Genomic DNA, 569947 nt, shown 5'->3' with positions numbered 1-569947 from the left:
ACGTCATGCAAAGTTATGATTACCAGTATGCTATCAACAGTTCACCGCTCCCACGAATGCAGGAACACAAAAAATTCTGGTTATTCGTAAACCACAACTGTGCATTTTAATTCAGCAGTTAACAAATGTTTACGGTAGTTATAGTTAATTCGTCGCGCATTCAAATGCATTAACGAGCAGGATATTTTGAACTTCATATCCCATTTATGTAATTGTGTGGTGTATGGTACTATATCAAGCCCGAATGGGTTACTTTAGCTTCTGGATAGACCAATGTATTCATTTTTTCAAGTCTTATTTCGTTTAAACTGTTGTTTGTGAAGGCCTTTTTCTACTCGCTCATCAAGTTTTCGAATAAAAGCAAGCGTACATAATTTATTTTACTTTCTTAGAAAATACATTCCAACTGAAAAGAATTTAAAGTCAGTCACTTAAAAACGTCACGAAAAGTCTAAATTTGAAGCCGATTTACATGTACTCAATCGAATATTGCACTAGGATATGCTGATTCTAACTTTCAGAACTCGGCTGTCGCCTGCTTAACACGTAATCACATATTTTATCATGAGCCTGGATGTTAAACAGATTGTCCACATAGTTTAACTTCATGGTGGGAAGTTACATCGCCAATACATCTGACTATCTCGGCTGTCAAATATGACAACGGAGTCTTCAGTCGTTTCCAGTTTTTTCATGATCACGTATCATAAGGTTTCTCCAGGTTTAAGCCAGAAAAATCACTTCAGATCAATCGACGGCTCTATTAAATTTCAGTCCTTCGGACAATGCTAAGCCAATTAACTAGCTTCTCAACTTGGTCTGTTTGTTTTATTACGTACGTATTGACTGTATAATAAAGCGGAACTCTCAGCACAAACCATGCATCAAGTTGATCCGTTTCTCCATTAGACAGTAGAGGACTGGATGATGAATATTTGGTGAGAGGTGTGGAGGTTGGAAGGCTGAAGCGAGAACATTAGCGAGTTGCACGACTATTTTGACCATATAACTCTTTCATCTTTATACTAAGCATATTATATAGAAATACATTTCTAGTGGGATCTTGCAAAATAATGATCCTGACTGCCATGTTAGAGTGAGTCAATATGGACAATAATATGAATCCAATAGAAGATCACGTAGGTCAGGCTGTAAAAATTAGCTTTAAAATGCTGGCCCTGTTGGCTTAATAGCAAACGTTAGTCAATTAGTAACAATCATAAGCCTTAAATCCAATAAATGTTTCCGTCATCACTTACAAAATTTCACTTATTATGTTGGTAGTTTCTGTGATCGAATCTGTTGTCACAGCTAATACTAGTACTTTTTACACTGTTAGCTCTCCCTCTGTAATTACTGTGTAGATTATAGTTACCGATATATTAATGATCACTCTTACAACAATTTAATTGCTCCGGCAAATGTCTCCGTCAACAATAATGTTATTAATTATACTGTAGCGTGGCGTCGAGTTGAGATTGACTATGAACACCGCTACCAAGAATCACGTGCCAAATAAATCAGAAGGCAAAGGTTGAACGTAACTAAATAAATCCATAAAATCCCCGAGAAGCCAAATATCAGAAGGCAATTAATGGACCAAGTCGAGATATATTTGCTGGCGATCTCGTGGTATCGAAAGGATACCGAGATTGTGTCAGGATACAAGCTTGGTTACAGGATGTAACCGAATTCGCGCGAGGTCACAATCAAAGTGTGTGTATAAGAATGGAAGCACAAAATAGCTGTCATTAGCACAGTCAAACAAAAGCACATTAAAACAAACACTGGTACAGTTGGTTATAATAATAATTGTTTTTATTAAACCAGTCGTGTTCTCGTAATAAATGTGAGTCACTACAATACTATGAATGGCAATAGTGGTACCGTTTATATCACCAACAACTTTGTGGCTAATTCTTATCCAATCAGCGCTAGCCGATACTTGGAGAACAATCTAGAAATCTTCTCATGTAAAAACTAGAAATATACTAACGTTTTTCCTATTATGCTTCTTACTTCCATCTAACCTTGTTATTTGGAATATAATCTCTTTCCTGTTCAACCGTGTTCTGATTTGGGGACTTGTCGAGTGAATTTGTGTCAAGAATACTAACCAATAGGAATAGCTGGGTTATGACTATAAGAGAGAATTATAACAGTGGCGACGAAGAAAAAGGAAAACAAATCCAAGACGCCCATATCAGATGACCAGCTTAACTAAATACTACAACAACAGCAAATACAACCTGATGCACAAATGTGGTTGTTGGAGACTGACTCAACAGCTCAACATCGACTGTTCGAGTTCACATGCTATTTCAAGTACGCCTTGTGTTGCAGCATCCCAGAATTCATCTATGATCCCGAAAGTGGAAATACTTTTCTCACGTAGTTCAAACGTTGGGACGATATATTTAGAATAGAATTCTGTAACCAAGACGACGCGTGGAAGACTCGATTGTTGGTACATAAGTTGGGAAGCAATGAACATGCACGTTATACTGACCATATATTGCCAAAGTTACCTCGAGAGCTCGGTTTCGAGGAGAAGGTAATCCACTTGTCAGAGATATTCAGTGAGTTATTCTCATTGTTTAGTATTCGATATCGGTGTCTAAATTTGGTGAAACGCGAAGTCAATTAATGTGGTGCTCTAGCAGACATCGTCAACAGAGAATGTGAACGGTTCAAGTATTCGGAATAATTTGATAACTCAGAGTTCATCGTGTTTAATATCTTTTCTAGGCATGCAGTAGATTTCGAACAGCTCTATTTAGCCTTCATAGACAACCCCATTTAAATTAATTTCCAGCTGCCTAAGATTTGACTTTATTGAGATACTAGTACGATGACCAGAAGTATTCGAAATAGTTCGCTAAGAATTCATGAAATGGTGCAACTTGAAGCAGGTAAAACTAGATGAGTACGATTGGAGTTGATGTGTTTGTAATTCTTAAAATGCGCGCAGTTAAGTACAAATAAATCATGAGTCAGTAAAAATACCGCAAGTAGTCCGGCGTATATTTGCAAGTTGAACTACACAACATGTCTTGACTACTTTTTTCCATATTTTCGAATATGCGGACCAAAATGAAAACCGACAAACCTTATTTTACTATCTTGGTTATAAAGTGGAGAGCAAAGGCAATATTAATTGTCCAGTATATATACAAGTATCGGCTTCATATTATTAGCACAAAAAACCTTAGTTTACTTCCAATTGCATCCCTTTTGATCTATACTTATCTCATTCACACGATAAAAGATAAACATAATGAAGGAATAATAAAAGAGCCAGTCACTATATAAATATCTAATTGTGTAGACCAGTATCACCACTTCTACAGAACTAGCAAAAGGCTTATAAACTCAAGAATTTCTCACTCATACGCAAGGTTTTCAAAACTGTTGTGCAAAGGGTGACAAAACGTCTCACCTAAAAAACTCCAAAGCTACCGGTTACCTAAGCAAATGAAGATAAAAAGAAATAAAATAGTGATAAAATAGGTGGGCATTTGTAAAGCATAAATAATTAAATGAACACTTTTCTTAAGAAACGCAGAAACGGTTATGTCCCATATTGCAAATTATTCAAGCATTCCAACTAAAATACCTTATTTTACATACCTTCTATTCAACAACATTACAACCTGTGATATTAAGATGTAACAGTAAGTAGATAAGAGTACTGTAAATTTAATCAAACTATAACCATAACATAGATACATTATACAAATACCAACGATCACTAACTTTCAGTTACCATGTAATGGAATAATGTTCGAAAGGCTGCATTCAGTGTCATGCACCTCACAATACAAATAAACAGTGATTGTTCGAGAATAAAAATAACGGTCCCTGTTGAGTATGATCGGGTTTAGACATGTTAGTTTTTTTGTAGCCGTTTGCATTTACCGATATTTCGTTTTCGCCTCAGTTTGTATTATAAGTGTGTGACACTAACACAATTTAAAAACCTATATAGCTTACTGAGAATCACTTAACAAGTAAAGCTATGATCGAGTTCAGGTGTCTAGTCGATGAATTCCAGAAATTATATTGTGTCATCTACTAAATATTGGTGTGATTACCACTGATTTATGCAAAAAAACGTCCAGTACATACAAAACGAAGTATATTCCTCGAACTTTTTTTTGTGTAAATATCCAAATTTTTCTAATTTTCATATTTGCTGCTATTATCCCCATGACTGATCTCTTGACACTTAGAGAATAATTTACTCCTTCTCTTACAGAATTTCTAGTAAAGAAACCCAAAGTCTTACTTACTTGAATAGATTTACTTTCACATTATTTTTATTTTCACCACGTGTATCTAACTCCTGTAAAATGGTTGTTGAAATTCTTCCTCTATTTTTAATTAGGTTTCTCATCTCATCATTCTCAGGTGTTAATGCTCAAATTTTTATTCTACCATAAAATGTTACTACAATAATAATTTAATTTAACTCATGTGTGTAAGACATATAATATCGTTATTCTTCCTCACAAAAATATCTACTAATCATTTACACATACTTTTTGACGTCAGCTTAATATTCACCAAAGTATTACAGAACCTATTGAAATACTGTGAGTAGTATTTACACATTATGGGAACTCACGTGTATAACTGCATTTGTCAATGTTAAGTTCGTCTATGTTCTCTGCCCTTATTCTCTTCCATTCAACTCTTTTGTGCGTTATTTTATACTACTTATTAATATTTAGTAAACAGTTTTATTCCTAACACATTTCGTAGAGCAAGTTGGTCGTGTAATGTTCTAAAATATTTACATATACTTATAGCATTTATTGTATTTATCATTATCATCACTTTCGCTTATTCCTTGTAGCAGTTATTCGCAGTTTGTGTAGTCATTCAGTCCTTGTTTTAACTCAGCGGTTTCCATATTGTTTGCTCTTGATTCCGTTTTTGCTTGTTGATAAACTGTTATCAAGGTTAGACACTGCTATTAACTGTCATTTGCTCTATCATATGTTGTAACTGTTCTTTATGTTACTATTGTAGTAGACCCTTTTATTTCAGACTCACAGACATGCAAGCGCTACAGATACCTCACAAGTTGAGGTTTGTAACTGATTTATGGACATTACTCAATAAAGAACCGCTTTTAGACAAATCGCCGTTGGTGAACATCGATTTCGCGCTTCTCTCAATTGTGTGATATGACGCTTTGATAGATTTAACAGTCTAAACCTGAAACGGTATCTTCAGAACAATTATGAATGGATAAGTTGTTTATGAATAACTATAGGTTGTGTACTTTGAGACATATATTGACAAAAAGGTAGTTTTCGCTTAGAAATCATAAACTATATTGGATAACTGCAATTTTGTAATAGTTGATTTTCAATAACCACCCTGTGAATAAATCGAACTCATCAAGTGAGCCAGAACGTCAAATCATGAGGTAGCCTGAGTTTTAACAACCAAACTACAATGAATTTGTTTTGGAATAAAACTGGGATCTAAAGTCTCGGCTTAAAATGGTTTGGATTTTAGTCCCAGATGCGGTTGTATCTACCCGTTGTTCAGTGTTTCTTTTTAGACGATCAGTGTAAGATCCTTTTGTAAATAGTTGTGGGATGGTTACCATGTTACCAGTATTTGAACTTGCTACTAGCTGATATTAAAATAAGATAAAAGACCTATGATTTTTATTGCTTAATGATGATAAGGACTTGTTATTATCAGTTTATCTTGGTAAACTGAGCACGACAAAATGTAGTGACCAACTGACAGACGACAGTCTTTTTCAGTGGATAAGACACAATTGAATAGCTTAGATCCCATTTACAATATATGTCAGAATTCTGAATGTCGAGGAAATAACCAATAGCTTCCGCTCAATGAAAGAGTAAGTTTATATTAGTAGGCAACAAAGCTGTTCAGGTATGATCTCAAAAATCCATTTCTTTGAAATGCAAGGTAAAATGTTTTCAGAAAATGAAATATTTGAACTAAAGTCCGCTGCAAGGTAAGCAGATTAGGTCAAAAACACAAGCACATTACATAAATTTCGCCCAGTTTTTAGATTATTTAAAATATCTTTTATGTGTAGTATACGTACAGTCATTCAGTTTGTTAGTGATAAATAATCATAAGTACTATCGGTATTCGAGTTATTCATCACCAAGGTTCTTTGAAACAATATGTTCTCAATTCTTCCTTACGTTTTGCAAGAAAGTACATTAGTTAATATCCAACTTATTTGTACGATGTTGGGCACGTAGTAAACATATATTGCTACTTTGATACAACCAAATTTCTATGGTCATTGTTTTATGGGTGACACTCCTGTAGATTGTAACCTCTATTTTAAGACTAGCACAAATAAATCAAGCTTTAAGCAGAATATCTGTAATTTAAAATGGAGCTATTTCTTTACTTATCCCTAATACTGGTTTGTTCGCTTCAAGATTGGCTTCAGTGAAGTTGTGATTGTACTTTATGTTTCCTAAATGACGTTTATCAATCAAGATCTCACTCGAATTTGAATAAACACAGATTCTTTGTAAATCATAATGACAGCATTAATGGAATGGTTGTGTTTAGTTGATTTCGAATTTACGTAGAGCTACATAGAGTTCATAGAGTAACATAGAGCTGCGGCTGACAAGGAATATGCGACAGGTGCACATAACATAGTTAAGACGAATGATAACGTAATAAGTTTAGACAACATTCTTAGGATGAAAAACGCGTTAAATCATATGATTTTCGCAGTAATTAAAGGTAGAGGTTGGTAATTACATGCACATAGTTTTATTCCTACTAAAATCGTGATATCTAGAGACAGATTTGCAAATAAATTTTGGTACATATTATATAAGTGGTAGTTAAACACTTTTCTAACTGTCGATGTGAACCATAGATTTAAGGTGAGAGAGGACTATTCTAGCTATCAGTAGATATGTAGAACTTATGAACTTCAGAAAACCGATATTACGCCGAGCCGAAATATAATCAGGAAATAGCACATGTCATAAGAAGAACAACTGGTAACAATAAATGATAAAACATAAATGTGTCAATATTTCTTTCCTGCTAGTGAATATGGACCACCTATGCTTGGGTTAAAGAGCCCAAGATTGCAGAACGTACGTGTTTCTTTGTGTACTAATTTTTTCCGACAGTACTTTAACCAAATATCTGCTCTTACAACACTCAAAGGCCATAGGATGCATAAAAATTCACCCAGAAAACATACATATCAAGGGACAGCCAATTTTCTTGAAGCGTAAACTAATCTCATATGGTTTAAGACTGTGACGAGTGAGTTAGATAAACTGGTTGGCAAAGAGACAATAATTCCAGTTGAGTCGTCCAGTTGGAATACTTCTATTGTGCCTCCATTAAAGGAGAATGGGAATCACCTGGAATTTGTGGTAACCATCGCCTGATACCAAATACCCGGCTATTGCAACAGATTTGTACCTCTGAAGAAACTGAAGATATTCTGTATAAATTACGATAGTTAAGGTATTTTTCTGGAATAGATATACAAGATGTGTATTTGTAAATTACACCGCATGAAATCGCTAGTGAACTAGCAACTATTAATACACCATTTGGGCGCATCAGCTACAAATTCCTACTGTTTGGACTAAATGTTTCTCCTGGGATATTCCACAGGGTTTTAATTGAGAGAATTGGCGGTCTTGATGGTGTCAAATCGTATCAAGGTGATGTAATATCTCAAGCTGAAAATATTGTGTGAATTGAACCAGGTTAGCTTTAAATATTAGTGTAACAGGTTTGCGGAGATTATTAAATTTGATAGTCTGCATGACTAACTGACCTTATTAAGGCAACCAATAAAAACTGGAAAGGACTTAACAACTGTTTCGTCTTGGTATGTGACTCCTCAGTACAACGCATCCATGGTCCAACCAGGATTTTAACCCCATAATCTTCAGGCCTAATGATGAGCGCCTGACGTAAGCCGTTAATTAGATAAAACTTGAACTGTTAACCATTGGATCTCAACTCAGTGGTGACCTCAGTCAATTCATATTTTAGGAGTTGGCTTTGCAAGACTATTTACGTGATAACGAGAGTTAGAAATCAGTTACAACTCGAATCAGACTCAGAAACGGTTGTCTTAGAATTATCACTATGTCATTACCTCTGTTATTTGACTCCCTAATTCCGATTGTGGTGGATACTAAAAGGCTCCTTTGAATGATTGATTTTTCATCATTTTCATTTATATGAACCTTTAGTAGCTGTCCGATAAATTACTTTTTACATAAATGTTTATTTTTCCTCTATTAAAAGTAAACCAACAAATTTACTCGTACATCTCATATATGTGTAATACATTTTACTAAACGTGCACAGATGACTTATTAATATACGTGAATCCGAAATTTTAACCTACTGATACTTAACAATCAAGTGTTCTATGCATATGTACCTAGCCTTGCTAGAATAGAGTCTAGAATTACTATTGTTTTTTGACTATTTTGGTGTGATCAAATAGAAAATCAGCTTAAATCTTATATACCTCGTCTAATCACCATTACATCTCAATCTTACACTAACTTTATATTTTCTATTATGATCTACGAGTGGTTTAAATGTGATATCCCTCAGTTATTTTAGCTAAATTCTGTCAAAGCAATGACAGTTATGTATTAAACAGAGAATTTATGTTACTTATTTAAATAGTTTGAGCTTAGTGGTCAAGCCCAAATGTGAGTGAATCATGATCAACGTTTTAGGTTATTTCTCATTTAGGTTCTTTGTCTTTAGTCTTTAAATATTATCATCTGAATCTGATTAATTTTGCATATTTAAGTGTTAGTTAACTTTAGTCACATTAAACAAAATGAGACGATACATTTTCATACAGGTTTTACTAAACATACTAAAAGAAGTTAAACAAAATAATCGTGCGTGATTATGTCGTCAGTTTCTTTTAAGATATTTAAATCCCTTTCTAGTTATTTAAAAAGTACTCTCAACTAATACATACACCTTAATAAATCTATTCACAAACGAATGGACACTAATCTTGAATACTAAATTGAGATGACTTTTATTTTGCAATACTATTAAAGAAAACCAAGCAACTGTCCCTTGGGTTCAGAAGCAAACAAAATTACCAGATATTTAAAAATTTAACCCATCTTACTAAATATTATGACAGTTATCAGTCATCTAATATTAGTCTGGCACCATTTATCATATTCAACTGATAATTTTATATTATTGTATTGACTAATCAACTGTTAGTGGAAGCATTTTGCAGTTTATAAGTTTAAATAGTCAAAAATTAAGATGATTCTATTACCTTTTGGCTTTTTATGGCGACACTATAATTTATAGACAAACCAATAAGGTATAAGATAACAGGTCCCGGATTGTGGCGCGAAATTCCCTCATCCATTTGGCCAAATAGAGTTTTGGCATTATAACTGATGTCAGTTCATGATGAAAACCCTAAATCTGATTCCTAACCATAACTATCAACTGTAAATCGTAATTCCAATTCCTCACAATGCTTTATAACTCTCATTTAGTCCTAGTTAATAGGTGGACATTCTCAAGGTCACTTTAGCGTCACTCAAAGGTCGTCCATAAATTATAGTCTCACCGAAAATTGTATTCCAGCAGTACTTACCAAGTTCGGGTAATAACGGAATATACATTCAGTTATTTTCAGAATTTCAGTAAAGGGGTAAAGGATGAATATTATACATACTATGAAAATGAAAGAATGTATTTTCTGCCACATAACATACGATGGCTTTAAACAATCTACAACAACTTCAATTTCAGATGATCGAACACCATATTGGTTTTTGTGCTAAAACATATTCACAATTGAAAGTTTCGGAAGTTTGGAGTTCAAGCTTGATGCTTAAGTACCCAGATATAGATATCCAGTCTTACTAACCACTAAAATCTGTCTCTCCACCTTTCGAAGCTAAACTAAGGTGAATAAATTTATCAATTGTTCGAAGGTCCTGTTTACAACTGCAAGAACATACTTAACCAAACTAGAGTTAGACGGGGACTCATAAATTAATTTCACGAATTATAAAGATAGATTACCTCAACATTCTTTAATTCTAGGTAGAAAACTGATGTATGCTCATGAAAAAGTATACGCCTAATGGGATAGTAAACCAACTAGCTTTAAATATTTATGGTCCAGAGTTTCACCACGAAATGAATGTAAAAAGCAAACCAACAACGACCGAACTGGACATGGACAAAGTAGTCACTAACAATTAAAGACAAATTGATCAAATGACTTATTAAATAAACTGTGTTTAGAAGTAAACAGAGTGAAATGAATACTTCGGATTCTGATTTTATCTGACACAATTTAGGAACAATCAGATTGTTTTTTCTTCATTCAGAACAAACTGTAAACTTAATTATGTCATTATTAGCTCACTGAATACTAACTACTTGTTTCATACGAGTATCTTGGAAGGTCTAGAGATTCTTCGCTTGAAAGAATAAAAATGTCCACTGTGAGATTATGAAAACCGACTGTTGACATCAAAAACTTCATAAACTACATAGAAGCACTTTATTAATTTGACTTCCATGACATTTTTAACAGTCTTGAACTTGCTGGTTAATGAAGATTTAAAATGTTGATGATTTTCAGCATTTTACAAGTTCAGCTTAGTTTCACCACATTAGGTTTGATTTAACAGAAACACTTCAAGGTTTTAAGAAAAATATACAATGTAATGCAGCACTCCAGGGAAACTTAACAACCAACTTATGTTCTCTTTCAGAGATCGACTGAAAAGTAATTTTTCTAATGTGAGTAACTGATAACTTCACATTACAAAAAATTTCAATATGAACTGTTCAATAGCTTCAACTAAACTAATTGAGTATGGTTTTTCATATACCAGGCTGTTATCAGATTTTTTACTGTAACGCACTTTTAAGTAGTTTATTTTAATATTTTTCCATTTCATTCGTCTTATCAATAAAAAGCTGGGTAAATCAGCAATAATTACAATCGATACCTTTATTTTTGTTCATATAAGATGTGAGCTTATACATAAACTATTTTCAGTGAATCACCGTTGTACCACAATCTGGAACATCTTTTGTATAAAAATTATTTGACAATTATCAGATAAATTAGGATGACCTATATGATTAACATCACAGAAATAAAACCTTTCATTACCAGTTTCAGAATATTTAAAACTTTAAGGTTTTCGACGGCAGGTTTACAAATTTCATACACATTTAGTATGTCAGGTATTTTAGCCAGTCTTATCAATACTGACTGAATTTATGAGAAATAGAATTTTCCGATCTATCCAAAGCGTACTCTGTCAGTGAGAATAGACCAGCTCCAAAAGACTGGAAAAGATATTGAATTCACGTCGATGCATTGTATTGAAATGTGTTAATGAAGCACGTAACCATGTACAAAATATTTGTCATCTAAACTGAACATTATGAGACTAAACGGAAATCGGTATTAAAATATAAAAATCTTAATGTATTGTTTCCTACTAATAAAACCTGCACAAAAGGAAATGCGCGATCTAGGTTCCACTGCCAGTCACAATCTATTTATTTTGGTGCACTATTACTGTTTTGCTGCAGCGTATCACCAATGTTACTATTGTCATTTCGGAACCTTCTTTCACCTTGTATTATATTTTACTTTAGAAGCTTAGGATACGTATAATATTATAATACTGTATGAATCTACCATCTTCGTCAAAACTCAGAATAATTTTTTTCGGTAAAACATCATCTAGGTAATCATGAAATCGGTAATGAAGAATGTTTTTAACTGCAATTTTTAAATAACAGAATAGGTCACCAACCATTATCTTACATTTTGCTAATTCATCAGTTACTCAACTACGAAGTAACTGACAACAGAAATGTTTTTAACCTTAAACTTTTCTCACAGATACAATTTAAAGTTATTTACATTGTAATAGAATTTAAAAATATGGACAGAAAGTATCCAGTTAAACTTTTGTAGCTCAAAGTTATGAAAATATTGCTGATAACTCACTATTGGTTACTTGTTAGGAGATGAAAGGTAGTAGGTAAGATGCCAGTCTAAAAAATACGGAGCACAAATTATAATGTGAAACTGTTAATGAGTCTTTAATTGATTTAATGAACAAAAATAATCTTACCTCAAGATGTTCGTTCCTAAAAGCAAATGTGTATTCCAGTACTATGTATATATTACATAGAATCGGGAAATTATGAAAACGAATAGGTTAATTGTTCAATTATCTATCAGAAGTATGGATAACAGGAAACTTCTATGCACAATAAGCGGTGTGAGCTATGTACAAAGAATACGAAAAGTTCTTTATGAGGTGGGGTGATATTCTATCATTTTAGAACAAAAATTTTAAAGCTTGTTGATAAATATATGTGATCGTATTACATAGGAAAATGAAAACGTTGGCTTTTAAATAATTCTCAGGTATACTAATGTTTCCGTAAAATACTGATAGTTTTGTTTTTACTCGTGATTCGAATAGTAGGAATTCTTATAAACTGAGTATTTTGTTATTCATGATGAGTTTTGTTAATATTTAAAGTCTTACTTTAATTTAAGTCTGATCTACAGCCTATGTCTCATGTTCATCCTACGAAACCTAATTTATTTCCCAACCTGTTGATGTTTTATTTATGAAAAATTGGTAGGTTTAGAGTTATTTTTAATGAGTCGCACAGTCCACACTTGTCTAGAACTGTTAGTAAATAATTCCTGTACGTCTTTCGCCTCTTGGTTTTGTCATTTTGTTATTAATGTATAAAGTATAGGAACTTTTATGATCGTTTCCTTATTTTATAATTTTTGTGTTTTATGTAAAACAGGATCTTCAAGTTTCCGTTAACCTACAAGTGAGTCAGAGTTTTACTCCTTCTTCGGAACAGTATCATTTGAGTCGGATTCTCTTTGTGAAGGGAACAGTATCCAGTTTTTGTTTTACGAACCACATAAAATATTCTAGTAGTAATCTCATCAACATCACTTTTACCAATGACAAGAAGCGATCAGAAGTAAATTTATTAATTAACTGAATATTATAAATGCTTTGTATTACATCCGACTATATTTTAACAAATTCAGTTATTAATTATTTCGTTATTTTATTTTATTGTACTCTGATAATTATGTACTCAGTCTTGACATCATTTTAGCGTAAAATTTCTCTTACGTTATAGTTACTTATTTACTTACGCCTGTTACCCCTCATACAACATAGGCCGGGAAAAATCAATTTCCAACAAGCTTTGTTCTAGGTTTTCCCTTAAAATTGTTTCCCAGGTGCTACTCATTCCTTTGATGTCTGACTCTGATTCCCAACGCATTGTGTTTTTCTGTCTCCCTCTTTTCCCTTTGTCTTCAGGATTCCAAGTTAGGTCTAGTACTGGTTGTCCTGGCCTGCATTTGTTGGTATGTATGGGATAGAAGAGCTAGGTCATCTGCGAAGTCCAAGTCGTCTACTTGATTCCGAACTGTCCATTGTATTCTGTGCTTCCACTCAGATGTGTAGGTCGTCATAATCCAGTCAACCACCAGAAAAAAAGAGAAAAGATGAGAGTAAGCAGCCTTGTCTGACTTCGGTCCTCACCTGGAATGCGTCTGTCAGTCGTCCTCCATGCACCACATTGTAGTGTCGTCCATCGTGTGAATCCGGATGCTGTTGACGATTTCCTCAGGTATACCATAATGTCTAAGAAAATTTCCATATGGTTTACGTATCCACACTGTCAAACGCCTCATAGTCGAGGAAGTTGGTATATAGTGACGAATTCCATCCAGTTGATTGTTCAACGATGATCCATAGTGTCACGATTTGATCTGTGAACAACCGATTCTCACGGAATACGGTCTGCTGGTTTCGAATTTGGGTGTCTACTGAACCCTTCATCTGGTTCAGCAACACTGTTGAAACTAATCTTGGTACTGATAGGAGTGTGATACTTCTGCAGTTTTCACATTTGCTCAGATTTCCTTTCTTTCCATTCTGTTGACACTTGTTCTCCCTCCAAGATCTTTCTGAACAAGGTGTGAAGCATATTTGCAGTTACCTCTATGTCTAGCTTCAGTGCTTCAGCCGGTATGTTGTCAGGTCCTGCTGCATTCCTACTCCTGATTTGTCTGACGTTCATCCTGATTCCTTTGATAATCGTTGGGGACTGTGTGTGCTGCTTCGGTGTCTGGTGGGTTCAGCGAGGCTGGTCTATTCAAAAGTCCTTCGAAGTGTTCCCCCATCTGTTCCGCCGTTGTTCATTCCGATCTTTGCGTTTAGGTAACCCGTCATAATGTACCGGTCCTTCCCTGGGCATTTTTTTAAGGTTGACTTCAGTCCATCATAAAACTAATCCCTATCATCTTCTTTGCTATCATTGGCAGGCACATAACGCTGGATTACATTCATTGTGAACCCTTTCTTCTTGTTTTCAAGAGTTATTTGATTATTCTAAATCCTGAAAACTTCCCATTCATACAATTATTCTAAATCCATGAGATTCCCATCTTGTAAGTTTTTCCGTTCTTCTTTGAATAGCATCAGTTCAACTCCTTGTGTGTGGAAGGCATTCTCTTCATAACAAGAGTATGACAGCATCTCTCCTGAAGCTAATCTCTGTCCAGCTTAGATCCAATGAGTCTTACTTATTCCAAGGACCACCAAGTTGTCTCTCCTTAATTACGCAGCTATTTGTTTGGTCCTCCCAGCCTCCAACACTGTCTGGACATTCCATATATCTAAATTAATTGGTACTTTGGTTGAAAGAAGGGGCGTCGGCTTCGTAACTCCTGATGTATCTTGGCTTTAACTATGAAGTACCATAACTCTTATAATTGAAAATCCTTCAAATCCCAGGGCAGAGTTTAGATGGTTTAAACGATTTTTTCCGGCTAGCGTTTTTCAGAAAGGTTGTTTTCTACGGGATGAGATTGCTAACCCTGTGCTAAACCCTCCTTCTTTATCCTGACATGGGGCCGGAAGTGACCATAGAAGAGCTACAGGCGGAGTTACTTAAATGTAGTTATTGTTCACTGGGACGGAAACCTGTGTATGAAGACTTATACTTTCCTATAAAACCTATATTCATCACAGTCACAGGCTTGGCTTGTCTTCCCTTCGTCTCCTGAATAGTTTGGGTCTAGGTTAAGAGTTTTGACTTCGCCGTGTTAATGATTACTCGTGGACGCACTTTAATTACGTTTAGTCTTGTGTAGCAAAGTGCAGGTTATCGCAGCTAACTGATTGATTCCGTTCCTAAAATTCTCAGACCACTCATCCTAGGATATGTTTACATAAATAAACTCAAAGGATCACTGTAACTTTCATCACCGTATCTGAATTAGAAACCGCCATTCTTGGTCACTAGTCAGTGAGATAAGACTTTTTCTGCTCTATAGTTTAACTAAACGGTTTATACTTTTTCGTTTAGTAATAGGGTAAATTATCTAACAAGATCATTCCAAATAGGTAGTTTCATGAATCAATTTTTCAGTATTACTTTGAGTTGGCTAACAATAAATAGAAAGAGTGATGCTTTTATCGAATATTCTTACTTAATAGTCACAAGCCAAGTGTGTCCTCTTTATAATCGGTAGCTCAATAAAGTATAACATTCTTGGGATGTTCATCATATCGCTTGTCGATCAGTATTGTATCAGTACACATTCGTTCCTATTATCATATAAATCCGTTCTGTTACATCACACTAACGAACACAAACATGATGCACACTAACCTTGGATTTGCGAGTTTTGCATAGGGGTGCTCAGTAACACTGACCAAGTATATCATGAATTTAGGCCAGAAATTGTTATGGTGAACTTAGTTAAAGTATTGCTCTGAGCAACAGTTGTAACGAAAGATTCATTCAAAGTAAAGTATCCACTCAAGTAAATATATAACATTTTGAGAACTTGTTTAATTATATCCGTTTATTTGATAATTATCTGACTGTTTGTTCATAGACTTGTCTACAGGCTTTATATCAAAATAACTGAATTTATCGCTCATGAAATTTGTGACTTTTTGTGTAATTTTTTTAGATGACCTAACTTATTTTAAAAAAACCGCAAATAATTTTAGTAAGAAAATTAATATCACAGGTGTAGATAATGTTTGTCTAGACGGATAATGTAGATATCAATCTGTCATAAGGCGCCAATTATCTTTCCAATGTATATATATTTTAGTGTTCACAGTCATTTTTGTCCTGACTAATGGTGATATATTTTGAATTCTAGTGAAATAAGCAAAGATAAGCACACATATGTGTATCAGTTGCATCAGCAAATGTTTGACCTAATTTTAGCACGATATGTTTATTATTTACATTTTCATATAAATGACATGTTAATCCATTTTCGAAATGAAGTTTTGTTTATAATTTCAGTAAATTTATCACATAAATAACATACTAGTTATGTCTGAATGTTGTTCGAATTAGGTCTTTATATTTAATGATCAGAAAAAGACGTTTATACTCAGTTTTTAGAAAAACAATATGGGATCGAAAAGGTTGTTGTAATTGCTGTACAAACTGAGCTATATTAATAAGATTAATTACTATCGATTTCAAAGGAGCTTTCATAATATTCTATTGATATTCAGGTCCTTCAAATGCACTCTAAGCCCTTACTTCCTAGATTCGTTTGAGTTATCAGTAAAATTGAGATGGAAGTAATGATAAGGTGATTATATTCAATAATGTAAACTATTATGTGGATTTAATTTCTAAATATGTTTACTCTTGAATTGATTAGATAAAGGTAGTTAAATATGAGACAAATTGAATCATATACTCACATAACTTCTTTGTTTAACTGCAGTCACACTATGTAAATCATTCAAAGTCGCTCCCCGTAAATTTGACAGTGCTCAATATAAAATCTAACCAAAATCATATGAATTCATTTTAGAATAAAGGGAAAATGATATGGTTGCTGAAACCTTTCGAAATGGAAATATTTTGCGATAAATTATTTTTCATTATAATACTACTCACAACCAAAAGTACTTAACTAACTCGTGAGGTGAACCAGATATTCCACAACTTAGATAGGATTTGTGGTGTGTATCTAGTTTACATTTTTATTGTTACTCAATACTAGGAGAACAAATAAGTATTTTTCTAGAATGCTTGTGGTGTGAGCTACTGATGCCGAGAGATATCAGTAGTATGTATCATCAATCGAAAGTGGAATACCTGGCAGCAGAAGGTTAGGAAGATCTAAGAAAAGAGAACAAGAACAGTGAATGGTTGTTGTGAAGTAACAGTCAATTTTGAAACAATTGATTGATATTTTGCAAATCAAGTATTTTCTGTATGGTTCTCAGATTTTACTAAGATGTTTTGTAAGTTTGTTTTCAACTACATTCGATTGTCACTACTTGTGTTCTCATTCACTACATGTCTACTTTCAAGTAGAATAACTTTAAGTTTCATAGAACAGTTGGTCATAAAAAAGATTTCTGCACAACTATTAGATCCTCAAAGAGGTGCTGAATGTTTAGTCCTCGTAATCTATCAACCAAACACTGGAATTAAAAATACTTTGTATCTAAAGTTGATTCTATATTTCGTCCGTAATCTAATATTCATGTCGTTTAACTTTCATTTAGAAAGTGATTTTTAGTATCATTCAGATCTTATGGAAAACCTAGCTGGTATTTGGTAAGCAAATTATCCATCAAACTAATGACAGTAAAGAGTGCTTTTAGTGGTCTCAAACGTATCAATATGTCTGCGAAACGAGTAGTTAATTATTAGCAGCGTTACAACTCATATACTACATTTAACAGATTTAGGTTATATAACTGAATTTTCACCATAACCGGTACAGCTAGATCCAAAATGGATAGCACAACTTACGATAGAATATGATAAACTACCTAAACTAGTTAAAACTTATTGAAGTGCAGGCTGTGGTAAGGCTGCATAGTGAATCAAGTGCAAGTTTGAGTTTGGATTGGTGACTAACTATGCTCATTTCTAATATACTTCTTTTCATCTGGTCAATTCAACCTCCAATCTGTCTTTTAAATGGTTCAAACAATTAAGAATTTCCATTACTGGTTGAACCAAATAACAGATTATATCAAACACGATTGGAGGTAATATCAAAGGATTTAAACACGAAACTCATATTTTGACGCGATAATGAACTATGTGCTCATAATTAATAACACAAAGTTTAAAACTTGGGAATCAGTTGCAAAAGACAATAATTTTTGTTTTAATAATATCGATTTAGAACATTCAAAGGTTACTTACAAGCAATAAATTATATTATGACCTTTGAAACATGATTCTGTAAAAACCTAACTTATTCATTACTGAGGTTATTCCACTACAACTACATACCATTATAAATCATTATATCGAGTATTGTAAGCAAATAACATTAAACCACACTACATCACACAAGTATACGATATTTATTGTTTATGAGATACTTTTTTGTTCATTATTAGCTGTAAATTGTTAGTTACACCACTTGTATGCAAAGCGAAGTACATGTACATGAACTTTATTTTCTCTATACTTGACCTTTTATGAAAGCATATAGATGAAAATGAAAAGTGTATGAAAATTTAAAGAAAAACCGGTGGATTTTTTACAATTATTTATTTATCATACTTAAAATGTCAAAACAATATCACTTTATTATTTATTACCAACGATTTACAAACCTTTCTTCAGATAATCCCTAAAGGAGTACAACTATAGCTCTTGCGTAAAATATAGTGGTTGTATTAGGAACTAACAATTTTTTAAATAGCACCTTCTTTGAACAAACTTATCACAACAATTGAATTAATTTATAAGGGAATCTATTGAAAAAATATGTACAGTATTATCCATTGTAGGCAAAAAAGTGACCTCAAGTTAGTAATCTCTGGGTTTTTGTTTCAATCCTACGCATAAACTACAATAAAACCGTATAATTCATTTTAAACTGTCAGAAATTTCATTCAAAAGATAAGGCGTTATAAACACGCCTATATTATTTTTATGATTTGAAGGAAACATAAAGATAGTAATACATTTTCATGTACAGGCTAAACTCATTGTTATTAACTCCATTACATTTATAAAACAACTGCAAATACATCAATATGTGAGGAGAAATAACCAGCCATCGCACTCAACAATTTCTGAAATTTAAGTGTTTACAGTTCATTGCATACTTTGGCCTGTAGTTATAGTCAGTTTGTTGTGTACATAATGCTTGTTGAGTTATTTTTGACAATAATTAAGTATATTAGCTTAGTATTTCAGTTAACGACATTGAGCTAACCACACATTTTCCTTCAATTCACCTCTTTATTCACAAGGTAAATAATATTAATTACAGGATAGGCTGATTGTTTGTAACCAATCAGGATTAAATGATGAAAAGACAAATCTGTACACTGAATTACAATTTCATGTGTTCTTATTGTCGGTGCTTTCATGCACAAATCTTGTTTTCTTTTTTATTTATGCACTACATTGAACGAAAGTTAATTCACAGATCTCAAATGACTTTTTAACATAATGTCAAGAAGAATACATTTCCAAGCAAATAATAATATGCTCATCCGTCAGTATATTTGTTTTTAAGATGAAGTAATTTGTACAAAATTATACAATTCCGTTCCTTTATTCTGATAGTTTGCATAGATTGTCTCTTGTGGATACAAATTTTAAGAATGCATTTACATAAAAAAATTAGCCTATTCAATATTATTAATACTGTAACGATTATTTTAACTCAGTTCTATGCTGATACTGCTTATACAAACCATAAAACGCAAAACTATTTTACTAAAAGTTCAAACTTATATTTTTATGACCGAATTAATGAAGATATTAATTTCAATGAGAAATACTTACCTCGACAAGTTATCACAAGAAGGTTAAGGGATGTTGTGCCGATTATGTTTCCCATTAACTCAAAAGAAATCGAAGTGTCCGATCATTTGAAAAGTCTAATTGAATCTAATCAAAATGGAAATATACCAAGTGAAGTTTATTCAAACGAAAGGGTAGGTGAACAACATGGAGAAGCTGAAGAAGGTGTAGATGATGTGAGTCACTGTGTTCCAATTCATGAATCTGTTTGTCATGGCCTTCATTACACACATACCTCGTTGCCTAATTCAGTGGGTTTAACAACACAAGAAGAGGCCGCAAAACGCATGAATGACTACCGTTCCTTAATCAATGTTGGATGTTCACAGTATTTGAAATTTTTCCTATGTACGATTTATTTTCCAATGTGTACTCCAGCTTTGAATCCACCAGCTGCCTTACAACCATGTCAAAATTTATGTCGTTATGTTCAGTCAAAATGTGAACCAATTATGAAAAGTTTTAGCTTCCCTTGGCCAATTGAATTGAATTGTAAATCATTACCCTCCGAGTCCGGAATGTGTATACAACCACAAAATTATGATTTAGATAAACAAGGGGAAATTATAAGTCAAGGAATTCCATCTGAAGCTCATGGAGCCATTGCTAACTTGCTACCAGATTTTGGTGAATTTCTAGCTCATCAAAATGCACAAAATCAACAATTGACAGGTGCCCAGACTAACCAGACAGATAACAATCATGGGAAGATATCTCTTATAGATAATAATCAGTCTGGATTGATGAAGCATCATATACTTCATAGAGCCAAACTACAAGCCTCAAAGTGTTATGTTGTTGAAATCCTTTTATATTCCGAACAGGCGCATGATAATATTACATGCGCCCGTCGGTGCAACGCTCATTTGTTTTACAAACCAATTGAAAAACGTTTTGCCAATGTTTGGATGTTAGTTTGGGCCATACTTTGTTTAGCATCATGCGCAATGACAATGATTACATTTACTCTAAGCCGTTCACGTTTCGCTTATCCAGAGAGACCGATTATTTATATATCAGTTTGTTACTTTTTTTATTCTACTGGGTTCATTTTACACGCTCTAATTGGACGTGATTCGGTGGCTTGTAGAAACAAAGTTGAAACTATTTCATCATCATTATTACCCAGCGGAGTATCACAAGAAGGAGCGAAGAAACTTCTTACAAGTGTGGCCCAGTCGAAGGTTAATATTACTTTCTTGATAACTTCTGGACATGAAGGTACATGGTGTACTATCGTATTTCTTATCCTGTTTTATTTTAGTCAAGCTAGTTATTTATGGTGGGTTATGTTAGCTATCTCATGGTTCTTATCGGCTTCATGTAAGTGGGGATGTGAAGGCATAGAAGCTATCAGTAGTATCTTACATATGCTCGCTTGGGCAGTTCCCGCATTAAAGACTATTATCATACTAATCATGCACCGCATTGATGCAGATGAGTTAACTGGGTTGTGCAATGTTGGTTATCAAAATTCAACAAGTTTACTTGCATTTATATTATTGCCACAAGTTATCTACCTGTTGTTGGGTATTTTATTTTTATTGGTAGGTTTCCATTCTTTGATTTCTCTTCGATCAAACTTGAAACAACATGTTAAAAGTCTCATGCCTGTTGCCAACACGAAAACAGGACTAGCAAACTGTTATAACTCACAGTTTAAAAGAAACGTTACAGCAACATTAGCAACATCAGCAACACCACTACAACCAATAACGCTAACTAGTCCAGTCATTCCTCTCAATAATGGGAATATACGACGTTTAGATAAATTGATGATAAAAATAGCCATATTTTCTATGTTATATGTTTTACCAAAGGCCTGTGTTATTGGTGTGAATATTTACAATTATATTAATTACCCAAAATGGATGAAAACACTAGATAAACTGGCGAAACAAACAAACTGTTTGACGGAATACGGTACAAATTGGTCTTTGGTCACCCAATGCGTTAGTGATAATCACTTCCCATCAGTTGAAGCTAATATGCTACAAATTTTCATGTCATTAGTTGTCGGTATCACTTCAGGTATGTGGGTATGGTGTAACCGGAAATCATCAGAAACATGGATAAAATGTATGACAGGCAAAAAGAAAGATTTATCTAAACATGATTTGAATTACCATCATCATATTTGTGAGGATGCTGTTGCCGGTGTTGCCACTGGGAATAATAATAATATGTCTCAAGTTGACCAAAAAGCACAACCTATGAATTCAACCTGTTGCTATTCAAGAGGAGGATGTGGAATAAATAGTCAGCATCCAGGTAAGAATTTCAAAATTGGGATCAACGGTTTATTAATTCTATTTTTTGTCGAGTAACCAAGAGCTAGATAATTTACGTGTTGTCTAAGTCAATGAGTAATAGTTATGTTGAGAAAAATGGCCAGGCATCACAATTTATAATACTCAATAACATGGTGTGAGGATAACCACCATTTTTTCAGTGTTCAACAAAAATGAGATATCTAGTATTTTCAACCATTTTTCTGTCTATGTCAGTGTTGCATGATAGTGCAATTTTCAATGAGGACTTGATATTAATCGTCTGTAGTTATATATATATATATATATATATATATATATATATATATATATATACTGTATGAAAAAGGTAAATAAAGTTAGAGCTTGGAATGAAGTTATCAGTAGAAAATATACTGTTATAGGTACAATTCACTGACTAAATGAACGAGAAAATGCTGGATATTACACACATAGTCAACCTTTTTAAGCAGATAATTTACATATTCACAGACGCGTATGCTACCTCGTAAAAAGTGATGTGCACGTGGTAAGGTATTCGTTAGAGTATGGACATTTAGTTAAAAAGAAATCTGTATCATTGATGCAAGAGAGTTTCTGACAGAAACTTTTCACTATTTACAAAAACTCAGAGCATTATGTTATTTTGATACTAAAATATTCACTCGATTTCTTCTTTTCAGTTTTTCTTTCCTTTTAATGTTAAACCTGGAAGTGAATTGTATTTAGTCGGGGTACAGAATTTCAATGTTTAAAATAGAGTATGTAACCCACACCAAAGTTGGTGACTTTCATGATTATTTAACCAAAATGTTAGGATTGACCTGATTTTTAATTCGAATAAACAATATAATTGGACGAAAATGGAATTTTGTAATAATTGGTCACTTACAAATTAATAATATCACAATCTTTATTTTTCATTAATGAGTAAATTTTTCTCTGCGTTTCTGCTTTTTAAAATTCATTTGTAGAACTCAATTTTTACTAAGGACTGCTGAATGTGAAGTTGTTTACCATTCAGCTACTGATGTGTGATCTAGATTTATCCCTTTTCGGAGCCAGTCGCTTCAAAACAACATAAATTATAGCAAAACATTAACTCATAAACGGTCACTGTATTACTTGATTATGGAAGAACTTGCCTAAATGTTGCATGTTGTTGTAGATTCCTTCTACACTTTCCCAACTTATCACCTATGAGTATAAGCTAGTCAAATGCAGTAGTAGTAGTAGTAGTAGTAGTGGCAGCATACTTCCGAAATAACAGATGATGTCTCTACGTAACCTAAGTTGTTTTCCTGTGTAGTAATCAGTCCCACTAGATCAAACGATTTAACAGATTATAAAGCCTGAATATTCTCAACCAAAGGTATATATATATGCATCACAAATAAGAACATAGTAGAAAGTGTACTACCATGTGATATATTTCCTAAGATCACTAACGTATTTGAAGTTATTTCGGCAAAACTCCAATTATTTATCCTACCAAATTATCATTGAAATCCCTACAACTAGTTATTACGATTATTAATAATCCTATTTATTTCTAATGTTCACCCATATTGACACCAACCAAATATGAACGATAGCATATTATGCCTACACATTATCTTTCGAAAAATTCTGTTTCATAAATAAACTATAATTTTGATGCATATGATTGCTGTTAGAAATTAGTTCTAATTTAGTATAATTTGATTTATTGGAAATCTCGACATCTTGTCCTCGGATGTCATTCGTATTGTTTGTTCGGTTTATTTTTATTTAAAAGTTTAAATGAAACTACAATAGTGGATAATTGTATTTTGTTTATTATGATTGAAGAAATTTATCATCCACCTGCAACATTAAATGTAATTTATCTTATCATAGATATTCACCTGGTTATCTAAATTTCGTTGTACATTGAAGCGTAATTATCGAAATAAAACATTTGGGAAATCTTTTTTTATATTTTGGATAAAAAAATAAAGATATATGTAGCATATTACTTTTATGTTGATGATGATGATGATGATTTTTCTGCAGTTATCAATCGTGTTTTCTGTTGTTCAATTAACTTATTTTTATTAGTTTTCTTTTGAGGAGACGTAAAATACCTAGAAACACTTTGGTATTCTAAACAGATGTTCAGTGACCGGTAGCTAGGACACATATGCGCAAATGAGTGCTTCCTTACTTAAACATATGTGTAATAATACTTACGTGCTAACTGATTAGTGAAATAATAAAAATGAGGTGACGAATCACGTTATTGTTTCTTTGGATAAATGTTGGTTTTTGTTTTATTTTACTGGTTTCATTCTTAAAGTAAAATAGTTAACGTAAATCAGCGTCAGCTTTCTGTGGTCGATTCTTTGGAAAAAATATTTACCTTACAGACAAAGTATAAACATGTACATTGGCACATATGCCAATAATAGACTGATCAATTGCAGTCTTAAACATCAATAGGAAGATTCAAGCAAAACAATACCAAGTGAATGTACTATATTTGCTCACAAATTTAAGGAGTATATTCAAAATAATTTAAGTACAATTAAACTGATGCTTGATTCACTTATAAGAAAAAGCGAACTTAAATTTTTTCGAGACGTTACTGTTTTCTTATTGTGTTTAGTAATATTTTTTCTGACCCAAAACACCTAATCCTCAGGAAATTTGTGGCAATCTTAGAAGAAATATATTTATAATGGAATTCGCTAATGTTTGGAATGAGATGGTATCAATTTTCCAATCTACTTCATTTTAATTCTTTGAAAAAGATTCTTCATGATGGAAGTAACAAAGGAGATTTTTACTACATTTATTAACGAAACATCTACTTTTCGTTAGCCGAAGTTGTTCAACTATCTGTCTTCCAAAATGAAGAGATTCCCATTTTCATTGTTTCAAATTTCCCAAGAGAATGAAAATTATGAGTTCATCACCACACATGTAAATCGACTTGACCATATTTACATTACGATAATAAATCTAATGAGTAAACACAAAACTTTCAGCAAATATAGCTTATATCACCCTTATTACTGAGTTACCGACAGATCGACACTCAAACTCCACAGCAATTTACGACCAGTCTAGTTGATCCAGCTTTAATAGCTTCTTTTGAAGAGAGACTTTTTTCCCACGTTTGGTAAGTCAATTTCTCCTATTAACTATAACAGCTATTAATAGGAATGTATTGCGATTCAAGCGATTTCGAATCTTAAGTGCTAAAAGATGCTAACCCGCGTCTTCACTCCTTACTAGTGATCTCGATTACAGTAAGTATTAGTCTGCAAGAATGTTCTTGTCTTTCCGCTATATAACTGACTGGATTATGATTAAATTAACATTCAAGTACATCTTTATATATTACGCATCACCATAAAATTTTCATAGAAAGAGGAAGAGTTGTGCCCGAAGTAATTATTTCCTTATGTCTGTTATGCTAATACATTTAATATGTTAAATTAAGAAAAACAATATCGAATAACACCAACAACTTTTAATTGATGAATCACCCAAACATATAGTGCTATAGATTGTACAGCCATTTCAACGTTTTGAAATTTAATACAGAACTGGGAGGATATTTGACTATCTGAACAGTATTCTAAGTCTTTTCTTAAACTTACCAAGAGAAGCAAAGTACAGTAGGATCCACGGATAAAAGTTTAGACTATACGGTGTTTATGTAATATAATTATATTAGAGTAAATAAAACGTACTTCCAAGTTATTTGCTTTCGACATTTGATCACTATTTGTGTTTAAAACTTTACCTTATCGACACTATAAAGTGTTTCTCTGATAATGAAACGTAAAACATGAACCGACAAAATGTGAAACTTCAAACTAGGCAATAAAATGTACTGGTTTCAATAAATATGTTAGTGCTTTACTCTTTCCACTCTGTGTGAAAAATGTTGAACTGGAGACATTTTCGTTGGCTTAAAACTCACAGTTCAAAGTACACAGATCTTTTTTCAGATAACATTTACGTATTCAAAGAGAGTTCTGTAGGAGGTTCACAGTATATCCTAACAATTCTCAGACCTCAAAGATGTTCTCATGAGGGAATATGGTTATCTTATTCCCTAACCATAACAGAGCTAACCGATAGTGGGTGTTTTACTTTAGGTAAATAAGGCTTTCCCTGAAATGACTTATTCGTAAACGTCCCTTGCATATCAATGAAAACATTGAAAATTCACCCTACTTTTAGATTCTAATATACTATTCAATTAGATGTACACTTGACAAATTTACTGATACGTTTACTGTATGCACCAGCTGGTAGAAACTATATGTAACTACACTGTTTAGCAAATTACTTAGTAAACTGTGTAATTTTTTCGAACACATTATAAAAAAATACATTGCTTTTTAGGATGTGTGTGTATATGCTCGTTTATATTTAGTACAACAAATGTATTGGATTCCTTTTTTTTGTATTTGAAACTTTTAATGCTTCTTTGGTTTTTCCTAATGAGTGTTTTTCGGTAGACAACAGTCATTATCATCGATCTATAAAATAAAGAAACTGTTTCATTTTCCTGGCTGTTTGTCGTTCTCCTCCCTCTTTTTTTAATCAATGAAAATGTAGGTAGGTAATAGCTATAAAAGTTACAAGCTTCGGATTTATTTATTTATTAAACCAAAAGTCCATTTTGCATGTATTTACAACAAACTATTTATGGTTATTGGATGAGTAAAATCAATAAAAAACAGCAATCTGTTTACTTGATGTAATAAAACAAGTAGGCTACTTTTTCACTGTTCTATGAAAATAAACAGGCCATAATGTGACTGGAAAAGTTAAAATGAATAATTACTAACTAAAACGACGTGCCTTTGTAAGAATTCCATGTTCAAGGTTACCATACCGTAACTTTAAGGCTAATTAAATATACTGAAGAATTTTAGATAACGCCTCTTGATGTTTCAGACTGGATAAATTTTTTTGAGTAACCATATTGTTTTGTGAAATTACTGTAACTTTTCTGAAAACTTTATTGTGATCCTATTTATGGATGAGACTTTCCTAGAAATTACTCATTAAATATAATTGTTAGAATATGTAAACGAAGTCCTCGCCTGGTCAAATCTTTGAGGACGCAAGCTAATAAGAAACAGTAATTTCATAGTTCCATTAAGAATGTACAGAAGTGACTTTTATCTTTTTGCATATTATTTGAAATTGTCGGATCTTGAACAAAGAAAACACAGTTCACTAGCATCATAACTTGTTCGACTTAAACAATAACTTTCTAAACAGTCGTTTGATTTCAATTACGCATAGTTATTCGGTTTAGTTCACAAGGTAATCTCTCCAAAATTTAATTTAAATTTTACTGGCTTCTTTAAGGATATATAGCTTTTGTCAGTTAGTGACATTGGGAACACGTACAATACCTATACTAGGAACACTCACAAGTCCTATAGTTCATTTTGCTTATTTCTATTTATTGCTGTGCATAATTCTTCAGACCTTTAATCATTGTTCGTATTCCATTAACGAGCAGTCATAATCGGTTTTTCATGAAAACTAACTTCTAATAGAACGGTTTTTATAGATCCTCTACCTTGATAATGTACATTTTACTCAATGACTAGTTTGAAGATTAGCTTGTAAGGTTCAATGAAGACCCAGTTGCCAAGGGAGTTTAGTTATGTCGAGAGTGGGATAGATTTCATATTCGACTAAAGGTTATTGTTACACAACACAGTTGACTATTAAAAATCTTTTCATTGGATTTGTACTGGTTTTCTGGTAGAGTGCTTCCAGTCGGTTCTGAAGGTACTGAGTTTAATCTTGTATGATGTATTAAAATGAACTATTTAATCTATTTTAGTACATAAGCTCATCGAATAGTTATTCTAATATTTTATCCGATTGCACTCGATGTCGGTTTTAATGACATCTAATATGTATAATTCTAAGTATTGAAGGATTTTCCTTGATGTCTAAACTACAAAGTGAAGATTTTCCTGTCTTCTATCGAAAACGTCAATCGACTCATAACCATAACCGATATGAATATGTTACTTTAAACAGCTCTTCTGACAGTAGAATCAAACCACATGAATCCTACAATTCCAGTGTTATTTTCTTATCCTGAAAACTAATTACCCATCAACTAGACTGATTAAGATAAGTTATACCTATACAATATGTTAAATGGTTTTTATTCAATATCCAATGAGGTGTTTATGTCTAGACAACATAAAACCAATAGTAATAAAAGAGCTTCATTAGTAGTAGTCAAATTAATCTTGTTTTTATGCTGATATAAAATAAATATCACTTATTCTACTTTGTTGTATAAACGTTGTCTGTATCTTCTTGATGAATTTGTCTGAAATATACAGGAAAGAACAATTTCACTATTGTAAACTTAATGTAAATGATCACTATTTGTTTCATTCGATTCCTTTATCACATCAATCGTTTGGTTTCATATGAACCCATTTAAGTGTAAAGGTCAAAAATAGGCCATTGTTTGACGAGATATTTTCCATACTTGATAGGAAAATAATTTTTATTGGAAAGATGTATAGGCCCTGCCAAACTTAGGCTATTTTTCCTATAGGTAATAAGTTGCATGGACTTTCATTACCAAATATTCACAGACAAATGTTCCTTGGACAGTCTCTAGTTACTCATACTTAACACTTTCTAAAAAGGAGAAAGGCTCTATGAGACTATTTTTTACTGTCTTTCTTTTACAAAATAAAGTTTCTCCAGTTATTAGTATCTTTTCTCTACTGAAAGTTTTACTTTTGAACAGTTTCTTGAATATCATGAAGACTATTAAACATTCCTAACAATTTGGAAATGGTATTCTGTTCAGGTTCAACTCAATTTCTTACCTCTTAACGCATAAAGTAAATTCTACTAATTTGAGAGTTTTATAATTTATATCAGTAAACTATGTTAATGTTTTATGTTGTTGATACTGGACTGGAAACTGTTAATATAGATTTAACACATACTGTAGTGTCATACTGTCATACTTGTACCCAAGCTATGTACGTTGATAAACATATTATGCACATCGATAAGTTTGTTGATTTCATTCAAATATTTCACTTAAATTGCTTGTTGTATAATATAAGTAATCGTGAAATAATCAGCCCCACTAGGACAATTTGACTTTTCTTGATTGTGTGGTGCTATCTGAGCTAAATGCCTTAGTTGCAGAACAATAAGCATCCTCTAATGAGTCTGTCTAGAAGACTAATGACAGTTTCACAACTAAATTACTAGTCTCAGAGAACACAACACAAACAAAAGCATCCACCTCAAGTGTAGATGTTCTCCACCATTTCAAAAATACTATAACTGTAATCAACAGTGATATATGTTTGAGTACCAAGAAAAATATGACTGGATATTTTCAGGAGTTAACATATGAAGACGTTCAAGGCTTTTTGTGTGATGTTTCTAATTACTTGTTAATGAATATGGTATTTTTGAATGGCGCTTCAATCGGTTAAGTGACAAATGTTTACTACTTTATAATCAATAGATTTTATCCATCATGAACTACAATATATAAATAGTCCGTTGTACAATTCAAACTTGGATTAATTTTAATTTGGTTATTTATTCTCTGAAGAAGTGACTTACACCAAGTCACGAAACGTCAGAAAATCTATTTTTTCTACTCATTGGTATATTACAAATATATTATTTATTTATAACAATCTACCCAATGCTCAGTTTATTCGAAATTATCAAGTCAAACCTAGGTAATTATACCTACAACAATATATCTCCACTTAATAAGTGGATATTAAACAGTTGCATCCTAATCTCCGTTCCCTTAAAGAGGCTTTATTTAACTTACTAGCACACAATAATATCATTCACAAAAGAATGTATCAGCCACCGACAAAATTACTAATCAGATATTCGGTATAGTTCCATCACATTTATAATGAATATATCAATATAAATCAATTAAACAAGCCCAGTAGTCAATCGTTTCATCAATTTATTGATAGTGGGAATTATGATGGATAAGTAGAAAATGTTAAGCTGAACCACACTATTTACACAGATATAGTGAAAACAATTTTGTTGTGAATTACTAAGGAAAGCAATCACTTATACCACTGTGACTGCGCTATCTCTATCTTAATATGGAATGAAAATGATTATTATAGTGATTAATCGTAATATTTGGTCTATTGAATGGTTTGACAAATCTGTTATTTCCACTGTAATCTCTTGCTGGCAAAGCAAAAGCCGAATCGTAGTTCATTCACTTAATTTTTACAAGATTAAATATACACTCAAGTAAGTGTTCATCAGTTCTCTAATTATCTGTATGTTTATATATATATATATATATATATATATATATATATATATATATATATATATATATATATATAGCTTCAGATGTCACTAATTCTTTATAAAGGCCAAAACATCTTTGAAGTATTTTGTCCCTTCAAGATTGATCTTACACTTGGTTTATTATATGTGAGGTGCTATCGTCGATCTATTCTTAAGCTTCCTGAGCTTAACTGAGTATTTGGGGACATATTTCATTGTTTGTGTTCCTTCATCCTAAGAGTCAACTGTCTAGATGTTTCTCTTACATATACTCTTTGGATTCATGACACTTAATTCCATAAACACAGTTTTATTGTTTCTTTTTTTGGCGTCTTGCGCTTCACATTCATTAATCCTAATCTAATAGCGTCACTAACTCGAAAATAAACTTTTCGATTATGTTTATAATTCTTTCTCGATCTTCCAATGTATTCTTACTGTATGGGGTGACTACTTTATTTCTCCATTCTCTTGGTAAATATTCTAGTTTATTTTCTTCATTGTTAGTAATCTTATTCAAAAACTTTTTAGAGTAAATTAGTTACCATAAGTGTAGATAAGACTAAATTTACTTTAGTCTGTTTATCTTCTGTTTCTGTAATAAGCTTATTACTTGAATGGAAATGTAATGACTTATAATCTAGTTATCTCTTAGAATACTAGTTATTACATTGTTTTATATATTTTTTCAATCAGATAATCAAGAAAATCTGCTTTGTAGTTTTCAGATTCTATTTGCTTGATCAATTTATTGCAATCTGATATATTGTTTATCGGTTCAATAATTTTTTTCTCATCCGTCTTGTTTGGTCATTACAAAGATGTCATCCACATCTTATAACCAAGTTGTAGGCGGACATCGACATCTTATATATGCATTATTTTTCAAAGCATGGACATAATTAAAATTACTGGCGAACCGTACTCTACTCTTGTCCTTGAAAAATAAATGACGTGAAACAGACGCATATGGATCTTCTATATGCTCAGCTCCTGATTTCTATCAAACTATTTAAATGTTGATGAATGTTCAAATTAATCTCCATAAACCGTTTGAACACAATCTTTATTTTTATTAAACAAAATAACTCCAAGAAAATTTCCAGTGTAACATGTATTTGAAAAGAAATTTATGTTTTACGTTTATTTAAATTGTCATTTATCCATACTTAGATCCATTTCAATACTGATATCGACAAACACACGAATAGCAACCAGTTATACATGCATCCATCCATCAAAATAATAGATAAAAGCACATATATTAGAAGCTATAATTATGAAAATATCTCATATTTCGAAATGAATAAATACAAATATCTCTAATGAAAGTGTATACCTTAGTAAACAAAGACATTTCTTATCAGGACATGATGTAACATGATATGTAGGTAATCGTTTAGAAAGAAAAAAATAGTACTGCTTTAGATAATTCATAAATATGATGATTGCTTATATTATATAAGACCTACTTCTTAGACTAAAAACCAATAATATATCTAAAGTGAAAAGTAATTTAATTTATGAAACCTCTAAAGCTACATTAAACTAAACCGAAAATATTAATTTGTTGGAAAAATATTTGAAGATAAGTCTTTTCGAATATGTGGACACATGAATGAAATCTGTACAAGGTGTTTTTATGTTTGATGCTTGTTATTATGCAAAAATAAAAGAAACTTATCATTGTGCTTAACAAAACTATTCAAGTTCATTTCAGAATCAACCATACAATTGTATGGTATAACAACATTATATTTATGCGTTTATCTGTATTAGTTACTTCAGTTAAGTCACTTATGAGATGAATTAAAAATCTTAACTAATTTCTAGAAAGTCTTCACATTATTAGACCAACTATGAAATATCCTTTCAAGACTACTTATTTGAACCCATATTACAGTATTATAAATCCGTCCAGCAGTAGGCAATTAACTTGTAAATGTCACGTTGATCATTCGTACATATTCTGCATCCAGACTAACATTTTACTCATTTTTAGAGTATTTTGTTCTTCAGGCTGGATGACTTAATTTTTAAGCCTTCATTTTCTTTATCGACACTATCATCAGCAGACACTTCATTATGAAATAAGTTATTAAAATTTCTGCACAATGGACGAGCTGCCTGTTCTATTGACATAGAATTCAGTTGATTGTTGTCCATAAGTGTATGGCCGTTGTTCATATACTTATTTTGATTGTTTTCACGTCTAACCTGATCGTTGACGTTGGAGTTATTTATACTTTTCTTTATTGGTTGATAGATCGAATCAGTTTTGATATGTCTTTTGAATGACGTGTTACCGGAGTATCATACTTCTAAGAATTTTCTAGATTTCTTTTTATTTCCTCTTTCCAGTACTCCGACGTTTTTTCGTCAGAATCATGTTCATAGTTGCCCACTTAGATTGAGATGAGAGAAGCTATGTTGTAGCTTCTAACCACTAGCTGATATTCATGTAGACGTAGACAGAGCGATCGATCTTTTTTCTAATATAGTATTTCCATGAGTTGGTGTAGCTGACTTTGTAAATGATATTTGGTTGGTCTCCTTTTGTCATTATGTTCATTGGTCTGCATAATAATGATTATTATTATTCGTATTATTAGTTAAACATCATTATTAATCTCCCCTATACATGATTCCTTCACTTCTCATTCACCCCTCCTTATTACGTCTTAGTAATTTGGTCGAACTGTAATTGCACTATTATTCTCTCGCACCCTATTTGACCCATATTTATTCCGATCATGGATCTTAAAATTTCACTTAACAAATACGCAGATTCAAGTTAACATTCTATCTGAGTCATATCAACCTTAACAATTTTATTGTATTTTGTTTATCACAATCCTAAATTTACATGCTTTAAACGATATACTTTGTCCTTAACCTGGCCATTTTTCGAATTATTAATTTGGATATATAATTGTAGAACCTGAAGAGAATTTATCGAAAAGAATATTCTTCGTTCAAGTACTAGTCTTTTGATTATGAAGACGTTATAGGTTTCTGCTTTACACCTCGTCCTAGAGGTCTAAATAATCTGCTTGTGATCTTGAGGATTTTTTCTATATAGAGTATAATTATCTGTTTGATGATTTCTGTTGTTTGTTTTAAGCTTGGTGATCGGCTTGATGTTTCTTGATGAAGTGTTGTGTGCTGATAATGTTATCGAGAAATACAATAAAAGCTTCATGATTAAACCATCCAGCTCAGACAACATAGCACCTGCCAAATCCTCATCTTGAACTACAAATTTTCTCCACCATTTATCTTCATTCACAAGAATGGGAATAACTAAAAAGACTTAGTTATCTCTAAATTAATTGTAAATTAACATTCATGTAATAGAAGTGTGATGGAATGACTGATTGTATTTTAACTCAACAATTGTTTTCATGTTGACACGATACCCTTTTGCATAAATATTGCTACTAATCCATCTTGATAAATATCCAAGCTCTTAAGAGTGACATTTTCAGTCCCAAAGTAAGAATAATATTTTTGTACTTTTGTTTATTTTACATCTCTGTTGCCTTATTCAGCAAATTATTTTTATGAATAGTAGTAGTGTTATCATTACCACTATTGCAAACAGACATATCATCAAGTATTATTACGATGAATAGGTATATATTTTTCACCGTACAATTTTGAGAATGAATTGGCCGAAAGGAGTTATTGATTGGACCAGTCTATCTTGACTTTAAAATACCGATGCTTTCTCAAACCCCTTCTCTTTCTAATTGAGTTTAATGACCATGAGGAAATATTAGTCAAAATAAATCCCAAGAGTTGATTAAAACAAATAGTTTGGAGTTGCTTTCTATCAATAAAGAGCTACATATCCACATTTTTATAGAACAATGCTCATTTAAAATTTATACGAAATATTTTGCCGCTCACTAGTTTTCATTCAGTGATAACTATAGTAAATGATACAAACTTTACAGATAGCAGATTATTTTTATATTTCAGGAAACAGCATCAATTTTGATAATTCAATGAACAATACTAGTCACCTGGTAGTTGATTCGTCTCAGTATCATCAGCATGGAATTGCACGAAACAACATGAGAAATTTAATGCCTTCTGGATCATTAAATTTATCATCCGGAGCAGCTTCATGCACAAGTACAGTACCTTTGTCATATGGTTTAGGAACAATGGATATGTCTTTATTAAATTCAAATGAATCGAATTATTGCATTCGTTCGTCACAAAGACAAACCGTTAAAATCAGACCGACTAATATTGGAAGACCTGACTTTTGATTTACGTTCATTTCATTAGTAAATAGTGTACAGTGTACTTGAATAAAGTTCAACTATGGCTACATTTATCCACAATAGCATATATTCACCAACTTATAAACAAGAGATTATATCAAGGAAACTGTAACATGGAACAAAAGTCAAATGTGGAAAGAATTATATCCTGCAAGTTTTGTTCAACCCATACTAATACATAATGACATTATATTATAAAGTCATTTCATAAGTGCTGATTCCTTCACTTGTTTTCCGTCAGCTAACTATTTATTAGTTTAAACGCAGAAACCGTCTTTACACACACACACACACACACACACAATATGCTCATCTTTGTATATAAATTAATTTGTGATTGATATTCCAGTAATCTTTTAACTTGAATTGTTTTCTTTTATTCTTTTCATATTTGGTGAAAATCAAGAAGCTTATCAGCCTGTATACCCACATTCATTTACATTACCATGAGTTAATCTGTTCAATTTTTGAGTGAACTTTATCTTAAGTTTATCTATTGGTTGTAGAGAAAAGAAGATAAATCAAACTGTTCAAAAAACCCAAAAACAAAACAAAGCAGTTGGATAAATTTAACTTGGTATTGGTTAATTATAATAAACTAAATCAACAACTACTAATTAACCATGATCAATCAATGTAGCCTAGAAAATTCCTTTTCAATTTATTATTATTTTAATTCCATTCTATTCGTAATTTATAAAACTTGTTTAATACTTCCATTTGGGAAATGTGTAAACGTATTCAATTCTAAAGAATAATATAAATACTCAGCCTGAATAATTATTATCAATGCCGTACTTTTCTTGCCAACATCCATTCGGAACAAATAAGATAAATGTAAAAAAAAGAGAGGAATAAAGAGATACTGAAAACATCAAGAGCAAATATAAGCAAAACTTTACTGACGAGGTTAAGGAATTATAAACAAGATCATGATTTAAATTTTTCTAAATAAGTGGCGATACGTTAGGATTCGTAATATCTTAGTTATCACCATGATCAGTCTCCGTAGTATTATCTTAAACACTTCAATCAATCAACTGTATATCTTTTTTTTAATATATGCCATAGATTTTAAATAGTACGGTGATATCACCTGGTGTCACCTGTTGGTGCTGGAGAGTTTCTTGATCCGTCGGTGTGATAATTAAATTATCGATTGTCCGCTGTTGAAGTGATAAAACTAAACAGAAAGTAACTTATAGAAAATGACATCTGTAACTTCACAAGACTTAAACGAATATTCAGGCATGACAAGGATTGAAAACAGCTTAAATACATTTTGACATACAGTATGCTCATCGGGTGCGAAATTTGATTAATCAAAAAGAAAGAAATGGGAACAACATCATGTAATGATCAGTAACTGGTTGACTTTTACAAAAATAATATCTTGCAAATGTTTGTTTCTGATAATTTCCTACAGAAACTAATTCAGATGACTTACAATTACATCGTAATAGTGTGAATTCAAAAATGGCTGAAATATTAATACAAACACTTGAAATATTATCAAAATCAACAGGGTTATGTCAAACCCGAAGGACATAAGCCAACAGGACAAATCGTATTTCAACCCAAATTTTTCATGTAAGAATCAACATAACACGAAAAGGAACTATATGATAAGACTACGAGTGAAGATACCTAAATTTCCTTTATCTCTAAAGAACAATATACTAGCTAGCTTTACAAATATCTCAATTCAATTTACAGTGTTTTGACAGTATACAGAAGTTTGAATGGATCAGCTTTTTACTCATACACAACAACCAAGCTATATTATATGTATCAAGAAACTCGGACGCATTTTACTTAATCCAGGAGGTGATTAAGTAAGGTCACTTGTGGAACTATGGTGGAAATGATATTGAACTCTGCATGCTACAAACTTAATCTTCATAAGAGTCGACATTAGGTTATTAGTGATAGGCTAAGCTTAATATTAGCTTCAGAGCAAGTACCATACCAGTTCAATATAACAGCTCGACTTAATGAATTGTTAATCGAGAAATAAGGGAATAGATTCGAGTTTTAGGTAAGATATCAATAGTTAACGGAATGCAGTAGATCCAACTAAGGAGTTCTATATACGACAAAACACGTCCCATATATTCGAGAAAAAATATTTTATTCTAAAGTAGGTCGTTTGTTTCTCTACATAGAAGTAGTTGTTTACTAATTTGTCAATAGTGTTTATTTATATGCCAAGCGAGTGTGAAAATTAAGCTCGTCGACTGAAAATTAGTACTTACAAAAGGATGTGTGAACGATGATAACTTTCAACACATCACTTCAATATAGTGAAATTCGACTGGACCACATTATGAAAACCACAAAGTTTGGTTAAGACGACGAACCAATCAAGATTAAGATCCCATCATCACAGTACGAAAATCATTAATGAAAATCCACTATGGATCGTATCATAACTAGTTTCAACGAAAAAAGAAACAGATGAGACTATAATTTATGGACGACCTTTGAGTGACGCTAAAGTGACCTTGAGAATGTCCACCTATTAAATAGGACTAAATGGGAGTTGTAAAACAGTTTGAGGACTTAGAATTATGATTTACAGTTGATAGTTATGGTTAGGAATCAGATTTAGGGTTTTCATCAGGTATAATGCCAAAAGTCTATTTGGCCAAATGGATGAGGGAATTTCGCGCCACAATCCGAGAACTGTTATCTTATACCTTATTGGTTTGTCCATAAATTAGTCTCGCCAAGAAACATTACAAACTATTTACTACATTTTGTTGACAGTAAACTTTGGTTAAAGAAGAGAAAGATGTACGAGATAGTGATGCTTCTTTGGAATGTATATTTATAAGAAAAATCGATCAGAAATAAACAATTCGTAAAGTAACATCTCGGCTTTTTATTTATTTCAGAAATAAGTTTTACTAAGAAATACTGGTTACAGGGGAGAACTTGATTATTCATGTAAAAATCATACTTACATTGTAATTTTCTTTATTTTATATTTTAAATTATTTATGTGACCCATTTGCTGATAGACTAAAACTGATCTAAGTCATTTAAACAGTTCCTCAAGGTCGTCGCTATGTTTAAATCTTACCGAAATTGTTATTATTTATTTGTTCAAGACAACAGAAACACATAAAAACTGAATGACTTCATTAAAACAGAAATATTTATTTATACACACGTATATATACATAAATACGCGCTATACATTGATCAAAACAACACAATCATGTTTTTGGTTGAGCTCATGAATTAATTGATGTTAGACCACCGTTGGAAACCTGGAAGCACTAGTGACTAGCTTCGTGAGGGAATTCTCGGAGTTCTAGTGAGAAGTCGTGACCAGTGGAGTTAATCCGTGTCAGGTAGAGACAGGTATCTACCACAGTACAATGGAAGGTGGTCGCGCAATTTCGTGGATTGGTTAATGTTAGACACTAACACCTTTGGATGCCGTCTCAGTGGTCTAATGGTTAAGTGCTCAGGCGCGAAGCTAGTAGGTCCTGGGTTCGAATCCCGCGGGGTGCGGGATCGTGGATGCGCACTGCTGAGGAGTCCCATACTAGGACGAAACGGCCGTCCAGTGCTTCCAGGTTTCAAACGGTGGTCTAACATCAATTAATTCATGATCTCAACCAAAAACTTAACAATCTCCACAACCTCCATACTGACAATCATGTCTTTTTGTATGTACTAGCTATTCAATCTGATTTATTCCTTATAACAGCTGAACTTGTGATGACTTGAAGATGTCATTTATTTTCCGAAGAAGTGGCTTACAACAGATTCAGATTCGGCAAAAATTCAGTTTTTTTCTCACTGCTATATTACAAATATACTCCTATTTTTATTATCAGATTCACACATAGTTAGATATAAATATTTATAGCACAGTTGGCCTTTCTTCAGTGTTCGGTATCACTACTTGAGATACTATTGTCACTCAGAAAAACATTTAATCATAGTAATACACATAGCCTATGATTAACTAAAGGTCATCCTCTTCTAAATCCTAATGCCGGTATTAACTTATTCAGAAAGAAATGATGGGGATATATTTATAAACTTTCGGTGTATACTTAGTTGGGAGGTTATTCTGTTATTGGTAGTAACGAGTCCAAGCACTAGTTTCATTTAGTTGTAAATGTAGTCATCAGTATACAATTGTAATGCGATACTATATTATGAAGACTTACCATGGAACAATTGATTAGTAGTTTTGTTAATCTAGAGCTTTTGTTGAAACTTACGAAAACATTACATGTTTTGTTTAATTACCAAACTATGAACCTAAGTTTCTAAATTTATACATCTGTTTACTAAATAACATTGGTTGTAAATCAAATTTGACACTACTGGTGAAGACACATTGAAAATGTTGGACTGAACCAGTGTGTTGTATAGAAATGATATTTTTAAAATTTATCTGTAAATTGACTTAACGTGATTCATTCAAACTACATCGAAGCTGACAATCCTCATTTTTTTAATCATATATACATATTTTTTTGTCTAAATTTTACATCAAACTAGCTAGAACTAGACAAAAAACAAACGAAGTAATTTATATTTTGTAAAAGAGCAGGTTACATCTAGCCAATGATTAAGCCTGTACTGAAGCATCATTTGCATAACAAACATTGTTATTAGTGCCCATTCGTTATCTGATAGATTTTCAGATGGAAAATCTAATAAATTAGTAGTGATTTAAGTTAGGAGAGAAAACAATGTTTTAATTTATTTTCGTTTCATTAAAAGCGCTAAACAAATAATATATCAACTTCACTTGTCCTCCTGTAACAAAGATAAAAAGCGCCGAAACTGTGCGTGATTTCTACAATGCAAGAGATAGAAAAAATGAGGCGGAAATCAAATGAAAAGTGAATAATAATAAATTGATTGGATGTAATGAAAAACCTAATAGAAAGTCCATTAATTTATAAAGGCTGTAGTCAGAAGACTGATCATAAATACATTTTCCTATATCTAAATACCTATTTATCTAGTGAATAATTCCAAGCTAACCAACATGGGCATTTAAATTTACTTTTTACTTATTTATTTATTTTAGACGATGTTTAGTTTGTCTGCTAATGTGCGTCAAAAACTTTTGGCCGAACAAATTATCACAGTTATTGACAAACGCACGAAAATATTAATATCGGACTTCACTAAAAGTTTAAAAACCACAGAAACACAGCATAAATATCCTTGAAACTTTATTGTTAACCTTTACTCAATTCATGATAGTTAAGTGAATTTTACTTTATCATTTCTACTTTGCTACATTCTATACAAGGTCACAAATATTTAACACTGCATTTCTTCGATTAAAGCTACTCCCATGAAATCAGTTTTATTATAAGTTTGGTAGCAATTTTTAATTTAGTTTGATATAAAACTGTGATGACTGACCGTTAACTGTTAAGTCTGGTCGTTGCCAATTATTACGTCGGCATCGCTATGACTTATGCTTGTAAAATGAGGAATCACTGCAGTTTTTCACCACACGAATTAAAAACACCAATACTGGCACAAATCAAAATTTATTAACCTCAAAACATGACGAAAACCCTTGTGTCGAAAATACACTCATTTATATATTGATTGTACACTCAGCTTCATTAATCACACTGTCAAATAAAGACAAATATTACTCTGAATAATTAACGCATTGAATTAAAAAACACGGGAGTAATGTTGACCAAAAATCACAATAAGCATTAGAAAGTAATTTTGCCTTTTTGATCCCATTATATCAATAAAGATAACTGAATATTTTGGTAGTATTTATATGATGTAGGTAATTGCTATCAAGATCGAGAATAATGTTTTGTCAACTTTAAATTCATTCATGTAATTGATCTCTCTTGGAAGGTTCATAAGTACTATCCACTATATTCATGTGTAGTTCAGTACAAGTTGTTTTGATGTTTGAAAAACGAATCAGTGACTAGAACTTTTCAGTTAGATCACTGAATCTTATTATTTCTTTCTCACAGGTTGTTATTTAGTCATGAAATGAATTTGGGGCCTGAACTTGTTTGGGTTTCTCCAGTAGAGTTAACGGAGATGTTGTCTTTTAGCATACTTAATATATTGTTTTAGAATCGGTAAGAATTCTGGAGTACACTTTTGTTTGAAGCAGCCCATACACATTTCTTCTTCGTGAAATCATGAATAATTGTCATCTATTAAATAATGTTATGTGGAAGTCATGGAATTGAAATATTTATTTGAGATTTTTCAAGTCTCTGCAGTTAAGAACCTGCTTCATCAATATTTTATTTGTGGGCTCCTATATGATGTTCATACCTACATAAGAGTTAATCAATAGCCCACAGAATTTCGCAATTATTCTGAAAACTTTGGAGAATCATTTTTTATAGTTTTCAGTATTTTTTATTTTTAGTATTTGGACTTAGGAACGCCAATTTCGATTTGACATCTCGTCACCTTACAATAATCACTAAATATATTTCTCCTGGTCATAAAAACACTTGGCCTTAGCTATGGTCTGTTGACATACATATTCTAGGTCGTCTTTACGTTTTGTAAATATTTTGGAACTAATGTGCGTGCTACATATTTAATCACGTATGGACGGGATTATTTTCACGGTTAGAATTTATGAAAACTCGTAGACCTAGTGTTCAGTCATGACTATACAACAGACTCAGTTATTCTGATTGTTCTGGACCATTTTAGAGTAAGTTAACCAACTTTCTTTTAACTGATTCATTTTTCAAATGACGAGAACTATCTATAGTATCTCTCATTGATATGAGATTTATCATATCGTACTTTTCAAAAGCTTTACAATAGATGGTGTTTTAAACCTTTTGTTACCTAAGACATATAAGGTTAATCATAAAAATGTTTTGAAGTGAATTTGAAAAAATGTCCTGTTAAATACTTAACTGACAGTAAATGGTTGATTTGGGGATTTTTCAGAATCCAGACATTTGTTCAAAATTTGACCTTGAGTTGCATTAGTTCTAAAGATACTTTTTCTTGGAGTTGTAACATAATGTTACTAGAAAATGCTGTAATCACTAAACATATGAAGATATGAATTGTCTTTGTTGTAAAGTAAGACTATTGAACGTGATTTTACAGGTATTGGTAAAAATAAGATTTAGGAAAACTAAAACGGAACTGAATGTGATCTAATAATAAACAGGCACTTCATAAATCGGTAATTTGAGTCAATATCAGTGAAAAAATAAGAATGGTCTCTTATTAGTACAGAGGGGTTTGCACAGATTTTTGCGTTTTCATGGTTTACATCACAGACTGAACTTATTTAACTAACTACTGGAAACCAGGAATCACGGAACGGCTGTTTTGTTCTAGTATGGGACTCCCCAGAAGTATTCATCTATGACCCAACTAAATCCTAGTCTATCGTTTAATTATTTACGTGTATCGATAACTGATAATCTTTATTTGTACATTACTTTGATTTCTATGATAATTGTAAGGTAATCTAAGTACTGCTCCCAGTTATGGAATATTCAATAAATGCCTATTTGGTCTTAAATTATAACTGGCATATTAAACGAATTCTAAACAGGAGTATTATTATCTGAACTGAAAAGCTTGATAAATGTACAGTTAGGAGTAAGGTATTTTTTAAAACGTTAGCTATCATTGTTTATAGGAACAAACTTCAAGGGTTCTCATTTAAACAAACAGACAGTTTAGCACTCATATACAGTTTTTCTCTACAATTATTTCTATCGATATGGGTAATTTAGTTTAAGCTTTCAACTATCATAAATAAATAAAAAATTTATGGTTTCATGACATGATGCAACAACTGGTTGTAAGATAAACTCGTGCTTCTGAGTGAACAGTCTAGCTAAAATGATCAATTATCAGTGATGTACACTTCATTTTATATGAATGCTTTCTTTGTAGTTTTATAATTATTTAAACATTCATTGAAACTAGTTTCTGTCAGAAATTATGATAAACTTTTAGAGAAGACTTTTTGAATGGGATTATCCATATCTCAGAAACCACTTTTCCATCATTACTAGCTAAATGCACACACAAAATACTCAAGAATGGGAAATATCAACATAAATGAAAAATAACCGGGACTCTTTATTTTCACAAAATCATTTCTGTTCACTGCATATAGTTGTAATACAGCCATAACCCTAACTACATTTTGTAAATAAGGAAAGATAGTTTAGAAGCAAAATAGTCGGAAAACCCTAAAAACGAAACTAAAGCACGTTGTAGAGGTATTTCAAGTGTTTAGAAGAATATCATGGAAAGTCAACCGTGTTATATGCTTTAAATTACTTTATCTATCCTGTTCACATTTATCTGATATCTAAGATTTTATTTTATTTTAAGGTATGATGTATCCTTTCTATTTAATAAACAAAACAGCTTAATCCTTCGAAAAATGAACTATCAGTTCAGTTATCAAAGTAAATTGACATCATTTCATTACTGTAAGGTGTCAACTTGAAATGGTGTCGCAGTTTAAATGAAAAGATTATTCACTTCATCGGAAAATATATTCGCAAGATAATAATTCAATAAAAGAAGTAACTATAGTACTATTATTTTACGTAACTCTAACTCTTCGTGATATCAAAATTACAAATTTCCCTATTTGGGATGTATTCTATGGCCTTATTTGTGGCGTTTATTTCACTGTACAGAATAGAAGGTAAAAGATTTAAATGACAAGAATTAATGGTCTTTTGTCAACGAGTATTCATAATTTTGTTGAGACTTTCGTTCGAATCTGAACGAGGAGTTTCACGACAGTTCAGTCCTGAGTGTAAGGAAGACGATAAAAAGAAAACTATATTTCTGAAATTCTCTGTGACTGAAATTAAAGGTAACTTCGTTTCACTTGGCAGTCCTGTCCAAGCTTCTTCCTTTTTAGATAGTTGTAGTATTTAAATGTAACTACCCATTCTAGGTTTGTTTTCTCTGTACAGAACTTTCGATATAAGCTGATGCCAGCAAGATTTAAAGTGAACTTTTGTATAAGTCGTAGGCTCAAACCCGAGATTTCCAATGAAAACAAAATAACTCAACAGCTAATATAATTTTAGGTTGGATTACTGATCATAGTTATTTGAGGAGAAACACATAATATTATTCAGTCCTTCAACATACATTGAAAAGTCTTTTTCCTTTGTCCAGTTTTGCAAAAAGTAAGACAAAAAATTTCCTAATTTAGTTTTGTACTCTAGAATGTATAAATCAAACAGAACTTATGCAAGTTGATCAGAGATTAGGCCAGACCTCTCGAATCAAAGGAGATAATCGAAGTGGGAAGACTTTGTGAGACTAGTTTCGTGTAAAGAAAGTTTCCACCATGAATTAATATCTACTGGAGAATCATTGAAAACGAGAGGATACGAGACAGATGTTTTGATACCACTTTGAATTTTTCAGAATTATATACCAGTAACCCATTCAAAGGTCAAACAGATTTATCAGAGTTGTTAATATGAACCAAGGGATTCCAAATTAGTCGTATACGCATAAAGCGCGTGTCAAGAGCTCTGAAGGGCCTGAGTCTGACCCCTAGTGGGATCATGGCTGCCTCTTTCTGAAGATCAACGGATCTAAACAAATAAGTTGTTTGGTACACCTCTGTGTTTAACGGTGGGTCGTGAATGGTAACCGCCGAGTAGCCTGAATAAAATAATCCATCGCTAACTTAGAATTACAGTTGTAAGACTTCACTTTGTCTAGACCAAATATGTACTATATTCCCCGCCCGTTACGTTAATTTTCCATTCAAACAACTCCTCTAGGATACAAGAACCAGTGATGTGAAATAGAAGTGACCTTCAGTTTGTCAAGTAAAAGGATTAGGAGAAATGGATTATGAACACTATCTAGTTTGAAGGTGGTCTGGTAGGTGAAGCCCTAATATATAGATTCCACATCCTGCTCTTAAAATTTTTTTGGCTTTTCATATGAAAAGAGTCGGAAATATTCATCTCATCACATGCATTTTCAATAGCATTAATAATAATTTTCTTCTCTAATAAATAGACATTACCATAAGTAATACCATTATCTCAGTAAAACGTGAATTTTAACTAATGCGGAGATTCTTTTGATAATTGATGGGGTACAGTATACAGCTCCTCAGGTTTATTAAAAATTAATTTTTGGTTCATTTATGCTTCATGATTCTATGTAAATAAGGTCTAGTGGAAATTCGGTCGTAATCTTATAAACGAAAAATAAGACAATAGGTTATAAGTTATGAAACCAGATAACAATCCTTTATTTGATTGTGTTTTACTGAGTACCTGTCCAACTACTGTCCGACTAATAACCAAACTGAACCGCTGGAATAATTTATTATCTGACTTTATAAACCACAGAAGCTAAGAACCATTGAAAGCGCATGACATCGTTATAGGTTATTATCATGAAAACATTTTATGGTTGTAATAAGCTTATTCAATTTCATAATCAACTAAAATGCACATTATGTGTATGTAAATAGTCTAGTAAAACAAATAATTATTAGCCATTTCTTCTCTTTATATAAGCTTCTATAAAGTAAGAAATTTTAAACTCTTTTTTAGCCAACATAACTCATAAAAATGAGTTGTTTTGAATTTCAACTCCTTTTTTTGTTGCTTTTATTATGCATCTAGATGAAAAAGCAATAACCTATTCTCGTAGAAAGGAATTATTAGAATTATTTAAGACATGTTTCATTTGTTATTCATCAGAATCACTGTCTGTTGGCACCGGTTGATTTATAAAGTTAATATTTTTACATTGAATGGATACCTGTATTTTGTGGAAGATATAAGCATATTGTGTATCTAGTAAGATTACGCTGTAAAATTCTATATAATCAAATAATTCATTGGAAACCTTATTTCTCTTTTGTGTAATTAGTTACCGTATGGTGTTTAGTTATATCTATTCGTTTATATACTATATTAAAGGAGAGATAAAACTGTTGAAGCATTAATCACCTCTACTGTTTATATGCAATTAAATAGATAATAAATGAGGTCAGTTTTCCTCACCTATGAAATGGAATAGAAGAAAATGAATAATAAGGAACCGAAAGTGAATAAATATATTTCTTTGTTTATCCATTCTTATCATAAATGAGATGTTGCATAGGGGGTTATACAATATTAGGTTTTAGATCATTACCTGAAAGTAATATTTAGTTGTGTTTTTTCAAACACAAGATAATTGAGTAGAAAACACTGTTGTTAACACATGGTTAATTATGAAACTATTTCTCTTCTCTTACATTAATCATAAGATAATATAAAAAATACCATCGAAAAAGAAAACTATTTGCATTAATTTTGGATTGTATCAAGGATGGTAATTAAGAAAAGTTAGACCGTTAAATTACACATTCCAGAAAGTTCCATTTCAAGTTATCCAAACGAGATGCTGAAAACTAGAAAATAAATCGATGTTTTTGATCTTACAGTTCTACTCCTTACAAAGAAAGGTCATTGGCTTATACAATATCCAAGTAAAGATAATACCTCATTTACGTCAAGGCTAGTAAGTTTGTAAATTTCACTTAGAACGTGAATGTTTCATATAACTCCATTTATATACCGCTCAGATTACATCATAACTTACAAGTTCACAAGGTAAGTACAGAAGAACATTTAAACACAGTGAATTTCCATCTCTGATATTACTCAGTATCTCCGTATTATGATAAATGTGACTAATTCATTCATTTCAACACGTTTGAGAGTATTCACTTAACACAGTAACTCATTTTCAGTTTTGAACTTATTTTGTCCAACTTCTTGACCCTCAGTTTATTCCTTCTCAATTTCTCTGTGGTGTAGTTCGACAAATAACAGTTTTGTGAGGAAGTATCTGTATACAAAAAGAAAGCCAAATAATTTCTAGCCATTATTTTACGAACGAAATCCGTCCAAATGAGTTGTAAATTGTATTTGAGATCATCATCATAGGTAGACTTTATTTTAATCAAACTATGATACTTATCAATCTGGAACTTGTATCATGATGAGATTAAACTAGTGGCGTTGAACTGTTAATAACGTTCCAGTTTCACCTTAATAGTCAGGTGTTATGCTTAATTAAAGGTCATTAAAGGTCATAGAGGTGTAAAAATAAATAAGGTGATCTGATGAGTATTCACGAATAAAACAATGAGAATATAAGACCGGAGTAAAGGGGGGAATGCAGTAATGATAATGATAATGATAATAATAATAATAATAATAATAATAATAATAATAATAATAATTGGATAATCAAAATACTTAAGGCCAAGCTAGCGATAACGATAAGACGTACTTCTTTTGTACGCACAGTTCTGGTTTAAGCTCCTAGATGGCAAGAGCTTCGGCTATTTTTAAAAGTTGGATGTGAAGAAATCTGGGTAGATTTGAACGAATCATATAAACAACCTTAAATTCATTTTTTTACACCTCTATGACCTTTAATGACCTTTAATTATTGTAACAAAAACGTTTTAATCATTTTAATCATCTCATGCTTAATTATCGTCTATTCAATATGCATATCCTCATAATTTATTCTTCTAGCTGTTTAATTATCACTTCCAATTTAAATCAATTTGAGCTAAACAGAGTGCTAATTAATTGATAACCACTAAAGCCAGTTCACGTGTACAGATTACTAACCAGAGTCAAATTTTTCTCTTGATCAGTGAATTTTATCAACCAAATTGCCATGTGTCTACTGGTTCAAGAGATTCCACGTCACGTTGTTTATCTTTCGATGTCGATTATTAAAGAGTTCTCAAACAATACAAAATATCTCATCCCCAGAGAAGGTCAGTGATAGTCAGAATGGCTCGGTGGTATTGTGTTTGATTGTGGTATTGAATGTCATAGGTTCCACTCTCATGAGTAGCACCAGCTGCTTCAGAATGACAGGTACGTCAAGTTAACCAATCCCAACCAGCGGGACGCTTGTGTTAGATATTCTGAAGTATAAGTACAAGAGATGAGCATTGATAACGTGAGAATATTACTGAATACATGTTTCGCGTGAAATCTTAACTTTTTAATGTGAAATCATCTACACAAGACGGATATCATTCTCTTTATTTAATAAAAGGTATTGAACGACTAACAGTACTAATGTGATTTTCTTTAGTTGTTTTGTCAGTCACTACGACATCTTTAAATGATACTAACAATTTGCAGAAAAGATATTAACTACCTTTATCCTTAGGTACACTGAATGAAGATAACATATATATATATATATATATATATATATATATATATATATATATATATATATATATATATATATATATTCTTTAGATTTATGATTATTACTTGACTTATTTTGTATCCTGTGCACATAAAAAAATTTTCAACCCTACCCTTTCCATGATCGTTCAGTGAGACATTAGTATCTAAAGTATCTTTAGATATTCATGATTATGACTGTTTACTGCATTTGTATTTACGATGGAATACCCTGCAAGCAAATGCACGTATATTTTTCAACACACACGGACACACAATTACACAGTTAACATGAACAAAATGTTTAAGTTGATTACAAATACATTAACATACTAAACGACACAGCTCATAATGTCTTTCCTTATTTTTACAACTGCTTTTAACAAAATGTTTATATTCTAAAAAGTTTTATTACATTGAAAAAAATTCTCATTATTTCCCTGATGATTTGTTTGTTAGTCAGTTGGCTGGTTAGATTTTACAGATACACCTGATCCAAAAAAGACAGTATTTATTAAAATCTCAGATACACTTACACGTATGGAGAGAGACAGAATGAAGCAGGAATACAAGTTGAATGAATACATCTCCAACCTATTTTGAAAAGCCTAGAAATACGTTTATCTGTTTTGCTTTGTAGTGGAAAACTAACATTCTGGAAAAGAGTGAATGTACATAAAACTTTATAGTCAACCTCGTACCATACAACCCATTCATTACTGTATATTTTTAAACCATGCTCTAGTTAAAAAAAATTTATGCTTTCAGGGAAATACCTTGTCAACTATTCAATTATTTTTATGGTATGATGGATATTTTATTTGTCATTGCCTTTTTTTATTTTTGTTTTACCCACTGTTTAATTGAATTCCATAGTAGGAAAAAACAAATCGATAGGATCAGTTTTCCACTGTGTTTTGTATTCTCCACTTTACTAGCTACTAAAAACAGATTAATGTGTCTAATAAGTATCCAACAGTAGAGTGGCTCATTTTCCTATCAAACATATGCATGAACCGACTATAGAATCAGCGTGGTTCACCAGTATCTCTTGAATCAGTTGGTTTGTAAATTTTAGCAATAATAATACATTATCCACTAATTAATCAGTAGAATTCTTTTTGAAGAAAAAAACACCGAAACAAGAAGTCTGCAAGATTGGAAAAGTTATGATATACATTTGGCATATTTTGCTTCCTAACACTGAATTCTTTTTTAATTAAAGTGAAAATTATTGTATTTTACAAAATTTATTAATACTAACCACAGTACTGGTTATAAGTGATTTCATCTAGTTCAAATAATTCATGAGACTTTCGGCATGTAAATGACAATTTTTAAAATCGATAGAACAGAAGTCTAGCAGTAGAACGTCTTCAATTCATCCAATAATGATTAACTAATTTAGATAGAAAGGTTTGAAGAGATTTATTTAATCGAAAAACGGTTTACATCACTGACTGATGTTAGCTGTAAAATCATTTAAAAACTACAGTGGGATGAGTAGTTATCTCGTCCTGTTACGAAACTATTTAGAAGTCCCCATCTACTGTCTCACAATAAATCAAACCTATAATAAAATAGCTCAGAATTGATATGCTCTACATGAGACTGGAAGAGATGATAGAAACGAGTTACTGAGTAACCTAGTTGACATGGCTCAGTCAGGCATAAAATCTATTCACAATGAATATATTTATGGTTTTTTATTATATACAATGTCAGCTGATAAAAGATTAAATTAAAATCATAATTTCTGAATTTTCTGAACTCACCAGTTCGTCATAAATTTTAAATTATCACTCTACTTAATTTAAATTTCTAAATTACTCTAAGCACTTAAAACTTATCAGTCTATTTTTAGACACCAAGTAAAATGGATTAGTTACTTTCTTAATCATAGTATTCTTCTATTTCGGTAGCTCCCTTATTTCCGTAGATCAACATCAAGAGATTAATTCCAATATGTAAGTGTTGAGTTTTGGTGAAATTGTTTGTTTAGATTTTATGTACACTAAAGCTAGATACAAGTGAAAAATCTTTCGATGAGTGTAATCTCATTGGTGACTGGCAGATTGTCATAATATATCATTTTTAAAGCGATAGGTGTTACAATCATAGAAACTGTACAAGAGAAAGAGAGAGTTTGAATCCCTTCAGAATTAAAATGTTCATCACAACTGCCAGTTAACTATTTTGATTCCCAAACATTAACAGCAAATATTACCAGTACTTTTTTTCGTGGTAATTTCCACCACGAATTGTAAGTGGTTAGAGACTGATTAAAAACTGTAGGGAACTGATCAGCTGGTTTGTTGTGATTTCTGTTTTATCGAAAACTTATACTCACGAACTCTAGTGTGGTCGAGCATCCGAATCTCAAGGTTTCATACAGAGTATGGTGTCTCGAAACTACCGTCTTGAAATTGAATAGTTCAAGTGCGGATATCTAAAAGCTTCCACAGATCACCAAACTTAGTTGTTAGCATCGTTCAACACCTTTCGTCAAACAAAACGTCCTTAAATCGGTTGAAATCTCTGGAGGTACCATTAATGATTAAAAATACTTGGACGTAGTTCGATTTCTAAAACAACGTCTATCCTTCATCTAATCATGACACATAATACGGATTAAAAAAACAATACACCTCAATGCATCCAAGGAGTGAAACTCAAGATTCAAAATATCTTCAACTCTACTAGGCAGATATCATTACCAAACATTCAGAAACATATATTTTAATAACTGATACCAACCTTGTCAGTATTAAAAGTTGAATTTGAGTTAGCCAAGATCAAACACCAGTGTAGTCTGATATTTTAAACCCTCACTTCAGTAAAAATAATGCATCAATACTATTGCCACTACTGTAATGATAGATTAAGACCTGATCTAACAAGAAATTAACCTCAGATATTTCACGTGAAAAAGAAAACAATGGTTTGCATCAATTATAAACATGTAAATCTTTTTATCAGCACATCATATTATTGTTCTGATTTTTTTAGAGTAACCTCAGTTAATACACATTTGTTTACTTCATTACACCTTCTTACATTGGTGTCTATTGTAATGCGTAAAATGAGTCAATGTTGTATCATTTTCCTCATTTAAATGGCACATTACAGTTATGGATATCCCAACATGATTTATTTGTTACATAAAACAATGTGTACATTATGTCTCTAAACAATACTGCATACCATACGAAATGACGAATTTAGTGAAAATGCATTAGAAACGTGATCATAGAATAATAGCTACGTGAATGGGAGCATGAAGCAGATACAGATCACGTTAAAGCACTACCGAGAGGGGCCACATTTCCTTCAGAAGTACGTCCTACTTGTTTTGGTGTAAACTGGTGAAAAATTTTGAAGGATCACCTCTGGGTTTAATTTTGAACCGTATCTGATAATTCCCCAAGCAACTAAGCCTCTCGTTCCCTAAATTTTCATCCGGAATAGTGTAGCGAGTTACCGTTTTCCATGGTCATTTCTTAAACTTATAACCTAGTAACCTTTCCCACTTGGTTCAAATGGCAGTGTTCAGTAAGGAAGTTGCTGGAACATCATGCGTAAAATGTGATCAGGACATCAAGACCTATATTTCATGACAGCTGGTCCCCATTATCCAAAAGGCACACAACTGCACACCTCCGTACCATTTGCGAAACTCTGCTAACTTTCAGAAACACTGATGAATGTGTTTAGGTCAGAGAGACGAAATTATACTTATCCTAAGCCAAAGCGCTAATACAACAGCATTGTATACCTATGACATCACGGAATGAAAAAGCAAAATTACATTATTAACTCAATGATTCTTGTTAAACATTACTTCCGTTGTCAATAAGCCTCCTAATAATCTATCATTTGATGTGTTATTATGTCGTGAGTGTAACCTAAGTTATGTTAAATCTAGTTTCTAGATTTTGTAACTGAGTAATAAAGGTACTAAGCAGGCTGCTGAAAAAAACGCTCTATCCCCAGAAAATTCTCCTACTTGCATGTGTCAAATTGCTGAAATAAGACTGTCAAGTAATTTGTGCTGTGTTATAGTGGTCTCTGTTTGGGAGAATGTCCAGTTTTCCTCAAAGGTTCTAGTTAAATAAGCTAAATGTACCTGGAATCACTCAGGCTCATGAGAAAATCTTAGTAAATTATGGTAAACTGCGCGGATTTGAGATGCTTTAACTGTTTTAATTTGTCAGTTCTAGGTGGATTTTAGAATTCCAAGGAAAATCAGGCCATCTAACAATGATATCTTGAGGAGCGCAAACATGCCTCCTAACCCAGGCTCTTGTGTACTTGAAACGACTTGAATGATGATTAATCTATCTTGTATCAGGTTAACTTCGTAATGCCTAGGTTAAAGGTTGATTTAATCCAATTTAACCAAAGTCCACATTTACGTCAACAGTTTGAAGTGATCATTGCTAACTTAATTAATTTTCAGTTTCTTGGATTTCAAAGCACCGAATTTGAAATTATATGAATAACACGATCGTGGATTGACTGATTGCAGCATCAAGCTGTTAACGACCAAAAAAATCTCGTTACTACTTTTCTCTTGGGTATAATCAACATGAAACTAAGTAAATTGAGGAATCATGTTTGAAAATGATAATATCTACTTCCAAGGAATCGGAAAAATACTGTTATCTGATCACATAAAACTTTCTTCATGTTTGTAGATACATGTTTAGAAATATATATATCAGAATATATATAGTTAAACCTTGCTTTTAGTATAAACAGGTGTCACAAGTCTCGTTCGATTCTTAATAGTTATAATTCAGTTTGGTTTGGCATATTACCATTTCAGCAGTGAGTAGGATATATATATATATATATATATATATATATATATATAGAGAGAGAGAGAGAGAGGTTGGAAGTTACAGTGAGTCTGTCATTCAATAAATTTCCGTGTTCACTCTATTTATTATTTCATCAAAAAATCTAAAATATCTATAGTGATGAAGTTAATATTCTATAATAATGAAATAATATTCAATTACTAAATGGTATTTAATAATAATAAAATTATCATTGAATCAGTTTCCTGAATTCAGCTTGTCCATCTACTTAATATAAACTGTAATTGAAGAGTTCCATTCCTATTATGGCGGAAACCAGTAATCTGTGGAACCCAAGTTAATCTAACTGAACAACTGGAACATGGTGATCACCACAAACAATTAGGAATTTATTTCTGCATCAAGTAGTATTCCAACTACTAAAGTGAATCCACATGACTACAAAATAGTTTTCATTTAGAATTAATCATAACGTGAAACAACCTGGTATGAATTAATTTTTTCTACTGGATGAGACTTTGTCATGCCATTTTTTGATAAGCATGATTTGCGTTTATAAAATGTAATAATAAAAGTATTCAATCAAAAATGTCTCTAGCATAGTTCAATAGTGTTTTTAAATAAGTTTTCATTTGGTTGCCAAAATCCTATTTTCTTTATAGCGTACATCATTAGAAATTGGTATTCGTTCGAAACAATATGCTTGATTGACTATATATTTTGAAACCAATATTAAAGCTAGCTGACCGGAATGGAACAGATGTCCAAGTATCAAACTGCTAATTGGTTTGAGAGTTTTTCGTGGTCAGGTTTTATTATCCTCAAAAATACTCATTGTGAGTTCACATTCTGAGGTAGTCTAAATAGAGAGCTTATTTTAATGCAACCGTTTACAGGGGAATAAGATTTCCCTCAAACGTTTGGGTGGTTAGTTTCTTGGAATTCCAGCTGGTTTATCATCGTCAATATCAACAATTATTTGCAGAAACCCAATAGAAAATAGTTCAATTTGACATGAGTATTTTGAGGCTCTGGTTCATGAAGTAGAATATTCTTAGCTACAAAGCTTAATTCATTTGCACATATGGTCGATCCATAAATGAACATAGCAGTGAAATCCATTCAAGGGGTTTTCTCTTTAATGTTAGACTTTTTTTAAATAAATATAAAAATTCGAATTTTTACTAATTAGTGGTTCTTCCCGATCTATTATCAGGTGTTTTCTTTTAATATGCCTGCCGTTAGATGAACGAATATTTATTTGTGGCTCACTAATGGAATTCACTGTATCCGATTTGTTATCATCACGTTATACGACGCGTCCATAGAAGATTCCTTATAATTAACTCAAAGGAAATACTTTTTAAAGATGTCTACAATCTAACACGTCTTTTTTCGTTCGTAATCAGTTCACTCATAAAGGCATATCTGTTTTACTCGAAAGAATTCTGAATAAATTTATTTGTTGCATAACCAACAAACAAAATCTGTTATGAAGACATTTGTGAAAGGTTGAACAAGGTAATGAAAAGAAGAAATGAGATGCATTCTGCACACGTTAAAACTTTTTCCTGAACTATCAAATCCAAATAGATAAAGTGCATCATAATTTTTAACTTAGTTACACATTTTTCTTACTGGTCTTACTACAATACATCTAACGTTTATGGACGATGACACTACTTCTAATGTGATGAGTCGTTCTATTCATTGTCAAAGATTTCACCGACATTAAACAGTTTAACGAAAAGCTCAGTCACTTACACCTTATCCCTATTTTAAACATAAAGTTTATAAACCCTTGACTCTTAAATAATACCTTCACTTACTTCCCAAACGTCTCTGGGCTGTTGATATGGCGAGAAATAGTTTAATGAATTAGAATGAGAATGACATACGAAATCGGTCTTTTTACAGTCGTATGTAACATGCACTCACATCTTAAAGAGGATTGTGGATGTTTAATTGCATGATATGGTAAATATGTGTCCCCGCAGTAACTTATTAAATTATCATTGTTAAATACAACTCACTTCAATTTATGCAGATCTGACTGTTAATCTAACGGTAAATAAATCATCTAAAAAAGGTGCATTCATAAATCCTTTCGACTTATTTTGAAAGTTAAGTAAATCCTTATTACCAGTATTCGATTTTGCACTTCACGACTTTTCTATTTTGTTTGAATTGCTGTGCAGATTTAGTTCGGGGTTACCAGAACCGGTTAGGAAACTGGGTTGAATGTTCAATTAGTGAGACTTATCAGTTCTGTAAACCCTCCTATTTATCAACAACCTGTCCATCAAATTGTCCATTAAGTTTTTAGAAGCAGTAGTAGAGATTGATCTCTCCCTTAAACATCGTGACATCCCATGTCAACTAAAGATATGAGACATCTACCTTAAAAATAGCCTTTTTTATATTCGACGACCTCAAAAACTAAGTGTGACTCATTACCACCTTTTCATTTTTAAAGGCATTTAGTTTTTTTTGTAAATATAACCATAATTTGTCTACACAAATTATTGCTGTTGGGTAAAAAATGAAACTTGTAAGAAAGGGTTTATTTGAGAAAACCCATTACTTCATAATAAAAATGATTGAAGCAAAATAATCTGGATCACTACTCAGTAGACGATCACTTTAACGGTCTTCCAGATATCATTTTCGTCTAAATAACTTCGTTTTATTTAAACTCAGTTGATAACCGATCCATAGAGTATAGTATACAGAACACCATATAGCATGTGTGGAGATTTAGTGCTTGAATAAAAAAATTTTGTTCACATGAATCATCAACTATCTGAGCACTGTGAACATTTAGTTGAATTCCAAACTCTTTTGATGAACACTTCACTTGAAACTAGGACAAATCAAATACGAAATTGTCACCAGTTTATAATTAAATAGGTGATAAACATTGTTACCAATTGACACTATCAAATTCTTAAGAAGTCTACTAACTATTTTAAAGGATAATTTAAAGAGTTACTTTATTATTGGTAGTATTGAGAAATAATTCATCCAAAGTCTATCGTCGTTGACAAAGAGTATAACAATGACTTTCTTCTGAATTTAATCGATTCATTCTTGGTGCAACTAAATTTAATTATTGGATGCTTAAATTCGTGGCCATAGATCAGCATACTTTTATGAAATTCACATTTTATTGTTAGATCGAAAAATCATCAAGAGATAGTGATGATAATGATCTTGATTCTGCTTACCATCTGTACTGGGATTTCCTACTAAAGTAAACTTGATATCATCTGAATATTTACGTATATTTCCTCAATTTCATTCTTTTTAATATAGCTCAGTATAAAAAATATTACATTTTTCCAACTTGGAAATTTATAGACTATCGATTAACCATAGATACAATGTTAAAAGCACATTTAAGAAACTAGTCATATTTTTAGAATTAGTCCCTTGGTCAATGAAGCGTACAGTATGGAATAGTTGAGACCAGCTGCTAGTTACCTCTAGATTACCTTTCTATGCCTGAGAGGACTCTCCAATATAATCTATTCAATATACTAGGGAAAAAGATACTTTGCGGAATATTGGAACCTGTGTTACCTATGAAGCTTCTTGTCCCATATATCTCAATGGTCATTTCCGTGACTTGGATTGTTTTAGCACAAGATGGAATTCGGTATATCAAAACACATGAAACTCAGGAATATCTTGGTATGTTTTGATTTACATAAGATCAACAACAATGATAGCCGACTGGTTGTACAGAAGACTGTTTTAAATCTATAGAATACTTTATTTTATTTTTATTTTGTAACAAAACCTTTATCAGAGTAGATTGTTATTCAGCACAAGATTTACAACAAAATTTCGGGTATCATTATGTTAGAATCGAATAAGTAATTAAGTCTAAGTATGTTTAGACTCATTGAAGCAACAACTCTTTTTGTCTTACTATGAATATATGATGGTTGATTTCATGTCAAGTATTTACGAATCATAGAAATATTTCTAGTTAATGAACAAATTCTTCAGTTCTCACAAATATTTCTCAGCAACGTACATTAACATCATCTTCACAATGCTGAATAAGTAACTATCAGACTTTGGAAATGTACTGTAATTTTTGTGCTACAAGGCAGTATAAAATCAATTACTCTCATCATAGAACGTTTGATTTGTCCCATAACCTGTCATTTATTATTTTAATATTAGGTAGCACACAGTACATACACTTTGAAAATGAAACCGAATAGAAACACTAAATTATCAGATCTATATGTAGAATAAAATTTCATTCTGTCAATTTCTGAACATAGTCTTACTCTATTTATGATTTATTTATAAGACTAAATAGATGCATTTTTATAACGTGGACCTATCTATTGACCAAAAAAAGTATGAATCGTACGCCTTTAATTCAATTCATCTTTTTAAAATATTATTGAAAATCCAATGTTTTATGTGAATTCCAATATTAAAAACAAACTTAATGTATCCCTCTGTTATTTTATTCATATGCAAACCATGTAACGAGATATTTTGACTTATTTTGAGTGCATGATCACTTAGTTGACTAGGAATTTAAAAAATTTTCGATAGATTTACAGAGAAAAATATAATGTTACATTGGTCGAAATCGTTTCATGTCACCTATATTTCTTGTTCTCTCTCACACTCACACACACACTTTATCTACTCTATCTTATACACAGATTAATATTAACTTAATAAAATTGAGACTACATTATGATTTGTTAATGCACAGTGAAATTTGAATCTAGTCAATGGCATTTTCAAAACATTCAGATACTCTATAGTTAGAAGGGCTTTGTGGGGATCATTTTCATGATGATCTTATATGGACTAGATAACCAATGGGAGATAAAACTAAGTTCTCCTTAGTTTTAATGTAATTGTCTGGTGGTACAATTTTCATTAATAAATGTATAAAAATGACGATCTTACGTGCATATGTCTTTTTATTTCCTGAATTCTAAACAGATAACTTCAAATAATGTGACTTAAATTTGGAAACTATGAAGCATGAAAAATTTCTTTCGTATTTCGTATCTATCATGTACTTCTGTATTTAGCCTAATACATTATCCCTTTATAATTAAGTATACTCATTTTTATATAACGAGAAAAGTGGAACCAAATTTACTTAGTCCCTAAAAATAAATCCTTTAATAACTGAATGAAATAAACAGACATTTCTGAATAACATTGGTTCCGTAATTTAACGAAGGTTTAGTAAAAATGTATCTGTAACCTCATAACATCTTTTCAGATAGTTTGTAAGCTTAAATATACTCGACCAAACACCGGAATCCATTAAAATTAAGTTTATGAAGATTATAGTTTTAATTTCCTAATATCCAAAAAGTAACTTTTTAAGAAAACAATAATAAGATGAAGTCATTGTTGAATAACACGTATACAGTCTTTATTGTATTAACCGATACTTTTCTTTTCAACCATGAGTATAGTATAAAAATCGATACATCTATAAAACGGTCATATTTTTTGAGCAATTTTAAGTCATAAACCATGTATAATATCTTCTAATCATAACTCGATTCTAATATCATTTTTAACAAAATGAATAAAGAAAAAACAACAAGATTTGAAAATGTAAAAGTATTTCATTAGTTGTAATCAGTCTACTTTTGTTTAATGAATAATAGGATTAAAAGATACAACATTCTTATAAATGCTTCAGGTCACAATTGAATGAAAAAACCCGACAGTAATTGAAAGCAATAAACTACTCTAAATTGTGGTTGAAATTAGAAAGTGAAATGGGTGGAATGATAAATATTAATACTAATGACGGACTACAGTGCAAGGTCGTGCATGGAGGACAGCTGACAGATGCATTCCAAGTAAGGACCGGAGTCAGACAAAGCTGTCTACTCTCCCCCTTCCTCTTTCTTCTGGTGGTCGACTGGATTATGAAGACCTCGATATCTGAGGCAAAACACGGAATACAATGGACAGCTCAGAATCAATTAGACGATTTGGACTTCGCAGATGATCAAGCCCTCCTATTGCATACACACAAACAAATGTAGATAAAGACAGTCAGTGTAGCAGCAGTCTCTGCATCAATAGGCCTCAGCATACACAAGGCGAAAACCAAGGTCCTCAAATTCAAAACGAAGAACAGCAATCCAATCACTCTTGATGGAGAAACGCTGGAAGATGTAGAGTCCTTCACATATCTGGGAAGCATCATCGATGAACAAGAAGGTTTAGATGCAGACGTAAAGGCGACTATTGGCAAAACAAGGGTCGCATTCCTACAATTGAAGAACATATGGAACTCAAACAACTTTCAACCAATATCAAAGTGAGAATCTTCAATACGAACATCAAGGCAGTTCTACTGTACGGAGCTGAAACTTGGAGAACTACTACAACCATCATCAAACATGTACAAGTATTTATAAATAGTTGTCTACGCAGGAAACTCAGAATCCATTGGCTGGATACCATCAGCAACATCCTTTTGTGGGACCGAACAAACCAGCTTCCAGCTGAAGAGGAAATTAGGAAAAGACGATGGAAATGGGTAGGACATGCATTACGCAAATCGTCAAACTGCATCACGAGGCAAGCCCTAACTTGGAATCCTGAAGGGAAGCGGAAAAGAGGAAGGCCAAAGAACACATTACGTCGGATAATAGAAGAAGATATGAAAAGGATGAATTACAACTGGACGGAGCTAGAAAGGATTGCCCAGGACAGGGTTGGATGGCGAATGCTGGTGAGCGGCCCATATTCCTTCACGAGGAGTAACGGAGTAAGTAATGATGAAAATAAATGGTTACATAATCCGAAGACAGTCAGGATAAAGTGAAATGACTGAGTGAAATTTAATTAATTGGTAAAATAATTTAGATAATATTAAAAGCGAAACTCTGTCTAAACAATTATCGTTGCAAGTACAAAGAGTGGTTAATCAAGCTTTCCTTCTGTGTGCATAAGTCAAGTTGGAATTACAAGTTCCTCTCCATAGGAAAAACGATTTCTAGTTGCTTATTTCAATAGTTAAGATCGTGAGTCAATTGAAGCTAGACCGACATGGGAAACTTTAAAGGATTGGACGGCCGTTTCGTCCTATTTTGGGAATTTTTAGAAGTGCGCATCCACAACCCCACCTCGCGGGATTCGAACCCACGGTCTATCAGTCTCGCGTGCGAGCGCTTAACCACTAGATCACTGATTTATTGTTTTGATAATCATAGAGATATCAGTTTTTTGTTGACCAAATGTTTCACTTGTAATGGTTTTAGTTTCTTTCAAACGTAAGTTTAGAGAAATATTTTGACAATTTTGAAAAAGCTCTTCTATCAGTTTTTCGTATGGATATGATTCCCCTGTGATATGAGAATCTCTATCTACCATCAGAGGTAACCTCATGAGAATAATTATTTCCTCTGATTACTCCGATAGAGATGTGTTAAACGAACAGAATATTAACTAACCTCGTTCCCATTTCCGTAATGAATTTCCTAGGCTATGTATTTTCCGTAAGACTCTTAATATTTATTAAAACACAGAAACATTGGTACAAGGAGGTACCAAATGCACATGCGCTACACGTCGTCATTCGATTTGTATGAAAGCTGGAAAACTGCCCGGGCTTCAAAACCGAAGCGGGTGGTTTTCTCGGGGGTACACTACGGGCCTTTGCCCTACAGGTCTAATTCACAAGTTAGTGGAGCAACGTTAGGAGACGTAGTCCTATGGTAGTCGGTGACCAACAATAGGTTCATACACCATATATTTCTCTTCTGAAAGGTTGTAACATTTCCGTTTTCTGTGATGTGAAAATGTACTGTGAGGTTTTTATACATTTTAAGTAAATGTTTGATTTATGGACTATGGTAATTGTACATAAGAAGTAAATTTAATTCGATTATACTACTGATGTTTTTTTCCCAAAACATAGTTCAGATATTCATTAACTACGATTATGATAGTCGAAGCAGTATCTTTTTTATAAATTCATCACTTCTAAATCTCGAAACATCTCTCATTTCGTTAACATTTAGTCCTTATGGTCATTTTAACTCACTGTGGCAATACCTCGACCTTTATGTGATTTTTCCATTCCTCTATCTTGCTATGTGTTGCTTAGCTGGAAGCTTTTGTGACCAACGTGACAAAAATTGATTAATTTATTTAGTTATTCTTATCAATAAAAATTCCACTTTATTAACTTAGCATCACAAATGAAATCTGACACAATCATATGATGTTCTTTTCGTAAAGATACTAGCTAATGTAACAAATGAATGGAATTAGTAGTTCCATTGAATATTATAACTGACCTTTAGATACACTCCGCCAAAATGCACTCTAACCACCATCGAAAAAAGACTCGAGTGAAACCAAAACACGAACATTATTTCTTATCACTGGGTCTAACCGATAAAAGTACAAAACTAATAATCCATAGGGCACATGTTGAAATCCTCATATTCAGTCACATGACCTGACTGATTAAGAGGTGATAAGTAAACATGGAAAACATGACTCATACTGCAAATGAAAAACAAAACAATCTTGAACTTGTAAACAAATGCTGAAGTTGTGATGAATGTCAAACGGAAAACAATACATTTTATTAATAAAACATGAATATTCACTGTTTATTAGCTGTGTATTACATATATAACTTGTTTTCAAACTAAAAGGGGGACTGTGATTTACAAGAAACTGCAATTAACTTTCACATGTATTTCATTGTCGGACTTCGGTTAACTTCAGTTGTAATTGATATTTTTTAATTGTTAGAGTCACTGATTTTATCTACTTGATTGCACTGAATAGAAGGCTTCATAGAAAACTTGTGTAAGTTAGGAAAATTTTCAAAAAAAAAAATCAAAAGATGGGAGCTAATTTAATCCACATTAGTGAAATTCTCAATGTATGCAATGATAATGTTCTACTTTTTATTAAATGACCATTGAAAAACGTGAAAGTATGAATAAAATGAAATAGCTCTTTTTAGGTTTATAAATACACCTGGAAGCACTGGACGGCCGTTTCGTCCTAGTATGGGACTCCTCAGCAGTGCGCATCCACGACCCCGCACCACCCGGGGCTCGAACCCAGGACCTACTGGCTCCGCGCGCGAGCACTTAACCATTAGACCACTGAGCCGGCATCCAACGGTGTTAATGTCTAACTTCAACCAATCCACGAAGTTGCGCTACCGTACACCATTGTCTTCAGTGAGTTCCTATCTCACAACAGACCTGGTTGAACTCCACTGGTAACGACTTCTCACTAGAACTCCAGAAGTGTCTCCTGAAGTCAGTCACTAGTGAGCAGGTGATTATTATTATCAGAATGTGTTTTGTGGAGATTTTTAGAAATTTTCACAGATTGAACTCATGAGTTCAATCTGTGAAAATTTCTAAAAATCTCCACAAAACACATTCTGATAATTATAAATATACAGCATTCCTTATATTGTTTATGTAATAATTCAGCTGATATTTAACTTTTATGTATTAATCAGTGAAATATTTTATTCATTAGAAATATAATTGAAAGGTAAACATGAACCCATTCAGAATATATTAATACATAATTTCTAGTTTATAAGCTGTATAATATTAGGTCTGAGTATAGAATAAAGCATTATAGTGACTGTATACGTGAAGTTAAACAATTGTTCATAAGGTAACTTATAGATTGTTTTCTCCGAAATCCACCCATTTCGTACCCAGACTGATTAAAAAGGTAGATATATATATAGTCTAAAAAGATCAAAAGCAACCCGCTTTTTCTAAGCTTTTGATGTATTATCATAACAGTCATTTTCGTAGGAAAATATGTTTTTGCTGACTCCACATATTTCTATGCACACATGTGTAAAACGATAAATACAATTTGCTTTGGACATTGATAAAATTTTGTATCTACATTTATGTGTATAAATATACGTATAACGCAAGTATAAATGAAGAATATTTAGATATAAGGGAAAAATAGAAATATTAAACAAGTAAAACATAATCATAAAATTTACAAAATTATCATAAATAATCCAAAATATGTGCATAGAAAGCTATGAAGGTTATGAAAGGTGCAGTAGGTTGCGTCTGTCTACTTGTGCATGAATAATGATAATTTAAACATAAACTGGAGCCGTAGCAGGTATAAAATGTTAATTAGTATACAGTCACAAAGGTTTGAAACAAACTACCCTACATTGTTGACATGCAGTAAATTGGTTGATTTCTTGTTGTTGTTTTTTTCTTCAGATTTTGCCATTCTAGACTGTCAATATGAATAATATTTTAGTCAATAAATGAAAATACATTTGAAATATATCATATATAATCAGTAGTTTAAATTAACCAAATTAGTATACTTGTATAACATTGGAAGGCAGCCATGAGTATCTGAGTTAATACGTATGTGATTAGAAAAATTAATAAAAAGCACTGAATCTTACAGTAAACTTTAATTGCTGCTAAAAGCTATTGTGTTTGGGAAAATGACCTGAATCTCGATGTTACAGAAACTAGTGAAAATGAAGAATAAGAAATCGCGTGAATACTTTCTAAATTTTTATCTCCTTCTAATAAAACTCATCAACTCAGCCTGAAGGCCTTCTAGGGTTACCGCTGGTTCCAAGCCTGGATAAAGGAGGAAGGTTGAACATGGAGTTATCAACCCCATTTCGTAGAGAAGAACATTGCCGACGAAACGCTAACCAGAAAAATAATTTAAACCACTTAAAATCTCCTCCGAGAGTTGAAGGATCTTCATTTAGAAGAGTTATGATGCCTCATGGTGAAAGCTGATATTCTTCAAGAGTCATGAGTCCGATACTCGTTCTGCAACAAATAACAATAATCCTCATCGTAAATGCTTATGAACTTAGAGGAGAGAAGTTTAAAACAATCACATTTGAAAAGTAATTGAATCTATGATGTTAGTGATTCTAATTTCAAACCATACGATGACTATTATATGGGCAATTTCGATTAACCGGATGCTTGTTGAAAGTCGGCCGATGAATCAGGTGAAAGATAAAAATGTCTAACTATTGACCTATTATAACTTGTTTATTTGTATAACGGTATAATAAACAATTTCGAAAACAACATTTCAAGCTTCGTATTAATTGTTTTTTGTATCCTATGTTGTCATCATGAGTTTATTAGATGTGCCTATTGCCTCGGTGGGTTGAATTTAGCCACATGTAGTAAGAAGCACTTTTGCCTTCGAATCAGTGAGAAACCTAAAATATATCCCATATAAAGACGAGATATACTACGATGCTAACAAAAAAGTATTAAACAATATTTTAGTATCTGGTTGAGCTTTATATATTCACCTTTTCGCTATCCATTTCTATTTTGCGTATTAATTATACTACTTACTAATGTTCAGCAATTAATATCACTGTCAATCATTTATGAACATACAGAGTATGATGTCACAATGTCGTTTTGTGGTATTTTTAGATATTTACATGGATCTGTGACATTCAATCTATTTATTGTTACGATTGCATCTTTCTGGCACTCTTAACATTTACTTTTATTTCCTGTATTTCCACTAAACACTTTTTTATTTGTGACAGTTTCCATCATTTATATTTTCAATTCTTGTTTCAGTCGTTGACTGCCACTGTGATGTTAACACAACTATTGGGTGTTACATAACTTATCGTATGCATTTTTGAACAGTTCTTATACATCTGTTGTAGAAGGTATTTCGCATTTTACTATACATTGGCATGGTAAACACTTTAAATACTTCATGGATTGAGATTTGCAAAATGCATTGTTTATACTATCGTTAATACTAGCAGCGTATTACGGACGAAACTCATATTTTGATTTCGGAATTCTACACTTCAGTCCTTTGGTATGAAGTCTCAAGTTGATTTAACAGTCTTAAAAAGTTAAATGCTTACTTTGTAACGAGATTTACTCGAATAATGGACAAATTTAGTACGACACTTTCCATATCATACTTCGAGGAACGTTGTTGTTTGAAACACTAGTATTTTCAACTTTTAAAATGCGAAAATAATAATTCATATTTACCAAGTTCTCACGAAAAGACACTTTTCTCAAAGGGGTCTTAACAATAGCATAACCAGTTTATTTCATTAGAAGTTGTATATTTCAGTCGCTTGGGAAAATTTCCTGTTTGTTTATGAATTAGCTCTAATCAATCGGACACAAAGGAAAAGATCATCAGACTGGTGCACCTATACAATTTCATCCTCTAATAAGAATGGAGTATAAATTTTGTATTTATAATCGGGCAAAAAATCTATAAAGAACTTACTCGGATAAACAGTTCACATCCCTTATGACCAGTTTCTTTTCAAATTTATTTATGACAAAATACAAACACTTGGCTGTCCCTGTTACCTTCGTTTTATCTGAGCAGAAGTTTGTCGAAATTATTTTGGCGTCCCACAACATCTGACTCTAAAAGTAAATGTTTCCGAATTACTTCTTATTTCTCAGTGGCCAACACACTGTTAATCTACTTGTTATAAACATTGTCTGAAAATGAAGAGCTTTGGGATTATTTAACTCACTCGAGAAGCACATCAGCCGAAAACAGCATCGTGACATTCAAAACGTGAACGAAGCTTCCAGAATGTTTCCCCTTGATCAATGCGTAAACAGAATGAACAATAGTGTGATGTTTGTATGAATTAGTTATTCCTTTGTACTTGATGTGGGCTTGATTTTGGATTCCAAATACAATACGTTCGTTTGTGATCACCTAATTCTGTTTGGTTTAAATTGCACTATTTAGGGGATTCCTGGTTCGTACAAAAATTCGAATACTACTAATCATCACAAAATGCCGAAGAGTTCTTTTCAAGATGCTAGAACTGTGTATATTAACTATGAGGCAGAGCATGACATTAACCTCCAGGACATCGAGAACTCCATTACGTTACTTATGTAAGCCAGTGAAATGTCACTGAGACCCAGCCAAATTATCCGACAGTGGGGTTACTGAATGTTGAACACTGCATCAATCTCCGTCAGGGTCAAGGACAACCGTCGCGCATCAATTAATCGTATGCTGTGTAACGGGGTTAAAATCATCATGTATGATGTTGTTAATAGATTTTGTTTTCTTTCTGTTGCAGGGAAACCAAGAATCAATGCTTTAGAAGAAGCGGAGCAAGCCCTGCATGAACTAAACTTACAGGATGAACTCATAAGACCGTTTTGTAAACTGGCTCTCCTTTCCGTACATAGCCCGCGAGTTTTAATTTTAAAATAAACGACTAGTGGTCTCCATTCCGTGTTCTCTCTGTGGTGTGAAGTACTCAGTTAACATTGTGTGTGTTGTGGCTTTAGGTCTTCTCGCCTTCCAGTGACTGCTGATTACACGTGTTACAGCTGTAGTGACCCACTTTTATCAAGAGAACGCGATTGGTTTAATGGAAACAATTATTATTATAACCAATTGTACCAGTGATTGTTTTACTGTGCTTGTTTGTTTAACTGTAATGAAGACATTCTTCCTTCCGTTGACTGTGACCTTGTACGAACTTACGTTTTCTCAGTAGCTCTGCTTGTACTCCTTTGGTACGATCTCGGTATTCTTTCGGTACCACAAGGTCTCCAACAAATATTTCTCGCTGCAACCATCAGTCTCCTTCTGATCTCTGGTTTACTCGGAGGTTTAGCCTGTTCTGGTACGCAATATTCTTGTAGTAGTGATCATAGTCAGACGTGACTCGACGCCACACTACAATGCCATGGACTGGCCCGTGCGGTGGTGGCTGTACTATCTTCTCTGTACCCGTTCTTACTAATTTATTTCCGTAATGACGTCCCTTGTGTTATACAAACATAGTACCTTGATATGACGAAAGGGTAATCCACGTTAGGTGCTGACCGCGGGGTGTGACTTTGATGTCTAACTAGAGTAGGCCCCCAGTCATTGGACGCAAATCGTCTACGTTGGTGATCTACATTAGTTACCCCAGTCCAATGAGTATTCACGTTCATAAAGATAACATACAATCGATGAGTTGCAAATAGGTCACGAAAGTGAGCACAGGATTGGTAAACGTTTATCCTGTGGTGAATTTCACTTATATAATTCATGTGAACTCCGTAATGCTAAACATTTTAAACATGGTAAGATAGGACATATCCGGTCAGTTTGTAAAATTAATGTTTATTTCGTCTCAGATAACAGTAAACTTTGTCATTCAGATCCCATTTATCCATGTGTTTCTAATGGTAATATATTATCCCTATTTACGACTTTCAATAATTCACTTCATTTTCAAAAACGATTATGTCTGTCAAGTGGTTCTTTCCACGATTTTATTGTTAACACCGACAAGTCTATCATTTCGCTCGGGAAGTTGAAGTCATTAAATTCTGTTGCTATAATTTTGCCTACCAATGTTCCCATTTCGAATGGTACTGGTCATAAACTTTCCATTAATAAATCTTATAGTCTATTAAACAGAGACGATAAATCTTCAGTTATAAATCGTGAACTTATCATCACTGATTGTGGACAGTCTATGCAGGGTCTAGAAAATTTAAGAATGCTTCAGGGACAGCTTTCCCAACTGACCACTGAAAATGGTTCTAGTGAAATGCTCGATAACGTGCGAAATATGGAATCGAAGTGCGGAAACCTACGCACTACTCCAAAGTCCCCTCATTCTCATGTGCTAGCAAGGAATTTCAAAGACCTGAAAACAAATGTCGATTCTACTACTGCTACAAAGTTCAAGAACCTGTCCCTCAGGGCAGAATCGCTAGACCGTACGCAAAATAAACAATGACGAAATTACTTAAACAAAAGAATCTTCACACAAGATCTCCTATTCCACAACCCACGGAAGGTCTGCTAAAACAGGTTGGTGAATCTGTGGTTCATATGAGAGCAAATCACAACAACCAAATGCGATATATGGAATTTTGCGAGCCTGTTTTAATTTTGGATGTTAGTTCTAACACTGTTGAGTACATCCTAGATCATACAGAGTCTATATTCAATGCACAGTCGGAGAGACACACTATGGTCATGAGGAGAAGTACAATCGATTACAGAAATTTGGATTCTCATTTAAGCTGTGGTGGATGTGGTATTTGATTCCTTTGTACTTGATTGCGAGCTTACCACGAATTCCAAATACAATACGTTCATTTGTGCTCATCTAGTTCTATTTGCAGTAAGTTGCACAATTACGGGGATTCCTATTTAGTATAATTATTCGAATACTTCTAATCATCATAAAAACACATTGGGTTTTCTGTTTAGGTTTATACTAAACAGAGATCTAGAGTTCACTGATGCTTTTGTAGGGTCATTTGAAAAACTGAGTTATGGCCAAATTATTCGTTAAACCGAATGCATCTCTCTCATAGTCAACCCATCACTAAACGTCAAAAATGGGGAAGGCCAAAGTCATGGATACCTAATGCGTAAAGATTAACTAACTCCTTGGAATAAGTGCATTCAGCAGTCTGGCCATCTCATGTACATTGCACAATTAATTAAACTGGCTACTTCACATGAAGCACAAACTGCAGGCCAGGGACCCTCGAATATCTTTGTCCTAGGTTATCCGTTTCGGTCATTATCAAGTTCTGTTGGTTGCCTCAGTGTATGTTACCTGTCCCAGTCCCATACATTTTACGATCCTCCCTTTTCCTTTTGCCTTACGTATTCCAAATCATGAATCGCGTTATTATGCTATTGGGTGTTTTCCTCGAACTACATCCTATCTACCCTTATTGTCCGTTCTATTTTCCTTCCCAGGTAGCAACTGATCTAATTTCTGTCAATGTAGATTATTGCTGATGTTCTCTGATCATTGGATTTAAAGCATCTTACGTAAACAGTTATTTATAAATACCTGTACCTTTTGGTAACGTTGGTGGTAGTTCTCCACTTTTCATGTTAGTGTTGAGAATTTGGACTTTGGTATTAAGTAATAGCTATTTCGACTTCCAGATATTCTTCACTGGTCGGAATGCTGTGATTACTTTACTAATTAGTACCTTGGCATCTTCATCAGATCCCCTTTGTTTATCACTGATACTGCTTCCACCTTTTCCAGAGCTTTGCCATTAAATTTTATTTGATTAATGCTTACTGTTCTGTACTTCACTATCTTACCTTTTTCTTGTGAATTTCGAGGTTTACTTATGGGAAGGCTGCTACTGCAATGCTTGTTTTGCTGTGCATCTGTTTCTATGTATATAATAGCAAGGTTAAGTTACCGGCAAATTCCAATTCATCCAGCTGAGCCCAAGTTGCCTCCTATATTCCGTGAATTTCTCGAGATGTGAAGGCTGTAATAATTAATTTAACAACCTGAAGGACCAGAATGGCAAGAGTAGGCAATCTTATCTAACAAATGCATCCGTGAGCTGTTCTCCATGAATTACTATGTTATTCAGTCCCTCGTACGAGTTTCATGTGTTGATATCGACCTTCTCAATTACTCGACAATGTGGAAGATTCTGTGAAGTCTTTCTTTTCATACTGTCAAATGACTTCTTATAAAAAAGGAATTTGTTAAACACCTGTGAATTCGAACTGACTAAACGAAACAATATTAATCTCAGTAAGTTTAGGACTTCGACAAGACACAAGCAAAACCTCACTCAGTCACAACGTAGAACCTGGAAATATGTACACCGGTTGAAGCTACCATACTGTATTAACACAGAAAGATGAAGTTGTCAAATCAAAGCCCAAGTTCGTAGAGGTAGTAGCAGTATCATTAGCAATAGAAAGAATTAGGTGTCGAAGATGCGGCCCGAAAAAAATTCAAACCAGCGAAATAAAAGTAAAAAGTTTATGCAGACTTTAGAATCCCAGGATTTGGAGGAAAACAAAGGATGGATGCAGTCGAGCTATGCCAACCTGTTTTTAGACATGTCATTCAAAGTCTCTAACTACTGATTACGATAACCAGGCTGACCCCAACCAGGTAGCCTGTGATCATTATCATGGTTTAGTCTAATTGTCAATGATTTCATAGACTGACGCTGTTTTGGTTCGGCCTACCGTAGCTTTCGTACAACCCACACTTGCACCATAAAACGTCACCCGTCTGAGTGGTCAGGGTTTGGGCATACTTGAATGTTTTGTGTGTTTGTGAAAATCCCTCCATGCGTATACTTGCACTTTGTTCCTATTGATCCCCTTAGTTGTACATTGTTAGTTATTTGATTACATTTGAATTGTTAATATTTGTATTTTATCATAGTTTTTATTTTATTACGCCTTCACTAAGTTTTTGTGCTTCTTCCCGAACTGTATCTACGTTGTTTTAGTTGACACTTGTTCTTGGCGGTAGCCATATTGATTTGCTCCTCCGTTTGTGTGTGTTCTATCCAGTCAGGATAGAATAACGTTCATTTGTTGTGACTGGTAACTTTCCCTCATCGTTTATCAACTTCTTTATTTATTGTAATTTAGATTTGATTGATTGAACAACTATTGGTTGAATAGCCGGGTGGTAATATTTGTTTAGGTAACGATTTACATTTAAATTTATGATGAATTGTAGAACCGCTATTTACTCGATTACTTGTTTTGATTTCGACGAGAAAGGGCGCGTGTCTAACGTACGTGGAAGGCTATTCAGCAGTCAAAACCGTAGTTTGGATCTTACATACCAACCACCTCTGTTTATGAAGAGTTACTACCTCTTCAGTTGATTTTCCATGTTTACCTAGTGCTTTGTTCCCAACCTAGGCATTTCTTAATCGGTAGTTCCAAAATACACGAATAATGCTTCATATATACTTAGGATCGAATACCAGCAACTTAACAGTATCCTCTACTCTCAATGGTCATTTTTCATGTCCATAAAGTAGAACGGGGCGAACTGCTACACAGTAAACTCGCCATTTGATTGAAGGACAGATATCTAGCCCACACCACAAGTGACATTATTTGGCATAGGCTAATTGAGCCTTTTGAATCCGTGCTGCGGTTTCTTTACACATCAGACCGTCAAGACTGATGAGGCTCCCAAAGCAAGTAAAGCGATCGATTTATTGAGATACATTACTTCCAATCGTTAATTCAGGTGATGACGTAAACCGATCTTGGAGTAACACTTTGCATATGAAGAGCGAGGACCGCATTTCAAGCCTCCCTACATTGTTGCCTAAGATGATCAGAAAACCGTGTTTTGTTAGCTTCTTCACCAAACACAATTATATCATCTGCGTAGTCTAAGCCAACGGCTGAATCTCCCTGTAGAATATTAACATCAGAAAATTCAGATAATGAAAGTGTTTGCTCTAAAAACATGTTTATATGTGGTGTCTGCATGAACTGGTAATTCATTCGTAATTGATTCCCGCTTATTACTAATTTTAAATACAAAATGTTCGTTCTACTTGTTGTAAATTGCACAATTTCGGGGATTCCTAGTTAGTACAATGATCTGAATACTTCTAATTACTATATTATAAATTGTTAATTTTAAATGGAGAAAGCGGACAATCCTGACGACAGCCGATTGATGCAACCAATTTTTGATAACGGTTCTCCATAAGCTCTGACTCTACCACAGTCACTCAAGTAGAAAGCCTGTACATGGTGAATGTACTTCTCTAATATGCCTTTCAGTGGCATGCACTGCCAGAGAGTCTCACGATTAACGGAGTTGAACTCTACCCTAGGGTCAAGTAACACAATTATAGTCGGAAGTTGGAAAGTATGTCTGTAGAATGCTGAATGTCTAGTCTTTAAATACACGTAAACGTCCGGAATCAGCCTGACTTTCTCGGGTTTTCTGTTCACGAGCTATCATTAGATGGTAAAGTATTATTGAGACTAATATTTTTGACACCATATTAGTCAAACTGATTTTTCCGTGACCGTCTTGAGAGGTCGATTGTTCTTCCTTATAAACTAGGACTATCAGCAATCGAGACCAGTCAGGTGGGATTAAGTTCAGTTTTTAGATTTCAACTAAGATTCCAGTTAATTTAACTGCAAAAACTGGACCACCATCCACAAAAGTGTCAGGATAATCCCATCAAGTCCTGCTGCTCACCCTCGCCTTAGATTAAATATAGCCTGTTCAACATCACCAAGAGTTGGCGGAATTACTTCGGTTTGCCATTCACATTGCTTGAAGACAGTGGAACATGAAATGTGGATGAAGTCTAGTGAACCTATACCCCGGAGTGTTCTGTCCATTGGCTCAGTCTCCTGGGTTGAAAGTGAAAAGAAATCTTGTCTTTTCCCGAGATATTTTCATTAACATTCGTTTCTTCGATAAGCCTGAATGGTTGTCCACTGCTATTCATCGCTGCTGTCCTTTTCATCTCTTCTGCTTTTGTTGCCCACCACTGCCCACGATCATTACTTGGGCTTTTGATCAGCCTACGTTTAAGCCTCCTCCGCTTCTCATTGTGCAACAAGCCAGACGGGGTGAGTCTCCGAGCATCTATAAGCTCTGCGGACGCCTCTGAAAACAAGTCATTTTTTTCCCAACGTTTTGGTTGAAGTTACCAGTGCATGTCACTGCTGTTCTCACAGCTTTATGGACATCATACCAAACTAACTTGGGTTAGATATTACTTGCATAGTTAAATAGCCCCTCCTGTAGTTGTTCTCGAAATTTATCCTCACTTTTTCATCATTAAATCTGACTCTAACTGGTTTTCTTTCCGTTGCTTTCCTTCACCTAGTTAGATGCAGAATAATTTGTGCAGGAGCAAGGGCATGATCCGAGTATAAACATGTGCCCTAGTCTAAGTGACAGTCTTCAACTAAGTCCCCTCAACGATGGCTAATGACAATATCATATATTTGAGTTCATCGATAAGTCGGTTGTAGGGGTTGTAGTGGCATTTGTTCGTAACCGCATGATCTTTGAAGCCGAGTATATAGTTACTAATGAGATTTACATTCAACCCGTAACGCTTAAGGAAAGTCAAAGATGGTGAACTCGGGAACGGTAAGTGATTGGTATAGCATGGCACAGCCTTACAGGCTTGGCCATTCGGTGTAGCTCATATCTTTCTACATTAAATACACAATTTTATCTGCAGTCAAAATGTGTCCTTCAAAACTACTCAATATAATATTTCTGATTGTAACGACAGGACGAGTCAGTGTAGAGAATGATGTGACTTCCACGTAAGATCTTATAGATTGTTTAGTCACATCATAACAAATCTGAAACTTTGGGATTACGTTTACTATGACAACAACAAAGATAAATGTACTAATACCAAATTAAACCGTAATTCCACTGGGTCCTCACGTCGGTCGATATTTCTCCTCATATTTAAAATTGGTGTTCGCTAGAAATAGACGGTTTTCTGAGCTCAGTTGCAACGGACGGTCTTCATTATCTCTTCGCTTAAACACAACACCGTAAGATTTGCCTAAGTGTTTTTTGATTTGGCATAGTTTACCTACTCAACGTTAAAATTACCTGCCACTATTACTAAAGCAGATTGTTTAGCTTTTTGAGGGAGGTTGGATAACTCCCCATAAATTTGTATTTGACTTCGTCCGAGCAGCAACCAATGGGAGAGTAGGCAAAGACAACGAAAATGCAACGCTTTGTGACCATATCTTTTCCAGTTCCTACTGTCCTGTTTAGTAAACAGCTCACGAGCGACTGTCTATTGTAGTGTAGTCTAACATAACCTGTTCTGCTTTTAAACTTAGTCTGATATTCATGCCAGCCGGGCTAAGGGTAGTAGCAATGAGGTATTCAAATACTCAAAAAGTAAACCATGCCTGTTCTTTACGCTGATGGGGTGAGGCCAAATAAATGATCGCACTTGAGTCCTGTGTGTGCACTCTGGAAACGCAACATACATCAGTGGTGCAGGATTCCAGATTCTTAGCTAAAGAAGCCTGTTTTGCTATCTGACACAAGGTCCGAACCATAAAAATTTGAAGTGCGCGGTGTGAAATTGTACTAGGTTGTCATAGCGAATTCACACAGTAGTAAATACTTTATTGTACAGTAAATGTATTAATTATCAGCCATAACGTCACTAATGGGGTTCGACCTGGTGACTTCAAATAACTTGAGCACTGGGTCAATGGGTAAGAATAAAAGTAATGATGTATTCGTAGTATACCTGTTGAATGAAAAATAATTTTCTGATGTTTCGTGACTGTGTATAAGAGACCTCTTCAGAGAACATAGGCTCAAGTACAAGAAAACAAAGCAAAAATATTTGATACATTCGAAAAATCGAAGGCATACCACGAAAATTGTCACTGTAGTTATTGGTAAGAACTACAGTGATAATTTAGAAACTAAGACTATGATTTAACTACTTAAAACCTAAAACTTCAGATTTTTGCTGTTTGTCTGATGGTTACGAAAATAGTTATCAAGTACCCTTTTAAAAAGTCCAAACCAGAAACTTCGTTATAACAATACAATCAACGGCGTTTTAGCAAAACATTTTAGCGTATTAGTTAATATGTTAGTAAGTGTGGATAATATACCACTTGGTGGTATAAAAATTAGGGTTAAATTCCCATGTGTATTGGTGTTGTGAGATGGAAATAAAATTAAATATGGCAGCCTAAACAAAATGTCTAAGTTGGTTGGATGATAAGGCTTCTTTTCTCGTGACACGAGCAGGACGTCACATTGTTTGAAAACTTTCGGGCACTTACCTATCATTAGAGATAGAAAAGCCCATTCGATTTATTTTGACACTTTTATGTTTACCTGATGGTCACTGAATTTACCATACACTTCTGTCGCTGGCATAATTTAGAGTTGTTCAGGTTTCACAAGACTATCAGGAGGGTATTTTCCAAGGGTGATAGTTGGTTTGTAGTATGCTTTGAATTCATGTTACTAAAAGTTTCTTCCATTGTGCCACAGTAGTTTTTTTGTTAGTCTCATGACAACCCGCTTCACGAAACAAACCCAATTGGTTTTGTATTGTAGCGGTAAATAAATCCCCAAAATAAATAGCTCTGTAAGTTTTCGACATTGGATGCTAACCATATGTTTTAGTGGACTCATCTAGCTGAAGGCGCTCGGCCATTCATCCGCACCAGATCACGTGTGGTAACGCTGTGCTCAAGATCTACCGCCATCGCTAGCCAGATTAGATCAGAGAATTCCGATATATTGGTTATCGCCAAATACACTCTTCCGATCTCCTCGACCCTGTCTTTTGACTTCTCTTGGTGGGTCCGAATTATATTAGAGGGTGTTACTGGCAAAAGCGTTGTCAAACACTGAATACCTGTGCCATCTTCAGTATCAAATCAGCGGAAGAGTGATGTAGTGGCAGTGGGATAGCACTGATTCCTAATTGTATGATAATTTAAGCTGAATGTGTCTCGCCTCGACAGTATTATCTTTGCACTCTAAACGGTAGACGAAAGGTGGTGAAGGTAATGAAGTTTGGCACGGAAACATCACCGAACACTCGTGGTTCGGAAACTCAAGTTGAATCATTCTACGTACCTACGCCCATGTGTTGAATTTGCCGCTCTGCTAATAGGCGTGTTTTTGTTTTCCAAAGGCTTCTGCAAAAAGGTAATTTTAACTGCCCATATAGTGTGGATTACGATAGACAGTAATGTAACTATACAGTAAGGTTATGTAGACTAGCTTCTCACATGACAGCGGATCAACTAAGTTGTTTAAAGGCCGTTAACTTAGTGGCATATAGATGCTCGTCAATATCGAATGTAGTCACAGAGTCTGCAAAGTCCTCTTTTCTCACTGTCTTAATGAGATCCAATTAACCCACTCGATTGGAACTCAGTCTCCCTTGCATTGGATTATTACTGCCTAAATGGTTGGCAAACACAGATGGAAGACGATTTATATGGAGCTCTATGTCCGGTTTATTCCTCATTTAGTCAACTAAAAAGAGGTAAGTGAATAAATATTTGACTAGCAGGACCACAACTTACAAGGAGTGAGGAAAATGCAATTATATCCAAAATAATACATTGCAGCCGAAAATAGTAGTTCAGAAATAAGATTTAAATTCCACTAGTGTTAAAATTATAGGAAATAGGACAACGCGTTATAAATTATCAGAAAATTTATAAACTGTAGGGTAAGGCTAGTACAAAACCAAATACTAGTACTTTGTAGATTCCGAAATTAGCAAAACAGTGTCCCAAAATTTCTTTTCTTGTTTGTGAGCGCTTTTTTATTATTACCTTGACATCATAGACCGTTCAGAAAAAATATAAGATATAATAATCTGATCGACTCAACATTTAACTTTAGAGCTTTAACTTGTAGTTTGTTTGAATCTGGTGCTTTGCTACTCTTGATCAATCTGATGGACTTGTAACAGTTCACCTGAGTGGATTTGAAATTAGATGAAAATATCCTACTAGGATTAGAACACTAAATTATTTTTCGACCTCCCTATTTTGTCAGCATCCTATTTTCCATCATTCTCTATCGAATGTTGAAAGATTTCTGCCAAAAAATAGGACCCTTACCCTCTACATGTCCAATGCAATTGGTTCCCTTTATGAATTTGACTAAAACCGAAACAATGATTGAAGGGGAATAATAGCAATTCGTCACATTTCGCGGTTTCTCATCAGTTGAAATGTAACACTGAGGCAAAATATAACGTAAAACAACTGAAAATTAATGACAGAAAAAATTAAAATAACAAAGACTATTAATAATGCCTATCTGTATACTTAGATATATATTTTTATAGGAACAGATGTGAAGTCATTTGAGGCACAGTTCAGGAAACATGTGGGGAGGTCAGGCAGAAATTAAATGAGGTCCGGAAACGGGTAAGATAGACTGTGTGGTAATTATGGAGGTTACAAAAGACCTACGTAGGACTACTAGAATTAGAAATCGACAGTATGGGTTACGCAATAACGGAACGGGATTTCGAGAGCTTACATACGTTTAAAGAATTAGGGGAATAAAAGCTGGTGAATGAAAGAATGATTTTGGTGTACACAAAACAGGAATTAGTTTGGCGATGACTACATGGCAAATAAACACTAATAAAACAACCTTAACAATTTACCAAGGTAACGATAAATTGATTACAGTCTCTTTCTGGATACATAGATCACATTTGGCTTTTTACTACAACTGCTTTGGCAAACCAAAGAGACACTGATTTTTCCGTCTACTAATGATTTTGAAGGATTGTAGAATGCCCATGGTTTGTTCGGTATCAATTAGATACCAAGCTAGTGCACGGTTTAGAGCCACTGGGCCCCACAGTCTGTTTTTTTTAAAAGTACTCGGAAATGCGAACATATACACTTATCCTTGTTTGTCCAATTTATGTACCTTGGCACGTACATGTAAATTAGTAGATGTAGATAGGGGTACTGATAAAAGAGGACCCATCAACTCCTGCTTGCTTGAACGAGCATTTCGTTTCACGTAACGTCGTCAGTCTTGTTGGTGGATAAGCAACCTTAATCGTGACATTAATCGTGCTATTGATTATTCAAGTGATTTCATCTATAAAATGCAAATATAAGAAACAAGTTTTATTTTCCACTGTATCACATTTTAGATGTACTTTGGTTCTGGTATACCTGTAGTGTGGTGTCGAGTTCCAGTTGACTATGAGCACCACTACAAAGGAACGCGTGCCAGGATATCCATAAAATTTCCCGGAAGCCAAATATCAGAAGGCAGTTAATGGACCAAGTCGAGATATATTTGCTGGCGATCTCGTGGTATCGAAAGAATATCAAGATTGTGCCAGGATACAAGCTTCGTTACTGAGCGTAGCCGGATTCGCGCGAGAACACAATCGGAGTAGGCATAATGGATGTTTTTAGCGCAGTTAAACAAAGAGCACATTAAAACAGTCACTGGTACAATTGGTTATAATAATAATTGTTTTCATTAAACCAATCGTGTTCTCGTGATAAAAGTAAGTCACTACATACCTCCCGATGAATTTTGATGGACAAGAATTTTCACGTAGAAGATTCATAATGAAGGCAAGTTCTTCCAAGCTTTCCTTTGAACAAAGTTTATGAGCGCAGTCAAAAAAGTTTATGCAATCCCCTTTTTATAACCTATAGAACTGGAGATGTTTAATTTAAACAGATTCTACTGCACGTATTTTTGTGGTAGATGGATCTATGTAGTGTGCCGTTTGACGTTCGTATGATTTCAATATCTAATAAATGGAATTTGCCTTCTTCACGTTCGATTGTAAAACCTGTATCTGTGTGTGCTTCGTTAAACAGATTGCTAGGTGTTGTTTGCCCATAGTTGTAAGACTTCGATTACCTAGTTTGATGAGTCTTCTGAGATACTTATGGGTGCTTTGATGACCTGTTGTGCGAGCTTAGTTGATTCCAAGATGATTATTTGACATTTAAGGAATGTCGTCTGCAGCCATAAGAACTTGGTTAGACTCTCTAACCAAGAGTTGAACATCTCGAAATGGCTGCCAGGTCGTGGTTACACACGGAAGTTCTATAAGTACATATAACTAAAGCTAATGTCATAAAATTCCAAGCCTACTGAATGGGCTTACCGTAAAAGGTCAAGGTTTGAGGTAGGTTTCCAAAAGTGTGCGCTACCTGAATAGTTTGTCTTACAGATTCTTAATAAAGACGTTCTGTTGTCCTTTAAAGTTTAAACGTTTTCTAGCCACCTTAAAAAGTTAGTTTCAAACATATGGCTATCTTTTCGAATGTTATGAAAAGTTTTCGTTTATTCTAGAGCTACGGCCATTCTTGATGAATATCCTTTTTCATGGAAGCATATTGTCTTCCGTTCAAAACATGAGTGTTTTGCAAATTATGGAAAGTATGGGTTGGTAATAGGTTCGATTGTTTCGCACTTACTGCTGGAACTCGTTTGGTTTCATTAGCTTTCGTAAACATGGATTAGTTGTCTTAATGCAATATCTTTAACGAACTTCGTAAGTCTTGTAAGATAATAAACATCCACAGAGTTTTTAATGGCTATATAAGGTATTCACACACTTCGGGATCTTTTGATAGTGCTTCCAGTGCAACATCCTTGCATTTTCATGTCGTGAAACCACTTTTAAGGCTTTCCCGAAAACCGTAATTATATTCCGTATACAAAGTGATGACGGAAATACTCTTAAGCAGCATGGAGTACTCCAGCTGTTGTTGCAAGTGATTCGGAAGGCCTGATATCACTCTGAAACTAAATTCTGTTCGTCATTACATTACTACCCCGAACTCCCAAACCAACAAAATTCTCTTTTGATTTTAAACTTTTTGGCAACCTATATGGCCCTAATGGATTGACTGAGACTAAGATTTCATAAAAATATCAGAACCCTGATTTTCCCTTCACATAAACATGCTCATATCCGTTCAGTATTTTACCACCAATACTTATTTAATGTTAGTAGGACCTAGTGGCTGCGTAGAAACCCAGACATCAACTACTGTTGTGAATCTACGAACTCAGCGGCAAAGGTTGACATTAAAGGTCAAGTTGTTTTTGTAGAATGGTCATATAGTTACGGGATTCGTAAATTGTTGTTATCAGCAATAATTAAAAGGTACGCAAGTTTGGTGGTGCAATTTAAAGAATCTTTGCTGAATCAAATCGTCTCTGAAAGCGACTTGCTAGTGGTCTGTTATCAAAACAAATACTTGGAAGAAATAAACAACACTGAAGAGTGATTCTACCGACCTTCAAGGGTTTTCATAATCTTTAGCAGCCTTTTTACGAACAACATAATGTGAATTGTAGATCCCTATTATATGTATTCCTGATGCTTCAGTAGTTTTATCATGATTGCCATACATTTGTTCGCTAAATCCATTCTTCATAGACCATGTCTGGTAACTGTTCCGTTTCCGGTCAATGTGACGATCCCATGAATACCCATCAAGCTGATGGGGACGATTTGAAGACGATGGAAACGGAAACAATAGTTGAAGAATTTGTCAGATTAAAGCTAAAACAAAGTGCAGGGATTGTTCAACGCCGGCGAACTTCAACTGATATGGAGTAAGACCAATATAAACGTCGTGAAATAAATTTTAGGACACAAGCTTTAATTGGTCGTCTTATAGAAATATCAAATGAGTTAGAAGCTCAATATGGCGAACGATTGAATCAAGATGCTGAAATGTGGATCAAGTCAGCCACCTATGAAAAGTTTCTACAGATTGCAAAAGGGTAAATGTTTTTTCCACCTTCTTGCTATTTTTATTGTAAATATTTATTATGAATATTACTTTATCTAGTAGAAGCATCTCTTAGGAGATACTATGTGTTTTGTGTCCTGTTTTTGGATTGTTTCATGATCCCGTACAATATGAAATGGAGATTATCTGTGGAAAGTTGCGAAAACACTTGATTATTTCGTTATCAGTCTCTTGTTACTAGCAAAAACGTCCTAATTTCCAGGTCTAGATCTTCATTTTACATTTGTTATTCTTTCTACTAGTTTGTTTGACCTGATTCTAATTAACTTTATAACAAATTGTCCGGTTTATTTATTTGATAAGTGTGTATTGCAATTAATTAGAAAAAAGTATAAAGTAGGAATCAAAATCTCCATGAATCCCTAAACGTCTGTGGTGTTATCGATTGATTCTTGTGAGAGGTGGTAGAGCATGTTGTCAGCTTGTTCGCTACAGTTCAGTGAACTGAAATCTTAACGTTTTCGATCTTTTGTGGTATTAAAACCTCCAGAGTCAATATGGTGGATTGTATGAGATAATGTTTTGCGGATAGTAATTTTCTGCCTATATTTAAGATTTAAACTATGTTTCACATGCTACCGTGAGTAAATTTTTATGGCGATATTCCTCTACTAATATAAAGATGCCAACTCTAAAAAGTTCATGTGAGAAATTAACATCAGTTAGCTTTATAACTAACTACTGCTTCTAGTTTAAAATGTAGTCTTTTTTCTTAAGATCGTATTCGATTTGAAAAACAAAAATCCAAGAATCTATGGTTTTATGAAATCGTGACTCTCAGTTGATCCCACCCAACTAAATTGTTTTTAAATTCTTATCTTATCTCAGTTATTGCTGTAAAATAAAGTCACTAAGTTTTTAACTTATATGGTAATCATGGTTTGAATATAACGAAAAACAGTGATAGGAAAGGCAGTTATTTGAACTCACTAAAAAATTGTCGTTACAAAGTTTACTGTTCTTGAAACTGTCTTTGGAAATGGTGGAACCGTGGTCTACTCTTACACCAAACAACTACAACGATAAGTTGAACGCTGAAGTCTAACTGGCTGTCATTTGCTTTCCAGTCCCCCATCACTCACCAGCAGCTTGAATGGGAGATCGTTGTCATGTTTTCATGTCAATGAAGTTTAAAAAGCACAACTAGCTAAGCGAAGAGTATCTGATGTTGGTCGATCAACTTCGTATATCTCAAGGCTGGTTTTGTTTTAACAGTCAGGTTAACTAAGAAAACTATGGTTTTGGAGGCTAAGCGTGATTCCTTCAAACTGATCACAGTTACTAATCATCCTAGTTTAGAAGTGTGAACAGAAATTTTCCCATAATAAAGTTTGGCTAATATAGTGTCTAAAGTATAAACATTGATAGTCATCACACTTACTGTTCCCTGACTCTTGTTGTATTTTCCTGACGTGGAGATTTAATTTGACTTTTTTGGTTGGCAGACCTCATAATAGTTTGTCCTTTAAGAGGCATACCAAATAAGTACACCCACCACTTGAGTGCCCTTTACTCGAACATTATCAATCAAGTTAGAGTTTATGATAAACTATCATATGATTCGGCTACATTAAGAGGCTTTCTCCAGAGATTCCTAACTTTTCCTTTTTAGTTTTTTTAAAGACGTTTCTTTGTCTAATTTTTTTTGGAATTAACCACTTATTTGTTCATTTTGGATACCCAACTAACAGTTCTGTTTAGCAGACTTCTATAAAAGTTTAATTTTCTAAACACTACAGAGATGCCTGGAATGCGTTTTTCTTTCACCAAATGCTAAACATTGCCTCATAACTAATCTATGTCAGTGCTTTGTCTTGCCATAGGGGGTATTAGTCAATCATCTAAACCACTTCACTTATCTTAGAAGTCTCATTTATTTATTTATTTATTTGACACATAAATACTGGTACAAGGGGACACCAGATACATATGCGCCACACAAATCTCATTTGATTTGTGTGGAGGCTGGAATACTGCCTGGGTGCACAAACCGAATCAGGTGGTTTTCTGAGGGGCCACACCCGGAGCCTTCGACTTAAAGGTCCGAGCCACAAGGCAGTGGAGCAACGTAAAGAGATGCAGTCCTATGGTTTATATGCCATTTGTTCCCTCAGGGTACTGGAGCCCATGTGCACCATTGGTTTGGAATCAGGGTTTTGCAACTCCCCTAGATGGACTCTCCGTGTCCATCGGCCCCGTTAAAACGCCGGACATTCGCTTTTCATCTTTTCAATTCCGTACACAACACCCCCGCCACGAGAAGGCAGTGAATAGGACTTCCCCGGAAGAGGCTATATACGAGTGACCGTGTGAGAGCATTTCGAGAGGGAGAGCGGACTCTCTCCACTTTCGGTCGTACCAGGGCATTTGGGGGCAGTGAATTCTCAGCATAGATACTGAAAAGCTCTCAGTTTTTGCAAAATTTACTCCATCTGTAGTACAGCTGTATCATATCATGGTTGCTAAACGTAGTCTATACAAGTAGGAAATGCATAGGCTGAAACTATTTGACCTTATGTTTCCTTAAATAACTACTTGCTTATAGTTGAACCATTAAGTGAGTAATACTGAGGTAAGTCGATTGGTGAGGGTATAGACTTTCGTCATCTGAGGTGATTAAAATATGTGTCACCTGTGTTTAGCTGCCGTCAACCTCTAAGTGCGATACTGTCTAGCGTGCTGTTAGGTCGAAAAAGTCAGGGATGGTCAGATCAAGGTATGATATCAATTCACAAAGTCGTTGGTTGTTTGTCTGATTCATGTTGGTAGGGATCCATAGTTTAATCATGATTGATAATTAGTTAGCATGGCTCAAAATAGTTCGCGATGACAGAATCATATTGATTCTGTCTTCCTCCGAATCTTGAGTTTCAAATCATTCTGTAATTTTGATTTTCATCTTGCTTACTTCCTCTCACGATATCCTCACGTGGCATATAACAGCTTAGACCTATAAATATTTGTAGCAAGCCTTAAGTCGACTAATACTGACTGATATTTCTCATTCAGTTTTGAGGATTTATTTCGAATATCACCTATTAAGATTTCTTCACATGTTTTTTTGTTTCTGTAGTTTAAGGAAGATTAATTATCTCCAGGCTTGCTCAACTTTTGAATTGAACTAAGGATAAGACAAATAAGTTACCACGATACATTTCTCATTCACATAATAACTTTTTCACAAATTTGGCTCTTTGTATCGACAATTATTCATAGTTATACTTTAATAATAGAATTATATTTGTGGTGGTCGGTATTCGATATATCCCTTAAACTTCGTATACAATTCGTCTTGATAACCGTCCTACTTAACCCCAACGGTATATTATTCAGAAGGCGAATACGAAGCGTTGATTACGTTTATTTCGAGACCACACACACAGATGTCCAAAATTACAGATGCATTAAACGAGCATCAAGAGTTGTGTCGAACGGCAAACAGGCAAGCGAGCGACTGAGCGAATGTAAGCAATCGTGTACAGTCAAGCGAGCGAGAAAGCAGAGTCAACCATATGAATAACGTGGACATATATATAGCATGTGAAATTAATGAGTAATCGAATCAAATAAGCGGTTAGTAGTGAGACTAGCAGAGTGAACAAATTCGTAGGCCGTAAGCAATATTCAAGCATGCGTATTTCATACAAGCACAAAATAATAATAAGGGTACAATAAATTGTTATAGTGCGGATGGCTTTGTCCGCTAAATAAGTTAGCAAAAGGGCTTAACTGAGTTAAATGAGAATAAACCCATTTGCACGTGAGTCGCTATATATTCACATAACGTGAAATCTAAACGACTAAATAACCAATTAACTTCATGTATCCAGATGTCGTTATGTATATTATTTCCGTATTATTTTTTGTAATGAACACAAAGATAACAATTATGAAGGATCTTTTGACCTGCAAAATACATATCTGTAATGCTTTGCAGACTCATATTACACCTATGAAACTTAAACTTTTTCGCTCATTCGCTATTCTGAAGTCCCATGATTACACTAGAGTCGAATTATTTTTTTAGATTCCCCGGTTCACTTCCACCGACCTTCTTTCTGTGAACATATTTTAAACTATATCCATTGGGTTTATTTAGGAGTTATAATAAAGAGATTTCATTCCGTTCTTATTTCCTTGCTTGTCCGTAACTCAAACGTTTCGCATGCATTATGTAGACAAATATTTTCTCTTAAGCTTAACAACTAACTAATCTTTACTAACTCCTTTGCCTAATGTTTTTAAAATACTGATTATCATGTATTCGACTTTCATTGTGGTTATTTTTAGATTGAACCACTGAGAGTCACAAACCATTTACTGCCACTCATGTTATTTTCAAAAAGATTTTTAGTACATGATTAAGCTAAATGATTTCCAATCGATCACCGTTCAGTTACCAATATCGCGTTATCTAGTAGTGATACAACTTGTGCATAAGGTAACTCCTACCTTCAGTTTTTGATACGCTAGATACTACAACCTATTATTCTTTTCCTAGCTCATTTCAAATCAAAAGACATGTATTGCTTCGATTTCTTGGGACAGATTAAAGAGTATTGATTTAGGCCAGTGATTGCAAACTGATCCACTTAGAAAGTCCTCAGAAGTCGGAAAAAATTAATTTACTTACAGGCAACAAACCATAAGAGGAAAGGCTTTGAAAGCGGTAAAAAGTGAGCACTGTTCGCGTGAAGAATTCTTTCTAGTGAAAATAAAAGTTTAGAAAACTACTACACTACTACTAGATTACCTTATGTTTATCTATTTTCTGATAGTTGTAAAATAAATTTCATTATTATCATTAGACTAATTTATGCATCAAACCATATTGGATATGTTCTACATTGGCTTAACGTTTCAATATTGTCAAGTTAAAGGAGTTCATCGGTAATCTCTGTTTCTATCAAATAATTTATTTTAAAATCATTTTTAGAAAGAGATATATTTCATTGAAATCACGAACCGATCAAAATTAAGCAACCATTGAAAAACTGGAAGCATTAGACTGTTGTTTCATCCTAGTATTGGAATTCTCGACAAGGCACATCCACGACCCTGCAAACGGGAATCGGACCCAGAGCCTTCGGTCCCGCGCCCGAACCCTTACTTTGCACACGATTTGATCCCAGTTCATTGGTCTATAGATTACGAACTTCGGTCGGTTCGTGATTTCAGTGAAATTAAACAATCTTTACAACCCTATACTGTGGAGAAATAAAGTTAAAGAGCCGTTGTATTGACTTATTTTAGAGTTTTTTCGGATGGGATTATTAATTGGTCACGAATTGTGGTATTGTTCATGTTCGCTGTCAAAGTGGTAGTCAATGCAATTTCAAAAGGATTTAGTGGTCTTGCTGGTGATGTCATAAAATTTGTTGTTAAATTTGTTTTTATTCATGGTATATACAAATGGGTCGAGAGTCATGGTGGTTGGGTAAGTTACCAGTTTTTATTGGCTGGACTATTTGCATTAGTCAATAACTGAACCTAAAATAATACTTGTTCTTTTTCATCTTTAATTATTCCAGTTTTTCATAGTGATCAGATATTAATATCTGTTGGAGAACAAGGTAGATAACTTGTACTAGATTTGTACATTTATTCAGTGTATATAGTTAGAGTTGTTCGTTGACAGTTAAATATAAAGTATTCCAAAATTCAAATTTTAAATTTATTATTATTATTTAAACACATAAACATTGGTACAAGGAGGCACCAAATAGATATGCACCACATAAATCATTCGATTTGTGTGAGGGCTGTAATACTGCCCGGGTGCCCAAACCGAAGCAAGTGTTTTTCTTAGGGAGCCACACCCGGAGCCTTCGACCTAAAGGTCTGAGCCACAAGGCAGTGGAGCAACGTAAGGAGATGCAGTCCCATGGTAGCCGGTGACCCACGATTGGTTTATATACCATTTGTTCCCTCAGGGTACTGGAGCCCATGTGCACCATTGGTTTGGAATCAGGGTTTTGTATATATATTGTTACCAAAAGTTCGTGATTGAGCAGGATTATTCACGAAAGATGATATTCTACTTGCTGAGAATGTTCAACTCAACATAGAAATTTTTCGTATTTCAATGAAACGTAACAATGGTTTTAATGTATTAATTAGTTTCCAATCTTCATTTGCTCAAAACAACAACAAAACAATTTTGTTTAGAACTATCAGTCTACTTATATTTTACTAGTAGTGTAAAAATACTAGACTTAAGCCTTACAAAACAGGCTATCATTACCTTCTGAGCTGAATTCTCGAGGATTTTTGATCTGACCGTATGTTGCTATAATGTACCACTCTACATTTTTCTTAATTCTGCTACTCCATCCAGTCGTTGGATATATAGACAAAAACATAACTAGCTTTGTTATAATAACGTATATTAAATGTAGTGTTTAGATTTTACCGTTTTGATGTACATTTGTCCTTTAAGAATTTCTAAAATTAGTTGTAGTCTAAGCTACTTGTTTGCAACACCGACGCCAGTACAACAAACGAAACTTTTCTATCCGCATCTTCCTCGCTAGTGAGAGACTCAATTTCATATAAAAGTTTTCTTGGTAGAGACCCTAGAAAAAATGATTTTTATGTTATGCTTATATACAAAATATTAAAATAAAATTAACATTATAAAATGTCATGCACAGCTGGAGAAAATTAGTTTATAGGTCACTCATTCCCTAATAAATTGAGGCCCAAATGTTGACCAGCATGTCATAACAATTAATGAAACAATTCATTTATCTATGACGGGTTTACTTTACTGATTACCACTCAAGTTTAGTCTATTTAAAGATTAGAAATACAGTCGTGAGATTGTTAATTATCATTTAAATTCTCAATTATGTCCAATTTCCCTGAAGGTATGTAAATGTGTACTTACCGTTGATAAAAAGATTCATTTACCAAAATAGTTTACTCACTAGCCAAAAACCAACAGAACAATTGAAGAGGATTATTTATTTTATAGCTCGTCAACCTCATATTTCTTACGTATTAATTTTTGACAAGTCGTACTCAGTTTATTACATTATGTCAACATCATGTCAACAAATAGTGATTTCATTCTTGTTTTATCCATTCACATTCATAATAGTTTCATACTCTGTTTATCAAAAAGTAGTACATGAAACAAGTAATCATTTTCTTTTAAAATTATCTGATTTAAAAGTTATTTCACCTTACGTTTTTATTATTAAATATATTTTAGGTGGCTGTTTTACGCGAGTATACCCCACATTCTAATTCAAGTGGTCTATTTGTATTCGGCCTCACTCTGTTAATTGTTTGCTTATTGTTAACAAGAAAGATTTAAATAATTGTTTGTTATTATTATTATTATTACCTATTTATCTCTAGTTATATATCGTTTGTTAAAATTTCACATGAAATGGGAACCACACATATATAAGTTCACTTGGAGCACTTTCAAGATTAATATTGTTTTATATCGATATACTGTGTGGTACATCACCAACTACAACCATTTTTAAGCAAATAATAAGAATGTCTTTGAAGTACTGTTATTTCATATACTCGTTTATTCCTTTTGTATCTCCATAGTCAGGAAAATTATTTAAAATAGATACAGTCCCCGAATAAAGATAAAAGTATTCTCGCTCCTAGGTACCATGTGACTAATGGTGGTAATTGTAGGTGAACATATTTTTTTCTGTATCCTCTTTTCCTTTCTCTGTACAGTAGCCTCGTATTAAATTTGCATTTGATGATTAAGTCAGTGAGTGATTAAAAACCTAGGTGTTCTGTGTTAATCCCTCAGCTGCTTTCTTCTCACTATGTTATACAGAAAGGACATCGATGAAGCATATCATGTTTTAAAATGCAAGTGAATCTTCCCCACGTCGACTTCTATCTATCTCATAATTTGTAATTCCTGGTTTTTGTTGTTCTTATATATCACTCAAATATATATATATATATACTTGTAAAAAAATAAACAGATGGTATTTTCAAACAAAAATCCTCAACTTTAAGTGCCTTGTTTGCATACTGTTAGTAACCAGGTATTTTGTTTATTGTTACTTGATAATATTGCACGGTATATTTAGTCTCTGTTACGTCTTAATGTTTTACTCTCTGTACGTGTTTCTGTGTGTTCGTTTTTCATTATTTGATCCTTTTTAATCAGGTCATCAGTGCTCTATATCGCCTGTGCACATCAAATCTACTTCGTTCTCTTTCAAAGTTAATTATTCAGCGTCCCATCGATTTTGTTCTGACTGACAAATTCTCGCTTTGTTGTCTTAACAAATCGTAACAAAATAATTTTTTTCTTTCGTTTACTATTTATTAAACTTTGGATCATATATGTAGCATTTTTTCCTTTTTTTCTACTATGTGTAAATTTTAATTATATTTTGTCATTGATTAATATCAAAATTGAGGTAAATGTTACTTTTTAATCTTAATCAATTTACGGCAAGTATAAGCTGTTGTGCGTTATTTATCCCTATGTAGTTTAACCTAAACAATGTAAGATTATAGAAAATAGTCTTTGTTAGAATCAGAATACTAGTTGTTTTGGTGTGCTATACCTCAGACATTTAGTCAGGATTCCTGTAAAACACAGTAAATTCGTTCGCCATATTTGATTCGAGAAGTTTGTTGTTTACGTTTATTCAAGAACTCTGAAAGTGAACGTTTGAAGAGATTGATTTACCTCTTCTTACATTCTAAGCTTTCTTCATGATCAAATATCAATTCGTCGGAGGGCGTAGATATAGATTCCTCGCACTTGGAAGCTCCCATGAGGATAACGAATGCGCCCAATTCCTCATGAGTTTATTACGATTTACTGACTTCTATCGACCTATTTTGGCGAACTACTATTGTAACTCTAAAATCTCTTACTCATGAACCCTCAGAATTCATGTAAAGTCTTCGGAACAGTAGTAAAAACTCGTTACTGATAAGAAAACATTTATTCCATCTAACAATTGTCGAATGCCGTTATAGTTCGTTCAGGTTGTCAGTAAGAAGGCTTACTTACGCCTGTTACCCCTCGTGGAGAAGTATAGACCGTCCATCAGCATTCTCCAACGAAATCTGTCCTAGGCAATCTTTTCCCATTGTTTCTAGTTGCTATTCATGTCTACTTCCAATTCCCGACTCTGTGTTCTTTGGCTTTCCTCTCTTCCATTTCCCTTCAGGATTCCAAGTTAGGTCTAGCCTCGTGATGTAGTTTGATAACTTCAGCAATATATATCCTACCCACTTCCAACGTCTTTTCCTAACTTTCTCTTCACTCGGAATTTAGTTTGTTCTCTACCACAGTAGGTTGTTGCTGATGGTAATCGGCCAGTGGATGTGGAGTATCTTGCATAGAAAACTGTTTATAAATATCTATGCCTTTTTGTTGATGGTTGTATTGGTTCTCCACGTTTCAGTTCCGTACAATGAAACCGTTCTGACTTTAATGTTGGCTGACAGTTATTTTGAGTCCGAGATGTTCCTCAATTGTAGGAATGTGGCCCTTTGTCAATCCGTGCCTTTATATTTACATCAGATTCTCTTTGTTAATCGGTGATGCTGCCCGGGTATGTGAAGGTTTCCGGAATTTCTCCACCAAGTGTGATTGGGTTGGTGTTCTCCATGTTGTATTTGAGGATCTTGGTTTTTTCCTTGTGTACGTTGAGGCCTGGTGCAGAGGCTTCCGCTTACACTGGTTGCCCTGGCCTGCATTTGTTGGTGTGTATGGGATAGAAGAGCTAGATCATCTGCGAAGTCCAAGTCGTCTACTTGATTCCGTGCTTCCACTCAGACGTGTTAGTCGTCATAATCCAGTCAACCACCAGAAGAAAGATGAGAGTAAGCAGCCTTGTCTGACTTCGGTCCTCACTTGGAATGCGTCTGTCAGCTGTCCTCCATGCACCACTTTGTAGTGTAGTCCGTCGTGTGAATTCTGATGGTGTTGACGATTTTTTCAGGTATACCATATTGTCGAAGAAAATTTCCATATGGTCTACATATCCACATTGTCAAACGCCTCATAATCGAGGAAGTTGGTATATAGTGACGAATTCCATCCAGTTGATTGTTCAACGATGATCCATAGTGTCACGATTTGATCTGTGCACAACCGATTCTTACGGAATCTGGTCTGTTGATCTCGAAGTCGGGTGTCTTTCATCGGGTTTCCTGGTACTGACATTAATGTGATGCCTTTGTAATTCTCACACTTGCTCGGATCTCCTCTCTTTGGTATTTTGATGAAGTATCCTTCTTTCCAGTCTGTCGGCACATGTTCCTCTTCCCAAATCCTCCTAAATAGAATGTGGCGCATGTTCGCAGTTGCTTCTAAGTCTGACTTCAGTGCTTCCGCTGGTATATCATCAGGTCCTGCTGCTTTCCCACTGTTGATTTGTCTGGTGGACATCCTGGCTTCTTCGATCGTTCGTGGAGTGACATCCATATGAAGGTCTGTATACGTTGCTTCGATATACAGTGGATTCAATGGAGCAGGTCTATTCAAGAGTTCCCCGAAGTATTCTACCCATCTGTTCCTCTATTCTTGAATTTCAGTGACTGAATTGCCTTTGTCCTTGAACAGTTTATCTGGTTTATTATATTTCCCTGCTAGTTTCTTCGTCGTGTTATATAGTTGTTTCATATTTCCTTCGCTTGCAGCTTTTGCCACTGCCGTTGCTAGGTCTTCCACGTATTTCTGCTTGTCAGTTCTAATGCTCTTCGTGACTTGCTTGTTTGCTTCTGTGTATTCAACTTGTGCCTTGACTTTCTGTTCTTGTTCGACTGTTATTAGTTGCTATTTTCTTTTTCTTCCTTTCTTAAATCTTGTTCAGGGTTTCCATAAAGATCCATTCCTTATGATGATGCTTCTTGGGGCCGAACACTTCCTGTTACATTTAAGTTGGTGCTTCTTTGATTTCTTTCCAGTTGTTCTTCATGGTAATTTTCTCTTTGAGTAGATCTTGTAAGGCTTGGAATCTGCTGTTGAGAGTTATCTTGAATTGGTTGAGTTTTTCAGTATATCTAAGGAAGGCTGTATTGAATGATTGTAATGCTGTTTGTCCAGTGCTTCTTTAGCTTCAGTTTCATCTTGGCAACCACCAGGTGGTGATCTGAAGCAATGTTAGCTCCTCCCCTGGTTCTCACGTCTTCTACTGGGTTTTATTGATATAAATATGATCTATCTGGTTCTCCGTGGTGCGGTCCGGCGAGATCCATGTAGTCTTGTGTATACGTTTGTATGAGAATGTGGTGCCGTCTATAACCATTTTGTTGGATGCATATAAATTTGTAAATCTGTCACCATTCTCATTTCTTCCTCCCAATCTTTGTCGTCCCAGGATATCTTCATACCCGGTGTTGTCCATTTCGACTTTGGCGTTTAAGTCTTCCATCAGATAGTGAGGTCCTTTCCTGGGCACTTCGCTGCGATTGATCGGCACCTCTTGTGAAACTGATCTTTATCGTCGTCGCTGCTGTCATTGGTGGTTGCATAACACTGGATAACACTTATTGTGATTCCCTCCTTTGTTTTGAAAAATGCTTTAATGATTCTGGATCCGTGAGATGCCCATCCAATACGTGCTTCTTTGGACAGCATCAGAGCAACTCCCCGAGTGTGTGGGGCATTTTCTTCTTCGTGCCTGGAGTACAGCAGCATCTCTCCCGAATCTATCATTTTCTGTCCAGGTTGGGTCCAATGGGTCTCACGGATTCCAAGAACCGTCAAGTTGTATCTCCTCATTTCTGTAGCTATTTGACTGATTCTCCAAGATTGTCAGAACATTTTATGTACCTATATTAATTGTTTCTCTGGTTGTTAGAAGGGGCATCGGTCTTGTGATTTCTGAAGAATCTCGTATTGTATTGTCATTCCTCAAAGTATCCAATAAATTGAAGTCGGGGAGTATTTACATTTAAGAGCTCCCGAAAGGTGAGGATTTTCGTAATAATAATTGGTCAAAAACCTGACTTGGACCATCTATTCAAGCTACCATGCCTGGTTCTATTCACATCTCACACTTGTTACACACACTAAGTCAACTCAATCTTTTCCACATTACAAGTTCTACATGTTTTACCCACTAACACACAAATATATCTCAAATAAATCACCTTGACTGGAATGGCATTGACTTAGTCGGGCCTATTTTGTACCTTGTTCATTTGCACTATTTAGACTAGGATTAATTTGATTTGAAATGGCTTACACTGAGCCACTAAACATCAGACAATACGATTGGGGTATTACAAATATATTATTTTTATTGGTAAAAAAAGTGAATGTTTGGAACTTCCTTTTAGCCATAGGACCCAGTATTCTGGTCTACCAAAAATTGAATAAGGAGTTTAAAAGTGTGATCAGTTGCTGCAGATCAAACTTGTTTCAAGTAATCATATGTAAATAACAGGGATTTTATTGAGAGCACTCAAGCACCAACTGGGTAACAATTATAAGACTAGAAAGTTTGTCAGGAAACACTAGTAAAATATATTGTAAATAAATTAACTTTTCTATCTCTCCCATTGAAATGCAGTATATGCATCGCTGAATTCATAAATCTTTTTCCATTGTTACCAGTTATATTGTTCCAGTAACTCGGTAAACTATAGAAACGAAAAATAAATATGATTAATTATTGTAGCACTCTTTGTTTTTTAACATTTCCTGAAAACGCTTGCTTGGAAAATATAAGCAAACCGATTTCTGTCAACACAGTTTAACTAATAATAAACATTTTTCTTTTCCCAAATTTACAGGACAATTTCAGTTAACCATTCGTGTGTAACTGAAGTCAATTATATATATAATATAATTGAATAGGGGAGAAATATTTGTCTCTCGAAATTGATGTTTCATGATACTAAATGTTTTGTTCAATCTTTTTCTCTAGGAAAGAAGAAATTTCCGTTGTTATTAACACCTTCAAACTACTGTCAATAATAACAGTAGTACTGTGAATTACAAAGGCAATAGTAATAAAATTAATGGAAATGCTAAAACAATAGGATAAACGGATATAATAAGTATCTTTTTAAATTAGAATAAAAAATCCCATGAAATTTGGCTTACTTTAATATTTCCCAGTTTACACTTCACTTATTTGTTTTCTAATATTGGCATGTTATTTTGAAACTAAGCTATCAGCATGGTGTGTTCATTAAATATTTTTAACATAAAACAAGCGATTGAGTTAATCTAGTTTTGTATGAACCGAGAGAAGAATATTTATATATTATGAATGGTAATTAACTTAGTTAATGGACAAAAATTGTTTATGATAAACTCATAGTTTAACGATTAAAACCGAGTTAGAAATCCCAACCTGTAAATTCGAACTGTATCGTAAATGATTTAGTTTAGATAATTCGGTAACACCGTTTGTTTTATATTTATCAGAGACTTTTTAAGATTTATAGGTTTTCAAGTGATTAGTTATTTGTCATATACATCCCAACATTGATAAAATAATTTGAAATATTCCGAAATCATTTACGAATAATCACTTAATATTCAGAAAAAGACTTTCAGGAGCTGTAAATCAGTAGTGGTAGTACACGATTCTGAATTGGAAAATTACACACTTGCAACTCATTTCTAATCCTATTTAAATGACGTTTCTCTTCATAAAATTGTTTGCTTCGCCTTTTCCAAATGAATGCGGCCATGAAATTACATTATGTAGCATGCATAGTAAGAATACATTATGTGATATCTATGCTGGTGACTTCTAACTAAATTAGGATAGTATTTGTTTCTAATTACTAGTACTCTCAAGTTCATTTTGATTCCGCTTAAAGTAAACGGATTTATTATTGTAGGAATCGTTTATAAACTTGAAAGTCAAGGAAAGTATGTAAGAAGCCTTGATCTATTAAAACCCATATATGATACCTGCGAATGATAGTAAGGTTCTTTGCCGGGCTCCATGAAACACAAAGTTTCGCTGTAAATTAGGAGTATTATATATTTATGGGATTCCCAGTAATATTTTAACTGAGAGTATGTCTTCCTAATCACGTTAAAATTCGTAGTTGTTTAATAATCACCATTTTAATTATAAGAGCTTTATATACCATTTGTCTACATACTTACGACTGGAGAACTAAACTTGGATACTCTCTTCACCTATTGACTGATATACCTTTGGAATTAATAATATCCATTATGTGAACAGAGAAAGAAGAAGCCTTAACAAACTACGGAATCTATTTTTGGGGACGTTATTTCGTTTAATTCAAAGCTTATAGAGCAGTAATATTTATTCTTGTCCCTAGTGTATTCTGCAGACCATAAGCTTTCGTTTTATGTATGATTCACTGCCATAACCTTTTCTGTTCCAAAGCTATTTATAATTTAAACGTACTCTTTTGCACTCTATTTTCTACCCTGATCTCCAGTTTTGGATGTAATTGTTTTTTTCCTAATTGTTTGAGCGTTGTGGTCTGTTTAGTCATCTACTTATCCACGTATCTTTTTACACTAATCGGAACCAGATCGGAATTGGGAATAGATCGAGTAGTGTTCCAGTTGACTTGTCTTCTCTGTCTCTCGTACTTTTCAGCCAATCAGGTGATAGGATAGTTTTCGTCTCTACTCCAAGCAGTTGGGCTCACTTCGAACTCACTCATATTAGCCTCAAAGTTAAGCCAGTCCACCTATCGCGTCAATGTCTTAATATAGATTTAGGCAAGTTATCATCTGCATAGAAGTGGGTAGACAGATCAGGGACGTAACCATCCCAATGAAAAATATTATTAATTCAGGTGACCTAATTCATGCGATTTGCAGAAAAGACTGTCATAAAGTGAAACTTAATCGTTATGGTTTCTTGGTAAGATGTACAAAATCGATCATAAATCCTATCTATAATAAATATAATCACTGGAGTATTGAACGAGACACATATGGGCATAAATAAGATAAGTAGCAGTTTAGTACGTCCTCCCAATAATAATGTTTACTTAACTCTATTTTGCAAAAAAAATAAACGAAACACATCTAAAGGAGATAACAAATAGCTTTATTACTGTGTACGTGAATTTGAGGAATACAATAAATCTTCACTTATATATATGAGGTAAAATGTTAACGTAATACAATATTGTAAAAGTTTGTATACGCTTGTGTATGTTTACATAGTCTCTATGTGCCATAATTGTGATGAAAACAGATGAAGATCACTTGTGCTGCCTCCTAAATTCACTATTTTAACCTTCTACAAATATAATAAATTAGTTTCAAACTCTGAACGATTTATTTTCGATTAAATGACGGGCCAAAATCGATTTGATCAACAATGGATCTGGTACAGTTTGAGGAAAATAATTTACATAATTATGCTTATTATTGGGGGTACTCATGAAATTTGAATAATCAGGACTACATTCATCTGCTAACATATGTTTATTATCATGTTTACTACGATCTGTATCACTGTTTGCAGTACCGTGTGTATTCAAATCTAACAAATGTTCTATACTTAGCACATGATTTGATGAGTCGTTCTTATCAGGTGTTTGGTTCAGTGTTGAGTCCATATCTGTAGATTCATTGTTTAAACATGACGTAATGTTATTTTTATTATTAAGAACATGTCGATTCCATTTCATTTTGTTGAAACTAGAATGTATATTTCGGAAATTATCATTATCACAAGTAGTTTCATTCACTTTTTTGGTCCCCAAACAATTAGAATTTATACCTGACATGTTTAAAATTCCTGAAAGAAATGTTGTAAATGCATTATAATAATGACGATAATCAGATTCTTCCCATTTCGAATAACCTGGTTGTACATTACTTTTACTTTCATTTGGGTTAAATTTTGTTGAGTTTAACTCTGGAGTCATATTTGAATATAAAAATGATGATAATAATGAACAGGATGAATCATTTGACTGGCAAGGTCTATCACATGATGCACTGTTTTGTGGTACACTCCGAAGACAGTCTAATTGATTTTGTGCATTATCTGTTTGAGAGTTATTGCTAGTATTCCTACAACCAGATGTATCTAAATAATTAATTCGAACAGGAGTAACAGTGCCATGCGCTTCCTGTAGTTGGAAAGGAGTTTTCACCGAATTTATACTAGGTCCGATGGCTTCTAAGTTTAACACAGACGGATATGCGGTAGTATTGTAATTGACATCTTGATGTTTAGTGGGGATAATATTCGAACTAATTCGACTGTCAACACTATTGCAATGCAATAATGTTGAGAATAACGAGACAGGTGAAAATGTCTCCAAGGAGTGTGGAATGTAATTGTCCTTCATTTGCGTACCAGTATTAATTAGATTCGTATTCTTACTCCTTTCTGTACTACCAACATTTTGAGGGATAGTCGTCACGAAACCAGGAGTATTCACTGCAATATTGGTCAATGAATTTAAATTATTTGAAGTAGTTGTTGCATTAAATGTCATTTTATCCAAATATGCTTGCCTTGCCAATAATTTTGCATATGCCTCATTAATTGAAGACAGTAAATAAGTTGATTCATATGGTGAAAATCCTATCCCACTCGTGTCGCTAATTGAACTGAAAGATTTTATTGAGCTTTCAGTCGGAGAAGATGACTTGTCATTTGTCTTTTGAGTCGATCGAGGAAGTTTTAATGATTTAGTAGCATTATTTGTAATATTTACTGTTTCCGATGTAATAGGGGCCAATTCTTCCCGAACCAACATCGGTGGCGAAAATCGAGTTGATAGAATGTTGTGTTCTAGAAAGCAATCAAATAAAAATCTTAAACTGATCTGATTTCAGATAAAAATGATAAGACTACTTACAAGTAGTTTGGAACGTTTTACTCAAGTTATACTCATTTCAAAAGATCAAACTGAATGATTCAAAAAGGAAATAATTACCGATCGACAGTAACTTTTCTTACCATGAGAGCAAAGCATTCAAAATACCAGCGGAAGCAGAGTGGATTTTGAAAATACAGTAAGCTGACCGAAAGTTATCAGATGTCAGAAACTTGAATTGTGTATTCAAAAGAAGATAGTTTGTCAATCTTTCTCTACCCCGATAACATTATTATTTGTTTGTGGCATCACAAAATCTCGTTCGACTCTTTATGTTAACCGATTACATCGTCAGTCCTTTTTCCAACTCTCTTTAAATTAATTACTTTACTTTATGAATATAGAGAGTTTGGGGAGAACGTCGAATTTTCATAGTTTATATCTCGCATTGGTATTAGTTGGAAAATCATTAAAAACCAGGGAGCGCTGGTTAGCTGTATCGTCCTAGGATGAGACTCTTCAAGATTACACATTCATGGACTAACCACAGATCAAACCTGAGGTCTTTGATTTACAGCGAGATCTTAACCTTCAGAATAATGGTCCGACATTCAATGGTATAAATGCCTAACTTCAATCAATTCGCGAGACTATGAGACTGTGTTCTAGTGTCTTTTGGGAATTCCTGTTTCGCATTCAAAGTTGTTGAGCTTCACTGATCTTGGTTCTTCATCAGAACTCCTGAATTCACATCTCGGAGTTAATTGCTAATGAGTACACGTTTATTATCAGTGTAATGGACCCATGGAGATTGTTGAGTGCCCGCTTGGTAGTCTAGAGGTTAAACGCTCAATACCAGACAAAAGCCATAATCTTGACTCTCAGTGTAGTCGTACATGCCCGGCCCCATCCTAGAACAAGACAACTCTCTGGCCTTCAGTAGTTGCTTAAGATCAATCTGTGATGTAAACTATGAAAATTTTATTTTGATTAACTAAGCGTTACTCAGTTTATTCTTACTTATTATTAGTTTTTGCTCGTTACATAAACACTTATTTGTACTCATTCAGTTTTTTGTTACTGTTCATTTTGTGGACTGTTCTTTGACATCATATATATCTTTAGTATCTTTACTGAATTTCTTGAATTTCCTTACATCCTTGATATTATACCGTATTATGTGATCAAAACAACAAACAAAACTCATTTATGTAAGCATTTTCAGTCCATTTTGTAATTATGATTTTTGAATATTACAGATCGTAGATCACTGAGGAGGACCTAACGAAACAAAATGAATTTATGTTGGTTCGCTTAAATTTTTGTTCTTGCTCCTTTCAATGTGATAAAGGAAACTATGTGTATGTAAGGTGATTTACTTGAAGAACATATTTTTAAATGAAAATGAACCAAAATCGTCAGCGAATCTTAATCAAACAACCAAAGTTAAAAAACAGAGCTCCCACTTAATAAAATGAAGATTGATGGTTACTAATGGAAGTACATCTTTTCATTGGTCTTGTACAACTACACGTTTTGTTATGGAAAATTCTCAATATCTTTTATAATAATAGTGATCACGAGATCAGCGTATAATTTCCTTCCCTAACCACAACAAAAAGCCACTGATTTTACAGTTATTCCGAAATTAGTGACAAAGTAACTTCTAATCATATTACTCTAAATAGTATAAATGACATACAAACGAATGTTTTGTTTCTTGTATGTTTCATCTACTACTTAGGGTAAGATAAACGTGAATAACGTACTACAGTGATCCATTAGAAATATAAGTACTGTCTACTTGAAAAAGGCTCTATTTACAAAGATGGTCATAAATTTATATTCAATAAACCGACATCATACAAAACTAAAGGATGTAAGTTTGAAAAACTTACTTTTAAATTTATCACTAAATCCATGAGAGTTTATTTCATGTGTCGCCCTTTTCATTTTGTTTCTTTGAAGATCTTCTGGAATCGGATAGTTGTTACGACTGGGAAAAGGACGATTAATAGTTGAATATTCACAGAGATTTTGATGTCTTGATCCTAATCGTTTCATTTCCTTATAAATTCTGCCTGTTCTTACTGTAGCTAAACAAATAACAATGATAATAATAACACTAATGGTAATAAATGTGATATGTCAAAAATTAGGATTTAATAACAAATATATATTTACATTTAATGCTTTTCTACTTATTCATTTATCGCCTTTGATTAATATCCATAATTTTATTCGCCGTACATGAGTACATCATGAAGTTAACTACTGACTGATAAATGTGAGAGATACGGTGCTAAAACTTATAACTCTACATCCTAATCATAGTTATCATTTTAAACTCCATAAGAAGATTCGCTAATTTGTACCTCCACACTAACATGTATTCGTTTTTCAACTATGACCCATTTTTTGCATGTAACTATACTTCATTTATAAATAGAATTGATAGCTTGTAAATCTGTACTATAATAAAACGAAAACAGTACTACACGATCTGTTTTGATTTGTGCTAGATGATTTGATTTTTGGAAATAGAAGTTTCTGTTCACCAACATTCGCATTAGTTTATAATCAGTTTTCCATCTCCAAAAATCGATTCGTTTCATCCTAATATCACAATAGTTTATAATAGCTTTTTTCTAATATTATTAAGTTGAAAATTGAATCGTTTACTTATATAATACTACAGTTTTGAGCTAAACGCTATTGTTGAATGGAACTACGCCTCAGAAGGTATTGAGACCTTCATGTTATACTTATATACTGAATTATGAATATATAGTAAATTACAGATGATGAATGAAAGTCAGTTACTATAATATACATACTATTCAGAAAAAAATATAGAATGGATGACATCATTTCCTTACAATCCTGTAAATTTATTCTCTTGGTTTAATCAATTGTAACATAAAGCATGTAACATTAATGTTAGAATATTGAAAACATACATTCTGAGTAGTAAAGTTAATTGGATAGATAATTGAAGTGAAGTTTCTTTCTAGAAGTATGATTATATAACCCAAGAGGGATACTAAGATTTAGAAAGTAATGGCAAAATGTTGAAAACTGATGGAAAGTTAAAATTTAAAAGAGAAACAAGAAGCTTTCATCTCTTTATGGTAACATTTATAGCTTTTCCTATGATGTTTAATCACGTGAAAAGAAATAACTTACAACGTTAACATTTTCTAGATAAGATCAAATGTATAAGGTGAAATACTTAACAAATAAAACTGCTACACATTTTCAATAATATTGAAATAATGATTTCTAGAGAATATATGGTCTAGCTTAAATCGACTGATGAATTCAACTGTTACAATATATGACTGAATAGGCATCTGAAAGTGATTATTATTGATCAATCTGGAAAAAGCACATTTTTAACTCTTAGACGTTACAGCTAATATGATACAGATCGGATATCTTATTTGCTGGAAATAATGTGTGTTCTTTTGATAGACTGTACTGTAATAAGAAATATTTACACTCAGAAGTAAAAAAAAACAAAAACGGACAAAACGTTTTGAGAATTAGGCTTTGAGAACAGTTTATTGTGAATCCTACAAAACCAGGTATGGTATATTAAAAAACCGTCTGGATAACTGAACATTTTATTTTAAAGCAAACACAATTGATTTTATAGAACAAAGTGCTTGAATCAATGGGGAATAGTCTATAGATGAAAATGAAATCCACTAGTTTTAAGATTTTATATTGAAATTTATATATAAAGTAAAATTAAAGCTTACAAAGGATGCGGTAGGGAATGAACCAAATCCAACGATATCAAATATGCACATTGATAATTTTATTTATTTATTTTACTTTACTTTACCATGCAAAATTAAAAGAAAGTGATTGAATACCTAATTTAAAAATAATCTATGCTAGGACTGAAAGCAACTTCACTTAATAGTGATTATAATACCATAGAAGATTTCAATATTTTAATTCAGTCAATGTTTGTCAATGTGATTTGGAAAGAAAATATACTAATTACACCCCTGTAAACACCCATTCGTAAATACTAAAGTCATTAAAAAAAGTTACCAACTACGGTAGTAAAATAATTGGTTGATAAGGGATTTAATAAGGATGAGAAAAGAAAAGTTACCTATATTCATTCTATGATTAAAAATTTATAGATTCAAGAAGCAACTTTATAAATAAAAACTTTATAACACAAAAGACCTCTTTATGCATTTACTTTTAATTGAATGCTTTAGGATAACTTGGCTACTATTTCTAATATTATACAATAAATAGTATATTGAAAAAGAGCAATGAAAATACTGTGAAAAATTTCGTTCTATCAAATGCTCCGTCAAGTTTTATAACTGATTGAGTTAAAAGACCTCCTTGATAAATAACAGAAAAAAAACTACTCATAAACTAATTAAGTATTGATAAAACCTAGTTACTCATCCAAGAATTAAGTCACAAGATCAATGAAATTTTATCCCATTTTAATTCAGTTATCTGTGTTTATTATGAATTAATTACATTTAAAATGATATCTTGATTCAGAAAAATTTGGTTGAACCACATGAACTTCATTTATGTAGTAAATTATGAATTAAGTTATCTGAGCCTAACCTATGGGACAATAATAAGTGAACCCATTAGAGATAATTGTGCTATTTTGATATCTGCTCTTACGATCCATGAATACGTTTGATTCATGTGACACAACTCGAAGTCTGTTAGAAAGTTTCGATAAGATAGATCAGTTAAATGGTAAGCTTAACGACAATAACAATATCAATATATTGTTGTCTTTTTTGACCTGAATCTCTCTTACTTGCATATTATTATTATTATTATTATTATTATTATTATTATTATTATCATTAATGGTTCAGTAGTGTTGTTAACCAATTTAACTTTCGACATTTAATGCCATAGTTTTTAAATCCCTATTGTTTTAATCCTTGTCTGACTCTTATTAAAAAAATAAATATTGGTAACTAGACACTTACGTTAGAATCTGTGGTATAGTAAATGTATTTGCATATATCCCTCTTGAACAGTGAATACACAATTATCCCATATTTTTAAAAGTTATTCATTGGTAGTACTACCATTACTATTATACATTTACTCAAGTATCGTGCTTTTTCATTCCCATTATCTTTTTTATTTTATGTCTTCTCTTTAACTAACTGCTATCAGTTTACTAAACACAGAATAAGATGTGCTTCATCTGTGTGAGTCTTATTGTATTTTTTTTTATATGTATGTAAATGTACATACGGTTTGTTGCCGGGATGTATTGTTCACCCAGTTATAGTGTTTAATAATGATCTTTTTTTTCTAATGATAAAATAGTTGGAAGTAGTTCTCTTTTGATGATTGTTTTTATTTTACTGTTTTGTCTTTTTTTCGCTTAATAAAGTAATCGTTTGAAAGAGAAAGAAACAACTAGAAATAACCTGTGTTTCCCAGTTGTGTTTTTTATTCATTCTGTTAAACTTTAATAATGAAGTAATTATCCATGGTTTATTGTGTGTATTGAGTATGTTTTCGTTATTTCTATTTCTTTGTTTAGTTTTAACCTCTATTTGTGTCCTTGTCACCATCAAGCATCTGGATAATTATGTAGGATCTGTATTTTAATGTTATTCCTTTACTTGTCTCGATTGCTAGTCTGTTTTTCTTCTTGTCAAGTGGACCAGGGTTGTTGAATTTCACTGACTTTATTTCTTGACAAAATAATTGCCCACTTGAGTGTATTTAGTTGCTATTGATGTTATTGTGAAACCGTAAGTGATTATCAATACTTTGTCGATCTACTTCATGTAATTAAAAACAGAAAGGTTGTCTTTGGCTAATTTGTTTTGATTGTTCACATAATCACTTTTTCTCGCTAAAGATGATTTTGAAATGAAATTTAATACGTAACTTAAACCATTTGAAACAATGAAACAATGAGAATTCTCACACCATTAAATTATCGTGAATGCTCATCTGACTTTTAACTAACTTGATTATTTGATTATACCTATGGGTTTTTAACTATTTCGAAATAAGAACTATGCAGATCTATTTATCTAGTAAATAAGAATTACTCTTACATAGTAAATATGCTTCATAATCGAGTACATAAATCCTAACAGAACTTCAGTGGCAAATATTTAAACATGTATTACAGCAAATGCCAATGGATATTTTCTTATTCCACTCCAATTGGCTTAGTGATTAGATAATTACGATAGGCAACTAATCCTCACTTAGACTACTATTTTAGATATTTCACTACTTTATGTTTAAAAATGAATTGTGTAGTAAAGGCCTGTTACATCAAGGTAGATAACAACAAACTAGAAACTGAACTTTTCCTTTTAAAACAGTGCCAGAACACTATGAGGCACAAATTTCACTCTACATTAATTATTGGTTTATTAGAAAATAAAGTCACGTTCGAAGATTCATATGATCATAACTTTTATTGATTAGTGTAGCAGCTAATCAAATTGTAAGGAATCACCATTATAATAATAAAGATTTCATCTGACCCTGTATCTTAGACCATACAAATTAATAATGTCAGGCTTTAGAAACTATTCTACAGATCCTAACAATGAGAGATGGTTAATCTAAAGCCTCTGTTGAGAGATGTAAGTGAATATCCAAAGAACCTATATGATTAGTAGTAAGAGTATATTCATTACTGAATGCCCTAAATTCCTAGTAAAATGTTTAGATCTCTCTAATCAACTAAGTATGGAGTAAGACAGTGGCGCAATGAGAAAAGACAATGAGGACCTAGCTACACAGGTAGTTAACTGAACTAGACATAATGACTCAATATTGTCGTGATCTAAAAGATCTTGTAGAGTTTAGATTCTATCTTCTATTGGATCATGAATGGGAACTTTTGAACTCTTCAAAATAAGGATGTGAAAGCCATTCAGTACTCCATGGTTTCTGATATTTCTTCAAATAGCTCGGATTTGTGATCAGAATTATTTTCAAATTATATTAAACCTTCACCTTTGTAACTATCAGAATATATAATTAGGAGATAATATACAACTATTGCTTGATACTTCCTTGTTCATAACTGGCATTTCATTACTATGATCCCGTTAACCAGTTTTACTTGATAGTCATAAAAATACGATTACTAATTGTGAGACATTATATATATATAAAGTTTTCTAATCATATTTCGTTCTCACAAATGTACTTTTTATATTCATTTAAAAATCATTCACAAAATAATGTAAAGTGCTTACCGTAAAGTATTCGCCTGTGTACAGATTTAATTGTTATCCCCGTAATAAATTTGCCCGTTAATTATGCATATCTTAACCAGCTAACTAGGTAACTAAATGCACAAACCCTGTGTGTACAATTTTGTGTATCTGAATGTATACAAAATAAAAATTTAAATGGGGAAATTAAAGAGAATAAATCTCGACAATCGAACAATTTTCACAGCCATTAACACATATTAGAGTCTTTTTTATTATTATTGTTGTTTCGATGATAAAATTTTCAATGAACAAAAGGAAAAAACAATATTAATTTTATTCTGTTTTCTCCAGTCAATTTTCTTCCTTTCTTTCTTGTTGCTATGCCTTATCATTATTATTTATATTTCATTATGCTAAAAATATCAAAATACTAAATGATTTAATCATTTGGTATGAAAACATAAACAAAGTGTAAAAGTCACAAGAAGATTTACAAACAGTTTGTTTTAATCTATTCGTTTCAATTAAAATTTATTTTAAATAGTACCAACTACTTAAATTACTGCAATAGAAATGAGAGTATCGTAAATCATTTTAACTGATTACTATAATCATTGATTTGATCGTTTGCTTCTTAATATAATGGAAACAATTAGAAATAAATAAACAATTAAAGTGATAATAAATACTCTGTAATAAATTCATTTTAATACTTGTCTTTGCAGAATTTGGAAAAGTAACATTTTTTTCTACACAGAAGTGATTACAGTTCTATGTATCATCAAGCGTTTCAACATTAATTTATGACGTACACTCTTGATAATATAAATGAACAGGTTTTCAGGCTACAGAAGAAGATTCATCGAAGAAGAAGAAGAAGAAGAAGAACAAAGAATTAAAAATTAATCCTCTATAAACAGTTGTATGACCATGTTTTTGTTAAGGACGAACCTCTTGAAGTATACTGTATTGTACTTTTCTTATATTTTTATGTAATAAAGAGAGTGAATCTATAGTGAACATTACAACCAATGAGAATGCGATCTATCGTACTATTAAGTTACTTCTTTTTTTGTGTGTGGTTTCATACTGCAGACGGATACTTCGTAAACTTAGTCATAGAACAATGATAAAACTCAATGACCAAATTAAGTTATTATCTGTTAAAATTGCTTCGGTGACTAGTTATTACATAGGTTACGGTAATCAAATATATAATGCGTAACATTTCTTGCTATTATTTTACAGCCTACACATCAATTAAGCAATATTTTGCTTATAAATTTAATTATATATATATATATATATATATATATATATACTTATTGATATTTTCAAATAGGCCAGTTGGAATAACCTACTCATTTTTTACCGTTTATATTCATTTGTAATTCAATGTGTTCCTTAGTTTTCATTGTTAAATAAATTAATACCCCATTTGAATTATTCAAAGAGTATAAGTTTCTTTTCAACTTCCCCTATTTTAACACAGTCTAATACTGTTGTATCCAACTTATTCACAACTTCTATTAAGTTAATACAGTATATATGAGACTCAGTTAATGATTGCTTCACCAAAATGCCAGATCCAATGCCTTAAACATATATTCATGATATAATGATACATAAACTAGTAACGAACTATTTATCAAATATTAAGCAAATTTAAAAATCAACCCAATTACTAACACAAATATTTCCAACTATAAATAATACACTTCTATTCTTGTAAGCTATTTGCTCTTCAACCAACTGGAATCATTCATAACAACAAGTGAAAACATACAGAAGAATCTAAAGTTAATAAATCAGTAAATAAATGAAATGAATTATAAAAGTAATAGGACAATGGAATAAGTGAATTTCTATCCATTATTGTTGTTCTTATAATAATAATAATAATAATAATCAATTTTATGTTGTTTTTCCCGAAATTATTACTATTCGTTTTTGACAGTATGAAATTTTATTAATAATTTTTACAGGAATTTATGATATTTTATGTAGAAAAGCGATTAACAACACTATACAAATTCTGCCTACTGATATTATCTTGTCTGTCTTTTTTCGAATGTATATTATTGTACTACTACTACTGATACTACTAAAATTGCTACCATCTATACACGTGTCCGTATGTCAGTGAGTATGGATGTGCCCATATCTGCACATAATAGTTTGTCACTACGGTAATAAAAATTATCACCTGTTAACCAACTAGAAGAGGTGCAATAAAAAAAGGTGTTAATAGTTAGGATAGGTAGAAATAAAACAGATTTCAAGTTGATTTGTGTTTAAAATACTGTTTCATTAGTCATTTAAAAAAAATAAAACATTTCTTCTCAAATCAAAACGTATCACTTTAATTCATTATATCATTGAGTTCTAACAAAAGTTTGCGAAATGGAATTAGTATCACGATTTGAAAAGAAAATGGTTGAATTAGTCACAGAAATAAAAGTCAATTGTAAAACTTAAAAATTATCTACTAGAATGTGCAAGAACAGGATGTAGGTTTTCGAAACTCATTGTGGAAATTTGAAAATTAAAAATGAAAGCGGCTGATTTTATATACGATTTACAACAGCATCACCTATGTGCCCGATTGTGGTATATTTACTAATTATAAAGTATTCACCTGTAAAGAAGACATTGTACAACAATCCGCTAAGTAATTGATTAGCTTTCGTTTCTCCCTAAACTATCAAACAATTTCAGGAAATAACTATTAAAATAATCCAGTTCATAACTGTTTGACGGAAATAAGTCCATAGTGCTAGGACAAAAATGTCATATTCTCTGATAGTGCTTTCCAATATTACGAAAATTGTAATTTAACCTGAAATTATCTAACTTGCAGCTATATAACTAACAGAATTTGGATGTTTAATTTTCCAAATTTGCAGGCTCATGATCGACGCTCTTCCTGGACTCCCGAATAATATACTTTCTAAAAGATTAAATCCTCATTCAGAATATAGTGTGATTAAACCGCATATTTACGACCCACTTCAATCACTTATTCTTAATCTCATCCTATTTAGCGTCATATGCCACCGATTTATTATTAAAAATTGAACCATAATTCCATTAAGGAAATTAACTTAACAATACAATAGTTAAAAAGCTAATGACAGAACAATTAATTGATTGTCCATGTTTTTGTACAAGTTATACCAGTTTGAGGCGTATGAAAAAAACCAACTATATCCAAAGGAAAAGTTTTCCTTTCAATAATAAAAGTTGATGGTCAAACTCTGTTCGATCCCTCATTGTATTATAATGATCTATGAATTTGTGTGTATTTGATTATTAAACAAAAAATGTATTACCAGAAGGCTTAATGTATTTTTAGTCTGTAAATTATTTACTTCCATGATAAATTCATAAAACCCTTAATGAAGCATAATAATATACGCATATTCTTCTTCTTCTTCTTCACCACCCCCCATAAATTAGTCTAGGCAAACATGCATCTACATACATACCCCTCTGTTACTCATAACCATCAAAGAACAAGTGGTTAACAAGACTAATCAAAATGTATAACACTAACACTACATATAAATATGCATATATATCATACATGTATTTGAATATTGTTAGTAGAAAAGCAAACAAATAACTAAACATGAAGGTAATATTTTTGACACGAGAAAAGTCTGTGCGCAAACTGTCTATTCGAACAGCTGTTGAATAAATATCAAATTTTCAGCAAAATAAAAGAGAGAAAGAGGAATGATTTTACTTCGATATGAAATAGTAATTAATAATATTATTTTTGCTATGATTATCATTATTAACAGAATTGTTAGTAGTGGGGAATGATCACTATGTCTATAAGTTTAATATTATCTTATATTAGCGGACTAAGTGAATCTATTCTTACCGATATATATATATATATATATATATATATATATGAACACCAGACACTTAAATAAACAGTGACTGCATTTCTTTTTTTATTCTACATATGTATACTTTACCCAATGGTCTATAATCGTACATAATTTTGTGCCATATGCTGAGTATATCAAAGACCAAGAGAAACTATTAAAGAGAAAGAAAGAAAGAATGCAAAAACGGGAGCGAAACTGACAATCCTCTCGAGAATCTCGTTTTATTAGTTAGTTGCCTTCTGTCTCTTTCGGCTAATTTCTCCTCTATTATTTATTATCGTTTCGTATAATCAAATAAATACAACATCTAGAATCAAACACGAAAGACAAGAATTTTTAACTTCAGAATAACTACTCAATTTTGCTTTTCCTGATGTTACTGACGATGATAATCTGAATGAGTCAAAATAACTATTGCTCATTTTGAGAAAAGTTAACGGTAGACAAGACAAACGGATCATCTGTATTTGCTTTTTTCATCCAGTATACATTTTGCACGGTAAATAAATACATAATTAATTTTTTCCAGTTGTCTAGTTAATAAAGTCAAAGCAAATGAATATTAATCCAATAGTTTACAATGTGAATTTAACTGTTAAGTTAATCAAATGCATTTGTTTTAATGAGAAAGTTGGAATTCAGAGATTATAAATTATGCTCTACTTGATGTCAATAATCACAATAAAATAAGAAAGATACAATTGTATGACCATTGGCATGGCTCTTGACATAATAACATAAAAACTCACATTCATATTCATAATATACTTTGTCAGTGGTAGATTAAATTCTGAATACTAATTTTTACTTAATAGCTAAGTTTTAAGTGGTACATACAAGTCAAATTGATCAAGAATAAATAAATATTAGTTTACGGATGATCTGAAAGTATTCTTTCTTTGAGTCAGCTCTTTGTTACTTTTTTTTAAAAATAGACTAATTAATTTGTTAAGATAAATAAATAAAAGTTTACTGGAAAAAACAAGTTAGTGACTTTTAAAACGATAATACTCATTCACTCACAATTGATTGATCACTGGGTGGTGATCAATGTAATGTGTGTCAAGTCCTTATTAGTACAGATTGAATGCTATCGATCATGTTGCAATGTGGCCACCAGTCTAGGTGACTCGACACTGCGTGCACTATATATTGAGATCAGGTGGTGGTTGGAGGTAGTCAACAGGGAACCCGGGATCCGGGTTTCGTGCTACTTGGCACCCGTCAGCAAGGTGTACCTGTAATCTTGAGGGAACTGGTGCCCGGATGGCCCAGTGGTAACGTCTCTGACTGTGAAGCTGGGTGACACGGGGTCGAATCCGTCAGGGAGCACCAGTTCCCTCAAGATCACAGGTACACCTTGCTGATGAGTGCCAAGTAGCACGAAACCCGGATCCCGGGTTTCCTGTTGACTACCACCAACCACTATCTAATACCCATTCACTTTCAGAACGATCAATAGGCTCATAATCATCGAAGGAATACTGCTTATGGAAAATCTATTACGTCTGTCTAAAATCATCAAAGAATATTCGTCTGAACTTTCACATCAATACATCTTTGGGAAAGTTAATTTGATGTCACAGTTCAGTTTCAAGCTAAAAACCTCGTTATTTCGAATGTTTATCAAGTTGAGTCATATGTGTTTATTTGGAGACCATAATAGCACTGAGTAAAGATCAATTACTGATAATGTTTGCCTAGTCTTTATACATATAAAAAGCAAGTGACAAATCAAGGACATTATTCATTTTTGTTCCGTAAGTAATAACATTAAAGAATAAGTAAATAATTCGATAACCAAAGCTTCTGTATTGGTACTAAATACAATATATTTCCGACTAGTCTTCTCTCATTTAATCTAGAGGAAACACGTTAACATAAGCCCAAACTAGTTTGTTCTATAGAATAATTAATAAAAGATTATCAAGCGTTTCTTCATATGTTTCGCCCAAAAGAATTTTCAATAAATCTATGGGACACCATGAAGAAAGAACTAGGAAAAAGACCCTGCGTCATGAGTCAATTAACTTGAGTGACAAAAGAATAATAATAAAACATTTAAACGTTAATTATGAATAAAATTAGTCTGTCAGTTAACAGACAGTATAAAACAGTCAAGTTTATCATATATGATTTGAGTACTACATGTTACCTTTATTTAGTTTAAAACTTATTGAGATTACTTAACCAGGGACCTAATGTGGTAAAATACTCAATATAATGTTACCTATTCACTTTGCAACCAGGCTCCTACTAAAATCGTCAAAACTCGTTTAACAGTTTGGTTCCTCATCTTTTGGCAGAACAATCGAAAGTTTGTTTCTCAATATGATAACGGCAAGTTTTTTCAGTTACTGTAATAGTTCACATGAAATAAAACCTATTGGGTAACTAATCATTTCATACGTTTTACGCTACAACCGAACACTATTCCTCAGAATATTTTCTAAATTCAATCAAATTAACAACAAGAATACAAAATATCGATATAAAATTGAAGTAGTCAAATTAATCCAGCTTATGGAAATGTTATTTTGATGAAAAATCATATCGAAATAATTCGAAAACTCTTATGAAAAGATAAAAATCGAAACTTTTCCAAGTAATATAAACTCAAACTTACAATATTTACTTCTTGGTACACGTGGCCCATCCACTGTCACTTTGATTGCTCTGGCATAAAGAGCTACAATTGGTGGTGTGGTTTCAATGGTGATGGTTATATTAAAAGATTTACCTGTAAAAAGGAATAAAAGTGTTATCGAGAATTTATGTATATGTACATATATATTTGTTTAAGCTGGGAAGATTATGCAGTTTTAAGGACTTTTTAAAAATCTACTACTATAGTTTGAGTTTATGACTACTCATTGTAGATTTATGTAGTTGTATACTAGCTCATTATACAGAAGTCTGCATATTGCCTCGAATTGTTTGTTACTAACTTTGCTAAAATTTGTAGAATATACCAGAAGATTTTGGAGCACTTTTTTGTCTGTTTTTTTCCTAGTGAATCTAAAAATCTAGTACCCAATACTTTGCTTACTTGTACGTTGTAAAATGGGCAAATAAGTTACTCTATTCACTATCTTTTGACTGATTAATAGTAACTATTAGTATTTTGACTTTATTTCCATTATCTATAGAATTGAATCTCTTATACTCTTAATCCAAGATTCTTGAATTTCTAATAATAATATTGAATAGTACAGTGGAGACTGTAGATATGTAACTGATGTTTTTATCGAACTCAAAGTGATACCAGATTTGAATATATTCAGAACTTTGAAAGCTGCTTTTTAAAAAAATGAATTATTTTGCTACATTCAACTGCTCTATCAAACTTGTTTAAACAAGTTGTGTTGTATAGATAGCAAAGGCTAAGTCAAGTTTTTTTCATTATTCTTCACGATAAGGCATATCAGATGTTACTCTACTAAATAAATTACATTCTCTATTATAAACTAGTTGACTGTGAAATATCCATTCATGATCTCATGCTTTAGTGAATTAGTAAAATGTTTTAGTTTGATGTAAAAAATAAGAAACAATTATTTCCTGAATGATCTTTAAGTTTAATTAAAGTATACAGTAATTTGTTTGAACAACTCAAAGGTCAGACTATTTACCAAGAATTCGGTAAAAAATGGAATTGTTAAATAATTCTAAGTTGTTCTTCATTGAGATGAAACACTACTTTCTGAATAAAATTAGTTGTTCCATGGAAATCAACTTGTGTATAATAAGAACAGCATTAGTTAATTTATTGGTAGAGTATCATGATGACATGACTGATTAGTCGTAAAGTATACCGATCCTTTATACTTACATTTTATTATTATATCAAAATGTAAATTTCTTGTTAGAAATAAAGAATTATCACATTGAACACAGTCACCACCTAACTGTGGTAGCTACAGCTTTTTGATAACATATGGGTTCAATTTGTTTTCCTCTTACCTGGAATGACCTATTCGTAATTAACTAGCGTATTCATTGTTTCACTTTTATTTAGTTACAAATTCCGCTAATAAATTTATAATTACTGACAGAAAATCTGACAGACTATCTCCCTAGTTAGCGATAATCATATGTGAGATAATTAAAAAATAAGCAAGTGTATTATAGTTGACTTGTCAAAATACAATGATACGTCATCTACTCTAGTCACGTGTATCTGCATACTACATTGTCTTTTATATTTAAATGAGTTCAGGTCATCTATGGACAATTTAATATCATATGGAACCCCTGTTTTATTTCCCATTTATCTTATTCTAAGTAGATAAATGCCATTAATTTGCGATAGAATAAACCATGAATTTCGGACTGTTTTTTTTAAAAATATAAACTAAAAAAAGTATACAGAACGTAGAACCAACATATTCCTTTGGTCTAATTACTTTTTAACTGTCTATTTTTTTGCATTAGTTGAATAAACTCACTATCGTTTTCTCCTATTCACAGATGAAATATATTTTTAAAAAAAAAGAACTCAGAAACTTCAGGGTAAAAGTAAAAAAGCACTTAGGATAATGTCAACTACCCTAATAGATTTAATGCAAGCGAACAGACAAATGAGCAGTTAATTTATTTTCACTACTATTTTCATTGTTCACTTTAGAAAAAAAAGATTATGTTAGTTAAGGGAAGAAATGTATGAAATATCAGGATTAACAATATTAATTTATATCGCTGTTTTTCCCTCTATCTGTAAACGAAATAACCAAAAACTAATTAGACCAACAAAATAATAATAATGAACAGACTAAACACTTGCTTAGTTCACTTATCGGATGGCGACACGTGTCCATATCATTGATACAGACTATTAGTTTAAATAGATTGAGACTTATATTGTATATCCATACAAAGTCCACACATTCACCTGGACACAAATGAACATATAAGCTGATAATTTGTTGTTGTTCTGTTTTTTTTTTGTATTTTATTGTCCAACTAACATTTTGATTGACAGCATCTTTTATTTAGAAAAATAATTAAATTTTGTTGGTTTCACTAGTTTATTATTAACACATAAGTCATAGTGATTGTTCCACTTTCATTAACTCATTCATTACTCTGTTTTTAAGTATGTGAAAAAGTGTAATTCAACTGAATTTGCTTTTTTTTTTCAAAAAAATTTTTCCTGTAGGGTTATATGGTCAGTGAACCACATGGTCTTTAAACACCAACTCAATGCCACACACACATATACTTACATTGTGAACTAGCAGATGAAATCAATTAGAACAAATGTAATTGAGATAATAAACAGCTTGCTTATCATAACTTCTTTTTACATGTCATTTTTTAAAAACTAATTTCTGACAGGTTATAATAATTAGTAAAGTTATCTCCTGTCCTGTCATATTTTTTTTCGTTTATTGTTTAATGGTTACCAAGACTACATTATGAACATGTTCGTGATCTCATCTAATTTACAAATGAAATGAAATTGATAAGTTTCTTAACAGAATTAATGTTTACTTGAGTTTTGTGACTTTAATTAAGTTCTACAAATCCGATACAAGTAGAATGGAATAGAATAGAAATAAGATTATTCAGGCTAGAGATGAATGAGGATTGTTATTGTCTTATTTTGAGAAATGCATTCTAATAACTCAGCAATAATATCTTAATTCAATCCGTAAGTTAGCATTATAGATAATAATTGACAAATACGTAGAGATAATTTGTAAATAGTATGGTCTCCATGATATGAGCAACTAACAGGAGGTTTCTGAATCGAGTGGAGTAGTCGTATAAACATTCACAAGATTCAATAATTATCTATTTAGTATTATCACTGTAATGGAAACCAACTTCATATTTATCAGAAGCAGTTAATTCAATATTCTGAAGGTATTTCTTTTCACTAATGTGCTAATTTCTGCCAGAATATTGGAAGATTTCTTATTATTCTGTTTTGTATAATTATGCCTATTTGAACGTATAAAAGTTACGAGAAAACAATGAGAAAACAGAAGTGATCTGAAAATTTTTCCCAGACCAACTCTGTCTTCTTATTGTTCCATTGAAATTTATAAAGGGGGCTAATTGCTTTAAATAGAAAATTTAATTTTTGCGACATTTCCCGTGGGAACACTCTCAAATCTTCTTCCAAATATGAGTAAAATTGAACAAACTAATTATTTTAAAGCACTGGTCAATGGATAAAACTTTTAAAAAGAGTTTTAAGTAAATGTCCTTATGAATTTGGGTTTCTCTAAAATTGTGTAAACAAAAAACAGGCGAAAATATTTATCAGTACCTATTCAACTCATTTAGCTGTAAAATAGGATCGCATCAACATCCTGTTAATCAATTTTTGACTGAAACTGATGTTTGACTAATGTCCTAAAGTTTTTAAAATAAATTTTAGTCGAGAAACTGAAATGTTCAAAGAAAATTCAGTAGAATAATATTCCCTTCCGTGTAGGATGAATACAAATTTTCAAGGAGTTTCAAGTGAATCATATTATTCCACAACATCACTGTTCCATTTCCTACTTCTTGTCTTTCTTGTAATTAGTAGATCATCGAATTAGATTCTGATAGCTGACTATCAAATCATATTACTGTGAAGTTTCACTCTTGGTTTTACCAATGTAATAATTTCATTTGGATAAAGCAATGAATATAAAGTTGGAACTGAAGTGACTACTAAGGTTTCTTACCTGATTATGACAATATAATTTAAGTGAAATCTATCAATTACTTTGTTTTGATTAGAAAAAAGGAAGACGGAGACCAAAATGACTAGTGTGTTCACAGGTTAATAAATTAAGCTATGGCGAGCAAAGCTCATAAACTAAATCGTCATCACTTTTAGGAGCAACAGACAGAATATACTGCGGATCTCACAAATCCCTCTAATATACCGTTGATCGTAAAATAATCAAAAAACGATATACGGGAGTAACGTATAATAGCGACTGCTCAAGTAAGCGTTTCATAACTGTTTTATTCTGAATATTATCTATTGTTTTCAAAAAATGCCAATATATTTCTTTACTAAATAATAGATTATTTTTCACAAAATCTGCTATTTTCCTACCACGATTGACTTTCAGAGACCGCTTATAGAACACCCTCAAAAACGTGTCGAATTGGGAGCCAATGAATAAATTTCCCACAATCTAAATGTTTTAATTACCAACGCTAAAACTAATGATTGGTTCATTTTAGAATATATTTCATGTGAAAGAGAAAAATTTGTACCCTGTTGTCGATTTCTGTTATGTAATAAGAAACTTTTCACTTCATTTTACTGGAAGAGGTAAATTATTACTCAAAAAACCTCATGTCATGTACTGAGAATAAGATATTCTCTATATAATGAAAGTTGTTTAAAGACATTACTCAAAATATGAATAGAGTTTCCACCACAAATATACTTGAGGCCTAAAAGTAACGTGTCGACCGAATACCAACTATCCAAAGTTTTATAAGAGTTTTTAAATCCCAGATTATTTCAAGTAACATTTTTGTAACTATGTATTCTATTCGACGATGTTATAATTATTAAAATACACTTTCCTGATCAAGTATTGGATTTTGTTTTATGCTCTTTGTGTGACAGTTGACAGAATTTTTTGGGTGGAGTGAAGTTCGAACTCCTCTTCTCTTGCTTAAAAACCAAATGTCTAAACCTACGTGGTATGACAAACTGAATTGATGTGTCTTTAAGGGAATGGTAGAAAATACTTAATATTGTTCCATCTTTTACTGTAAAGAACAATGATACCACGTTTTATTTTCTTAATACATTTTTGTAAACACATGTAGAAAAGAAGCTTTAGTTACTGAAAAATTCCCATCTTTATTTTCTAATTATTTTAACTTTACAGTAAGAAAAAACAACTCACTGATATGATTGAATATAAATTAGATATGTAGCGTCTAATGTTTTCTTGATTGTTTGTTATCCTCAAACTTGTATATAAAATTGATTTAATCGCTATTCATATTTTAGTTGAACTTAGCTTAACTCAGTTTTTGATGCTGAAGTAAATGGTTTATCATGGCCAAAGGTTCCGGTGTAGTCCTGTCAATTAGGTAAGCTAGTCATATTTCCCGTTAGCTACTGTTCCATGACGATAACTTAAAGGGAAAAGTTTTTGTCAGAGACACTTTCTAGATCTCTACTTAAGGTGTAATTACATTGACCAATAATAAAACAGCTTTGAAAGAAAGATACTTGGCCTTAATCAGCATACTTATCAAACACAAATAATAATAGATGATGACTCGGTTATGTTTTCTCTGACATTATAATACAGGTTATTTTCAAGAAGTGAACGTCGATCTCCGTCTATATACCTTATTTGTCACATTTAAGTCGAACTTAGATTAATACTGGAACAGTATTTTGAATTGGATAACCATGAAATAGCTTTTTATAACTAAATGAGTTTACCGGGCACGAAACGCATTTTAAATATGCTCGATAGAATTATATTACTTAATGTTTTTAAACCAATATTTGTTTCATAAAACAAGTCGCCTTCTCAATGTAGTGGCCTAAAAAAGTGATCATCTGATCGACGCTAAAATGTGTTGGTGTTTCTAATTTTTCAAGTTTCCAAACAGCTTTCTTACGATTGTTTTAAAGTTTTTGTTAACGAGAGAGATCTTTTAGCGAAGATGGTCTTACAATGCAACACATTTAAAAAATATATGTTGATTTACTTCTGTTAAACTGACTTATTTAGGATTATCTCACTAATAAATCAGTGGGTAATGTTTTGGTGCTATAAACAATGAGTAGGAGTAATATTCAATTTGAAGCATTTGTTGAAGTAAAAAAGAATAGTGGTAATGAATGCTTTAGGAAATTTTACTGAAAATACCAATGATAAATCCTATTAGTAAAATTGTTTCACTTTTCAAAAAATAACTTAGCAAAACTAGATGCTGAATAAGAGATTTAATGAACAGTGAATTAATGACGTTTTTGTAAGAAAAAGAAAAAGATTCTAGCAAAATACAATGTTAGTATGACTTACGCTTTATGAGTTGTTACGCTACACTGTATTTGTAAGTATTATAGTTATGTATTAGTTCAATTATACTATTATATTATGTATGAATTATTTTATGTATAAGATGATTCTTTATGACCAATTCCATGAACAAATTGACTCAATATTAAGAATGAATTCCCATCAACTATTTTAACTACCTTTGTATCTTGTCATTCAGAAATACATGAACATTTCACTAATTACAATAACAGTGCTTAATTCTCCTACTATCACTACAAATAACATTAAGACTTTTTTATTAATAACAGATAGTTCTTTTAATAAGCAAAGCTGAACAGTTGACTATTCCATAGATTAATTATTATTAAAAATAATGTAAGTATCTGAATATATATTATTCTCGTTATAAAATATTAAATTAACTCTGAGAAATTAAACTTATAAAACTGACACAACAACTGCTGCCACAAATTAATTTTGCTACGAAAAAGATACCTTTATGAATATCGGAGAGGGACACACAGAGAGAACGAGAGAGAGTGAGAGGATGCAAATATTCACCTTTTAATATTAAAAAAACAACATTACAAACGAGTGAATTTCTATAGAATAAGTTGTAATTTTTATACATTTAACAACAACTGTGGCCATTCCATTTTTTTTAAATAATAACCATCAATAATATCAACATTATCAATGTGATCAACCTACTACTATTATTACAACAACAACTAATACTAATAATACAATTAATACTTATACTACTATTTATATTATTATTAGTATTACTACTACCACCACCACTACTACTACTACTACATAAAATAGAACTTAAAAAAGAAACAATAACAGCTATGTCAAGCTCTCATATTGATAACAACGCAGGTTTAGGGGTAAAAAAAATAGTTGGAAGTGTATTAAGTGAAAATATTTGTTTGTTTGTTTGTTAACTTTGACTAAACATAAAAACTATTTATTGAAGAAGAAATTTGCTGAGGACATTTTCATAAATATAAGAAATATGTTTTATTTGAAAAAGTCTATTAATACACTAAAATGAACCTATGGGCTAATCTGCAAAATGACTAAAGGTAAATACATTGGTACAAGAGATAAATTAAGAAAGAAAGGGGGTAGTGGTGAATTAAAATCCTGTAATTATATTATATTAACAAGAATCAAGGTGTTAAATAGGTTGGAAAGTTTTCATTTTATCTTACAATGTTCTGTTCCCCCCTTCACTACTATAAGCTTACTAAAGGTGAATGGATTGAAAACAAAATAAAGAATTCACCTAACTGAATAGAAACAACTGCTTCTAATACGGAGAATAATTACTTCATATAGTTTCGTTAAATTTGTATGCCCTCATGTTCAGTACCCAGTGTTCTATGTTCTTTAGTATATTTATATCAAATAATTGAATTTATTTATGTGTATTTGCGCATTGTTAAACAGACTAATATGATGTTTATAAGCTTGCGCAAAAATTTATTGATAAACTTGTCATTGCTGTTTTGATTATTGCTTTAAGTGTATACGAAAATCTAATTGAAGTATCAGTCACATTGAAAGGCTGATTACTAATGTGTTTGTATCTGTGTGTGTTCAACGAAAAGAAAACACAGGGGTGGAATCAAACAATATGGATAAAAGTTAATGAGACGAAATAAATTAAAATTGCACAAAAACAATCTGAAGAAAAATTTGAATCAAAAATTAATACACGCGCCTGACGCTATTTCATCAATGTTACTTCACATACACACACGCACACACATTCTCTCTCTGTTTCTGTGTTTTCAGTCCTTTTCATGAAATTTCACTAGTTGTTCTGATCTATTATTGCTGTTTATGTTATGCACGACTTTCTTTAGAATTGTAACTTTTTTAGTATATGTGTTTTTATAGATTATTGAATTCCACTGTTTGCATCACGAACTCAGAGGTCTAAAAGTTAAGCGATAGCCTCAAGAACTAATAGTCATGAGTAAAACCCCCAGTAGGTTCGTGGACGAGCATAAGTGAAGAGCCCAAAACCAAGTCGAATCAACTGTACAGTGCTCCCTAGTTCCTAATTGTTGTCTAAGGTCAGTATGTAATGTAAACCATGTAATATTTTTGTTATTCTACGTCGAGTATTCAATCGCTAGATAGTTATAGATTATTGCTGTCCGTCCGTACTAATTTTACATAAATAAAGTAGTATCTTTAGTTTTCTTCTCTTCTGAATCAACTGTGAAATAACGATAACAATAATGGCAAAACTGCTGAGAAATTCATCAGTTAAGTTTAATATCGTCAGCACATTTATACTATATTATATAATACAGTTAAGTTTTTCTAGCTATTTTTCATTGAGATAGTGTAATAAAAAGACAAAGATTATTAGAACTATATGATGTGTGATCAGATTGTTCGAAATGTATTACGCTAACATATCACATAGTTCTGATAATCATCCTCTTCTTATTTTTCACTGACCATTAAAAATTTCTTAGTTAACTTTAATTGCATCGAAGTAATTTTGTTAGAAAGAATGAATAAATCAATGACAAAAAATATCAAGGTAATCAACAGAGAATCTACCTACTCCATAATCATTCAAATAACCAGGAAAAATGGTTTAAATTAGATGGCATTATGATGGTTTAGAATTTCTTTAGAAAGACAAATAATTTTATATCGGTGGATTACTTTGTTTGGATAGTCATTGAAATAATTTCAATATTGTACAAATTAATTACTAATCAAATTAAGTGATGATTCTTATATTAAAATATTGGTTAACTTGAGACAAAGCATGAGTTGTTAAATTATCCATGTATAGTTAGATAATGAACATGATGTCATATTTATTGAATGATTAGAAACTATAATCCTATCTATATATAGATCACGGTGTTCAATAGCTGATAACAGTTGTCAGGATATTCATGTCCTGGATAAAACCTATCTCTATCACTTATTACATCTTGAAGACAATTATTATTGTTTTTCGAAAATATGCAAATGATTATCAACACCATCACCAATTTGAAATATGCATAGTTCAGTGTTTTTTTTGTAATGCTTCATCAGGTTCTTTGTTTGTTATCAAAAACAACTATCGATTACGTAACTTTATATTTTTCACGTGTGATGATTATGCTGTATCATACACATGTGGTCAAGTCAAATTAATTAATTAATTAAAAACGCAAATAATAATTATATATGTAAATGTAAATAAACGATTTAATTGTAGATTAATACTTCCGTTTGTACGTTAATATTCAAGGTTCCCAACAAAACTAAAGTAAACCATATATATATATATATATGATTGATGGAGAACATTCATGAAAGTTTGTCAATTTTCGAGGTTTACAATTGTTTAGTAAAAGCAACCTATCAATCATTTAATCACTACGTGAATTCATCGATATGAAATTCATCAATTACATTTTTATCCATTACAGAATATTTCAAAGTGAAATATTATTCATTTGACCCTATTCACATACATTCACCAAGTTGATAATTAAACCCACGTGTATTTCACATTGAATCGCAGTGGTTATTATTATTATTATCACTGTTGTTTTCATTTTGGACTTGTTTGCTTCTTTTTTACTTGATAGTTATTTGGAAAAATCATGTTTACAATTAAGAACAATGTGTATATAATAATTATTACAACCGTTATATTATTAGTAATATTGATGATGATGTTGATAATTGAATGATATTTAAAATACCTTTTTAAATAACAAATTATAGGACATGAAGTATCAAGGTTATCGAATTGATTGTCCATAGAAATATATATTTAAGGAAAATATTCGTTTAAAGAACAGAACCCATTAACATTGGGTTAAAACTGAAAAATTATCATCAGCTACAGAAGAATTGAAGTATAAATTAACTTGATATTACTAGATCAGTCTTCCACCTTTTTGATTGTCTAGTGAATTTTTACTAGTTGTTAGGTTTCTACACAAGTTGATCTTAAATCTGAATACTACAACGAATGTTATTTTTGTGTGTTTACTCATTGTTAGTTCATCATTAAAGAGTTCATTAGTCAACGACATATAACATCTTCCTACTAAATCCTTTAAACTACGCACCGATTTAAAGAAATTAAACACAAAAAATTTCAAGATGGTATTTACCAGGAATTTACTGGTCAAGTCCATTTTAGGGTAAATAAATTCATTGATAATTACATTTAACAAAATCCTAATGCACTAGTAAAGGCAAAGCATTACCAAATTTTCTTAAATAGGTATTTTTATGAGCATCATAAATCAAGAAGTTGGTTAAATCAGGATTTTTACTAAATTATTTTTACCACAGGTGTGGTCAGTCGTCAGTCAGCTACAACGTAGGACCAGGCACATATATGCATCGGTCCAAGTTGCCCTGGTCGTGTAATTTTATAACCTTGTTAGGGTATCTGTGAGGCTTTGTGGGTAATGATCGAATTCTGAGTTATAAATTTACTATATTGGAGTACATGAATACCATAGTAGAATGAAAAACTAAGACTTCTATACAAACACCTTTTAGCACTTGGGTTAGATCATATACAAGTGGAAATATTTGAACTGAACAGCGAAAACTAATAGTCAGAAGTCTGTTAGAAACCGAAGATATAATCAAGGGTGAAGTTTTGTCCATCTTCTACGGAATCATTCATTTACTCAGTGTTTAAAACAGAAACATTTGAATTTTAGTTAATTAATATTCATCATTTCTAAAAAAGAACTATCATTAACTTTCTGAGCATATATGAACACACATATTTCAATGAAGGATAAAATGTAACAATCACAAAACGATGATAAACATTCGAGTCAAAACTTGAATGTAATTTTACATACACAGAACTGTGATTAGTTAGAATTCTATATATATTCTGATGAAATCGATGATTCATAGACCCAGAACTGAATACTCACAAGTTTAAAAATTATGCGACTCATTATTTTAGTAGAAAATACTTTAGAGCTTTCAACACTTCTATAAAATAAAACAGTTTAAATTCCGACAAAACTTATTCCACACAATAGCATCTCATTCATTAACATCATGTTCAGTCTATAATATCTTCCATTATGTGAAACGTCAGTCTGTACTATAACTGTATACTAATAATGAATCCTGTATGTTAAGAACTGGAGGTAGATTTAGTTTATTTTACCTCAACAAAACATACAATGATGATGTAATTTCTTTTAAATGAACATAGAGTAACTGTTCCAGTATACATACACTGAGTGATATACTGGGAAAAGAGAAAACGCCTTATGAAACTAATGGTTTATAACTATATTAGACAATATAATAGATCATTTGTGTTATTTTACACTTTCTCTTTCAGTTGGTTATCCTTAAGAGTTGATTTCTTAATAACCTAATAAATCACTTGAATGTTTCTACTCCTAACATGTAAGATTATTTCTTCATGCTTTAAGCAAATAACGAAAATTAAGTGAATGGTAAATTAGTCAAATCGACTGTAAATAAAAACTCAAACAATATTTCATTATGTCCCACTAGTAACACCTTTCATGTCATATGGTCATGTGACACCAATGTTATGAATACTATTGCTTCTTTCTTTTTTATATTAATGCAAACTTGATTTATAAAAATGTATCACTTATACCTACCATAGATATTATTACGTAATCCATTACTAATATAGCAAACTTATTTTTTCAACGTGTTAAAAGAGCATTAACATATAGAGTCGAAATATTTATATTTTAAAAATGCCCAAAATAAAAACAAGTCAAAGTGATTATATACTGTTAGTGTGATTTTGTTTCAGTTCAATAACCAAAGTCCTCAGTATTATCATATGTATATTACTTTTGAGCGTATTTATGTAAGTGAATATTGAGAAAAAAAATGCCAAAAATGAGATGAACGGAACAGAAGTCAAAGCAGACACCTAATCATTGAAGTTCTAATCCTATAATAAGTTGATCATAACTCCAAACTACTCTTATAAATAAACATGATCGGGAAATAATTAAATTTCAGAATGATCTTGCTTCCACCTTAATCAATGCTTAATATTAGTGAACTAGCAAAATAACTAAACTATTTCATTATTGGTCGGTGAAAACCTAATGGCATTGAATAAAGAAGCAAAAAAACGTTTTTGAATAAATCAAATAACTGAAAGTGAATAAAATAAGCAATTCAAATTATGGAGTAATATTAATAATTGCTATTAATAGTTATCACTTACCACGACCACTGCGACCAAGAAACCGTAGATCACTAAATCGTGCTTCATGTCCATGCATTATTGTAACTGGGTTTTTTAATTCAGCACATGGGCGTTCTTCATTTCCCGCTGTCACAGTCACACGTGTACCATCCGGTACTGGGATTAAACTGACTACACGAAACTGACTAGGTAATGATTTATTAGACCTCCAATGTTTAGGTAGTGGTGTACATAATAAGTGTGGGTTACTTGTCGGAGCTAAATCTGTGGTATGTTCACGTAGAGCACGTTTCAATGTGTATTCAGCCAGAAGAATATCTGACATCTTTCTTTATTTTGTTAAAACAATTCTGTTAGTTCAAGTAATTTATCAGAATGTGAATAAACAAATACACTTTTTAATATCGGTGTTTTTTCCCAATAACTATGATAACTGCATGAGAAAGTGACGACAGAAATTTAAGTTGTTTAGACCGTCAATTGTGCTTAAATGATTTATCAATGTGCACACAGAGTACAGAATAAGTATGTCTTGTATCTGGTTCAATTATTAATCATAGGAACCGAATTGAAATTATGACAGGTGATTGTTTGGTTTGGTTATTTTATTGATGATGATGACGATTATGACTATGATAAATTGTCACACTGTGGCTTCTAGTTTTGCAGATAGTATATATATGCATGACATATTTTGAAGTGCGGAAATGATGGTTTTCAAATGCTACATGTACTTGTGTTTGTATGTGTGAATAGCCCACTAATACATAATTTAACCACTCATTGGATAATGCTCTGAATATAATCTAATAATATTAGAAGTTACAAGAATCAGTGTTCGTGTGTAGGTGAGAAACGTAAACCACTCCACAATTATGCTTAGATAGTGAGATTAAAAAAGGACAGTCCGACTACAATCTGATTTGATAAGAAAGGGGTTTGTGGAGAGCATGGAATAAATTTTAACAACTCAATTGTAATATTTTGTATACGAGCAGTTAATTGTTATTTCAGTATCTCTATGTTGGTTTCCGTGGCCGGTGTAATAGTATTTGTTGGTGTCACTAAATAGGTAACTAAGTGTCTCTTTGTGTTGATTGTTTGTTGGTTAGTTGTTTTTTCATTAACTTTAAGTACATACATGAAAAAACTAACTTGAAAATATCAAGGTGAGACAACAGATGCGGAAAGTGGTGATCTACTTAAATGATTGGTGAGAATTTCTAACCCCTCAAATTGTGGATAGACTGAAAAACAAAAATGAATACTACAGATTTTGGTTAGGGGAAAAATGGGCAGAATATCTGGCCACAAATAAAAGCAAAATACATCAAATCAGACTTTGTTGGTTAGACCGATATTTGTTTGTTTGACACGAAGTATGTGCGTAAGTGTATGCGAATGAAGTAAGGTATGAATATATTAAAACATATCAACATGAAATTAGTATAATAATATATTGATGAATATCATTTACCAGAGGAAGAAATAATGTAGATAATTATTCCGAATACTTTTTCTTCCCTACTTTATATTTGCAGTTATTTTATATGGTTACTAATGGATATATCAAATATGTGCTTGTGTGATTGAGTGAATAAATGGTTGTGTCCATTCAAATACTCAATCATGTGCTCCTACTGACTGGCTTCATGAGATATTTCGTGGGGTTCTAGTGAGAAGCCGTGGTCAGTAGAGTTCAACCGCGTCTGTTGTAGAGGCAGTTACTCACTGTAGACAATGGTGGACGGTCGCGAAATATCGTGGATTGGTTGTAATTAGACTTAAACACCATCGAATGCCGGCTCAGCGGTCTAAAGGTTAGGCGTTTGCCCGCGAGACCGAAGGTCCTGCGTCCGAGTCCCACTGCCGACGAGCCCATACTGGGACGAAAAGGCCATCCAGTGCTTTCAAGTTCTCCATAGTGGTCTAGTTTTAATGGACTCATGAATTCAACCAGTAAAGATTAAAACAAATACGATTTACTTTAAAACGTTTCTCCTCTAAAATGAATCGGATTTCAAATCATTACAAATAATTCAAATGTTTTCTCTGAAATTCGTCTACTATTAATTCTTCATAATTTTTTACCAAGTAACATCACGATAACCAAATCAGTACAAATCATATAAATTAGTAATTATTTCACTGGGCTCACGTTATCATAAAACTGATTATCGCCTTTGTTGTTGATTATTGATTACATGTGTGTATTCTGTACTAGATGTTTGACCTATTTTGCTAAATACTAATTAACTATTAATTAGTTCAAGACTTAAGTCATAAAACCAACTCCATTTAAAGAACAAACGAGTGATTACTGAGATTCTTGTATTTATCGACTCATCGAGTATAGTTTCCATTTGGTATATAACATTCATTATAAGGTGACAGAGAGTAACTCTTCAAAAATAAGTCGTTCAATATACTCAGATCTAATGAAGGATTATTTATGGTTTGAACAGCTCACCAGTAACAATTCTCACTGTCATACCTCACAACTTAATTCAGTTTGCGGTGGAAAATGAATTTCATCTGGGATTTCATGTACATGATCTTGATAGGTTCCTTATTCTTTATTTTCAACTACCTAACAGTGGAAACTTTCACTATATTGGTTTAGAATGAAACGTTCAAAGATCCTATGAGGTAGTATACCCATTTAATACTGGAGCGCTTTGCTATATAACAAATAACCTGTTTAATACTTCATCATCTTTTTTCCAGTTCATTGGGATTTATAAAAAAACTGAATGTAGAATTAGCTAGTAATATCCTCAGTCTACCGACTTAAATTCAACTGTTTAGGAATCACATTATCAAATTAAATAAGATAATTAAGAATTATTAATCATAGTTGCTTTAGACTGACAAATTTCTGAGTTATACATATAATTTAAAAATACTAAGAATCACTTCTCTTTTGAAAAATTCATTGTTAGAATTATGATTTTGATTGGTTTGTTACCTTGTAGGTTCTCTAGGAGGAGAACCCAAAAACGGCCCTATGTTATAGGGAAATAGTTGTTTGAACCTAGATAAATTGGTTCGAAATTACTTTATTTCTATCCATGACAGTGACGAATTCTGTTTGAATCTTTGTCAATACAATCCATCTGTTTTTTGGTGTAAAGTACTTATACGAAAAACAAAAAAATACTCCTTAACATTTAATCACAGAACGAAGTGTGTAACATCGATTTTAACCATAAGATCAACGGCTTGAAATTTTTGATAATAGTACATTATGAAAATAGACCCTATTGGGAAATTTAAAGCTTAATAAAATGACACCACTTTCTTATCTTCTTATAAAACGTTAATTAAAATAAAGTATGATTACGACTATGCAAATTTCACATGTGTATTATTTTTACGTATCTACTGCAAATACAGTTACTACTAATACGACTACTACCACTACTACTACTACGACGACGACGACCACTACCACTACTACAAGCTAGAAAGAATTTAAATAGCTTTTTCAGTAACCCCTTCCTTTTTAAAAATTAGCGTTATTGCAATTAGTTCTTTTTGTAACTTAAAATTATCAGTAAAAGGATAATGAATTGACCGAAACCATTAATGGAAATGATAAAAAACAAATAAACAAAATGCATTACAATATATATGAATATTTATAGGCACTTATTTGAATAATAACAGGATATTTGATAGTATAAATACAGGAGCGTAATAAACAAAAGGAAATAAATTTTATAATACAATTTTATGATTTTATAGAATAACAAGGCGGGAGGCTAATTTGATAAATCACAATGAATTATCATAAATAGCTATTTAACAGAATGATTCAGTGAACCGATTTATTAGAAAACAAGAATAAAAGTAATGGCATGTATAAATAAGGCGAAATCATATTAAACACATCAGAATCGAATTTCTTTTTTCTCCCTCAGGTTTAGATTGTTATGAAAGGTGAATACAATTTTAAGTGTATTCATTTCAACCATTGAAGGTTATATCTGTTCAATATTAATATCTTCGTAGAAAAACTTGTCATCCAGAATTCGTTAATTTATCAAACTAGCAACAAGTTGGCTGCATAATTTAGAGAAACCCTTAAGGATACAAGCTTTATATCCAAATGTGATTAGCTAGCACTATATTTTTCCCATATAAAGGTAATGATCAAATACAAACAAAAATCAGTTTAATCAAATGGCTACAACTCACCATACCAGTGGTAAGCCTAATTCATTCATTAAGAAAATATGAAACAACTCTTAATGAAATTGAACATAAATTTCAGTCAATTCTGAATGGATTGAGAAGCAGTAATTACTTATTTCATATGTTTATTAGCAAATAATCTCCTGGTCGCCACCTATAAGAACGAAATAGTAATGGAAGAATACTTGTGACCCGGTTTTGATAATAACTCATTATCCTTCATCGTCCAAATAAGAAGAAAATGATTTACTTTAAAAAACTGTTGTATATCAGCAATCACTGTAAAACTCTAAAATTTTTAAATAACTCTTCAGTGATAATCCTCAACAAATCCCAGATGATGCAGAAGGTATCCACATACTGTAATATACGATTTCATTTTGAACGACTGGTGCCGTATGGACTGGTTACAGATTTACGAATTATATAAATAAATCTTAATATAGCCAACTCGGAAAGTAAGAAATTAGCAAGGGGTTTTCAGTGATAATAAAAGATAGTAGAGTTGTGTTACAGATTGAACACATCCGTAGATTGTCTGAAGTTGGACTAATTGATTAGGAATAACTTAGTTTATACTTTAGTTAGCCATCAGAAGATTTTGATGGCGCATACTGTTATGATTAAAGTTTTTGCTTTCATAAGTAAGATACGACTATCGATAGGATGATAATAAATCTCTAATGCTAAATATTTTGTTTTGATCGAGTGATGAATTCGCACATTATTCAATCTGTTGGTCTGCTAATAAACAAAGGCCTGAACTGCTGAATATTTGAAGACCTATCCACAATCACGAATGGATATTTAACTATACCAAGCAGTATATGTGTTAGAGTATAAAACAAAATTTTAAAATTACTTGACACCTAGCTATCGTAAATCAGTTTGTCTACTTCCCAATGGGTTTAGTGATAATTTTTGTCTATTGGCATACAAATTAATGAATTTCTTCAATAATAGTCTTCTATGCAAATGCTCGTCAGTGTTGAAACTATGAATAATTTTAAGTCTTAATTAGTTGTAATGTATTCAACCGTTAAATGTTTAATGACCAGAGAGCAATTTGATTTTAGTACTTTTCTAAAGAATAAAATGATTCAGAATCACTTTCAATTAATGTATATGTAATCTAAATTTACCTTTTCAAAAAAACAACAACATTAAAGCATTTGTTTTCATCTACAAAAGATTATATACACATAGAATTGGGTTAATCCTGGTAATGAACATTCTCGTTTAGATTCACATTGTTCAAAAAGTGTATTTTTGTTTGTTTATTTGTTCTTTTTTTGGACGATACAAGGAATACATTTCATACACTAGTATTACGCACATATATCAGTATCATCAATAATACTGACAACAAGGACCATATTACAATCTGTAACACACATAGATAAATAAACAAATAAATGGTTTGATTAGTAAATATATGAAAACTATAAATTTATGACAACTTTGCCTAAAATCTAAAGAATTTCCATCTGTTCTTTGATCAGTGTAATTTTAATTATCATAGTTCTTTAGATTGTTGTATATCTTTTTCAATTTTATTGAGTTACATTTTACTTTCTACCGTTCAGGAAGAAGAAAAAGGAGAACATGACCAAAATAACATGTATAAGCTCGTTTATTCTAGCTAAATGCGTCTTATGATTCTTAAGCAGTTTATAAACAATTAACTGTTCTTTTTGTTTTTCTTCAAACTGGACAACCATCTGGTGTCATCGATAACCAGTTTCATAAAATATAAGTTTCCCAATCATTAAATTTTTTTTAATGTTGACATTATTTTGGCCCCAACCACCCCAAAAATCTATAATTGATTTTTCTCATCCATATATTTAGATAATTTTCTTGTAATGTATCTCTATTATCCAACGACAGTAACAGAATAAACAAGGTGTTTCTAAAGTCTTAAGTTCATTCATTATGTTTATCTATAAGTATCCTTGGAACGTTATTTATTTTTAGTGACAGCTTTTTACGGTAATTACTTTTAATAAGTAGAGTTGGTCACGCGTTGCCAATTTTTCTTTACTAACAGGACGGTACACCTGTTTCACTATTTCATATAAAATAACTCATAATACATATTCCTATTTCTGACTACAATGACCTTATTTTTGATTTGTAGTAGACTAGACTTGCATGTTGTTTAATCATATTTGATAGATTTAACCCTGTTTGACTAAGTAAACACCTAATTTATTTATTTATATGGATACTTATGAAAATAAGATAGGCGAATGAAGACATTTACATTGTCATTTCCAAAATGAAAGTTATAAAATTATGTTTGTATAATGAGATGAATATTTCATGTTTTTTCTTTAAGACAATATTAATCTTAATAATCATATAAATGCAAATAAACAATTAGTTCTTTAGAGTATTTCTACGGCACTACGATCTTTAGATGAGTTCTTCATAAGGAGCGCCTTATTTAGATGAACATAAACCCTCTGATATAAATCAAAATAAAATGCTGTAGTTATAATTTAAAAGTAGTGCGCTCCGAAATAGTAGAACTGTATTCAAGTATAACAAGTATCTATCATTTTACTAAAGCTTCTTTGATCCTTGCACATGAATACCAGAAAGTATAACATATAGTTAGATAATGTATAAAATCGATCATTATTTAAGAACTTTTAAAACTAATTGGGAGATAATTACTGGATTTCAACCACTTTCTGCAAGTCAAGTCAGTACCAACCTCATTTACTTAAATTGCTTTATGTGGTTAGTGAGGAATAATACACAAATTTATCGACATTCTATTGATAAAACAAAGATTTTAAAAGGGTATTTACCATGCTAATTAACATTTCTTGTCTAGTTTTAATTAATATTTTAGGTAACAAATAGCGGATACCGTTTTATTTTATCAGTTTGCTTTAAAAATTTTAAGAGTTTATCAAACGCCTTCGAACTGTTATCCGATGAAGATTAAACTAAACCACTCTACTCTAATCACAATAACTATTAAAATTATTTGGACTATCAACTTAGGTCGCCTGAATAAAATTACACAGATGAAATGGATGTCAGGTTTACTATTTTCCTAATGTGTATACGATGATTATTCGCGTTAGAAAGTGAGCGAGACCAATCAATCTCTTTTCTCGATGTGCATCTGATGTGAAGGAGTAATGATTCCTTAGAAAAAGATCCATATTTAGAAAAAAAATAGGGAATGACTAGCTGACCAAATTCTATAGCCGGGTTTTTAAGCAGAAAGAGAAATCTTATTCACTCCTTGGCCTTAGTTATTATTATTATTGAACTTATCCCTTTACTTATGTCTAATATTCTCATTATTTTATTCATAGTCGCTCATAATATCACTTCATTTATTTCACACCTCTATTACCTTTAATTACCTACAAAATAATTTTAATCATCTTACTACATTCACGTTATGATTCGTTACTAACCTATTAAGTCTATTGTTATTATTCGTATTACATAACCTATTACTGTAATCTTTCTATCACATCATCTTGGTTGTTATCAGAAAGGTTTTTTTTGGATATTTATTATTTAATAGTTGAATTCATGAGTCGATTAAAGCTAGACCATCATGTAAAAACCTGGAAGCACTGAACGGCCTTGTATGGGTCTCTTCAGTAGTGAGCATCCATGATCCCGCTAACGGGACTCGAATCCAGAATATATCGGTCTCGCACACAAATGCTTAACCTCTAGACCACTGAGTCGGCATCGTACGCGAGACCGATAGATCCTGGGTTCGAGTCCCGCCAGCGGGATCATGGATGCTCACTACTAAAAAGCCCCATACAAGGCCGTTCAGTGCTTCCAGGTTTCCCATGGTGGTCTAGATTTAACCGACTAATGAATTCGATTATCTTGGCTATTCATTGTTCACATTTCCTAACGGAATTAGTACTTTAAGAAAAATTTCCATATCTACACAATTGTACAGCTTGATAATAAATTCGTTGACAAGAGATCCCTTCGCTGAACTTCGTGTTCTTCAAAGTTTAAATGGGAATTATTTGTCGATTATTAAATAACATGGTTTTACATATTATTTCAAAGCTTTAAACTTTTTCTAAGGGGCTTATTTAATTTCATATCATAAAAGACAATTACATATGGATTCCCAGATTCCTTATATTGACGAGAAGTTGATCTTACAGTATCACGAGTTCACACTTATATCATTAGTATGTTTTTATCCAACAGTTCGAAGTAATGACAATTTCAAATACGAGTTAACAAAAAAATATCACTTGAGTCCAAAGAACAAACCAGTCCGTTAAAATTCCCAATATATATAATATATATATATATATCATACCAGAAACCATGATCTGAAAATGACTGGTCACTGTATATAACTGGGAACCGGTTTAGATTCAGTCTCTACCGACAGTGCAATCCAAGATTTTGTGTTTAAGGAGTGAGAAAAAGTCATGGTTTGGTGGGTACAGCAACTACTAACACCCAACCACTGTATTAATGCTATTTCAAATGATCTCAATATTTTGTATATTGTTTTACAAAGTAATCGTTTGAGCATTCTTTCATCGCAGTGGAGCAGTATTTAGGAAGCACACTAAGTAATTCTAAAGATATAATTTGGATAGACAGTCCTAACACAGAAAGTCATATGAATTCAATTTTTTAAATAATATAAGTTGGAGTTTAGTAATTAAGGTTACCACATTAGAGTTCAAAGTTGGGCAATAATATTAATATGATGTTTTAAGGTGTGGGATATAGGTTTCTAGAGTTAGCAACAAGGTTAATTTTAACGTTGTGTTTGACAATTTAACATAAGGGTTAAACTAATCAAATATTTAAGTTGTTACAAAGACTATTTAAATTATTTTAGGCAATTGCACACAAAATTCGTAGATTGCCATCAAAATTCCTTTATGAATAACAAGCCGCTATTCCTTGAGCCACTTTCACTACAATCTTTACGATTGATAACTAGGATAGGGACCGTTTGCACTTCACTTATGTATAGTTTGGTTGTTTCACCGTCACTTTAAAGAACAGTTTATGCAATGTTAAGAAATAGCTTTATTTCATTATTACCATTTTGTGTGTCATATAGAAGTATCTAAAAAGACTAGAAATTAAGGGACGAAAATCACGTTTCTCTCTTTAAGTTGAATGTACAAAACTTATTAACAGATTATACATTAATTTACGATCAAGCATTATTTGTACACTAGGAAGTAAATTTTAAATATTCCAGGTGTGACCTGCCATAAACGAAAAAAGCACTCACACATCTTCAGAAATGTAAGTAATAAAGGTAGTGAGCAATACTAACCGAAATGTTATCTCATTATAAACATTTCACATCAATGGTATATCATTATTTTGTTTCGACATCTCCAACGTAATCGCCGAATACATATCTGAAAGGATTCAGTCATTAAGTCCGACTTCCAGACTTTGCTGTTTAAATTTATATGAATTCTACCAGACAAAAGGGCAAAAGATAACAGGTGATTTCTAAGTTTTTACTATTATGCCATATTTCTTCTGCTTTACTTCGGTTGATATTGCGATAAGTTACTATAATGTAAACAAGGTGAAATTAGACTGAGTTGGTAAGACAATTAAAATATAAATACTTTACACTACAGATGGGCTATAGCCAGTCAAATGTTAATGAATCAAATTCCAGTAGAAAATGATTATCAGGTATTGGAAATCCAGATAATAAAATATCGTAGCTTCAAAAATTACTTGGAAGTCATCCATTAAACCAAAAATAGGTATATAGAATGAAAAGAACTATAATTAAAACTGTACTTTCATTTACATTCATTTTAATCTGAACTAAACTATATTTTGTTCTGAAAAATGATGTTTACCTTCAGATCAAACAGCTTAAGTTCTATTTGTAGATTTCTGTATGCCCATTCAATAGTTGTAGGTGATTTAAGGTTGCTTTTGCAGTTATTTTAATTTATCTATGTATCTGATTTCCGAAATATTTGATCTCTGTCGAAACATAATGTTTGTTCAATGATTCATAAAAAGTATGAAGAGTGACATGCAAATCAAACTCTGTAACCTTGCTCGTATAAAGTGAAGATCTATTGGTAATCAATGGTTTAAAAGTTAAAATAATTTATATTCTACTTTTATTTGTCTTTTGAGTAACACGCCTAATGAATAAAGTTTAATATGGAGAAAAAGTAATAACAACAAACAAAATGAATTGGAAGAAACCGAATAAAACTCAGGTAGATATTGTTTATATTAAATCTGAGAAAAACAAAAGGAATGAAGTTCTTGAACAATATTTTGTCTACCCAATTTTATTTGTTCTCTCATAACTTAACTTTGATAGAATAGGTGATTTTTTGAAAGTTTCTGGAAGGCGTCAGTCAATTATTGTTTTCATTACTATCATTGTTATATTACTACTATCGTTTTCATCAAAAAAAACTTGGTCAATTCAAGGTGTGACCCCAAAAAGAATGTAACCAAACCAGCTATTCAAAACAATACTTGGTTTTTCTAGGGCGCCACATAGAGGAAGACACAAATAAACAAATAAAGTTCACTGCATGTGGCGCCGAAGTTAAAACTGATTTAATGAAACTTTATACATGTCTATGTGTAGAAGAAATCATAAAAAAAGTGTATATTTTTTGTTGATAATAACAATGGTGATATGAATTTAGGTTGAATGAATGGCATTTCATACCTCGAAGTCAACAGAATTTCACACATATATGACCGATTGCCAAACATAGGTATTTATTTGTACAGGTACGTAGGTAATGTGGTCAGCCTTATTTAATATCCGACAATGTGTGTGTTCCAAATATGATTAACCTTTTCTATTGTTCTGCCTTTAGAGTTTTCATTTTCTCATTGCTTTATTATAATAATTGATCATATCACTACTATTAATAATATAATCAAACGGGTAATTCCAATGGTTCTCGAGGAAAGTTTACACCTATTTTAGTTTATTTCATTTCACCTTTTTTCTAGCTGTTCCGTGTCCGCTTTCATGATGATTTGAAGTGTTGTAATAATAAATTCCATGTATCAAAATTTGACTGACATTAAAATTAGTGCAGGCTTACAGAGTCTATACTATAATGCTATAATAAATTTTAAGCTGACAATTGATGAAGTATATATATATATTGGTCACATGGTAATACTTCTTTGTAAATAACATTGACTTTTCCCATTTAACCTTGATGGTTAATTCTCTCAATATGCTATACATAAGGCGATTTCCAATGTTAATTTAATCACGCAAACTAGTGTTTCTTTTTCTAAACTAATTAGAATAATAATTAACAAATAAAATATATTTTTATGTTTATTAATTTATTTATCTATTTTCTTTTCTCTTTTTCCTTCTTTCTTTATTTTTTCTTTATTTTTACAACTAAGGCCAATGATTGCCTTCATTTAATTCAGTCAAATCCAACATTTTTTTATTTTTCTTCACTTAACAAAGGTAAAGTATGATGATTAAATGTAGACGATTTCATATCTGTTCAAAACAATAGTATATTTATTTGTTTACTGTGCACTTTATAAGAAAGGGGAAATCACAGAAAAATAATAAGATAAATAACTCAACAGAAGACGAACTTTTGCTTCAACTGACCTTTAATAATTCATTATGGACTTATATCAATAATATTATTTATTATTTATTTTCTGTAAGTATTCATAGGTACTTTGTGAATATAATGTGAAAAATTCGTGTGAAAAGTAACAAATGAAGAAGAAATATATAGTGACTCCGCTTTACCTCCCAGTCTTGAAGGCAGTAATTTCAAGTAAACAAATGGGATATAATACTGTCCTGAAGTATGAAAGTCTGGCCACTAATAGTTTTTTAATGACGGAAGCATATCTTCAAACTTTGTTAAATCTTAAATTATCGATCAAAAAGTATCATCTTCTCTATGAAATTTTCAGTTTCTGAGTCCGATTTCGTATAATATCATGTACGGTCACTGGTGAAAAGTTTGGAATCAGGACACAACAGCTGTCTAGTATCATAGTTTTTCATAATTCGCCAGCTGTTATAGATATATGATGAATGTTAACTTCAAACTGATAAGGAAAAATCGTTGGAAAATCGAACTAAACTACTAAATGTCTATTAACCACAAAGTTCACTTAAATTCATGACGTCTGTACCGTAATTTATATATATAATTTTGGACTAAGTTTTAGGCCATTGCATAAATCACTGTATATACCAGTCAGACAAATTAATAATTTACTTCGGATCTTGTTACCATGAGTTTTGATGGCTTGATTTTCGAATTTTGCGTAATTAAAATTTGATTGTTTACATAGAGTTATAAATGAAATTACCTGTGTGAATTAGTTTACTTGTGTATTTGTGTACATTGGCGTAAATATATATTCAAATAGTGATCTGTATATTGTTTCAAAATGAATATGTATACATTGAGATATGTATAGCGAATAGGGACGGTTCAATTCTGGGTGGCCAAATGTTGTGAACAAAGATAAAGTTGAAATTTTTTTTCTGAAAGTAGAATGTTATCATGGCTACCACATATGTGGTCTGTGCGTCGCACCATATTTAAGACGAGACATATAAGTTAGCTAATTTTACTTTTTTTTATAACCTAATCTTTAAATTCACAAGTGTGATGTATTGATGCTGTATTTGACCATTTCATGTCTATCGCGTGTTTCATTCTCCCATTTTCAAGCATAATTAAGAGTAACTGACACTATAAAAGCTACTTTATTTCATTATCCATTTACATTTTAGTATAGAAGCTTCATTCGTCTTTTATGTCTAGTATAGTGTGCCAAATACCCACCGTCTATCGTGTAGGTGAAAACTTTTCATCAGAGGTGATTATGTTTTTCATATATACCATAGATTTATAAATTAAAATCGTCCTAAAATTAGTTGGTATTTAGGCCTGACCTCACTTCTTTGACTTAATAGTCAGGTACAACTAATATACAGGCTAATATCCGAGTTATGGTTTACAGACAGAATAATCTATATTGATTATTGACGGTAAAGTGAATAGCTATATTATTTATTGCAATACAAACGCAAACAACATGTTTTTACACTTGGAATAGTCAGAATGGTATAACATGTATTAAGATATCGAAATTCTTGTAAACTTGAATTATCTCGTTTATATTTGAGGTTCTTTGTGCTTCCAAGATTTCTGTTGTGTATATTTATTTATATCAATTATACATCAAATTGATCATTCAGACACAATTTAATCCGAAAAATGGGGAAAAAATAAAAGGGAAAGTAACTAGTATTACAACATTACTACTATCTGTCAGTGAATTTAACGGCAAATATTTTCACGATTTCTCTGTCAAATTCCTCATTAGTCAATCTAGTAACTTGATCTGATATCAAATTTATGCAAGCTTCTGCTTCATACTCGTCTAACTCTTATTTTAAGTTATCTTGGTGATTTCCATTCGGATTAGATTCAAAGTTAGTAATAATTCGGATGTCTTAACCAAGAACTAAATTTTCATTCACTGTTGGCGAGACCTTAGAATAACTTGTCTCTGATCGACGAGTTTGGTGATGTGATTTTAGATCTTTCAAGAAATTTCAGTTTACTGAATTTAATAAACCACCTTTGTTAGTTAATGCAAACGAATATGAAACTCAGATTTGGTGTTTCATATAAATTATTTTCAACTGCATTATTTGTGAAAATTCTATTTAAAATAATGTCAATAATTGGAATTTAAATGATTTCAACATTTCGTCCGACAAACTGGTTCGGACTTCTTTAGAATAATAATCAAAATCGAACTTATCAAAGATGGAGAAGAAGAAGAAGAAGAAGAACAATTCCGGACAAGTTTACTGGATAAAACATTGGAATTATTTCAATTCCAATTGGTCAGATTATTTCAAATATGATTTTCACATTTAAAAAAAGAATGTCCTTTATACACAATCGGCGCCCAATTCCTGTCAAACTATCCATTCAAATATTGACGAATATTCGTATATATTTTCAGAATAAATCATAAACATAAATATGACATGTTAAAGAACACCCTGAATTTCAATATACAAAAATAGGTTAAATATTAGAGATCCTTACATTATCGCTAATGAATTATGGACAGTTTAATATAAATGGTAGCGTTTTTATTCATACACATTGACTGGGTTGTTAACATAAACCAGTTTATCTACAAATTTGTTTCTAATCAATTCTGTGAATAAAACAACGAATTTTTTTGTATTTTTTTTTCATTTCAATTTAACAGAAAAAGTTCCCAACGAAGTAGACAGTGATTTGATTGATATTAATTTTTTTTGAAAAAAAAACAACAACAAAAAAAGGTCTATAAAATAATTACCTTGGTATCACAAGTACAACCTATTCACATTAGATTTAATGCGTTGTAATATGTTTGTATGCATTTTGACATGTACGTGATAAAGAATACAAATCACTGATAAATGAACTGTCAAATCTTATTTTATTAAAACAATTTATTTAGATAAAATTAAATATTTAGGAAAATATGGTAATAAATATAAGCCGATTGATAATCATAGAATCTTATACTACACACGAGTATGTCCATTTACCTTATTCAGTAAAGGGAAGAGCATCAAAGCTAAGTGAAATTGAAGATATGACTACAAATATTTATCACTATTACTTTTCTTTATATATATGTATATAACCAAAGAAAAGAATTTCCTTAATTTAGATCAGATACGTTTTCTTCTCTATTCCACTAATGGTACTTTAGTTTTGCAAAACAAAACAAAAATCTGCAAAATTTCTACATGTAAACTAAAGTTATTTACACAAATATTTCAGTAAAAAAAAAAACAAACGAGAAATAATCGCTATAGTTAATAGAAAGTGTATACAAAACTTTTGTTTCCGTCAAAATAAGTGAGAATTAAGCTAATATCAATTGTGTGAATTCCAGGGTAAATTAGTAACCTTAAAAATGGAGAGAAATTTTAACAGAATTATACAAATTTAATGTTTTGATTACTAGTAAATACTAATATGAATAATGAATAATAGTAACGCTATTGGTACTAATACAAGTGGTAGTAATGTGTGACACAGAGAGAACTTGTAATTAGACTCTTAATATAGGCATAGAATGTTTTTATAGCTGTTTATAAAAACCCAGGTGTTTCTTCAATCAGACAGTTGAGTTACAATATAAAATTTTCAATACAACTGACCTGTTTCTCTTACTCCTTTGGAATGTGCACATTAAAAATATAATAAAGAACGAAAGAAAGAAAAAAAGAATTTCTAGCTGATAATAAACATTGAATGAAGTGTTCATAATTTATATCAACAATTCGAATTCGGCTTACAAATATTTGATTCTCGCTATAATTCTGTCTACTTTTCTCGGTATTTTGCTATATATATATATATATATATATATATATATATATATAATATTGTAGTCTACTTTATATGTCACCAGAAATTCTCAGTGTCAAGTGTCAGATAAAAATTCGTAAATTTTAGATTCGGATGAATGTCAGAAATGAAAAAATAAAAAGAACATTGAGCCAATAAGTTTAAGCACTTAAATAATTTCATTAGTTGTTATATTCATTATACTCTATTATTATTTTTCTCACCTGTCTTTATATATATATATATATATATATATATATATATATATATATATATACATTCTACAAATGACTACTACTATGTTCTACGAGTCGAGTTTCTAGGCTTCCTAAATAAAATTAAATATCCTTTGACAACTTCTTGTCCCTACTTTATATATAATTTTTTCTAAACAGGATTTTACTCTCTTACATTATGTTTTTGATTCACTATTTATAAAAAAAATTAAGCGAAAAAAAGTATCTCGGAGAACAAAATAAAATTACAGAAAAATTCTTTGGGTATTCTACTCTACCTTATCGCGTCTCTACATAGTTCTTTCTTTTTGTAATCGAAAGAGCTATTATGAAAATGATCCGATAGTCGCCGGTGTCAAATTGTTTCCAGTTATCTTTTAGAACCTATGGATAGATTCTGAAAACTGGTGCATGCGCCTTCTTATTACTTTTCACTTTTATACACACCACCACTAATATTGTTTTGACTACTTACTACCACTGTTATAAATATTACTAGTAACAATGACAGTGTATTCTTTTGTTCTTAACTTCAACTTTTTCTGGGTAAAGTTACACAAATAGTATCCAGAATTCAACAACCAAAAATACACTTCAAATAAACATAGAAAAATGATTTTAACGACTAAACAATAAGGATAAAGACCATTCAGATAGGGTAACAAAAAAGTGAAAGAATTATAAGGTTAAATAACAATATTACTTTCTATTTCCACATTTCTGAGTTTTGTATGGTACGTTGTAAAAGAAAAATTATGACATTCATCATAGATTTATGTTTTCAAATAAGATTTGTAATTAAATTTCTCTCTTCTTTCTTTGTCTCTATGGAGTAAAATTACTGATGCAACTTATTAAAATAAATAAGACAGTATGGTCTACTTATATCAGATATTTGATGGTATAAGTTTAATATGAACTTAGCTAATCAGTTAATGAAGTGATTACTTTTTCATTGAATAAATGATCGATTCTTGTGAATTTTACAATCCTTGGTTTATATTAATTTAATATTTGTGGGTACATGGGTATTAAACATTTTATTATGTATAAACATTTCCCAAAACTTTCCATTCTTTCTGAGTTCTAATTTCATTTTCAATCTACTGTTACTGCTACTTCCCGTTATAAATTTTTCGAAAATTTATCTTGGTCCTGTTTTTTTATCACTCGATAAGGTTAGTTGGTTACAATAAATGTGGTTTGTAGAATATAACTTACTAACTGAAACCAATCAGAACATATTCCTGATGGTGTTTAGAATACACAAGCGGAAAATCTCCATGACGTATAATATAATTAGGAATAAAAAAACTGTTTGCTTCCCAACCTTACATGCTTGCAAGAAGTATTTATCAGCATCCAATGAAACAAAAACCATGAGAGTAAATAACTTAACATTTGTGAAAATGTTGACTTCAGAATATTTTCTGACAAATGTGTAGATAATAAGAGATTCGTTCATCATTTCACAATGCTAGACAACATCCGATAGTTAAGCTGAATATGTTGCTGACCGTAAATCTCCAAACATCTCTAACCTAAGCTTTACTTTCCAGTTTTTGCTAAATGCAATTTATGGTCTTAAGGTCCATCTCCAATCGCTAGCCCCATGTGTTCTTTGGTCTGTCTCTGTTCCCTCTACCTTGAGGATTCCAAGCCAGGGATTGCCTCGTTTCATGCTTCCTGTAACGAGTATTCTATCTGCTATCGCCGTCTTTATTACTATTCTTCTTAGATGGCAGCCGACTCGTTCTCTGTCACAGTAGATTATTGTTGAGTGTCCCTGGCCAACGGATCTGGAGTATCTTCCATAAACGGCTATTTATAAATACTTGCACCTTAATAGGGATTATGGTGCGAGTTCTCCATTTTGACGTGCTTTTCATGTGATTTGAAGGTACTCCTAATCCAGTCAACAACCGAAAAGAAGAGGAAAGGCGAGGGTAGGCAATCCCACCCGAAGACCATCTTCTCTGGAAATGCATCGATGAGCTACCCATCATCCGCAACTTTGCGATTCAGTCGCTCGAAAGGATTTCGTGATCGTGACGGTCTTTTCAGGTACCTCATAGTGTAGGGGAAGATTCAACAAGATTTTCCTAACCACGCTATCTAATGCATTTTCATGGTTAAGGGAGTCGATACATAACTATGATTTCCATTCAAGTACCTGATCAACAGTGATCGATAGTGTCCCAACTTGATCGGTACATTACCGATCCATACGAAAGTTAGTCCGTGAATCTTGAAGATGGCCTCCTGCTAAATCTTTCATTTGGTTCAGTAACACTCCGATGAAAATTCTTCCTGATAATAACAGTCGTGTGATTCTTTTGTGGTTCTCACACTAACTTAGATCTCCTGTCCCTATTATCTTAATGAGGCATCTCTCTGTCTCGCGGGTACTTTTTCATCTTCCCAGATCCACCTGTAGAGAATGTGGAATATCTTCGCAGTTGACCTTATATCTGACTTTAGTTCTTTAGTTTATATGATATCTGATCCTACTCGTTTGTTCTTGCTGATCTATCCTATATCATTGCTAATTTTTACTATTGTTGGTAAGCCAATATCTATGGAGAAGTATAGGCGTTCTGCCTGAACACCCGATCGATTCAGAGGTGCCAATTGATCCAGGCGCTCATCAACGTGCTCTACCCATATGTCTTACTGTTCTTGGGTCTCGGTGATTGGTTTTCGTTCTCTGTTTCTAACCGGTCATTCTAGTCCTTTCAGATTCCCTCCTCATGCAGCTTGTTCTTCTGTGGTTCCAAGGTCTTTCATATGTTCCCGCTTGTCAGCTCTAACGCTCGCCCTTACTTGTTTGTCTCTTTGTATATATTCTCCATGTGCCTTAGCTTGCCTTGGTCTTGTTTGGCTATTGTTGGTTGCTTTCTTATTTTCTTTTTAATATTGATCAGGCTGTCTACAGAGATGCATTATTCATGCTGCTGCATTTCAGTGCCGGAACATCATGATATGTTGGAGTTATTGCTTAGTTAGTCTCTTTCCAGCTGTTATTTTATGACAGTTTTTTCTTTTCCGATAGACATTGCAGGACTTTTAACTTATCGCTGAGAACTATCGTGAGCTCACCGAACTCGCTGGTATTTCGAAGGAAGGCTTTATTGAACTCCCGTCACCTGTTCGACGATTCAATGCTTCTGTGTCTTCAGTTTTAGCTCGGGCACCACCAGGCGATTATACGTAACAAAATCAGTTTCTCTCTTTCTTCTTACATCTTCCATGAACCTTCTGAATACCCAACTTACCTATGTAATCGATCTGGCTTCCAGTCGTGCGGTTTAGTAAAAAGCATGAAGCTTTGTAGGGGAAAAATTGTTGCCTATGACCATGTTTTTGGAAGCATATAGGTCTACTCGTCCCACGCCAATCTCGTTTCTTTTTCCCAGGGCACGTCGCCTAATGGAGAGTTTGTGGCGGAGTTATCTATCCTGATTTTGGAGTTCACTTTCCCTATCACGATAATCAGGTGCATCCTAGAAATATCTCTAAGGTTGACTGAAGCCTCTCACAAAACTGATCTTTATCGTTTCCGCAGCTATCATTGGTGGGTACATAGCACTAGATGACACTCATTGTGACTTTTTCCCTCTTTGTTTTAAATAATCCCAGAGTCATAAGTTTTTCACCCTATGACCACATTCCGCGCCTCGTTATAAAGCATTTGTGCAATTCCTTGTGTATGTATGGGTAGGACATCTTCCTTTCTGTGGCCAGAATACAGAAGAATTTCTCATGAAGTTAGTCTCTTCCGTCTAGATAGTATCCAATGAGATTTGCATATTCCAAAGAGGGCCAAGTTGTATTTCTTCATATCAGTAGCTACTTAGATAACCCTTCTAGCTTCCCATATTGTATGAACTTCTCATTTCCTTGTTTATTGTTGTCCTAGTTGCTAGAATCGTCATCAAACTAATGACCTCACCAGATTTTCTAAATTAGACACAAAACTACACACATGTCTACCACAATTTCCTTACTACACTTTAATTAACATCGATAGTTAGACCATAAAGATAACCAGTTACATCGGAACGTCAATGTTTCATATGACAATAGTGTTTTCCGATCAATCGATTACACTTATTTTCATTATTGTTAAATTTGAACTACAATCATGCTTAGAATATATCACAACCGACTACGAATCAGACAAGTTCACTTGTAAACCAAATTTACAAATAAGAGGCTAACATTTGTTTTATCAAGATAAATTGTAGCACTCTGGGAATGATTTAAATCTAGAGAGTCACTTGAAAAACTTAAGAATGTTTTCTATGATTGTTGATAAACTTATTTTGCTCTATTTTCATTAATTTTATTTCGATAAATGGCTTAGATTAAAATGAGTAGAATTTTTATAGTTTAATGTAAAATTCACTTTGTTTCCGTTAGTTTTTACTTGTTCAGTATACCTTGTATTACCCTGACTAATTGATACAACAGAGAAACGTTTTAAGTTTATGGTTTTACGATCGATTGTCCGAAGTGATCGTGAGAAAACTACTTAATGGTGAATAAATTGCTGGGTTAAGGCCCCCAAAGGACTATGTGAACATTATTTCTACTCAGTAAAATAAAACGTATAGTAAAGTGAACATGATTAGAATTTACATAAATCATGAGTTAAAATAGCATTAAGAGGTTATTTAACACCAAATTAGTTGAGGACATTCATCTGACAATATGCATTTATCACGAAACAATCAAAGATTCCTCCATGGAAACATTTGCAAAGTGTTGATGTCTATGACCTTCTTCATGGGTTTATTTCTTGAATACCATGTTTCTTTTTCTCACGAGGATGGGATATACATCAATAAGTCCCAGACATTCTTCAGTTACTGTCTGACTTTCAAAAATATAATAGTGTATATTTTTCTTTATCTCTTCACTTTGGTCTCTACACACATAAAATAACTTGACTCGTAATAATATGAACAGCCAAACTGTATTCATTGTATTAGAATTGGCTTTTTGCGAATTTGATTCATACACGATTTGTCAGTAATAGTAAGAAGAACTAGCTATCCAAAGGTCACCATTTGCATTTTTATGCTCGAAGTCAACCAATTTATCTGGAAATTTTGAGCCGGAGCCTATAATAAACTCGAGTAGTCAATGAATAAGTCTCTTCATCAATTAACAGTCATATCAAAGATATTACATACTTCTAATAGTATTATGAAATAAAACGAACAAACGAACAGTGAAAATACCTTGTAAGGAAGGTGGTATATTTCAAACTTCTGTGATAAACTTCACTTAATGATTCAAACACCACTAATTACTTAATTTCAGATTCTGTTCAGAATATTCCACTCTCCAACATTCATTTTTTGATCAACTATTTTAAGTTTTTCTTCTCTGAAGCATTTCAGTCCTCTTTAAGTCACTACATTATAAAACGTGCTTTTGCAACTATTGACAGAGGACATTTCATATACCACTCTAACAGAGTTACTCTTCATGATATTGAGTTCTGAAGGATGTCGGTTTGGATTTCGACAAAATATAGGTTGGGTTGGTTCATTTAGCTTATGTGTTCAAATTTCAGATGACTGGTTGAATAAGCAATGGTCTGTTGTTCAGTAGTGAACATGTATATGTTCCTATACAATTTACACTGCTAGAAGTCATAAACTTTTAACTCATGGCATTTCATTCTACAGACATGACATTAAGCCATTCACTTATTTTTCCTGTATAGTCCTGTCACAGACGACTGATTGTTTCATCTTTTAGTTAAGATTACTATTCGCTATTTGTTGATGCAGATATTAGCATTACTCATTCCACACTTTGTCAAAAGGTAAAATTAAGAATTCTTTTGACACCCTCTAACGAAAATAAAATATCACTGAGGAGCCCACGAACGATCTCATCTATTCATCGATCTACATATAATGACAATAAATACTTGAGGTGTTTGACTCCGTCGACTTTTGAAACCAACCTAGAACTTTGACACTACCTATAGGTAAACATTAGAACAAATGAAAATGTTAATGACATAAGTGGTATGAAGAGTGACTGTGATTTTCCAGTTGTACTTGATGCACTATCAATCAAAGAATAATCACTTATTATACAAACAACCATACATTAATAATCTAATTAGTGAAACTGTTTGTCAAGGAACTTAGATCTGCACACTGACATATTTCCAAAATATCATGAGTATAATGCATCCTGCTGAGAAAGTTGACAAATGAATTAAAAAGCACACATAACTTAAAATGCGTACTAACAGTTGGATAACTTAGTTTTCTTAAAAACTCTTATCTAAACTCACAACAAAAATATTACGTACTTCTTTAAAGTTATCAAGCAAGATAAGGAGAAAAGTACATTTGACCACCAATGGTCAATTAAAATGAAATAATGATTTGTAAATGTAATAAACTTTGGTACAACTAAAGTCTGATTTCCTCAGTACTGTTTAGAAAGACAGTACAAAGCAGTTAACTCTGTCAACCAATAAACACTGCATTGTAATCTAATATTTGAATAAGAACACTCAGTAGCTATGATAACTTGTGTAGGTGAGTCCGAATGCGTAAGAATTCTTATTAACTGAGAGCAAAACTAATTTATTTTTTTTCTGGAGGTTGGGGTGATTGGGAAGAAGTAATCTGTAAATGAAGAGTAACTGGTAGAATTTCCCTGGGGATGTCTTGGTAATTCTGTTAATATTGGTCCAATTAATTGTTATAATATATAATTTACTTGGAAAATTTTGATTGACACTGGAAATGCACAAAATAATATAGCGGCTGTAATTCTTTAGTTAAGTCATCTGTAGTTCGCTAATTTGGAAAATTAATACATTCTGTTCAAATTTATGGAGAGTGAACTAAAAGATACCCCCAAAAAATATGTTCCCCTATTTTTTGGGGGGGATTTTCGTTTACTATTAGTTAATCTAATGATACCTTAAGTCTAAAAATTAATTATTCAGTTTCCTTTTTGTTACGTAGTCATTTGTATAAACTACACCTTACTATAAATTCATTTTTATAATATGAGAAAAACAAGTATGTTTTTCTCCGAACTTATGTACACTAAACATTAAAATAAGCTAAAAAACAAAAGAAAGAAAGAGCAATGGAAAAACATAATGGTAGAATTCAATAAACCTCATAAATTAATTATACAAAAAGAGATGTATTCATTTTCTGGTTTATATCGCTTTCCGAATTCCTAAACGGTTAAAATTTAAACGGAAATAAAAGACACTTGTATATTTAATTAATACAAATAAGAGAATATGGGAAAATTCCAACATTTGGTTGTGGTAGTAGTAGTAGTAGTTCCGGAAATTGCTAGAAAATATTTTTCTACCACGTCACATTTGCATACATTTAATGTGGAATAAATGTCATCCACAATTGAAAGTACTAATATATCTCTATATCTTCTTCTTATTTAGCTCATTTTTGTATACACAAAAATATTTTAAAAATGAACTGAACCTGTCTCTCTCTATTTGTACGGATGTATAATTATGTATTGAGGGTACACTACTAGAAACACACAGTTGGATGTAAAATGAAAACAATAGAGAGAAATTTGCACTGCATATTTTTTCCTCACATGTCTTCTTTTCCTTTTTTTTAATTTTCAGTTAACAAGGAGACAAGAATCTCAATGACAAGCAAAATGCAACCAAAGATAAAGAATATAAATATTAGAAAAAAACACTTTAGAATAAATATGAATAAAATATGCTAATGACTTTTTCAAGGATATAAGAAAGCAAACAAATGAGTGTACGAGTGAGTAAATGAACTAGTATCACTTGTATATATATATAAATATCATAGATGGGATTTTGTTTTGCTCGGAAATGATACATACAACTGTAATCTTTCATTGTAATTTCTTATTGTTTGTTTCATTTTTAGAACAACCGAAGTAAATGAAACTGTATTAATTTGTCTTTTACTTTAAAAATGAAAACACACTACTAAGTTTGATGAAGATATATTACTTGGGAAGGCTAATCATCCGTCAAATGACTTGATTGTCCATAGCTGTAATGACCCTTCAGATTAGTTTAAACACATATACATAAGAAGAAGTATAGCAACTAAGCTAAGTATTCTTAATCATGATAGAGAAAAATTATATATTAATTTACTATCTGTTTACAATAGTAGATCATATTTATGTAGTTTATGCGGGAGTCTAAATATAAAGAGGTTTAATGAGTCAAATTCTAGTGAGACCACTTTTTGAAAATAGTATGTAATAGTATTGTTTAGTAACTGATGCTTTATCAGGCTACCAGGTTTTCGAATAGTTTCATAGTACCTCAGTTTATTATTGATGAACAGCGTTTATAGTCATTACCCGAATCTATAATCTGAGTAAATGTTTATCTACAATTCCATCACTGGTAACTCAATTAATATCCATATTATATTTCAGAGTATTTTATGATAACTAAGACAAACATGATCGTTTTGTTCAATGACATTAGTAGATCAATATGCTTCAATAACACAGGTCTCAAACACAAAGGTTGCATAACCATTATCTAGTTGTTGGTACAAAATTTCAAGTAACTACCGGTCATTTATTTGATTGAAATGATCAGTTTTGTTAAATTAAGACCCTGCAGAATATACGTATATACAACTGTTAACTAGCACTACTATGTAGACATCATATGGATCTAATTTTCAACGAAGATCGAATGACGTGGATCAATAAATTAATAACCTCATTATAATAAGTCCTACCACTTGTTCAACGTTCTGCTTCTCACACCATACAAACTAGTGAAAAAGTAATGGTAGTTCTAAAACTAATGTTTGCAGAAAACTTTAAACGTTGAACTGTCACTCAATGATTCCAATGAATAATATATAAACAAAAATTTCAAGTTCTATCTAAAACCCTAGCTAATTTATTGAATGCTCTCTCACTAGAAGCGAGATTTTACGTGAACAGTACACTTCAGTGTGAAATATATAACTTTTGCCTTGAATTCTACTCGTGATGCAGATTGCACATTTTAGATTTGTCTGTCATAACACTTTAGTGTTGAACAATTAACGTACTACAATTTAAAAAAATATATTTAAGAGGAGAGAATACATAACCACTGGTTACAGTTTATTCCCTTTTTATTTACAATTAAAATTTAACTAAATTTTTCGAAATATAATAAATTACTTCGATTATTTTATTGTTCTCTCTCATTTATGCCAGATTTTTAGAAATATTTTTTATATTGATATGAATCATTCGGGAATTATAAAGAGTCTATATGATTGTTTAGGTGATGATAAGTTTTATTCGCTTTTGTAACACAGTCTATTGTTTCTTTTTTTTTTGTTTTATCGTTTGTTGCCTCTTTCATCTTTTGATAGTGAAATCTATACAAGAGCCCGTTTGTTTAGCATAACCAATCGTAAAATAGATCGTATCAATGTTTATATGTGTATAGTATAATCCCTGATAAATAATCACTTGGATCAAATGTGTTATTATGATTATTGTGATAACATTAAAAATAATTAATTGACTTCTCTTTAATTTGGCATTATCCAATAAGTTTTCGTTATGCAGAAAATTAATAATTAAAGTAGCCCTAGTTAATACCACATAGATTTTTCCAATGAATTACACTGGATGAAATAAATAGGTCTGAGGTGAACAAAGTTTGAAGGCTTAAGGTGACACAAATGACAGCAACTTCACTTTGGGAAATTGTTTACAGTTGTCCTTTTGACCACATTATGAGGAGCGTCGATAAACATCGATGATGCTAAAATGCTAAAAAAAAGTACGATAGTTTCATCATTTTTCAACTGATTCTTATACAAGGTTTCTTGTATTTTCGGTGAACGCTAATCCAGTCAATAATTAAAAGCAACAACATATAAGTGAATCCTCATCTTAAATTAAAATGGTCCAAGAGTTTACTAATAAGTCCTGAATTTTTACAACTGCTTTATAAACATTAAGAGTAATCACATATGATACTAGAAATAACAAAGAATATTATGTATTTAGGTTCATCAGACTAAGATTTTATTCAGTGTACTTAAACTTTACTTAGCAAGTTGGTTACTTTGATGAAAAAGTATGAATGTTTTCAGTCTATAATTGTGAGAACTCACTTATCGTCCATATCGTCATATATAACAAAAAAGTTATTCACTATTCTGTAATTTCGAGTCGTTCAAATATCATCAGTTTGAGATGAAAACATACTTAGAAGCCCGTAATCTATCAAGTTCAATTGTTTATTTACTTGGACAGTTTATCTAAAATATTCAACAATGTTAAGGTCAAAGTAACTGACTTTCAGGTTCATTCCATTAATATCTAGTAATCTCACACAGATAATTTTACCGTATCCTTCCAACGTATATATTCTTATCCCCAAAGATTTAATCATTCAGATAAACAACCAGTAAGCTATCTATAATATTTGCAAAATATATTTAAAAAAACTGGTATAAATTTCTGTAGCGAGTGACCTTGTGACGAAAACTAAATTCAAGTTTGAATGTTACAAGATGTAACACTGATCTGCTTCAGTTAGCTAAATTGCAGTCACTACGCAAAGTCTCATTTGTTATCTTGCTTTTAGAACTAAACAAATTTTATGATAAACGGTCTTTTAAATCAACCAGTACCTTGATTAACTCAGTATTTATTTGAATGTGTGATGTTTAGTTCTAAATTTCTCAGTTTTTCTTACTTTAATATATATTTTAATTATGCTTTGATTAAAAAGAATTTGAAAGGATCAAATGCTTTGTGAATAGTCTACTAATGACCTGTTTACATGTTAAATTGTTCCAGAAAACAGAAAATCTCAGCGGAATATAGACTCTAACATTTCAACCATAAATAACATATGGCTTATTACAAATGTTTATCATCTCAAGTTGTCATAGTACACAACCTTACAGCACAAGGAAACTAACAAGATTAAAATCATAAGAATCAAAACATCAAAGGTGCCAATTATAGTAAAAAAAAATGCATAAAGAATACTGATATCGAAAAAAACAAGCATAAAAAGGTAGATAAAAGACGTGAAGTTACTTGACTGAACTTAAGCCAAAATAGCAATAAATTCCGCTTGCCCAGATGTCTGAAGATATTACTTAGTGAGAAGTATAATGATAAGATAGGGTCATAAATCCAGTAATCACGTACTTCGTTTGAGAAGCAAATAACTCTTCAGTTTTGAAAAATATCATGACAAAATACACTACATCATGAATCAGAAAAACGGCCGTCTAAAATAGGATATCATTACATTTAATCTGAATTTTACTACCTATAATTCATTGAAAATTGTTGATTTTGACTGTCTTTACTAGATAAACCTAAATTTCTAGTCCAAATTTAGATTAATGCAAGAGATCTCTTATTTTAGACATCAGGCAATGGTAGGTTTTTATTATTACATCTGTGAATTTCGCTGTTAAAGGTGTAGTTTTCACCAATGCTTACTATCTGCTATTCGTTTTGGACTATAGAAAGCTGTCTGACTGATAAGCTTTCATTACAGATTAATAAACTAGTGGCAGAATATCGAGTATTTACAATCAGGTACTACAGTAAGACACGCTGTTTTGTTTATACAGCTATAAATGAACATTACTGGCAACCCACCCATGATCCCACCTTCGAGATTAACATATTGCAATAAAAAGTGTACTTGGGTAAATGGTATAGTTAGAAAGTATTCACCAGTCTAAGAGATAATGGGTTTACTCACCGCTTATGGTTACCATAAGTAATCATGGTAGAAATATTTGTGTTGGCAGCCGTAAGATAGTGTATCGCAACCACATCACTAGGATATTTTACTACGGATAACAAAGAATTTTATATCTAAAGTTCGACTTAGTCACAAGTCACAAAATCGTATTTGCACTTATTATTGTTATATGTGGCATAAATAAATATCACAATACCTATTAGCTTGATTAAATATATTTGTGTATCTTGAGGACACATGAGTTTGACTCGATTTTCCAACTATTCAGTAATGAGGTTATCGACAAACAGAATTATTTTTTCCTAACTTGATGATTTCCATGTGGTTAATGCACCTTTAAAGAAACGTAAGTATGCTCGATTCGTCGATTTTCAAAACTTTAGGGTGGCTATCAAAATAAATGAGTGCGTTTTTACTATACTGTTACTGGAGTTCTAGTGGAACATGATACAGAACCGCTCGCAAGAAAGATGGTAGAGCTTAGATCAAATTTTATTCATTGTTGTATCTCATTCAGACGTCAACAAAACATCACATCGAAATTGCACAACTGACTCATAACCTTGCCAGAGCAAATTGAATCATGATATAATAAACTTGGCCAGTTTTGTACTTCGATCAAATCTTACAAAGGCTGAGTTTTACTTTTCTGAGTAACCGTCAACCACGGTAACATACTTCTAATTTGTCTTTGTATAACTATTTTCCTAGTACAACCATATTTTCAAACTAAATATGGTGTTCTTTTAGTATACCCAATTCACAGTTGGAGATAGCTGTCTAGAACTACATACAAAATTTTCCTTAAAAACAACATTCTCTTCTGCATTTAGAGCTATGAGCTACGGTTAAACTGAACAATCGTAAGGAAGTGAATAAATGTTGGTGTTGAAAAGATAAAAAAAGTTGGTGTCAGTGGGTAGGAATAACATTAATAAACGGAGGGAATTACTAAATCATGATATCTGTCTCTATCATGCAGAACATATAAGAAGATAACTTATGGAATACATTACAGTTATTATAAAATACCACTTTAAACTTATCATATCGTCTAGTTAACACTAAATTTTAAGTATTCTCCCTTCAATTACGGATCGGGACGTAAGTTATTTTACAATACATCCAGGGAACATCCATTTCGAGAAAATCAGTTGACACTTAGATCCCTGCAATCTTGCCTTCTTTTGTATTTTTCATGCATAAAACCCTTTAAACCACCTCATAATAAACTATTCCAAGTTGTTGATAACTCAGAAATATTTTACTTGGGAGATATTAAGGGTCAATCATTTGAAATCAGCTTTTCAACTATGAAGTAGGTGAACCAGCTTTAGAAATTGGGCCTTAATACTTGATTCATCACGAAGCGTCTTTATCTATTGATAGTATTAAAACGTTTACATCCTGATTCGGAATTATTAACGATCTAGGATATCGAGAAGTTAGAACTCGTAACTTCATCGAAGTTATTTTTAACTAACTTTTTTTCTATAAACCATGCTATGACGCTGTTGTAAAATTCGTTTTCACTTACATTTTTGTTCATCTGTTCAATTTTTCAATTCCATTTACTTCATTGAGAAAATAAAACTTTGTGGGTTAGGGATCTATCCTGTTCATCATTCTATATGAGATTGTGAACGAATAAACCATTGAATGTCAACCAATTTCTTGTAAAATAATCGGGTAATTCAAAAAGATCAAGACCGAATGAACGATCCATACACCATAACTTCAAAAAATCGTTATACCTTTTGTGAATTGAGGGCGTAGTCAAATGATAAGCTGTTCAAGGTGTTTAAGTCAAGACATATCAAGTGGGATATTTTGAACTTTCTAAATGAGGTTCACATATCAAATAAAAAACAGTCGTAAGACAAATAGTGAGTGGTCGACTTAATATCACTCTGGCAAATGGATCTTTACTTTATCTTCCTATAAACAGCTAGTGCTTCGTTAGCGTATACATTTGTACTTTAAGTAGTAACTTATCCCCTTAGTTTTCCTTTCGTTTGTTTCTGGTTACAGTACTAATATGAAAACCTTTTTTTGACCTATATGCAAATGTCTTAGGTTTCACTTCTAATTTCTACCTCTATATCTAAATAATCACTTAAATACCATTATTGCCCAGAAAATTATAAAATGTTAAAGAGTTAACCATATTTGTCCTCAGTATGTCAATCAAAATGGCTTTGTATAGATGAATTATATCTGAGAAACATAAATTTCCATATTTGATATATGCATAGATTGGGAACTATATACGCAATAACTTCTCCATCTTATAGGGAAAGGGTAATGTATTAACCAATAACTCAGAAAACGATCATTTATTTTCGTGACATTAAGTGAAATAAGCATTCAATTTGTTCTAAATTGTAAGTCAATAAATAAAAGAAGTTTTGTACTGATAGATCACCTTAAACTTATGATAATATTGGTTATTAAATTTTTAACCCTGATGGACATATCTGACTACTTTATGTAAAAGAAAAATAAACAGCCGCATTTCACAGGTTTCCTTTACAGTATCTTCCAATAGGAACATATATCAGCTTCTGTTTTATATTATCTCATCTTTGTAACACAAAAGTTCTAACTTAAAAGTAAATAGGATTGTTACACACACACAAGAAGAAAAAAATCTGGGCAAAATTATTCCTTGAATTAAACAATTAATTAACTCAACAAAAAGGACGGTAGTTTTCATTAATAAAAGTAGCATGTATGGCCTCAAATGAATAAAAGAAAAGTTATGGACTGCCTGAAAGTGTTATAGAAATGAAATTTAAGAAATAATTAAAATAAATAGAGCTCAGAAAATTATCGAGGTCATACAAAAAATATTCATAAACTGATCTCTTGGAATTATAATTAGCTGGTTTAATAATAAACAGACCATGGTAGTAATATTAATAATACCATTGATACCAACAAATTTAATTAGACATTAATGATACTCACTAAAAGAAAAAACAACAACATGTGATTGTCTAAAATTTAATAAGACACATTGAGAATTCCTTGAAAGATAATTAGGAAGTGTCATTACTACTATTGTTAATAACGATAGTGAGTCAATAGAGGTCGAAAGTTCAATAGCTGTTTGTTCTATTGAATAGTGTGGTTGATTCCATTAGTAGTATATCCACAGTTAAAAAAATATACACTTAACCTAAATATTTCAAATTATATAGTCACTTACGGTTATTGTTATACCCATCATTAATAAGAAGTTTTCTGGAATATAAATAATAGTCAAGACTAAAGCAAAATAACTATTAAGTGATTCTTAATGTTTAACGAATAATTAAACAAAACACGTTGATGAGTCATTATCTGTCACTAAAGAAATAACAATGAACACCTCTTCAGGTTGGAAATAACTTATTGTATTGCTAACTGATATAAGCTGGAAGATGATTGAAAACCAAGAATAATTAGATAATTGTTCCGTATTAATTCAGGTCAACTTGACAGTGTACACCAACGGCCTCACTGCTAGCAGGCTGTTACTGAGGCACTGAGTCGAAATTCAATGATTTAAATTTCTCACTTCGGTCACTTTTCAATAAAATGTTACCACCATCCATTCCTATTAGTGTTGTTTGTTTCCATTCCAACATGGTTTAACACAAGTATTAATAACTTAATAATGTTCTTAAAGCTAGTCGCTGACGAGTACACGTTTATCATTAACTTAAAGGGTTTGTGTATAAAAACCAACCTGGAATTCGGACAAATTTAGGGTTGTTTGGAGCAAAAACTAAACCATCCAATGTTGTAACAGGTAATATGCAAACAAATAATCTGTAAGATTCATGAAATTCGTTTCTGGAAGCTACCAGAAAGTTGATCTAATTCTTCATTACTTTTAATCACTTAAACCCAAAATATTTAATAATAGGAAAAACGATTTCATTTGAAACATTACTAACACCATCATAAGATATATTCACTTCGTGTTGTTTACTCGTACATATGCATATATACCAACAACAGAATGATCAGTTGCAGTCCTGAATAACAATGGGAAGATACAAGTAAACAGCGCCAAGTGAATGTAACTTCACCCCATCTCACAAGCAGATGGCTATCAGAATTCAGTAGCTAAGTGGATGACGCGATGGCATTTAAAGCGAACGGTACTGGGTTCGAGGGCCAGAGTGATCATCAACTGTGAGATGCAATTATACCAAGTTGATGAGTCTCAAATAGGACGAAACGCGCGTCCTGGATTCCACTGCTAGCTACTGTCTATCTCATCATAAGATAGTTTATACAAATATTCATCAAGATTTGAATGAAAAGTTTGATAGAAATCAGGTGTCACTTATGTAAATGAGATTATATTATATTAATGTAAAATCCATTTCAACACTCGAAACAGACGCTTTGTTATACCTTATCAACCAAACACTCTAAAACGATTAGATATTAATGGTATACTATTTTCATCATCAGTTTACATACTCTATATCATATCCTTGAAAACCGTGTCTATATGGATCAGTAAATAACAACGGTAGACTCGAATGATTTATTAATAATGCCCACTTCTATGACAAAAGCGCTAGTTTACTTATCCTTATGAGATGAAACTAATAATCCATAAAGGTCTTCATATTTGGTTATAAACCGACCAGTAGTATATGATTGAGTAAACGTCCTTGGTTTCCTCGCTTGTGTGATTGTGTGTAGACACTTTTGCTAAACTCCAAACCAGAACGAAAAAGCCTTGTATAGCTTTCGAGCTTCCGGCAGTTCTTTAACCAGTGTCATTGCATGAAGAAAATAACCTGTAAATGATACAATATTTCCACAACATCATGTGATAAAATATTCTGTTAATAATTGAGCTATTTTTAATCGGGGTCTCATTTCTTGTATTCACATATTACTGTATTCATAAAACAGTCGCTGCCAGAAAATTTTTAGAGAAACATCAAATAGCCTAGTATTAGTATTAGTATTAGTATTAGTATTAGTATTAGTAGTAGTAGTAGTAGTAGTAGTAGTAGTAGTAGTAGTAGTAGTAGTAGTAGTAATCTTTATGTGCACAAGTTTTTCACAAGAAAGTGAACTTTATATTTAGTGAATCAAAACTGTACAGCTTTATGATCGATATTTTAAATAATACATTTATCTTACCTATTTATTGACTGTTACAAGAGTAAGAGAAAAATCTGTCTATTCGTGTACATAAAAGTGTAATGATTGTTGTTAACTGTGACTAATCACATAACAGTCTGTAAGAAAATTTCTTAGAACATAACTTCTATGTAGGAACATTAAATATATATACTTAAAAATATTTTTGAGCTTTACATTTAAAATGACTTTATGAATGCCTTCACGTGGCAGATAAAGGTTTGAATAATTTTTTCTGGTTAGCGTTTTTTTAGCGAGTTAGTTTTCTACGGGATGGAGTCGCTAACCCCATGTCCAACCCTCCTCCTTTATCTGGCCTTGGGACTGGCAGTAGCCCCCTGAGGGACTCCAGGCGAAGTTTCACGTGGCAGATGGATGAGTTTAATTAATTAGTGAAACCATTTAAATAGCTGACACATCTAATCAATTGTATATTAATTTCATTATGCACATCAAGAGTGAGTACAAACGAATGATTTTCAGTTAATCAACTTTGTATATAAAATGCTGTTCTTTGAAAAATTACCTAATTAAAATTAGCCATATACGATGAACTAATTAGATGTACCGACAGTTGAATAGTGAACAATATTTGACTGATTTGATGAAGTTGGTAAAGCATACATAGTTGATTAAACTTATTTCATATTAAACAATTTACCAGATTGAACCAAACTATTTACATGAAATGAATTAACGTATTCTCATAAGATGTATCTATTATCAACGAGTTATATATTTCGATATATATATTCTTTAATCCTCTCATCTACTATCAAGTTGGTGATGAATTACCACGACAGTCACTTACAAAACTGAAGCATTATAAGTATTAGATATCAATTAAACATTTCAAAAAATATTCTTTTGGTTAAATGGGGGGAAAAAAAGCACTAATGACAGCAATAACAGAGATAAGACGGAAACTATCAATAATCGAGTCATAACATGAAATATTTCGATGGATATTTGTAAAATTATCTTCCGCCTAAACCCTAAAATTATAAAATATAAAACTAATAAATTAACGAAACAATTATTTACATTACACAGGAAGAAAGCTGTAAATCATTGAGATTTTTAGTTTGGTGATTTTTTCAATAAAAAAAAGTTTTTTTTAAGAGCAAGATAAATATAAAATTTGACATTCGGAAGTAGACTCAGTGGTGACCATGCTTGCGTGTATGCATGTGTTTTCCCATTATTATTTTTTCTTTCCTTCGCTCTACTTGTTTCTGTTTACCGTTTACTCCTTTCTTGGTCTCTCACTTCTTCTTCTCCTTTGTATTATTAACCAGAAGCATTGTCTTTTTTTCAGAATTGCTATGGTGGATTATTTTTGATACTCACAAAGTGAATCCAAGTGATGAGGGGAGATCAGTGTGCAATAACACAATCCAACCTCTTCAGATACCTTTTTTTAAAAAATCGATTCTAAACCTTTTCATGCATTCATAATTGCATCCTATCAAATTTTTTAATTCACCAGCACGAAATCTCAATAAACCTTTAATTCAACTTAGTATAATTGAAAACGAACATAATAATTTCAGTTGTTAACAACTGGAAAATAAACTAAAGTGAAGGAGGTAAACTAAGTAGCGAATAAAAACAACAATCATAAAAACAAATTTCTTTTTTTAAATTATTTTTAATTTTTACATCTATTTATCATTTGTTTCCTGTTGGGGGAAAAAACGAACCAAAACATACATACAAATATTAACTGACCATTATACTATTTTTATGGGTAATTTTTAATCATTATTTGAGTGGAAAAGTTCTGGAACAGAAAAAAAAGAATGCAAATAATGGTTCTTATTATATATAACGTAAAGGGGCAAATACACATAGTTTTATTCTCTACTAAATCACTAAGGTCCTCGAGCATATATATATAAGCATACATTTATATAGGTAACATAAACTTATATAGTATTGTTTTCTGGACTGTTATGATTTATTCTTGGGGGTGGCGTATGTAATAGTGAGACGAGTTAATGATTGATGAAAAATTTCATCTAAGCTTATCCATGAATAAGGGTAATGGCGCCAGTGTTAGAATTCGATGTTGATACTGTTGATGTTGACGACGGTCTCTAATATATGTCTGAAAGAATACAAATTTATTATGATTTCGATATTACCCTGGTGTCATATGCACATGTGTGTATTTGTGATACGATGTATCCTCTCAGTAAAATTTTGGAGTTGTAAATTAGTAAATTTTTGACAACACAAACATATAATTCGTCATTTCAGTAAAGGAAATCGTCTAAAAATTATTCCCTTCTCTTATAATTTTAATTATTTTAATGCTTATTGTACTCTGTACCTTTATTTATTGATGATTCTAAAAAAAGTGGAAGAATAACCCTCTATAACTTTTACAAATTTCAATAAATGTTCCGACAAACGACATGATTTGAATCCCATGTTTTGAGATGCTATATGCTATTATTCTACTGTACCATTGTTTAGCAAATTGACCATAGAGTACGATCTCCGCTAACGACTGTCTTATGCAAATTTAATGCAACAGCATTGATGTGACACAAAATTTGTACGATGTGTATTCAACCGACAACAAAAGAAGATGATATTTACAGGTACTTCAAAATCCGATATTTTGTTGCAAAAAGGGAAAGGTTTACATAATAATATATATACCTCCTTCCATGATATTTTACCCGTCTCTCATAGAAGCATATACTTGCTCAACCGATAAATGTTATCACTCCAACGAAGCTACATGATACATTTAAAGCTGATGATGAATTTCCATTATACAGTCTACTAAAAAACAACTGCCTGTGATTTTAGCTGATATTTTTTTAGACACACATGATGGTTTGTTCGTGCAACCTTTTTCAAAGTTTTTTTACTAATGTATCAATTCATAAATAATTACTTTTATTTCAGTAATGATATCAACTCAGAACTGTATTATCATTTCCGATGGCCTCACATTATTTAACAAATTAGGTTATATTCCAGAATGGATTTACTTGCTGATAAAAACAATATGATCAATTAGCATTTTCTTATACACCTAATGAAAACAATGGTAAGATTTTCAGTTACGTGATATGGGTATAGCATAAGACATATCTCAACTGTTCTATATTTTATAAATGACTAGGAACGCTAAGTACTAAGTAGTAGAATATCATATATACATTTCTATTCACTGTTTGTTTCGTAGAATCTGTCAAGACCAGTCAAAATTAATTAAACATATTGGTGCTAATGATGAACGTTTGTAAGTTTTTAACCATTTATTATAAATGGTTTTGTCAACGTGAGGATATCAACTTATTGTAAACATTCTATGTCCAATAAATTTTGTGGGTATTATTAATCCTTTAAAGTAAAACAAAAGTAAGCTGTAATCTCAATGCTCACAGAGAACCCAGTATCCCGAAAATCTAAAATCATCAGTAAATGAAGTAACCAATGAATGTGAGCTACTAAAACTAGTATTAAATGACTATAAACACAGTTGGTTGGCGGGCTGCTTGAACATCTGGGCTACTGTGGTGTTTGAATAAACTAATGATTTCTTTGTACTTGTTGAATGCTTGATTTCGAATTCTAAATACAGTACATTCCTTTGTGCTTATTTAGTACTTCTTGATCCGATTACGTTATTTCTGGGATTCTTAGTTCATACTATAATTCAAATACTCCTAATCATCATAGCTACCTATTCTTGCTATCAAGATATTTCAACAATCTATCTGCTTTTGTTTGTTTTAGCACATCATTATGTCTGTTAATCGCATAATCAATCCAGCAGTGTTTATGAAAAATTTACGATCTCTGTATGGGTTACAAAAAAGTACAGTCAGAAACATCGTTGTGCCTGGCAATATGCATTTATAAGAATGAACATTATTCAGATGTTAATTCCTGAACCGCTAACATCTAATTGACGATCACTAATTGGTAAAGTAGACTGTCTTCAATTCGTACTAAGTCTAAACATATATCGTAATTATGGTGTAATCACAATTCAAGAATCCTGGTTAAATGATTTACAAAACTATTGCTCAGTATCACTATAAGATTTCATTATTTATCGTCAGGATGAAAATGAAATCTGTTAAAATACTTTGTGCTGAAAATTATATATTGTACTAAACATATAATATTGAATAAGGCCATTAACAATAATAATAATAATAATAGTTATAACTTATTCCCATTTCACGTATATTTAGTATAGTTTTGCGAGACATCTGTTACTTATATTCAAAAATTATACATCGCAATCATTATTTTCTTTGGACTTTCTTTGTGCTATCTAAATGTAGGATTACTTGTACTGTTAAATATTACTGCTGTTTTATATTATCTCAATTAAGCTGATAAAATTTGCATTTACATTGATTTATATAGAGATGAAACTATACCAAATAATGACGACCATGAGAACTTGATAATATTACTATTAGGCATAGTATTTTTCTTTAAGCACATAGATCTTATTTCGATTATATAAACGTTTTGTGCTGGTTACTATTTGACTTTTTCATAGCAAGCGCAATAACTGTCTCCTTTCTTTCTATTCTTTCGGAGAATCATTACATAAGTTAATCCTCTAATTAAAAAAATATGTTAAATCACGCAAGTTGTCTTTTCAAAATAAGAACTCAACTTGTTATTTTGACATCAATGAATACATAGTTGTCAGTACCATATTACATTAAACAGTTGTTACAAGTTGAAATACGTTGTTAATCTTTGTCTTGAAGAACTAGTTATTCATTTATACACAAACCAGAGTGTTTTGTTCACTTGAGGCCTACTTTACTTTCATTTACATTCAGTCTTTGATCAATCACCCTTTAATAAATATTCATGCTCTAGTTTTGAACTTTTAAGAATGCAGGTAATTAGCTATTTAGCATATTAATCATTTACTTGTTTTGAATTGTATGTTAAGTTTGTTAAAAAGTTGTTATTAAGTAGAAAATCGCAAACTTAACGTGTGAACTGGAGATGATACACCCCTTGTATTGGATTCACAATACTATTGAAACATTACCTCCGCGTAGAATGATCGATGTTTTTTTGAGCGGCGCTGAACTGCTTTACAATCCATTAGTTACCACCATAATTTCTAGAGTTCCGTGAAAGAACAAAAACGGTTAAATAAATATCATTATAAATAATGCCGCAGTGTATGCTACTGATGTTGACAGATATAAGTAGTATATATTATGAATCGAAAGTGAAATGCTTGGAGACAGAAGGTTAAGATCGAAAAAAAGAGAATGAGAATAGTGAATGATCGCTGTGGAAATGAAGGAACAGTCAAGTCTGAGACAATTGGTAGACATTTTGCAGATGAAGTATTTACTGTTTGATTTTCTGATTTTACTAAAACGTTCTGTAATTCCGTATTCAAATACATTCGATTGTTTCCACTTGTGGTCTCGTTCACTGCGATGCTACTGATTGAAAACAAATAAACATTTTCTAGTGAATAGATAACAAATTGATTAGTTCTATACTTCCACTTTTATGATTTAACATTTATTGTTGGACGATCTTAACACTGAGGCGAGAAAAACATTTCATCAACTTGTAATTTCACGATCGTTTTCCGACAAAATTTGTTATACACTTGGAGTTGACTTATAATGACGTTCACTATGAGCTAGTCAAAATATAGATTTAATTAAAATTCACTTAATAGTTTTCAGTTAGGATTTGGAAACCAATAGAAACTGTCGGTTTTTCAGTACTGATTTATTTACAAACCCAACAATCAAATAACAGATTAAGAATTTATTTAAAAAGATCTTTCTTTTGTCAATACAACAAGCAGTGTCCTATTGTAGAGAAGTTCCGTTGATTTGTTTTTAGATAGGTAATGTAATTAAACTTAGCTGTCTCAGTCATTTTGATTATCTAAACCGGCAAAAGAACCACAAATCATTGATAAAGTTTCTACATCTAACTGAAAGCTTATGTTGGTAATAGTAGGATTTATTTCAAGTTAATGTGATATATCCATTTAATTACAATATCATTATCAGTTTATCAAACCGACATATTAATATATCTCACTAAAATAGCCCATATATTTGTCTTTATCAAAGCAAGTATAGAAGTATGCATCTTCAATTTCCATTTCAACTCGATATCAGCTGAGGAATAGCGGAAAATTAAAAAGCCGTAGAAATTTAGTTTAAACATCCGAACATGCTTGAATATCTTACATTTATTATTTTTTCTGAAATGAATTTTAAACCCCCATATGTTAATGTATACAAATATTTCTGATTGATCTCTATTACCACTGAAAATACAATGTCGTTTGTCAGTTATTTGAACAAATTTTTGAACCGCTCAATAATATTGTATTAATAAAATTCTGAAGATTGAAATAAAAACAATAGTAAGCTCACTGGAAATAGTTCCTTTTTCTAACCAACCAATCTAAAACTACAGTCAACGCCACCACCAAGTAGATAACTGACACCTAAACAATAAAGACTGAAAGAGAGTTAATATCAACAGTTTAAAAAATGGATTGTTCTTTCAGAATACTAAACTTTACCATTAGACCATTATTAAATTCGTTTATACCTGAAAATAAATAAAGAATGAGAAAGCACATATGTTAAAAAAATCCGGTTGAAAGTTATCATGATTCTTTAAGAAACTTGTGGCCCAGATGATAAATTGTTTGACAGACAGATAATTTTTTGAATTATTTATCCTAATAAAAAAGTGCAATTTCAATGACGTTTAGTGCTAATCGTTAAAGGTCACTGGGAAATTGATGTCAAGTAACATACCTCAGCAAACACAATTCAAACTTAGTTGTTTCAATTCACTGAACGCTTATGACTGAACAGCGTGATGTGAATTATATCGTCAATTCATAATTATGTTTTCCAACGGAGTCTTATTATAGATCAATGGTCTCCTAGTAAGCCTAATGGTAACAACTATAAATTTATATAGGAACAACTTCAGTCCATCTATTTTATGGGGATTGTTTCGACTAAAGTGTGGAAACCAAAAAATTAGCATAACTCTGGAACTACGTTCGACCATTCGGTTTACCATAAAATTCAATAATTTGAAAAATTACCTAATAGTCAGATAATGTATTGATAAATAAAGTGCAAGTAGTCCCAAAAACTTGAAAATAAGATACTGTCTACAATCGTACGATAGATTTATGTAGAACAGACAGACTGACCATGAGAACCAATCTTCTTATCAAAAGATATGATAACTATCGCACTGAACTCGAATGAATTTTTTTAACAATCAAGAGCTATACATTATAGATTCGATACAATTTTCAAATTAACACCACTTGAACTAGCACACTTAACGATACTACTGCTAGGATGATTTGTATTAATTGTGTTGTTTTATTTTTCGAAGCTGTACTAATCTCCATACAAACCAACCTACCTGCCTACTTACCTACCACAATGGATTTTAAAAAGAAGATTTAATCCATTAATTCCCATAAAATTAAAAAAAACTTATTAAATGTTGGTAAACAATGACCGGTAACGAGATTTTTCGAAAAATAGAATTCAGTTTCTCATTAACTCAATGAAAACAATACTGAATTGTTGTGTTTTTTTGCTTTTTTTTTACAAAAATCTAATGTTGTTGCCTAATTTTATTTAATTCTACGAAAATCTTTGTTCATTTCTATGTTGTGCTGTTAATAGTGTCGATACTAGTGGTAATGTACGAAAATTATTTTAGATATACCCTTTTGATAATCACTATAGTTCCGAAAATAACAATAACAATATTACTAATAGCAGCAACAGTAAGTAGTAATGGTTGATGATAGTGATGTACATTTCTTACTTTATGCACGCCCCTAACTCTAATCTACTTCTTGATTTTCTTCTCTGTTTTTATACATGAATGTTTAGTTATTACAGTCAAAATAGGAAGAAAATTATTCATAATCATATATATATATATATATATATATATATATATATATATATCACCCTATTAGATTATCACTGGATAAAAAGAATTAAGTGGATGGGTAATCGAAAAACGAGAAAGTGAAGATAGAAAAGTTTTGATAGCTTTTAGTACTTATTAACCCATACCAGAGCAAGCAAACAAAACAAACGGATTTTTAATTGAAATAATTAATATAAATAAGATTTTATGGATAAATATGTAATGTAATACTATACTAGTTATGATAAGGAGGTGAATATGTTAACTATTCTATTAATAACCGTCTATCATTAAAGTAATCATGAAAATCTAATGCAACTTCTAAAGATTATTAAACACGCGAATAGAGGAAAAAATTTAATTCAATCTTGATTTTATACAGTATTTAAAACCTTTTAATCATCAATAACAGATTACTTAAATGGATGAGTACATGGGGATTTTTTTATTGGTTTGTTATATGCAAATCCAGCCTATTCAAATTTGTTTAGAATTAACTTCACATGTAGGTAATCACGTTTGCATTATAATCTTCTTTTTTGAAAAAAATTAACTAATCCAACCTATATAGCACTTAGAAGAAGTTACATAAAAACTGTTATTTGAAAATATGGTACATTGTTGCATAAACCTCAAAAACTGTGCCATTTCAAATAGATTTCCAAACATTTTGTTTGATTATAACATGAAAAATGCAGGTTAAAACGTTAAACTGAATATAATTAACGGTTATAAATTGTTGAGTATGTAGAGGAAAGCAAATAGTAAATGTATATCTCCCAGCATTATCCATTTCCGAGTTATTTTACCATAATTATTAAAATATTTCAGACTTCAACCAGAAAGACTACATCCTACTGCACAGCTCATATTAACAGACAGAGATTTATATGATAGACGTCATCTTTTGCTTTGACGATCAACGGGAATTTTACTCCCAGTTAGATGAATATTTCACATCAATCTTAGTTGGACTATGCTTTGGTATCCTTCAAAAATTACCCAAGCAACAATAAGTAGTAAAAGTACACCATTACTTTAAAAAATAAATCCTTTTAGTTTAGAAATCTACTCTGATTTGATAGTTAATCATTCAGTGGTCACATCATCCCCAAGCACTGCCGTGAGAATATTTATTATCGATTGACTCTAATTCTTCTCATTTCTGTTGCTCATCACTATACTCTACAGTCATAAAATGATAGGCGAACTTCTACCCAATATGCTGATAACTGTAGGGATATCTGGGTGTTATTTCAAATCAAACTTATTTGCTAAAGGAATTTATTCAGTTTTTGATTCAGTACTAGTGTAGTGAACAGAACACGAGTGGGGACATGTTAATAAAATCTAACAATCATACAGTAAATGCTTAATTTGCAAAATGTCCATCGATTGTCTCATAATGACTCAGACTTCATTGTTCTTGCATCTTAATACAAATTGCATTCTGCTTCCATTCTTTACTGTTCGATCCTCTTGTCTCTCTGCTGCCAGACATTCTGTTCACGACTAACATCACATACTACTTATGTCAATATAATTAGCACACACTACACTAGTACCACTTTATCTTTGAATTCACGTGTGTTTAATCAACACTGATTAATGATACAACTATAATAGATTATCACTTTACTGTATTCATCTTCTTCATAAATAAACTGCATTAGTGCTGCCTGGAGTAAAGGTGGACGGTCAGGCTTAGTATTGGCAACTCCACCTCATAAAAACAATAATGCTTAAAAATGCTGACCAGAGACAAATAATTAAACCAATCGAACTCTGTCCTGGGAGTTGAATAGTCTGTACACGGAAGAGTTACCACGCATGGTGGTGAAAGCCAAGATTCTTCCAAAGCTCCTAGGCCAAAAGCTTTTCGAGAGACTTTCTAGATCTAATTCGTCCCCAGATTGTTACAATTTGTTTATCTTGATAAAACAAATGTTAGCCTCTTATTTGTAAATTTGGTTTACAAGTGAACTTGTCTGATTCGTAGTCAGTTGTGATATATTCTAAGCATGATTGTAGTTCAAATTTAACAATAATGAAAATAAGTGTAATCGATTGATCGGAAAACACTATTGTCATATGAAACATTGACGTTCCGATGTAACTGGTTATCTTTATGGTCTAACTATCGATGTTAATTAAAGTGTAGTAAGGAAATTGTGGTAGACATGTGTGTAGTTTTGTGTCTAATTTAGAAAATCTGGTGAGGTCATTAGTTTGATGACGATTCTAGCAACTAGGACAACAATAAACAAGGAAATGAGAAGTTCATACAATATGGGAAGCTAGAAGGGTTATCCAAGTAGCTACTAATATAATCCCACTAATCATAGAAACATAACGTAACGAAACAATACTTAGATATCAAGCGACATCAAAGGACAGATTGTGATATTTATAAACGGATTCTGTGTGCTAAAAAGTTATATACAGTCCAGTTTTGTATACTGAAATCAATTAAATTTGAGGTATAACAATGTGTAGCGCGTTGCTTGGTTCTAAAACATTTTAAATGATTAATGTTTAGTTTGACTATGTCGAAACAGATAAGTAAAGATAGTCCAAGTTTTTAAAAAATGGAGCTTATCATTTAACTTGCATTACGTTCTTTGAAATACAAAATATAGTTGCTATTATATACAGATTGTATTATAATATGAATACATGCGTATATTGGTTCTACTAGCTGACAAGATCAGATTACTACATCGACAAATATGAAATTCATGAAAATATAGAAGAGGAGTAACACGTTTCAATAGGAAACATTACAGTGAAGTCGTTCTGAAAAATTATTCTCTGTTCCTACTTTATCCTCCGCTTTATTTTAACAATTTTCAAGTTGACATTGACCTTAATTTATTGGCCTTTATTGTTAGTATACTCAAATGATCTCTTTGAGCATGGAAACCATAATTAACTTTTTTATGTCAAAATAATCACACAAAAAAAACAAAGACAGGTGACCAAGATAATGGTGAAATTTCCCATGTGAAAAACTTATCAGAAACGGACAGTCACATACAATTAATTAGAAAAATGTGTAGAAGAAAATGAATAAAATGTGGAAATTGGGCTCGTATAAACAATACACAAAATTTATCTTCTCATAATTAGTGGAAACCCACATACCACCATTTTTATACCAAATTCTTATATGTACTCCTATATATATATAGACCTCTATTTAACTAGTTAACTGTGCATATGTATGTTCATATAATAGAAAGCGCAGACAAGAACGGAATAATTTGTGTAAACCAAGCAAGATTTCTTAAAATTAGGCGCCTTAATATTAAGGTGTATAAAGGAAGAATATTCTTTAATATTTTTAAAGATTAGGTGTATTCAGTGAACACGCATACATATAACATAATGATGAACATCAATGTCACTATCATTACCATAGTCATCATAACGATAAACATTATTATTGTCACCATCATTATTGTTGTACTGAAATCAATAATTTTAGGGAATAAAAAGGTAAATGTTACCCGTCTTCACATTTTTGTCATTTCCATTTATGCCACAAGTTTTTTTACCGCTATTATTGAAATTATTATTTTTTATTATTATAACCCAAGTCATAATAAATATTATTATGTATATACGTCTCTTTCGGTCTTCTAGTCTTAGCCCACCAACTTCATTTCGAATTAAAAGTAGATGAGTGAAGAAGAAAAAAGAAAAGAAATACACAAATGATATATCGTGAAAACAATAACGAAAACACATATAATATTGATAACTTATAAAAATGAAAAAAGAAGATAATGATAGTAGGTTTCGCCTTGTCATTGGTGTTTTGGACTGTGGTTTTTAATTTCTAATAAATAACTAAAAAACACTTTGGTATGTTGGGTTGATGAAAAATACGATTAATATTATTACTAATAAAAAGACAGAAAATTCTGACAGGTGAAATGAAAAACAGTGCGAAAATTGTGTGACCATTTTAAAGAGAAAAATTAAAGTTTAAAAATATGAAAGAAAAAAGGAAGTGCAAGAAAAAATGATGAATATGCAACAGTTTAAGAAACCTCCTTATACATGCACACGTTCCTTACCCGCAAAATCGATAGTTTGGTAGGGTCTGCTCATTAGCGGGAAAAAAATATTGTTTTCTTCATTGTAACAAAATAAGAATAATGTGGATGAAAATTATGCGACATATAAATGTATATCTTTGCCTAGTTTTCTTTTTTGTATTTTTTTGGTGAGAAATTCGTTTTGAAACATTCCTCTACTTTTAGTTTTGTTGTTCATATTTCGTGTGAAAAGTCTCTAAACATAAAAAAAAGAATATGAAGTGTGTGTTAAGGTTTAACAGTTTATGTTGAAAGGATATTAAATGACTGATCATTATCATTATCCGAACTATGACAATATGGTTAACGCTTATCACCATAAAAACTTACTATACCTGTTACACTAAAAACAGAAACTGTTTGATTGCATTGTTTATTGAAATGAGTTTGATCCGAAGATTTAATTGGTCATGAACTAACTTTGGTTGAAGAGTCTAAGAAAAAAAACCAAGGTGATATTAGTTTACAATACGAATTGATTTAACTTAGAAATATGAACCACTGAACTCTAGTTTGATCGTCTAGAGGCATAGTGTATCGGTAAATGTTTCATTACATAGCAAAGTTATGCGTGTAAATGTTAAAGGGTTTCAAACTAGAACAAAATGACTGTCCTATGTTTCCTCGGTTTCTACTATTCTCAATCTCATTTTGGTTTATGATGAAGACTATCTTAAAATTTGAAAATGGATTTAATTTAATTTTAATAGTATTAATTCAAACAGAAGTTTTGTACATATTACCATAAATCTCTGTTATAATTTATTAAAAGCGATCCTAAGCTACCACTGCAACTTAAAAAATATGATATAGTTCCTTCATAAGTACCTAGTGAGATCGTCATTTTTGATGAAAAAACATAAATCGGAACATTTAAGAAATAAAACGAGTGTATTCACATGTTTAACAGTAGTAGCATCTGAGTGTATTAGTTTGACAGTTTCAACGTACAAATACCTTCGAAGAGAAAATCACCAATTTTATCAGACTGATACAACCAGTGACAACCACTTGAAATATGAGTGCCATGTCATAAAAGCCTCATCTCATTAAATCTTAAAAGATTTGTGATTTTTATATCAGATTCCAAATGATTCATGAATCAGCTTTGAAGACAATCTCTTGTGTCAAAATCCATTTCCACATAATTCATGAACTTTAAAAAGTTCTCCACAACCACCTCCAAACAAATATTACGTAAGTGACACAAACGATTGACAATTTAGAGTTTACTCTGATACTCACCTCATGTCATCTGAAGAAGTGAAACACTCAACGACTTTACCTGTGGCTTGAGACAAAGTCCTATATATAATATTTTTACCAACAAAAATATGAGTAGTGCACTAAAACCAATAATCTAAATTACTAACAAACATAACCACAGAAAGCATCGAATGAATTAGAAATGGACATTTTACGAAATAAAAGACCCATAAATACTAGTTGAAAAGTTTAAAATTGAAATTTAGGAGAATAATTCTGATAAGCATCCACCAATTTTCAAATAAATTCACAGAAAAAAAACGAGGAAAATTTCGTTCGTACCGAGGGAAAGCTCACTTGTAACTATTATAAAAATCTACGTTGTAAAGCAACACTGATATCTTTTCTAAGATCCAGAACTCAGTAAATTAAGACTAAATATATACATCAGATCACAAAGCAGCACATAAAACGTCGTGAGACAAAAGTTATTTGGTCTCACTTTCTAATGAAAATTAAAGTTTTATTTTTTAGTGGTATATAATAAACAAACAAGTAAACTTTTATTTCAAAATTCCACACCAAACAGAAGATAGCCTCAATATTATAAGGATATCTTGAACGGTAATTGATCATTCTCCTGTACAGTGTCATCTGAGACATATATTGAAACGGTCAAGAAGACTTCAGCTTCATTTCAGTAACAGGTTATTTTATCCTGATCCTTCATAAACAACAAACCAGTATATCTCCATTTTTCCCCACATTAGCTAAAAGAATTAGATTGAGGGAGTTCAGTGGTTTAGTCCTACCCAAATTGCCTAAACACATCACCTACATCACAAAAGGTAGTTGGATCATTATTCAAATTAGGAATTTTGTTTCGATCAGATTGTTTTTAAGAGATTTAGTGATATGAAAAAAAATTTTTTTACAGGGAGACGAAACCTGTTGGTGAACGACCAAAATCAGGTTAGTTACAAGACAAATACAATGATAATGCTGAACTAAACCTGGGAAATTTTAATGACCAGATTCCAAATGTATGACTTGGAGCTAATTTATTGGTAGTCAGACATATAACTACATGTTTTAAGTTCACGCATAATCTCTTAAAAGAAAATCCAATGGAGAAACAGATGACTGTACTATTTGATTCTCCGAAGTCCTCCTGCTGATGATATTCAAGACGAGTAGAATCTTAAAAGGAAATAAATTATTACCGACCCAAAGTAATTGCGAAAATGCCAATATGATTCAATGATGACTCAATATTATAACATACTGCAAAGTAGGTATATTCGGAAACCAGCAAAAAGAATGTAGCAAAAATTGAACAGATAACAAGCCCTTATGCTATCTTCCAAATAAAAGGTTATGAAAAAGAAAAAAACAAAAAAGAAGACCGAAATAAAGCAAAATAATTCTCGGCTTTGTATCTCTCCCAATGATTACACTTATGTTAGTATAGTTGAAGGGAATCAACAACATGAAACAAAATGAATGAAACTAATGATCCCAATGAAATAAGAGAGTCGAGTGACAAAAACAAGTATAAAGTTTGAAAGATAAAAATAAAATGTATAACACTGCATTATGAGCAGGAAATGGAAGAAGACACAATGAGTAAATCAGTTCCGTTTCCTTAGACTTTGAAATCTGTAACCCGAATTTGTCAAACATTAATAATCAAATTTGGAAAATGCATCTACTCGGACAGTTTACACCAAAGGTCATTAGTATCATTATCTAATGCTAAATTTTAGCTAAGTAATTAACTATTTTTAACTAATTGGTCAACTGTTACACCAAGATAGAGTAAACCGTTGTTTTAGATGTTCGCGCATCTCCAGACCGATTCGGTTGATAACGGTATATAGATCCTTCAACTAACTGGCCATCTCTGTCTGGCCCTGTGCTTCTGAAATTATAATGGGTCGCCTAATGACCATTTCTCATTTAAGAAATACCTCGAAAATAACCTATAACTGTTTGAATCGAATCAATGTACGTCTTTAACTCTCTGTGACAATGCTTCATAATAAATCAAACCATTGAGCTGAATCTTGGTTCGTTTATATATGTAGGGACACGTCATCTAAGCTGCAACAGAAGTATACTATTTAAATGGTGAAGTAAAATGCCACATTTAGGTGCTGACATAAAGTTGGATACTTGTAAGTATCTGTGTACATGAATGTCCGAATCAATTCTGTTAGTCCAAACAACAAACATAGACTCTGTCAATAAAGAACTTTTATTTTAATTAGGTGAGGGACTTTTAATTTTCATTTCATCAACTTTACCACAAATTTGCTAACTTTCGTAATAGTCGGGGTCAGATATCATGATACTTGTGTTTCTAGTGCATAGCCGGTAGCAGAAGAATAACTAAAGACAGAAAGTTCATGCCTTATAAACAACGAAGTAGAATGAAACATTTTTGTTTAAATAAAATAACATTTTAAAATCAAAATGTTAACTAATCAATATTTATCGCCCGACAACTATTCTGATACACGTTGAGAAATCTATTTAAACATCATATTTCCTTACGACAAAACAACTGATCATTTCCATCATTGTTAATACAAAACATATTTACAAAATTCAATTTACAATGTGTCTTGTTTTTAATAATTTAAAATGAATATACATTTTTACTAAACCGCGGAACAAATAAAACAAGACAATACGCATAAAAGTTAAGACACTTTCAATGTAACCGAAATTAAATCCACTGCCTAAATAAAATATTTTAGAAAAAAAAGTATAATTATCTTGTTTAAATATGTTGGTGGTTTAAAAATGAATAGGAAATTTAGTCATGTAATAGATACTACTTATAATATTTCGGTGCATTCTTCCATGTTTAGCTAATTATCTTTTATTGACTATTCATATCCTCATTTTTGACTACCATGTATGCGTCGAACTACCTGAAAACCGTAAATCTTATCATATTCTGTTTTAATTCATAAACATTCAAATAAATCAATTACAATTGACTATGGAAATATCGTTTAACGGTTTCCGGAATATATATCTGCCATAGTTCACTATATTCACTCATCCATTTATGCATACCCACAGATAGCTTATAAATGTCTATCTATAAAACACTTGTATTGTTTTGCTTCGGAATATTGAATGGTGAATGTATTTTGATTTGTATGTTTGTTGGGTTTTTTTTTCATTATGTGGATTTATCCTGTTTTATTTATTTATATGTATTACCTTGTTTAACCAATTGTACCTTAAATGAAAAAATAGATTTTTTCTTGTCATCCATCTACAAGCATTCTCTATCATTGATAATGTAAAAATGAAAACATTTTCGAGTATTTTCGATGAGATTGTACATGTGACAGTATTCGAAATAGTATTCTTACTCATAAAAACAATACTACAGTATTCTCTATTGATAATTAGCATTGAAAGCCTTTTCTGTGACTGCTTTCCAGCTTCTCTATGATGAAAATGTGTAAATGAAACACTGTATCGGCAAATATATTTACATGTATGTATACAAATCCATTTATTTGATTGTTTTTAGTAGTATACAACCTTCGACACTCATATCTTCAATCACACAAACGAACATACATATAAATAAATACACCTAAACATAGACATTAATAAAATGTTGATTCACTAAGACTCAAAATAATAAAATGACCACATTTCCTCAATTTAATGGATATCATGATTAAGTCTAATATGCTAGTGGTTTGATGCAAATAGTTATTTAATGAAAAAAAAAGTAAATATGATAATTCATTATGTACATGTAACAGTATGCCTGTTTTTAGAAATGATTAAAACAACATTGAATGATGTGATCAATGTTGTTTTAGTTTATTACTTTCAATACTCAGCTGTACTCTGTTACACTTATTTTGTTTAAAGTAGTTGGTTACCAATGTTGTAGTATTAAAAACTACAGTATGACAAATAGACTTGGACAAAATTGATAGACTGAACTCCACTTCATATACATTCATTGTGTCAGTTGAACTTTTTTCAAAAATATACATTGATGAATAAAACCTATTCCATGTTCAATACTTCGAAAAATATATCTTCCATTTGACAGTTTCCGTTTAATAAGAAAACTAAATGGATATCTGGATGAATGTAGTTTAGCATAAAATGTTTGACATTAGAATCACATATATACTGTAATTTAACTAAATGAATACCATGAGTTTATTGAACGATGAACTTGATTTGATTTTATTGAAAAGTGAAATGAACAAGTTCATTTATTTAAGATGCCCCATTAATCAACACTAGACTAAATTTTTTTAGCATTAATATACCTACAAATATGTATGATTCAATTCTAAAATAGGCCAGTTTCTAGTAAATAATTTAAAAGTAATTCCCTGAGTGAAGATTGCATTGTTTGAGTAAAAAGACTTCATATACATCTGGCCAAATACCAAAAACAGATAAACACCAGGATCCAAGATTTGCAACAGATTAACACTGAACTATATATTTGACAAATATCATGATAATCATTTCTTAGTTCACTAAATGTTAGCTTAATAAATTCCGGACCTTGTTAGGGTTTCCAACAAATAAAGTCCCATTTAAATCTGCTAACGATAGGTCCTTATTTCCAGTAAGAGACGGAATTCTGAAGAATTCTGTCTAAGGCTATTGTGATTTATTAACATTTCTACCATACTACACTTCTTACACTTTCTGCCATTCATATTACGTATACATCGCTAACAGCTTATGAATTTTTGAGCCGTCATAAAATAATAGTGAGCTAGTTACTTGAACAATAACTCTATATTAACGCATAACATGTCAATATATGAATGCAGTAACATAAACAACACTTGTTAGTTGAGTAGTAGTTCCTCTGAATATTAGATTTGCAGAAAATATTAATTTTTGTAGATTATACAAAATGTAAATGGAAACTCTATGATACAATAACTTGATATTTTTTGAGTTTAAAATCAATCCAAACGTGATTGCAGACCAGGATAAAAAGTTAATTCTGATACCTTGATTGATATACCGACAAATAAAACTTAAATGTGACCATCATCTGGCTACTGATATAAATTGGTTTGACGAAAAATTATACTGTTTTTTTTTCATATTTTGATCTTACTAATATCCAAAATGTAAAGTTAATGATAAGTAACAAAACAAAATGAGTCAAAATCGGAAAAGGCTACTGTGAATTATCTTATCTTTCAGTTAAGCTACTAAAGATAGAAATTTGACGAAACTACTACAATTCTAATAATTTATAAATGAGTTAACAGTGTTACTGAAAAACGAAGACTGGAAATGATAGATTTATTAATTAAAATCTAGAATCGATATCTTCTAAAACTTATTTGAATGAAAAGATGCTTGATGAAGATTCATTAAAATTATACGTATCATGAGCTCTGTGTTTTGATATTCAAACCAAAGGTTATTGAGAAACCTAAAGAAATGAAATTTTGCGCTTTTGTTCAACATACTTTCATTAAAAGAAGATCCAACCATCTATGTCAACCTTATAACTAGCAAGTGAAATTTCAGAAATGATTAAGATAACTCCAGTTTTATTGACGTTCAACTTCAAATAGCACATTCTGACATAATTCTGATGTTATTACAAATATTGTCGAAATCCAGGAGTCATAGGACTGAAAATTATTGTCATGAAGTATTTCACAAGCAAAATAGAGAAATGAAACATTAATTAATCTGTACAATGTTCTGTGTCAAACTGTAGAGTTGTAAAGTCTAAAACTCAGAGCGTCTGATAGCTACAACTTTCGTATTTCATAAATCATTGTCATTAACATAAAAAAAGCCAGATAACATACAAGTAACAGGAGTCTCGTGGGGACCATTAGATTCCTCAAGATTGGAGGTATGGCTTCCTGGGAGTTACCAACTAGTACAAGATGTAGATCCATGTTCTCCTGACGATCACCTCCAACCTCTTAACATACTAAAGTTGTTTAAAACTTGTTTTAATGATTTACTTTCAAACTCACCAAGAACTTTTGTTCAAGGTCATCTTAATTTTAGTTTCCTTACGTAATAACTGACGTAAAGTAAATCCAGCCAAAATTAGCGTTATTCTCGTTAATAACTAAGTGGTGTAACAGTACAATATCCTGATCCAAAGTTGTAAAAACTCTCTCCGTGTTGGATTTGAGCTCTTACTATGTCTTTTTGAATAAAAACAACAAGAAAACTCCAAAACTGTCAGTTATTCAAATGCGATTCGGAGATTCAGATACATAACTAGAATCTATGGAAATGTAATTTGTATTAGTCTGAGAATGATTTTGTTATGACTACATATTCCGCATTTTGGTGCATAGTTGAAGCTGTTAACTATTACCATTAAATGCCATTCAGCAAATCATTAAAAATTAAAATACGCTAATCCTTTAAAATGGTTTCAACTCTAGTAAATAGCTTCTTAGATTAATAGTGACCCCAGTTAATGACGCGATTTCAGAAATTCTTTATCCTTTCTATTGTATATCAATTGGACTTGGAAATGTGCATTTACTATTAAAAAACTAATAAATTCCCTAAAAATGTTAACTATTCTAGGTTTGATTCCTGCTGAGATCATTCAATTCTAAAATAAAAATAAATACTTACTCGGACCTCGTGAATTTCTGTAACTTTTTAGCGAACAGTAACTTCTGGTGAAAAGTTATATGGCATACACGCTGGTTTATTAGTGTTTTTAACGCAATAGAACATTTTTTTTAAGCAGATCGATGTATTTTACTGAAGAACTATCCGGTTACTTTGATCAGGATTAGGTCAAAATAACCAGCAATCTATATTACTCTAAAAAAAGATAATATTAATGGTAGTGTTGATGAATTTTAAAGAAAATTATCCCTGTTATTAGTGATAGTAATATTAGTTGTGTCATGTATAAACAAAAGTAGCAACACTCAAACCCGATCGACTGTCGACTTATAACAAAATGCCTACAAAAACAATAATGTAAAATTGACTCAAAACTATCCGATTATTTTTAGTGAACAACAGTGATAAAAGCCAAAATCTTTACGCATAGATATATATTGTGATATATATAAGTCAACACTAACAAAGAAATATGGTGTTTGCAGCATATATATATATATATATATATATATATATATATATATATATATATATATATATATATATATATATATATATATATACTGAACTTATCCGAAAGGAAGATAAGACACCATATGATTCATAAATTGTCATGATTCCCGTACTCCCATATGTTCAAATTGTCATGGTTACAGATTTGACAGCTCTTAATTAGAGTCACCAAAATTATTATGAATAAATATTCGGTTGGGAAAAAGATTGGTGATTGAAAGAGAGTAAATCATTAGGAGAATAAAAAACTAGCTTTAACTAGGACTTTCGGTTTCTGTAATTAAGGAAAAAAATCCATTATTAACAAAGGATGAATGATTGGTAAAAAAAACAGTGGATTGAATACAAACCAGTAACTGAAAATGTAATGTTTCTATTGAAGGGAAAATGTTATTCAATTAAGAACAGAACAATAAACATTTTTTCTATTCAATCAGTGGGTTAATTCTCAAATGAAATGAGCGATGGTTCTTAAATTTGTACAAAATTGTTATTTTAGTAATAAGCTAATCTTGATTGGTGAATGTAAACTTCGTATCTCTGAAAAATAAATAACTGTGTTTAGACAAACATAATTTACCAGCAACCGACTGAATTTTGAAAATTCAGGAGTTTCACTGATTTGAAGATTTTATTCTTAAGTCAGTTTCAGGCAACTTTTGTTAGGATTAAAAGACCATTATTCCTCTGAAACCCTCTTAAGTCTATGGTCCTCAATACAGACATTTGGTTACCCGCTATTAACACATTTAAAATAAATGTTGTAGAAACTGATAGCGGTTATCTTCGCTAAACCAATAGTATCTAACAGCTAAAGACGATTGACAGGGACACTTGCTAACTTAGATTTTGATAATGTCATTGTTGCAAATCATTTGAATACATAGATATTAAATAACTGATAAGAACTATTTTAATGGATTATAATCTATTCAATCTTGTTCCCTATTGAAATATACCTTATGTAACTCTCGTCACAATTTGCAAATAATATACTGTTATCGAGACAAATAAAAGAAGTAGAAATAGCATGATAACTGGTTAATAACCTAAAGAAAATTCCCTAGCAGTCAGTCATTCTGGTGCTCAAAGTAGTACCTATTAAGTATATACTGCAAATTATTTATCGGAGTTACATTAGTCGAACAGTATTTTCCAATTCGGCACAATTTATCAACCGCATACATTTCATTAGAATCGAAACTTAATTGCTGACTTCAGAAATTGATTTTACCATTATATTTTGAATAGATATCTGTATGTATATCCATATGATCCTTGAATCCCGCGAGCGGGATCATGGATGTGCACCGGTGAAGAGTCCCATATTAGGACGAAGCAGCCGTCCAGTGCCTATACTACGAAGGCTATATCTGGAATGAAACAATCATTATATATCTAATTAATGATATTCAAACACTGTACAAGTTTCAAAAATCTATGAAAGTTTAAAATCTAATAAAATTGCCATACGTGTACGAACATTTCTCCGTATTTTCAAAGTAATATAGACGGTCACCTTAGCCTTAAAATATACTTTGATTTTAATTACACTTCATATTGTATGCTTCTTAAGGGGCAGTAAAAATAACCTAATCTTAAAAAAGATTATGTAAGTTAAGCAAAAAATGAGGAAGAATAAAAACAATTTAGGGTAGAAAATTTTATTCTTTTTACGATTCTGTACCGATGATACAATTGACATCGAACTTGATAGACTAACTTAGATGCTTCTCAGCAGCAGATATCCCTTTAGATTCATTGATAAAAATTCGGATCCAAAGCAACAGCGTGAAAGAGCGTTTATGGTACTGGGCAAAACCCTCTATATGAACCTTCAAACTAAGAGAAATTATGCACCAGAGATTCTAAAAAACAGACTCACAGAATCTCTGAGAAAAGTGTCCTATTGATCTGAACTTCGTATCGTCATCTCTAGTCAGCCCCTAACTCGTATTTGTGTGAAGGAAAAGCTCACACATGAGACCAAATCACTTTGCATCTGACAATCTACTTGCTCGCACAGAGAAAGTTATATTGGCAAAGTAAGTTCTTCCGAATAGCATTTGCTAACACTACCCTCCCTGGTTATGTAAACGATTGTAAAAGCTATCCAAAAGTTTATTCTTGAAACAACCAGTTAATTCACCGGAATCCTCATTCAGAATTATTTATAAAACTAAAATAATCGGTTCGAAAAAAATAAAAATCTATGTACAGTCATATAACTTGGCTAATGGATTTTGTTTCGCGAAAAATCAAGTTGTTTCCAGCCATTTCACGAAGTTCTAATCTGATTCCCATACGAAAAAACGTGCTCGCACTTTGTACACTCGACCTTCAATGACTGAGTGGTTTTCTCATAATCACAATAAAAAATAAATTTTATCCCAGTTATCGTTGCCAGTGACGCAACTTTGTCGAAATATAACACATTAGGAAGAAATTAATTGCTTAGATAGAGAAAATGTTTAGTGTAATCTGAATTTTTGTCGCGTATCATTAGATGGTATACTGAAGCAACAGAATACCTGTAGTACATAGTAATTTGAGATCAAACGTTACATAACTACGTAATATGGTTGTACTAACTTGCGTGTAACTTAAAACTTATCAAAGTTAGTAATCATCAGAATTTCCGTATATATATCAATCACATATTTTGAGGTCATCTAGGACATACACCAACCAAACAATCCACAACCCCATACTGATAATCTACAAGATGTTCAGTCTAATGAAAGGCATCTCTCTACGGTTAAATGGATAAAAACATTGCAAACAAACTAGCAAGCTGTCTATTATTTTTTTGAAAAACCACTGGAAATTATTTAAACATTTCTCACTGTTGTCGGTAATCTTCATCTCATCAGATTTCTTAGTTAATATTAGTTGGTATTGAAGTAAAGTTAGAATTACTTTGATGATTTATATACTTGAAATATTCCTTTTCGAATGATAACGTTTAGTGGTTGTACATAAAATCAAATTTGGATGATTCATGTTCAATAATCAGAACGGACATATTTTATTCAACGTTGAATAATAATAATAATAATAAATGAATAATTCTGATCATCTACCATCTTTCTTATTCCATATCTGATTCATATTCGTTCTTTTTATTATCCACTTTACTTCACCCTCCATCTTTCACACACATTCCACAGACGTATATTTTTTACTCACCGTTTACCTTATTCTTATCCAATTTGTCCTTACTTTCCTCATGAAGAATACAGGAAAATCTTCAATTTTCGCTTGAAATAAACAATGTGAGATAAGTAGTTCTAGTAAGAAAAGAATCATAACTTGCCACTCATTCACAGAAAGGAATTATTGTCTTCTTAAAAAGTTAAAACAATCATAATAAAACATTTTTAACTGATTTTATATAGTTATTAATTTACAGATTCAAATTTTTATGACTATTAGCATAACACGAGTAAGTGCCAAATTTGAATTCGACCTATTTAATGAGAATAATGATGCATACGCGTTTGTGTGTTTGTATGTGTGAAAAAATCCGAGACCTCAATATTGTTACACATATGTTATAAGAAGGGAAAAAAATCACTCTTTAGTCTCTTCTGATAATGTTACTGATGACGATGTGAAGGGCTAAGTTCTTAATGGAATATTCATTTATACATACCACACCATTTGATAACCTAATTTGCAAAATATCTCTAAAAACATTTAACTACAATATTAACGGTAATAATAATAACCATTAATGCATTAATCTTATCTAAGCTTTTTATCACCTGTTATGAATATGTTGTTGTTTTTTATATTTCTCTTCTTGTATTTATCCTTTTTCTCACTGTCATCAGCATCCTCATTCATAACATAATTTTTAATCGCCTCTAACCAATTCATTTACTCACTGTCCAGCCATATTTGCCTCACTATCTAAATAAATGTTCTACTTGTGTTTATACATAATTATACATATATGCATATATGCGCTAATAGATAGCTACTTAGATTCCATACAAAATACATCAGTAAAGTATAAAAATGTTAAGCACGCGATACAAAATCACTTTGGTCATATATATATATATATATATATATATATATATATATATATATATATATACTAATGTCTGTATACTACCATACTGGGTGTGACCATTAATTATTAAATTTTTTTTAGGATAATTACCATTGTAAATACTATTTCATTACTCTTATTAATTTCTCTTATTTGTCTGCTAAGACGAGGATATTGTGATTGTAGAGAAAGTAAAACGTAACAAAAAATACAATCCTTCTCTTTTCTTGTATATAAGATTCATTAACCGACCTAAAACATTTTTGCTTCAGAATTCTATTACAGAATGATTACTTCTAAATCTAGGGAGACGGAGATAAGAGGGAAGCCATGTTAAAAATTGTTGCCATGATACGAAAATTATATGATGGAACAGAATTATTTATTTATTCAACCACAACCCCCCTTTCTTAGCATCACTCTGTTCATATGTTAAGAAATTAGTCCATTGTTAAATTGTAATCAAATGATGGATAACTATTTTCGTAGAAAGTATTTAAATGTCAACATTATATTGACATGAGCACCTGCTTGACCAAACAAGTTCAAGTCTGCTTCAAAGCATCCCGAAAGGAAACATATCTGCAACATTAATATTGTTGAGTTGTAATAGAAAGATGTCTGTTGTACAATATTCTAATTCCGTAAAACAAAAACACCCATCGAACCCACCCAACCAAGTTTAAAAGAATTTCTTGAGTTATTCTAGTCTACTCATTAGTAGTCTACAAATGTTACGAAATAAATCAAGTTACCAAATTGTTTCTAGGAAATTTTCAGAAAAACTGAATGCAGCAAAACTACTAGTGAACGATAGTACCAATGAATTGTTACTTTCTATAGAACTGCAGACCAATTGCCATTATAAGTTTCGTACATCAATTGTAGTTTTCACAATTTTGGTTCTCCATTCAAGAGAGTTAATTATGCAGGTCACTCTACCGAAGATTTGAGTAGTGTATGGTCTAAATGTATCCTCTGTGCTTAAGTAATGATGGTAACGTTGTGATGAAAATTAAATTGATAGTTCCCAGTCATACTTTACGCTGGATATAAGTCTGCGATTGACTTAGAACATATATGCTAATGACTAAGGCTTTCAACAGTGCAATAGCTCGGCATCTACTTGACATCGGCCATACCGTCGACATTCTGCACGCTTTTAAAATTATCAACAGACAAATAAGTACGACCACTCTCCGTTTTTCTGAAGCCATTGCGATCAAAAAACTTAAACCGGACTTATGCATTCAAAAAGAAACTTTAATAAACTTATCATTACCCATTTTATTCACACATTTCCACCACCTGATCCTCTTAAAATATGTTAACTTTTCAAATTCTATTTAATTATTATTACGTAACCCATCTTATCATTATTCAATTCCATTAATCTCTAAAATTATCACACAATTTATGAACTTCACTAAACTATTACACCACCCACCCTGAATTAATTCCTTTTTTAACCTCTGACCTGTTCTAGCATATATATATATATATATATATATATATATATATATAGTTATTATTGTAACCCAATTATTTACACTCATCTATGTCAATTGTTTCACACTATCTCCATGTAAAAAAATTCTATCACAATTTTGGTTTGTAAGCAGCTGACCAGAAACCTCGAAATAATATGAATTCATACTATTCTGCATCAATGTTTGTTCTTGCTCTATATAAAAAAGATGGACAATTTAAAATCATTCAACTTTAGGACTAATCAGTAATTTAGTATACCTGGATTGTGTCTTATAAAAAAAATACAAATTTAATCGTATTTAATTTCATAAATGTAATGAAAAATTGTAGCTAGCAAACAATCGAGCATCACTTCTCACAGGATGTAAATTTTTTCAATGGACATGGATCAGTTACAGTCTTTATCACTAACATTGGGAAGTTGAAAACCCTTATAAATAATCTATGCTAATTGATGAGTTTGTGAATGTTTACAAATCCCCGTCAAGATGACTGTAAAGTTCCAAAGTCACATCCTTTTATAAACATAAACATCTTTTTTCCTTTGTTTAACTTTGTCACTAAGAGCATAAGTCTAGTTAGTGAACAAAGGATGCTTTATTTGCTGGTTTTCATTTACTGTCAAGTTATGTAATCAAAGATCAGAACACAGTAGGAAATTCAGTGACTATTTAATCATTGAAAGCATTCTATTTACTACAGTGAAAATAAAAGGCTGATTAGTTGGAGTAAAGTGCTTGTGTACATTCTGAATTACAACATTAAACGTACAGTAAACATGAGCACAAGTTTCCAGTGATCAGGAACTCACTTCAGTACAATAAATATGATGAGAACGACAACCAAAGACTTTTAATAGTTGAACTCATCAGCCGATCTCAGCCAGACCACCATTGAAAACCTCTCAGCACTGGACGGCCGTTTCATCCCAGCACGGGACTCCTCAGTAGTGCACATCCACGATCCCATACGCTTGATTCGAATCCAGAACCTTCGATTTCGCGCGCGAACACTTAACCTCCAGACCACTGGGCCAACATCATCCACTTAGTACACACTCCAACTATTATTATCCCTATCACTATTTTTATCCTTGCTTTACTTTTATTTGTGGTAATTATTATCAATTTTATCATTTTGTTGACCTTAATCATAAAATTCATTATTTTCAAATATGTCTTGTACTCAACTAAGACATGAGCTCATTCTCATTTAATCCGTTCATCTACAAACTGAACATCAATAAATGCGAAAAGTAATTATAGGAACTTTTCATTAGTGAACTAAATGACATTGAACATTGTTAAACATAAGAGTACATTGGTAAAGAGTTTCATTTCAGTGAGCCTTTGAAAGATACGAACCGTATGAAATTAAATGAATTCAATTTATGTTACAAAGTTTGCTGTTCATACTTCACAAGTTTACCAAAATAACACTGACCTTGAAATTAATATAGCAAGCAAAACAGTCAGATGAGTATTTTAAATCATCTGGGTTCCTTAATAAAGTAATAGTCTAGTAATTAATAATAATCCTTTTTATTCAGTAGTAAATTCTTAGAATAAATTATTTCAACAAGTTCCTCTCATTCTATGTATAAGTTAAAGAAATATACATAAACATGAAGAAAATGAATAAAATTTTAAAAAGTTGAATAAAAGCCACGGAAAAAAAGGAAGAATCTTTATAATTGTGAATAACAATATATGCAAACTCAAGACAATAGGTTTTTAGCTAGATAGTTCCTTACAACTTTTTCGGTACATATATGTATTCTACATATGGGACTGAATATCTTAAATTAGTAATGGGACTTTATGACATTGTCTAACGCTTAGATCCTGATAAAATTGAAAAACCACCCGTGGAATAATTCTGAACAAATTTGGAAAGTTAACATGTAGTCACACCCAGTTTCCTTGGGCTATCTGAATAATAATCAATCTGGTATGCTGATGATTTACATTTCCATACATTGTCAAAAAATGAACTTCAACACGCATAACAAAATATATATATTATAAGTAGTCAGAGCCCTACTATATTATTTCGTAAATAAGGTAATTAAGTCAACTAATTGACCACTATAGTCTCATCATACTTAAGCAAACAGGAACAGGATGTGGCGCATATATATATATTCCTATAACACCGACAAACAGTGAAACCGGTATTGCGGCTGGTTTAACATATTTTTATATAAAACCTGCGTCTAAAAAATGTAAGGGCTGAACAAGAATCCATACAAAAAGAAAGCACAGATAATACACACACATAGATAGGCCGACTATTTATAATAAAATTATTCTTTTCACATAATAACTCATCCACCTAAACAGTAAGAAAGTTTACCTGGACATAGTTTAACATAAAGTAGTCGGGTGTACGTAAATAACAAAACAGAAAACTGTCGATAAATACCGGAAATTTTGAAAGGACAAACCATACATCAAGCGTTCAAGTGTAAACTAACCATAGTTAATTGTTTTATTGAAAAAAACCTATAATGATAATGATAGTGAAGCATTCATCATAAGTATTCATTAAAATAAGTAGTACATGGTTATTTATTTTTATAATCATGCCATTCATCAATAACTTTATAGACGGAACAATCTTATAAATTACTCAACTATGATATTTGGCACTAAAGTTATGGATAATGATCCTTTTGTATCCTTAATTATAAACAAAACTCTCACTAAATAATCCTGTGAAACCTGAAATTATATATATATATATGTATCATGAAGATTATCTTCAGATCAAACAAGTTCTACAAACCTATATTATTATAATATAATTTTGAATATTACGTAATTGGTAGGATGAAGACATGGTACCGAAAAACTGTTTCAAAAAATTAGAATTGGCTTGTTCCTATAGTTTGAGCTCCGGTAAGAAGTAACTGTAAATTGGATTAAGTAGTGCACTAATGAGTGTTTATCAAGCAATATTCTCAGAAAAAAGGATGGAGAATTATCACAGAGGTAAACAGGTGAACTTTCAGCATATTTTATCTGTCCCCAATCTTGATGCTATCCTGACAATCATAATTATGTTTAAAATGAGACAAAACATATCTCACATGTTTCATTTCCAGATTTTGAGACCAGTGTCATTTTAAGAATAACATTATAATGTTAGCTATCTAAAATAGAATCCAATGATATATTAAACTTGGATTAAGTGAATAAGTATCGAATTCACCATTCATTTAATGGAAATAATTTGCATCTAAATGAACCAAGTACAACAGTATTTGGAGGAATTGATTAAATATTCTGTATCGGATAGTTACAAATATTATTAAGAGAATTGACGAGTAAGTTTGTGCAACTTCTCATCGCAAATTCAAGTAAGTCTAAAACGACAACATTTACAGAATTTCCTTCCAAATGTTATCTATATTTCAATCCAAAGAAATTTGGTAACTTGTTTCACATGAATCAGCTTCTCAAATAAATGTGACTAGATTTGACTAGTAGAAATATCCAATGATTATTGAAAGATGGATAAAAATTGGACGCTGGAGTATATAATTTGCTAGAATAATGGTTAATTCAGTGATCACATAAGTATTCAAATAACTTCATGCTTTCAGCAACAACAACAACGACTACTACTACTACTACTACTTTGAGTTCAAATTTCATGAAACAAAAACTGAATTTACAAATGTGACTTAGGTAAACCCAGTTTCTCATAAGTTAGGTTACATTTGTAAGAGATGATTTTATTCAACGAAATTTATTGACAACTAAGGGATTGCGTGAAAATGTCCTGAAACTGGTAGGCTTAAGAATGAATTTTAATCGATGAGTTCAAATCAGAAAACCAATAATAGTAACATGATCCAAATTTGATCTGAGTGTGTATGGTGGCAGTGATTTCTAGAAGATACATTAAATTAGTTGTTCATTGTATCACCGGTCGATAAAATTTCTGATTTTATTAGCCAAAAGTACCCCAGTAGGGTAATGGGTGGGGAGAAACTTTTCTCTCTCTCGAAAAGTCCACACGTAGCTACAAGTTTATAACCACTGGTAAAGAAATCCTACTTAGTGTATTTTCACTGCCGGGATTTTGTTTATAAGATAAAGAAAATGAAAAGCGAGAATTCAGAGACCAAACTAGGTTGGTGAGTACGGAAGATATACCAAGAACAGTTGGAAAACCCTGATTCCAAACCAACGACGTACATGAACCTCAAGACCCTGAGGAAAACAATGTTGTGCGAAAGTGTATTTGGTCACCAGCCACCATGACCTTGCTCCACTGTCTTGCAGATCGGCCTTCTAGGTCAGAGGGTCGAAAAGTGACCTCCTAAGGAAGCCACTTACTTCAACTTCGGCACTTAAGCGAAATCCCAGGCCACATTCGATTGTCCCCACTCGTGTTCTGTTCACTACACTGCCACCGACATGGTACGGAAGGTCCACCTAGGGGGGGTGTCATAGGACCTCGTCCCCTAAAGTCACTCCACTGTCTTGTGGATTGGACCCCTAGGTCGAAGGTTATGGAGTGGTCGCCTAACGAAACTAACTGCTTCGGTTTGGGCGCCCAGACAATATTGCAACTCACACAAATTTGATGATAGCTACAACCCAGGAGAATTATGCTTGCTGCGATTCTCATTCTCATCAATTATACTCATAACGATTCGATAACATTCGTTTTTATTTTATATTGCGTCACTTGTTTATTCCCTTTTGTGTACTCCTTCATTTATCAACTCATATAACAGCTCGCCTATGGTGAAAATTCTATCCTATCTATGTCCTATGACTATGTCTTTAGAGTCTTAACGTCGACGTCTGTTGTCTATCTGAGACTAATATTCATGACTAGTAAAGTACCACATGTTTGCATTCCATCTGTCGATTAGAAAGACTTATTTTACGTGTGATCTTCCGGGGACCCTGTCATTTTCATCAGGTTTTCCGAGTGTTAGTGTCGAACTACTACTACTACTCTCCGACAGACTGCAGCCCGGACGCAACCAAGGATGAGTCCTACCACCAGAAAAGTTAGCTATCAACCCACTGAAAAGTCTCGATGAGCACTGAGTGAATTAGCATGGCTTCATAAAAATGGCGGGAAAAACCGCTCGCCACTTCGCCGAACGCCCCCGCTAATAAGAATAGGGTCTTTATAGACTCCTTAAAACTCGTTGGGGCACGTCAATCTACTCGGAACGACCACGAGACTGATGGTAAACGTATATTCTTGCGTATAAAAATTGTGCAAAGTTCTCGTAAGGAGCGAGAAGCCTGTTTGTTAGAGCATGTTGAAAGGTAGTAGCTGGATCTGGTAACTGCCGGAAGCTCTTTCAACGCATTCGAGTCACTGGCAGAAATAGGTCTGGTGTGAGCGAACGCATCTGTGAATCTCTTGAGATACCAATCACTGACATCCACCGACTTGGATGATGGACAGAATTCTTCGGGGAACAGTTCAGCCGCCCTAAAAAACTGATCAGACTGTCCTATCATTCACGGCCAATGACGACCCGTCCGTCTAAGGAGGAGGAAGTCCACAAAGAACTAAAACTCCCAAAGTGCCATAAATCACCAAGCCCGGATAACGTCTTCGGCGAAAAGTCCTGCTGGCCCATTGTGGAATTCGCGGGTTCAGTTCCCGATAACTTGGCTCCTGCAGTTTTTATGGATGTTGGCATCCTTCTTGTTAGGGGACTAACTGTTCAAAACTCTGGAAACATTGACCCTAGAGGACCAGGGTGGTTTTCGTTATGACCGAAAATGTATTGATCAAATCTTTTTCCTCCACCAAATGTTAGAACAACTCCATACTCATTGCAGGTCAATAATCGTTGTTTCTTGATATCAGGCCAGTCTTAGTTTCGTTGGACAACACTGTTCTCTAGGATCATCTGTTGAAGAAAGGTGTGTCTGACAAGTTTGTTAACGTATTGAATGCTCTCTACGTAAGCGACTAACGCAGAATGAAGGGATACAACATCTATTCATTGTTTCATTCAGGCCGCAGGGTCAAGTAAAGCTACCCAGTCTCACTTTTTCTCATCTTTGCCATCAATAACATCCTAGTAACAGCTTACGGAAGTAGTTAATAGTTGTGAGGGACTTTAACCTTAAGGAAGACTTTTCGACCTTGAGTATATGGATGATATTGTTTTACTGTGCGAGGATAATCAAGTCGCTCTTGATAGTAACATTAGAAATTGTCGAGAGGTTTGTGTATCTGGGTAGCCATGTATGTGTCAGTGGTCAATCTATGTATTGCGGAAGCGTAGTGTTTGGGGGGTGGTGTGACTAATGAGATCTATTTGCGTGTAATGAAAGCCACAGACCTATACCAAGCTGGGCTATATTTTGAATCGTCGTAACGTAAGCCTGGTTCTTAAACGTCGGGTTTATAAAGCGTCATTGAGGTCAGTTTCGCTTTATGCTTATGAAACCCGGCCTCTCCAAGTTGAGGATTTTATATGACTGTGTTCAAGCATCGTTGTCTTCGAAGGATTGCTGACATTCAGCGGCAATACGATGTTTTACAATATTCAATTGGTGTCAGAATCCTTAAACACTAATCGGTGGCTTGGACATGTTTTACGAATGTCATACCGGCGACTTCCAGATCGTAATGTATGTGCCAAAGCTGAGACTAGTTGGAAAAAGCATCGAGGCCGTCAGTTTATGAAATGGTGCCGTGAACTAAAAGAAATCCCTTAAAAATTACATCAATCGGTCTGTCAAAACCGCGAGAATGCTGTTCGAGAAACAGCGCAAATCAGTGACTTGAGACGGTATCACGTATGGCTAAGAGCATAAAACCAGTGGTGACCCCCACATAAGGTCCTTTTAAATTCATTGTCAAAATTATAGAACCACCCGTAAATGGAATCATTTCTTGTTGCATTGTAACCGAACTATTTCTCTCACAATATATTAATCTCGTCCACTTATCTTTGTGTTTATTGTTATAGCCTCCCTCCTTCTCTCTTAGAAACTCCGTTTTCTTATTTATTTGGAGATTAAATAAAAGCTTGACTTAGCACTGTGTATGGAATAGCTATTTTCGACAGGCAACCTGATATTATCTACTTTTTTAACAATTATTAACTTTAAAATCTGTGGGTAACAATCGAGAAATACCTCAAAACCTTCGAATACACCTAGACTTCTACGAAGCTCTGGGAAATTATATACATATGCATTATACGTATTTGCATTAAATCGATACTAGTGTTGTAGTTATGAAGTATAAACTTCATATCTTAAGTATATTGATAGGACAGACAATATGAGTCTTAATTGAAAATCTATGATGGCAAATTTCTGGTATCATGTATATAGACAACTGAAACTTCTCAAAGTGCTCATAAATAATACAAATGCATGTGTAGCTACAAAATAAATAAAAACCATTTTATTCTTCAAACCTATCTTTCAGTACTTTAAGATAATACACCCGTGCTCACGTAGAATACATAGCGACAAAACTTCGCAACAACTGTTTTCTCAAGTCAATAAATCGTGAGAGGATTTCTAGAGAAAATTTCCGATTAAAAAGAAGTCTATGCTGGTGAATATCAATCCACATGAAGGTATTCCATACATTCATCAAGATTTTGAAGTTATATAACTTTTAGAGAGATAAAGCATATATATTTCAAAAATATGGTTGATATAGTTTCGTAGTCTTCACCGTAGTCATCCCATCGAATGCTGTGTTGAAGGTTATTAATTGGTTGATTCCTTTACTCGACTTGACCATCATTTAAATCCTAGTCTGAACCTACACTACTCACAAACAAGTAAGTAGTATGAAGCAAAACCGAACAGTAAGACCACCAACACTTGGACCAGTACCTTATATGCTGTACCAAAGTTTTGATCAGTGTATGAAACTTTCGCTTTAATTATGTTTTTATACCATGATGAAAATTTGATCTTTTCATTATTGCGATCGCATCACTTCATTTCAGTCGGAAAATCGAAATTAGACAAGCAACATTTCAATAAGACATAATCCAACTTGTCGACATTACTTATATTTGGATCGCATATACGATAGAATACAAACCCATGTTTAAAATATCTCAATGCTTGCAACACTGGTCTACATTTGTACATCTTGTCTTACTTTTCAAGATAACCACGTTGCATATCTGAAGAGCAGGCTGAAATACAAAATAAAGGTGAATACAATAGGACAACCGTTTGATTGGGAAACATCATTCTACAGACATTAGTAAAAGAAGTATTGTCACTACGTCACATGAAATGTTGTTTTATGAACCTAGTTGTAATAGTCTAATCACCATTTAAATAACTTGTTCCATTTGACCGAGACTATATCCCAATTTTTTGTCACAAACTGACTTCAGTGGGTGAATAATAAAAAAAGTAGACGACAGGAACAAAGGCCTCAAGTTCGATCCATACCGGAGTCACATTAACTAATGAGGACCTCCTAATTTAAACAAACCACATCCCTGTTGTACTGTGGTTCACGATAGGATTTGAAGTTAGCTCATGACGAAAATTTCCAGTCAAATGAGAATTCCCAGAGAACCATGGATGAGTTTACAACTTTAAGCAGTCGAATTACAGTCCTACATTAAAAGACGAATCGAAAATCCCATGGTAAATTCTGAACTTTGGTCTCAAGCATCCCCAAAGGATGTTTACTTTAGAAACGTATTTGTCATCTATTTTAAACAGACTAGTACACACTCACGCCTGTTACTTCTCGTGAAGGGGCATAGGCCGTTCACCAGTATTCTCCATCCAACCCTGTTCTGGGCAATCCTTTCCAGTTGTTATTCATCCTTTTCATATCTGCTTCTATTTCCCGAAGTAATGTGTTCTTTGGCCTTCCTCTTCCCCTCAGGATTCCAAGTTAGGGCTTGCCTCATGATGCAGTTCGATGGTTTGCGTAGTGTATATCCTATCCATTTCCATAGTGTTTCCCTAATTTCCTCCTCAGCTAGTTTGTTCTATCCAACAGGCTGCTACTGATGGTATCCGGCCAATGGATGTTGAGAATCCGCCTGTAGCTCTTCTAGAGTTATTCCCCGTCTCAGGCCCGGGTAAAGGAGGAGGGTTGGGCATGGGGTTAGCGACTCCATCCTGTCGAAAACTAACTCGCTAAAAAAACGCTAACCAGGTTAGTACACACGGTGTCCATTAATATGGGGACAAATATATCGGGAACAGAGAACACTGGATCACTATCATACTCAATTGCTTCATAGTTAGGTAAGGCATCTGTATTTAACTGACGACAAACGCTCACAAATCGGTATTTTATACGGAACCATGCATTGACATTTCTATTAGTATTCATCAGTCTATATGTACACACCTAAGGTAGAAAAAGGAGTTATTGTTACGTTGAAGACCAAGTTCCTCAGGGACTGAGACTAAGAAACCACGATCGTTAGTTTATTGTGGAGACGACGTTAAGAAATTAAAGTCATTCTGGACCATTAACATCATCAAATGGCCGCAAACTTACTCTTTACCAAAAGTATCGGCATCGAATGTTTAAGGCGGTATTATCCGAAATCACACTGTAGTCGGTCTTGTACCACCCTAGCGATCTCAGTTTACAATGTTCATTTGCATAATCAATAACTTTGTGTTCATAATTATATGTCACTCATCATTCATACTCTTATAATCCCTCATTTTGGTCTTACCATCGACCTATCTTCGTAAATGTTACCGAATACATCTTAATATCAATTTCCTAGCAACCTGCATCCATGCCTTCGAAAATCTAGAATATCTATACTATTCAGGATACAAATATTTAACCAGATAAACAACCCTTGTAATTTCTTCATGATTATCTTTCTCTTCATTGATGACGTCTTCTGGTATTATCAAGTAAAGTATACATACCACTTTCAAATGAATATTTTATCAGTATTGGAGGGAATTGAAGTGAATCCACATATTGATACGATCACTGTTCTTCTCTTAATCACTATCCCACTGGTCCTAAATATACTCTTAGTAGGACACAGGTGTATGTTTGAGAAAAAAAATGATAAACTTCAAAAACCACTTTCGAGTACAGAACGCTTGTTTTCGTAAATAACCAGCCCCAACTGTCTTATACAGTTTAGCAGGTCTCGGAACGTCTTTATATAGTACTTAAAAGTCACAGTTGCTTAAACACTGAAAACCAATCGAGTGCTCACGAAGAGCTCTTACATACATCTTGACCCCGGTAAAATTCATCTTGGAAGGCTCTAGCATGTATTAAAGTAAATTGACTAGTGGCCTGAAATTTAATTTGACCCAACGAAGCACTAAGATAGGTAGGTAAACGTAAAGGCAACCAGAAAAACTTTTATAAACACATGAATAACGCTTAAACATGACCAAAGAGCGATATTAAGGCAATGTTAGCTGCCTGCGGCAAATTTCTTATTTGATATAACAAAAAGATATTTATAATCCACTAACAAATAGTCGCACATAGGTAATCGAGATTTCTAGGAAAAAATAACAATTAAGTCCAAGTTACGAAATATTTGTTTTGACAATGACCTAAGTTACACAAGACAAAAAAGGATAATAATCAGCGTACACAGGTATAGATCTTCATCTTCATGTGCAAAACGAAGTTTGTCGGTATTCACTGGACGGGCTGGATTGTGACACCACGTCGAATTTCTCCCCATCCTATCAATCTACAGAGAAAAAGAAATCGATGGTTACGGTGATACGTATGTCAGTAAAACTATTTAAAACTAACTGGAATAAAAAATTGAATTACTTACCGCCAATGTCTTTCAACACGCCTGCTTAATGCGATTTTTTCATCAACTTGAGTACAGACAGGGCTATTTAGTCGTATTTTGGCTAGATCACCTTTAACAGCTATAACACATCCACCACTAGAAAGAGACCCGATATTCACCATCAAAACTTCATTTTTAGAAAGCTTTTGGACCTGTGGGAGACAATAAAATAAGAAACAATAAATTATTCGTTTTAGCAGCATTTAAGGTTTTATGTTACCAACCAAAAGCTCATAAACCTATTAATTGTGTTAAAATTCGGAACAAATTAATATTAAATGTAAACAGGTCTTTGTATTATTACGTTTCAGGATGATAAAGAAGTTAAAAGTTTGCTGAGAGAATTAAAATGTGGTAGTACCGAACACATTCCGACAGTTATTTAAAGGCGAATTGAAACTTATTAGTTTACAAAACAAAGGAGGAAAGATAAGTCTAAAGAAGGCAATAATTATAGATACTAAACTATGATGAGAAACCTTTTATAAGGCAGTAGCGACAAACGTGTAGTCCAATATTTATTCACTCAGAGTCAACCACAATTAAATGATAATCCACTTTTACAAAACAGACCACCAAATAAAACGTTGTTGAGTGTGAATAGCGATGCATACTGGCATTATTAGTTGGGAGTGTTACAGTAAATCGAGGATGTTGAAATTTGACTTGGCAATCTACAAATATAATTTTCATACCACGATCGTCATCGACCTACTGAACAGGACTATCCTCTAGGAGTGCGTGTTGAAGACCATAGGTTTATTCACATCTCAAAATTTTAGTAGAAAACGCACTGAGATAAGGTGAGAAAAAGAGCCATTCCTTTCCACTTCTAATCCAACAGTGAGGTTGAACGAGGTCGACAGACTTTCGAAGTGTAGTGTGGCGTGGAAGGTCTGTTACCTAAATGAGGACTTATAAACTCCGAATAAATCGATATTGTTTTACTCTGCGATAATACACCGGTCATTCAAAGTTTCCTTTGTTTTTGACTACCGTTATCTTAGCAGCATCTGTGCTGTGTATTGATTCCCGATCCTAGAACGAGGTGGATAGCGAATACGTGGTCAGCTTATGAAATAGAGCTGTGGAGTGACAGATAACTATATACGACTAAAAGAGGCTAGTCTATTACAATTTAAGTAGAGTCCCAGACACCGACCAACTGAATGGGTTCACACGCCATCAGATATGATTCGTAATAGAATTAATTGATGATTCTGTTACAGTTTTCTATTTTTACATAAACTATGCATCTACTTAACTAAACAAAATCTACCTAGGTTTCTTTTCAAGAACTAAACATCAATCTCATCCATTTATTGACCAGTTATATGACAGTTACCATTTCTTCCACGTTGCGTGGTAAATTTATGGTAGCATTGTATTAAAAGGTTTTACTGTATATAAATTAAGGGTCACAGAACTAGGTCCATATTGGTGAAGATTCCCAAACAAAGAAAAAAGGCCTAATGATGCCTAGCTTAAAGCAGTTCGTTAGTTGTCAGTCAGCGATAGAAATTGTTTCCACGTTGTAAAACTTTTAGACGCATTATTGGATACAAGAAAATCATGAGTGAAATAGAATAATAGACTACTTGCCTTAGCACCTTTTTGGTCCCCTTCTGTGCGAACACCTAACAAACGTCGTAGAAGAAAGAATGATATTTCCAACTCCACATATATGTCAGGCAAGGTGCCAACCTGTCCTAAAACATGTCCAACCAAACGATCAGCGCGACACAACTGTGGATCGATTTTTGTCCCAACTCCAATTAAACCTCCTGGAACAGCATAAGCAAGGTCATTCTGCTCCGCGAAAAGTGACACAATACATGAAATAATGGGTCTACAAGTAACGCCCCCAGTCTCCGAATCTTTTGAAACGAGACCTGGTCTAATTTCTATTTTTTGCCCAACCTGTTGGAAAATGTTACATAAGACAATTGAACAAAAATTAGGGACTACACGGAGATAATAAGAAAAATTGTTGAAATACATTATCTAACAAGAAATGAAACAGACAGTTAGAACAGAAAATAAATGATTAGGACAAATAAAGCATATATCACAATAAACTACCTTTAGAACCCCTCGCAAAATGCTCCCTCCAGCTACTCCACCTTGTAGATCATCCACTTCGCAACCAGGTTTGTTTACATCGAATGATCGAATAACTGCAAGTAAAGAAATCAGACACCATATAGCTAACCATAACCTCTGATTCAATATACACTTAAACTTGTTTGTTATATACAAAACAAACAACTCACCAATCAAACGAGGTGCTGATGTAAAATCCCGTACTGGAACCGGAATGTGATTCACAATGTAATCACAAACAACATCAATATTATACTTCAATTGTGCTGAGATAGGTACAACTGGAGCTCCTTGAGCAACAGTACCCTGGATAAAACGTAAAATCTAAAAAAGGAATATAAATGTGATCAATACACAAGTACATCTTTTCAGTCGAGATAACCAGCACGGTTTGGACCATAAACACCGTCTAGTAAGAATCCGCGACACTTTTACACAACTATGACTTCCGAAATTCTTCAAGAACTTTCCAGTCACACAACAGTAATTGGTTTGTTTTACGCAGAACTTTTATTTATCTGACAAACACTGCCTGAAAGAGGTATATCACGTTCTGAAACACATGTTAACCCAAAAGCACAGCGCAAAAGAGTAAAACGTCAACTGTTAATAAAGTTGACGATACTAAACAACCTGACCTTTTAGTGGTATTATTTACACTAATCAGGTTTTATAGACATCAATTATTTAACTTTCGAGGTCAAAATGTCGACACACGCTAAAGTGCATAAGCCAACTTACAAAACAAGAGTCCTCCGACATACATAAGTTATTGCAAAAATCAAGACACAATACAAAATCGGATGGGGAAATTTCACCTGGTTTTTCAAGACTTACCTGTGAATATTGTTCGCGTGCCTGACTTTCCTTGATTAAGTCAATCTTATTTTGAAGAATAATTATGTATTTCAACTGCATGATCTCTACAGCAGCGAGGTGCTCACTTGTTTGAGGCTGGGGGCATGTCTCATTGCTGGCTATCAACAATAATGCTGCGTCCATAACAGCAGCACCGTTTAACATAGTTGCCATCAAAATATCATGACCTGGACAATCCACAAACGAAACATGCCTAGTTAAAAAAACATTGAAGTTATAAAATAGAAAATCTCATACACACTCGTTATGGAGGATTTCACGATTTGTTTCGAACAGGTTTTTAGCTCTTAAAATCAATTAATAGAATGTAAATGGATGAATGAGCCTAATAACATATACTGTGGTCTAGTGACGGCTAATTAAGATGCCGTACTATTGACTTACCCCAATGGATGACTAGAAATTAAAGACCACCAGCTAGATGATTAGGTTTTAATACAGTGAAATAAGATGCTTATGTACAGAATATGAGCACAAAACAAAAAATGGCAAGTGTAATAGGTGATTGAGGAAATTAACATGGCTACTCGTTCTTAAATCAACTAAAACCCTATTGTTAAACCTAAACTTTGGATAGTGTCAATAATGTCCACAAGACAGTGAAAAGCGTAATAAACTATTTGCTGACAAAGATGACCTACGTGCAGTGAGATAATTTAAATGAAGATCGGGATTCCACTGCGCATTAAAAAAGCTGAATTAAAGACGTTAATAGATAGTCTGAACAATATAACAATGTAATGCAAACTATTATGTCAAAAATTCAATTTCAGAAGTAACATGACCACTAAACATGACTCGTTTGCTTGCTGTTATAACTGAACAACGGACCTGCCCCCGTGGCTGAACTTGGGATTGCTACATGGTAGTAAATGTAACTGGTACCATCCGAGCGTACTTACCAAGGGCAACTTAAATCACGTGATCCCTAGGACATGTAAAAGCGATTAGAGCAATACAGAACAAGGCATTGCAGAATGAAAGGGAGGCTAAGTAGAAGTGTTGACTCGGTCCATTGTTTTTAAAATGTTAGGCTGGTGGTTTCATAACAAGTAACTCAGTGAGTGAACAAAACTATGACCAAAGCACTTTCGGGACATTTGAGAGATTGGAATAACTCGACAACACCACACTGTGCTCTTACTCACTAAGAGTAGTGACAAAATGAGTGTTATTAACTCAAGAATCAGCGCGATTTAATAAAAGCTCTGAAAAGAATGAACAGTATTTATCGGAAGACGTTAGCAGTTACTACGACAGATAAATAATTATTCAAATTACCTCAGCAATGTTAGTGTTCCATCACATCCTGGTCTAGGACAGGGAAGAGAATCATCTGTTGCACTCCCGAATGACCGATAACAAGCAGGGCGTATGCATGCTTCACTATTGCATTTGTATATCTTAGCATTAGCATATCCCAGCTTTATTGTGATGTTCCTGATCAACTCATTTTTGTGCCTAATGGTATGCACTGTGGAAATTGCACGCACAACTGTTGTCTTCCCGTGGGCGACATGGCCTATAGTACCGATGTTTATGGTAGCCTGACGACTGATGACCTCCGGTGATAAGGCAGTTAGTTTTGAAACGTCCTAGAAAAATTTCCGTCAAGTATTGAGATATTCCACTAACCAGATCTTCTACATTCTGCACAGCCAAACCACGTTTGTCTGGCATTACGACTAGCCGCCTTGGATTCAGATCGTTTTTGGGAACAAAAGAACAAACATATGTGGTCCAGATTGAGAAATTCAGAGGTTCAATATATTTATTATTCTGTAAATATACTGTATACTAAAGTTATTTTGTGCAACTTAGGCATTAAATTCAATAGCATTGAACACCACATGTTTGACAAAAGTTTTAGACCTAATATCATGTTTTTAGTTTTGAGTTGAAAATTACCGAATAAATTCCGATGGTAGGATAAATTTAGGGCCTAAGATAAAGCTAAGTTTCAGATAGATCTATGAGATGGATACGTTATGAGTTTGCAACCTATGAAAAGCAGACTATCTTGCCTTTAAAAATAATAAGGCTCGCAGATACCACTAACGCTTTCAAACCGGATCATACCAGTAAGCGAAGAAAGCATATGAATAAACTGGTGTTTATGTCAATAAATCTTTGTACAGCACCTCTGTTATCATGGAACATATTTACAATTGAATGATAGCTTGTTAAAGAATTCGAATCGTCGCTCACATCCACTAGTAACTTTTCAATACTTGACTGTTGTATTTGGGGCCTTTTTATCACCATTGGGTTTTGTTCTTTCAGCACTCATGGACTTATACTTACACAAACCCTTTTGACATCGGTTTAACTGGGATCTTTTTACAACACACCCGTAAAATGGTAACATAAAGAATCAAGTAATATAGACTATATTTGGAAAGAAATGATTGGAAAAGAGATTGAGAAGTGCTTACTTACTTCTTTTTGTGGAAATTACACTTCCTACTGCCCTTTGTTCACTGTTAATCGAACACTGTATGTCTGTCTGTGATCAATAATCTCCAGCTGATTTCTAGAGTCCTAGTTATTTATGAACGTAATCTATGTATTTCTATATTCATAGTAGGAACGTGTATCAGGTCGAACGTGTCGAGATCTAACTATATCTTTGGACTATAAGGGAGCCGTGGGATAGTAGAAATAGTTTGGGATTACTTTAGTGATCCAAACACAAAAATAGGTGGTAAAAATAAGATAAGAAAATGGGTCAAAACTAGGTACACCGGGTTACGCATCCCTCACAAAAACTAGTCAGTTTAGATCATGAACGTCTCGACGCATCTGCTATCTTACAAATGTACCTAAAAATATCCAAATATAACTATTACCTTGTTCGTATATCTCAATGAACATCCTGTCACTTATTCTCAGTTGCTTTATTTATTGAATAAACCTACCTGGTCTGTATGCTGTCCGTAAATTCATGTAGTAAATGTTTGACTGTGCTTGAAAAATTGGTGTGTAGCTGCTATGGAAGACAAATATCATTAATTCGGTTTCTGACTTCTGGTTTGACTGAATTATACTCAGTAGTAAAGGTGTTATGAGAAGCAACGCTTTCAACCCCAAAGTATCTGTAGCACCTTGGAATCACCTAATGAATTCGCTTCACTTTCGCTGTGATTTTCGAGATTTACTGGCCTCATTGCGCGTGTTATCTCTCGTGGGGGAGCACAGGCCGCCCAACAGCAATCTCCATCCAACCCTGTCCTGGGTCGGCGTTCTCAGTGCTGAATTTGAGTATCTTGCTTTTACCTGGTTTATGTTAGGGCCTACTGATGCAGATGCTTCTGTTTCATTGCTTGTCTTGACTTACATTTGTTGATGTGTATGTAATAGAGGAGCCAGGTCATCTGCGATATCCAAGTCGTCTACTTAAATCCGCGCTGTCCATTATGCTCGTACTTCCCTTCACATGTGTAGGTATTCCTAATCCAGTCAACTACAAGAAAAAAGAGAAAGTACGGGATTAAGCAGGCATTTCTGACTCCGGTTCGCAGTTGTAATGCATTTATCAGCTGTTCTCCATGCATCACCTTATAGTGTAGTCTGTCATATGAATTCCGGATGATGTTCACGACTTTCCTATGCACACCATAGTGTCAAAGAAAACTATCATAAGTTCTTCCTATCCACACTGTCAAACGCCTTCCCATAGCCAATGATGTTGACGTATAGTGATGAATTCCATCCAATTGATTGTTCAGCGATGATCTGTAGTGTCGCGATCTGGTCTGTGCACGACCGATCCTCACGGATTCCGACCTGGCGACCTCGAAGCTCGACGTCCACTGGATCTTTCACCCGGTTCAGCAACACTATGCCGGAAGCTTGCACCGGTATCGACAGTAGTGTAGTATCTTTTTAGTTTTCACACTTGCTCAGATCTCCTTTCTTTGGTATCTGGATGAGACATCCTTATTTCCAGTCCGTCAGCACTTGATCTTCCCCCAAATTTTCCTTGATAGAATGTGGAGAATGTTTGCAGTTACTTCTATGTCTGACCTTAGTGCTTCGGCTAGTGAATTGTCAGGTCTTGATGCTTTTCCATACTTGGTTTGCCTGATGGTCATCCTGATTTCTTCGATTGTTGGTGAAGTGACATCTATAGGAAGGTCTGCAGGTGCTGCTTTGATGCCTAGCGGATTCAATGGAGCTGACCTATTCAAGAGTTCCCCAAAGTATTCTACGCATCTGTTCTCCAGTTCTTGAAATTTCAGTGATTGACTTGCCTTCTTTGTCACTGACCTGTCTCTCTGGTTTATTGTGTTTCCCTACCAGTTTCTTCGTCGTGCCATATAGTTGTCTGATATTTCCTTCTCTTGCAGCTTTATCCACTGTCCTTGTTGGGTCTACCACATATTTCTACTTGTCATCCCTAATACTCTTCTTCACTTGCTTGTTTGCTTCTGTGTATCCAGCCTGTGCGTCAACTTCCTCTGTTCTTGTTCGGCTGTTCCTAATCGCTGTCTTCTTGTCATTCCTTTATTGGATTTTGTCCGGGGTTTCCATAGAGATCTATTCATTATGATGAAGCTTATTCCGGCCGAACACCTCCTGATACGTCAAAGTGTGTGATTTTTGATCCCTTTCCATTTTTGTTCCATGGTAGTCTCCTTTTCTTCCAGTAGATATTGTAAAGCTTGGAACCTGTTGCTGAAAGTTATCTTGAATTGTTTGGGTTTGTCAGTATCTCGAAGGAGTGATGTATAGAACCTTTGTACTGCAGTTTCCCCAGCTGTTCAGTGTTTCTCTAGCTTCAGTTACATCTTGAACACAACCAGTTGGTGATCTGAAGCTAAGTTAGTACCTCTGTTTGTTTTCACGTCTTCGATTGTCCATCTGAATTTTTATTGATACAAATATGACCAATTTATACATTAATTGAACATGGTAACAAGTAATATATATTATTATTGGTGGTTGCGTGGGAATTCCACATTCAGGTACATATCAGTTTCATTTTAGGAGTCATGTACATATAATGAATACTGACAAAGTGTATTAAGTATTAGATGTGGCTTTTCCTTTATAAAACTATGGAAAAACTCGTGTGATTAATCTTTGAATTGTATAACAGTGAGCGATTACTCATTTACCACTGTGAAAATTATGGAATCCTCGGAGTTCAATTTTCTTAGCATTGGAGTACCTGTTTACTGTAGCACGCCATCATTGAACGGAATCAGTTTTTAAACTGTTTGTGTGTCTGAGCAAGATTTAATCTCTCAAGGTTGATTTGGGAAGATTATTGTTATGCCTTGTTTGTCGAGGAGATTATGCTTACAGTTTTACAATGAGTCAGGGTCTAGAAACTCCAGTGGCTTTGGAACTATTTTGCGAAATGTTGGAAACGTTAAGTGAAAGACCAATAAGTGGTATTGTATTGCTGCGTTGGTCTCGTTCGGATATATTGTCTCTTATGTTGAGCATAATGTCACTTATTCTTATATCATGTTCTGTTGCTTCATACCGATATTCCTCCAGGTACTTTATGTCCTATAAACTAGTTTGTTTGACTGGTCTAATATTTCTAGCTACTCCTGGATATCGATTGCTGGGGATTTGCTCTTTGTCCTCTTGTCAAGTATCCTTTTGTTCTTAACGTTCTTAACGCGTTATAAAAGGATGATTTCATCTTGTACAAAGTTTAAGACATTCTTAAGATCTTCCGTCACTTGTCTTAGTAAGTATGTTGTTTCTAATTGTTTGTAGGAAATTTGAAGCCGAATATGCTTTCATATTCACCATGTCTAAATGGACTTTTAAATGAGATGGTTGGTTTGGATACCCACCTTACTATCCGAGATGGAAAAATCGTGGTCTTGCCTGCTGTTTTACTTGTTCCAGGTGATGTTATTATTATTAAACCAGGTCAGACAATCTTCGCTTTCTGCAAACAAATAAATGAAGTAAGGATATTTACATTTTTAATTTTCGACCTCTGAACTAGAATCACATTTACTTTCCAGGTGATGTTTATGTCCCTCAGAAACTCAGTTGTAACCTGATATCCACCTCGTTTACATCCATTCAAAAATCAGATGAGTCTGTGGTAGCCGTTGTCATCCATTCTCCTTTGGCTTCTTACCTTGATATCGCTTCTAGACCAAGAGTTGAAAATGGTTATACGTTTCAACCGCTTGCTTATAAAGTTGTGAATACTGCAGTTTGGGTTTCTTTAATTATCAAGTGTTCTATAACTTTCATTTTTCTAACTTCAATATTTATTTGCGCATTACCTATTGGTGATCTTAGTCATCAGTTTTATCGCTTGCTAATCTGGTTTGCCCACACTCTTGGTATTGTTATTGCTTCTTCGAGCTTCTCATTGTATTTCATATGGATGATTGCCACTGCTGTTGTCACATTCCACTTCCAGAATGTTCTTTCTAATTCTCAGGATCATTTTAAACTTATTGATGGCAATGACTTCAAATCTCCCCATGTATTTTTCCAACCCAACATGTCTAAGGCTTCCAAATCAAACACGTTAACTTTTCACTCGCTTATCTCCAATCTTCGCTACTTTGGCTTTATGGTAAGTAAGATTAAGCTTGTTTAGCAGAGGCAGCTCTTTCAACACAGTGCCTAAAATAATAACCTCCATGTCTTTCTAACCCCTTACTAGGGCTTGGAAGTAAGTAACTTGGGGGGGATCAAGTATGTTTCCTACCAGTTCATGAGTTGGATGAACCATCGTCTTCTGACAAGTTAGGAAGACTGCCTATGACCAACTGATTTTAACGGAATTCTTCATATTAATCCGTTACTGAAACAGTTATACAGTGGTTTAAGTTAGGTGGTAGATAAAATATTTTTTATAATCCCTCACTTTTTGTAGGCATTATGTTCTCCACCATTCCGTGTCCAATTTTGAAGGGCTTATGTGTTCAAATAAGGACCCCACGCTCCAAATATCTGTAGCATTCGGTAATAAGCACACTTTAACCGCACTAAAGCCTTTCTGTATCTCGTGGATGGGGAGTTAATATGGGTGCCGAAGTCCCAATAACGGGCAAAATTAGGGTACTTATTTACTAAGGAGCACAAAGGTTGTTTTGCATATGTTCAATACTGAAAAGCGATAACAATTAATTGAACATTTATACCAACTGCAGAAAGCAAAAGAACTAACTACATGAGATGAAAATTTATTATTCTCCAAACGTCTGCACACATCGAAGATCCTTAACAGTTAACCGCCAGCAATATCGAATGCGATAATTGACCATGCTCGACCAAGATAGACATATGAAGGACATTAAGAAAGAACCCTGGTAAAGACAGATCTCCGTGAAACAAACACTGAGAGTTCCTTGACAAAAGATATATCATTTAGAAATGAAGTAACGTTTAAAGAATTGACATTGAATAGCATCAAATATATGAGGCAGTTGGGCAGACATGATCGTACTTCAGTCAAACGACAGTTTTTCGTCTGATGTGAGGCTTAGAACAATACAAAGTTAGAGAAAGTGTACGACTATTTCCTGTGGCATATGACACAGTAGTTTGGCCACTTGGCAATATCAACAGTTAAAGTAAATTGCTGAGAATCACATGAGCTATATTTCGAACTTTCCATTAAGTAGGAAAATACACTTAACCTCACATTGAGCAACCTCCAGTAAAATATAACTGACTGAGTAAGAGTTGATGTCCTAAAACTTACAAAAACTAGACCTTGAGTGAGTAAGAATAAGTATTCGAATGTCTTCAATTATTATCATCATAAACTACTTTTCTTTTCCAACCATTGTTATTACCTGAGTAGCATTAAACTATCACTCTAAATCGGATCAATAGATGCATAATTTGTCGTATCAAATTGTCTTCTCTAATTAAACCGAGAAAGATTCCAAAGTCAACTGCCCATACATCGGTAAACCTAGCAACAATGAACTACACCTAACTGATAGTTTATTGCCGAAGTGTACTTTGGTGATACAAATATTTTAGTCTTTTAACGAACAAAATGGTTTGAGGATCAACTGAATCCAGCCTAGAATGTACTCACTAATGTTAGGACTAACAACTGAAACTGAAACAGGCTCGCATGGTCCCTTGTATCGCATTCGGTTGTTGTGATTTGCCCGCATATGAACCACAGATTCACTGACGTGCTTTAGCAGACCTTCCACAGATTGGGGAAAAGATCTTGTGAGCAGGTTTTTTTGTTTAAGCAATTTCGTCATTGTTCCTTTTGCGTACGGTCTGGCAATTCGGCACTGAGGGACCTTATCTGCTTCCCTCTCCAGGTTCTTTAACTTTGTAGCAGTAATAGAATTGACATTTGTTTTCAGGTCGTTGAAGTTTCTTGCTTGCACATGAGAATTAGCGGACTTTGGAGTAGAGCGTAGTTAGATGAGAACAAACGAACGGACTGTATTTGTAATTCACCATCAGAAGTCATTCAAATACAAAGGAATCATCTGTTTCTGAAATTTCAGTGGTTGAATTGCCTTCTTTGTCCTTGTCCAATCTCCCTGGTTTACTATATTTCCCTTCCAGTTTTTCGTTGTGTCATATTTCCTTCTGTTGCGGCTTTTACGGTTGTCGTTCCTCTAGTGCTCTTTTACACTTGCTTGTTTGCTTTTGTTTATTCAGCTTGTGCCTTGAATTTCTCTGTTCTGGTTAAGCTGAATTTAATATCAATATTCCTGTTGTAATTTTATTTAATCCTGACCAGTATTTTGATAAAGACAAATTCATTATGATGATCCTTCTTCCTACCAAGAACCTCCCAGCACGTTGAAGTCAGTGTGTGAAGATAGGTCTAATAAACCTATTTTGTAAATAGTTTTTGATGGCTTTTGCATTTGTTTATTTCCACAATCTGTACATTTATCACTAAACGACTATACTTGTTGTTTAAATATGTGACCTTGACAACTAACTTCCTTCCGTTTTGAATTACACATAACACGACATTGTTAACTGTGCATTAATAAATACACTCTTATACACACATGCCTCTTTCTATCATGCCTGTGGATATAATAAGTAAACTATCGATTAACTATCAATTATGTTTATAGACTTGTGACATTCCTATTGCATTCTACGTCGAGAAAACTGGCTGGAGCCATATTTACCTCATTAAAATTATTAATTATCTATAATTGTGGATCTTTGGTACCAAGCACAACGGAACACGCAACAGCCAGCTGATTTAAGTAGCGTCCATGAACCTTTATTTCGCGTTAATAATTTATAAGTTCCTTATTGTTATATTAACTTTTGGACGTAATAAATTTATTGCTATTCCTTTTTGGTTAATATACTGTTTGGTCCACCACAATTATCTGGTGAGCCTCGTGTTTATTCTAATTGTTATATTATTTACCTTTTACACGATCCACTGGTTTATTTTTCTCGTAATGTCCCCCACCAAACTTATTGACATGGATTCGCCTCCGGTAACCACTATTGTCGAACTCTGCTGAAAACATTTTAAGTTCAGTTAATACTATCTCAAACTTCAGACTCCCAACTTATGGAGCTAATAACCCAAGAGTCTGGTTTGCCCAAATTGAAGCTTTATTCATGGCTCGAGGCATACAATCTCAGGCAACAAAGTATGCGCATATAGCCGGCGCACTTCCCATTGAGATTGCGGCTGAAGTTGGGGATTTAACCGACCACGTGCCAGAATCGGAACCATATGATAAGATGAAGGCAGCAGTAATTCGACGCACTTCGGTCTCAGATGAGAAAAGACTGCAACAATTGTTAACGTCTTGTGACTTGGGAGACAAGAGACCCTCCCAACTTCTTCGACACATGAAACAACTTGCCGGTCCATACAAACTGGACGAAGCCCTTCTAAAACAAATGTGGTTTCAAAGGTTACCACATAGCGTTATACAAATTCTTAGTGTCTCAGGGAAATCCGTTGCCCTTGATGATTTAGCTGACATGGCGGATAAAATGATGGAAGTCTACCACGATAGTCACTGTGTGAACTCTTTGCAACCAGCTGGATCAGCAGACATCAGTTGTTTAGCCTCCTTCCAAAGGCAATTAACGCAACTAACAAGCCAGCTAGCGTCACTACAGACGACAATTGCAACCGTCCAAGCTAGACAATTGAGATCCTCTTCCAAACGAAGATCTTTTTCTAGACAACGGTCTCGGTCACCGAAGTAAACATCTGCCGTTAAATCTTTTTGTGAAGCATCCGTACACAGGATCAAATGGGTTGTGGGGTGAGTATTTCGTGCCTTAAGGTAACCCTCGTGCTATTGATAGAAGAAACCAGAGAAGTAGTGAATAGGTCTTTATTTCGATCTTCGCGCAGTCACAGTGGAGCGTGGGATTATCTGTTCAGACAAACAAAGGCTCTCAACATTCAATATAAGATAATAGGGAATATAACGCTTATAAAAAATAAGGAAGTGAATGAATACTTGAGCATACGCTTGGTTGTTTGAGGTCAACTCTTAACCAACCAACCTGAGCTGTTACAAGTATTTAGGTGTTGGAGCCTGGTAGCATTGTCAATCATGGACTTAGCTTTTTCAAATGCCGTTTTGGCATCAGGAGGTAACTTGAAAATTTGGTTCTCTTCTTTCTTTGTACCTGTTTTATCGTTTTTCAGTAAATCTGTCGACGCCTGTAGTACATCAGCGCAATTTGGTAGAAATCGTCGGTAAAAATTGCACGTCCCAAGGAAACGACGTAGTGATTTTACTGAAGTTGGTTCTGGGTAACTGGTAATGGCCTCGAGTATTTTTGGAAGTGATTTAATGCCTTGAGAGTCGATATGATGTCCTAAAAACTCCAAGGCTGGGACACCAAATATACATTTAGAAGGATTATTAACGACGCCATGTTTTTTGAAACGTTCGAAAAGGGTCTGTAAGTGCTGGATGTGCTCTTCTAGTGATGGACTGGCGATCAAAACATCGATATAGGCAAATGCGAAAACTAAACCCCGTGTAACCTCGTCCATGAACCTCTGAAACGTCTGAGCGGCGTTTTTTTTTGCCCGAATGGCATTCGCAAGAATTCAAACAGGCCAAAAGGCGTGATAATGGCTGTTTTCTCAGTATCTTCGGGTGTCATCGGGATTTAATGATAAGCTCTTACTAAGTCTAGCTTCGAAAAGATCTGTTTTCCCTGCAGATTCAGAGAAAAATCGTGTAGAAGACGGACAGGATACCTGTCCGGAATAGTCTGGTTATTTAAAAGTGGAGATTATCGACGTTGTTGTTTGCTTCGATGACCGAGACCGTTGTCTAGAAAAAGATCTTCGTTTGGAAGAGGATCTCAATTGTCTAGCTTGGACGGTTGCAATTGTCGTCTGTAGTGACGCTAGCTGGCTTGTTAGTTGCGTTAATTGCCTTTGGAAGGAGGCTAAACAACTGATGTCTGCTGATCCAGCTGGTTGCAAAGAGTTCACACAGTGACTATCGTGGTAGACTTCCATCATTTTATCCGCCATGTCAGCTAAATCATCAAGGGCAACGGATTTCCCTGAGACACTAAGAATTTGTATAACGCTATGTGGTAACCTTTGAAACCACATTTGTTTTAGAAGGGCTTCGTCCAGTTTGTATGGACCGGCAAGTTGTTTCATGTGTCGAAGAAGTTGGGAGGGTCTCTTGTCTCCCAAGTCACAAGACGTTAACAATTGTTGCAGTCTTTTCTCATCTGAGACCGAAGTGCGTCGAATTACTGCTGCCTTCATCTTATCATATGGTTCCGATTCTGGCACGTGGTCGGTTAAATCCCCAACTTCAGCCGCAATCTCAATGGGAAGTGCGCCGGCTATATGCGCATACTTTGTTGCCTGAGATTGTATGCCTCGAGCCATGAATAAAGCTTCAATTTGGGCAAACCAGACTCTTGGGTTATTAGCTCCATAAGTTGGGAGTCTGAAGTTTGAGATAGTATTAACTGAACTTAAAATGTTTTCAGCAGAGTTCGACAATAGTGGTTACCGGAGGCGAATCCATGTCAATAAGTTTGGTGGGGGACATTACGAGAAAAATAAACCAGTGGATCGTGTAAAAGGTAAATAATATAACAATTAGAATAAACACGAGGCTCACCAGATAATTGTGGTGGACCAAACAGTATATTAACCAAAAAGGAATAGCAATAAATTTATTACGTCCAAAAGTTAATATAACAATAAGGAACTTATAAATTATTAACGCGAAATAAAGGTTCATGGACGCTACTTAAATCAGCTGGCTGTTGCGTGTTCCGTTGTGCTTGGTACCAAAGATCCACAATTATAGATAATTAATAATTTTAATGAGGTAAATATGGCTCCAGCCAGTTTTCTCGACGTAGAATGCAATAGGAATGTCACAAGTCTATAAACATAATTGATAGTTAATCGATAGTTTACTTATTATATCCACAGGCATGATAGAAAGAGGCATGTGTGTATAAGAGTGTATTTATTAATGCACAGTTAACAATGTCGTGTTATGTGTAATTCAAAACGGAAGGAAGTTAGTTGTCAAGGTCACATATTTAAACAACAAGTATAGTCGTTTAGTGATAAATGTACAGATTGTGGAAATAAACAAATGCAAAAGCCATCAAAAACTATTTACAAAATAGGTTTATTAGACCTATCTTCACACACTGACTTCAACGTGCTGGGAGGTTCTTGGTAGGAAGAAGGATCATCATAATGAATTTGTCTTTATCAAAATACTGGTCAGGATTAAATAAAATTACAACAGGAATATTGATATTAAATTCAGCTTAACCAGAACAGAGAAATTCAAGGCACAAGCTGAATAAACAAAAGCAAACAAGCAAGTGTAAAAGAGCACTAGAGGAACGACAACCGTAAAAGCCGCAACAGAAGGAAATATGACACAACGAAAAACTGGAAGGAAATATAGTAAACCAGGGAGATTGGACAAGGACAAAGAAGGCAATTCAACCACTGAAATTTCAGAAACAGATGATTCCTTTGTATTTGAATGACTTCTGATGGTGAATTACAAATACAGTCCGTTCGTTTGTTCTCATCTAACTACGCTCTACTCCAAAGTCCGCTAATTCTCATGTGCAAGCAAGAAACTTCAACGACCTGAAAACAAATGTCAATTCTATTACTGCTACAAAGTTAAAGAACCTGGAGAGGGAAGCAGATAAGGTCCCTCAGTGCCGAATTGCCAGACCGTACGCAAAAGGAACAATGACGAAATTGCTTAAACAAAAAAACCTGCTCACAAGATCTTTTCCCCAATCTGTGGAAGGTCTGCTAAAGCACGTCAGTGAATCTGTGGTTCATATGCGGGCAAATCACAACAACCGAATGCGATACAAGGGACCATGCGAGCCTGTTTCAGTTTCAGTTGTTAGTCCTAACATTAGTGAGTACATTCTAGGCTGGATTCAGTTGATCCTCAAACCATTTTGTTCGTTAAAAGACTAAAATATTTGTATCACCAAAGTACACTTCGGCAATAAACTATCAGTTAGGTGTAGTTCATTGTTGCTAGGTTTACCGATGTATGGGCAGTTGACTTTGGAATCTTTCTCGGTTTAATTAGAGAAGACAATTTGATACGACAAATTATGCATCTATTGATCCGATTTAGAGTGATAGTTTAATGCTACTCAGGTAATAACAATGGTTGGAAAAGAAAAGTAGTTTATGATGAAAATAATTGAAAGCCGCGTTTAGTGTCAAGGAAATACATTTTGTGCATACCATCGAATAACACTCTTGGATCTGTCTGAATTTGAGATTATGGTTGATGGGTTCTTAGTCGGAGTTGATTGTTTCGGGCTCGCAGTTTTGTCGTTTAAACGTTTATGGTAAATTTCTACGTATCTCACGAACGACATTTACTTTATTTTTAAAGCCACTTTTTACAAAATAGTTTTCTTAAGCCTATCTCCACATACCATCCTTGATCCCTTTACATTTGTCCTCTATAATAATTTAGTCTTCTCTTAGCAGATCTTGTAAGGTTTGGAACATATTGCTGAGAACTATCTTGAGTACCAGTACCATCTTGCCAACCATCAGGTGGTGTTCTGGAGTAGTGTTAGTACCTCTCTAAGTTCTCAGGCGTCCCACTGACTTAGGCTTTTCTGGTGATGTAAATATGATTGATCTGATTCTCTGTAGTGTGATTCGGTGAGACCCATATAGCATTGTGAATTCGTTTGTGGGGGAATGTAGTGCCGTCTATAACTATTTTGTTGAATGCACATAAATCTGCAAGTCTCACCATTCTCGTTCCTTTTACTCAGTCAGTCCATGTCCCGAGACGAATAATGAATGGTGACTTTTGGAATCTATTGATGGACCAATACTAAACGTATATTTCTATTGTATAATTAGTAAGTAACTAAACTATGCATATTCATATTCCTCTTATTATAAGCTTTATTTTCACCCATAAACTATTAATATACGTTTTACCATTCTTGAGTTATACCCAGTATATTAATTACTACCTCCCTCATTCACAGCCACATCTGGCTAATCCTTGTACAAATGTTGTTTCATATTTTATTGGTACGTTGTGGTCTGTCTGATTGGTATATAAACTCAGTATGTTTGGAATAAAATGATTCATATTACAGAGGCTGAGACTGGCTGGGCTAGGCGGAAAGCAGGACAAATCAGGACTCTAGGCTGCTCGCACGTGTTTTATGCGTCCTTGGTCCGATCGATAAGTCACTGCTCTCTAATCGGCGGTTACAAGTTATAACATTTTCATACGCGGTGTTGCACATTTCGACTTTGGAGTTTAGGTCTCCCATCAGGATGTTCAGGTTCTTTCTTGAGCACTTCGCCATGATTGATTGCAGTCTCTCGTAAAACTGATCTCTATCGTTGTTGTTGCTAACATTTGTGGGTGCATAACATTGAATAACATTTAATGTGATTCCCTCCTCCTGAGTGTGCAGAACATTTTCTTCTTCGTGACCAAAGTACAGCAGTATCTCCCGAATCTATCCCCTTCCTACCGCATTTGGTCCAATGGGTTTTGCTGATTCCGAGTACTGCCAAGTTGTATTTCCTCATTTTTGCAACCATTTGGTCTCTCATAGTCCGAACATTCCATGTACTTAAATTAGTTATTGCCGTGATTGTCAGAAGGGACATCGTCCTCGTGACTTCGGAAAGGTCTCGGCTTTCACCATGATGCATCATAATCCCTCCTTCAACTTCCAGGACAGAGTTTAAGTTGTTTGTTGTGATTAGCGTTTTTTAGCAAGGTTGTTTTCTACGGGATGAGGATGCTGGTGCCATGTCCGATCCTCCTCCTTCACCCGGGCTTGGGCCCGGCAGTCGCTCCAGAGGAGTAACAGCTGGAGTTGGTAGATGAACTCGCCCGTTTCTCAATCATACTGAATCTCTCAAAAGACATCGAGAAAACATCTCACAATTATTGAATCTTAATTACTCAACTGTGTATGTGATAAGGTCGGAAATTATTTCGCCACAAAAATTTAGTTACAATGTCCCTGACAAATTCATATAATCTGATCGATTGTTATTGCCTGTGGTGTTTTAGTCCAATGTAGTTCATTCTCACAGTCAGTTGGCTTAGAGTTTGTTAAGTAGCAATAATTACTCTGAGGCCTTTCAGAATATCTTATAACATTACAGTAGACACCCTTACTTAATATAATTGAATGTGCATCATATTCCTAACATGGTTCACGGTTGTCAAACTTTATTTAACTGAGTAGGTTACTGGTATATTGGTAGCAAGGATGCCTGATGTTAAATATAATCCAATTTGTTTGAGCATATTAGATGAAAACGGCGTCAATTCGCCACCACTTCTGTCTTTAAATGAACGATTCTCCTGGTACAGCAACATATAAGAATTGTTAGTAAAAATCCTGTTTTCTCTCATGCCTAGTCAACACAACTGTCATTGAACAAATACATATAAAACGTACTTTGTCTACTGAAAGATGAAGAAGAGGTCCCGAGTTCTTTACGTAGATCTTAGGTAATGTAACAAGGATATGGTATACATTAATATCAGGAATTTCATGACACTCAGACAGAAAGGTTTGTTGTCCTATGTGCAACAATACGCGTAAGGCAGAGTAAACTGGAAGTTTAAATTTACAGACCTGGTTAAGAAAATCAGATGAATGGGATCGCAACTGGTGTACTGTTTTTCACTAAGTTTAACATATATACCATATATTCAACTCCAGAGAGCTCTACAGAATATTCAGTATCCCAACAAAAATTCGGGGACTAAATTAACACACAATGAGTCCAAACTACTTTCAGTATGATATCCAGGATTTAGTGAACCCGCTACCCATTCAAATAAAAGTAACCACATGGAAAGAAATATCTATGGTTTTCCTAAAATCAACCTAGAAAAAGATTAATTGGATAATAATTGATCCACTGCTACAAAGATAATATGACTAACCCGAATACCTTGCTAAGAATAATAAATGATTTGAAGTAGGTTAAAAATCACTCATAAAATCTTAACGTAGAAAACATGCATCAACACCAATACTCGATAGAACAGAAATGAGAAGTGCATTGCAAAACAAATTTTATTTGGATTCGTCATTTTTTATGTTATTTGTACAGTCATATTGAGTTGATGGTGAGCAAACTTCTGCTACATTGTATTTACGATATTTGAAGAAATTTTCCAACAAACTGATACAAGTCACCTTACACAGGACAGTTATTGAGACAACAACTGAAGGCGATGAATTGCATAAATTCCAAGATGAATCAACAGATTTGATTGCTTCAAATGTACGGCGTATAGCATCATCACGGGTAATAGCTTTGAAACCACGAGATTTGAACACAATCATAAACGTCTTCGATCCATTCAATGTAGATTCACAAGCAATCTGTTTTGGGACATGTAAAATTGAGGACTCGTTATCATTATTTGCGTTTTCTTCATCATTTGACTGGTCTAGAGGTACCTCAACTTTAGAACATTTTGTATTTATTTTACATGACGCTAGGCCAAGGAAGTTCGACCACGCTTTTAGCACACAATTTTCGAGTGACGGCAAATCTGACCGACATGTGTTTACAACAGGCATCAAACGAAGAACATAACGAGACTCTGCATTGGAAGTCGAGAGTAGTCTTTCGAATACACGATTACAAAGTTCTGCAGCACTAAGTAAATTAGTCTGATGAAGAATAAAAGAACAGTTACTGATATGTGTTTTCACAGAGTAGAAACCAAATTTATTTTTTGAATTGGCAGGATATTTTGAACAATTTTCACGAAGTAACTGTGAGTATAAGTCATCAGTATCATCATTCTTTTCATCACTAACCATATTATTAGGTTCAGAACCAACTAATTCATTATTTGTATTTACAGGACTGTTGATTTTAGATGCTCCACTTTTATGCTTTTCAATAGAAATCTCATCTAAAGTATGATTTAACAAACGATAAGTCTCAATATGTGCTAATCGTTGCTGTTGATTGTAAGTTAATATATAACCGGTCATGCCGGGTTGTAAATTTTTCGGAATGCATGACACACTATCGTTTTGATCATTCAGACGAGATTTTTTTGAACCAAAAGCACATTTTCGGTAGTAAGCTTTGCGTTTTTTCTTGGACTTTTGATGGTCCATATGTGATTATGCTATGTTGTTTATAAATATGTGGTCAAAAACACACAATATAACTGAATGTAAGTCTTGGTAGACACTAAGTATAAAAAAACTCAATATAGGTCTAATTAGAATTTGACCGAATGCATTGAAATTATTTCTACATACAGAGAAGAATATTAGCAAAAAATATTCTGCGAAGTCGATGATCAACCGACAAAGCAACTAATAATAATAACAGTAATCAATATAAACGTGAAGTATGAAACATTCTGATCAATTACGTAGAACAATAGACAGTTTGTATAGGGTCACCTATGCAGATATTGAGCGGGAAATTAGTGTTATAGCAATCAAACAACTGGGAGCAGGTTCAAGCACTAGTTATTCAACCATACATACTATATATATATATATATATATATATATATATATATATTGGGTGGTTAGTTGCGGCCTGAGTACTCAGTAGTAACATCTCAAACTGTAGAGTTAAGTGATGCGGGCTCAAATCCTACAAGAAACATTAGTTCCCTGAAGTCTCCAATTATACATGGCTAATAAGTTCCAACTTGGGTGAAATTTAAGTCCACATCCACGGCTTCTTATCGGCAACCTACAGCAACCTAATATTAATAACCTCATGTAAGTAATATATACTGATTTGTCGATGAGAATGAATCTATTTCCTTGTTTAGTTTACTTGAGGATGGTGAGACTGGATCTTAAGATAAATCCATAGCATTGATCAGATCGCCCAGATCGTCTATCTGGTACTAGAGACACCCTAAGTATGAGATAACAACCGAAAGTAACACTAGATGACTACTGGTCCAGAATCCAGTCTCCCATCCTTGCTCGCCTGATAGTCAGAATGGAGCACAACCCAGCAAACAGAAAGCTTTTAATCACACAGTTCAAACCAACCATATAGGGCAAAATCCTGATCACATATCAACAGGACTAAGAAATTATCACATGGGAACAACTATGCCATAAGTGGAAGAGAACAAAGTGACAGGCCTGCAATAAATTAACGATATCTTGGGAAACGTAAATCACAAGAGTAGCTTGTGTCGAACAAGGGCTTACAAGTAATTATACAACAAAAATATAAATAACTGCAGATAGGACTGTAGTGGAGCAAAGTTTAGATTCAGGTGACCTGTGAGACTAAATAAACCTATAGTGATGGTCATAGGATTTTCATACAACTGGAGGCCAACAACATTAGATTACATAATGACTAAGAATCGGATTTATGACATAAGTAAATCATAGAGAAGTCATGACAAAATAATTTATTCGAAAAAACAACACACCAGAGGTCATCGAACACTTTTCGACTGTTCGCATGAAAATATAGAAGCAGCCCGTGTGTTTGCGTCAACTAAGTGGTTGAAATTTATAGGTTACATCAATCACTCCCAACAACTTAGACAATCTGTGATTTGTCAGTTACACAGTAAACCTAAACGCTAGTAATGATCATAAGAAATATTGGAAAGCTTTTTATGTGACTGGTCGAGTCTAACAATAATTTTAATCCAATCAGTCATTCATAACCAGCGCAAATCCTAGCACAAATATTTGGTGGCCTAAGTTTGCATACCATAATGGCACAAGGAAAAATTAACATGAATAATGTTGTAGTTATCCTAAAGAAAAAGACTAAATATTGAGAATATGGTAAGAAAATACAGAATAGAAAATGAATACTGGATTTAAAGTGAATACATCTATACCACCACAACCAACCTTAAGCCATATAAAGTCTTCAACCACTGACCGCGATTACCGCGTGGATGGCAACTAAGTAGTCTCCGTCTACCAACGTGGCTCGGAACAGTCAGTGACTACGAAATGATGTCACTTTTTGGTTTAGTCACATTATACCTTGCTTCTACCCATCAATTAATGTTCCGTACAATGCGTAAGCTTTCTATTGTAATGAGCTGCCCGTATCACAACACACACTTGAACACCTACGAGATAGGTTACAGAACTAGTTTGGACATATACTACATGTTGTTTTTTCTAAAATAAGACCAATGAATGATTAGGTAGAAATACACTATTTATCACGGTAAATAAAACTGTAAACAAAATAAAATTTGGCCATTTACTTAGGATGGGACAATAACAACAGATCAGGAGTTAACGTGAAATATTGGAAGTAAAATAAAACGAATTTATTTTGATAGCAATTTTCAATTTTTTTCATTTACAGGACATAGAATTATCCACATATCATTCTATATACATATTAAAATATCCACAATCAAGAACTTACTTTTAAGACTGAACCAATGTTTCTAAAATAAGAAAAAAAAACCTATTTTTTAGTAAGATATATAACTTTGAAGTTCAATCTCCAATAAGACAACTTAATACCAGTTCCACTATGAATATGAGTTTTAAAGAGGGCATAGATTGATCATGAATTCAATGAACTAGATAAACCAGTACAATTCTAAATATATTACTAAGTTGTTTTATACTCAACTCCTACAATCGGTAACATATTTGCAGTTCCTATGGGTCATTTTGAAAACGGAGTAACCACATAATCGAACAGTTGAATGAAACTAAAAGTTCTGTTTGCTAAGCTTAAATCGATGTAGTATAGAAAACCTGACAAAAAATACAAAACGTCAACTTTACATCCGGAAAATGTTATTTTGTTAACTTTCACAGAAAGTACAACTTTTGGTTTAGCGTATGAGTATGACTACTACTCATCAGTAAGTTGAATACGATGATAAACTTGGGTGACATAACAAAACATATCACCTTAAGTCGGGGATAATTCTTCAACGGAAGCTACAGATATATATTAATGATAAAAAACCGAGATAAATTAGAGTCTATGGTCAACAAATCGCCACTTAGGACTTTGCATTTGGGAATGCAAAATATGCTTTGACGGGATTTGTATAGAAGCATTTCAAACACCTAATAATATAATAGTAATTTAGAGCATAAAAATGAGAAACATATGTTCAGAACAATTAAAATATTAAGATTATTCAAATAACTAAATCTATTTTAATCGCAAACGTTTATTTTCACAATGTTAGTATTTACAATCTATGGGGCAACATTAATAAACAATTTACATGTAAACATGACAAATCTACTTCTCTATGAAGAGCCAAAAGATAAACAATATGAGAGCATAAATTCTGAAAGAACCAGAACAAAATGCAAGGATTGTCATTTGAAGTAAACTAATATCTATTGATTGGAATTTACTTCACCCACTAGATTGGGAGCGTATTTCATAAAGAATCTCATCAGCACCGGATAGAAGAAGACTTTGTGCTACTACGCAACCCAAACTTTGAGCAATAGCCATTCTGAGACGGGAAATTTCGGATGATGGAGTAACTAAAACTCCCATAAATATAGATGCTGCATTCAATGCTGCTTTTAACTCATCCTAGTAACAAAGTATAAACACAAAACAGTAAGCAATATGAGTTAATTCTAGTAATAATTAAAAAAAAACTGTGAGCCATTAAAAACCGTTTTACCTAACTTCACGGCATAAAGAACTTGTAAATGTTGAGTTACTAGTTCAAACCACGTGGTCACAATCTATATCTATATTATCAAATAATCTAGAATAGTAAAAGTGATAATTTCGTGTACTCCACTAATACATTCATAACTCCGACCTCACTACAGTGAATGAAATCATCTTCACACTTTTTTTTGCCTCGTTCACTACAGACAAAGTCCGCTTTTGTAACGAAAGCCTCGTTGAAAATAATTCCAATGGAATTGAAAATGGATCTTGGGTAAATCGGTTATATATTAGTTTCAACAATCAAGATTTATGAATTAAGTTATTGTCACTAAACACAATCACCGTAAAAATGAATTAAAACTGAATACAGTAACGTAACGAGAATGTACTGAAAGTTAACCATATATTTACCTTTTATATAGATTTGGTTTCCCTTCCCGTAAGTCGTAATTGACGTTTGCAGATTCTTAACAAAAAGTTGATCAGAATTTGTTGATACAAAGACATAAATGATTCAGTAGGCTGAACATCTCCACCAAACTAGTGATCTAATACACACAACTGTCTCTAGTTCTTTAGTAAACTGTCCCATGTTTACAAATAGCTGACGGCGGATATATTTTGCATAAATCTTATCACATATTCGCGACCGTTGCTGCTACCTTGACACAGTGGTCGGGCTAGTCTATCGTGATGAACCAGTCGAGCTATACTGGTTTGGACAATCGTTCCTCAAGGTCCTACCATACCATACAGGTTGGTTGAAGAACGGTAAGACTAAAACCAGCAAACCCAAGGCCCAAAGGCGAAGTCGTACTGCTGACTGTACAACAGTGTGACAGTAGTAAGGTGTTTCTTCAGACAACCAGCATAACAGCGATACTACCTTCTCATAAGGAGGGTGTGGGGTTGGAAGAGGTCGAGCTTAAAATGCACATATCGCCTCATTCCACCTATTTCCGTCTCTGGTGGTAAGGTTCCAATAAGTACGGAGCTAACACAAAAATTAATCACTAAAAGGTCGTGCGTGGCCGACCTCAAGCAGTTGTCCCTTGGGCACTGTGGTCACTAAGGCCATCCCTAACCAAATTTCCTTTTCAGGTGCCGCCAGAAGAACCCTTCCACGGTGTGGGTAACCGGGAAGTGATAACTACCATCATACCTTTAACAGCACTCAAGACCAATTTCTTCATCATATATTGGTTTGGGTCCTGATGTTAATTCGTTCTAGTGCTCAAGTTATACGCGTCATATCAAGAATATAAGCATCTAGATATTATATATATATATATATATTCAATTTTTACACTGCAAACGAGAGGAATAAACAACTTACTTTAGTAGGAGAGGTTAGTGATTTCCCCCTACTTTCGATTATTGGTGTATTTGTGCTAACATCATCATAACCGCTCGATTTTTGCACTAATTTGCAACTGGACTCCATACAATCATTTATGGGCATTTTATCCGGGAAAACAACAGAGGCAGATCTTTCTACACTCTTCCCACCATCAACACTTAGTATATTTGCATGAAGAGTAAGTTGAGAATAGTTCAAGTCTCCTTTTAAAACAAGATCACTGCGCACGCCGATCGGGATAGAACAACCACCATCAAGTTGACGCATTAAACTGCGCTCAGCAATAGTTGTTAAGGCAGCTGACTCGTCATGGATGCCCGATAACAAATTCATGATGAAATTATCGATTTGACGACATTCACAAGCTAATGCACCTTGACTTACAGCATAAAAAGAATCGGTTAAAACCTACAAAAGGTAAAAACATCCGGAAACAAAAAATGACTCATGACAATTAAGACAATTCTTGATACCAGTTTTACTTTAACTTCTGAGGGATTGAAACCCTATGAATTTATCAACAGTTCAGAACAACTGAATCAAAAAACCTAGTTACCAGAATATTTACAACTTTCTGTTACTATCTTAAAACTCAATGTGTTGAAAACCCATCTATAATTGTAAAACTTGGTTGACTACAAAAGCATACTTCTGATCCATACGGCGTATTGTACATATTGTTTTTAAAAAATTAGTCCCACGAACAACATAATAAAAAGTCTTAGTTTGCACTGATAGGTATGTCGTCATAAAGGTTCGTAAATGTTCTAATGTTTCGCAGACTATAAGTTTTCATCAAGGCCAAGTTCATACGATTTGTGACAATGCGAATTGATTGATAAGGATCTTTTCCCTAAGGTACTTCAATAAACTTATCAGTGTAAACTGAGACTTCTCATTATGTTGTCAGTGGGACTAATTTTCTTAAACAATACGTACAATATGCCATTTAGATCAGAAGTATGCTTTTGTAGTCATCCATATACATGATTAATATTAGAAAATCAACTACAAATCAAGATAATACTTATTCAACTCAGTGCAGTTTAGTCATTTAATGGCGACTCATACAAGCAGATATCTAAACCTAACATGAATTTAGCAACGTAAATTGATACTAAACTAGTATACATACTAGACTTCGTGTGTTAATGTGCAGAGACATTTATCTCAGAATATAGTCATAATGGTAAAAAAAATACTGGTTCATGACAAATTGAATGTTGTAAATACATGGAGCAAACGACCACAAATTCAAGATATCTAAGCACTAAGTACTTAACTGTTCTAGAAATAAAAGTCATTTGAGGGATTCTACTGTGATGATGCTTAGTAAAAGAAACCATATTTATTTATTTCAACACAAATATCGGTACAAAGGGACACTGAATACATATGCACCACACAAGTCACTTAATTTGTGTGTGTTATAATACTGCCCGGATGCGAAAACCGAAGCAGGTGGTTTTCTGAGGAGGCCACACCCGGAGCCTTCGACTTGAAGGTTTGATTCAAGAGGTATTGGAGCAACGTAAGATGCAGTCCCATGGTAGCCGGTGGCCAACGATTGGTCCATACGCCACTTTTTTAATCAGGATACTGGAGCACATATGCGCCATTGGTTTGGAATTAGGGCTTTCCAACTCCTTTAGGTGAAACCTCTGTGACCACCAACCCGGTTAAAGTGTATGATATTCGCTTTTCGTCCTCCCAATTTTGTAAAGAACACCCCCGCCGCGAGAAGACAGTGAGTAGAACCTCTCTGGCAGTGGCTGCATGCGAGTAGTCATGTGAGAGGATTTCGGGTGGGAGAGAGAACTCTCCCCACCCTCGGTCGTACCAGGGTATTTGGGGGCAGTTTTGTCTTTATTGTCTCACGAATACCGAGTTAGACGGCATACACTGTTACATTACGAATTCATGGGAAAAGTGATTATCGTTAAGAAATTAATAGCCATCTCAATTTTCAAACAAATGGTGGCTACTTATCAATTACTCAAAACAATACAAGGACCGACCTGATCAATACGGTGCGACCAGCCCATCCTCTCAACACCCGCCTTAGCCAGGATGATCGCATCATAGCTTTGAGATGGATTGGTTAAACAGCAATTATCCTTGGAAGCTGGAGGAGTATCGAGTTTGGCCAGCCTTGTGTTTAAATTTCCACGTATGGATACAAACTTCAGATGTGGATACTTGCGTGTAAGTGTGGCTACGCGCCGAACAGCACTTGTTCCAATTGTAGATCCGATAGGGAGATCAGAAAGTTTTCTTCCACGATAATGTGGAGCCATCAAAACAACATCATCAGGAGATGCTCTGGCAAATACACACCCAAGGACTAAGCCGGAAGGAAGGATTGATGGGACATCTTTAAGTGAGTGTACGACAAGGTCAACTTCTCCACTAAGTAGGGCATTTTCGAGTTCCTTTGTGAATAAACTTTTATCACCAATCTTTGATAATGAAACATCTAGAATTTTGTCGCCGACAGTTGCCATTTCTACAACTTCAAACAGAATATGTGGATTTTGTTTTTGAAGTAAATTAACTGCCATTTCAGTCTGGAGAAGTGCCAAATTACTGCGCCTCGACCCTACACGCACAACGGTACGAGGTGATGGACCAAGCATGACGAGTGATTTGGAAAACGCACAAGGTCAAATCTATCCCAATATTGGACTTAAAACTTTACAAGTTTTCTGAGCTAATAGAAAATTAATTATCTTTTTAAATCTGCGTCTAGGTAGTATGAATAATTTCTTGGTCGCAGTAATCTGTGATTCTTTTCACGTTGTCTCTAAATCTGGAAAGCAAGTACATTTTACAATAACCCATACGGTGATCGAGAAATAATACCCAGAACGGTTCCTTTCAACACTTACTGAATCGATGTAGAAAATCAGATATTCTCTGGGCAGACACATAAGAGTTGGTCATTAATATCTCTTACGGTTGGAAACTCCACAATTTACTTGTTCTAATTAAGAGTTTTCACGACTTCGTTCTTGTTCTATTCTAATTCCTTGTACATTAAGATGTAATTTATTTCTCACTCCTATGTGATCACTTGGGGCTGAGATGGTTATGCGGATCTGATGAATCAAGATTATAACCACACTAATCTGTTGTGATAAAACAATCCCTACTACGTCATTAGTTGAAGACACCTACGGTATAGATAAGATATTCTCAAACTAATTTAGCAATGTATGTACCGTAGAGAACCCATCTTCTTCAGCTTATAAAATTCCCACCCGCAAACATTCTGAGCACTGAAGCCGTTAAAAACTTGGTCACTTTTATCTGCTAAACAAACTTTTTATCGATAAGTTCATGGAGCTCGATGAAATGCATCCTACCTTACGAAATGTACTGGTAAATTTAATCACAAACACCTTAAAAACATGTTTATGTCTGAACACAACCCAAAGTCAATCACAAAAAGGCTGGATGAATACTAAAGTGAGTCCAATCTTCAAAACAGGTAGGAGATACGATTCTGCGAACTGACGACCCGTTGGCCTAATCAGTGTAGCTGTCAAAATTTCAGGTAACATTATCCAGAATTAGTTGTTTGAGTACCTAGACGAAAACAGGACTCGCTCTGAAAAGCAGCATGGCTTTAGGACAAGTTACTCATGTCTCACAAAATTGTCAATAATCTACGAAAATTGGTGGGCTCTTAAGTATTAAAATTTACACATGGAAATAGCTTACACTGACTTCAGCAAGGCTTTTAACAAAGTTCCTTACAGCCGGCTGTTATCTAAGTTAGGCGGTATCGAGATTGGAGGTGGATGAACGATCTCCTAGTTGGGCGTCAACAAAGAGTACGGGCGAACTCCAAGTTATCTGGCTGTGAAACTGTGTTTAGAGAAATGCCTCAGGATACGGTTGTAGGGCCCGTGTTGTTCCTCCTGTGTGCAAATGACCCCCTCAGTCTCTTATCACCATCCATTTTGTTATATGCTGAAGATGTCAATATATGGAGAGCTGTAAAAAATGAAGGTGTTATTAATGGTTTCAAAATGACCTGGAGAAGTTATCTGAATCGTTTAGAATTTGACATTTACCGATAAGTACTTCCAGGCGTATTTTGATGCACACTGACAACCAAGGTATAGATACATACAACGTGAGTAACATTGAGCTGCCTGTTATCCAGGCACACAATGACACAGGATTAATACTCAGTCAAATCTCGAAAACCACTGCTCACCAAAGGTCTAAAAACCATATGATCTATACATGAAGCCCCTTAGCCATGTCAGTGCTGAAACCTTTTTGACTTTTTATACAGTGTTCCTTCTCCATAAACCCGGATATTACATAAAAGAGGCTAGCTCCTACCCTAATAGAGACAGCGAGCTGTTGGAAAAGACTCAAAGAAACGGGCCAAAGCTAATTCCCAGAAAGCAAAGGCACCTGTATGATGACAGGCTGGCTAAAATAGACCAATTTTTCTTGCCCTACTGAAGAACCAAACTTGAATTAATCAAGGTTTTCTAATTACTTGATGATAAGTTTACGTCTTATGTGCCATCCATTTTTTGTCTTCCGAAACACAGTATTTACGAGCACTACGAAGATGTCCACAAGCTCATAACAGATTACTTGTCATCTGGCTATCAACTTCCCTATTGAATTATCAACAAGTAGAACTCATAACCTCAACATGTAACTTCAGTTGCATCTTTCCCACGCTTTCAAAAGAACGATGGATCAACTGAGAGACTGTCAAACTCAAAATGAAGTACCTTCGTAATGACCTGAGAATAACCAGCGGACTCCTTTGGTCTTTTTCTTCGTTGTTGAGGTGCAAAAATCTTTCGAATAATAATAAAATAGTGAGGAACAGTATGGGGGTCTAAAGTAAATGAACAAACAAGTTTATAGCTTGATTAAACCAATGGATCCATAAACAATTAAGTGTGTGTATGGTGCTCAATCTGACAATCAACAGAGTCAAAGGTTGGAGAGAGTGTAGAATTATGGCCTACTTCATTATTCGTACTGCCCTAATAATAGACTTAATCCTAAAATAGTAGATTTGCCATTATGTAACTGCCTAATCTATAAGATCTTACGTGGAAGTCGCATCATTGTTTACACTGACTCATCGTATTGTAACAATCGTCAATATATGATGAACATATCTAGGCTGGAGATAGAACATTATATATAATATAGATAAAAGATTGTTACATAAGTATGACCACGGATGCCAAGTCGCGCCATGCCATCTGACGAATTTAATTTCGAATGAATGTTAATGAGTCTACCATTATTGAACTTCTAGAGTTACATGTTGAATGTCTATTTTCCCAGTTGTCTCATGTTCAGCTTTGAGGATTGTGGTTAGTGTTGTGACTTTATAGCCTGCTAGTTATCACGTGAACTATTCGTTAATCAAAATACGACTAATTCGCTCTTATGCTGTAATAAACTAATGACGTCCGACAGGTCTGATCAGCCTAGCGTCCTATTAGTCCGTTGCTCGTCTAGCCCGTCCAGCTGAGTCCAGAATGCTAAAAACAGCCTCCAATATGCGAATAATTTATTTAGAAATACTGGGTTTATATATCAACCAAACAGACCACAAAGCACCATAAAATAGAGAATAACATTTGTACACAATAAAGCCAGAAAGTGGCTGTGAACGTGGGAGGCAGTAGCCAATAAACTGAACATAGCTTGAGAACGGTAAATCGTACAACATAATATATAAGTCAAAATAAAGCTTATAACAAGATGAATATAGATATACTTAATCTAGTTACTGAATATTTATACCATAAGAAAATATGAATAATATTACTCCATTAATAGGTCTCAGACGTCACTCGTAATGTAATCTTCACTAGGATATAACAGTTAGGATCCAATGCCACTACAAGAGTGCAAGCACCTTCTGCACAGAGTTGTATTTCCAGCTGTCGCTTGTAGAAAAATGCCGGACGCTCTAAACCTGGGTGACAGTAAGAAGTCGAAGTATTCAACTGATCATTTATGTTTAAAGATGCCACCAGTATTTGGAGTTTGATAACGCCATAACCAGTAACACCATTTATAATCGAATTGTATTAACCCAAACAAATTAAAAGTCAGAAGCGAAGTTTTGAAGTAATTTTTGATGGAATATCGAGATGGAGAAATAATAATTATAAGTTGGCCAGCGGTCGTAGGAAATGTGAAGCACGGCGTACTCACTAGTGATCTGGTGCGAATGCGTGGCCCAGAGCCTTCGGCTAGGTGAGTCTATTAAAACTAATACGATTAGCAGCGAATGTCGAAGACTTGCAGAGCTATTGATTTGGGCGATCTGTTTAGCACTATACTGTTACGCATGCTATCATTTTTTCACTGAATCCTGCATTATACCCTTCTTAATGCCTATACTTCGATTGGCAAAATATACCTTATACTATAATCGTTTGAAGCATCACATCGATGGCTTACCCACAGTCCATAATTTATAACTGCCTGATAAGCTTGTAAAATGATTCTTATAGAAATTGTGTTTTCCAACTATATGTGGAACACAGAGCATCGTGTGAGGTATAATATTTATTTAAAAATAAGCTTAAATGAGCCTATCATCACAAAAGAAACGAACGGTAATTTACTAACCAGCAAGCATTGATGGTAAGGGTGGTGACTTTAATCACCCATGTTTGTGGAACAGAACACATTGTTTGTATCAGGCTCTTTATGGCTGAGAACGAAGCAGTCAATCAGAGATACTGAGGTTGTTCTTCTACGCCCATTGTTCAGACTCATGTTTCCGATTTCATGCTAGATTAGCTACCCTACTAAGACAACCTATGATATGCTAACTCGGACTTTTGCATTAGAACCTTGTAGCTGGCATCAGACGTAAAAAACTCAAATAACTCAGACAATAAAAGATATTTCATACACATAGTAAGCAGCCAAACTCCAGTCTTCTAAAGTTTGCTGAGGCCATTGCCATCAGGCGTCAAAAACCTGACCTATGTATTCAAAAGGAGAAGGTGGTTAATCTTTCTTTGCCCTGGTGACAAATATTCCTTCACTGCACCATAAAATTTTCTTTTTTCTTTTGCATTTATTACATCGTTGACTCTATTTTATTTTTTCAACTATCTTTGAAATTAATAATCTTTCAACTGAACTCTACTCACTACATTCCTTCAATGTTATTCATTATGTAATCGATTGTTTCTAACCCACTTTTGAACTGTTGCCACAATTAATGTTGTAGGATATTCTTTCACATTAGGTATATATTTACAATATTCATTTAGCAATTTAAACCCATTATGTAACTATGTTTTTAAATATCACAGGTTGTAAGCAGCTGACGAGAACCTACGAAATAAAATGAATTCATGCTGTTCTGCTAGAATCTTTGTTCTTGCTCTTTTCAAAATAAAAGATATAGTTATTCATGTTTCATAACACTTTACTTTCTTGATGTACATTCCATTCTGCTAAACAGCCGTCTTCATTCTAACTCCGGATTCATTTCTATCATCTGAAAATACAGCACACTGTCAGACATAACAACTCATTGTTCTTTATCGGCGTATTCTCTCATCTAGAAGCTCTAATCTATTTCATTCTAGCAACCGGAGTTAGAATGAGTTAAATCTACCTGTCTGTTCCATTACAAAATGTTAAGCATTGTTTTTGAAGTTAATATTCGAGTACCTTGCTGCTCCGTTGTTCTTATTTTTCATCATCCCACTCTCAGGGCATTGCTATGGAGTATTTGATGCCTGAAAAAAACTTGACGTAAGTGTTTTCTCGAAATCATAGTCCACATCAAGCGCTCTACAAATTTACTTTATACCAACTGTAGAATCCAAACTACGGTTTGGATGTTGAAGAATAGCTGACCGGGGACTTTAGACACGCGCCCTTTCCCGTCGAAATCAAAACAAGTAATCGGGTAAATAGCGGTTCTATAATTCATCATAAATTTAAATGTAAATCGTTACCTAAACAAATATTACCACCCGGCTATTCAACCAATAATTGTTCAATCAATCAAATCTAAATTACAATAAATAAAGAAGTTGATAGAAGATGAGGGAAAATTACCAGTCACAACAAATGAACGTTATTCCATCCTGACTGGATAGAACACACACAAAAGGAGGAGCAAATCAATATGGCTACCGCCAAGAACAAGCGTCAAGTAAAACAATACAGATGCAGTTCAGGAAGAAACACAAACTTAGTGAATGCGTAAGAAAAACAAAACCTATGATAAAAAAATACAAGTGATAACAATTCAACTGTAATCAAAATACAACAATGTACAACTAAGGGGATCAATAGGAACAAAGTATAAGTATATACATGGAGGGATTTACACCAACATACAAAACCTTCAAAATGGATCTTACGCCAACTATAAACTGAAAAAGTTGTATTACACAAATACTTGGCACGACCAAAATTTTAACACAATAATGCCAAGTCTGGATCTGGTGTGTAAAGTGGATGCGATGCCACTTCAGAAAATATTTAACGACCGTACACATTGTTATACTTAATCATAAACCTAACTATTTGCGCTCCAAGTCATCCGCATGAATGAACTGTTGTTTCCTTTTATTGATTAGATGGTTGTTAGGGGTAGTCAACAGGTTCCGTGCTACTTTGCACTCGTCAGTCAGGTCTTCACGTAATCTTGAGGGAACTGATGCTCCCTGACAGATACGATCCTGTGCCACCCAGTTTTACAGTCAGAGACGCTACCACTGAGCTATCCGGGCCGTGATTGACCTCCAATAGGACTGAGATGTGGCACGCGATGGAATCCGTTAGGGAGCATTAGTCTCCTTAAGATTACAGGTACACCTTGCCGACGAGTGCCAAGTAGCACGGAACCTAAGCCTAGGGTTTCCTGTTGATTGCCTCCAACCAATATCTTACCTCAACGTAGTGCACGTAGTGTCGGGTCACTTAAACTAGTTGCCACATGGCAACTTGGTCGATAGGATCTGATCTACACTACGAGGGACCTGACGTAAATGACAATGGTCACCGCCCAGTGGTCAATCAGTTGTAAACTTTTATTGATTTCATCTATTTAGTGACCCCACTCGGGAAGCATACTGTAAGTAAACTAATGCCGTAATTCGTAGATCATGCCCGTCACAATGGCGTTTACCTGCCTTCGCAGAAATATTTTATAATTATACTATCAGATAACAATATGTTACATGTAGCGTACCAGTTTACAAGTAAGATCAAACTGTTACAAATGCTTCAGGCTTTAATCTAATCAGTTACTGAATTATACTGACAAGTTGTAGCTCATATGGGCAATCTAAGCAGGAGATAATTTTTCATTCATTAGAATACTAATGTTAGCATGACTCTAATGTCCAATATGAGAGTTGGCACGCTTTGTGGATGTTGCACTGTGATAAGCAATTGGTGGTCAAGAATGACTGAAATTGAAGTTCGGAGCGGTCATTTTAAGACATTAACTTGAACGTATTAGTTTGTGCTTCTCGATAGGGATCGGAGATTAATTCCGGAGGTATGAGTGACGGCTCATGATAAAACCGTATGTTCTACAAATTATTTCGGCGGTACACTACGAGAATACTCAAAAAGAGAGGAAAAGAGGAGGGTGAGGAACAGAACGGACGGCGTGTGTGAGTAGTCAAGTTTAGTCACTTCTGAATGAACAATTATGGTATGACTATTTAGACTCATTCTCTTTTATTAGGTTAATTTCTAAGTAAATATATTTCATCAGGTCAAAGAAAACAAGCCACGGTATCGCTGTGAATGAACAGAAAGCCGTCTGAGTGAAGATGATTAAAGAAGGAGCTGGAAATTTGGGATTATTTTTATCTTTAAAACTTAGTAAGGAAAATACAGTGTCCAAAAACCAACTAGCTATTTTTCGTCACAATTATTATAACTCTTTTGTATTGTTGTAACTTTCTTAGTCACAAGTGGACTAATATTTAGAGTAACTGTTCAGCCTTGCTTGCAGTATGACCTCTCGGTAGGAAGCGAAACCAATTCAGGATCACAGACATGAGTTAAAGAGGTATTTGGTATAAGAAATTTGCATCAATGCCATTGGGTCGTGAAACCTAACTTGACCATGAGGAGCAGTGATTAAACATGATGTTCCGCCCTACAGACATAGGTGGATTTAGTTTATTTCCCCACCATCGTGTTCACTGGTCAGTTGCGCCGCCCTCCCTCCTTTTGTGATGTTAGGATGTGATGTGTATGGATGTTGTTTTAACCTCAGCTCTACGTTGCACACCTTTCTGTAATACACTATCACTACTAGTTCCATGTTACAAGCAAATCAAACAGCTAGAGCTTTTGTACTGTGAGTTATACATTCAATTACTATATCACACTGCTATGAAGATAACTAATGGTATAGGTTACGAGGTACTAGTCAGATGATATGTATTTTAGAGATTATAAGGACAGATAGCTGATCAAAGAATATGGAAGAGGAGGTTAAGGTTGCAACATTTCAGAGTAAGACGATAATTAAGTAGGAAAAACAATATTGAAATGCTAGAAATGATTAACGGAAAGGTTGCATATTGGTAGAATATGAACTGGAAGTAACTCAATAATTTAGGGTAAGTTACATGATATGTTGAGAATCTGTCTACTGTTTCTGAGAACGTCATATGGGAGTTGGGTTGAATCCTAGGTATTTCCTTATTTGATATCGTGGATTTCATCTTCCACTCTTCATTACCAGGGCTGGAGACTTTCTTCGTGTTTGTGAAATGAATTCAGGTTCTGTAGGATTAGAATTAGAAATGTCGTTGTATTTTCTGTTGTAATTTGGAATCCGTATCTTATTCAGAAATTTCTGACCCTCAGACTCATCTACAGATGGATCTGTCGTTTGTGGATTCACATCGTGCTCATTGTACATACGCTTCAAACTCTTTACAGAACAAGTCAATCAATCTGTGATATAGATTGATTTTCTACTCTCACCACTCGGACTCATGCTAATAATAATAATATATATTTCTGCATTTGCAGGTACACGCCATTTTTACAGGCATGATCTATAAATTACAACATTTGTTGGTTCACAAAATGCTTCTCAAATTATTATTATTTTTCTGATTTTATGCTGGATTAGCTATTCTACTAAGACAGCCTATAACATGCTGACTCGGACTTTTACACTAGGATTGTGTGGCTGGCATCGGATGAACAAAAAAGTAAAGACAGTAAAAGATATAGTCATTAGTATTCTTAACACTTCACCCTCGATATGCACACTCCCTTCTAATAAATCGCCTTCCTTGTACCAACCTTGACTTCCCTTCCTTCATGTGAGCTTACTCCAGCTTTTTAAACATCACAACTCATTGTTCTTTATTACTAAATCCGCTTATATGGAGCCTCTGACTTCATTTCACTCTAACAAGAGATAATATGAATTTGATCTAATATATTATACTTCTGTCTGTTCTACTACAGAATGTTAAGCAACGTTTGGCGTTCATATCCAAGTGTCTTGCTGCTCTTCTGTTTCACTTTTTTTCTCTTTAGAATCTTGCTCTGAGGGCACAACTGTGGAACTTCTGACGTCTGGAACAAACTTGACGTACGTGTCTCCTCAAGGTCATGGTTTACAGCAAGCGCTCTACGAGTGTACTTTATAACAACTATAAACTTAAGTTGGGAAGGATGCTGTGCGCCAACAAATGTTGTAATTTGTAAATTATGCCTGTAAAAATGGCTTGTACCTGCTCATGCAGAAATATATTATTAGTATTCCAAGCTCTCTCTAGTGATTTATTTGCTGTAACAGGATCATGAGATCCTATCGTTTCACGTCTTCTTACACGACGTTGGAAAAGTGTTAGGTTTAAAGTGACGTTTGTGTTCATATATGGAATAAATGAGCTCATATTTTTACTCAAATTAATAAACTGTTTAGTATCGTTACAACAGTTTAATTTAATCAGAAAGGGGCATGTCAATTTATTCGACCTTTTCTTAGGCGGATGACTTGGCAGTTTACGTTTAGCATGCCTCATGCTTTAAGGCAAATATCCTTCAAATTTGTGGGTGGTGGTCTGGGAGATTTTACACGATTGCACTGGATGAAGACACTTCACCAGCTACAAAACCTAAGAGAAGCTCAGCTTCATTGAACTTCCAAAGAATTTTGTCATTAAGGGCCCATATACGTGTGAGGGGTGCTAACTGGTTGAGTTTACTGCTAGTTAGGGCAAGAGAATTTTGTAAGTGAAGGGTTTCGGTACTATAGTGATCAGTATTTTGATGTTTGTGAAATATATTAGACTCTTTGACCTTTGAAATTTTGGATTTCGGCCTCAGCAAATACTACTGACGGTTACACTGTGTTGACATTTTGGTGTACAAGGGTACTGTACCTTTTATGTTAAACAGATGTACCGTTAATATATTGCGTGAGGAGGCAGAGGGGTTGTCACACGTGCGTTCAAACAGTGACAGTGATATTTTCGGGTAAGACGCGTAAAGTCCGGGCGATGAATGTTTGGCATTATCAGATACTCAATAGTCTAACATAAGAATCACAGATTTCGACATTTTGGTTTTTTAGAAGTTGGTGATATTTATCTTTTACTGAAGCTACTGGTCATATTTCAAGGTTGGGTGGGTAGAGACACCGTTTAACCAGATAGAATATCTGAGTATACACTTATTGTTAAGTATTAAATGGGTAAAAACTAGAATGAGTGACTGTGAATATAGAATGTGATTTGAAGACAAGGAGTTCAGTTACTAAGTGTGTTAAGACAACTGAAATATCTATATTACAAACAGTGTAATAAGAGATTAAATCGTGTCAATGACAGCCGATACGGAATTATATCAAAGATGTAGGATAGGTCTTTGATAAGTATATATAAATTGATGAGTGTCCTTGTAACTTACTTTTTCAGGTGTAAAAATGTACCAGAAATACGAGGTAGTATGATAGTCTCGGTATAATATACCCTACAAATGAATAAGTCAAGAAATATCTAAACCACTTGAAAAAATGTTACGACGTTTAGATTTCGCGCGATTCGTTACAGGAAAGCTAAAAATATTTGGCCGACTAAAGACTTGTATTGAATATTAATAATAACAATGTGTTTCGGACGTATTTGCTGTCCTCAACTTTCGAACTCGTTTATTTATATCGTATTCTCAGGAATATTATGTGCGATTAAAAGCTCTGTACAAGCTTCAAATGTGCCTCTGGATATAAGGAAATGCTTTCTTATATAAACTGCGTAAATACCATCAAGGTTACATGTTGAATTAGTTACTAATAGTATATATTTATGGATGGTTACTAATTATTTTTTATTAAGTGGTTCATTACCTTTACAAACCACTCTTCATGAAATTGAAAACTAGAGGGACAGAATAAAAATGTGCTTGAATTATTCTTAATCTGAGCTCGTGAGTTGTGAAATTATTTTTACTAAGCATTTTTGTCCTAGAATAGACAAGGCAAAACTTATCATCTACTTCAGAGCCAAGGAAAACTAAGTAGCCTAGTCGAGGTACATTCTTACAGACTCTCCTTGCAGCTAAAATCTTGAATCATATATTTCAGACATACTTGGTTTATATATAAGCAAACCAGATCAAATCATACCATAAAATAAAAAATAAAAATTATACAAGATTAGACCAAAACGTGGCTGTCATTGTGGGACTGAAACTAATAAATTGGGAATAACTTAGGAACAGTAAATCATGTGGTAGTAGTCGATTAGTCAAATAAAAGCTTATAATAAAAATAATATAAATATATTCAATCTAGGCACCTAACAGCTATATAATAAGAGTATACATATTGTTATAACGTGTGGCTATGTGCCCTGTTAATATACGACGTAGTGGTACTACCAACTAAAGAACAGTGAATTATCGACTGAACAAATAATGCATAAAACGTGTATGAACAGCCTGCAGTTTTTATCGGCCCTTCTTCGTGTCTAGCTCTGTCTGGTAAGTTCAGAACACTAATCTCAGCCTCTGTGACATGAGCTATGTATTTGAAACATACTGGGTTTATATACGAACAAAACAGAACGCGTCGTACCAAATAATATAAAATAACATTTGTACAAGATCTAGCCAAAATTGGCTATGAACGTGGGAGACTGTAATTAATAATCTGGGAGTAACTCAAGAACGATAAATAGTATAATAATAATTTATGGGTCAAAATAATGCTTGCAATAAGAGGAGTACAAATAAACACAAACTAGCTACTGAATAGTTATACATTAAGAATATACATATAATATTTGTCCATACATAGTTCTCAAAAGTTACCATTCATAATTCTCACTGGGATATAACACATTATAGCAGTTCATAAATCATTCCCAGAAGTTACACATAATTTAATCCTAGTTACGATATGACAACATTAAACCAGTATTCATTAAACGTACATGATTCTTAAGATGAGACTGGTATGTACCTGGATGCAGAATTTCGATGCAGTTAAGAATAGCCAAATATACTAGTTCCTCTTAACAGCTATTACAACTTATTCATTGATGAGAAAAGTGTCGTGAATTTTAAGCAACTTTTAAATATAAAGATTATGAGGCACTGAATACCACAAAACATCTTCAGGATTATAATGAATCTGATCCAAAGTCAAACTGAAATCCCTATATCACCTTTGGCTGATTTTTGGTACTTTCTTAAAGCGTTTAATTGTTAGGAACAAACTACTTGACAAGAAGAGCTATGTAGTTGTGGATATACCAAAAACGGATAAGAAGACGGAAGCTTAGAACTTCAGGTAATTTTCCGATTTTCCTTTTATGGTGAAGGTCACGGATTGCATTTTACACGGTTCATCAAAAGGTTCGAAGCTTTTGAAAACTCTGCTGTCACTTAACAAGGCATACAGGGCACCGATAATCCTTTAACTGTCTGGAGTAGTCTGACATTCGATGGAGTATGAATATCTTGTGCATATGCAGACATACATGCTTACCCGCTTTTTGGGCTCCCATGACATTGAACGTAAATTTTACTTACTTATTACTTAGACCTGTTAATCCTCGAGGGGAGGATCATAGGCTGCCCATCAACAATCCCCATCCAAATATGTCTTGAGCAATCCCTTCCGATTTTCTCCATTTGCTATTCATCCTTATTGTGTTTGCTTCTAATTACTGATTCAGTATTCTTCAGCCTCCCACCTCTTCGGTCCCCTTCAGGATTCCAAGTTATGGCTCGCCTCGTGATGCAGTTGGATGATTTACTAAATATACATCTTATCCACTTTCAACGTATTTTCTTGATTTACACTTCACCTGGAAGCTGGTTTGTTCCCAAGGTAGACTGTTGAAGATGATACCCGGACAATGGGCACTCAGTACCTTGCGTAGATAATTGTTTATAAATACTTGTACGTTTTTGATGCTGATTGTGGTAGTTCTACAAGTCTCAGCTCCGTATAATATAACTGTCATGACGTTTATATTGATGATTCTCACTCTGATGTCGACTGACAGCTGTTTGCAGTTCCATACGTTCTTCAGTTGTGGGAATGCGGCTCTTGCTTTGCCAATCCTTAACGCCCATCGATGATGTTGTCCATGTACCTGAAAGTCTATCAGGATATGGCTTAATCCTTTGTGCACGTTAAGGCCTACTGATGCAGAAACTGCCGCTGCACCACTTCCTATGCACATCATAGTGTCAAAGAAAACTATCATAAGTTCTTCCTATCCACACTGTCAAACGCCTTCCCATAGCCAATGATGTTGACGTATAGTGATGAATTCCATCCAATTGATTGTTCAGCGATGATCTGTAGTGTCGCGATCTGGTCTGTGCACGACCGATCCTCACGGATTCCGACCTGGCGACCTCGAAGCTCGACGTCCACTGGATCTTTCACCCGGTTCAGCAACACTATGCCGGAAGCTTGCACCGGTATCGACAGTAGTGTAGTATCTTTTTAGTTTTCACACTTGCTCAGATCTCCTTTCTTTGGTATCTGGATGAGACATCCTTATTTCCAGTCCGTCAGCACTTGATCTTCCCCCCAAATTTTCCTTGATAGAATGTGGAGAATGTTTGCAGTTACTTCTATGTCTGACCTTAGTGCTTCGGCTAGTGAATTGTCAGGTCTTGATGCTTTTCCATACTTGGTTTGCCTGATGGTCATCCTGATTTCTTCGATTGTTGGTGAAGTGACATCTATAGGAAGGTCTGCAGGTGCTGCTTTGATGCCTAGCGGATTCAATGGAGCTGACCTATTCAAGAGTTCCCCAAAGTATTCTACGCATCTGTTCTCCAGTTCTTGAAATTTCAGTGATTGACTTGCCTTCTTTGTCACTGACCTGTCTCTCTGGTTTATTGTGTTTCCCTACCAGTTTCTTCGTCGTGCCATATAGTTGTCTGATATTTCCTTCTCTTGCAGCTTTATCCACTGTCCTTGTTGGGTCTACCACATATTTCTACTTGTCATCCCTAATACTCTTCTTCACTTGCTTGTTTGCTTCTGTGTATCCAGCCTGTGCGTCAACTTCCTCTGTTCTTGTTCGGCTGTTCCTAATCGCTGTCTTCTTGTCATTCCTTTATTGGATTTTGTCCGGGGTTTCCATAGAGATCTATTCATTATGATGAAGCTTATTCCGGCCGAACACCTCCTGATACGTCAAAGTGTGTGATTTTTGATCCCTTTCCATTTTTGTTCCATGGTAGTCTCCTTTTCTTCCAGTAGATATTGTAAAGCTTGGAACCTGTTGCTGAAAGTTATCTTGAATTGTTTGGGTTTGTCAGTATCTCGAAGGAGTGATGTATAGAACCTTTGTACTGCAGTTTCCCCAGCTGTTCAGTGTTTCTCTAGCTTCAGTTACATCTTGAACACAACCAGTTGGTGATCTGAAGCTAAGTTAGTACCTCTGTTTGTTTTCACGTCTTCGATTGTCCATCTGAATTTTTATTGATACAAATATGACCAATTTATACATTAATTGAACATGGTAACAAGTAATATATATTATTATTGGTGGTTGCGTGGGAATTCCACATTCAGGTACATATCAGTTTCATTTTAGGAGTCATGTACATATAATGAATACTGACAAAGTGTATTAAGTATTAGATGTGGCTTTTCCTTTATAAAACTATGGAAAAACTCGTGTGATTAATCTTTGAATTGTATAACAGTGAGCGATTACTCATTTACCACTGTGAAAATTATGGAATCCTCGGAGTTCAATTTTCTTAGCATTGGAGTACCTGTTTACTGTAGCACGCCATCATTGAACGGAATCAGTTTTTAAACTGTTTGTGTGTCTGAGCAAGATTTAATCTCTCAAGGTTGATTTGGGAAGATTATTGTTATGCCTTGTTTGTCGAGGAGATTATGCTTACAGTTTTACAATGAGTCAGGGTCTAGAAACTCCAGTGGCTTTGGAACTATTTTGCGAAATGTTGGAAACGTTAAGTGAAAGACCAATAAGTGGTATTGTATTGCTGCGTTGGTCTCGTTCGGATATATTGTCTCTTATGTTGAGCATAATGTCACTTATTCTTATATCATGTTCTGTTGCTTCATACCGATATTCCTCCAGGTACTTTATGTCCTATAAACTAGTTTGTTTGACTGGTCTAATATTTCTAGCTACTCCTGGATATCGATTGCTGGGGATTTGCTCTTTGTCCTCTTGTCAAGTATCCTTTTGTTCTTAACGTTCTTAACGCGTTATAAAAGGATGATTTCATCTTGTACAAAGTTTAAGACATTCTTAAGATCTTCCGTCACTTGTCTTAGTAAGTATGTTGTTTCTAATTGTTTGTAGGAAATTTGAAGCCGAATATGCTTTCATATTCACCATGTCTAAATGGACTTTTAAATGAGATGGTTGGTTTGGATACCCACCTTACTATCCGAGATGGAAAAATCGTGGTCTTGCCTGCTGTTTTACTTGTTCCAGGTGATGTTATTATTATTAAACCAGGTCAGACAATCTTCGCTTTCTGCAAACAAATAAATGAAGTAAGGATATTTACATTTTTAATTTTCGACCTCTGAACTAGAATCACATTTACTTTCCAGGTGATGTTTATGTCCCTCAGAAACTCAGTTGTAACCTGATATCCACCTCGTTTACATCCATTCAAAAATCAGATGAGTCTGTGGTAGCCGTTGTCATCCATTCTCCTTTGGCTTCTTACCTTGATATCGCTTCTAGACCAAGAGTTGAAAATGGTTATACGTTTCAACCGCTTGCTTATAAAGTTGTGAATACTGCAGTTTGGGTTTCTTTAATTATCAAGTGTTCTATAACTTTCATTTTTCTAACTTCAATATTTATTTGCGCATTACCTATTGGTGATCTTAGTCATCAGTTTTATCGCTTGCTAATCTGGTTTGCCCACACTCTTGGTATTGTTATTGCTTCTTCGAGCTTCTCATTGTATTTCATATGGATGATTGCCACTGCTGTTGTCACATTCCACTTCCAGAATGTTCTTTCTAATTCTCAGGATCATTTTAAACTTATTGATGGCAATGACTTCAAATCTCCCCATGTATTTTTCCAACCCAACATGTCTAAGGCTTCCAAATCAAACACGTTAACTTTTCACTCGCTTATCTCCAATCTTCGCTACTTTGGCTTTATGGTAAGTAAGAATAAGCTTGTTTATGTATTTACCAAGAGTTTACCCTCTGGTCTGTAAATGATCGTTTTTTTTCGTTTGCTCCGCAGAGTAGAAGTTAGCTCTCTAAAAGATCAGTTTTTGTTTTCTTTTATCATTACTTTTCAGTGATTTATAGCTGATGAACTTAAGGTGCCCTGTATGTATACTTTTCTGTTAACTAATGACTAACGAGACCTAAATTCAAAGGTTATACGGTATTTTAACGATTTACACAAGATTGTGTTGAATCAACAGAGAATTCTGCGGCTGTCAGTGATGTTGTTCAAGAGTTATACTTGAGTGTAGCATTTATTTTATAGTTCTTAGATAACAATATTTGGTATATATAACAGTCAGAAATTATTCAGTCATTTATGTGTAACGTAGAAATTGCGATATGTACGTTTGTTCAAGTTGTTATGTATATTCACAACGAGTATATATTATCAAAAGTTGCTGGAATATTATAAATGGTATTATCTCCAGTTGTAGTAGAGAAAATTAAAGATAGTCGCATAAGACGATTTTTAGCGTCAGAATCCCAGAGAAAATAAAAAGTAAATGGGTCTGCATCATTGTGAGCAATTTTAAGCCATATCACATCAAGTCCCCACCGATTGATTACAATAATCAAGCCGACTCTAAATTAGGTAGTCTACACATACAAATACAACTCAGTCTAGCAGCTAATAATCTCATGAGTTGATATTACGTTTTGTTTTGGTCGCTCTGACCTTCCTCACAACCCACTACATTAGTCACTATCGCTTTTGATCAGAATCCATGAATTATTTATCAGTTCAACTCGTCAAACCAGCATGGTAAGTATGGTGATAAAGACCTACAGTAGGGATAAAAAGAAAAGAAAAACAGTTGAGAACTCATTCAAAGTTTGAATTAGCATCATGTTCTAAACGTAAATATTAGTACGGGATGAATGGATGTATCAACGGTACAGTAACTGTTTTTGAACTATTTAACTACCTGTGTACACAAATTATCCAACCTATGAAAATGGGATTGTGTCTTACACCAAACTAAATAACTCTGTAATATTTTGAAGATCTATGACGTTTAGAGGTTGCAAAGGAGTATCGGTTATTTTAAGTCTTAATGACGAAAAAAACTGCTGTTTTCTGAGAAATGCGTAAACTCAATTTTAAATAGAGCAAAGTGAACAAGCTTAATAATGTAGAATCTTTTAACTGTGAAGGTAATTTATTTTTGACGTAAATTATACTGCTCTATTGTCTTAATTAGTGGAATAAGCCTTATTAGTCATTCTTTAAGTTGGATAAGAAACTAGGGAGCCAATTCTACACAAAACTGTGTTTAAGTAGTCAGTTTGCGTACCAAATGCACTCGAGTTTTCTGATTTCAGTTTATATCGTCATCGATTAATCCATAGCGAGATACATACTACATATATCTATTAACATTTTAACTTCAATAATAACTCATAGTTCGTTCCTAACTTTACGGTGTAACAGGATTACTAGGAGGGGCTTTCCACTTTGTTACATCGAATGAACCTGAAAAAATGAAGTGTATTGGAAGTAACTTGATAAATGTAAAGGTAAATTACGTGATAATTCTATACTACATGTCTTGTTGCTTACAACTACTATTACTATTGCATTCTATTTATCTACGAAATGTTTTCTCAATACATTATTTACATCATTCTACGGTGGCTTATTTAAACGTGTTGTAATCATAGTTTTACTTTCAGACGAACGTAGATATGGAAAATATTGTACTTACTTTGGGAACACTAAGTTCCGTGTGTTGTATCAACCAAGAAGGTGTTATAAGTCAGTCGTTACCAACTCCAGAGAAAATGTTTTTCTTCCACAGACGCCATCACAATCATCACCATCAGGAGAGTTTTGGTACAAACAAGTCTCAAAATGTCTATAAATCAAACTCAAAAGCGGAAGAACGTTTGGATAATCAAAATTCTAAATCAGGCCAACTGAACACGTCGGGTTTTCTGCGCACAAAAAAACAAGTAACTTTTGCTTTTTAAGCAACTTCTGTCTGAAGCTTGTAGCAATAATAGTTCAGAAAGATAATCAAAGATTAACTATGGAACCATTTATCTCGTTTGACTTTCAAACCATTAAAATCACTTCAAATGATCAGAAATCACAGGAAGTCTACGTTCTAGTGTGGAGCTACTTTATAATTGTTTCAGAAATTGTGTTATTTCTACACATGTCCAATACGGGGTTGTGGACGTATGTTGTTTTAGCTTGCCACTGCTTTCAACTGTTCAAAAGAGGATATGTAGGAAAAAGGTATAATGAACAGACAAAAAGTGATGGTATAGTGACTTCATCTATGTGTTTCGGTCGCTAGTTTCCAATCTTAAGGAGATACTAACAACTAAGCTTGCTTCTTCCGATATAGCTCAGACCGAAACCCAGTGACTTCATGAATTGAAATCATATTTTAATATGCTCATTTGACCTGTCGTCCTTCTTCACCACTCAGCACTATGTATTTCCCGAAGAAGCATCCCAAACATAATGGTTCATGCTTCTTAGTTTAGATAGGTTGGCACTCTTATCAATTGCTTAGTCCTCTTTAAGCATTACTCTTATTTAAAGTATCAGCAACCTAATTTTTTGTCCATGAATAAAGAATCTGTTGACCAGTCGTCTATGTAACTGCTTTTTAATATTCATTTTTTGTGGATAGATTTACCGGTTGTACTATGTAGATTCCTCCAGTAGAGAAAAAGAATCCCTAATATATTCTCTTAGATTGTTACTTCCATGAACTAGTTTACCAATCCCGGGTATTATTTGTTATCAGTGTCTAAAAATCTATTGATGATGGGTTTAAATAACCACCTAAAATTAGCGAAATATAATAGTAATATGGTGAAATGTTAGCGTATTATCCTCATTATCAGGTAAATTCTATGAGATTATTCGTCATTTTTAATTCACCACTAGCGATGTAATGGATAAGATGTATTACATTCAAAATTTTGGCCCGTTACAGTCATTGAACTTCCTCAAATGACAGTGCGATTTTCAAACCTAGTAGAAAGTAAACACTTTCACTAATTATATAACGTCTAAAAAATTTGTCTCATTTTTCTGTTGGGAGACTTGTTTTTACTAATCTAGAACTATTCAGCTGAATGCCTTGCTGTCTTTCCACCAATTTAATAGTCGTTTTGAACTCCAGAGAAACTCGTAAACAGATATGTTAATTAACAATCATTTGTGCAATCGATCCGATTTTCGTTTTTTCGTAGGTAGTTGGTGGATTTATGGAGTAAAAGATCTAACTCTCGCAGGCTAGTATCAAATATCCTATTCAGTGGAAATCAAGATATATTTTTCAGATGTATTGGAAAATACTCAAAATGCTGTTTTAAAGTGCTTATTTATAGGTATTTTGCTTTAATTTGAAGTGCATGGCCTTTCTCACAGCCTCAGTTTCCATCATTGCAAATATATAAAATGCTTTGTATTGTTTCCAGGTTTGAATTATTTTACCTCTTCCAAAAAGTCAGTGAATTATTAAGTTTTGGAAGTGGTTTGAGCCAGGTGTTAAAATCAATTGAACAACTTCTGACAGTCCGAAAGCGATAAAAGTGAATTTGTTTTATACTTAACTGTTCCCCTAGATTTACGATTCGCTCATCAAACCTTGTTTAAATTACGGTTAATATTCTTAGAAATGAAATGTCTATTTTAAATAAAACCTCAGTGTGAATTTATTTTAAAAAATAATTGTTGCGGAAATTTATTGGACGTAAGCAATCATTTTATCACCATGAATAAACGTATTTTTGGTTTAATGTGTAAAGGGATTCCCAAATCAAAATTACTCTGTATATTGATGGAATAAATCATTTATTTCGAAACTCGGTTATATTCGATTTCTATTCAAATTCGTAGTGTGTTGGACTTAATCAAGGAGAACTTTGCAAGACTCAAAGTCCCATCCAAAATCAGCTATCCACTAACTGTGATCCTAATGATACACCTGGTTTTCAACGAAGTGCTGTGTTCCCACTGAGCAGTTGTATTGCACCGGTAGTTCTAGACTTACGAACCGATTTTTATCGACCCTTTTTATCGCGTTTCGAAAGGCCGCGCTGGGATCGTTTCCTTTCATCGCTTAAACCAATCGGTTTATCGATTCTTCTCAACAATTGTCACTCTGCTATTGCGAAACAGAGAATTGGCTTTTTTGAAAAAGTAAATGCAACTCAAAAATATTTCGATTCTTCGTCATGTATTACTGCACTGCCGCTTACTTTCTGTCTGTGTGGTCTTGCCAGCCAGATAGGATTTCGTGATGGTGCCTTAAGTGGTTTTGTCACTCATGGATGCTTGGGTGCTTATTCTATTTGCTCAGCCGCATATACTTCTAATTCTAACGCTACTGATGTGAAAAGTAAATTATCTTCCGAAGAAATCCTCCCGACAAAAGAAAATACAAATTATGTAGGTTTGACTCTATTTGTTTACATTAACTGTTTTTGTGGTGTTATCTTGTTTCTTTATAACCGGCTAGCTTCATAGTGCAAGTTAAATGTTATCTCATTTCTCATCTTCTTTTCTCTAAGTACATTTTGAGGCTAATTTACTGTCCGTATAAGAGCATGCGCATAGTTTTTTCCATTTAAACTATCACACAGTAAAAAGGGAATGTAATGAAGATTATCGGCAAAGCTGAATGATTACCGTTAACTTAACAGACTACTCAGTTTATCATGACAATTAATAGATACAATTGAGTGATTCAAGTTGGTTACTAGCGTAACTAGTTTAGAGACCCCCCAACTGCATAGTGTTTAGTTTTCTATACTCCTTTAAGAAGTAGTTTAACTAACTGAATTTTTGAGATAGTATGTCGCTGTTACTTGTGCATAAAACCTACTCCACTCATCCTACGTTTTCGATGTTTGTGACTTTACACTAGCTTTTTAATTTCAAGCAAAGCTTTATACCAAACCGTAGTACTAATGTGTTGATTATTCTAAAAGTTATTTACTATATTCAATAATGTTGCCTAATTATGCGTTAGTTAACTGTAATCAGTCGTTGGAACCATGGGACAATTTGCCTTGGTGACTTAGATTAATCCTTTCTTTGCTCCTCTCTAAGTATTTGACATGATCTTTCGTCCAAACTTCTTTATCTCTTTCAGTTTTCCAATAATGCTGGTATTACTTCCGCTACTCCTTTGATGTTTTTTCTGTTCCTATGCTGTGTGGTGTTAACTCAATTCATCAATAAGATTTCATCAGAAGGGTTTTTGTGGATATTATAGTAATTTCAATACTTGAGATCATTAGTCAATTGAAGCTAGACCACCATGGAAAACCTGGAAGCACTTGACGGCCGTTTCATCCTATTGTGGGATTCCTCAGCAGTACGCATCCACGACCCCGCCGAGGTATTTCCTGGAGTTCTAGTGAGAAGCAGTGACCAGTGGAGTTCAACTGGGTCTGTTGTGAGATAATAACTCACTGAAGACAATGGTGGATGTGTCACTAAATTTCGTGAATTGGTTGAAGTTAGACATCAACACCGTTGGATGCCGGCTCAGTAGTCTAGCGCTTAAGCACTTACGTGCGAGACTGATAAGTCCTGGGTTCGGATCTCGTGAGGTGGAATCGTGGATGTGTGCTGCTGAGGAGTCCCACAATAGGACGAAACAGCCACCCAGTGCTTCCAGGTTTTCCATGATGGTCTAGCTTCAGTTGACTTATGATCTCAACCATTGAAATAAGATTTCGGTTGAGGAAACTTAAAAAATCAAAACAACTGGTTTTTTAGCACATCATCGTCGTACATTACTTCATAAATAGCGTTATGATGACTCAACTAGTTTATGATCAAACCATATTCCAATAAACGTACACTTTTACTTTCATATTTTTATGTGTTATGATTTTTGTTAAGTAATTCGTGCAACAAATGTAAGGCCAATATATTTTACTGTTGAATATGGTTGGATACACCCATTTCAGTCAGTTGGATTTCCGAAATAGTGTAATGCTAACTATCGGAACTTGATTTTTACTCACTGTAGGACCGAATTCATTTGGCTTATTGCTTTAGCTCTGTCTTCTCTGATCCAAATATCCAAAGTGGTTATCAACTGCTCTCTCAAGGTACTGGTGATATTCTTGCTAGCTTGTGTTCTGATGTTTGGGATGGGCGGGATATTGTACCATTGTCAGATAGAGAACGTGAACTAATCTTGGGGTTCCACAATCGTCATCTGTCGTCTGCATACTGTATTGGATTCGCTTATTCTCCGTTGGTTGATAAAATTGAGGAATCTTATCGACTGTTGTTGGGTAATCTCCCCAGTTCGTCAGATATCTTCATGCTTCGTTTACCAGGAGTAAGATTTAGTATTTCTAATTGTTACTTTCATGATTGTTTTCTAAATGATACAGAGCTTATAAAATATGTTTACATATCTCTTCTCTTTAACTCACTACCTTATTTCTGCAAATTTATACACATTTACCGTCGTTATATTCAATTTACCTCCTCAAATATGATAAATATTTTCTTGTTCATCACATTTGAAGTTTGTTTTGCAAAACCACTTACTCCTATCAGCGGATGAAAGGACGTTTCCTCCTAAAACTTGACAGCTTAGCGGTACGAATTCTTAATATGATCCTAATGTATTCGAACTCAATCGTACCTGTCGAGTCATTGAGATTTAGATTTAGTGACTCACTAAACACAAAACTGACAGAAATAAATGAAGAATATTCAGTTTGCGTATTTCAGAATTGACCTACGATTATTTAAATCTTATTACCTGGGATAACTAGCTAATAATGATTTATAACACAAGACAGATTAAAAATTACTATGATTTTGGTAAAAAAAGACCCTTTCACTCTTCTGGATTTTATGACACTCCCAAATAATGATCGAAAACCACACCTTTCTAGAAGGGTTGTCAGGATGTTTATCTTGTGGATATTTCCAAAAACTTCAGTCACTACTTGGCATGATCTTGTTCACCACAATCTGTTAGCATATTGTCAAAATATGTATCCACATACATTCGTAAGTCATGAACAGATCTGTTTGTAACTGCAAATATAAGTCATTCTAGAGTCTAGTTTTAATTGTTCTCAAACCACTCCCAATAAAAATATTCATGTATCTTTGAAAGTATCTAGTGTTTCGGCTAGTATTCAGAAAAAAACCCATTATATTAAACAGGTATAGAAAGTGCATAAATTTCTTTCGCGTGGGATGGAAGCGCGACAACTTCAGACATAAGTTCATTGATCGAAATAGCTGGAATTATCAAAATCAGAGGAAAACAGACTCAACTGATGAAAAAAGGTAAGGACATAAATATAATAAAGAGAATTTGTTAGTAAAAATGCACATAACTGTAAAATAATGAAAACGTTTGACAGTATAGAGGCGTGTAGATTATCCAACTTCATTTAAATCATGAACTAATCAAAGTCAGACAACCATTCAGAACTTGTAAACACTGGACGACCGTTACGTTCAATTATAGGACTCTACTGGTTGTCTTTGATTAGTTCGTAATTTCGATTTAAATGTTTGATATTTAGGGGAATATTTCTGTTTGATAATATGTATTACCTCATATTGTGCAACGTAATAATCAACTACAATTATGTGAATGTGGGGTTTAATACTGACCCCAGTCGCAAAACATTTATATTTCTAAATTTCCAGCAGTGCATAGTAATGCTGTTTTTTTTGTGTTTCTCTTCTCTTATTTAAATAAGTCTGATGATATTTCACCAGTAATACAGCGAAAGGTACTGGAACACCTGGTTTGCAGTCGATCATATTCAAATCGTTCTCTACTACCGCGTGTTACGAACAATATTAACAGTACCAGTCCCATTTATGACAAGATTGTTCGTGATAGTGATATTTCTAGAAGATCTCAAGCTATTTCAAAATCCAGCAGACCACGTAATTATCGACTAAAATTTATAAAGAATATGAAAAACTTCGGTTTTAATTCCTTCTCTAAATATTGGCAGCATAGCGATCGGAAAAAAGAAGGGTGTGATAAAACGGAAGGAACGTATTCAAATGATAAACTTCTAAAACATTCACCGTCAAAGAGAAGTGATAGATTTTCTAGAAAACATCGAATTAACCATAATCGAATAAGTAGTAATTTTGGTGAGTATGATAGTAAGTGTTTGGTTTTGAATGAATTTCCAAATGCTAATTTTGTTTCGGAAACTGATCATTGCAAAAGTAACGCTGATAACTTGGATCATGATAAGAAGTGAGTTAGATGATTTGTTTTTGTTGACTGTTTTCCTAATGCAATCCTAATGTATTTAGTCTAAAAACAAGTATCGTTTTGGGGAGAATTCGTAAAACAATCCTCTGACTGATTGTAAACGCAGTTCCACATATGATAGTTGGAAAGTGGGAGAAGCCGAAGAGATTCACCTAAAAAAGCCAGTCACTAAAAGCAACATCAAAGAACATTAATATTTTCTAACTAGATGTTGGAAATTTGGTCCGTATACTGTGAAGAGCAGTTCAGTCAGTGTACAGTTAATCACATCCCAAATATGTTATTGAATGAGAACTAAATTTAGAATGGCTGTGATAAATCAGAGATAAAATAAAATAGCAAAACTTGGCCAGTTTATTAAAGAGAACAAAGCTCTTTTCTTAATAGTTACAGAAGAACTAGCTTTGCTGAAACGGTCTTTAAGATGTTAGAGTTCACTGCAATTCATCATGCAGCTAGAAATCGGGTACAACAAACCCAACAGAACTAAGATTTAAGTCTTAGAAATGAATGTATTAATCAAATCTTAATGTGTATCAGTAAAGTTTGTGCTGATCTGCCACCAGTAGATGAAGTCATTTAAGTTGTGACATGTGTACTTTTGTTGGTTTACAGTCAAAGTCATCTTTAATCCGTTCGACGTCTATGGCTAGGCGATAGTTCTAGTGATCTCAAGGGAGAAGCACCAAAAGAGTAAACTTAGTTACTGAGGTGTTCAACTTGTGTAAATTAAGGTTATTGAACCAAGTGTCATTCATAATAAACAATATTCCTTACTCCGACATAGAATATTAATTGAAGCAGGATTAGTTTAAAAAAGTCGTTACTAGCCAAACTAAAAAATTCCATCATTTCATAAAGTCACTGTCTAGTTGCTGGATACTCTTGGAAGGACTTAAACTATTTGATATGATACAGTAATAAAAATTAGCGGTCCGCTTCATAATAATCCAGCTGCAGTCACTCCAAATCCTCGTCTAAGTTTTAGTTGTCTTGTTATTCCTCATTTATGTTCTTAGTTATTTTAATAACCATCTTTTAGTTCCATATGCCTCAAATCAATGGACTTTTATTCAAGATTTTATGTTACCGTCTTTCCTATTCCACCACCTAATTTATTAAATCTAACTTACAAAAACCTGTTATATCTATCCTATAGTTTAAAGATCAAGCTTGTCCTTTTGCATAAATTATTCGTATACGATAACAAATTTACATTACAAATCAAAAATATTTTCAGAATTTATTTGCAACTTAACGTTTTGCTTCTAAATCTTAAATAAATGATTATTACGAAATTCATAAACCACTTATAAAATCAAATACAGCCACTAGTCCTTTTACCATAAAAGTTCAATATTTAGCTGATTCTCAATGACCATTCGTTCAGACAACATTCAGTCTCTTATATGTTAGACCCCTTTTATACATAATAGTTGTCTTTCCTCATCTAAATAACTCATGTAAATATTTTTCACAATTACCTCATTTTTTTACCGTTATTTTGTAGGAGTAATGTACGTATTGATCAGAAAGAAGTGGACGTTATACTGAACAATCAAATATTCTTAGGTCTAATAAGTATGCAGTATCAGGCAAATCCTCAAGTTGTGAAGTCCATTAAACAACTTCATCAAGCTTGTATACGATTTGTACATTTTTCTCGAGTAAGTAACAATTGTCTGGTAAGTATTATTGTTATTACTTCATGCCAAACTACTTTTGAGATACTTCCATGGAAAATACGGTTATTAAGCCATACAAAGGACTAGCTACTATCCGTAGCTTTTAAAACTAATCTGATGGTCACGTCACTTATTCCAGTTTGGTGCCCGTTTCTGTAACGTATGTGGCTGTTAGGTAGCTAGTAAACCTAGACAACCCACTCCCTGTAAGTTAATAAAGCCACTCAACTGTCAACGATTATATCATGGTTCCAAAAATTAATTAACTTAGTTTGCAACCCAGTAGTATCACGATCTATAAGGGTAACTCAGAAGTCATTGTACACGTTCACTGATAAACTGTATGTTATATTTTGTATTTAGTATTATTCTGTGTTTGTTCTTATTAAGGTAATGCAAAGGACTTTTTCGATAGGATGATTTTTTGTTTGACTATATTTATAACTGGAAATTATTGAATCATTTATAATGTCAGTTAAATAGTTTATATTTTTACGTCTTTACACATACTGTACAATCTCACAATATATATGCTTAACTATTCCCAGCAGTAATTTCTTGAAATGTTTTGATGGGATTTCGTTCACAACATTACGCGACGTATTATTTATAGTTTTATTTCACGTGACGTATGGTGCGTCGGAGTTTCTAAACAATATGCTTAATACGTGGTCATTAATTATATGATTATTATTTAATGGACCACTGTAACACATAGTTTCTCGTTCGAGGTGTATTATTAAAAGAACTATTCAAGAGAGTGACCACTAAAACTTTTCCTTAGTAGTTCTTTTCACAAGATATGCTGTTTTACTTTCCAACCCTTGAAACTATCTTCAGTGCTTTTAATGAGCGAATTTCCCGATCTTAATTCATAACTACTTTTCCCAGAAACTTATTAGTGACACTATTATTAATTATCTCTTTCTTAAATAACACGGGTTGGTCTACTACTATATTTTGTAAAAGTGTTATTTCTCGTATATTTTGTTAAGGAAAATGAACTTCGAAGTAGAGTGTTCGCTGAACGTTTGGGGTTAGAATGTGGTTGGAATTGTCATATATCGCTTAAGAGTCCTAATTCTGTTAGTAATCGCAAATCCGTTGGTCTGCCTAAAGAATTCCGTAAAAGCTATAAATTTTCATTTGGAACTGATTTGTTCGTCACTGAAGGAAAATACTTTGTTGGTAAGTAATTTGATCTTACATTAATTTTAACAGATGTTTTTCCATCTTCTAACTGCTTTTTTATTCTTTACCTTCCATAAGGTTCTCATCAGACTAAGCGATGGTCAAGTTCTCCGGCACTAGCAACGTCATATTTTTCAGTAAGTGGATGTATCTACTTAAGATTGTTTCGATGACAGTAATAACTCGATTAGTACAAATCTCCAGAAAGGTGATCTATGTTTTATAAATATTTTCATTTAGATTAAGATTACTTTTACAGCTGCTCTTCAATATAAAGAAAAACTTATGATTATTTAGAACTTCACTAAATAATCTTTAAATGATGTATTTTTTTTAGTACATATGTGTTTTTTATATTATTCCTCTCTTTTGTTATGGCCATGGAAATATCTCTAAAGTTAGCTCTGGTTTTAACTCTACTTCACTGGCAATGATGCCATATTCCCACTGTGATTTGGATAACCTGTATGTCACTGCACATTTTGATGATATCGTTAGCATCCATAATATCAAACACTTTCTCAAACTGAACCGTATGTGAGCAAACCTTTGGGGATCGATGATAAAACATGATCTCAAAATATTGTCAGGCTTCAAGCAAAACTTCTGTCACCGACACATCCACACCATAGGTAGTTGACTGCAATATGACCAGTTTAAATCCACCGTTCAGTTTTATAGAAAGGACACTGGTTGACATGTTGGCGATGACTTTCCTGGAGTTTGGCGCTGACCAGAAACAGGTTGAACTCTTCACAAAACTATAGAGACTGTCCCCGTCATCTAACCTTCGACCATCGAGTCCTCATTATCCACTCAAATGACCTCTTCTTTGTCCCTTGACACACATACCTGTTCATTCAAGTCCTCAGTTAACAACAGAAGATCTATTAAATATGATTTATAATGAATTTGACCTAATTAGGACATAGAAGTCAGCGTTAGTTTCACTCGAAATGCAGTCCCCTCGTATGTAGGTAGGGATAACAAAAAACATGATTTCTCACCCCGTTTCTTCTTACTTTGGTGTAACCTAACCTAAAAGTGCATAAAAAATGCCCTGGTACGGCCGAGAGTGGGGACAGTCCGCTCTCCCTCTCGAAATGCTCTCACATGGCCACGCGTATATAGCCTCTCCCAGGGAATTCCTACTCATTGCCTTCTCGTGGCGGGGGTGTCGTTTACGAAGTCGAGAGGACGAAAAGCGAATGTCCGGCGCTTTAACCGGGTTGGTGGACAAGGAGAGTATACTTAGGGAAGTTGGAAAACCATGATTCCGAACCAAAAGTGGACATGGGCTCCAGTATCCTGAAGGAACAAACGGCCTAGGAACCAATCGTTGGTCACCGGCTACCATGGGACTGCATGTCCTTACGTTGCTCCACTGTCTTGTGGACCAGACCTTCAGGTCGAAGGCTCCGGGTGTGACCTCCTAAGAAAACCACCTGCTTCGGTTTGGGCACCCGGTCAGTATCACAGCCCTCACACAAATCAAATGAGATTTGTGTGGTGCGTATGTATATGATGTCCCCTTGTACCAATATCTATGTGTTAAAATAAAATAAAAAAATAAGAAAAAGTGCATAAGCGACTGTTAATTAGTGTCCAGTTTACCAGCAATATTTCTTCAGTATGACACTAACAACAGGGAAACTGGAAGCTGATGCAATAGAGTCACTGGACAAGTATATATCAAATAAACTTTTCGAACTGGCAGATGGCGAATCACTTTGTTTTACTTGACCAGAATCTTAAATACAAGTCTCAGGTATATAACAGACATGCATATCGAAACTTTTAGAATTTTTAGCCAGACCTGTCTATTGTATGGTCTGCATCAATGTACAAACGTTGGAGACAGGTTTACATGATAAATGTAACTTCAGAAAAGCTAGATCAGATTTTTCGGTCGGTGATATCACTCAGAAAATAAATCATCCTACGAATCGGACATTTTTCTGTCACTTTCGTGTCAGTTTTCTAGAGATGCATATTATTTTCCTTGTAAGTGAGTAGTTAAAATACAATCCATGGAATACTAACATTCAACCAGATGCTCTACACAAAACATAGTCTTTGAATAATCTAGATAAAATGCTCCAACTACTTTACTTATATTGTAAAGCCATATATTTAAAAAAAGTGTTTCGGACCAGTATATTACGATTACATACCCTTGTGAGACTCTAGAATCTTTTGTCATCCATTTATACTGTCTCCGAAATACGGAAACAGGATTCTGGTGTGATAATTCACTTGACTCCATCTAGCCAGTATGGAGATCCAGTTGTAACTATCCTTTTGTGTATCTGGAGACCCGACATTAACTTCTCATTGTCTTGCAGTGTAAGTATATTGTCGGGAATAGTATAACGTTATGTATATGTTAAACCCACATAGTTTATTCTAGATTCCGAACAAGCCAATCTATTCATTTTTCTTAAACCACATTTTGACCTTGTCACTTATTGGCTTATTTATTCTGACTGTTTTTAGATGAGCGTATGTGAGTGCACATCTTATCTTACCTGTAGCTTATTCTTATCTGGCTATAAATATTGACTAATCCTCGGTTAAATCGAGTTGGCATACTTGCCTTCTCCAATCCGTTCCACCCTTTCCTCTTTGTTTCGTCTCCCTGATTGTCTGTTCAAATCGGTGAGTACACGAAGCATACATATTCAAAATTCATTATCGTATGTGGCTTATTTAACTCCGTTATTCACTAACGCAATTCAAGTCGATGATTATATACGAGGATTAGCGAAATGTATATTTCGACAGCGATCAACATACGATCTAATTGGAGTCAGATTTGGAGCCTCAAAAGTGGTGAACCTGTCGACAACATCGTCCGACCTAAATGGCGTCGTTATCGGGCCACTGAAATATTACTAAGTTGAAAGACAACATGTACGCCTCGAATGAATTCCTCTCGAAAGTTACTTATGAGCCGCCAAAATAAGTGGTACAACGAGGACTCGGAAATAGTGATAAGCGCTGGTATTTTTTCATTTCTGCCTTTACCCCCCACTTATTGCAACACAAACGAATTAAAAGACAGGCTCTATGAAGATTTATCTAACCTCCAGAAAGCTAAACTATCAGATGTAGCAATTATCGTTAATAATATCAACGACCAAGCAGGTGGGCTAAGTGGAACTGAAAGATACTCAGGCGTGTATTTTGGCATCTCAGCTAAGTGGACAGAAACTGGAGACCATTTTTTTAACTACTTCCAGACATCTTTAGTAATTGTAAGCAACAACTTTGAACAGTAGCAAATACTGTATAACCTGAAGACCACCGACGTCACAAGGATGAACACAAACAGATCAAATTACTATCAGTCGTCGTTTGAAGGGCTCAACTGATGAATCTCAATCCTATTTAAATTCCGACCACTCTGTTTTGTGAGCTCGTGTTTATTTGTGGCTTATTGGACACAAAACGTTCACAGGATACCTTTTTGAACTCATTTTAAAAATGTAAATGTCAAGGATACGTTTAAGATAGAGTTAACTAAGCATTTAGTCGATCGTGTAGAGGATGTTCATCTTGAAGTAGCATGCCATGATCTGCAGTTCACTGTTGTAAAAACAGTGGTATTTGTTACCAACCTAGACCACGAAATTAAGAATAGTCAACTGGTCCAGAAGCAATATAGGGTTGTGGAGATTGTTTTATTGAGATCATTAACTGATCAACCTTAGACCACCACTGAAAACCTGGAAGCACTGGAAGGCCATTTCGTCCCAGTATGAGACTACTCAGCAGTACGAATCCACGATCCCACATGCGGACGCTTGACATCTAAACCACTGAGCCGGTATCCAACGGTGTCAGTGTCTAACTTCGAACAATCCACGATATTACACGACTATCTTCCATTGTCTTCAGTGGGTAACTGCCTCACACCCGACGCGATTAATCTCCACTGGCTACAGCTTCTCACTAGAACTCGTTCGCTCGAGACCGAAGGCCCCAGGTTCGAGCTCCTTGTGCGGGATCGTGGATTCGCGCTGCTGAGAAGTGTCATATTAGTACGAAACGGCCATACAGTGCTTCCAAGTTTTCAGTAGTGGTTTAACATTCATCGGTTCATGATTTCAGTGATCTATAAGTCTTTACCAAATTAACGGATCTTTGAAGACTCATCACTTCAGGTTCTGATAACGATGAATAGTTAAGGAAATTTCGAAGCAGATTGATAAAATTTCTACGTAATGACTGTGAGTAGTAGTGGTCAGCAAAAATAAAAGGTGGAGAAGACATTAGTGATTAACACCTATAGGGAACTGTTCAAACTCACCAAGGAAATCGATATTAAAAAATGTGTTGATGGAAGTGTTACAGAAAAAGATAAAACAGTATTCCACTCAGTTTAAAACCATTGGTAAGGCACTTTAAGGAACAACAAACAATTAACTGACCTCTGGTCACTCTTCAGTTACCTGCTATTCCCATGCAACCTAAATGGGAGATTGACACAAATCCGATAACTTAGCAAGTTTGGAAAGACTGTATTTAATTTGGGGTGGTGGAGAGCAGCAGGACCTGATCAGTTGACTCTAGAAATCTCCAAGAATGGTAGTCCAGCTTTAGGAGTTGAGTACAATATTATCTAGAGCCGGACAGCTAAATGTAGTCCCGTCTTACTTGTCTCAATCATCGATCATCCCAATCTATAATACCGGACTAGTTTTCCCTCGTAATAGCCATAAAGAAGTAACTTTGAGGAATATGGCGTCTGAAGGATTAGTCTCGAGAATTAATTGACGCCTAAAAGAAGTTAACGATCAGCAAATACGAGAAAAGCCAATTTCGTTCTTGGATTTGTATGTATCCGGAAAAGCTTTATCTTTTGGCAGGATTTAGAACATGCATACGTACCGACACTTGACTAACCAATCATGTTTCTCGATCTGAGGGCAACATTTAACTCCATATACCAGGTAGTTTTGAAGCAGTTTTTTAATTGAACTATGTACTAGAAAAGTACGCGAACCATCTGAAGGCTCTTTGCTCGAGCTCCAACAGTCGTATTTAGAGTTATGACAGATTGTTAGCAGAACTAAAAACAATGAGTAATGCTTATTAGGACTCTACTTCTTTTACTTACCAAAATCATAGACATTGCTTGAGAGGAAACTTACGTTGTTTGGGTTTTTAGGGACTGATCTACCAAGAGATTGACTTGTTGACTTGGAATATACTGATGACATGGTTGTGTTCATTGGAGACCCAGATATACTGTAAAGCCTTCTGGCTACTTCGAGTGACAATCCTGCTATAGCGTGCCAATCAGCAGGGTCACTTGATAATTAGAAATGTCCTAAAGGACAAATACATACCACTGGCTAAGATATGGGTTGATTTTCAAGGGATAAAATGTCTATATATGAGTGTTTATGCATGTTATTCGGTGCCCTAGTAGACTTTCTCCTTCACTCTTGACTTCAAGTAGATAGTTGGGGGTGAGGGTTGGCGCGTAGCACGTTGTGTATCAGTGTCAGATTTCGAACGCCGTGCATCATGACGTGTCCAAGAATGTTTGCGACGTGTTTCCCCCCTGTAAATACAAAATGTATCTTCGGGACTGGCCTGGGTCAACCTCAATCAGTAATTGGAGGCGTTGAGTGACGTGGTCCAGAATTGGCCACAGTGACCCAGATGAGCTTCCTCTTTATCTCCCCCTTAGCCTCGAGCTTCAATATTGTTTCGTACTTTTTATTTATCGAATTCATTCCTTTTCGAACTGTATTCCCCGATGTTTAGCCTTTCACACCGAAATTGATAGTAATGTCATTCACTTTCATTTTATAGACCCAGAGTAAAGCAATCTGTGGTCACATATTTACCAACTTCCTCTATGTTTGATAGTTACTGCTTTATGAACATTTGCGCAAACTGATTCTTGAACACCGTCTCGTTCATTCCAAGACATCAGTCACTTCGCCTCTTAATATTTACCCCACCTCTCGTTCGTTGAATAATACTTTAACCTAATATTATACGCAAAAAATTATATCGTGCGTCTATCAACATTCTAAAAACTTTAAACAAAGTATTATCTCTATCAATTTATTTTCTCATTGATTGTTTGAATCTTCTCATTGATGTTTAGGGTTGCAATTGATCAGTCTCTTATTGGCATGTACATCCTGTGGTGGTTGCCTCGATATTGCATTAAGTCACAAACACTATAAGCATAGGTGAATGGTGACTAGCAGTGGAGTCCAGGACGCGAGTTTTGTTCGTTCGAGTTCCGGAGTGAACATCTACTCTGGAATGCAGGTACATCTAGCTGACGAGTCCCAAATAGGACGAAATGCACGTCATGGATTCCAATGCTAGTCACTATCCATCTCCATTGATCCAATAGAGCAGTGGTGTTGCTCAGGATTCCCCAATCTCGTCGTTCCTTTCTATTTTGACATTAATGACATCCTGGAGACAGATAGATATGCAAAAACACTAGTACTATAAAGCAGTCCTCTGAAAATCGAATTTCGACCTCAATTACTCGATTAATATTATTGTACTTTTTGATGATACAGGCTACTCAAATCCCATTTAATTATTTGACTATTAGCGTCTATAAATATAGTGTTTCACTTCATGACTGACAGAATCCTTTGCATGCACATACCCTTTGTGTTGAGTCATCAAATCTAGTCAACTTCATATACCCTTGTGGTGTGATGTATTGACTTGAAATTACAACTCAGCAATTGAGAGTCAGATGCCTAAACCATTTAGATACAATTCTCTCTTAGTTGTAGGTAGGGGAATTATTTGTAGATAGCGGAATGGGACAGAATGGCTCAAACATTGTTACGTTTCTTTGTGCTCTAAAAATTTCAATGAAACACTTTTGATGGTAACAATAACAATCTGTAGTAAATAGCTATTTATTATTCATTTATACTTTACAAAATTTTGGGAAGAAATTCGGGTCCACATCTGATCCACAGTTCTTTCAATCTACTCCATTTCCTGAGTATTGTGAAGCAAACTGTTTGAAATCAATCTCTCCATGTTTGAATTCCCGACAAATTGACTCTGACTTTGAATCTTCATGCTCTCATGATCATATTAACAATAATTTCGCTCATGCTGTGTCTACCAGTTACCTTCAGCAGATTCGTTCAAACGAAATAGGTCCAAAGGAATCATTCGGTTCATATCACTTGTCCTCGTCAAGTAATTCAACTAGTTCTGTATCGCTCTCAGTAGATGAACAAAGTGATAATTCTGAAGAAATAAAATTGTCGGAATTGTTGGTCAGGAACAAGGTAATTTTCTGTAGTTTTTTGTTGAAACGGTGTTCAGAATAATTTTGTCTTCACATTTCAACGTCATCTCATTATCGAACATAATAAATGACTAATTTACATCCATATAATGTTACAATTCATAAATAACATGATCAAAAATCGTTACATCAATACTAAATTTATAAAGTCGATGTTTATTTTGAGGAATTTGTTGTTTACTTTCATAAGACCAGAATCTAATTCACAAATTTGCCTTTATGGGATAATGGCTCTCATCTACAAATTATATTCAGTCTTACAGTAACTAAAACGCTATTGAGCATTGAAAATTATCCATACTGAATATTACGAATCAGCAGTAAATTCTTGGTGCTAATATTCCTATAAATCGGAACAACTTTTGCTTGAGCCGTTATCTAAGGATCATGCTAACTATCCATTTGATTGAGTACTAGTAATTGTCTTGAATTAGACAAGCATTGACATGTCTTGAATTCAAAATATCATACTTTTTCCTCTCATATTGTTATGGATTTTAACAAGATAAAAACCTTAATGGTCTGCATCCATTCTTTTTAGATTCGCAATCTTTGTTTTTATCATTTATTTAAGCTTTGTTTCGAAAATATCACTAAATGTTTTCGGGCTTCAAACAGTCTCCTTCTTAATACCGGCTCAGTGGTTTAGATGTCAAGCGTCCGCATGTGGGATCGTGGATTCGTACTGCTGAGTAGTCTCATACTGGGACGAAATGGCCTTCCAGTGCTTCCAGGTTTTCAGTGGTGGTCTAAGGTTGATCAGTTAATGATCTCAATAAAACAATCTCCACAACCCTATACTGATAATTATCATTCAACAGCCTTGAAATAATGATTCATTAAAAGCCTTTCGCATCTTGATTGTGTTATCATTACATACTGGGTTTTATTTTTCAGTATAAATAATGGTTGAATCACATATACTTTCAACGCATATACAGATTTTGTTGCTTTTTTGTTATGAGTTATTTAGATCCAGAGAGCATTAGACAGGTATTTTATCTTGGTATATATTGACGATGATGTATTATTTCAGAACCTTAAGCACTTACCGCAAGTTATAAGGTCTTAGAAAATGACTACTTGTCTGAATAATTTCTCGTTACACTGATCACGTATATTTCTGAGAATATAATTACTCCCTCTCATTTTACATCCGACTTCACTTTAAGCTGACTTATTGTGACTCTGTAGACCAAGAAATTAAGCACTTGAATTTTATCCATTTGGTTTACCTAATCGCACTTTTTTTTATAGTAAGTGTTGCTCAAATCTTGAGAGATAAATATCAACAGGGTTATCAAGTAGTTGCATCAGTTTTTAAATGATTTTTTATTCGGTTGTTGTTTTATATACAAAGAACAATATGTCGTAAAGATATCGGTCGTAATAATATATTCCATTTGTCTTTTTGATCAGTTCATTGTATTTTAACAAGTAATAGTTCTCTCTCTGTGATGTTTCAACTACTTCTTTATTTGGTATTAAGTTAACGTTTTCATTATCTCTTTCTTTTACAGTCCCGACTTCCATGTGGAATCGATAGCATACGCCCACATTTAGAAAATGTCGATAACGTTCCATTACAAGTATCATTGTTTACTGATTGTACACCTAAAGGTTAATTGTTGTATATTACATAATTATTTAAATAACATGTTGTACGGTATAACGCTATGACTTGCTTACCTATACAGTCCCCGATCGTTTCGTTTTCGAACACAGTTAAAATGATTTTTTACAGTAAACATCAATGACACATTTTCCCATATTTTGATACATATATCTTTGCTGAATGTCTTACGGTATACTTGTTTAGACGTTTTCCAACATGTATTATGTTAGGAATTTTCGAAGTGGTTTTTAACTATTTCAGTTATAACAGTCATTATTTTATATATATTGAAAGCCGAAAACCTTAAATAATTGAGTGCTTTTCCGTTGGAATTCAGTATGATTATCTAGTCACTGGAGTAAAAGCCAGTCTAGTTTACCTCTACCACCCTCACCATTAAAGAGTTGTGAACACAGTTTACTGTATTTCACTATTTTCTCGCGACCTTAAAGTGTTTGAAATTTTAAAGAACTATTTTCTGACTTTCTTAGTTCGATTTAGATACATGTTAACGTTTGAATTTTTGGGCGGATTCCAAATAAACGTTACGGGATTCCAGGAATGACTAAATAAATCGATACATTTCATCTGAGCACTTTAAATACTATAAATCAGTATTCTGTTGGTATTATTATTATTATTATTATTATTATTATTATTATTATTATTATTAATTATGTGTGACTGAGTGATAGTACCTGATTCTCTGATCTTGGTATGTGGAATGTATTACGACCTAGTAGACTAGTGACATAGTTAATTACCTGAATTATAGGTTCTTAGTACACTATTCTATTATCTGTTTCAAAACTATTCACCCACTTGTATCTTTTTATTTCTGCAGCACCAAGTAAGAACAGTAAGTAAAACTTAGTCATGAGTTCATAATGTAAAAATCAGTAATACTACCCATCCAACTAAACTACAGTTATTTGTATTTTATTTTATTTGAGATGCTAACAGATATAGCTCAAAATCTCAGGCAATTGTAACTTTCCTTTGTCATCTTGAAAAACTGTAAGATGGAGTGTGAAAATTTTTTTAGTGATATTTACCTTAGCTACCTCTATAAATTTCGTTGTTTTTTCTATCTATTTACAAAATTCTGTCACTAGTTTACAAAGAACACTTTTATAATTCATTTGTATTAGGGATTTTAACTTGGAATGAAAAATAAATTCATGTTTGAAAGCTTTCAATCGCTTGCCAAAATTCACGATCAATAAAAGCCTTTCCTTTCAGACCACTAATTAAACAGCAGAGGACTCATCCCTGTCACTAAAATGATGTCTGGCACACAAACTTGAGTTTATTTTCTAACATTCAGAATCAAGATGTATGATGGAAACGTCGTTTGCACTTTACCAGCTTTAACATTCAAGTATCAGAGTATCCTATCTCTGCTTTGTTAACGCTTATACCTGTATTCGATTAATTAAATCAACAACAGTGACTCATCAAACATTACTAAAACTGTTGAACTGTTTATGAATCATTCATCTCACTTAACATCTCAATATCATTCTCTTTGTTTATTTACTTATTGAAAAGCTGTTAGCGAAATGATTCAAATAATGAAAGAATATGGGGATACTGTTTGCTTAATTGGAAGCTGTTATTCATTAACCAACTATGTATTGTTTCAACAAAGTGATGTAGCTATTGCTGTGAAACCTATTCTACCCTACTCGAATTGTCAATTTGCAAATACCAAGTACATTGTCTCGAATCAAGTGAGTTCATATTTCCTATAATAATCTCACCCTTATTACTAAATATAAACTTCATTTCATATACCTCATCCATGCGAACACTTTTAAAAACTATTATTACTGGAAATATGTTAGTGCAATCAGTCAGTCACCTACAGCGTAGGACCAGGCATATATATGCGTCGAACTAAGTGATTAATTTTCGTGTTAGCTCCGTACTTATTGGAACCTTACCACCGGAGACGGAAATAGGTGGAATAAGGCGATATGTGCATTTTAGGCTCGACCTCTTCCAACCCCACACCCTCCTTATGAGAAGGTAGTATCGCTGTTATGCTGGTTGTCTGAAGAAACACCTTACTACTGTCACACTGTTGTACAGTCAGCAGTACGACTTCGCCTTTGGGCCTTGGGTTTGCTGGTTTTAGTCTTACCGTTCTTCAACCAACCTGTATGGTATGGTAGGACCTTGAGGAACGATTGTCCAAACCAGTATAGCTCGACTGGTTCATCACGATAGACTAGCCCAACCACTGTGTCAAGGTAGCAGCAACTCAGTGATAAACCCTTACTCGATCACTTTAACACTGACTTCTCAGTCGCTTCGCCAGAAGTTTTACACTCTTGGTCCTCGAGTAAAACACAGAGAACTGTAAAAAACTAAAAAAATTACTTCGAAAATCACGAATCTAAAGTAATGCAAAACATGAACAAACACACCAAAATTTCTCTTTACTTGTGTATATTTTAGGCTTATATTTACTCCTCGTAAGATAGTGGAATCAAAAAGCTTTATGATTGAGGCCACAGCGCCACAACATGGGAAACAAATAGAGTGCGGGGCTCAACTATTTGAATACACGAACATTTTATCATTCAATAGAGGGTAATAGGGAATGTGTTGCTTACATAAGATAAAAAATATAAAAAAATCTCATTTCTGTTTATAATTTCCTTAATTGTAATAGAATGTTGTCAGCTAACTCACCCAGATTCGACTGCTGCATTAACCTCCTTCCAAAATCAACTTCCGTTGACATTTTTTTCTTCTGTGTAATTTAAAACACTAGTTCAGAAATTATAGAACATAGTACAGCCTTATGGAGAGTTTGTGCATTATGTTTAGTACTTGACATCAATACACTCACAATCAGTAACAAATAACACCTATTTAGTACTCAGAAGTTATCTAAAGCTGTCACACACTTTCATAGTATATCATCCACTGTCTTGGTTGCACGTATCGTCTCACTACAAATTATCGCAAGTGATTTGTTTACCTGTCCTTTGTAATTATTTTCTTCGCCAAGCAATCTAATAGGAGGTTATCGGTTAACTTTTTTGGCTGCTACACATTTGTCTTGATGCTTATACATAAAAGAGTATTGTTAGGACATTAAAAACTACTAGTATGAAGCCTTAGATTTTGATTTTTGTTACGGTATATCAGCAAATGTAAGAGAACTGGTGCTCCCTGTGGTGTTTAAATCAGCGTCACCCAGTGCCACAGTCAGTGGTGCGACTACAGCTATCCGCGTGACTTGATCGATGTAATTCGATCAACATTATGGACTGAACAAATCTGATATAATTAAGTTTTAGTAGTGGCTTACAGTGTAATCCAGGACATATGTCCTTCTAGCTGAATGTACTTGCATTCCAGTTTTAATGTTCACTGCGGTCCTCGAACCCAGTATCTTTCATTTGGAATACCAAACGCGTTACCCACTGAGCTACTGAGTCTAAATAGCCGCTAGCTTGTATAACGAGGATGAATTAATAATGGACCTAGCAGCATATAACAGCAGTAAAAATTAATTTGTGTAATGCCACAGAATTCTTATTCTATTAAAGTACAGCTTTTTAAGCTTACTTTCATAGAAGGCTTTGTTCTTCTCAATAAATGCTTATACCTAATCAAATAAACGGCACTTTTGATAAGTATGTAAGAACCGTATGTGTGTGTTCAACTCAGCGATTATCTTCGCGAAGCTTTAAAACGGTAAGTTAATCATTCTTTTATTATTCCTATGATAAGAAAGTTTATCATTTACGATTTTTAAAAATCATTTTCAATGTACTGGACTCTGTTATATGCATTATTGTTTTAATTAATTTCGTTTGAATTCTTTCTTTTCGTTGTATAACTTTCAAGTCTGTTGATTGGTTAACAAGTGATCTCCAGTCAGAAGAGTTTAGTTGTTCGAAAAAAAACCCGACTTCTACACATCAGGAAAGTGATACTACAAATTTTAATACATTCGACATTGCTGCACATCTTGTACACTTAGTTACACCTTGTCTTTTGGATATAGAGAAAACAGGATTTCATGTTTACGATCTTATTGTTGAGGTAAGTAGAGTAAAATTATACGTACTACAGTGGTTCTCGTATCACTTTTTTATTTGTGTAAAATCCGAAACATGCTTTTTGTTGTATTTCACACTGAGCTTTATGTGCTTGGGTCACCATGGTAATTTTTTCATTGAGACCTAAATCCAAGACTTATTGCTTAAATCTTGATAGCATTATCACCCAATCCACTGGGTTATGATAGAGATCTCTTGTTCTTTAATATAGTTACTCTCCTGTTGTCTAACATTTATGAATCCTTTACAAGTCGCATAAATTTCATTGAAATGTAAAAGTTGTTACAGTAAGGTGTTCTCAGCACCAATTATACAATATTACAACAAACTTCTGTTTAGTATACATTCAAGCCATATATATTTCAGGACGTTTTTTATGTGTGTCTTTAACACTCGGTATCTACTACCCATCCCCAACTAACAAAATTTCGTACCATCGGTTACAACATCTCTTTTTTGTCCATTGTAAATAAATTGCATGAATTTCAATATATTCGTCTGCAAAGAGGGAAACGTCCCAACAACTTCAGTTTTTCTGTTTAAGTTTTCCAGTATTCACCATCTTGATAATTTGTAAACCTTTTATAATTGCACGTAAATATACATCATATTTATAGCTTTCCAGTCCACATAGATCTGAAACGTGAAGGTGAATTCTGATGCATGTACAACTTGGAAATAGGTGATCCAGACGTTTGAGCAATTAATATTGCTTTAGAATAATCCTGTTTGGAGAGAATACATTCTTCAACTTAATCCATAGATTTTGACTTACACAGTTGACTGGATGGTATAATGTTAGAAACTATCTAGTGACTTAAAATATTAACCGTTTAGTGAAATTTTGCTGACTTGTACATTATGGTATACTTTAGTGATTATTCAGAATACTTTTGAGCATTTTATTTTCCCATTTATATTAATCAGGCTCACGCCAGTGTTAATAACCTCTATCATTGTTTGGTGTTCAGTTCAACAACTCCGTTAGCAGTTGGTTTACTACAATTACTACTATTAATAATCGGGTTGCCTACACGACCTGTTGTTTTGCTAGATGTGCGATCAAATCTTCAACAAGGCGAATTAATTTGGCTGCCTGTGGAACCATTTCGATCAGTTATTTTTGGTTCAAGTGAAATTTTTGGTAATTTAAGCAAAACTGATAAGCACACTAACATTAATTTGTTACACTACAGTTCGGATTGGAATTTAGAACCAAGTCTTAGCATTGGTCAATTATTTTGGCTACTTTTCATTGTCATGCCATCTTTAACATTATCTTTAATTGATAGGCGAGTGGAAAGAAACCAACCGTTACGTGAGCCACCGATTAAGCGTAATAAACTATTTACTAAGAAGGTGAGTTTGTGCGATTATATATGTCTGAATGACCTTCCCTTAATTATCTAAATCTAATAATAGGTTCGATTTTTATTTGGAACACAATTGCTGATTATTTACTTGTGTGGATGTTCTGTGTGTAGCTGAGCGTATACTTTCTTCTGTTAGTCGAAGTCTTGACTCACGGAAGAATAAATGTAATGAAACTACTATCTTTTTTAAATTTGTTTTTACTGTGCATAATTAGTGCCTAAAAGATTTACTTTACGGCCACTATGATCATTCCTGAATAGATTTATCTCTTAACATTGGTTACTATTCGTCTTCTACTGCTGTTTGGACAACCGCCTGGTATCATCAACTATGACACTTAGAGTGTGGCTCATCCCCAAGTGCCTAGTGTATGAGTTAATTTGATTTTGATGGTTGTTTTACTTTTCTGAATTGATTGACTGGATTTCGCTGTAGGATTTTTACAATAAAACGAATATCATAGAGTAGGACAGCTACAACGTAGGACCAGGCACATATATGCATCAGTCCAAGTTGCCATACCACATTGACAACAACAAGATGGACACCGGATTCCTAAAAGTAGTTAATTCAGAGATGGTAATATATAAGAGAAAGATTGCAATAAGGATATAGTACAGGAAGAAAGAATTAGTTCGTAGAAAGAAATATATGAAGCGATTTTAATCTCTTAGTTTAAGGGAACATAGAGAGTGTATACACCTACGCCATTGTGATCGATTCTGAGCCATGTCACCAAGAATCTCCAACCATTGGTTACGATAGTCACGCGGACCCCAACCAAGTAGTCTGCATCTACCAACATGGCTCAGATTAGAAGTTAGTGACTTCAAGCACTGATGCCACGTTTTGGTTTGGCCGCCCCTAACATTCTTCCAACCATCTCCAATACCGGTTAGCGTTGCACGACATGGTAATCGGTGTTCAGGCATACGTAACACGTGGCCCAACCATCTCAGTCGGTGAAGATTCACAACCTCGTCAACTGATTTACCCTGCGTCTAACCTCACTATTACTTACCTGGTGATCCCAGCAGACGCCAGCAATATTTCTAAGGCATCTGTGGTCAAATACTAGTAGCTTACGAGTGTCTTCTACTCTCAATGGCCATGTTTCGCTGCCGTAAATTAAAACAGAACGGACTGCCGCGCAGTATACTCGTCTTTTCATTGATAGACGGATATCTCGCCTTCGCCATAGGTGACGTAAGTTGGCAAAAGCCAAACGAGCTTTTCGAATCCGTGCTGAGATTTCGTCAAACACCAACCCATTAAGGCTGATCAAACTTCCAAGATAAGTGAAGTTGTCAACGCGTTCGACTACTTCACTCCCTATCCTTAGTTCAGGTGTTGACGAAGGCCAGTCCTGAAGCAACAACTTGCATTTAGAGGGAGAGAAGCGCATTCCAAACATTCTGGCATTGTTGCTCAGTGCTACCAAAGCACTCTGCATTCTATCAGCGTCTTCACCAAACAGGACTATGTCATCTGCGTATTCTAAGTCGATAAGTGGACCTCCTGGATGGAGATCAATACCCGAGAATTCAGTCGACGAGAATGTTATTTCCATCAATAGGTCTATGATGAAGTTAAACAAAAATGGGGAAAGTGGACAGCCTTGACGGACACCACTTGAGGTTGCAAAAGTAGATGACAGTTCGCCATAAGCTCTGACTCGACTAGTAGTGTTCGAGTAAAGAGCCTTCACAAGGTTTATGTACTTCTGAGGTACGCCTTTCAATGACAGACACTGCCACAGAATCTCGCGGTCTACAGAGTCAAATGCTGCTTTTAAGTCGAGAAAGACCACCATTGTCGGACGCCGATAAGTATGCCTGTGTTCTAGAACCTGACGAATGGTGAATATGTGGTCGATGCAGCCACGACCAGGTCTGAAGCCAGCTTGGTTCTCTCGTGTTTGCAGTTCACGAGTCTTAGTTAATTGTCTGATAACTATCGAGGCTAGCATTTTAGATATTATATTAGTTAAACTAATCCCTCTGTGGTTGTCACAGGATGATTTTGACCCTTTCTTATATATTGGGACGATAAGTGATTGCGAAAAGTCAGATGGAATAACGTCTAACTCCCAGATCTTAGCTAAAATATTAGTCAACCTAATCGTTAAACTTGGACCACCATCCTTGAAGACCTCTGGAGCCAATCCATATGGACCAGCTGCTCTTCCTCGTTTCAGACTAACTATAGCCTTTTGAACTTCAGCAAGAGTTGGGGGACCTACATCAATGTTCCATTCACACTGTCTGAGAATGGAGGGTAGTTGTAGAGTAGCCGAAGGCGGAACATTTCAGAGAACAGTTCAGCTGGCTCGATTTTTACCCTGTGTTATCGATCGATTACAGTGACACGTAAACACGAACGAACAGCCTACAGTCCTGATTGGTCCTGCTTCCCTGTCCAGCCCAGCTAGTTGAGTCCAGAACACAAGTCACAACCTCTGAGATATGAATCATTATATTTCAAACATACTTTGTTTATATACCAATCAAGCACACCACATCGTACCATAAAATAGAAAACAACATTTTGTACAATATTCAACAAGTGAAGAGATATCGACCAATAGGAAATGTCCATTTAAAGTCCAAGGACACCATTGGACTTAACATGATAATTGTTGGTCTATTCCTCTGCATCCACAACACCTCCCTTTTTTTTGAAGATCCGGAGTTGATATCCGGATTTTGAAATTTTCTGGTTCATCCTCCCCCACGAAATAATGTTGGGTCCTCATATCCCCAAGTTAAAATTAATTTGACTTTATTTAACACATAATTGTCACATGGAACAGGGAAGTCACTAAAAGTGATTAAGTAGTGTGGACCAACGTCGCTTGATATGAGGTCATCAACGTTCGGTTCTTCTGGAACATTGTCATAGAATTCCTTGAAAATCTCATTTGTGGATAGTTGATCACTGGGATAAATAACATCTATCAAAATTGCATTAAACTTCTGACCATCATTTGGTGCATCTAACACATTTTCTGGTACAAGAGGATCTAGATAATAAGATTCATCAGAATCTCCTGTTGTTGAATGATGAGGACCATTTGGAACAGCTGGATTCAGTTTACTGCACGATTTGTTTCCTGTTTCCTTGTGAGAGGGTACTGTAATTAATTTATGAGCATTTAATAAGAGATCTTCCTGTGAGCTGGGTACATCACTGTCTGTACACGTTTCAGGAACAGTGGGATTTGAACCCACGACAGGGAATGTTTCGGAATTTGACATTTCTGGACAACTGGGCGGATCATGAATAACTTTCTCGTTTACATCACTGGTCGTCCGGGATTCACAGAGGCTTTTATAAGCAGCTTCATATGTTCTGCAGTTGTTTTCCAGATCAGTCTGCAGATGAGAAATGAACTTATCAACTTCTGTTGCATTTCCGAAACATGGAAAATTTACCAACAGTGTGCGTAAATTTTCTAAAAAAATTCAACTGGCTATTTTTGAAGCACTGCTGTTGTTGCTCAAGTAAAAGCTGTAATTGATCCGAAAAGGTAGTCTTTTTTTTCAGCACCTGCAATGACAATTAACTGTAGGAATAATGACCAATGTTGCTCAAGGACGCTGATGACAATCTGGATGCTGATTGGTTGAAACAATTAGCCTGAATCTCATCCAATTACAAGGTTCAAAATTTTTCTCCATCCCCGTCGCCAATTGTTATGGCTTTAGGTTGCGGTCGAAAAAGGAAAATAAATATAATTATGAAAATGAGTGAACAGTCTTTCCATGAAGCCTGAAATGATTCAGATATTTTACCAAGGAGATGTTCTATGAGAAATTACACAAAACGAAGTGTGGTTGTCATAGAACAACAGCCAAACTCCTGACGCCAAAAGTTGTAATTAGAATAATGTATGAAAAAACAATATGGGATTTTGCTAAACCTCCTCAGTTGTAGTCTTCCCTTTATCGGTTGTTTTCGATTCCGGAACCACTGCGGCCCATACGAGCATTAAAGAAACATAAATAAGTGTTCCAAAGACTAGTGAAAAATATGACATATAAGACACGATATCCAGGAGGAACAAGGGCGAAGTTAATGGTTTGCAATATAGGCCAATAAACTAAGTCTGACAAATAACCAGAAAGAAATGATTGACGACACCTCTGAAAAGCTCCAGCCATCGTGCATGTGTCACAAAATCCGTTATAAAGAAAAAATATCGCCAGGCTTATAGGTCCTATTAACACTTCATCTAACAACACCTTCTTTGCGACTATAGTCAACGACACTCCAGAGAATACTTTGTCTAACCAACTATAATATATAAATTGATAGAATCCTTGGAATGATCCGATGGCACTCTGTCTAATAATGGTGTTGAAGTTGTAATTTTTGGTATCTGTGATGAGATATATCCAAGACTTTTTAGATGATTCTTGATCACAAACAGAGCACAGGTCGGTATTGGAGCCTGAATTATAGTTAGGAGCAACAAAAAAGTACATTTTAAGTGACTGAGCACAAATTTCACCCAATGCCATCAATCCTCCTCCAATTATTATATTTTTGATATACGGGTGATATACATGACCTTTGTAAATTAGTGGTAACCTAGCTATTTTGCAGTTCTCACAGCGTGGCGCTTCCGGAGACATAGATATTTCAGTTCACGTATATGAATAAAGACGGGATTGCGAGCAGTCAGAAAATTATTACGTATTATTCAGTAGACCAATTCACAGGACTTTCAAATTGACCACAACAAATATTACACGGCATTCCAAAATCATAACAAGCGTATAATCAAAGTGGCACTTAAGGAGAAAGTGTAAAAATGCTCATAAATATACATAGTTATTTTGACTAATATGAGTTGTTTAGTGATCTGAAATAATTTGAATAGCGGGACAAATTAGTAATTGAGCATTTTGCACAATATATATTGTTATTATTTTTCTGTGAGAAAAATGTTTAATGCAAACTAGTTAATAAGACAATACGGAGTCCAGGCCGTCATCCAGAACATTAAGTGCGCTATGGTAAGTCAGATCCTTCCAAAGCATCCGCCGTTTCACTAAGTGGATAAATCCACGATGCAGCATTTCGAGCCAGCTGAACTGTTCTCTGAAATGTTCCGCCTTCGGCTACTCTACAACTACCCTCCATTCTCAGACAGTGTGAATGGAACATTGATGTAGGTCCCCCAACTCTTGCTGAAGTTCAAAAGGCTATAGTTAGTCTGAAACGAGGAAGAGCAGCTGGTCCATATGGATTGGCTCCAGAGGTCTTCAAGGATGGTGGTCCAAGTTTAACGATTAGGTTGACTAATATTTTAGCTAAGATCTGGGAGTTAGACGTTATTCCATCTGACTTTTCGCAATCACTTATCGTCCCAATATATAAGAAAGGGTCAAAATCATCCTGTGACAACCACAGAGGGATTAGTTTAACTAATATAATATCTAAAATGCTAGCCTCGATAGTTATCAGACAATTAACTAAGACTCGTGAACTGAAAACACGAGAGAACCAAGCTGGCTTCAGACCTGGTCGTGGCTGCATCGACCACATATTCACCATTCGTCAGGTTCTAGAACACAGGCATACTTATCGGCGTCCGACAATGGTGGTCTTTCTCGACTTAAAAGCAGCATTTGACTCTGTAGACCGCGAGATTCTGTGGCAGTGTCTGTCATTGAAAGGCGTACCTCAGAAGTACATAAACCTTGTGAAGGCTCTTTACTCGAACACTACTAGTCGAGTCAGAGCTTATGGCGAACTGTCATCTACTTTTGCAACCTCAAGTGGTGTCCGTCAAGGCTGTCCACTTTCCCCATTTTTGTTTAACTTCATCATAGACCTATTGATGGAAATAACATTCTCGTCGACTGAATTCTCGGGTATTGATCTCCATCCAGGAGGTCCACTTATCGACTTAGAATACGCAGATGACATAGTCCTGTTTGGTGAAGACGCTGATAGAATGCAGAGTGCTTTGGTAGCACTGAGCAACAATGCCAGAATGTTTGGAATGCGCTTCTCTCCTCTAAATGCAAGTTGTTGCTTCAGGACTGGCCTTCGTCAACACCTGAACTAAGGATAGGGAGTGAAGTAGTCGAACGCGTTGACAACTTCACTTATCTTGGAAGTTTGATCAGCCTTAATGGGTTGGTGTTTGACGAAATCTCAGCACGGATTCGAAAAGCTCGTTTGGCTTTTGCCAACTTACGTCACCTATGGCGAAGGCGAGATATCCGTCTATCAATGAAAAGACGAGTATACTGCGCGGCAGTCCGTTCTGTTTTAATTTACGGCAGCGAAACATGGCCATTGAGAGTAGAAGACACTCGTAAGCTACTAGTATTTGACCACAGATGCCTTAGAAATATTGCTGGCGTCTGCTGGGATCACCAGGTAAGTAATAGTGAGGTTAGACGCAGGGTAAATCAGTTGACGAGGTTGTGAATCTTCACCGACTGAGATGGTTGGGCCACGTGTTACGTATGCCTGAACACCGATTACCATGTCGTGCAACGCTAACCGGTATTGGAGATGGTTGGAAGAATGTTAGGGGCGGCCAAACCAAAACGTGGCATCAGTGCTTGAAGTCACTAACTTCTAATCTGAGCCATGTTGGTAGATGCAGACTACTTGGTTGGGGTCCGCGTGACTATCGTAACCAATGGTTGGAGATTCTTGGTGACATGGCTCAGAATCGATCACAATGGCGTAGGTGTATACACTCTCTATGTTCCCTTAAACTAAGAGATTAAAATCGCTTCATATATTTCTTTCTACGAACTAATTCTTTCTTCCTGTACTATATCCTTATTGCAATCTTTCTCTTATATATTACCATCTCTGAATTAACTACTTTTAGGAATCCGGTGTCCATCTTGTTGTTGTCAATGTGGTATGGCAACTTGGACTGATGCATATATGTGCCTGGTCCTACGTTGTAGGTGACTGGCTCATTCCGACCATCGTTCTAAACGTCTGGACTGGGAGCATATGAGAGTGTCATCTTTTTACGAGATCGTCTCACCTACACTTGACCTATCAATTCTAGTTTCTTTTATTAGTCTGTAGAGCTGCCTTGTGTTCCCTATAGCCGCCACCTTTTCCATCTCTTTTGCTTTCATTGCCCACCACTGCTGACGGTCGTTTCTTAGACTTTTGGTTAACCTGGATCTGTTTTCTACACGCTCTTCATCGTGTTCAGAGCCTGATGAGATGAGTTTACGAGAATCCATCAGTGCAATAGACCTAGAGGAAATCCATTGGTTTTTTGTAACCCTGTGGTTTAAATCACTGATAGATGTCACTTCTGTTTCCACAGCTGTTTGCATAGCTTTCCAAGCAACATCTGGGTCAGCCTCGTCTTCAGAACTACCTAAGTGTGACCTCAGTTGTTCCTGGGACCTACTTTTGGTTTTCTCGCTACTCAATTCAGTTCTAATGGGTCTTTTTACTGTGGCTTTTTTGCGTCCAGTGAGGCGTAAGAAGATGCGTGCCCGTATTAGGGCGTGGTCGGAGTCCAAGCAGGTACTCCAGAATGAGCGACAATCTTCTACCGACCCTCTCCAGTCAGTCAGTAAGTCAGTCAGCTACAACGTAGGACCAGGCACATATGTGCATCGGTTCAGGTTGCCATACCGCATCAGCACAACAAGATGAACACCGGATTCATAGCAGTGGTTAGGTCAAAGGTGACTGATGGCAATATGGTCTATTTGAGTCCATCGTTGGTTTGGTGCAGGCGGTCACCATGTTAGACGATGTCTCTCCTTATGCTTAAAATTAGTGTTTGCTAAAAATAAACGACTGTCTGAGCATATTTGCAGCAGACGTTCACCATTATCTGTTCGTTGTGCCGGAATACTAAAATACCCACCTAAATGCCTTTCTGTTTGGTTTAAACTACCTATCTGGGTATTACAGTAACCTACTACGAGTAATATGTCTGGACGTTTAGCTTTCTGTAAAATTCACCTTTCACTTCATCTGAGCTGCAGTCGGTGGGAGCGTAGGCAGAAACGACAAAAAGGCAACGACGTGTGTCCCTATTCTTCCGAGTTCTTACGGAGCCGTTTAACCGAACAGCACATAAATGACTGTTAACGGGGATCCGTTCTAAGATTGCTTGTTCCGCCCTCATGCTTAGTGCTATCCCTCCTCCTGCCAGTCCACGAGAGCTGGCCGTCGGGTCACCAGATACACGGAGGGTGTATCTCGTTAGCTCTCCGTGTTGCCGAGGTGAGGTCAAGTGAATGTCCACACTGGGATCCTGTACGCGTGTTTCGGAGATACAGCATACATCAATGGTACGAGATTCTAGGGTTTTAGCCAAGGAAGCCTGCTGACCGATTTGACATAGGGTGCGTACATTGAAGGCTCTAATGTGTAGTGTGGAGCGAGGTTTCAGTAGACCTAGGACAGTGTTTTGAGCACTAGAATCGTTGGCTATGGTGACACTTGAAGGGGAAGCCGAAAAAAGAAGTTTAGAGTTTGTAGTCGATGTAGGAGTAATGATAAGAATTGAAGAGGGAGTTTGATTATGAATACAGTTATCTTGAGTACTGTTAGAGGTATGAGGGCGGATATCACTTCCCGGTTGCCCACACCGTGGAAGGGTTCTTCTGGAGGTACCTGAAAACGAAATTGGATTAGAGGTGGTGTTAAAGACCTGGGAGCGTGACCGCAATGCCCAAGAGACAACTGCTTGAGGTCGGTCACACACGACCTTTGTATAGGTAATTTTTGTGTTAGCGCCGTACTTGTTGAGACCTTACCGCCGGAGACGGATATCCGTGGGATAAGGCGAGGTGTGCATTTTTAGGGTCGACCTTTTCTAACCCCACTCCTCCTTGTGGGAAGGCAGCATCGCTGTCATGCTGTTTGTCTGAAGGAAACACCTTACTACTGTCACACCTCTGTACAGTCAGCAGTACGACTTCGGACCTTGGGTTTGTTGCTTTTAGTCTTACCGCTCTTCAACTGACCTGTCTGACATGGTAGGACCTTGAGGAACGGTTGTTCCAGCCAGTATAGCTCGGTTGCTTCATCACGATAGGAAAGCCCGACCACCACGGTCGGGAGAGAGAGTTATTTTCAATTAATTTTGTCTTTGAAATAAGCTTCAGATATATCATATTATTTAGTACATATGATTGCAACGCTTAGATCTTCATAATTTTACTATTAACTATCTTCACATTTCACTCACTCATTACGTCTACATTTTCATTTGCCTCTATTCACAATACTCTTGCATCTTTGTTGGTAGCTAGTAATCACGTCGATAAAAAGAAGTCTCAAGTCTATTCAAACTGCCTACACAATTCTGTATATTGTATTTTTGACATTTTTCAGGCATTAATTCAAAACATTAAAAAGAAGAATATATTTGTAAAATCTCAAATTAACTCGGCGCCCAAATATTGTGAAACTATTCGTTCAAATTTAGACGAAAGTTCTTATTTATCAATTCAAAACGTTCGCAAATTTTCTTTACTTTAGAAATATTAAGGCTATATTAAGTCTTATATGCTGCATTCTGACTAAAAGTTCTTTTAAATAAGTCAGTATATGGAAATTTATATCTATTCAGGCTAACACAACAGAATGTTTTTATTTATTTGGTTAGTAACTGACAGAGACACCATATGCAAAGACATATCATTAATTTAAACTAGACATCAATTGTCATTCTATCCATAAGGTACCACATAGTTTATATCATCAAGTAGATTTGATTTGGCAAACATCCCAGTACTAACCTGTTCAGTTATTAATTCTCGTGTATTTTTCCAGTTATTTCTCTTAATCTGTTTCTTTTATTGATACATGAATTTTTTTCATCTGTTTGCGTGTTTTGTAAATTTAGAGATGCTTACGCTTTACTTTAGTGACTTGTTCTCGTTTCATACCGTCACTGTTAATTTGTCTATTTTGCGAAATTGGTCATCTTTTATGGGCTCAACAGCTTGAAGATTGTCACCAATCATTTCACAGTATTTATACAAATAAGTTTAATGGAACAAATCCCCTAATTAACGATTCCAAGGCATATGCTAAAACACTATCGTAAGTTGAAATTATGTATTTTATATTGTTCGATCTATTATCATTATTTTTTAAATATGTTACACCATTTCATGCTTGTTTATTTCAGTTAAACTGATCATCCATTAGAGCTGGTCAGAAAATGAACGATTCTAAACTTGTAACCGAACGTTCTAAAACTATTCAATATGTAGTTACCAAACAGTTTCATGTATTTAATTCTTTCCTCATACAAGACACTTTCTCAACTACACGTACAGTCCCATAAAAACAAATCACTAGAATTAAACTGTTATCGAAACTGTGATAATCGTAGTATGACTTTAATTTTTTTTGATCTCACTTTATTAATTTAACATAAATATTATTTGAATCAAAAATTAACTTCTAACATTCAATCAGCTCTAGATGTCGATAATATTTTAGCATGATTTGCAAAATGTTTATAATCGATGTTTCAATCCTAAATGTAAGTATGTTCCATGAAGAGGAACTTATGAGAACAGATAAACATTTTTCTAGGTCTTTTATAATGTCATAAATAGTTTATTAAAAAAATTAACATAGCATTCGTCTTATCTGCATTTGTACAAATCGGTGAGTTAACAAAATATCGTTGCCCAATAACCTGATAATCATATCTAAATATGTCCACACATTTTTTATCACTGAGTTGTCTCCTATTCAATGGATCACTAATAACTTGGTTCTCATGAGAGTTAACCCCGAGCAATCAAAAAGGAACCAGTTTTCGCTTAATTGTGTAACCAACATAATTTTATCGGACGAACTAAGCATACGACTTGTCCTCACATTCACAGAGTATTGTTTCTACTTTATGGCGGCACAATAGATTCTTGATCAATTAAAATACTTTTTAACTTTTCAATAAAGGTAGCCTGTTCAAGATTTATATTGAACAACTGATAATTGATACTAATTTCTAAAGTTTATACAATTGCTGAAAAGTTTCTCTGTGAAACCCTATATGCTTATCAATATAGTATAACTTCAGCAATTAAAAACAAAAAAGTAATTACTATTTTAAGTTGTTTGCAGAAGCCTATCTTTTTTGTGCTGTATGGCCATGTTCATTGAATTCAGTACTCTAACTAATATCAAGCTGTTTTTTTTTCTCTCTCTCTCTCTCTCAACCCCAATTTCCTGCTTTCATCTTAAAAAGTAGTAATTTTTCCCTTGAAGATGTTTAACGAAAAATTTAATGTTGATATGATTATCAAATAATTTTAAACTGTAAAATCCTGAAAAATGATCAATTTCAAGTAATACTAGGTCAGTTCATTAAGAAAAGAACATCACTGACTAGTTATATATATATATATATATATATTTTTATCCTTTTCTCAGATCATCTTATGCCCTTCAAGAATCATGTCTATCTAAATTGTCTATATTAATATACAGTTTAAAGGATTTAATCTTCTATCAGCTAATCATGTACCTAAGTATGTGAAGTGGATTTAGTTGTTTTTTAATTTTATAATATATTTTTTCTAATAACATGTATATGCATCGTATTGTTATTATTATTACCATTGTTACTAATTATGTCATCGTAAATAGCTGCAATGTATCACATGAATATTTTGTAGACAATATTGTCATAGACAGCTATTATGAAAGATGTTTAACCTATATTCTCTGGTTTTAAGTTCGATTTTTTCTTTAATTCACTACGGATCTTCAAAAATGCGTATGTGTGATACTATGAGTAAAAGTATAGTCTCATTGATTACTTTATGATCATTTTTAATTAGTGGTTATCTTCTGCTAAGTCATAGTCATATTATCTCTGGTGAATATGCTGTATTTAAGTTACATTCTCTAACACATTCAACCCGTTGATTAGTCGTTTCTGTTTTGTGATGTCTATTTAAATGGAATTTAATGGTTGTGTCTGTCAGAAAAACATCTGTTTGGTCACTTGAACAATCCTAGTAGTCGTCTTTTGGTCATTTGTGCCATCATAATGATTTGTATGCGTGCAAACTCAGTTAAAAGGTTATTTATATTTTGAATTCACGAGTCAGTTAGTGTGTTACTGATTGAAATCCGTTTATCGAAACATGTAGCATAGTTGTTAGTGTTTAATAAAATACAAGCAAGTCTGGACTTATATTGCACATTTGTAGGAAATGTGACCCAAGTCTTATATTTCACATAAGCACTAGTCTATGTTGTTCATTAATTTAAAACGAGTAAAGAGCATTCCTTAACTCACCTATCAATAGTTGATACTCATTACCTTAATGTACTAATAATATAATAATGATAACGACTTGAGCCGATCCATGCTGCTTCACTCATTGTTCAACACTGTAGTTAGACATGGTGCTTACAGTATTTGTAAGATACATCTATGCAGTTTGGAGATAAAAAGACCACTTTGTCTGTCACTGAGCTACCAGGTTATGTAATATTAACGCACCTTAATGTAAATGTCATATATAGTTTATTTCTAACCACCTAAATTACACATGGTTGGTTGATTTTAGTAATATAGAAAATGTATATTACGTTCTGAATCAATGAGGTAGTCCTCAATTCATTCCTCTCACTATTCTTTGCTTATTGATTACATCTAGTCATTGTAAAAAGCCATTTGCTTAATTCGCTTTTTTATTTGTTTCCAGTTGTTATATCATTTTCTTATGCAAATTATGGTCAAAGAGTATGGAAATTCCGGTATTCTACAAATCCTTCTTGGTGCATTGTCTCTAGTCTAATGTGGGTTACTTATTATTAAATGACTCTTTCTGTTCATTTTTTGCATCTTTTTTCAACGTTTTTGAGTACTGGGAGGACTTCCAGGCAAAAGACTTTTGATCCAATATCTTTCTTTTTTACCCAGTTTTCCCATTCTGTTACCCTGAACCCAAAAATGTTGAATCGTAACTATGTTTATGCTTCTAAAGTTGTGGAAATTCTTTAACCTAGCGGACAATGATATTCGTTCATATATTAGCTATTATTTTGTCTGTTCATTTGAACACAGATTTGGTGGTAACCAGTTAATTCTTTGGTCATCATACTCACTGATTGTAGTTTTATCATGATGGAGAACTCAATCTATTTATATATCGCACTTCTCGGCCGTTAGTTATAGTACATTTCCTTTGTATTATAACTATACACAACAAACAAACGTCGTTTGTGTTTTTCGATCCAAAAGGTGACAATCAGGTAACTTGAAGATAATGAGGTCAAACAATGAAGCCTTAAAACTTAATCGAAAGTTAGTTCTCAGTAGTTAAATATCATAAATGTAAACAGTTCATTTACCAGTTCCTTTATAGTCTTATGTGAAACCTCCACTGTACTTTAACTACTTATCTTGTCTGTATAAGCATAATGAAATTATGTAAGCATAAAGACTAATTTTTTTCTAATTGGCTCAGATTCTGGTAATAAAAATAACTAGTTCATAAAAATTCTAGCAATTTTTAAATATAATAAAGCATATTTATTAAATTTCCTGCTTATATTAAGAGCCTTACTTATTTTATAGTATGTTAACATTGTTATTTAGCCAAATCTCTGTCTTTTTTATCTATTTGTAAAAAATCCTTTCACACCATAAAAACAATAGAAATAAACACATGTCTTCTTTCGTCCTGGATGGTCGCTGAGTAACAAACATTCTCATGCTCATTTCTAACCCTTGGTTCTATCGATAAGCTGCAATGTCACTAGTAGTTTAAGTGACACCTCATCGTCCGCACTAGGTTTTTATGTTTAGCGACTGGACGTGATCGGCTGCAAGCACTGGATCTATTTCTCGTTACAACTGTGCTGTTTAGTCGATTCGATCTATATGGTTTACAGACTTCTTTCGAAAGCCTTCAACAAAGTAGCATCACAAATACTTCTTATGTCGCACTATTTTCACATTAATTATATTACGGAACTTCTAGAATATGATAAAAAAACTGCTCATCTTTAACATGTGTTTGGATTGCATACATGTTTTATTCGTTCTTCATTTTATTTGTCGAACTTAGTTAAAAGGCTTTATGTTTTAATACAAGTGTGTTTTTCTTGTTGTTTTTTTCCTTCAGATGCATTCTTCATTCGGTTTATATGATCATTCGCTTGTGCGTCGTTAATTCTTCTTTAAGATTAACAAGTTGGCACATTTTATCTCCACTCATATCGGCATTTGGTTTTATCTGGTGCATTTTGCTATTTTTTATCAATGACTTTATATCATGGAGAGAAAATCGGTACGCATAACTGCATTACTGTCGTTTAATTTTTTTATTTAAAATTAGAGACAACATATTCAGCATAGATAATGTGAAGTGGTTGACAACAATCGTAGCTGTATACGGTATGTAGATGAGATGATTTTGTAGCCTTTTATTGGAATAATTTATAAACTAAGGTTGTTGAACTTGAAACCATATATGTCACTTCTATAAAAACGACTCAGTTAATGCTAACATGCGTTTACTATCTGCTTCATCTACTTCCTGTCTTCGCCAGTTGGGAATTTTTATCTAACGTTTTACACATACATTTACGAAATCAATAGATTGAATGACTTTTATTAAAAATTCTGATATGCAAGTGTATAGAAATCATACAATAATCACATAACATTTTTTGTCGAAGTCTATTATTGATGTTTATCAGGAGAAAATCTGGTTCAACATTGTGATTCAGAGTAAAATGACGTTAAAAATGCTGCTTACTTCAGTTACAAAAGGTTTTCATGAGTGCATATAGCTAGACAGAATAGCTGTTTGGTATTTCGTCTTTACAAATTGTTGTGTGATTAATACCAGCCTAAAAGTCAAATAATCTATTAATAAATTTAGTACGAATTCTTATTAGAGATTTAGTTAAAAAATATAAACCGTTCCAGTCAGTTACAACAAATATTACACCCCTGTAATTGTCTTTTGACTTGTGATCTGTATTAGATGACACCAAACAATATCCAGTTACGTGAACCACACCATTCCAGTTTAGTTTCATCGTTACAGTCAGATTCAATCTTCGTTTCCCCCTTTACATTTATTTCATCCTGTAGACATTTTTTATCACCCTGATTTGTTAAGAAGCAAAACAAGCCGAGAAATGCTTTGCTAATTTACTATTATTAATTTTTTATGCTAAATTAATTATCATTCTATAACCAGTGTTAAACTGACTCTTATTTATCCTCTTCATTTATGCTTTTCATAGAGCTATTATGACAGAGCATCGCTTGTCTAGACTTTACTTCAATACAAAGTTGGGTATGTATTCACCGGTTTGAATCCACTGAATTCTCGTCATCTCTCGAACAAAAGGAAATTTTTCAATGGTTTTCCTTCCTTTTATTTTTTTGTTTTATAGTTGTGCCAATAAACTTATGATTCATAATTAAACTTTAACTTTTACACTGTAATCAATGCACGCCTGACCGCAGCTACTACCTTGACGTGGTGGTCGGGCTTACCTATCTTGATGACCCAACCGACCTATATTGGCTGGAACATATGTTCCTGCAGGTTCTACCATACCAGGCAGGTCGATTGGAGAACGGTAAGACTAAAAGCAGCAACTCAAGGTCTGAGGGCGAAGTCGTACTGCTGACTGTAAAGGGGTGTGACAGCAATAGTGTTTCCCTCGGGCAACCAGCATCTGCAGCGATGCTGCCTTCTCACAAGGAAGAAAGGGGTCACAAAAGGTCGACCGTAAAAATGTCACACCTCACCTTACCTCAAGGATTTCCGTCTCCGGCGGTAAGGCCCTTTGAAGAACGGAACTAACACATTAAAAACCTCCCATCGAAAGGCTGTGCGCGACCGGCCTCAAACAGCTGTCCCTTGGGCTCTGCGGTCACGCCCCCAGGTCGTTAAGACCGATATTAATCCCACTTCCTTTTCAGGTTCCTTAAGAAATACCTTTCCATGGAGTGGGCAGCCGGGAAGTGACATTAGCCGTCATACCCGTAACAGCACAAGAGACCAAGTTGGTCACATTCAAATCCTTCCTACACCTCCTAATACCTCTCTTATCTCCATGACTAACCCTCCTCACGTCTCTTTATCACCTCGCACCGCTAAGGCAAACGATTCGAGTACGCGGAACGCTATTCCTGGTCTCCTGAAACCACGCTCTAAACTACATGTAGGAGCTTTTAACGTCCGAACACTGAGCCAGATAGGACAACAGGCTTCCTTAGCTAGGACTCTAGAATCTCACGCCATCGATGTGTGCTGCGTTTCCAAAACGCGCATACAGGATTCGAGTAGCGTCATTCATTTGACCTCACCATGTCAAAATAAAGAACCAACTCGACTCACACTTCGTGTATCTCGAAGCCCAGATGCTGCTTCTTGTGGCCTCGCCGGCGTAGGTATAGCATTGAGTCCTAGGGCAGAACTAGCTCTCTCAGACTGGATCCCAGTAGACAGTCGTTTGTGCGCTGTCCGACTAAACGGAACAGTAAGGACTCGGAAAGATAGGGACACGTCGTTGCCTCTTCGTGGTCTCTGTCAATTCTCTCACTGACTGCAGCTCAGATAGTATTAAAGATGAATTTTACGGAAAGCTTTCCGACCTTCTACGAAAAGCTAGGCGTTCTGATGTAGTGATAGAGGCTGGTGACTTTAATGCTCAAGCTGATAAGAAGCCTACGCAATGATCTCAACAGTGGAGGGTAGCGAAAGCAAGGGAGATGGAAAAGGCGGCGGTAATAGCTAATAGCAGACAATTGTTCAGACTTGTTAAGGAAACCGGTATTAGGAACCCGACTGTTAGCGAAACAATCTCAGAGGAAGATGGACATATTATACATTCTCAATCCAGGATAGTGGATCGATGGGCAGAACACTTTAGGGATCGGTTGAACTGGCCTTCAGCTGCCACACGTCGGTCCGTCTATCAACCAAAGGACGTGTTTGCTGTGCAGCAATTCGTTCCGTCCTACTTTATGACAGTGAAACATGGCCGGTAAGAGTAGAGGATATTCGTAGGTTCCTAGTATTCGATCATAGGTGTCTTTGAAACATTGCTCGTATATCCTGAGGCCATCGAGTAAGTAACACAGTTGTTAGGAAACGGGTACTAGGTAAGGATGGCAAATCAATTGATGACGTAGTGAAACTTCATCAGTTGAGATGGCTCGGACACGTTACGTATGCCCAACCACCGACTGCCTCGACGTGCTATGTTCAGTGGTATAGGAGTAGGTTGGAAGAAAGCTAGAGGCGGCCAAACCAAAACATGGCACAAGTCCATGAAGTCACTGACAAGTGGACTGAGTCATGTTGGTATGTGTAGACTACCTAGTTGGGGACCGCGAGATGATGGCGACCGATGGTTAGAGACCCTGGATGACATGGCTCAAAATCGTTTCCAGTGGATGCAAGTGCATCCACTCTTTTTGTTCTCCCAAATTCTAATCTTCTGACTTCTCCCTGTCTCTTTTTTTCTCTTTCCAAATTTATTTCGCTAGATTATACTGACTGAATAACATCTTCAAACCCTAATCTTTCCAATTACTGCTTATACTCTTACTAGTTGTGTTGTAATGAGAGTAAAGTATGATTTGCCGTTGAGCGTGCACAAAAAGCCGCAGCTTATGGACTATTAAATGTGTGAATTTCCATTTTTATCATTGATTTCTACTCTGGACTCATTGTGAGTGCGTGCCTGTAATTGTATTCACTAAAGTATTCTTTGGTGTTAATCTGGTTCTCCATTTTGGGCCGCAAATCCTGATATCACGTGATTAGCTCTATATATGTGTAGAGAAGAAATAATTGTAAGCTGTCCGTTGTATTATGAGTCATGGCTACATTCATTGAGGTGGGAATAAACTGAACAAAAATACATTAGGATCCATAGGTAGAATCTTATTTTATAAAGACGAATGGTCCTGGAGGTACTTATTTTATGTCTTCAAAATGAGTAATACCTAAAGCATATCCCCTAGAAGGCAAAACATATGAGTATTTGAAATGATTTTACGTTAACAAGCTCTTTCCCAAATCTGAACTTAAATCTCAGCTCGAAAGTCCGAGATCGATATTCTTTACTAAGAAATAGCTTGTCGTAATAAATAACAAAACATTCGACAGAGAAGTCGGTCCTGTTACTTTTCCTGGACACTATTAGGTGAAGACGGTCAGTCAGGTATCTACCAGGTTGCTCCAGCTTGCTAAAGAATGCGTCCATTACTCAAACATGATGGTTTGGAGTCGCACTTCGCGATACCTTCGCAGGTAAACCAAATATGTCTTCCAACTTAGTCAACGTTGATTCAGACGATTTTTTGTAGGGTTTTGGAACAGTGTTGTTCCAGCCTGACCTACTCGAATCATTTCAAGACCATTATATTTGGAGCTTTCATCTCAAAATAGAGAGTAACGTGCCAAATAAGGGGTTTTCTGAATTTAAAAGACGTATTGTAGTCAAAGATAACAAGGCTTTGTGCCTACATTATGTTCGTGTTGAAGTTTCGATTGACGTCTTTTATTTTGTAGAGTTGACGACAGGGGTTTCGCATATGGTATTGTAGAGTCAAATAATCACTTACCATTGGATGAATTATTCATCAAGCTGACTAGATGCATTTGTCTTTAGAAGACTGATCGCAGTGGCTTGATTATAGGTGAAAAATGCGATGAATCATTCATCGACAAGATATTAGCATGTGAGACAATGATGCTACACAAACGTATCATTTCTCAAAGCGACCAGTCAAATCACTCTGGTCAATCATGTTAGATGATGTCTGTGAACAAAAATGTGTAGCTAATGTTCATTACATCCGTTTGTGCTGTATTTCTAAATCATAACAACAAAGGGAGTTAAACCGGTGATGCGGAAAGCAGCCAGGTGAAAGCCAGTTCAACTACTTGTCGGATATGAACTCGCTCAGAAAAAACTTGAATGTTAGTGCCAATAAATAAATCAGAGAAGCACTGTGTGTTCGTGGCTTATCATCACTCCAAGAAATAATGATGTCCAAAAAAGTCGTTTACAGATTTTGAAAATGTTTGTTCTGTCTACTTTGGACGAGTATATAATGAAGTAACTGATGTGAACGTAAGTTTCAGACTCTCGCGTCATATATTTGACTTAAGAAAAATATTATTCAGTACATCTAACTAAAAACAAATAAATAAAAACATAGATAATTCACAAGTGCTTGAATTTGTGATTTTTGCAGTAAATCAATATTCAGCTTCTAATATGTGAATCCCATAGTTAATCAACTTTTTAACTTGCAACAATTAAGTGTTCTCATACATCCTGGTAAAAAGTAATTAATATAAAAGAAAATGTTTGGTTCTGTCAGACTGCTCATCGAATGTTAGTTCAATTCACACTTGTTATTGCTGACAATTTTTCTAACCTCGAACAAACACTTGGTATCAGGTGTAAGGAACAGCAAGAATATTTCTCCGTGTTCAGAAAAAAACCTGAGACAATCTGTGGTGTTTGTATGACCTAATGATTCCTTTGTACTTGATGGCTGCTTGTCTTCGAATCCCAAGTACAATACGTTCGTTCGTGCTGTAGCGGTAAATAAATCCCCAAAATAAATAGCTCTGTAAGTTTTCGACATTGGATGCTGACCATATGTTTTAATAGACTCACCTAGCTGAAGGTGCTCGGTCATGCATCCGCACCAGATCACGTGTGTGAACGCTGTGCTGAACATCTACTGCAACAAATATATCTTCCGATCTCCTCGATTCTATCTTTGGATTTCTCTTGGCGGGTACGCTTCATATAGGTGTTACTGGTTAAAGCGTTATCACACACTGAATACCTGTGCCATCTTCAGTGCTCATATAGTTCTTTTTGGTTGAATTGCGTTATTTCTGGGATTCCTAGTTTTTACAATGATTCAAATAATTTTAATTATCACACAATCTGCACTTCTAACGCATTAACCCATGTATCAGAACAACATGACCTAACTCGACCAGCAAAATTAAAAGAGCATTTTAACAAGCTCAAAATATTTCGGCGTTTAAGTAACGACTGCCCAGGCTCCCAACTTTGGGGAAAATTGAGTCCATTTTGGGGAAGCCGCTATAATAAATTTTGGGGAAATGAGAAAAAAAACCCAAAATTTCCCCAGACCTGGGTAACTTTGGGGAAATCCCCAAAGTGAACTTCAGTTATTGGGAATACAACTGACTACTGAATTTTTGTAAGTAGTATAAAAGAATATACAGAAGAACAAAAAAATTATGGTTACGTCTGTTAAAGCCTGCGAAGCCAGGTGAAAGGGAAACGAACACGATAGCTATATCATTTTGGGGAAGCTTCCCCAAACCTTTGGGTTTTCCTGGAAAACTGTTTTAACGCAAAAGCTTCACGAAAGCCTATCGACATCACGGAAGACCTAGGGAGAATGCTTACGTACATTTCCTACTGCGATGTCTTATTACTTTTCGTCAATCGCGCATTGTTAATGAAACCTAATGTTAACCGATTTATCGCGATTATGAAAAGACTGATTTATGAAATATATAAATGTTTATTACAGTTAATAAAATTACAAATGAATCATTTATACAAAGTTTTTCATTGCGTTGTAACAGCAACACCTTACGTAGACGTAGAACTATCATTGATAATGTTCTAAGAAATAAATAAATAGATCATTTTTAGTGTATAATAACGTGTCAAGATATGTGAAAGGTTGGTGATGTACCAACAGTATAACAATGTTCTTAATAATGCGAACAAAGAACTTACAGTAGCGTCTGATAAAGCCTGCGAAGCCAGCTGAAAGGGAAACATACAAGAGACAAGTTATATCGCTTTGAGTATTGATCACAAAGTAATAAGCTGTTACAGTAATTAAAGTACAGTGATTATAGTGATAAATACAATGATGATTAACATCCTGCGAATTTTGGGGAAATCCCCAAAGTGAACTTCAGTTGTTGGGAATACAACTGAATAATGCATTTTATTAAGTGGTATTAAACAATATACAAAAGAGTAGGAAGGGGAACGAGTAGGAACAATGTGTGACAAAGTTAACATATGTATTATAACAAACATATTAAGTAGTTTTAGCTCACCCTTTCTTTGGATCGCCATCCACGTTTATGTACTTTATCTCTTGCGTCATGCAAGAAGGCCTGGCTTGCTGTAGCCATGGCGTGTAATATTTCCTTTTCCGGGCAGCTTGCACTTCGGAAATGTGAACACAAAGCACCTACAAATATGTTAATACAGTAAAGTTGACTTACTTTGAACCGTCGAGTAAAATTTGTACTTACTAATACCAAATTTACTTCTGGTTCCGTGCAAAGTGTAAGTGTTCGCGAGTTCCGGCGACAGGAGGTATTGAAGACAAGCTTTAGCTGATTTCCGAGTATTGTCACACATTAGGTTGCATAATCTTGCCACCTAAAATTTATCCAAACACCTTTTACAACTTACGAAATGATCTCGGTATTTTTGGTTTTCTAAAGCTGCCTCTAAAGAACGCAACTCCTCATGCGTTCTTAATGGGAAATGTATAGCATCACTATCCATTTCTTCTGTACGCCTGTCGATTACACCCATGGCTGTGTTCGCATACAGCGATCAGTCTGTCCATCTTGCTAGATAGTTCAGTTACCGCTTTTAGGATATTTCTGAACATGTGATGTATATCATCGCTCAAACTTTTGTTATCAGGAATGAAGTAAATGCAACCTACAGTTTATCACCTTCAGTCGACGTACGTAGAATTGGTGATGAAAGGTCAGCTTTCGATGAACTGCTATATGAGTATTGATAAAGTAGGTACAAACCTCGCAATCGGAGAAAACGTTCCTGTTGAAATGTTGACAACTGGAATTTCCACCGCGGCAAATCCAGCCTCAACCTCAGCAACCTCTAGTTCTTCCGAGGTGCATAGATAATCCTTGTGCTTTCGTTTGACAGTTCTAACACAAATGATATAATAAGTTGAACAATTTACCTTTTTGGTTTTTTTAGCGTCACAAGGCTGCGTTTCATCGTTAGTCGTGATGTTAGTATTGTAGCCCAGTACTGTTGCTAAACACACTTTTAATTCCTGGTCTACATTGTAGTTTAACTGCAACTGCAATTCGTTGAAACGGATTCGCCGAAGCCAATGTCCTGAAATTCTCAAAAGACTGGATTTCAATCCTAAATGGTAATACGTTGCAGAATCTAGGATCTTAGGCTCCACGTCGTTGCATCGACGTAGAACACTTCGGACGGACGTTGGAAGTTCTGGATACCGCGCACGGAAAATGTCCAATATTTGATCAGCCTTCTTGATGCTTATATAACCACCTTTCATTTCAATGACCATTTTGTCTAACTCGTCTTTCACCGAAAGATGAATGACTGGGGACATTTCTGAAATCACACAACCTATAAAATTTTAATAATTAAACAGATACTACCGTTGATTGTGTTGTCTGAACACTGGACATGACTACATGAAGCAGTAGCTGTATCTGTGACAATATTAGCCCACTGCTCTGTAGCTACGGTAGTACGCGATTCTGTGACGACAACTGGATTGTCTGTCTCTTCGTCACAGCTCGGTAACTGACACTTCTTTGTAAACTGTGCTTTTATTTTCCTCAACCTTCTGTAATAGGTTGATCGGGAACAGATAAAAAAAAAATAGGGTATTTCGTGTCTGCTGCCCGCCTTCTCGCAATCTTATCGAGCTGTCTATTATTATTCTGAAAGAAATAATTCACTTAAGTAAAACTGAACATAGACAGCAACCAAATTTTCCGACCTGCACTGCAAACAACTCACCTGCATACCTTTCAAATTTCGAAAAAGTGCTTTAAAACCGACAACTCTTTGTCTACTGTCTGATTGTTGATGTATTAAAACAAGACCTGGAATTCGATAGATTATCCCTCATCAAAAGTCTCTATTGAATTAAAATGTAAATTTCTCTATTCAAATTTACTACTGTGAGGCTTATTTATATTATGTCGATGAAATGTTAGTGTGCAAAAATGCGCTACCGCAATTTTGTGGATTTCCCCTAAATTTCCCCAAAGTTTGGGGAAAACTATTTCATTTTGGGAATTTCCCCGAAATTTACCCAAAGATTGGGGAAGGTTTTTCACTTTGGGGATTTCCCCAAAATATCCTCGAAATTCCCCAAAATTTCCCCAAAGCTGGCAGCTTGGGTGTGTTTACAGTGCGAAGAACAGTTAGAGATAACAATCTCATTATTACTGTAGCACGTACTATCAGCGTTTACTTGCAAGCAGGAGCGATCTGAAACACAACACAACAGTCAGGACCGGTGAATGAGACTGAAGAAGGAAAACGGCGTACTGGCACTACAGAGATATATTTAAAAATTGAAAGACGCGGTTCGAGTACAAAGAGGGAAGCTTATTACAAGATGGGTTTATCCATTGTTCTGCAGGTTCAGCTCGCACAAGGCCTGTTCCTCCTCTTCTAGTACGTTTACTTTTCATTGCCCAGCAATCAAGAAAACAAACACATTAGTAACGTCACATGTAATGGTTTTTAATACTGTTACATTATTTTCAACTGTGTGGAGCGCCATTTATTTTCGAGTTTTCGGACTTAAATTTATAACTTACAAAAGACTTACTCATAACATTCGCTTTCACTCAAACGAAATAATTTTAACACAGTTTTTATTAATTATGATTTTCAAGCTACATACTGACCGCTACGTTTAAGAAAATACTGAAGTCTCTGTGTTGGTATTGTTAGATTCCCAGAACTCACTTGACAAATGACTTATTTTTGTAATTCTATTTTACAAATTTGAATTTCTTGGTTTTGCGCCAAAAGGACCAGTTTTCAACTTTATGTCGTATTTCTCACTTGGGAGTTCTTAAATGCCATTGATTCATTGTCTCTTTTAGTATGCTTTTTTGTGCTGTTTCCTGAGAATATTTTTATGTTGTATATATACCCTTACGTTGGGCTTATTGTTGGCGTTCGTGCTTCTGGTTGCTTGTGAAATATACTTCCCTCTTTCCAACTCAGAGCCTTCATACTGTTAACAGGGCTGTGACGCGTCGGAATAGCTAGCTTATAAGTCATTGTATCACAGAGTCTTCATTCAGTTCACAGATTAGGGACTTCTTAGTCTTTTCAAACACAACAGTCCCCTCAACCTACTTTCCACCTCTCTAGGTAATCCAGTTAACCTAGCTGTTAAATGAAGATCACTCATATGTGTTGACTGAAGGATCACAATACATTGTGACATTGAACATTGCAAACATCAAACAGAAATTCTGAAGTTGTTTGTATGTTTATTATCTATCTACTTTTCAAAGGTAAGGGCAGCAGCTACTCCAAAGTTCAAACACCTGAAATCATTTAAACAAAAATATAACGTGCCTAATCATAACAGATAAAAATTATTCAGGTTTGACAATGATTGGCCGAAGAGAAGTATTTATAATTCATGCACTAGAAATGAAAGCAGAACCTGAATGCATCTTAAAAGATATTTGCCATAATTTCCCAAATCGCGTTCTTAAGCTTCCTAATATTAGCAAAATCTATAAAAGTGAATAAAGATCTGACTCATGCCGTTGGAGTTTGCCATTCATCAGATTGCATTTTTTAAATCTCAATGGATGTTTTAGTCTCTTTTATCCATCTTTTCCAGTGAAGTTGAATGGTCCATAAGTTGTCTGTAGTCAAAGCTCCTAATAGTGGCCTGGAGGCATTTGTTATACTGTAGCTTATGGATGCCTTTTAAGAAAGACCTCGAGAAAATTCATTCACTGACTAAGGTCAACGGAGGTTTATATATTATTGTGTAGCGTTAAATAAATCCCCAAAACCAATAGTTCTCCGAGTACTCGATATTGATGTTGACCTCATTAGCTTTACTGGACTCATTTAACTGGAGGTGCGAGGTCACACACCGCACCAAATCACGAGTGGAAACTCCGTGCAACGCATTCCTTGCAACTTCTGGCGAGCTTAGAACAAACGCTTCGCGATACATCATTAGACGTTCAAATACATCTTCGAGCCATTTCATTTTTGACTTCTGATTTGTTTGGGTTGGTGCACTGCTATTGTTGTCAAATTCCGAATGCCTGTGGCATCTCTAAGTATATCTAAATAGGATAGGAGTGTGAAATTAGAAGTATAAGTTAGTAATTAGGGCTAGGTTTATTATCGCGAACTGGAGTTAACTAGAATGACAAATTGTTATTTGAATATACAGATGAGAAAATCTCTTTCTATGATCAAATGTGTTCCGTCATAAGTTTCACTGTTTCATTCATAGTTCACAGTCTCACTGTAGCGGTTCCAATCTCAACTTACTACTTAGAACTTAAATCGCTCAAAGTTAAAATAATGACATCCATCAATAATCGTGAATCCTGCATATAACAGTTCTATTTTTCATATATATAGCGAGCTCTAACTATAAAACTCTAGCGCGAGAAACCTATGTGTGGCGTATTTATTAGAAAAACTTTCCAACCCTAAAGGCATATTCAAGACCAATGTAAAATCCACTGAAAATGCTCAACACTTTCAGATATTTTTGCTAACCAACATATGCAGGATCAAAGATCAATCTCTTATTAGTTTTATTTGATCTGCAAGTGTAAGACAAGACAATAGGCGGGGCGAATTAATGTGTCGTGAGCAGTTACGACGTATTCACATAATACATACATGGCTGCAATTAAACGCAACTCAATTTCGTAAATGTGGCATTCACCTTAGCAACCAATCAGGACGAGGCGGGAATTATTATATCCGTCATCTTTGTAAGCAATGGCGGTCAGCATTCTTCGTTCTGTAGCGTGCGCTCGTTTCGAGATTGACTATGAACACCGCTACCAATAAACACGTGCCAAGTAAATCAGAAGGCGAAGGTTGAACGTAACCAAATAAACCCATAAAATCTCCGAGAAGCCAAATATCAGAAGACAATTAATGGACCAAGTAGAGATATATTTGCTGGCGATCTCGTGGTATCGAAAGGATACCGAGATCGTGCCAGGATACAAGCTTGGTTACAGAACGTAACCGAATTCGCGCGAAGTCACAATCAAAGTGTAAGAATAAGAATGGAAGAACAATATAGCTGTCATTAGCACAGTCAAACAAAAGCACATTAAAACAAGCACTGGTACAGTTGGTTATAATAATAATTGTTTTTATTGAACCAGTCGTGTTCTCGTGATAAATGTGAGTCACTACAGGAGCCCCCGCTAGAAAGGGTTTACACTTTCGATAAATAGCGGTTTAAATAGTGGGACTGATCGGCTGGCGAGCGATTGTAGGACGGTTGGTTATAATAGTAATTGTTTTTATCAAACCAGTCGTGTTCTCGTGATAAATGTGAGTCACTACAGTTCTGTGCTTTTTCAGCTATATCTTTTGTGTAGCTATGTAATTTAATGTTTCGGTGTGTTAAAATGCCGCAGTTGGTGTAATGTTCTCTATGTTGGTGTGAAATTTATTTCGAGTCAGTGATTTTTCCTGGGTTAACCCAGCAAAAATTTTTGCTGCTTCTACTCAAGTCAGTGTATTGCTTCAGCCAAGCTGTCTAGTCTTGTGTTATAAAATGTTAATCGGTTTTGTTTTTACTTGTTCGTTTTTTTAGCTAAAATAATTGTTGCTGCCGCTGTCCGCATGTTCATTCTTAACAGTCCTTTATGATGTTATCGGCAAAATGAAAGAAAACAATCTCCAGTTTTTAATTTCTTCAGTATTATAGACAACACTATCCCACCAATGAGGCAAACTAATACTTAATGCCCAGCTTTATGGGATGTCAGTATTGTTTTCGAAAGGGCCCAGACTTCCGACAACCATAGACGAAGTCACAGATGCTACCAATCCATTGCGGAGGGTTTGATATAAAAAATATGCCATATAGCATCAATAGAGGGGTTCCACTCATTACGCAGTGCGTTAAAGCAAGCTTAACATTGAAAAGCAGGGAATCTGCTATCAGTGTGTACTGTATGTTTGCTGTTTTGGCCATAAAAGGAAGCCGAAGGGTCATGATCAGGGAGTAAAAAGGTAATTAACTGTTAATAAGCTCACTTTTTATAGATCATATTTCACTACTCGCAAATTTGTGTTTTTCTACGGTATGATGTCAACCGTTACCTAATATGTTCACCCTTCCGTTGAAAAGTACTTGCAAATTCTCACCTTCATATTCGAATTATTTTTAGACAACTGTCTTCCAGTTTGAGTGCTTCGTACTCCCTGGGAGACTAGATTCTTACATTATTCATAGTTTCAGTATAACTTTCTCACGCAGTAAGTTCAAAGTAGACACTAGTCTTTCTAAATAAACCTGTTAAGCTAATATCCGTATTCTCTATTTCAGTTAATCGATGAAGACATGTACCACGTGCATCTGCTGTATACTGCCTTTTTACTCCAATTCTAACTTATATCTTACTTCTGAAAAATAAAATTGCTATATGCAGCAAATACAGACTTATTTGTTTTGATGGAGGTAGGGGGTTCATTGGATTTTTAGCACGACTGTAGCAATATTCTCACTAAAGATCTAAGTGAGTGCGTAGACCAATGTAAGGTACCATATAGGGTGCCTTCGAGTTACTAGTGTTCCATTAGTGTCGTTAGAGGCATTACTTGCCTATCATATGACATTTGAATAAGATGCTATGAGATTAGACGCAGGGACGGTTAGTATGTGTAACGCGTGTCCATCCGTCAGCTGCCGTGGCAACTCATGGTGGATAGAATAAGTTGTGAAAGGACTCGAGTCTGTAGGTTTCCTAAGAAAATGACGATGATATGCACCAAATCACCTTATGAAGAGCGCCTCCAATCACTTAACCTCTACCCATTAGAGTATAGACTTCTTAGAGGTGACCTTCTAATGGCTTACAGTATCCTTAACACTTCTGGACAATGTCTTAAACACCTACTTAAGCTTAGTCCCAACACTAACCTAAAGGGTAACACCCAGAAACTAGAGACACAACACAGCAAGACGAACTGTAGACACAACTTCTACTCCTTAAGAGTTGTCAAATGCTGGAATTACCTGCCGGCCGAGCTAGCCCAAGCGACTTCACAGGAGTCCTTCCAGAGGCAACTGGATATAGTCTTAATGATTAAGGATAGTATCATACTATGATCTACCAATTTCTTTTTCCTCTTTTATTGTTAACATACCTAGGTTCCTGCCTGGAGGTTTTGGTGATCATGCAGAACTATGGTCTACTATGATATTAGTACTGCTCTAATAATAGACCTAATCCTAAATTTGTAGATTTGTCATGATATAACTGCCTAACCTATAAGATCTTACGTGGAAGTCGCACCATCGACTACACCAACTCACTGTATCGTATCAATTACCAATACATGATGTAGAACAAGGTTAGGCTAAAGAAAGAACAATATATTTAATATGAATAGAAGATATAAGGTAACATTCAGTAGAGACCACGCCTGTATGGCCGAGCCATGCCACTCGATCAACTCCAGTCCATTCAATTCATTGTTCGCGCATTCTCCATTGTTAGGTATTTCTCCGCGTTAAATATTGTATATCTATTTTCTGAGTAGTCTCGTGTTCACAGCTTTGTGAATTGTGTGGCTATTGTCGAATGCCACTACAATCCCCTGCTACTAGACACGGAAGCCTGTTAAGCGAAAGCTTCTATTCGGTCCACAACCATTTAAACACATGAACTAGGTGCTGAGAGGCTCGCTTATCACAGGTTTCCTGCAACGATTAAGTAGATAAAACAAAGTAGCACTAGGATCAAAAATTTATTCAAGAACTTTCATCAAGAATCGAATATCAAACAGAGGTTTAAACGAAGTTCCCGTTTAAAAGTTGCATTGGTAATGTTAAGCTGAAGTCTCTGTTGATTTTTTCCAAACGAAAGGGTAAAAGAAGTAACTCAAAAAGTACTGGAAGTGGTTATGAGACTAAAATGGACATCCAGCATCCTTTTTATAATCTGCTGTTCGTTGGGTCTCCCGTAAACAGTTCCATAGGGCCATAGTTCTAAGGGCGAAACAGTTTTTAGGATCTGTGAAGGCTCACTCCTGTTGCATTCTAAATGAAAAAAATTGATGAATTTAATCAGAAATGTGGAATAGATAAATAACCAAATTACACGTTTTTTAGCAAAGAATTTATGCAGTTGTGATTTACCTTGAGTTCATGAATATTAGATAAGTTCAGCTACTATTACTTGTGCAAAGCATAACATGGGCTTAGTACCGTATTGCAATGCTTTTATTATTTTGCTCCCATTTAAGTATTCCCATGCATCTGCGTCTAGTTTAACAGGAAAACATACAAGCAGAGTTAGTGTCTGATAAACTAAAAGTCCCAGTTGTCAAAAAGATTCTTAACATTTGTCCACAGCCAGCTGCATTTAATTGAGACACAGAACACTCATCTTCTAAGACTGTATACTGTTGTTTTGCGAGCAACTAGAAGCTCAGACGCCTAGCTATCTTGCTACCGATGTTATTGCTGGGAAAATTGTTTAGTGACAGTGATCATGAAATATGGTCAGTGATAGATGTACAGTCTAGAAATAAACACCAAACATACTTATCGCTATCTTATAATGTATGACAGCAACAGCATAAAAAGCACGTTTTTTCCTATTTTTAATCAGACTGATCTGAATCAGTACACTCATCAGAAACAGGCAACTCTACTTACTAAACTGATCTGTTTCGTTACAGGCTTCAAGCACTATATTTAAGTATACCATAATTCTTTCAACTAAATTGAATTATACGACAACCAAGAATACTAAACTAAACAAGTGTCATAATTATTGTTTCATTTGCACAGACATGTTGCTCAAAGTAGATAAATGGACATAATTCAGCCGATAAAACCAAAACACGAAATATAGGCCAGTTGAACTTACCTAACAGAAGACAAAAAATGTATATATTGCTTTCCGACTGAAGACAACAGTCAGTTGTTCATAGAAACATAGTTTACAGTACAACAAACCTTTCTTCAGTAACATTATGCACTGACAGTCTATCTGGAAACAATCAACTATGCGAATAAACTCACTATGACTTGGGATAACATCCCTGCGTGCAATGGACGTACAGTGTAACGCAGTCAGACGTGGCGAATAAAAATTAAAAACAGAGCAAAATTAACTACATAATCTAGTTATTTAATTAAAAATACATCATGAAATGACAAAATCTGTGGTTACTTGAACGCATAGATGAACCTGGGCAAGACATTAAGTTTACATGATTGCTTTGCGGATAAATTCACTTTACATACACATAGTACTCAATCTTTTATTACTAAGTTTCAGCTTGATCTGCAGTCTGAATGATCATCTCGTCTGGTCAGCAACGACGTGCTTTCGATGAGGTGAAACCAGTGAGACCATAAATTGAGTAAATCAAAAATTTCCACGATTTAGTGAAAATAATGATAGCATGCGTAACAGTATATCGCTAAATAGATCGCCCAAATCAATAGCTCTGCAAGTCTTCGACATTCACTGCTAATCGTATTAGTTTTAATGGACTCACCTAGCCGAAGGCTCTGGGCCACGCATTCGCACCAGATTACTAGTGAGTACGCCGTGCTTCACATTTCCTACGACCGCTGGTCAACTTATAATTGTCACTTCTCTATCTCGATATTCCATCAAAAATTACTTCAAAACTTCGCTTCTGACTTTTAATTTGTTTGGGTTAATACAATTCGATTATAAATGGTGTTACTGGTTATGGCGTTATCAAACTCCAAATACTGGTGGCATCTTTAAATATAAATGATCAGTTGAATACTTCGACTTCTTACTGAATCTACCGATAATAATTTTGTTGAAGAAACGAAATTGAGCTATATCTTCAACGGTCGCACTGTACAGTTTTGTGTGGAATGTTATTTTAGGGAACAAAGAAGAGGATTTGTCTATTGTATATACATCGCTATATTATTTGAGTATGCCTGCGAATTCACATAATCGTCATACATTACTGGTGCGGTACTACTGTCTCTCCATAATGCTAACTTATTTCTCCTTTTTTTTCCTTTGTCTTATGTACGATCATAGATTGTTAAACACGTTTTTCTTTGTACAAACTTCCAGATTTGCGGATGGCCGAGGCACAGTTATTTAGAGCTTCACGATATCGATGTTTTGTCTCTTCAGTATCTAGTGATCTAAAACTCTTCAGCATTGTGTTCCGTACTGTCTATAGGCTGAGTCAATCGAATTTCTGTAACTGCGGCTACATCCAATTTGGTAGAGTCTATCTGTACACCTAGCTTGAATTGTTTGTTGAGCGAACTCTGAAGCCCATGTGAATCACTACGTGCTGCACTCAGAGTGGCTTTGGCATGTTTCTCTGTCGGCGACTCACCATCCGAAAATTTACACTTTATTGGTCCTTGTCACTAGAGTCTGAACGTAGCTCTGGTCCTTTCGCAGCATCTCGTTCGTTTATACGGCCTCTGAGCGGCAAATATTTGCGAACAAAACCTTTTGACCATTTTAGTTTATTTCGATTTTGTAGTGATAAATCCCTTATATTGGGAGATTGAAATTCTACTTTTAGCAACCTGGCCGTTTACTCCATAAATCTTTGGCGAAACGACTTCAGAGATCTCCCGAGCCATTAGGTGATTTTGTAGCTCTTTTATCAACTCAATATCATGCTTAAAACGAGTTCTGGGTTCTGAAAATTTTTTTTTACTCTATGAAAGACAAATAATCTGCCACTATGATCAGTCCTTAATAACTCAACTACTTTTTATTGGATTAGCTTTTCGTTAGCAACACTAGACCGTTTCTCATTCTTGATTTGCACCCATTCATCAACTTTCATTTGGAATAACAATCACAATGGCATTACACACATGATGTGATCCTGGCTGATTGTCGATTGTTGTTGTTTTTCCTGATAGGAACGGGCCTGGTTTTCTAGGGGTTTCCTACTCACCGACATTTGAAGGGCGAAGAAACTTCCGTCGTGAGATTTTATTTCTAACAGACCTCTTCATGTGCTGTTCATTATTTGTTGGCCTACGTAAGTCAGTCGCCTCCGAGTATACTTGAGGTGGCTTCGCGTTAGTTTGTAAATCGATCGACTAGGTCCCATTCGGTGTGTCTCGATTGCGTTTACCGATATTGCTTTTATCAAAATTCACCGCTGCAGTGGCTTTGGATAGTAAGGTGTTTGTATCTGAGCAGCATTGCTGACAGTACCATACGCATCTGTTTTCCCTGAACTCTTTCAAAGCTTCAGGTGTAACGTTGGTACAAACTTCATAGTATCTTCCTTTCGCTCATCGCACTGCATGCTCTTTTCCATAGGCTATAGACGGTCTGAGTGTTGGCAATTGTATATATTTCACTTTCCAGTCATCAGTCAAAGGTTTAAAAAAACTGGGCATGAATGATACACAAAGACGAAGGACACTGATCACAAAAATGTGCAAAACCGTGAACTGTCAGATCCGAGAGTGCAAACAAATATTTGAAAAACTAATGTTCTAAAAAAGTGCAGATGAAAAATCACTCGAAAAAAACGATACTTCTGGGCAATTACTTTGACTGAAATAAATCCAGACAAAACGAAAAATAGTTATGATGAGTAATTAATGATCAATACAATAAAAATAACTCAGAGAGGAAAATACCACGGTGCTTTTTAATTAGCACTCTGCATAACGGTTGAAAATGATAAAATTATAACTACTTCATCGAACGAAAATAATTCATATCATATCATCGTATATGTTCGCTAAAATTTTGATGCAATTTCTTCCTTCTTTTGCAGCATGAAAAAAGGGTGACTGTTTAAATGCCTTAAATGTGTTAACTTGGGGGTCAAACTAGGTATGACTGTTTTAAATTGACTGTACCTATAGGTTTTTCGATATATCTATTGATACAATATATGAGTGATAAATTACTCCATCTCGAAGAATCATTGCGTAATAATACTTCCGTATCCATCAATGATGGTAATATTAGTAATGGTGACTCTCGTTTAAATCTAAATTCCCACTATTCGTCACGGAATTATTCTAACGATCATGGTTCAGAATCTGCATTGTTGGAGGATTGTGACCGAGGTTTCGTTACTAAACCAGTAGTAACAAGACCAACACTAGGTGACAAGCGTAACAGTACTGCGACTGGAAGTAGTAGCAGCGGCATTGGTACAATGCCAGGGGGGAATAATCGCACTGGATCCAACATCATAGCTTTAAGTGGCTACGAGAAAGACAAATTTTCACTAACTTCTCGTGAAAGCGAGAAACAACTAAAAATGCCCGTTGTTACTCAAGGTACTGCATTTTCAAATTGTAGTCATAATTTTCTTGACGGATTAATTAGTTTTTTTGACCTCGTATATGGTTTATGCCAGTTCAGATTTTCGAGTTTTTACTTCCTTGTAACATGATTGATGTTAAAATCCTGAATATTTTATAAGTTAAATTAATATATGCAGTCGGAACATAAAGTTGAAAAACGAAATTCGCTTACAAGATGAGCGTGCTAACGTTCATAATTTATGTAATGCACTTGCAGTAATGACCACGCCTTTCCTTACAGAAGTATGAGTTAGTCTTACATAACAACGTCCTTGGCTTTTTTTTATACTTTTCAAAATATTAGCAACGAGCAGACGAATATCACACATTGTATAAACCTCACAAAATAACCGCTTACCTAAGACATTTGTACCCTTACAAAGTTGAATTATTCATTTTCCGTTTTCTCTATTTGCCTAGGAATAAGTCTGTCCCTCAGTTCAAAACTTCTTAGACTTAGTTACCAGAATCTGGAAGTCATTATATACTCATCCCTCCGGCTATTTTGTAAAATTTAAATACTAGGATAATATTTCCTCAAGTGTTTGCATTGTTACTAATTTTTTTAAACATACGTTGGTCCTTATTTATTAAGTTGTTGCGAATTATATTGTTCTAAGTTGGCGTCACATTCTCGAAGTGGTTAGGTAATGACAACCAAACTTGACTATTATATTACATTAACATACATACATGAGTTGTTTCGACTCCTGACACCTTTTAGTACCTAATGTTCAGGAAGCATCTTGTTTTTTCATGGGCACCTAATGTTCAAGAAATTCAGTAATGTTTGAAATAAAGTTCATCAGACACCTAAAGAGACTGTTTATTAAAAGCATAAAAAAATATTGAGTAGTTAGATGAAGTTAACCGTTTTAATTCGAAAATTTAATGATTGTGTGGAAATTATTGAAAAATCTGAATGGATCTTTTGATGACAGTTGCCAGCGCTCTGTAAAGCTTTAAGTGGCTTACGGGAAATTAATAATATACATCTTCGCATGTCAATAACCGAGTCGGTCGTAATCGATCCTCTTTCTAATCGTTTTATTTTTTAATCAAACTGTGATCTGTTATGTTATCGAATTTTCAGCCGTAAGGAATTCACGTTTTTTAATGAGTGTTTACCAGCCCCCTAAAATAAAAATAGGTAAAAGCCCTTAATTATTTACTACATCGAGACAAGGTTTTTGTATACTCGGTGAGGTGAACAGATTCTGTTGACAATTTTCTCACCTTTTCAAGTGATCTTGTTTTTGTTTAAATAATCCGATATTCGTTTGGGTGTATCCCACTAAGCAGTTGTAGTATGTCGGTAAGTGACAGACATTAACTGTCTATAATTTTCTGTAAGGGCATAAGGTTTTTTGATGTTTTCCCAAGTCCCACCATTAATCTCAATAATATGTATGAAGTTTTGCTTACAGAGTGCTTAACTTTATCCGTATATACTTATAGTTACTATACCCTATAGGTTGACGTATTTCTCATGTAAATCGTGTTGCCTGTGAAAAAGATGATTTTTACTATTTCACGACAACTTTAGTCTAGGAGTGTTCTTATTCCACGTGTCAGTAAGGATTACTTCTCTAGCATTCTCGAAAACTTGGTAACAGTGATACGTGCAGTGTTGCTTTGCTAAATGTCCCAACCTGGTTACATAGTCAAATTCCGTTGATCGGAATACAAAAAAGTTGAAATATTAACTTAAAGCATAATTCGAAGTGGAATTAGTTTGAATTTTCAGGATCCTTTTTCTACAAATAAAAAAGTTTCTTCCAAGTGATTATAGCTGCCTTACAGTCGTCTGAGTTTCATTACGATAAGAAATTCACCGGATACATATAAATCTAGTTTTATAAAAAGTCCACTCTGTCATTCTTTGAAACATTCTTCAGTTGTTTTTAGACAACTAGTAAGCTGTAAGTGTATGATCACAAATATAAGGATAGGGAATGAAGTAGTCTAACGCGTCGACAACTTCACTTATCTTGGAAGTCCTATCAGCCCTAATGGGTTGGTGTCTGACGAAATCTCTGCACGGATTCGAAAAGCTCGTTTGGCTTTTGCCAAATCACGTCACCTATGGTGAAGGTGAGATATACGTCTATCATAGATCTCTTAGAAATATTGCCTGCATCTGCTGGAATCATCAGGTAAGTAATAGTGAGGTCAGATAATGGGTAGTAGTAAATGATGGTAAATCATTTGGTGAGGTTGTGAATCTGTTATAACTTGTGGCCGAGTGAGCCTTGTTATTGAATAACGTAACGATACCGCCAATTAGAGAGCAATGACTTATCGATCGGACCAATGACGCGTAAACCCGTACGAGCAGTCTAGAGTGTTTATTGGTCCTGCTTCCTGTCTAGCACAGCCAGTTAAATCCAGAACACCAGTCTCAGCCTCTGTAATATAAATCATTTTATTCCAAACATACTGAGTTTATATACCAATCAAACAGACCACAACGTACCAATAAAATATGAAACAACATTTGTACAAGAATTAGCCAGATGTGGCTGTGAATGAGGGAGGTAGTGATTAATAGACAGGGCATAATTCAAGAATGGTAAAACGTATAATAATAGTTCATAAATCAAAATGAAGCTTATGATAAGAAGAATATGAATATTCATAGTTTAGTTATTTAACAATTATACGATAAAAAATATACGTTTAGTATTGGTCCATAAATGGATACCAAATGTTACCATTCATTATGCTTATCGGGACATAACAGAATCTCCATCGGCTGAGATGGCCGGACCATGTGTTACGTATATTTGAACACTGATTACCATGACGCGCAATGCTGACTATTTTTGGAGACGGTTGGAAGGAAGTTAGAGACGACCAAACCAAAATGTGGCGTCAGTCCGTAAAGTCACTAACTTCTGGTCTGAGTCGTGTTGCTAGAAGCAGACTACTTGATTGGAGTCCGCGCGACTATCGTAACCAATGGTTGGAGACTCTGGGTGACATTGCTCAGATTCGACCACAATGGCGTCGGTGTATACACTCTCTGTCTTCCCTTAAACCATGAAATTAAAATTATTTTTTAACTTTCTTTCTACGAAGTAATTCTTTCTCTGTGTATAATACTCTTATACACAATCTTTCTTTTGTATATTACTACCATTGAAGTAACTACTTCTATGAATTCGGTGATAATCTTGTTGTAATTTTTCATACCGAGGATGTCTGAAATAAGCTTCCTAGTTTATCTCTGTTACATTTGCAACAGTGATATCGCTACGTATAAGAGAGTTTGTATCGTCGTTACGATTTGTTTTTGCTTGGTGTAGACTGATATTAAATAATCACTAAATTAAGAATTATGAAGCAGTGTAAAGAAACTGTCAAACCCGTTGTATGCCGGCTATTTTTTTCAAATCGATAATACGCAAATATGGGACTCGTCAGCTGGATTTACCTGCATTCCAGGGTTGATGTTCACTTCGGGACTCAAACCCGGCATTGATCGCTTCAAACGCCATCGCGTTATCCACTTACCTACTGAGTCCTGATAGTCACCTGCTTGTGCAATGGGGTGAAGTTTAAATTTACTTGGTATTGTTTTACTTATAACTTCTTGTTGTTATTTAGGAATGCAATTGACCAGTCTCTTGTGGGCATATGCACATCCTGCGCAGATTATTTATTTATTTATTTGAACACATGAATATTGGTACAAGAGAGCGCCAATATATATGCGCCACACAAAACAATGAGAATTCGAAGAGAAGTAGAAAAAAAAACTAAGGAGCGCAAAAGAAAAAGAGAACAATGACGAAGAGATTGGAGTAAGGTAGTGTGGTAGTAACGACGGAACGAAAAGGTACAATCAGAAGAAATCTTTCAGGTAAAGGAGACACAACCACTTTTTTATGAAGAAAGTAAAAGAAGGTTACAGCAGGATCGCCACTGGCTTCTATTCTGAGCCATATCTGATAACGTCTCTAGCCACTGTGTAGCACCATCTCTCAGACCCCAACCAGGGAGTCGTGAAGGAAAGACAGAAGCCAGTCCTTTGCAGCTTTCTTTCATACCACGACACCATGTCATGCACTGACCACCTCTCCGCCTCTTCCAACCAGTCCCAGAGTCGGCAAATAATGCACGACGTGGAATTCTCTGGGACGACATTCGTAGAACATGTCCAAGCCACCGAAGTCAGTGTTTCAAGATGGTGACACCAATTACATTATCATCTCTGTGCCCGAACACACGATGCCGAACCTCTGCATTACTGACATGGTGTTGCCACTGAATGTCAGCAATCCTTCGGAGACAGCGATGATCGAACACAGAGAGTCGTTTGACGTCCTCAACTCGGAGAGACCAGGTTTCACAAGCATAGAGCAAAACTGCTCTCACCGACGTGTTGTAGATCCGACCTTTTACAGCCAGACTAACATCACGAAGGCGCCAAAGGTGGCCCAGATTGGCATAAGCCGCTCTGGCTTTCACTATTCGTGCATTGATCTCATCACTCACACCCCCACCAGCACTTATGCAGCTACCCAGATACACGAACTTCTCAACTACGTCTATCTGCTCACCATCCAGGGTGAGTACAGGATTAGAATCCTGCCAGTCTTGTAGAAGTACTTTGCACTTCGAAGGTGCAAAGTACATTCCATACCTACAGACACTGATTGCCAACTGATTAAGTGCGGATTGCATGCCTTGGGCATTATCGCACAGTAAGACAATATCGTCCGCATACTCAAGGTCGAGAAGTCTTTCTCCAGGCAACAGATCCACACCACCATTACTTACATCCATCAGAGCTGTTTCCAGAATGTCATCGATAGCAAAGTTGAAGAGGAATGGTGAGATTGGGCAACCCTGCCTAACCCCACTGCTCGAATGGAACAATGGAGAGAGGTGGTTGTATGCCCTCACTCTGCCTGAGGTGTTTTTATATAGGGCTTTTAGGATGTTAATAAACTTCTCAGGCACAACCTTCTTCAATAGACAATCCCAGAGAACAGTCCTGTCCAACGAATCGAAGGCAGCCCTGATGTCAAGAAACACTACGATTGTTGGCCTTTGATAAGTATGGCGGTGTTCTAACATTAGGCGGAGGGTGAATATATGATCAATACATCCTCGACCAGAACGAAACCCAGCCTGCTCCTCGCGAGTCAATCTTTCTCGGGTTTTGAACAACCTACGAAGAATGACGGAAGCCAATAGCTTGGACGCAATCGGAAGTAAACTTATCCCCCGATAGTTGTTACAGGAACGACGTGAACCCTTTTTAAAGATAGGGACAACTATCGACTCATTCCATGACGTTGGTACACTCTCTAGTTCCCAAACCTTTGTAAACAACGTCGTCAATTCCTTAGTCAAAAAGTCACCACCATCTTTAAAAAGAGCCGGAGGTAAGTCATCTGGGCCAGGTGATTTGTAACGTTTCAAGAGTTGGAGTTCATTGCGGACTTCCTCCTCATTTGGTGGATCAGTCGTCACCGGCCATGGAGGGCAGGACAGTCTGACCGATGTTGCCGGAGCAGCAGGCCAGTTGAACTGCCTTTCGAAAATTCTGCCCATCGTCCAAGACGTCGATGGATGTTAGTGGTTGGCATCCCATCATCCTAGCAGATTGTTTCACTCACACCAGACTTCTTGCTGCCAGTGGCTCGGATGAGCTGGAAGAGCTTCCGGTAGTTACCAGATGCAGCTGCTGCTTCCAGCTCATTAGCACGCATCGACCACCAGGATTCTCGGTCCTTACGCAAGCTTTGCCCAATTTCCTTACGTAACATCCTTCGTTTATGGTCAAACTCACGGTCACCCGGAGTAGACCGACGGGCTTCAATGAGTTGTAAGGAACCTGAAGAAACCCAGTGCTTAAAAGCGGGACGTTTCGCAAACCCACAACTGACTGATCCCGCCATTTTCATGGCGTCATGCAATTGCAACCAATGCTCATCTATACTTTTCGGTGGAGTGGTAGCTAGCCTAGAGGCTAGCTCGGTTCGATACTTACTTGCAACAGAAGTTGCAACCAGCTTGCTAACATCAATCTTTTGGTGGTGGTCACTTCGTTGGCCACTGAAAAGTAAGGCAAGATTGGCGCAGACCAAGGCATGGTCAGAGTCCAGATAGGTACTCCAAAAGGAGCGGCAGTCTTGTACACAACCACGCCAGCGGTAGCTGATTGCGATGTGATCAATCTGAGTCCAGGCTTGAGATGCAGAGGGAGGACGCCAGGTGGCACATCGGCGATGACTGTGCCGAAAGTTAGTGCTAGCCAGAAACAGGTTGTGGTCTGTGCAAAGTTGCAGTAGACGGTTCCCGTTATCTGACCTGCGACCGACGAGTCCCCATCGGCCACCTAAACGACTCTCTTCTGTGCTTAGACGCCCGACCTGGGCATTCAAGTCTCCGGCTAGTACTACAATATCTGTCGAACGCACTTTCTGGAGAAGAACTGATAACTGGTGGTAAAACTCATCCTTGATTGCATCCGGGCTGCAATCTGTCGGGGCATAGGCGAAGATGACGAAAAGACATCGTTTCTCACACCGATTTCTTCTCACTTTGATGGAACTTTCTAATCTAACAGCACATAACCGACTGTTAATGGCGATCCAATCGACTAGTGCTGCCTCAGCTCTAGCGCTTAGTGCGACACCAACGCCAGCAAGACCAGACGAAGATGCCACAGGGTCCCCGGATAAGCGCACGTAAAACAAGCTTTTCGAAGCGACAGATGGAGATCGAATTTATAGTACTTCGCCAGAGTCTTGAATACGGGTCTCGGATAGACAACAAACATCAATATTAAGACTTTCCAAAGACATAGCCAGCCCTATCTGTTGTCCGACCTGCATAAATGTGCGAACGTTGAAGGCAGCCAGTTTGAATGGTGCACGTGGTTTCAGAAAAACTGCTTCAGTCCTCGTATTCGGTGGTAACATACAATTTTCAACCGGACAGTGACTCGAGAACGTTTAGATACAGTCGAATTTCCACCAAAGACGAGCCGCTGTATAAGTATAAAAGAGGGTGAATAATGTGGAAAATAATAATAATAATAATAATAATAATAATAATAATAATAATAATAATAATAATAATTACAATAATAGTAGTAATAATAATAATAATAATAGTATTAATAATGACAATAATTGTAATGATAATAATCTGAATCAATTGTTTGTTTTTCAAAGCGAGAAAGGTAATTTCCATAGGCATAAAGAGTTCATCAATTTGTGTGTGGGCTGTGATACTGCCCAGGTGCCCAAACCGAAGCAGGTAGTTTTCTTAGGGGCCACTCCCCGAGCCTTTGACCTAAAGGTCTAACCCACAAGGCAGTGGAGCATCGTAAGGAGATGCAGTCCCATGGTAGCCGGTGACCAACGATTGGTTCATACGTCATTTGTTCCCGCAGGATACTGGAGCCCATGTGCACCAATGATTTGGTTTGGGATCCGGTTAAAGCGCCGGACATTCGCTTTTCGTCCTCTCATTTTCGTAAACAACACCCCCGACACGAGAAGGCAATGAGTAGGACTTCCCTGGCAGAGGCTGTATACGCGTGGCCATGTGAGAGCATTTCTAGAGGGAGAGCGGACTCTCCCCACTCTCAGCCGTACCAGGGCATTCAGGGGGCACAGATAGAACGAAACCCACGTCCTGGATTCCACTGCTAGCCACTATCCATCTTCGCTTAAAAATTTTGTGACGTAGAGCTCTATCGAAGCAGTTTGCACAGGATGTGCATATGCCAACAAGAGACTGATCAGTTGCATCCCTAAATGACAACAGGAAGGTACAAGTAAAACAACACCAAGTGAGTTCAATATTACATTAAGCCTCTATTTTATCTCAGATTGCGTTCGTATATTGTTACGCATTAAAATTCTTAGCTTCCTTTATCTGTGACATTGGTGAGATGTCTCCTTGTTACCTAAAGGGTAAGTATACTGTACAACAACTCATCATATCTTACTTCATTGCAAATGCTTGACTTGTAAAAGCAATTTTATGAACTTTTGTAACTTGTGACGTAGGTAAGATGTCAAATAAGTGACAAGTATACTACTCAACAGTTCACCACGTTCTGTTTTATGCGTCTTCTAAAGATTGAGGACAATCGTTACTATTAATCCATTATATATCCTTTCAAAACATTCCTCGTGTATGTTGGAACAATCAAGTTAACAATTCTGAAGTTAGCGCAGGGTCTTAAGTAAAGATGAAAAATATGTTCATGAGGCAGCGAATATTTATCGACTAAGATGATTAGAACATTTATACATCAACATAAAGACTGATTATCTAGACGCGTGATGACGGCTGATGTAGGGGGAGGTTGGAAGAAAACTAATGGCAGCAAATCTGTGATATGGCCTCAGTACATGAAGTCACTAACTATGGGACTGAACTATGTAGGTAAGTACAAGGCACTTGTTTGGGGTCCTGGTGATTAGCGTTACCAACGGTTTAAGGCTTTCGGTGACATTGTTCAAAATTGTACCCAGTGGCACAGGTGTATTCACTTACTGTATTCCCTCAGGTCCTAAGTTTATAAATCTTTTAATAAATTTTCCTTTTATTCTAGTAATCATTATTTTATCGTTCTACATTGAGTATAACTCTCTAGTTGACTATAGAAGCTGCTAGTGTTATATTCCAGACATTTTATCTCAGGTATCTTTGAAGCATTATTAGTTTTCTAGGAATTTAACGAATGAATTATGTCAATCTTTAACCTAGAGTTCCTAGTCTTCTGACTTAGTTAACGGTTACAAATCAGCATCCAAATGTCTCACATAGAACATTTCAAAGTTAGTCCCAGTAGTACGTTTATATTCATACATTACCTTTCTTCACTATTCTACGTATGCCTCTTTCCTGTTAGTTTTTTTTCCTTCTATTTTGACTAATTTTGAGATTTTCTGTGACGTTAGTTCAACATTAAACAAACTCTTCTGTATGGTGTTTGTTTTGAAGAAGCTTTGGTTCTACTTATCTAGACGTTCATTTTCATGAATTTTTATATCTCGTATTCGTACAAGAGTTACGTTTCAATATTTTACCATTTACTTATTATTGCGTAAATCAGGTGCGCATGTTTATGCTGCGTCATATTTAAACTATTCTGTTACACACATACAATCATAATTTACACTTAAAAAGTAAACTTCATTATCCCTCCCCAATTAGTTTTATAAATCTTAACTTCAGTTCACTACACGATACACTCATATAACCATGATTCATGCACATTGTTAACACCTGCTTTTACATTTTCTGATTACTTATTTAAAAACATGCGCATATTAATGTGTACACAAGATGTTTTTGGGTATAAAACAAATAGACATATTCATAGAAGATCCACTGAATAGTTATTCCCTTTTATATTTTTTTTACTTGTTATACATTAGTATTTTGCTATTTGATTTTAGAAATGCTTTCTATAAATAGTGAATTTAGGTTCTGTCCGAAATAGAAAATACTGAAACCAAGTGAGCTATAGAAGCATATGTTATGCATAAATCCCGTTTTGGATGACTAAAGGCGACTATAAAGAAGCTGTAGGTATACTCTTTTTGCTGTTAACGCTAATCTCTGATTTGTACTTGCGAACTTGTTCATCTTCACATATCCGTTAATGATTCGTGTACTCCTAAAGTCAGAAATGACCACTCATATAGTCAGTCTATCATTAGTTCGGAGCATTTTGTTATGGAATAACACATGAATCATATACTTTTCCTTAATACACCCTTATTTTTCAGTATCACATAACTATCATCTAAAATGCATCGCGCAAACTGACCTTTTATAATCTTCCTTATAGTATAGTAATGCAACTCAGAAATCACTGGGAAAGTTACTGGTTTTATTAAATTGTCAATTTTAGGGGTATATATATATATATATATATATATATCATTGAACCATTCATAATAGTGAAGCAAATGGGGTATCTTTCACTTTAACTTTGTGATTGGTTTTGTATTTAGGCCGTTGATAAAAGTCTTTATTACTGTATCAAACAATCACACTTATAAAGTGTTGCTTACGCCTGTTACCCCTCGTGAAGAAGCCTAGGTCTCCCATCAGCACTTTAATCTGGTTGGCGTTTTTTTTTGCAAGATTTTTTCTACGGGGTGAAGTTGCCGACCCTTCTTTCTACCCGGGCTTGGGACCGGCAGTTACTCGAGAAAAGTTACAGGCGGAGTTTATGAAATGTATATTATTTTATTCTTACCATTGATCATATATTAATTCTGCTTTTTTCTTACATACTCTTTTTTTGGGCAAGTCCTTTTTTCGTGTGTTGTAACCTTTTAGTTCTACACATAGCTCTGAAAGCATTGTCACACTGACTAGAAAAAGATTTTCTTTATTGTTGTTCAGCAGATGAAGAATATTAAGTAGTAACAAGTAATGTCATCTGTCAATCACATTCTCGTTTTCGAACTAATCTTTAGAATCCCCGTTTTATCTTAGGATTAACTTTTCTACCTAAATTGAATGTGTTGATGATGAATCCATGGGCCAATGGTTGATAATTAAACGTCTAGCCTTGAGCGAATGAATAGTGCATGTTATAAAGGACCGAATTTGTCATCTGAAGCTAAAATTCATGAGACTAAACTTCCATAGATTTTATTGTGTCAAGAAGATTTTTCTTTTGCCGTAACTACTCATTAAATAACTCCGTTACCTATCATTAATTATTTGCTTTACTTCAAAATGTATATATGAGTATATCTTGTTCATGAAGAATGAGCTAATCAATATTAAATGTTCTCTTTAGTCTGTCTGCTTCTTTATATCGGTCATGTTGTTCACAAAAGTTGTGTTATGGTCTTCTATTTCAAAATCATTGCTAAGTAATATTGACATTCGTTTGACCAGTTTTAATTTTGATGGAAGTAAATAACAATATTGTGGTTTCAGTGATAACCTCAGTTCTTGGCCTCGGCTCTCAATGTGTTCATGAGTGTTCACCGTCAAGGAAGCCGCAATAAGGGCAAAATCGCTGTTTAGCCTTCCTTGGTTTTCAATGATTCTTCAGCTGACATCAATCCTTAACTAAAACCACTTTTAACTACATACCTATTTGAACAAATACTTAACGATATACTTATGGATACTACTTTCAGTTATATTGGTTCGAAGTTGGATGATATTTCTAAAGGATCGACAACATTTAATTCATATTAATTTATTGGTCACGAATATAGTAAATAAGATTATCTTGATATATATATTTATAGTGCAATAAATTTTATCTGCAGCTATATAGAAAAAGAATCGTTAAAATAAAAATACTTTTGATGTATTTCAACCTTTTAATGAAAACCATCAGCGCATTTTAGTGAGAAAGTTTTCCAACAACAATCAAAGCGTTTGATTGTCCATTTCATGACCAAGCTACCTGTTGTATTGAATTACATTTATATCGTACATAAATTCCTTATTAAATGTGGTTTTAATGGGCATAAAACAATTTCTATTGTAAAGCTTTATTATTCTGTATTATTTGTAATGAACTTATATCCATCCCTCTTTCCTAATTTTAGATCATTCCAATGATAGTCAGAATAAATCTAGAGAATTATACCGTACTCAACTAACCGATTTACAATTAATGAGACGTAAAACATACGGAAATGCACGTTCTAGCAGTCCTACAGTTAGTACAGATACCAACTCCGAAACTCATGTTCCAAATGAAAATTGTAATGATCAATCTGCCTTATCAAGGTCAAGGAAACGTGCAAGAAGTGAAGTCCCTAGGATGGGATCTACTGGTTCAAATAATTTATCATCGAATCCCTTACTCAGATCGGTTAATGATGACCAAGAAGACAGTGAAGACGGCGAGCGAGTTGCTTTGAATAAAGGTAATTCACGCTCAGATATTGAAGAAGATGGATTTCATACTGGAAATGATTTCGACGTAGGCATTCGTGGTAGACACCGCCGTCAAACGTATCAACTAAACAGCCATCAGAGAGACTCATCTCTAGGTCGGTATACACGATCGACAGCGTATGGTTCTTCAGGAGGCACATTGCCTCGTCGGCAGCGTATGACAGGGAGTCTAACTCGGGCTACCACAATCAGTGGTGTTGATCCACATGGTACTTTAAGATCAGCATGTAGGCTTGCTCACTCTATTCGTGCTGGTATTATTCCACCCCCACCATCAGAGCCTCCTCCTGCTACACCACTCTCTGGTTCGTTGATATCTGAATTAGAATCTATTGGACCAAATGCAGTTACTGGTTTACTAAATCCATTCGCATTACAGCTGCATAATTCACAACAACAACAACAACAACAACAGGCTTTAGCAGCAGCTGTTGCAGCAGCCGGTGGATTTCCACAAGTCTTATCAGGTGTCAATCAGAATAATCTAACCAATTCTTATATGCTTAGTCGTAAGTTTGAATCATTTCTCTATCATAAATTGTTTGTTGTATATTTGACTCATGAACTCGACTATCGAATTACTATAATATTCACAGAAACCCCTTTCTGTTAATATCGTATAATTGCTATTATCTTAACTCTATTGTTTTTAGTATTAAGACATTTGGTTTCATAGTGTTTACTGAGATTTTGAACTACTTTAACATTTATTGTTTCGTCTTGACTACCTTTGTTGTTTACTGGTGTTTTTTTACATTCAAGGTCATAAAACTAAGCCAATCTTATCTTTGTATAATTATTTGTAAGGGAGAGAGTTCATCAAGTGACCTTAAGTGACTCATTAGCTAGTCATTTTTTGCTGTTCGTATGCCAGTAGTTGTCTGTACGTAGAAAAAATAAGTGAGTCCGGGTGATAAATCCAAGGCAGAATCAGTGTTTGTTTGACGTGTTATTAACACTATAATATGTACGTTGTTTGTGATAAACACCTATAATTGTCATCGGATTATTCAACTACGGTAATTAATGTATGTTTTTTTGATGCTGACTTTTATTAAGAAAAATCCCGGAATCAAAAAATATTTTAAGTGGTCGGAGTTTGCTGAAAATCGAAAAAGCCTAAAGTATTTGTCTTAAGACTATCTTCTTAGCACATCGTGATTATTGGTTTAAAAGCATAGGGTATTGATTTCAGGTAGATTATAGTTGAGACATTTCAAATTCACCATCTGATATTTGTTTAGTTGGCTGATATTGGTAATTTAACTTGATGTAAACCGTATGTCCATAAGGTATTACTGGTAAAGATCGAATATCTAATTTGAAGGATATGGTATAAATACCTTCTATATTCGTCATTTTTCTAGTTGGTTTCAATCTGTTTAATATAAAGTATCTTCAAATAACTCAATCATTTACACGACATAAATGATAATTTCATTTTTATTTTGAATTTCCACTTTTCTCGCTTTTTTGAATGGGATGATTTTGTTTAAATGACAAATTTCACCAGATTGTTTGTCTGTTTTTGTGCGGATACGAAAACCTACTTTGCTGAAAACATTTGTAGTAGTATGCCTGTTTCACAATATTATTTTGTTTGTTGGGCACTCAGTTTACCATCAAAGCGTTATTACGTCGGTTGAATGCTTAATCTAAAGATACTCAGTCCAACATGTGTATATTTTGCATGTTCATATTTAATTAGTTTTTGGTGCGCCGAAATCATACTATTTCATAAGTTTTATATTAAATTTTTCGCTTTTTTTGGGGATTTTTATGATAAGTATAATAATTTTGAAGAAATATTAAGCGGCTTTTGTGTAAGAACCTATACGCTTGTATTGCTTCATGAAAACTTGATTTCCTTTGAATTTACATCATCAGGTATGAGTACTACAGTATCGTTCTAATTTATTGTTTCCTAGCAATATTTAGTTTTTAGTGTGAGAATATGGTAAGATTAAATTATTAATATTAACATTGGACCGAATGATCATGTTTTCACTACAAATAATTGAAGAACATTACTTCCAGCTGACGAATGCAAACCATTAAAAATTAAATTAACAATAAACATGTATCTTTGACAGTCGGAAGTTCTGTCGCATTGATTGTCTTACGACTACAGTCACAACATATCATGTGAAATGTTTAAGCTAACCTATGGAAACATTTCATGTAACAAGTTTCTTAATAGTTTAACTAAAGCACACATAATTGGTGCTATTCGCATCTTATTTTATCATTTCATTTACTCTGAACATTAATAAAATTTCAGATGTATGTATTATAATGGACTGCTTATTTGTTTATTCTAACAGTATCATCAGATACTTGTTCAATAATATTTAAGAATAATACCTTGTTTATTCCTTTTTTGAATCTGCAGATAAGAATATCTTTGCGTATTATTATTTATGCTTCGCTTTATAATGTTTTAGCAATTACCTTTCTGGGACTAAACATGAACTCGATAATTAACTTGTAAATCCAAAATTCCTGTATACCTACCTACTGTTCTCCCAAATTTTGATCTCCTTATTCCTCCTTGTCTCTTTTTTCTCCTCTCAAATCTATTTCACTGTATTATACTCTTTAAGTAACATCTCCAAACACTAATCTTCCCGATTACTGCTTATACTCTTATTACCTCTACTACTACGGGATTTGAATCGACCACTGCATCTCTATGCTAATGTGGTGTGGCAACTCGAACTGATGTACGTACGTACGAAGTTCTATGTTGTTACTGACTGACTGACCTACTGTTTAGAAAGATAATGTCTCTCATTCTCATGTAATAAGTTTGCGTAATTTGAATTCTTAATTGTTCTCATTATTTAGTCATCTGTTAAAACTGTTGAGTTCATAATCACTCATTTGTTTTAGCAAAATATTATTCTTAATACCAAGCAATGGACATTTTAATTATTAGTCTACAGTTTTCTTATTAAACCAATGAATTTACTCGAAAATAGAGGATTTCTTGCCTAATAATATCTAAACAGATGTTATTTTTGTTGTCTAGTTTCTCGCTTTATAATTTCAAAGGATGAGTCTATAGTGCGAAGAAAATAAACCCTTCTATCATTTGTAAATTGCCGATTTTCACAAAACCTTTTTCAAGAAGGATCGATGTATATCGAAAACTGTTACGATATCATCTAGAAGAACAACTTCATTAATTAGTACTAGACTAAAATGGTTTCTATAGATAATAATTATTATGATATTCTTAGACCCAATCCACTCGAACAATACTAAACTCTAAACCGAGTGAATATCGAAAATAGAACGATACTATTTGACCAAATTTCATGTATTATTTACGTTAGCTATGAGAAAATAATATTGATGATTTTAAAATTCAATCTATACCACTGATCGTTCGTACATTGTTCTCCTATCCTATCTTTGGTATCATCGTGATGTTATTCTGGTCGTAAAATGTCGGGTTTACAACGCATCTATGAAGGGGCAGTTTTCCTTTCTGTTTGCTAAACCTTAATTTTTCGAGTTCAGGATGTTAGATGACTCTGACGTTCAGTAACAACATCATGTTTGCAATATCGAGGAGTTCATTTACAATAATTCAATTACTGTCACTATTTTACGAATGTGATCCTAGCGGCTTTCCAATCGTCAATTATTTACTGACTCTGGGACTGGGTGGGAAGAGTGGAAAGGTGGTCAGTTTTTAAAATAGCACCGTGATGTGAAACGAAGCTGTTACAGAACTGGCATTTCAGTCCATTGAGACCCCTTGGTTGGGGTTGTAAATCTAATGCGGATCGTAAGGTTGAGACGTTGTCGGACGTTGAATTAAAACAGAAACCAATCAAGATCCTGTTATAGTTTCCCTTCAAATTGTAGTCACCAGTTTTCATACAATATTTTTATTAATTGGCAGGCTTTTGATCAAGTTATTGAATTCAATTCTGCGTATAGTTCAACAGAATTAGATTAAAATTTTTCAGGATGATCGTAACTCAGTGTTTCGTATGTTCATCTTTGTCAAACGTATTGCAAACAGTATGGTATATTTCACCATTTTCAAACACTTACATCAATCTTTGATATTTCTTATGTTGTCTTCGATGAAAATTGCTGGTAAATTATCCTTTTAATGTTTAATTAGTTTAACTAGTTAGTAGAACTTGTTTACGCAAGACTTCAGTGATTACTGTGTATTAATCCTGCTTTAGTAGTACCGCATGAATAACTTCGTAAATATAACATTTCACTGAATTCCGCCATTGTATTGTATAGATTTCAAAATTTATCTAAATAATTTGTACATACATTGTAGCTATGATCTGCCACTCTCTTTTCTGTATTACACCTTATTTTGCTAGCTTTGTTCATTTTTTCATAATTTAGAAGAATATCAGTTTCTTCTTATTAAATTTGTATGTTATCTCGTATGGATAATGAATATAAATTTTTTTGTTAAAAAAAAGTACGATTTTTAGATAGATATGTAAAATAGAGCAATTTATTATGTGAATTCTGTATTATACATTGTAATTTAACAATTGTACATTATGCCCTTTTTGTGTGCGCAAGAATGTGTATACTACGTCGATGATGAACACTCTTAATCTATAAAAAAAGAACATTTACATGGTACGTGATTTTATGCCAACCCACTTACAGAAGATACGATTGTTTACATCATCCTGAAATATTTATATTTGTGTATGAATTCGTTGCATTCCACTTCTGTATGTATCTTTTTGTAGTAGACTTTGTGACCTTGTTATCTAGTGGCTCTTGTCATTGTCACTATTTACATGTGAAATTCGTCTCACATTTAAATAATCACCTTTTGTGTATTCATGTTCATGCGTAATGGCTCAATAAAATAAAGCAGTTTGATAGATAATGATTAACTATTTAGTTTGTGGCATTCACAATCAGAAGTAGTATATTTCTAACTGAAATTTTAAACCTTGTTCAAACTATTGATTATAAACAATTATTATCAGGATGTGTTAAATAAAATATATCGGATAGTTTTACGAACTTATAGAACTTACCTGTCACATAATGCTAGATTGAAACTAAAAAGAAAAGAAAGGATCGCTATTTGAATTGATAAATTAGAGAATTTTTATCCTTGATTTCATAAAATTGGTCCACCTAAACAAATTTTCACGTTTAATCTGACTCGAGTCATTATTACTGTTTGTTTTTATTTGAAAAGAAAATTATCACATTTGCGAATTATTATCATCTTTTTCATGAAGGAAAATAATACCATAATATTTGTCATAATTATCAAGTAATGAAGTTTTTGAAAGGTTAACATTTTTGAAGAGGAATGTATATTTGGTCCTTCTTTTCCTGAATTTAGTATCTAGTGTGCTCCTACATAAAACATGGTATATTTGTTGTTATGGATTGAAGTCTGTGAGAAAATCAGCCATTGTTTGTGTTTTTTATTTAACTAACATCAGTCATTTTCGACAATTTAATATATTTCATTCCACCCATTTCAGTTTTCAGCAGGACTTTGTTGCACCTCTTTGTTTTTGGGACTTCTGTTTAAATCTCTATAATGGGTTAACGTCCCACAGTCATTGATTAGCAGCTTATGTCATGTTTTTATTCCATAATGGAGGGTGGTTTCTGATGATCCAGTTTCCCTGTGATGGTGATCGGTTAGCCAACTAATTCGGGGTTTCAGTACAAAACATCTGGTGTTATACATTTGAAGTTAGATGTCAGGGATTTGTAATTCATGAGTTCACATGATTTAGTTTTAGTAGTCAATTAGTGCTTATAATTCCAGCAAAATAGGTATGGTTCAGACACATGTTGCTGCCAATTGATCATAATCCCAGTGCTATTTAGTATTTTTAGACTTACATTTAATAAAATGATTAAGAAAAAGCAATTACCCCTCAATAGTAGTGAACATGGTAACACACAGTTGTCTTGTTGCTTACGTCAGTGGGTCACTGGGTACTAGTTGGTTATTAGATATCACTTAGTTCCCAGTGGTTACTTAACTCTTGGCCAAAAGTGTTGTTGTTAAACTAGGCAACAACACTTTGCATTTTGTTTGCCGTTTAACGGTGGAAGATAGTCGACAGTAAACCTTGTGATGAAGGTTTCATGATTTAGAATCCATCTCGAACTACTTTGGGACTCGTAATGTATAGTGTAACTCCTATTGGAAATAAACGCAGAAATCTGGTGCTCAATTAACTAAAATTTTAATAGTTGTCAATATTTGAAGCTTGTAGTGGGATTGAAGATCGGTCTGTACTGAAGTCATTAGATAAATATTGGTAATTACTGAATGGAATAATAAACCTTGAAGTTTCAATTCTGCTATCAAATAACAATTTTCTTACGCTTCTGGATTCCGTCTACTGTTGATTCAAAATTCTACACTGCTGACCTGCATCAGATAGTTGTTATTTGCTTTGTAGTTTTCGATTATTCTTCAAGTGGTATCACTTCCTGATGTATTAATAGTTTTTTTCGCCATTTCATTGTTACATATGAGTAGTCTGATCATGATTTATTTAAATTTACATTTATGTAAAGTAGTTAGTCTGTTTGATTTAACTAGGGATAGAAAATCTTTAAAGCATTAAACTTATTACCGTTCAACTCATGCAAGTAAATAAACGCCATGGCAAGTTGTCTAGATATCTATCTTATTGAAGTATATTTCAAAAAAATCCCTAACTGTTCAACATGTTTCTCTTTACTTGTTATTTTCTTATTGTTTAGTTTACAGTTTTTGTCTTATATACTCTATGGAGCTAATAAATTGACTAGTGTCTTTGATCAATTTCTTCTAAGCAGAACTTTTCTGCCCTATTTTTGTCTTGTATCCGCATATGGTCTCAGTTTCTCACTTTATGTCTTCATCTTCAATATTTTGCCTTGTAATTATTACGCATATCATCACTAATAAATATATTAACAACATCAACTATATTTTCTATGTTCGTAATGTATTTTCCAATACTTTTTCTGCTAAAATTTACCAGTTGCATGTGTCTGTATTCCGATAATTGTTAACGTTTAGTAGAAAACTCAAATTCAGTTCATTTGTTGCACATTTACTAATAGTTTAGCTTTCTAGTGTCAGTACTAAGAGATCTATACGAGACACCCACGTGTTAACGAATACTGATTGTCTATTTGTATAAATTAACAACCACAAAGTTTCAAGTTCACCATAACTAATACGCCTATTTGGATCTGAAAAGTCATTTTGGATCGTTGAATTAAACTGATTGGTTTAATCATATCATTTAGCGTGGAAGTGTATATAACTAAATGAAGGAAATTAAATGGTAGTATCACAAAAATGTTTGTGATGTTCGCAGCTTATTTTCCAACTATTTGTTCAAAATTGCTGTAAATACCCGAATTCTTTGAATTAAACTTTTTCAATTTTACCAATGATGAAATGGTTTTTTCTTTGTTGAAAAAACAACACTTTCTTTAATAGCGGAATCAGTTGAGTCAGAGTAAACTGTCTAGCGATCAGCAGCAACACATGTGACAAAATATAAATGAACAGGAAAAGCAAGTTGATCATACATCATCTGATAATGGTGCCCAACCATCTCACAGGATAAAACTGTTTACGCGATTTATCATTAGTATTACGGCTAAATTACCTGCATATTAGTTATTTCACTCACAACGGCTAGTTAAAATTAATTTCGTTTCTACCTTGTTCACTTTAACGCAAGTGGTTCTTAAACTCCTTTGCCCAATCAATTTAACTTACAGTCGTTATTTAACTGATTCAAACTCATTCCCATCTATTAAAGTTGTGTTTTGGTTCAGAGTCTTGTAAATCAAAATGTAATTGCATATTAGTTTGATATATCACTGTGTTTCCTACTACTAATATCAACAATTTTTTTGAATGGATGCTAGTTACAAATACTTATCTGATCAGCCCTAATGGGTTGGTGTCTGACGAAATCTCAGCACTGATTCGAAAAGCTCGCTTGGCTTTTGCCAACTTACTTCACCTATGGCGAAGGCGAGATATCCGTCTATCAATAAAAGGACGAGTATACTGTGCGGCAGTCCGTTCTGTTTTAATTTACGGCAATGAAACATGGCCATTGAGAGTAGAAGACACTCGTAAGCTACTAGTATTTGACCACAGATGCCTTAGAAATATTGCTGGCGTCTGCTGGGATCACCGGGTAAGTAATAGCGAGGTTAGACGCAGGATATTAGGGAATGATGGTAAATCAGTTGATGAGGTTGTGAATTTTCATCGACTGAGATGGTTGGGCCACGTGTTACGTATGCCTGAACGCCGATTACCACGTCGTGCAACGCTAACCGGTGCTGGAGATGGTTGGAAGAATGTTAGGGGCGGCCAAACCAAAACGTGGCATCAGTGCTTGAAGTCACTAACTTCTAATCTGAGCCATGTTGGTAGATGCAGACTACTTGGTTGGGGTCCGCGTGACTATCGTAACCAATGGTTGGAGACTCTTGGTGACATGGCTCAGAATCGATCACAATGGCGTCAGTGTATACACTCTCTTTCATCCTTTTAACTAAGAGATTAAAATCGCTTCATATTTTTCTTTCTGAGTACGAAATCTTTCTTCCTGTACTATATCCTTATTGCAATCTTTCTTTTATATACCATTGAAGTAACTAGTTCTATGAATGTGGTGTTCATCTTGTTGTGTTGATGAGGTATGGCAACTTGGACCGATGCAAATATGTGCCTGGTCCTACGTTGTAGCTGACTGACTGACTTAAGGTCAACTAGTGTAGGGAGGAGGTTTTACAGCTGTTTCTTCCCAGTTCACAGGATTTAGCTTACGTTAGTTAACGATGAAAATCATCTTCAATAAATGCCAGATCTCCAGAATATCGAATTCTTTACTGTTAACTTTTGTAGACTAGGGACTTCATTTTTCGATAATTCTAGAGTTTTCTACCATTTACCGATAGCACCGAGATAAAAAGTGAAACTACTCACCTAGCTCAGTAATTGTGTATTCCGGTAGTTAAGTATTACTTATAGCTATTTGTAAGAGGGAAAGTTGTCTTTTTATCTTTCGATAAACTAAGTACCTGTAATCCTTTTCATTTCGAACCAAACATTCGAAAACTTACGAAATATACTATAATGGTTGCTTGGGTACGTACATTCTTATAGTTCCCGTTCAAATGAACATTATTTCTTAACATCAACTTCCGGTTCGTCGTCACTTATTACTGGACATAAAACAGATGAATTACTACAACTACTTTTGTTTATATGAACGTTTCTTGATGCTCTCTCTCTCTCTCTCTCCATATATATATATATATATATATATATATATACAATTAAATGATTTCTTTAATCTAGAACAGAGATGAAAATAATCGAATAATTTGGAATTGGTGAATATTTTACATCTAGTTTTTTCAAACAAAACAACTTCAATAATTCTTTTTTACATTTGATTTATAAATCCGTTAATTTGTTGCTATTTACGTACCATTTCAATTTTTTCTTTCATATGATGTGTATACTTTGTCGTATCAGTTTTTTCCTAAAACATATCTCGATCATAAGCCGTTATTGATTGATACTTGCATAATGTATTCAAGTGAACTTGGTTTTTAGTGGTTAGTGTTTATTCACCTGGAATTAAATGTCTGGTTATATTTTCTACTGTGAAACTGAAAAATACTCAAAGTCTACTCTATTGATTGGTTATACAACATAGATTTTCTCAAATCCTTTAAATAACTAACAGATAAATGTTTTAAGCGGAGATGGATGGTGGTTTGCATTGGGATTCAGGACGCGCGTCTCGTCCTATTTAGTGCTCGTCAGTTATGTGTACCTGCACCCCAGAGTTGGTGTTCACACTGGGTCTCAGACCCACTGCCGTTCGCCATTGGCTTTCTCAAATGAGTTAATTTTTGATCCATATGTATTGGATACTCATATCTTTCCATATGCCATAAGGAGACTGGTCACTTAGGGTCCTAAATATTAATGGAAAGATCTAAGTACCCAATACATGTGAATTAGATACGTTTTTGTTGAAGTAATAGGTACTACTGAATGACCACCTCACTGAATCGACAGAAACTGACAGTCAGACAACGATGATTCATACTTTTGGAAAAGTTCGGTATCATTTAAATTATCAGTTATGTTGCAACTTAGTAGACAGACTGTGTCATTAGACGACAGCGGTTCTAGTTTTATATCCTCGTGGTTATTATGATACCTTAATATTTAATTATGTAAGTAATTAGTGAAACATTAACATATTTATTTAGCGCATATCAATTATCGATTGAAATACCAAGTCTTGAGTAGATTGACTGTGACCGAACTTTTTAAACATTATGGTTAATCGGTAAAAGGTTTAACAACTGCAAGAAATTCCCCAAAATATTGTAAGCCAGCTCGTAAATGGGAGACCGAGACTCCGCCTGTATCCTTTCTATTGTTACTGCCCGTCCCAAACTCGGATAAAGGAGGATGGTTAGGCATAAGGCCAGTAAACCCATCTCATAGAAAACAACCTTGTTGAACACCCTAACCAAAAACTTCATTTAAACTGTACCCTGGGAGTTGTAGTATATTCATTAAAAAGAATTATATCACCACATGGTTGACGTTATTCAAAAGTCTCGAAGCCGATGCTTCTTCTAACAATTAAAGCAACAATTACTTTAGGTACACGGGATGTCTGGAAAATATGGGATACCGTGAGTTTACCAATCAAACAGCAAGCCAATTACTGAGATTCATGAACATTGGAACAGGTAGGTAGAGCACTTGGAAGAACTCTTGAGTAGACCAGCTCAACTGAACCCACCAGACATCGAAGCAGCACCTACAGATTTTCCTATAGATGCCACTCCACCAACGCCATTAGAAATGAGGATGACCATCAGACAAATCAATAATGGGAAAAGAGTTGGACTTGATATTTTACCAGCAAAAGCACTAAAGTCAGATATAGAAGCAAATGCAAAGATGTTCCACGTTCTATTCAGGAAGATTTGGGAGGAACAACAGATGCCGACATACTGGAAAGAAGGACACCTCACCAAGATACCAAAGAAAGGAGATCTCAGCAAATGTGGGAACTACAGAGGCATCACACTGCGATCGGTACCATTATGCAAACTTTTTCGACACTATGGAGTTCCTGAGAAAAACGTCAACATCCTGAATTTATACAACGGACTGCATTGCAATGTGGTGCATAGAGGACAGCTTACAGACGCATTCCAAGTGAAGATCAGTGTTAGAAAAGTTTGCATACTCTCGTTGTTTCTGTTCTGGTGTGCGACTGTATTATGAATACTTTCACACCTCAGGAGAAGCACTAAATACAATGGACAGCTTGGATACAACTAGACGATTCGGACTTCGTAGGTTGTTATAACTTGTCAATTGAATGCTACTTGTTACATCTGGTCGTCGCTGATTGTTGTGTCGGAAACGCTTGTCACTTATACTCGAAACGAGGGACCTCGGCAATTCCCACGACGCGAAATTAAGAACACAAAGACTAGTATAATGAAGATTTATTGACCCCAAAACACGACGACGACGACCTTAGTCGAAAAGCACACTCATTTATATATTGATTGTACACTTATTTTGATTAATAATTAAGATGTAATCACATATATGAAAATACTTAGAGTTATAACAAATCATATACTGAGCATAGCTCATGTCAATTAAATACAAGAATATCGTATATTATACAGAATAAAATATCATACGAGAAAAAAAACAATTACTACACTGAATGATCATCGCATTGAATCGAAACGGAAGTAATCTTGAACAAAACTCATAATGAGTAAATCAATCGAATTTTGACTTCTTTCCATCATATCACAGGTGAAGATAACCATTGTAGCAATATCATCTTCAGCAGTGGGCTTCAACATACACATGTGAAAAATCATGATCCTCAAATAAAACACGGGGAATACCAACCCAATTACACTTGATATAGAAACTTTGGAAAACGTGTAATCTTTCACGTACCTGGACAGCGTAATCGATGAACAAAGAGGATCCGATGCAAACGTAAAGGCAAGTATTAGCAAAGCACGAACAGCATTCCTACACTTGAATAACATATGGGACTCAAAACAACTGTCAACCAATATCAAAGTGAGAATTTTCAATACGATCGTCAAAACAGTCCGATTGTACAGAGTTGAAACGTGGAGAACTACTACAACTATTGTCAAAAAGGTACAATTATTTATTTACGTAAGATACTCAACATCCATTGACCGGGTACCATCAACAGCAGCCTACTGTGGGAGATGACAAACCAGCTTCCAGCTGAACGGGAAGTTAGGAAAAGACGCTGGAAGTGGATAGGAAACACATCGAGGAAATCATCAAACTGTATCATGAGGTAAGCTGTAACTTGGAATCCTGAAGGGAAAGGTAAAAGAGGAAGACCAAAGAATAAATTGTGCCAGGAATTGAATGTAGACATCAAAAGAATAAATAGCACCTGGAAACAACTTGAAAGGAGTTGGATGGAGAGTGCTAGTGGACTCCCTATGCTCCTCCATAAGGGTTAATTGGCGTATGTAAAGTAAGCTTGTAAATATTAAAAGTGCACGTGAATATATACTCAGTTTAGTGACTTTTTGTATATTTGTGTTATCGTTTTTACAAATATGATGAGATTCTTTCAAATTGTGAAGTACTGGTAAAATCGTTTATTTGTTTTTTCTATAGTTCACCAAATGATGACACGTAACTCGTTTTCACTTTGCGATACCGTTAACAGCTAGATCACCTGTCTTAATCTTTTAGCATACCATAAAGTGCCTATCATTGTAGTATATAATGGTGTATTGTGTAAGTAGTATAATTAGCATTATATGATCAAATAATCACATGAGATTACTATCCATTATTATGCATTAATCCGTGTTGAATGTGAACAATAAACTGAATTGTTCATAAGTATTACTCATTTACTGTCATAATTGGAAATTGATTACCTCAACTTGATTCGACATTTCAACTCTTCCATAATTTTTTATTCACAAACCCAACAATTTTCATGTTCATACAGATCAGTCTTTAACATATTCATTTTTCCCATACCTTAAACATTCACTCTTAAGTCAACAGAATTAACCTGTAAGTAAGTAAGTATTAATAATGATAATAGTAAAGACAATAACAAATAAGTGAAAGATTTTCGTCCTATTCCTCATTTATGTTATTTTATCTTTTCTTAATCAAACGTTTATTTGTATTTTGATGATTATTCATCAATCAAATTACTAATATTTCATTTCCAATCCGTGTGTTGAAATAAATGTGATTTTAATTTATTAGACTTTAGGATAAGCAATTGAAGGGAAGCTTTCTTAGAAGAAATCCGGGAAGATTTTTTATCTTACTTGAATAAAGAATATTTGATATGAATATGGATTTGTTTAATTCTGTTACTCCACCCCTCCACATTCACATACTTTTTATATGTCTATGTACGTATAAAGAATGAGTGTGTTAAGATTTGTCTACAAATAATCACTGACTTATTATATAAGTGCAATGACTGAAACCAGCGACCTTTTAACGTTTCGCAAATTTCACACAATCAGTGACGTATATTGCAACAAGACATTCATCTTTATATAATACACAATGCCATAAAATGATGAAAATATAACATTTGCAATGATCTGTGAATCAAAGGTGGTTTGCAACAGTTTTAGCCTTTTGATGAATAAGAATTCATCCATGTTTGATAAAAGTAGGAACATATGTTTTCTGAATATTTAAGTAGTCTATCATCCACTTGTCCTTTCCCTCTTCTTCAGTTCCTATTCAAAATTTCGGCAAAATGGAACTTATCTGTGCCATTAAAAATTCTGCAAAGAAAAAATCTTAAAGTTCAAGTGGAATTTTTCAGTGCCAATCAGTCAATCATAATCAGCATACAGTCCGGCACAAATGTATCTCAGTTCATGTTACCATAAGATGGTAGTCGACACGAAACCCTGGATCTCAACATAGTGCACGTAATGTCCAGTCACCTAGACTAGTGGCCACATTGCAACTTGATTGATGGGCCCTGACACACATGACATTGTTCACCACGCAGTGATCAATCAATTGTAAATACAGGTTACCATGGCAAGTCTGCACAATGGGATAAAATTAACAAGATCAATACTAACAGAATCAAGATAATTGTAGCGACATTGGTAGTGAGAAAAGTCAAATATAGGAAGTGGGGTTCGAAAAGATTAAAACCCGAAATCCAGAACGGAACAAATAGGGGATGGATCTTTGTCGTTGTGACTGATAATGAGCTATGCTACCGAAGTTATCAAACTTCTGCTCGCGGCTAAAGTGCAAACCTCAAGTCAGGCAGTCCCCGCTCATTAACACTGGTTACTGCAACAGTTACTAACCCCAGGGAATAATACCACGTCTTATCCTTCCCTGTAGCTTTCTTTTAGCCTACTCAAACCATCCAAGATTGGGTTTCCACGTGAACAGTAAATGGGTGAACCTAATAGAGATTTTGAGTGCAGTATCTCTTGTTTCATAATGTCCTTTTATGTGGTAATTTCAAGGTTTTGGGTGCAATTCCATAGGGGATATTTGATGCGCACTAGTGAATAATCTCTGATTTTGTTAATAAAATAGTCCACTGGTCTCTAATTTACAATAGTTCTGTACCCGGTGTCAGTACATGGTAAACATTAATTTCAACTTGTACAAAATATTTGTCTCGACGTCTATTAGAAGTAATATTTTCATAAACCAACAATAATAGCTACTAAACAATATTTATTCTTCATTAATGATGAAGAGATTAATGGTAATTTGTGTACCGGGTCAGTATTTTCACATGGCTCAGAACTATTAAACATACATGTTCAAAATAAATTGTACATGTGCATGTTGCTTATTAATGTTCATCTATTTATCTATCTATTTTTTTCATAATTCAAATTATTGGACACTTATTCGTGAGAACTTCAATAGTTTCCTGTCGCTTTTTATTATAAATAATATTTAGATGCGCTACCTGTTTTAATGAATTGTGTATACTATTTGTAATTAATATATGGTATGCTAATCCTTCAGAAAATTTGGGTTTCTCGAAATCCTCAATTAATTATGGCTTTTAATTATAAACAAAAAATTTTTTGAAAAACAGTAATCCCGCATTTAATGAATTAGTAGCATAATATTTTTATAAGTTTCGGATTTTCCACTTATGTATCAAGTTTTACTGAAGTGAACCGTATAACTAACCATGATTCATAATGTCTTCGAACTATTGCTGAGTTTAGTAGTGTGCTAACAAATATCAGAAAAATTGCTACTTTTATTGAAGCCAGTTTTGTAGACTGATAATACTAAATCTATCGATTTTATAGTAGTCCGTTTTTTCTGTAAAGAATATTTTGAGTGTGTAGGACAGCCCATGCGCTAGCTGTTATGCTTAAGTTGAATAGAGACGATGGACATTTAAAAAATTCGAAGCTTACCACATCCAATTCGGCTTCGCCCACCTGTTATCTTTTCTGTTTTAATTTCTATTGTTGAGTGTGGGTGAAGAAAGTATTTTAGACGTAAAGCTGCCGTCACATCTCTCACACATGAATAATGTATTCACGTAAGTGAACGTATTTACCCATTTCACGATTGTTTACCTTTGTTATATACAACTTCTAGGTCAGGTCAACTACTAAATTTTTTCGTCTAGACGAAGGAAGGACAAGAAAGTTAGTTTGCCCAAAATAACCATCAAAATAATAATAATATTATTATTATTATTGTCTCGCCTAATTTACATCAAATGTCGTACACTTACGCCCTTTCATGATTGTTATTATCATTATAATTATCGATCTTCAACTCTGACCCGAATGTTAATTAATTCATTTCTTTCTATGGTATAAGCTTGCTAGTTGCTTTATATGTGGCATTAATATCATTTTACATACACGTATAACCTTGAATAGAGTATTTCTATTGGGCGATAGAGTAATAACAACATAGTGAACAAACAAACATTCTTGTAAGTATAATGCTGACAAATGTACACATAAGTTCTTTTTGTTCATACTACCTTACCTAGTTATTCACAGACAGACTTAGCTAAATGATTGAATAAAAGAAAATGAGAAGCCCATACAACAGTGAATCACTGATTTAAACACTGCGTTTAATCCCATTCTAGGTTATGGTAAACATTGTTGAGAGTTTTTTTTCTAACAATGAAGGACCTATGTAGTCCTCACCAGAAATTGATTGTTCTTCAATTCATGACGATTACGAGTGAATAATCCTATATCAATACTTATATCCCATTAAATCACTTATTTGTTGAATTAAAAACGTTATTCTGCTTCATCTGTGATTAAATATTGGTATAAATCAGTCATCCTATATTATTAGATTATTGAGATTATTTATCACCAACACTGTGCCGTTAATAAGAATAACATTCCAGTCAAGTCTGGAAATTCATGAGAAATTTGTCCCATTGATATAGCATTTAAATTTAATGCAGTTTTATCAATGTTCGCAATCTTTTAAGCGAATTGATTCGGTTCTAGTAAACATGCGTTTGACAAATCGAATTAATCGAAAGATTTCAATTCTTTTACAAAGATGCCACCTTAGCGAATAGGTTATTGATTACTTTTGTAGACATCTCGAACTATACCTGCGTAATATTATTCATTACTCTGATGTAAGTGTTTTTCGTAGAATTTTATGATGGGAAATCTGAAATGATACTGTACAATTTCTTCTGTATGTCATTTGGCTTTTTAAAGCTGCTCAGTAGGTTTGGATTTGGTTAATTATCATCGACTTTTAATATATGGAGTTGATCCAAGTTAGGTAACACTTCATTTCCGGTTAGTCCTAGCAACTGTCACTTGGCAGTTAAAAGGTGAAAAGTAGGTTGTAAATTCTGAAGAAGTAATTAGCATTGTTGTTTCTTAACAGCACGTTTTTCAGAAAAAGTATTTTTGTACTAGTTTGATGTTCTCTGATTGTATCACAAATCATCGTATACAAAGATGGCGATTACATGTGAAAGATGTCACAGAAAATCCAAAGTTGATCAAACCAGTAGCTTGGTGGTAGAGGAAATTAACTGTCCAAAGTATCCTAGTTTTAAGCCATTTTAAATGTATTTCATAGTGTATTGTACATTCAGACTATACAATAAGTTTCTACAAGCCACTTAAATTTTAATCTAATCCTGTTGGAATCAAACTGAGAAGACCCAAGCTAATTAGCTTGTTTGGATTATGAACAGTTAGGTATCTCTTTCTTTAGTTAACAGTGTTAAAAGTGAAATAATCTATCCCTCCAGCACTTACGTTTTATAGCTCAATTATCTTCTAAGTAACACAACATATTTTCATTTTAAAAGTATGCGAAAAACTGCAAGTCACTTTCTATCGTTTAGTACCTTTTGTGATTTTTTATCTAAATATTATAGTGTTTATTTTCTACCGCCTTAACGACATTTTAGTTATATTTACACATTGTTTTGTTTTATCTTTACATCTCGCGGAACAAATTTTACCGATTTGTATCCGCTTCTGCGCTAGGTATTGATTGGGAGTGAACTTCAGATTTAAAAGTTGACCAACTTTTTTAATCATTAGAGATAAGTATTTAACAAAGGAATGCTGTTTATATACATATGTATAATTTACAGTCATAAAAATCATTTGATTAGTCGAGTTAGAGAAAAAAACTCCTGCTACATATCTGTATATTTTTCAGCACTTAATTTTATTGTATTTTCTAGAGAAAAATTGCTCTGTACAATCGTATCTAGAATATTTTGCTTTTAAAAGTAATCATTTTTTATAGCCTGTTCAATAAGAATATTTGTCTGGCTAATAGAGTAGTCCAAGTGTGTTCATTTATAATATTAAGAGAGCATTGTTATCTGTATGGATAATTTATAGTATCATTTGTCACGACCCACAACAAAAACGATTAGACTGCATAACTTGGACGACTTCGCTTCACGCCACTTTACTATATTAGTAAATTATTTCTTTATTTTCTTTTTGTTGTTTTGTTATTATGAATTTTATCTCTCTTATTGATAATATATTCAAGACAAAAGCATACATTTGGTTTCGTGTTGTCTTTAGGTGTTTACAATCGTGTGCTTTCACTTCGACTACACATTCGGATAGTATTATCAACGAATTATTTTTATTGTTATACTTACAAATAATAGCTGACAAAGTATTGTCAAAACTTCAGTTTGTCCTTCCAATTATTAGTTCATGCATACATGTATAGAATACCTAATATTTAATAGGTTGGGTATTTTTAATTGCCTACTTAACCGACAACAGATATCCGAAACATTTAGCATATTAACATATTATGCAAACAAATTATCTTTTCCACATTGTTGGAAACAATGTTTTTTTATTTGGAAGCTTATAACTTGCAGAAGAAAAGCCACTCTTGTCTGCGTATATATCCGTTTAAGAATGTGAGAATTATCAGTAACCTTAAGTCAATTACTTCTTTCAATCAAGTTGGTGTTGCTTTTTCCTCATCCTTCTTAATTATCGAACTGCTTAAATGTGTGCATATTCAAATTTAAATAAATAAACGTGCATAGAAGTCATGGCACTATACATAAATCAAGGCTTCTAACTGCTAACAGCTGACTGTGTTTCCAATTTTCCGATCACACACATCGTCGTCATCGTATATTTTTCTTTCTTTAAAAGTAGATTCCCTAATTCCAAGAATAGTTCGTGCTGTTTTTAATTCCCAGTGATAGTTTTACAATAATGATCGGGAATTAAAATGTAAACATCGTGTCACATTCCATTTCCTGGTGTGCTTCAATTTTGTTGCGATATGAGAAAGTACTAAAAGTTGACATTGTATTTGTTGATGTGAGTTAACACTATAATCAAACTGAAGTAGAAATAGTTACACATCATCCTGAAATTTTCAAACAATCAATAAAGCTCTATAATAGCATCTTTAAGCATGATGATGTGCGATACTAATATCAATCTCGAGGTTGTACCAGGCTCGCACTTTTCACTAATTTAGACAATATACTTCCAGGTTCTTATTACTACTTTATAATTATCTCTCTGTATGAATCAGTGCATAGAATCCCATGAACTGAAGCCACACTTTATATCTGAAGACTAGTGATAATACCCAACTGCTTAAACCGAGGTAGGTGGAAAGCGACTCGAATCTGCGACCTAGCAGTCGAAAGTTATATGCCATAACAACTTAACCACTTCGGTTATAGTTTTTTAATAGTTGAAAATTAGTAGTTTTAGGTGAAATAGCCTTCTCACTTATGAGTACTCAACAGCTAAATTAAAATTAATCCACCAGTGAACGTTTTATTGGATTTATGGTTGAGGTTAGCAGTGTGGTGTGTGCTACTTATATCGACATAAGTAGTATATGACGTTAGTCGTGAACGGAATGTCTGACAGCGGAGAGACAATAGTATCGAACAGTAAAGAATGGAAAGAGAATGCAATTTGTATGAAAACGCGAGAACAATGAAGTCTGAGTCATTTTGAGACAATTGATGGACATTTTGCAGATTAAGCGTTTACTGTATGATTGTTAGATTTTATTAACAAGTCCCGTAATTGTGTATCAGATGCATTCGGTTGTCCCTCACTCGTGTTCTCTTCACTACAGTAGTAGTGAAATAACGAAAAGCCATCAGTTAGTTGTCTGATATTTTCAACTATGTTTCGATTAGTCTTACATTTTTAGAACTATATTTTTAAATCCCAAGTGATATGACCAAACGTTTGTTTTCTTTCAGTTAACAGTTATACTAGTTTTTGAATCCAAAACATGGGTCTCATTACTAGTGAATAAAATTTGACAAATAATTACTAGGAATAATTGCTAGTTATCGAGCACTTCACCTTTGCTACCGAATCGTTATATATCTAACAGTTTGGCTTAATTATCTTTAAATCAGAAAGAGAACATTTTTTCATAGAAATACCATTTTTGGATGATAAAAACTCATAAATACTTCGAAATAATTGTTTTCAAGCATTCCGACTTATTTTACACAGGAAACTGTCTGAAACTATTAAAAATGTCTACATTTAATTTGTTTATTGCTGACGTAAACTAGTGTTCATGAGACAAAATGTAAATCTGCTTTAATTTTACTAAAGCGATATCCAATGTACCTTAAACCGTTGTATAAAATCTTTAATATAGGTACAGCTATTCACGATTGATTGCTTTTGGTTTCACCTTTGACCTAGTTAACTTGAATATAGAAATTAGGCGAACAATTTAAATCTGCCTTAAAAATATATATATATATTAATAAATAGTTTACGAAGAACCATGATTATACTTCTTTCTTATTTTAACATCTTAAGAATTTTTTCTGGTAACAAACTCCTGAACGTCTTTTTTTTGAAAGGTCACTGAACTAGAAAAGTATATATGTCTGACTTGATAGGTAAACAAATTTGTGAAAGTAAGGTTGGAGTGAAACTTGATAACAAAGCTGTTATTCAGTCAGTTAACAATTATAAATATTTCATCAGTCAGCAAACATTCTGATATACAAAACCTGTACCCTTCCTATATATTGACAATAATAAATTAGATATCATCGCGTGAATGGAATGTTTTCCACGAAACAAGATTTGCAGACAATGGTGTTACATCATCCAATTATGTACTGTATAACATATTAATTGTATAGAGATTTTATGATAAACTTGTGTTTCACGTTTTCGACGTCCGTCTTTATATTTAATAATGCAGTTATTAATCAATTTGTAACACGGAAATGACATTAACATTACTGTGTAATTTCATATGGAAACACTTACCTACGGCAACATTACTTCTCTATGAACAGATATTAGTACATCCTGATTTATCTTGTTTGCTTAATTCATGTCATTCAATACATTAAGAAAATCTGACTACATCTCAACAATTCACCTTTCATGTTTCCTAAACAGTTCGAATTTTCTCAAGGGTACGAGTACCATAGCGTAATAAATCTAATAAAATTTAACCCCTTGGAAAGTGCTTCTCTCGCATTAATTCTGGTTGCGTATAACAGTCAATTACTATTCTTATTCTATGTGGGACTAATCAAAATGTGCCATTTGATAGACTAAAATGTGTAGTTTGTTAATTTTTATACGCATAATTCATTTTAGTAAATAATTTACAATATTTAATCTTTTATTCTAGATCTTAAGATAGACAATAGACTCAGCTTGCTTCTAACAATTATTATCAAAGCACCATAAAATTTCATTCACTTCATTCTTTATGTAACTCAAAATACATTTTCATTCCTGTCGCTATTAAGTTTTTCTTTTGTCCTTAGCCTTTATTTGTCTATTTCAAAGTTTGTAGTGTTTTGGGTTTTTGGTTTTGTCGAATTATTTGGATTGTCTTTGTTAGCAAAATAAGATTATAAGAATCTATAGGGACAGTTTATAGTCCCATTTCTTTACTAAATAAAACTTATTTTTAATAAATCTGCATGTATCGTATAGTGTATATGTCTACTCTTTCAGCTTTAGTAATTTCCCTTTGATGTTCACTTGACCTCACCTCGGCAACACGGAGAGCCAATGAGATACACCCTGGATTTATCTGGTGACGCAATGGCCAGCTCTCGTGGACTGGCAGGAGTAGGCATAGCACTAAGCATGAGGGCTGAACAAGCACTGTTAGAGTGGATCCCTGCTAACAGTCGTTTATGTGCTCTTCGGCTAAACGGCTCCGTGAGAGCTCGGAAAGATAGGGACACACGTCGTTGCCTTTTTGTCGTTTCTGCCTACACTCCCACCGACTGCAGCTCAGATGAAGTGAAAGGTGAATTTTACAGAAACCATCATAGACCTATTGATGGAAATTACATTCTCGTCTACTGAATTCTCGGGTATTGATCTCCTTCCAGGAGGTCCACTTATCGACTTAGAATATGCAGATGACATAGTCCTGTTTGGTGAAGACGCTGATAAAATGCAGAGTATTTTGGTAGCACTAAGCAACAATACCAGAATGTTTCATATGCGCTTCTCTCCCTCTAAATGCAAGCTGCTGCTTCAGGACTGGTCTGCGTCAACACCTGAACTAAGGATAGGGAGTGAAGTAGTCGAACGCGTTGACAACTTCACTTATCTTGGAAGTCTGATCAGCCCTAATGGGTTGGTGTCTGACGAAATCTCAGCACTGATTCGAAAAGCTCGCTTGGCTTTTGCCAACTTACTTCACCTATGGCGAAGGCGAGATATCCGTCTATCAATAAAAGGACGAGTATACTGCGCGGCAGTCCGTTCTGTTTTAATTTACGGCAATGAAACATGGCCATTGAGAGTAGAAGACACTCGTAAGCTACTAGTATTTGACCACAGATGCCTTAGAAATATTGCTGGCGTCTGCTGGGATCACCGGGTAAGTAATAGCGAGGTTAGACGCAGGATATTAGGGAATGATGGTAAATCAGTTGATGAGGTTGTGAATTTTCATCGACTGAGATGGTTGGGCCACGTGTTACGTATGCCCAAACACCGATTACCACGAAGTGCAATGCTAACCGGCTAGGGTTTGTATTATTTGAATGTTACCCTTAGGACTTGAGACGTTTGAAATAAAATTAAGATGTAGTTATCGCTTGGACCTGTAATTCATTTTTGACACGAATTAAGTCTTGTTTTCCATGCTGTGAAACCTGAAAGTATTGTGTTTAATCCTATTTAATAGCGAGGGCTCTCCCTGCCTGTAAATTCTAAGTTTATATAGAATTGTAGTTTTGTGGTTTATTAGTTCTTATCGGTTCTCTAACCTTTTTCTGTTCTTTACGAAAATCACCTTCAAATCACATACAATCTCCATAAAATCACCTATGCAATTAAAATGAGCCTAATAAAAAGGTAATATTTCATATATTTTAATGTGTTACTCGAATTTCTTATAGTTTCTTATTTATTGCTTTACTTAAATAAACAAGTTAAACCACCTGTCATTGAATTCATGTTTTGTTTATTTGTTTTTTAATATCATTTTTGGATATTTTTCATTTCCAATGATTCTTATGCAGTGTATTAGATGTTTTCAATCAATATGATTACTCAGCTAGTTATCTCACTGACGTTTGTTGTTCAACACGCTTTCTCTGTCCTTATTTATTTGCTATATGGAACAATGCTTGTATAAATTATCATATGATTTTCAATTTCGGTTATCTTGTCTACTGACTAATATATCTTTCTTTCTCTTGTTTTTTCCTTATATTTCTTTATAAAAAAACATAATTCTATTAGTCAGATTATTCAGTATGATACATTTTATTCATTGTAATTATCTTAAATTATTTAGTATTTATTTCTTTATGGACATGTGGTTTTCAGTTTAATTATTACATGTTGAGTGATTGTGTTAATCCAGAGTTCACATGAAATTCCTAACTATTAGAAATTCAAGAATATTAGTCACTTGATTTTAGACTTCAGTCCCGTCATTGTTAACGAATTAGTGACGTTAATTGGAATCATTAATGAGTAAAAATTAACCGAGATTTTGCAAAATTAGTACAGATCTGGAATTGGTTCCCTCTGAATAATATCCGAACATTTTGCATTGTTCATTGAAATTGAAGGGGTATACCATTAGCGAATTCTAAGCTAACAGAAATAACACTCTTCACTATGGAGAGTTACGACTCACCAACTCAGCATAGTTGCATATTACGTCATAAACTATCCGTTTCTCTTAACCATTCTTACTAATTTCAAACAATGATCTTCATATTAACGCCCGACATTATGTAGACTATCTGTAAACCAATTAAACGGGTTATTTATTCGACATATAAAAGTAAAAACTTCTCAGCGTTATATGTCGATACATATTTTATGAACATGTGAACAATTGTTTCAAACAAGATTATCAACCATCCGGAAAAGTCGAACTCAACAACTGTACCTGCTAACAACAAATGTTTTGACCCGTTTCTCTTTAAAAAAATCCATTCGTTCAGAGGTTTAGAATTATATATATATATATATAAAATTTGAAATTTCTGTTTTCTATACAGGTATAAATTAATAATTACAGGAAATCTTAATACAGTGGTTGTTTGTTTTTGAAGAAAATGAATATTTATATCTTCCAATGTTTCATTTGTCTGGTTGATAAAATACATAACTTAGAGCTACAATTTTATTTAGTCCTCTGTTGTTTATTGTATGCTTGCGATTTGTTACCAGCTGGTATGTATCGATTTGAATACACTGATATTTAAATCACGTTTTTGTTACTTGGATCGTTACAAATTAGTTGTTCCTGTTTTTAAATTATCTCAATATATTCTTGATATGAAGGAGTTAATCTCTCATATTAAGTGCGTCAGTTAATAGTTACCATGTTTGTACATTCCATGAATATATGATCATGGACAGGTTGAACCAAAAAAGTAATAAATTGTAATCGAAAATAAAATGGATTAGTCTGTTCATATTCTTTACTTTCATATGGATAATTTTATTTCATTGCATATCTCAAAATTGTACACATTTAATAAATTTTTGTTTTCACATGTACACTAAATTCGTTGGCTTTCAATTTGCCAGCAACAACTTTTTACCGTAGATCATCTGTCATAGTTTAGCTAGTCATTTGGTATCATTCATAACATCACATGAAAATCAACTGATCTGTTAAAGTTAATCTACCATTTATTCTCTAACTGCACTTTTGTTCCTTTTTTACCAAAAAATGATTATAGTAGACCAACTGAAGAAAATTAGATTTTAGGCATTTCCTTCACTATAAGCTTATTCTCATCCCTAATTTTTAATACGATTTTATTCCCCTTTTGATTGATATAAGATAGAAAAAGCAGTTTCAGTTCATCTCGCTCCCGTCTATGCTTGGTGGGCGGCCTATGCTCCTCCATAAGAGTTAAAAGGCGTAAGGCCATTTATTCGTTAGGCTCTCTTTCCAGCCATCTATCGAACAATCTTCATTTGTTATGACGTCTCTCTTTATGAAACACGTATTCTGTTCTTTTTTTCTTCACCAAGAATTATTCCATCTTATTGCATATTCATCGATACTATTCGTCATTAAATTTACTTTGTTTCCTTTCAACGAAAAATTTTGGTCTTCAGACAGTACGGTCAGTTCCTATGGATGTTTTTTACCCTATGCCACAAAAATGACTTAAAATGATTATGTCCTTGGTAGATTATTTATCAAAGGCGAGATTTTTTGTATATTGTTATCGATACAAACTCTTGTTATTTGATTGTGAAAATGTAGTCGTGAATTTATCTGCCCCTTCTTTTTGATATACTATCATGGAAAGCATTGTGTAGCTCAGAAGTTTGTGTCTTTGCTATTGATTATACTTTAGATGTGAGACCTTTCTTACTATTTCATTCCGAAAGACAACCATGTAATGCTCAAAATATAGTGTCATGTTGACACGTTTCCATAACACAATCTCGTCACTTTTTCATCTTCCTGAAATGCTCAACACATGTATTGCAAACTTGATTTCACTAATTCCTCTTTTCTTTACGTATCCTAACTTCAGTAAAAGCTAGGTAAATAATTCATTCATTAGCTTGAATTCTTGCACATAATCGTTGAACTTCAACGTTTACCTGTTACTTTCATTTCTTGTAAGATAGAACATTACTTTGAAGTACATTATTTGGTTTTGACATATAATCCTAACTGTTACTTACACGTTGTTGTCTTTTTTAATAGCTGCTTTATTGAATGCTGAGACTAATAAATTACTTCAATTACAACAAGCTAAACTAATAGCTCAACATCAAGTTGGTTTGGTGGAACAACAATTACGTCAGCAACAGCAGCAGCAACAACAACAGCAACAACTTCTAGCTGCTGCTGTGGCTGCCAACAGTTTAATGCAAAATCCCACAGTAAATGGTCATACTCTATCAAATGGATCATATCTTCAAGGTTTCGGTACATATGGTCGTACATCACGGCCTGGTTCGACCATCCCACCTTCTATGCAGTCATATTTATCCCCAGGAAATTTATTAGCTGTTCAGCAGCAACAGCAATTAGAAGCAAATCAATTATTATTATTAAACGATGCAAGTGTACAAATGTCGACATTGAATTTTACGGGCTCTCCATCTGTGAATCTATTGAATTCAGAATTAAATGAAGCAGCCAGTATAAGCAAATCATCCGCAGACTGTGGTGGTGGAGGCGGAGGATCAGGTTCAGTGGTTTATGAAAACTCCTACAGCTCATTCAATAAGTAAGCTTCGTACCATTAATTTCTTTTTTTTATTTCGAAGTATTCTTATTTAAATTAATATATATTTGCTATAAGAACTATTAATGCTTATCTACATTCCCTGTTACACTCTCTAGGAATCGAATAATGTTAACTTACACATGCGCACTCACAATTCATTCATTTATCTTCACAGTCTGAACTTTTCACATGATTCACATATAACTGTTATCCTACTTACTAAAGTCGACATCTGAATATGATTGGATAAGCACAGCATAGATTTGGTTTGATAGTTAAACACTATACGTTTCTCTGATAATTTTGATTTTGATTATGATCCTGAAGAAGTCCAGATAAGTTTTTTGGACGAAACGTTGTAATTACTTAAATTTCAGCCGCCGAGATTATTTCAAACATAATCACACATAATGTCTTCTCTATAATCGGCGTTCAAGTTCTGTCAAACTATTTGTTCTAATATTGACGAATATTCGTATAATGTTCCTTTTATTTGTTTAATAGTAAATATTGTTATTTCTCTCAAAACATTCTCAATGCATCATGAAGTTTCATTCATAAGGATGAGATATATTTTGTTGTTTTGTTGTGAAATACCTTGTGGTTAGGAGGGCTTGTTTTCCAGCCATTAGGTCCTGGGTCCGAACCCCACTCTACCTACCTGTTTGAACAGTCGAATAGTGTCATTGCTCCATGTACTTATTATAGCCCATATCCGAGTTCTAGTGAATGAGTCAATTTATTTTTATATTTTACTTCTTGATAGAACTCGATAATAAAACTCTACTGTCATAAAAGCCACTGTCGGAGCTTACTGCAAATCTTTTTGCCTTGGAAGAATTCCATTATTACCAAATCTATATATTTTTGTTAGTTACATCAGCTGAATAAACTATGCACTCTGAAAACTGCTCGTTCTATCCCAATTTTAAGCTTCATCAGGTTTTCTTCTGATCAGCTCAAAATCTCAATAAAATGTAAGACTCAAAGTTTACTTAAAACCTTTATCCTTAATTGTTAGATATTACCAATCCTATGTGGTAATTCATTTTCTCATTATGACATTTTAGTTCTTTATTTGATTATGGGTACTATTGAAGATGTTCATATCAAAACAATAAATATGTGGACAACCTGGAAGCACTAAACGGCCTTTCACCTTAGCATGAGACTCCTCAGCTGTTCTCCGTCCAGTGCTCCCAAGTTTTCAATGGTTGCCTAATTTACATCGGATCATCATTTCAATAAAATTCAATCATCTCCAGAACCTTACACTCAAAATTCTTCACAGTATCTAATCTTGAAGACCCTGTCTATGTTTAATTACACGTAATACAGTTTTTGTCCCTTTATAGGTGTAGTTATTGATCCATATGATGCAACTTAAGAATTCGTCGTGCATTTATGTTTTAAACTGTGAATCACATCTGTTGTCTAATATCCAATGACACTTTCCGACTACTCATCCCCAATTGGAATAGGTTTCAATCCACTGCGTTGTGGATCAGGGTTGATCGCCTTCATTGCTGAGACACATTTTGCAGTATTGTTGTATTTCCAGTTAAATTAATTAGACTCGGAAAACTTGACACCTTTTCAGTGCCTACCCCTAGGTTGTATTATTAATCTTTTATTGGATCAAAGTTGTTGTTTTCTAACTATTTGTTTTACTTCATTTTCGATGAGGAATAGAAATCCCATCAGGGTAATTCATTATAAAGATCTCCAGGGGTCAATAGCAAGATACCGGTTATATTTATTTATCTGTATTTCCTATAAAATGAACTGTCTCTATTTTATATTGGTCTGATTCTATCAAAACTGTATACTGTGGTTAGGTAAACATGGGGAAAGGTTCGTGATTTGAAAAATAAATCCTAATAATGACCCATCAATCCTCTCATTATATATTGTAAATTACCAGTATCACCTACCCAAGAAAGTAATAATGGTAGATTTATATTTATCTGTAGAAAAGGTAACTGATTTAACTATATTTAAATTTTACCTGTTAATGTTGTTTGTTTTTTTTAATTCTCAATGTGGTATACGACTAAGTCAATAAAATAAGTGAGCTTTGCTGAAACATTTTTTGTATTTCAAACTAATAAGTTATAATGTTGTACATCAGCGATAAGTAGCATAAGTTTAACTGAATTAAATACTGGTTCTTCACGAAAACAGTTATCTAATGCTAATCTAACTGAAGGAAATTTCAACTTAGTGAATAAGTTATCTTTTCTTAAATACTACTGAATACATACATTACTAAGCTTATTCTGAGTAAAGTTATCAATGTATTATTTTCTTTTTATGGTCCCAGTGTCAGAGTATAATCACTTAGCGACATAATAATGATAACTTTTACAATTAAACAAAAAGAAATAACTTAATCCGGTTATTAAAATGTGGCACAGAATTTTTAAAAAAATCAAAATCTTATTTAAATGTACTGTTGTACATTTTTTAAACCGATATCTCACTGATATATTAGTCATTAATTTCGGTGAGACTTCATATGAGAAATGACTTAACATTGAATATGAATAGCCAACAAATTTTAATCGCTCCATTTCTATATATACTTATTTATAGTTTTGTTAGATCAATCCTGATCAGTCTTTAGCATTGTTTTTATTCTAATTCTACCGATCATATTTAGCAAAATAATTGAATTGCGCATTGTATTATTAACCTTAATTTGTTCATATTTCATATGAATAATGCTAAACACTATAATTAAACATTTACTCGTTGTGTCATTTTTAATGAGGCTGTAATATCAAAATTGTTCAATGACAAACATTGATGATAATATTAATGATGGTAATAATGGCTAAACTGTTGGCAGTAATGACCGTATTATGTATTGGTATATGATTGTTAGCTATCATTGTTTTCATATATATATATATATATATATATATATATATATATATATATATATATATATATATATATAGATTAGTCCTGTCACGATAATTATCTATGTTTTATGCTGAACGTATAAACTAGGTTACCAACATTATTCTTATGACATTCCTGACAGTTACATAATCATATATTCAATCACTAATAATAACTAATCGAGAAGTCAGTGACAGTTGGTAGGTACCGAGAAATCTAGTTTTAAAAAGTGCCCTGAGGTGAATATCCTTTCCTCAGGCTGAGACTAAAGCCAGAGGTTTCTTGCGTATCTACCCATAAACACAATCAGCATATTTACATTTTTAATTATCTTAGCCATCTGCCACACTTTAAATTTAACATGGATATTCATAAAAAAATAAATACTACTAAATACAAAATCATATTAGATACGTCAGGTAATGTAGGCACAAATTATATTTCTCGTGTTGTTGTATTGCCGTAAATTCATATGCACAATTCTACATAGTATATTCCGGCAATCACTTTCAACTACCTTTGTCGTTAAGTGGAATTGGAGAGTAGTGAGACTAAGGTCAGTAATTAGCTGGTAGAAGCAAAAGTTACGGTAATAAAAATGATGGTTTATGCGACAATTGTAAGCGAAACAAATTGAAAAGATAATAGCAATTACATACATATAAATATATCTTGAAAATAATAGTTACAGAATTCATGCCAGTTTACATGTATGATTAGTTTGATATAGATAGTAGAGGACAGATATGTGATATTAGTTTTTTGAAGTGTCCTCGTTCAAAAATTGATTAGGTAGTACATTTTTCACATGTTTTGTATCAATGAAAGGCGTCATCCAGGAACTTTTTATTCTTTTTAAGTGAACATCTCATTGATGTATGGATGGTGTATTTAAAGTCATTTTCTGCACCATAACGACTAGAGAAAATAAAACAGAAGCAGAGAGCACAGAACAACAAAATCAATAACTACTACGATAGATCAGTGTGGTCTACTATAATACGTGTGCCAGGTTATTTTATGATATACTATTCGTGTTAGAATTTATTCAAATTATTTAAGGTTGTCAGGCACGGTATTAGTGTAAAGTAAAAGTATGTAGTTAGGTGTACTTAGTGGGTTCAGTAATAAAAACGATTAAACGTTCAAAGTTCCTATAATCTCACTTGAGGAATAAGATATATTTACAGGTGTTATTTATTTATTTATTTGAACACATAGATATTAGTACAAGGAGGCACAAAATACATATGCGCCACACAAATCTCATATGATTTGTGTGAGGGCTGTGATACTGCCCGGGTGCCCGAACCGAAGCAGGTGGTTTTCTGAGGGGGCCACACTTAGAGCCCTTGACCTAAATGTCTAATCCACAAGGCAGTGGAGCAACGTAAGGACATGCAGTTCCATGGTAGCCGGTGACCAACGATTGGTTCCTAGGCCGTTTGTTCCTTCAGGATACTGGAGCCCATGTGCACCATTGGTTCGGAATCATGGTTTTCCAACTTCCCTAAGTATACTCTCCTTGTCCACCGACCCGGTTAATGTGCCGGACATTCGTTTTTCGTCCTCTCAATTTCGTAAACACCACCCCCGCCACGAGAAGGCAGTGAGTAGGACTTCCCTGGCAGAGGATATATTGACATGGTCATGTGAGAGCGTTTGGAAAGGGAGAGCGGACTCTCCCCATTCTCGGCCGTACCAGGGAATTCGGGGGCATTTACAGGTGTGAGAACAGTAAAGTCATTTTCAGAGGAGACGTAAGCATCGATACAACAAACAAGGGATCACAGTGATTTTATCTTACGGATAGATTGAGGTAAATAATTCCAGAGTCTGGAATATTTACTTGTAAAGTAATTCATATAGAGATTTATAATGTATGATTTGATTCGGTATATGACATGATTTGTTATATTTGAATACTTAATAGCTAAACCATCTGTGATATAGCTGTCATTGTTTGACTATTATCTGTATGTCTGTATGATGGTCGAAGCTGTGAAGAGAATTGTATTACAGTAGATTGACGACTTATACTCAAAACTATTAAATAATTATTAAAATGATATTGAGTTATTCTTACTAGCCAGTTAACTTTCGTAAGCCGTTACTATTATGGAATTCATTTGTGGTCCCATTAAATCGTCCGACAACTATCTGTTGGGTTGTTTACCAATTTAATTATCTGGTTGTTTGATAAACTACTCCACTCAATTTATATATTGTAGCTGTTATCAACTTTATTTAAATCATATCTGGTTAGAAAGACGATGAAAATATCACTCTGATGTGATATTTTATAACCTGTTTCACCTACTTATCGTTAGTGTTTTTCCAATAGTCTGAATCATATATATATCTTCGTTGCTAAATACTATAACTTTTTGCTTTCACTCTTGTCTACTACTTTTTTTGCAAAATAGACACATTCGTAGAAAGTAACTATAATTTAATGTATTTTTTGAAGATAACTATTAACACCATTGTTGTTAATGGTATTTTCACTTGTCTAGTTCATTTTCGTTTTTTTTGCTAATAAAACATTCTTTCTGTAGTAATTAATCACTAAGCAACAAAGGTGAAAAAATATTGCCAAATAGTTTTTGAAGTATAAGAGCGAAACTTTTTTATACATGGTCAAAACGATATCAGTATATTAGAATAGATGAATTATTAAATGTAATAAATAAAATATTTCATCTTCATTATCCGTGGAAATGGCATATCAATATTCCATTATTGTTAATACATTACTATTCTTTACCATCGATTGAAGTGGTTGGGGCACGTATTATTAATCCCCGTCACCGCCTACCCAGATGTCTAATCCTGGCTACTATTAGATTAGGTTGTATTAAATCTAACAACGAGCAATTCAAGATATAAAATCAAACGGTCATTTATTGATGCTTTAAACCATATCAGTAATCGTAAAGTTGGAGACTACCCAGCAGAAGGTATTGAGTGATAGAACCTAAAGTCTTCTTTATCATTTATTCCTTTTAAACTGTATGTCTCATATTGAGGTTTCCATTCCTTTGGAATTTACTTTTAATTAGATACTTCTGATCTTGTTAATTTTCGCTCTCATTTCGATTATATGGGTTTTGGCTTTTTAGACCGACTCGAATACACCAAATAGATTTAACATTGACGACCAGTTAGTCAGTCATAACGTATAACCTCTAAGGGGTGGTTGGGTATGTGTAACAGATGTCTCAGCCACTTCAGTTGATAATGATTAACTATCGATTTACCATCTTTGCCTAGTACTCTATTCCTAACCCAGTCATTGCTTACTCCGTAATTCCAAAATATGCGAGCAAATAAACTGTCAAATACCGTTGACTGCCGTTACTCCTGAATAATCCTAGATACCGTAATACCTTATAAACTATTCTTTCGAACTATTAATTATCTTATAATCAGCGATAAATCATGAAATCTACTTGTTTATGTAATCGTCTGACAGTTATTGTGATTTTATCCTTACAGATCAATATTAATGGAAATGTAATTGAGAAGAGTTCTCGGAGCTAATTCATCTTTAAAAGTTCGTTAAGATAAATGCCTACCACTGGTACTTTTTAAAAATAAATATATGGTTATACCAAACTTCATGGTTAGAAATTTAGAGTATATCGAATTATTTATACCATTATAAAATCATTTTAAGTATCCTTCTTAATTTATTAATAAACAGGTTATCTTCACCAGTCCTAGTGACTCGGTTTTACTGAGAGAATTCTGTTATCACCAGGATCTTGGAATTGTGACACTCGTAAGTACGAAATAACATCTCAATTGTACACAAGGTCAGTCGCGGGCTTAATAACTCAATGATGATGTCTCTGGGTGCGACACGAGTCCCCATTATACGGAACGTTTCACTTTTCTCATGACTTCAAATATATCTGATTAACTAGTACCAATTAATGCAAGACATATGTTCAAACCTTGCCTATTACCTTTAATCAATGAACATATGACAGTGTCCACTGCTGTCACAAGTCTCTTAGTTTATTGACTGCATTTTGTATTGATCAAAATTTCGTTAGTTTTACAAAATTAAGATACTAAATGGCTTTTTTTTTCTAATTGTTATTTGTTTTACATGAGAAGAAAATATGATTTCCCTCTCATTTATTTAATTTTTCAACCATAATTTAAAGCAGGAAGTAATTTTTACGAATGATTTGATCTACAAAATTGTTTGTTTTATATTTAGTATGTAGTTTACATGCATTAGCAAACCTTACTTATATTCCTGTATGTTTAGAAATAGACGAGCAATGAATACATCTAATTAAAATAGTCTACATATTATAATAATATAGCGTTTATCATTTATTTCATTTGATAGAACCAACATCATCAAAGCTAATTGGTTTCAGTTGAGTTTATTTCCATCCTTGATATCATCATGGTTACTTACTTACTTGCTTACTCTTCTTACTCGTAATGGAGCATAGGCCGCCAACCAGCATTCTCCAACCCACTCTGTCCTGGGCCTTCTTTTCTAATTCCATCCAATTCTTGTTCAATTTTCCCATGTCTATCTCCATTTCCCGGCGTAATGTGTTCTTTGGTCTTCCTATTTTCCTTTGGCCTTGAGGATTCCATGTGAGGGCTTGTCTTGTGACACAGTTGGGTGATTTCCTTAATGTGTGTCCTATCCACTTCCAGCTCTTCTTCCTAATTTCTTCCGCTGGGATCTGGTTTGTTCTCTCCCATAGTACGTTGTTGCTAATAGTGTTCGGCCAACGGATCCGAAGTATTTTGCGTAAACAACTGTTAATAAACACCTGTATCTTCTGGGTGTTGGCTTTCGCCGCCTGGAGTCCCTCCGGGGGCTACTGCCGGTCCCAAGCTCGGATGAAAGAGGAGGGTTGGGCATAGGGTTAGCGACCCCATCCCGTAGAAAACTAACTCGCTAAAAAACGCTAACCAGAAAAATCATCATGGTTACGCTTTACTAAAATGTCTTAAACTGGAAAGAAAAAGTTATTCAAGAGTTGCTTTTAATTTTTAGTGAATCTTCAACTGGTATCGGATTTCAATGAACTCGACTTTTAATTTATTATATTGTCCATAGATGTTTCTCGACCAAATATCAACACAATTTTAAGTTCCATATATACTTAGATTTAGAGGTGGGATTTAACTTATTAGGAGATTTTGTGGTTTTGTTTTGTCAGTAAAAGCATCAAACTAAACCTTTTTCTAGAATGGTGTCAGACTTAGTTTTGCAGTTGATTATTACCTAATTTAAATATTTGAGTTCCCTGAACTCCTCTTTATTTCAGTATATATTTCGGTCTCTGCAAAACACCAAATTTAAGATTGCATGATATTTATAGCTATGAATATTTTGTCATTGATTTTCTGGATGCTAGAGTATGCCGTGACCAACATGTTTTTAATGGATTGTCATGCGTAACATGTATTCCATGTACAAGTCTTATGTTGACTGGCATAAGAGCAGGTTGGTAAACCTTGAAGAAAAGCTAAACTCAAACATAAGTCATTTACTATCAGTGTGAAACATGTAAGCTGGTAGCGAGCTTCTTAGTTGGAACCATCCTAAAGTAAAAATCCACTCTTGGAAATCAGTTACAGTGATACAGATCTATTCACTTTTTATCTTACTCTTATTGTCATACTATTTTCCATAATGTGATTACCCAACTGCATTCGTGTGTTTATTGAACTTCTGAGCTTTCCAATACCGCTGATGTTCTCACCTTTCTATTTTTCCTCTCTATGATTTAAATTATTAAAACCGGTATGATGCACATTTGTACCATTTTACTACATTTTTTCCCGTTACAATTTTTGAACTTAATTTAGTTACTGATATGCTGAATCCTTAAAGTTACTACAATCAAGCACGGGTTAGTACAGGTCTGAATTCATGAAAAATACAAATCGAGAAGAACTTCACTTTATATTAAGAATGGAGTCTAAATATACCGTTTGCGTCAATCACTTATCACAACCTGTCTAATACAAACATTAGTATTAGCTTCATCTCAAAAGAGATGTTGCATTGTAATTGTCATCATTTTTATATATTACTTCACTAAATATCAATCATTGATGCAAACCTTTTAAGCGTTAATTGTTTTTTTTTTTTTGTATTTCACAAATTTATGGTTAACTTAACTCCACATTGTTGGGCATTTTGTTACTTTAATCATGATTTGACACTTGATCACTCGTAACCACAAAAGCACATATATTTACTCATATTTACATGATTTATAGAGATGGAGAAAACAAAGTAAGGGAAAGTTTTGTATTACGTGCCTCCTGTCACTATAGTTTTTTCATCAAGTACTTGTAATCTTGTTCGCTAATCATCAATATATTATTATACGAATCTTTAATGTACACCTGGAAGTTGATGGTTCGAACTCTATTTTAACAGTTTCTCTCCGAACCCAATCATCGTCCGTATACTTAAAACAATTTTGTCAGAAAAAGCTATTAGAAATGATTGAATTATTCATATATAAAATATTCAGACAAAAGTGATCTAGTATGTTGTCATTCTGTCTCTCTATTTTGTTGATGACGATTAAAATTTGATTTTGCGCTGTCTGGTTTCTGTGTTCAAGTGTCAGAGATTTTCGTTCGATATTCTACATCTCTATTTTTCTTACTAATACCTGGACGTTAGAATACCGTTTTCATTGTCAACACTTCAGTACTGCGTACGGTAGATTATCATTTCTTGTACATTTCTATACTCCTCACTTTCCAACATCCCCTTGACAAGTTGTGATATCTTTATTATGAACAAGAAAAATTGTGCCAAAATATATAGAAATAGATTAAAATTTAAAGTTTTACTGTTTTTAGGTCTCTTTTACTCGTCTGATTGCTGAATTCTTTATAATCTTAAGTGATGTTGGATATGTATCTGTGTAAACTTTATTATTTGAATGTATGCCTATTTGTTGATTAGTCATTGGTAAGAAAAAAAGAAATGAATTTTGACTGTGATAACTTTTTCATGTTTTGGTTTTTCTTCACTAGAATAATAATATCGCCAATAATACGGCTGTGATGAATACAGATACTTCCGACCAGTATTTCCATTCGAACAAAAGAATATATCATTACTGTCTATATGGATACTCTTGTGCTTATACACCTATCCTAAGCGCATGCACTAATGTTGAAAGAGTACTTATGTAGCCTTCTCTAAAAATAAATTGCTTCAACTAGTATTATTATATCTATCTTGTTATTTGTATTATGGTATTTAGCAGTATGTGTAATACTACCAACCTTTTATTGTTTGATATGGTGAATGCAAACATTATGATATATTGGCATAGACAGATAGGCAGATATAGGTATTAGTGTGTGTATTTATATCGAAGAGTAATAAATGTTTTACTATTGTAAGTGATAAGCATAATGCGGTTTATTTGTTTTGACATTTAAACATATCACGTTTGTGCAACAACAAAAAGAAGATACATCTTGCATATCTTTTTTATCTCGTAAAATTTTATCTCCTGCTTATATATATATAAGGGGGTAAAATAATATTCATCATTACATTTAGGTTTACGCCTGTTGTCTCTTCGTATTTGTCAACACTTCATCTTCGCATGAAATCTGAAAATCTTTCTTAAATTTTGCATTGTCTTGTATAGTTTGTGCATACACAAAAGTCCAAGTATTATTATCTTACCTATGAAATCAATTTAAGCATTTTCTTACCGATATGACCAGAATTTTCGATTTAATTTTAAAAACCAAATTGTGATTATCGCTAATATTCCCTGTCTTATTTCATAAAAGTGGTGTGTTTGATCACCTGTTGTACGATACGTGATTCAAGTTTCAAGTTTTCTTTAAACTACCTGATTGTTCAGATTATTTATTATTAGTGCTGGAAGCATTTATTCTATCTATGTAGGTTCATAAGAATATATGTAATTCTCATTCTTTAGCGCCAACCATTAAATATATAAAGTGATTAGGAGTTATCATAAACTATTTTAGATGATCTTCGTCAAAAGTTATGCAGTTAAATACATAGTTTCATTGACTTGTAGATTAGTCTTCTTAATATTGACATACTTTCCAATTCGTGTAAAAAACTACTGGAGCCTAATTTAGAGTTGAATGACGCTTAGAGACAGTAAATATCATCAGTTAATTCTCTGTTAATTACTCAGTGACCTAAAACTTCATTGGAATCATAAACTGATCAATGTTAAACCACCATTAAAATCCTAGAACCACTGAAAAGCCATTTTTCCCTGTATGGGAGCCCTCAGTAGTGCCCGTCCACGATCTCGTGCGGACGCGTAACCTCTAGACCACTGAGCCAGCATCCAACTCAGAGCCCGCTTTGATTGAATGACGTAGGTTCACAAGGTGTTTGATTATTGAACTTATTTAGAGGTTTTTCGATTTCAAACAATTAGAAATCCTTGTTATCCCTTAAAATCCACATATAGGCCAATATTAATAATAAATACTTGTCAATTCTTTCTCCATATAAAATTTATTAACATTTTTCGTGTTTAGTTCCTAATAAATTGTTTATAAATATACACTTATTTAAGCACAAATATTAACTAATGTTATGACAATTTCGTATGAGCAAAGTAATTAAATTTGTCCAAAAATTACATTAAAATCTGAACACCATTCACAAGATATTTACATTTACAACGTTTCTAGGACGTGTCATATATTACACATAAACAACTAAATCCATTGCGTTTATATTCCCTACAAAACTGCTAAATTCACGTACAAAAGTTATTTAACTAAAATAGACATCTGTGTTTATATCTAAATTTGTATAGGTTCTAAAAGTTTCATTAGATAGTAGAAACGTCTGTGCACAAATCATGTTAACAAAAATTAATGAGAAAAAAGTTTCGACTCAAAATTCAACATCTCGTTTAAATTGATGTGCTAAAATTTAGACATAATTATCGGTCGGTTATCGAATGTATATAATTAGTAGTACCATTATCGTTGGTTTAAGTTTTGCAGTAAAAAAGTTGCATATCAAGTTTAATCATAGTTAAATTACGAAGCGTAAGACTACATCATAACTCTTAGAAATGATTTTAACCACAGTTGTGACATGCTATAATGAAGTAATAATAGTGTGGTGTGTGCTACTGATGTTGACAGATATACGTAGTATGTATCATCAATCGAAAGTGGAATGCCTGGCGGCAGAAGATTGAGAAAACCGAAAAAAGAGTGATGGGCGTGGAAACAAAGAAACAGTCAAGTCTGAGACAATTGATAGACATTTCGCAAATAAAGTATTTACTGTATATATGTCATATTCTATAATTTTGTGTTCAAATACATTTGGTTGTCCCTACCGGTGTTCTCGTTCACTACAGTAGTGGTAGTAATTTTATATACATTTAAAATGATATCCACAATAGCAAATCGGATCAAATACGGTGCAATATAAATATTACTATTTTTTGACGGAAAATTATGATGTCATGTCATATGAATGACATGGAAAATCGATCACGTTAAACACACCTTAGTTGCAGATCGTTTTTATGCATTTTCACACTTTACAGCAACATAAAATTTAAAAGAATTCGGAATGAGTTCCCCAATAACATGAATGAAGTTCGTTGTCAAAACACGGTTAGTATCAATAATAGCAACAGTGACACCTGAACCAATTATTTGGGAAATAAGTGCTCGGAAAATAAAACAATTATATGTGTAAACATGTTGGGTTTATTTACATTATTTCACTGAAGGGCCATATTGATAAGATTGGTTATGAAATCCAACTTACATAATGGAACAATTGAAAGTTATCGCGTCTAGATAAAGTCAGTTTTTTTCTTCTGTTTTAACATTCTCTTAAATTTTATGTCTCAATTAACTGATTATAAATGATGACAGCTTACTTATTATTGTTGTTATCTGCCTTGTGTTGTTTGTGATGGCACTTCTTAGTTTTCTGGTATTAACATATATTGAACTAATGCTCTTTGAATACTAGAATAAATATATTATTGGGTAAATTAATGACCGCATTATTTCTTTTTATAATGGTTGTCGTGTATATGTGAGGGCCGATATATTTCTACAATCAATCAACAGAATTTCTACTTATGTTATTTCGGTTAAAAATACTAATTAAATAGATATATAGTCTGACCAACGTCAATCTATTTATTCATTATGATATTTCACACTATTTGTAAATGAGGTTTTGTGCGAACATTTGTTGACAACTATGGTAATGTTGATGTTATATATACATTTACTTCGGGTAACATCACTAACCCTCACATTCGGGCTGTCACTTGTATCCATTTTGATCTATACTCAGTAAATGAGTTTGATTAATAAAAAGTACATTACAAATGATCACTTCTTTATTGATTCTCAGTAATATTTATGTATATTACTCTAATTTCAAAGAGTAATATGGACTTAAAACTTTGATATTGTTTTAAATAAGAATCAAGAATTTAAGCAAAAAGCTTTGTTCGTAGGTAAACCCTATGAATAGGAGAGTTTTGTGTATGAGGGCAAATAAATCACAATATAAATTTCCCAAATATAGATGTCTCGTCTCTTTGTTTTAATTACCAGCAATAAGTGTTTTACCTTATATCAATTAAACTATCCTGGATAGCTGTCTTCTAATAGGTCAAAAACGGTGCTAGGTTGGTGGTGCCAAGTCTAACCCTTTCTTAACTTAAGTTTCTTTACCACTTAAATCTTCATCTTTTCAAATCCGTTAAAATATCAATCCATTGGAATCCTTCAACATAATAGCCAAATAGAATGATGACATACGGAGTACCTTATTCTATCTGACATGTACATTAAAAATGAATGAAATAAGCTAAAACTTGTGATATCTAAATTTCAATATAATAACCATTTCTGATCATATATCAACAAATCTTTTATGTCACTACACTCGTTCTATGGATATAGAAGGGTTTGTTTGATACGAATTATATATCACTTGGAAACATTTTTCTGTCAGACTTTTCTACCTGTTTATTTTAGCCTTAAGGCATACATCACTTTCCTTTATTCATAAATAATCAAACTTGTTTTGGCATGAATGAATATTTTCACATAATTATAAATAAATAAATTCTTATCCTAAGAGTTTGGAAAAAATTATTCCTATCATAAGTGTGTTTATCATAATTGGCTGCCAACTATTAGGGGACTGTAACTGCTTAGAGTGAATTAAATATTTCTTTTGCTTTTCTTAAATATTATTCCATAAAGATTTTTCCAATAAATGTATGCAGAAAATACACAAGCGAACAGATTACAAAATAAAGAACGAAATAGAGCAGCAAACACACGCTATTTTTCTTCTGATAGATTTATGTGATATTGTATACTTTAGAGGGGAAGAAAAAAGAATTGTGAAAGATAGAAATAGAAAAAAAGCTCAATGATTTGTACGACCTGTCTACAATTAATTTATGTCTGATTATATATATATATATCCTTCGTTTTCTTTGTGGCATTTTTTACTCTGTTGTACGAAACCGTTTAATTACTCACCCTCATATTTTCGATGATCAGTTCAGATAAGATTATACACTTACACTTTTATGGCTTAATTAAATCCATAATTAAAATTGCTGAAGAAGACTATTGTTGTCATCGTACATCGTTCTAGTGTAGACAGAATATAAGCCAATAATTTGACTAGTCACATGATGGAATGGAAGATAGCATCTAAAATTCGGAAATTCACTACGAAAAGGAAATCAAAATACATAGTTGATCGCAACATACACTCTTTCTCTCTTCAAATGCATATTTACATACAACCGAACATGTTGTAACTTGACCAACACTCTATCAGTGATTAAAATAGTCGCTGTACGTCCTTCTTTGAATGGCCTCAATAATGAACGGGTTTCTCGGTGGATATTTAATTTATTTATATTTAATTATATTTTTCTATTCTTATTTAGTTTAAACAGGAATAAACTCACAACATGACCTAAATATTTATATTTTGAGATCATGACCCGATCAATGTTAGATCACCATTGAAAACCTGGTTGGTTTGTTGAAGTTAGACATTAACACCGTTAGATTCCGACTCAGCTATCTAAATGTTAAGCGTTCGCTTGCGAGATTAAAGGTCCTTGGTTCCACTCCAGTGTGTGGGATCGTGGGTGCGTACTGGTGAGGATTCTCATACTAGGACGAAACGGCCGTTCAGTGCTTCAAGGTTTTCAATGGTGGTCTAACATTGATCGGTTAATGGTCTAAATTAGGACTCAAGAATCTTTACAACCCTATAGTGATATTTACATTTTCTAAAATAATTTTGATTTATAGTGTCATAATAGTATTCTGGAAATTAATTTATTTGAATCCACAGCATTAGCGGAAATATTTTGTTGAAAACAAACCCACACACAAATCAACTTACTTCTATGGCGCATATGTATTCGGTGCCCGTGTGTACGAATGTTTATGTGTTCAAATAAATAAACTAAATTGTGTTGGACAGTGTGTTACTATTTTAAGTCATTAGTTAGAAAGTATATAGTTGCAATATTTAGGAACAGACAGTCGATGAGTCCAAGGCTAAGCGGGTATTAGCTAACAATACTACTCATTATTACAATACCACATATAATCAATCCTTTTTTAGACCCAGTAGTGAAAAAGTACCAGATAAAGAGGGAAATAGGAGACAAAACTGCATCAGATAAAATCACACTTATCGAACAATTTAGATCATAATTTTTCACGTCTAAACTAATTATCAAATCAAAATTTACCTTGTTTAGACAATCAACAAATCAGATAACAATGATAATGCTAACAATAATGATAATAACGATGATATTGGAGCATATCCAGACTACATTACAAATACACACAAAACATATGAACTACCAAATATTGCGTTTATAGACAACGGTACAACCACTTTTTCATATTTTAATATTAGTAGTAATACTAGACATTACAAATGATTAGCGAACGTCTGATTTAAGTGAATGTGTTTTAACTACTGGTAAGTTCATGCGTAAATATGTGTTCGTGTGTATTCAACAAATCATCAAATGTTATATGTTTAAGAGACATGCTCCTTACAAATAAATATATTAAGGCGTAGTCATTTCGTGGCAAATAAAAAAGGAATGACAAAGAAAGAATGGAGAGTTGAAACCAAAGTATAAGAGAGTAAAATATTGTTATAAATTTTTCTATAATAATTGATCATAGTTTAATTAACATAAATGTTATTCATAGTTTTATCAAATTTAGAGTAAGCTTGTAAATTCAATGTACCAAGTAATTATTAAATTAGTTATTTCAAATAATTTACCATTGAACTAACCAAATTATACCCGAGGAACTTAGTTCGCCTTCATAACTGAGAAACAATTAAAGAATACAAACCAATAATTGAATTATTGATTGCTTATTAACCTGTTAGAGTAAAATATGTATAGTGGTTTTTCATAACATTGAGAATTCATCGTATGTAAGTAACTTTTGGCCCCTAAATGCCCTGGTACGGCCGAGAATGGGGAGAGTCCGCTCTCCCTTTCCAAACGCTCTCACATGACCATGTCAATATATCCTCTGCCAGGGAAGTCCTACTCACTGCCTTCTCGTGGCGGGGGTGGTGTTTACGAAATTGAGAGGACGAAAAACGAATGTCCGGCACATTAACCGGGTCGGTGGACAAGGAGAGTATACTTAGGGAAGTTGGAAAACCATGATTCCGAACCAATGGTGCACATGGGCTCCAGTATCCTGAAGGAACAAACGGCCTAGGAACCAATCGTTGGTCACCGGCTACCATGGGACTGCATGTCCTTACGTTGCTCCACTGCCTTGTGGATTAGACATTTAGGTCAAGGGCTCTAAGTGTGGCCCCCTCAGAAAACCACCTGCTTCGGTTCGGGCACCCGGGCAGTATCACAGCCCTCACACAAATCATATGAGATTTGTGTGGCGCATATGTATTTTGTGCCTCCTTGTACTAATATCTATGTGTTCAAATAAATAATAAATAGATAAATGCAAGTAATTTTGGACGAAATATGGACGACATTGTCACAGTACTGATGATAATGAAAAATCGACAGATTAAGCGATGTCCTTATTGAAATGTTCAATTTACCGTTAGTCAGTAATATAAACTTTTTAAACTGAAAAACAGTATACCCAGAAGATTAATGGTTATAAATATAATAATGAGTGATAAACAGTTGTGTATAGACTACGAATCTATTTATTTCTTTCAGGTCGATATGTTTAGGTCAATAATTACAATTCATGGAAATATGAAATATCTTACTAACAAACATTGTCAATAATTAGTTATCATGCACAAAAGCCCTGATTTTCTACCAAGAAAACCCACCAAGAACTTTCGCATCCGAAAAAGGATAAGTTATAACCTACATTCCGAACTCCACTGCTTCCTACTACTATCATCGAGTTCTTATCTGTTACTGGATTACTTAATCAGTGTTCTTATTTTTACCGCTTTACTACTTAGGGCTTATGTAATGAACAAGCTCAAAAATGTTTGACACAATTTTCCATACTAAATTCCTCAAATTTCTTTGGTATGTCGCTTCTAAATATTAACGTTTCTAAGGTACCCTTAATTGCATCTATACCATAATATTTGAAGATAAACGGTATTACGTCCCATGGCGATCCCTTCATCTCATTCAAATTAAATGAGTGTACTTGGATCTCAGTGTGCTGGTGTGTTCACTTTCATCTTTACATAACATTCACTTCTTGCTTTGAGATCGAGAGAATATGCACACATTCCATTAAGACCTAAGTAGCAACAGTAATTATGGAGTTTATCAAGAATGAAATTTTTAAACCTCCAACCTACTTTTGAATCGTTCGATAGAAATATTTCAGATTTATGTAGTAAGTTACCTTACATTAAGTTTATCTAAGTAGTTTCTTGATAAATGTTGCAAACTGAAGTCTTTGTCCTTATAAACAAACAATCATAAAATTATGCGGTTTTCAAAATTTTAATTCCTCAGGTCAGTAGCGTTACCAGTTCAAACAAGAGAGAGTGGATGAATATAATGTAGAAACGGTGTTGTAGAAGTAAACACATTATGAATATCTCGAAAAACTTACTAGGTCAACCTAAGGACACAGTGAACGTATTGTATTGATATAGTTGACAAATGTCAATATAAAAGTTTGAAATCATTACATGAGTTACAATTAATTCGTTCCAATTGATGGCAAAGCATTTACGTAGAGGATATGTATAAACATTCTCTGATTGTAGTCGATGGGAATTCTATATTTCGACTTGAACAGCGATTATTACTCTCAGTTTGTCCGGTTCTCTTTGTTGTAAAACCTAGCGGAAAGTAAACAGTTTGTGAACTTTACTCATTTTATTTCCAACTAGTTATACCAATCTATTTAACCAAACCGAATATATTAATCTACGGGTCACTGTTCTAAAGTATGCCGGTAATCAAATTACAAATTCCTCATTGTCGTCTATATCTTGTATCTGAGCTTCGCCTAAAGAATAAAAGCCAATAAAATCAAAAAAGCAATTGTTTATTGTAGTTCATATTACGAGTGCATTTCATCTTATGAAAGATACGTTCAAACGGTGGGATTTGTTGCTATGTCTATTTGTGTGTGGTGTTTCAGTGACCATTGAAGTTTTAGGTTACATTCAGGTTTATGATGGTCTTTTTGGTTGCCACAACACTGAGTATAGGTGAAAACAAAACGGACTTGCCACATTATGTACCGATTAAAAAAGTAAGTCATTATTATATTATATATTTTTAACTTAGTCGGGAATATATCAAATGATAACCGCTTTTAAATCTTTCGAAGGTCTCCACGAATCTTAATAGAAAACTAAACTGTTATGTTAATAATAATAAATGAATAGAAAATTGTATTTCTGACGTTATTAATTGTTTTAAATGCTTTTGTTTATTTTTATTGATCCAAAATTTCCAAGGTGTAACCAATTGCACCTGCTTATCCAGGTTATTTGGATTCCATCACATGATTAACGCTCCAACTTTCAATCAATGTGTGTTTGTTCACCCGTACATTCAGTTGTCTCGATGTTATTTATGCATATCCAGAACTACTCTCAGAATGTCTTATCTTGCGAGTATAGTTTTATGTTTTCTACTTTGTCATCGTCTCTCCACTGCTTTAGAGCTCTAGGTCAAAGGCTCGGGGAGTGACCCTCTAAGAAAACCACTTACTTCGGTTTGTGCAGACAGGTAGTATTCCCGCCCTCACAAAAATCGAATGACGAAGTGTGGTGCATACATATTTGGTGCCTCCTTGTACCAATGTTTATGTGTTTAAACAAATAAATATAAAACCTGACTCATTAATTTTGAATTAAGTGTACCACTCACAATATTTTTAGTTTGCATTTTTATAATTTCTCACTTTTTCGTATGATGACAGTTCACTTTGTTTTTTAATAGAGATTTTGAAATTATTCAATCTTCATTTCTCCTCATCCTGTAGAAATATTCTAGGCTAACTGGCTGGCCTAAACTTAGATACTTAACTTAATCTACTAACCTCATATCCCTTTAAAAAAGTCATCAGCTCTGTATATTTAATTTCTAACATCTATACTACTAGGAAATACTAATTATAACACAACCCTATCTACACAGCTTCATGTACAACCATTTAAATATATTCGTATACTAAACCACACCAACATGATTGGATAATATTTTAGTATGTAACTGTTTTTGATCTTACGTATTTTTGATTATTTCCCTGAAAAAGTTGGTAACAGACCTCCAGATAATCTGATGTTAGTTATGTGGCTTCAGTTATTGAGATTTATACAAATATGGTTTTTTATTTCATATTCTTGATTAATGTTTAATGCTTTTAAAAATTGTATGTTAATCATTTTTCATATATATTCACTTTATGTCCAGCAAACTCTCATGTGCAAATATTCATATTTTGTCTTGAAGCTCCGTAGTTGTGAGCAAATGTACTGACTACCAGTGTCAAATTTAATTAATTATTGAAAGTCATCAAGAAAATAAGTAAGAAATATGTGCAGAATTTTTTAAATGACAGAGGAAGTAATTCTTGATTATATTCTTTATGTTCCAATATACATAATTTGTAATCTATCACTGCCACTAATATTAATACCACCCTCCACAAAACTAAATTAATAATAATCACTTCCTTAATAACTTTTCTTATTCACTTATGCTTCTAGCATAACACACTCCTATGGTGTATTGATCTAACACTTATGTTAAATTTAATGTCACTGACCATATTGATAAACATAGGTTATTTATTATTATTGTATTTTTTTAACGCCCCAGAATTTTTGAATGTATCCTAAGTCATATTGTAGTGATCAAGAACTTGGTGGAGAAGTCCGATTTGTCATTTAATGCCAAATCACAGTGCTTTCGTAAAATATGAAAATCATACATTAAATGCATTATTTGCACATCTTCCATCAGTTGTCTTTCACACGCTTCATGATTCTTTAGATTTGGTTGTTATTCCAATTCTCTTTCCCTTTCTATCCTCTTCAATTCACTCCTCTCAATCGTCTGCTAGCATTCATTCCACTTACTACATATTACTTATATCTGCCAACTTAAGTAGCATACACCACAATGTTACTGACGCCGAGGCATGTTTATGAATGTGTGTAGACTATAGCCTTACGAATTTACCTAGTGGGAATAACTTTTTAATTTGCTTGAGTGTCATTTTTGACAATGAAATAAGTTTGAGAGAAAGTTCAGAGGAATGTGACTACGAAATATTTAACATTGAAAGTGTAACTTTGGCATATAAAATATGATATAACATTCATATCGATACGATGACGGAGTTAAACAAAGAAAGGGAAAACATTTAATAGAGGTCACAAAACTCAAAAATGTCATCTCATTTGTAAAAGGTTCGTCAAATTTCTTACGTATCTCTATATCCTTTTGTAAAATCTCTTTAAATAAAGTTGACCAAAATTTAACTATACTAATCAACTCAAGTATCTCATGTACTCTGAATCTTTTGGCATAGAAATATATGAAAAGATGTCATTTCTGTATTATTACGGACTGTGACTTTCATCAGAACTACATTTATCCTTTTTTAAAATAAAATAATTTCCAGTATTGTTTGATATGATAAAATTTCAATAAACACAAAATCTTATCTATGATTATTTAATCCCCTTTATTTCCTTTTCCTTCTATCTTTCGTTTTTCTCTCAGTATTGTTTTCTTGTTGGTGTACTCTTTTTCGCTCTAATCTCCTTTGAATGTGTTAATGTGGGATGTGTCCACCTTGATCATAGTATAATTAAACCATGCCCTGCTTGAATTCAGAATACGGTCAATAAGTCATACATGGTTATTGTATATAACAATTATGTCATTGTGGCTTTTCAAAATTTCATGTCATACTTTCTATCCCGCCGGGAGACACAATGTTCTTTGACTTATAATAATTACTATCATTATTGTATAAAAGTTTTGGTATATGTTTTTTTGTTGAGTTTCCATTATGCCCATAATCACTACTTTTATTGTTATCATTACTGTGTCATAGGGACCTTGAAACTTGCTTAATCCTGCATCTACCTTCTCATTTTTGTCATCATATAATCTAGACAGGAAATCTTCAGTTGAAAGATGACTATTTAGAAATTTCATAGTGTTTTCGCTAGTTTTGGTAGTTATTTTAGATTACGACTAGTTCATATTGTTTATAATAACTGGAAATATGTTTTATTTTCCCATGGCCTTTCACATCATTCTGACAATTATAGCTCCTTAAAATATACATATTTTTTGTCCAAAACAATATTCTCCACATTTTTTATATGGTTTTCTTCTCTGTAAAAATACTTTACGATTCCTCTACTTTTGTCTTCTCAGACTTTTGACAAACAGTGTTCTGCCTGACTCATCTCTATGTCAACCCGGTTTACAATCATTTATTTCTACTAATGGATCAAATCCGAATGATGCAATTTATATAGGGAATTCACAAAATGTATCAATCATGAATGGTACGATTGGGCATGATAATAACACAGCTCCTCCACTAGTCCAAACGTTTATATCTTCCGTACAACAATCACAGCAACAACAGGGTCGTTCAAATAATCCCGGGCTAATTGACTCTACTAGAAGTATTGAACCAACTTATTCCACTACAAATGATGCTTTACGTGCCAAATCAAAGTCTCATTCAGATTCAGTGGTTGTTGTTGAAAGAAAATCTAAACGCCATTGTCCATGGTATTACTGGATTATTAGTATATTGATATTAGCCTTCCTTCTCGCACTTGTACTGGCTGTATCCTTTTCAGGTAAGAATGATATATGTAATACAGGCAGTCATTCTACTGAAACTTTTTAGTGTATGATATATATACGTGTTAATGACTGATTTTAGTGACAATCTATGTAACAACCTACATGAAAATTCTCAATCAAAAACCTACAGCTAACGCGTCTTCTACTTTCATGGACCATTTTTCACCTCTATAACGTCATCACACTACTGTAAAACATACAGGCCCTTTGGTTAAAAGACAGATATTTCATCTACTCCACAAGTAACACGAGTTAACAAAAGCCAATTAAGCTATATTATTGCGTGATGAGATTTCCCAGATAAGTGAAACGGTTAACGTACTGATCTATTTCACTCCCTATCATTAGTTTAGGTGTTGATGCAGACCAGTTCTGAAATGGCATTTAGAAGTATAGTTTAACTACTGAGTTTCAGTAAGTAATTGTGAACTGGATTTGATTTTTTGGGCAACTTTTTAATAAACCATTTCTCGTAATTATAAGACGAAACATGTCTCTCTTGTTCGTATTGTCTAAGTATTAAAATATATGAGTGATAGAAGACTATTCATCTTTCCCTATAAATTTCTGATTCTGCGGTCTTAATATGTGTTGTGAATAGTGATATTCCTTAAACTAATACCAGCTTTGTACTTCTCATTTTGAATTTCGGCATGAATTTCGACTTTGAAAAAACGGCAAAGTTAATCAACAAACTTCAGGAAATGGGATTAGATAACACGGATTTTTAAATACAACAGCGATATTCACATTCAATTAACCAAATTGCAATTTTGAAACACAGGACAGTCGTTTTTATTCTTTGTGATACACCTCTTTTTGATCCAGCTCCTTGAACTGTGTAATTTTTGATCCTCATATATCAACAGTTCAGTAATTTGATTTGCATCAATACGGGTGCACATCTGATGAAATTAATGTCAGCTTAGCAGTGCAACCACGTAATGTTTAAATAGTCTCAGTCTAAAAACCAAGTACTAGTAGTTTATGTTTGGTTATTTTTAATATCTTTGTTTATTTGCTGTCAGTACACCATATTGTCGACAATTTAAATCCAAGCACTATTTGTAGTCCTAACATCATTTTCCTAAGAAATACCTGCGATACTGAATAGTCGGTTTTATTTCTTAATTGGGTTGGTGGCGATCGAAGGTTGAACTTAAACCAAAGTCTCATCCCATTTGCCACTCACGAGCAAGATGTATCCTCAACCTTGTGGGGACCCCCCACTTATGCAATTGAGATTTCTCACATCGATTGATTAACAAATAGGCATATGCTTGTTAATTAGTAGTGATATTGCAATGGTCGGTTGAGTCAAAATTGCACTAAGAACTGGATAAACATGATATTTGTTACTACTGAGTGATCATTCGGTGTGATTATGTTATATTTGGTCACTTTATTCCAGTCGTGGATTCTACGCTTTAAATGATAACTTTGATTCAACTTAGATTAAGAAATATAAAATATTTCCCTCGAGAATTAATTCTCTTAGTCTTTTGTATTAACAATTTAGAACATAGTTGAAAATCTTTGTTAATCTATTAAAAGAGATTTTTGAATTCAACGACTCCATTGACTAAACCCCCGATAATGTAGATGACTCATTATTTTTATTTTTCACCAATCTATTCCTTTGTGCTGGTTGACCTTACTATTCCATATGTTACTATGACCTTGTGTATAATGTTAACCTGTTTGTCAGGTCAACAAGTATTTTGTTTTGTATTCTAAAGAATCTGTTAGCCAGCATCCTAGGCATATTTCATATTGACAGATGTCAATATGAAATACTGGATTGTTTTCTCTTAATTGAATCATTCTTAATGGAGGTCAATTGTGACTTGGATAACTTAACAGTAACACCTGAACCATGACGTTGAGATACAATATAGTTGGTTACAAAGGGGAAATGGCAAAATTTACCGGTAGTATGAAATTCTATTTCAAAAGCGTCGCAATTTATATACTAACTAGTCATTTGAGCCAACTATTTCAAGACAACTGAAAAAATTAAATATTAGTATAAGAGTATTTCTGAAAAATTTTGAAGAACATATCTCAAATGTTGAGGATCTAATTTATTCATCCTTCAACTCACCTGACAATTCCGGATTTGTGATTTCCATTACTGAGAAACTTTAATAACTTTGTTCTTCTATTCTTATGCTGTAAAATTCGCAAATAAGTATTTATTTAATCTTTTTTTTCTTTAAAAATAACATTTTTCCAGAGGAGAAGAAACGTTTAGACCATCGGTTACAAGAACGATTCGCTCAAGATCCTGCGATTATAGGTAATGAGTTTTGAAACGATATTGTTAATATTTTAGACTGTATCGAATTATTTGGCAGTTTTTAGTCATTATATAGTAGTGTTTTATGATGAAGAACATTACTTGTTTAGACAGGAACTTACAGAGTTTTAAGCCATTCACTTAAGATAGTTTAATTGATAGCCTAAATTTGACTCTCAATATTAATTTTGAAAAGTAATGAGCTTAGAGATTTTTTCATCAACTAAGCAAACCAGTTGAGTACGACCGTTATTGTGATTGTGTGACAGTATTCACAACAATGCATATCCGATTAACTGTTTTAATAACTTATTCTCCTCTATTTCCATGTGCCTCATGATCACAGATCGATCTCAACTTTATTTCTCTAGCATTCTTGTTGTTTACGGTTGATAAGAGTTAGCAATTTTATCAAGGATGTTCATTCCATCCTTTTCAGTACTCAGCATTTTAATGGGCTTGCCTTTCAATACATATTCTCGTTGAAACCTGCTTGCAATATCTGTATCCTCAAACACCATAGGATTATTCATGGAACTACCGATATACAGTAGTCACATCATGTTTGATGGATATCACTTGTTATTAAATCTCATTACATTTATAAATGTTCGACTTGTCCATTCAGTGAGCTCAAATACTAAAAAGTACTGACGAATTCATTTCTTCAATCATCAACAAAGAGATTTCCATTTTTACTTGTTATCTGAATCAGTGCTGATGAGGCATGTTGTTGTTCATCGATATTTACTCTAAACTTATCTATCTGTACTTGTTTATGTACCTACTGATTAACTTTGAAGTCATCTGTAGAGTAACTCATTATGGTTATATAGTTCCATCAACGGCAATTTCTTACCATACTTCCGTAATCCCCGTCTAATAAATTTAATATCCATTCATGACATTGTATTACCAGTGTACACTAATCAATTGCGTCAGGTTCAATGTAATAATACAGGAATCACGCTTTTATCAAGTTTAATACTGTAAAAACTGTTAAATTGACTTTATGTAGACTGATGAAGATGATGTTTATTTTCCCAGTTTTATTCTTATCTCTCCCTTTCTCTTTTAGTCGATAATCTAACTTTTTGACATGTGTGTTGTGTATCTATGGTATTGTTGTTATTATTACAACTTACTTTCAGTACATGTGTCATACTAACTTCTTACTCATTAATTTGTCATGTTTTCGCATGGATATTGAAATGGCTGAAGGAAAAACAGAATGTGTAAATTTAATGAGTCATTCATGAATGGAGTTTCATTCCCTTTTAGATAAAGCTTACTATTAGTTTTACAAAAATAAATGTGTTAAATATTGTGCTTCGTAGTTTATAAATTTACTTCAGAATTAGATGAGAGCTGTCAAGTTATGAATGTTAAAGTACTTTGTTTTAATGTTTATAAATGGTTGATATTACAGTGTTTATAGAATGTTAATCAGCTTCAAAATCATGTTCCAGATGCTTATCGTAATTTATTGATTGATCCACTGTACTGACTCGAGTTCACAGTGTAGTTTGTTTTTACTTGATATGGGGATTAAAGGAAACACGTCAGCAACATTAATAAAACTGACGTTTTGTAGAAATTCGAATCCCCATTCGGTTTCCTTCAAACTATTCGAGTTGTGGCGTCATCATTTTCAATTGGATTTTACATACGGATAAATTGATAGGAGGTAAATAATTTTGTTATGTGATGACTTCGTTGCTAAAGCATTCGGATTTTAGTGAATATGCCGAGTTCGAACCCTTCACTTTGGGGAAGCAGGCATTACTATGCTTCACACAAATATCGTACCTCAATCTCTCCTATATAAATATATCACATTAATCAGCTAACTAATATCGTACCCAGGAATTCGAATATAAAAGTTAAGTAATTTTACTTGTCAAAAAATGAGCCATTGAAGTGTTAAGCATAATTCAGTTCTGCATTCGGTAATATAGGCTTCTCTTACGATTGACCTTTGGTGTTTTTGTTACACTGTGATATGAAAAGAGGGATTCAGCATTCAGTGTTATCCGATTCAGTAGCTTCATCATGCAAATGATGTAATTTTTTGTGCAGGTATTTCGTACTGCATTACAAACGTGCAAATTTTCTTACTAATTAATTTTTACCTGTAATAAATGTAAACTTTATAATATTTATTACGTACCTCCATCGATAGTCTACACGAGAAATATTGACCGTATTGTTCTATTGGCAGTAAAAATTAACAATCTTCGGTTATTTAGATCACATTTATTGGTACTATTCTATTTCAAGTTGTTCAGAGGAGTTATGATAATTGTGTGATACAGCCTATAAATCTTCGTTTTTGAGGTACACACATCCACATCACAAATGTTAGTATAGTTAAACAATAAACATATATAATGGAATTTTTGTCAAGCAGAATGTTGAATTGTTTTTGGATCTACTAAGCAGTTGACTGAAAGAAACCAGTATTGTTTTATTGAGTGATAACAGATGTTTGTTGAAGAAGTTCATTTTTAAGGATTGCTACTGATCGTCTGCTGATCATTTTATTTCATAGATGTGTTTTATGGAATTTGATGAGCACTAGATTGAATGAAAACTGCTTTTATTCCATGAGTGTAATCAATTCAGTTTTCCCGAACATCGACTAACACCCAAGTTTATCTCTGGTAAATCTAGTTGTTGCAAAATACAAATTCAGAGTTCTGAAGCAATATTTCTTTAAGGTCACAGATGTGCCTTAACATTCAATTCTTTGATTAACTGCATATGTACTATAAAGTTAGGAACCTTGTGAAAAACTTATCGTTTATGTGGTCGGATTCAGTTCGATCACTAGGTGAAAATTCATCGGTGGTATTCTTATTCCATTGAACCAAGTTACTGATTGTAAAGCAGATTGTATGGGATTATTAACATATATTGCTTTTTTAGAGCAAGATATAGTTGACATTAAAGGTGTAAGTTGTTTCGTTTTTTAAATATTTGGCATCTATCATAGTTGTATTTATTGTCTAATTACCGTAATAATGGTAATTTCCATTGCTTAATTGTAAGGAAAATTCTTTCTGAGATTTATGAAAATCCACTCCTTTTTTATTCCGAATCTTTTTCTCAATTCTCCTCTTTCTTTCCACTTTCCTTCAGTTATTTTCTTAAAGGCTTTTTAGCACCTTTTCTTGCTAGAATTGTGATGATACGCTCTTCTTCTACACTTACAATATAAACGCCATCGTATTCATTTATTGCAAACGAATATATATATATATATATATATAGCTTTTTTCGAACCATTGATAGTTGTATATCTTGTGTAAAACCCTGTTCACTGTTATCCTGTATTATTGTTCAATCTGTTTAGCAGTCTATTTAGTTCACAAGTTGTATCTAGTGAATGATACTCGTGTTTATCATCGTAACTTACTAGTTATATTTAAATTATTCGAAAAATTCAACTGCTTTAAACTTGTCCAATGTTAGATATTTTGAGACAAACAGCAAAAGATTCTAAATGAAGGTTTGTGTGTTTGTCAGTCTCCAGTTACTGTGAAACATAACGCCAAGTTGCTTGGCTAATTATGACGATTTCAGCATTAGATCGACTGTAGATCAATAAAGGAGAATTAATAACAAACGAATAAACTGCCGGCATTCCTCTGCACAACGTTAGAGCGTTGATAGCTATATAAGGACGATTATATATTTATTATCAGCTTGAAAAACCAGTAGCTATTTTTCTGAACATACTGTCAGAGGTGCATATAGATGCATTACAATAATCTTGAAATAAACAACCTATCAAATATTCGTTCCAATATCTTGATGCGTGGTATAAGTTTTATTTATTCATTTATAAAAATGGCATTCTGAAAAGTCAATTTTTATGTCACAGAAACTCGATGCAATACGCATAAGTATTTTCTTGTATACAGTATATATTACTGGATGTTTGGTGTATAAAGCTATGGCTTATTGGTTCAAGTACTTAACTTTCAGCCAACTAGCCACTAGATTAGAACAGTGTTCCACTCGACAAAACTACGTCAACATAATACTACCATTAATCCTAAAACAAAGCTCGGCTTGTTGCTTTGTTTATTTTTTTCTCTTATGGGTTCTTTATATGAGCTATTTTATATAGAATTTTATAAATGATTTATTTCGCTCCAAGAGAATAAAATTTGATAAATTAGTTGGCTAATTGTTTGTCGTCAATATGTGAGTTAACGCCGTATTATAAGGGTTTTGTTGTTCTCGTATTTAATGATATTTGTTTGTTTGTAAATCACGTTATTCATCTGTTATTTTTGTTTTTCTTGCCTTTCTTCATCCTTTGCAGGTCTTTTTGATCCTAACTCACCTCCATATATCTTAGAAGCAAATAAGCCTGTAAATATTGTTCTAGAGCCAATGAAATCATGGTCAGGTCAATGGCATATGCCCACAGCGCGTTATATACGCTATAATATTACAGTATCTTCGTTAGCCTCATCAATTGGTATATTTATGCGTCACAACACAATGCCAACCATTATACATTATGATATATTCGATAGGATAACTGGACATAATTTGTTAGCAAATTCTGGTCGACAAGAATTAGGCAGTCGTACAAAGCGTTCCACTCAATCAACTAATCGAAATTCAAAGTCTTTAATTCATATAGGTCCTAAAGTGAGTTTAGCCGTTCTTTTCTATTATTACACGTTTTCTAGACATTGAGGTGATTTTCTTTTTGTTATCAAAAAATAACTTTGGGAACTTTTATGTGAATGAACAAACATTAGTTGGATATTCGCAGAATAATTGGCAATCTGAAAGCTGTTTATGCTTTTGTTGTACTGTTCCACTATTCTCAGGTTAATCAAGGATTGAACGAAGAATAATGAGTATACTTTAAAAATACTTTGAATTTAGGTGACTGATTTTTTGAGGATCTTTGATCATCAAAACAAATACTTCACATGTTCACCTGATTAGTTGAGCAAGTCCCATTTTTCATTAAATTTTAAGAAACTTATCGTTGTACAAAACCCACAAAGTTCCCCTTTGCATATTTTTAAATTCACTTAAAGTTGTGGCTATCAATTCTGTGAAAATTCTTCCTGATTGAAACTCTCCATCTTTGTGCAACCCTAATAAGTTGGCATCGACTTTAATAAACCAATTTTATTTACCAAATTAGTTTTGTGGAAATGGCATACAATTCGAATATGATTTTCATCATAAACTAACGTCAAATCTATATCCACGCAATAAATTCAGTAAATAGGAACCATGTAGTCAATAGTGAATAGTTTGAGAATTGGCTTCTTAAAGTTTCGACCGTGATCTATGAAGTCATTCAAACAGATGGTTTAGTGAGATTGCAACTCGTGGGTCAAACATGATGTGGGGGGGGTCACGAATTGACTGAATTTAAAAGTGTAAGCCAGTTCAGTGGCTTTCAATGGCAGTATGGTTGCTGCCTGACCTGGAAGTTTCAGGTTCACACATTTGATTAGATTCTAACTATGGTCAGATGCCTGTTTATTGTTCTTTAGTTTACAAAGGTCCTGCAAGTGACATCGATGATTGATCACTTTTTGTACGTGCATTAAATATTTTATATGACTATCTTTAGTTTTATGATATTATGAAACGTCATATTTTATTCTTTAAGTTATTGTGCATTAGTTTTTAAGATTAATTCTGCAATTGACTCGAAATTTCTATCCAGTTGTACCCTTAAGCGACATGCCCCGACTGTTGTTGCTACCTTGACGTGGTGGTCGGGCTTGCCTATCGTGATGAAGCAACCGAGCTATACTGGCTGGAACAACCGTTCCTCAAGGTCCTACCATGTCAGACAGGTCGGTTGAAGAGCGGTAAGACTAAAAGCAACAAACCCAAGGTCCGAAGTCGTACTGCTGACTGTACAGAGGTGTGACAGTAGTAAGGTGTTTCCTTCAGACAACCAGCATGACAGCGATGCTGCCTTCCCACAAGGAGGGGTGGGGTTAGAAAAGGTCGACCCTGAAAATGCACACCTCGCTTTATCCCACGGATATCCGTCTCCGGCGGTAAGGTCTCAACAAGTACGGCGCTAACACAAAAATTACCTATACAAAGGTCGTGTGTGACCGACCTCAAGCAGTTGTCTCTTGGGCACTGCGGTCACGCTCCCAGGTCCTTAACACCACCTCTAATCCAATTTCGTTTGCAGGTACCTCCAGAAGAACCCTTCCACGGTGTGGGCAACCGGGAAGTGATAACCGCCCTCATACCTCTAACAGTACTCAAGACCACTGTATTCATAATCAACCTCCATCTTCAATTCCTATTATTCCTCCTACATCGACTTTCAACTCTAAATTTCCTCTTTCGGCTTCCCCCTCAAGTGTCACCATAGCCAACGATTCTAGTGCTCAAAACACTGTCCTAGGTCTACTGAAACCTCGCTCCACACTACACATTAGAGCCTTCAACGTGTGTACCCTAAGTCAAATCGGCTAGCAGGCTTCCTTGGCTAAAACCCTAGAATCTCGTACCATTGATTTATACTGTGTCTCTGAAACACGCATTTAGGATCCTAGTGTGGTCATTCACTTGACCTCACCTCGGCAAAACGGAGAGCCGACGAGATACACCTTCCATTTATCTGGCTACCCGATGGCTAGTTCTCGTGGACTGGCAGGTGTAGGCATAGCACTAAGCATGGAGGCGGAACAAGCAATGTTAGAGTGGATCCCCGCTAACAGTCGTTTATGTGCTCTTCGGCTAAACGGCTCCGTGAGAGCTCGGAAAGATAGGGACACACGTCGTTGCCTTTTTGTCGTTTCTGCCTACGCTCCCACCGACTGCAGCTCAGATGAAGTGAAAGATGAATTTTACAGAAAGCTCTCTGAACTACTTCAGAAAGCTAAACGTCCAGACATATTACTCGTAGTAGGTTACTGTAATACCCAGATAGGTAGTTTAAACCAAACAGAAAGGCATTTAGGTGGGTATTTTAGTATTCCTGCACAACGAACAGATAATGGTGATCGTCTGCTGCAACTGTGCTCAGACAGTCGTTTATTTTTAGCAAACACAAATTTTAAGCATAAGGAGAGACATCGTCTAACATGGTGACCGCCTGCACCAAACCAACGATGGACTCAAATAGACCATACTGCCATCAGTCATCGTTGGAGATGGTCGGTAGAAGATTGTCGCTCATTCTGGAGTACCTGCTTGGACTCCGACCACGCCCTAATACGGGCACGCATCTGCTTGCGCCTCATTGGACGCAAAAAAGCCACAGTAAAAAGACCCATTAGAACTGAGTTGAGTAACGAGAAAGCCAAAAATAGGTTCCAAGAACAACTGAGTTCACAATTAGGTAGTTCTGAAGACGAGGCTGACCCAGATGTTGCTTGGAAAGCTATGCAAACAGCTGTGGAAACAGAAGTGACATCTATCAGTGATTTAAACCACAGGGTTACAAAAAACCAATGGATTTCCTCTAGGTCTATTGCACTGATGGATTCTCGTAAACTCATCTGATCAGGCTCTGAACACGATGAAGAGCGTGTAGAAAACAGATCCAGGTTAACCAAAAGTCTAAGAAACGACCGTCAGCAGTGGTGGGCAACGAAAGCAAAAGAGATGGAAAAGGCGGCGGCTATAGGGAACACAAGGCAGCTCTACAGACTAATAAAAGAAACTAGAATTGATAGGTGAAGTGTAGGTGAGACGATCTCGTAAAAAGACGACACTCTCATCTGCTCCCAGTCCAGACGTTTAGAACGATGGGCGGAACATTTCGGAGAACAGTTCAGCTGGCCTTCAGCTACTCTACAACTACCCTCCATTCCCAGACAGTGTGAATGGAACATTAAAGTAGGTCCCCCAACTCTAGCAGAAGTTCAAAAGGCTACAGCTAATCTGAAACGAAGAAGGGCAGCTGTTCCAGATGGATTGACTCCAGAGGTCTTTAAGGATGGTGGTCCAAGTTTAGCGATTAGGTTGACTAATATTTTAGCTAAGATCTGGGAGTTAGACGTTATCCCATCTAACTGGTCACAATCACTTATCGTCCCAATATATAAGAAAGGGTCAAAATCATCCTGTGACAACCACAGAGGGATTAGTTTAACTAATATAATATCTAAAATACTAGCCTCGATAATTATCGGACGTTTAACTAAGACTCGTGAACTGCAAACACGAGAGAACCAAGCTGGCTTTAGACCTGGTCGTGGCTGCATCGACCACATATTCACCATTCGTCAGGTTCTAGAACACAGGCATACTTATCGGTGTCCGACAATGGTGGTCTTTCTCGACTTAAAAGCAGCATTTGACTCTGTAGACCGCGAGATTCTGTGGCAGTGTCTGTCATTGAAAGGCGTACCTCAGAAGTACATAAACCTTGTGAAGGCTCTTTACTCGAACACTACTAGTCAAGTCAGAGCTTATGGCGAACTGTCATCTACTTTTGCAACCTCAAGTGGTGTCCGTCAAGGCTGTCCACTTTCCCCATTTTTGTTTAACTTCATCATAGACCTATTGATGGAAATAACATTCTCGTCGACTGAATTCTCGGGTATTGATCTCCATCCAGGCGGTCCATTTATCGACTTAGAATACGCAGATGACATAGTCCTGTTTGTTGAAGACCCTGATAGAATACAGAGTCTTCTGGTAGCACTGAGCAACAATGCCAGAATGTTTGGAATGCGCTTCTCTCCCTCTAAATGCAAGTTGTTGCTTCAGGACTGGCCTGCGTCGACAACTTCACTTATCTTGGAAGTCTGATCAGCCCTAATGGGTTGGTGTCTGACGAAATCTCAGCACGGACTCGAAAAGCTCGTTTGGCTTTTGCCAACTTACTTCACCTATGGCGAAGGCGAGATATCCGTCTATCAATAAAAAGACGAGTATACTGCGCGGCAGTCCGTTCTGTTTTAATTTACGGCTGCGAAACATGGCCATTAAGAGTAGAAGACACTCGTAAGCTACTAGTATTTGACCACAGATGCCTTAGAAATATTGCTGGCGTCTGCTGGGATCACCGGGTAAGTAATAGTGAGGTTAGACGCAGGATATTAGGGAATGATGGTAAATCAGTTGACGAGGTTGTGAAACTTCATTGACTGAGATGGTTGGGCCACGTGTTACGTATGCCTGAACACCGATTACCATTTCGTGCAACGCTAACCGGTATTGGAGATGGTTGGAAGAATGTTAGGGGCGGCCAAACCAAAACGTGGCATCAGTGCTTGAAGTCACTAACTTCTAATCTGAGCCATGTTGGTAGATGCAGACTACTTGGTTGGGGTCCGCGTGACTATCGTAACCAATGGTTGGAGACTCTTGGTGACATGGCTCAGAATCGATCACAATGGCGTCAGTGTATACACTCTCTTTCATCCTTTTAACTATGAGATTAAAATCGCTTCATATATTTCTTTCTACGAACTAATTTTTTCTTCCTGTACTATATCCTTATTGCAATCTTTCTTTTATATATTACCACCTCTGAATTAACTACTTTTAGGAATCCGGTGTCCATCTTGTTGTTGTCAATGTGGTATGGCAACTTGGACTGATGCAAATATGTGCCTGGTCCTACGTTGTAGCTGACTGACTGATTGACTTAAGCGACATGCTAATAATTCACTATTGAAAAGGAAATTAATTTTGGTGGTGACTTATTTTTACATCTTCATTTCATGTGTTAATGCCTTGAATGTATTTCTTCTGTTCCATTTTCCTCTAATGGCTGCACCAGTTACACGTTTTTTAATCTTCTTTTTACATTTTTCAAATTTTGCACGTTTATTAACTCGTCGGCAAAAATTGCTGTTATATGATTTTTAACACACTATATAGTTGTAAAAACGAATAAATAAATTATGACTGAATAGAGTTTATCAATGTCTTTTTTTAAAAAACTAGGCTCCATAACAATCAATGTGTTTTTATAAACAAAATAAAAAGTAGATCATATATAACTGTTGATATTATGCTGTTTCTTTGTACCTTAATTTAGAATAAACTTGATTGTTTGCAATCATTTGAGGTATTTGCAAACAATAAACGTTGTCTACTTTCAGGCTAAGTCAGATACTGATTTTTTTCCTTTTCTTGTTGTTTAGCTTTGTCTCTAATTAAACTGTAAGATTTTCCAAAGGTATTGTCGAATCTTTCGACTCTCAAACGAAATCGGTTGACATTTATGTAATGTTATTCAGTTGACTGACTAGAGTCTGACATTGATTTGTTTACGTTCAAATTTCTATGCACTTTCATCAATACAAATCCATAAAAGGGGAATAGATCGTAAAAAATGGTAAAGTGAATACCATATCATAGCGAATAGTTTATGTCGTGGAATCATACACGTTTGACTCCCTAAGCTTACGGCTAGTAGGTTTTTTTTATATAAAGAATAAACGTCAGTCAACCATTTTCCCCAACATAAACTTATTTCGATATTCGAAAAAAAGTTCATTTGATCTTTCCGTGATACAGTAGTTACTTGAAAGAAAAGTGTTCCTTTTTCGATCACATTGACCTTAACTGACATATTTCATAGAATAATTAAGTTACAGTCCCATTTTATTTAGTTATAAACACGATGTTAGCTACAAATTCATCTATAGCATTATCTTAATGAAAAAATTCACTCTTCACTTTGTTTAATTGTGATTATGTAATTGTTCAGATAAATTTATTCCGAAAAAAGTTCATGAAATAAATTTCTCGCTATTGTTAATCTCTAGCTATTCTAGTGCTACTACCTCTCTCAAGCCCGGGTAAAGGAGGAGAGTTGGGTGTGGAGTCAGCAACCCCATCCCGTAGAAAACAAACTTGCTAAAAATAAGCTGACGAGACTATACAAATTAAATCATTTAAACCCTGTCCTCCTAGTTAAAGGAAGAATCATGACGCCTCATAGTGAAAGCTGAGATTCTTCGGAAGTCACGAGGCCGATGTCCCTTCTAACAACCAGAGCAACAATTAATATAGGTACATAGAATGTTCGGACAATATGGGAGACTGGGATGACCAACTAAATAGCTACGAAAATGAGAAAATACACCTTGATGTTTCTCGGAATCAGTGAAAATCATCGGACCCAAGCTGGAAAGAAAAGAATGGATTCCAGAGAGATGTTGCTGCACTCTGGTCAAGAAGAAGAAAACGTTCCGCATACTCAGGGAGCTTCTCTGATGCTTTCCAAAGGTGCATGTAAAGCACTTATAGGACGGGAATCTCATGAATCCAGGATCATCAAAGCACACTTCAACACAAAGGAAGGAATCACAAATTATGTTGCACAATGTAATGCACCCACAAATAATTGCAACGACAATGATAAAGACAAGTTTCACTGGAGGCTGCAATCGATCATACCGAAGTGCTCAGGAAAAAACCTGACCATCCTGATGAGGGACCTAAACGCCAAAGTCGGGATGGGCAACACCGGGTACGAAGATATTATTGGACAACATGCACTAGGGAAGAGGAACGAAAATGATGAGAGATTTGCAACTTTATGTGCATTCAAAAAGTGGTTATATGCTGCACGATATTCCCACACAATCGCACACACAAAGCTACATGGGTCTCACCGGATCACACCACACAGAACCAGGTCGATCATATTTGTATCCCTGGAAAATTCGGAAATTCAGTGGATGGTATGAGAACAAGGAAAGTAGCCGACATAGCTTCAGATCACCACTAGCTGGTTGTGGCCAAGATAAAACTGAGGCTAATGAAGCTCTGAACAACTGGGGAAACAGCAGTACCAAGGTTTAATACAGCCTTTCTTCGAGATACTGACAAACCCAACGAACTCAAGATAGCTCTCAACTACAGCTTTCAAGTCTTACAAGATCTACCCAAAGAAGAGGAAACTACTATAGAGGACAAATCGAAAGGGATCAAAGAAACACTGACTTCTACGCGTCAGGAGGTGTTCGGCCACAACAAGCTTCATCATAAGGAACAGATCTCTATGGAAACCCTGGACAAGATTCAAGAAAAGAAGAACAAGAAGTCAACAATTAACGACAGTCAAACAAGAACAGAGGAAGTCAACGCACTGGCTAGATACACAGAAGCAAACAAGAAAGTGAGGAAGAGTAATAGAGCTGACAAGCAGAAATATGTGGAAGACCCAGCAAGGACAGCGGATAAAGCTACAACAGAAAGAAATATGAAACAACTATATGATACAACGAAATTTTGTGCGGAAAATAATGGCTATAACTATTATGATCTAACTGACCTAGTGTTGTAGTTTGTCTTTGTGTTATACTGTCATATCTTTTACGTTTTGTTAAAGGCAATTCATACAGTTATGCCACGAAATATGTTAACTGAATTACGACCGTGAAGAAAGCACGGAATGAGTAAATGTTGTCAATTTCGTATTGTTTACCCAGTTTCAAGATGTACGTTTCAGATGCTGTTATGATGCAATGCAACCAACAAGTAAAAATAAAAGAACAACATTTTACCTGTTGGGGTTTGAAGGCGTAAAAGATTTCCATGTGTATCACGATGTATACTTAATTTAATATTATGATCATCACCACGAATTTGTGAAAGCCAACCGCTTATTTCATTATTACGATAATCCAGTCTATGTGATATCATTTGATTAGAAGGATCAGTATGCTTCAACATACAACAAGGGATAAAGTAAGATGCTCAAAAAGAACACGAAGAACATATCCCAATCACACTTGATGGAGAAGCTCTGGAAGAGGTGGAAACTCCCACGTGCCTGAATAGCATCATCGATGAACAGAGAGGATGCGATGCAGACGTAAATAGAAGTACTGGCAAAGCAAGGGCACCATCAACAACAACGTACTGTCGTAGAGGGCAAACCAGCTTCCATCTGAAGAGGAAATTAGGAAAAGACGCTGAAAGAGGATAGGGAACACATTAAAGAAATTATCAAACTGCATCACGAGGCAAGCTATAACTTGGAATCCTAAAGGGAAATGGCAATGAGGAATGCTGAAGAACACATTGCGTCGAGAATTGGAAGCAGACATGATAAAGATGAATAGAAACTGGAAAGGATTTCTCAAGAAAGAGTTGGATCGAGAATGCTGGTAGAAACCCTATGCTACTGTACGAGGGGTAACAGGCGTAAGGAAGTAATCTTGAGATATAATTGTCTATTACTTCTTGGTTATTTCATTCTACAATTAGACTAAAACATTGCTTCACCTGTGAAAATTTTTTGTGATTTCACTTATTTGGCCATTATGTAGCTTACCTATATAATGAATTAAAATACTACCCCGAACCGTTTTTTTCATTAAAAAAGTAGCATAAATAAGAAAATAGTCTCCGATAATAGTGTTTCACTAGTTATCTTGAAATGAATTAATCAATTCACGGTTATAGAGGCTCAGTAAACGATAAAATCATTACCCTTTATAAATGCTATGAAAATCGAGCTAGGTGAAATTTATACAATCTCGGGATTCTTCATTTTTATGCTATATATTCATTCTTTATATTTCGCTGTTGAAGCATATTGGTTCCACACGCATGGTACTCCTATTTACACGAGATTTTCGTTATTATTTGCGTCTACCTCGTATCTTTATTGCACTAAGAAATGAGATTTCTTTTGAACAAAATGTTTATAGGTTCCATGTATATGACTGATTAGAATGAACTTAGATATCAAATATTTTGAACTAATTTTCTCCATTTTATCTCCAATTTCGTAGGATGAATTACGTGAAACTGGGCGTTTGCATTATTTAGATGAAGGGATATGGTTTCTGGCTTTGGTTAACGATCAACCTCGTCGTGAACCAATCAAATTCGCTATCGGTGATGCAGGTAATTATGTCTGATTTGTCTGTAAATGTATATCTTTTTTGAAGTTTGCGATTATTTGAGCTATTTCTCTTTTACTGGGGTGTTTCTTTCAATAGTTTTTCTACAATAAATTGCCTAATAATATATGTGTATTTTACTCCATTACTTATCAATTTGAAAATATCTCTTGTCACTGATTGCCACCAGCTAATCACTTTAGCGCAACTAAGGAGCACTTGCCTGGTGTTTTGCTCTAATTTGGAATTTTTCAGAAATCTAAACATATGTCAAATGGCTATCCGGATGCACTGGTTGCATTCATTTACATGCTGTCATTCAGCTTATTCTGTACTGTAGTTACTACTTTAAATCGATATAAATCTCATTCGTCAAATAACGCAAGTTTCGTATAGATTAGGTGATTTAAAAATACCCAATAATAGGATTTTTCTTTATTTGGGTGCTTTTAATTTGAATCCGAGATGAAGTTATGCAAGACTTGTCTATTGTACAACCTATACTGCTCATTGTTATACACATACAACAGTCTACCAACTACGATTATCTTAAATAATCTGGTCATCACTTGGATAACTAAATCTACCTAATTTTAGCTGATATCCAAAAATGTATTGTGGGATCACCTCACAAACACAACATGAATATATTGTACTCATTGATGAGATCCTGTTCGAACTGTATTCAGCAGTTAAGTTTGTTAAATTAACTACATGGTTTTGCTTTGAATCAGCAATTCATAGATTCCATTTAGAATACAAGTCTCCTTACAAATTCAAATTTTATTCTCTCACGAAGTTAACTATCCTTAGTCAGTCAATCAGCATTCAAAAGACTGAATTCGTCTTATCTAAATGTATCGAATGTCTAACGAAAAATGCTGTGAATATTATTCGCCGTCAATCATCATTAGAAGTTCATCTACAGACAATCAAAATTTATTATCATTATTATGAATCATTTGTATGTGGATAATTAATCTTCATCAAATTAAAACAAGAGAATAATGAAACCATCATTGATGATAAATAAACCAAACGTAAAATATTTGTTAATTAATGAGATGCGATGTATGTAATTCCAACAGGTTGTTTAATAATTTATCTGAATCATCAAAAATAACAGTTGAATCATCATGATATGAAGTAATAATAATAATAATAATAATAATAAACAGCGTGTAGATTGATGTACCCGTTCATTTACTAGACGAGGAAAATGTGGGTTAACTTAGTTACCTTTGTCTGTAAGTTGGTACATTATAATGGTTTATCACTGAGTGTATGTGTGAGTGTATGAATGGCAGAAACCGATTTTACTTGCGTGTATTTGTTTGCCTTATCGAATTATTTCATAGAACTAATACTTATTATTCTGAATTTCGTTAGAAAAAACTGCAAGACTAAGCGTATTTAGTAGATGAATTTCTGTATAATTCTTTCTCAACTCGGTGCTTTACTGATTCAATCAGATACCTTGGCTATTCAACTCGTTTCAAATTTTCTTCACTCAGTGAATGTTCCGCTCGTTTATTGTCTAGCTGAAAGATTCACAACTATTTATATTTTCCCTAGCGTTCTCTTAGTCCAAGTAAAACGGGATGAAATGACATACGCATGAGATTGCTTAATAATTCATTTATTAGAAAGCACTTTCACTGTATTGATTTCTTGAACATTCGAAGTCGAAGTACCCGTGATAAATCGATTCACTTTTGTATATGCACCGCCGTATTTGATCCCGTGTAAAGTATGTCGTACCCTTATTCTATAGTTTGTCGACTAAGAAACATAACGTGAATCCATAAATAAATAGTTTAATGTCAAGATGAATCTTGTTTGATTTTTTCTGATTGAAGTTAAGTGACTAGGAAGACTTTGATATCATTTATCAAGTGTTTCCCATCACTTTCAGTTACGATTCAACAATAATTTTACTTGTATGAATTAATACTTCTTCTGTAACCTTCTCCGTTTGTTAGTGAGTTCTCTCTATAATTAAAAATTTGTATAAATGATGAGCATTACTGTGAAGCATTTTGCAAAATAGTGATAAGAATGTCGATATTTTCACATGGTAGTTAATTTGTTTTTTTTTTTCTGTTATTTCTTTCTACGTCATCTGACTCGATTTCAGTTAGCAAATATTTCAGCATTAACTTTTACATTATTATCATGACGATAGTCAGCTTAATACTGAAACATTTCTTGACCTAAATTCTGAAATAGTCTTAATCTGACTGTTGCTATCATGCGGTACAAATACCTGCAACGTCAATCGTTACACATGTTTTCATATAATAATGATACCTTTCAAAGTTACTGAAACCACTTACTGTGTGTTCGAAAAATCACTCTTCCACGTGGGATTCTAGCATTTTGTTGATTATATAATATTCCTAGTCATTGTGGCAACAAATATTCTCTTGTCAGCCTAAATAGTTTTTGTGATTCGGATGATGACTTCTTAGAAATCTCATGTGAAAATGAGGTAGTATTCTATTCCCTCTTGATTTTCACTATTTTTTAGGTCAGTTTGTGATGTGAAACGGAAGGTATTCATCTACTTATTACCATCGTTTAATGTAAACAAACAAACATCACTTTGTTTAAGTGAAGTCATAATATCAAATACAAAGTTTTGGATACACAGTTTTAAAATTTTAAGAAATTCTCTTCTGTTATGAAAGGTTTATTTTGTTAAACGGTTAAGGTTATAAGTTGTTTTCTACTAGTATCTCATATTTCATGTTAATAATACTGTTGTACACATGTAAATGATTATTAACTATTACAATCCATCTGTATATGCATGAAATAACAATATTGTTTTCCTTCCCTACATTCAAAATGATTTCCCTAAGGCGGACTATCACCGTTCATAAACAAATTTGTGTGCACATAAGTGTTATGTAAATATAAAATATCGAGTTGTAAACTGTATACACTGAAAACCAGTGCTATGGTTGTAGGTGGGAGTGGTGATCATGCAGCAGTAGAAGTAATAATGGTGGTAGTAGCTTTTATTATGATTATTCATGCTGTAAACTGACCTTGCAGTCTTACAAAAACTGTTTATGTTTACGTTTTTATTTACTTATTACCAAGTGGATTTATGTGCAAAAACACATTATTATTTGTTCTTTGCTTTTTCTCCAATGTATAGCTATTGTAATTTTTGTGTAAGGAAATTCAATTCGTCCTTTCTTCATTGCTTACTGTCTCACTCTGGTTGGTTTCCTTGACGATCCTTTTTTAAAATTTAAAGATCTGATTATTTATCTTAAGTGTTTTCTCTTTTGTTTAAAATCAGCATTTTGTCCTCTAAATAAACACCAATATAGATAACGGAAAGAGGAGCTGTAGCACTAGGGATTATGTTAACTGAACATGTATTCATTCAGTATGAATATCAAATCTTACGACGACTTTTGATGTAAGTTTAGGCTAGAAAAGTTACGAGTCTTGCTCATGTAGTCATTGATTGTGTATTTGTTTTCCTGCAAGATCCTGTCTACCTATTTGGTTGGGCTCCTGTAATATTGGAAGTTACTAGTTGTGTACGACAATCTGAAATAGATCCCGAATAAACAGATGTGTTTTATTCTTATCAGATATATGCTTTGTTTTTGTTTTATTTTATTCATATCCCTTCTTAGCTCATTTGACAATCATTATATCCGCTTGTTGACCTCGTATTATGGTGTCTGTTGGAACTATGACAATTTTTATGTTGTTGTATCTATCTATAAATAATATTCTTTAAATTTCCTATGACCTTCTTAAATGTTCTCAAATATTCTTCATTTTTGAATATTCTATGGGGATTTTTAAACCTTCTTAAATGTCTATCTTTCTCCAAGCATCTATCTTCCCTCTGTGTTCCAACGCGTTGGTGATAATTGTTGAAGTATTGTGTTTGTCAGTTAACCAGTCTATCAACTTCGCATTAGATCGCGTTCCTATCAGAAGAATCACAATTGTTTGTAATTAAAAGTAACCATAAGACAAGCGCAAAATACAACATTATTACATTAGTCTTGTTAGTGAATCAGTCGTCAATACCATATTGATACAAATATCTTTGTTGGGTGATTTTCAAAATAAGTTTTGATTAAAGTATAGTTACACCTAGTGTAAATTTATTCACCTAATATCGAAAACACTTTGAAAATAACTTACAAGTTATCGCATTAATACTATAATAATGTAGATTGCTAATCTAGCCTTTTTTAGAATAACTACCTTGAAATTCTTTTCTATTTTTGATTGTTTTTATTAATAAATACTGGAATCCATTTTCTAATCAACTATCCATTTTAACATTTACCAGCTTAGTTTCGAAACAGCTAGCTATGATTGAAAAATTGCAGTCGTTCTGAAGTGATCCTTTAGAAAGTCACTAGGAACCAAAAAAAGTACCATTAAAGCCTTGATGCAACACACAAGCGAACAATACTGTTTTCAATTAGATCTTTATCACACTTCTCATACCTGATAATCTTCTTATTACATTATCTTACTTATATCTTCTCACCCCTTTCATACCTCTTATTTATTAGTTGCATACTTAAGCAGATTGTCCACACACTTCTTATCACTTAATTCCTAATAGTTATTATTTTAGTGTGTTTACTTTTTCTGGTTTTAACGTACTTCCTATGTCGAAATCCTTGTTCATGTTATCATGCTGACGGCTGTTCTCATTTTTACTACTCTACCTGTCACCTTACTACCAATTTGAACTTCTTACCAATTATAATGTCACATCATTCTTTTTAATCGTCATGAATAACTCATAAATTCTATTTATCCGTTTAATAATTGTATATATGCATATAAATATTACTGTATGTTAGAGTAAAGCCTGATGATCTAATTGAGGAAATAGTATTGTTCGCGTGCGTTACTCTAATTTACCCAATCTTGTTGTTTCTGATGCGTGTCTTTCCTGTTGTTATTTTTCACCATTTCATTTCAGTCCAAACGATGTATTTCTTATATATTTTAACAAAAGGAGGATTAAAAGCTACAAGTATCCAACTTTAATGATGTAACATTGTTTTTTTTTTTTTTACTATCTAGGTGTAGATTTTGTTATATCAGTGAAAATACAATTCTCTTATAGTGTAAATTAGTTAGTATATGAAAGTCTAATCACATCTACATGGGTGGAAATAGTGTCTTTAAGCTTTGTGAATTATTATCATTGTGATTAAATATTAAAATCCTTTTAAGATTAATTTACAGGTGTCTAATAGTAAACGCAGTTTTAACTCGTTTCACTGCACTGTACATCTATTATAGTTATCATTTCTGTGAATCGATGTTTTGTAGCGTGAAATTTGAACGCAGATACACATTCACGTCTTATATATTAGTCGGTACAACAATATGCAAGTAATTTTCTGTGTGATGCTTATGATCATTATGTTTTGCAGGTGATATTCTGGTTCATCAGTGAGTAATGATGTTTCTAGTTAAATAGTTCATGAGAGTTAGTTATATTTAAAGATTGTTTTCATGACAGGCTGACACTAACCGCAGTGTATTGTTAAAAACTAATCATCACTTTAGTTGTTTCATTCTAATTTGAGACTTATTGGCAGTGGTGGGCACCACAAAGTTAAAATCCTTGATCTTCAGGCGGCCATGCTATCATTCAGACACTGCAACCTAAACCAATGATTCTTATTTCACACGTTTATTTTATTCGAATTATAGCATAGCTATTGTTCAATTCTATCTTAATAACTGTTTCACTACAGACTTCGTTAACTCCACAATTCACAGCGTTTCACTAGAACTTTGGGAATCACGCCACGTAGTATAACCATAACAAGTTCCAAATCAGCAGAGCTTCTCTTTAAGTGTTTTGTGTTTTTGGTGATTTACTAACTTATTTCAGTGTATTATGAAAACATTCTTCAAATTTCTGCATAGTTGCCAGTTTATTTACGTTTTAATCAGTTTTCGTGGATTACAACTATTATCGGAAAAATGGATGAATTAACTGATCTTCAACTTAGTAAAATGCATCACGAATGGTTAAGCAAAGGGAACAAATGTGACATTGATTTGATCTTTTAGCTGCTTATCATTTATCATCTTCAATGATAACTTAAGCAAAGAAATTATTAAACTGCTTTTTACTATTGCAGAGAACCCTTTTTGGTTGCTTTATCGTAACTAAATCGCTATAAATTCCTAATGGTTGAAGTAATGCTTATGTACAAAACTTCCATGTGTACTATGGTCGTGATTATAACTCATTATGTAGAGCTCATTTTATCTTCTTTCCTACAACAGGAAATACTTTTCATATTTCACTATAATGATTCACTTGTCTTCAAATCATCGCTTATAACTTAGCTGTTTTGTTATTTCAATCTTGTTGATTGAATACACATCATGCCCTTTCAAACGTTTTACTGCTTCGTTCATGTTTATTCTTCCATCTTCAGTATGGTCACTCTTTAACATGATTTGTACATTTGTTTTTATTTTCACACCGGTGCTTTGCTTCTTTTCCCCGATAAGTTCTCTATTATAATCTGTAAATCTCTAACCAACACACATACACACACAAGCAAACCACATAGACGCCTACAAACTTTTAAAAATAACAAAATGTAATCTTTCTGTGAAACGGCCACAAGAAGGGAAAGCTTCATAGTGTAGAAACTCAAGGTAGATAAATTTATGTCGAACAAATTGCATCATTCGTCTGCTCTGGTAATAAAATGTTTTTATTACTTAATTTATTTATTTGAACACATAAATGTTGGTACAAAGGGGCACCAAATACATATGCGCCACACAATACCAATGAGAATGTGAAGAGGTAGAGAACGTAAAGTGCGTGTAAGAAATAGAAGAAAAATAACGAACAGAAATGAGTGTATGATAGTCAAATAATAATAACAATAGTGGGAAAAGCAGACTAATTAGCAAAGATACGACCAGAAAGAATTCTTCGAGTTAAAGAAGTTACGTCTATTTCTTATGAAAAAAGTAAAAGAAAGTTGCAGCAGGATTGCCACTGGATTCTATTCTCAACCATATCTTATAACGTCCTAAGACACTATGTTGCACCACCTCTAAGACCCCAACCAAGGAGTCGTGAAGGACCAACATAAGCCAGTCCTGTACAGCTCTCTTTCATACCACGACATCGTATCATACACTGACCACCTGTCCGCTTTTTCCAACTAGTTTCAGGGTCGGCAAGTAATGTACGACGTGGAATTCTCCGGGACGACATTCGTAAAACATATCCAAGCCACCGAAGTCGATGTTTCAAGATGGTGACGCTAATTAAATTATCGTCGCTGTACCCGAACACACGTTGCCGAACCTCTTCATTACTAACATGATGTTGTCACTGGATGTCAGCAATTCTTCGAAGACAACGATGACCAAACACAGGGAGTCATCTAATATCCTCATCTCGAAGAGGCCAAGTTTCACAAGCATAGGGCAAAACTGCTCTCACCGACGCGTTGTAGATCCGACTTTTTACAGACAGACCAAGATTACGAGGGAGCCAAAGATTGCGGCATAAGCCTCTCTGGCTTACACTATATGTGAATTGATCTCATCACTCAGGCCAGTACCAGCACTTACACAGCTACCCAGATACACGAACTTCTCGACTACTTCTATCTGCTCACTACCCAGAGTGAGTGCAGATTCAGGGCCCTGCCATTCTCGTAGAAGTACTTTGCAATTGGAAGTTGCTAAGTACGTACCATACCTATGGACCTTGATTGCCATCTGATTAAGTGCGGATTGCATGGTTTGGGTATTATCGCACAGTAGGACAATATAATTCGCGTACTCAAGGTCGAGAAGTCTTTCTCCAGACAACAGATCCACACCACCATTACCTACATCCGTTAGAGCTGTTTCCAGAATGTCGTCGATAGCAAAGTTGAAGAGGAATGGTGAGATTGGGTAATCCATTATAACCCCACTGCTCGAATGGAACAATGGAGGTGGTTGCATGCCCTCACTCTGCCTGGGGTGTTTATATATGGGGCTTTTAAGATGTTAATAAACTTCTAAGTCACACCTTTCTTCAATAGACAATCCCAGAGAACAGTCCTGTCCAACGAATCGAAGGCAACCGTGATATCAAGAAACACTACGATTGTTGGCCTGTGATAAGTATGACGGTGTTCTAACAGTTGGCGGAGGGTGAAGATATGATCAATACATCCTCGATTAGAATGAAAACCAGCCTGCTCCTCGCAAGTCAATCTTTCACGGGTTTTGAACAACCTACAAAGTATAACGGAAGCCAATGGTTTGGACGGAATCGGAAGTAGACTTATCTCCCTATAGTTGATGCAGAAACGACGTGAACCCTTTTTAAAAATTGAGAAAACTATCGACTCATTCCATAATGTTGGGACACTAACTGCCAGACCTTTGTAAACAATGTTGTCAGTTCCTTAACCAGAAAGTTACCATCTTTAAAAAGGGCCGGAGGTAAGTCATCTGGGCCCGGTGATTTGTAGCTCTTCAAAAGTTGGAGTTCCTTGCGGACTTCCGCCTCGTTAGGTGGGTCAGTTGTCGCAGGCCGTGGAGGGCAGGACAGTCTGGTCGATGTTATCGGGTCAGCAGACCAGTTGAACTGCTCTTCGAAAAATTCTGCCCATCGTCCATGTTGTTGATTGGCATCCCATCATCTTCAAAAATTGTTTCAATCACACCAGAAATCGTGTTGCCAGTGACTCGGATGAGTTGGAAGAGCTTCCTTAGTTATTATATACAGCTGCTGCTTCCAACTCATTGGCATGCTCCGACTATTAGGCTCTTCAGTCCTTACACAAGCTTCGTTTGTGGTCAAACTCGCGGTCACCCGGAGAAGACCGAGGGGCTTCAATGAGTTTTAAAGTGCCTAAAGAAACCCAGTGCTTATGGGCGGGTTGTTTCACAAATCCGCAAGCGACTTTATTCGCCATTATCATGGCGTCATGCAATTACAACCAATGTTCAACTATACTTCTCGGTGGAATGGTAGCTAGTCTTGAGCCTAGCTAGGTTTGATATTTAGTTGCAACATAAGATGCAACCAATTTGCTGACATCGATTTGTTTGGGACGATGAACTTGTTGGCCACTGAAACGCAATGTAAGATTAGGGCATGATCATAATCCAGATAGGTACTTTAAGAGAATCGTCAATATTGTACACAACCATGCCAGTAGTAGCTGATCGCGATATGATCAACCTGAGTCCACGTTTGAGATGCAGAGAGAGGACGCCAGATGGCACATCGAAGATGACTGTGTTGGAAGTTAGTTCCAGTCAGAAACAGGTTATGGTCTGCGCACATTTGCAGTAGGCGGTCCCCGTTATCTGGCTTGCGACCTACAAGTCCCCATTGACCACCTAAACTATATATATATTTTTTAGCTTGTGTTCGTATTTTGTTTCCTCAATGCCGTTCTACAGTTCCCAAAAAATAAACTTTTTAAAATTTCTTTTTTCTGTATTATGAGTCTAGACCGGAACTCTTTTACTTTTGTTATAAATGTTTTCTCTCTAAAAAGTTGAAAACTATTTAATGCGTTATCTTCATAATATTTTCGTCTGATTGACATTTCCTGATGATATGCAACATTTTAATGGGTTATGGAACACTGTGACTACAAAATTAGCAATTGTGTAATAACTCAAATCATTAACCATACATTTCATTCCTATAGGTATGCGTGTGTGTATGCGCTAATTGTTTGATAGTAAATATCATCTCGATTTCTAATGGATCACTGGTGGAATATATAGTATCAATTATCCAACTGCTCTATGACTACTTTTTCTGTTTTCAGAAGACCATTTGAATATTTAAATGAATTATTATGATGACTTGAACAGACAGTACAATAGTTGTTGGTTATCAGTCAACTGAAGTCTAATATTCAACCATCCTCGGTATGTATAAATTGATGGTTGAATGGTAGACTTGTTAATTATCCGTTTTTGAATTCACTTGGCATCGTGTACTTGGATATTCTCATTAATGTTTAGGTTACAATTGACCAGTCTTTTATTGGCATATTGGCGTATTGCCTTAATTCAAAAGCATTATAAGCAAAGACGAATAGTGGCTAGCAGTGAAATCCAGCTAGCTAAGTAGATAACGCGATGGCGTTTGAAGCAAACGGTACTGGGTTTGAGTCCCAGGGTGAATATCAACTATAAGATGCAGGTACATCCACTTGACGAGTCCCAAGTAGGACGGAACGCGCGTCCTGGATTCCATTGCTAGCTACTATCCATCTTTGCTTATCCATTTTTGAGTTATTTTAAGCGCAATCTATATGTTCATTATACTTTTAAGTGGAGTGTAGTCCATTAGATTCTAGTAATATTAACTAAGTTATTGAAAATCTGTTGTCAGTTGGACTTTTTTCAAACAATATTTTCAGTTGCAAATACTTTTCTCTAATATCAGTTTGATTAATTTTTTTACAGGTGGAATAAAGTTCTGCTTTCACTTAGTAATAATAAGTTTTACACATTTTACCCAACCCTAGGTTCTTTTTTTGTTTCTGTTGATGCAAAAGATGATAGATATAGTTAACTTCATATTTTTTCGAGCAATTATTAAGTCTATATTTTTGTTGAAGCTTTATTTTCATGTATAACTCACGACTTCTTTCTCACCAATATTAACGGTAGAAACATGAAAACTTCCCCCATGAAATTTAGCGTCCTAATATCATATTAAAGCATTAATCTTTATAAGTCCAGGTTTCTGTTTTAAACTATATAACTATTTCAGTGGTAGCTCACTGATGAGCATCAAAGAATAATCTCAGCTGTTTCATAAACACATGTACCTGGATGATGGCTTTCGTCGTTCTCTAAGTTTCCGCCCCATACAATAGAACTGCCTTGACATTTGTATTGAAAATTCTAACTTTGGTGTTGGTTTACAGTTGGTTTGAGTTCCAGATGTTCTTCACTTGTAGATATGCTGCTCTTGCTTTGCCGATCCGCGCCTTCACATCTGCATCAGATCCACCCTGTTCATCAATGATGCTGCCCAGATATGTAAAGGTTTTTACATCTTCCAAATCTTCTCCGTCAAGTGTGATTCGATTGTTGCATGTTGTTGTTGCTTTTCCCTTTGTGTATGTTGAGACCTACTACTGCTGCGTCACTGGTCGTCTTCTACATTTGTTGTTGCGTGTGCGATAGAAGAGCCAGATCATCTGCGAAGTCTAGATTGTCCAGCTGCATCCTAGCCGTCCACTGTATTCCATGCTTCCCCTCAGATGTTGACGTCTTCATGATCCAGTCGATCACCAGGAGAAAGAGAAAGGGTGAGAGTAAACAGCCTTGCCTGACACCGGTCTTTACTTCGAACGACTTTGTCAACTCTCCTCCATGTAAGACTTTGCAGTTTAATCCATCATATGAATTTTGTATGATATTGACTATCTTCTGAGGCACGCCGTAGTATCGAAGAAGCCTCCACAGTGTTGTCCTGTCCATGCTGTCAAATTCTTTCTTGTAGTCAATGAAGTTGATATAGAGCAATGAATTCCACTCAATTGATTGTTCCACAATGATTCGTGGTGTTGCGATTTGGTCTTTACACAATCGATCCCTACGTAATCGATCCTGTTGGTCTCGACGTTGTGCGTCTACGGACTCCATATTGTTTAACAATACCCTGTTGAAGACTTCCTGGTATTGAAAAAAGAGTGATTCCTCTATAGCTCTCACACTTGCTGAGATCGCCTTTGTTTGGAATCTTGATCAGGTGTCCTTCTTTCCAGTCTGTTGGTACTTGTTCTTCATTCAAAATCTTGCTGGAAAGAACGTTCATTACCTTTGCAGTTACTGCTACATCTGCTTTCAGTGCCTCTGCTGGAACGTTGTCTGGTCCCGCTGCTTTGCCGCTCTTGATTTGTCTGATGGCTATGTTGATATCTTCAATTGTTTTTTGACCAACAAAGTGTATTTGTCAGTTCATGCTTTATTAGAGCCATCGAGTACGTATACCATTCAACACTATTTTGAGAAACGTTATGTTTCAGTTATCTATGCTAAATTTATACAACCATAATTACCTTGAAATCATGGGGAAGTCTATTCTCTAACGTTGCGTTTAGCCGTTTTTTCATAATTAAGAACGTGTACTTTACTCACTGTTCTGGTTAAGAAGAAACATATCCTAAATCTTAATTTATTGCAATTAAAAATTGATAATCTGATGTGCATAAATTTTGCGACAGTATTTCCCACCAGATTATCATCATCATACTGAAACAAAATTCTTGTATAAACCTGTTTGTCAGCAATTATTCAAGTTGATATTCCATTCAATATCCTAATGTCACAGCGTTGTTTTTTGTTGATAATTTTCAAAAGTTGAATGTAAAATTATGAAATTTTATCCAACACTGTTCAAAGTAACATTATTTTTTATCAAACTTCGACATGCTATTGTACAATGATTATACAACGCTTCAAATGAACAATGTAAACGAAATATGGCTTTACGAAATTCATAAATTTATTTCTCACCATCCATATGTATGCCTGAATGAATATTATGAATTCGCAGCTGGAGTCAGTTCACTTATTTCAGTCGCGTTCTGATCCAGACCTCATAATTTATCGTAAATTAAAATTTGTTGTACATAGAACGTAGTGAAATCACAAAAACTCCCCAAGTTATTTTGAACCAATGAAACAATACAGTTTTTCTTTTGTTATTGGTATTTTACTTCAAATAGAATTTCAATGTTTGTCAGAAGTTTTTTAGCTATTCATGGATTTCACGAATCGACTATGACTATTATGACGATCAATAAAATGATGTATGTTTAATGCTACCTACATATTACGTTTTCTGTCTATAAACCATTCTATTTTAAATGAATATAAAAATCTAATTATATATCTTTCGTCATATTTCTAAAATCTCTTCTCCGTTTGTATACTTTTGATCAGTAATGCGACGAGGTTGTCCAAATGATTGCAGTAATCGTGGTGTGTGTGATGGTGGTGTTTGCGATTGTGTGAATGGATTCAAAGGTCCAGATTGTTCAATAGGTAAGCGCAACTATATATCAATTCGTTTTTTTCCAATACTGTTAAATAGTGTTCATGTTTCCATGTTTGATGACAATAATATGGATGTTTTAAAATCTTAACCCATTTATCGAAATTCCATAATTTTTTATCCTTAATGCGGTAAAAAATGATGCTGAACTACAAAATTTTATTATTTCTCATATTTATATATAAATATTAGAATTGCTTTAACTTTCAATCAGTCTTCAAACATAATCTTTTGTTCTTTGGATATAATTTTTTTATTTACTCACATTTTAAGCAACAAAATAAACCAGATATCTTGTTGGTTTTATCGACTGATAGATGGTTTTCCTGTTTTTATCACAACTGAATACTTACTTTATCCGCTTTATAATGTTAAGCTACTTAATAATGTTTAGAAGTAGTGATGTGTATTTAACGCACGGTTATTTTCAAGTTAATCAGGGTGACTCGTGTAATAACACAAAACCAACATGAATAAACTTTTTCTCAATGACTTTTATCACTGACTGTTATCAATAGTTAGAGAACTAGATGGCTATCTCTCCATAGTTTTAATGCTCTCTGATTTTCAGTGACTATTTGAGCAGCTAATCCCTGATTAAAGCTATCTTAAAAATAAAAAAAAAACTTTTGAATTCTTGTCTTCCAAAGGTCTGTATGTGGCTTCCGACCGGCAGAATGAAGTTCATAAATCTTAAGCTATTCGCTTAACTCTGTTTACATTTTTATGTGTTTACTACGTACCTCTATTAATTTGGTTTAAACTATTTACCGTTGGTTACAAATAGTCATTATCATTAAAACATGTTTTCATTTGTTCTGGTGATTAATTTTTTCCTAATGACCTTTGTGTCTAGTGTCTAGAATTTCGATTAAAAACATTTTGTATTTATCTTTCAACCTGATGTGTATTTATACATTTATCTCATTATTTTTATTGATAAAAATCTAATAACAATCACTATAGCTGAGTTACCAAAAGTTTGCAGTGGGCATGGTGATTACGCATCTGGTGCTTGTCGATGTTATCCTGAATGGAAAGGTCAAGAGTGTCAGACATTATGGTCTGAATGTGAAGATCCTACCTGTTCAGGTAATGGTCGTTGTGTTGTTGGTGAATGTCAGTGTTATGAAGGTTATGCTGGAAATTTGTGCCAGACACGTAAGTCATTTTAATTAATTAATAACTATACTTGTGTTATCGTTGCTCATTAATTTATATTTAACTGATTGGATGTAATTATGTTTAATGACTTCTGTTTATTTTCATTTACCATATATGTTAATTACTTAGTTAACTGTTTAATCTATTTACAACAACAACTCCTACTACCATTAAATAAACGGAACCTATTGATGTAATTGTTTTTTTCTAATTTGTAATTTTATAAATTCTCTGCACACTACGACTATTATTTTCACTTAACTGTCTGTCGATTGTACGTGTATATTTTTACATGCATTGAGTTTTTTTATATCCATTCATTTATACTTTTCTATTGCACACCTATATGCACACACAGACACTCGTCAATGAGCATGTAAGAGTTGCTGGCAAAACTTATAATTATGCTGGATGGCATCAATATAAAATAATAAAATCGAAATATAATTACATAGTAAGTGAAAAAAGAAAGCGTTAGTGATTAGTTTGGAGAGGATTTCCACTGTTAATGATGAATAGTCAGTCAGTCAGCTACAACGTAGGACCAGGCACATATGTGCATCGGTCCAGGTTGCCAAACCGCATCAGCACAACAAGATGAACACCGGATTCATAGCAGTGGTTAGGTCAAAGGTGGTAATATATAAGAGAAAGATTGCATATAGAGATATAGTACAGGAAGAAAGAATTGGTTCGTAGAAAGAAAGATATGAAGTGATTTTAATCTCTTAGTTTAAGGGAAGACAGGGAGTGTATACACCGACGCCATTGTGATCGATTCTGATGATGAATAATGAAAGCATGACTAAGTAGCTCCTTTGTTCGAATGCTTCTCTAATTAAACCTAGAATATCTAATTTGTACGACGTCAAACGCCGTTAGTATCGAATTAAATTCCTTGTCTTCTGTAATTTCAGTTACCTTCTTTTTGAATTGATTCATTTCAAAAACATTGGTTGCTAATTAAAGCATCAATATGATTATAAGCGTTCAAAAAAATTTTTGCATGAAAAAAATTACACATGGAGAGTTAGTTTTCTATTGTGAAAATTAGAATAACACATAAGCGAACAATTGTTTTCAATTAGATCGTCATCAGGCTTTACTCTAATATACATGAATATTTATACAAAATTTTTTAAACTAATCAAGGCAATTCGGGTCAATAATCAAAATGAAATAGAATAATTCTCTACACATAATAGGTAAAAGTACAAGTTGATAGTAGTAGGAAGACAGGTGAACTGATAATAGTGAGAATAATAAAATACAATAACAAAACTCTTATTAATAGTTAAACGTTGGAAATAGAAGGTCAAACAAACATGGGTAAATAGACTAGGAATAGTAATCACAAAACATTAAAATCATTACGTAATAAGATGTGTGTAAATAATCAGATAGTGAAGAATACAAACGGCAAGAGGCGGAAAATTACAAACAAATAATGGATGTGAAAATAAGGTTAACGATAACAAAAATAGAATAAAATAAATAATGATAATAATAAAAAAACTTTAAAAAAGATTCGTTAGTTAAGTTATAACTGGCCATGGAAGGGATAGGGGGGTCGCGTATTTCTTCTGTACACATAAATTGGGGTTATATGTACGAATTCCAATGGCTTCAGCTATATGTAAGAGGCGTGAACGAACTCCGTTGGGAAATGATGGAGGTATACGATAGATAACTCGAAATGATTTCGATTTATGCACAGCATGAACGCTATCAATGAGATGTGCCAAGATAGAACTGCGAATAGATTTTATCTGGCCCTTCATGTACCAAGTTGGTAGATGTTCACTCATTCGTTGGTTAAGTTGCCTGGTAGTACGCCCTATATAGCTATCTCCACAGGAGCAGCTGAATTTGTAAATGCACATAGAAGAGGCCAACTCAGGTAACTTATCCTTCGTTTGAGTAGACATCGCTGGTCGACAAGAGAAGGTCAACGCAAGATTGGCTGCGTAGAATGTCTTCGTGATTACTTTAGGTAACCTACATTTCAGAGTGTCACTAGCCACATCCCCGTTGAATTGCACTTTAATGTATAAAGGTTTCTTACGAACAGTCGAAATCTCCCACTTCTTTATTATGCCATACATGTACTTCTTAATGAAAGCACTGGGGTAGCCGATCTCGGTCAGTGAGTTGTTGATAAATTCAAGCTCCTGACTTAGAGTATCTACTGTACAGATCTTTTTTGCTCTGCTAGTGAGACACCTGACCAAATCTCTCTTGTAACGGATAGGTGTGAAACTGAAGAAGTGAGTATATTGGCATGAAGAGGGGTTTCTTCCATACACGCTTCTACTTAATGTGCCGTCACTTCGTCGGCTTAGTGTGACGTCAAGGAAGTTCAGCTTCTTATCACGCTCGCTTTCACCAGTGAAAGTGATCGCTGGGTGAACACTGTTGAACTGTTCTAGGAGTTCCTCCTTACTGGTGTTTTGATCTACGATAATGAAGGTGTTAACGTAGCGGCAATATAAATCAAGTTTCTTAATAGTCTCATTCAGAGGTCCATTTTCTAGCTTTGCTAGGAAGAGGTCAGCTAAAATCGGGCCTAGAGGCGAGCCCATGGCTATCCTGTCTATTTGTCTATAATAAGTATTGCTGAAGACAAAGTGTACATTCAGCGTGCATCTTAAGAGCATTTCCTTTAGACTATCGTTAGGCAAGCCAATGTTGATTTGTTTTTCTGATATTCTGATATATAAATATTCATATTAGAGTAAAGCCTGATGACAATCTAATTGAAAACAATTGTTCGCTTATATGTGTTGTTCTAGTTAGTTTTCTCTTCAACTTTATTGATTTATGAATATTAGAGATCGTCTTATGCTTTCCATTATTTATCAGTTAAGTCGTATGAGTTTTAACTAGCCAAGTAATTATATATCTACATGGCCTTAAAGGCAAGCGATAAATATCATAGCAAGAGAGCGATGAACCAATAAACATAAAATAATTTAGGCAGCTACGAAAAATACCTACTATACGGAATTATAGTCATCAATTCAAAATAAATAAATAAAAAACTAATAAGTAAAGAAAACAGATTACAAAGATTAAATCATCACCAAAAGTATATCGTACATAAGATGAGTGACCAATAATTCTGTGTTCCATATTCCATGCTTTAATCAACTCATGGATCTTTATACTGATGAACATCAATAGCAGGGAAGTTTGATAGAATGACAGTACTTGAATAGGTACATATTAATGAATGAACATGGATATTTCATACTAATTTTAACTAGTCGATTTATTGGTCAAATGTTTCCAGTTACTATCATCTTTATAATTTGTTGTAACGGGTGGACTGCAGGTTAGATGGGCAGCGTATTTATCGATCACATCAGTGACACGTAAAACACGTAAGGACGACCTAGAGTCCCGATTGGTCCCGCTTCCCTGTCTAGCCCAGCCAGTTGAGTCTAGAACGCAAGTCACAGCCTCTGAGTTATGAATCGTTATATTTCAAACACACTCTGTTTATATACCAACCAACCAGACCACATTGTACCACAAAATAGAAAACAACATTTGTACAATATTTGACAGGTGAAATGAATATCGACCAATGGAAATGTCCATTTAACGTCCAAGGTCACCATTAGACTTAACACGATAATTATTGGTATATTCCTCTGTATCCCTAACATAATTGTACATCTTGTTCGTGGAATTATTCCCTTTTACCTACGTAATTTGATTGTTCTTTCCTGTTTTATGCCACAATAATATATTAGTTATATTAACTGCGCGAATTGTTTATATTTGTCTAGGCATTGTTTTCTTCATCAAACAACAAAACCCCACCAGAACGTCCATTTTTTCTAATCGCTATTATATTTGACCTGGTTCCTAGCCACTACCTACCTGGGTTTTCACTGTTGGCCTGTGTATAAACAGAGTTCTAGAGGTGGCCAAACCAAAATATGGCATGAGTCCGTGAATTTGTTAACTGTTGACCTGAGTCATTTTAGTACTCGTCCACCATCTAGTTGAATTCAGTGCGATAATCACCATCACCGGTTGTAGACCTTAGGTGATATGGTCGCCTCCGCAAAGTCGTATTCTTGCTCTATTTCCTCCCAAATTTCCAGTTTCAAAATTATTTCATACCTTTATTCCCTCATTACATTCCTTTTTTTCGGATGGTATCCTCTATGTTTTGTATGTTTTACTACCACTAATGTTACTTTTATTTCAACCACTTTGCTACTTATCTTGTTGATTTTACCTTGCTGAACTGATATGGTATTAAGACTTTGGTTGATGCACTATTGTTCCAAGTCCTGCTTCAAATACAACAGATCGAAAATATTTGGATCCTATTCAAATATTCAACATAGGCTAATGAACTTAAGAAGTAGTTGAACAAATAAAAGCAACTTTTATCTTTATAATCACCTAACCTTATGAACATTTCTGCCTGGTTTATCGAAGATGGTGTCCGCATATATAAGGTTTATAATTTTCTCGTATGAACCGATAAGTACTGGCTTCGAGTCTCAGTGTGAAAATCGATAATACGATCCAAGTATAGCCTACTGAAAATCCCTAATAAGATGAAACACGCATCGTAGATCCCACTGTTAACCATCCTGTCTTGTTTGTTATTTTTCATGACACTTCGGTTGTTTGAGATTTGTTTAACGAAATATCACTTATTACAATGAAAATAATTTCTGATTTGATTAGAACTTATTTTATTAGTTTCCCCATATGCTCAACCATGAAATTCTAACATCAACACTTTTTCCATAAATTACCATTTTATGTATGTATTTATTTTTTGATACAATAAATTGTAAATCAAATTAGATGAAGTAGGAGTTTTCAGTTCCTACTAGTACTACTACTAGATTTCTTCAGGGCCTAAACCCAGCATTACATTAGGAAAATTAAATTTTAAAAAACAACAAAATAATAAAGTCGGCATACATGTAATGTAGAAAGAAATAAGAAGCAGAAATAAGTAGTTGTTTCTATGTTTGCATATCAAAGTGAGAAATAGATAGAGATAGGCGGACATCGGATACCAAAAGAAAGCAAATGAAACAGTTGAAATTATTCGCGTTTGCAAATATATCTAACACATGAAAAAGGTTTAAAACAAATGCTTTTGGCCTCTTTTTTAACCGTCTCGTTTATAAAGTTATTCTTTTTTCATCCTTGTAGTTTGGATGTATTGAATTTATTACAGTTTTGTTAGGTTCTTTGACGTCGTAATCGGGTGTTGATACTGTGGCACGATGTGGTTAAGTAATCATTGCTCACAAACACGCACTGACTGTAAATGACCAGTTGAATTAAATGAAAACACTGAACAATCGATCAAATAATAATAATATTTTTGCACTGACGTGATTGAACTTTTTTTGCCTAGGTTCCACAGAACGCATTAAAAAACCCATTTTAAGTTTTATTTTCATTTCATATTATTTATCGGATTCAGGAACGTGTATCTCTTTCAATTGTTCTGGTCACGGAGTTTGCATGAATGGAAATTGTCGATGCTTCAATGGTTGGTCTGGTATCGGTTGTGAGCTACCTGTACCTAATCATTTAATAAATTCTGAACTAATTCATCCGTCTAATGGAGCATCTACCTCTGGTAACACGGGTAATGGAAATAATGATAATAATAATAATAATAAAATGTTTAACCGATTAATGATGAAGTCACTGTCTTCTCCTTCTTCATCGTCTGTACGAGCGATGGGATTATCATCCGCACCTGTTAGGTTGTTGTTGGATGCAGCATCAGAACAAGGTAAATTTGTTTCTATGAATATTTCAAATCTTATTTATTCCTGTTAATTATGTCATACTTTATTTTCTGTCAGTTCTTTCTTCTTATTCCTATTTCGTCTCTCCATTTGATCAAACTACCAACAACAAAAAATAATGGGATGCTCTAGTTGTTTATGTAACTTAAATAAATAATTTTTACCTCAGTAAAATCGATTTGGTGTAATGTAAACTTATCTGTGTGATTTAATCAAGTTAGAAATCCTTAGCTTTAGATAGAAAGGTTATATTTCGTAGTTTTAAAAGTAATATGCTTGAATATCTTAGTATTTATTTGAGTCGTTTAATATTATTATTACAGACGACGTATATGTTCAGGTAACCAGCACTCTATTTATCTAGTATTTAATCACTCGAATTTTAACCAGTGTTTTGAATCATGTTCTTATTACTTTTAATAGTGACCTCATAACAAGTGATCAGTAAAAGCTTCATATACAAACATATGTTGTATTGCAGCTTGAAATATGATTGCTAAGGAAATAATCATTTATAGCACGTTAGTTCATCTAATGTAAGCGAATGTTACACGCAATGTTTGTCAATATATGTTAACTGATAAATTTAAGAAAATTTGTTGTAACTATAAATTATATATAGCAAAATATTTTTCGTCTTCTTAATAACTCGCAAATACAATGAAATGGAAGTCGTAAAGTTAACTGATAGTTACTGTCAAATACAACGAATATCTTAAGCTGTTTACAAAATCACCCTGTATTGTGTATGAGCAACACGAGCAAAAAACGTTAGATGATTGAACCTAAATTTCAACTTATAACGTCATGAAACCATTACTCGTAAGAAAACTATGCAATTATCTTTAAATCTGCTATTAGCATTTTCCCTGTTTTGTTTTCAGAATGCACACTCGACTGTAGTTCCCACGGTGTATGTGAATATATGGATGGTTATGATCAGCCTGTATGCCGATGCTTTTCTGGTTGGACAGGTTCCGATTGTTCTACAAAACGATGCGATACTCGTTGTTTTATAAATGGACATTGTACTAATGGTACATGTATTTGTAAAGTCGGTTGGAATGGAAAATACTGTACATTAGGTAATTTTCTAATCGTTCTCTTATTTTGCATTGTGAACGAAAAAGTATGTGAATAATGTAGGAGATGTATTGACATGAAATACTCATCTGTTTGTGACACTAATTAGCCAGACAATTTTCCTTTTTGAATTTAATTTATAAATTATCCAAAAAGACATTTGATCGACATTCTCTGATCTTTTGGTAAACACAGTAACTGAATGTTTATCTGTAGGCATGTGAATCATACAGGTGTTCGCTATCTATTACATCAATTGAAAAATAGGAATCAGGTTGCTAATACCAAACTTGGGAAAAGCAGGTAGAACCTTGACCTTTTGGAAGAGCATTAATTATATCTTCAACTTTTGTTAGATTCTGATAAGGGAGTGTATATTGGTAGTATATTTTCAAATATCCAACCTGTTATATACAACTTATGACTTAGCATAAATTTCCATTTGACCAAGTAGCCACAACCTACATCAGACTCTAACTTAATGTTTTAACCTAAATTTGCATTTAATTTAGTTGATCGAAACACTTCACTGTAGTGACTGTCGTTAAGAAGAATATGTGACAATGTCATAAGATCACTTAAAGTATTTAACCTGAATCAGGTAGATGAGGTAATGTTCATCGGTGCTCCGCACTCATTTATTAGGTAGTTTTGCAGTACTTATACTCCTAGATGTAATACTTAGTTTGGGTTTTTAGAAATTAATTTTGAACACTCGGACAATAGTGCTCTCTGATAAAAATTCTAACAGAACATAATGTTTTCTGAATAGTTTGGACGATGATAGATGATTGTTTCAGGTGAATTTATGTTCGATAGTATGATCTTACGTATTTTTGATTTTTGTTCTGGGCTAATATTTTTTTATTCAATGAAATTTACTCTTGTTTTAAACATCTACTGGAAATTCTTTTAACGAATAAAAATCAAATATTTTGAGTAAAATTAGACAATACTCAACAACAATAACTTATTATTCATATAGTTACCTTTCAATATCCTCGTTAATCTTTATCTTTATTCGTTTACTGTTCTGTCTCCCCATCACTTGGGTAAAAATGGCAATGCCTACCGAATGAACTTCGATTGTTACTTTCTAGTTAATTGGTTGATTTTTGTTCACCTCAATTTCTACCTTCCTTTCCCCTGTTCCTTTTTCTTCTGCTGACAAATGTTCATAGCCTGTTCACCGATTTGAGATAATCAGTCGAGTCGTCTAACGTTTATCCTCTAATAACTGTGAACATTAACATGTTAAATACAAATCCGAAATAAAAATGTTAAGCCAATGATATTACCTTGAAGATATTCCATTCTATTTAGTAGGGTATCATGTATGCAGCATAATATATATTCCTAAATTGTGCTAAATGTAATATCGATTAAATGGTGATTTTTGCTAGCTGTTTGATTCAGTTTCTCAATTGGCCTTACAAATTATCTTCAAAATTTCCGTATTTTGCAACTATATTAGAGTATAAAAATGAATCTTTGTTGTTCCCTCTCATTTTTCATCTTACGTCCATATACTTAGTGAACCTGTTGCGGAGATCATGCAAGCTGTTCTTTTATTCTTTACTTATTTGTAGATGGTTGCCCAGATCATTGTAATGGACACGGTCAATGCATCATGAATACATTAACTAATTTTTATTATTGTCAATGTTCTCCTGGTTGGTCAGGTAGTGCGTGTCAACGACAAATCGAAACAATATGTGATGATGGAATAGATAATGATCATGGTAAATTTAGTCTATTAAATAGCCTTTAAGTTTTTAAATAGTATCAAAGATACAAGAACCGTCTAAGTTTGGACAAACAGTCTCACAATAATTGGACGCCGAGTTAATAGAATATATTAAAAAGGAAATTATATTCGTACAAGTCTCAGTGATTGATAGATTTAATAATAACTCCAACGTTTCCCTCGGCAATCAGATCCAAGCTAGTCTGTCTTTTTTTAGTATCACAGGGAATCTCTCAAAATCTAGGTCATTATTAAAATATAACACGAAGCGAATGATTTTATTTGCTTATTTGTAATATTTCTGTCAAGAACATTATTGGTTTATTATTATTATTCACTATTTAACTACACAAACATTGATACAAGAGAGCACCAAACATATATACGCCAGACTTTATCATTCGATTTATGTAAGGGCTGGGATACTGCCTGGGCTCCCAAACAGAAGCAGGTGGTTTTCTTAGAGGGCCACTCCCCGAGCCTTGACGTAGAAGTCTAATCCACAAGGCAGTGGAGCTGCAGTTTCATGGTAGCCGGTGACCAACAATAAGTTCATACGCCATTTGTTCTGGAGCCCATGTACATCAATGGTTTGGAATCAGGATCTTCCAACTCCCCTAGGATGATTCTCCAAACATTCGCTTTTTGTCCTCTCAATTTCGCAAACAATACACCATCCGTGATAAGGCAGTGAGTAGGACTTCCCCGACAGTGGTCGTATACTCGTGGCTATGTGAGGGCATTTCAAGAGGGAGGGCGGGCTCTCCCCACCTCCGGCCGTACCAGGAAATTTGGGGTTATATTGTTGGTTATAAACCACTCGAAATACACCGGACGTAACAAAATTACGAGAAGTCAATGCTTCTTACTTGTTGGATGGGTAAGAAGAGACATGACAAATACACGTATATAGAGCTGAATATAACTATTTTTTTCATTGTGAAACAAAATAAAAATTTCAAAATATTCCTCTGCATGTTATGGGTTTGTAACATTCGTGTACTCAGCTATTATTCATACTATTTGTATTTGAACTAGCAATAATACTCGGCCTCTCAAATCCAAGTAACTAGTACTGTTGGATTCAAACGTGCGAACTAATGGTTAGAAGTCAATTGCTTTGTTTTCTGAGTAGTGACTTCGCAATTACATCTCATACTGTCCCATAATTATTCATTGACATTATGTTAATTAATTTCTTTATAATCTATCTACATTATTATTACGGTTCATATTTGTCCTATAAACATCACCATCATCATGACAGCAATAAGATAATAATAGCATGAGTAGTATCTCGAACCATTCAGTATTCTGTACAAAGGGTCGCACATTCAGTACTTTATACACATATATTACCAGCCCTACCTATAAACAAAACTAATGAACGTAAACGGAGTCCTTTTTATAAAAATTGATCTTTTGCTTATATAAAAATAAAACATTTTCTTATAAAATATCTTGTTACTATATGCATGGAAAATGTTCCTTATGACTGATCGAATATGGAACTATTTTATTATCGTGTACTGATTGGAAATATATCTTTCTGTCAATATAGGATGTTGACAGTTAGCATTAAAAAAAAAGCTAAATAGTTGGGAAAAAATTCATCATACGTGTATATATGTAAATGTGTATGATCTATCTCATTCTTCTGATATATATATATATATATATATATATATATATATATATATATATATATATATATATATATATATATATATATATATATATATAATACTTGTCACACTGTATTGGCTACGATTTTTTAGTCTAATATTCTTGTTCAATACGAGCCTATCTCCCAGTTGACTCCATGTCGTTTTGAAAACGAGTGTCAAGACAAAATAAAATGTATTTGGTGTTTTTTCTATCCTTCAAAAATCTGTGGTGTTCATCTAAATTTATTTCATAATAAATAAATGATCTTGAGACTAGTTAATTTTAGTAGTTGTTCTTACCAATTACTTAGTTATACATTAACAGTGGGTTAAGAGTTTTTGAAACAAAAAATCTAATAATTTTATATTGTGATGTAGAAATGAATTTCCAGTTTTAAAATACCACTCATAAATCTGTTGTTTCATTTCAATACACTACATCTTGGTAGTAGTCATCAATGTAGGTGTTGAACAGAACTCTTAAGTTGACTATTAAGTCAGTTAAAATTTGAACTATTAAATCATATTAGAGTTTACGACATCCTCAAATTTCATTATTATTAATCTACGAATAGCACAGGACTAGTAAATTAACCGTTACTATTCTTGCTAGGTTTTAGTGGATATAAATGACACTTGTTTCTAAAGATGAACAAGCAAATATCCGGTACTTATTGTTTCTCCCAACAAATTTTTTTGGTTTTATTAACTTAACATGTAAACGAACTACTTGTATGGGTGTCGTAACATACATTGTTAAACTGAAATCTATAATTAAATAATCATAGATGGATTTATTTTTGGTATAGGCAAGTAAACTATTATTCTTGAATAACCCAAAGGAAACACTGAATAGATCAAACTCTGTATAAATCATTAATTCATTTACCTCAAAAAAAAACCTTTTTTTAAAAATTTTTTCGCACTGTCATTGCATCGAAGGGAAAAGTGTAGAAACAATCAATTAGATATTTCCAGTCACTCTCCCATATATATATATATATATATATATATATATATATATATATATATATATATATATATATATATATATATTCTACTTTTCTGACAGTGTCTGTACATAATTCATTTTCAGTGACAACTCCCTGTGTAGATTATCTGTATATTTGAACATAAGCACTCACATTTGACATTTGTTTTATTGCTTAACTATTCTATAACGTTTAGGAGAAAATATTTTGCTTAGTTAGCCATGCGTTAATCTACGAACTTCATGTTATTGACAAAATTATACAACTTAATGATAAATGTACTAGCTAATACAAGTTATAGATATAATTTTATTGTGATACGAATAATAAACCAATCTACTTAGGCTGTTCCTTGATCTCAAATGATCGTCTTTCTAGTAGTAAATTAAATGTTAGCTATTTTTATTTCATTCATGTAGAAAATAATAATGTCTTCATAAATGACAAAAATCCGTGCTTGAATATTTAATTCCCATGGACTGCAGTGATATCTTCATATTTATACAGACTAGCCAACGAACTGTAACCGGGATACTGCTTTTTTTCCAATAACTGATAAAACGTTTTTCACTCAGGTAGTACAACCATACGATAGATAGTACAATATCTTTTTTCATCTCGAGGGTTCACAGCCGCCCAGTTAATTTCTGTAGTTGATCGATAGACTTCAACTACCACGTACAAACAAAGTGCTTAATTTCTCTTCCCACTAAAGAAGCTTGAGCTACCTTCAGATAATAAGTACGAAACATATGTTCATCACTTTTTTATAGCTAACAGCCTATGTTTAACAATATTCTTTTCACGTATATATTGACACTTATTTGATTATTTTCCGATTTCTTTATGCATATGTAGGAAAAAGCACAAATATATTTACCTACGATATCTTTATACCTCGAACATTCGTATAATTCAGTGTGGTTAACGACGGTTCATTCAGTCAATATTAACTGACCTAATATTTCATCCTAATGTATATCAGATCTCTGTTCAACTTAAATTAAATTCCAGTTACTTCTGGTTTAAAATGTACTTATCCTATATACAATTTGTCTAATGATTGTTGAACCCCAGTCGATTAAATTTTGTATTTTTCAAACGTCTTTCTGATAATTATACATCTAAAACCATTCAAGTGTAAAATATGAGTCACGAGGATTCTGTGCAATTAACATCTCTGGGTTAAGCAATATTGCATGCGAACATTACTGAATGAGTTTAGCATCTAGATAGTTATTGTAAATCAGGTTGCACTAGACGACCTTATTGTCCCGATTTAGACGGCTTAGCAGATTGCTCACCTACCACGTTATCTAGGTAAAGTTGATCCATGATTTATACTGTTTAATGTTTACATTTATCGACTTTTATCATAATTTTTAGCTCAAGAATAACGTAAGTTATATAACCATAATATCTACATAGAAAACAAACAATTAGTTTAGTTACTCAGAATCAAACTATCTTTTATTCCTTTGGTTAATTAACCGATTAGTTCTGTTCACCTGTGACTCACTAGTGAACTTTAAGTATTTCCTTTAAATAATTCTGTAAATATTTAAAGCCTGCTAAATGTAGTTCAGTATAAGCTTATTTGGTCTTTTTTATGGACTGGTTTTTCTCTTGTTGTTTATAGTACCGTTATTTACCCATACGTTCTTACAAAATGTACAAACATTGATAATATCTCTTAATTTATACAACTGATAATTTAGGAAATATGTATCTCTTATGAGACTAATTATTATTTGCAAATTGTTGGAATTTTATGCCCATTATTATGAGATGTCTATTTATATATAAATTGACAATAACACTCATTTATACGAAAAAAAAGACACAATTCGTTCATTAATTGTTATGTCTCTTATTATAATAAAAAAGCACATAAAGATGCCTCTCTGTCATCTGTTTTTGTAAATCGTAATGTCCACTACATAATGTAAATCAAATTACATTCAGAAAATTACTGTAATAGTAGTTATTATTACTAGTATTGTTATTTTCCAAGGCTCCTACATAATGTTTGTTTCTGATTTCCTGACCTCTTTCATCAATAAAATCCCTGTTACTGTGAGCTTACCATCTAAGTCCGTGCCAAACATCATCCTTGTGTTGTATATGACAACTTATTCACTTATGATACCAAGCATGTATTCATTGAATCTATGTAAGTTGGCCTCCTGATTTCGTTAATGGTAGTCATGTATACGAGCCCAACCTGTTACTTAAGTTTGAAGACAAGAAATAGGTATGAATCAAAATATACACCATCCCATATATATATAAATATAGATTACTAACCAGTTGAGTATATAGGTAAACTTTACTTTATAATTATTCGAACTAAAACACATTAAACTATTGAAATGGTATAAAAAGTGTTCTTTATTATTCATGCTATTTAGTTGCGAAATGCTGATAACCATGAATCAAATCAAGCACCGCCTCTATGAAGTGTAGATCTATCGATTTCTGTTCCGAATTTCTTTTTAATTATATTTCGCTGAGAAATCTAGTTTAGCATGCTGTATAACCAGTCTTTGTAGTTGTCCGTTTTGTCGTTTGTTTCGGCCGTATTGACTAATTTCTTTAAGCTCCATAGTTGTTCCGTTTCAGTCTTTTAACAAAAACAATTTGCGATATTTTTGTTCCTTTTCGTTATTATACATTTGATAAACTATTGTTAATAACCAACGAATATTTATATTGTTGTTATCCTTCTTTTTACCAAAAAACCTGTATATTATTTTTTACTGCACAGCTTGGCGAATGAAATCACTGGAAAGGGATCCCTCCCTTCAAGCACACACACACATTATTGTTCAATAAGTGTTTTTTATACAGATATGTAAACTATCCACACTTAATCATACTAAATACTGTTTTCCTCTTGTCCTCTATTTCCTTTTTCTCGGTTAGATGATCTTGTTGATTGTTTAGATCCCGATTGCTGTACATCGACACATTGTGACCGACTCATTAAACTTGGTCCAAATGCTGGTGGTCTAGCTGCTGATAACGCTCAACAAAGTTGTGCACATAGTGAATCATTTGATTATTACTTATTAATTACACCGATTGCACCCTTGGACAGTGCATTTTATGGCCAATTAGAATTCCTTCTAAGACGTGAACGTATTGTTGTAGAGAACTTTGATCCCAGGTTAGAACAATTTCTGTTAATATGTTGGGTTTTTTTAATAGAAAAAGTTACTTCTCAACTTGTACCTTTAGATTTCCGTCACCTTCCACTGCTGTTGTTATTTTACTTAAATTCGATCTTATTTTCGTTTTAAAATTCTTTGGTTATTTATTTTCGTATTCTTATTTATTTATTTGTTGATTTATTTATCTATTCTGTTACTGATGTTAATATTTATTTCTTCTCTTGGCGTTTAATTCAATAAGTTTTGATGGCCATAAAAATTTTGAAGACTTTTTCCAAGCAAATAAATTATTTTTATTAATGGACCTTCAATTTGATTATTTTACTCAAAGTTTATGTATTATGTTTCAGCTTCAAGAATTTAATTCACCCAACAGCGTAGATGTTCATTGACCCAACTATTCAGATCATTTCAGAACGACGAAATGAATATAACAAGAGCTGCGAAAAAAGATCTCAATAATTTAGTGACAGTAACACTAAGAAAAACCGAACATTGATAAAATGATCCCAAATGACATGATGGAAAGGAATAAATAAAGGAATTCGGGTATTAAATCGGGAAGTAGATAGAGTGAACGCATGTTTTATTGTGAGGGATTCCGATCTATGTTGTACGAAATCTTTAACTACTGATTGTGTTTACTGCACAGACCCTAACCAAGTAGTCTGGATTTACTAACATGGATTGGGCCAACAGTCAGTAACTTCATAGACTGATGCCACGTTTTTAGTTTGATCGCCCCTAGATTTCCACCAACTTATTTCTACAGCAGACAAAATCACCTTCTAGCTAGGCGGTAGTTAGGCGTATATAACGCATGTTCCAACCACCTCATTCATGTTTCACAGCTTTTCAGAATCGATATCTTTATTCAGTGAATTAAGCTCGATGATTATCATTGAACTATTCATGATGAATGTCTCCTCCGCTGTCCTATTCTGTTCACCAGCTTAGTGATTTTCCATTTTTCCTAATTAATGTATACAAACTATTACCGAAAATTGCAATATTTGTAACTGTACTACGGTATACAACATCAGAAAGAGACTTCAAAATAAAATGACCCAAGTACGTTACGTGCAATGCATATATCACTTTGAAGTCTTCGGAAACAAACAGTTATACTGGCCAGTAAAAATTTTTTCTAGTTAAATCAGTAGAAGAAACTAGGCTAGTTTATACTCAAACATCGAAGACTGAACGAGTAAAAACTCATCAAGTAGAAAAATCTCTAAAAATTAGTCAAGTATGAAGATAATGATTAGAGGAAAATAAGTTCAGTCTAATGTTTCATTAGTATGGTGCTTTAGATATTACTGTCTTTCCTTCACACTTCTTATTAATTTCTTTTATCTACGGTTTTGAATGTTCCAAATCTTTCTAATAACCAAAGCTTTCCGCTAAAACATTTTGTTTTTGTTGACTAGTCTTAGGCTTTCTGTCGACTGGTTTTTGCATATTATAGACAAGCATTTATTCCATATTTTTATTTTATGTACCACAGTTCGTCGAATGTAAAATCGTCCATTAACGAAGTGACTTTTTTAAATGTCCAATTACTTAATATATACATCATAATCTTAGTAGACACTTACAATGTTCTCTTAAAAAAAAAACCCTGTACACTCAACTAGTATTTTTTGTATTGCGAACCTCTGAATGCATTTAGTGATGGTGAAATGTACGCAGCGTAATTTTTTTTAAAACAAAATCCTACGGTGTTTTCTACTTATTTCATGACTACGGTGCGTTTTTTCGAAAAGGCATCTCATCTACAGAAAGTGATAAAGCCATTTTGTCAACATTTTTTTTTAGTTCATATTGTAAGTATTAAAGAGCTGGAATACTCCTAAATATTGATTTTTCTGAATCTCAAGGTCATCCGCGAGCATATCATAGACCTTGAATTTTGTTTAAATAACCCCTTTTATTCAAAACATGTATTTCCATTACTATCATCTTGATTTTATTTGAATTATTTTATAGTAAGCATCAAGAATCGAGGTGTCAATACCATCAAGATTCGATTTCAAGGCTTAATTTCCAAGCTTAATATTAGGTCTACAAGTTGGGACAAACAACATTCAGAGATTAACTGTAATTATTATATTTCGATGCCAATAAAAGCCTACATATTTTGTCACCAGTTATTTAATATATAACTAAAAAATCTATCACCTCGCTCATCAGTTTCATTAAAATAAACAAAAACGCAATTAATCATTTAAGATTTTTATAAAAGAAAACATTGGATTACTAACTTACTGGGATGATTTTTTCATACACTTCATAACTTACTTTTGTAATTTCAGTATGCTATTAGCTTCTACAAATCCATGTATATTTGAACTACATTCGCTTATTATTTGACAGCATTACTGTTATTTTATTTTAATTACTTTAAATCGTGTTGTGCATTCACATTGTTCAGACGTATTTCCGTTGTTCGTGGTGTGGTTCGTCAGTGGGATGGAACTGTATTTTGGGGTTGTCGTGTATCCGATCGAGCTAATATGCAAAATGGATATACACTAACTGATAAGAATGGAAGGTCAGTTAATTTTCCAAATTCGAATTACTAATTTAATATAAGTTCATATAATCAGCTTTAAAATACGGTTTTACCTCTGAGCCCTAGTAGTCATAACAATGTTCAAACTTGTTATCCAGTAGGTGAAAGTCGAGTGGTTGATGCACTATTGAGTAATTTGTATCAAATAATTCATTTGCTTACCTTGACTTTTGTATGTGAATAAAGAATCGATATAGAAAAGTGGTAGGCAAAGAGTATATTCTCTACTTCTCTGTTATTAATGAACATATAATTTTAATAGGAACCATCGCAGAAATGTTCATTTGTTTCCACTGACAGAACTCTTTTGTGTATATATGTATCAATCGAACAGTGTCAAAGCTGGAATTTTAATGTATTATACTTAATGTTTAATCAATGTCATCCATTAAGTGTGTAAATTGTCATAACGTTTAAAGAAGTTGGTTACAAGTTTTGGTTTACCTACAGTTTCATTACGAGGTTGTATCCCTCGTCTTTCTATGTGAAAACAAAGGGTTAGTGGTGTTTTAACCCACTACTATACAGTAGCAAGTGTTTTCAGTGAACAAATGTTTATTTAACCACGACAAAACACCAAACATTGTTGTTACTTTGTCATTCAAGTCTTTGGTCAACTAGAAAAGTCCCCCTCCGAACGGTTCTTGGAAATAATTATGGATCGTAGTTCTGATTACTCAAAGTCGACCATAGGATTAAAGTTACAATCGCTTTCAATCTTCCTTACTATTGTTAATTCCTTTACCGTTCATATGCTTCTTGTTTATTGTGTATGTGTCTTGACATTTCCGTTAATGTGCTCTTGCTGTTCTTTCAAAAAATGTAGCATCCTAGATCGAAACTAGTTTGAGTGAGGTCCTAACCCTAGTTTTTTCTTTTTACCGTGTCCCGTCTTCAAAGTATCATATTATGCAGCTCATTAATCTTTTTGTGTTCCTTTTTCGAAATATTTATTGCAGATTTGACTTACCAGTTGATGGGGGAACAATTGTTCAGTTAGAATTCTTACGGTATCCGACTGATCGATTTTCAGCCATACATAATTTATATGTCCCTGTTAATCAAATTGTCAATATGGGTGATTTTTATATGTATGATGCTAAACAATTATCACATAATGACCTACCCACAACAATAACAACGAAAACTACAACAAATAATATTATATCAGGGGATTTTGGGGGTACACTTGGTCCATCACCAATACACGGGGATCTATGGATTATGAACAGTTTTATGCCCAAGTTCTCAGATAAAGATATAGTCGTAGAAAATTTATGTATTAGTGGAAATATACATGACATAGTTACACTTGGTGGTCCTTATATCCAAAGCAATTCATTAATGGATATTTCTACTATTTGCCTAGATGAGCAAAATGTCATATGCGTCAGAAATGGAGCATTGATGTATAATATTCCGATAAAGGTTTGTTAATTTTTTCATGTATATTTTGTAATCATTTGATCGGTAATTTCAGTTTGGAAGATGAAAAGAACCGAATATTTTTATTAATCTTTATAAAGAGATTCGTGTAAGGTATACACCGGATATGCCACCATCCGCCAGCTAGTAAATCCACACAGTGATAGCATTCTATTTAGGTATACAATAATTGAATTTCACCTCAATTCGGATATTTCGCTTTCAATAAATAAACTTACTATTTTTACAGTTTTGTTGTTTATATAGCTGCTAAGGCATTTTTAAAGGTCATCAGTGTGAAATTTTTAAGTCACTTCCGGTGATTGTTTTAACAGAAAAAGCGAATAATTAGATAAAAGGGTAAGTATATTAAACAAATATTCTGATCTGAAATTAGAACTTAGGGCTATTTAATTTTTCGGACGCTTGGAGTATTATAAACTAGAAAACCACTATTAATACAAATTCATTAAATGTGAATGACCAGCGTTTACTCCAGTCAACCAAATTCTCATTTTAATTGTATATCTGTAATCATATAGGATACACAACTGCGGCTTATATACCGTTCCGATCGCACTTCCGGTTACAAACCTGGCATATCTATTCATTTATTAGCATCGAATCGCGCTCCACCTTTGAATTTGAAAGAAATTCACTTAGTAATTGATATTGCTGGTCAACGCCACGTGAAGCTTTTAGAACCTGAACCTGGCTTACTAAACACTTTCTACTGGAATAAAACGGATGGTTACAATCGCTCTGTTTATGGTTTAGCTGAAGCTAAAGGTAAGTATCTGTTTATATTTTTATTTGAAGCTATTTTTTCATTGACAAATCCACGATATATCGTAAAGATTCGATTGCTTCTAGTGTTCTGATACAATGTTTAAAACCGTCTCAAGCATATATCTTAACGTATGAACTACTTTATTTAAATAAAGATTTTTAAAAACTACACTTGTGTATTATTGCTGAATGTGTTCTATTATCTCTCTCCTTACATTTCTATGACCTGATTGCATTCACCTTTCCAGTTTATATGATTCAAATCATTAAAGAAATCTCTTTCCATCGCTTAATATCATATGTTAGTGGACCGTAATCGGGATGGCTACTTTGTATGGCTTCGCAAGAATTTATTTGTAGACTTTATTGAAGAAGTACTTTATACTAAATAAAACGTTAATTACAACTCGAAAAAAAGGGATTTCCCACCGTAACTGATGTTCACATAACCAACATCAGTTTACCTAAAAATTCCCCTCATTGAGGTAAAGGACCACTGTCTAACTAAGAACTATGAACTTATTGGTTTTGATAAAAATTGATAAATGCACAACAGAATGAAATAAACCTACACAAGATCATGCAATTTTAGACGATCTACTTGCTTTATTGACATTTATCAAACAAGAAACTAATCAGGCAACAATTTGTTGTATAATATGACAACTAAATCAGAGAACTGATGAAAATTTTCTAGTAACACATATTTTCACCTAGAAACCGACACAAATTAGGGTTATTTTTGTTCACTGATTGGTACTGTTGTAAGGATTCTTTAAACTGCTTAAACAAAAAATAGTAACCTACTGCCCTCCACAGACTAACTGTGAGGCTATATGGTGTTTAAAAATTAATGTATTCTGTTATTAACTTTCATTCTAAAAGAAAGCTTTTGGTTAAAATGCTAATAATTAGACCATGTGTGGCTTTTTATATTATCGAATAAGTTATTATTGTTCTGAGTAATCGTAAGTATCTTCTATGATCAAAATGTTCTAAACTCGAATATCACAATTCTATCACTACTACTTACCATCAACTTCGTAACTATTTCATTTATTATATACAAGTTTAAATACAACCTTTTTGGAAATACTCACACATAGAAAAACAATCGTTGTAATGGAATAGGAAATATCCCATTTAATTAATGATTAAAAATGAAATCAGTGAGATTGTAACATAATTATGGAAATTGATATTTGAAAAGTAGCAATAAAGAACTTGTTTTAATTTCGTAAAATTCCTTTCAGCGAATTAATCTTTCTTATTTTGTAATAATAGTCATCTCGATTAATCATCCTTTTTTGGCGCCTTGTAACAAATGTGAAGAAGTTCAGCTGTCAATTGATAAATTCAATATCATCCATTTAGATTAAATAAGCTTTAGTCTACATTTTTTGAATACAGAATTGAAATTTCTCAATTTTAAAACATAACATTGTTTGGTTCACTTAAAATGAATTTTCTTTAAGATTAGCCTAGTGATTTTTCCACATCACAGAAGATTTTGTTCGTAAATTATAACAATGAATATTTCATACACACAAACATATTTTTGTTATGATGACATCACGACACTGGACTAAAATTAGTTAAACCAATGAATTTGTTCAATAGATTGTAAATTGTTCACCTTAATGTTGATTGTTTACAATTACTTTTCTAATTTTGATGAATAAGTTCTTTTACAACACTTAAAGTTTTATTGGAACTCTAACATTGAACAACAAATAATTCTGTTTATATAAAAATCAGTTCCTGTTTAGTGTGAATATAACGAAAAGATGAAACTACCAATGTTTCTGATCAGATGATAATACCCATCAGAATGGTCCATCAAAAAGTGTTAACTGGGCATTAAACTGAATAATACGCAGATTGGTGACGGAGCAGTAATCAATTTTATGCTATCCAATATTCAATACTGATCGAATTTCTTCATTTTGACATCCAACCAATGAAAATATATCCTTTAACACATTACAAATTAATTCACAGAATTTTATCAACACTAAAGTCTAGATAAATACGACATTACTTATTATTTAGTAATTAACCGGTGTGAAATATCTCAGTCCAATAAAAAGTCAGTCTCAGCCTGGATAGCTCAGGGTAAATGCAGCCGATTGTGATAGCAGATGACATGAGTTCAAATCCCATGGCGAGTGTCCATTTCCTCAGTTTTACAGACACCCTGTACCATTGAATGCCTAATAGCAAGAATTCTATGTGCGAAGCCTTTTGCCAGTAGCCACCTAGTATTTAAAGTGAATAATATTTGCAATACCAACGTCTTTTTGATCTATCATTTCAAGCAAACAATTCTTAATATAAATTTTACGTTTGAAAATTATTAAGCTCAGTCATTCTTTTATTTCTGTTGGTATGAATAACTTTACGTTTAACTGTATGTTGACCTAATCTTGCGAAATTTATGTTACGACTAAATCCCTTTTAATCTTTTTTCTTAGTATCTGTTGGTTATGCATACACGAACTGTCCACGTATTTTCTGGGAATATCGAGTTGTCCAACTACCCGGAAGCGAACTAATCAGTTCAGATTTAGCTAATTGGAATTTAAATATTTTACATACGTATGCGGTTAGTCATGGGATTATTTATCGGTAAGTTCCACTATACGAGCATTTATATTATGCAGTGGTGATATGGTTAGTAAAATATCTGAATAACTTCTGATAATTTCAAATTAATTAGGCATTGGGTGGATTGTTTATGATAATAAAGCTTGTATTGATCTAATTCCGTTAATTATTTATTCTGTAAAGAAGCGGCTTACATTAGGTTCTCGAATATTAGAGATTCAACTTTCTACATTCTGGGATATAGAAATTTTTTATCACACTGAATACGAAGCTGAATTTGACCAATCGATTAGTGTGTGTGAAGCCAATCAAACTCCAGATTGTAACTGTTCGAATGTCAAAGATCAAAGCTGATAAGCAACCGATTGAATTATCGCTAAGAAAATGAAGCCTCTTACTCCATCGTGTTAAGAATTACTGTACTGGTGAAAAGCACATTGATTTCGTCATGAATTTCTATGAAATTATCTCTAGCCTCTCCAAAGGAGATACATGTAGAAAAGTACACCAAGCATCGTGAGGTTCCCGCTTGTATTTAGCTTCGCAAAATAGAGCTTTAGTACAGTAGGCGCTGAACATACATGATTAATTAATTAAAATAAATAAAAAACCGAAACATTTCCTGGGATATTTGCAAGGTTGAAAAAATAGATGTTTCATCGGGACATCAAAGATTTGGCTACTGGGTACATGGTTTATATATATATATATATATATATATATATATATATATATATATATATATATATATATATATATATATATATATATATATATGGCTTAATTATTATTTCGTTTAATTTTGTTAAGCGGTGATGGTTCACATTTCTACTTGAAACAAACAGACTGGCATATTAGTGCAGTCATTGGACTAACTGAACAACGTCGACCGCCAAACGACTGTAGTCAATGTTCAATTAATGATAAACCAACTCGACAATTATCTCTACGTAACCCATACTGTTTACTAACTGATTCAGTTGGCAATCTTCTAATTGGAGATGGGGGATTTTTACGTTGGTTAAATTCAACTAAATCAGCCGAGGAGTACAAGTAGGTTAATTTGTAATATTCACTTTTTATTTTTTTTCTTTTATATATTTGTTTTGGATACATTAAAATTGTGTAACGAAATAGATTAATAAAATGAATGTTATTCTCTGTGTTGTGTTCAATCTGGTGCTAATCTATAAGCAATTACATTAAACTTAAATCGTTTACTCTAGAAACTTTGTTTCCGCCATAAATACTTTCTGGAAGTTACATATCACTTAAAATACTGTTTTGTCCTTGTTTGATAAACTATTATTTCATGTCATCCATCTTTATTATCCCTGAAACTATACTTAGACTTTGTAGAACTATAATCATCACTATGTATACATCGCTTCTTCAATGACCAGGAAAGACCAAGAATTTCAATTTTCATTAGATTATGAAATTTTTTCAATTAAAAAAACTGTCTGATTTTGTTTTCGTGTAATTATAACTATCGAGTTAGGTCTGCCGACTGCGAAATTGACATTTTCACTGAGTTTCCTAAATTCATTTGTTCATTACATCCCAAAGATCAGAAATCAACTATAATTTGTACTGCCCAACTTTATATTGAATAAATATTCTTTTCTTAATTCAAACGTCATAAAATTCTTTCTCTATACTTATCTTTCAGGTCTTCATCAGTGTTATCGTCTTCCTCACTATCTTTTAGAGCGCCACTGATAAGATCAGATTCACTAAACAGTCCATTTCAAGAACAATTAAAACGTAATGATCGTAGAAGATGGGAAACAATAATTGATTACAAGCTTGACTTTCTTCAATCCAATTTTGATGAAGATCAGTTAACAAACTATTTTATAACTGTTCATCCAAATTATATATATCGTACAAACGATTACACTATGGTAACATTATTAGGGAACAGTGGAAATGTTGGTGGAGCAGACCTTTCAAATGGATTATTCCTGTCACACACGAGTAGTAAAAGCATATGGTGGCTAAAAACTACACCAGATTTATCAGCACACTTACTTATTGGAGGAAATTGTCAATCGCCAAGCTCTAAATCTAACATTAATTCTGAATCATCGTCCTCAACTGCATTCAACTATCAAGAGTTCTGTATTAAACAGAATTTGAAATCCCCTAAAGGAATTGTCGCTACACAAACGGTGTGTGCTTGTTTCTTTTTGTTGTACATAAACTATCTTACAGCTCCATTTTGCTGCACTCAATAGTTTTTGTTGGGTGATTTGCAGAAATATAAATTTAGTGTTGAGCGAAAAAAAGAAATCTAATGGGAACTCTTTGATTTATTACTTTATGTAAGATTTATGTTTTCATTTCTGCTACCACATATAGATCCTTACCACGTCGTTTAAATGAGAAACTGTATCTGCGAACTATTTAGATGTAATTTGAATGCACGAAACATACACTTCCCAAATATTACCTCCAATAATACTCATGTATAAAGCACATATATAAAGCATCCAACTGTAATTTAACTTAGTGGTCTAATCAATTTTTTGGTTGGTAGATAGTGGTTGTTGATCTCCCTGGTGTAAATAAGATATCTAGCTTCATTACCTATTCATTCATATCTGTTTACTCTGTGATAATACGGACCCTCTTCTATGATTACTCGTCTTACCTGCAATCGATTTCATGAAATCTGCCTCTTGAATCCAGAACACTATTGATTCACTTCATTTCGAAGGGTCAATTGATATAAATCAAATGTGCATGAAATTGTTTTTTGTGTCAGTTGAATTTTTATTCAAACATATATTAAACAATTTCGATTTTCTTTTTATTATTTAAAGAAAACTAATTTTATTATTAATTCTAGACATTATTGTTCAGTACAATTTTATCTGCGAACACCTTAGTTACTAAACCAATCAACAATGTTATTATCTCTTACAGAATGTGTTATCCAATCATATTAGCGACTCAATCAATCCATTGCTTCATAGATAGTATTTTAGATAGACCAAATTTACAGAACAAGTTATTAATACTAGCACAGTGTAGTATGAAGTATAATTTCCGTTCAAATGTTTCCGTAAATTGTATACTACTGGCAAGTAGGTAAAACGTAATTAAAACAATAAATAAGAAAACTGTATTTCACTCTATGGATTTCGCAATACTTGATAACTGAACAAATTACTTGCTTTATTTCAAGTCATGCATTAATTGATTATATACATATACGTTCTATTAAACAAATTGGGATAGAGATACTCGGTTTTGTATCAATTGTTCGTGAACTAAATAAATAAATATGTTTCAAATTTATTTGTAGACTGTTTATTAACAGCATTTATCAAAAAGTCGTATAATATGGTACATTTTGTCTCATTTACTTGTATAATATTGTTTTTTTTTATAACGGTTTGTTTGTTTTAAGTTTGTTTATACTTTTCGTTCCCAATATAAATATATAGGAATTGTATTTTATTGATTCTCAATCTATTTGGTCATTGTCGTTACGGCAAACTGGTTCTAGTACGATCCCATTTTCCCGACTTGTAATTGGAAGTGATCCAAATTATTTATCAAATCCAAAGTCACTTAACACAACTACCTCAGGGACCAGTATTCAAAAAACAACTCCATCTTCATCGACACCACCTTGTGACCGATCTGTCCCGGGAAATCAGATGTTGTTAAATAATCCTGAACACTTAGCATTTAGCACCTTAGAGCAAACATTATACTTCTCTGATAACGACCATGTAAGTTTTTATAATTATGAAAAAACCATTTTGCTTGAAATACTGACTTCGTTAAACAACTCATTAATAATATTTTTCCCCTAAAACCATCTGTTAGATGCTAAATGACTGTATAATACCTGTTAAATAATTATTTAGTCGAGGCTATGAGCTGTCTAACAAATATAGTATGAATGTAGTATCAGTCAGCAACTTTCAACTAAGTTTAAAGTAAACACTATCTCCCTCTGTATTCCAGAATAAATTAATTCTTACAAAACTCACAAATCTGTACAGTTTCTACAGATTTGTTAAAAGTTATTGGGAATTACACTAATCGAATGGCTGATAAAGTTTCAGATATAATCATAAACCTTTCCCCTCATAGGTCACATTCTGTAGTAATATGTATACTCGGAATGATCTTAACCGTTCATGAATAATGATCAAACTTCTCTCATTGACTTAAAGTGAAAGTGCACTAATACCTGCCTGTTGCTCTGTGTAATCAGAAAAAACTTTATCGTAATAAATATGTAGATCGCTTCTTAGCATTGCTAATTACCAAAAGTTTATCTCTAAATGAGACCACTATTAACTTCGGACAGAATTATTACTAAAACTTAACGTCATGTTGATTGTCTTCAAATGATTAACGAACCTCGTGTTTATCAGGAAATCTGTTCGATTAATTTTGATAGATTATGAGCTCACCATGTCTTCAATATCATCTTTAATAATTTATATCAAATTTATCTAGATTTTCACTGTAATTTAAGTGTTTTAGAAGACTTTAATTGCAGTTTATGAGATAAGGTTGGGACCGTTTTAAAATCCATTACCTAAGAATCTGTCATATTTGAATAATCAATCTGAGATTCGATTCTTTGCTGCACTCTGCACACTCAGTTAGGTACCCTTATGGTCTGACTATAAGTGGTCAGTGATATGAAAAAAGTGTAAGCCTTCAACCGAATCTTTGCAAAACACTTAACAAGAAATACTGGCGAACTTTTTGGTTTGGGTTAAGCTCAACCGAATGAGTTCATACATATACCATTGAATGAAATCATGTTTGTTAAAAATGAAGTATTGCTATTTGGTCATACTATATGGAAGACAGTTATGCATCTTTTTATCTGTATGTGTAATCAAAGGTAAATGGAGTATATTCAAGCTTATTCTTTTTTGAAATGTCGTTAGTAAGAAATATATTTACTTTGTTGAATTCCACATAACTAGTGCTAAATCAAACACTATTAGCAAGTAGGCAAAGCGTAATTAGAACATTGAATAAGAAAATTGTAACATGTTAAAATCAAAAATATCAAATGTACATTATAATATAACTAAAAACGATAACTCTTTTTAGCGTTTGCTACTAATAGTCTTATTTCGCTTGCACTACCATCTAAAAACACAAAAATCTCGTTTGTTATTTTAACCAATAATTTGAGATGTCTTATTAAGTCACCAAGTCGATATATACTAAAGTGACAGGTGTGTTAGTTGCAAATGATCTAACATTCACAGAAAATGGTTACGAATTTTTTGCTTAGATCCTATGGCAACCATTAGAATATATCAACAAATTGATAACATAACATTTGAAAAAATTTGTCGTAATAATTGTGAATATGTAATTGTTTTTTTAGGTTTATCGGTACCATTTAGTCAATCAAATGGTATCGTTAGCAGCTGGACGCCTTAAAGGCTGTCCTATTAAAACAGATGATTGGAGTTTTGCTCCACTGGCAACACAAGTTGAATTAGGTGATATTCGTGGTCTCAGTGTATCAGCTCAAGGTGATTTGTTTATCGCGGGACCTCAGCATATATGGATCCGTCGGTCGAATGATAATCGCTTGTATCCTATTACTGGAATTCATCCTAGTCAACCTAGACAGTTCAAGGGAGATGTGAATAATTCAAAGAAACGTCATTCTAGCACTGATGAAAGTGTTATAGATTTAGGATTAGTCAATGAATTTTCATTTAACAGTATTAGCAGTATAACTGTCAGTTTATTTGGTGAACTATTTGTAGCCGATAATTCACATAACAGAGTAAGTTTAAAATATCAACAATACTTATACGGCTCTATTCTTATTTTGTTAATTTCCATAGAATTTTATTTTCCTTGATGATATCAACATCGAAGTTGCTTGAATAGCTAAACACAATGCCATCTTTACTCGTGTCAAAACATTTTTTGTGTTAGAGCAAGCTGTTCTACTGTGATACACGAAAAATGAATAGTTACCTTTGCCAACAGCCTGTTTGGTTGTGTGATTTCACGAGAGGCAATAGATTGTTTTCTGCTGTACAGTTAAATCTTTTCTAATGTGAGCCATACACTGTACAGATTGTGATTTTATTGCAGTGTTTGAATTTCACTCTGTGGTGATTTTGCATGATGCACGTTGTGCTACTGAATAAACCCTAAAAACACATAAGTTAGACATTCTAGTCTGTTTCATTTCAGCTGAATTTACTGTTCTCTTTTATTTGATATCCATGATTACGCATACTTTTGTTGTTAAATAAGTAATCTATCTATTCTACCGCATCTGGTCACTGTGTCGAGCGTATTTGTCTATCTTCATTGTACCACTTTCATAGGCTTTACAAATTCGTGTCAAGCGTCTTCTCGAAGGTCATTCTACCCTAGATAACAATAACAAATGGCTATCTCGCATTATACTGCTCTGGCACACTGTGTCCAGACCACTCAATTTGTTTGATAGATTAAGCTACTTTGTTTTTTCTATTTTTGTGGCCTATCTACGGACTAGAAGTCTTTCTCTTTTGTGTTTAATGGGCGTAAATTATAATAAAAGTCAACCAATTTACTCAACAGTTATTGTTTAATGCGAAATCACTTCCATCACTAGTAGGAGCATCAAGAAACAAATTATAGTTGGGAATAAACAGTTGTTATAGATATTTGCTAGCAGTTGAGTCGTCTGATCTGAATGAAATCATTAAATGCTCTATCGTATCTAAAAACGAAAGGATTTTAAGTAACGTTTTTGCCACTTAAGTCTTCATAATTTCTATGAAAATATTCACTAAAATTTGACACTACGATTAGAACGGACAGAGATGGTTTTCAAACTTTGTGTTCACCAACTGATCCTAGTTGGACCAACACTGAAAATCTGGAATTGCTGGACAGTCGTTTCGTCCTAGTGTAAGACTCCTCTAAACTTGGACTAGCTTTTAGATATAATTCCTGGAGTTTTGGTGAAAAATCGTGAGCGACGGAGTTCAACCATGTTGAATATGAGACAGTTATCCAATCCTGGCACTGTGATAGTTGAGCAATATTGTGATTTGATTGAAATTGGACATTATTACCGTTGAATCTTGGCTGAATGGTCTAGAGTTTAGATGTTTATACACGAGACCTAAGTCCTTGGGTACGATTCCCGGTTGCGGGGTCGTAAATACGCATTATTGGGCAGTCCCGTACTAGAGCGAAACGGCCATCCCCTGGTTCCAGGTTTTCAGTAGTGGTCAAACTAAAGTCATTTCGTGATATGGTCTTTGACGATTCTTTGGCCTCCACAAAACTCTACACTGATAAAAACGACTTTAAAACTTATACTTGGTTATACGACTAATGAAAGTGAATTATGTGAAGGCCCAATTAAATGCAAGTGATAGTTGGAAGATGTGTTTGCGGCAATACATTTATTTGTCGTAAATAGAGCACATACGGATTATAATCGATTTTCGTCACTGGTGTTACTGGCTTTCTATCATTTATAGGAAAACAGTCATTACATTCTGTTCTCAACTTAGCTGCATTTCTTAGATTATCCCCAAACAACGAATAATAACTGTAAAGTCAACTTAGTAAGTGAAAAAAACAAGGAGTTATAAATACAATCGCCAGTCAGTTTAATGTTCATATACCGAAGTTTAAAGTGCATTTTCGCCTTAATTTCATAAATATGAAAAAAGTAACAAAAATCACCACATGGTGCTCGAATATTGAAGACTATTGTTATACGAGGTTGATAAAACCGTGGATTCAAAAACAGTTTTCGAATCTAGACAAACTAGTTAACCTATTTAAGCTTACTTATTCTTAGGATCCTTTAATTAAATAATCTGAGCTAGTTATGATAATAATCTTCAAACTTCTGAAAATATCTTGCAGGTCCTATTGGTTTAAAGTATGTTAGTGAAATATTGCTTTGACTGACAGTTCTTGGAAAATGATCATTCAAAGAACAGTTTTCACGTACCGATTTTATTTGAGTTATCTTTGAAAATGTAATGTCTACACCCTTACAAATCAAGTATTCATGCAGAATTATTATGATTGAATAATTTTTCATGGCATTAAAGAGTTCTACCCCAGGTGGAGACACATTCCTATATGTTTGTCTGATTTAGTATTTATTTGCTCAGCCCATCGATACCTGTATTTCTGAATCCTAAACCACATTTTATTCTACCACATTATTTGATAGATCGATAAATTGAGACCAGTTTCAACATTTGCTGCTGAAGATAAATTCTTATTTATAGACAGATACACTAGATTAATAAGGAAATGCTATTCTATTCTGTTTTTGGTAAGCTACTGCTTCAATAGTTCAGTGTTAGCATCTCTAGATGTTACACTGAGTGACACGCATTTGAACCCTATGGCTGGAATCATATTCTTAAAAATTGCAGATTTCTCTTGCTGACAAGTTTTAACAAAGATGAAACGCAAGTCCAGCGTGTCCCGTCCATTACCTGCAGTCACCTAGCATTGAAGAGAAGTGTACGAAATTCTGAGTTACTTCGCTTGATGACTTCATTGTAACCTATTTGGATCTCAACCAGAGCCAAGAATTAGACGTAATGACATCGATGTCAATTAATACTAGACTGTTAACTGATTTATGCAAATTTATTGCCAATATAGGGAACTCAGACGACTGTTGCATGTAAAATATCGATATCTGAATGATTTGACCAGTAAAATTCATTTTGCATTGTTTATTTGAATCTTCACATTGATGTTTAGGATTGCGATTGATCAGTCTCTTATCGGCGTGTGTGCACCCTGTGCGGATTGCATCGATATTTCCTTAAGTCACAAGCATTATAAACAAAGATCGATGGTAGCTAGCAGTGGAATTCAGGACGCGCGTTTCGTCTTATTTGGGACTCGTCGGTTGGCTGTATCTGCATTCCAGAGTCGATGTTCACCCTGGGACTCGAACCCATTACCGTTCACTTCAATGGGAAGATTCAAATAAGCAGTGCACAGTGAATTTAAACTTCTCTCCATTGCACAAGCTAGTTGCTATCAGGACTCGGTAGCTAAGTGGATAACGCGATGGCGTTTGAAGCGAACGGTACTGGGTTTGAGTCCTAGATTGAACATCGACTTCGGGATGCAGATGCGTCCATCTGACGAGTCCCAAATAGGATGAAAAGCGCGTCTTGTATTTGACTGCTAGTCATCATCCGTCTTTGCTTAAGACTTAGCCGGTAATTTTAATTTAGTAACTGGGTATCTATCTTAGCTTGGATGTTACGTGAACGAAAGACAGGCATTATAGCACAGGTGTTCATTCCGTTTTCAAGTTTCACCGATATCTAAACAAACTAAGTTGCCTACTCAATAATGATTAACAAAATTTATCACCATGAGTATGAGTCTTAAATCCCGACTGAAACCCTTTACCGATTAGATTCTGTTATCAATTCGTTTTTGAATTTATTTCAGATACCATGTGTTAAATTTTCTTAAAATACGATTTTCATCTCGATATCCTCACTTTTATTGGTATCAGTTTGTATTTTCTTGCAGCAATTCATTTTATGTACTTGTTACTTCACGATTCACTTCATGCTTTATTTATGCAACAGGTATATCGTATACATTATCAATTGCCGGAAAAGTCTGAAACAGGCAACACATATCGTATACTATACTCACAAACAGATGAAATCGATTCATTCGGTTCTTATGGCCAATTGATTTCAACTGAGAGTGCTTCTACTCAAATGATATCACATAGACTGGATTATCGTAATAATGAAATAAGCGGTTGGCTTTCACAAATTCGTGGTGATGATCATAATATTAAATTAAGTATACATCGTGATACACATGGAAATCTTTTACGCCTTCAAACCCCAACAGGTAAAATGTTGTTCTTTTATTTTTACTTGTTGGTTGCATTGCATCATAACAGCATCTGAAACGTACATCTTGAAACTGGGTAAACAATACGAAATTGACAACATTTACTCATTCCGTGCTTTCTTCACGGTCGTAATTCAGTTAACATATTTCGTGGCATAACTGTATGAATTGCCTTTAACAAAACGTAAAAGATATGACAGTATAACACAAAGACAAACTACAACACTAGGTCAGTTAGATCATAATAGTTATAGCCATTATTTTCCGCACAAAATTTCGTTGTATCATATAGTTGTTTCATATTTCTTTCTGTTGTAGCTTTATCCGCTGTCCTTGCTGGGTCTTCCACATATTTCTGCTTGTCAGCTCTATTACTCTTCCTCACTTTCTTGTTTGCTTCTGTGTATCTAGCCAGTGCGTTGACTTCCTCTGTTCTTGTTTGACTGTCGTTAATTGTTGACTTCTTGTTCTTCTTTTCTTGAATCTTGTCCAGGGTTTCCATAGAGATCTGTTCCTTATGATGAAGCTTGTTGTGGCCGAACACCTCCTGACGCGTAGAAGTCAGTGTTTCTTTGATCCCTTTCGATTTGTCCTCTATAGTAGTTTCCTCTTCTTTGGGTAGATCTTGTAAGACTTGAAAGCTGTAGTTGAGAGCTATCTTGAGTTCGTTGGGTTTGTCAGTATCTCGAAGAAAGGCTGTATTAAACCTTGGTACTGCTGTTTCCCCAGTTGTTCAGAGCTTCATTAGCCTCAGTTTTATCTTGGCCACAACCAGCTAGTGGTGATCTGAAGCTATGTCGGCTACTTTCCTTGTTCTCATACCATCCACTGAATTTCCGAATTTTCCAGGGATACAAATATGATCGACCTGGTTCTGTGTGGTGTGATCCGGTGAGACCCATGTAGCTTTGTGTGTGCGATTGTGTGGGAATATCGTGCAGCATATAACCACTTTTTGAATGCACATAAAGTTGCAAATCTCTCATCATTTTCGTTCCTCTTCCCTAGTGCATGTTGTCCAATAATATCTTCGTACCCGGTGTTGCCCATCCCGACTTTGGCGTTTAGGTCCCTCATCAGGATGGTCAGGTTTTTTCCTGAGCACTTCGGTATGATCGGTTGCAGCCTCCAGTGAAACTTGTCTTTCCAAAAATCTTTCACAGGTGAAGCAATGTTTTACTCTTATTGTAGAATGAAATAACCAAGAAGTAATAGACAAATATATCTCAAGATTACTTCCTTACGCCTGTTACCCCTCGTACAGTAGCATAGGGTTTCTACCAGCATTCTCGATCCAACTCTTTCTTGAGAAATCCTTTCCAGTTTCTATTCATCTTTATCATGTCTGCTTCCAATTCTCGACGCAATGTGTTCTTCAGCATTCCTCATTGCCATTTCCCTTTAGGATTCCAAGTTATAGCTTGCCTCGTGATGCAGTTTGATAATTTCCTTAATGTGTTCCCTATCCTCTTTCAGCGTCTTTTCCTAATTTCCTCTTCAGATGGAAGCTGGTTTGCCCTCTACGATAGTAAGTTGTTGTTGATGGTATGCGGCCAACGGACATTAAGTATCTTGCGTAGAAAATTGTTTAGAAATACTTTTACCATTTGATGATGGTTGTGGTAGACCTCGAAGTTTCCGGTCCGTACAGTAGAACTGTCTTGACGTTCTCACTGAAGATTATGGCTTTGATCCTAGTTGACAGTTGTTTTGATTTCCATATGTTCTTCAACCGTAGGAATGCTGTCCTTGTTTTGCCAATACTTGTATTTACATCTGCATCGCATCCTCTCTGTTCATCGATTGTGCTGTTCAGGCACGTGAGAGTTTCCACCTCTTCTAGAGCTTCTCCATTAAGTGTGATTGGGTTGGTGTTCTTCATGTTCTTTTTGAGCATCTTGTTTTTTTCCCTGTGTATGTTGAGGCATACTGATGCAGAGGCTGCTGCTACACTGGTTGTCATCGCCTGCATTTGTTGCTGTGTGTGGGATAGAAGAGCTACGCCATTTACCAAGTCCAAATCATCTAATTGCATCTAAACAATCAGTTGTATTCTGTGCTTCCCCTCAGATGTAGAAGTCTTCATAATCCAGTCAAACACCAAAAGAAAGAAGTACACCATAGTGTCAAAGAGGGTTGCATAAGTTTCTCTCATCCACATTTCCAGATGCTTTCTGATAGTCAAGGAAGTTGATGTATAATGATGAGTTCTACTCAATAGACTGTTCAACAATGAACCGTATTGTCACGATTCGGTCGGTACACGGCAGATCATTATGAAATCTAGTTTGTCGAGCTTGATGTTGACTGTATGCTGCATCCTTCATTCGGTTCATCAACACTATTGAAAACTTTCCTTGATACTGACAGTAGTGCGATGGCTTTGTGGTCCTCATACCTGCTATGATCTTCCTTTGGTATATTGATGTGACATCCCTATTTTCAGTCTGTCGGTACTTGTCCTTTTTCTTAAATCTTTCTTAAGAGAACGTGGAGCACCTTTCGATTTGCCTTCATATCTGACTTTAATGCTTTAACTAGGATAATGTCTGGTCTTGATGCTTTCTGTCTATAGATTTGTCTGATAGTCATCTTGATTTCTTCGATCATTGGTGGAATGACATCTATGAGGTCTGTAGGTGCTGCTCCAATGTGTAAAGGGTTCATTAAGGTTGGTTTACTCAAGAACTCTTCAAAGCGTTCTACCCACCTGTTCCATGGCTTTTGAATTTTATTAATTGGTTTGCTTTATTTGTTCTTGGCTGATCTCTGGGGTCTATCGTATTTTCCTGCTAGTTTCTTGGTTGTCATATAGTTGTCCCATATTTTCTTTTCTTCCAGCTTTTTCTACTGTCGTCGCTAGGTCTTTCATGTATTTCCGTTTATCATCTCTAATGCTCTTCCTCACTTGTCTCTTTGCTCCTGCGTATTCGGTTAGTCCTTTGGTTTTCTCTGCTCTTATTCGGCTGTTGTTGATTACTGTCCTCTTGTCATTCCCCTTATGAATCGTGTTTAAGGTGTTGATGGAGATCTATTCTTCATATTGATGCTTCATGCGGCCCAGGACCTGAAATATCGGAGTTACGGTTGTTTGCGGTTGTTTCCATAGTGGTTTCCTCTTCTTTGAGTCGATCTTGTAAGGTCTGGAACCTGTTGTTGGGTTCTATGTTGAAATTGTTGAGTTTGTCAGTATCTCGAAGAAAAACTGTATCAGACTTTTGTATTGTTGTTTGTCGAGGTTTCCAATGCTTCTTTAGCTATAGTTTTAGCTTGGCCACTACCGGTTGGGGGAAAATGGTGCCACTTATAACCATTTTGTTGAAAAGACACAGATTCGCAAGTCCGTCACCATTTTGGTTCTTTTCTCCAAGTCCACGTCGTCCCATGACATCTTTATACTCGGTGTAATGTGACTGAGTGCTAGGATTTAATTCGTCTTACTCATTAAATGAAATTTTTTTTAATTTCAGGTCATCTGTACAATGTAACACTGGAGCCTGGTTCTGGACAACGCATTAGTACTCTTGTTGATCCAGTTAACGGAGGTCTTTGGAAATTTCTTTATTCATCAGACGGTCTCTTAACTTATTTAAAAAATCCACAGGATTCAAGTTATACACAATTTCACTATGCTCCTGAATCAGGTCGTTTGCTACAAATTACATATCCGAACGCTAAATCTATTGATGTAGCTCGTATTGTCAGGAGTCAAATCCCTGTGAATATGAGATTTCATACTTTGGATGAAGTTTCAAATCAAGATAATACACCTAAAAGTGATTCAACAAATACTCCTGATCAGTTGTCCACAGGTATGCTTACACATTATACTAATGTGTTTAATTATGTGTGGCTACATGCTTCTCAATGCTAAAGTGTTGTTGAGATAACTTTGTTTTCAAGTTACTAACGGTATCTCAAGTAGTTAGCAGTTTATTGTGGGAGGCATAATCACTGGTCAAGGGACAACTAAGCTACTTCGGACTAAATCTATTACGATGAATGTCTCAGGTATTGAAGTTGTGTCAGCCTAGACCATGGAATAATGAACCATGATAACTGAAGTTATTGTTTATTTTCTTTGTAATGAATAACGTAAGTACTTGAAACAAACCCAGCCGCTTAAGCATTCTGTTTGGACTGATCAACGGCCTAAAATAAGTATTCTTCGAAATGTTCACGGTCATAATATACCATAATTCTTCTGCAGATATTTCATAAATTACATATTTTAACAGAATTTCTATTAAAAAGCATTGCCACTATATTATGTCTCACTCAGTTGTCTAGTTGGCTCATAGGTTCAGAAAGAATGTTCTACTATATTAAGGACCTGCCAACTTTATATAACTACATCTCGAAGAATACTAGTGATCGTACTTCCACCAATAAACAGCTGTCCAGTGCTTCCTGGCTTTGATTTATAGATTCTCCTAAACATCCAGTAACAAAATATTGTCAAGTTCCAGTCACAGTCACATTGATCACTCTATAATATTTTGTGTTATAACAGATCCAAAAATTTGTATATAAGTTCTCAGATTGATGTGATGAAAACCTGACCCATGTATTCACAGTCAAACGTATGTCTATATAGTGTTCTCAATTTTACGAAATGTCTACTCTTGTACTTGTGTATAGCGTTGATTTCAGGCATTGATAATGACAACGTTTCTTTGAAATTGTAACTCATTAATCCAAGCATTTAATTTTAACCCATTTGTTCACTTGTATGAAGCTCAGTGACCTACTTATTTTGAAGTAACTAGCCGGTACCGCTATTTTCTCATTATACCTTGCATGTAACGTAGACCAATCTTCACTAAGCTCTAAAGTAGCTGTAAATAATTTAGTGATTAGTCAAAATAATCACGGTTATTTTGTAACGTGTAATTTTTTAAATACAATGTAATTCGAAAGCAAACCAAGAGCTTTAGATAATATTTTGTTATCTCAGTAATCATGATACAAACTACGGATTCGAATAAACATGAGATGGAAATCGACTATGGCGATTCAAATAATCTTTGGAAAGTTCTTCTAGCGCAAGTTTATCAAATTCGAAAGGATTTATACGCACCAGTACAATTGGTTCGACAAATCACGATACCTGGGAATAGTATAAGAAATGCAATTGAACATACGTAAGTTTGTTTACTTCTCAGTATATTGCTTTTTTGTTTGATCATTTGTTTCCAGTTATTTGAGGTGATGATCACTTATTCTAACGTTTAATAGACCATGCATCTTTGTACTAAGATGAAAGATTATTTACGTGCAAAAATACTCTCTCTTGCACTGAATCGCAAGCACAGGTATGACCCAGGCAAACAAGACTTCATTTAATGTAGCTTAAAAACATACTAACTTAATAACTAAACTCTGAAACACTAGAAAATCGATCAATTTGACCACTCGCATTTTTTTCCGTAAACATATAGATATACGGTGACTGATCACCACCTAGTTATCATTCTCTTTTTTTATAGTCGTGATTGAATTGTACCTACCAAGTCTCATCGTGCCTACTAGTCCAAATGATTTCCGAATACTCCTAACCATCTAACATCAAAACAGTGCATGCTATATTGAGCAACTTGGATCAACTAGTAGCCACACTAGAATTCGATTTGTACAATCCTGTCAGCACTAACTTACTGAACAAACATGACACTCATCACTACTTGATGATTAATCAGCGTAAAGATACCAGTCTTATCGGAGGTCAATCTCTCCCCAAACAGCTCAATGTTAAGGTCTTTGACTGAAGCTGAATGATCCCAGTTCGAATCCTACAAGGATCATCAGTCCCCTCCAGATTGTAGGTGATATATGGTACGACACCTAGATCCAGGATTTTCTTCCGCCTACCTCCAACCACATAAGGTACGTAGATGTAGATAAATGCGTACGTATATTGATTCATCGTAAAGAAAAAAAAAGCAAATCTACTAATACGGTTTGGCAACCATAAATAATCACAGACTACTTTGTAGATGTATACTTATCTTCTCTCATCCCCATCTTCTCAAATTACCCTATATTGTAATTAATTAGCTAACGATCTACAAAAATTACATGTAACGATACAATATATACATATAAGCTTACAGGTTTTTTCAAAAACTTTTTGATGCACTTTCATTATGTTTCTGAATATGATGCATATTATGGGTTTAAAGGTAGAAAAACATAAGGAATCTGACAAATTAGATTTAGATATTTTTCAAAATAATGATTTCATTTTTTCCTATAAAAATTTCGATTGATAGTTGTGGCTTGAAATGAATTTATCGTCAAATAAATAACCAGATCAACGAACTTTAGTTTATTACTATAATAATCACAACACCAACTCAAAGCACTAATTCACTTACACAACAAGAAATTTCTAACACGAATTCAACACGGAATTGTGATGTCTTGAGTTAGTAGCACCACGCCTCAGTAAATATTCCTTTATTTTCTTCAGTTTCTTATTATTAATAGCCAGTAAATTCACTAACTAGTCTCATCTATCGATCATCATTAACATTTTATCGAAGCCACTTTTATACTAGTAACCAGTATAAGTCATAGTAGGTGATTAAACGGTTTGCATCAAATGTTGATAATAACAATAATTGACTTTTTTCTAGAAATCAGTGACTAACCTCAACACTGATCACTACTTGGTAGTTTCACAATATATTAACAATTGCCTAATGATATATATACGTGGTTTTAACCCTTCATCCACTAACATGACAGAAAAGTGTTATATTAAGCCATCCATCTCTATTTTCTTACGATCTAAAAACAAGTTAACAAGTTCACTGTAGCGCACGGTAGCAAGCTCCTGAAATTTTATTCACATCTGGACATAGCAAAATATGTTAAAACATTTGTTCATCAATTATACCATTATACGTTTCCCTTTCATTCCAGTTATCATATAGACATTTTTAAAACTCATCTCGTTTCATCAAACATATTATACTTTTCCCTATGTAGAAATGTATGGACATATCATTTGAATGATCAAAGTAATCCAAGAATACTTGATACTCATACTTCAATAGGTGGTGGAGGATATTCAGATTTTGGCGTAAATTTTGATAAGAAGTCACAACCATATCACTTTTTTAAGAATCATTTTCGACGTAGTATTTCGGCACAGAATTATCTATCTGGATCAGATTTACATCGTTCAAAACGTCAAATGTCCCATCCTTTTTCTAAGAGATTTACTGCTCGGTCTATTTTTAATTATAATGACAAGAATTATAATAATCTCGGTGAAGAAGTAGACTGGCATTATCAGAAGACCCTGACAGTAAGTGATAAACGTTTATCGAATTGGTAACTCACTTCTAGTACTATTTTTTTGTTAGGATCATTACTTAAAAATAACTGATAATTTCCGAACCATTTCTTTTGCGTACAATAATAATAGTGTCATTCTGAGGAACTTGAAAGTTGATAATGTCAAAATTATAGTTTAATAAACAAACTTCAGCAAAGCATGTTGAAATAGTCTCATCCTATAAAAACAGAGGATCAATATTATAAGATTTACTTAATACCTTAGATGGGTTGGTTTTCGGGATTTCATAATGTTGGGATATTCAGAAAAATATCCCAAAAACAATTATCCGGTTAAGTCTAATGCTACCCTTGAACGTTAAATGGTGTCATTTTCCTATTGGTCGTTTCCCTACTGATCAATGTTTATTTCGCGTGTCATTTTCCCATTGGTCAATATTATTTCACGTATCATTTTTCGGTTGGTCAATATTTATAGTAATCCTAACTGTATAAATATGCATTTGTTTGTAAATCATTATTCGGCTCCTGACCCCATAAACAATTTTTCATCTGAGGTTTGTGTTCTGATATATTGGAGATTGGGTAACAGTATTGGGGTCGAACTGGGATATCTGAAGCTGGTCAATCGGTAGAAATTAGAGTAGCCACCTCGCGATTCACAATACATGACTCAATGGTCCAGATGAATCCACCTTTAATTTGTAAAACTGGAGGAGCTTACAAAACTGTTGGTTACATAAAAACAAAATCGTTTCAGTTTTTTTTATAAATCTATACTGTTGATTATGTTTACTATGGCATTAAAACATTCACTAGTCAATTCACCCAAATATGTTAGCTTTGTTTGAGTTGCCCCACAGAAATCAAACCTAATAGTGAAAAAAGAACAGCGGATTCATTGTGTAACATTATGGTTCCAAATGCGGATATCTTTTGGGCGCTGACGTCAGCTTGGAGGAAAGAGGGTTTTTTTATCGTTCAGCTTATTTCAAAAATCGGTATGAAAAAAACAAATGAGGGGTGTAATTAAAGCCTACAAATTAATATAGTTTCTTGGCTGTCAGTGTCTTATTTATATTTGTCTATGTATTTGTTTTTAGGTGAATGGTCAAAATCTGCTCAATGTTAATTTTAACTGGGCACTACAATTAGAAACTTATCAACACGCTTCAACTGGACACATTCTTTTGCAAGTCGTGTATAATGCGAATTTTCAACCGATGATTTTTAATGCTTCTGCAAATTACTTGCAATCGGCGGGAGCACATGAAATGTTTTATCCAACAAAAGCAGATTATATACGACCAGCTACATTGATACTTGCATATACAAAGTAATTTATGGTTTATCGATATACTGTCTTACTAATATAACCTATATGAGATACCTTTTTTAGTGTATCCATGGCCGATAGTTGGTGGGGAAACCGATTTCCAGCTGGATTCTAGTCAACAGTCGTCATCTTACCAGTTTGCATTACTCACTATGATTGATAAAACTCATGAGTCGTTAGACAATTAGCTGTAGTGAGAAAGGACTGTTCTGTGTTTTCCTTATTTACATGATACCTGAATGTAGCGCGTTTGCTGTTTGAATTAGAATTAAACTCAGATTAGTAATTACATCTCGTAGCTCAGATACTTAGACACACAATAAGCCATTATAAAGGTGATTATTCAATTAGTTTACTTTTAATTCAGTCACTATCATTGTGTAAATTAAGACAACGGTATTTTATGTTCCATGTTAAATCAGTGTACTAATAAAACAAACTATATGCCTATATATACAATTAGTGAAAATGTATATGAGCAAATTAGTTAAGAACTTTAGCCACATAAAAAAACTTCAAAACATATTTCCCAAATAGAATGGTACAGAATAGTAGCGAGAATTCTTAGAAAATAAAATATTTATTGGTTCCTTTATAGTTGTTCCGTGTTTTTAATTATAGCTATAATGAATTCTGAATACTATGTGCTTCTATAAATACTAATGATATGATCTTTATATTCATATTTTGTAAAGTTGCAAGGATATCGTTGACTAGTTTGGTTACTTAGCTGTTGGCTATGAATATTTCTAACAGTAACAACAGTATAACTGAATTAATTATGAATTTTTAAGTAAAATGACCATTCACTTATTTTTCTTAACTTTTTAGGACTGGACATTTAAGTGCAGTTGAGTGGGGAAATGCAAGTTATCATTTTTCCTATGATGTTCTGAATCGATTGAAAGCAGCCGATTTAGGAAGACCTGCGGATACTTTATCATTTCAATATGGAATCCAAAATATTCCATTTCAGGTAATCATTAATTTTAAGCTCAGATTATATCGTAGCCGAGTTGAACAGCTTTTTTGTATTTTTCGAAAAACATTTAGATTATTAAATTTTTCTCTAAAACTAGCTCTGAATAAATTAGTAACAATTAATACTTGTATGGATTCCTAATATGACAGTAGTTCAACAATTCCTATGATAGGAAAGAGAAAAACAGAACAACATAGAACTCCACAGAAATCTCATAGCTTCAACTGGTTACAACATAAGTGTACACAAATTAAATAGGTATACAGTACTCAAATGATGAATACTTAGAGGAATATAAGTAACAATCACATTTACGCGATTGTGACCGATCTTGCTTTATATTATTTAAATCTGCAATTAGTGAATATCGATATCTTGATAATTCTCATCAAATAACATTCACTGAGTTGTTTTACCCTGATTAGGTGTCAATATCTTTATTGACTAGTTTGATCACCCTTCGCCTTTTCCTAACCTATCTCTACGTATACCGAAATTATGCATCAAGGGAGGCTATATAGAAACGCATGTCTCAGCTACATTGCTTGTCCGTAGCTCACCAATCTGTGTATGAGCTAATAAATCGGCAAATATTTATAATGAAAATGCTAATTAAGTTTAGATACATTATATCTCTTTTAGTTTTTTCAGCGTTAATGCCAACATTATTAGTGAAAAGAATGATGCATTACTTTTCTATAAACTAAGATAATGATAATCCTACAAAAATATGTATTATACAATGATAGTCGTTTCTCATAGACCGATATTAGCTGAAAGACTAATTAAGATTGACGAACTGAAGAAAAGGGTTTAATTTGTGGTGTTAACCATAATATATGTTTATTGTTTTAATCCTACCAACTGAAGTTAGTATTTGTTGCATTGGTATTTGCCACCTGGCCCACTGTAAATCAATGGTGCTTTCTGATTATTCTTTTGCTTCAACAACACTATAATTTACATGTCAATGCCCAAAATATTCGACAAAGTTTTATTTTTAGAAAGAGAACTGTAAATCTTATCAGTTTTCAAAGTACTAACCGGAAGATGATCATTGAAATCAATGTTTAGATTACTAAATAACTATTGAATTATGACGAAGTATTTTTTGTCGTATGAAGTGTTTGTTTTCATGTTGATTTATTTCTATAAGAATTCAAAAATCATGTCTCCTATAATAATTATGACTGTAATTTTAATTCAAGTAATAATATCTTGGTCTACTCAGCGTCGAAATTCAAGACGCTCTCATCGAAATAATAAACGTGTATTACACTTTTTAAATATATTGCGCTGAAAATTTCAAAGAGTTATGCTTTAAGTGTAGTGTTCATTATGATTCTTTCTTCCTTCTGGAGTGTCAACTAGTCGTCTAGTTCTTAACAAAGTTATAATTACTTGTATTTGTTAACCTTCTGATTAGAAAATAAAGCGTTTTGCTATCGATCTATAACTGAAACTGGAAAATAACCTGGAATTTAAATCTGTTTTACTGATTGAATGCTGCTCACTCAACTGACTGAGCTGTAAAAAGCCTATGCAAAGAATAACTCTGATTATTGTGCACATTAATGATTAGTTGACATATATTGTCTGTTCACTATTTATTTAAAACTAATTATCAATTACTTTAATTGTTCTATTTATTTATTTATTTATTTTATTCAGTAAAAAATGTATATTCTTATCTGTTTGCAACTTACAGCCAACAATGGTTTCTGTGAGTGGATCAGGTCTCTACACATTACTTTATTCTGATAGCTTTATTGGGTCTAGTGAACATCAAGAAGCTAGTTCATTATCATCATCAAAATCAGACTATATGGGTCTTTCTGGAGTTATCACTCCAACCGGTCTTAGACGTCAGTTTACTCGAATCAATGGAATAAAAGTTAATCGTTTGATGTTTACACCATGGCTAGACTCACCCGGTTCCTGGGTCTATGAATGGGGAAGTGATGTTGGTAGTTCTATGAAATTGTCATCAGATCATTCACACTTGCTTCGTTTCATATGGCCAAGTAGTTATAGGCGTATATCAATATTTCCTAAACAAAATTTCGTAATTTACGATAAAACATCAGTTCGATGGGATTCTAATGGTTTGAAACAACCAGTTAATATATTAACTGCTCCACTTGTACAGTTGACGGATACTGCATCTGGTTTTCGGTTACAGTATCAGCGTACCTTTCAAGGAAGTTTATTACAATCTTTGCATATAAATCACCGACTACCAGGTGTAAAAACTGCCCATCCTAATCTTGGGGGAATCCTGAATGCTAAATTCACTTATGGTTATGACTTAAATATGAATGTAAGTTTTCCTGAACGAGAATTTTTTTTGTATTATACATAATGTTATGTGTTATTACGTCTACTTCACATAAACCTCTTCAAGAATCATTATAATTACCAAGTACTTTGAAAATTCCTCAGAAGACTGTACCGTTATCTTCTGTCGCACACACACCTAATCACATGATAACAATAATAATGTAGAATAACTACTCTCCTCTTTATTCAGTGATAAATAGTCGGAAAACATATTAGTCCACCTGATTCTCATAATATAATGTTTTGCAAAATTTAACAGTCGAATATTAAAACTATCATATGGAAGCTATCACACTTCAGCGATGACCTCAAAACAGATGAACATTAGTACTAAACTAAGATTCTCAAACACCCCTTGCAACTCCTCATCCAAACGTGTTCTATACGGGTTTTATTATTTCATTCAGGATTTCACTAAACGAGTTCACAAATAGGGGTTATATAGCATAACTAAACTTCTCAATGTCCTTTACCAGTCTATCCAAACAGTACCTATATGTATTTGCCACTAATTCTTGATATTCACATTGACCAATCGCAGGTAAGTGAGTAATTCAATGTTATTATGTTGTTATATGTAGGTTGATGTATACGTCTTTGAACAATAATGTTTACATGAGGGTTAGTGAATTCACTGCATCAGTTTATGAACCTGTGACCAATTGTTTGAAAATCTTTTTCTTTAACCATTAAGCTACTGTTGCACCAAGTCACTTCTCCAAGGAGACGCGATCTTTCTCTCTGTGTTTGTTTTATTCTCAATAATTATCGTAGTGCTGTATTATGGAGTTTTTTTCAACTAACCTGCTGTTGTGTGTAAATCTTTGAAATTTTGAAATGGATGACATAACTAAGGTAAAGTTTGTATGGAATCAAGTACAACGTTAGGGACTTGTAATATATCTTTGTATTAAAGTGGCAGCACGAAATATCAGTATGAAGAGAGTTTTTATCAGAAAACTTAATTACGACAGTACTTACACATTTGTTTTCCTCTTAGTTTGTGTATTTATATGAAGTCACGACTAACTAGTACTATCACTCATTTTCTCTCGTATTTTGTTTAGTGATATTCTGTTTCTCATATGTGAATGAAATGCAAAAAATAGCCATAATTACGCAGGTTATGCACAGAATTTATGTTTAGTACCAGAAATACAACAACTAAATAGGGTGATTTAAATTCAAATCATAGTGAATACAGATTAAATTGCAATTATCCAGGGTTATACATTTTGTTATGTATCAAATAGGCACAAATATGTTCTTTTATGGGAACGAACTTGTACAAACTGATCGTATGGTATGAAGTCCTGTCGACTTTATCTGATTCCAAACGTAAAGGATTTCAATTTACTTGCTCAATCTAATGTACACTGACCTCTTTCATATATTTTGTAAGGATAACAGCAATAGTATGGCAATGAAATTTTCAAAATATCCTTTTCCCAGTTTGTTTGAGATGAGAAAATTAGTATCGCACTACATCATGATTTTTCTTATTCACTGGATAAAATATATGGTCAATAGGCTAATAATTGTATTACTCTTTACTTATCCTGACCACAGCCTAATACTGTTTCATATGTACTTGAACTGAACTAAACTGTTGTTTATTTCTCAAAAAGCTTTCTCAAGATATTCAGTCTAACTTGCCTGGTATAATAATCTATGAACTATAATAGGGAACTAAATTTTAAAAATTCTGTTCATACAACTGACTTTTTGTACAATTTGATTAATCTTCTTTGATTTATCATCTTTATTACTTTCTAATTTAGCTTATAAGTATTCATACATCATTGTTTATAAGGAATAATGAAGACGATTTTGGTAATACAATTAATTCTGATGATAAGACAGTATTGAATGAAGAATCATCAATCCGATTAGATTCATTAACTGGTCGTGTATTGACTATGAATGAATTCACTATCAATCATCAATCCTCTTCATTGCATATAACTTATAATTTAAAAAATATACAAATTTATCGTCAATGGGATGATCGTCAACGTATTATACAATGCGTATTGCATTCAGTAAGTAGTCCATTTGTTTTTTTCCTATTTATATTTTCAAATACATCATAAACGTTATTGCAAATAATTACTGTTTTTCAAGGTTAAAAACGAGTCCAATTAAAGTATATATTTATGTAGTTATACTTTGATCCGATTAGCTTAACGAACTGATTTTAATAAGTAATGACTGAAGCTTAAGATAGTGATTAAGCCCTTGTTTTGTCATACTACTTTAGTGTTCGTACATTGAAAAATGCATTTAGCTTTGCTTTCATTATGATTTCAAGCTTTACAATTTTTCCCTTTCGTCAACTGCCTGTATTAATTCGGATACTTAAAGCCAACTTTTGAGCCCTATCGATAAGGTTGATAAGTGTTCTTACCATTATTTCTTCTTATCCAGATTCTCCAAGGCATGCTATATTTTTACATTTTTATTCGTTTGTTAAGTAATTTTAGCTCATAAAAACTCTCCTAATTTTGTGTCGAAAACAGGCGAGCTAGCCGATAACTGATCTATTTTTAAGGGCCCAATCCATAAAGATGAGCTTCTGGATATCTTGATAGAAGTGAGTATACTGCGCAGCAACCAGCTCTGTATTACTACTGATCGACTGATTTGGACGTGTTACGTACTCTCATTCATCGCCTACTTTGGTGGGCGGTGTTATCTGATGTAGAAGTAAGTTGAGGGACGGCGAGGTGCGGCTAAACCAAGACGTGACATCAGTCCATAAGGTCATTGGCTGTTCGTTCGAGTCATATTCATAGATTCAGACTGTCTGATTGGAGTCTACACGATAGCTCCAACCAGTGATTGAAAGCTTCGGCTGACGTGGTTCCGAATCGGTCACAATGGTGCGGATATATTTACTCCCTACCTTGCCTTAAATCATGGGTTCTAGTATTGCTTGATAGTTTGATTTTCTGTTCAATGGAATCAGTCCAACTTACCAATATAAAAGATAACTGGAAGTATATCTCTTCTAATCCTGTTGAAACACTTCTATAGAAGGGATGACCTCCTAATCAAGGACATCTCATTCTAACCAATAATTGATGTTGTCAGTATGAGGATTTGTGGAGATAGTAGTATTTTCAGTTAAAATCACGAATCAATCTAAGTTAGACCACCAGTGAAAACCTGAAAAAACTGGCCCGACCGTTGTTGCTACCTTGACGTGGTGGTCGGGCTTGCCTATCGTGATGAAGCAACCGAGCTATACTGGCTGGAACAACCGTTCCTCAAGGTCCTACCATGTCAGACAGGTCGGTTGAAGAGCGGTAAGACTAAAAGCAACAAACCCAAGGTCCGAAGGAGAAGTCGTACTGCTGACTGTACAGAGGTGTGACAGCAGTAAGGTGTTTCCTTCAGACAACCAGCATGACAGCGATGCTGCCTTCCCACAAGGAGGGGTGGGGTTAGAAAAGGTCGACCCTAAAAATGCGCACCTCACCTTACCTCACGGATTTCCGTCTCCGGCGGTAAGGCCCTTTGAAGAACGGAGCTAACACGTCAAAAACCTCCCACGAAAAGGCCGTGCGCGACCGGCCTCAAGCAGTTGTCCCTTGGGCACTGCGGTCACGCTCTCAGGTCACTGAGACCGCCTCTAATCCAATTTCCTTTTCAGGTACCTCCAGAAGAACCCTTCCACGGTGTGGGCAACCGGGAAGTGATAACCGCCCTCATACCTCTAACAGCACCCAAGACCACTGTATTCCTAATCAACCTCCCTCTTCAATTCCTATTATTCCTCCTACATCGACTTTCAACTCTAAATTTCCTCTTTCGGCTTCCTCCTCAAGTGTCACCATAGCCAACGATTCCAGTGCTCAAAACACTGTCCCAGGTCTACTGAAACCTCGCTCCAAACTACACATTGGAGCCTTCAACGTACGCACCCTATGTCAAATCGGTCAACAGGCTTCCTTGGCTAGAACCCTAGAGTCTCTTTCCATTGATGTATGCTGTGTCTCCGAAACACACATACAGGATTCCAGTGTGGTCATTCACTTGACCTCACCTCGGCAAAACTGAGAGCCGACGAGATACACCTTCCATTTATCTGGCTACCCGATGGCTAGTTCTCGTGGACTGGCAGGTGTAGGCATAGCACTAAGCATGGAGGCGGAACAAGCAATGTTAGAGTGGATCCCCGCTAACAGTCGTTTATGTGCTCTTCGGCTAAACGGCTCCGTGAGAGCTCGGAAAGATAGGGACACACGTCGTTGCCTTTTTGTCGTTTCTGCCTACGCTCCCACCGACTGCAGCTCAGATGAAGTGAGAGATGAATTTTACAGAAAGCTGTCCGAACTTCTTCAGAAAGCTAAACGCTCAGACATAGTACTCGTAGGGGGTGACTTTAATGCTCAGATAGGTAGCTTAAACCAAACAGAAAGGCATTTAGGTGGATATTTTAGCATTCCGGCACAGCGAACAGATAATGGTGATCGTCTGCTGCAACTGTGCTCAGACAATCGTTTATTTTTAGCAAACACAAATTTTAAGCATAAGGAGAGACATCGTCTAACATGGCGACCGCCTGCACCAAGCCAACGATGGACTCAAATAGACCATGTTGCCATCAGTCATCGTTGGAGAGGGTCGGTAGAAGATTGTCGCTCATTCTGGAGTACCTGCTTGGACTCCGATCACGCCCTAATACGGGCACGCATCTGCTTGCGCCTCATTGGACGCAAAAAAGCCTCAGTAAAAAGACCCATTAGAACCGAACTGAGTAGCGAGGAAACCAAAAGTAGGTTCCAGGAACAACTGAAGTCACGATTAGGTAGTTCTGAAGACGAGGCTGACCCAGATGTTGCTTGGAATGAAATACAAGCAGCCGTGACATCTATTAGCGACTTAAACTACAGAGTTTCAAAGAACCAGTGGATTTCTTCAAAGTCTATCACACTGATGGATTCTCGCAAACTCGTCCCATCAGGTTCTGAACATGATGAAGAGCGACAACAAATCAGATCTAGGTTAAGAAAAAGTCTAAGAAACGACCGTGAGCAGTGGTGGGCAACGAAAGCAAAAGAGATGGAAAAGGCGGCGACTATAGGGAACACAAGACAGCTTTACAGACTAATAAAAGAAACTGGAATTAATAAGTCAAGTGTAACTGAGATTATATCGGAAAAAGACGATACACTCATCTGCTCCCAGTCCAGGCGTTTAGAACGATGGGCGGAACAGTTCAGCTGGCCTTCAGCTACTCTACAACTACCCTCCATTCCCAGACAGTGTGAATGGAACATTGATGTAGGTCCCCCAACTCTTGCTGAAGTTCAAAAGGCTATAGTCAATCTGAAACGAGGAAGGGCAGCTGGTCCAGATGGATTGGCTCCAGAGGTCTTTAAGGATGGTGGTCCAATTTTAGCGATTAGGTTGACTAATATTTTAACTAAAATCTGGGAGTTAGACGTTATTCCATCTAACTGGTCACAATCACTTATCGTCCCAATATATAAGAAAGGGTCAAAATCATCCTGTGACAACCACAGAGGGATTAGTTTAACTAATATAATATCTAAAATACTAGCCTCGATAATTATCAGACGCCTAACTAAGACTCGTGAACTGCAAACACGAGAGAACCAAGCTGGCTTTAGACCTGGTCGTGGCTGCATCGACCACGTATTCACCATTCGTCATATTCTAGAACACAGGCATACTTATTGGCGTCCGACAATGGTGGTCTTTCTCGACTTAAAAGCAGCATTTGACTCTGTAGACCGCGAGATTCTGTGGCAGTGTCTGTCATTGAAAGGCGTACCTCAGAAGTACATAAACCTTGTGAAGGCTCTTTACTCGAACACTACTAGTCGAGTCAGAGCTTATGGCGAACTGTCATCTACTTTTGCAACCTCAAGTGGTGTCCGTCAAGGCTGTCCACTTTCTCCATTTTTGTTTAACTTCATCATAGACTTATTGATGGAAATAACATTCTCGTCTACTGAATTCTCGGGTATTGATCTCCATCCAGGAGGTCCACTTATCGACTTAGAATACGCAGATGATATAGTCCTGTTTGTTGAAGACGCTGACAAAATGCAGAGTCTTCTGGTAGCACTGAGCAACAATGCCAGAATGTTTGGAATGCGCTTCTCTCCCTCTAAATGCAAGTTGTTGCTTCAGGACTGGTCTGCGTTAACACCTGAACTAAGGATAGGGAGTGAAGTAGTCGAACGCGTTGACAACTTCACTTATCTTGGAAGTCTAATCAGCCCTAATGGGTTGGTATCGGACGAAATCTCAGCACGGATTCGAAAAGCTCGATTGGCTTTTGCCAACTTGCGTCACCTATGGCGAAGGCGAGATATCCGTCTATCAATAAAAGGACGAGTATACTGCGCGGCAGTCCGTTCTGTTTTAATTTACGGCTGCGAAACATGGTCATTAAGAGTAGAAGACACTCGTAAGCTACTAGTATTTGACCACAGATGCCTTAGAAATATTGCTGGCGTCTGCTGGGATCACCGGGTAAGTAATAGTGAGGTTAGACGCAGGATATTAGGGAATGATGGTAAATCAGTTGACGAGGTTGGGAATCTTCACCGACTGAGATGGTTGGGCCACGTGTTACGTATGCCTGAACACCGATTACCACGACGTGCAATGCTATCCGGTATTGGAGATGGTTGGAAGAAAGTTAGGGGCGGCCAAACCAAAACGTGGCATCAGTGCCTGAAGTCACTAACTTCTAATCTGAGCCATGTTGGTAGATGCAGACTACTTGGTTGGGGTCCGCGTGACTATCGTAACCAATGGTTGGAGACTCTGGGTAACATGGCTCAGAATCGGTCACAATGGCGTCAGTGTATACACTCTCTTTCATCCCTTAAACTATGAGATTAAAATCGCTTCATATCTTTCTTTCTACGAACTAATTCTTTCTTCCTGTACTATATCCTTATTGCAATCTTTCTCTTATATATTACTACCTTTGACCTAACCACTGCTATGAATCCGGTGTTCATCTTGTTGTGCTGATGCGGTTTGGCAACCTGGACCGATGCACATATGTGCCTGGTCCTACGTTGTAGCTGACTGACTGACTGAAAAAACTGGACGGCCGTTTTGTGCTAGTATAGGACTCCTCAGCAGTGCGCATCCACGACCCCGCTTTCGGGACTCCAACCCAGGACCTCGCACGAACGATTAGCTTCTAGACCACTGAGCTGGCACCCAATGGTGATAATGTCCGATTTCAGCCAATCCAGGATCTTGCCCAACCAGTGCTTCCAGGTGACGCTCTAGCTTAGATCGACTAGTGATTTCAACTGTAAAAATTGGTGATATGTTTCGTTGTACTTTATACTGTCTACTTAATATGAGTAAAAAATATTAAATGGAGAAATTTCGACTGTTCATTATACATTTTATCGTATAATGATTGTTAAATTCATTACAACCCTGTTGCTTGGATTTATTTCCTTGTGTTTGTTGCATAAAACGTTAACATTTTTGATATTTTTTTTTGTTAAATAGCTTAACAGCAGACGTGAATTGTTATATAACTTGTCATTATCATATCAACCAAACGCTTTACAAGCCTTACAACAACGTGAAGAACGTGAAGGTCAAGTACCACGATGGATCACGTATGTACATGGTCCAGGTGGACGTATAGAAGCTGTGGACCGTGAAGAAGCTGGTACAAGTTTAAGATCACATAGCCAGTTGATTTACAATGCTGAAGGACGAATAGCACATCTTCGTATAGCTACATCAGATCCTCAGCTACCATCGAATGAGCGGTCAGAGTCTGGATTAACAAGCCGTTCAGAAGAACTACAGTTCATTTATGACTCAAGAGGTTTATTGGCAAAACGAGGCAACTGGCACTATAATTTTGATGAAGATGGATTCCTGATAAAACGCCATTTACACAATCTTTATATTACAGATCAATTTGCTTACAATAGTAAAGGATTGTTGATATGGGCCGAGCGTGCAGTTGACAAAAGTGTTGATTCATCGTCCACTGACAATTTTCATTCAACACCATCGTCATCATCACCATTGGATCAATGGGCTTTAGAGGATGACGCCGGCTTAAAGCGTTCTTACTCAGTTCAATTCATTTATGATTCTGAAGATCGGTTGATAATTGTGCGTGATACCTTAATTGTACGGGATTCAGTTCAATATTTCTACGCTGATCCCAAACACCCTACACGTGTAACACATATTTTTAATCATGGACGTTTGAAAACTATCCGACTGTTATATGACCCTGTACATGGTCATGTATTTGCTTTAGAACAATATGATAATGGTGGTTTAAATACAAATAACGGTAAAAGAAACAATCTGAATTCTAATAGTATTCCATCTCCAATGAACTCCTTCGATGATAATCAGTTTCATCATGATTCTACTAATTCGGCACAAAAACGTGTATTTTTCATAATTACTAATCATGAAGGTAGTCCAACTGCCGCATTTTCCGAGAATGGAAAGGTACGTATGTATTATTTACCTTATATCTGTATGTTTCAATATCCTAAAGTAAGTACAGAACAGATAACATCATTGTTTTCCTCATATAGGGGCCTAGATAGTGATATATTTATAGAGCTGTATTGAACTTCCTATATCGGTTAAACGACACAGTCGTAAATGCGACTTAATAACAATGTATATATTCATGCGGCAAAACGTTAATGGCATCTTATTGGTGCATGCATTTTTAATAATATTACTCAATTGTTAATGGACAGAACTGTATTCGAACTCATGATTCAACCTTCAGATGGTTAAATGCTGAGATATTTGAGACAGAAATAAAAGGGGGATTGTTCCTTTACAGTAGTCAATTTGATACATTAACTGCCAAAAACTTTTTTTACGGAAAGAATTCACGTTTAAATTGAAAATAAATGTAAAAGAAATATATCACATCCAATTCTTCTCAAAAATATATGTTAGTATAATCTATGACATGTGATTAACAGCATTAGTATCTTAAAATTGGCACGTTTTCTGTGTTTAATCACGTTACTATAATGACGATTTGTCCCTTAATCAGTATCTTGTTTTTTAATAAATGATACAATAGGTACATTGATTTATAAACTAATCCATGTTAACTCTGATACACTGTGTTATTTTTCGTTTTAACTCCAGAACTCTTCTGTGATCATTACTTACAATAACATACTAATAATGTTATTGTTTAGACAACGTTTATTAAGTATGCGACGATTGTACAATGACTTGTACTATTTAAACTTGTGTTAATTTAATTCGGTTATTTATTTGCTCTGGAAAAGTGGCTTACATTAGGTCATGAAACCTCAGAAATACAATTTTTCTGCTCATTGGGATATAACAAAAATATAGTTACTATTATACTAATAACGATCATCATTACGGAAATAATTACATCGACAGATGCCAATGATACTAAAGTTATTATAGGTCCCTTTGGTGTCTCTAACTTATGTTTAGTAATAAATATGCACTTTAAAAAGAATCACTAGTAGGCTATTACTTTTAAACGTACATTTGTGTTAGTGGTTATAATAACTTTTTTTTCATTGTAACGTATCCAGTAATTCGTTTTACCATGTGGAATACTGAAAAATAACATGAATTATTTTGGTAACTTTAAAGCTTTTATTGCTTTGTGTATTAAAAGTGTTTATCAATTATAAGAATTGTAGCGTATAATACATCAGATGATAGTCTAAGGACAAGTCATCATTAAAGTTAAAAATGAAATTTATGTATTCATGTTATGCTTTTTTTTTAATATCAATATTTTTTATGCTCTATCCTCAGTTGGCATGGGCTGCTGAATACTCCGCTACAGGAAGTCGACGTCTAACATTATCTAGCCGCAACAATTTCTTCACACGTGCCCTTATTGAAGAAGTTGATTTACCACTGGGTCAGGCCTCGTGCATTACCGATTTTCATACTGGATTTCTTTTCTGTCCACCAACTAGTCGTGCATATGATCCTCTTGGTGCAACATTTACTAGTCCGGATTGGCGAGGCCTTATTTCCACTCGACTTCCGAATGTTAAACGTGATCCATCAGTATTAGATACTCACAAATGGGGTCTGACTGAACAAGAAGCGTTAGGAACTGGCCCGAATGGTCTCTTTGCAGAACTTCGTAAAGCTATGACATCACCTATTTGGTGGCTTAAACAAGTTGGTTTCAATCTGGACAATTTTCTGACAAAGTTTGATACGTTTGAAGGAAAGGTGGATAGCAGTAAAAACTCACTCAAAAATTCATTGCCTTTATTTCCAATTGATATTACATCCATTCATTCATTTGATTGCATTCATAACCAAGGTTATAAACAGTTAAACAGCAAATTCGAGCATCTCAGTATGTTGAAGTCTAATCAGTTAACTCCTGGTGGACCACATGGTAGTGGGCTATCAAGCTTTCTTCTTGACTCAAGAGATGTTAATGATGAAATGTCTTTGCCTCTGTTACCCGCAAACACAATGTTCGGACCTGAAGTAAGTTTACGACAATTCATTTTTAGAATTGTTATGTTCATCTCTTTAGAACGGATTTCCTATCAACTCCATTGATAACAACGGCTCAATATCACTTTACTTTCTCAATCTTTGTTATCTCGTATAATCTAATTGCATTTCTTTTTATAGTACTCAGTGTTTTTAAATAGAGACTCAGGTTTCCTGAAATTATTGCACCTATAATTCAAGTTAAGAAAAGTAGAATTTTGGATAAAGTAGCTATAAGTCATATAAACTGACACTTTCCAATTTCACTTTTACCAAATTACATAGATTTCATTTCTTTTCCTAAATGAGTATGTGTATCGTTTTAGGAACTTTCACACAGTTTAGCACATGCTTTTACAGAGTAATTTCAGTCAAAATCACCATACTAAATGCTAAAATTCAAAGTATTTTCAATAGCTACTGTCATGAATTCTGCTATAAAAGCTATAGAAGACAGAATTACCGAATTTCTAATTGTTCCATTGTTTTTAACTGTTTCTCTTTCTTGTTTTTTATCACCTCAAGGTCGGTTATGTAGTTGACGATGATACTGGATCTGTTAAAGTTATCTCCATCAATCAATCCCAGCCAACCAAGACGCAATTTCAAGATGTATCAATCGACAGTTCACTAGAAACAGAACTCGCTTCTATACTTATATCAGATACAAACCTTGTAGATTGGTGGAGTTACTCGAAATCATCCTTCCCTTCCTCTCCATCATCATCGTCAACAACAACAACAACACAAACAGCAGTATCACAGCTCAGTACAACACTATTCATTCAACTATTTCTAGCAACTAAAAAAGATTTTCATTCTACAGTAAAACAATTAACTACATTAGGTTTCCAACTACCAATGTATGATCGTATTAGTGGTATCAATTTAACAATAATGAATACAAATGAAAAATATAAAGAATTATGGATTACACGATATAATTTACAATGGAGAATAAGATATTTCAATTCACCATATCCATTATCACCCACGACAGCATGGTCTGTTCTAGTCAATTCAACTGTTGACGATGCTAAAAGACGTGGAAAAACATCAGCTTGGTTGAATGAAGTTAAATTAACGCAGCAATTCATCCCAACACTCAAACCAACACCATCAAAAATCGACCATCTTAATATCAATCAAAATAATTTTGTCTATCATAAACTAACATCCAAGTATATTTTGGGATTCAATTACCCATGGAATAGGCATGAACTCAGCGAATTAGTACAAAACAACACTGTTATGAATTATCGTTGGATCCCAACAATAGATTTTCTACAATACTCATCTTCTCCCTCATTATCTTCTGACACTTCTGCATTATGTAGGCTATATGATCATTCGAGTATGTATCAGATACGACCAAAGGAATTAAATAAACACGAAGAAAAAGATTTGCAAAAATAAACGGAAAATCCAGTTTTCATTGTATATTATAATCAATATTTTCCAAGGTTAGTCTATCAACCACATGTTAGCTTTTTTAGATGTTTTTTTATCTAAATGGTCAAGTTAGAATTGAAGTAATTTGTTGTATTATTCACAAGCCCGTATTAAAAATGGCACAACTAAATGAGACTGAATTTTGAAATTCCACCCTAATTCCCCCCAGAAAACAAGAAATTCAAACCACAATATGTGGACCTACTTAACAATGTGAAATATCAATAATACCGGCATAAAAACTATTTATGAGCTGTAAAATTACTGAGCCAAATCGGTAATCCTACTTAGCCAAACCTTGATGGTTTAATTAGCTAATTGTTATTCTGGTTGTTTATGAGATCCAATTCGAGGCTTCCAATCCTAATGAGAATCATGTCTTATCGAAGCGATTTATTAGTGATATATAGGGCTTAGTGTTTAAATAGAAAAAATATAAAGTTCTTCCAATATTAGTTCAGTTAGCGAAGCAATAAATTTAGGTGTAATTGCAATTAATTTTGAGATTAATTGACACATTACTAAATTTAATCAGCAAGTATTTATGATCATTGTTCTAACAATCATATTATTATGGTTATATTAGTAGTAGTAGTAGTCTTGGGACACAATAGTATTATTGATAAATAGGATATTATGGCAAACAATAAGACTTTAATTATGATCATTTATCGAGTTGTTCCTCTATCGATTAGTTATTGTTTGATGTAACTATGTACAATAAATACCCTATACATGTGAGCGAAGCATAGTTTTGTAACGTGTGGACTGCAGGTTAGATGTGCAGCGTATTTATCGATCGCATCAGTGACACGTAAAACACGTAAGGACGACCTAGAGTCCCGATTGGTCCCGCTTCCCTGTCTAGCCCAGCCAGTTGAGTCTAGAACGCAAGTCACAGCCTCTGAGTTATGAATCGTTATATTCCAAACACACTCTGTTTATATACCAACCAAACAGACCACATCGTACCATAAAAATAGAAAACAACATCTGTACAATATTTAACGAGTGAAATAAATAATGGCCAATAGGAAATGCCCATTTAGAGTCCAAGGACATCATTAGACTTAACATGATAATTATTGGTATATTCCTCAGCATCCCTAACACATAGTGTCTAGATCGTCACTAAAAAATTACCATACATTGTTTAATACTTAATTAATGTAGTCATACAATATCACTGTTGTAAATTGAGAAGAAGGAATTCTGTATTATGTGAATGAATAAGTAATATATCGGATTATCTTGAATATCCCTATTTCTAAGGAGACTAGATTCCGAAAATAAAAGAACCAATTTAATAAATGGAACGCTTTCAAAGAAGAAACTTTTGCTCAGCAAAAAAAATGAAAAAGTTACATTAAGAGTTTATTTTATATATTCGTCCTGTCAAAAGTAAAGCTAATGAAAAGTACCTCAATTAGTAGAGTAGTTATTTCGAAAAAAACATCCTCAGACTAATTAAAAGCCAGTATGGGTATAGTTTTTGTACTCAAAAGTTCTGTCTTTCTATAATTTTATTGATGAAAGTGGTATAAGACGTTTTTCGCCTTTCCTTATCAGATTGTAAGCTTAAAACTTCAATTTTGGCCTTAATTCTACCACAATCTTCCATTGAAGTTAATAATTGGTGATGTAAGTTTCAATAGTCCTTTTATAATAACCACTTTGTCTGGTTAAAAATGAACGTTTAATGTAACTTGTTCATACGATATATTAAAAAATAGTAGGTATTCAAAAGGACGGTTTAAATAAGAAGGAGGGTTTACTAGAAATCCAGATTTCCTCTGTGCATCTAGCAGCTAATTACTTTTTGTGGAAGAGAGCGGAGAAAACGTACCTTGATATTTCTTTTACATCTTGCCCAAGAGATATAACTGATAACAGATAGTTTTTTCCCTAGTTTTTTTTCCATTCCTGAATCATATATAAGAAGCGTTTTGAACAAAATTGATACTTTCAACTCGATATTGTCTACCGAATCGGGGAACCTATAGCTCTGAAAGGTTGTAAGTGGTTGACTTTGAGTAACAATTTCCTAAACCAATAAAAAGTATTTTGCGACTGTGGTGACGGGCGTGACATTGAAATATGAGTTGACTCTAATTTGGTTAATCCACATTTCAATCAATGAAATATTATTTGGTCGTTGATTCATTCTGTAGGTTTATGGATTCTTGGTTTAATCACTTTCAGTCAGATGTCGTACAAAAGTTGCAAAAAATCTTTCTGTAATACAACAATGTGAAACAATCTGTATGTCGAATCCAATTACATTTTGTAAATAATACCTTATTGTTTTTTGCAAACACATTAACTTTTGCTCTTGTTTTTACTTTTTTTCAGTTAAAGAAAAAGTATTGAGGTGGAAATTGAAGACTAGTTCATTGCTACAATAATATTACGTAATCTAAAAAAATATCTGGTAAAAATTACTTTGTTTATATTACTGTCTGTTATTTTTTGAGCATTTATTCCACAGACTGTGTTCAATCTATTCAACGTCTTTCATGAATGTTTCTCCTTCAAAAACAAGCGATTTATCTACTTGAATGCTTATTCCTCTTACATATAAGCGAAGGAATCATTTTTGAATAGAGTTATGGAATAACAATTTAAGAGAAAACAAAACGGAACTATCCATCTCGTCATAACTGTCTCTTTAGCTTCTTATCCACCTGTGAATTTTTTTGTTAATCGGTGCAGACATCTGTTTTTTTTTCTTAAAATATTCCTTCTGCTACTAATGAACGGCTAACGTAAAACACAGAGGGTACACATATGCATATATATATATATATATATATATATATATATATATATATATTTGCGAAATCTTTTGAAAGGTTATTAAATATATAACAATAATAGTACGGTAATATGATTTTGTCTTTGACTCCATTTTTTCTTGTCACTGTCCACATAATTTTATTATTATTCAAAGTCTAAGAAGAAATTTCCAGTTATTTTATTAAGATCTCTTGTTGTAACTAGCGTTTTTAGTGTTACCGTTTTATTTCGATTTTTCTTTTCTCTTAGTAGTAACGTAATGTGTTACGAACATGCAATGCAAATTTATATTTTTTATCAAAACTACTATTATTATTATTATTATTATTATTATTATTAAAATATGATTTGATTAATTTGTTATCGTTTTAGCTCTTCACATTATGACTGCAACTGTCATTACAACTAATACTGATAGTAATATCCGTAATAACTGAGATAGTATTACCATGATAATTTGTTTGTGTTCGCTTGTTTTTTTTAATAGCTACTGAACTTTTGCCGAACTTGAAATATCACAGAAGCAATACAGAATATTGTATTGTTGATAATCATGATATTATGTAGATTGTTGTGCTTGGTTACCCTGTTATTTTAAGTTATTTTGTTGAGATTATTTTACATTTGACTGACTTTTATGTTGACAAAAATCATCTACGTTTCGGCTTATTCACTCATACACATGTACACTTTCACGATACAATATAACTGCATATATGGGATCTGAATAATGTAATGAAAACTGTATTCGGCGTTATCATGTTTTGTTTATCTGTTCACTAATCCGGTTACATTTTGTTCTTGTCGTAGTCCGCCAAGTACACGTACAAATGCACAAATAAATATATTGTTATTCTGCACTCCTCCATTGCATTCTTTCCATCTTTTAAACATTTTATGAAGGATATATTTATTTTTCAATTTAAGTTTTCAACTGCATGATTTCGATAATCGTTATTTGTAACCTCCTTTATAAAAAAAATAACACTGAGCCTTTTCCCGTTTTTACGTATTTGTTCGTGTTTGAGTGTCACGAAGTACCAGGAGAATATTACTGGTAATGTTGTTTTCACTCTCCTCATCTCATCAATGCTGTTATCATAATTATTATATTGTCGCATTAAAGCAAAATGGCAATGTAAAAAGTACATTATATATATCCTGTAAGTACGTCTTTTCGATTTTTGTGTATGAGTACGGTCTGATTATCGTGCTATACTGACTAGTATACACGAAATGTATTTAGAATGAGATGCGTCTTTTGCCTTTGTAGTCCTCTACCTCCTATTTATCTTTCTTTCTCGAATTTACTTTTCTTATAGCACAAATACCAACAACTGCATTATATTACATTTACCAATGTACACTTTTTTATAATCAATATAGTCTGCATGCACTAACATTATGCAGCTTTTTTATATTGAATATAAATGGACTAACAATAATCATTTCATCGTCGTATTGTTCTTCTTCATGCTTTTGTTTCTGTCTATTTCATGATTGTGTAAACAGGCGAAAATAAAGAATGAAATTCAACTTGTATGTCGTTTTTTCTCGTGATTAATCTTGGTCTGTATTCACTTTGCATCATTTATATGTATATTAATATTGCAATTAATTATGATTGCTACTTATATATAGCAAATGTTTTCTCATTCAAATAGATAACGTAATTCTTTTTCCCAATTCTATTCTATGTAGTCACTATTTTATTTCTAATGAAAAATAATCAATTGTTAGTAATAATTGCATACAAACACTCATTACCTCGCCTATTAAGACTTAGTGAGGACTTCTTTCACACTATTCGATATTTTTTACTGTTAATACACTATCAATTCTTTGATAAGGTCCCAGTCCACTCGAAACTCTCAAAAATCGGCGAATTTACTACTTATATTAATTAGACAACATTAGTCGTTGTTGATTAAAAATTAGACAGTCGGTTATAGTCAATTTAGGAATTAGCGCAAATATATATCAGTCTAATTTATGCTATCTCACATAGGCATATCTAGAAATCAAAGTAGAGTATTCTGTCCTCAGATAATATACACAGTAATCTAAACCTATACTATTATCCTTACAACTTACAAAGACTGGGTATCCTCATATGTCTTGCTTCCGTATGCCCTTTATATAATTCCTAGTCTCTAATTATGATTATAATGCCTGATTAGGACATTAGTTTTCAGACAATAAGTAACTCGGGATTAGCAAGTTAACATAACTGTTATAACAGTACTCCTCTAATAAATTTAAAATAACTCATTATTCCAGTAAAAATACATCTCTTGATGCACACTACCTGAAAATCATATCAAAAGTGATATTCAGGTTTTACTAACCTTGTTACTCAACTATAACTTTTTTGTAAATCCTTGTAAATTGAAGTAAAGATTGACTTACGTTATCGAATGATATTTGCATGCGACTCAGAAACCTAATGAAGCGCCTGACTCATTCAAGACTAAATAACTAACTTGATAAAAGAATTAACCATAATTCCCTCAGTAAGGAAAAAATTATCTCCAGTCATTTCCTGAACTAAGTATATCCTGCTTTACTCCACTCTACTGAATGTGTGTAACACATTTAACTTCTAAACAACAAAAAGAAAGAAGTGGTTAATCAAGCGTTGTAATAATTCCATGTCATCTTAGAGATAGGGTCAATAAAGTTATTGTTTTGCATTAATTTGAAATACACGGATATTATTCGGACGATCAGTTAGTTAAAATCCAACCTAGATCCTATCCTGCAGGGAGTGACAATGACCAAGATCTTTCTTAATCATCATACTATTGATTTCTTCACAGTAAAATCTAGCCATCAGTCTTGATTCCCAAGGGAAGTTGATCCGTATTGATTATTCCCATCGCAGTATTATAAAATTTGCTATTGTTAATCGATATGTTTCGCCTTCCCAACGACTGCCATCTGGTCAAGTAATCGTACTAAAATCGACCATAACTCAGTCATACGAAAACATTCATTTTATGTCCGAGACTCGAAAATGATAAACCAGTTATTTGTCAGCCAACCATTCACATACTGTAAGCTTTTTCCTCAAATTAAACTCAAAATGATTATTAGCATTTCACTGAGAGCTATTCTATTGACAACCATAGCTAAAATTTGTGTACACTTCTACCTGAATTTCATTATACTACTAATATATTTTCACCTTTTCAAACTACGATGTATGATGAAAGTGAAATTATTCTTCTAATTCCATAAAATTAATACATAAAGTATTTCATAATTTGAATTATACGAACTCATGACTAGGTAGTTTAACTTGTGTTAACAATGGAATAGTCAAAAACCTTTAATTTATTCACATGTGATTTTATTGGTATCAAGAATAAAATTAGGATTTAAATAAAACATGTATAATACATTATATGAAAACGATTCATGTTTGTTTGAAATGAACAGCAAAATGTTTGAATATCTAACAAATGTATTGTATGTGACTTTTTTAATCAGTCAATTCAGATGATAAGAACTAATGAATAAGTGATAGTTTCAGCAAATATAACTAAAGCGGATATCCAGTTAACCACAGTTGTTTCTGCTATCACTAGGTAATTATTTAACTGGCTAACTACAAAGATGCAATAAAGCTTATCTACTTCAACTAAACTTTTCAAAATCACTTGGATCCTGTTTAAGTGGTATTGAGTGTTCCACTATTTGTACACTTTAATGAATCAGGTAATGTACATAAAATTTAAAAAGTACAACCTGAACATTTTGAAGTGACTCGTTATTTCAGTCAAATAGTCATGCTTAGTTGATTTGTCTTGTACTACGAAATTCTCTACAGTACAATCCATTAAAATAATCTATTTCAGACAGAGGGAAATCATCCTAGACCAATTGTGTTCGAACAAAAAATTCTTGAACATGAACTATTGTTTTTCGTAATATGGATGTACAGAACGGAAAAGAGAACCAAAACTCAGTAAAATTCAATGAAATCTGTAGATAAACACCATGTTTGTATTTCGGTTTCAAGAATCTTACAATGTTAATAGTAAATTGCTAACTAAAGGAAATGATTGAAAGATTTAAAATAAGGTTTTATATCCCCTAAACGAGCCGTGAATGCCGTTCTTAACCATTAAAAAATTTCACAAGTTGAAAACCTTTAGTTAAAATTTCCCCGGACCTTTGACGAGAAAGCGAGATGACCCAAGTAATGTTATTCAGTAGATGTCAATAACACTAGGAATATCTAGTTTACTCAATAGTTAGATTCAGTAATATGACGAATGATTTAAAATATTATATGTATATGTGATTTATTCAATCGTTTCTCAAAACAAAACAAAGTCCACCTACAAATTACTACGATTTACAGATTGATAAGCTAAACGTTATGATTCTCCCCCCCCAATCCACTTAAATATTTAGACTTGTTATACATTTATCTCTGTTTATCATAACTACACATGAAATCAATAAAACTTTGGCAAACGCTAATTATTAACCAGATAACCAATCAGATAATTATGCATAGATGTCGTTTCTAGATAATCGTAAAAATACAGGTACGGCATTCGTCAAATCAAAGTCCTGTTAATTCAATAAAACAGTAAACTGAAGTATAGTTAGTGGAGCTGTTTTTAATTACCAGTACAGTTTAAGTAGTAGGATAATAAAAACAAATTAGAAATGACTTAACTGTAAACAATCAGTCGCTAATCTCATACAATCAAATCCTTATCACTGACTAATGCTTTTCTATCAATTTTTTTTATTAAGGTCATGGGTCTATGTGAACCAACATCAAAAGCTGTTATATGTGATGGGATGACATCATCCATAACATCCTCATTTTTATATTTGTTTCTCATTATATCGGGTCATAGTACAACAGATATGTCCACGGCAGAAAACTGATGATAACTCTAGCTTATGTGATATGCGGTTAGAAGAAATTAAAGCTAAGTTACCTACGAACTATCTGTAACTCTAATAGTCAATAATTGTTTTTACCCGTTAAAGCCACAAACTGATGACTCATCTTTCGAATTACTGTTTAAAAGCTTATTATTTGTCTTACTTTGCAGAAGACAATATCTCATGGTTCCCTGAACTAGCTAATTCACATTATGATCAAGATTTCGGCTATCTTGTTTCCTTCTAAATGCAGCAAATTGTCTTAAAGAATGCCCTTAGGCCAGTGAATGTTGTGTAATATCACATACGTAACGAGAATAGAATCCTATCTTCAATCCTGAATTTCCAGTGATCTATCAGATTGAATAATCACTTTACCAAAGTGATATATTTATCTGATACTGTTTACTTAAATATCTGTTTTAGTCTCCAAAATAATAGTCCTATCATCTAAAATTCGTCTAGTTAGAACTCGGTGATTGGTTTTGTAATAAAATTATCAGTTCGGCTACCTCAGCCATTTTATTATTTTATTAGATAAGTTAAGCCATCATAAATTTTAGGGAGTCCCACATGATAATTTTTATTACAATAATTTGAAGATGTCAAAAGATTTTGGTTACTTTTATCTAGACGATTTTCGCCAAATAGTTGAACAGAAGTTTTTTGAGAGTAATCTCCACCATTGAGACATAGATATCAAAATAATCTTTACTGTCATTACTGTCAAAAAGCTGTATGATTTTGAGAATTAAGATTAAATGTGTAGATTGAATATGACTGAATGATAACTGCCACAAATTAAAAACGACTGATCCAAACCCACAATGAATAGATAACAAAAATGATGAAATAGCTGGTCAGAAATAAGTCATTTTACGTAATGTAATTAGACATATACATGCAAAATATTATACACAAAATAAACATGATTAAAATCCACTTAACAAGTCAGCAAAATTTACATATTAGCCTTTTAGATCATACACGAACCTATGAATTTAAGGCCTGCTATATCACCGTCCTATGAAATTGTGGTGTTTGAATGAACTGATGATTTCTTTGTACTTGTTGAATGCTTGATTTCGAATTCTAAATACAATACATTCGTTCGTGCTTGTCTTATACTTCTTGATTCAATTGCGTTATTTCGGGGATTCTTAGTTCATACTACAATTCAAATAATTCAAAACATCAAAGAAGTGTTATGAGATCCTTGTCAAAAAAGGTTAATAGTGTCAACACTCCTGAAGGTTTCTTGGCTACATTTCGTATTCCTCCTGGTTGACTGGATTTTCCATTTGCAGACAACAGAGAGTGATACTGTAAAATTGCGGAACTCTGTTAGGGTATTCACTTCTTATGACTGAGTAATCATAAGCATACTTCTTTCCCTCCTTTCTGATAATAAGTGCATGCTGCATTTTAGAGTGCTAAATTGTGAGCAGTCGTGGTGTATTCGTTGATGTCCGACTATGGCTTTGAGTCGGTACAATAAACCATTCCCCTGTTTTGGACTCATAGATTTTAAACTTCTTTGCAAGTGCTTTCTTCTTTACACTGATTCACTCATTTAAATGTAATTTCACCTCGCTCTCTTGTCAAAAGGTTTCCTGACATACAATGAAATCTACCTTTGCTGACCTTTTATTTGTTATCACTTACTAAACAAAATATGTTATTATGACTATCATTCATCCCGACATAATTTTCTATCATGAATTCATAGCGATTAGGAAATAGAACTAGAATGATATAGTTGGTTACAACTTCTTGAGAAAATAAAGATCTCCATTGACTGAAAGTCCTAATTCCCATTGTTATGTGGGCCCGATATTCCTGTCTATTGAATAATTATTTTCAACTACACCATATTTCTCTCTTAAACTTTAACATGTCATTTATGATTAAACTAGTTACTTAAGATAAATTTTACTATGCTGATTTATTCAGTCAACAGAATACCATAAATGTTCAAAAGGTCAGCAAAATATCTGATTCGTTTCATTAAAAAATATTTTGCTATCATTGTTGATCTCTTTGTTTTGTTTTACTTAACAATGGTAGGTCTCAACAAAGTGATGGCCCGCATTAGCATTCTACACATTTTTGAATGTCACTAAAATCTAAATTTTTTAGTCACAAAGATTGTACTTTTAATAGTGAGTGAGAGACAGACAGAAAAAATTATTATTTATATTTCCGTCTGCTTATGGATTTCTGGTTAGGCAGGCGTACTACACGAGACATACTATGTATACCAAAGTCTTATCCTTTTAGAGATAAAAAGAAACAAAAATAGTGTTACGACGAAATTGATCAACATTTTTTAAGGCCATATGAAGAGATTTGGTTAAAGTGGAAAACGAATATGCAATTATTAAAATCTATCGACTAGGAGAACAACGTGTATACCAGTGAGAATTTGGAAATACAAAAAAGTGAACAAGGTGTTTTATAGCTGCAGCCACCTACAATTACTAGTTCCAAGTAATTTACATAGAAAACTCAACTGACAAGTACTTTTTTAAAAAAAAGATATTCTCTCAGCATTCAACTCATCTATATATAGAAGCTGTGGTTCACATTTAGTCCTTCCTTTGTTTTCAACAAATAGTATGATACAATAAGCATACTTCCCAGGTGCGCATACAGCTTTATCTGACTATCATGTAGGAACGGACATCCTATCCACTATACGAGTACATAAAGAAAATGTACATCATTTTTTTTACTTACCCTTTCTTATATGACATTTAAATTTCAATGATGTATTTGTAGGTATTCAAAGCATAAAAGACGCGAAGTTCATAGTTTTCAAATTATAATTGATTAATCCAACTATATATATAGAGAGAGAGCCTAATTTAACATAATATTTATAGATTTATAAATACAGGCCCTGAAAAAGTAACTGAAAACACCTGTTCACTTGAAAATTTCGTTTGCGAAAATACGTGTATCTGCTCAAATTTTCACTAGATAGTAATTTACAATAAAGTTATCTAGGTTCATATCTGTACTTCCAGTGTACATAAACTGGATAAACGCTGAAACGTACCAGCCGAATAGTAATCACAGGCCTAGAATAATCTGTAAAATGGTTAGATCCCACCGACCTAGATAGTATATAGATATAACTAAGTTTTGGGTTTGTCTGGACTTTGAAACCAAAATCTATCTACAGCATTCAGAAATCTCATGCTATCAATGAGACTGGAACTTATGTTACTATTCCAAGTAGAGACGTCATTTGTAACTTACTAGCGTTCAATACTGTTTCTCTAGTAGATTTTATTCGAAGCACGCAAAATGAACAAAACAGTTACCAAAATGATATTTCGATTCGTAATCCTGCCGTAACTGCTAATTTGACGTGGCGGTCGGCCTTTCCGTTAATAATGATACAATCGAGCCATACTGATAGGAATACTTGTTCCTTTAGGTCCTACCATTCCAGACAAGTCTGTTTGATAGTGGTAAGACTAAAGCACCAACCTAACGTCTGAGGGCTAAGTTGTACTAGTGACTGTACAGAGGTGGGATAGTAAACAATTGGCATCTCCAGTGATACTGCATTCCCACAACGGGTGGAAGGGATCATAAAAGATAGACCCTAAAAATATTACACATCACTTTATTTCATGGGTTTCCATCGCCTGCTATGAGGCCTGCAAAATGTACGGAGCTAGCATATCTATAACCACTTGCAAGAAAACCATGTGTAACGTGCCTCAAACAGATTGTTCCTTGAACACTGAGTTCACCACCTCGAGTCACTAAGACAATTACCAATCCAGCTTCCTTTTCAGGTCCCTCTAGAATTCTTCCACGTAATGGACAACCCGGAACTGAAAACTGCTCTTACATCTCTTGAACTACACGAGAGCATCTTGTTCCTGAAAAAATCTTTGTCACTTCTTGACGTTTCTCATATCCCCACTATCAACCCTTCTCCTAGAACTCTATCTTTGTCTTCAGGCACCATATACGTTAAAAAATTGGGTTCACGAAACTCTACTCCTAGTTTCCTTAAACCGATGTCTAGAATAAGTGTTAGGCATTTCAATGTTCGGACGTAATGCTAAATCGGAGAACAAGCTTCACTAGCCATTGGCTGCATCTGCAAAACTCGCATACGGTATTCAGGTTTTGTGGCTCGCTTGACCTAGCCTCGTCAATTTGAGAAACCGGAACAATTTACCCACCCTGTATTTGTGATCTTGAACGCTACTTCTCGTGGCCTTCCTAACGTAGGCATAGAGTCAAGTTTAAAACCAAAACAGGCTTTTCCGTGTTGGATTATATTAGACGGTTGCTTGTGCACTGTCCGACTAAACGAGACTGTAGGAACTCAGAAGGTGAGGAGAGCGCACTGTTGCCTATTCGTCGTCTCTGCCCATGCTCACAATAATTTTTACACAATGCCTTCTGATGTCCTTCAAAAAAACAAACACTCAGATGCAGTAGTTTCATTGGATAAGTAGGTGGTCTATATTCAACTGAAAGGTACTTAGTTCGGTACTACGGTGTACTGGTCAACAAATAGGCAACGACTGCCGTCTAGTGCTACTATCCTCAGGAAATAGTTTATCTATAGCAAATGGCAACTCCAAGCATAAGAGATTTTGTCTGGCATAGCGATCCTCAAAATCGACTCAATGATGGACTCAAATAAACCATATCGTCTTCGTTTATCATCAGAGGCTCAACATGGGATCGTCGATCTTTCTGAAGCACATGTTTAAACTCGAATCACGCTCTTGTGCGAGCACATATCTACTAGCGTTTTACTGGATGCAGGAAATCCATGGAAGGAAGATTCCTTAGTGCCCAGTTATTGATAAAAACTCAAGGAAATACTCCAGGAAGAACTAGAGATGTCCTTCAACAACCATCGAAATGGTGTCCACCTCAATGTGGGTTGGCATAGTATCCGAACAGCTGTGATGTCTATCAGTGACTTAAACCAAAATATTATTAGAAGTCAGTGAATTCCAATGGTGTCAATTGAATTGGTCGACGCTAAGAGACATTCTATCAGGCTGCGAATAAAATGAGGAGCGAAGGCTATTTGAACATAAACTGATAAAAGGTGTACCTAACGATCGCGACCAGTGGTTGTAAGCGAAAACAAGAGAGATAGAAAGAGCAGTGGTAGGTAATAGTAGACAACTTTCCAAAGAAGGTATCAGAAATTCAGCTGTTAGTAGGACTATTTCTAAAAAACGTGTAACCATGATTTACTCTCAGCTCAGACGACTAGAAAGATGGTCAGAACTCTTTTAGGAACACTTAAACTGTTCTCAGGTTTCTAACTATTATGAAACAGAGCGGGAGATTAAAATAAGTCGAAAAGGGGGGCAGCTGATCCCGATTTATTAACCCTGAAGATCCTTAGGAATGATGGCCCAGCTTAGGCAATCAGATGGGCTGAAATATTGGCTAGAATCTGGGAACTAAACATAATTCCACCTAAATGGTCTCAACCACTGATCATCCTAGTTCATCTAAAAGGAGCAAAATGCACAGAAAAATCAGTTCGACTACCATAGCATCTAGAATATTACAATTCTCTGGCGCTTAATAGGAATTGTGAACAGAGAACCAAAGAAGACAAAGATGACTTCAGGTGTGAATATGGTTGTACCGATCAAATATTCACCCTTCGTTGGATTTTGAAATATAGACATACCTACCAAAGCCCGTCTAGTGATATTTCTTTGCCTTTAAATAGCTTTCGGTTCTGTTGATCGATAAGTCGTATGGTAGCCTCTCATTAAAACGGATACTAAAAATGTACATCAACCTTTTAAAGGCTCTCTACTAGAAAAATATTCTTCACATCAGAGCTTATAGCACACTTCCTTGATAATTGATATCATCAGATAGTGTTCTCCATGGTTTTCCATTTTCCCTATAGACACTCTTTCTGAGATAACGCCTTCATCGTCTGACTTTTCAGGAATTGATTTCCTACAAGGGGATTTGCGTATTAAGTTAGAATTATCAGATGATATAGTTCCGCTTAGTGAATGAGGTAACAAAGTCCAATCTTCTGATCGTCTTGAGCCACAATGCAAGTACATTTGAGATGAGTTTCTTTCCTCGTAAACGTGAAATTTTGCTTCAAGACTGGTCTGCGTCAACACCTAAACTAACAGTAGAGATTGAATTATTTGAGTGCGTCGACAGCTTCACTTATCCTGGGTTTCTCATCAATCTTAGTGGTCTGATGAAATCTTGGCACGAATTCGGGAAGCCTCTTTGGTTTTTGTCAACTTGCATCACTTATGGTGTAGGTCAGATGACCTCCTAACTGCTGAAAGAGTTAACTATGAGGCAACTCATTCTGCTTTACTTTATGACTGTGAAACATGGTCATTAAGAAAAGAGGATACTCGTGGGTTACCAGTATTTGATCATATATACCTTCGAAGCATTACCCGCATATGTTGGGTGCAGGTTACAAAGTTATTAAGGCTATTCGGTTTATGAGGTAGTAAATCTTAATTACTTGAGGTGGTTGGGATAGGTATTACGTATGCCCAAACACCGCCTGCCTCACCAAGTAATATTTGGTGTAGAACAGCCAAACCAATGCGTGGCATCGACCCATTAGTCAATGACTGTTGGACTAGGTCGTATTGGTATTTCCAGACTAACTAGTTGGGATGGAATGATTGCTGGCTTTGGGTGACATGGTTCAGTCAACTGCAATAGCGCATATGTATTCACTCTTCGTATGTTCTTAAACCTTGAGTTTTAAAATTATCTGATCCTTTGCTATTTCACATATTCAAATTTTTCCTCGAATCATATCGTCTTTCATGGTACGACTGGTACTGTCACTATTTCTACTACTTTATCATTTCTCTGTGCTGATATGGTGCGGTAGCTTGAACTGATCCATATATGCCCTAGATTGTACGTTGCTTATGACTACTGACTAATTCTGTGTCATGTCACTAGCCTTGGTAGTTATACTCTCACCTTAATCGACAAAATTCAGTCAGCACTAATGATCACATCACTGATTACAGTCCGGTGACTATGTTTAAACGTACAGACCATGTGGAAAAAAACAAAAATCTGAGTATCTTCTGAATTCATCTGGAGTAAAAGTGTCCAACTCTTAATGTAGTGTGCGAAAATTAAATTAGAATATTTATTTACCTTCAATATGATTCCCAATAACTTGGACTATGATATAAAAGTCCAAATGAGACCAAATATAACTTAATGGAGTTGTGGATATTTAGGCAGCTCTTGTATAACATCTACAACCCCTATTGAGAATGAAACTCCAACTAACATTCAGAAGTTCTATCTCATTTACAATTATTCATCCTTTCCCACACGATGTCCACTTCAGTTACAAATTCTTCAATAGCTATAGCATAAGATAAGCGAAAAATTTTTTTACTGTATATACAATCACTACCCTGATAAAGTATATGTACATATATATTGGTCAGTCGTCAGTAATTTTTCACTGGGTTAGGGGGTACGATTTCTCTGGGGGAGTGGGGTGGAGAGTGTGCTTATGGGAATCTGCAGGGCAGGACTGCTAAATGATATGTAGGTCGATGACTGAGTGTGAACACACAAGATGCACTTACAACTAAAAATGAAAATTAGCAACTAACAATGAATAGCTGGGAGCTAAATTCACTAGGGTATTTGTAACCATAAGTAATAAAACAGACTAGCCAACTACAATATAATTTATATAAAATAACGTCCACTTATTTCTTTTCACAAGCTGTGCACCCGTGATACAAAACACTATTCCTGTGATCAGATTCATATGATCAGTTAACTACGCAAATCAATAGTCTACATACTTGAAAAAACGAAATACTGTTTTTTTCGCAAACAAATTCCAATGAAACTTTAAAAAAGTTTATCATATGCTCTCTTACCGACAAATTTAAATATTATTTTATTGAATAGAAACAAAAATTTAATAACAAACGTTGACCGTTATTAAAATATCTAAAGTGAATTTGGAATATGCTGAGGAATATTAACTTTAGAGAATGACAAAAAGGAAGGTTATGGAGTATTAGGTGTTATATCTCCTAATCAAGAGACACAGTCAATAAGCTGCTGATTGCCGTTTGATGACAATAATACGAAAGGCAATAGTATATTGTTAAAACAATCACTAGTTATAATCAACTAATGACATTGAAAACTCAAATCATATATATTTATCTGTTATGAACTTGAAGAGAATGAAATACCAGCAAATCATCTTGATATAAATGGTTGTGAAGTGCATACAGCCTGAACACTTTCATGATTTACGACTGCAATATCATAAAAAAGACAGTAAAAAGTATGGCGTGTAACTGAATAAGATTTTCAATATCCATGGTTATTTGAATATTTACAGAGCTATTAAAACGAACTCAAAATAATTCATTTATAATTTAAAACAGACACGCTTATATATATATATATATATATATATATATATATATATATAGTCGATTGTCGCACGGTTACATTGATATCAGTATATAAGACCTCTAACTTAGGAATGAAAGTTATTGCTTAGGGATAATATATTGTTATTTTTAAAAAGCGAGCGTTTCACTAGCTATCCTTTCCAAACTAAGGACGAGCATTCGAGTCATTTTCAGTGCACTTTCAAGCAATATTTTAAACAAATTTCTTATAAAATCTGATGGAATTTCCGCAGCCAGTATGCAAGCTTTCGACAACAGATCGATAAAACTTTACATGATTACCTATCCGCTCATTTGATACAAAGTTAAGTTCTACCCCAGTATCTTGAATACTTTCGCTATATGTTATTAGTAGACGATATATTTTTACGTTAAAATAACATAGTGGCAACTTAAAATGGAACAACTATAGTGGTTGAACTTCGTTCGTCATAGTAAACACATCATACACCTCCTTTTGGGATGTTTTCCATTAAAAACAAAACGAACCACCTCCCACTAAGTCCTCCTCAAAGACTAGATACAGAGGAAAAACACCGAATACAAACAAACATATTTGTTTACATCTAGACACTATTTTTCAAAGTCTATGTCGGAGAGGCAATCTAGACCACTTTGAGTCTAGTTGATGAGTCATGATTCCTGTTTTGTGAAAGTCGAACAATATTGAATTAATCATACTGAAGTTAAAACGTATGAACTAGAGTTGTTTCACAATCAGCCGCTATAATATAAGCCAATGTTAGATAAACTAATTTTCCTACTTTGGAGCCTCAATAATCTTATTTTCAGTCCTGAAAAATCATCTGCGTATGCTAATGAAAATTTTTAAGACCAAAAAACGTCATCTATTTGCCCAACTGTTGTATACCAAAGAGTAAAATTACTCCTAAACTCATCAGAAAACTTCGTTTCAAAAATAAATTAACTGATTTTCTAAACTTAAGCGATCTTTCAATATAACTATTACCGACTATGTTTTTGTTCCTTATCTGAGATAATCAAAAGCCACTTCTTCATTTCATTTCTTACAATGAAACAGAACCTATCCGTCCAAATTGGTTAAAATGTCTACAAACTAGAACTAAATTTTCCCTACACACGCACAACGAAGCATCAATGTTTCGTGTTCGAATTATTCACATATATGTGATAAACTTTCCTTAGGTTGTTTGTTTGGTATTCATTTGACGCAATGTTAAGTGTATTCACAATTGATTGATCACTGGGTGGCGATCAATGTCATGCGTGTCTATTCCTTATTATTAGTGCAGATCGAATGCTATCGACCATGTTGCAGTGTGGCCACCAGCCTAGGTGACTCAACACTGCGTGCACTATTGTGAGATTAGATGGTGGTTCGAGGTAGTCGACAGGAAACCCTGGACCCGGGTTTCGTGCTACTTGGCACTCGTCAGCAAGGTGTACCTGTAATCTTGAGGGAACTGGTGCTCCCTGGAGGATTCGATCTCGTGTCACCCAGCTTCACAGTCAGAGACGTTACCACTGAGCTATCCGATCCGCGACCGACCTCCTGTAAGACTGAGATGTAATAACAACTGATTGATCACTGGGTAGCGATCAATGTTATGCGTGTCTAGTCCTTATTATTAGTGCAGATCGAATGCTATCGAAGCAAGTGCTGAGTTGTTCAGAATGATAAGATCAAGTACAAAGTGACATTAACACCCTGTTTGTCTGAAAAGCTACTATTTTTAAATCCATACGATTGAATGTTTGACTGATTTCCAAAACCTTTAAATATTTGTAAGTTTTTCTAAATGGTTTATCTGCTGTGTATGAAATATGTGTGACTGGATGCTTTTCGAATAGCTCAGATTACTCTTTATTTCATCCTTTGAAATTTCTTTGCAAACTGTCGATTCTTAAAACCTGACGAAATATTGCATCCAAATAGTTTAAAGCAGTAACCAGTGGAATTTAAATAAGCATAAAAGTAGTATGCACGTGAAATTTAGTGCCTTGAAGTTTAGCTAGTAAATTAATTAGACGTTACATCACCAAATAGACTACCCATAAATCTATTAATACTTTTGTGTGCTAGAAATTATATTATCATTTACAACTGCTCATCAACAACAACTACTAAGTGACAGATGGCTTGTCTGAATTTGTTCAGTTTGGTTATTCAGATGAAACCAGACAATAATGAACGCTATTAGATAATTTTCTGATCCTCGGAATTCCCGAGTCGACTCTTTTACGACTAGCTTCCTTTGAGATGTATATTTCATAACACCTCATTACTAGCGCTAAGTCGTTTGCTGTTTTATTTCAAAAATTCTTAAATACCCACATAAACAAATTACTAGTGTTCGTCATGGATGTAACATATACGAGTTGTTAAGTATCTTTCTCAGTTTAGTAACAAAAATGCAAAAGATCTAATAATTTTTTTCCCATTCACAATGAACTTGACATTTATATTCCAAAGCACAAGTATATTGTTCGCCCCAACAATGAAGAAAGTTCATCGATAAATCGTCAAGACCGAAAAATTTACGTTGACCCTAACCTTTAAGGAAATAAAAACATGTCTCTAAAATAAAGTAGGCTAACCCTGTCCTTGTTTTATGAGTGTGGGTATCTATTGGTCAATTTATTGGAAGAATGAGAGCAAGATAAATCAGAAAACCAATCAACAATACGTTAAAATGATGAACATTAAATAGGATTTTTTTGGAAAACACGCTATGATAAGTTTGTTTCCAAATTAACAAAAAATAGAATATGATTCAATAAAGAAACAGAAATCATTCATTTTGCTTCTAACAAAACACAACCTCAGTGTACATTCAAAATAACAACAAAGGTTTTTCCTATAAACTGAACAACTGGATAAAAATCAAGTCACTTGTTTGATTTTTTCATTCTAGAACTTTATCAATACGCACCCATGAACTTTCGTACAAATGAGGCTGAAAATAGCGACCATTTGAAGTTTTTATATAGACCTACTTTAAGAATGTTACCAGTCTAATGAATTTCAAAATTAAAAGCGTTGAAAAAGGCTTACAAATTTTTAGCTATTTACTAAGTTAATTATGTCTATTGAAACTATGGAAAGTGTTTTAGGAAGGATATGAAATTGTGGTTGTGTAGTAGTGAAAATGAACTCCCCAAAAGGATATCTTCATTAGCTAGTGTACGATACCAATTGGAAAAAAACATAGAACTATAAGAACGTAATGTATCATTTCAGTTTTTAGAGTGAGAATTAGCAGAACAAGATAAAAAAAAAGAAAGGAAGATACAAAAACGATAGAAAACTTCACTGGATATCTCTAGCCCTTTTCACTATCCAACAATTAATCTGCTAAGAAGTTTGGAGAAAACTCGGGTTAGAACGGGTACCTTATTTGAAGAGCTTGTGGACCATAGCCTATAAAGTCATAGTATTATTCCCTTCATTGAAAATGCGTTTCGAAATATCTTAATGACGGTTTTCAATGAAATTACTACAAATATTTTGCCAAATCTGTAAACTACAGTTAGGTACAGACTAAACTGTGAGACTTTGTGTGCAGTTTTTACTAGTCTATGACTTCACTAAAGTTAAAATGGGCCAAGTTTGAAGGAAATCAAACTATTTACACCATCAAAACGAACTACCTGATCCTCGCCAGTATAGTTCAAAGCCTCTGTATAAAAATGACCATCTAACAGTATATTTTCGAGACATGGATTATGATCATAGCATCTTCAAAAACCGGAAATATATGACCATTTTCACAACCCCGAAGATGTGTATTTTGTATCTCCAGCACTAAGAATCAGAGAGTATAGAAGGATTCAATTCGTACTACGCTCCCATAGTAGGAATTAAGCGCTATTGATACATGTTTACCAGTACTTATGTCCTAAATCAAAGCTACACCTAATACAATAATATTTATAAGCTTTCATAGATTACTCCTACTTACGCCTGAAAAAGTTTATAAATGTAATGAATAAGTATCAAATGGTCACAGTTAGTAAATTAAACCACTGAAATGCTCTGTTTCCTGTTGTATATTTGTATACAGCTATAAATATATATATCTAGCTCACATTTAATTCATGAAAACCTAATTTATATATCGATTTAATTAAAAATCAGTTCTTGAATGGGAACTTATCTTAGTCTACACAAGTCTACATATTAAGTCATTTAGCAAGTTCAAAACATTTTTATTCTCTTATAATAAACCTGTGAAAATACCTACTAAATAAACAAGTACTCTAACAATATGAAGTGCAGAAAGAGAGTTATAAAAAAATTCAGAAAATATTAAAAAGATATTTGCGACTGATATCAGTTGAAATATATAACAGTATATATAACAATAGTGGAACTCTATGGAAACTTATTTACAGAAACGTGTCTGTGTGGAGACCTAAGGATATTGATTATTGTTTGGTTTGATTCAAATAGGATATAAAGAAACATACCAATGGCAAGGCAGCGAAATCCGACTCAAAGCCTCAGACTGGCACTGCTGGGTAGTGAGGGCAATCGAGCTGGCTAATTTGGGCGGTCGGTGAGATCAGACTAATCCACCACTGTTGTAAACCGGGTTATCTGGGTTCCATTTACGAGGCTCTCTTAAATCTTACGGGCTAATTGATGTGTATGCTTAGGTATATAAATTGCATGAGCCTCGGCTTTTGGGGTTCATGTACCCAGCTATATACAAAGGGTACACGAGTAGGTTAGCACAAGGAACGTTGGTTGAAAAATTTATGCCTTATCTCAAGTAAAATCGGCGGCCTAACCCTTCAGGTCGAAGACATAATGAAAAAAATATGTTTATGCTCATGTGTATGTCATAAAGTGCAGTGGAGAAAGCCTTTGTACCAGTGATATACATGTAACATGTAAGTAACAGTCAGCTGTAGCAAATACATTCGAAGGGAGCGGTGACTATTTACCCTACTGGGTGGGTGAATATACCTATATGTATGCTATGGGATGCATGAGTGAAAACATGTATGTTACCGGTGTGCATGTGGCGTATATTTGCTCACATGGTAAATACACCTATGAGTATACCAAGGGATGCATGGGTGAAAACTTATATGTTACGGATATCTATGTAAACTATACTTGCCCCTGGTGCGATACCTGCGCACCAAGACCTGGAAGTAACAATTACGCTACAAAACCAAACCCCTCAATGGGTTTGTGAGCCTTGAGAAACGAAAATTATTTCCAGAAAAGCCACTCGGTTCCACCGGATAAGGCTTGACCAACCTTAACACCGCTGAAACACCGTACCAATATCTAAACACGCTCTATAAAGTGTTTCCATTAGTAAGTTATTTGAATTACCAACTTACATTCTGGCCTCAAATGCTGGAGTACGGATTTGGGTAGAAATAGTCCGCTCTCTTCAAAATGCTCTTATACGGTGACGGGTTCCCACCATCTGCCACAGAAGTACTACTCATTGCCTTCACATGGTAGGGATTTTTCTAGGGAAATGAGATGATGGAAATTGTAAATCTGGTGGACACACAGGGTTTACCTAAGGGTTGAAAAACCTTGATTATAAACTATGCGTAAACATGAGCTCCAGGATCTTGAGGGAACGAATGACTGAATCTTCTGTTGTTGCTCCACTGCCATTTGAATCAGATCCTTAGGTCAAATGTTCGGGGATTAATCCCTTGATAAAAATACCTGTTTCGGCCTGAGTATCGCAACAGTAGTCTAGTTCACTACGTAGGATAATGAATACTAATTAAAAAAAGAATTATGACTCACTAATGTTAAAAAACTATAAAAGCGAGTTTTTTGTTCTAATCGATACCATTTTACCTCAGGTATGTATGATTTACGTGAAAGCATTGAGAACGGACCATAACTATTAGGTGAAATACCTTATTGAATGAAATTTACACTTCAATAATCTTCAAGGGAAAACGTCTTACTTCTCGTAATATTGACCTAGAAAATATCTAACGTCCCACACATTCCAATTAGGTATTGATTTATCCGACAATCATTCAGTAGTCTACTATAACAGGAGATTTTAGGAGCTATTTCATAATTGTATTTAGACCGTTGATTTTCATTCTAGAACAACCTTGAGCTATGAAGTGCTGATTCTAAATCTCGAAAGAGTTAAGAACCACTGTACCTGGAAAAGGTAAAGACAGGATAAACACAACTATCTATAAGATCTTTCTCTAATGCTTTCTTCAACTAGTAAGCTTTTTATTTAAAATGCTGAGTAATTTTCTTGTTACTGTGTATCTTTTTAGACGTAGTAATTATGTACACTTATAACACATACATGCACATTAAAAAACAACACTTCAAAATACACGCCGCACGCACACAAACGGTTAACACTAAAATAATAAACAAATAATATGATGGATAATCAAGTAATCTGAAGGCCGTAAAACATATATTCACAGCCTAAAGAAAAATCAATGACCTAGCCATACGTCTATCCTACCAACTACCATAAAGTAACAAATACCGCTTAAAATGTCTCTCTCTATATATATATACATATATATATATATATAGAGAGAGAGAGGCAACACCCAAAAATCTTGGCACAATAAGAGTAGGTAGGCAACCAAATAAACACTGAAGGAGAATGAAAAATAGTTTGATTATCATTCTGACTTATTATTAGCACTAGCTACCAATAAAATATACAACTAAAAATGGTTGCCAAAACACTGAGTAATTTCAAAATAAAAGCCACAGTTTGAACAAGTCTCCATTTGTGCGAAGATATTTGGATGTAACTGTAGTATGGCAGCGTAAAATAGAGTTCACATCCTTGCCATTCTAGAGATCATTGGCATTAATCCTCACGCTTTACTTGTGAATCCTCAAATGTAACTCCCACAACAGATGAATAACGTAAAAAAGCAATCACAAGACGTTCACCTCATAAAACTTCTTGAGGTTAGCAGAATGTTAGCAAATAATAGTAGATGTTGCAATCAGTGTGACAGGTGGCATGTCATACGACTACATAGTTAAAAGCCTATTGAGAAGATAGTTCCTGCAAGTGATATTGTGGATTTTCAGACATACTTTATGGACTGGAGTATTTTTTTGAGTGATCGTTTCAATATAAATTTAAGCACGACCGCAGGTGCAACTTTTGAACCCGTGTTTAATAGATATTTTAGTTCATCATGAGTAGGAAATCCATAATTTGATAACCATTTAGATAACTTATTGCGATTAGCACGAAAGAATATTGAGTTAGAATATTATTACCAAAAAATGATAACGTTACCTAAAGAGGAGGTAAATTTCTTTTATTCCATTGTCTATCACTGTCAAAACTGATTCAATTGTTTCTGAGGCCAGTTTTCATGTATTGAGATGAATTGGAAAAACACCAAGAATTGATAAACACTGGAAAATTGTCGTGTCCTAATACAAGACATCTCAATAGGATACACCCTCAAACCAATATAGTATCGAACACAGAACCTTTGGGCTTCATGACGAACAAGTTAACACTGAGCTATAAAACTGAAATAAATACATGCTAATCAATTTTAGTCAATTGGTAATATGTTGCGACCATCATCCATTCCTGTTCCCATCAGAACTGACCCCAAAGGTCATGGTTTTTCACTAGAACTAGGTAATTCTTGAAGCTAATCACTGATGAACGCTGAGTCACTATTAATAAGTTAGTTGCATTGGATACCCTGATCAAAATAAGACAGAATAAAATCAACAGATAATAGATGACTTAGTTTTACCTTAGAATGAACTATTCAGATAAACAGATAACAGACTGTACCAAAATAGTGTCTGCAGTGTCGAACGGTCGAGTTAGATTATGAAGGAAAAATCAATAATGACAAATCATTTACTCCCTATTGTAGGAGGTTAAAACATGATCTGTCATTTTTTATCATCGGTCTGTATAGATGGTGAATAAAACGAACTGTATGAAAAGTTAAAAATGCTAAATTTTGTGAATGGATTTACCGAATAGAGAACTTTATTGAAGCCCTTATGAAGTTTACATTACTAGGAAGCCATAGGAACAAAAGTTCAACTCTTGGAAATCTTCAAAACAACCCAAAAACGATAGGATGGAGCCTACCGAATACAATCATCATGATATTCAACGTCTTTCATATTCAGTCCAGTAGGAAAATTCAAAGACAGATGAACAACAAAGTATATGAAAAATGCAACTGTGAAGATCTCCAAGTAGACTTTTAAAAAGTTGGTCTACAACTAACTAATTTCGTTTTACGCACTATTACAAAAATTATCATACACATCCAGATGTTAACATTGAAAGCCTTGAAAGGACATGATAACAACTGTGCTAAAACGAGAGGTCTATTGGTAAGAGATAAACCTATAAGCTTTATGAAGAATATTTGTCCACATGTTTGTTCGAAATACAAATATGGATACTTCATATCTTCCCATTAATCTACAAGTCTTAAGTGACATTCATGTTTTTATGACATACCGAACAATTCTACACAAATCAACCGCATAAGCACAGATAAATATCATATTCGTTATCGAAATCAATTAAATATATGTTAAGAAACCCATTGACGAACTGATTTTCCACTGAAACGATAATAGAACAAAAAAATTGAGTATAATCTTCCGGACTTACTTTATTTTAAAACAATCCGAATACCATAGCAAATATATGTAAGAATATCAATAGCAATATTACCATATTAAAATACACAAGATTATCGCATAAAACCACCATAACATAAACTAAAATCCAAGAGCAAAATATGCTGACTTCCAAAGCTTGAAGAAAAAGGAGTCAGTCATTTTTGTCCATTTAAAGTAAATAAAAATACATTAGTATGTTAATGAGAAAAATTAATAATAAATTAATCATTAATTACTTTTTCTATTTAGTAGGATAGTGTTAGTGACGTTGCTTCACTACTTGTATCGAACAGACCAACATATAGCCAAATGGAGAAATGCTTGCAAAAGAAAGCAATTTAAAAATAGCGGCTGCTAAACGATAGATTAATTCATCCATATACATGCATAGGTATCGCCTTTAAAATACGATAGACATAAAAACACATATGGATATATAAACACAAACATAGTATACTCATAAAATCAATAAGGCAACATTTAAAATTACAGAAAAGTGCAAAGCTTATTCTGAAAGACAATGGAATATAATTATTAGAATTTAATACTATTATTTAAATTCCACATAGTACTTTGTTCAATGTACAGTGGTAATACTGACAGTTAAACTGGGGAAGAAAAAGACGAAATAAATTCAACTGTGAGAAGTGGACACAGAAAAAGCTTCAATCATTGATCAGAATTTGAAATGAATAATGATAATAATGATAATAATAATAGTAATAATAATAACAATAATAATAATAATAATAGTTATAACAATAACGATAATAATGGTGATTAGACGATAGCAGCAATAAAAAAATCTCACATTTAGCAGTGCCAGATAATAATGAAGGTAATAGCTTACTTGAGAATTTATGTAGAAAATAGCAGTCTTTGAAATAGAATATAAATCCAATCCTGCGCTTGTCTAATCAAATGAACTGATAGTACTGAGAATGTAAAAGTCACCAAAATATTTTCGGATTTCCCTTTGTTGGAAGCGACAATAAAGTGAGTGTGAAAGTGACAAACTTGAAACTAAGCAACAGCATATGTTATTTCTAGATATTAACAAAAAATCAGGAACTCAATCATTTGCACCAGTCAAGCGATGAAATAGACGTTCATTAACTTCTTGACTTTTTTCTAAATTGCGCTGACTAAGAAATACGTACCCACCAATAAATTCTACGATTGTCTTACAGTTGGTCGACAATGGTCGAAATGTTACCTGTGAATTGCGAAACTCTAAAATGACTTTTTCAGCATCCCAATTAACATTCCATGAACGTAGATCAGAAAAATTCCAAGTTAATAAAACTTCGCCTGTTTGTGGAGAAACAACCTCAATACGACCCTGACAGATGGCTATAATGTCATCCATTGGAGTACTGAATAACCCTCCACTATTTGTATTTGGCAATCCTAGTAACCCACGTTCAAACTGTACAATAAAGTAACTTCGACCGAATTCAGTCAGTCGTTGCCAGGTTTGAATATATTTATATTTAGCTTCTAATAAACCAAGATCACGAATGTTTACATGAGCTTCAGTGATACGTTGTCTTAGAGTATCTTTAGAACGTGCCTTTCGAATAATACGTTCATTACAGAAATCTGTCAAATCACCCAAATAGGCTGTAGATTCTGAAAGTGACATAGCTGGAGATGGTCCAGGCATCTGAAGTTTGAGTAATTCTAACGTGGCTTCAACTTCTTTACTGTAGGCTACCTTACTTGCCAATGTTTTCCCCCTAGAACCAAGACGACATGCAGCTAACCAACAAGCATATTGTTCACCTGAATCAAACTTCAACCATATTTCTTCTCGCGTAGAGCATAATTCCCTAGGTGTAGAGGAGTTACCCGAAGGAGTGAGAGGAGAACCATTACTTGTCTTTTGATCCAATATAGAAGGAACTGATAGTTTGATTATGTATTTTTGATGTGCAACACTCACATCAAAACTGACTGTACAATCGCGAAGTGAATACTCAGCTAAGCATTCTTTTGTTTGTGTTTTATTTTTGAATAAATACAGACGAGCTTCTACAATAACAGCCCAGTACGCTTTGTAACGTTTTAGGAGGCGAGAGCGATCTCGGAATACTTTAATCGAACCTTCAAGACTAGGTACTTCAGAAGTATCCGTCATATCATGGCCAGTTGGTCGAATCGCATTTTGTAGAGTACGTGATACTGGTTCAGACTCGTCGGCAACTCCACATGATTGTTCCAGTTCTGACAGGAGTTCATCTACTTCGTCTACACCACCTACGTTATGTACATTACTCGGTATTTCATCCACCAAAGCTGAACTGATTGGAGATAAATTCCGAGGTAACTGTGAAACTGACCCACCACTATTATAAAGCGGATAGTGCTTTTTTGCCAAGTCGGGACTCGAAGTAGCATGAACTGGACTACGATTTACATAATTAGAACTCACAGTTGTACAAGCACCTAAAGTTGAATAAGGATTTGTATTATTCATATCTGGGAAGTTTGTGATACATAAGTGCTGATTGACAGCAGCAGACTGTAACTCGGCTTGCAGCTGATAGGCGGCAAAAACAACCATCTCATCCTCTGTACAATCAAACTGGCCAGACAGAAGAGACCACCGAGCTTGTTCATAAAGCTGATGAATACGAACAGCGTCATATTTCAAAATCACATCGTAGAAAGTGAAATATTTGAAGCACAGATATAAAGTTGGAGGGCTAGATGGACTATGACTATCGGGTTCCAAAGATGATGGTTTAATCCCTTGTTCTAGAAGTGACCGAGATGAGTCTAACCATCCACTGTTCAGCCGTGCTTTTTGGACTAAATTCTTGGGTTTCATTAACCAGCTATCGGCAAACACTGCTTTTGCAGAACGTCTCAATGAACAGTCAGCATAGCGAGCGAAATCAAGTCTTTCTTGATCTAACGAGTTATCAGATTTAAATCGCATTATTGTACCAGCATTTGAATTCAATGTGTTATACGGATTAATTTTTTGTCCATCAACTGTAGGATAAATTGAAGACGCAGGTGAAGGGAACTTCGATTTAACAGAAGATTGATCATTTCTTGGATTGGGCAAACCAGGACGTCGCAAGCCTGGACGAATAGTCGGTAATGGGCAATTTGTTTTAAGCATATTTTTAGTGATAGGAAGTGTTAAAGATAATTCCTCCGAATGTCGTATGTTTAGTTCTTTACATATATCCCGAACCACAGTAAACAACCGGGCGGCATAATTGACACGAAGTACTAGAGGAGTTAAAGAAGGTAAAACTATTTGAACATCGTTATGCATACGATGAAACACCAATCTAGCATCCGACTGAATTCCATATTGATCCAATGTTGTCCGGCTCTGCAAAAGCCATACATTTCTATCGACCCACCATATTGCATGATCTGACCAACTTTGTTGTAACTTCACTTTTTCGACAATTAGATGCATCAAACCACCCAGTGGCAGATCACCCGAAACACGTACTGAAACATTTGTGTTTATGTCTTCAACGCGAACAGATAATTCCCAAGACCCATCAATATAATTTCCATCCACCACCATCCGACTGATAGTTTCTGTCCCATTGAAAGTATGAGTACCTCCATTATGAATACTGAATGGATCGTATGCAGACATCGGTTAAAAATACTTCCCAAATTGCATGCACGCGTAGTCAATACAATATTACTGATAATACCGATCAAAATATACTTAGCCTCATACACAAAGCAATTTGTATGACTTTAAACGCCTACCTGATATTTCATCTACTATTGGCCAAACCTGGTCTGACTATATCAAAGTGCTTAATAGACACAGTTAGACATTCAATGCAAGTTGTGAGTTTAAACCAATCACCAAATAATTCACGTGACTATACACCCACATTCCCGTATTCTTTTCTCTCACCCTAAGAGCCAACCAGAAAATAATAAATGGCATAAGAGTAATATTTTTTCATACCTGCTGGGTTTTCATTTTGATTACATTAAATTGATTGCAATAAATATCACGGTTCGGAGGCTTTGTATAGCCGTAATTCCCCAAGCCCTTGGAACGAGATTATAATTCATTTGAAATAGCAGAATACAGACTCTTTTGCCTGAACGAAGTTTAATGGCTTAGCAACGTGTAATTTGATGTAGCACGATAATTTAAAACACAATTTGAACAAATACAAAAGCCATGTCATATAAAAATAAAGAGAATTCAGTGAGGGAAATGTTCTTTTCGATGAAATCATTTACTCAAGCTGCATATTCTTATTTACAGTTGTTTGGTAAATATATATCCATAGAAAAATAGAAAAGACTGCATCACAAAGTGATTCGAGATTTCAATTGACGTTGCGTAATAATCAAGGGGTTGGAGAAGAATAGGTCTATGAAAATAATTTACGGGTCAGAATTATGGAAGATAATTGTCCCTTTGACATATGAAGAAAAATGAAAAACGTAAAGGTCATAATAATAACTGGGTAATAATCATAGGAAATTGTTAAAGGATAATAGTAACTGATTACTGTTTAAGATTACAAAACATTAGTTAGATGCTCCTGTATTGAACTGGTGATCGTTTAGCATTCTCCTTTTAAAAGCCACTACGGGTAGTGTTCTGAGATGCGTTTGGAAAGGGATCGCTTTGAACGGTTAATGTAATCTGACCCACAGGAGCAAGTAAATTTATAGACGCATACTGATGTGGTCCAAAGCAAAAGTTTATCCTCATCACATCCGTGAATAGTGGGCCGGCTTGAGGAGACGTTACGAAGCCTAGCTGAACATATGGTTTTATTCAGGGATTTTGAAATCTGTTTATTCAAGAGTTCGGCAGCCATATCTTCTTTAAATTCGATACTCATAAAAAGAGTTTTCTTTTGAAATGTCAGTACTTTTTCAGGATGTTATCTTGGTGTTAAATTTCTATCGACAAATCTAGGCGGGTAACTATTTCTGATGAGTATCTGTCGAAGATGAAGTAGTTCGTCATCTATTGTGTCATTGTAACATATTCATCTAGTGCATGGGGATAAAGAGCGAATTAGGTTTCTCTTTCTAACCAATCTGGAAACTTGTGTACTGAATATTCCAGGTCAGTTTTTATGTATAGATCTAACGAGTGTAATCTTCGGTGGATAGCGATGTTTCTTCATTCACATTAACGAATATATCACTGTTGACACGAAGCTAATTTCTTTATCTCGTAAAATTCTCCACTTTTAGTGAAGGCAAATAAACCTACTTTCAACTGATTCTGACACAAATCATATGTGGGAAGAAAAAAAGTAGAGGCGTATTAGGTGCATGATTAGAAAAGTGAAATTTGTATATTTTAACATACAAAAGAAATCCCTCTTTATTTTATGCTTAGATTTTTGGCTTCATTAATCTCCGTCGCAAACCAAATTGGAGATTGAAGTATTATATATGTTGCCATCTGAAATGCAATTTTTTATATACTTTCATCGTGTATCTGATATAACTTGAAGATGACAAATTTAGCGTCTTTTACTGGAGGATTCGTAAGACGTCTACTCGAGTATTAATGTAAAGAATGAATTGCTTGGATACTGAAGCCAAACCTGAATGATTTGTGTTGATCGATATAAAAGAAAGCACAAAATTAAGCAAGACTCGTTCCTAAATCTATCTAGTCACATGAAATTAAATACCGTTTACCATGATGTCAATTTAACTGTCATGACGTTTACAGGAGATCTGTAATCTATTATTCCCAGTATGTACTAGGTGTAACATCATTTACAAAGTCATCAGTCTGTATGAAATGTCGAAGAATAGTTATTGTTTTGCTCTGTATATTAACATACATAAATGGCATCTAATTTACTTCTTAATATACTGACTTTCGAGTATATCAGAATTACCAACTAAAACGTGAATTTGAGCTCCACATCAATCTTAATGTAGGATTTACTGTTTTCCTTCAGAAAAGTGAATATAGAACCACCTTATTTTTGAATTGTAATCAGGTTGATTTGAATGCGCCAATACACTTCTAGTGTTGTGTGTTTACAAACTGACATATATTTACTCTTGACCGAACAGTATAAGGGTAAAGATGTGGCAAGTATCAGGATAATCAAGCTTATAGAAAGAATCATAGTTACGAAGTGGGTACAGACAGTATAGTGCTATTGAAAGTCTCACTTATTCTTTTTTATTGTTATAGGGACACCATAAATGTTTCAGGGGTTATGAAGACAGTTAGTCCACTAATTGAGACAATGACTACTTGATTTTGTCTGTGAGTTCAGATTTGATTGTGAAATCTTTATTATCATAGTTTAAATTAATTTATTCATAAGAGACTAATATCCTCATCGTTTTTGATAAGTTTATTCTGTTAACAATACATCGGAAAGCATTCGTTACCTCTTTATTTTTTCCCAATTAATATTAAAATTCATAGGGAATAGTTTTTGCCACTTTATGGTGTTAAATAGATGAAAACGTCCATTCAAACAAATGTTTGTTTTCTGGGCTGACAATTATTAGACATTTGTTGTGATTCATGAACCCCAATGGTGAAAATATTTTGGGTGTGATTAAAAAATTAAAAAAAATAAGTGATTGATTGACCTGTTTTTGAAAGTGTGTGCTCATGTGTTAATGAACAAACATTTTATTGCCTGTAATAATTTGTTAATTATCTGTAAATTGTGCATTTTTGTAATCTGATGAGTTCAAACCAAAGTAGCATAAACTAGTTTGATTGGATGTCGAAATTCGCATTTTCACATATAAGTTTTATGTTTTAAAAAGATTCTGTCAGTCTGTTTCTTCCGCGCTTTGACATAAAGTTGTAACTTCTAGAAAAAAGACATCAATTCTGATCGACCAACATACTATACTCCTGGCTGTGTATAGATATTGTGATAAAAAGTGGGATTAAATTTCTTTTGGATCACGTAAACATGGGACTGAAGTCATCAGTTGTCGTGACAAGAGAAAGACCATGCACGTTATTAAAAGTAACCTGTGAAAAACTGATAACTTTTGGCTTAATATGACACACACTTGTATTTATAATAGTAATTACTGAAACTGGAATACAATAAAGTGTTTAGTGTACAAGGAGAAAATAGATTTCTATTTTAGTGTTTTCTTGAACTATTTTGACATATTGTTTGAGCTTGTAATGATCTTTCTATGTGTGTAAACTTATGAATAAATCATTCTTATAAGATCATGTATAGGGTATATAATATTCACGCTAAACGTCAAGGATTGGTGACTGAATAACAGTTTACGCCTTCGTAAAGGAATAGTAATTTAGGGGAAAGAATCGAAGATTATTTAAGTATAGGTGATATTTGCAAATAGTAATTCTCAATACAATGGTTGTATTTTATTTCGCTTTAAAAAGGTATCGACAATAAACGAGACATTGTATTCTTGAATATAATAGTCCATAGTTAAATACGTGGCTGATGCGTGATTTTGCGAATTCATCAACATAAAAAATGTTTTCAACCATACATTGTACAATCTACGTAATTGACCTGTATATAATTATGACAAGAAAACCTATCTGTGTATGCAAGTGTCAGTTATTGTGCTTAGGAAGTGTACGGTTAGGTTTGTTTTGCGTAATGTCGATAGCAAGTATTTTGTAAGTATGCAGTAATACCACATTACTATTTTGATCTTCAATTTAATTTGATAATAACAATACAAACACTTTTAACATTTGAAATATAAAAAAATTAAAGTTCATTAAACCATTACTGTTTACTTTATGCCATGCATTTTACCGTAAAGTAATTTATTCAACTTATTAGTGACATATTTTTAAATGATTTGATTTATTTGTTAAACATATTAGAGGGACACCAACAAATTCTATGTACATATTCGTAATATGTGAACGTTTTAAAATCAAACCCGAAACAGTTAAACGTCTCAATAACCACCATATTCGACAGGTAATTAAAATATAGGTAGTATTAAGTGCTAATTAACAGGTTTAGGTTTGACAATCATTTTTTTGGTCGATAAGACTGCTAGATGAGAATAAGGTCAACTGTGTGAATTGATATTTAGCTGTACTGAAGTTTAGTTTCTATATAATAATTAAAAGCCTATATTTTCCGACTGAACAAGCTGAAAAATGTTGAAAATGCGTTATTGAAGTTTGCATGCATGATTATTAAACAGATCAGTGTTTATTAGATGATATTGGCTTTTGATGAACCATAAAAAAGTATTACTTGTAGTAAAATCACGCAACGTTAATGATAACTGAAATTTAATCTTATTAAGTTTTAGTAAACACTATAAGGTCAAGCAACATTTTTATCAGTATTGACTGAATTGTACTACATAGGAAAGGAGTTCACAGGCACTGATAAAGAGTATAATAATTATTTCACTTAATTCACAATTAACATAATGGCATATACCAAGATAACAGATATTATTTATCGACGAATGCTGATACAAATTAGCCTTTGCGCAGGTAATAAAGGTTTTGTAATTATACGGCTGTACGTATTCTTATGTTTTCATGAGTGAAGGATACACGGCTGAGTGCATGTTACACATATTCATGTATAAGATGTAAAAACTGAGTACTATCGGATGACTATGTTTTTATTTTGCACCTTCAGTGATATGATGTATATGTACCGATAATCATGTCCATGTTCACGGATAGACTGTAATAACTTCGTCAAGCATTTAACTACAATTTCATTATTTTGAGTCAGTACGATTTAGTAAAGCTTAAAATGCAAGCCAAACCACTATCACCATTTACCATTCTTAAATGTATCATTAATATAGTATAATCGGTTTCTCACAATCACAGAATTCTACCTAGCGATTTTTTTTCGAATACACAAGAGCGATCTCAACTTAGTTACCGAAAAAAATACGAGGCACAACAGATGCAACTGTAAATCTAATTCATGGAAAACTAACGTCAAACGTAATGACAGCTGAACTGTCATAGAAAATACAGAAAGCGTATATGGGATGCGAATTACAGTAATTTACTGATGCAATTTGTAACGAATTAAAAACATTGAAATCAAGTTGTGTGCCACCTTAAAAAGGGCATTTTATCTGTCTCTTGATTTCAAGCCCACAATCATTTCTGTTCCAGGGTTTCCCATCCCCTGTTCCCCTATTTCCTTAACAATTAGCTCATAAAAAAATGGAAAATGTTAGTTTCTCAGTTGGCAATTGAAATATGACAACAAGTTTTAGTATGGTCATGTCTTCTATTACAATTCTATAATCTCATCACATATTGGATAGTGGAATCAGAGAATTGCAGTTGTGGGTCTTACCCACAAAACGAATGAAAAATAGCATTGCAGCGACAAACAATCCAAGTTTTACTTCGGCAGTTCCACTCGGTGGTTGAGCAAGATGGCATATTTCACACAGTCCGTTTTTTCTGTTACTGAATTCTTCCGAGTTCGTAGAAACAACATCACCTTCTTCATGACTTAGCATTGCATCCAAATCCACGTTCGTTAGTCAGTTGGTATTATTTATCAGTTGGATTCCTGGAATTTCTTAGCCATAGAAATGGAGGCTTCGATGTGAGTCTCAGGTGCTGCGGATAACGTCCACAGCGTTTGAGGCATCCTTTTTATGCTTATGGAAATGAGAATCACGAACTTGCTAATGGCAGTATGTCGCCCTTTCATAATTTCTGATGGCGATTGGAACGCTCGAAACAATACACTTGCATTCACTGTTTGGAGAAATGCTAATCTTTCGGGGAATATTTGCGTTTTATATCACTTTTCAGAAAATAACAAAAATAATTACCGTTTTAAAGCGAGTCATTTCACTGTACAAAACGGGATAAGAAAGATTTTGATAAATAATAGTACAAAAATAGCCGTGCTATAAATGATATCCTGTCTTCTGAATCTACAAATGCTAAATTTCCAGCTTATCCTATTAAGTTAACCATTTACATCTCCCCTATCTCCTGTATAACACAGCTGTAATTAGACTAACATCTTTTATCCGTATACACATACCAGAATAAAAATTTCATGATACAGATATGATGCCTACTTTAACAGTCAGTTCTGAAGTCAAAGATGTATTATAGTAAGGTGTTATATCCTAGTGAAGATTAAACTACGGGTATCTTCTGAACACTAATACCGGACTAATATTATATACAAATTCTTATTGTATAACTATTCAGTAACTAGATTATGTATATCTATGTTCCTTTTATTATAAACTTCATTTTGACCTATAGATTATTATTATACGATTTACTGTTCTTAAGTTATGTTCACTTTATTGGTTACAGTCTCTCAAGTTCACAGCCACTTTTTGGCTTGGTCTTGTATAAATGTTATTTCCTGTTTTACGGTACAATGCGGTCTGTTTAGTTGGTATATAAACCAAGTATGTTTGAAATAAATGATTCACTGTTATTGGCGTTCTGGACTCAACTGGCAGGGCTAGACGAACAAGTGGCCAATACGGATGTTAGGCTGCTTATAGCGGTCGAACGTCACTGGTTTGATACAGTACTAAGACTGAATAAGTCGTATTTCAATTGGCGGATAAGCCACGTGATAATAAGCCGGGATTAAGGTCACAACGTAAAGAGCAACGTTGAGATTTATATCTGTCTTCTGACTCAGTGAAGTCCGGATGCACGGCATGATAATACACCGTTCGAAAATACTTTGATGAACACAGAAATATGAATGACGGCGTGTCAATAAAATAGGAATAAATAATATGTTCTTAAAGTATTTTGTGCACTGAATAATAAAAAGAAATATCATTTAAACATGAACTATGATGGATTAAGCTTGATTTTAATCACTAAGCTACTACTCATGTAAAGAATTGTCCATCTATGTTACTAACGAAACTGTTATATTTGACTAAAGCAGGAACAATTAACGCAGAAGAATGACATGAATTCCGAGGTTTCTCATCATCCGTTTACAACTTAAATATAATCCTATTAATCATCAAAATCCATGTGCACACTTTATATCATAATGTCAGAAATGTTTACGTTAATGAAGATTAATGTAAAGAACGATAAGTATGAAAGAACTATAAGAGTATGGTGATCTCCAAATTATTCAGAAAATCCCAGTCTGGAAACCTAAAGTCAGTAGCTAAACTTTACCATTCACTAGCTCAAAAAAGGATATTCAATGTTTTGTTTTGAAGAAATGGATTCTTGAGTTGACTGGATCCTCTGAGAATCTACTACATTTGGTCAGGATTTGAGCGTATTTGAATAACATTGAGTGAAATCTGTCCAACGGATCAAAGTCATTGCTAGTAGTTAGTCAACTGATTCTCCGCTTAAAAATAAGAAATTCGTTAGTAATTCTCTGGTAACATCCCCATAACTTGAATAGAGTAGATGTAATCCTATACAGAAGAATGATCGAGAGGAATCCATCTTAAAAGCAAATAAGATTATTAATAATGACTATTCTAACGACCGAAATTAAACAGTTTCTCAATATGTAATGCTTAGTATTACACTTTGTTTTCCCAAATTTATTTATGGCAAATCAATTCACTAGTGAATAAATCTCTTAGACAGGTTTCCGTATGTTATGAGAGATTGAAAGAAAATATAGGTAGACGCTGATTATTAGTGAGACTATAACAAAGACTATCAAAGGAAAAAAAAGTTCGGTAAAGCACACACATTCAAATAGAGTAATCGATGAAAATGAACGCTAGTTAGTTGTCATCAACCCTACAACTATAGTTACCTCTTTCTTTAGATGATTCAAATGAAATTAGCCAGACCTTTTCACTACAGAGTTTTCTTCATGAAGTGTGAAAACCATACGTTTAATACCTCATTTGCAGATTCCCCATCAGTTGTCTCAAACTTCGTCGTTCCTTCATTGCTATAACAAGTACTCTCTGTTCCCATTCTCTTCGATTATATCTTCTCAACCTTCTGCTGCCAAGCAGTTCACTTTTGATTGGTGATATATACTACTTATGTCTGTCGACATAAGTAGAATGACCCACAGTGTCATAATTAGTCTTAATTAGTGAGTTAGATTATCTTGTAAGCTTTTTGATTTTCAATATGATTTTACATTACTGGAACGTTTACGTCCGTTTCTCCAATAATTCAAAAAATGTAGTAAGATAACTTTCTTAAAACCCTGCAAATTTCACCACTAAAAATCCAAAACAGTATAAAATATGTCCAAACCATAGCTGACCAATAGACGGCGATAAACATGTAATTGTTGACTGAAATTTACCAGCATGTCGTAAGAAGAAAAAGTTTAGGTTATATCGGGTAAATATAAATTCACGTTGAAAAATAAAGATATAAGAATTTGGGGGAGACGTAGTGGATGAATGTGAAAGTAGACTTCCATAGTGATCTCATTTAAACCAATGGGGTCCAGGTTACTATCTAAGTTACAAATGACGAAAAATTTACTCTTAATCAAGGCTAGTAAAATGTATTATGAACAACTGAATAGTGGATCTGAAATAAACTGTAATATACTTTTGATTGGACGACTAACAATTTCTATTCTGGACATAAATTGAACTAAATTTTATTGATTTTCTAGAATTATTCATGTATCTAAGCAGTACAGTTTCTAAAGTCTTTTATATCATTATTAATGTAAAAAAGAATTTATCGATTTATTTCCATTTAACCAAATAATGACGTGAAGATCTATTCAGAAATATTTTAATGATAATTATAATAATTCTATCATCAATGAAGATTAATTATCATATGACTCTTAGTGTTTTAACCGAGATCCTATTTTCAAGTTAATGGGTTGACATTATTACTAATCAAAGTAATTTTTCTAATTTAGTTATAAATTTATAAAAGGTTGCAAATGACTATTTGTATTAACATTTCGTAACTATTACCCTTTGAAGTTGTCATGGCGTCACTTTATTCTAGTGACGCAAATTTTTAAAAAAATTAGAAAGCTACTTGTTCTTGAAATGTTGCTTGAGAAGCAAAAGCAATATGATCTTTACTCACATGAACTTTTTTGACTAGCATGAATTTGGCAAAGATTTATCCTCTTGGTCATATGATTAACCTAGTGAATTTATAAAGGTTTATATATTACATACACCGATTGAACTTCAATAATAGTATATGTATATATCATTTCTAGTGAAAGTGCTATTAACATGTTTCATTGATCTGTTTGAAATAGTTTTTAGTCTAAGTCTTTTCCGCATATTACCAGAAGGTTAATAAAACATTTCTATCACTAGCCATTTTAATCCGAAAAATAACTATTGATAAGTAGTTATCCTGGGTAATAAAAATACTATCAATTAACATCGGTTTAAAGATTAATGGGGATAAAATTGTAAAGAAAATACGTTTTCATAACCAAATATATTAGTTTTTCCTAATATACACCTTCATAATTGTCAAACGTCCTAGTACAGTCTTTATGGTGCTTGGAGGTACGAAAAAATTAGGAACGAGAGATGTCGAATTAACTGAAGTGAATATATATACTACTATAGTTCAACGATAATAACGAAGATTATGTCTGATTGATGTCACAACACTCTTTGCTACTTATGATTTATTTAATTAGTGTAACTCTTTTAATAGACTGATGCATAATCTTTTAGACACCATTTTTCTGCTTACTGATAGGAATACTTCATTAATTCACATGTCTTTTAGTTCCTTATAGATTATCCAGTATTTTAAGAATTTACTGGATTCGAAACCTATAATTTACCCTAGTTGTATTTATATTCTAAGTTTATAATCGGTATTAAGAGTGGTAGTAATAATAATGGTGGGTGTATGTATATTACAGTTGACTCTGACATTTTGTGGCAGGTATAAACCCCTCTATGTACGGCTTATTTCAAACTGTATGGTAATATCTCTAGGATCCAAACAATAGTTGAAGCCGAAGGTTTGTTACATAGAATTACATTAAGCCATTTTGAAAGCTATGTATTTCCACTCCTTAAAATGTTTTTTATTAATTCATTTAAACAACCTAATAATTCTAATAGCAGTTGACTGTCATATTAAGCAGCGAATAAATTAGTTTTGGTAGTTTCGGAAACATCTCGACATCTAAAATGGAGTGAATCTCAAAAAGTCAATATACATATTTTTAGATCTGGAAACAAGAATATATGAATCACTTGATTTCTAATGTGACCTAAATTACTGAATAACTTAGAGAAACATATCTTGTGTCCAACTGACAGAAAAGTGGGATAAGAATAGCTAATAACTACAGAAAGGAGTTAGACTCAGAACCTTATAGTCTAATGACAAGTGAGTTTTACCTAAAATACTACCTAATATAACTTTTCTGAATCTAACGTAGTGGATAACGTTCAAACTCACAGTTAAATAGCTTCGTCAAGGTAAGCCTCATTATGTTTAAACGGGAAATTGTGATTAAACAGATTGTAGGGCTTGTATACCATATTTACTTAAAACTTACATTTAAGTGTTTTTTTCTTTTTATAGACGCATTTTATGATTGTTGATAAAGTGAATATGCCCACAGCCTAAAAAAATTATTTCAGTGATTATTCGATAGATTTTCATATTATAACAATCAGGAGTAACGAAGTGAAAAAACGTTTACAAAAGTTTCGCTTGTGAGATGCGTTCGAAAATTGTTGCAGTTGTTTTCATCTAGATTAGTTCTCACGATGTTAGAGATGATCATCTGGGAAATTATGTTAGATTGGTTATTTAAACAAAAATTTTCAGGAATGCCACTAATGTTTTAGTTCAGCTATATGAAGTATTATATTTTTATTTGATCTGTGGAAATGTATCGGTAACTCCAAATCCATATATTTTCATCCATGTGGTGGGAAGTAAGGCATATGATAAATTTGTAATTTAAACTATTAAAGGTGTAGAAGGTATTTGAGTAATTCAAACAGTTACTCACCAAACAGAAACATGGATACACATGGTTACAAATACTGACCAGGTCGGTTGACGTTATGTACTGAACTTTTGAAAGCTAAAACTATTTCACGACGTGATATAGGTGGATCATCTTACTGAGTTCTGTGTGAAATTGAATCTCTAGTAGAAATTAGTATGAATTTATTCTTTTCCTCATGTTTTATCTCTAATTGATTATTCGCACTTTACAACTTATAACTTTTATTTGGAAGGTAAACCGTACAGTTTTCATGTAAAAGGAAACCGCTGCTCAAAAATTTTATGCTATTTAGCGGTAGACGATTTGATTTCTATACGATAAAGACAACTTCATCAAGCATATACGCAAACAAAAACTGTTTTAAATGATGAGTAGCCTAATAGAGTAAACCTGTCGAAATATGGAGGTAAGTTCAGCTGTAGAGTGCCTGAATACTCTGTAACAAAGGACAGTTTTGGTTTAAGGCTATTTAATATTATGCACTCAGATCTCCATGTGCAAACCAACTTAAGACCTTCAGGTTCATAAGCATGATATTATTGCTCTGTTGGATCATAGTTTGAAAATTCACTTTGTAAATATCATACACTATATGGTGTTGTGTGGTCATTATTTCACCGATAGATTATCGCCTCTCTCTCAATGTGCTCTTCAAAGGCTGAACAAATCTTGTCGAAGTAAAATACAAATGTGATAGCGTTAGGTATAGGGTTTTTTAACCCAGGAGACTTCAGGTAGTATGAATAAAGGTTGCCAGAAGTAACAGGTCTTTATAGTCCTTCAACTCTTCTTCTTTCTTAGGTTATTTTCCAACTAACCATTTTGGTGTGAAGTTTGGTAACACTTATGTCAGGTTCTGATTTGTTTATTACCATCCTTTTTTCTATTCATGTTAAAGTGTTGTGTAATTCAGTCACTAAATTTATTTATTGTGAAGTAGGAAGTGTAAATTGGTGATTGTTTTTGGCAATGATAACAACAACCTCTCTAAAATCAGTTGATGGATTGTTGATCAAAATTAACCATAACTTATATATATTATTGAATGTGTTAAATGTTTAAACAGAAAATAATGCTAAAATAAATCCAGTTAGGACAAAAAGTATTAGTGTTTGAGTAGTAGGGCATGAAAAACAGTACTACTCGTGTGGTCGCATATATCTAGGCGGACATATAAGTTTTTCAAAATAATAAATAGCAATTCAAATTTATGGGCTGATAGGACATTCTCGCTTGAAAGAATAAATCGAACACCCAATATTTAGTTCACTTATAGTGTCCCTGTTGATTACGTAAATACATACCTAGGATTTCGCTGGTAAACATTTCCATTTATTTATCTGTCCAAGTACGGTTTCAGGCGGGTGTTTTCAAAAAAGACTGGCCATAGGGATTCTTACTTGTTTTTCAATATAACACACGAATGCCATATTTTTGGACAACACTTACAAGAACTACAGAGAGGACTGTGTTTGTTTGTGGTGTCAGTGAAATTTTGTTGCTTCCATATCAAATCTTTTTTTCTTACATTTATTTGGAGTGATTCATTACCCAACTATAAATATTTTTAAGGAAAATCTGAGTTTAAAGATTTATTTATGGCTGTGATTTATTCCATTCTGCTGAGAAAATCTGTTCTTCCAGTTATTTCTGTTTACAGATCAGTTTACACTGAGTCCAAGGACGGTACTAGGTTCGAATCCTGGTGTGAACATCAACACATGAAAATGCATTCGAATGACGATTTCCAGATAGAACAAAACATATATCTTTGATTGCACCGCTAACTACAATCTATCTATGTTAAATAACTTATGAAGTATTGGCTCTATTGAGGTAACCCACACATGATGCATCTATGCCAACCAAAAATTGGTAGAGCTACAGTCCCTAATATCAACAACTGGATAGCTCAAAACTTTAATACCATTTCAGATTTGTTTCCACTCACTAGTCATATCTGTTAACCATGTATACTTAAGCTCTTTCACAAAAAGTCATTGTAAACTGGATAACTGATAAGCTCAAGAAGTGCCACCAAAGTGGTTTGCATATTTCCCCTCTCCTTTTGTAGCGACTGAGAACACAGGTGAGGACAACCGAATATTACAGAGTTACTTGGTAAAATAGAAGAACCATACTCCAATACTGAATTTGTAAAATGTTCATCAATTGATTCAGACTTCATTGTTCCTGCATTTCCATACCAATTACTCTCTGTTCCCGTTCTTTCCTCTTCGATCTTCTCAATCTTCTGCTGCCAGGTATTCTATTCCTGATTGAAATTATATACTACTTATGTCGACATAAGTAGCACACACCACACTCAGTACTTTGGAGAAACGAGAGGTAATTACTACAGAATTCAAGAACCGAATTCGGCAGTAGGGAAATATCACATGGGATAAAAAACTATTGCAATCATCTAAGAGTAAACTTAAGTGTCAGTTACTCACTGTGTATAAAATCTTGACACATTTTCTGAATATCCACATGTTAAATATTAATAGGACAGGTAATTTTGTTTCAAGTTTGTACATTTTCATGGGAAGAATTCTCTATTGCAATCAAATGTAAGTTGATTAGGAAATTATGATCATTAGTATTTATTACCGAAAAGTAGGAGACACTGAACAACTGTTTAGAACTTTTAGTCAGTTCACAGATGTAACCATACACAACATCGAACTCAGGATTTGGATGCGTTTGAGTCAGGATTTAATGAATCGGATTTTCAACTTCACTTACTTCAAAATACAGAAAGGTTGATATTCACTGTTATCGATGACATTAACCTTATTCCCAATATGACCAGTCCGTGATAAAAACTTTCTTTGGATTTCGGGTTTCTCTGATGGAGTTCTCAATCTTCCAGAAATCGATGGTTAGGAGTGCCAAAATTCTTTTCTATAAATTAGCGAAAATGATATGGATATTACTGATACTTACATGATTTTTTAGACCTTCATAACAATAAGACGTCACATGTTTTGAGCTTACAACTAAAATAAAATGTTGGCAAGCACTGACACTAAACTGCTGGTTGTTAAATAAAGTTCTATGAGTTAACGGTTGGGTATAAAATAATTTGGTAGTTTGATTTCTCTGTTTATTCTTTGGCTGTAATATGGGTATTTAATAATCATTAATGAATATTCAGTAAATGTTGATATACTACTGAGCTATATTTTGGGTCACCAATTTCAAATATTTTTGGTATGTAATACATACATTTCAAGCAAGTATATAGTACTGAAAATTTTTAGATCAAATGTTATCATGCTTGTTTTCCATATCTATTCCGTTTATGTGCTTTGATGAGGTGTCTTTCTACAAACCACCTAACCTATTTATTATGAATTTAGTTTAATCATTTTGTCTAGTTCAGTCAGTCAAATTCGAATTTTTAGAACAAATTCATTCTTGAACTCATGGAAAATTACTGTTGAAAATGCTATAAGATGACTAAGTAGAACAATGACTCTTAAAGTCAGCTTCTCGGTAATTATTTTCAGTATCTAGTTTTACCAATTTAACATGGAAAAACAGTTATCTAGAATTCCCTTTTTTCACAGTTTCTTTCCAGTCAAACGATAGAATTTCTTCTATTTGTGTTTCAGAATCTTAAATAAATGATCTCGACATTTTTTTTTTACCGAAATACATATCACTTATTAAAACAGAATAATAGAATAGTTCCTGTAATTGATTTATTCTTTCAAAAGTACTAAGGCTCAAAAATGAATAAATGAACGTGAAATTAGAAATATGTATATAATAGTAAAACAAATATCCCGACTGTCCAATAAATATCACATATTAACCCGATTAACATAACATTAACACTAATGTGAATTTTAAACTGTCAGTCAATTTATTTATATGTACGCTTGCAAAAACAGAGGTAACATTAATTTTTATGTCAAATTATAGTCGTTATTGAAAAAAAGTTCAACTATCAATATGTTTATAATGAAGTGAGTTAATTTGTGTAAACAAAAGTCAGTTTATTTGTTTGTCGTTTTCAATTTTTTCTTTCTTTCTTTTTTTTTCTTCAAAATTTACGCAAATAAATCAACAGTCAAAACAAAATAGATCAGTCTTATAAAAAGGCTGTTAAAAAAACAAACAACAAAACAATCCATTCATAAATAAAGAAATAAGAATGTTTCCGTCCATATAAAATAAATTGTATTTCATTACAACTTCTAATTTACTTTGAATATTTGACAGTTATAGGTTCACTAATAAATAGAATGATCAGGAATTTTGAAAAGATTTATTGATCTCAATGTATAATGATTTTGACCAGCTAAACAAACAATAATCAAACTGAATAGTTTGAGTAAATCAAAACATTTATGAAATTAATTAAGATTTACTAAGAAAGTACTTGAAAAGTTAAGAGAATATAATTACTGTCACTTTATAACTGAAATGATGGCTTGTGAAAGATTATCATTTTGAAATTGATGCTCTTATAATATTTGTACTAGAAATATTATAATAAATTCAGCTGAAAAATTATGAAAAGTTCGGATCGTATGTAAATGTTATTAAGAGTAGCATTCTATGAATCTATTTACAAACTAATTCTTATCACTCATTATTTGCATAACTTTAAAACTTATTGTCATGATCGTGAATTAAATTACTAAAGATAAAATACACTAGTAGCTAGAAACTATATTCTTTTAAATAACCTCCTTGTAATTAGCTTGGTTATTTGTTACATTCCTTTCAAATCAATACAAATTCCAAGAAATTATATACTTTATGCATGGTATTGTGATGGAGTATTTCAAGTTGTATGGTGAATCTAAGCTGGACTTTATTCAGTTATAACACTGATTTCTAATCCTCTCTAAATAATCATAAAATTCACAGATAAGACCGGTGAAAGTATACAATGATGAGTAGTAACTTATAGTTCAACAAAAATATTCATGAAATATGGTCAAATTCAAAAATCTACCTGTCACTAGAGGCTGGAAGGTATCCAGATACAAAAGAGTTGTGCATTCTATTTGTAAAAATTGAGAATGTGTTGTGTTTGTGTAAGCTATGTTATATAATGCAGTCTGAGGATTTCCTCCGGATACTCAGTCACAGATTATTTCTTCGACCAATAATTCTACAACTTCACTACACACCGACTTCGGAGATGTTTTTAAAATGTAGTTACCAAACCATTGGAATAAATGAAGAGATTAATTAATAAAAACGACTGCCTATATGAAACAGTATAATCAAGTGGTAATATTTCTACAGTCTGGAGTTGATGTACAATAAGTTTGATGAATCTTCATATATATATATATATATATATATATATATATATATATATATATATATATTTTTTAATCCATTTAACCTAGTATTACTGTCCAACCATAGGTTGTTGATAAAATGGAAACTGATTGGTCGTGGCGGAAACACGCATAGGTTTGGAATTTTGGAGGTACACAGAAACACTTATTATTTGTACAAAGTCTATTTTCTCTCTGTGTCTCGTTGAGAGTCTGTTAGCATATGAATTAACGAAAAGATTATCTGGTAAATAGATTGTACTGGAACATTTTGTTGTTTGGCTTAGTAACTACATGGAGTGCCCGGAAGACTAAATTTATTCAACAATGAGATCTAGATAGGATTATATTTATTATTTTCCAATACCTTATTGATTTCATCTTAAAAGGTAGCCAAGAATAATAAGATTAGAACAGTTTTCTGATAAATTAGAAAACACAGAGTTTAAGAATGTGCAATCTACTTGTTCAGTTTTAGTAGCAGTATTGCAAGCGGGATAGTTGCATTGTCTCATGTAAGAACTTATAGGTATATGAAATATACAAACTTATGAGTTATTGAAATTCACACATTAAGGAGATAAGAATTACCAAATATCGATGAGTGAAACTGGAATTAATAATGTGCATTCATTAAAAGAAATAACTTTTTCCAGCTGAATCGGCCTTAAGTAAATATTTCGATGGTTGACCTAATAAATGATTTAAAGGAATGTGAAGGTTATTGACAACTGACCAGTTAGTATCCCAGCACAAACCTATGTTTATTTAGTCTGAAAATGAGTCATACTGCATTTTAAGTTGTTTTTACACGAAATATTGTTTACTTTAGTCATTCAGTTTCATTGTACTACAGATTGCTAACACGTAAACACTCAATGAACGATAGTGATCTATTTAAGTATTTAACAAGCAGTTTGTCTGATATCTTGGAGGAATTTAGATGTTTCCTGATTACTTGGCATTAGAAGGGATAGAGATATGGGGGCTGGCAGTGCTAAGTAAACATTGGACACATTGAATACCAAATGGAAGTTACCAACTAATATTAGCTATCTTCGAATTAGTCCTTTTATATATGGTGAAGATCTGTAATCCCCAGATTAAATACTGAAAAGAAAAAAATGACTAACAATAAAATAATAAACTCAATAAAATAACACACTTAATATTACACAAATGGTATAATATGCATGTTATAGCTAGGGTATATTTGATATATAATATCCATCTGGAAATGAAACTGATTGGGTAACCATTAAAAACCAAGGTGCACTGGACATGTATTTCATCCTTCTTCAAAACTCTCAGGTAATGTCCATACATGACACCAAATGTTATCTTCAGGTTTAGTGGTAAGAGTGGTACTCTTACACTACTGAGTCAAGACTTTTCGATCCATGTTTACTTGTAATTTGATGACTAGTGTTTAAGAGATGTTCCATTATCATACTACCGCCTGTTTGGAATCAAAAAGATACAAAAATTACAGCAGTGTAAATGCTATTCCACTTCCGATAGCACTTCATAGAAAGAGAAACTATATAAACACCAGTCTTGAACTTCGTAGACTTATTGTGGCTTTATTCTGGAAATCTTACATAAAACTACGACAATTTTTAGCAATCCTACTAACGTGTAGCTTGAAATTCATCATAATTGACACTACTAATAATAGTGATTGAATTACTAGAACTATAGAAAACTTGTCTGTTGGAATCATATGTTCATTGGACCAGCTATCTTGGTTTCGATGAGGAACCATTTGTCTTCTAGCTACTGACCTAGTACATTACTCGCTAAGAGTTCATGAAGTTTCAATTTCATTTCAGTCCTTAATGACTGAGGGGTATATAATTGTTTCTGCTTCCTTATAGTGGCTACTAAATGGGATGTTGTAATTCACGGTTCTATAAAAACGACCATGTTTTCAACGCTATCTTAGAAATATATGTACCGGACTGGCTTAACTGAGCTCTAGTGTTGCTATTTTTCCATGCAGTCTTTTTTGGTCTAAAATTGCATGAATTAAAGTAACAAATTTACTCTTAGTTTCAGTAAATAATATTTACCATACGTTTGTAAATACAGTACAAGTTGCTGATATAAATACTTTTATCATGTTCATTTATTGAGGCAAGATATCCCTAGACTATCTAGTACATTAAAAAACAGACATCACCACCAGAGCCATGTCCACATACATCATTTGTAGTCGAGAAACAATATAAAATCAAGAGCTAACTTGAAACTCCATCATCATTTAGATGTCACGATCAAATTTTAAGTTGGTGAGACTAGATATCCAACGGGATTATCACATGAACAACCACTATTTCATAGAAAATAAAGAAGAAAACTTTGTTTAATATTTCGGAACAGTGAACAGGAACCATCATAAAGTGAACGAGTTATTAACTACACTTTTCCACATATAAACCCAAGCGAACTCACAGACTTATTAAAATCTTGTCAGTGTCTTAAAAATGGCCATAGACTCAATCACGGAAAACGACGAACATGTGCATCGAAAATGCTCCCTTATTATCACAGTTTTGATATTCTACCGTTTCTGATTATTTCAAACAGTATCGTTTCTTAATAACGCATATTATCACTCTTTGAATGAGTAAGAAATAATCTGTCTTACTTGATGTCCAAAGGAGCATTATTGATAACCATACTTTAACACAATATGTATGGCGTGTGACCAGATACGACAAGTGAATGCTACATATTTAGTGAAAAAGTCCTAAACAGAAATAAAACTTCTATATACTACTTGGTAATATAAAGTAGTATAACTAAAATAAAAACACATCAAGAAGATAAAATGAGGTTAGAAGAGAACGGGTATTCAGTTTCGACATAAGTTTATGGGAAATTTAATTTGTGGTTTACACAGCAAATGACACTAGTTAAATGGTTGAGTAAACTGAAGTTGTCTGTATGTCTGAGTTCTTAATATGTGATTAGAGAGGGCAATGATCAATTCAGCTTGATAATAAATTCGTTGAAAAGAGATCCCTTCGCTGAACTTCGTGTTTTAATTTTAATGTTTAAATGGGAATTATCTGTCAAATGATCAATTCATTATTTAATGTACTTAGATTATAAGTGCTGAAATTCTTGTAGATAGTACTTCAATCTTCTACAAAATGGACTGGACTAGGTTTCGAGTAATATATTAAATTATGGAAGATAGTTTAGATACTTTCCCACCCAAAAATTATCGAAATCGTTCACTGAAACACTAGATCATATGACTCATTATTATCTAATCAGCTGTGGAACAGCTTCTAACAAGCGTGAGTATTTTCCTTGTCTGCTTGTACGTGAGACCATATTTAATCATGACAGTATTGGGATTAATCCCTGTGGATCTTTAACTTGGGTAGGAAGACATGACGATAATATTCATGATGGATAGTAAATTAAGAAATATCAGTTTCAACCTAATGAATCTTTTGTTGCAATGGTTGGACATTCACAGTAGCTTTTGGTCTATTTATCCAGTAAGAAATGAATTTTTTAAGTTTGAAACTGATTTTCTTGTCACAGCGTATGATCGTAAACCCTAATTTTTATAGCATGCCTTTAATTTAATATTATAGTTTTTTTTCACACTAGCGTGATTTTAGAGAAATGAATTAGTAATTCACCACATGTATCTACAATTGTCTGATTATAAAACAGTATTTTCTGACAAATGTAATTCATTGTACCAAATACTACATGCAAGAAGGCAGTTCTACTGTTTTCATATTCTATCTTTGCCGGAGTATTGAAAAATTCCTGTAGGAGCATTGTTTAAAGAAGACGGTTTGTGTTACTTTTAGATTAAATTACCCAGTGTTAGTCATCTACATAGTTTGACGTTTAATGTTGTATACCAAACACGTAATCGTCCTCCACTAAATCTTGCTACTTGATATGAAGTGATAAAAAGGCGATATCACGTTTTTTCTTACTTCAATGTGTTTATTGCTGAACGTTACTTACATTTTTTAATTCTGTGTGATAACTGCTCAGAATAATAATATTCATCTTATTTTCAATGTAATAATTTACTCAACATAAGATTATATATATTTTCATTGGGATTTTTATTTAATCTATTCTTCGCTATATTAAATTAAAACGAACTCTATTAAGAGTGACTTGTAGAATGTGAGTTTTTTTTCTAATTTCATATATTCGACAGTTTTGTAATTAATAAGTAATTGGGTATACAGCTCGATATATACATGAATGTATTTTCATCGTGTATGGAGTGAATAAATTTTCACTTATACAAGTCTTACTTCACGTCATGAATATTGTAGTGGTTCCTCGTTTTCAGTTATAAGTGGTAGGGCGATGCATATATAACAGTTGGGATAGGGATACACCATTAATACTACAAAGACAACGACGTTAACTACTACAACGATCTATTATTTGTAAATTTAATTTTTTATAGACTATAACAGATATGATGGACTAGAAATTATGTTCACTTTTTTAAGCATACATGAAAACAAATAATATTAAATCCTTCTTATAATCCACCAATTTAATTACGTTGTTTTAAATGTTAATGTTGAGAATTTAACAGTTAATGCCATGCATAGCCTATATAGGAAACAAGGGAAGTGTGGTGAGTAAGCAATACACTTACTACACAGTTAAATATTCTACTTTATGTTTACACTTATCATAATAAAACAAAACAATCTCATACCACACGCTTCAAATTTGAGTTCCTGATTGTGTCTTGTTGGAGTTCTAGAATTACTGAGATTAGTTCAATTTCTTTATTGATATAATGGGATTAAAAAGGCAAAATTACATCTTTTTGCTCATTGTCATTTTTGGTCAACATTACTTCCATGTTTTTTAATTCAATTCGTTAATCATTCAGAGTAATATTTGTCTTTATTTGACAGTGTGATATTTTATTCAGTTTAACATTAATTTATTTAAGTATCATGTTTAGTCAAGATATGATATTCTTGTATTAGATTAATGTAAACTATGCACAGCATGACATACAGCATGTGATTCGTTATAACTCTGGGTATTTTTCATATATGTGATTTCATCCTAATTATTAATCAAGATGGGTGTACAATCAATATATAAATGAGTGTATTTTCGACACAAGGGTTTTCGTCATGTTTTGAGGTTAATAAATTTTGATTTGTTCCAGTATTAGTGTTCCTACTTGGTGTGGTGGAAAACTGCGGTGACTCCTAATTTCACAAGTATATCATAAACGATTCCGACGTAATAACTGGCAACGACCAGACTTAACAATTAACGGTCAGTCATAACAGTTATATTACTTCAAATTCACATGAAGTGACGGCAGCATACAGTTATGCTAGATTAAAATTTTAAAAAATAGACTGATATTAGCAATTATATATGAATGGGAAATACTACTCATTTACAACTTCGATAAAATGCCTAGTCACAATAAGAATATCCTTAAATGATGGTAGCTTACAGTTTAGGAATCTGAAACATTTGTTTATGTAAATAGTGACTTCATTACTAAGCACAATGTACCTACTCTATATTTCAAGGGGCGTTTTATAAAAATTGTATGTTATACACACGGACTGACTAAAATGTGTTGGTTGCATTATTTCATCTTGACTGTTAGATAGTACTTAACTCACAGGAAAACAATAATATAAGCAATTTATATTATCCAATCTCCGTTCCATATTTATCCTACATAGAAAAACACTTAGTAAACAAAAATTTAGGAATTAGAAAGAAGTGAATGGTGACTAATAGTGTTACCTATCGGCGTGAAAATTGCTGACAGGTAGTTGAAGCAGTGGAAAAATGAACTTTTTGGTGCACAAACATAGTTTGCCATTTCTTCGTCTACAATGTGCAAGTTGATGCTGTAGATGCACTAGCTAAGAAAATTAGCTTTGAGTTTCACGCCGTTGTTCTAACATATGCCCTTTCTAATTAATTCACACCCACCCACGAACATTCAAAGCTATGCAAGTTACTTCGTTCTGAACTACTTTAAAATGTACTCTTTGAGTGTATTATTACCGTCAGTTTGAATTTAAGATGTGCTTTAAGAATTCTTCATCATTTAATTCTGGTGACCTCAAATTCGAACTTCTTTAGATCTTATTACTATATCTTGTTAGTGTATAATTGCACAATAATTAATTCTAAATACCATTCGATTACTACAGTTGGTGTCGTTGAGTTTATGAATTCCAGTAGCCTTGAAAAGATACATTTCAACGCATCTGTGTAGATGTTACAGGCTATTAGGAATGTTTAGGTGCCTGCTGCTTATCTAACAATCTCGAGAATAAAAACATTCTGCTAATTACATTAATTTGTTTTAAAGAGAGGCGTATAGTCTATTTAGGAATATTGAACTTCTGAAAAAACTATTCCTCTTCAATTAAGGCTGTTGGTAACAAGTCATTTCGAGTTTACATTAATTGAAACTCCTTAAAATGGCATGCTTCTAGAAATTAGATTATGGTTCGAATCAGAAGATTAGAGGCTTTAATTTTGCGTCTTTAGACACAAACCTACAAATGTAATTTCCATAAACGGTTGTGTAACCAACTTCGTAATGGTATAGTCCTTGAAACAAATAGACCCAGACATTAGAGGCAACTAGTACAACGAGACTACCATAAACAATCATTCAACGACTTATTAGAGGAAACTAAACATCCAATAAAGTTGCAGTTCTACATATCATACCACTTTCTAGAGACTAAGCCTAAGCCCACTATTAACTCTTTATTAGTATTAATACAAACGATAGATGCTTCAAATACGTCTACTTACGAAACACATTAGGTCTTTTTATGTCATTTGTTTTCAGATATTGTACATCAACAGTATAAAAAAAGTTGACAGGAAAATCATATACTGTACCCGTAAAGAGTATACAAACACCTAGTACAGTCAATAAACCTCTGTAAGAGCTTTGTGTGTCAAAGTTAATGTGAATATCCTGATAAGTTAAGCCGTCGAGATGTTTAAACTTTGTGATACATAAAAACCAAATCTAAAGTAATTTGATTTCTGGATAAGCTTTCAAAAGTAAAGTAAATCACAATCACAAAAGTATGACAGATACAAACTATAAAACTGTGTAAGTTACCACTTAGAAGTTCTTTCAAACATACATTATGTATATGGAGCTCAACGGTTTAAACAGAACTTCCATTCACCAAATGCAGTCTTAACATCGATCAACATCTGTCTAGTATCTCTATCACCAATACAAGTAATTTGTAAAGCCTTGTATGCGGACCGACGCTTAGTTATCAAATACCGCTGGATATTGCATTGACTAAGCACTAATGATATTTGAATTAATTGATTTCTTATGTACATGATTACGCAGCTGATTTGATTTCCAAATACAATACTTCCAGCATATGTGTGACCAGATTGTTCGAAATGTATAGCGCTAATACATCACATTTTTCAGATCAACTCCGTCTTCTCATTGTTCTGTCGAAACTTCCAGTTACGCCATGTTCTCTTTAACTTTGATACTCCCAGCCATAATGAACTCATTATTACCGATTAGCACACTGGCGTCGTGGCGGAGTCAGCTTTTGAACAGTTGGACATTCAAGTGAGGCTTTTGAAGACTATATCGGACGAGAACCGGTGCTTTCAACGTGGTATGGTCGCCGACTATATGGAGTAGTTTTAAATCTAGCTCGTGATTAGAAAATGTACTAAGGATAATAAAAACTCAACCCATTTCATGATATTCATTGGTAACGACGCGTATAACTTGTCGAAGAATCTGGTTTTTCTACACAAGCCAATTTATTTCCACATAAAATCCTCAAGAAATTACTCAGTCATGTGCAGTGTGCCAGCTTTGAATGCAGAAAAAGATCAAAATTTTATAAAACTTTGAGATAGAATGACCAGAATGTCAGATATTTTATACATAGACTACAGAAAAAGGCTGCGAATGATAATAATGGCGACCAATTGGGTATCCAACTTTGTGATTGATTGATTCCTGAGATAAATATTCAGAATTAGAAAATAGAGCTAGTTCAAACATCTGAGAGCTCAATTCAGAAAATTAAAGGAGCACACATTAATTATGAGGCCGTGAATGAGCCTGATTTCCAATCAGTGTATGTTTCTAATACTTAGCTCAGTTGTCGTGACGAATTACATCCTCAAGGCCGTCCAAGTTTGTGTTTAATCAAGCATAATTCTCATTCTTGTGTTAATACAAGAAATAATTCAAAAAGATTTTTAAAGCAACATATTAGGGTGAGCACAAGTTTGGTAAATTTTTGTCTTGTGGTAAACTGTATTTTTGGAAATCATGTCCACCTCACGATGCTTAATGCTTTAAGTGTGACGAAGTCAAACATAGCAGGTTGATGTGCATAACTACTGGTGATATTAGACCCTGTTATTCGGGTTCGGATCATTCTCATATTCACATGGTACCATTATTAACAACTTGGAGTAATTCACTTCCCATTCGAAAACGATTATATCCGTGTAGTGGTTCGTTTCGTGATTTTATTGTCGATACTGGCAGTACCAAGCACATCATCTCAGTCGGAACGTTCGAGTCATTAAATTCCAATGCTATAATTAAACCTACTGGAGTTTCTACGTCAAGTATTATTGGTCATAAACTTCCTATTCTTGGATGCTGTAACTTTCCGATCGGAGATGATAAATCTTCAGCCATAACCTGTGGATTCCTTATCACTGATCATGGACTATTTATTCTGAGGCTTGAATATTTAATAAGGCACCAAGGACAACTTTCCTCATTGACCACTGAAGGCAGTTCTGGTGGAGTCTGATGACTCGTTGACTACAGAATCGAAAACGAAAATTTGCACATAACTCTACAACCTGTCTATTCTAATGCTCAAGCACAAAATGTCAGTTGCTTGAATACTGAATTTAATCCTAACACTGCTAAGAAATTCAAAGACCAGAGAGGAGATTAGGTGAAATCTTTAAGTCCATAAATCCTAAATCGTATACAAAAGAAACAATGACAAAATTGTTTAGAAAGAAAAATGCTCTTCCGAATACTGAGTGTTTATAGTCTGCTGACATTAACTACTATCAAGAAGCTGATCCTCGACAACTCACGAAAGGTCTGCTTAAGAATGTTGGTAAGTCTATGATTTGTATGCATGTCAGCCACATCAACGGAATATTCTTCAAGGAGCCAGGTGAGTCCGTTTGGGTTTCCATTGCAAACACCAATACCAATGAGTTTTTCCTAAATAATACTATACCTAACCCCAAAAATTACTTTAAGATGAGTTCAATCAATCTGAACAGAAGACGTACAAAAAACTACGGAAGACTCAACATCCATTTAAGCTGTGGCAGTCGTGATATTTGTACTAATTGACGATTTCCTTTGTACATGATTCCGCAGCTGATTTGGTTTCCAAATACAATACTTCCAGTTATGGTTACTGTGCGCGCTAAGACTTTGATACTGCTATATACGGGACTCGTAACCATACCAAATTAATTATAACCGATTATCACAACACTTCATACAGCTACCAGGAGCTTCATTTCATAACATTTTGAAATTCAAATACCGAATATATGTACTCTTTTGCAATAAACCACTCAACGAATCAAATTCTTTCTTAGGACGCTGTTAAGTTTGTTAGAAACATTAAGTCAACAGGATTTTAAGCTCCATAAGTGACAAGTCTTCTAAAACTTAAAGAGACTCGCTTGGATGATTGAATGACTTTTACTACACAATTAATTTGTAATATTACAAAAGTCAGTCGGTTAATTTTATAACCTATCCACCAATATGGCACATGAAAGTCACGGGTTATTGAAGAATTCATAAAATATAGCAGGATACTTAGTGACTTTAGAAGCTGTTTTTTAACAAAAAGTACAGATAATTTAACCTTCATCTAATAGTGGGTGAATAAACGGTGGACTGAATAGTCACACCTTCAACTTTAGCTTACATATATTTATCTGGACTTCAAAACACAAATTTTATATGATTGTGATATGTTGTTTATGGTTACCTTCATTTGGTACGGCTACGTACTCCTTTCGAAGAACGAATATTAGGATGCTACTAAGCATAAACTTGTCACGACCTCCTGACTAGTAGGTTTTTAGATATTGGGACAAACTTACCACATACCTGTCCGCCTGGAAATGTCAGTTGATTCCTCATCTACATCAAGACTGATCGTACGACAAACAAAAAGCTTTTTAGTGCGTACAGATTATTACATCTGACATCCAACAAAAATATACCCAGACAGACAGGTATGTGATGAAAATCTCAGTAGAGAACAAAAAAGGTCGAATAGCGAAACGAAAGGCAAGATAACCTAATGTTCACAGCTCAGAAGCAAATAAAAAAATTTGTCCATCTGCCTCACTGTCATACATCAAGAATTGTACTGTCCTCAACAATTGTTTACAACTGCCTACATAAAGCCAACCAGTCTGCATCTAACGCGACTCAGATAAGCACTCAATAACAAGGGTTTCATATCTAAGTTTAGCAATCCTTAGCTGTTTTACAACTTTACTCCAAATAACATACTAAGTTGAGGAACGTGAGTGTTAACCATATCTCATTATGAACACTTATTAATAAAACCTACGCTTGTTCACTTTTCATGGACATGCTTTATAACCGTAAACTTCTGGGTAGGATACCTTTTTTGTTGTGTTAAATTTGACAAGTAAATTTAAGCTCCATATGCTCCGACCAAAGGTCAAAAATAACCTACATCTAACAACTCTCCACGCAGTCTACGTCCATCAGTCTTACAAATCCTGGATGAAAACCTGAGGTGTTGATTTACTATCGTATCACTGTAATACAAATACGAGGATAAAATTAGTCCCAGATGGTTTTTTGCAAAACGTATTCACATTCGCAACAAAAAATATATTTGGAAGCACTCGGGGAATAAAACGAAAGATATCGGAATTGTGTTATGTACATAATAGAAGATTCATAAAAGTTTAATCAGTTTATTTTACTCGTCGATCTTCAAGTTTGTCCAGAGAGAAATATAACCTGCTAAGAAGGCAAAAGTATCCACAAGGCACAATGGTCTGAAGGCAATAAAAATTAAGCAATTACTCTGTTCTTACTGCACTGTAATCTTTTAAGGCGACCTGACAATATGTTGTGAGCAGCATAAGAGCCATAATTCCCAGACAAGCGAATTTCTTGAACGATACATGTCCAACAACCAACGTAGTGCCTAGTAATAGTTCGAAAACTCCCATAGACTGCATGTAGATTTGAGGACTAGGTATCACTCCAATATGCCTTAGTGGTGATACTTCAGTGAAATTCTTGAATGTCTTTAACTATGGTTACGAAAACATATTCCAATAAATCAAAGAAGCTTACCATTTCCCGGTAAAGTGTTGTATTCAAGCGCACTGTCTTTACTATACCAGGCAGTATGAACAGCAGTCCGAGAACTACAGTTGACACATGGGTAGCAAGATGTGACGCCATTCTGGAGTCTTGTAACGTAAAAACGAGTAGTAATATTCTGATATGAAGATTTACAGATTTCAAAAGTTATTTTAAAATGTAAAAACACTAGACAACTGTTTTTGAACGACGGTAGGATGTGAAAGACTAGTGAAAAACATTCTACATATGATAAATTAGCTCTTGCTGAAGCAACCAAGTGACTAAGTCATATAAGAGAAGTTGTATTCAGTCTGTTTTCAGAAGGGTTAACAATGCCTAAAAAGTAATATTTACGGATTCCTTATTGGGATTATCCCTAACTCTCAGAATTACATGTAAAGTAACCGGGCAATCAGTAAACTAGTATGAATCTGGGTTAGTTTAGATCAGCACACAATCCAACATCCAGGGAGAAGTATCTTAGTTTGTATAATCGTCAATTTATGTCTAGATGAACATTATAAATGTGAGGCATATATAGGTCTTGAAGTGAATTATCAGTTTATACTGATAAGTATCCAAAATAAGTTTTCACTATTATTTCACTTGAAAACAAACGTTTTTAGATCACGAGATGTTATGAAGGTACTAGATATGCAAAATTAAGTCCGACGAGTGGAGTTAGAATGAACAGTTATAAACGAATATAAATTCAGTAAAATGATGGTATTCCCTAAACTGTGCAAAACCACCAGTAAGACAGTTAAAAACTATGGGAGATTTCTGAGCTTGACAAATAGTCTCTTGTTATGTAAGTTCTCTAGAGCAGCCGGTGTGTAATGTCTATTGAAATGTCGGCTATGTATACTCCGAAAATTATGAAGGATGTCATGGTCTATAAAAGTTTAAGTACTAAATTCCTTGGATTACTGATTGATCGACAGACAAAAATCCGTGTACAGACATCATAGTAGCAGTGGTAAAGTTAACACTAAGTTATATCTTTGACTCCGAAACCAGTATGTTTCGACCTGATAACTGCAAAATACTGATTCCAAAAGCAGGCAAATGGTTGGAAGTACAACATTTTTGACAAGATTACTAGTTTCTTTGTACTAAACTTAATAAACATCACTTTATCAGTTGCGTGCTGGGATGACATTATCTGATAAGATTTTTTACTGATAGTCAGAATATTAACCTAAGGTTGTTTCGAAGATCGAAATGCTAAGCTAACCATTACTGAGTACTGGGAGCCTATTCTAAAAACATATACACTACAAAGCATAAAATTTGAAACATGTGCAGATGTCCCAATCAGTAATTTTTCTGACGCATAAACTAGTACTTCTGATTGTTGCAATTAAACATTATCAGTAAGATTTCCCCAGACGAACAAGATAGGGAGAACAAAGACGAACTTTTGGGCGAATTCTTAGGTGAAGTTGGTGTAAATATAAGCGATAATGCACCTAAATATCGTCTTCTCCCCAGGTCCGAGGGAAATAGTGCGTTTTTACCCAGTGAGGAAAAATGTCTCGAAATTGACACTTGCTTTCCCGAAATTCGCATACACTTGTCTACTATCCCCTTAAATTGACGTCAAATTGTCTACCTTACCCAAAAATTAACACTACATTGTTTATTCTCACCGGCCAGTCACCCATTTCATGAAACACACAATTTATGGACGACCTGTGGGAAACTTCTGTTGTTGATAATGGGGAAAGTTCGACTGAATAGCCAGACTTTCACTGGCTATGGAGTAAACTACAGAATCCTTAACGACCATGGAGAGAAGCCAAGTCTGGAGATTAAAAAGATATGAAAATCCATCCGAGCTAATAAAAAGGGAAACTAGACGAAACAGGGGAAACAACGGCGAGTATTCTGTGTACAAATTTCCCCTACTGTCATAAGCTACTTTTAGGGAAATATCTTTATTGAGGAGAGACTTAAGGCACAGTAAGAACACGGTAAAAACGTCAGACCCTTTAATAGCCGCCCGCTGTTTTGTCTCAATGACCTTGAAAGGTATGACGAGAGGCGGTCATTCCGTATTTCAATTACCGTGGGTTTGTTGGGTTGCACTAATATTAGGTTTTCCCTTGTTTAAGTCGTCTTTTACCACGGCGAAAAGCCCAAAATAACTGCCGAAAGTATTAACTTAGCTTTCTCTGTTTTGTAGTGTACACGTTGACTATTGTTGCTTCGTAAGTTGATCTGGGATTCCAATTGCTCTAGTGAACCCCACCGCCTTTGTTTAATTTTTTCATGAGGTTCAGAAAACAACCTAACAAAGATAAGAATAACTTGACAGTTATAGATACGGGAAGTTTGTGTGAATCGTTGTTTTACGCAAAGGTTAAGACAAAATGTCAAGTAACAGGTAAATCCTAGATGTTTGTAGTACATCCTTCAGTTAATAAAATATTATTGCAAAGAATAACTTTTTAATAATTACTCTGCCGTTTGCAGTGCTTCATGTTCAAGTGACATTTCAGTCGACGTAAGCGAAGCGTTTCAACGTATAAAACTGAACAGGCGTTTCGGAAGCTGGACTGAATTCGATAGTGCACTAACGGAATTCCAAAACGTGTGGAAGAATAATTTTATCCCTTCTCAGACTACTCATGCTCATTACATTCACACCGGAAGTAAACTGCTGAAGGACGTGAGATTTAAATACATTTTTGTGGTATTTCATTGCACATTTGGTCCAGAAGGTATAACAGTGAATCAAAAAACAATGAGAAATTAACTAACACGTGACGTTTAAGGTATAGGTTCCTAAACTGCCAATCAAGGTTCCGTGTGAGATTGGAAGGTGAAGAATATGTCATAAAATCATACAACACGCTTCACAATCATCCTTGTAGTAACTCATGGATGGTTTGTGATCCATGGACCAGAAGATTGTCGTCAAAAGAAAAAGGAAATATGAAGTCGGTGATATTGCAATCACAATCAACAGATGAGTTAATAGAAAATATTAAGGATCGAACTAGAAAGCAGGTTACTGCTAATGTAAAAACTATAAAAGCTCAACTCTCCATAGGTAAATGTATAGAAGTGTATTTCAGGTTGTAATACGCGAATGCAAGTAATCGATATGTTACGGCGAAACGGTGAAGTGAGTGAATATTTAGAAAATGAATATGTCACCAGAATCTTCTTTAGTACTTATGAGCAGATACAATTATATAACAAATATCCAGAAGTTGTTTGTATTGATTCTATTTACAATACCAATAATAAAAAGTGATTACGCTTTTTGTTAAGTTTTACTTCGTAGATATTCTTTATTCTAGTTGATAATAACCCGTAATTTTGGACGAGGGCGTCCTGTATTGTTTGCATGGAGGCAAAAAGAATGGCGAGCAGAAGTAATGTGGATTCTGGATAAATCCAGGGAATTAATCGGGAATACGTCAAAAACGTAAACATTTGCTATGAATTGCTCACGAGCGGAAAGTGCGGCTGTCAGTATTACACACAGTACTGCAAGTATAATTTTGTGAGCATTTCGCGTATGTCGCGCTTTCCGTAAAAAGTTATGCCAATCGTGATTTTAATTAAGTTGTCTCTACACTCGCAATAAAATCTTGAGAACGCACGTCAGTAGATTGGTAACAGCAAAAACTATTGGAAGGTATTGCGTGAAATGTATTTATTCTGTAGATTTATTCAATATTTCAGAATTATTAACCAAAAAGACAGACGATTCGATCAGTATCTGCACGGACTTTGGATGTCTCGTAAACGTATGTGGGCCAAAGCGTTCAATGGAAAGTGTTTTAACTGACGGCAACAACACGAATAATTGTGTGGAGTCATTGAGTCGTCAAATAAAAGATAAGTACACAAAAGAGACAGTTTGCACAAATGTACATACAAGGTTTCCAAGTGGAATGCAATGAAACAGGCTAGGAAAAGTATTAAAGATACCATAATAGGTTAATTTTGACTTTTGGTCGGAGCATATGGAGCTTAAATTTACTTGTCAAATTTAACACAACAAAAAAGGTATCCTACCCAGAAGTTTACGGTTATAAAGCATGTCCATGAAAAGTGAACAAGCGTAGGTTTTATTAATAAGTGTTCATAATGAGATATGGTTAACACTCACGTTCCTCAACTTAGTATGTTATTTGGAGTAAAGTTGTAAAACAGCTAAGGATTGCTAAACTTAGATATGAAACCCTTGTTATTGAGTGCTTATCTGAGTCGCGTTAGATGCAGACTGGTTGGCTTTATGTAGGCAGTTGTAAACAATTGTTGAGGACAGTACAATTCTTGATGTATGACAGTGAGGCAGATGGACAAATTTTTTTATTTGCTTCTGAGCTGTGAACATTAGGTTATCTTGCCTTTCGTTTCGCTATTCGACCTTTTTTGTTCTCTACTGAGATTTTCATCACATACCTGTCTGTCTGGGTATATTTTTGTTGGATGTCAGATGTAATAATCTGTACGCACTAAAAAGCTTTTTGTTTGTCGTACGATCAGTCTTGATGTAGATGAGGAATCAACTGACATTTCCAGGCGGACAGGTATGTGGTAAGTTTGTCCCAATATCTAAAAACCTACTAGTCAGGAGGTCGTGACAAGTTTATGCTTAGTAGCATCCTAATATTCGTTCTTCGAAAGGAGTACGTAGCCGTACCAAATGAAGGTAACCATAAACAACATATCACAATCATATAAAATTTGTGTTTTGAAGTCCAGATAAATATATGTAAGCTAAAGTTGAAGGTGCGACTATTCAGTCCACCGTTTATTCACCCACTATTAGATGAAGGTTAAATTATCTGTACTTTTTGTTAAAAAACAGCTTCTAAAGTCACTAAGTATCCTGCTATATTTTATGAATTCTTCAATAACCCGTGACTTTCATGTGCCATATTGGTGGATAGGTTATAAAATTAACCGACTGACTTTTGTAATATTACAAATTAATTGTGTAGTAAAAGTCATTCAATCATCCAAGCGAGTCTCTTTAAGTTTTAGAAGACTTGTCACTTATGGAGCTTAAAATCCTGTTGACTTAATGTTTCTAACAAACTTAACAGCGTCCTAAGAAAGAATTTGATTCGTTGAGTGGTTTATTGCAAAAGAGTACATATATTCGGTATTTGAATTTCAAAATGTTATGAAATGAAGCTCCTGGTAGCTGTATGAAGTGTTGTGATAATCGGTTATAATTAATTTGGTATGGTTACGAGTCCCGTATATAGCAGTATCAAAGTCTTAGCGCGCACAGTAACCATAACTGGAAGTATTGTATTTGGAAACCAAATCAGCTGCGGAATCATGTACAAAGGAAATCGTCAATTAGTACAAATATCACGACTGCCACAGCTTAAATGGATGTTGAGTCTTCCGTAGTTTTTTGTACGTCTTCTGTTCAGATTGATTGAACTCATCTTAAAGTAATTTTTGGGGTTAGGTATAGTATTATTTAGGAAAAACTCATTGGTATTGGTGTTTGCAATGGAAACCCAAACGGACTCACCTGGCTCCTTGAAGAATATTCCGTTGATGTGGCTGACATGCATACAAATCATAGACTTACCAACATTCTTAAGCAGACCTTTCGTGAGTTGTCGAGGATCAGCTTCTTGATAGTAGTTAATGTCAGCAGACTATAAACACTCAGTATTCGGAAGAGCATTTTTCTTTCTAAACAATTTTGTCATTGTTTCTTTTGTATACGATTTAGGATTTATGGACTTAAAGATTTCACCTAATCTCCTCTCTGGTCTTTGAATTTCTTAGCAGTGTTAGGATTAAATTCAGTATTCAAGCAACTGACATTTTGTGCTTGAGCATTAGAATAGACAGGTTGTAGAGTTATGTGCAAATTTTCGTTTTCGATTCTGTAGTCAACGAGTCATCAGACTCCACCAGAACTGCCTTCAGTGGTCAATGAGGAAAGTTGTCCTTGGTGCCTTATTAAATATTCAAGCCTCAGAATAAATAGTCCATGATCAGTGATAAGGAATCCACAGGTTATGGCTGAAGATTTATCATCTCCGATCGGAAAGTTACAGCATCCAAGAATAGGAAGTTTATGACCAATAATACTTGACGTAGAAACTCCAGTAGGTTTAATTATAGCATTGGAATTTAATGACTCGAACGTTCCGACTGAGATGATGTGCTTGGTACTGCCAGTATCGACAATAAAATCACGAAACGAACCACTACACGGATATAATCGTTTTCGAATGGGAAGTGAATTACTCCAAGTTGTTAATAATGGTACCATGTGAATATGAGAATGATCCGAACCCGAATAACAGGGTCTAATATCACCAGTAGTTATGCACATCAACCTGCTATGTTTGACTTCGTCACACTTAAAGCATTAAGCATCGTGAGGTGGACATGATTTCCAAAAATACAGTTTACCACAAGACAAAAATTTACCAAACTTGTGCTCACCCTAATATGTTGCTTTAAAAATCTTTTTGAATTATTTCTTGTATTAACACAAGAATGAGAATTATGCTTGATTAAACACAAACTTGGACGGCCTTGAGGATGTAATTCGTCACGACAACTGAGCTAAGTATTAGAAACATACACTGATTGGAAATCAGGCTCATTCACGGCCTCATAATTAATGTGTGCTCCTTTAATTTTCTGAATTGAGCTCTCAGATGTTTGAACTAGCTCTATTTTCTAATTCTGAATATTTATCTCAGGAATCAATCAATCACAAAGTTGGATACCCAATTGGTCGCCATTATTATCATTCGCAGCCTTTTTCTGTAGTCTATGTATAAAATATCTGACATTCTGGTCATTCTATCTCAAAGTTTTATAAAATTTTGATCTTTTTCTGCATTCAAAGCTGGCACACTGCACATGACTGAGTAATTTCTTGAGGATTTTATGTGGAAATAAATTGGCTTGTGTAGAAAAACCAGATTCTTCGACAAGTTATACGCGTCGTTACCAATGAATATCATGAAATGGGTTGAGTTTTTATTATCCTTAGTACATTTTCTAATCACGAGCTAGATTTAAAACTACTCCATATAGTCGGCGACCATACCACGTTGAAAGCACCGGTTCTCGTCCGATATAGTCTTCAAAAGCCTCACTTGAATGTCCAACTGTTCAAAAGCTGACTCCGCCACGACGCCAGTGTGCTAATCGGTAATAATGAGTTCATTATGGCTGGGAGTATCAAAGTTAAAGAGAACATGGCGTAACTGGAAGTTTCGACAGAACAATGAGAAGACGGAGTTGATCTGAAAAATGTGATGTATTAGCGCTATACATTTCGAACAATCTGGTCACACATATGCTGGAAGTATTGTATTTGGAAATCAAATCAGCTGCGTAATCATGTACATAAGAAATCAATTAATTCAAATATCATTAGTGCTTAGTCAATGCAATATCCAGCGGTATTTGATAACTAAGCGTCGGTCCGCATACAAGGCTTTACAAATTACTTGTATTGGTGATAGAGATACTAGACAGATGTTGATCGATGTTAAGACTGCATTTGGTGAATGGAAGTTCTGTTTAAACCGTTGAGCTCCATATACATAATGTATGTTTGAAAGAACTTCTAAGTGGTAACTTACACAGTTTTATAGTTTGTATCTGTCATACTTTTGTGATTGTGATTTACTTTACTTTTGAAAGCTTATCCAGAAATCAAATTACTTTAGATTTGGTTTTTATGTATCACAAAGTTTAAACATCTCGACGGCTTAACTTATCAGGATATTCACATTAACTTTGACACACAAAGCTCTTACAGAGGTTTATTGACTGTACTAGGTGTTTGTATACTCTTTACGGGTACAGTATATGATTTTCCTGTCAACTTTTTTTATACTGTTGATGTACAATATCTGAAAACAAATGACATAAAAAGACCTAATGTGTTTCGTAAGTAGACGTATTTGAAGCATCTATCGTTTGTATTAATACTAATAAAGAGTTAATAGTGGGCTTAGGCTTAGTCTCTAGAAAGTAGTATGATATGTAGAACTGCAACTTTATTGGATGTTTAGTTTCCTCTAATAAGTCGTTGAATGATTGTTTTTATTAATCTCATAGTCGTCGTCCTCCTTTTGCTTCATATGTTTTAGACAAATATATTGTCTATTTCAGTTCAAGAGATTCAACTAACTTATTGTTTCTTTTCTCTGAAATTCGGTTAGGAACCTAAACCTCTCAATTCACTTGTTTGCAGTGATCATTTAATGAGTTTCGTTTGTTATAATAATTGAGATAAAAACAGACTTTTGAGGAAAAAGTTTGTCACACTAATGAGTTCTTGTGGTGATCTTTTATTTGAATGTCATCCACAATTAAAAATGATAAGGGTTTTTGAATTAATATTTTATTGATTGTTTTCATACAACTTGTGTACATGTTATAATTTCAGTGTCATTGGGCCCTAAATATAAAATCATCAAAGCTGAGCACGAGACAATTGGGGAAATAGATGTTAAATACTTAATTCGGAGATAAACCAAACGATGTAAGAGGTGGGGACAATGAATCGAAATACTTCGAGTTGGTCGGTTGGCATGGCTCGGTTTTGCAGGCGTGGTCCTTGTTGAATGTTACCTTATGTCTTTTACTCATAATAAATATTTTGTTCTATCTCTAGCCTAAGCTTGTTCTCCATCACATATTGGTAATTATTACGATACGATGAGTCAGTGTAGACAATGATGTGACTTCCACGTAAGATCTTATAGATTAGTCTGTTATATTATGACAAATCTACAATTTTAAGATTAGGCCTATTATTAGAGCAGTACTAATATCATAGTGGATCATGATTCTACATACTCATTTCATTGCTTATCTATTCCACTGTATTTTCTGCTTAATCGAGTTTACAATCACCATAGTTTTGTGCGTGGTTTAGAGCAGTAATGTTATTTTTTGAAGACTTCAGATGGATGGAGAATCTGTCGAGAATACCTTCAACGATTTTAGTTCGTCTAATTATTGTCCGGAATAATTAAAAATTTTAAGTATATAGGGGAACTATCTATTTTCAGAGTTGAGTGATCCGTCATCATATAAATCCTACTTTGACAATTGCATGAATGAAGCAATACGTATTGTTAGTTTTCCCTCGTGTGGTATTGTTTTTAGCTATATTAGAAACAGTGTTTTACTTAAGATTGCAATTGTTCCCATTGTCATTATTAAAATACTTAATGCAATCATGACAAGCAACAGATGTCTGTATAAACCATGTCATTAAACTAAGTGTTTTTTTATTAGTCGTATCACTTTTTTGTCAAGTAATAAAGTTCACATAATTCTTAACAAGCCTATTCAGAGTGTAACTTACAAACGTGTTTTAAAGTATTAGTCCCATTTGTGGTTCAAGAAGTTAAAATTGTCGAAATTTTTTATTTTCATTTGTATTGTTATGAAAATTAGTGTTCATATTTGTTTGTTGTCTCAGGATTCTCAGATTTCCTGTGTAGTTCTACAATAATTTGTGGTCTGTTTATCCGATGTACGTTTGCTCAGATAGGTAAATTGGAATGTTCGAAATAGAGTGCTCTGTTGTCAACTTAGTTCATTCGAGTCCATCACTAATACAGTCGGTTCCAAGATAGTGAGAAATTTATATAACATTTAGATCATTATGATCTAGTTGGGACGATTTTCGGATTGATGTATAAGATCGTCTAAATTCACATCTTAATTGTTCAAGGTGAGTGGGACCCATTACGACCTTATAAGTTCTCTGTTACCGCGCCCAACATGTTTTGGCGGTTAGCATCGAGATTGTCTCGACAAAGCGTCTATCCATCTGTTTCTCGCTTTCTTCTCATATGGGCTCTAACTATTGCAAACTGTGCAGCTATGATATTACTCTTTTAGTGACGTCATTTTCAAAGCCTCGATCCACTAAGCATTTGTTTTGTTTGTAGTGACAGCTTATCTATCATGTACCAATAATAAAATGTTGGGTATTGATCAAAGGATGATATTAAGTGATGTAGAGATAGATTACGGAAAAAAATTGGATTTAGAATATTCATGTGTAAAAATACTCTTGTTAGGATAATTGGTATTATTATTCGATTTTCTCTATCGGCTATTCGAATAAATAAAGAAATATATCCAATACGGAATTTTTAATCCCCTCGTATGTTTTTATTGCCCTGGACTATTTAATCAGTTAGGAAACATTTTAATCATTATGTGACTTAAATTATACGACCATAATTGTCGCACCAACAAGCGATTGAACGATTTTCGAACTGAAATAATACTTTCCTGCATCAAAGCCAATGTCAATCAATATTCTAATAATTTTTGGTTAGTAGTAGGAAGATGCTTTTCATAAACTTTGATGGCACTGAAATGTTTGATGGAGTCGTGCGGCCAATGTGAGGTTTTATACATCGTTTTTTGAAAATACGAAAGTCCGACTAAACTATACTATCCATCGATGTTACAGGCTTATCTACTGCAGCAAGTTCACGAGATTTATTCCGTTATAAATGTGCGCTTAAAACCAATAACAATGAAAAAACAAGTTTAATTCCATTTTGATCAAGAATAGTTTTGATATTCAAATGCGTGGGAAGTGCCAACATCCCTGAAAGATTGACATACATGGATCATGCTAGTTGTCGTTTAAGACTAGCATCTATCGGTCTATTACCATTCTATAGGTTGGGGTCCAATATGTCGTTTTTTCATCATAGTCTTCACAATAATGCAATGAGCTTTCGTAATTCAAGGTCTTCCTTATCTTAATAATATTAACACTGTTTGCTTCGGTTTGTGACGGTAACTAAATCCCTGTAGTGGATAGTTTTATATGCCTTCGATATTGGTGCCGACCTCGTTAGTTTTACTGGACACACCCAGCTGAAAGCGCTCGATCACGTAAACGCAACAGATCACGAGTGGGTACACCTTGCTGCGCACTCCTTGCAACTGTTGACTAGTTTCGGCCAAACGCTTCCCAATATATCGATAGCCCATCAAATGTGTCTTCCAGCCTCTTCACTTCTGATTTCATTAGGTTAACATGCTTCTATCATAATGGTGTTATGTGTAAAGCTGTTTCCAAACTTCGAACCCCAGTAGCATCTTAAGTGATGAGGCCGTAGCGATCTGGTAAGATTATTCGCAAACTGTGAGTCAGTCTGACAGATCCTCTGATTGGAGGAGAAGATTATGCAAAAGATCGAAATACTTTTGTAGACGTGAATTTCACAGATCTAATTAAAGCCTTTAATAAGGTCTCTCATTCTAATCTTAAATTAAAACCAGGAAGTTTTGGAATCAATTATGCGGTCATAGACTGGATAAGTGACTTTATCCATGACAGGAGGCAAAGGGTAAGGGTAAATGGAGCTCTCTTTTCCTGGAAACCCGTATAAGGTGGGGTTCTCGAAGTCAACATCTTTGGTTCTCCTCTCTTTTTACTTTATGTAAATGGATTGCAAACAGAAGGAATATCATCTACTCAGCTCTTCGCTGATAGCGCAAGGATTTGGAGACCCGTACACGGCATGTCAGATAGAATAGTACTACAGGATGATCTCAACTCATTGATGGCATAGATGGACGGGTGGTCACTAGAAGTGGACCCTAACAAGAGTGTGGTGATGCAATCATATAACTATGATGATTCATATCACCACACAATATGTGGATAAGTGTTACCCAAAGTAAGAAACTATAGGTTTATGAGTTCTACTAAGCAGTGATCTCAAAACTACCAGTCACTGTAAGGCTGTTGCTGCAAAAGCCTATATGGTATTATGGTGTATTCGCAGATCTTTCCAGTATTTGGATGAAGAAATGTTTAGATTATTTTACCCGACTTTCGAGCGACTAGATTAAGAGTATGGGATTCAAGCAGCGAGTCCTTGTTTCAAGTAAGAGGTGGATATGCTGAAACAAGTCCAACGACAAGAGGCTGAAATGGTAGAAGGTCTGTTTGGCCTATCTTAATGTGTCTTATATTTTCCTTCTGTCTGGGGCTGATCATTTGAGAGGACATTCGAAGAAAGTTCAAAAACCGAGATTAAATCGTCTACGTTTCGAGTTTCGTTTCTCGCACCGAGCAGTGAATTACTGGAATTCTCTAACAGAACACTTAATATCAGTACCTTCTGTTGATATATTCAGAACGAGATTGGACCTCCACAGTGTTACAAACTGTAAGGATTAATAGAGTTCGATAGACCTCCTATCCTTATTTCTGAAGACTGAAAACATTAGAGTTATTAATAGGATTTTATTGATAAATCGGCAGTAATTTACAAGAGAAAGTCAATGGAAATATATCAGCCACATATAAAATAGGTGTTTGAAATGTTTCTAATTATGATAAAGTAGTGAAAAATAGAAATAGTAATGAACTGTTGACCTTAAAAGCTCATATGTTGAGTATATGGCATAAGCTCCAGGCAGGAACTCCATACCTATGTGGTACATAGTTGCTGAAATAAAGGTCAGAGAGAAAGATGAGCAAGAGACTGTAAGTGGTTAACAACTTTCAGCTGTTTGAATAGGAACAGGTGTGTTTGTTCAGTAGGTAAAACTCCAATCGGCTAGTTTCACCAGAATGAAAGGCGGTGGAAAGGTCTACAAACAAGTTATCTAGACAAAGAATGAAGAGACGTGAAGTGAAAGAAAAAAATCAGTCTAAGTGGCGAGTGAAAAGTTGGTTATCGACCTTGAGAATGAGAAAAAAGACTTAGTCTATAAGTCCAAACACCTTTGTCATTAATATGACGTTTTTTCATCGTTGACCATTCATTTTTTATATCAACTACTAGTCTTTTGATTTCAGAATCAAAGCATGGACATGCCTGCAGTAGGTTATCTTAACAGTATAACATAGCCGACTTAGGGTTAAAAAACATGAGTATGAAACAGCAAACATAGAGTAACATCCCTGATACTACTGAGGGGCTGCTACACTTCCAACCATAAAAAATACAGACGGATGAAATTTACCATTCTTCGAAAGTAGAGTGTAGAGTCATGATGAACAACCAAAAGAGAAGAGGTCTTTTGTTACTAGTTGTTTCTTTTTATTAAAAAGGGGAGGTGGTATTCTTCCTCGTCGATTATTTGTTTTAGTTTCGATGGTATTCTAGGGTGTAGAAGTTTCTATTATACCTCTTTATTTTGGATTTTCAGTCGCAATAACATAGAAATTTTAGTCTTGTGTGTTCTGTGTCTACCATTTATAGAGCTTTCGAAATGCTTATTCTCGAAATCAGTTTTCTTGTATCTGTTGCTTTTTAGCGCTTAAAAGGATTTTCGCGTCGTTCTCTTGGTGAGATCATTTGAAAATTTGATGACGCAAACAAAACATCGTTGTGGCAGACCCACATGCCTGTTAACGGCTGGAGATGGAATGCAATATGACGACTGCAACGGTTAATATCACAACCCGTGCACCGAACTCACACTGGCTGCGTATAAGAAGTACTGAAAGGTACTGTCACGTTGGCCATGCGAAGCATGCTGCTCTACAAAGTCTTCACTGATTCTCAAGGTGACTGATAGCTGGGCAATAGTCCCAAGATAAACGACCAGCGGCAAATTAGCAGCTGTCAGATGTCAATGATGTAAAGAGCGTCATCGTGAGTCCATCTGCAGATTTGAGCGAAACCATCAAGCTGGGTCCCCATAACGTAGATATCAAATACACAGATGTAGTCATGGTTACAAGGAAAAAGAAAAAGCACGCAACGAATAAGCGAATTACAGAAAGCCTCAGTCAATGTGAGTTGGCCATTTTCCATAAATTGAGAAAACATAGAAGTGAGGCTACTAAAAACATCACTTAATTACCAGTTGTTAGGCACCGTAATCGCCCTAGCTCTATTTCGGTACATTCGAGATCCTATCAGGTATGGCCGACAATACTCATCCACTTCGGACTTAGTCTTCACATACAGTGATGTCGATGAAATAAAGTTCCACCCAAATATAGGGAGAAATGACCATGCGGTCATCCTACTCAATTTTATGGTCCATATTATCTGTCAAGAAGTTGATCCATTCTTTCTGACATATGTAAGGTAGACATGAAGACGATCAACCCTGCAGCCTCAACGGCAAACTGGAATATTGACTTCAAAGCACCAGCATGAGAGTCATGGACTAATTTTCGACAGTTATACAATCAAGTGACCGAACCATTTACACCCGTACAGCTCGAAAGAATAAATGCAGCCATCCATGGATAAACCGGGAGATTCGACGTTTATTAAGACAAAATAAAAATGTTAAAATGTCGCTATTATTCTTGGTACAACACATAAGATGAAACGCTACAAGTCTACCCAAAATAAGTGTATAAACGCGATCGGAAGAAATCAGAGAAAATTCGAGAAACACTTGGCACAATTTGTATTCAGGCAGCTGAGGAGACTGTTGTCGTACATAAATTGCAGAAACATACTGCACAGTTATATTCCCAATATTAGTACGGAAGGGAGGGCATCTGGAATGACAGAACTACAACAGAACAAATCAGAGGTCATGGAGGACTATCTCGTGAAAGTTTTTTCTAGGAAGACTCCTTAAGATGAAGAACTAGACCCAAGTACTAATTGACAAAACCGGCTAATCTCCATCGACTTTGATCGAAACGACGTACTAAATGCCATTAGCTTATAAGACATAAAAAACATTAACCAGACAAGACAAAGTACACCCAAAAATATACTTATTGCACAGTACATTGCTGCGCCACTGAATACGATGTCCGCTGTTTAAGGATTTCACAAAAGTTCGGAGTTTGAAAACAGCTTTACACATAACACCATTATGATAGAAGCATGTTAACCTAATGAAATCAGAAGTGAAGAGGCTGGAAGACACATTTGATGGGCTATCGATATATTGGGAAGCGTTTGGCCGAAACTAGTCAACAGTTGCAAGGAGTGCGCAGCAAGGTGTACCCACTCGTGATCTGTTGCGTTTACGTGATCGAGCGCTTTCAGCTGGGTGTGTCCAGTAAAACTAACGAGGTCGGCACCAATATCGAAGGCATATAAAACTATCCACTACAGGGATTTAGTTACCGTCACAAACCGAAGCAAACAGTGTTAATATTATTAAGATAAGGAAGACCTTGAATTACGAAAGCTCATTGCATTATTGTGAAGACTATGATGAAAAAACGACATATTGGACCCCAACCTATAGAATGGTAATAGACCGATAGATGCTAGTCTTAAACGACAACTAGCATGATCCATGTATGTCAATCTTTCAGGGATGTTGGCACTTCCCACGCATTTGAATATCAAAACTATTCTTGATCAAAATGGAATTAAACTTGTTTTTTCATTGTTATTGGTTTTAAGCGCACATTTATAACGGAATAAATCTCGTGAACTTGCTGCAGTAGATAAGCCTGTAACATCGATGGATAGTATAGTTTAGTCGGACTTTCGTATTTTCAAAAAACGATGTATAAAACCTCACATTGGCCGCACGACTCCATCAAACATTTCAGTCTTATCAAAAGTTTCCCAAATGGATTCGATGTTAAAGCCATCGGTAGTACAAGAAATTTTGTTCATTATAAATCCTGACCAATATAAAGCAAAGGGACAAGTCTCTTAACCTTTTTCATATGCTCCAGCATAAATGTTTACGATTATTCCAAGCGCTTTATAACATGATTGGCAAACTGCTTTTAGACCTCCAACAACAGAAACGAGTCACTTTAGATGAGAAGCATCCAAACTTCGATTGAGCTAGTTGAATTCACAGTTCTTGTGTCTTCGTCATAACGACTTACTACAGGCAGATTAGACCACCGCCACCAAATTAGCATATTACCGGTTAGATATGTAAGTTTTTAACCACAAATTCTTATCTAATTTACTGAACATCGGTTATTTCGAAGAATCATTATTCAGCTATACTCCTAGCACCAATCTTATTGATGAGCAACATAGACACTTTACTTTCTTAATTTGAATAAATTTCCCCAAACGAAGTTTTCATTTTCATCTCACCTAAGTAAACAAATGTTCTTAGTAGATATCGAGTAAAAGTTATACTGAGATTACTATAATCTACAGCTGCATTTTCAGTATGATCTGGTGATAAGTGAATGAGTCAAAGTATATGAAAACGCGCTTCAGTCCTGCCCAACAAGAGCGAGATAGACAGAGTCTCTAGACGATGGAAAATAAGTTAATGTTGTTCATATAAACTTCATCAGAGCACTTGATATGGTGCCCATTAACAGACTTCTCATGAAGCTGGAAAATATAGTAATGGCTGAACCTCTCCTAAAGTGAATTTCTTAGTAGGCCGTGGACAGATATCAACAGAAAAATCCGATTGTTCCTCCTAGAAACCAGTACTTAGTGGAGTACGCTAAAATCCTGTCATTGGCATTTTACGTCTTAATCTGTATGTAAATGGGTTCCCTTACGCTATTCTATGCTAATATGTGAAAAAAATTTGCGGAATACTACAGGAGGCACAGAAGCATATGCAATTTAAATGGACTCAGATGTTTTGATTAGCTGTTCTTAAAAAATGGCTTATGCTTATCAACGCGGACTGGTGTATCTACGTAAACATTAGGGATAAAAAGTTAAATCAGCGCAGTATAGTGAAAAAGTCAGTACCCGTGGTTCGGTCTAGCAATGATGTTGAGGTAACAGTGAGGCATGACCTTAAAACTACGAAACATTTACCGTGCCATGATCAAATGTCAATTCCAGTTTGAGTAGTCTTGGCTCCGTATTGTCATCCAAGGCTGGCGGTCAAGCATACAGACGACCTTGGACTGATGCTTAGCCAAGTTGGGATTATACCACAAAACACTGAGGTGTCAAAGTACGTTATGTTAAGTGATTAATATCAGAGATACCATAGTGTGAAGGCAATGTAGCGAATATACATTGATTTTAGACAGGGAACTTTTTCAGATATCACATCCACTATCTACAACAGGTGGTTTGGGATGTTCACCCCCAACTCGATGTGGACGGTTATTGGGACTTCTTACTGCACATGCTCTTACGTGCTACAAACCATTCAGTTCCTCAAACGGTTCCGAAAAGCTGAGAGCCACCTACAATAATCAAGAACCGTACCCTTTGTCTGCTAAGCCGCAAAAGGCACTGTTGGGCGGAATAAAAACGAACTGACAATGACGGAGCGTACAGGCAATACAAACATATAAGGAACATATGCACGAAGGCTATAAGAGAAGACAGGCTTCAGTACCAAATAAAGCTTATGGATAAATTTGTTTCTAATCTGAAAAGCTTATTTCGTTATGCAGCCTCTCTTCGTCAAGCCAAAACTGGAGTTTCCCAACTGCTAGGTCCTAATGGCCCGACCAACAACGATGGCGACGCCGCCAACCTTCTGGCTGAACATTACTCCCAGATATTTCAACCGACCGACATCGACTTTACTGATGACAGTTTCATCTGCAATTCAACAGGACTTTCCGAAGTGAACTTAAGCGCTGACTTGGTGTTCCGGAAACTGCACACCGCTTAGCGTGATGTTCTCACACTCGCTAAGTCGAGGAAAACTACCGGAAAAATGGAAGCTGGCTCACATCACACCAATTTTCAAAGGAGGTCGACGCAGCGAACCTTCAAGTTACTGACCGATGGCTCTTCTCTCAGTACCTTCAAAAATCATAGAGTCCCTGATATGCGATGGTATAAATGACTATTTACTGTCCTTAAATTTCTTCTCACCCCAACAGCATGGTTTCAGGAAGGGTTACTCTTGTATTACCAACCTGCTGACTGCGGTGGACAGATGGACAAGCAAGGGAAGGTTGATATCATCTACCTAGATTTCTCAAAAGCTTTTGATAAGGTTAACCATACATGTCTTATCAACAAGCTCAAACGATTGGGTATCAGACCACCTCTAATCAATTGGCTCACTTCATACCTGAAAAATCTACCCTTTAAGGTCGGGGTTAATTTCACTTTATCTCAGGCTATGGAATGTCCTAGTGGGGTCCCCTAGGGCTCTTCTTGATCTACATAAATGATCTTCCTCAACAGATAACATCAGACTTATTACTTTTTGCCGACGACGTAAAAATTTGGAGAGAGATACGCAACCAAGACGATATACAGGCACTTCAGGAGGATCTGACTCGGCTTCAAAGTGTAAAGTAGTCCATCTGCGACATGTCGCAGACTACAGTTGTAAGTTAGGAAACTCCTCTCTAGTAGTATCCAAAGTCGAAAAAGATTTAGGAGTCCTGGTGCCCTACGATTTAAAGTCTTATGCTAACTGTGACAAAAATGCCTTTCGAGCAAACCTTGCACTGGTAACATTGAAGCGCATTTTTGGCCAGTTTGACGGAAGAACTTTCCATATAATCTTCAATAGTTTTATCCGTCCCCATTTAGAGTACGGAAACATAGTATTTCCCCCCTCACTCCAAAAGGATAAGGACACCCTGGAGTGTATCCAACGGCGAGCCACGAAATCAGTCCGAGGACTCAAATTTAAACCTTACGAAGAGCGCCTCCATTCACTTAACCTCTACCCATTAGAGTATAGACGTCTTCGAGGTGACCTGGTGGCTTATAGCATCCTTAACACTTCTGGACATCCTCTCAAACACCTACTTAAGCTTAGTTCGAACACTAACCTAAGAGGTAACACCCAAAAACTGGAGACACAATATGGTAGAACGGACTGTAGACACAACTTCTACTCCTTAAGAGTTGTCAAATGCTGGAATTCGCTGCCGGCCGAGCTAGTCCAAGCGACTTCCCAGGAGTCCTTTAAGAGGCAACTTGATCTATTCTTAAGGATTAAGGATAGTATCACACTATGATTTACTAATTTCTTTTCCTCTTTTATTGTTAACATACCTAGGTTCCTGCCTGGAGGATTTGGTGATCCCCTGCTACTAGACACGGAAGCCTGTTAAGCGAAAGCTTCTTCTATTCCGTCCACAACCATTTGAACTTTCGTCTGAATCCAGGACTGACATTATAAGATGATTTTCATATTGATTTGTAACCCGAATATCCGCTTGTATTGAGGTGTTAGGATGTGTTTTTAGACGACAATAGCTGCAGACAATTGACCGAATAAGGCAACGCTTGTTTACTTTTAGTACGTATCTGTATGTTTCTGAACCTGTTATTGTCGTGCGTTAACTTGGGCATGATGGATTTGTTAGCTTTCAAACGGATATTTGTTTCAAGTTTTTAGAAGCTAATTGAGTGATAATAAGTTGTTTGATTGCAATAATGATTGTTCGTACTGATTCTATGTAGCCCTCAGGTTGGTGGATGCATGACTGCGAAATATTTGTTTAGTCCATAACTTTGTTGCTGTAAGGAACTGAAGGTTTGTTTATTGTCTTTTCTAGTACAAATTGGAACATAATGTAGGGATGCATTTGAGTTTCACACTAAACATTTGCGTTTGTTTTCTAATAATTTTGTCTGCGTTACATATTACGCAGATAAATGTTTGAAAAGAAAAGTTCATTAACATCTCATAATGTCTCTTTTTATCATTTAGGACCACTACATACGTGTAGAAAATGTCCCATAACTGGCTAGTTTAACGATTTTGAATGCCCATTTCTGATTCTACATTTTGTGTCAATTCCCAACACAAACTTTTAACTGTTTACACAGATTCAGCTCCGAATTCTCTCTCAGAACTTAATTGTCCTAATGTATTGGACTCAATTGGTGCCTTTGACCATGAAGGTAAAAGTAGTCGCATCTCTAATTCGGAAGCTGTTGGTAATTCTTTCGTCACTTTTGAGGTTTCTGAGACCGAAACATGTGCAAGCAATTTATCAGACGACTTTCAAACAGTTCCAGAATATTCATTACATAATGAGGTTTACATACCAGCAAGGTTTCCTAGTACGTTGTGTCGTTATACAGATCAGATAAACACAAATAATTATGGAGATATTGTTACTCAGAATTTGTTATGGCTAGCTGAGGAAGCTGTACATGCACCTCTTGATGTTATGACGGAAATTCCCCAGGATACAAACCTCATGTCTAATGTGCACCCGAATTATAAAGCAGATAGTATTTTAGAAAGTCATCTTTATGTCACCCTTCCACCTCATTCAGAAATCCTCGGAGCTTCACAACCATATTACAGCTTCCAGGAAGAAAACACTACTGATAATGGACAGAGTTCTCAGCAGATCCATATGTATGTCGATAACACAGCCCAAACCTTTTCATCAGAATTGGAAGTAACTTCAGATTTAGTTCGTGTAAGCGGTTTCACCAGTGAGTCAAAAGACAACACAATGTCGTGGCCAAACTCTTCTAGTGAAAGCTATTCCTATAATTCTCACTACTTCAAAGGTGTTCCCAATTTTTCCATGAACTCATCTCTGTGTATTCATACCGTGGAACCACACGGAGCCAGTGGAGAAAGTTACGTGAATGGTTTTACTGTATACCAAGGCCCTTCAAGCTCCGATGAACTACTTGATCAGACTTTTGAATATCCAGTCTGTGATTTCTTTCCCACGGACGGTCATAGTTATACTTCCTACGACCATTCTAAACCATCTTACTATAATTCTTTTTCCGAAGGATTTAGTAGCGCCATAGTTTATCCAGATTGTGATCCAAACGGTTATGAAAGTGAACAGCATGATAGTATATTCGTCTCCAGCTTTCCAGACTCGTTGGTCACACAAGGTAATACCTATGTTTCCGCGTACTTAATTCCTGATCAAAACTGCGATTTTCGTTTAAAGCAGTCAAACAGCTATCCGGATTCTACGGTACACGTTCCTTTCTGTACAGCATATGAAACAAATGCAAATAGTTTTCAATACAGTAACTCAGTCCAGTGTACACATGCATTTGAATTGCCTTCGGTAAGTTTTTTTGTGATCAACTGTTTCATTGTTTCTTTAAAGTGACCACTAATTAAAGTAAGGTAAAATACTTCAGTCTTGCTATTGATTGTAGATTAGTGTTAAATTCGGGAACCAAAAACTTGTCAATAGAAAACGTTCATGTTGGGACAACAGCACATAGCTGTTTTAATCTTATTATCATTATTATTATTTTTGATATAACCTAGTCATCCATGGCATTGTTATATTTCTGGGAAGTTGCGTATCATTTACCAGGTTTGTGCACTTGCGTTTAAGCCACACACTGGGCAGTTAAATATTATCTATAAATCTTATCCGAATCAAGTGGAGCGGATTTTGGGTCTGTTTCCTGCTGGTCCAGTGATAGATAAGACTTTTCGGGCACATATACTTGGAACCTATCTATGTGTTGTTTCGATCGTACTCATATTTTTTTCAAAGATTTTTCTGTATCCAGTTTGATGTAACTGTTCTGAATAAACTTAAGGAACTAGCTCAATAAACACTGAGGTGTGACAAGAACATTTATTTTAATGTAAATTGGCGTCGCATTTACTTTGCCGTGATGTCCTTGATTAGGACCGAAGTATCGAAATAAAGTTTGGAACGTAGTAAATTTTTGTGCTATTTCCTTTAACAAGTTCAACTGGTTTTGAACTAAAGTACTAACTTTGCTATGACTATTAACGGTGGATGCGAACAAAAGTAAATTGGGTATGGTATCAGTCATCTATTTGTGATTATCAAAGAAGCTAACGTAAATGAGGTCAGTCTAATTTCCACTAAGGAAAGTAGGTCATTAATCACTAAGTAGAATATTTCCAGCTTTCTCTGGCGTGAAATTATTCACATTTCCTCTGTTTATTCAACAAAGTAAGTGCAATTTAGACAATAATCTGCGTTTCATCAAACTGTATATTTACATGGAGCAAGAAATAGGCGATTTTAATGAGCTATGTTTACTAGTTTCAGTTTAGCATTAATAGTTGGAACTCTTGACACTTTCTTAGGATTACTGCTGGTTCAAACCCGGAAAAAAGAGAAGGGTTAGGGAGTCAGTCTTTTGGTAGCACTCAACAACAATGTCAGAATGTTTGGGATGCGTTTCTCCCCCTCTAAATGCAAGTTGTTGCTCCATGACTGGCCTGTGTCAGCATCTAAACTAAGGATAGGGAGTGACGTAGTCGAACGCATCGACAACTCCACTTCTCTTGGAAGTCTGATCAGCCATGATGCGTTGGCGTCTGACAAAATCTCTGCACGGATTCAGAAAGCTTGTTTGACTTTTTCCAACCTACGTCACCTATGGCAAATGCGAGATATCCGTCTATCAATAAAAGGACGAGTGTACTGTGTGGCAGTTTGTTCTGTTTTACTTAACGGCTGCGAAACGTGGCCATTAAGAGTAGAAGATACCCGTAAGCTACTGGTATTCGACAACAGACGTCTGGGAAATATCGCTTGTATATGCTGCGATCACCGAGTAAGTAATAGTGAGGTTAGACGCAGGGTATTAGAAAATAATGGTTAATCAGTTGATGAATTTGTGAATCTTCATCGACTGAGATGGTTAGGTCACTTGTTGCGTATGCCTGAACACCGGTTTCCTTAACAAGTCTGAACAAATGTCTACTATTAGCTATTACCGCTGCCTTTTCCGTCTCTCTTGCTTTCGCTACCCACCACTGTTCACGATCACTGTGTAGGCTTCTTGTTAGCTTGCGCCTAATCTGACTCCGCTCTTCGTTATGTTCAGATCCAGATGGAATGAGTTTTCGAGCATCTATCAGTGCAGTAGATGCTGCTGAGATCCAGTGTTTCTCCCTAACCTTATGGTTTACCTTACTAGCAGATATCACTGCTGTTTCCACAGCTTTCCGGATATCATTCCACGCTGCTTCGGGTTTGACATCACATACATGGCTGCCTAACTATTTTTCTAGTTGTTCCTGAAATATACTCTTAACTTGACTATCATTAAGTAGGGCCCTAAGAGGTTTCCTTGCAGTGTCTTTCCTACGTCCAGTAAGACGCAGACAAATACGCGCTCGCATTAGAGCATGATCTGAATCTAAGCGTGTGCTCCAGAACGAGCGACAGTCTTCTATCGAGCCCCTCCATCGGTGGCTGATAGCGATGTGATCTATTTGGGTCCAACGTTGGGACGATTTCGGGGGTCGCCATGTTAAAAGATGATCTACTTATGCTTAAAGTTAGTATTTGCAAGAAACGGGCGGTTATCTGAGCATAGCTGCAACAGGTGGTCGCCATTATCTGTTCTTTGAGCCACGACGCCACCCAGGTATATTTCCCTTTCGCTTAGTTTACCTACTTGATCATTAAAGTCACCAGCAGCTTTCACTACATCAGAACGCCTAGCTTTTCGTAGAAGGTCGGAAAGCTTTCCGTAAAACTCATCTTTTACATTATCTGAGCTGCAGTCAGTGGGAGAATTGACAGAGACCACGAAGAGGCAACGACAAGTGTCCCTATCTTTACGAGTCCTTACTGTTCCGTTTAGTCGGACATCACACAAACGACTGTCTACTGGGATCCACTCTAAGAGAGCTAGTTCTGCCCTAGGACTCAGTACTATACCTACGCCGGCGAGGCCACGAGAAGCAGCATCTGGGCTTCCAAATACACGAAGTGTGAGTCGAGTTGATTCTTTATTTTGACATGGTGATGTCAAATGAATGACGTTACTCGGATCCTGGAAGCGCGTTTTGGAGACGCAGCACACATCGATGGCGTGAGATTCTAGAGTCCTAGCTATGGAAGCCTGTTGTCCTATTTGGCTCAGTGTTCGGACGTTAAAAGCTTCAACATGTAGTTTAGAGCGTGGTTTCAGGAGACCAGGAATAACGTTCCGCGTACTCGAATCGTTTGCACTAGCGGTGCGAGGTGATAAAGGGACGTGAGGAGGGTTAGTCGTGGAGATAAGAGAGGTATTAGGAGGTGCAGGAAAGATTTGAATGTGACCAACTTGGTCTATTGTGCTGTTACGGGCATAAGGGCTGATGTCACTTCCCGGCTGCCCACACCGTGGAAGGGTATTTCTTGAGGAACCTGAAAAGAAAGTTCGATTAATGTTGGCCTTAACGACCTGGGAGCGTGACCGCAGAGCCCAAGGGACAGCTGTTTGCGGCCGGCCGCGTACGGCCTTTACGTGGGAGGTTTTTAATGTGTTAGCTCCGTTCTTCAAAGGGCCTGTTATAATCTCTTTCTTCTTACGGTTATGACCCAGCTATTCCTATTGCTTAGTATTCTTGGACACCGATTCACTCGACAAGTCCCCAAATCAGAACACGGTTGAACAGGAAGGAGATTATATTCCAAATAACTAGGTTAGATGGAAGCAAGAAGCAAGTCAGAAGCACAATAGGGAAAAACGTCAGTATATTTATAGTTTTTACATAAGAAGATTCCAGAATATTCTCCAACTATCGACTAGCGCTGATTGGATAAGAATTAGCCAATCAGCGTGCACCAAAGCAATCACGCATTGAGCATGCTTTAATCTAGTCTATGTCCCGCTAACAGGGCCTTACCACCGGAGACGAAAATCCGTGAGGTAAGGTGAGGTGTGACACTTTTAGGGTGGACCTTTTCTAGCCCCTTCCTTCCTTGTGAGAAGGCAGCATAGCTGCAGATGCTGGTTGTCCGAGGGAAACACCTTACTGCTGTCACACCCTTCTACAGTCAGCAGTACGACTTCGCCCTCAGACCTTGAGTTGCTGCTTTTAGTCTTACCGTTCTCCAATCGACCTGCCTGGTATGGTAGAACCTGCAGGAACATATATTTCAGCCAATATAGCTCCGTTGGGTCATCGCGATAGGCAAGCCCGACCACCGCGTCAAGGTAGCAGCTACGTTCGGGGTTATACGGAGCTAAAACTTGGGGAACTACCACAACTTGGAGTCTTAAAGGCAAAAGGAAAAGAGGGAAACCAAAGGGAAAACACATGGGGCTGGAAACCCTAGACAGACATCAGAATGAATAGTACTTGGCAACAACTGGAAAGGAGAACCCAGGACAAAGTTGTGTTAGCGATTCCTGATCAGTAGACTATCCTCTGAGAGGGGTAAGAGGGGTTACAAGAAGAAGAAACAGATAGGTAGATGTGGGCTATTCGTTACGGTAGTCATCAGATAGTCTTTACAGATTGGTTTCGACCATAGGTAGTTTAATTATTTTTATTTATTTGATGAACATAAATGCAGTACAATCGAGCACCAAAAATACAATTCGAATAGTGTTAATATTATTAAGATAAGGAAGACCTTGAAGTACGAAAGCTCATTGCATTATTGTGAAGACTATGATGAAAAAACGACATATTGGACCCCAACCTATAGAATGGTAATAGACCGATAGATGCTAGTCTTAAACGACAACTAGCATGATCCATGTATGTCAATCTTTCAGGGATGTTGGCACTTCCCACGCATTTGAATATCAAAACTATTCTTGATCAAAATGGAATTAAACTTGTTTTTTCATTGTTATTGGTTTTAAGCGCACATTTATAACGGAATAAATCTCGTGAACTTGCTGCAGTAGATAAGCCTGTAACATCGATGGATAGTATAGTTTAGTCGGACTTTCGTATTTTCAAAAAACGATGTATAAAACCTCACATTGGCCGCACGACTCCATCAAACATTTCAGTCTTATCAAAAGTTTCCCAAATGGATTCGATGTTAAAGCCATCGGTAGTACAAGAAATTTTGTTCATTATAATTCCTGACCAATATAAAGCAAAGGGACAAGTCTCTTAACCTTTTTCATATGCTCCAGCATAAATGTTTACGATTATTCCAAGCGCTTTATAACATGATTGGCAAACTGCTTTTAGACCTCCAACAACAGAAACGAGTCACTTTAGATGAGAAGCATCCAAACTTCGATTGAGCTAGTTGAATTCACAGTTCTTGTGTCTTCGTCATAACGACTTACTACAGGCAGATTAGACCACCGCCACCAAATTAGCATATTACCGGTTAGATATGTAAGTTTTTAACCACAAATTCTTATCTAATTTACTGAACATCGGTTATTTCGAAGAATCATTATTCAGCTATACTCCTAGCACCAATCTTATTGATGAGCAACATAGACACTTTACTTTCTTAATTTGAATAAATTTCCCCAAACGAAGTTTTCATTTTCATCTCACCTAAGTAAACAAATGTTCTTAGTAGATATCGAGTAAAAGTTATACTGAGATTACTATAATCTACAGCTGCATTTTCAGTATGATCTGGTGATAAGTGAATAAGTCAAAGTATATGAAAACGCGCTTCAACTTGCAGTCCAGTGGTGGAAAACCAAGTACTTATGTTATTATTGAGCTTTTAGGTATCACTACCAAGTTTGGATTTAATATGTTTAAATAGATTGAAAGTTGGGTGGAAATCTAGTAATGATTATATTTTTTGTGATATCCCAATGAGTGGAAATTTGCACTTTTGACGTTTCGTGACCTAATGTAAGTCGCTTCTTCAGAGTGAGTAAATTAAAGTTGATAACCTACTAAATAACAATCCTTTATATTTTCAAAAGCACATGAACCTCAATATTATTTTCATTGTTTTCCTACCTGTGAAAATCAATTTCATTGAGGCTTTAGTATTCATATAAAAGGCCGTAAGTATCTTTAGGACTGTTGTTAGAGATTCCAAGAGAAGTACTTTCTATGTCCTTGACTATATCTAAAATCTGCCTAAATGTTTGATTTTTCCCTTTATTGGACTCCATTGGAGGGCTGAACAGAGTTCCCTTGTTCTTGTAAACTACAGGTTAGTTGCTGTCTTTTTGGATAACTGAGATACTAATTCTTTCATAGCAAGTAAGTAGGAGTTGAATCTTTTTCTTTACCTCGCTCTAATGAACAAATTATTTATTTGTTCTTTCTTAATTTTATTCTCAAAAAGCTTTACAATACACGATACATGGTTCAAAATATTTCGGTTCTGTAATTTGTTTTTTAATTTAAGGCAACATTTTTGACCAATACAGATCAGCACTCAGCACGTAATGCTTCTTCTGTATACACACCAGCCATGGTTTACCCTTGCAGTAATACAAAGTCGGAATCGCTTCCTAACAACACGGAGTATTCATCTGTGGAAAATGTCCCAGCCAAGTGTGTACCTGTGATTCCCCCTATCATTTCTGAGAATAATAACACAGTCTCCAAAAAATCGAAGTGGATTTGTACTCATTGTTCTTTGAGTTTTACACGTCCAAGTCACTTGGTAGATCATTTGCGTATTCACACCGGTGAAAGACCTTACAAGTGTATTTTATGTGGACGTCAATTCACTCAAGCTTCTAACCTTCGCCGACATCTCTCAAGTCACAGAGCCTGGCCACCAGTGTCATTTGTAACTGCTGCTGCATCCAATGGGCACCAAAATTCTGAAATAGTTCCAAAAAACACTGAAGTAAGTGTATTTTTGTAAGATTACGCTGCATTTTGTTTTTCTGAATAAGATCTTCAGTGGTATCTATGTAACCAGACTTTCGAATTTCCCAAGTTATTTGTCTTACTTTTCGTTCTAGCCTCTTTTCTAGTTTTATCTATGCGAAGTTTTACTATTTCACTGTTACTCAGATAATCAGAATCCTCATTACTTCGTCTCATTTGTTTTTTCCACCAGTGAATTTAAATTCTCGTGTTCAAAGTTGTTGAATTATTTCTTACCAATTGGTAACTGAGTAAGTAGCATAAGCAAACTGAAGTGAGAGCAAAACAAAATAGACTTTTTGTGTGTAGTTTCTTTATAAAGATTATAAACAACCATGGTATCTTCATAAATCTCTTGGCTATCTTCATTGTTTCGTGAGATGTTTTGCTAATATATTCTCACCACATCATTGTGAATGTGAATAGCTCCTCTCATGACCCATTCACTAACGTCTGATTCAACGTGATTTGATATTTTTTTAAGATAACGGTAGGCATCAGATATCTTATTCCGTCGGATTTATGATAATTTCCTACATGTTACGCTAGTTTTGTTCAGGCATGTACTTATTACAGTGGATGTATTAACACTAAAGCAATTGAATATGTGTTAACATGTACAGGTCTCTAAATGCATTTTGCGACGACCGCAGATACAGTTTATCCGTTACAGACATTAAATTTACGTGTATGATTTAAGGGTTTAATATGAACTAATCTTTACTAATGGGTTTTGGTTTTCTATCTACTATAGGTGGTAACTAACTCTACTTCATGTCGCCATGTTTCTCCTAAAATTTGGATCTGTCGGTTTTGTGATCAACGATTTGAAACATACATACAACTTCGGGCTCATATTGTACATCATAAAGACAAGCAGGTAATTTTAGTTTAGACGACCGTATATATAGGTATTCTTGTTGTTTGGAATTGTTTGTTGTTAATATTTTTTCAAATTTACCCTCAACACTGAATCTTTTCTTGATTGGAAAATGTCATTTTTAGTTCACGTTTTTCCCTCGTTCCCGCTTCCGTTAGTAATATGACAACACTGGCACATAAATTTCTTGATAATGTATTATCTTAAATTTGATTGTTCTGGATTAATAAGACTCTAGACGAGTTGTGTGTTAGGTTCGATTGTGGTGTAATAGTCTAAGAAATATAGCGTCAACTTTAGGTTCATACTTTGAAAGGCGAATTGATATCCTCGGATCTGGACTCCATATTATCATTGTTCTACCTTACATATTGAGTACCTGATCCTCTTATTCATAGATAAGTTTCAGAAATTTTTGTTTGACTCATTATATGATAGAGTTATAATAAAATTTATGTACTCAAGATTTATATTTGTGTTACGTAATTGGCGTATTCAACCGCTTTGGGATTTCCAAATGATTTTTATTTTTCAGGTTTATGCATGTGTATTTTCTGATTGTAACTCCTCTTTTTCATCACCAAACAGTTTATTAAATCATTTGTTAGAAAAACACCGAGTTAACAGGAGTGACAAACTTGCATGTCAGACTTGCGACCAAAACTTTCACGGTAATTTCGATTTTATTCTTATGATGAATTTTATTATATTCGTTCTTATTCTTTTTTTTTTCGTTCGTTATGTATCATTCCTGTAGTTAGTGGCTTGCGCTCCAAAGTTTCCGGGGTTCTCCTGTTAGTATGTCAGTTACGGATACTTTCGTATTGGTAGTGTAGTACTTGACCCATTAACTCGATATTACACTATTCATAGCAATAAGGTTACTGTGATAGAGGTTAAGTGTTGCACGGGATTACAGCGTACCTTTTTCTGAGGAAATCGTAAAATGGTTTTGGTGTTATGCATCATTTTTGAGAACGTTGTTTGTTAATTAAAGAAATATTGAATGTTATATTGGTGCGGAGGCAACTTCGTAGTTAAAGCACGAAGCTTTCACTCAGTAGATCACAGATTCAAACTCTGGTCTATTTGTCTCATTTCAGATGTCCGGGTAGCATCACTGGCTCTCGCAGACAGTGTGGATCAAAGCTGAGTAATATAAAACTGTACATGATAAACGAGTCACGTTATGGTATGATATTCTGTACAATACCAAAGGACTTCATACTCTTGTTTCGAATATCCGTGTGCTAAGCTAATATCCATGAATATTTTGATAAACACTTGTGTTAACGTTTTTGAATGTTCTGACGTAAACTTAGGTTATGACTATTTAAATTGTAGATTTCTCTTAAATCAGATTATTAATCAATAACTGTTTATTCAACAAACTAGTAGTCTGATAGTTAGCAGTATTGTACCTCCATTCTTGTTTAACTTTGTCGTTGACGTGCTTTTAGAGATAACACTCTCCTCATCTAAATTTCCAGGGGTTGAACTTCTACCGGGAGATTCACTTTTTGAGCTAGAATATGCCGATGACATTGTTCTATTTGGTGAAGACGCTGACAAAATGCAGTCTTCTGATGTATGCCCAACCACCGACTACCCCGATGTGCGATGTTTTGTGGTGTGGGAGTAGGTTGGAAAAAAGCTAGGGGCGGCCAAACCAAAACATGGTACAAATCCATGAAGTCACTGACAAGTGGACTGAGCCATGTTGGTATGTGTAGACTACCTGGTTGGGGACCGCGAGATGATGGCGGCCGATGGTTAGAGACCCTGGATGACATGGCTCAAAATTGTTTGCAATGGTGCAAGTGCATCTACTCTTTGTGTTCTCCCGAATTCTAATCTTCTGAATTCTTCATGTCCCTTGTTTTCTTTCTAAATTTATTTCACTGGATTATACTCATTGAATAACATCTTCAAATGCTAATCTTTGCAATTACTGCTTATACTCTTACTACCTTTACCACAATGGGATTTGAATCGACAATTGTATCTGTGTGCTAATGTGGTATGGCAACTCGAACTGATGTACGAACGTACGTAGTTCTACGTTCTTACGGACTGACCATAGAGTTAAAAATATTTTGTTGTTTCAATCTAGAGTTATTTTAATGCACAGCGTTTTTAATTTACAAAAATTTCATGCTATAGTAGAAATTCAAACTGAGAGTTTGTATTAAATGTAAACATCACTGTTCAACATCATTGAAAAACTGTTGTAAAATGTGTTGTTTTATCCTGCCACGTTTCAATCTGTACTGTTAAATGGTTTTTATTGTGAAAAGACACCACCTTCTATGAATCGGCTATTAAATAGATTCAGAAGACATGAAGATAGTATATACTGTCAGTCACTAACAGTATGTATATTGATATACTGACTGATTGCTAGAGCTTCTAAACATACAGCAATATAACTTCCAACTAAACCCTCTCATGTAAGTAATTTAAACCTATTATGTAATTATGATTTTAAATATCACAGGTTGTAAGCAGCTGATGAGAACCAACGAAATAAAACAAATTCATGCTATTCTGCTAGAATGTTTGTTCTCGCTCTTTTCAAAATGATAAAGGGAACTATGTGTATGACACAGCAATGTTAGAAAATCTTAGTGGTTTGATTGCCCGGTTCTTAAATTACCAAACCAATAGTTTTTAAATATTCTTTAATAAAAACTTCAAAAACGTCATCAATATCAAGATAACTTTCTCTTTTTTTTATTAAAAAAAATGAAGATTTCTTGCATCTTGTTAGACACTTGTTGCCTCGACGTAATGGATCTAACTCCGGTTGTCCTATGCTGTATATTAGATCAAGAAAAAAGGAAAGTAAATTGGTGAAGAGAAATCGTAAATTTATTTCACACCATAGGTCTACTAATGCACAGGATGTAGAACGAAGTTCAAAGTCGTCAGCTGAATACTCCAGTACTGCTAATTATTTGGATCCGACATTCCGTATACTTCCTTTACAAAGTTTCAAAAAAGATAATTCATTATTTGGTTTCAAGTAAGAATATATTGTACAACTGATTTTATAGTTTCGAAATTTTTTTCACTAACTCAGAATGAGTATGGAATAGAAATTTAGCTACATCCGTGCGCATCTATATTGGCGCTCTCTTGTACCAATATTTATGTGTTCAAATAAATAATAAATAACATCTGTGCGCGCCTGATTCAAGAGTGTTCTGTAACCGTAATGCTTTACTGATATGACCCTTTAAATTGTTTCTGGTTGTTTTTCATGATATATCCAATATTTAGAGTTATTTGGTATCATGTATGCAATTTCTTTGTGTTAAAAAGCTCGGTTTTCCATGTTTACACAACTGGGACGTTAATTTACCTTAGACGAATATCTACACTAGATTCCCTCCCAGTGTCTATTCTACAGGACTTCAACACAACTCAGATCAAGAACGTAAATATATTTCCACATCAAAAATCGACAACAATCCGACAAAATACAACAATCGACAATCAGTCAACAATAATAATAAGGATAGGAGAATATGCAACTCATCTAACGCCTGTCAGACTATCTACAATTTTGATTAAGCAAACAACCAATCATTATCATTCTCGCCCACACACCAGTTTGCTTTAAACCAGAAAAATTGATCCTATACTGGTTTGAAATTATAATCATCCCTCCAATCCATTTGTTAAAGCTTATTAAGAATGCTGATTGAACATTGAATGTATTATTGATAAGAATTCTGTCACAAGTGTAGGAATTATGTCACTCTCCCCTAGAATTCTGAATCTATCAATGACGACCACTGGTCTCAATCCACGGCGACAAATGTCTTCGTAAGTGGTTGAAGACATTTGGCACGGAACTCTGGATCTAACTGCCCATAGTCTTTACATCACGGTAATTGATGCTCTTCTAGATATTTGAAACTGTTTTGTCTACTGATGTCGAAAACTTCACTGAGCTTTTCAGAGTGCAGTACTGAGTCACTTAATATGAAGATAACATTGGACATCTTTAAAATTTTATGATCACTAAGAGCTAGGTTTGATGAAAAAATTACTATTCAGTAATCGAATAGCGTTTCTTATCATTGGCAAGTAAGTTTACCAATTTCCATTGGCAAGTGTTAACTGGCAACCTGAGATTCTTAAGATATGTAATTTTCACTTATAGCCTGAAAGTTTAGAGTTCTTGTGTATTCCAAGTTCTTTTGACGCTCAATAGTAGTACTCCGACTGAAATGGTTCTCATAATATTTAATTCACTTTTTCATGTAAATGAAGATTAACATAAAATTGATGTAGTGAAGCATTTCATATGTTTCCTAACAATTATGATATCATTATTTTTCCCGGTTATTACAGGTGCCCGTTTTGTGTGAAAATTTGCAAAAGTCTTAAACATATCCATACACACTTGTCTGAAAGACATTCAAGCCAAATGAATCTTTCAGTATTCAAATCTGCCTTGTCCAACAAGACTACGAATGATGACACTAATAATACTGTTTCCCTGCCGCGTAATGCAGATTCGTCTTTCAGTGGTGGTGAATCTTCTAAAACAGCCTTATTTCTTCTTCAACTAGAAGAGTGTATGCTATCTCAAGGAAATCACCTAGAACCTAACAAGAATGCTTCACCTAAAATATTTGTATGCAGATTTTGTGGCAAAAGCTTTCAAAAACAGAAGTTTTTCAGTGACCACGAGTTGATGTGTCAACAGGTTAGTATATATTTTAGAGTTTGTACTTAACTATTTCGCACTTTTACTTTTGAAGTCCTACTGTTGTACAACATGATATTCTAGATACTATAGACTCGGTTTAATGACCATTCACGGTTAGAGATTATTCACTAAGCTTTGATGATTGGTTAGTTCACATAATATCTTTCGGAATCTATGTTGATCTAAATTGTCCAGCTCATCAACATAGAAGACGAAATCTTACAAAACGAAAGCGAACGCTTGGAAGTAATTGTTTTTGACGGTAAGTCCCAAGTAGTTCAACAGGGATTTATGAAGTCTTGATAAATATAGTATTACGTAGATTCTGAAAACAATTTCAGAATGCTTGTCAGTATACAAACAGGATATGGTTAATACAAAAGGAATGCAACATTAAAAGTTAGGGTAGATTATTTGAAATGATGTGATCTATAATTTTTCTTCATTGAATATTTTTTTACAAAAATTTTAATAATGTGAACCATATGATGTAAATGAAATGCATCATCATAGGTTATAAGATTTCGGAGAACAGCACTTATAGGAGTCATACTTTGTAAAAGTCATCAGTTTTGTAAGGAAGATATGTCTTTAATAAGCATTGTAAGAAGAACGCAAAGAAGTGGCATAGATAAGACATCATGAGCTTTTTGAAATGATAGATGTCATTAAGGATACATCGGTTAGGAATAAGTATTTTCTTAGAAGAAGGACTGGAGCGTCACATTTGCGAGTGAATATTATAGTGAAGAGCTATTCCAGTTCCTTTAGAGGATACTTAGTAACATCTACAATAAGAGAGCATAGAAGAGCACCGGAATTTACTGTCATATGTCTATCGTTATGTATCTACTTGATTGTTCCGTAACATACTGATTATTATTGGTTTCATTTAAACTAATCAACTGTTCTTTACATATTCTTACAATAACGAAATGACCCAATTAGGACAAGGTTTGGGACTTACTAAGAATAGCGTAAAGGATTCACAACATAAGACTGTAATATCATCAACAGATAAGATATCAACACCTAACGAAGTTTAATAATTATACGTCATAGTAAGATTGTCCACACATTTAAAGTCCTTATAATTTCACTAGTGGGGTGAGATATAATTGTTGATGTAATCCTTTTTTAAGACGATATCAGAAGACCGAAAATTATCAATGTATCGTACAAGCGATAACAGAATGTTTTTCTGACATAGTCATGCTCTATGCTAATATATTCACAACCATAATACCAACACAGTGAAGGAAACTTCTTTCTTTTTCTTCCCTATCTCGCTATCTAGACAGGAGTTCGATGTTGTTATGGAAGTTTTGTTTATGATGACCCCAGTAGAATAAAAAAATGCATTGGAGTTAATCGGTTATTTAACAGTTACTAGGATTAGGATTCATAAACTGTATGATTGTCGCTAAGCACAATGATAATAAAAATATATTTAATGTGCATATAGTAATGCAACGAATTTGTGTTGAAAATTGACCTTACATCCACCTGAAATTCACTTTGAACTGATCTTGATCTCCTTCCTCATAGATTATACTTAGGGATTACACATCCTCAACAATTTCAAAGATAGATTATGGTAAATTGTAAAGTAATTTATATAGAGATTAGATTTTGAATGAGATATTTTCACTTTTGACAGATATAACTGTAATTCTTCTTGTATTAGTGGATGCAAAAGATGATTTATTTAATATATTAAAGTAAAAATTAGATTCAGTCTCAGTCTCCACTTTCGTAAAGGATCAGTGAATCTGGGCTTGTAGTTTAAAGTGCATACATTCGTGAAAATATGGAGCATAAAGCTCCGCTAAACAGATTCCTAGCTCAGTTCGTCTTTAATGCCATAACTAATAAGAATAAAAATATGATATTCTAGTAGTGTTCAAACACATGATTGTACTATCGAATACGTGATTCGTTGTTATTAAAGCTACATGTCATACAACCAAGAAGTCTTCATAAGTAAGACGTCCACATTTTAACTTAATTTGAGGGGAACAAATTGTAAGAACATCTTAGTCCTAAGTTTACCATTGAAGTTGAGAGGAGAATCACTAAACAAATCCATCCACATTTATCAATTCTATGTTCCAGATTTCATTTTGAGCACTGTAAGGTAACATTACTTAGCTCCGTACAGATACAGTTTTGTATATGGGTAACCTCATGAGGGGAAAATGAATACACTACTTTAAGATCATCTACTTGCAGTAAAGTTTTACCCATTCTGAAGCATTTTCAGATATTATTTATATAAACTATAGAGAGTAGACGACATAGGATGTCACCTTGTATTACACCACTCGTGATTGGAAGTGCATCCGACTAGTTTTTCCAATCCTTGGGTATCAGTGAATAAAAAACACTAAGCTACTCAAACGGGGATCTCTGATCTTATATAATGTGGGTTTGCCCACAAGACGCTGGTGGTTAACCATGTCGAAGGCTTTAGAAATATCAAAGTACGGTACTTAAACAAGGTACAACTAGGTACATTCGGTAGACTAAATTAAAGAAGTCAAAAGAAACAACTCATGTAAGGTCTACTTTTAAGGTAGTCATGCTGTGAATTGGTAGAAAGTTTTTTAGCATATAAACAACCCGACTTTTTGTCACCCAATAATTTTTATTTTTATGAAGATAACTGAAGTAATATTTGTAGATGTATAGTTGTCTACGTTGGCTTTTCCCCAGGTTTAAAAAGTTGTATCACATATGTGGTATTCCAGCGGTAATGATAGATAACTGTTTCCAAAGTAATTGTAAGCAACTTTAATAGGAGTATTGAAATATCAAGTCTGCTCTATTTGATGTAGATTTATTTTATCATGCCCCGAGGCAGCGTGGAATGATATCCGGAAAGCTGTGGAAACAGCAGTGATATCTGCTAGTAAGGTAAACCATAAGGTTAGGGAGAAACACTGGATCTCAGCAGCATCTACTGCACTGATAGATGCTCGAAAACTCATTCCATCTGGATCTGAACATAACGAAGAGCGGAGTCAGATTAGGCGCAAGCTAACAAGAAGCCTACACAGTGATCGTGAACAGTGGTGGGTAGCGAAAGCAAGAGAGACGGAAAAGGCAGCGGTAATAGCTAATAGTAGACATTTGTTCAGACTTGTTAAGGAAACCGGTATTAGCAACCCGACTGTTAGCGAAACAATCTCAGAGAAAGATGGACATATTATACATTCTCAATCCAGGATATTGGATCGATGGGCAGAACACTTTAGGGATCAGTTCAACTGGCCTTCAGCCACACTTCGGTTTCCCACGGTCTCCACTCAACTTGGATGGTAAGTTGATGTAAGTCCTCCGACTCCTTACGAAGTTGAAAAAGCCATAGGAAATCTGAAACGAGGGAGAGCAGCAGGCCCTGACAGGTTTACCCCTGAGGTTTTTAAGGATGGTGGTCCAGTATTAGCAGTGAGATTGACTGAGGTCTTAGGTGGAATCTGGGAACTGGACGTAATCCCATCTGACTGGTCTCAATCACTGATTGTGCCAGTCTATAAGAAAGGACAACAGTCCTCTTGTGACAATCACAGAGGAATCAGTTTGACTAATATAGTGTCTAAAATATTAGCTTCAATAATACTTCGACGCCTAACCAAAGCTCGTGAAGAACAGACTAGAGAAAATCAGGCTGGTTTTCGACCTGGACGTGGTTGTATAGACCAGATATTCACACTACGTCAGGTTCTAGAACACAGGCACACATTCAGGCGCCCCACAATCGTATTATTTCTCGACCTTAAGACGGCATTCGACTCTGGTGATCGTGAGGTTCTATGGCAGTGTTTGTCACTAAAAGGAGTACCAAAGAAGTACATTAACCTTGTAAGGGCTCTCTACTCGAACACAACTAGTCGAGTGAGAGCTTATGGCGAACTGTCATCAGAATTGATTACCTCAAGTGGTGTTCGTCAGGGCTGTCCACTCTCCATTCTTGTTTAACTTTGTCGTTGACGTGCTTTTAGAGATAACACTCTCCTCATCTAAATTTCCAGGGGTTGAACTTCTACCGGGAGATTCACTTTTTGAGCTAGAATATGCCGATGACATTGTTCTATTTGGTGAAGACGCTGACAAAAATGCAGTCTTCTGGCCACTCTAAACAACAATGCAAGCATGTTCGGGATGCGATTCTCCCCCTCGAAATACAAAATGTTGCTTCAGGATTGGGTTGCATCGACACCCGAACTAATGATAGGGAGTGAAGTAGTTGAGCGTGTCAACCACTTCACTTATCTTGGGAGTCTCATCAGCCTTTGTGGTCTAGTGTGTGACGAAATCTCAGCACGGATACAGAAGGCTCGACTAGCTTTCGCCAACTTGCGTCATTTATGGCGTAGGCGAGATATCCGTCTATCAACCAAAGGACGTGTTTACTGCGCAGCAGTTCGTTCCGTCCTACTTTATGGCAGTGAAACGTGGCCGGTAAGAGAAGAGGATATTCGTAGGTTACTAGTATTCGATCGTAGATGTCGTCGAAACATTGCTCGTATATCCTGGGGCCATCGAGTAAGTAACACAGTTGTTAGGAAACGGGTACTAGGTAAGGATGGCAAATCGATTGATGAAGTGGTGAAACTTCATCAGTTGAGATGGCTGGGACGTGTTACGTATGCCCAACCACCGACTGCCTTGACGTGCGATGTTTCATCGTGTAGGAGCAGGTTGGAAAAAAGCTAGGGGCGGCCAAACCAAAACATGGTACAAATCCATGAAGTCACTGACAAGTGGACTGAGCCATGTTGGTATGTGTAGACTACCTGGTTGGGGACCGCGAGATGATGGCGGCCGATGGTTAGAGACCCTGGATGACATGGCTCAAAATTGTTTGCAATGGTGCAAGTGCATCTACTCTTTGTGTTCTCCCGAATTCTAATCTTCTGAATTCTTCATGTCCCTTGTTTTCTTTCTAAATTTATTTCACTGGATTATACTCATTGAATAAAATCTTCAAATGCTAATCTTTGCAATTACTGCTTATACTCTTACTACCTTTACCACAATGGGATTTGAATCGACAATTGTATCTGTGTGCTAATGTGGTATGGCAACTCGAACTGATGTACGAACGTATGTAGTTCTACGTTCTTACTGACTGGCTGACTATTGTATCATGATTACCCCATGACTTCTTTAAACCTTAAGGGGGTTTATGGCTCTAGTAATTTGGCGATAAGTGACAAAAATTAGTTGTTTGCAGTTATTAGTCATGTGTATGACTTCTGATCCAACTTTTGGTTTTGATTACAGTATGATTACTGAAGTGGTTAGAAATAGTTTTGTGTCATTTTTAATTGAACTGTTGTTGAAGATGCTTGGAAAGTCTACATTTTGTGATGACCTAACGCGTTTATTAATTAGAACTACTAATTTCTATAATTTAGAACTTCTACTTAGTGCTGATGACTCTTCATAAATAGCTTTTTAACCAGAAGTGTTCTTAATTTGGTTAAAAATTATAGTTATTTATGTCATTGTGGAGGAATCACCTGACTTGATGTTTCTGCAAGCATCGTAATTCGTTACTAAACTTAAGCTATATGAATAGACCATTAGGGTTTATTAGCATGAATTGTTGATTTGGTAAAATATACTTAAGGTACCTACCAGACTATGGCTCCGGAAGAGGTCATTCCAATCTAGACACAACAGCATTTGAAGGAGGTTCCAGTGTCCAGTTCTCCAATCCCCTTTATTGACCAGATTTTCACAGGGAGAGGTTATTCGAAAGGTTGGTAGTAATGTGAAGAGCACGGAAAGATATTTGGTCACTACTTTTAAATATTTTTTAAATTTCTTTAGGTAGGGGATACTGGAGCCCATGTGCACCATTGGTTTGTGATCCGGTTAAAGCGCCGGACATTCGCTTTTCGTCCTCTCATTTTCGTAAACAACACCCCCGCCACGAGAAGGCAATGAGTAGGACTTCCCTGGCAGAGACTGTATACGCGCGGCCGTGTGAAAGTATTTCGAGAGGGAGAGCGGACTCTCCCCACTCTCGACCGTACCAGGGCATTCGGGGACGTAAACCCGCCGCTACCAACAGTTCACGTATAATGTGAGAAAATTTTCATCACATTACTGATCTCTGCCGGTAGTTCTCCTGCAATGACTCTCATCAAAATTTTAGAAAAGAGGGATGTGGGAATGCATTAACAAGATCTTCGACATTAGTATAAGTGTTCGGAGCTCTGTATACACAAACGAGAGGTAGACTAATGCTCAAGGTATTAAATAAGTTTCGATCTGATTCTATCACACTACTAGGAGCATTGTATCCAACTTCATTAGTTGATAGAAAATCCAAGACATATAATAGATAGCTACGTTTATCCTATCTATTGGAGCGTTATAATAGGTAGTTTTTAATGTTTAACTCGGAATCAGGCACTGAATAAGAATATCATGATTCTGTGACAACAAAAAAGATGGTTCAGATAACTGGGATATAGTCACATGTTTTATTTAAAAGTGATCATGCATTAATGAGTAATAAGTTCAGAAATGAATTATGAAAAGCGGACAAATTCTTTGTTAATGTTATGCTTCTTACGAGTGACTAGATGTTGGTTTGTTTCTTAAGTTTGATCTTCTGGGTTTTAGTCTGAACAGTTTAGAGTACAAAAGAAACCTGGAATTACTGTTGTCCAAAATAAATTATTTTGTGGATAAAGAATATTCCTTTTTTCAAATCTTTTTAGCTCTTAGTTAGGGATGACCAAGGGTTTGTGAGGCTCCAGAGAAAATAATACATAGCCTAGAAGCCCTTCATCAGTATCATCAGTAAACTGAGGAGGAATGTTATCAAACTTTACAGATCCCTTGTAACTTAAGGGTAGATTGAAACTACATGGGACAAACTGGTGACCCTAAGTTTTCTTAGGTTAGGGTTATGTAAGTCTTTACATGTGAAGACCATATATGGTTTATTCAGTTGGCTTAAGGAGTATAATTCTGAAAGATTGTCTACTACCTGTGGGTTATTATGGCCTAGGATATTACTAAGTCGATCAACTTTTGTTGATGGGGTCTTGTTAACCCAATGATTCGAGGGAGCATATACAATTTGGGAATGGCCACCTTTGGTTGTTGAAACCTTAATAACTTTTCAAGAGTATGCTTTGAATCCAAAGGGTTATCGTGGGCAGCATTTTAATTTCTAGAATTCTTAAGAGGCCTCCAAACGGCTGTATGACAAAAACACGACGTCTGGGCCTCCGCCTCTGCATCTCCACGGAGAAACGTAATATCGGGAGCCACAATATATATATATATATATATATATATATATATATATATATATATATATATATATATATATATATATTTACATCATTGTGCCCTATCCGATCACACTAATGGCTAAGTATTCAGTGAAACAGTTATCTTTACAACCTTCGAGTAGTAACTACTGCCATTTATATGGCTGCCGACGCTACCACTTATATCTTTGGCATGACCGTATGAAGCACATACTCTCCTAAGACTGTCTCATGACAGTTGAGAAATCGAAGTGTGGGTGCGCTGTTATATGTAGGAGAATTATTTATCTAATTGAGGTTCCAGTCCATATGTGCCTGGCTTGGTTATTTCAGTAACATATACGTACGAATTAGTTTTTTGTGTTGTTATTCGTCTTTAGGAATAGCTCCCCCCACAGTCTTGGCACTGTTACTCTGGCTAGTTATACTATTGAAGTGTTAAACAACGCAAAATAGTAACTGAGTTGGACTACAAGATACAATAATTACTCAACATTATTACGCGTTTCATTTAACATTGACTAACTGAATAAAATACAGAATAAGCTTTTGAATTATGTCTGGTTGGTTAAGGCTCATCACAGAAGCGCTCCTGTAGTTTTGGAGGAAACTGATCGCTCTGCTTAAAATTTCTGAAACAATAGCACTTGCCGCTAGGTTAGAAGTATATATTACCGATGAGTGACAGGGAACATGACACCTAGTTCTGAGGAATCCTGATGATACAATACCAACCTTGACGATTTTTAATTTATCTATTGTAGACTTTTTCTTGACTTATTTTTTTCATTTGTTTACACCTTTACCGGTTAATTTGTATTCCTCTCAAGTCAATTCAAGAACGAGCACGTCGAATTCGTCTTAGAGCCAATAAACGACAGAAGTTTTTCGTTTCACAGAAAACTAATACTGAATTGGATATGAATTTATGCACTGATATTACTCCTCCAAATCAAGATTTCGTCCTTTGTAATTCAGAGGATTCAGTTTCAGCGCTTAGAAGATCCACACGTAATAGAACATTTCATACATTTTGGAAACCTAAACCAACTCGTCGAAAGCGTAATTTTGAATCCGTCTGCTGATTAAATATAAACAGGCTCAGTTCTAAAATAAATTTTCAGGTATTAAATTATAAAATATATTCATACTCTTTACCTCTCTGCACAGACAACATTTATATATTGATTTTGTTAGGATATGGATATTTGGTAATCTAGCGCTTTATGTACACAATACTTACTCCATTGAATCTGGTTTGTATAAATTCTACTATTTTAATTTGTTTATTACAGTTTCTCACAGCTTTTCTTTAGGAAATATTCAAGAAGCAACGAGTGAACTAAAATTTCCACCTTATTTTTACAAGCCCTTGTATTAGGAATTTAGGATTTTTGATAATCGTATATCATATGGTTGGTAACTAAACCATTCAACTTTCGGTTGACAAGTCCTGTTTTGGAACCTCGACCTACTTATTTTGGTTTGGGTGCTAAACGAGAGGATTAGCTTCCTTACAAGGTATGACTTAAAGCTATGTAAATAAATTTATTTCTGGTAGATGTATAATATTTGATTGTCACTACGGAAAGAGAGAACTGATGAAATTGTCTGGATATATTGATTTTTGGGGTACATAGAAGAAATAGCTAACGATTGTTTAAGATTATACCACAAAACTGATTTCGTAGAGTCAGAGAAGGATGGGTGAGTATAATAAAAAGAAGAGAAGCAATAAACAGAAATTAGTGTATGGGAATGGAATAACAATAATTGGAGGAACTGTTCAGTTAGAGAAAATACAACCAGAAAGCATTCTTTCAGTTAAAGAAGTTATGTCCATATTTTATGAAGAAAGTTAAAGAAAGTTACAGCAAGATCGCTGCTGGCTTCTATTTTGAGCCACGTCTGATAACGCAGATACATAGATACATGAACTTCTCGACTACTTCTATCTGCTCACTACCCAGAGTAAGTGCAGCTTCAGGGTCCTGCCAGTCTTGTAGAAGTACTTTGCAATTCGAAGGTTCAAGGCACATACCGTACTTATGGACCCTGATTACCAACTCATTAAGTGCGGATTGCATGGTTTGGGTATCACCGCACAGTAAGACAATATCATTCGCGTACTCAAGTCAGTTTTTAACCAGAAGGTCGTCAACGACTTTAAAAAGGACTGGAGGTAAGTTATCTGAGTCTGGTGATTCGTAGCGCTTCAGGAATTGGAGTTCCTTGCAGATTTTTACCTCGTTAGGTGGATCGGTCGTCACCGGCCATGGAAGGCAGGACAGTCTGATCGATGCTACCAGTTCAGCAGACCAGTTGACCTGCTCCTCGAAAAACTCTGCCCCTCGTCTGAGACGTCAGTAAATGTTATTGACTGTCATCCCGTCATCTTCACAGATTGTTTCACTCACACCAGACTTCGTGCTGCCAGTGACTCGCATGAGTTGAAAGAGCTTCCGGCAGTTATTAGATGCAGCTGCTGCTCCGACTCATTGGCACGTTCTGACCACCAGGCTTCTCGGTTCTTACATAAGCTTTGCTCAATTCCATTACGTGACAGTCTTCGCTTGTGTCACATCGGCGATGAATGTACTGATAGTTAATGCTAACCAGAAGCATATTGTAGTCTGCGCAAAGTTGTAGTAGATGGTCACCGTTATCTGACCTGCGACCAACAAATCTCCATCGGTCATCTAAACGACTTTTTATGTGTCTAGAAGCCCGACATATCATTTCAAGTTTCCGGCTAGTACTACAATATCCGTCGAACGTACGTTTTTAAAGGAACATTTAGCCGTTGGTAGTTTAATGCCAGAGGTTACTCTTGGTTTTCCGTTAGGAGTACGCCAAATTGATAAGCGTGGAATAGAACAGTTGGAGTGCGAGGTTGTCCTTTCAAATATACAAAGCTTTCAACATGCAATGTAGGACAATAGGAAATATAATGCTTATGCAAAACGTGAAAGTAAACAAATACCTCAGCCTTAAAGTCTTGACATTAATAAGATGTTTTCGGCCAATTGTTAACCACCCAACTTAAGTTGTTATATTAGCTTCCTCCCAGAACCGACCTCTGTAAGAATGACTGTTCGATCAACTTATTTGACAAAAGCATGTTAGTTATTTCCACGAATTACCGTGCCTTTACTATTTTACATTCCCTTTATGTTAAAACTAGAGCTAGTCAGAGAATAGGAGGTAAGAAATTGAAACAAGAAAACTTGAGGAAGTGCCACGAGCGGTCTACCCAACACTATGTCAGTGAAGTACAATATCTGTCGAACGTACTTTCTGTAGGAAAACAGTCAACTGGTAGCAAAACTCATCCTTGATCGTATCCGGGCTGCAATCTGTCGGAGCGTAGGTGGATATGACGAAAGGATATCGTTTTTCACGCTGATTTCTTCGCACTTCTATGGAGCTTTCCAATCTAACAGCACAATCGACTAGTTCTACGTCAGTTCTACTGCTTAGTGCGACACCAACACTGGCAAAACCAAACGAAGTTTCCACAAGGTCCCTGAATAATCGTGTGTGAAACCAGCTTTTCGAAGCGACAGATTGAGTGCGAATTCGTAGTGCTTCACTAGAGTATTGGTTACGGTTGACGAATAGATAACAGACATCTATGTCTAGACTTTCTTAAGACATAGCTAACCCGATCTGTTGTCTGTTCCGCATTGGTGTGCGAACGTTGAAGGAGTCCAGTTTGAATGGTATACGTGGTTTCAGAAAGACGGTTTCAGAATTCGTATTTGGCAATATCATTCACCATAGGTGGGCTGCTGTTTAAGTAGGGAAATAAACGAATGTACTAATTGAGAAGAAAAGAGAGTAGTTAAGATACGTTGAGTAAAAGTAATAAAAACGAATGATATCAAATGATTGTGAATATTATTCGTCTCAATGAGAGTTAAAACAAGAATTATTTTTCCAGTAGTAGTTATACATTGATTTGTGTGTGGTCTGGAATACTGCCCAGTTGCCTAAACTGAATCAGGTTGTTTTCCAAAGAGAGCTACATTCTGAGCTTTTGACCTAAAGGTCTAATCCACAAGTCAGTAGAGCAACGTTAGGAGATGAAGTCAAATGGTAGAGGGTGACAATACTTCATTTGTTACCTCAGGATTCTAAAGTGAACGTACACCATTGATTCGGAGTCAGGGCTTTCCAACTCTACTAGGTGGTACCTCCGTACTCACCGAGCTCTTTAAAGCATTATATATTCACTTTACGTCCTTTCAATTTCATAAACAACACCCCCACCGTGAGAAGGCAGTGAGTAGAATTTCTCTGACAGTGTTTGTATACGCGTGGCCATGTAAGAGCATTTTGAGAGGGAGAACGCTCTCTCCTCACCTTTAGCCGTACCCAGGGCATTTGGGTGCGGATTCCGCTACTATTGCATTGTTTTGTTGTTCAGTTACACTCCACAAATAAGGAAGGTTGAATATTCACTATTTAATGAGTTCAGTTCTAATTAACTCTCTATTCCACGAATCAGTTCAAACAATAAATATATATTTCACCTAATCAAGGAGGTGCATTAAACACGCACTTATACAGCTGAATTTGCATTCTAAGTAAGTAAACGTGATTGTAACTGGTCATTAACTGAAGATTTAACGATTGTGTAACTCTTCGTATCTTGGTATGTTACTGTTAAGCAAATAAGGCAAACCTGATTATGTAAAATAAGATTCCATGTATCCTAAAATAACTTGTGTTTCTTAGAATAATAAGGATGATGTAGTTTCGGATATTAATTTCCAATCTTCTGGGAAAATTGGAAATGACTTAGGAGGAAATACCATGCAATGATATGATAATCATAATCACAACATAGGTCGTCGATTTCCCTCTTTTTAGTTAAATGTTCGTTAACATTAAATGATGTCAGTGAATCCTGTTTACCTGAACCAGTGATGTTTTGTTAGGTCCCGATAAACATAATGAATGGTAACTTTGGGATCCTTTTATGGACCAATACTAAACGTATATTTTTATCGTATAATTTTTAAGTAACTAAACTATTCATATTCCTCTTATTATAAACTTTATTTTGACCCATAAACTATTATTATACGTTTTACCATTCTTGACTTATGCCCTGTCTTTTAGTCACTGCCTCCCGCATTCACAGCCACATTTGGCCATATTTTATACAAATGTTATTTTTTATTTTATGCTACGTTGTGGTCTGTTTGGTTGGTATATAAACTCAGTATGTTTGAAATATAATGATTCATAAAGAGAGCAAGAACAAAGATTGGTGCAGAATAATATGAATTCATTTTATTTCGTTAGGTTCTCATCAGCTGCTTACAACCCAAAATATTTGAAATTCAACATTATTATAGATATTGACATACTTATACATAAGAGGGTGAATAAGGACGAATAAATGTATCATGGTGTAGCGAAGATTCCGATAGAGTTAATGAGGTCATAAAATGTTTGATTCGAATAAATAAATAAAGTTTGAGAGGGAAAGTTCTGGAACTTTGAAATAGTGATTAGAACTCATGAAAATAGATTAATGGTAATAAAGAAAATATGAATTGAAATCAGTCAGCTATGTATGATGTAATTTAAGAGTTGGAGTAATGACTAAATAAATAAATAGAGAAATAAATGAAAAAAGGGGGGTTTATTGTTACCAGGGTAAAGAAAGATTTCTTACTGTCTCTTTTTGTATACATAGATCTGGTTTTAGACGTTTGATTGCTAATGCTTCGGCAAATTTCAAGAGGTTGCCGAAGCATTAACTTCCCTCTCAAACTCTATTTATTCGAGACAAAATTTTATGACCTCATTAACTCTATCGGAATCTTCGCTACACCATGATACATTTATTCGTCCTTATTCACCCTCTTATGTATAAGTATGTCAATATCTATAATAATGTTGAATTTCAAATATTTTGGGTTGTAAGCAGCTGATGAGAACCTAACGAAATAAAATGAATTCATATTATTCTGCACCAATCTTTGTTCTTACTCTCTTTAAGATAATAAAGGGAACTATGTGTATGAAATAATGATTCATATCGCAGAGGCTAAGACTTGTGTTCTGGACTTAACTGGCTGGGCTGAGTAGTGCGTTCGCTTCCCCTTGCTGTTTGACGACCTTATCATTCTATAATACTAACGTTAATAAGTACATCATGATTCTAATAGATACAGGAAGCAATGACTGAATTTAAGTGCGGAGTAAATTTTATGCTGAATCTCGTTCACATTCTTTTTAACTGATAACTCTAATTCTTTAAGGTTTTGTGATAAATATATGTGTTCCATCTTACATATGAATGTTAAATATATATTTGCGTCCTATTTTCTTTTCTTTTTGATTTATTTACATTTTGCATGCGTGTTGTGTGATTCATGTCCTTTGCTTGCTAATTGGGTCTATGAACACTGTTGTCGTATTAAGCAGACTACGCCAACCAACTAATCCATAAGTAATTTTTGGTGTGTTATTTCCTGCTGAATTTTGGTCACTATACAAATCAGTAACTTATTCCTGATACTAGTATCATGGAAAGATCCATTGTTTTTTTGGCCTAATTATTGCGAGCATTCAGACATCTCTCTTTCTGTTCAACTTATGAATCAAACCTTTTTCCTTGATTTCTATCGGTTCCATTTGGTATTTTCATAACTGAAACCCACTTGATCCTATGCCGTTCTAACCAACATTCAATTTTTTGCATACTGGTTTTAACTGACCTTATGTCACAGTAACTCCTTATAAATATTCCTTCAGACATTATAACTTCTTCAATATATATTAAACGCTTGCTTATTTTCTTTAATTTACTGTTTACCTTCTGATAGTAGTTTCAATGCAAATTGGAAAATTACATTATTAAACCAAGATGATATTAATCATGCTTTAACTGTTTATGATAGTCTACGTATTTTCCATTCACAATGACATCGTTTATTTTTCATTGAAGGTTTCCCATTTCAATTCTCGGATGCCTAGTTTAAGTGTTCAAGCGAGTTCAGCACTTCAATTTGATATTTTATTTGAATGTCCTCAAACTCGTGCGCGATGCTGTAACCTTTGGTTACCACATTGTCCTGGTGGACCAGTAGAAACTCCAGTTTTCATGCCGGTCGGTACACAAGGTGCTATGAAGGGTATCACTGTAGGCCAGTTAGAACAGCTGGATTGTCGAATTTTACTTGGAAACACTTATCATTTAGGGCATCGCCCAGGACCAGAGGTTCTCAGAAAAGTATGATTTTATAAATATTTCAACTTGATTTTCTATTATTTGATATTCAACTTGACGTTGTTGTTTTTAAAACTTAATATAATCAGTTACAGGCATTTTAGGACCTTGGACTAATGTATAATGGTACGGGTTGACACATCCCTGTCCGACAGATAGAGATATAAAATTAACACGATAAAGTGAAGAGGAAAAAAAATTATTATCTATTCAGATGAAAATTTGGAAACTTAAGTGCTTTGTTCTAAAGGAATAAATAAAATTGAAGAATCTAAAGTACACAATAACAACTAAGATTAAAATATAGAGGAGGGTAAAGAATGACTGCAACCGCATCATTTTAACCAGTTTTGTCCATATCACACATCTTTAACCATATATTATAATAATTAAATAAAACTTAACTAGAAACCCTAAGTCTCCATATTTGGCTCAGATCGGCAGTCATTGATTGTAGAGACTGATGACTCTTCTCCTTTCGGATGGCTCCTAGATCCTCCAGCATTGTGAGTTTTGGTAAGCGGTGGTCAAAGCATAACTGTAAGTTCAATAGCAGAACGGACACTGCCCACCTTATACAGTAGTTTTACTGGCACATCAGTGTTCAACTTTTTGTGCCATAGCGTTTTATGTTTGCATTATATGTGCTATGACTGAACGGTTAACTGATAAAATGTTTCAATTACTATTGGTCGATGATTACTAGACTGAGCTAGCCAATTAGGTGTTTGCCTTATTAAACCGAGCCATGCATTCTAAATACATGCCTATCGATTTTGAAATCACCGACTTACTAACATCTTGGTCTCATGAAGCTGTCATTTGTGTACAAAATATACAACCGAGATAGTATAACTAAAATAATACATTAATTAATCAAGTATATAAGCTATTTTCACATAAAAATCCAACAAGTTTGCATTACCCTCTATTGGATCAATATCTACTTTAAGTAAATTGGTTTATTTCTGAGTGTTTAACCTTGCAATCGATGGTTTCAGTGTAGATATTTTTAGCTTACTATTACATGGTGGTGTCATCAGTTCTTTCCTATCAGTTTCACATTTTTCTGGTTGTGTTTTGCGTATCCGATCCTGACATCTGTTTTTTAATTTTAGGCTGGTGGGCTTCATAAATTTATGTCTTGGCCTCGTGCCATCCTTACAGATTCAGGGGGTTTCCAAATGGTTTCATTAAACAAATTGTCCGAAGTTACTGAGGAAGGAGTTCGATTTACTTCTCCACATAATCATACTGAAATGCTCTTAACTCCCGAAGAATCTGTTGGAAATTTCCAAAACGCACTGGGTTCAGATATTGTTATGCAGCTGGATCACGTTGTGCATGTGCTAACAGATGACAAATCTATGAAAAAAGCGATGGAAAGATCTATCCGTTGGTTAGATAGGCACGTGTTTGTTTCACTGATTGGTTTTTAACTTTTTTTCAATTTTATTAATCGTGTATATGTACATACTTCAGTACAAGATGATGATACTGGGTTTGAAATTTATGAAATAGTTTATCAAGTTTCAAATATTTATCTTTATATAGCAATAAGCTAGTTATTAATGTGGATTGTGTTTACAGTCTAATTTAATTAATTAGTGATTTTTTTCTTCTTACTCCAATCACTATTCATGTTTACGAGGATTTCTCAGTTAAATCTTTCTCGGATAGTCTGATAATTATTATTAATGATAATAATAATAATAATAATAATAATAATAATAATAATAATAATAATAATAATAATGGTTATTTATAGATGCGACATTGTCGATATATGATGTCGCCAAGTTTTTTTTCCGATAAATGAGTTATCCATACGACAAAATGTACAAGTAAATTCTGATAATTTATTTACATGCCCTTGATCTTTTCAGTAACATTGTTCTATAATCATTTTCACTGTTCGTAATAGTTTGGTGGCTCAGACGAATACAAGAAATAGTTAGATAAACCTGTAACTTCATGCATACATTGTCTATTCATATGCTTATTTTTGATAGATGTTTATCAAATGCATAATGATATTTCAGTTGAGTTGGATAATGATGTTTGCCTTTTTTTCAGAAGTATTACTGCTCATAAAGGTCAGAAAAGTAATCAGAATTTATTTGCTATAACTCAAGGTGGTTTGGACCCGACAATGAGAATTGACTGCATTAACGAAATGTTGAAACGTAAAGATGAAGTTAGCAATATTTTATTTAATAACATATTACATTAGATTGTTAATTAATTAATCACGTTTTATAATAACAAAAATAGTTTTGTTAATGAACTGAATGACAAACCAAATGGTTAAGATAAAAAAAAAAACACACAAAATAACTTATTAAAAGTAACTATAGGGTATAAAGTGCTTAGACCCATCCTGAGCTTTTTCTAACCAAGAAGACACTTATGAGAATTACTAGAATGCAGTTTGCTTTTCCAACCTGATTGAGATTTTGACATAAAAATGTTTAATTGTTGTTAAATATTTGGGCATATATTTCATTCATCTTGTTTATTAAACACGTCCAAAAATTCCAGTCATCGATCAGTCATATGTAATGAAATCAACCGGTTCAATTAATTCTATGAGCAAAGAAAACTTATCACATCGATTTGGTTTTTAATTTGTATTTTGTGTTTATGGTCATTCGAATATTGAACTATTGAAGTGTATTTCAACATAAATAGTATCTTGGCTTTGATTGAAAATTTTTTATTTCTTTATAGTTGGCTGGATTCGCTATTGGTGGTCTTAGTGGTGGCGAATCAAAAGATGATTTTTGGCGTATTATTAAGCTATCAGCAGAGCATCTACCTCTTGACCGACCTCGTTATGTCATGGGAGTTGGGTTCCCTACTGATCTTGTTGTATGTATAGCATTAGGATGTGATATGTTTGATTGCGTTTATCCTACAAGAACAGGTCGATTTGGTAACGCTCTTGTTCCTTGGGGTCAGGTAAAATGATTGATTGGTTTTGTTTTTTGGACTACTAAATGTTTTATTTTGTCATGAAATAAAAGTGTATTCCATAACTAACATAAAGTGTCTATTGGTCCTTGTTTGGAACTTTGAATCATCTTCATATCATTCAAATAAAGCTAGCTATTCTATATTATTTTGATTTCTGGGATAGTATATCTAGTAAAAATTAAATGGTTATCAGAAGCGGTTACTACAGTAATGCAGCACCTTCTTCCCATAATTCTGTACAGGATGTTAAGTGGTAAAATCAGTGGCAGTACTGGATAGAGTTTTTTCCCATTTGAAAATAAATATAATATTTCTGATCTTCTAAAGCACTGGAAATACCACATTTTCTTTCTGTTCTCTGTTTTTAGTTAAATCTTCGTCAAGCTAAATATGCGACTGATTTTCGTCCTATCGATGAAAAATGTTCTTGTCCAACATGCTCTCGTCCTTTATCTCGAGCTTGGTTACACTCAGCATTATCTGGTCGACAAGTTAGTTCTTCTGCAATTATTAGTTTGCATAACTTAGCTTACATGTTGGGTCTCATGAAACAAATAAGAGAAGCGATAAGTGCCAGTACTTTCCCTGAGTTTGTTCATTCCTTCTTCGAACGTCGCTGTTATAAAGGTAAAGAAAACGAAAGCCAAAGTGAATATGAAGGTTGTCGTCCTCCAACATGGGCATGTGATGCTCTCAAAAGTGTTGGTATAGACATATCTGATATTGGACGAAATCTAAATGGTGTCAACTGTTATGAAAATGGTAATGACGAAATAGAAAGTAAACGATCACGAAACAGTTCTCTTAATTGTGAATCTATTGAAAATTCCGATTAAAAAATAAATATTTTTGATATGAAATTTGTGTTTTCACTTTATCACCTGTGAATCTGTTTGTTAATTATGTAGTTAATGTATATTAACATATTACAATAATACTTTTTACCAGTCAGTCATTATCAAAACAGAACCTGGAACATCAGCACATCAAGAGAGAACTAGCAAGGTAAATTGCGAAGATAGTAGTATTATAAATGTCAGTAAAAAAGGCCTAACGTATATATGCCTCAGAAAGTAGAAATGAGAAAATCAAAAGGATGAAATAATGTTGAAACTTAAAAGAGTTACGAAAGTGAACGCATCTGGCACCAAAGCGTCCGATTTTCGATCATATGATGCCTGTAGCTATAGATCAGGGCTCTCACACGAGTATCTACTTATAATTCTTCACTTACCAATATCCTTCAAGGTAACAGTTTATGTCTTCAGGAACTGAAACATGTAGAATTTTTCCTCACCTATTCTCGTATCAGGAAGTATGGTGTGACAAGGCAGACTATTTTGGCATATGTAACACATGTCACACCCACCGTAGTCGATGACAATTCGGTTTCACCAACTGATTTTTCATTTCTACCTATTACTCTCTGTCTAACCTAAACATTATTCACTATGTAGTTTCACAATATGCAACTAATCCTTAGAAGACACCGATGATCAAATACGTGAAGCTTGAGAAATTCTACTTTTGATAGGTCAGTTGTAAAATAAAACAATGAACTGCGGTACAGTGTCTTAACCCATTGGTTGGCACTTAGATATATCGTCTGTTCAGCGGGTTACATAAGTTGATGAAAACCAATTGAACTTTCTGTGCCGCTATCGAGATTTCACTAGCCACTGTATTAACTAGACGTTCAAAATAAGTGTATTCGACATTATCTACATTTGCACTCCTTATAGTTAAACAAAATCTTTATTTAAAATTCTCGTCAGTTTTAGTATTAGGTTGAGAAATCATTAAAATATCATATAGGCATTTAAATAAATAAAAAATGTACCTTTTTATAAACATTCAATGACAAATATCATGGGACCTATCGATTAATGGAGTTAGTACATAAGATTACAATTGGGGATGCGTAAATATGTTTTTTTCAAAACCTGATTCATGATGAAAGAGTTCGATTTTCTCTCCTTTGCTCTTTATGACCCCTGTGTTTCGGATGAGTATCGATGTTAATATCCTAAACGAAATATTATTCAGACTAATTACTCTATGAAGAATTCCCTTTCATTCATCATGCACTGGAACAATCAGCGACCGCAGCTTGTGTAATAAAAATTCGTCTCGATGACGAACTATACCTCGTGTCAAAAGCCAGTTTAAGCTGGACTCTTATCTTACACATAACGTACTTGGCATGGTGGCGAATCGATTGGTCAGGTTGTAATGATTTACCGACTGAGATGGTTGGGATATTTGTTATGTATGTTTGACCGTCACCTACTTCAACGAGCAATGCCTGTTAATGCAGAAGTGTGTTGGAAGAAAGAGGTGGTCTGACCAAAACCATACATCGGTCCATAAAGTATGAGCCGTGTTACTGAAGTTCACTTGATAACTTCAATCAGACTTTGGATGCATTGAAAGACTGAGCTCAGAATCGTTCACTTTTTATCTTCCTCTCGTTCTTCAAACCAGAGTCTCAAGGTTTATTCTTTCTTTCTTATGACTGCTATTATATTATTTAGATTTTTTTATTTTTATGTGGTGGTACTACTAATCAGATATCGCAACTTAGGACAACGAACATTTATTCCAGGCTCTATGTTGATTCTGTCTGTCTGTCATTGACTATGTACTTTATTTTTGGCACAACTCTTTTCCAGAATGCAATATTGTCCTGAACTAATCGCTTTTTTAATTTCAGGAATATTTTTCATTGTATGGAACTGATATTCAGGAATTCTTCGCATTTATTTGTATGCTTACTACTTTTTCGATTTTTTAATGCTTTATTAATACAAACATCTTATGTACCAGATGAATATTGGCAATCTATTGAAGTCGCACACAAATGGGTGTTTGGGTAAGCCCGAAATACAGCATGCTTAAAATTAGCTCCATTCTACTAGTTTAATTGTGCACATTTTTTATATTTGAAATCTGTAAGCTTCTATGAGCAACATAGATATTTGATGAATTCTTTATTCTGAGTACAGTAATAGATATTTGAAACATTCAAAAAAATTAATAATGTTAAAACACTAAGTAAAGCCTTGTCCTCACTAGGATAATTTAAATTTGCTGTATCTGATTTTTTTTAAAAATGAAAATATATGTTTACTTTGAAGTAATTGCTTAAAGCTGAGTGTTCTGAAGTCGTTTAGCCCAATAAACAGATTGGATTAAATAGAATATATCGTGAAACATTAAAAGGTTAGTAAGTCAAAATACAACTTCAAGAATTACAGAGCATAAACAGGAAAAGGTGTTGGTTAAAATTTTCATTACACTTGTTACTTTTAATCAGGATCATATGGCTCACTAATAAGTATTACTGTGGGATTTGGTTTATTGTGGAATTTTTATTCAGTTTGCTTTTTTCTTAATTGTATTTTTATCTGACTTGAAATATTTATGTACGGAGAGTTTTAGAGTTAAGGTTTTCTTTCTGGAAATCCACCGAAAGGGTGTTCACATTTCACTAATTTTATGTTATCGATTGTCTTTATTAGTATTGAAGGGAGGGTATTGACAGCTTAGTTTAGAGTTTAACTAAATAATATGTTGCTTCAATCATCGTTCTCTAGACTACTAAGTTACTTAATGGGCACCACATTTTCATCTGAAAATGGACCCTCTAATCGATACTTGCATTTTACCAGGGTTTGTCTTTTTGAAGATGATGCTTAATACAAATTTACCTGGACAAAATTAGAAGTTCGGTAAATGTAGGATATTTTATCGTTAACTAAATTGCTTGTATTAGTTATTTATTTCCTCCTTATGCAGATATGGAACACTCACTTGGGAATGGGAACCAAAAATCGCACTTCGGAGTCCTGTTCATCCACTTTTGATTAGCTTCATATATAAAATGATTGCAACTGTTGGTGCTGATTCACAGTGGATGATAATGAAATCACCTCAAATTCTGCATGGTTTTTTTGCAGCTATTGCTGATTTTCACTTGTACAAACTTATCAAACAGCTATCTGGATTTCAAATAGCCAAAGTATTTGTTTGCTTATTTGGATTGTATTTGTACTTATTTAACATTGAGTTTTTATAGGTTGTTTACACTAGTTCCCTATAGAATAGAATGATCATTATGATATTTCACTGTTCGTTTGGAGAAGAATGGGATTAAGACTTTGTTTTTGGAAGAATTGTGTCAAGATTCATATTCTATATAATTAGATTTGAAATCACAACTAGTGTTGTACAGTAATCCACATAGAAACCTTAGCAGAAAAGAAATACGGAACATAAAAATAGTATCCCCAACTAGAAGTATAATGCACTCAGAAACGGGTAAAAAATAATTATGTTTCCAGTAATTTCGGTGGATGAAAAGACTTAAGTATATTGCTACAAGCTATACTAGTTTCCTATTCATAACACTTATTCAGTATTTAACCACTTTGAAATTAACGCAGTTACCCATCGATGATAGGATATGGTGCCCGCGCTACATCTCGGATGGATTGAATTAAAGTGTAAACTGTATGGTTCCCGCTCGGTTATCTAGAATTAAAATCCTCCATGGTACTGCTGAGAGATAACAAACTAAGGAGAAACTGTGGTTTTCTGACAAATTTCAGTTGAGGATGAGTAATCTCTTCGAATTACTTAGTTTTTATCACACTGATTTCCCCCTCTTTACTTAAAGCTGTAATCCTGATCTTATTTTGATATGTGCTGCTCAAACATATTGATTGTCAAATGTGAAGAGCTTTCTAATATATATATATAATTTGCATTTTTGAATGTTTTTTGGCAAGTGAAGTATCTTAGGTTGCCATTATCTGTCAACAGTATGTTGAATGTAGGTTGTAGATAAGAAGTGGAGTTTTGTATGGTAAAACCTTAGAAGCTGTTGAATCGAGAACCGAAAAGCATTTTTACCTGATCAATTTACTTGTGCCATTAGTGCTCATTAGTCAGTTCTATCTTTCTGATTACAAACCATATTCAACTTTAAAGAATGTGTACAAATATTCAGTAGAAATGAGGTACATGATTTCCACTTACGTAAAATAAGTTGTCAACCTTTATGATTGACTTTTTAATGAAGTGTAAAACACATGTTTCGGAAATCTAGTTACATAGTCAATACTAGAACGGTTGGTACTCTGAGTAATAAGTATTTAATTAAGTAAACCGTTTAAAAAGAAAGGAATCGTACATCACCAAAAAGTCTTCCCTCAGCAACCCCAATTCATAGTAAGCTTATACGATTCATCTCGCATGTACAAATACTTTTGAGTTTTGTATTTCTTAATTTATTGACTTATCCCCTTAATTATTTTTGCTTCGTTTTGATAAAACGATTACAGTGGACATTGTTTCATCATGTTTGTAACTGGTTTACTATATATTGTGCTCCACGAAGTCTATCAAACTGTGTTGAATGGTGTTTATGCATAATTGGTTTATCCTATTATCCATGGAATGTGGTATGCCAAACAGATCAACAGTTTATTCAACTAACCGCATCCAACTATCATAATCAGTCGAAATGGTTCATTTTTATTGCAGTAGTCTGTGTTCTAATACGTCCAACAGCTTTGATTATTTGGTTTCCTTTATGTTTTTGGCATATATGGCGAAAGTGTATGATAGCTAGTACACTAGATAAGGATAATAATCATGATCTTAAAGAATATCAAGAGTATTCTAGGTATGTACGGCTCAGTATGTAGTTTTAATTTGTTTCAATGATAAACTCTGACACGTTGTGTCTTTACTACTACTATATTCACAAAGATTACTTAATTACTTACGCCTGTTACTCCCAATGGAGCATAGGCCACCGACCAGCATTGTCCAACCCACTCTGTCCTGGGCCTTTTCTAGTTCCATCCAATTCTTGTTCATTTTTCTCATGTCTGTTTCCATTTCCCGGCGTAATGTGTTCTTTGGTCTTCCTCTCTTCCTTCGGTGCATGCTGTGTTGTATCGGAGAACCTTGCTTTTCCATTTGTGTATATTGAGACCTATTGCTGCTGAGGCTGCTGCCATACTGTTCGTCTTCTCCTGCATTTGTTGTTGCGTTTGGGATAGAAGGGCCGGATCATCTGCGAAGTCTAGACCGTCCAACTGCATCCTAGATGTCCATTGTATCCCGTGCTTCCCTTCAGATGTTGACGTCTTCATGATCCAGTCGATCACCAGGAGAAAGAGAAAGGGTGAGAGTAAGCAACCTTGTCTAACACCGGTCTTTACTTTGAACGACTTCGTCAACTGTCCTCTATGCACGGTTTTGCAGTGTAATCCATCATATGAACTCTGTATGATATTGACTATCTTCTGAGGCACGCCGTAGTGTCGAAGAAGTTTCCATAGTGTTATTCTGTACACGCTATCAAATGCCTTTTCGTAGTCAATGAAGTTGATGTAGAGTGATGAATTCCATTCAATTGATTGTTTTACAATGGTCCGTAGATTTGCGATTCAGTCTGTACACGATCTATCCTTACGGAATCCTGCCTGTTGGTCACGAAGTTGAGCGTCTACGCAGTCCTTCGTCCTGTTTAACAATACCCTGTTGAAGACTTTTCCCGGTATTGAGAGAAGAGTGATGCCCCTGTATTTATCACACTTGTTGAGATCGCCTTTCTTCGGTATTTTGATCAGTAGTCCTTCTTCCAGTCTGTTGGTACTTGTTCCTCATCCCAAATCTTATTGAAGAGGATGTAGAGGATCCTTGCAGTTGCCGCTACGTCTGCTTTTAGTGCCTCTGCTGGAATGTTGTCCGGTCCTGCTGCTTTGCCACTCTTGATTTGTCTGATGGTCATGCTGATTTCTTTAATTGTTGGTGGGCCAACATTGATTGGGAGGTCCGTGGGTGCTGCTTCGATGTTGGGTGGGTTCAGTGGAGCTGGTCGATTCAAGAGTTTTTTGAAGTGTTCTACCCACCTGTTTTGTTGCTCTTCAATGTTGGTGATTACCTCGCCTTCCTTGCTTTTCACTGGTCATTCTGCTTTGCGGCGATTTCCAGAGAGTTTCTTTGTCGTGTCATACAGTTGTCTCATGTTTCCTTCTCTTGCAGCCTTTTCCGCCGTCGTTGCTAAGTCTTCCACATATTTACGTTTGTCGATTCTGATGCTCCTCTTCACTTGTTTGTTTACTTCTGTGTATTCAGCTTGTGCCTTGGCTTTTTCTGCTCTTGTTCGGCTGGTATTGATTGCTGTCTTCTTGTTCCTTCTTTCTTGAATCTTATTCAGTGTATCAACAGTGATCCATTCCTTGTGATGGTGTTTCTTGTGACCCAGGACCTCATGACATGTTGAAGTGATTGCCACTTTTATCCCCTTCCAGTTGCTCTCCACAGTAGTTCCTTCTCCATTGAGTAGACCATGAAAGACCTGGAACTTATTGCTGAGGACTATCTTGAATTTGTTGAGTTTGTCAGTATCCCGAAGAAAAGCCGTATTGAACTTTTGTGATATTGTCCGCCCCATTGTCCAGTACTTCTTGAGTTTCAATTTCATCTTGGCGACCAGCAAGTGATGATCTGATGTTATATCAGCTCCTCTCTTGGTTCTCACATCCTCCATCGTCCTCCCGAACTTTTTGATAATGCAGATATGGCCGATTTGGTTCTGTGTAGTGTGATCTGGTGGAGTCCATGTGGTTTTGTGTATGCGTTTATGTGGGAATATGGTGCCGCCTATGACCAGTTTATTAAAGGCACATAGGTTTGCAAATCTCTCACCATTTTCGTTCCTTTCTCCCAGTCCGTGTCGTCCCTGATGTATTCATATCCAGTGTTGTCCGTTCCAACCTTGTCATTAAAATCTCCCATCAGAATGGTCAGGTCCTTTGTTGGGCACTTCTCGATGATTGACTGCAGCCTATTGTAGAATTGATCTTTAGCGTCTTCATTTTAATCGTTGGTAGGCGCATAGCATTGGATGATGTTCATTGAAGGAGGCTTTGATGATCCTTGGTCCATGAGATTCCCATCCTATAAGTGCCTTTTGTGCTTGTTTGGACAGCATCAATGCAACTCCTTGTGTATGTGGGGCATTTTCTTCTTTATGGCCGGAGTATAACAGAAGCTCTCCTGAAGCTAGTCGTTGTTGTCCAACTTGCGTCCAATGTGTTTCACTGATCCCAAGCACCTCTAGGTTGTATCTTCTCATTCCTGCAGCAATTCGGAAGGCTCTCCTGGTGTCCCACATTGTACGAACATTCCATGTACCTAAATAAATGGTTGCTCTGGTTGTCAGAAGGGGCGTCGGCCTCGTAACTTCCGAAGGAATTCGGTTTTCATCATGAGGCGTCATAGTTCTTCTAAATGAAAACCTTCTGACTCCCAGGGAAGAGTTTAAATAATTTTTTCTGGTTAGCGTTTTCTTAGCGAGTTAGTTTTCTACGGGATGGGGACGCTAACCCCATGCCCAACCCTCCTCCTTTATCCGGGCTTGGGACCGGCAGTAGCCCCCGGAGGGACTTCAGGCGGAGATTAATGAACTTAAATGATCCGTTTTACACATGTGGTGAAAATACAAGGTTTTAGTTTTCAATACAATATTTAACATTCAACAATGAATGTTTCATTAATGAATCAACTAGTTACTTGCATAACATATACAATTTTTGTTTCGTTCAACTACTTTTTTAACACGAATAGAGTTGTGTGCTAACGTTTAATGAATTGTTTTAAAGAAATCACTTGAATTATAGTGAGACAAGATAGTCTGGTTTTTTTTATTCTGATAACCGTTTTATTTCGTTTTAAAATCCTTTCCAGTAAAAGCTATCATATTTGAAATTGGTTGATAAGGTCAGGAAGTGTTGAGTGGTGGTTTAGTATAACAATGACAGAAGAGGTTACTGGTACATATTGCCCGATTGATATCAATTTGTATTATAAACCTTTAAATTCATGTTCCTGTGACTCCACGCGATCGTTGTACATTGGGATGGTAGATGTGTTTATTGTTAAACCACTATAGTACATGTCGATCAGTAATTTTACTGAATCTCCCTGCAATACATACATTGATATATACACTAATATTCAGCAAATGCATTGAGTGACCGTTAAAGTATTTTACCTTTTCGAATTTTATATACGAATTGCACAAATTAACTAAGCCCCTCTATTCAGGATATTTTTTTCTTCCTTATTTAAATGATTTTATTATACAGGACAAAATGGTTTCTAAACCATCTTATCTATCAGATTGGAATTTACTTAAGTATAATTGTGCCCTGTTTTGCTTTCTCTTGCGTTCTGGATCGTTTGACATATAATCAGTGGATAATCAACCAGTGGAATTTCATTAAGTTCAATATTTTTTCTGGAGGATCACGATTTTATGACGTCCAGCCTTGGCACTGGTACATATCCCAAGGATTTGCAGCTATGTTGTTAACGCAAACGCCTCTGGTGGTAACCTTTATTGTAATGTATTTTAAATATGGTCCAGGTTTTTTAAGAGATCTTACAGGAGAGAGAAAGAAGATAGACTATTCAAACAACTCTAGTAACCAGATGTTTCGTGATCCATGTGGTTTGTGTATTATTGTTATGATATGGACTATAATATGTTATAGGTAAGTTTAGATCATCTATTAATCACCTAACTAATTTGCCACTCGCTAAATTCCTACTAATTTTGTCACATTCTGTTTTATTAAGTACAGTGTCTTGGATATTGACATTATCTTTTGCTAGCTGTGTAGTTTATTGCACATCGCGTAATCTTGGATAATAAATAACCGCTTATCTGAATGAAAACGTGGGGCACGCGTGATAACCGTGTTTCTGCCGAATGTAATTTTACTTGGGCTTAAAATATACTGGGTGGCACTAACTAATTTATCGTCCTTTAATCAGCATCAACAACTTATTTTGTCTTTTGTAGCTGTAGCAGTAAACATAATCAGTAACAAATCACCAGGTATTGAAGGTAACCAATTCCTGTGAAACCTCTTTCACTTTCAAAACGTTTAAAAGTATAATTTGAGAATGGGAAACATCTTCAGCTGTTGAAATCCACACGAAGATACACTATCATAATCATAAGTACTGACAATTGGAAAAAACTGGCCAGGGTGACGGTTAGCTGTAAAGATCTAATGAAAAATTCTTAGCACTGAAAGTTAGTGGTGAATGAAAACATTGAATTAATGACGGTATATGTAATTCTCAGGAAACTTAACTACAGTAGTAAGTGATAAAATTACTCATAGGTTGAGTCAATACTATTCTGGGTCGCTCATGGACTACTATGTATTCAACTCACGAAAGGGCTTGGTGTGTGAATAATTTGTAATATGAAATTCCAGAATTCAGCATCTATTGTCAGTTCGGTTGATACCAAACGGAAATAGGTTAGTTATACATCCACTTTTCTCTGTCAATAAGTGGAGAATGCTAGCGCGTGGTCTCAGTTACTCTGTTGCCACAATGCCTTCTTAGTACTTAGTGTAAATATTTACTCGTTCATCTGGCTCTCTTTATCAACTCAAACATGATCGGAAGTCACCTTTGTGCATTTAAAGTTTTACGTTCCTAGTTGAAGGTAATTCTCTCTCTTTAATGTTCAGTTTCTTGCCGCACAAAGAATTCAGATTTATCTTCCCATCAATCCCGCTAGCTATGTATTTTTCTGGTATTATATCGGTGTGGTTCGTTCGTTACGGATTCAAACTAAAATTTCTACACAATCAGGATATCCGACGCCAGTATTTGGTGTCATTCATCATTTTGACACATATTCCATTGGCATTATATACATGCTTAGTACATCAGCGTGGTGGACTTGATTCAATAAAATTTTTGAACCAACAATTACTGAAAAATCAGCCTGGAAATGAGGTCGTAACTGCTCTGAACTTGATGCCGTGTCATACAGTCCCATCAGTAGGGTAAGTTATTTGGTTTTAAATATTGATACTATAAACAGTTCAGTAATTAATTTGTAATTAAGCTATTATTTGTTCACTCAACCATACACGCCAAAAAATTTTAGCGTTGCATGTTGGAATAACTTCTAGTATTAACATAGCACAGTTAATAAATGTATATAAAATTAAACCAAACTTGTTCATATACAAATAGATATGCTAGAGTCACGCATATACCAGAACCTCATTCTATACAATAACGAAGTAACTGTAATCATCAAACCAGACTTCTACACTTATATTACTAAACTTCTGTAGAATCATTGAGTATAACAGTAATAAACAACTATTTTCAGTTTATTATTATGAGGGAACTCACTAAATGGTAATGTACAGACTTACTGATGCATAGGTGCACTGATTTCTTCATTCGTTCTTTTCTTTTCAGATATCTACATCGAAACATTTCTTTTAAGCAACTGTCATGTAATCCAGATTTGACAAAACTGGTATCAGATAGTTATCAGTATAACGATGAGGCTGAGATGTTCTATGAAAACCCGAGATTGTGGTTGGAAAACTATTACATTTCGTTAGTGGATGGAGCGAATAGACATTTCCAAAAACCACAGTTTATATTTATGTTCGACCACCTGGTTAATACATACAAATATGTACAAACACTTTTAGTATCTTGGGACTATAAATTATGTAAAGAGCTGTTTTTCTCCCACATACTAACTCATTCTCGATATGGCCAAACCATACGTGTTTACTGTCTAGATTATATTTGAGTTCACTTTTTTAATAGGATTTCCCTTATTTTTGTTTAAAAACTAACCGGACGAAATAAATTGGAATATTAACGTATAAAACGACTAAATCCTACGTTATTCAGTTCAAGATACACTGGAGTATAATGAATTTCGGACTAAATTTCACAGCATAAGTATTAGCGAAGTATCTTATTACCAGTGATTCTCGTATAAAGTCAATTTATGAACGCGTCGTTTATAAGCTCTAATGAGTATTACACTTTAAAAGGTATTATGAAATCGGTCGATTTCTTAGCCATGAATAGTTATAATTTACTATAAAGTAACCCTAAGATAATTTCAGATGATAAGACTGAACGTAATCTAAAGTTTCTTTAACTAGAATTAAGATCAACAACAAGAAAGAAGTTATTAACTCTTTAGTCTATGCGAAAAGCTTCGCATGCAGTAACTAGGCGACTTTTCTGTATGAATATGATTAGATTTAGTCAATCATAGGAAAGGTAGGACCTGGTATGTATGTACTTCAGTTCCGTTTGCGATATCACATTAGCACGTCGAGATGAGTTTATCAAAACAAACGCCAGAATGGTGGAAGAAGTAACAGTATCAGTGGTAGTAAGAAAGATGAGGCATACAGGACATAATTTGAGAAATATGAATTCGTGAAATAGGAAAGGATTAGGTAATTTGAAACTCACGATCTATAGGATGACAGTGAATCCGTTGGTGTTACTGTAACCGATTCGAAACTACGTCACCCAATGTCTCTAAGTGATGGTTAAGCACCAGATGACCATCTTCTCGAAACACTGTCAGTCAAACTTCCTTATGGTTATCACAAGAGGATTTTTGTCCTTATTGACTAGGATGGTCAGTAGTTAAAACCAGTCAAGTGGGATTATGTTTAGTTCCTAGATTCTAGCTAATATTTCAACCAATCTGAGTGGTTAAACTGGACCATTATTCCTAAGGATCTTAAGGGTTAAGAAATCAGCTGCCCTCCGTCGCCTCATAATGACCACAACCTTTCCGACCTCACTAAATGTTACAAGGCTTATTTCAATTTCATAATAGTTAGAAACCTGAGAACAGTTTAAGTGTTCCTAAGAGAGTTCTGACCGTCTTTCTAGTCGTCTGAGCTGAGAGTAAATCATGGTTACACGTTTTTTAGAAATAGTCCTACTAACAACTGAATTTCTGATACCTTCTTTGGAAAGTTGTCTACTATTACCTACCACTGCTCTTTCTATCTCTCTTGCTTTCGCTTACAACCACTGGTCGCGATCGTTAGGTACACCTTTTATCAGTTTATGTTCAAATAGCCTTCGCTCCTCATTTTATTCGCAGCCTGATAGAATGTCTCTTAGCGTCGACCAATTCAATTGACACCATTGGAATTCACTGACTTCTAATAATATTTTGGTTTAAGTCACTGATAGACATCACAGCTGTTCGGATACTATGCCAACCCACATTGAGGTGGACACCATTTCGATGATTGTTGAAGGACATCTCTAGTTCTTCCTGGAGTATTTCCTTGAGTTTTTATCAATAACTGGGCACTAAGGAATCTTCCTTCCATGGATTTTCTGCATCCAGTAAAACGCTAGTAGATATGTGCTCGCACAAGAGCGTGATTCGAGTTTAAACATGTGCTTCAGAAAGATCGACGATCCCATGTTGAGCCTCTGATGATAAACGAAGACGATATGGTTTATTTGAGTCCATCATTGAGTCGATTTTGAGGATCGCTATGCCAGACAAAATCTCTTATGCTTGGAGTTGCCATTTGCTATAGATAAACTATTTCCTGAGGATAGTAGCACTAGACGGCAGTCGTTGCCTATTTGTTGACCAGTACACCGTAGTACCGAACTAAGTACCTTTCAGTTGAATATAGACCACCTACTTATCCAATGAAACTACTGCATCTGAGTGTTTGTTTTTTTGAAGGACATCAGAAGGCATTGTGTAAAAATTATTGTGAGCATGGGCAGAGACGACGAATAGGCAACAGTGCGCTCTCCTCACCTTCTGAGTTCCTACAGTCTCGTTTAGTCGGACAGTGCACAAGCAACCGTCTAATATAATCCAACACGGAAAAGCCTGTTTTGGTTTTAAACTTGACTCTATGCCTACGTTAGGAAGGCCATGAGAAGTAGCGTTCAAGATCACAAATACAGGGTGGGTAAATTGTTCCGGTTTCTCAAATTGACGAGGCTAGGTCAAGCGAGCCACAAAACCTGAATATCGTATGGGAGTTTTGCAGATGTAACATATATCAATAGTTAATGAAGCCTGTTGGGGTTTGACGTTATGAATGAACAAACTCATTTGGTAAGTATTTGTGTACGAGCAACACTGATGGAAATGGCTCATGTTACTATCCGGTCGTCGAAACCGAAGGGGATTCGAGACTGTTACTGAAAGTCGAAGACCTCGACAGCTAGGCCAGCTTTTCTTGATTTGAGCTATAACATGGAGTTCATAGCACCGCTTTAAAATGTCAGGGATATCAATTCTTGAACTTGAATCGTTAACATTAGAGTAAGATTTTTTATATGTGCAAAATGCCTTACAATCAAATGTCAACTTGCAAAGTCCAAGTTATTTACAATAGAATTTGTAATCATTATGTTAATATTTAGCGGAAATTATTTGTTGCACTCCGACCTTGTTTTACGAAAACGAGATTTTTCTGCTGACGAATTCAAGAGCTCGTTGGAGTTTACTAAACATGTACCATTCAAATCTGCGTTACAACTGTCATCTGTTTTCTTCGCATTATTAAAAGTATCTCCATTGTCTGTCAGTTGGGAAGTGATAATTTTAAATTGTGTGGGACCATCTGAGTCGACATCCATAGATTCAATATCTTTGTTGACATCATCTGACAGCTGATTCTCTGTGCATTTAGAAAGTTTACGGGCGAACCAAGCCTTTCGTTTGAGCTTCCGATACTTTTTCCTTCTTTCACGCTGCGCCTAAAACAGAGAAACATCTTCAGTTAGTAGAATTGGAGTTGTATACGAATAATACTAAGTGCATAAAGAGCAATTTTTCTCTAAAATACCTTTTTCTGTTCCTCAGTTTTGTCTGTATGTATCCCGTTTTTTTCAGCCCATATCCTCAAGTGTTCTTGGACAGTTTTTCCAAGATACTGACCATATGCTCCACATTTGAGTCGTTCATCTTCTATGACAGAGACACAAGGTTGTGAAGCAAGACCTTGCTGTTGGTAAATTGGATTGTGTTGGCGAAAACAGTCTGCACGACAAGCGAGGACTGATTTATCAGCAAGTAGACGAGCAGCACGACGATGAACTGTATCCCTCTGTACACGATTAGCACTCACAGCCTTCAACTCAGCTGCGGAAATACTAGAAGTTGCCGGTTGAAGATTGTCTGTAACTGTTGGTAATTTCGGATCTCCTAACATTTTAGTTGCGTTTGATAAAAGACCTGTAGATGTAGCCACAATAGCACCACCTTTCCTATAAATTCAGAAATACAGTTTGATATGTTTCATTTAAACAGTAATTCGACTCTCAAAAGTGAGTGATCACTACTTAAAGAGTGGTGAAGCTGTGTACCTAACAATGGAGATTTGCGGATCAACTATCTCGACAAATATTTTCTATATTACGCATGAGAACTTTTGATCATTTAAATTAAGAATGTACCACCGGTGAAATTCTGAAAACATCGACAACTTAGTGGATCTTTAACTCGGAGATACTTTGTTTTTGGTTGCGTGAATGACATCGTTTAATGGGCGGTAACAGAAGTCCACTTAAACAATCGGCAGACCAGATATGATAAGGGTAGTGTTGACGCCAAATATATAAGGATAACTAAAACCAATAAGTGATTCCATCTTAAAACAGGCTTCGATGTTGTCACAGTAGTTTTGATGCTGCCCATGATTGTATAACCCTAAGACTAAGTGAAGAGCTGAGTAGTCACGATAGGGCGAGTAGCTGGGTCAAGTTGGCAACAACTGACATCACAAGAAGCTGGATAGGGTCTTGGGATTATGTATCTCATTGGATACGGCTCAGAAGAGAAGCTTGCACACACTATTATATATATTTAATAGTATGTGCACTTTTGAGCATGAATTTCACTTTGATCTTATTTTTATTTGAAGCCAATCTCCTGATATTCCTACTCTTGTTGTGATTCTACGATTTTTACTCCTTAAATCTTCATAATATTACCACTTAGTTTATATTACGTTCCTTTGCCCTTTGTACAAAGCCTTTATGTCATTATAATATTTGTTTATTTATTATTCAGTAACTCAGTCAATTAGAGTCCCAATACAACTAACCTGAATAATCCTTTTGATGCCCCTAAAGACAGTAAACGTGTAGAAGGCATAGAAGCAAGTCGATTGAAAGAACCAGCATTAGCTATTAGACGTGCGGCAACCAAACAAGATGACAAATTATCCTTAGTCTTGGGAACCTTTCCTTGTTCTGCCTCATCACCTGAATGAAGTGTACAGTGAAGAAGAGCATGCAAATTAGGACACAAACTACTTATCCGTCGTGACAAGGAATCTACATACCGTTGTTTTACCTAAAACAAAAAGAAATAAGCGAAATGTTACTTTGGCTTTGATAAGGAAATGTTAGCGGACTTACTACGAGCTAGTAATGCCTTGTATTTTTTTGGATAATACGCATCTCAAAGGACATTCCTGTTAGTTGTTCTAGCTTAATAATACTTTTTTTTCAGCAGTAACAAAAACTTATAATCTCTTTAGAGCTATTCCACATCGAATGCCTTTACAAGTATTACGACGATGAGTCTAAACAACAAGGTTTGAGATCTAATGTTGTATAAGGTATTCACTTATATACGCACAAAATATTATTGAATTGCATTACAAGCGGTGAACCCACCATACTCTCTGTACTTAATATTGAAGTTTGTTGCTTTGCTAGTTCATTCTTTATAAAAAATGCATAACATCTTAAAAGAGGTAACTTTGTAATACAATATTTTATCAAAATTGTTGCTAGTTTAAGTCATTCAAATCCAACAACTGGGGACAGTAATGGTCAGCAGAAAAGTGGAACCACATATATTGTTAAAACCAACCACAAACATGGGATCAGTCTATCATGATACTATAAGCTCTGAGTCATAACTGAAGGGGCAAAAAACTGGTTCGAGTCCTCGCGAAAACCATAAACTACATATGAAAACTTCAATTAGTCTCAACGATAAGGATGCGTTTTTGTTATATCCGGTGAAGATTAAACTACAGGTAAATTCCAAGGACTATTCATGGACTAATATTCTATAAATATTCCTATTGTATAACTACTCAACAATTACACTATGGATATTTATATTCCTTTTATGATAAGCTTTATTTTGATCTATAATTTATTATTGTACGATTTACGCTTCTTAAATTATGTTCAGTTTATTAACTAATGCCTCCCACATTCACAGCCACTTTTTGGCTTATTTGTGTACAAATATTATTTCCTATTTTATGGTACGTTGTGGTCTGTGTGATTGATATATAAACCAAGTATGCCTGAAATAAACGATCTGTTCTGATTCGGAAGCTGGTATCTTGTTCTGGACTCAAGTGGAAGGGCTCGTAAGACATAGGACCAATAAGGACGCTAAACTGCCCACACCGGTTGAACGTCATTGGTTGGCCTAGTGTGAAGATTCGTATAAGTCGTATTCGGATTGGTAGATAGATCGTGTGATCGAAAAGTCAGACATCCAAGGTCATAACAGTTTTGTTTTTCATTTTAGTAGTGGGAATGAAATTATCTCGTACTTTACATTTTTCGATTTCAATTATTGTATTTGAACTTTAGTTCGTACATATCTTTTTTATTGCCGCTTCTCATTTTCATATTTATCTTACCGAGGTAAATTGTCCTAAGAATTATTTGTCCCAGGTTTCTCGTTGTGACCAATTCATCAACCAACTAAATTTTGTATTTGAGAAGTGGAAGAAAGATACTAGGTTGTTGACTTAAGGTACATCTTGAGACTTTACTGCCATGGCCTATGACTGCCTGAGTATTCGTGGTTTACTAAAACAGAAATGCAATATATACTTTTTCTTATAACTACCTAATAGAATGAAGTGCTCAGGAATGTAATTTTTACGGTTCGGACTGTGACTGTCAGCTTTTAACTCACAAATAAATGCAGGCACGAATAAAAATATGTTACCAAAAAACGGGTTTGTTTCTCCACTTTCAAAGTTTTTTGTTGCACTGTTTTATTCAAATAAATGAAAAACGACACAATGCATACCTCATTCATTTGCAATAAACGTTGTGCATATTTTTGAAGGTTTTCACAGTCTCCCTCACTTAGCTCAGCTCCAACAGAATCTTGAGCAGCAGTTGCAATGAGGGAAGCAAGTTTGTCACTACCGAAATACGTGAAACTTCCAGCAGCAAAGCTTGAAATTATAGAAGAACGAAGTGGGGAGTTGGCTATCAACTGGACCAGATTCGTATCGTTCAGACAAATTTGATTTTTAAAATGTGGTCGACACACCTCTGGAAAGTGTATACTGTAGCAAGCTCTTAACCGCGAAGCTGACTGTGTTAAGGAATTATCCAGTTCGTCGATCAGCATCAGTACTTTAACAATCCCAGTATCAGCTAGGTGATGTTCAATTCCCAGTTGTAGACGAGCACGTGCTAGGCTAACAACAACCCGTGCACGTGATTCAGCGACTAGTCCAGGTTTTAGTTCATCTGCGCTAGTTAAAGGTTTCAATTTTTCATCAATCATTGGTATGGAGAGTGCAGCACCAGGTTGAGTGATCAGCGAACGTGTCAACCGGGTAAAACTTTGTCTTATTACCCGGAGAACCTCGTGAACAGATCCATGCCAAATGCATTCGAAGCCAAAATCACAAGCCCTTTAAATGTAGGAAGTAGTGATCTTAATGGGAATAAAGCATTTCAGTTAAGGTTAAGCTGTTTGAATGTACTTATCAATTACGCACAGGTTAACATCTAGAGTACCACAGATTAAACTAAGTCACCAAACTCCGGAAAATTTATGAAGCCAAAAACTAAATCATCTAATCAATAAATCTTCCATTTTGTATATAATAGTATGATAAATTGACCAACATCCTTTTGATAGTTCACAATCGTACGTGAGATCTGTTCTAATACGCAGGCTTGTAGTTCAGAATGATACAAGTAGTTTTGTGATGTCTTGTGAACAGAGAGGAACAAACAATTCTCACGTTAGACAACCATTCGCATGATTAATGTACGGCTACTGAAATGTGAATGTATGAATTGTACGAATTTGTTGTTGAATAAACATAATAAAAAGCTGACGAAAAACGAGGAGCAAAAGATGGAAAACTGCTATTTTGTCTGACGAGGCTAGTAACACCGCTCACTTTAATATGCAAAACTCAAGACACAAAATATACGGTTTCTAGTGTAAGCGAGCTTGTTAGTTGGTTAAGATAAGCTAAATTCAAGCTGATAAAACAAGAAGCTTCAAGGATAAAGGGTTGCTGTTCATTTTGTTTTTGCCACTAAGACCAAAGAAAATTCAGAAATATAACTCGTTAGGCTTTATAAGGACGACGGAAGGGATTGTGTAAAATTTAGTGTGTGTCAGTCAGTTACAACGTGGAACTTCGTACATAAGTTCGAGTTGCCATACCACATTAGCACACAGATACAATTGTCGATTCAAATCCCATTGTGGTAAAGGTAGTAAGAGTACAAGCAGTAATCGGAAAGATTAGCATTTGAAGATGTTATTCAATGAGTATAATCCAGTGAAATAAATTTGGAAAGAGAATAAAGGACATGAAGAATTCAGACTAGAATTCGGGAGAACACAAAGAGTGGATGCACCCGCGCCATTGCAAACGATTTTGAGCCATGTCATTCAACGTCTAACCATCGGTTGCTATCATCTCGCGGTCCCCAACCAGGTAGTCTACACATACCAACATGGCTCAGTCCACTTGTCAGTGACTTCATGGATTTGTACCATGTTTTGGCCGCCTACTCCTATACCACTGAACATCGCACGTCGAGGCAGTAGGTGGTTGGGCATACGTAACACATGTCCCAGCCATCTCAACTGATAAAGTTTCACCACTTCATCAACTGATTTGCCATCCTTACCTAGTACCCATTTCCTAACAACTGTGTTACTCATTCGATGGTCTCAGGATATAAGAGCAATGTTTCGAAGACACATGTGATCGAATACTAGTGTGAGTGTAGACAGAGACGACGAATAGGCAACAGCGCGCTCCTCTCTTTCTGAGTTCCTACAGTCTTGTCTAGTTGGGCAGTGCACAAGCAACCGTCTATTATAATTCAACACAGAAGAGACATGCATAACCCTTTAGAATAACATTGCAACACCATCCTCAGAACTTATGTTGTTTTGTAGTATTAACATTTTCTATCGACCTGGCTCGTATAGTAGGAGCTAACGGAACACTTGTTTCTACCGATATAGTTGAGCTGTATGATTTCAGAAAACCCGATTAACACATCTATATAAGAGCTACGGTTGGAATCCTAGTTTATCATTTTTAATATTATTGTCATTTTCATCTATCGTTTATTTTTTCTTCTGTGATAAGAATGTTCTTCTCACGCCTTAAGTTATGTACATCTGAAGTGCCACAGTATTATATTTAAATTTTCATCTAAATGTAAGTAAACTTTCGGTAACTTAGAACGAACTAGTTTATTGCACAATTTAACACTAGTTCCGTGACTTATATGAAGAAAAAGACATCTCATTTGG

At 34.3% G+C, this 569947-nt stretch overlaps 15 protein-coding genes across 24 annotated transcripts in view; 7 read left to right on the top strand and 8 right to left on the bottom strand.

Moving 5' to 3' along the window:
- Nucleotides 1–19475: 19475 nt before the first annotated feature.
- Nucleotides 19476–35711, top strand: FZD10_1 (Frizzled-10; the record flags this gene model as incomplete). Of its 2 annotated transcripts, XM_051210986.1 has the most annotated exons (3): nt 19476–21150; nt 21481–22200; nt 34521–35711. In XM_051210986.1, exons 1-3 carry the CDS (start codon nt 19728–19730, stop codon nt 34814–34816), a joined length of 2439 nt encoding a protein of 812 aa, XP_051071013.1. In that variant the 5' UTR covers nt 19476–19727. The 2 variants fall into 2 exon arrangements, with proteins under 2 accessions (XP_051071013.1, XP_012797435.2); XM_012941981.3 differs by having other exon boundaries at nt 19476–22200; nt 34521–34816.
- A 42713-nt stretch (nt 35712–78424) lies between these two features.
- Nucleotides 78425–89276, top strand: BAK1_1 (Bcl-2 antagonist/killer). 3 transcript variants are annotated; one of them, XM_035732105.2, is made up of 5 exons: nt 78425–78531; nt 79688–79866; nt 79903–80037; nt 85320–85503; nt 88222–88482. In XM_035732105.2, the coding sequence occupies exons 2-5, from the start codon at nt 79691–79693 to the stop codon at nt 88348–88350; spliced, it is 624 nt and encodes a 207-aa protein (XP_035588572.1). In that variant the 5' UTR covers nt 78425–78531; nt 79688–79690; the 3' UTR covers nt 88351–88482. The 3 variants fall into 3 exon arrangements, with proteins under 3 accessions (XP_035588572.1, XP_051071012.1, XP_051071011.1); XM_051210985.1 differs by having other exon boundaries at nt 78425–79866; nt 87283–89276; XM_051210984.1 differs by having other exon boundaries at nt 78425–79866; nt 85320–89276.
- A 505-nt stretch (nt 89277–89781) lies between these two features.
- MS3_00001128 (uncharacterized protein) lies at nt 89782–92745 on the bottom strand. Its single transcript, XM_051208634.1, has one exon. It carries the CDS (start codon nt 90502–90504, stop codon nt 90055–90057), a length of 450 nt encoding a protein of 149 aa, XP_051071010.1. The 5' UTR covers nt 90505–92745; the 3' UTR covers nt 89782–90054.
- Nucleotides 92746–94656: 1911 nt separating this feature from the next.
- RUNX2_1 (Runt- transcription factor) lies at nt 94657–124293 on the bottom strand (the record flags this gene model as incomplete). Of its 2 annotated transcripts, XM_051210983.1 has the most annotated exons (5): nt 94657–96790; nt 98714–98911; nt 104069–104197; nt 110558–110671; nt 123172–124293. In XM_051210983.1, 2 exons carry the CDS (start codon nt 98877–98879, stop codon nt 95301–95303), a joined length of 1656 nt encoding a protein of 551 aa, XP_051071009.1. In that variant the 3' UTR covers nt 94657–95300. The 2 variants fall into 2 exon arrangements, with proteins under 2 accessions (XP_051071009.1, XP_012797433.1); XM_012941979.3 differs by lacking the exon at nt 104069–104197 and having other exon boundaries at nt 123172–123478.
- Nucleotides 124294–189955: 65662 nt separating this feature from the next.
- Nucleotides 189956–197436, bottom strand: EIF2S3 (Eukaryotic translation initiation factor 2 subunit 3). Its single transcript, XM_051218710.1, has 9 exons — nt 197359–197436; nt 197005–197318; nt 195682–195916; nt 195015–195168; nt 194824–194918; nt 194344–194661; nt 192721–192893; nt 192528–192630; nt 189956–190104 (listed from the first exon to the last, which is right to left on the bottom strand). Exons 1-8 carry the CDS (start codon nt 197401–197403, stop codon nt 192576–192578), a joined length of 1389 nt encoding a protein of 462 aa, XP_051071008.1. The 5' UTR covers nt 197404–197436; the 3' UTR covers nt 189956–190104; nt 192528–192575.
- A 3604-nt stretch (nt 197437–201040) lies between these two features.
- Nucleotides 201041–202624, top strand: MS3_00010347 (uncharacterized protein; the record flags this gene model as incomplete). Its single annotated transcript, XM_051218709.1, has 5 exons — nt 201041–201231; nt 201282–201331; nt 201460–201656; nt 201698–202285; nt 202589–202624. 5 exons carry the CDS (start codon nt 201041–201043, stop codon nt 202622–202624), a joined length of 1062 nt encoding a protein of 353 aa, XP_051071007.1.
- Nucleotides 202625–212277: 9653 nt separating this feature from the next.
- Nucleotides 212278–220882, bottom strand: MS3_00003239 (uncharacterized protein; the record flags this gene model as incomplete). 3 transcript variants are annotated; one of them, XM_051210981.1, is made up of 5 exons in its annotated part: nt 212278–213353; nt 215615–215636; nt 216586–216763; nt 218190–218621; nt 220232–220882. In XM_051210981.1, the coding sequence occupies 4 exons, from the start codon at nt 220847–220849 to the stop codon at nt 215617–215619; spliced, it is 1248 nt and encodes a 415-aa protein (XP_051071006.1). The 3 variants fall into 3 exon arrangements, with proteins under 3 accessions (XP_051071006.1, XP_051071005.1, XP_012796440.1); XM_051210980.1 differs by having other exon boundaries at nt 215615–216763; XM_012940986.1 differs by lacking the exons at nt 215615–215636; nt 216586–216763; nt 218190–218621; nt 220232–220882 and having other exon boundaries at nt 212278–213342.
- A 14481-nt stretch (nt 220883–235363) lies between these two features.
- On the top strand, nt 235364–281211 carry MS3_00003238 (uncharacterized protein). 2 transcript variants are annotated; one of them, XM_051210978.1, is made up of 21 exons: nt 235364–235828; nt 235879–236027; nt 236057–236253; nt 236295–236882; nt 238621–238911; nt 240821–241372; nt 242967–243284; nt 244678–245195; nt 246724–246880; nt 247894–248086; nt 248168–248226; nt 255040–255387; nt 256928–257027; nt 258574–258755; nt 260890–261087; nt 262032–262463; nt 272347–272546; nt 273894–273991; nt 275180–275273; nt 276605–276769; nt 277737–281211. In XM_051210978.1, the coding sequence occupies exons 1-21, from the start codon at nt 235638–235640 to the stop codon at nt 277807–277809; spliced, it is 5103 nt and encodes a 1700-aa protein (XP_051071003.1). In that variant the 5' UTR covers nt 235364–235637; the 3' UTR covers nt 277810–281211. The 2 variants fall into 2 exon arrangements, with proteins under 2 accessions (XP_051071003.1, XP_051071004.1); XM_051210979.1 differs by lacking the exons at nt 272347–272546; nt 273894–273991; nt 275180–275273; nt 276605–276769; nt 277737–281211 and having other exon boundaries at nt 236295–241372; nt 246724–257027; nt 262032–263204.
- A 1520-nt stretch (nt 281212–282731) lies between these two features.
- MS3_00003237 (uncharacterized protein) lies at nt 282732–285310 on the bottom strand. Its single transcript, XM_051210977.1, has 9 exons — nt 284936–285310; nt 284482–284888; nt 284312–284446; nt 284218–284277; nt 283956–284182; nt 283763–283922; nt 283592–283728; nt 283260–283289; nt 282732–283142 (listed from the first exon to the last, which is right to left on the bottom strand). Exons 2-5 carry the CDS (start codon nt 284517–284519, stop codon nt 284044–284046), a joined length of 372 nt encoding a protein of 123 aa, XP_051071002.1. The 5' UTR covers nt 284520–284888; nt 284936–285310; the 3' UTR covers nt 282732–283142; nt 283260–283289; nt 283592–283728; nt 283763–283922; nt 283956–284043.
- Nucleotides 285311–295358: 10048 nt separating this feature from the next.
- TENM2 (Teneurin-2) lies at nt 295359–447952 on the top strand. Its single transcript, XM_051210976.1, has 31 exons — nt 295359–295830; nt 307425–308288; nt 333587–334115; nt 355988–356424; nt 358668–358730; nt 363064–363398; nt 372458–372572; nt 385547–385648; nt 386625–386819; nt 392293–392610; nt 393511–393711; nt 395299–395451; nt 401041–401284; nt 403723–403842; nt 404823–405291; nt 405831–406077; nt 408552–408705; nt 409495–409737; nt 410357–410858; nt 412140–412430; nt 414065–414475; nt 418290–418566; nt 422040–422381; nt 423527–423713; nt 425563–425884; nt 426978–427210; nt 428042–428186; nt 429901–430512; nt 432314–432574; nt 438051–439025; nt 440349–447952. The coding sequence occupies exons 1-31, from the start codon at nt 295707–295709 to the stop codon at nt 441120–441122; spliced, it is 10245 nt and encodes a 3414-aa protein (XP_051071001.1). The 5' UTR covers nt 295359–295706; the 3' UTR covers nt 441123–447952.
- A 778-nt stretch (nt 447953–448730) lies between these two features.
- FERMT2_1 (Fermitin 2) lies at nt 448731–471147 on the bottom strand. The gene is made up of 2 exons (XM_051210975.1): nt 467576–471147; nt 448731–466387 (listed from the first exon to the last, which is right to left on the bottom strand). Exon 1 carries the CDS (start codon nt 470968–470970, stop codon nt 468412–468414), a length of 2559 nt encoding a protein of 852 aa, XP_051071000.1. The 5' UTR covers nt 470971–471147; the 3' UTR covers nt 448731–466387; nt 467576–468411.
- A 17-nt stretch (nt 471148–471164) lies between these two features.
- MS3_00010346 (uncharacterized protein) lies at nt 471165–477681 on the top strand (the record flags this gene model as incomplete). Its single annotated transcript, XM_051218708.1, has 4 exons — nt 471165–471204; nt 472234–472276; nt 475180–475279; nt 477586–477681. 4 exons carry the CDS (start codon nt 471165–471167, stop codon nt 477679–477681), a joined length of 279 nt encoding a protein of 92 aa, XP_051070999.1.
- A 963-nt stretch (nt 477682–478644) lies between these two features.
- Nucleotides 478645–500679, bottom strand: ZMYM6NB (ZMYM6 neighbor; the record flags this gene model as incomplete). The annotated part of the gene is made up of 7 exons (XM_012940980.2): nt 478645–478764; nt 484380–484538; nt 485219–485389; nt 498622–498696; nt 498736–498957; nt 499001–499119; nt 500676–500679. The coding sequence occupies 7 exons, from the start codon at nt 500677–500679 to the stop codon at nt 478645–478647; spliced, it is 870 nt and encodes a 289-aa protein (XP_012796434.2).
- A 14868-nt stretch (nt 500680–515547) lies between these two features.
- Nucleotides 515548–561250, top strand: QTRT1_1 (Queuine tRNA-ribosyltransferase catalytic subunit 1; the record flags this gene model as incomplete). 3 transcript variants are annotated; one of them, XM_051210973.1, is made up of 16 exons in its annotated part: nt 515548–515866; nt 518552–519893; nt 525897–526346; nt 527124–527249; nt 527785–527920; nt 530001–530274; nt 531612–531969; nt 540104–546525; nt 547641–548719; nt 549253–549483; nt 549867–552370; nt 553297–553519; nt 554844–555187; nt 558666–559073; nt 560070–560390; nt 560818–561250. In XM_051210973.1, exons 2-8 carry the CDS (start codon nt 518607–518609, stop codon nt 540356–540358), a joined length of 2886 nt encoding a protein of 961 aa, XP_051070997.1. In that variant the 5' UTR covers nt 515548–515866; nt 518552–518606. The 3 variants fall into 3 exon arrangements, with proteins under 3 accessions (XP_051070997.1, XP_051070998.1, XP_035588567.1); XM_051210974.1 differs by lacking the exons at nt 560070–560390; nt 560818–561250 and having other exon boundaries at nt 515548–519893; nt 527124–531144; nt 540104–552370; nt 553297–555187; nt 558666–559081; XM_035732100.2 differs by lacking the exons at nt 515548–515866; nt 518552–519893; nt 525897–526346; ... (5 more) ...; nt 547641–548719; nt 549253–549483 and having other exon boundaries at nt 550335–552370; nt 560818–561163.
- Nucleotides 561251–563690: 2440 nt separating this feature from the next.
- NOP56_4 (snoRNP complex protein nop56) overlaps nt 563691–569947 on the bottom strand; it is a 7345-nt gene continuing 1088 nt past the window's right edge. Inside the window, exons 3-6 of the mRNA XM_051210972.1 lie at nt 567449–568067; nt 565482–565732; nt 564222–564642; nt 563691–564132 (exon numbers count right to left, since the gene is read on the bottom strand). Coding sequence (XP_051070996.1) covers nt 563803–564132; nt 564222–564642; nt 565482–565732; nt 567449–568067 — 1621 coding nt within the window. The 3' untranslated portion in view covers nt 563691–563802. The remainder of the gene's footprint in view (nt 564133–564221; nt 564643–565481; nt 565733–567448; nt 568068–569947) is intronic.

This window comes from Schistosoma haematobium, chromosome ZW (assembly GCF_000699445.3).
Source record: "Schistosoma haematobium chromosome ZW, whole genome shotgun sequence".
NCBI classification, from domain to species: Eukaryota; Metazoa; Platyhelminthes; class Trematoda; order Strigeidida; family Schistosomatidae; genus Schistosoma; species Schistosoma haematobium.
Note: the sequence above shows the minus strand (reverse complement) of the source record. Positions and strands in the feature narration are given on the sequence as shown.

Bases quoted from the DNA above. Each gene is read 5' to 3' on its own strand.
- MS3_00001128 (XM_051208634.1), bottom strand. From the start codon at position 90,504: ATGGATGTCACTCCACGAACGATCGAAGAAGCCAGGATGTCCACCAGA.
- MS3_00003237 (XM_051210977.1), bottom strand. From the start codon at position 284,519: ATGAAACGCAGCCTTGTGACGCTAAAAAAACCAAAAAG. The intron at 284,447-284,481 runs GTAAATTGTTCA...CATTTGTGTTAG, and splicing joins ACGCTAAAAAAACCAAAAAG to AACTGTCAAACGAAAGCACA. The intron at 284,183-284,217 runs GTAGGTTGCATT...TGATAACAAAAG, and splicing joins TCGACTGAAGGTGATAAACT to TTTGAGCGATGATATACATC.
- FERMT2_1 (XM_051210975.1), bottom strand. From the start codon at position 470,970: ATGTCTGCATACGATCCATTCAGTATTCATAATGGAGGTACTCATACT.
- MS3_00003238 (XM_051210978.1), top strand. From the start codon at position 235,638: ATGAGTCAGGGTCTAGAAACTCCAGTGGCTTTGGAACTATTTTGCGAA. The intron at 236,254-236,294 runs GTAAGGATATTT...CCTCTGAACTAG, and splicing joins TCTGCAAACAAATAAATGAA to AATCACATTTACTTTCCAGG. The intron at 238,912-240,820 runs GTAACTTTTGCT...TCAAATTCGTAG, and splicing joins TTCTGCGCACAAAAAAACAA to TGTGTTGGACTTAATCAAGG.
- BAK1_1 (XM_035732105.2), top strand. From the start codon at position 79,691: ATGTCTGGTAACTGTTCCGTTTCCGGTCAATGTGACGATCCCATGAAT. The intron at 79,867-79,902 runs GTAAGACCAATA...AATAAATTTTAG, and splicing joins CGAACTTCAACTGATATGGA to GACACAAGCTTTAATTGGTC. The intron at 80,038-85,319 runs GTAAATGTTTTT...GACTTATTTTAG, and splicing joins TTTCTACAGATTGCAAAAGG to AGTTTTTTCGGATGGGATTA.
- EIF2S3 (XM_051218710.1), bottom strand. From the start codon at position 197,403: ATGCCAGACAAACGTGGTTTGGCTGTGCAGAATGTAGAAGATCTG. The intron at 195,917-197,004 runs GTAATTTGAATA...TTTTTTAACTAG, and splicing joins GGAACACTAACATTGCTGAG to GCATGTTTCGTTTGTGGATT. The intron at 195,169-195,681 runs GTAAGTCTTGAA...TTCCTTTTTTAG, and splicing joins CACGCGAACAATATTCACAG to ATTTTACGTTTTATCCAGGG.
- TENM2 (XM_051210976.1), top strand. From the start codon at position 295,707: ATGCCAGGGGGGAATAATCGCACTGGATCCAACATCATAGCTTTAAGT. The intron at 308,289-333,586 runs GTAAGTTTGAAT...CTTTTTTAATAG, and splicing joins CAATTCTTATATGCTTAGTC to CTGCTTTATTGAATGCTGAG. The intron at 423,714-425,562 runs GTAAGTTTGTTT...TTCCCTATGTAG, and splicing joins AGAAATGCAATTGAACATAC to AAATGTATGGACATATCATT.